We start from the raw sequence: 492,500 nt of genomic DNA on the forward strand, positions 1-492,500 counted from the left end.
AGGTGCTTTACCAGGTAGAGCTGCTGGTATCCCGTCATCGAAATAGAACAATATCTACCACTAAAAACACAGGGAGCTTGGATCTCCAGGCAGGTGCTTTATCAGGTAGAGCTGCTGGTATCCCGTCATCCACGATCACACTGGTTTGTACTTTACTATCTTATTTAACGTAAATATTGACATTAATAGTGGAAGATTATTAAACTCTATTTTTGCACCTTTGATGAAAGTCTTCCTTTGATTTATTGATAATAGAGGTGCAGTAATGGACAAATATTTAAACAGGAAGTGCACACTGTCCAGCATCCGTAATTACGATGAGGACAAGAGCACTACAAGTCACTGCACGTTGAGCACGTAAACCCTCGCATTCACACACAACTCTCTCACAACGCAGACACCCACACACTACCCTCTCACAACGCAAGCACCCACACACAACCCTCTCACAACGCAAGCACCCACACACAACCCTCTCACAACGCAGACACCCATACACAACCCTCTAACAACGCAGGCACCCACACACAACCCTCTCACAACAAAGACATCCACACACAACCCTCTCACAACACAGACACCCACACACAACCCTCTAACAACGCAGGCACCCACAAACAACACAGACACCCACACACAACCCTCTCACAACGCAAGCACCCACACACAACCCTCTCACAACGCAGGCACTCACACACTACCCTCTCACAACGCAGGCACCCACACACTACCCTCTCACAGCGCAGGCACCCACACACAACCCTCTCACAACAAAGACACACACACACAACCCTCTCACAACAAAGACACCCACACACAACCCTCTCACAACAAAGACACCCACACACAACCCTCTCACAACGCAAGCACCCACACACAACCCTCTAACAACGCAGGCACCCACAAACAACACAGACACCCACACACTACCCTCTCACAACACAAGCACCCACACACATCTTGAGAACCCTTTGCTTGACAATATAATATTATTGGTTTGCATTCATTCGGGATTTTTACCGAAAGGCAGGGGGGGCTGTTATAAATTTCTCTTTACTTGTAGGAGTAAAACTTAAAGGTGTGAGGAAAATGATACCGTATTTTAGGTGAGTACTGGAAAGCCACGAGTTGTTGAACTTTACTGAAGGTAGTATCAGCCATCACCAAGCTGTGACATAAATTCGTTTGCACTGTATATGAATAAAAGGTCTTAGCTTAAAAACTGTGATAGGAGATAAACAGACAAATCCAAACCTCTGTGTGTGAACTATTTCCCCAACATTGAGATATTAAAAAAAATTCAAACATGAAATTGCTGAGAGTCAAACTCCTTGCAACATGCACATCTTAAAGTTGTTTACAAAGGCTTAAGTGGCTTGCTAACTGTGAGGGGAGTGCAATGCAAGTAGTCACTTTGTAATATTTACCCAAAATGACTAAACTCAACGTGTAATTTTCTAGAAAAAAAAATTAGAAGAAAATCGAATTCCTTGCGACGTGTACACTCTAAAAATGGTGTTTAGATCCTAAACACAAAGTTAAACACATTTCTTGTGTACAGTTTTGAACGCGTTCTAAATCTAAACATGTTTAACACTTTCTGTGTTTAGGTTTTAAACATGTTTAATCCAATGTGTTTAGGTTTTGAACATGTTTAATTCTTTTAATGTTTAGGTGTAGAACATGTTTAACCCTTATTATGTTTAGGTTTTGAACATGTTTACCCTTATTGTGTTTAGGTTTTGAACACGTTTACCTCTTTTGTGTTTAGGTTTTGAACATGTTTAGTTCTCCTTGTATTTAGGTTTTGACTTTGTCTCAATTACAAAATGATTTGCTAACCTTCTATTTAAAACTCAATCCACAGCATTAAAGAGTCTTAAATAGTAGCTTTCTCTTCTATTATAGGAGAATAACATTGCAAAATCTAGCAAGAATATCCCTTGCATTACAAACTGTGTCTATGGGATCCATGATGTTTCAAATCGAACAATGCGGGTAAAGTGATTTCCTACACACAAAGAACACCGGAAAACACTTATAAACAGATATATTCACAAATACACAGAACAACTTGCAAGGGGTTAACAAATACAATAACTACACTGCTGCACTTTCTAAAACACGTCCGATTGCCTAGAGTTCGCGGGTAAGAGAGAGAGAAAATCACGTGCAGGCTCAGAGGACTCCGAGCCCGACCAGAAATACTAAAAATCCACCCCCCCAAAATCACTACACGGGTTTGGGCGGTTCTTCTCAAATTACATTGCAAGTCTATTTCTATATTCTAATTGCCGAAACAACACGGTTGACATTTTCGCGATACATGTTAAAGACAAAACCATTAAAAATCACTTATGCACATATAAGAAGTAAACTATACATGGTTAAATATCACCCGGCAAGTACAACTTCAACAATTTTTTTGTCTTTGATATGCTAGTTTTCGCATAACAGGCACTGTCACATGTTGAATTAAAAAAAAGGGGGGGGGGCATCAATTGCAACTGATGTTCTCTTTCACAAGATTTAAATGAATTTTGTTCCAATGCAAAGTAAGAGTGATGCATTGGTTTAAATTAACACTAAAGGCACGTCTAATACCAGAGACAATGAATTACACTATTTTTTAAAATTCAATATGTATGTGTCCAGACCTGTTCAAGTTGAAATGGAATTCCAGATAAAATTTTCTGGATACTCCTAAACTCTGCTCATTTCCAACAGGAAAGGGTTGAAGCCCATAGACGGCTCTTCTAATGGTTCCATCAATTTTGGATATCGACCTCGACAGTGTATACTTGCAATACGGCGTATGATGTACACTATGGTCACTATCGGGACCTGGTACACTATAGCAGTTTGAAGTATGGCAATTCTGACATGCAATTTTTTCTGCAATTCGAATTTCATTTACAGAAGACAGGAATATTCTACATGAAGACTGTAAAACTAATGTCAACAATGTTACTAAGCTTATCATGTTCAAAACCTAAACGCATAGACGTTTAGGATTGTGTTTAGACGTTTAGGAATGTGTTTAGCAAGTGTTTAGCATGTTATTTTGTGTTTAGATACTGTATTTTTGCATAGCTAAACATGTTCTCAGTCTGAACATGTTTAGGGTAGAACATGTTTATTACACTTCGCGTTTAGGATATAAGCACAATCCTAAACACGTTTAGACCTAAACACGTTTAAAAAGTGTTCCAAACCTAAACATTGTTTTTAGAGTGTACATTTTCAATACCCCTACAAACACTGCAAAACAAGAAGATCCTCACTTGAAAATTGAGGTAGCGGTTAGACCAGAGACATATATCTAGTTAGACGAACAAATTATGTACTCTCTATGTAATATTTCCTCAAAACTGGCGGCTGAGTTTAACAACCTGTAATTTTCTCAAAAATTGACAAAAATCAAAATCCTTGCCACATGCTCATTTTCAATACCCTACAAACTAGAAAGTATAGGAGGAGTTAGACGGACAAATTATGTACCCTCCATTATTACATTCAATTTTCAAATAAAGGGGCAAAACTCCTGCAAGAGAAATCGAAATAGATTAAAATTGCAACATGATCTAGAATGACCCACAAAGAAGGTACACAACAAGTTGATATGTGACTGACAGATGAAGACCCCGAACGGACAGACGGACGTAAAGACATCACCTTTCATGCTTTTGCAACCAGGTGGCGCTCACGTACTGTCATGGATTTAAGAAATAATGCTCGCGTTTTCCAGTATGTTGCAGGATAAAATCCGAGATCGAGAAATGTTGTTTTGAATTATAAAATTTATATTTAGCCGATGCTTTTATATTTCAAACAACATTTCGAGACCATAATCAGTTGAAGCGCCGCAGTGGTCTAGAGGTAGAGCGTTCACCCCGCATGCGGGAGGTCGGGGTTCGATCCCGGCCGCGACAGACCTTAAGTCGTTAAAACGGGTAGTGACAGTTCCATCACCAAACGCTCGGCATCAGGTGTGAATGTCACGGGTCCTCGGAGATGACCTTAAAAACGGATGTCCCGTGTCACAGTAGGCGTGGCATGCTAAAGAATCCCCACTGCTCAATGGCTCGTAAGCGGCGAGCATAGACCTGAATTTGTAGCCCTTCACCGGTAATGGTGACGACTCCAAATGAGTGAAAAATTCTCGAGTAGGACGTTAAACAAGATCCACTCAATAAATCATAATCAGTTAATACGTATGGAGGTATATCGTAGAATAATGACCACGGCATTCCATTTCTTTGCAATAACCGTGGAAAAATTTGCAATCTATTTCATAAGAAAATGTTGATTTGTATTTTTTTTTTTTAAATATTCGACCTAGATATGATTGAATATTACTATGCATGCAAATTGCAGTTTACATGACATATTTTGAATTACAATTGGGGAAGGGAAGGGATGCAATACCCACATACTGAAAATTGGAGCAGAATACACCGCGTTAACACTGATTCCTTTCAGGCTTAATTTGGCTCACTTGGATAGACCCAGAATTTTAACGTAACTACATTGATTCCGTTGTGCATTTTATTTTAACAGTAACAGCGTTCGATAAATTTTTCTTTCATAATAAAACAGGACGTACTTGGTTCCACGATAAAAAAAAAAAAAAAACCAGAGCGTTTTGCTCAACATATAATTGTTGTGTTTGGTCGTTGTAAAAATCTCTACTCAGTGGACAGATATATAAACAGAAACACTTCGACACGAGACGTAAATGTTTGTAATTTATAGGGAGTGCACACTAATCTGTGAACAGCGCAGCACAACAGTGTGAGTATACATTAACTTGTAATAATAGTGATTATATTTATTACAGAGAGAGAAAAATGCATGTATCAACTGTAATTTTTGAGTGTCTGTTAACGGACGATTATGTAAACAAGTGCATGGAGGAATATTGGGTCTTTCGAAATTAATGATAAAATTCCGATATCGGTGAATATTTCTGACCTTTGTATATGCTATTCATTAACTATAAGTCTACAAGTCTGCCTTATAATATGAACTGTTGCAATTATATTTCAAACATTTCGTAGAATGACTGGTTCAAATGTCAAACGGGGAAATCAATGTCTGAATAGGAGGATGTCTCTATGCTGTTCCATCGCTAAATATGGAGATTAATAAAACAATCATATAATGAATACGGCAGGGTTCATTCGTTTCCATATCGTGACCAGAAAACATTGGTAAATTCAAATATTAGAAACCCTGTAGCGTACTACTACGCCAAATAAACCGTTCCGTTCTCAATCAGAATCGTTCCGTTCCCATACTAAACCCTGAAGCGTTCCGTTCCCATACTAAAACCTGAAGCGTTCCGTTCCCATACTAAACCCTGAAGCGTTCCGTTCCCATACTAAACCCTGAAGCGTTCCCTTCCCATGCTAAACCCTGAAGCGTTCCCTTCCCAGACGAAAGCGTTCCGTTCTCATCTAAATATGTTCTTGATAAACCGTTCGTTCCCACACTGGTCATTCGGAACCCCATCAATATATATTTATCGAGTATTACTGGCTGTCGATCGGGGTTGAAGAAGACACAATGGAAAAGACAAATTTGTTGATGAACAGAGCAATACGTTTGTGTATAGAATGTTGTGAATAAAAATTAGAATTGCATGGAACCAATCCGCTCACATAGATCAGATGTAGCGATCTACAGGAGCGGATCTAATCAGGTTGGCATGGAACTAAATGGTTCATTGAGAAGAAATATTACAAAATAATCGCACTTTTTCAACCATGAAATTCTTTTTTCTTCATTTTAAACATTTTCCATCTACATTGTATTTTAACCCTGGTTTGAAATTTAAAAAGTATCTACTTTCTGGTTGAGTCATACCCATTAATTTTCCTGATTTATAAAACATTTACTAGATCTAGAGTCACAAGAACCACTATAAAAATACTACATTCTTTCTAAATAAAACTTTGAATATATTGCGTTACTAAAAAGTTTTTTTTAAAGTAATCTGGATGTTGTGGTGGCGAAAAGATAAACAATATTGATTGATTGATAATATATTGTTTAATGTCCCTCTCGAGAATATTTCACTCATATGGAGACGTCACCACTGCCAGTGAGGGGCTGCAAAATTTAGTCCTATACTCGGCGCTTACGGCCATTGAGTAGGGAGGGATCTTTATCGTTCCACACCTGCTTTGACACGGGACCTCGGTTTTTGCGGTCTCATCCGAAGGACCGCCCATTTAGTAGACTCAAGATTACGACAAGGGGTACTGAGGACCTATTCTAACCCGGATCCCCCACGGGAAAGTAAACAATGTCTATGCAAAATGAACAATGAAACTAAAATAAAACAACACATACAAATGCAAAACGATTGGTGTAAATTAGCAGACATTTTCCGTAGGTATCGTGCCACTACTTACCGCGACACGTGACCTCGTCGGAAAGACCCGCGACTTTCACTGTTTTCAAGTTGTAGATTTGACGCTGCCAGTCTCATTAAGGATAAGGGGTTATATTAACCTTTTGGTTAAGCTACTGACAAACAAGTTGATGGTACAGGGATTTCAACAGTCTCGATTGAAGTCAGTATTTTGCAAATTCTATGGTCGTTATAACGATCTAGTTCGTCAATACAACCTCGCATTGGGTCAAATGCTGTCTGACGTGTTTCATACCGATTGTTAAGCCGTTCTTGGCACACTGATTTTGACTGCGGATAACTCAGTTTACCTGATCAGGATATGGGGCTCACGGCGGGTGTGACCGGTCAACAGGGGATGCTTACTCCTCCTAGGCACCTGATCTCACCTCTGGTGTGTCCAGGGGTCCATGTTTGCCCAACTATCTATTTTGTATTGCTTGTAGGAGTTATGAGATTGATCGCTGTTCGTTATCTTCACCTTGCAATTAACCTTTTGGTAAAGACGCGTTTGTGTTTTTCCAATAATTATCGAGAGACACTCACCGAGTACGAGTTGATTTTTGCACTTATTTATATATTACCATTATTATCTTCTGTTTACTGGGCCTACCTGAGGTTGATTACACGTTAGTCTATCATTACTACTTCGTGCATTATGGGTCAACCATTGGACAAATAGGACGTCTACTTAAACATTGATTAGCAAGCCAAAAAACAATTAACATGTAATTTACAGGGTAATACATTTGTCTATTTAGAGTAGTTTTTGTATATCTTTGGCCATCTTGTGTAAACCTTTTCGTTTCTCCTGAGGAAGGAACAGGTCATCCCTAAAATTTGACAATTTAATTGTTCGTGTCGTTGGTCATTTTAATGCTTTTTAAAATACTTGTATTTGACCTTGTATCCGCGTTTGGGATTCGATATATAGGTATCGATAGATATCGGATGTTGTAGGAATTAAGTGCACACATATATCGGGATCCCGGTTAGGATAGGTCCTCAGTACCCTTTGCTTGTCGTTAGAGGCAACTAAATAGGACGGTCCCTCAGATTAGACCGCAAAAACTGAGGCCTAGTGTCACAGAAGTTGTGGCACGATAAATATCTCCCCCTGCTCAAAAGCCGTAAGCGCCAAGCATAGGCCTAAATTTTATAGCCCTTTACCGGCAATGGTGACGTCTTCATATGAATGAAAAATCATCGAGTGGGACGTTAATCAATATACAATTGCAACCAACCTTTTATCGGTATATGTTACATGAGCATGGTTAGTGACCTTCTGTGACACAGGGCCTTGGTTTTTGCGGTCTCACCCGAAGGACCACCCCATTTAGTCGCCTCTTACGACAAGCAAGGAAGTACTGAGGACCCATTCCAACCCGGACCCCACTGGCCAGAGCAAGGTTGGTTTCAATTCCACTTCCAGTAAAGTGAGAACTAAACTAAAACGCTGTCCTTAACCTCTAGGACGGATGACCGGAAGTGGTGTGAGGTACTCCCTCTTACCCCTAACACTGAGTGATATCAGATATTATACTGCAATATAGTATGCTCGTCACACGACGCCTGTATGTGGGAGAACACGGTCAAGCATGTTTTGTTTGTCAAATAAGATCTGCAATATGATTATCAAATCTAAGTTAGCCAGGCGGCAGTAAGAACAGTCAATACTAGTGCTGGATTAATCAGGGTAATCGATGTTGATTACTAGATCACAATCCAACTTTTCAAGGATTGGGCATGTTTATCGATTTCAAGTTTTCAGACGAGCGAATGATTGTCTGAAGTTTGGATTAATATTGTATTCTTAATGACCGCCACTAGGCAGCGGGTATAACATGAAGCACATAAATGGTAATAAGTGGTTGAATAGTAGCGGCACTTTCCAGTTTATAGTTCCTCCAGTTGATGTCGCTAAGCCTGCTTTGATTGGTGAAGACGTGGACTGAACACAATCGTTAACAAAATGAACATATATGTATAGAGAAGACTATATAATAGTTTTTTCTCCTTCAATAAGTTCTGAAATACCTTATATACATGTACAGTTTACCTTAGCAATAATCATTCAGCTTTCCGGTGGAGTGATATAGTTTTCATTTGTGTGCCAACTAATATTGAAAATTAAAAGCGATTCATTTTCCGAACCGATACAGTGACATTTGTTTCGGTGAACAAAATACTCTTCCCAAATATATGGCCTTAGCTACCACTGAGGCAACCAAAGCAACTGCCTTGGTAAAAACAAGAGGCTCACAGGCCTTATCGGTCACCTGAGCATTAGTTAAAAATATCATTAGCCCCAAGGGCTATGAAATTTTCCTGTTCTGTGTACTAATATTTAGCAGAATTATAAAATAATAAACACTACATACCAAGTTTGGCCCTACAAGTTTGGTCTGAACCTCTACCTCGGAGATCATGAAATTTACAAGGCCTACCTGCTCTACATGACTGTGCATTATTTTTTCTTACAGATTTGATGTTGTGGAGAAAAAGATTTTTGAAAATTTCTCAATTTTTGCCCCCGCCCCTAAGGCCCCAAGGATGCAGGAGTCCTGTAATTTACAATTTATGTCCCCCTTGTCCAAAAGATTCTTCATGCCAAATTTGAAAAGAATTGGAATAGTACATGTAGTTATCAAGAAGTTCAAATTGTTTAATTGTTAATGCACGACAACGGACGCTGACCAATTGCAGATCGTGCTTATATAACATGGGTTTTCACAAGTTTCCAGTCTTAGAATCAATGAATGACATTCAAATTAGAGAGCCGTATATCTAATCAGTCCTGGACGTGAGGTGCCAACCCTTTTGAATGGCACTTAAGGCTGTACTGTGTTCAGTGCAGTGATACTTATTTATCGATCATGCCATTGCCGGCCCGGGTCCTTTGTTTTTAAGGCTCCATCCTAAAGACCCGCGACTTAAACTTCTAACTGCCGAGCGTTTGGCTAAGGAGCAGTAACTAAATCTACATGTAGATTCGACGCAAAGTCGAATCCACGACCTTCCGCCTGTCACGAAGGTAAAAAAAAATGTTTGTTTCTTGATTTTACGTCCTTCAATTTTTTTTTCACTCATATTGAGACTGAGACATCAGCAGCTGTAGGTAAAGTGTTACAACATTAGCCCTATGCCTGACGCTCAAGGCCGTAGCAGTGAGGGTTCTTTATGTGTCAACGCTAGCCACAACACGGGATCTCAGTTTTTATAGCTCTTCTGACATCGTGAATAGAGATATGTTTGCTTCAAGAAAATAACAAGAAAGTACGCCATATTTCTTTAAGATAATCTGTATTACTCAACCATACCCCAGATGTGTTTGTTGGCTTTCAACTACAATTATTTACTTATAAGCGCGACTTTTAAGTAACAAAGTCAGTGGCGGTTTTAAGGGGGGAGCGCAGCCGGCGTGCGCCCCCATTAAAATTTTCAAATTTAAGGTAAATCGTGGTATCTTATTTAGAAAAGTGAACTAAACGATAAAAGAAGCAATAATTTTTTCCACTCCCCGAGAAAAAAAATGACAAAATCTTTTGATTTCTTGAATTATTTTGTTGAGAGAACTTAATTTTTTCGAAAAACCCTTAAAATTTGCGTCATTTTATTAATTTCACCTTATAATAAATGATAGAAAATAGTACAGATGACTAAATAGGAGACACATTTCAAGCCCTATAAAACCTGTAAAATCCAGGGACCGCCTCCTGAGCCCCCACTGGGGACCTAAACCCCCTGCCTCATAAAGTGGCGCCCCCCGTAACCGCGGTTCCTGGATCCGCCCCTGAAAGTTGTGGGTTAGAATTTTAGGCATCCTTGACAACCGAATCCTTCCTAAAGATAAAATAAAACCAATCTAATAATCTATAGTAAACAAAACATGAAACTCACAGGCCTTATCGGTTACCTAAGTATTAGTTGAAAATATAACTAACCCCAAGGGCTATGGGATCAATAATAATTTTTCCTGTTTTGCATATCTAAGCTAAATTCTAATGTTCAGCAGTTGTATAAGATGTGTTCTTAAAACACAAATGCCCCTAAAAGTGGTCATACTGATGAAGACTTTACATAATACACATGTAATATATGTTATATCAACCCTATGACTACTTTGGATTTGCGCGAACTAGAGTCAGAACACGGGTTGCGAAATTCATCATACTTTTACCGGAAGTAGAATTCAAACCAAAAATACTCATATGACACATACAAGTAGGCAGTTGTTTTTCAACTCATTGTCAAGATGAAGATCATGCATAAACATACATACATACGTATATATATTTAAGCAAGCACTAAGTTTCAACAACATCCGATTCCTGTCAATATCGGATCTACAACGCGAATACAACGTCAAATACAAGAATTTTACGAAGCACTGAAATGACCAACGACAAGAACAATCAGGTTGTCAAATTTCGAGACGAAATATACCAAAGTATTTATACTGCAGATTACATTGGTTTTGGCTTGCTAATCAATGTTTTCTAGGGAACGAAGTAGGAAACGTCGTTTTCATGCAGTGGGCTGATCCACACTGAGGGAAGTCGTTTTCATGCAGTGGGCTGATCCACACTGAGGGAAGTAGTGATTTATATAATGTAGGACGAGTAAACTAATTATTGTAATCCGTGCAAAAATCAACTCGTTACCTGGTGAAATTCTTTCTTTTACAAACGGTTAATATGATCACTTTTAATAAGTAAGGACTGCTTCGGTGAAAGTCGCGGGTCTTTCCGACGAGATCTTAAAATAGAGATAACGTGACACGGTAGGCAATTGCACGATATCTACGGTCCAAACCGCCATGTATATTTCAAAATTTGTGATACTTCCCCTGTGGCTGTTAACGTGATATGAGTAAAAAATTATTGGGGAGGGGGTGATTAGAAAATAATACTGGTACTTTTTTTCTGCCAGATTTGTAACCCCATTACAAAATAACACCCCCTTTTTAAGTTAAAAATTTTCGAACAATAAAAGGGGGTACCATGTGTAGCTCCTCTTCGGATAATTCATTACACTGTACAATCATTGAGAAATTAGAAAGACTTGGAGCAAGCTTTAATGATAGGAAGGACGTACTTCTTTTAGCGGTTGTTGTGATTCAAGCAAATGTTTTAACACACAGAGTTTTCACTCAAATACTCGGCATATCATGATTTTGTGTTGGTTTCTTCAGTCGAATATTGGGTTCCCATTCAAAGGAAATGTTTCTGGTAAAAACAACTTGGCACTTTATGCAGTAGGAATGAAGATTTCTCATTAAATACACTGAAAAATATACCCGGCGCCTACCCTACTTGTATATTGTCGAAGTGTTTGAGTATTTCTAAAGAGTTCTAGACTCCCCAATTGCTAGTGCTAGCTTGCCAATAACCCTTGTTTTCCGTACAATAATTTGACTATCTAGATTTATTTTGATTAAACACAACCATTTTTGAAGACTTATTGACCTACTTTCTTCGCTTCGAATTCACATCCCCGCGCTACACCGATCACGGTCCCTGCATGTGGCATTGTACACGGTGTATCCAGATGACCTCACATTTGTCTGGGTTGAAATTCATCATCCAGTCATTCTTCCATTCTAGTCCTCCAACATGTTCAGGTCTTCCTGCAGTGCTCCTGTGTCTGCCTCTGTGTTGATGGTACGATATAACATACAATCATCTGTAAATAGTCTAGATGTTGAAGTGACTTTGGATGGTAGATCGTTAATGTATGCTAGGAACAATAGGGGTCTAAGGACACTGTCCTGGGGTACTCCTGATGTAACATTGTCTGATTGCGATATTTCTCCATCGACGACTTGTGTTCTTTCTGCTAGGACGCTTCTTATCCATTCCAATGTCTTTCCTCGCACACCATAGTTGTGTTAGTATCACTGCCATTCTGTGATGGGGAACCTTGTCAAAGGCTTTACTGAAGTCCAGCAGAATGGCATCGATTTGTTGTCTGGAGTTGAGTCCCTTGGCAAGGTCATGTACCGTGTTGATGAGCCGTTTCCTGAACCCATGTAATAATAATAATAATAATGTCCTTTATTTAAACAGGATAGCACAATTAGTTTAAAACTAGTTTACATTGTGGTCCTGAAAACATATATACAGACAGCAGTATTATACAGATACAATATAAAATAGTATATGAAGGTATGTTGTATACATACATGTATGCTATTTACATATTTAAAACTGAAAATAAAACAAAATAAATAAATAAACAAATAAAAATAAAACTGAAAATAATCACAAACAAATCTATATGGTTTTAATTTCCCGAATGAAAAAAATTTCTAAGATAAGCGGATTTAAAAGTTTCCAATATTGGGTAATAATTTAAAAATTCTGGCATATTATTCCATAACTGCGAACGGTAAATTGTAAAATATCTTCTAAAATATTGTGTCTTTGCTTTCTGGATATATAATGAATTACTTTGACTTAATCTGGTAGATCTACTGCTAATTTCATGAACATACTGAAAAACATCTAAATAATCGGGGGTTAGACTATGTAAAACTTTGAAGAGAAGAATGATAGTTCTATATACAAAATAGTTTGACAGAGGCATCCATCTAAGTTGCTGCATCATTTCTGTTGTAGGTGTATAAAAATTTCTATTTAAAATATTGTTCATTAGTTAGGATGTTATGCCTCTCTAGGTGGTTGCTGAGTTGACTATGTATAATATGCTCAAGCAATTTGCAACAGATTGAGGTTAACGACACTGAACGGCAATTAGAAGCCTTTGCTCTGTCTCCTTTCTTGAACAGCGGGGTGACAAACGCTGTTCTCCAGTCATCTGGAACTTTGCCTTGATTTATTGTGGTCTGAATGATTATGAACAGTGCTGGATATATTGATGTTGACATGAACTTCAGGACCGAGATAATATTTGGTCTGGACCACGGGAGTTTTTGGGATCTAAGCCCTCTAGCAGTTTTTGCACTCCATTTTCTATAACTGTGATATCTGGAGCTGAGGTGTATGGTGACTTGCCAAGGTTTAGAACATGGTTCTTGTCTTCATTGGTAAGTACTGATGCGAAATGATTGTTCAGTATATCTGCTTCCCCTTTTGGTGATAAATGGAGAGTGCCGCCGTCACAAAGTGGGGACATACCAGTACCACCACAACTCTTGCTTTTCACGTAAGAATATAAATTTTTTTTAAGTTTCCATCCTCAGATATCATATTGCTAATATACTTGTATGATGATTTCCATGCCTTTGTATTTTCGTTTTGGATATGCTTATATTTTTCCCAGTGATCAGGTTTTAGAGTGCGTCTGGTCCTCCCATGTGCTTGTTTCTTCTCTCTGCTTAGTTGTCGGATGTTTCTGTTACACCAAGGTTGGCTGGAGCGTGTGGAGGTGTATTTAGATGGTACATGTGCATGGATGGTACTTTTGCATTTAAACTTGAACTTCAACCAGAGTGTGTCGACAGGTGCATATGCTTTTGATTCTGCCCCTTCTTGTTGAAACTCCACAGTCCCCAAATTCTTTTTCCATATCTTATGAATTTGCTTTGGACCAGATGTAGAGAAGGCGTCTCACTGGTCGACTTATATGGGCTGCAACGTTTGTATCCATAAGGACTATGCAAAGTGAAGATAACGAACAGTGATCAATCTCATAACTCCTACAAGCAATACAAAATAGATAGTTGGGCAAACACGGACCCCTGGACACACCAGAGGTGGGATCAGGTGCCTAGGAGGAGTAAGCATCCCCTGTTGACCGGTCACACTCGCCGTGAGCCCCATATCCTGATCAGGTAAACGGAGTTATCCGCAGTCAAAATCAGTGTACCAAGAACGGCTTTACAATCGGTATGTCATGATCACTAAGTCGTGGTATTGCAGAACATTTATTAACTAAAGATGGCCGGTTTGTTGCAAATATGTCCAAGATGTTGCTTTGTCGGGTAGAAAAATCTATTTACACTAAAACGATATATCATTTTAGCTCACCTGAGCTTAAAGCTCAAGTGAGCTATTCTGATCGCCTGTTGTCCGTCGTCTGTCCGTCTGTCTGTAAACTTTTTACATTTTCGACTTCTTCTCCAGCACCACAGGGCCAATTTCAACCAAACTTGGCCAAAAGCATCCTTGGGTAAAGGGCTTTCAAGTTTGCTCAAATGAAGGGCCATGTCCCTTTCAAAGGGGAGATAATCACAAAAATGCAAAAATAGGGTGGGGTCATTTAAAAATCTTCTTCTCAAGAACCACTGGGCCAGAAAAGCTGAAATTACATGAAAGCTTCCTGACATAGTGCAGATTTAGGTTTGTTCAAATCATGGCCCCTGGGGGTAGGATGGGGTCACAATAGGGGATCAAAGTTTTACATACAAATATATCGGGAAATTTTTAAAAAATCTTCTTCTCAAGAACCACTGAGCCAGAAAAGCTGATATTTACATGAAAGCTCCCTAACATAGTACAGATTTAGGTTTGTTCAAATCATGGCCCCTGGGGATAGGATGGGGCCACAATAGGGGTGGAATGGGGTCACAATAGGGGATCAAAGTTTTACATACAAATATATAGGAAAACTCTTTAAAATTCTTTTTCTCAAGAACCACTGAGCTAGAAAAGCTGAGATTTACAAGAAAGCTTCCTAACATAGTGCTGATTTAAATTTGTTCAAATCATGGCCCCCAGGTGTAGGATGGGGCCACAAGGGGGATCAAAGTTCTGCATACAAATATATAGGAAATATCTTCTTCTCAAGAACCACTGAGCCAAAAAAGCTGAGATTTACATGAAAGCTTCCGGACATAATGCAGATTCAAGTTTGTTAAAATCATGGCCCCCGGGGGTTGGATGGGGCCACAACAGGGGATCAAAGTTTTACATACAAATATATAGGGAAAATCTTTAAAAATCTTCTTCTCAAGAACCACTGAGCCAGAAAAGCTGATATTTACATGAAAGCTTTCTGACATAGTGCAAATTCAAGTTTGTTCAAACCATGGCTCCTGGGGGTAGGATGGGGCCACAAGGGCGATCAAAGTTTTACATACAAATATATAGGGAAATCTTTAAAAATCTTCTTCTCAAGAACCATTGGGCCAAAGTAGTTGACATTTACATGAAAGCTTTCTGATATAGTGTAGATTCAGGTTTGCAAAAATCGTGGCCTCCAGGGGTAGGTTGGGGCCATAATAGGAATTAAGGTTTTACATGCAAATATATATGGAAAGTCTTCAGATATGGGCCAAGGTGACTCCCGTGAGCGATGTGGCCCATGGGCTTTTTGTTTTTCTACAATTCCAGTAGGGTCCACCTCTTGTGCGCGATTGTTTTCTGTGCCAAGATCTAAAATATGGCGCCCAAGCACATTGACGGAAAGTAGATTGTATAGTGTTGATATGCTACACATCCACAGAAATTTTGTTGTTGGTACTCTTCACGTTCAGAATATTTTGAGAAAATGGAGTATGTCAGGACACAGGAAAAGAAGCGTTTGCATGTAGAAAAGTTCATCGTTAGGTCTGTGTTCAATTGGTCCTTGTACATCGCTCAAACAGAGCTTGTCGTATTTTAAAAAGCACAAAGTTGTGTTTCCATTGAAAAGTGAAGATAACGAACAGTGATCATTCTCAAATACAAAATTAAGTGTAGGGTAAACATGGTTTCTTGGACATACCAGAGTTGGGATCAGGTGTCTAGGAGGAGTAAGCATCTCTCGTCGACCGGTCACACCCGCCGTGAGCTCTATATCCCGATCAGACAAACGGATGAATCCGTAGTCGAAGTCAGTGTGTAAAGAACGGTCTAATAATTGCTATAAACCACGTCAGACATCATTTGACCCAATGACAGATTGTATTGGCAAACTAGACCGTAATAACGACCATAGCATTTGTGAAATGCTGACTTTAAACGAGACTGTTGAAAACCCTATAACATCAACTTGTTTGTCAGTAGCCTGCCTCGATTTAAAAAGTTGCGCAGAACAATCGAATCAGTTGAGAGACATAAACACGATATGCAAGTAATAATGGAATATTGCTACATAAATATGGGAAAGTGACAATGGAGAAGCTGAAATCATCCCGTGTGTCATACAGTTAAGAACGTCTCCATATGAGTGAAAGACTCTCGAGAAGGACGTTAAACAATATACAATTAGTCTGCTGTTATCCAAGTATGAAGCAGAAGTGAACGACTCTGGTGTCTTTTATTTCGAGTTCACAGGGATATATCGAATCAACATATGAATGAAAATGATTATTGTTAATAGATAAAACGTCGTCAATATATCTAAATGCCGAATTGAAAATCACGGCAAGATTTTTTTCTTCTCATGTGTAGAAGCTTTTGAATAAATTCTGTCTTATAAGAATATAAAACCAGGTCAACTAACAAAGAAGCACAATTCGTGCCCATAGGAATTCCAACAGACTGTTGGAAAACCTGATCACCAAAGACTACGAAGATATTGTCAATGAGGAACTCCAACATATTTATAATATCAATTTCAGAGTACCTGTGTGTAGAATTAGAGAGAGTTGTGTTTAATAAAGTGATTTTTGAATGACTGATCACTAGATATGAATATTTCCTTTTCCATTTTTATTGCAGAAGCAATTATCTATGATGTCAAAAAGTCTAGTCTTTAATTCATCGTGAAGAATGGTCGTGTAAAGTGTTGAAACATGGTACGGTTTGAAGTTGGTAATTTGAGGAAAGTCTCGTAATTTCAAATATACTGAATTTTTTTTTTTTAGAATTCACATTTGATTTACACCACTTCTGGAATATGTCGTGACACAATATGTTTGACGTTTCTCATTCACAGCAGTTAATATTTTCGTGAGGAGCAAAGATTGGGGCTTGGTAGAATATTTACTGCATCCAGTAATGTAAACAATAAAATGCGTTGTTTTTTTTTATCCCTTTGTTATTATTGGGAGAGATGACGGTCGCTGCGCGTCAAGCAAATTTTCCTACAATGCTAGCATAATTTCGCGGAACCTAAAAATGATAATTTCACCGTAATTTTGGTTGTCGTTTTCACTTCACGTTGAACGATGGAAGATGTCATCACCCATCTGACGATATATATTGATGTATGTACATTTCCTAGGTTAAATTCATCATCTGTTTTTATAAGATTTTCTACAAGTATATACCTGGTTTGGTTTCGAATTAGTACTTTATCTAAACTTAAGCATTTTACATGCACTAGATTATTTAGACTATAACGATTGATACAGTTTGGCGACTTTCTGTATCTGTTTGCTATAAAAATACAATTAAAAGGAGAAGAGTACTATAAAATTGACATTTGGGCAATTTTGTCGTAATTCTTTAAAAAAAAAAGGCAACAAAATATTGTCCCTTTCCAAACTTGTAGAGTGCATTCTTATGTTTTTGCACTGCGCATTGTGTATTAATTAGTAAGAACTTGTATAATGCCTTTTGTACAGTTTTTATTATGAAATAAAAATGATAAATTTTGACCATTTAGAGATAATATATTGAAGAGGAAGGCTTCCGGAATCAAAATAATGATTATACTACATGTAGTTCCGCGTACAGTCCGTGAAAAAAAGTTAAATATAAATTATTATTATGGTAATATATTGGAGATAAAGCAATCTGGAACCATAGTTTTGACCATAAATAACGTTCTGGGTACAATTGTTGATAACAGGAGAGTAACTATTATTTTCAGTGTAATATTGAAGTTGAAGCAATGCGGAAACAAAGTCATAGTCATAAATGACGTTCCAAGTACAACAGTCGAAGAAAAGCATCTACGATGGCTGGTATGGGATATATCATGACACTTAGAAAATATTAATTTGTGACCACGAGATAAACTTCCCGAGAAAGAAATAAAAATCGTGGCCTGGAAAACAAAATCCTGACCGTTAGCTGTATCGGGACTCAAATTAAAGAACAACGGACGGTCTGATTGATTATAGTAAGACGAAGACATACGCAAGATTTGTATCCTACAAGTACGACATGTAACAATAAAGGGCAATCTAATTACAGAGATATGATCAAAGGAATCAAATTATGTAGAAAGTCTGATTTGTGTTTATGCTTAGAGAGGTAAAGACGGATTATAGGAATTTCAAGTATGACAATTTGTATAGTTTTCATATGAACACAATCTCAAGTGGTCTCAACTTTGAACCCTTTGTTTTTTTACATTTTCTTGTTTAAAGTGAACATTTATTCGGTGAATGCTTATAAGTGACTTTCGAGTAAGGTTGCTAAAGAAATTAAGAAAACAACAACAAAATGAAAAAATGACACACACAATGAAAAAATTAAGCAAAATAAAATAAAAAATCGTATTCTCGAATATAATCCTTGTGAGCTCGAAATAAAAGACACCACAGAGTCGTCAACTTCTGCTTCATACTTAAATATTTTATTGAAAGTAGACATTAATGGCAAACTGACAACTCAGCTGTATGACAAACGGGATGATTTCAGCTTCTCCATCGTAAACTTCCCATATTTATGTAGCAATATTCCATTATCACCTCCATATGGTGTTTATATCTCTCAACTGATTCGATTCGCAAGAGCTTGTTCTGCGTATAGTCAGTTTTTAAATCGAGGCAAGCTACTGACAAACAAGTTGATGGTACAGGGGTTTCAACAGTCTCGACTGAAGTCAGCATTTCGCAAATTCTATGGTCGTTATAACGATCTAGTTCGTCAATACAACCTATCATTGGGTCAAGTGCTGTCTGACGTGTTTCATGCCGATTGTTAGCCCATTCTTGGCACACTGATTTTGACTACGGATAACTCCGTTTACCTGATCAGGATATAGTGCTCACGGCGGGTGTGACCGGTCGACAGGGGATGCTTACTCCTCCTAGGCACCTGATCCCACCCCTGGTGTGTCCAGGGGTCCGTGTTTGCCCAACTTTGTATTGCTTATGGGAGTTATGAGATTGATCAGTGTTCGTTATCTTCGCCTTCCATGCTAGGCTGCACCAGGCGTAATAAAATAACGACTCTCATCGCATACTAAGTTAAATCATACACAATAATTCATTACATGTATTATAATCGCTCTGTATAAATAAAATATCGTATTCAATGAAAATGGTTACGATAATTATTATGTAGAATGATTTCGATTTACGATGAAGCTACATGGGGGTAAAGGCATGGATTACATGAAATTTATAGAATTATAGATTGCGTTATAATAAATGTAAACTTTATTCATAAATCCAGTATATTTATATTTTGAAGTTAGGAACTGTATTTAGAAGAGTGGTGATGGTGGTTGGAAAGGGGGGGGGGGGCTATAGCCTACTAAGCTGCAAACTAAATTTCTATGAAATGATACTGTACCCTCCAATTCACGTGTACCTCTGTTTGTGTTTATTTAGATTAATTTAACGATTATGAGCATAGTGCTGTAATTTGTAGCTGGCTAAATAAAAAGTTAATGAATGGGAAATTCATTAAACATAAAGGAAATAGAAGTATTAATCACGTGATATTATATAACAGAAGAATTAGATATTGAGGACAATTCAATTTATCTTCGAGGGAAAACACATGCCATCTGTCATATCATTGTTATTTGATATATTGCGGAAATCATAACGATTCGTTTGACTGCATGTTCGATCGTATTGGAGATCTAATCTCGTTGATAAAAAAATATGTTCGGCTTTTAAAAACACAGAAATAGATGTATAAATCCGGCTTTAATGATGTTGGTCTTTAATTATTGTACAAGTCGATGAAATAGACAAAGCTCAAAACAAATGTTTGTAAACATTAAAAACCCATAACAAATGTTTGTAAACATTTAACACCCCTAACAAATGTTTGTAAACATTTGAAACCCCTAACAAATGTTTGTAAACATTAAAAACCCCTAACAAATGTTTGTAAATATTAAAAACTCCTAACAAATGTTTGTAAACATTTAAAACCCCTAACAAATGTTTGTAAACATTTAACACCCCTAACAAATGTTTGTAAACATTTAACACCCCTAACAAATGTTTGTAAACATCTAATATTTTAAAGGTTAAGTGCGTGTGCGGAACCAAACTTACGCGGGCCGGAACCCTCAATTCTAACCCCGAACCAAAATTTATCGATATTTAGCGCTCCAGTCGGCACAATAATAACAATAAAACCACACTTCATTGTTAAAATGTTATGTATATAACTGATACTGTCTGTTTAAACTTTCATAAGGAATTCCATTATATGTACAAGCACCAAAATCACGTGTTGCATAGTTGATAGTGTTCATACAAGCTTTTGTATGAAATTCTATCGTAAATTCAATTGATCTTAAATAACATTGAAATTTTGAGCGATAAACAACCTGACACAAGGGTAATATTTATAAAACTAGAGAATATTCATTACCATAACTAGGTTTGACACTGTAGACTATTAGACTAAAGGTTCGCTTTAACTCTCCGATTCCATGATTAATAATTGAATATGATATGTAGTGAAACCTGCTTATGCTATTCTACACGCGGTTTGCCAGACATACAATACACATATTAGTAAAAACAATGCCACTAGCCGATGGGAAAAACTGAACCGGTTAACGTATTAAAGTTACTTTTGTAATGGAGTGCTATCAATTCGCAGTTGGAAACTGAATTAGTCCCCGGAGTCCACTCTGCATTTTCATCGATTTCATCGAAATCATCACCATATCTGCATCAAAGTCAGCCCTGGACAGGCATTTGTCTCCGGGTTCTCCCAGATACATTACCAGCTGGCGGTGATTGGTGAGTTATTCTCATTAGAAAATTGTCATTCTGTTAAGCTCTCTTAATCCACGAATATATCCAAATCCTGTGAAAGCTAGATCAAATAGATTTAATCTGAATTTTGAGAAAGGATGTAGTTGTTGACATATACATTAACGGTTCTTTGGTGTAGTTTCATTTTCGCGGTTTTTTTTTCATTTTTTTTTTTTTTTTTTTTTGGTTGGTTTCAGAAGAAACTCTAGTCGATACCCGGGGTGGTCTCAATCGATAGTGGTAGTGTAATTTTAAACCCAGAGTGTTTGTACAACATGTCGGGTAATTCCTACAACTAGGCGTCAATGCATTAGGGAAACATTCCTCTCTAACAATATCTGCATTCTCATTTACAGCTCCATTCACATCGGTCGACTCATGGCAAAAAGGTTGACATATTTGAATTGATTGATTGGATACAAAGGCTTACACGTGACAAGCGCAGTAATCAATATCTTTATTAGATCAAGCAAATATAAAGAAAATGACAGCGACTTGGCGGTATTAGGCTTGCTCTCGGCATTCTGACTTGTAGAGAGTGGATAATGGATTAGAAAGTGCAGCGATAGGGACGTCGTAATGGATTATAATGACCTTTTCTTGTCACCAAATGTAGCAGAGGATAACGCCCATCATACCAGATCGAGATCCTTTAAGGGCCGACCTCGGCCCAAAGAGCACGAGGAACATGAATTCCGCCCGCGAAGGAATAGTATGCCCTCGCATCCGCATCGCAGACTTTTGGTACCTCAAACCAATAATGCAGATGAATGTGAAGAAGAACCAAGAGAAGCACTGTGCAGGGTGCGATCTTTCAAAACCACATCTAAGGGAGGTATTGTTAATCGAGGTGACAGTATAAAACGCAAGACCCAGAAGGAGAACTTGCATGCAACTAAAAGCTTACCAGTAAACCGTGAAGTTCGTCAAGACACGGGGAGGAAACATTCTTCTTGTACAGAATTTGAACTTGTTCAACAAACTCAGAAGACACAGACAGAACCTCTTACAGTTATAGTGTTAGGTCCGGCTGGCGTTGGAAAAACTCTCCTAGCGACGCAGTTTATGACGTCAGAATATATTGGAACGTCATCTGATGGCGATGGTAAGTAATGTCAGTTGAGAAGTGATGAAAATCTTTTAAAACAGGACTTTTGTCAAAATATTCAATAAAGACTAGAAATACTACCATATCTTGAATTACAAACATAAAAGAAAGCATATACTGCATAGACCTTGACAATGTAAAAATGTAAAATCTGAAACGCAACCACCGTAAAATGTTCTCTCGCTCTCTCCTAGAGCGATTATCGGTCTGGTCGATCATGTACATGAATTATATAGTGATAATGACACGATACATTGGGCTATTAATGCAAATTCTTCACCAAAAGCCTAAATGGTTTCATAATTGTAGATTGGAATGCTGGAATATCCAGTAGAACGAGATTATTGCTCTTTTTAAGTAGAACCATGAACGGATAGTCATCAATCGCTCAAACCAGAGTTGTAAACAGTCGTGGACAAAAATTTCCGGTATAACACCGTGAAAAATCGAAACTAGTTCAATTGTTTTCCAATACTAGCTATTATATTATTGTATTTCAACACAACACAATTTGATGTTTGTATACGATGCATAAATCAATTGGCTATGTGACCTGGGTAATACGACCTTAATTATGTACATATAGTAGGTAGTAGGTCGTTATTGAAAACGATCTCAACTTTTGTAAATACATGATCTGCTAGCCTTTTTACTATAATCAACGTGTGTTGAAGAAGTAAATTTTAGTCAGGTGTACACACGGATCAAGTTTCTGACTTGTATTAGCATTATTAAAAGTAATCTCGATCAATGTATACAGTTCTCCTTTCTAAATCAACACCCCTGTAAACCGACACACTGTGAACTCTGACTGCAATTTCGACCATAATTTTCATTCCCATATTTGCATGCTGGCTTTTTATGTTTTTGTCCACATCGAATATTGACATTGTTTTCAAATTGTACATGATAGAAAATGTCAAATTTTCTTTATTGTAATATGCATTTTGATTCAGAAGCCAATTTTCTATTCTGTTTTGTTCCAGAAAAGCAAGAACCCAATATTGTACATATTCACTGTGGGCTTATTAATTTAGCCCTGTAAATTTTCCTAAATTTCAAAATAGCTGATGATGGGTATCAACACGTTCCATGTTCACTATCTCCCTCTTATGATGACATCATACTCATTTCAACCTTGTGCTATGAAATAATGTTATTCCTAAATTCTTGAACATGTGTAAAATATCTGTACTTTCCCCCCCTCGACTTTTGAGCAATTTCTTGTATGTGCCCCCAAATTCCTATCCAAATACCCTAATGATTGAAAGGGTAAGAGAGATCTTGGACTGTGCAATAAATTTTGACAAAGTTTACCAAATTCAGATGCTCTTTACTTCTGTACATTAAACTAAATAGATGAAACCTTTGGTTTGGGTGGATATATTGAAACCCCGTCTTTATAGTCATGTAGCAAATAAAACAGTCGAGCATTTTGTTTTATCAATGCAAAATTAACAGGGCCGATTTGAATGTTGGCATTGTTCAATATTGGGTATGGAATTAATCTCGCGAATGCCCTCTTCTTTATACACCACAAACCCTGGCAAATGTTAATTAATCCCTACATAGTTCTCGCTCATTGTTATTTAACACTCATTTATTGGGTGAATGGCAAAGTGTGATGCATGCTTGATGAAGATGCAATACTACATGCAATAATCGTTCACAGCACACGAACAGAAATGAATTGGATGTCTTTTGATCTTTCCCGGACCACGAGAAGCGATACAGGAGGATTTAGACCAATCATGAATAATGTATGATTATTAGTTGTCAATATAATAAGTGGTCACAGCGCGCTCTGTATAATCTCAACACTTAATTCAGTAGATAACTGTAGATTTATTTAGCAATCTACTCTCTAAGTTCAGTTTCTTCCTAATCGATTGGTTGTTTTGCTTCTAACAGACTCGACATCTTTCCATTAACACCAAGCAAATTTCTTCTCTAAAGGGGACCTTTTCTTCTGTGATTACGTTATGGAAAACTTCATTAAACGTTGAATTAATCAGCTTAAACATCTCAGAGCCCTCTATTGTCACATCTGGCCACGGATATTGCCCCAAGATCAATATCAGATCGGCCATTGTATCTCATTCGTCATTTAGGGAACAGCATTTTCGTGTTTGAAAGCTACAGGCATGCAATTTTTCTCGGCAATAAGAATGCTTCAAGCAGACTTCTTTCAAATTTTATTTCTCGTTTTGCTCTTCAATTTTTAGTCTTTCAAAGAAGCAATTTAGAAGCACGTTCTTGTATGATGTTTTTGAAAAATTCGTGCAATTAACACCATTTGTTGTAAACATTTTCCATCAATCACATTCCAAAATGACCCTATATTACCTTATATAGATAAGAAGACCTTCAACTATTTTATATTCTTTGTGCACACTAACACAATATATATATATATATATATATATATATATATATATATATATATATATATATTGTTAATTAATATAAAAGAATAAAATCCAAAATGATCTCATAATAATCAACGATCAGTTCCTGCTAGTTTTTTTTTTTTGTATTGAATTTATAAAAATAGAATTCGACGATAGCTGTACCTCAGGTTAAAAAACGATACAAAATTACTCTGTTGTGCTTAGGACCTGTAAACCTTGAAATCTTTTAATTTATCAATGAATAACTAGAAATAGATTATGGCTAGATTAATGCCCATGACATTGCTAAAAATACATGACCTTTATCAATGTATCTGTGACCTTTACGATGCAGTGTAGCAGTTTAATGCAATGATAGCACATGCTTATTCATATTTTGAACTCGCCAACCTTTCGCAAATACATGAATGCCCTCTCCTCTTTCCCCCAAAAAATAAGGATAGAAGGAAAATTATTTTATTATTAAAGCGATTAAAACGTTAGTACTTGTATATATTTTCCATTGAAATACTTTTAGACTATAAGAAATAACCATTAGACTCTATTAAACCACAATATCAACTCATATACGGCGGACATAACTGTTCAATAGCTGTTATATCACGTTGACGGAAGAGATTTCCATTACATATAAACCTTTCCATTTAAAAATATGGATAAGGAAATATCAGATGTCTTTCACGTAAATGCATGGTCAAAAATCGGGAACAAAATGTCCCATAACATGGATAACATCATAGATTGGCGCATTGATTTTCATTCGCCAAATGTATGGAAGCTTAATTTTGTTTGAAATCCTGAGACTAATATTTGCTTCGGTCTAGAGTTAAAAGTTGAAGACGATTTAATGATATTTGCTTCAGTCTAGAGTTAAAAGTTGAAGACGATTCAATGATATTTGCTTCAGTCTAGAGTTAAAAGTTGAAGACGATTCAATAATATTTGCTTCAGTCTAGAGTTAAAAGTTGAAGACGATTTAATGACTTTCTCAATCAGGCATTGTATTCATCCCATGTTTATGTTTCAGAAGTGATGCAAAACCATCGACAGGTTTCTTTTGGAATCCCACAGAGGTTACATTGTTAAATTTATTTAATCTCTGTTTCGATTGGCATAAAAATAACAATTTTGTGTACTTAAAAGAAACGAGATTCCAATGTAAACACGAGTTATTTGATCAGACCAATCTTGCTAATAGATTGAAACATTGTATGATTAATTAATTACACACTCTAGTTAAACGTTGTGGTCGAACCCGGCGTTTCCGCTACCTTAATATAAACAGACCTCGTGCTCCCTCCACTAAATCTATCTTAGCTGTGTCGTGGACAGCTAATGACATTGATAGAAGATTGGTTTTAGGATTGATCCATGTCTTAATCTGGCTGCAGACAAGAACGTTGAGACAAATGTAATCTTCTATAATACTAAACTAGGAGGCAGTTTTGTGTACGTGCCGAAACCATTTATTGCAACAACAAAAAAAAAAAAAACCCATTTAAAATGAAAACAACAATAATAGTTTGATCATGATATGTATATCATAAATATGTATATCATAACCTCGACTTGGCACTATTCCTCCCTTTAATGTAAAACAGAAAAAAATACTTATAATGAATATGCCGTAATACATTATAGATATGATATCTCTCTTTCTCTCCCCCCCCCTCTCTCTCTCTGTGTGTGTGTGGATAATTACTGAAAAACGCACTATGTAAATATAAGATATTGGGAATTTTTGCCAAAAATATACTACATTTGTACTCATAATTTTTTGTATTATTTGAGTTGGAAAATCCACAGTTTAGAAAAGGGTGGAGATGGAGTAGGGGCTGGTTGCTATTGGCACTTATCTCGAATTCTGCTATCAAGCTTTTAAAGAAAACATCGTTTTAAATTTTATGTTTGAGAATCAACAGGTTAAATTGGAATGAAGTAAGAAAATTACAAACAAACAAAAAACAAAAAAAAAGGGGGAAAGAAATCTACTTCACTTAGCTGCTAGCAATAAGTTTAGGTTTGCATAATGTATTCATTTACAAGATTTTCAACATAAGGGTACTATCCCTCTCTGCTCCAATCAAGTTAGGAAAGTGTTACATTTAGAAAAAAACAAAAAACAAGAAAATGATATGACTAAAGGATAAATCTTTGTTCACCATGTATTCCACTAAAGGGAACTACTGAATCTTAATACAAATAACGACATGTATTTGAAATTCTGTAAAATTCCCAGAAGAGAACAGGTAGCTCGAGATGAGATTTAATTGAAAAGTGCGCACTTGTCGTCAATGTAGTGTATAATTGAAATTAAAAAAAACCTTCAAATTTTTCATTAATATTTTTTTGATATGATATGAACATAAGATGTTTTTATTTGCATTCTGACGACAGAATTTATCAAGTGTTACTATCTAATATTTCAAATTAAATGCACTTATCGCTATAACATACATAGTGTGGGTTTTGGGAGGAAAATTACGTAGGGTTTCTTAGAGGGTGAAAGTTGGGGTTAAGTGAAATACGCTTAATGATTTTGTGTGGTGTTCTCTCCTATCGTCAAATACGAGGGCGAGTCAATAAGTAACCAGCCTAACTTATTTCCGGTTGAGATCCACCTCTTCTTTTTCAATGTAATGCCCTCTCGTGTGATGCACTTAGAACAACGATGTTCAAGTGCCATAAGCCTAGAACTGAATAAGAGTACCGCAAACGGTACAATATACGCCCGTCGGACAGTGAAATTCAACCTGTTTGACCTACTTCTACCCCTAGAGTACTGTAGGTCGTAGTATGCCAATCCAGCTGAAATGTTACCTGCACTTGTCTTCCTCCGAGAGGAAGCCTTTGACTAAATATCAGGGCAATATCTGTATCCGTAATGAAAAAAAAGCTCAGAAAACTGTCTGACCTATTTTTAGTCCAAAAGTAGGCCAAGGATGGACCAATCCTGCTGAAATGCAAACTGAATTTGTATTCCTCTGAGAGGAAGCCTTTGACTAAATATTAGGGCAATATCTGTATCCGTAATGAAAAAAAGCCTGGAAAACCGTTTGACCTATTTTTTCTCTCCAAAAAGTAGGTCAAGGATGGACCAATCCAGCTGAAATTCAAACTGAACTTGTATTCCTTTGAGAGGAAGCCTTTGATTAAATATCAGGGCAATATCTGTATCCGTAATGAAAAAAAACCAGGAAAACTTTGACCTATTCTTAGTCCTAATGTAGGTCACGAACGGATGGACCAATCCAGCTGAAATACAAACTGAACTCGTATTCAGGGCAATATCTATATCTGTAACGAAAAAAAGTCCGGAAAACGGTTTGACCTACTTATAGCCCTAAAGTAGGTCAAGGATGGACCAATCCAGCTGAAATGCAAACTCACTCTTACAATTCTTGAGGGAGATATTGTGACCAAATCTCAAAGTTGTACATGCATCCATTACGGAAAAAAGTTCGGAAAACATGACCCGGGACGGACGGACAGCGTAATAACATAATATGTCCCGTCTAATGACGGGCGTATAAAATGTCAGGGTCCTTTCCATTGACCCACTCCTCAACTGCTGTCACGACTTCTTCGTCAGACCGGAAATGACGTCTACGGATATCCTTTTTCAAGTTTGGGAATAGGAAGAAGTCACTAGGAGCTATGTCAGGCGAATAGGCAGGATGTGGTATTAATTCATACCCGTTTCACTATACAGCATCCATTGCAACTTTGCAAGTGTGGACTCTCGCGTTGTCCTGTTGTAGCAAAACACCTTTAGAGAGTTTACCTCGGCGTTTTTCACAGATGGCGGTTCTTAGATGGTCCTGCGTGTTTGTATAGTACACTCCAGTTATTGTACTTCTCTCGAGTAAAAAGTCCAACATAATAACGCCTTTTGCGTCCTAAAATACTATGGCCATCACCTTGTCAACAGATGATTGTGTCTTGAACTTCTTTGGCCTCGGGGACCCAGGCCCTACCCACTGACGACTCTGAGCTTTATTCTCTGGCTCATAATAATGAACCCAAGTCTCATCTAGTCACCAGACGCAAAAGAAAATCCATCTTTTGACCTAAAACGCATCAACAAGGCGTTGCATACTGATTCTCTGGTTGCCATTTGCTCATCGCTAAGGGATTTGGGGACCCAACGGGCTGTTACATGTAGCTTGCGCACACCTAAAGAATCATGTAAGATTGTTGGGCTAATGAATGCGCTATTTCTTCCACCTGAATTCGTCTATCAGAGTAACTTTTTTACACATTTCTTATTCGGTGACATCCAGTGGGCGTGCAGACCTGGCTTCATCTTCTGAAGAAGATATTGTAACCAGGTATAAAACATGTATTGAAACAAGGCATGAAAATCGTGACCGTGTAGGTCAATTGGAAATGGGATTTTGATTGATTGTTTTGCTGTTTTCCGCGACACTCAACAATTTTTCATTTACCTGGTGGCGCCCAGTTTTTATTGGTGGAAGAGAGAACCCAGATAAAATGTATCTGGGAAAAGACCACCGAACTTTCTCACCGGTGTGAGCGAGATTCGAACCCGCGCCGATCAGAGTTGAGAGGCCGTGTGATTTTGAGCGCGATGCTCTAACCACTCGGCCACGGACGCTCCTCGAAATGGAATAGTACTTTTTGACTCGCCCTCATATGTTGTTATACCTTTTAGACCGTTTTGTCGGATTGTTCTCAGAGACTAGCCCATGGATTTTTCTAAAAACAAAGACTTACATTCTCTATTAACCATATAAAGATGTGTATATTTCTATCATGGCTGGACAATTCTACATCATTTTACAGTGTTTCTTCAACCTTACGCAGTTGATCATTTTTGTTTAATAGATTTTCCAATATCTTTTCTCACTGCACTGCATAGATTAAGAAGAGGGTATGGTAGAATTATTGTGTCCATAATGGCATTTGTCCGCCCGTCAGTCAGTGAATAATGACATTTGTCCGCCCGTCAGTCAGTAAATAATGACATTTGTCCGCCTGTCAGTCAGTGAATAATGACATTTATCCGTCCGTCTCTCAGTGAATAATGACATTTGTCCGCCCGTCTGTCAGTGAATAATGACATTTGTCCGCCCGTCAGTCAGTTAATAATGACATTTGTCCGCCCGTCAGTCAGTGAACAATGACATTTGTCCGCCCGTCAGTCAGTGAATAATGACATTTGTCCGCCCGTCAGTCAGTGAATAATGGCATTTGTCCGCCTGCCAATCAGTGAATAATGACATTTGTCCGCCCGTCAGTCCGTGAATAATGACATTTGTCCGCCCGTCAGTCAGTGAATATGGTTTTTTCCAGACATTAGTTCATTAATTTTCCCGAAAAATTGTACACTCCTTATTACACGATTGTACACTCCTTATTACACAATTGTACACTCCTTATTACACGATTGAAGTCAGCATTTCGCAAATCATATGGTCGTTATAACGATCTAGTTCGTTAACACAACCTATCATTGGGTCAAATGCTGTCTGACGTGTTTCATACCGATTGTTAGGCCGTTCTTGGCACACTGATTTTGACTACGGATAACTCCGTTTACCTGATCAGGATATAGGGCTCACGGCGGGTGTGACTGGTCGACAGGGGATGCTTACTCCTTTTGGCACATGATCCCACCTCTGGTGTGTCCAGGAATCCGTGTTTGCCCAACTATATATTTCGTGTTGCTTATAGGAGTTATGAGATTGATCACTGTTCGTTATCTTCACCTCTCACCATAATTATCCGTTGGAACAGTTAGTTATGCTTCGAGTTTGAGATATATTTGTGGTGATGATGAAATATTTTTACATATTTGGTTATTATCAAATATTTCGAATTTGGTATGTAGTGGGTACGCCTTTTTATTGCTAGTATTCTGGCACTATAAACAGGCGTTTTAAATCCCCAATCAAAGCATGTGCGAAGTTTCAGAATTTAGTAGGAAAACAAAATAATGTTAATGGTAATATTTGTTTCTGCAAACTAATCAGTGTATCAATTAATGACTAGAACTCCATTTCGAGGCTTTTTGATCTCGCGTGATGTGTTGCCATTTAGTGTGCAAGATGTCCATCAGCTTATGAGAATTCCTTGTTTAAAAGGAGGTTGAAGAAAGACATGATGCAATTTTAAAAGATTATTATCTTTTACATGATATTTTGCCGTCCCTTTTCAAGGCTATATAGAAGACTTCACTAAATAAATGAAGCGATCGCGGGATCGCCATGGATGGAAAATACGGTTGAAAGAAAAAGATATTGCATTAAGCTAATTATCGTATTATAATTCTTCAGGTAGAAACGATTTTGACACAATAAAAAGCTTTCATCAATGTATTTTACATAACAAATTTCCACCTCCAAGACTGCTTCTTATGTATTCATCTCAGATGGATAGAATTAGAATTTATCTTGAAGATCATGACGCAAGTTTGATATTTCAACACTCATTAATACAGATTGTCTTGTTAACTTCAATCTGTATAACATCTTATTTTAATATGTATTTCAAATGTCATCATATAAATCGTTCATTTGATGATTGCATGATTCTTCAAAGCAACGACTTTCTGTTTTTGGTACTTTCTGTTTCCTTACTTCCATGCAATTTACATGTAGGTGGCATGCTTTTAGACGGGGTGATTTCTAGGATTGTATAGTTTAAATAGCAAGATTTACTTGTTTTGCATCTTCGACATTTTGCGATGAAGAAAGCAGAATTTCCCAATCGGTAGTGACAGGCAATCTATTATGACAATTTTGCAGAATACTTTCGTAAGATAACCAAATTAACATTTCATCACGCGTCTATTCAGATAAAGAGATTATAGTTATGAGTAAAATTGGCGATGTTCTATATGTTTATTTAGATATATGAGTATGACATGTCCTTATATATACTACTTAATTAATGTTTACATGCTCTTGCAGAACGTCTTAAGTATGTAATCATAAAAATAAAAGTTGACGTCAAATGCCAATCCGACCAATTACGTCGAAGAATTTACAGAGCGTATCATGTTCATAAATGGCTATTCAGTGCCTGTCCCTGTTGACTGGCAATCATAGATAAGTCTAGAGAATGCGATATAACATGACACTTTCAGAAAAAGCGTTAAGTATTTCTTTTTTTAACATACATGTATCATTGCGCTAATGGTACCGAACGGATCAAAATGGTTAATTGATTATTTTACGTCCCGTCGATAATTTTTCACTCATATTAAGACGTCACCCGCCGTATGTACGACAAATTTAGACCAATGCTTAGCGCGCAGGACCGTAACAGTGAGGATTCTTTGTTCCTTTTTTTGCAATTCAATTTTGTTGTTCCCATTTAGAATATTTCCTTTATGTAAACACTACCAGCTGTAGGGAAGGTGCCACAAATTGACATACATATGTACATGTATGCATGGCGCTTGAGGCCGTAGCATTATGAGTTCTCTATAATGCCTACACAACCGTGACCTCTGTTTTAGAGTTCATATCCAAAAGACCATGATGACTTTCGTTTCTGATGCCGAACATTTGACAAAGGTCTTCTTTTAAAATGAATTTACGCGAAATCTAAAAACAAATGTCGAAATACAATTACAACATATAATTATGAGCTCGGGATCATCAAGTAGATTTAGACTTTTATTACAAAACATGGAACTATTTCAGAACTGTATACGATGTAAGGACATTTTTGTCAAGTTTTCTAAATTTTGTTTTTGCACCATCCAGTAAATTAAAAAGTGACAATATGACAGTATTCGGATTTTGACGAAGGTTCAAAATGTTTCACGATCCTGGGGTCAGGTCTTCAATTCTTTTGTGTCGTGAGTCTGTGTGTTACAATTGTCTCATCTCGTAAATACATGCGTATAGAAAGTTACAGCAAATAACGAAAAACCAACAAACCTTATTTGGTGCAATACGGCAACCTGTCCGAAACCACGTGATAAGCAACCGAATATGACATCAAAATACAATTGCATTATGTGCTAATAAGAATTACAACGTCATTTCAATGTTTTTATCCTATTTTGGCAGGAGGAGACATGACAGTGACGGTGCAACTAGACAATGAGGAATCCACGATTCGATTTATAGATCCCTCCAGGGAAGAGGTGAGAGATGTCTGTGGTCCTCGGATCCATCAAATAGATGTTAGATAGGACCACCTCTAGTGAGGTTGGTCGATGTCAGTGTCCTCGGATCCATCGAATAAATGTTAGATAGGACCACATCTAGTGAGGCTGGTCGACGTCAGTGGTCCTCGGATCCATCAAATAAATGTTAGATAGGACCACATCTAGTGAGGTTGGTCGACGTTTTTCTTGTACAGGAATTCCAGAGAATTCATGTGAAAGGCACTGATGCAACATGGTGCTTAAAATGTTTGATTAACTTTCCAATTTCCCTTTCAAATAAAATCAATTCGTCTTCCGCTACGTCATTGCAGCTAATTATAAATTCTCCCGCAATATGACGTACAAAAATAGTAAGTTTGGATTGTTACGCTGAAGATAGGATTGAGATAATTTGCAAGTGAAAAGAACGCTTACGTACTATTGATTATCAACTGAAATTTTGCATTTTCTTGTGAGCTGTCTGAAAGTTTTGTAATAGTTGTAGATACTTAAGCTTATTTGATTGATAAGGAATAAGCACCGTTTGTGGGAATTTGATCTATCAACTTGTAACGAAGACAATGTTTCCTCTTCATCTGTAGATCACCCAGCAAAATAGAAACTTTCATCTTCTAAAAATATATCAGTATCATTTTTACGTTTTCTTTATGCTTTTCCGAGTTCTGAAAAAAACACCTTTACTTATATAACTGTTGCATCATGTCTACCATGGCGAGATGGAAATACATGTAAGGGTTATGAGCGAATCGAAATGTGAAAATTTTTAGTTACTGTTAAAACACAAAAGAACTATAAGAATATTAGTCGTTTGCTGTACATATCTTATTTCAAAACATTCAAGCATATTCTCAGATTCACAAATAAGGAGGGATCGAAGATTAAAGTATTCTTCAAGCTCTTAGTCAGCGTTATGGAAAATGCGAGCCCTTTTTTTCCTTTTGTCAGTAATACTTATTCTGTGGTTTTCAATAAGGTATCTACAACAGCTTCCTCCTCCGTACATTTTTTTTTCTAATTGAAAGAGACAGCATCTAATGCTATACAGCAGAAAATTGCCTTAATAACACCTTTTATTTTCGATATTAATATGAACATAAAGGCATCTGTCTCAGCAAGACTGTTTCACGAAAGACCATTTCTCAAAATTACTCGCCGAACATGATTTCCACTTACAGTATTTTACCATGGAGAGCCCCCAGCCTGCTGTGGCCTTGACCCACTCCACCACTGTATCAGATATTTTTCACTTGTATTTGTTCATCAGTTTTGCTTAATACTCTGTAAGCATTCACTCCCAGCATTTAGAACGACTTTGAGACGACTGTACTCGCCAGACTCTAGACACCATTTCAATCATCATGATGGTGATGGTCTACAACAGAACATTAACATCATCGTTCATCAGTCGTCACCGTCACCGTATTTCTTGGTTTTACGGCTGGCGACGATAGGTGCTGTGATGGTCAACAGTTACAGTATACAATCAAGGCAACAGAAACAACACTCTGGTTCTCATGCAATGTCAAGATTTAAATCGTTCTTCCGAAAAATGAGTGAACCAGGATTCTAATTGATTCTTAAATACTAATTCTAGAGTGTTAATTCCTTTTCATATCCAGATACGTATTACCCGTCCGATTTTGGTGTTACGTTTGCTCAAACAATACATTCAAATCATTTACCCTCTTGTCTCTACAGAGTCGACTGCGGTGTGATTGAAATTGACACGGTCTTTCTGAAGATGTAAATTTCAATTATTTCACACTACAAGCGATTGTAATCTTCAAAATATGAGATCGATGGAAAGTAACAGTGAATCAGGCCGGGTAGTATTTACATTCGCTATATGAACGTAATGATTTTGAATTTGTTTATCTCATCCTATACATGGTGTCCGGGCAGCACACTCGCTTCCTTTATTGGAAGTGGTTGTATGTGAGAGGGTATGGTGGTCGCTCGATTGAACAAGTACATTTTCTCCAGTTTCTCGAGTTTTCGTGGGTTATACTGGTTGTACAATCTTCGCTAAATTCAGATTTATGAATTTTATATAATTTTTGTTGTTGTTGTTTGAAAATTTAAAATAAATTGTGATTGGTTAGAAGTGATTGGATTTGAGGAAAGATTCAAAACTGACACCATTTGAAAAATATGTGTGTGTGTGTGTGTGTGTGCATATGTGTGTGTGAGGTGCCCATTTTTTACAAAGTGGGTGGTGACAGCCCATTTTTGTCACTTTCTATAGCCCAGTGGTATTTGATTGCTCTATTTCCAAAGTTATGAAAGATGTAAGTCAAATCAATATGCTACTTATTTGCAAATGTTTAACAGAATATCATATTCTTCAGGACTGGATGATCAGAGTGTAACAGCTTTTTATAATTTAAGGTTGATCGATCCTCATGTGACGTCATAGGTTTTTGCAAAAATCTTGATAAATTAAACTTTGCGCATGATAGAAATATATCTTTCTGAGAAATATGATTCACTGGATATAATAAAAAATCTGGTAAACTATTAATACTGAAAAAGTTTATATTTTCCATAGATAATCAATTATTTATGATTTAAAAAATGTTGTCAAGGGCAATAACTCCTATGCTGGTATTTCCTCAACTGGATGTATATTATACATTGGTTTCCCTAATATCCTTGATTAATCTATACATATTTATGAATTAGCAGTTTTTTAAAACTGTTGATATTTAAATTCTGTCATTTCAACAAGCTTTTATCTATTTTTATTATTCTGTTTAACGAAAATGTGTGATTTTCTGATGTTGATATATACTTCAGGTTTTTGTATGTCTGACATCTTTGAAAAGGTGGCAACATATACAGTTTCTTTGGTTATTAATTAAATTAAACTATATTGAGTAGAAATTAATAAAGTTTTTCCACTTTTAACCATTAATATTGATAAGTCACATGAGGATGGAGCTACCTTAACACGTAATGTCTTTACAAAATGTTTACGCAAACTAATACGTGTACCGTACTTGCCACTTTCCTGTGTACTTACCACAATCGATTCCCACGATAATTATCCCTCAGGCGAGGGTTGCATGCAACTTACAACAGAGATGTGCTGATTATAAAGTAATCTAGTTGTCTATTGCGTGTAACGAATTTCTTAAGAAAACCTTTACTGCTAATTAATCAAAGATTCGATATGCTCTTCGTATAGTAACGATCTATAATGTTGATATCGATCAAATACCGCACCCAATTCTTTCCATGATTTACACATGGAACACAATTAGTGATTGCAAGAAAGCAAAAGGGTAGATACATTTCATTAGGTTCCATTCTCCATTATTGTATCTATAACGTAATATCACAAAAGAGAGATGACTCCGTTTGCCTGGTTAGAATGTGGGGTTCGCGGCGGGTGTGACCGGTCGGCAGGGGATGCTTGCTCCTCCTGGGCACCTGGTCCAACCTCTGGTGTGTCCGGGGGTCCGTGTTTGCCCAACTATCTATTTTGTATTGCTTATAGGAGTTATGAGATTGATCACTGTTCGTTATTTCACCTTTCATAAGGCTCCCATTTTTACTTCAACCTCAAAATGAAACACGGACCCCTAGACTCACTAGAGGTGGGATAGGAATAAGCATCCCCTGTCGCCCGGTCATATTCGTCGTAATCCCTACATCTTGATAGGGTAAACGGAGTTATCCGTAGTCAAAATTAGTGTGCCAAGAACGGCCTAACCATTGGTATGAAACATGTCAGACAGCATTTGGCCCAATGATAGGTTGTATTGGCAAACTAAATTGTTATAACGACCATAGAATTTGCGAAATGCTGACTTTAAACGAGACTGTTGAAACCCCTGCACCATCAACTTGTTTGTCAGTAATCTCGGTTGAGATTCGGCTCGGCTGAATATTTAGACTGACGCCTTCACCGAATCTCGGAGCAGTCCTTCATAATTCATGTCCGGAAATACTTTCAGCTTCGACCTGTTTTAGCAATTTTAAAATGTGCACTTCGGTGACACTGCTGTTCGCTTCAAATCAGTTAGTTGACCATTAAACCAAATCTGTATCACTATTAATACTATATTACTTACCGTCTACGTATGTAAATTCCTTAAAATAAACCATCACTAATTTTCCCGTTCAAATGAAGACTTCTATGGCGCAATATTTTATCTCCCAAAATTGAAGAGTTCCTATAGTTTGTTTTTTAAATTAGCGAAATGCAAATAGGTATGTAGAGATACAATGTATCAGTAACTAGATAAAGCAGACTATAGGAACTCTTCAATTACAAGAGATAAAATATTGTGCCATGGAAGTTTTCATTTGAACGAAAAATTTAGTGCCTATTTTCATTTTGGGATTTTTATACCTAAACGCTAAGCAATACAACATTAATAGTGATAGACAGTTAGTTTGATAGTCAAATCACTTATCTGAAGCGAACAGCAGTGTCACATAAGAGCGCATTAATTGCTAGAACCGGCTGAAGCTGAAAGTAAATTTCCAGACATGAATTATGAAGGACTGCTCCGAGATTCGGTGAAGGTATCAGTCCAAATATTCAGCAGAGCCGAATCTCAACCGAGATTAGTTTGTCAGTAGCCTGTTTCGATTTAAAAACTGATCATACGCAGAACAAGCTCTTGCGTATCGAATCAGTTGAGAGATATAAACACCATATGGAGGTGGTTATGGAATATTGCTACATAAATATGGGAAGTTAACGATGGAGAAGCTGAAATCATCCCGTTTGTCATAAAGTTGAGTTCAGGGGGATCTATAGAAACGACATACGAATGAAAATTATTGTAAATAGATAAAACGTCGTCGATATATCTTAATGTAGCATTGAAGGCCACAGCAAGAGTTTTTTCTTCGCATATATTAGTTTTTGAATACATTTTGCTTCATATGAATATAAAAACGGGTCAGCTAACAAAGGAGTACAATTCGTGCCCATGGTAATTCCAACAGACAAACTAAATACCGTGAAACTTAGTCAAAATTGTTTCAAAATGATGCTTAGAGAAAATTATTTCACTTATGAAAATACAAGACTGCCATTTCAAGTGACATTCAAGTGACCATTTCAAACTTTCAGATCATCGGTAGTGTTATCTGTGTAAAGCCGTGTATTTTATTACAACAGTACCGTGTCATGCCTCATGAGTTTAATAGAAATAAAAATATCAAATACCTCTTTGTAATTTGTTGTTCTACGCTCTATCAACCTTAAAATTAAACAGTTAAATCTGAGTTAATTCATCATGTGGGGATTCCCCTGACGCGCGTGTGGCTATTTATAGACGCCTAACAATGTATAATTTATGCTCATCCGGAGCACCTCGAGCTTTTCATAAAAAAACACACCGTGTTTTCGCAACCTCTCACCAGAAGGCGCGCTACGCAAGCTTCACTTTCACCTCTGTTATCATCTCAAAAATAGTTCGGCTAACCACATGATCTCGATTGGACAAAATGGCGTCCTTGACCCCAACGAAAGATGTAAACATCGATTGTTTTGTGTGTTTTGGAAAAATGTAACAAGTTTTATACTCTCTGGACGCAAATGTTTGAAGGAAAAGTTTCAAGAGAAGTTGAGCGGAATAATCGACGTCAAGTTATACGAAGATTTGGTGAGAACGGATGCTTCAGTTTGTCGTAATTGTTTTTCAGAATTTCAACCGTAAGCGAATTTATACAAAAATACCACTACTCGGCACAATCATTTCTTCAATGTTCTATTCATAAACGGTGAGCTTTGTCGCCTCGTTCGGCATCTGGCAATGCCCTACAACGCTTCCGGTGTGCAGATCAAGAAAAATGTTGAAACTGGGGGATGAAACCACCGTTGCTACTGAAACAGCTTTATCAGAAACATTACCCTATATTCTAGAACATGGCTATGTGTCGAAGAGTATACCTGACCCACAAATCAACGCAGATACTGACCCTGTTTTGATGATCCTCGTGTTGTGGAGCGTAGCGTAACGCCCTCTGGTGAGAAATTGCGTGTTTTTGGTGAAAGGCCCGAGGTGTTCCGGACGAATTATATGTACCACACTATGTTTACTTTCTAAATAATCTTCTCGCTGTTTTCTTTTACATTTTCGCCTTTGATATTTTACAAATTGTAATGATTGGCATTTCCTCATGACCGCGCTGCAGGTGTAAACAATACACAAATGAAAACAGAACTACTTGATAAATATATGTAGTACGTCTATTTTAATGGCTGAGATAATATGACATGTCATACAACCTCATAACTACATACGTGCGATGATTTAATAGCGTTTTTACAAGATGAAAAAAAATGTCGTAATTCGGACCATACAACTTTAAGTTACAGGTAGAAACAGCTACTTAGAGAACTAGATTACATTATGTAAATTTATATATTCTTCCAAACAACAACAATTCTTAAAAACGTTTCTATAAATTTACCCGAAATTTGGAATTGGCTTGGCCAATGATTAAAAATTATCTATAAGCCCCAGTTTTTAAAAGTTCCATTTCATATTTTAAGGCAAGATTTTGCAACTTACAGTGAAAGTGCAATTTTCAAAATTGAATTTACTCTTAACATTTTCTTTTGAGCTCTAAAATTCTATCAGATGAATTTTTCCGTATATCAAGTGTAAACAAGTCATTGTTTATTTTCAATATGTTAGCATTCTATATTGTTAGAAGACACGAGTATGCATTTCACTGATGTAATGATTGGTTTGTTTTGCTAATGTATTGGCACCAAGAGACAAATCGAGTTTATGCATATAAATCGTAAGTAAATTTTAAGTGCAAAAAGGTCAAGTTCAGCACACCCGTAGCTCAAAAATTATACTTCTAAATAAATTGACAATGTCATAGATCTCGGGTGCGAACCTCTTTAATATTGATTGTGTGACTCTCCTGTCAACTTAGATCCGTCATAAACATGATTTGGTTTAATAAAACGATGATCTACAATTTTGTCCATGCTGAATTTTCAAAAATGGGGGACATGTAAGTCTTTTACCCCATCTTCTCTTTCAGAACAATTGTGTCTTTAATGTGATATTGCTTGTAATTGTCCATCAAAACAACCACCACATAATATTAACCTTACTTTACAGTTCGAGAAGTATCAAAAACACACACACAAATTAAGGGCACATTTTATATTCATGAAAGATAAGAACACATTTCAGACATTCTTTATTGTAATGTATCAAAGCGTCACATTAAGCCTATCAATATTTCTTAGCTCCTTCTTGGATATGCTTGAAAACTTTGTCTGTCTCGGCATGCTATGTACAAACTTGTCTTCAGTGGTGAAGGAAAAACTCTTGCGTTACGCATTGAATCGGAAGACATTTTGAATGTATTTACACCAGAACGTACATAGCATGTTATAAATAATCTCCCCTACATTTCTGCCATCTGCTTTAATTAGGTAATTGGTTTGATATGGTACTTATATTTATAAATATACTCCGCAGTACAATTCCCCCTTTAACTCAGGATGTTCCATTATACTTCCCAGCAAGAACTGACCGTTTCATGACGTCAATTCCATTTTAAAGTATAGTGAAAGGCAAATGGCAATAAATTTACATTTTGCCAATATTGCTGAACCAAATTGTCATGTTCATTGTCACTGTTCACAGGAAGACGTGATCGAGAGTGAGGTGGACGCGTACTTGGTCGTCTTCTCTGTCAATGACCGCTCGACATTCGAGATGGCGGTGGAGACTTTGTATCAGATACGTCACGAGCTTTGCTCCCAGAAAGCAGTCATCCTGGTGGCAAACAAAATTGATATTGTTCGGAAGAGAGTTATTTCTTCGGAAGGTATGTCGTCTAGGGAATGACACAAATTAATTATAAAGGAATCTCGCATTTCATCTGAGCATGTTCAGAAATAAACATTACTGAAACATTTCTATTTTGTCCTCAAAATATCTCATAGTCATGCTTTGAATTGAATTCAATTCCTGAATACTGTAACTATATACAAGCACATAATACCATTTACTAATTGTCCAGGAAGCGAAAGAATTGTAGGAAATGGAGGAGGCTTCTTTGTCTTCCGGATTATACAGTTGCGTGATCTTAACGTTTTCTTTTATCTTTTAGACGTCCGAATAATTAAATTCCTTACTGCGAGAGGAGTCTTTGAAGTGAATACTTTTATCATAGAGAGAAAAATCAACCAACTTTTTATTAGGTCACCTGAGTAAACTCAGGTGACCTATTGTAATTGATTGTCGTCCGTTAACAATTGAACATTTTTAACTTCTTTTTGATAACTACTATTCCAATTCTTTTCAAATTTGGTATAAGGCATCTTTAATTGGAATAAGGAGGATATAAATTGTAAATTTCAGGATTCCTTTACCCTTGGGACCTTAGGAGCGGGGTAATAACTGCCCAATTTTCAAAACCTTCTCTACAACCGCACATGTGTAAGAAAAACTAAATGCATAGTTATGTAGATCAGGAAGGCATTTACCAAAATTGTAAATTTCATGATCCCTGGGGTAGGGGTTCTGCCCCCGAGGTGGGGCCAAACTTGGTATATAGTGTTTATGTGGAAAACATTTAAATAACATCTTCTTTAGTGCTATTGATACTAAATTGAAACTAAATGGATATTTAGACAGAGCAGGTAGTCTTTCGCCAAAATTGTAAAGTTGATGATCCCAGGAGTAGGGGTTTTGGTATTACGGTTGGGCCAAAATGGTCAGTTATTAAATGTGTGAGCAATAGAATTTTTAACTTCTTGATAACTGTCATTCCAATTCTTTTCAAATTTGGTTTAAAGCATCTTTCGAACAAGGGGGACATAAATTGTAAATTTCAGGATTCCTGCACCCCTGGGGCCTTAGGGGCGGGGCAAAAATTGCCCAATTTCAAAAATCTTCTTCCCTACAACCGCACATGTTCAAGAAAAAATAAATGCATAGTGATGTAAAGCAAGAAGGCTTCTACCAAAGTTGTATATTTCATGATCCACGAGGAAGGGGTTCTGACCCCAGGGTGGGGCCAAACTTGGTATATAGTGTTTATATGTAAAACATTTAAAAATAACATCTTCTTTAGTGTCATTGGTACTAAATTGATACAGAGCAGGTAGTCCTTTACCAAAATTGTAAATTTGATGATTCCCGGGATAGGGGTTCTGAACCCAAGGGGGGGGGGGGTGAAGGGTCAAACTTCATATATAGTATTTATGTGCAAGTTTGCTGATACTGCATGAAATATAAATGCATACTTAAGAATAGCAGAAAAGGATATACTAAAAATGGTGAATTTCACAACCCAGGGTTTTGACTCTAGGATGGGCACCAAGTTAGTCATATCTTTTAATGTTAATACACCTATTATATTATGAAAGGTGAAGCCTTTCATCAGTGTATGCACTTTTCAAGTTTTAAGAACACATCTTGTTTTATACTGTTGCTGAACATTAGAATTTAGCTTAGATATTTAAAACAGGAAATATTTTTCTAGATTCCATAGCCCTTGGAAGTAATGATACTTTTTCACCAGTACTCAGGTGACCAATAAGGCCTGTGGGCCTCTTGTTTGATTTTTAATGGTTTTAGTAGTGGATTTCATAGTAAATTTTCTTTTCTTTCTCTGGTCTTTACGCATAGCATACCGTTCTAGTTGCTAAGAATGCAATGCTTTGAACAAGTCCTTAGACTACCACACCTCTCATTTGTTACATGTAACACAGAACAGTTTTTTGATCACCTGAGTCACTCAGGTGACCTATCGCCATTGATCTTCGTCCGTCGTCGTGCGATGTCGGTTAACAATTTTACACATCTAACTTCTTCATGAAAACTACAAGGCCAATTGTTACCATTTGTGGTGCCAAACATCTCGAGGATAAAAGGAATATGAATTGTTAAAATTTTGCCTTTAACACTCCTGGGGCCTCATGGGTAGGCCAAAATATGCTAAAAGGCCATAATCCCCCCCAAGCTATTCTTCTCTATTGGTACACATGTGTGAGAAAAACTAAATCCATGGCTATGATGTCTATGAAGCCCTCTATCAATATTTGAAATTCATGGCCCTTGGGTCAGGGGTTTATGTCCTAGGACGGGACCAATATGGTCATATAGTGAACATGTATTAAATCTTAGAAATCCTTCTCTACTTCCATACACATTTGATACAAACTAAATGCATGATTGTAATGTCCATTAAGAGCTCTACCTAAATTGTGAAACTCATGGCATCTGGGTCAGGCCCCAGGGTGGAACCAATTTGGCCATATTGTGAAAATGTGATTAAATCTAAACAAAAAAAAACAACAAAAAAACACCACCAAAAACTTCTCTACTCCCATATATATTTTAGAATAACTAAATGCATGAGTATGATGTCCATGAAGCTCTCTACCTGAATTGTGAAATCCGTGGTCCCTGGGTCAGGGGTTAAGGCTTTTAGGCAGGACCAATGATATAGCCGCATAATGAAAATGTATTTAAAAAATTAGGGAATGTTAAAATGATTTATATGATTCAAATTTCCATTTTTCTTCTTCTGTAATTGAATAGGAATTGTATGTATTTTGAAACGTCATAAACATTGATTGGTTGATTGTATCTTGTTTAATTGTTTAACGTCCCTCTCGAGAATTTTCACTCATATGGAGACGTCACCAATACCGATGAAGGGATTCAAATTTAGGCCTACATGTACACTTGGCACTTACGGCCATTGAGCAGTGAGGGTTCTTTAGCGTGCCACACCTACTGTGACACGGGACATCAGTTTTTAAGGTCACCTCCGAGGACTCGTGACATTTACACCTGATGCCGAGCGTTTGGCAATAGAACTGTCTCTACCAGTTTTAACGAATTAGGCTTGTCGCAGCTAGGATTCGAACCCGGAACTTCCGCATGCTGGTGAACGCTGTACCTCTAGACCATCGCGTATATAAGACTCCATAATGAGGTTTATATGCAAGTATGAGACTCCCTGTGTGGGCTAATTACTGACACCCAGGTTAACGTTAAGACCCGTGGGCCTCTTATCAACAACAATGGTGGACAGTGGAAAATGTAAGTAGAATAAAATCCGATTGATTGATTGTTTTACGTCCCGTCGCGTTTACGTCCCGTTTTTGTCTGATATTGAGACGTCACCAGTTGTAGGTGAAGTACGACAAATTTAAACCAACGCTTAACACTCAGGGCTGTAGTAATGAGGGTTCTCTATCGTGCCTACACCTGCCGCGACACCGTAACTCCATTTTTAAAGTCATATCCGATAGACCACCCGTGATTCTCACTTCTAAATGCCGAGTGTTTGGCGAAGGAGCAATCACTACCTATTTTAACGTCTTTTAAAAGTTGGACGCGGTCATGGCACGAGCTGGGCTCGAACTCACGACCTCCCGGTTGCGAAGCGAACTCTTTACCACTGAACTACTGCGACTGGTGGTAAAATCTGAAATTTACTGTGGATATGCGGTGGCAAATTTATCGTACATTATCAAAAAAATTCAGTTTTGCTGTTTCTTAATTCATTACATTGTTGGAATTCGAAATTTGTGGGATAAGGATCCAGGAAACCTGAGCCTAGCCAAAGGGTTTTCGGTCCACTCCCCTCCCCAGAAATGAACATTTAAAATTTATGGGGAGCGGAGTGGACCGAAAACGCTTGACTAACAAAGATGGAGTCTCTAAGGAAAAAATACGATATTACAGTATTCATCACATCGAACCACACTCTAATCTGATTCCATGTCTTGAAATGCCGTGTAAGCTGACTGATGGTAGTTTTTGGTGAATTAGATGATAACATAAAACTGAACACTCTCCAAGATGAAATTGCCATTTATTATAAAGAACATACAACTAAATACAAAGAGATCGGGCATCAAACTGTATAGAGAGATTATATAAGTAAAACATCAATTGTCTAGTACTAGTGACTAGTTATTGGTTCAATAACAGTTTTCTTTTCACTACCCACGGTATAATTATTCATGATAAGAGATGAACAATATAAAGGACAATGTGCTTCTGCCTACATCATTATTTCGCCAGTCTAGTAATAAAATGATGTGTTGCATGCTTTGAGTTATTGACCTCTTCCATTGTGATAATTTTCAAAGAATGATGAATATTTGTTTCACATGTATGTACACGAATGTATGTAGCACACTGATTTTACGCCAGAGCACTACACAGTTAGATGTTGTCTTAGAGCACTACACAGTTAGATGTTGTCTTAGAGCACTACACAGTTAGATGTTGTCTTAGAGCACTACACAGTTAGATGTTGTCTTAGGTGTTCAAACGTGTGATTCTACTGCCACACTCTTCTCACATTATATTGTGGAGTTAGGGTTCTTTTCTTTGATCCTTGCATTTTCTGTAAAATCACCTCCCTCTACAGCACTGTAAAGAATATTTTCTCAGGGGCTCGGTTGTCAGATATTTAAGTTTTGTATTGTGTTCCCGAATAATGAAGATTTGCATTATTTGTTCCCGAATGATAAATTATATAGATAAAATCCACCACAAAAAATTCGCTTTTTTTTTCGTCGTTTGAAAACCACTGTGTGTTGTATCCTAGCACCTAAAATTGTGAATTCTCATATACATATAAACAGTTTAGGGCAATTTATATAACGACAGCTAAAAGATGCTAAGTAACATTACAAATACAAAACCGTCACAAGGAAATCAAAACTTACTTGATTTTAATCCATTTTCAACATGCCCCTGTCCCGGGTTTAAATCACAACTCTGATTACGTCAGCCTGCTTTCTATTAACTAGTCCCCTATTGTGACAGCTCCCAAGACCAGTTAACGTAAACCCGGGACAGGGGACATGTTGAAAATAGATTAAAATCAAGTAAGTTTTGATTTCCTTGTGACGGTTTTGTGCATTGTTGTTAAATGTTTGAAAACAAGTTGTCTATTGCGTAAATCCAGGCACATCTAAGTCGAAACGGAAACACCGGTCGAAGCATAAACCGTTACCGACTCCGGCATTTACACGTTTTCCAGAATCAAAATATGAATGCTTGCGAAGAGAAGTCGATGAAGGCTATGCTTCTCGACTTCTCTAAAGAGAATAGTGGTTCTGTAGTGATAGCCTAATGGTTAGGATGCTCGCTTCGCAACCGGGATGCTCGTAGATTCTCGTGCCGTGTTCATCTTAAGACGTTTAACGCAGGCAGCCTTCGACAAGCGCTCAGCAATAGTAATAAAAGTCATATTCTGATACGATCTATAAAATGGAGGTCGTGGTAGGCGTTGGCACGTTGGAGAACTTTCATTCTTACGACCGTGACATGCGCCATGCATACGTCAAAACGTGTGGCATTTCACCTGAAGCTGATGACGTCGCTAAATAAACGACATAAAACTACAAACGCCTATCAGAATCGATTCAAAGATGATTTTTAAAAGCGTAATAATGCGTATCAAAAGCGTAATAACGCGAAGTAAAGGCGTCACACACACACACACACAGAGAGAGAGAGAGAGAGAGAGAGAGAGAGAGAGAGAGAAAGAGAGAGAGAGAGGGAGGATAAAACTCTACGTTTCACCCCAACCCACAATGAATATATTCTACATTTAGTTTTCATATATACAAACCACGCAAAGTTCTTTTGCTTCCGTGGCTTCTCCCAGGCCCTATTGTTCAATATCAACTTCGTGTGCACATTCATCTGTACATATCTGTTCTAACGAGATAATTGGTTGAATTTATTGCAGGCAAATGACCGATTTGGGCTCTTGGGAGCCTGTTTGTTAATGATAAGGTATCGACATCCCTGTTGCCATAATGCCATGAGAATTTTTCGAAGTTGAATAATAAAACAGAAATGATTTCTTACATTTCAATTTTATTGCAGAAGCTCGAGCGGCCGCAAATCAGTACGACTGTAAATATGCGGAAACGTCGGCGGCGCTGAATCATCACGTGGATGAACTGCTTGTGGGCGTGCTCAGTCAGATCCGACTCAAACATGACCCTGAAGCAGTCGAAGAACATGAAGCGCACAAAACCCATAAGGAACATCGGAAAGGCTCCTTCCGAATCGCCAAAGGAATTCTTACTAAGCTGTTCAGAAAACACAGTAAAAAGGACAAGTCATGTGAAAACTTGTATGAGTTGTGACGTCAAAAGATGTTGTTTACATTCTGGTTGAAATAAATGGCACCTAGCATATAAAACAAATCGAGCTTTACACAAAAATCTTTTCCCATAATTGTCATGTAAGCGTAACTTCAATATCAGCGTGTTCGCTGTAATCGTGTTTTACTGTACGACCTGGGGAGAAACTCGGGTTTGTCTATAGTCGATTTCAAAAATATATTTTTAAATTGCCGAATACTGTAAACTTAATTTTCACATTTATTGAATAATGGAGAATTTTGGATTTTGATGAAACAATGGTCAATATCAAATGTATCGAATGAAAAGAAATGTTCATAATATTGATTGTTCTTGGAAGTCCTATTGACATCATTCAAAAATATCACGTGTACTAGAAAACAATTCTGGAACACTACGTAATACAAAAAATCATGATGAACATATCAGAAGTAAACCATTCCATCAAACTGAAGAGTCCCCTCCAAAGAATGGAAATCCGTTCCTTCTTACTGATAGCAGGTTACTGAACCGAAGAAGTAGAGCACCGATTGATGCTACGGAACACATCGTCAAACCGAGATTTCGGACGAATGTGTTCTTTTCTGGTATATTTCAGTATCTTCACACCTAACATTTTTAGATCCTCCAGCGCTGTTGAGTTCTTTTCTATTTCATTGTCATGGCATACGGGTTGAGTGAACCAAATGATATTGTGTTGAAGCTAGGGTTTTATTGTATAGGTATTGAATATCATATCTATCGTTAAAGATGTTTTTATGTCAAACAAAATAAATTATATTCGTATGTCTTTGCATGTTAATCTTTCATTTTATGCAGCAAACAGATCAAAATGCACGATGTCCAGAAACCAATGTGTATTTAAGTTCAAGGATTTTAAATCTGTACCCAATGTTGGTTGATTACGCTTGAGCATCGTAAATCTTCACATAATACCGATCTTTGGATAAAAATAACTTTTAACTCCGCCCACTCGGCGTCAATCAACTAGTTGGGAGGAATGATTCACTGTCTGACTTCTTTTTGTAACTTGAATGAAAATATAAATGTCAGCAATACATGTACATGTATATTCTCTAATTACCTAGCTGGGTAGCTCAGTAGGTTTACGTGTCGACATTTGATCTGTAATTTGTGCCCTCAAGTCTAGCAGAGGTTTTATTTTTCCCAGAGTACATTCTATTAAAATTATATTTTTTTCATTAAATGAGGTCAATTTGAAACTTTTCAATTTCAAACTATTATTGCATATATCCTCTACTTTCCATCCATATCAGATTTCTCGGGTATATTATTCCTCCTTAAATAGCCCCATTGGAATTAGAGAAGAGAAAAAATTGGAATAAAATATCACTACAGAACGAATGTGACGTCACGTAAAACAAACTGTTACAATGTGGAATTCGGTATATGAGAGGCGAAGATAACGTACAGTGATCAATCTCATAACTCTTACAAGCAATACAAAATAGAGAGTTGGGCAAACACGGACCCCTGGACACACCAGAGGTGAGATCAGCTGCCTAGGAGGGATAAACATCCCCTGTGTTATATATATAATAGCTCTGAAAAGACCATGACACTGTTGGTTATCTAAAACTAAAACATTTCGACGCAACCTGCGTCTTTATCAAGAGACATATATTACATAAACAAATGTCACATACTACTAGAAACGACAACTATTAATAATCCACATTAACAAGAATGATACACCGATATACTAAACTGAGAGAAATAGTTTTCTTAGTTGCACGCATGTCTACAGACGATGGTGTAGAGAGTTTGTACCATCGAGATGAGAATAAAAACATTTTACCAAAATCATAGAAATCACACAAAAATAGAGAGAAAACAACGTGCTTGTGAAATGAATTGATGTGAAGATAGTGATTTATAGTGATAATGTTAAAAAAAATATATCTGGTAATTCATACCATTGTGAATATGGAGCGCCAAATTAACATAAACTCAAATAATTGAAGATATCTTCAATTATTTGAAGATATCATCAATTCATTTGATGCGCGCAACAATTTAATTAAAGATCTCTTCAAATAATTAATGATATCTTCAATTCTGAATTATTGCGCGCATTAATTGAATTGATGAGAGCATTAATTCTTCAGCTGATTTGATGCGCACTTTAATTGAATTAATGATCTCTTCAAATGAATTAATGATATCAACAATTGAATTGATGCGCGCTACAATTCAATTGAAGAGAGCAATAATTGATATAATGCGCGCATTAAATCAATTGATGAGAGCAATAATTGAATTGATGCGCGCATTAATTCATTTGATGAGAGCAATAATTGATTTAATGCGCGGATTAATTCAATTATTGCTCTCTTCAATTGAATTAATGATATCTTTAATTCATTTGAAGAGAGCAATAATTCTTTTAGAGAGAGCAACTATATAATTAAAGATATCTTCAATTCAACATATCCACAATTGAATTAATGATATCTTTTATTGAATTGTTCTTCTCTTTAAAAGAATTGATGCGCGCATTAATTCCTTATACAAAAGCATTGTAAATGATTTAAAGATATCTTCAATTGAATTAAAGAGATCATCAAATTATTTATACTAAGCTCTAAATTAATTATTGCGAGCAATATTTCTACTAAATTGATGCTCTCATCAAATGAATTGAAGAGAGTAATAATTGAATTAATGCGCGCATCAAATCTATTATTGCTCTCATTAATTCAATTGATGCGCGCATTAATTCAATTGATGAGAGGAATAATTGAATTGAAGAGCGCATTAATTCATTTGATGAGAGCAATAATTGATTTAATGCGCGCATTAATTCAATTAAAGAGAGCAATAATTGAATTGATGATATCTTCAAATAATTGAAGATATCTTCAATTACTTGAGTTTATGTTAATTTGGCGCTCCATATGTGAAAGGTGAAGATAATGAACAGTGATCAATCTCATACCTGTAAGCAATACAAAATAGAGAGTTGGGCTAACACGGACCCCTGGACACTCCAGAGGTGAGATCAGGTGCCTAGGAGGAGTAAGCATCCCCTGTCGACCGGTCACACCCGCCGTGAGCCCTGTATCTTGATCGAATAATCACAATCAGTGTGTGTGTGAATTCGGATATGGTAAACAATGTCGACAACGAAAATATGATTACTGCAAGGACACGATTAATAAACAAATGAATCTTGCACTAAAATCACCAATCCAAAAGATGAGTGGGAAAGAAGTCTAGGAAAAATATACTGTACTAGTTTTCAAGGTCAATACATTTTCCTTTTTTCAAGGTCAAACAAATTAAATTGATTGATTAAATGTTATTAAACGTCCCTCACTAGAACCTTTCACTCATATGAAGGCATCATCACTGCCGGTGAAGGGCTGCAAAATTTAGGCCTATGATCAGCGCTTATGGCCATTGAGCAGGGAGGGATCTTTATCGTGCCACACCTGCTGTGACACGAGACCTCGGTTTTTACAGTCTCATCCGAAGGACCGCCCCATTTAGTCGCCTCTTACGACAAGCAAGGGGTACTGAGGACCCATTCTATTAAAGCCTCAATCTTGAAATTCTAATATCAAAATATAGAGAGCTATATAAATACATACTTATAACTATTTCAAATAATGTTTTATCATAGTTTAGAAGTCTATAGCTGATAAACTAGTTTTCAAGGTCAATACATTTTTCTTTATTTTCTTTTGTCAAGGTCAAACGAATTAAAAACTACAATCTCGAGACCAGAATATGAAAAAGAGATAGTTATATAAATCCGTACTTGTAATGCTTTCTAATAATGTTTTAACATACTTTGGAAGTCCTGAAGGTTAAACAATAGCCACAATTTTGGAAATACTCATTATGGCTTAAATAAGGAATTGAAAGTCAGAGGCTTGCAACGAGGGAGACAACGTGTATTTCCATCAATCGTACATCAGAGAATACCTCATCAGGTGAGTATTGACGATTAGACTGTGGAAACTGAATAACCTAAGGTTTTATCCTAGATTCGTGCGCGTGAAATCATTCAAATTGTTCATTCCACCTGGACGGAATGATTTCAAACGATGCATCGAGGATTTTTCTGTGCACTTTCTCTGTGACTGCATCGGTCCATATTGGGTTATGATCAATAACAACCACTTGCATGTCTTGCCAAGAGTGACCTTCTTTGTTGAAGTGTTCTACGTGTTTGGTCACGCGTTTGGTTTTGACGGTTGATCGGTTGTTATTGGTTCCAAGTCTAATATTTGTAATTTCCCTAACTTATCAATGGCCACATTGTTTACAGTGAGGTATATGAAATTGTTGGTTTTACAGGAGAGTTTACCCAATATTTTGTAAGGTTTGCCTGTAGTGAAGCTTTGGAACGTTTCTGAATGATGGCTAAATTTGCAAAACAAACAACGCTTGTCAGAGCAAGTTGAAAAGCCTCCATTGGGTAGAGGGTTGTCCAATCTGGCCCCTACAACAAAGTCCTTAACACCAAATCCTTGATATTCCTGGGTCGTCTAAAGGGCACAATTGGTGGTTCACGGAATTTTCTTGCCAATCTAGGATTATTCAAAAGATTAGGAAGGTTATCTTTTAGGATTTTGTTTAAGTAGAGTGGTAAGTGGTGACCAGATGTACTCTACAGCCCTTGGTTTCTTCAAAACCATGCTTCAGTTTTAGACACATTTAATATTCCAGTCAATGGGTTGAATGAATATGAGTTACCGTACCTATACTGGATTCCTAAACTACATAAAAACCCTTACAAACAAAGATACATTGCTGGATCCAGTAAGTGCTCTACCAAGCCCCTATCTTTGCTCCTCACGAAAATGTTAACAACTGTGAAGGAGAAACTTCAAACTTACTGTGCGACTACATATGCCAGAAGTGGTGTTAATCAAATGTGGATTCTAAAGAACTTTTAGTAAACTTGAAATCACAGAATTTTTTCCAAATCAATAGCATTAAAATCTATGACTTTTCAACACTTTACACGACCATTCCTCACGATAAATTAAAGACTAGACTTTTTGACATCATAGATAGTTGCTTCTTCAACAAAAACGGAAAACGGAAATATTCATATCTAGTGATCAGTCATTCAAAAACTTACTCTGTTAAACACCACTCTGATTCCACACACAAGTACTCTGAAGTTGAAATAAAAAATATGCTAGAGTTCCTCATTGACAATATCTTCGTGGTCTTTGGTGATCAGGTCTTCCAACAGTCTGTTGGAATTCCCATGGGCACGAATTGTGCTCCTTTGTTAGCTGACTTGTTTTTATATTCATATGAAGCAGAATTTATTCAAAAACTTCTACGTGAGAAGAAAAAATCTCTCGCTGTGACCTTCAATTCGACTTTTAGATATATCGATGACGTTTTGTCTATTAACAATAATAGCTTTCATTCATATGTCGATTTGATATATCCCTGTGAGCTCGAAATAAAGGACACCACAGAGTCGTCCACTTCTGCTTCATACTTAGATATTTTATTGAAAGTAGACATTAACGGCAAACTGACAACTCAACTGTATGACAAACGGGATGAATTCAGCTTCTCCATCGTCAACTTCCCACATTTATGTAGCAATATTCCATTATCTCCTGCATATGGTGTTTATATATCTCAACTGATTCGATATGCAAGAGCTTGTTCTGGGTATAGTCAGTTTTTAAATCGAAGTAAGCTACTGACAAACAAGTTGATGGTACAGGGATTTCAACAGTCTCGATTGAAGTCAGCATTTCGCAAATTCTATGGTCGTTATAACGATCTAGTTCGTCAATACAACCTCGCATTGGGTCAAATGCTGTCTGACGTGTTTCATACCGATTGTTAAGCCGTTCTTGGCACACTGATTTTGACTGCGGATAACTCCGTTTACCTGATCGGGATATGGGGGCTCACGGCGGGTTTGACCGGTCGACAGGGGATGCTTACTCCTCCTAGGCACCTGATCCCACCTCTGGTGTGTCCAGGGGTCCGTGTTTGCCCAACTATCTATTTTGTATTGCTTGTAGGAGTTATGAGATTGGTCACTGTTCGTTATTTTTACCTTGCATACAGCAAAAGTGAAGACCTGTCAATTATTTTAACCTCATTAATGGCATTTATAACAGATAGCTTAACAAATTCGTCTGGCACGAATTGCTAGGCTTTTCAGTACAACTGTAACGTATTTCCTTATCCACTAGAAGGCCATCAAAGTTCGTGCTTTGTCAATTCAAGGGTTCGAGGTGTAATTAGAATAGCAGCTTTCATTGATAAAATAAAATTGGAGAAGTTATTAGAAATTGGACCTGCAAATATATACAGACATGGCCTAACCCTACCCAGGTTAATAATTACTTTGAAATCAAGGAAATTCAATCAACGTACAAAGATCAGGGGTTAACCAAATGATTTGTACTACCAAAATAATCTAACAGTGGGTATGAACAACTTGAGCCAACGACTGGCTGACCTCGGACTAACGCTTGTACTGCAGCCTTATTCAAGACACACAGTACAAGTGACAGCCCTTCAACCGCTCCACACACTGTAGAGCCTTATTCAGGCAGACACTGAGCAACAGCCTGTTTGTCAGTCATGTCCAGTACTCAGAACAGACGAATTATGTGGCTATTGATCTGGTCGACATCGACAGTGACAGGCCTGGTCGACCTCGACAGTGACATGCCTCTTGCGACAAAGTCAGCCTATTAAAAGGACAGCCTTAGTGTTTCCACTCTAACACCGTTACAACACCGACTTACTCAGTAAATCACTTAATTGCTTGCAACTTACTGTTAATGTCAAACTTATGCGGTACCAATTTTGATCCATAGTTATTTCGGATTTCAAAGATTTCGGTTGAGCATCACTGAAGAGACATTATTTGTCGAAATGCGCATCTGGTGCATCAAAATTGGTACCGTATAAGTTTTACATTATGACCCCTGGGTCGAGGCCTCTGCTGGTGGACTGTTAGTCCCCGAGGGTCTCTACAGCCTAGTAGCTAAGTACTTCGTTACTAGCTTGAAAATACGGATGTATATTTAATTGCTGTTACAAAATTTAGAAATTCATTTCAAAATTAAGGATTATCTCCCTCATGCATAGCTCTTATCCTTGGACGAATTTGGCTCCACTTTTTTGGCACGCTGTTTTTGGCTATATTTAGCTCTAAAACTTCATAGTTATTTCGGATTTCAAAGATTTCGGTTGAGCATCACTGAAGAGACATTATTTGTCGAAATGCGCATCTGGTGCATCAAAATTGGTACCGTATAAGTTTTACATCCACCAGATGCGCATTTCGATAAATAATGTCTCTTCAGTGATGCTCAACCGAAATGTTTGAAATCCGAAATAACAATGAAGTTTTAGAGCTATTTTAGGGGAAAACAGTGTGCCAAAAAAGTGGAGTCAAATTCGTCTAAGGATAAGAGCTATGCGTGAGGGAGATAATCCTTAATTTTGAAATGAATTTCTAAATCTTATTACAGCAATTAAATATACATCCGTATTTTCAAGCTAGTAACGAAATACTTAGCTACTGGGCTGTAGAGACCCTCGGGGACTAACAGTCCACCAGCAGAGGGCTCGACCCAGGGGTCATAATGTAAAACATATACGGTACCAATTTTGATGCACCAGATGCGCATTTCGACAAATAATATCTCTTCAGTGATGCTCAACCGAAATCTTTGAAATCCGAAATAACAATGAAGTTTTAGAGCTATTTTAGGGAAAAACAGTGTGCCAAATTTTTTATCTTTTTCCACCATGTCTTCTTCCCCAGAGCTTCAACGATATAATTGACAGACGACCACTATTCTGTGCAGTATTTATAGTGCTAGGTCATGTGACTAAAATACGGATGTTTACATTGAAAAACTGCAATGTAGAACCTGGATGATCGATGGATAAATTCCCGGAATATTACAACACCCTCGAAAATGTGATGTGGGTGGCAGCTGGATTGCATTAAATCTAAATGGGCGTTGGTCGGTTTGATATGGATATCAAATTCAATTTCACCATTTCTAAGAGTGGGTCTTATATCAAGAAATGCATTGGTATCCACTGTGAACTTGATACTATGGTGAAATAAATTGACGAAGGACACAAAATTGTCCAGACTTTCCCTTCCTTCAACCCATTTGATTTCTATTTCATCTATAAACCTAAGCCAGGCTTTAGCCAGCTTAACTTCACTTCTTTATTGACAGTTGTGTAGTGCTAGGCTACACTGTACATAAATAATAAGACCAAATGCTAATGTTGCTAATCGTGTAGCTCATATTCGAAACTTCAGCAAGTCATCACAATGGTTCTATGTAAGAAGTGAAGCAAATCCAGCAGACATCAGTACCAGGGGAGCCTTATCAAAAGATATGCAAATTATCTGTTGGCATTCCGTACCTGATTCATCCAGTTCTTCAGTAGCAGAACAAGGAGTCAATACAGAAAATGAAAACAACTCCTACCCACTTGTTAATCCTGAAGTTGACAATGAGGTCCGAAGTAACAAAGTGGAAGTTAAGCCAACATCTCCTCTAGGTCTTGACAATGGGAGATTCTCTCATTCTTCCTAGTTGGAATAGACTTATTCAGGCATTGGAAACCTTACGAAGGTGCGTACAACGACGACGCCAAAGTATGAAATCGGAGATCAATGAGGCTGAGTTGTATCATGACACACTGACAGAACGACTGGTAATCAAGGATGTACATAGAAAAGTTTATTAGGAAGAACTCTACTGCCTCAGTTCTTCCAAACCATTGAACAAAAAGCAGTTTAATCTCCACACTTGACCATTACTTTGATGCAGATGGACTCTTGCGCGTTGGAGGATGCCTGAGACGTTCGTACTTGGAGATGTCTAAAATCCCAATAATCTTGCCTGCAAAACATCATATTTCAACCTTGATGGATACTTGTAGTAGTTGTGTTTTTAATCTACCCTAAATATATTTTCATAAGAGAGTGTCATTCTAATTCCCATGACCGTGCCACTTACTTGGAGATAATATTCACCATTGAGCACGAAGTTATTGCGTTTAAATACATGTTCTAAAAGTTCAACCGAGGAGTCAAGTGGCCGTTTTTTGACGTTTTCTACTGTTCTCGACTTTCTTACATGCCCCAATGCCTTCATCGTGAGGAATGTTCGTCTGTAATGATGCAACATCCATAGTCACGAGTCCCGTGGGGATCCAGGTTAGAATAGATCTTCAGTACCCCTTGCTTGTCGTACGAAGCGACTAAATGGGGCGGTCCTTCGGATGAGACCGTAAAATAAGAGGCCCGTGTCACAGCAGGTGTGGCACAAAAAAGATCCCTCCCTGCTCAATGGCTGTAAGCGTCGAGCATAGGCCAAAATTTTGCAGCGCCCTTCACAGGCTATGGTGACGTTTACATATGAGTGAAAGATTCTGGGGAGGGACGTTAAACAAAATACAATCAACCATCACGAGAAGGGTGTTGTCTGGCAAGTTCGAAGTTGGGGTTACTTAGAAGTGTCGGATCCACATATTGGGTACAAAATCAAATTATGAAAAATAAGAGATGTTTGTAAAACACATATGTCCCCATGGTACAAAATTAAAAAGGGTTATACACATGCATCTTTTAATTGATAGTAGTATTACCAATTCCAAATATTGAGTAGACTATATCTAATTATGTCAGGAGTGGATTGACCATGTGATCTCACAATTAAGATGGGCCATCTTCTCCTAAAGATATACCAGTGTACCAAGTGTGATGTCTGTCAAGCAAAGGGTTCTCAAGATATTAACCGGACAGTATATTCCTATGTCCTGTTTGACCTTTGACTATGTGACCTCAAAATATATAGGGGTCATCTCCTGAAGATGTACCAGTGTACTAAGTTTGATGTCTGTCAAGCAAAGGGAGGACACCTAGGAATAAAGAAAACTCCAAAGATATTTCTGGTTTCATCTTAAGAGAGACGTTGAACGCTGGTGTAGAAATTGTCATTTCTGTGGAAGCAATAAGCAACCACCAAAGAAGCGAGGGGCACATCTCCAACAATATAATGTAGGAGCACCTTTTGAACGTGTTGCCATGGACACATTAGGTCCTTTTCCTAGAACTAATAAAGGGCACAAATAGCTACTAGTAGTCGGAGATTATTTCTCCAAATGGTTAGAGGCAATACCTGTAAAGGATCAGGAGGCGCCCACTGTAGCTAAAGCTTTTATAGACAGGGTCGTGTCAATTTTCGGAGTACCATTAGAACTTCATACTGACCAAGGGTCCAATTTTGAGTCTACTCTTTTCAAGGAAATACGTCATATACTAGGAATACAGAAAACCCGTACAACACCACTGCATCATCAGTCTAATGGAATGGTTGAGAGAGGGAATCGTACTATAAGTCACATGTTATATGCATTTGTGTCAGATAATCAGGGAGATTGGGACGAAAGAATTTATCTTCTAATGTTGGCATATAGATCATCAGTTCACGAGACAACCGAAGTAACCCCAAATGAGAGGATGTTTAGCAGACAGGTTACACTTTCGATCGAATTAGTATATGGAAGACCTGTGTCAAATAAATTCCAGATTGTAGTCAAGAATATGCTGATCAACTTCGTCAAAATCTAGATGCAATTCATCAATATGCCAAAGTAAATCTCCAAATCTCATCAGACAACATGAAGCGCCGTTACGACAAACAATTAAATATACTACAATTAGATTCTGGTACCTTAGTGTGGCTATACAACCCCAAAAGATCTAAAGGTCCTTGCCCCAAACTACAGTGTAAATGGGAGGGTCCCTACAACATCATACAAAAATTGAATGATGTAATTTTCAAAATTCAGATCGCCTCAAACCATACACAGTTTCACGAGAATAAACTTCCCTCTACACCATATACATCACACTGGAGAGATCTGCAACTCTCAAGAAAAACAGCCAATGACAGAGTACAAGTTAATCTTATATGATTATATTGGTTCTGCCTCATTTTCAGATAACTATGTTTGAATGCCTGGAGTGTCCCGAATTGAGCTTCGAGAGAAGGTCACTGTGTGCGAGGCACATGTTCGAGAAACACTTTGGATTTGAGTGTTCGGGTTGCAAGAAAATTTACAACAGACCCGACAACCATCAAGGGAGATGCAAGGGACGTGAGATAAAGCTAAAGAAAAGATCTACAGGCACACTAACATCAGAGGAGGCTGAAGAACACAGACGATTTATGAGGAACATCAACACCAGAATAAGAGTAGTTCAGAAGAGGCAGAGTATAAAACCAGGAGAGAGGAAGGAGTGTCAAAGGAATAACAGAAGAAGAGCTTACCAAACAGTAGGACAGAAAAGAGAAAAAATCAAGACCCAGAAAGACAGAAAAGAGTCCGGCCAGATATGTCCAAGACCACATCATCAAAAGCACCTCTTCAAACATCACACCAAGAAAATATTACGAAAAGGACTACATTACATCTTCAAAGCCTGCTCCACCTAGTCCAGCGAAGTCAAAGGAAACATTGATCAACAATACCCCACCAGTAAAGAACACACCACCAGCAAAGATCACAACAGATGTGGAGATTCCAGTACACCAGTCTGCCATATTAGATGCAGTATCTTTACATGCAGAGGATTCCTCAGATGAGGAGTTACAGGAGGCTTTTGAGGAAATCACCCTGGATCTCCCTGGTGACTTGTTTCCACCTGTTATGAAGAATAGTCTGCTTCCAGTTGTTGCGTTATCTTCCCCTGCTTCGGACATAATTGGTCAGATTTCATCCAGCTCCTCCAATGCTAGCCAATATTCTCCACCTGCTGCAGCACTGTCGAAGTCAGTTCCATCTTACAAACCAACTCCCAAGGACCAACTAGATAGCAAGTTAAAGCAGATTGCAGAATCACAAAAGAAACGGGTCATCTTAAACGTGGGAGGAAGAAAAATTGAGACCAGTGTCCCGACATTACTGTCCAAGCCATCCCTCCTTTTAAGAATGATTAACCCAAAAGGAATCAAACCCTACAGTGTGGATAATCTATACATCTACTTTCTAGACTTGCTTAACGTCTCACTCGAGAATTTTTCACTCATATGAATATTTTCTAGACAGAAACCTTTTATTTTATTTGCACCAATCATCAAAATAGGAAAAACTTTAGAAATCGTACTAAAGGTACTGATAAAACTACCCGTGTGAATCGTAGTATGTTTACATGAAATACGGCTTTACCTTGGCAACATTAACAAGGTGTACTGCTAGTATATTTTTACTTGCAGTTCTGAATGTGCAATCATCACAAACTTAATAATTGATGTTGATAAAGTTCTTGAAATGTTTGGATTCCGAATTGGATAAAGACAATGGGTAGCAATTCTGTTATATGAAGCGGTGTAATCAAGAATGGAATTTAGCGGCTGTAAAAGTTACATCATATCTACTCTTGGTATCTGGTTCAGTACTCGTGGTGAACATGTATATTACTCGTGTCAAGAATCTTAATTTTAAGCAGCAGCTTTAACTCTCTGGGAAAAAGAGGCATCAGTCTCCTATAAGTAAAATACTTACAACTTATAAATATATCATTAACTCCCTAGAAAACGAGGCGTCAGTCTCATATAAATAAAATACTTTCAACAACTTATATATCATTAAGTATCTAGAAAATTAGACATCAGTCTCCTATGAGTAAAATACTTACAACAACGTATGCATATTTACAGAGATAATAATGGAAGTAAGCAAACGGATATTCATTTATGTGGAACAGTTAGAAACAACAAGGTTGTCCCTAGATAACCAGAGGATTAAAGGTTCCGAATACTAGGATTAGGTCATGATCATAACATTAATATTTGCAACCCAAAATGGAAAAAATATTTTACAGATATATTTGATGAAATTAAGAGGTTACATAACTTTTTGCGGATATTTTTCTGCCTTCGTTCTATGTAGATTGTATTTTACATGATGAAAGAATTTAGAAGCACATTGAACCTGATATTTTAAAAGAATGCTTATGGTACAATAGCAACATTGAAATAAACAAAATTTCTCTATACGTATAGCTGGAAAAATGTGTAACTCAGGCAATTGAATAAAATTCATGTCTTCATGATTGGGGTTCGTTAAATTAGAATCATAGATTTGTAGTAAGAGCTACAACTCTTCACCAATCATACGAACCAAAGCCTGTCTGAAAGCATAGAAAGGGTAGAGGTTCTGACTCCAGGGCGGGCCAAACTTGGTACATGTAGTGTATATTTGTAAAACATTTAAATGATATCTTCTTTAATGATATGGATACTATCTTGAAACTAAATAGATATTTAGAAGGAGTAGGTAGCCCTTTACAAAATTATAAATTTTATTATCCCAAAGGGTAATGTTTTTGGTCCCAGGGTGGAGTCAAAATTATTATAGTGGTTAGTGTCTTTATCATTTGAAATACTTCTTAAGTATGCTAATACTGTATAAAAGCTAAATGCATATTTAGGAAAAAAGAAAAGGATGTACTAAAATTGTGAGATACGTATGAAAATGTGTATATGTATGTAAATGAATATATGATATATTAATTTGATATAAAATGTGATAGTTGAATAAATATTACAAATTAAAAATAAAATAAAATTGTGAGTTCCGCAACCCCAGGGTTTTGACTACGGGTCCAAATTAGTCATATCGTTTTAATGCTACATATATATTGTAAAGAATTTCATCAGTATAGACACTTTCGGGGACATATAACTTTTAAGAACACATCTTTTTTTTTGTGTTGTTGCTGAATATTGAAATTTAGCTTAGATATTCAGAACAGGAGTTGTTTTTTTTAAATCTAGATTTAATCGCTCTTGGGTCCAGTGATACTTTTAACTAATACGCAGGTGACCTATAAGACCTGTGGGCCAAGTACATTGAACAAAAAAAGCCAAATCTATTTGAAAATTATCATGTAGAAAATTCGATGGTTTTCGCTTCAAATTCTGAAAGATTCGGAAAAGGCCCACTGTATGACGGTCTTTTACGTATATATCAAGTGAACAGCAATGTAGTGCTGTTGAGGAATCTTTTAAAATTCTACGATCTTTCCAATTTAGGACCTATACATACCAGAGACGGCATGTGGATGTCTCTGTCTACCCAGTTGTACTCATTCTAACCTGTTGACGCTTTACCTTGTCAGTATACATACATGTTCCAGTTGTACTCATTCTAACCTCTTGACGCTTTACCTTGTCAGTATACATACATGTTCCAGTTGTACTCATTCTAACCTATTGACGCTTTACCTTGTCAGTATACATACATGTTCCAGTTGTACTCATTCTAACCTGTTGACGCTTTACCTTGTCAGTATACATACATGTTCCAGTTGTACTCATTCTAACCTCTTGACGCTTTACCTTGTCAGTATACATACATGTTCCAGTTGTACTCATTCTAACCTATTGACGCTTTACCTTGTCAGTATACATTCATGTTCCAGTTGTACTCATTCTAACCTGTTGACGCTTTACCTTGTCAGTATACATACATGTTCCAGTTGATGAATACGTTGTGCAGGATCTCACAATTCATTAAGTAATAAATATTTACAATTGAAAATTCTAGATTTGTTAACTTTATAATATTGCTATAGATACATTTTTAATTTTAATATATTTAATGAGTTATACAAGTTTGTTATGTATACAAATATCGCAGGTTAAGTGCCGCGAATAGTGAGGGCTTTTTATCGTCCCGACGCCTGTCGTGAACTCATTTTAAATGTACATGTATCATCCGAAAAAACTGATTTTCACTTCAACTGCCGGAAGGTTGGCGAAGAAAGTTACGATATCAAATGTTCTAGGTTTGACATCGCCACCAGGAATCGAACCCTGGACATCCTGGTTGCGAAAGTAAATGTAAATTGTTGGTTAGTTGAGTTGTTAGGTCTTTGGCATAAGAATCGAGTGCGTTCGATTTCAACAGATGTTACTATTTTAATAGAATGGTTTTGCTGTTAACATTTTCGTTATGGTTATTATTTTACGCGTTATTTTATTATTTGAATTATCAATAAAACATATTTTGATCAGTTTAATTTTTTTGATTCCGCTTTTTTTTTTTTTTTTTTTTTTTTTTTTTTTTTTTTACATGCAAGTTACAAAGGACCGATGTTCGAGTATAGACAGAGCAACATTAAAAAGTGAGCGTACAAAGAATGCTATTCAACAAATCTTTATTGTAGTATAATATAAATACATGTGTATACACCCGTACAAAATAAATATATGAATCTAGAATAAACATACAAACATACTTGTAAAACTTAATTGGTCCAAATGTTTTGTACGTTGATGTCGCGTTTCACTGAACCGGAAGTTCACAAACTCGCCCCTCTCGATGTTTTGCCAGAAGTGACATGCGCGAAAATGTTTTCTTGCACGACTTACACCCGTACTTTTTGACATCTGAATGGGTCTGAAGATGTGCTCGAAGGTTTGACCTGTCAGCAAATGCTCGACCACAGTGAGCACAAGAAAATGGCTTCTCTCCCGTATGAGTACGCATGTGTCCTTGTAACAGCCATGGTCGTGAAAAAGCTTTACCACACAATTTGCACTTGCATGGCAATGTGTGCGTTCTGATGTGCATCTTTAGAGCGCCTAAAGAACCATATGACTTTCCACAAAATTTGCAGCTAAAATCTTTCTTGATCTGAGTAGTACAGTGGAACTGCTTGTGTTTGGATAGACCGCCAAAGGTGGAGTAACTCTTTTTGCACTGATCGCATTGGTAACGCGGTGAAGCGGGTATCTGGAGATTCGGATACCTGTTCGAACCATAGAAATTAAGGACACTCATGTCTCCTCTCGTGCACAACAAAGAAGATACGTCACTGAAATATCCAACGTACGGATTACTGGTATTTGGTTGTTGACCAGAAATTAGAAGCGGATATTGGTGGTAGTTTTGACGATGCTCTTGAAGACCGAAACGCCGTAGCGAATACCAGTCTGTAAAATTCGTTATGAACGGAGGAGGGATGCAAGATTTCACTGGCTCCACGTGGCAAACAGAACTATTATGATTGTTCGCTACTGGTGTAAAGGCACTCGTGTCAAAATCAACATTGGAAGTAACTAGGGCTTTGGAACTCTCCCCGTTATTGTCAGGATTTGACGGTTTGTTGCAAAGACTGTCCAGGATCTCGCGGATTGGATCACGGGGTTTACACTCTGTTTTGATTTCATCTTTCCGAGTACACGATGGGATATTTTGATGCTCGAAGGCCTCCATTAGAAAATATCTGTTTCGCTTGTATAAACTCTAAAAAAAAAAATAAAAAAAAAAATAAATGCAGTTTGTAAAATAACTACCGGTTATATATATATCTATAGATAGATATAATTCAAACATATTTATTGAGAAACTCAATAGGACTGAGCAACAGACATCCTATGTAGGCCCAACAACATTCAGTATCCAAAACTGTCGGATCTATATTAAATAGATACAATGGTCAGGGAAAATAATTATATAAAGCACTAGAATGACCAACGACATGAACAATTGTTTATATATATATATATATATATATATATAGTTTGTAAAAAAGAAATATATATAATATATATAAAGCACAGAAAATTTCACTTTATTTGGATACCCACTTCCGCCCCTACCCGGGGTTGAACTAACGACCTAAAGAACCAAATCTCTTAGCAGCATGTAACCAGCGCACTAGACTGCTCGACCATTTAGGCAAGTCTATAAAACTATAAAAATTCTCGCCACGCTGTCACAAGCTACACGGTCATTGAGAATGGAAATGGGATACAGTTATTTAACGTACATTTAAGAGGATGATACATATGCATTCGATATATATATATTATATATATATATATTTATTGTAATTGTTTTTAGTTCCGACACATTAGGAAAGTAGGGTGTTGTTTGTTATTGGATTTTCGAAATTAATTTTCAGTATACATTCGAATAACAAATTTTTAAATAATGAAATTGAAATTTCCTTCCTTTTTTGGGATGGGGTGAGGCTGATGATTAATTATCTTCCTTGAATAAAAAGAAACCTTGCTAACTATGTCTCTTAGAGAGAAAAAAATCAAAATTAGAAAATATCTCCGAATGAACTATAATTAAAATGAATTATCAATTATATCTCTCTAGAAACGGGGAATTTATCAATTTTCTTATCCTCGGCTTTTGAGCACGAATGGGCAAGATACTATAACTATACAGATAGTGGTCCAATATTTATTTCATTAGTCAAGAAGTTTATACATTTAGTAATTAAGGCTATTCAGTTGAAATGTTTTATGTTGATTCAAATTTTCAAAAGGTTTGAAAAGAATTAAAAAGTTTTAAATCTGCACGATTTTACAGTCTCTGTTTTATCCAATATATCGTCAATATTTATACCCCAAGATGTATTTCAAATTTGTAATTCATGATGAACTACCCGGTAATTCAAATGTTGTGAATTCATTACTTTGGTTGATATGTGTTTCCAAACAGAACACCAAGTTTTAAAATCGTCTTAATTGATTTATCCAAAATTTTGTAGGAAAATTTAGTATCTTGGTCAATAATTCAAAAATTTGATCTATACCTTTAAAAACAATTTTAAGATAACACTTTAAAACTGATGTGGAAGTTTAGAAAGTGACAATAATCCTAATATCTTCTTTTAAGAACTCAAAGTCTCTATGATGATTTTTTTTTCCCGTCTAGCAAGTGCAGAAAGGTCATATACTTTCAATCTACTAGCATGAAATTTTTGTGTATATATTTTTTTGCTTGTGTTGACTATGTTGGTTGACACCAACTGACAAATTTATGCGGGGAAAAAATTAAGTAAATTCAAGTGCAAAAAGGTTAAATTAGACACTAGTTCAATAACAAACACTATACCTTTTATATTCATAATCCCCCTTCAAAGTAGAATTAAAATATATACTTCCAAAAAATTACAATATTGCAAAACTCAGGTACGAACCATTTTAACATGTTTTACATCAAAGAGGTATACTGTTGTTTTAGTTAGATGTAGTATTTTAGGAAATTGATCATATATTTCCAGAGTTTTTACAATAATATCAGAATTACTGTGAAGTTTTAAATTTTTATTCAAAATTTCAAAGATAGTAAACTCTGATATAACAATAAAATCTCAAAATAGTAATTATACATAGTTCATATTTAGTAATACTATCTTACTGTTCACAAAAATCAATACGCGTAAAATAGGTAGTTAGGATCTTACCTTAATGTCTTCAGGAATTGATTTGCATGTCGTTTCACGATGTGTTTTAAGATCATACACAAATTCGATGAGGCTACAAATTACCCCTGCCATATGAAAGAACTTCTGCAAAGAGTGTGACGTCATGGAATAGGAACCAATCGGTGGACGAATATGCAGTCTAATTATTCATGCATATAGTTTGCTCGTGGCTTTTCCCTCCTACTGCGCTTCCCCGGCGGTGTAAAGTACCGAGAAATTTCGTTAAGTCCTCACAGATCCCCATAGAGCATCTGCCATCGGGCGAAATTTTAGGCAAAATATTTTTCAATTTCATGGTTCTCCATTGACACTTTCCATTAGGTACTCCGATCGCACGATTTTCTATTTCTTATGTAGATCATACAAAAGTAGAAAAAATCCAGTTAGAAATCCAGCTAAAAAGACACAGAAGTACGTCGTCTCCAGAGAAAATTCAGTTTAAAGCGGTATCTCAATATGTCAGTCAGGAATAAAATGTTGTATTTAGAGGGAGACGATTATACCTACTCTAACATACGTGCACTATCCTCCATCTCAAATATTAAAACAGTGAAAATAGGGATATGTATCCGTTAGTGTGTTGTCCCCTGATTTTAATAAGAATATTCTGCTATGGATAGACGTGAAAGAAAACACAATAAAATTAATATTCTATATCCCTGGATAAGAATTCAGTTCTTAACCTGTTGCTCGCTTCAAATCATTTCTAAATCCCACAAGACAACATTACCACACGACCACTTACTTATATTTACCTACTATGTAGCCGGTGCGTCCTCCATTGTTCTCACCGTTTCGCGCACTTGTTAAGTGTCAATAAGGAACTTTTCAACCCATTTTAGTATTTTCTCCTTCATGCGCATAGTTAGTTCTTCAAATAAAATCCGTTTGATTTCTTCTGATTTATCAAATGTGATTTACTTTTAAAAAGAAAATATTTCTTAAAGTTGCGTTAAATGGTGAATTTGATATGAGATTTAAATGAAAATATTTCTCAAACTTGTTCCATCTGTGTTTTCTTTACAATGGCGGAATTGTTAGATCTTTGTTTAATGGTATATTATCAGGAATTTGAAATAATCAAACATAAGTAGATACCTGGATTGATATTATAGATACGAGCATTAAGACGGAATACAGAGAATTCAGCGGGGCCTTTGAGGAACCTTTAGACCAAAGGCAGAAATGTAAATGTTTACATGTATTAATAAAAGTGAAAATGTAACCGGGTGCTGTTTCCGTATATTATCATATCATCTGACGCTGCTGTTGCAGTATATCGCTAACAAAACAGAGAGGCGTCATTGCAGTGATGGCTGCCCCGTGGAGTTCTCGCCTCCCCTGCTGCTCGCGTGGTAGCGATACCGTTACACTTGTTTACAAAGCATCAAGAATGTGTTCTCGGCTTATTTACAAATTAACCATATGTGCTTTAATTATTTTGAACAGCCACACAGAATAGACATGCATATTTGATTGGCATACGAGATGTTGGAATGTGGAGAAGAATTGATGAGTTGAAGCTAGACTATCTTCCTTGTGTTATCGCTTTTCTATTTTCTTCTCCAAAATTACACTTAGTGCTGTTTGGAAAAGTGTTTTTAATTCATCTGCTGTTCGAAATTTATTAAGGATTTATTTTGGGAGGTTATATACGAAAATACGTAAAGTCGTGGATCAATTTCAGGATTTATTTTCACTGTAATTCTAACAAACAAAAACAAATCGATAAATCTCTACTTTCCGAAATTTTATGCTGGTAATGACTGACTATTGAAACATTTAATGATTATCATTTTTGATATGCAACCATTATGTCATATAATAATCACCCATATATTATTTTGTTTATTTTTAGAAATATGTGGGGGAAAAACAATAAAAACAAATCACTAAGAAAGTATGAAAACAAAATATCGCACACTTGCACCTTTCTTACATAAAAGTATACTTCAAAAACACTTCGTAAATCCCCCTGTTTCTCTTTCATTTTTGTTTATGGTTTTATAAAGAAATATTGCCTCACATGATTCTACTTGGAAGTGAATGGCAATGTGATGAGAAAATTAGTAAATGAGCAGCTGTATTGGCGCTGATGAGAAGATGAAGTGGGGCGATATGCACCGTGTTCATTTACAGCTAAGTCATACATTTCATAACAAATGCTCGTGTCAATCATCTCTGAATGATCTCTCTTAGAAACAGGTCTAAAACAATTCCGGATTGTTTGTACTTCCATCTAAATCGCCTTCGTGGCTAATAGCTTTCTGGTTCCGCTAAATGACTTATTTTTATAATGATATACTTACCAGCACGCACTTGTTATCAGTAGTAGAGCAGGACTTATTTAGGGAAACACCTTTCATTTAATTTACCGTGCCAACTCTAGATGTATATATAATTATTTTGAAAGATCATTTTCCATGATGTTTTGTGTGTTTCCTTCCTATCTTGATTCTGATTTGGTGTACCGAATCCTGTAACATGTTGGAAGAACATTGGCGTCGGTGATTCAAAAATTATAAGGACAAGAATATTGAGGCGATTAGAATACCCATTGGTTGCAAATTTCCAATATAGATGGTAAATTGCCCCCTTCTTTCTTCTATTCATAAAAACATCAGATCCTAGAACTCCGTTGTATATTATTTCATAGCTTTTTAAAATTTTCTTCATTAGAAAGTTCTCCAGAGAAAACTTTTAACAGTCTTTTTCGCAGTGACCTTCACTTTAGTTAAATGACACTGGTTGTGGCTAAATGACACTGGCTGTGGTAAAAGGACACTGGTTGTGGTTAGATGACACTGGCTGTGATTAAATGACACTGGCTGTGGTTAAATGACACTGGTTGTGGTTGACACTGGCTGTGGTTAGATGACACTGGTTGTGGTTAAATGACACTGGCTTTGGTTAAATGACACTGGTTCGGGTTAAATGACACTCGATTAGGATCAATATGCACTGCTGAACCTCTGTCCAAATAAATATATTCTAAATAAATGTTTCTCCATTACAAATTGATCCCAAACAGAGTGGGACAAACATGGCCGATTCCTATATTTCAACCAAATTTAGTTTACTGGGACTATAACAATGCGTTCAGTTTGTCAGCTAGATGCACAGGCGTAAAGAAGATATTTAAGAAATAAATTTCATTTTTGAAGCGTTAGCGCTCTGAACGTGAAAAGTATGTTCTGCATGAGGTGTTGCAGTTCATATCCTCGTGTATTTCTAAAACTGAAATTTATTATTTCACATTTACATCTGTTGGAATTCCTAGCCATTGAAATAGACGTATTCATACGCGCATTGTACACAACTTCAGCGCATTCATGAGGAAATGCTGTCATAACAATTTGTAAAGATATCAAAGGCAAAAACAGTAGAAATTCAAAGTTTCAAAAATATAAAGTACATTTAACATATGACCCTGATAACCCCTCCCTGACTGGGGTCTGAACTCCTGACCCAGCTGGGTATCAAGTATCACAATAATGGCTGAAGCCTCCATACATATTATGCTTAAATTTTGTCACATGATACGATTTTCAATGAATTCGACTTGCGGCATCGGTTCAAGCTAATCCGAATGGCGAGGTGTAACCATGATACGATTTCTCTGTTGTTTTAAATAGAGATTCGGCTTGGTAGTTCAATGAATACAATATCAGCTTGATTAAATGAAAATCTCGCCACATTTTTTTTACCAAGTTACTGTCGTCTGCATTTGAAGATGTCAGATTTACCTTACTGTCGTCTGCATTTGAAGAGGATTTGAGCAAATTGTTGAAGAAATATGGGGTGGATTTTGAGGGAGGGATTTTTATTATCATGAAGAAGTTTCAATTTTTTGATACATTAGAGGATGTTGACTCATTACAAATCTCAATTTAAAGAGCATAGAAAACGTGGTCTATCCGCATAATGGGTGAGGTTTTTTTTTTGGTTTTTTTTTTTGTTGTTAAATTACAGAGTAGACAGAAAGCACATTAATATGCTTTAAGACGGCGATTTCCAATATGCATTGAAATGTTTGTAAACTCAATGAGCATTGGGATTCGCTTTGCGCTATTCATATGAACGCTTAGCAAGTTCAAGAACGAGGCGATGTGGTTAACCTTATCCACGTCACACAAGTTCAACAGAGATATGTATTCAGTTTATTTCTGTTTACATTGAACTTGGACACTAATGAAACTTCACAGAATTATTAAATATTAACCACTCTTTTTTATTGAGTGATCATTCAATAATTTAGACTTGCTGGTTACTATAACGTTTTATAATCTGAAATCATATTAATGAATATCCCAATTTAGAAATGTGTATTCCGGGACGTTGTAAAATCAATGAAATTTAAGATAAGAAAACATAAAAATATCAAAATACTTGCAAATCGTCTGATGACTATATTCATATAAAAAAAAATATATAACTATCAATGTAAATGTAAGTTAGACTACTGCGGTTTCATCGAATTCCGTTGAACTCTAATATTCGTTGTTACTTTAAGTGCGCAAGGCCACAAAATCAAGCGATTAACAAATAATGATATGGACTTCTTTTCCCGTTAAAAGTAATGAAACTTCAATAAGAAATTGATTATGTCCTATTTCAACACAAAATGAATTTCGTAAATTAATTTTCTCTCTCAAAACGGAAGGGGAACAGATAATTTAGACCATAAAAATCCAAAATATTGAAACGGGAGCGTTTGACAGATGCACTTGTGCTGAATGGTAATTGATGTTTCACTATAGAATTCCGCAATGATACAAGCTCAAGGGAAAAACATGTGTATTAGCACTTTGATGTTTGATTTTCAAGTACTGAGACGACAGGTTCTCGTAGTAATGTTTTCTAACGATGTGAGTAGAATAGCGCGCAGAGGAAACACGGGGTCTTTTTTTCGTTAGTGGCCACTTGATGGCTTTCTTGCGGTACCTGACAAAAATGCTTCCTTCCCCACGTGCCAACACTTAGTGGAAACATTAATAAAGGATATTGCTGCAAGTTAATTACAAAATAAAGACAGTAACAGCTGCAGTGGGATATTTAGGTATCTATGGGGGGAAATATTTCATTATGATTATGGGTCGCGCAAGGCGTGTCGGTAATTCATAAAGCCCGAACGTATCCCTGACAATGATTAATTTTGTATGAATAAATCAATTATTGCATTTTGTCCCCAAAAGTTTGTTTATAGATTAATATTGTTTCTATTTTTATTTGTAGTTTGATTTTTTTCCTGTCTTTGTATATAATGATAAACTCTACGTATCAACTCAACACAAAATCTACATAGTGAAAAGTTACATACAGTTAATCATATGTACTTATACTACCTTTACTATTATTACATACACATAACCTGCAAGCTTCCTAAACTCATTCAGTAGAAAAATTACTGGATGTTACAGACTTAGTATGGAATGTAGCAAAAAAAAGTTTTAGGAATTGAGTTTGACACTAATTTAGGCCCAATAATGAAGACGAATTACAACCCAAAAAATTGCATCTATTAAGAATTTACTGAAACAATGGAAAATAAGAAATCTGACCTCAATTGGACGCATACCTGTTATAGAATTTCCAGCAATCTAAAAAAAATTATACATTTCCTTACCGAATCCATCAGAAGATACTATTGATCAGGTAAACTGCCTATTTTTGAATTCTTGTGGGGAAAATTCCTGTTCAAAAATGTATAGTTTACACAAATTCGTTTAAATATGGTAAACTTTGAGAATTTTTTGCAAGTATGAAAATATCTTGGGTGAAATTACCGCACGGCTCCGGAAAAAGGCAATTTGTTATAGGGGCAGATATCAATATTAGCCAGGTCATTAAATATGGTCCAACCTATGCATTAACCATGTATTGAAAAATCAACAATGAATTTTGGCTAGGTGTTTTTAACTCTTGGAAAAAGCCCAAGAACTGTTTTAAAAATGAATTGACACCAGAAAAAAATGGGTAAAACTGTTCTCTGGTACAACAAAAAACTTAAAGTAGGTAAAAGTTAAGAATTGATGTATTTGAACTTGAAGGAATGGTGTAAAAACAATATTTATTTAATAATCCCATTACAGGATGATGTAGAAAATATGACTTACCGGCATGCTCAATTCAAACCAATATATAATGTTAAAGATGATGGGAGGGGAGGGGGGGGGGAGAGTAACACAAGCAGTAAAGAAAATTATGAGAGATTATGATATTGATCTTTTAACAAGAACCATTTATTCCCTTACACATCATACCGTTACTATCCATCAAACTGACAATAGAAATATTAACTGAATATTCATATTGAATTTTACCGTTACTATCTATCATACCGACAATAGAATATTTACTGAATATTCATATTGAATTTTACCGTTACTATCTATCAAATTGACAATAGAAATATTTACTGAATATTCATATTGAATTTTACCGTTACTATCTATTTACCTGATCAGGATATGGGGCTCACGGCGGGCGTGACCGGTCAACAGGGGATGCTTACTCCTCCTAGGCACCTGATCCCACCTCTGGTGTGTCCAGGGGTCCGTGTTTGTCCAACTATCTATTTTGTATTGCTTGTAGGAGTTATGAGATTGATCACTGTTCGTTATCTTCACCTTGCATCAAACTGACAATAGAAATATTTACTGAATATTCATATTAAATTTTACCATTACTAAACATCAAACTGACAATAGAATATTGACTGAATATTCATATTGAATTTTACCGTTACTATCCATCAAACTGACAATAGAAATATTTACTGAATATTCATATTAAATTTTACCGTTACTATCTATCATACTGACACTAGAAATATTTACTGAATATTCATATTGAAGTTTACCGTTACTATCCATCAAACTGACAATAGAAATATTTACTGAATATTCATATTAAATTTTACCATTACTATCCATCAAACTGACAATAGAAATATTGACTGAATATTCATATTAAATTTTACCGTTACTATCTATCAAACTGACAATAGAAATATTGACTGAATATTCATATTGAATTTTACCATTACTATCCATCAAACTGACAATAGAAATATTGACTGAATATTCATATTGAATTTTAATACTGATGGGATGAACAATTTCAAATACCATATGAAGTGTGAAGAAATATTCATAAGAATGTTTTTATGAACACAAAACATAGTAAATTACAATGGTCGCAATATCGAGTGAATCATAAAAATTCAACCACAATTAACTTTCTGAAAATGATTAAGAAATACGACAATGATTTATATATTTTTGTTTGTATGCATGATTGTGAAAACGTAAGAATTTTAAAAGAAATATATTGATCTAGCGAAACATTTGCATTTAATATCTTAACTGATAAAAAAAAACACCTCGATTTGAACATATTTTATTGTGTAAGTGCATATTATATAAACGGTTTGAACACAAGTTCCTTCAACTTACGGGGTTCTTGCCTTAAATACAACTGTCAATATATTAATTACTATGATAAATAGACATAATCATTTGATAGTTACATTAAATAAATAAATAGACATGCATTAAATGTCAGTCATTTGAATAAAACACGATGTTAGGTAGTAGTAACACACTAACAGTAAATCTTCCAGAATCTTTGATGAACTTTTGAACAGAGGAAAATAGATATGTTTGTTTATATCAACATGTTGAGCTTCGTCTCCCCCATAGAATTAAGACGTACATGTAAGTAATGTGCATGCACCACAGTATGATATTTATATTCACTGAATCTTTTCTTTTGAAATTGACATTGCTTTCATCATAGACAACGAATACGTGTTTGTTGCAAACTAGTTCGATCCGTTTTGTCCGCGAAATCATTATGGAGCATCGTCAAGGTCAAAGTTTGCATTGGCTGTTTCGTTTAAAGTAACGAAATGGTCATCGATATGATATTTCAGTAATATATATATATATATAAAGCACTGAAAAGGCCACGACACTGTTGGTTATTTAAAACTCAAATTTTCGTCGCAACCCGCGTCTTTATCAAGAGACATGGCCTTGTATCTTCTCAGATCCGATACTTTAAGAAAGTAGGGTGTTGTTGGGGTTTTGTGCTTTTATATATATAATTTAACTACAAACAATGCAAGAAAACAGATATAAAAATCGACCATTTATTTTCCACTTTTAAGAATTCCTGTACACATGAACTGATGCTCCAATACACTAACACGTGTACCTGCTGGTCATAAAGTAAAAATGTCGAGTAGTAAAAATAACATTTAACTTCAAATAATTACCGCGGACTTCTAATAGTGTTGTGAATTGTTCGCAAGTGTTTGCAGACTTGTGAAACATTCTATTTACAAATCGACACGAGAACGAGTGTTTTCACTGTAAGCAACCCGCAAATAATCAGACTCAGTTAATCTCACTTTAGAATAATTAAATTCCGACTTATGGTCAAAAATTTCTGGAATGGTGTTCTCAAGCAGACGTAAGAATTCGTCAGCGCTTTTCGATCAATTTGACTTTAAAGTACCTAATATCTAAGTTCTTGAACATGAAAATTCATTGTTTCTGGAGAAAAGATATATATATATATATATATATATATATATATATATATATATAACGTTCAATATTTGTGAGTGTAATTTTTATTTAGAACCAAACTGTAGCCATAATTTTCAGAAATAGCTTTTTATGTATAAGAATTTGTACATTGCAAAAATAATCAGTAATGACGTAAAGACGTCCTCTCACTAGCTCGATACATAGTGAAAGGTTCATAGTACGGGAGGAAATTTGGATACGTTCACCTATTATCGCTACTAGCCATCGTACAAATGTAGGTGTGACGTATCAAAGGATCTAACTTATATTAGATTTGTGAAACACACCAATCAATACTGGACCTCACACCAAACGGGCACATGCTAAATGGTCAGGCCAAGGTGTTTGATGAATACGGCAATACTTTTAATTGGCAATCAATGTATGTGGCATCTTGATTAAAAAGAATCAATTTTGTATTTATCATACGTAGAACAAAAACACCAGGTAGTCTCCTACTCGTTTGTATCAATTGATTCTTAATTTTTTTTTTTTTTTTTTTTTTGTTAGAAGTACAAAGTTGGTATTCACAGATTATGTGAAATGATGCGTGCCTTCTACCGTCTGGTACCTGTATTTTCTTTTTCTGCTACTGGTAAATGAAAAATAAGGGTACACCCACAACATGTTCATTTAAAATTTTGTAACATTTTTCATTGCCATTTCAGATTTTCTGTTCGTTCAAGATGGACAAAACATCGTCTTCAACAAAGCGGGCAAGAAAACAATGGCTTAAAATTACATATGATATACAGAGACTATTGTCATTTGACGTGATGGGCGTGTGTGAAAGACGTCAGCATGAAAGCTATTCAAAGACAAGACATTTAAATAGAATCATACATGTACAAATCGTATTATTTACAAACACTGAATGGCCGCATGACCTCATATAATTACTTATTAATTAATTAATCATAAGTACCTACAAATTAAAAATAAGGAAAAAGAACAACAAAAATCATGTAAGTTCTCACTCTCCATCACATTGCTGAGAGTTCACCACGGTGCTGTATCATTCTATGTTTCTATTGTCCACCGATCTAAAGCAAGAACACAATTTTCACTACAAAATTAATTTGCAAAAACAAAATTATGCCCAAAATTGAGACATAACATCGTATTTCAACAAAGCTCTCATCACTTGATTTATATTTTATACCATTTCAATAAATTGTTTAGAAAATGTTGACTATACTTAGAACTATTGTCAAGTGTACCCTGGTATAGGGACAAAGCTAACACTTCAGATGTACAGAATTAAAGTTATAACTTGTAAAATTTATACCCACTAACAGCTTCATTGGTTCATAGTTATAGTGAGCAAAGAAAGATACTGCTATTTACATTGGTTCGAGGGGATGACGTTTTCTCGTTATTTATGTAATCTTCAAAGAGCATTGTGTTTGTAAAAAAGGCACTGCCCGGCGGAGAAGAGTGCCACACTTCTTTTGCACAAGGATTCTGGAGTGAATGAAAGAAAAAGTGTATTCATGCTTTTTTTAGACAAACAATTCCTTGGGATAGTGGGAATAGAGTACGATGTATGCAAAATATCAGTCCTTTGCAGTATATCCACGAAATAGATGACCGTCACTGTGGTAAATTTTCCTTTCAAGAATAAACATGAACATCGGTGTAACAGTACTTTCTGAGACTTTGTACAAGTCTTGTATTTTTGTAATGATGTTTGGGTCACACATCTATGGTTTCCGACGTTTTGTATCTGTCCGTTTATTAATTTTCATCCATCTTCGACAGAATGAGATTTAACTTTGTATCCAGTGCATTAAATTTATTCTCAAGTAGGCTGATTCTATGGTCAATCCTCCACGTCACTTCCGCCACATCGATCACACCCACTGTATCGTCATAGATATCCATCATCTCGTCTCTCGTCGACCTCATCGTCTTAAGACATTGTCTTACTTTGTCTTTCAGTCTGGAAATTTCGCCGCGTCCTGCTTTGCCAGTCTTTGTCAATGCCGTTAGTTTAAAGAAGGATTTAATGGCGTTTGCAGCGGCTGATTTCCTTTTGTAAGATGTCTGAACTCGTGATGCAAATGCAAAGACATGCTTTTCGCTTCGGGTGTGTTCGACCTGCTGGGCTATTATTGCAATGAGAAGAGCGGTGGTGATTAAACCCAAAATAGATGTAACGACTGACACGTAGCGGCCACAGTAACTTTCTGGCACTACATCCCCGTGATCAGACGACATAAACACCATCGTGATCAGCCATAAAGATTCAAAAAAAGAATTCTTTTGATACTTGTTACGGTCGAAATAAAGTTCACAGGCTCTGTAGGCCCAGGTGTTTACTAGAATAGTCACAACCATGACCAGGATTAGAAGAAAGCCCGGTCGTCTGTTCATTAAAGCTTTAAATACGAATGATGTACCGATTCTAGTTTTGCTCATTACACCAATACTATATATAAATGTGTCTGTCACCAAATTACTGTGGACAACTGCAAAATCGCATATCAAATATACACGTGTTAACATGGCGATAGATAAAATTGCATCAATGCTTACGGAATGAATCACTCCTTGGGTGGAAGCGTAGTTAAACTTGAAATCTCCAGGAAAGGGGTGCAAAGAGCAGATTGCAAGTTCCAAAAATAAACACATCCAATTGCCTAACGTCATTACGGACAGAATGCTTCTAACGCCAGAATCGAGGGCTCTAATACGCGCGGATATGTAATAGCCCACACAAACAAAGACCAGTAGAAGCAATGTCGATATCGAAATCAGAAACTTCAGCATCAGGGAAACTAAACTGCGCTTTGTGATTGACTGGTTTATATAAAGTTCTGCTTCCACCACCATCACTACTATTCCAATCACGGCCAACGAGAATTCCATATCAACTATCTGACGTCGAAATAAAACCAAATTAATTCGGAGATCCAGTTTCTGAGCCAGTGTCAAGGATTCCTTTTCGGGCATTTTGTGTGAATCCTTTTTCATAGGTTCTGTGTACTTTTGCAAAGTAACCCCTGGAGTTAGAGGTGTGTTTGGGTCGTCAGCCATCTTAAAACTGTGCTAGACACAGAACATGTATTAATTACAAATGCAGCACCTGTCGAACAGAAGCAATAACTTTTATACAAACCGATAACAAAGACTACAAGCTGTGGACCTATTCACTGCGTGAAACACATACAAAATTGATTGGCAAGTTTTACCCACACGAAACATCTTACATGTGATTTAATACTAGATGATATGAGTGGTGCATCTGTTAAAAAATAAGGATATCAATGGCTTTTGCATACATTCTATTGTTGTTTTTTTATCATATAAACTAGTGTGATAAAGTAGTCGCATCTTTTCCTTTCCATGTAGAATATGAGGGTTATATAGAATATACAGTCTTTGCCAGGTTTTAGTATCTTGATATACTGGGTGGAAATAAGATTAGTGTCAAACATTAGACTTTACATCCTGTGGGGATCCGGGTTAGAATGGGTCCTCAGAACCCCTTGCTTGACGTAAGAGGCGATTAAATGGGGCGGTCCTTCGGATAAGACAGCAAAAACCGTGGCCCCGTGTCACGGCAGGTGTGGCACGATAAATATCCCCCCATGCTTAAAGGCTGTAAGCGCCGATTATAAGCCTAAATTTTGCAGCCCTTCACTGGCAATGGTGACGTCTCCATATGGGTGAAATATTCTCGAGAGGGACGTTAAACAATATACATGTACAACCAACCAAACAACCACATTTGCCAGAGAAACATTGCATACGGCTTGGTGAGTGTTTGTAGGGCCGAGAGGTTTCTTTCAGTTTTGTCAAATATCTCCTGTCAAAGTTGGGCATATTGGAACACTTAGCTAAACAGATGCACACATATAGAATGCGATTTTCTCCTTCATAGGACAATGCATGTATGGCGTCAAGTCACGTGACAGGGTCTAGGTTCTACGAGATTGGGAGTATAAAAACTACAGAGGCGTGGTGGTAATTTACATAATCGATGAAGCCGATTATCCACAAACTTCCATGGTTTTATATCCCTCAAAATACAAAACAACGTGGGTTTTTATTCATATACATACATGTATTGATATTTTTGTAACCTATAAGTCTTAATATCAAGACGATTGGTCAGAGCTTTTATCGAAAAATGAAATGCATCATAACAGCATAGCTTTAATACTGACATGTAAAGATCATAAGATAGACTTAACACCGTACAGGAATGCCGATTACTGCAGCCCTTTCCTATCGAAAACATTGTGAAAATAAACACTCTATCTGTACCGATTTGAATAACTTAGCACATCGCTGAGCTGGATTACAAAGTACGTACATCTAACTGGTAATAAAGTCAGGACCAAAATTATTTTTATTTAGTGTTTTATGCATAAATTTCAAAGATACTAAAACAAATGCTTTTTCAAAGCCAATAAATAAAAATAAATCCTAGTATATTTCAGTTTTGTACACATTAACATTATACAAACATCATACATCTTGCGTATATTTTCAGCAGTAAATCTATTATTGAGAAATCCTTTTTGGCTGTCATTCATAAGATAATTTAGCGCACTTCTTATTCTATTTGCAATACATGGAGCACATTTTATATGAGATAATGAACGCCTGTTTTTTTTTTTGGGGGGGGGGGGGGGGGTTGGTGGGTTTTTTTTTTAAAGATTTATATTTGGTTTATAAAATTTCGGTAAGATTGAAATAATTCCTTGCTTCACAATTCTCCTCTTTGAAGTCCCTAATTATATGATCTATTAAGATCCGAAATCTTTTTAAACTCAGCTGTGAAACTATCATGTCAAGAACTTTTATAATTTTTCATCTTTTTAATTGATAATAGAACTTCAACTTTGGTTGTGTCACTTTTAACTGATATAATATTTCATAATTCAGGATTCTGATATACTCTGGATCCATATCTAAAATATTCTTCCAGTCTACACCATACAATCTAACACTGTACCATGCTGATCTTTCTATAGAAGTTTTTAAATTTCTATCAAGATATCATATTGTTCCATCACAATATTACCACTGTCTTGAACAAGTTAAATTGCTGTTTTATTCATGTAATTTCTTCTTCTCCTAATTCTTTTTGCCTTCGTTTTGATTATTCTAACTTTTCTATGATTTTAGCTAAACTGTCATTATTTCTTGCATTTCCTGATCGACATATTTCTTCTATTCTAGGGTTTTCTTTCTTTCTCTATTTTTCTTCTTGAACAGTTGCTTATTGTAGTCTCAAGTATACTTAATAAAAGAAAAGAAAATATTGTTATTCATAGATCTGAAAACAAGGCTTTTCATTTTTTATATTATTAACAGATAAAGGATTATAGAGATATTCCAAATGCTGTTCTTTTACACTGTCATTGTGTCTTTTACAATCTTACTATAGTTATTCTCATTAAGTAAGGAACTGTTTACCAAAAACCTAGAAAACTATAAAGATAATCTATCTTAGGATGTCGGATTTCGCTGAGACGGTATATGCATTTCTGGGTTTTTTTAGATGACAATAAAATGCACTTTATTATCTAGTAATGTGTCGCTCTATTGATTTCCATTTCTGATGATGTACAGAATACAACTTTCTGTATTACTGTAAATCATCCACATTTACCCAGCTGTTACATATTCGTCATCAGTGGATCACATTTCAACGGGGCGCTTGTCAAAGCACAATTTCGTTAAAGAGACCCCGCCTTCAGTATGTTGGTATGTACATGCATGTTCTTTGGTGTAAGGTTATGCGACCAGTGGAAAATTTTCTGAATCGACCTTATTCAGGAAATTGTTTTATCAGTCATAATATTCAGATTTGATGGTTTGATACTCGATAAACTATAATAACCGATGAATTACAAACCAATAGATTGATTATTTATTTCATTATGTCCCATTTATAAACTTTTAAGATTAGATATGGTGGCAAGTATGTATTTGCCCGATGTAAGTACATGTTACTTAGAGGAAAATCTAGAGGTGGCTGCCTGTTGTGAGTGGGGGCTGCATATTGATTGTAAATCGGAGAATTAAACTTTATCAACCAAAGAAATAACAACTAGAAGGCCAGATTACTGTTTATAAATGCGGTGATACGTCCCGTCCAATTAATGCATGTATTTAATGCCACGGGTCAGGATTATTTTGAAAAACATCGATATGTACCAAAATTATCGAAATCGCTTTTGGATTTAGTAGCACATGGTTATAACTGTTTTATAGTGAAGATTTGAATTTTCTGAAACACTTTCAACGATGATGGAGTGTACTGTGTGCTTTTTAGACTTGGAATGACTACTACCATATTGTTTCTCGAGTGTTGATTATAAATACATTGAAGGGGAGTAATTCGTAAAAACAAAAAATTAACTTTGCAAAATCTTAAAAGTATTTTGTTAGAAAATCAGTGTTTAAACCCAGGCGAGCTATTGTCCTTGTCTGTGAGTGGGGGTGAATCCTATTTAATAATTAGGCGTTAACAAAACTGTCAAATCTTCTTTTTGGAGTATCATCGATTCTTTGAAAGGATATCTGACTACACAGGGTCCGAACAATATATGGCCTGGCAACAGACGGTGTAGGGTCGATGTTCGAATCATCTTTACTTTTCCAATCAATTCTTTCTCTTCTAAAGCAAAGCAGTAGTTAGTGTTAATTTTAGGCTTCTTTGGACACCCAGATATGATTACATCAGGTAAGATATATGTATTTATATAATCTGTATAATTTTTACGAGTTCCAAATACCTTCATAAAGTTTAAATGCATTATTCATTTCGTTGTAGACGTTGTATTATGAGTGGGTACGAATTCGACAATCCCAACCTCCCTCTTTGCACCAGTGACAGCTTGAAAATGAAATACATGGGAAATTCTGATCCTAAGCTTTCGCCAGTTTCTGATAAAAATTCCAAAAATGAATCAAAACTCACACTTGGACAAAAAATTGACTACAGAAGGGAACTCATCCAACGGCGGCGTTACATCGTGGATACTGAATTTACCCTCGCCATGATTGGAATCATTCTTATGGTGGTGGAGACGGAGTTATTTATTAGTTATGGTGTGGAGAAAATAAGTATTGCCTCAATCACACTGAAAGGAATCATATCCGTAACTACACTTGGCTTACTTTTTTTCATATGTTTGAACTATTACACAGGAGCTAAAATAAAAATGCTGGATGCAGGGTTGAAGGAATGGCACATGGCGATGTCAAATTGGCATTGGTTTGGCCTAGTTCTAGAGCTCCTCATCTGCAGCATCCACCCTTTTCCCGGTAATATTCAATTGCCGTATCTTTCCCCGGACGGAGTGAGTCACACTGTCAGCTTTGATGCCGTGCTGTCCATCGTGATGGTCGCACGTCTTTATCTGGTGGCCAAATTTGCCGTCGTCCACAGTGTCTTGCTGACGGACAGATCCATTTACAGTATTGGGGCTCTTAGTAAGGTGAAAATCAACACCCTGTTTGTGTTTCGAGCCGCTATGAGAAACCGTCCTGGACAACTTCTTCTCTTGGTGATGATATCAACGTTTGTGGTCAATACATGGGCAATGAGAGCATGTGAATTGTACTATGAGAGAGGAAACTACCATAAAAACTCCTACATGGAATCCATGTGGTTGGTCGCCATAACTTTCCTTACAGTAGGTTACGGCGACAGGACACCCCAAAGTTACTGTGGAAGATATATCTCCATAGTGACGGGTTCCATGGGCGTAATAACCACCGCTCTTCTGGTGGCGATTATTGCCAGATATCTACAACAAACGAGATCCGAGAAATACGTCTTCAACTTTGTTTCACGTCTGCAGATTGAATACCGGAAGAAGACGTCCGCGGCAAATGCTATCAAAGCAGTATTAAGACTTCAAATTTTAAGGCGCTATGGTGACGAATACAAAAGTGAAATACGAAAATATGAGGATAAACTGAAAACGGCGTTGGAGGAAATTAGAAGTGCCAAAGAAGACATGGACCATGTAGGTGATGATGCTGTAGGAATTGTCGATGTTGCACATAGTATGGATAAAATTGTGACCGAGATCGATCGAAAATTTGCAGAGGATAAAGTGAACCGAGAGCGTCTGCAGGTCATTGATCATAGACTTGATTCCATCGAAACGAAATTGAATAGTTTAGTTGATTTAGTAACAAAAATGTCCAAATAAGAAGTCTTAATAAGCATCAATAATTCGTATTAAGAAGATTTGATTTCCATCGTTTAGAAAAGTTTAGAGACCAAGTCCACTCCAGCTTAATTGATATTTGGGTGTTTTTTGTGTACCATTGGTAAAACGATTATGATACTCAAACGATCTCATTCGTTAAGTAATATGTATCCCATTACATTATATGTAAGTTATCAATCACGAGGGTCATGTACGAATGTTAACGTACCAAGATCCAAGACACTTTTCATTTGGCATCTGTGTAAAACAAGGTCTTGTATCGTGGTAAAAAAACAACAACAAAAACATATCCCTAAGAAACTCAGCTGAATCGGATCCAGTACTTTTCGTATTATAGATGTGGTTCAATATACTCCATGCTTAATATGAAATATGTTATCCATAACAGATTACGTAGAACACAATGTATTAATGACAGATGCTTTTTGTAAAAGCTAATTGCAGCTACCCAAGTCTTCATTGAAATAGTCTTCATTATAAGACGGTATAAGTTGTTAAAATATACCCCTATCTACTGAATTGTGTAGAGCGCTGGCTTCGTGATTGGAAGGTCACGAATTCAACAAAGTCAAATCATAAGAGAAAAGTAGTGAATGTTCTTTCCCCAACATTGGACATTAGAAGTTAAAGTCGCGACTGTTTTGGGCGATGTCACGTGTTACGGCACTATAAAGAACCTCATAGTATTGGCTACTAGTGGCCTACGATATGAATAACATTGGTGTAAATTTGTGGTATTTCACCTATAACCGTATTCTCGCATTTTCTCGTTTGCCCACAGTTGATCTCTGGTGTGCGTGACGTCTGCTTATAAGTGAAATAATCCTGTTTGGACGTTATAAACAGCAATTAATTATCAGAGATATTTAGTTTGATAGAATATACATGGTGTCGACATTTTCATTTATTTTAATGGCTGAAATTGAAAGTAAAGAAATGTATGAACAACGGATCCGTTTTCGTTCTAATGAAACGAAATATACATGAATTTGCTAAAATTTACTTGCATTGATATTTTTACGACCTGTTTTTAAATGAGCATTTAAAAACAACATTTTTTAAGTCATATCTATTGTGCTAACGATAGCAGCTGGTTCACACCAATTGAAAAACGCGCGTGCGTTTATTAGTGCACCATCTGTTGTCATTTGCACAATATAATGCATAGACTTTTAAAAAATAGTATAGTACCAAACTGAAATTAACCCTGTGATTTCAGATATCCTAGAATTCCCCGTGCTTCTCGTTCAGCAAGAGACAACGGCCATGTTATATTTCCATGAACATTACTATACTAGTTACTAGTACATATGATTGTGATGTCAACCTCGTTATGTAGCTCAACTTGTTAATATCAACGTGATAATTCTGATATCTCACCGATGTTACAGTCCAAAAAACCCAACAAATTCATATTTTGATGTTTCTCCATAGGGAAATTGTTATATTCGTCCTCGCCATACAAGTTCAACCAAATTACTCATTAAGAAATAAAAAGATAGCAGTGTATTATGAACTTGATTTACAATATTGTTTGAGATTTATTTCAAGTCAAAACATTGTAAGGCTTCACATGCAGTACGATATAACGATTTGTCAACGGGATATTATTAAAAGCGTAGTTTTTCAACTGCTTCAATTTCATTACTGTCGAAAGTTAGGGGGATGTTTATACGTGTGTGTACATGTTACCGTGATGCAGAATAAAATTAAGATGGTGAAAATCGACAAAAGGAAAGGTATGTATTGTGTTATACGTTATATGTATGTATGATACAGCGTTGTTTAGGGTGACTTGTAAATCCATCTGAACGTCTAAAAACCCAATACTGTAAGGAGACATGGTGTCACATTCCTTTGTATTGAAAAGCATGGATATTATAACGTCAATCCTTCTATTTCAATACTGAATAGTAAGTAGCCTTTTCCTCTGATCAACTTAACCCCACAGAAAGCTATATAATTAGTTGCGCCTCACCCCCAACCCACCCCCACCCCACCCCAGGAAAGCTGACTTTTCAATACTGAATATAGTAAGTAGCCTTTCTCTCTGATCAACTTAACCCCACGGAAAGCTATATAATTAGTAGTGCCTCACTCCCATTTCCAGGAAAGCTGATTATAATTTCTCCGTCGAAAATTTGGTTAGATAGCAAGACTGGAAAGAGACACAATGCATATCGTATATGGGAAAAGAGTACCAATTCATTTCCCATAGACCTCAATGTTAACCTTTGGTCCTCTCACTAATTAACTATATCGATTTTAAACAAATGACCGCAAACATTTCAAAGTTCATTCCAAGTGTTGATAAAAAATGACAAAAAATATATAGAGTCCCGTGCCTTTTATAGGCCATATTTGTACTTTTTTTGCAACACATAGCAATCTGCAGTAAATTACACACTTCATTTCAAGCACACCCCTACCATGGTAATTTCCTCAGTCATTTTTCGATTTTGTGCGATAATTTTTCATCCTGACAATTAATTTGAACCTCTATAACATTTCTTTCAATTCCAAATAATTTCACTCTTGATATTAGCCAATCACGCAACACCTAGACATTTATACCTCCACTCAATCTTGGGGTAAACTGCGTCCGGGTTACGCATACGGGGGTTTGGTACTCTCATTCCATATATGTTCTCCCTCAAGTAAGATCCGGATAAGATTATGGTGTACCATATGCTGCAATAAATACATGTATTGCGTTCCAAACACTGTGTGAAAATAAAACTCACATTTTTCATGTGCTTACTGCAGCTCTTGTACAAGGCATGACAATCGCGTGAACACAGCAGCGCTGAACAAACCTCGTGCATTTAGTTCTGTAATTTAAATGGAGAGACTTTCCAAATGGCAAGCGTAGTAAAATGCTGATCGCATTTCTTTAATCACATGTAAAACTTATACGGTAACAATTTTGATGCACCAGATGCGCATTTCGACAAATAATGTCTCTTCAGTGATGCTCAAACGAAATGTTTGAAATCCGAAATAATAAACTTGTAAGAGCTATTTTTGGGGAAAACAGAGTGCCCCCCCCCCCAAAAAAAAAAACTGGAGTCAAATTTGTCTGAGGATAAGAGCTATGCATGAGGAAGATCTGAGATATTGTAATGAAAAATGCGACTTTTCTCTTCAAACAGTAAATGTTTTACATTTATTATGAATACATGAAAAAAAAATCTATATGCCTTTCAAATCCTGGACATCATGGGGAATATTTTATCGTTGGATTCCATAATGATATAGAAATGTTAAAACTGTAAACAAGCAGCATAAATTTCCTTATCAAATATATAATATACGCCGTGTCCGTGTTTGCCCAATTGTCTATTTTGTATTGCTTATAGGAGTTACGAGATTGATCACTGTTTGTTATCTTCACCTTTCATATACAGAATATATCGTATATATCTTTCTATAACTGATCACAATGTTAATAAGCTATATGTTACGTGTGTAACAGCACGCACCTAACATTACAACAGAAACATAACGTATGCCAAGTTTCGACTTAAATGAGGTCACAAGGCTCAACCCATAACTCTAAGAATAATTAGCGAGGTCTTTGCTAAGTCATACGTATGTAGTTGTTACTTATATAGGGTTCCAACCCTGACTGTTGCTATTTATGTTTGAATAGGGAAACGGTTTGTTATAGAATGTGGGTCTTTGAAATAAAGAATAGCAATGAAAAATGGGGAGTTTTGTGAGATTTTTTCAATTACTTTTATCTTCCTACTTCCAAATCATTCTTAATGTTCCACGTAAGTCAAACTGACTTTATTTGCTCTAGTTCAGTTTCTAACCCTTTGCAAATTGTCATCATCGTATGTTACACATGAAAATGATTGTTTTCATTTCACAAACACAAAAACAACAGATCGATTCTAATATTGTTAATGATTAATGAAAATTATACATGTACCTACACAATGGCTATGTATCCATGAAATAAAACGATTTTTCTCGGTGTTTTATCAAACAAATAATATTTAAAATCGTTTTAAAACATCAATAGAGTGCGTGTGAAACTTATTTTCCTACATGAAGGTCTATGCATATTTATTTAAGCAAAATGTGTCAAATGAAAGAAGCTATTTTTACACCAGTCATTTTGCTTTAAAAATATGTAGACAAATAAGTTTAGCATGCTCTGCGCCGGAGTCTATCATATTTATCTTTTCTGCTTCTTGGTGCATTCTCATTCCATCTACCATTTTTTGAACGGGAAGTTCAAGTGCATTCTGGGTTACCAATTTGTTAAGGAGTGATTGAGTCGTCCACTTTTGCTTCATAGTTAGATATTTTATTAAAAGTAGATAATTAACGGCAAACTAACAAGTCAACTTTATGACAAACAGCTTCTCCATCGTCAACTTTCCATATTTATGTAACAATATTCCATTATCGCCCGCACATGGTGTTTATATCTCTCTCAACTGATTCGTTTCGTAAGAGTTTGTTCTGCTTGTGGTCAGTTTTTTAATCGAGGTTGCTGACACACAAGTTGATGGTGCAGGAGTTTCCACAGTCTCGTTCAAAGTTAGCATTTCGCAAATTCTATGGTTGTTATAACGATCTAGTTTGCCAATACAACCTATCATTGGGTCAAATGCTGTCCAACTTGTTTCAAACCTATTGTTAGGCCGTTCTTGGCACACTGATTTTGACTACGGATAAGTCCGTTTACTTGATCAAGATATATAGCTCACGGCGGATGTGACCGGTCGACAGGGATGCTTACTCCTCCTAGGCACCTGATCCCACCTCTGGTATATCCAGAGGTCCGTGTTTGCCAAGCTCTCCATTTTGTATTACTTACAGGAGTTACGAGACAAATCAATGTTCGTTATCTTCGCCTTTCATTGAGCAGTTAACACACTGTGACAGTTTACATTTAAAGTATATCGTAAATAGTAACGCCTCGAGATATAGTCCTCGCTCCAGGGAATACAACATGTTTATTTTCTTAGACAACAGAAAGACAACTAATTTTTTGTAATTTCATTCATTTATGATAATTTTTTCACAAATAATGAAAGGGGTTGGGCAGCAGGCATAGCCGATTTTAGCCTTCTCCAAGTGAATTTCATTAACAATAAAACAAATATTTTGAGAAAATTGGCAAGTCCAATTGTCCTTCAACACAATAAATAATTTCCAGAGATAGATTATTCCAATGTATACAAGTAAGTCTATTTAGAAAAATTATCGATGAAGTTGTCGCCATGTTCAACCACTGAATCACTGTTTAGAAATTATGTGCCATGCATCGCGATTCTCATTGGATAAAAAAAAAAAACTAGGGAGAACAATTCCAAAGTAAAATCTAGAGGATTACGGATAACCGTTAATTAGCTTTGAAAGCAGGGATTAGCTCAATATTTACTAACGCACGGCAAAACTGGAATTAGTCCCGCTAACGTAATTTCCAGGGAATTAGCCACATCTATCTATCTAATTTTATGTAGTGAAAAATCAGTAGAGATATAATAATGTTAGCTAATCATTGCGTTAAATTGCTTTTGATAAAGAGTTAGTTTATCCCTTGACTAGGATTTAGCGTGTTGATATCCGAACCACTGTGTTAAATTTAACCAGTTTTTTCAAAAAACTGGGCCCTGAAGCATTATTTTTATACGCCCGTCTTTAGACGGGACGTATTATGGTACAGCGATGTCTGTACGTCCGTCCGTCCGTTCGTTCGGGGTTTTCTCTTTATAATTTCATTTCCCTTTAACATATCATGCTGAAACTTGCTGTGTAGCTTCTTTGTGGGTCACTCTAGATCATACTGCAATTTTGATCCATTTCGACCTTTTTTCCAGGAGTTTTGCCCCTTTATTTGGAAATAATTATTATATGGAGGGTACATAATTTGTCCGCCCTACTCCTCCCACAGTTTTCAAGTGAGAGCCTTCTTATTTTGTGGAGTGTTTGTATGGGTATTGAAGATGTGCATGTGTGATGGATTTTGATTTTCTTCCATTTTTGAAAAAATTACAGGTTGTTGAACTTGGTCCATTTTGAGGAAATCTCGATTTTTAACCTAAGACCCCTTGTTCATATGAACGTTTGTCACAGCCTCATGATGGCTGATACTACCAGAAGCAAAGTTATACAAATTATAGCACAAGAAAAACACCCTATGTAAGCATTTCACGGGCGTATTATGTACCGTTTGCGGTACTCTTGTTGTCTTAAAGAATGTAGAATAATTGTCTTATTTGTTGGTAATTTGGATATTGGATTAGGTATAATTTTCATTAATTCGATTGATTGTATCATGCTTAACGTTCCTCTCGAGAATTTATCGCTCATATGGAGATGTCAGAAATACCGGTGAAGGGTTTCAAATTAGGCCTATTCTCGGTGCTTACGGCTATTGAGCAGTGAGAGTTCTTTAGTGTGCCACACCTCCTGTGATACCGAACATCTGTTTTAAGGTCATCTCCGAGGACCCGTGTCATTCACACTTGATGACGAGTCTTTGGCGATGAAACTGTCACTACCTGTTTTAACGACTTGGGTCTGTCGCGGCCGGAATTCGAAATCTTCCCCATGCGGGGCGAACGCTCTATCTCGAGACCACCGCCGCGGTAGTTCATTAATTCGGAGCTACAATATTTAATCTAGGTTGAGATTCGGCTCGACTGAATACTAGTATTTAGACTGACGCCTTCACCGAACCTCGGAGCAGTCCTTCATAATTCATGTCTGGAAATTTACTTTCAGCTTCGACCGGCTCTAGCAATTAATGTACACGTAGGTGACACTGTTGTTCGCTTCCAATCAGTTACTTGTAGTTAACTATTAAACCAAATCTGTATCACAATTAATGCTGTATTACTTACCGTCTAAGTATATAAATTCCATAAAATAAACCATTACTAATTTTTCCATTCAAATGAATACTTCTATGGCGCAACATTTTATCTCCCAAAATTGAAGAGTTCCTATAGTTAGTTTTTTAGATTAGCGAAATGCAAGTAGGTATGTAGAGATACAGTGTATCAGTAACTAGATAAAGCAGACTATAGGAACTCTTCAATTCCAGGGGATAAAATATTGTGCCATGGAAGTCTTCATTTGAACGGAAAATTTAGAGCCTATTTTCATTTTGAGATTTTTATACCTAGACGGTAAGCAATACAAAATTAATAGTAATAGAGAGTTAGTTTGATAGTCAAACCACTTATTTGAAGCGAACAACAGTGTCACTTAAGTGCACATTAATTGCTAGAACTGGCCGAAGCTGAAAGTAAATTTCCAGACATGAATTATGAAGGCTGCTCCGAGATTCGGAGAAGGTGTCAGCACAAATATTCAGCCGAGCCGAATCTCAACCGAGATTACAGTATTAAGTTGAGCTACTTGACCATTCTTGGTTTTCTGTTCATGAAACGAGGACAAACCTTTGATGTGTAGCATATGATATTGCGAGGTCGTAGAGAGTAGACCAAGAGGCCCATGGGCCATACTGTTCATCCAAGTCACCTTGGTCTCGCTGTTCTTCAGAAGATTTTTGAAAGATGGGTTACCCTATTTATTCCCACAAAAACCGTTTGACCCCCACCCTAGCCCCACGTCTTCATGTCTTAACCGAATTTGAATCCACGCGGCATAGTGATGCTTCAGTATCACTAACATGGTGCCTCATAGGAATCAGAATAGTTCCTCAGTACCCCCTTGCTTGTCGGAAGAGGCGACTAAATGGGGCGGTCCTTCGGCAAAAACCGAGGCCCGGTGTCACAGCAGGTGTGGCACGATAAAGATCCTTCCTTGCTTAATGGCGCCGAGCATAGGCCAACATTTTGCAGCCCTTCACCGGCAATGGTGACGTCTCCATATGAGTGAAAAATTAATTCTCGAGCGGGGACGTTAAACAATATACAACCAACCAACCCCTAATATGGTCTTGCTGTTCTGGAGAAGAAATTTTTTACAGATTTCCCCCTATATCCAATTATCATGGAAAATTCGATCCCTGATTTCAGTGCCATTTTAACTCCAGGGTCATAATTTGAAAAGATTTTTTAAAACCTGAATCCACACACCTTGTGGATGTTTGCATATGAATATGATATAGTGTGGTCCTGCTCCGCTTTAAAAGATTTTTTAAAGAATCCTACATATTCTCATGTAAAACTTTAAGCCTCTTATTTAGCCCCAGGAACCATGGTTTGATATGAATCTGCATCAATATTACTTTGGAATGCGTGTACATTGACACGTCTTATCATGGCCAGTGCATGGTTCCTGAGATGATTTTTCTAATATGTATTCCTATGCAAAATTATGACCCCCTAATGTGGCCCCGCCCCTCCTCCAGGGACCATGATTCAAACAAACTTGAATTTGCACTACCTGAGGATGATTACACGCTAATCATGACCCTATTGTTATCTAGAAGATTTTCAAATTCTCTCCCTATATATTTCCAAATAAAACTTTGAATCTGTATTGTGGTTCTAACCTACCCCGAGAAATTAATCTTAACCAGCTAAAATCTCTAGTACCTGAGAATGTGTGCATATTACTAATCCTGGGTCTGCTACTCTTGAGAATTAGACTTTCTCCTGTATATATCATATTAATATTACTAATTCTGGGTCTGCTGCTCTTGAGAATTAGACTTTCTCCTGTATATATCATATTAATATTACTAATTCTGGGCCTCCTGCTCTTGAGAATTAGACTTTCTCCTGTATATATCATATTAATATTACTAATTCTGGGTCTGCTGCTCTTGAGAATTAAGACTTTCTCCTGTATATATCATATTAATATTACTAATTCTGGGTCTGCTGCTCTTGAGAATTAGACTTTCTCCTGTATATATCATATTAATATTACTAATTCTGGGCCTCCTGCTCTTGAGAATTAGACTTTCTCCTGTATATATCATATTAATATTACTAATTCTGGGTCTGCTGCTCTTGAGAATTAGACTTTCTCCTGTATATATCATATTAATATTACTAATTCTGGGTCTGCTGCTCTTGAGAATTAGACTTTCTCCTGTATATATCATATTAATATTACTAATTCTGGGCCTGCTGCTCTTGAGAATTAAGACTTTCTCCTGTATATTCGTATAAAACGTTGATCCCTTGTTGAAAACCCACCTTACCCCCACCTCCCCCGAGAAGGCCATGATTTATCAAACTTGAATACACATAACCTGAGGATGTTTCGATATCGATATGTTTAATCAAGACTCTGCTGTACTTCAGAAGATGTTTTTAAATTTAAAAAGTCACATATACATGTGTATTGTCATGTAAATATTTGATCCTATTGAGGTCCCACTATATCCACCACGGCCATGGTTTGAATATTAAACTAGAATTTGCATTACCCGAGGACTTTCTTACCGCGGGAACCTTTTAATTTGAATAAACTTGAATTTGTTCTACGCTATTAGTATGACTAAACAACCGTATTTTTAAGAACGTGAACAAATCTACCATAGAAACATTTCCTGTCAAAACACGCCGAATTCTCGCATGAATAGAAATATACAAAGATTTTATGCATATATTATTCAATAGACAGCCATATACGCTCCGCTTCTCTAATTCGGTCATCCTTAGATTTGATCCTATACACCAACTTCTGCAATCGAATTTAAATGTATCTCCAAATATTTTCTATAATAAAAGGTGAAGATAACGAACAGTGATCAATCTCATAACTTCTAAAAGGAAGAGTTGGACAAACACGGACGCCCTGGATCTACCAGAGGTGGGAGAAGGTGCCTAGGAGGAGTAAGCATCCCTGTCGACTGGTCGCACCTGCCGTGAGCCTTATATCTTGATCAGGTAAACGGAATAATCCGTAGTCAAAATTAGTGTGTCAAGAATGGTCTAACAATCAGTATGAAACACGTCAGACAGCATTTGACCCAATGGTAGGTTGTATTGGCAAACTAAATCACCATAGAATTTGCGAAATGCTGACTTCAAACGAGACTGTTGAAACCCCTGAAACATCAACATGTTTGTGAGTAGCCTGTTTCGATTTAAAAACTGATCATACGCAGAACAAGCTCTTGCATATCGAATCAGTTGTGAAATACAAACACCATATGTATGTGATAATGGAATATTGCCACATAAATATGAAAAGTTGACGATGAAATCATCCCGTCATAAAGTTAAATTGTTAGTTTGCCGTTGATATTCATTTTCAATAAAATATCTATGTACAAAGCAGATGTGGAGGACCTTGTTGTGTCTTTATCTCGAGTTTACAGGGATACCGGTTATATCGAATCGGCGTAAGAATGAAAATAGATTAGGTGTTCTGCGGGGAACCTGTATGTGTAATAAACAGATTATGAGATTGATCACTGTTCGTTATCTTCACCTTGTATTAGGAGGTGTTCTGCGGGGAACCTGTATGTGTTATATATAGATTAGAAGGTGTTCAGCGGAGAACCTCTATGTGTTATATATAGATTAGGAGGTGTTCAGCGGGGAACCTGAATGTGTTATATGTAGATTAGGAGGTGTTCTGCGGGGAACCTGTATGTGTAATAAACAGATTATGAGATTGATTACTGTTCGTTATCTTCACCTTGCATTAGGAGGTGTTCAGCGGGGAACCTGAATGTGTTATATGTAGATTAGGAGGTGTTCTGCGGGGAACCTGTATGTGTTATAAATAGATTAGGAGGTGCTCTGCGGGGAACCTGTATGTGTTATATATAGATTAGGGGATGTTCTGCAGGTAACCTGCAGGTAATCCGTGTCTATGTATACCACGAATCTCTAACGATGCCACATGAATTGATAATTTAAACCGGCGGCACGCTGTAACTATTGTAACATTATTCTTGCAAAAAAAAACTGGACAACGCTTGATAACTGGCAGGAACATTTATAGACTACAAAACTGAGCCAAAACTCTCAACATTTAATTCTGAACACTTCATTTCGTCGTTTCGAAGTAGTTTCTGATTAGTGACACAGTTTTTAAAAAAGGACTTAATTTTCGTTGTGCAAAATTATTTAAAAGTGCGGGTGTTTTTTTTATATCAGTCTATAAAGTGAAAAAATCAAAATCTATAGACCTGATCACAAATTTTGACGTATTTTGGGTAAAAAAAAAAAAACCCAATAACGACAAAACCCCCAGACTTGGCTGATTTGAGTCTGAAGTACAAACCCACTCATTTTTATCGCAAGAGTGATAACCGCTGTAGAATATACTCGACTATCGACAGAATGATCTTTCTTACCACAGCATTATGAGAATCTGCAGCAATATTTTTAGTGTAACGAATGAAATAGCCGGTCCCCACGGTCGCGGTGCGTTGGAACTTCTATACAGAAATTCAGACCTGTGAGTTCTGGTGCTTACGGTAACTCTTATCATGTGCGACATGAACATTCTTCCTCAAAATTGTCATGATTAAACAAATAGAGGTAGATTTTTTGTCTCATGAAGCAAAACCAAACAGCAATTTCGGTGTAAAATCGCTAGGAAAATGATAAAATTTTCTGTGGGACTCGTATTTTGTCAGCCGCTGAACAACCAATAAACAGACAGGTGAGGAATTTCAAAAGGACAAAGTAGATGAGTGTTTACATTGACCAAAAAGTAATTCAGAGTTATACTCCCAGTGAGGAGTGATTCTGATGCATCAATACGCCGTCAATCTTACGCTTAAGGACACCACCTACTTATACATTTTAAGCGAAATGATCTTTAAATTTAAATTTTCCTTTGACAATCTTAAGAAGTTGGGCGTTTGCATTACAACCACGTTTAATTCAGGCATTTATACATCTGAAAATAGCATTTTATTTCAGATATCACTCTTACAGAAACCAGCTACTTATAAATTTCAGTAGAAGGTAACCTTAACTTTCTAGATTTTCTTAAAAATCCAAAGGAACTGCGTCTATGTATGAAATATTTCATTATTCCAGGGGTACAGACTCACAATTTTCACGAAAATTTGAAATTGAATGGTACCTTCTATCAATGTATAAGTAGCTGATTTCCTTATGCACGATATCTGAAAATTGATGACATATTGTGATACAAAAACGTTCCCGTGCCCTGTATATAGTCCCCAAATCCCGCCTTGTCATGCACAATCTAATCAGATTGTCATGTGTATACTCCCGAATTGATCATTTATTTCATACCAAGACGAAATTCCTTAAGGTTTTAACGAACTTGAATTTTAGGGTACCTTCCACCAATATATGTAAACTTGTATGTGATGGCATTAAGCGTGATATCAGGATATTGATGGCATATTCAGATAACCAAATCCCTTTCTGTCATGTGAATATTCATTCAAAGTCGCAGTTCTTCAACAGTTTCACAAAAAAAACTTGAAAATAAACAGTACCTTACATCAAAATGTATAAGAAGCTGATTTCCGTAAGCATGATATCTGAAATATGATGTCGTATCGAAATGTATTAACGTCTGAATTTAACATGTTTATATAGCAAACGCCTAGGTATTTATTTGATAAGATTTTCAAAGGCAAACCGAAAATTAAAGGTCATTTCTCTCAAAGTGCATTTGTAGCTGGATATCTGAGGATCGATGACACATTCATATAATATTAAAATCACTCCTCGTCATCAGCATTATTCTGAATTATTTTTTGGTCAATGTAAACACTTAGCTACTTGAGATTTCTAAAGGAAAATTGAAAGTTAAGGTGAAAAAATCCCATCAAAATTGATACACTGTATTATAGCTTAATTACATGTAAGTATGATATCCCACATAACCTGGGTTCCGTGCTTGCTTCAGTTTGTATTCTTTATTTGATTTATGAGATTGATCACTGTTTGTAATGTTCACGTGCTCATCTGATACGTGACGGCATATCCTCTCCACATCCATAGCGTAAAACTGCGTAATGGCCAAAAACAGAGATTGTGACCCCCTAAGTTGGGCCCAGGGGATGATATAACATATTTGGAATGGTTCGTAAGGGAGAGTTGCATCCTACCGGTTGTTAAAAGTTACGAAGGTCTGCATTTACTCTGTTTAGTTTTATAGATTCTTAAATATGCAATAAACAGGAGTTTCATGAAAACATTTTCCCGGATTTCCATATCCATCAAAATTGGACCGGTCTAGGTTCTGCTTAATAGACATACACACAGTCCAAGCGTGAAAATGTGTAGATTTTTTAAACAAAGCTTGTCATCTTTGGGAACAATCGTATACAGTTAACCGATATAAATGCATTATATGTTAATCGTTTACATTTTTTTTAAAATGACAACACAATCAAAATTTTCTAAAATGGTAAATCTCATATAAGATGAAATTTTCAAAAACACTTTTCTAGAAACTACTGAATAATACTTTTATAGTATGACCTTGAAGTAGACACGGTATTCGTATTTTTCAACCCCAAGAAAACAGTGAAAAGCAAATGTTCCATGTGGTTAATAAAATGATTTCACACAGCAAGATACAAAATATACTAAATATACGTCACGATGTCACACTTGATTAACTTTTACCTTACCTCAACAGACAATACGCAAGTTCCGAGTTACCCAAAAGTTATTTCCCTTTGTCGAACTCTTTCGCATTTTATGACGTATGGTGGGTACACAATGTATACATTATATCATAGACTGGCATTGTACATAACGATTACGTACGATTAATGTAATAAAAGCGTAACTTTTGTTTATATCAATCACTGGTATGCATATTCTGGCCATATCAAGCATAATCTGTTTGAATAAGATCATCAGATTGGCTATTAAATCATTATTCGTTTCCTCTTCTACATGAGTGACGCTTTTATCAAAGAAAGATGGCAATTAACAATATTTGTTTGAGCCATTTTGTTATCCAATACTCATAAACTCACTAAAGTTGTCTTTTCCCTGAGATAGGGTGGTCTCAGAAACTCTGATAATCATCTTTTAAGAAATAATACAACGATAGTAATTAGCAAATGTACCCACTGTCATCATATTTTACGTCATAGTTCGACAAAGGGAAATAACTCTTGGGGAACTCGGAACTTCCGTATTAGGTCCACATCATATTCGCACAACACTGTTCCATTGAGAGTTTTGAATATGTTATTTGAAGATTTTTCAACATCAGAATTCTATGATTACGGTTTTAAACAAATTTAGTATCCCAGTCAATGGAACGGATGAATATGAGTTACCGTACCTATACTAAATTACTAAACTTGATAAGAACCTTCACACGGCCTCTCACCTCTGGTCTGCGCGGGATCGAATCCCGCTCGCGCCGGTAAGTAAGAAAGTTTCCCAGTTTACTTTCGGAAGGTCGGTGGTGTATTCCCAGATACATTGTATCTGGGTTCTCTCTTCCACCAATAAAAACTGGGCGCCACCAGATAACTGAAAAATTGTTGAGTTTGGCGGAAAACATCAATCAATCAACTTCCAAACAAAGATACATTGCTGGATCCAGTAAATGTTCTACCAAGCCCCTACATGTATCTCTGCTCCTCACAAAAATATCAACAGCTATGAAGCAGAAACTTCAAATTTATTGTGCCACACCATAAGCCAGACGTGGTGTATATCAAATGTGGATTCTAAAACAATCTCAAGTACTTCTAGTAAATTTGAAATCACAAAACTTTTCTCAAATCAACAACATCAAAATGTATGACTTTTCAACTCTTTACACGATCATTTCTCACGACAAATTAAAGACTGGAATTTTTGACATCATAGACAGTTGTTTATTCAAGAAAAAGGAAATACAACTTATTTGATACGCAAGAACCTGTTCTGCGTATGATCAGCTTTTAAATCGAAGCAGGTTACTTACAAAACAAGTTGTTGTTACAGGTTTTTCAACGGTCTCGTTTAAAGTCAGCATTTCGCAAATTCTATGGTCGTTATAACGATCTAGTTTGCCAATACAACCTGTCATTGAATAAAATGCTGTCTAACGTGTTTCATACCAATTGTTCAGTCGATCGTGGCACACTGATTCTGACTATGGATTACTCTGTTTACCTGATCAAGATATAGGGCTCACGGCGGGTGTGACCGGTCGACAGGAGATGCTTACTCCTCCTAGCCACCTGTTCCCACCTCTGGTGTATCCAGAGGTCCGTGTATGCCCAACTCTCTATCTGTATTCCTTATAGGAATTATGAGATTGATTACTATTCGTTTATCTTCACTATCTTCACCTAGTGGTCAGCCATTCAAATAATTACTTTATCAAACACCACTCTGATTCTAGGCAAAAATACTCTGAAGTTGATATCAAAATATGCTTGAGTTCCTCATTGACAATATTATGGAATCATTAGAATTCGTGGTTGCTAAATTTTCGGTGGTATCCCTCACCCACGAATTTACATCCCCAACGAATAAAGACAAAGCAAATATTCCAGAGTTATCTTTCTTACAAATATATAAATCCACGAAATTGCGTCCACACGAACCTGTAAAGATTCAGCAATCCACGAAAATTGGCCCACACGAATTTAAATGATTCTACAGTATATACTTGCTCTTTGATGATCAGTTCTTCCAAAAGTTTGTTGGAATTCCCATGGGAACGAATTATGCTCCTTTGTTGGCTGACCTGTTGTCATATTCTTATGACGCACAATTTATTAAAAAGCGTGAACATGAGAACAAAGCTCTAGCTGTTACCTTCAACTGGACCTTTAGATATAGCGACTACATTTTATAAATAATCATTTTCATTCATATGTCAAATTGATACATCCTACTCAACTGTATGACAAACGGGATGATTTCAGCTTCTCCATCGTCAACTTCCCACATTTATGTAGCAATATTCCATTATCACCTGCATATGGTGTTTATATATCTCAACTGATTCGATATGCAAGAGCTTGTTCTGGGTATAGTCAGTTTTTAAATCGAGGTAAGCTACTGACAAACAAGTTGATGGTACAGGGATTTCAACAGTCTCGATTGAAGTCAGCATTTCGCAAATTCTATGGTCGTTATAACGATCTAGTTCGTCAATACAACCTCGCATTGGGTCAAATGCTGTCTGACGTGTTTCATACCGATTGTTAAGCCGTTCTTGGCACACTGATTTTGACTGCGGATAACTCCGTTTACCTGATCAGGATATGGGGCTCATGGCGGGTGTGACCGGTCAACAGGGGATGCTTACTCCTCCTAGGCACCTGATCCCACCTCTGGTGTGTCCAGGGGTCCGTGTTTGCCCAACTATCTATTTTGTATTGCTTGTAGGAGTTATGAGATTGATCACTGTTCGTTATCTTCACCTTGCATCCTAGTGAATTCGAAACTTCGAAATAAATAAGCGAGGAAAGGCCTAAATTTGAAGCCCTTCACCAGTCTTGGTGACGTCTCCATATTATTGAAAAATTCTCGAGCGAGACGTTAAGCAAGATACAATCAATCAATCAATCGAAATAAATAACACCATAGAGTCTTCCACATCTGCTTCATTTAGTTTGGTTTTACTGTTTAACACCCCTCTAGAGACTCTTTTACTCATATGGAGACGTCACCATTGCCGGTGAAGAGCTGCTAAATTTGGGCTTAATGCTTGGCGCTTACGGCCTTTGAGCAAGGATGGATTTTTATCGTGCCACAACAGCTGTGACACGGGACCTAGATTTTTGCAGTCTTATCCGAAGGAGCGACCCATTTAGTCGCCTCTTACGACAAGCAAGGGGTACTGAGAACCTATGATTCTAACTCAGATCCCCCACGGGACCATCTCCTTTGTACTTAGATACCATCTACTTCGCACTTCGATATTTTATTGAACATAAATGTTAACGGCAAACTAACAGCTCAATTTTATGACAAACGGGATCCTTTCAGCTTCTCCATCGTCAACTTTCCATTTTTATGTAGCAATATTCCATTATCACCTGCATATGGTGGTTGTGTCTCTCAACTGATTCGATACCGAAGACCTCGTTTTATGTATGATTAGTATTTAATCGAGGCAGGCTAATGACAAACAAGTTGCTGCTACAGGAGTTTTGATCCAGGGGTCCGTATTTAACCATATTCCTTATAGGAGTTATGAGATTGATCACTGTTGGTTATCTTCACCTTTTCACTGAATAGCTTTGAATTGTTGCCGTTTTTCGATAGTGGCAAACAAACAAAAGAGAAGTCTTTCGCGGATACTTCTTGTCGGAGTGATCCCTGCGCCGTGGCCTTTGGGCACTGAAGGATCGGTCCCAACATACATTCTTGGTGCATAGTGTGTATTGTTACAGTGATTCATATTTTCGAATGATTTTTTTTCTAACCCCCCCCCCCACTTTCAGAGAAACATTCTTCAAAATCTCCGGTCGTCGAAAGGATATAGAAATGTCAAAATTAGCTTCGTATTATGTGCATAGTCATGAATTCATTATTTTGTAAATGTAAACACAAATTTCCGTCTTTAAAACTATAGGTTGCTTACTTGTACATGTATATTGTTTAACGTCACGCTCGAGAATTCTTCACTCATGTGGAGACGTCACTATTCCCGGTAGAGGGCTGCAAAATTTAGGCCTATGCTCGGCGCCTACAGCCTAAAGGCAAGGAAGAATCTTCGTCGTGCCACACCTGCTGTGACACGTGGCCTCGGTTTTGAGGTCTCGTCCGAAGGACTGTCCCATTTAGTCGCTTTTTACGACAAACAAGGGGTACTGAGAAGCTGTTCAAACCCGGATCCCCGCGGGGCCAAAACTACAGGCAAGATGCATAAGGTAATGGTTTTCTGCATAAGAACGTACATGTGTAAGCTTATATTCAGATCTAAAATTCACTGCTCTTTATGTATTTTACATGAATGGAATATTTCTTTATAGTAAATTCACACCTACTTAAGATATTTACACTCAGCTTGAAAGTTCGTACTTTGCACTGCAAAGGTGAAGTATTAGTCATAATCTTTGGAACTTCAAAGCATACTATTATTCTTAGCACTTTTCGTTTTCTTCACTTTTTATGAAAATCTAAATAAATCTGACAGATGAATACATTCACATCCAGTAACCTGTTTCTTGTAGCTGGCAGTCGGTAGCTATAACCTTTAATCGTTATATAACTTCAAGTACATGTAGCTAGTTACTATAGCTGACTATTAGTAGCTGGCTATTAGTATTCATGTTTTCGCTGTTTAAGTATCCAATTACTAGTGGTTGGTTATTAGTAAACTTTGCCGATCTGAGTACATATACAGTCATCTGAGTGACAATACAGAGTAAGTGTTTTGTGCCTTTAAATACAGAAGAGTTCTACAACAATTCGCCCCACAGTGATTAGTTTATTTTGACATTCTGTTGAATTTACAACCCTTCCTTTACAACACAGAACTAGAAACGTCGAATACAGTGGGTATAAAATATATCAATTTTCATGTATTCATTTCCCTTAAGAACAAATTCAAACTGATCCAATTTTTGCTAAGATCTATAAATGTCCCTCGTTGCTCCCACTCTGGCGGCCGACCTTTTGATTGCAGAGCCACAATAACACTTAAACTACATAAAAGACGTTATCTGTATAAAAACAGAAAACTCAGACACCAGTCGATATCACAATCATCCCGGTCCGCAATACCCGGATTGATCAATCGAACACAGCAATGCTATAAATTAACAATAAAATCCCACATTACACCATGAAGAGGTATTTTACCAATATCTCTTATACAGGTTTAGAATTCACATTGCCACACGAATCAAGAGTACAAAGTCATAAATCACACAGGACAATATCTTTCTTTCGGAGAAATAATCTATAAGAACGAATTTTTCTGTAACGTTCGTTAATTTGGTTAAATGTGACATGGAATGTTCTTCCTTGTTCATTAATTATGAAATGCATGCATTATTGCACGGTTTCCGTTACTGAGCAACAGGCACAAGAATACGCTTGTGATCATGTATAAGAAAAATTAGTCGCCAAAGAAATGAAATTGTTTGTTTATTTGGTTTATAAAACATGAAACGTTTCTCTGGAGAATGGTTTTGAAACATATATTGCGTGGTTTTCTACAGGACAACATTCATAGGAATTCATGTTCGATGGAACATTGGATAATTTGTCGCCAAAGAAATAAAAACAAAACGTTCATTGAGTTATAAGACTGTGGGGTACTCACATCAGAGAAAACTGTTATTCTACAATAATAAGATTTAATTGATATGTGCAACGATATAATGCGTACGATAATATGTCATACTTCCTTTCGAACCATAAATAACAGAAAAAAATTGTCCTGGACGCACAAGTACTCTGAAGTTGATATTAAGCAGATGCTGGGGTTCCTCATCGACAATATCTTCATAGTCTTTGGTGATCTTGTCTTCCAACAGTCTATTTTAATTCGTATGGACACGAATTGTGCTCCTTTAGTAACTGACCTGTTTTCATATTCTTACGAGGCATTGTTTATTCTAAAACTTCTACATGAGAAGAATAAATCTCTTGCTGTGGCCTTCAACTCGACATCTAGATCTATCGAGGACGTTTCGTCTATTAACAATAATCGTTTTCATTCATATGTCGATTCGATATATCCCAATGACCCCAAAATAAAAGACATCACAGTCTTCCACATTTGCGTCACACTTTATTTCATTGAACATAGATGTTAACGGCAAACTAACAACTCAACTTTATGACAAACAGGATTACTTCAGCTTCTCAACTTCCTATATCTGTGTTACAATATTCCATTATCATGTTAATATATCTCAACTGATTCAATATGCAAGAGCTTGTTCTGCATATGGTCAGTTTTTAAATCGAGGCAGGTTTCTGACAAACAAGTTGATGGTGCAGGGGTTTCGACAGTCTCGTTTTAAGTCAGCATTTCACAAATTTTATGGTTGTTATAACGATCTAGTTTGCCAATCCAACCTATCATTGGGTAAAATGCTGTCTGACGTGTTTCATACCAATTGAGGTCGTTCTTTACACACTGATTTTGACTACAGATTACTCTGTTTACCTGATTAAGATACAGGGCTCACGGCGGGTGTGACCGGTCGACAGGGGATGCTTACCCCTCCTAGGCATCTCTTCCCACCTTTGGTATGTCCAGGGGTCCGTATTTGCCTAACTCTGTATTTTGTATTCCTTATAGGAGTTATGAGATTGATCATTGTTCGTTATCTTCACCTTGGAAATATCAAAAATGTCCAGGCAATCGAAGTACGTCGGCCATTTTGGGAAAATACTCCTGACCAACTACTGTACACGAGTATATCTACATGACGTGATTCTAGATATGCATGGCGTGATTCTAGATCTACATGACGTGATTCTAGATCTACACGACGTGATACTAGATCTGCATGACGTGATTCTAGATATGCATGGCGTGATTCTAGATCTACATGACGTGATTCTAGATCTACATGACGTGATTCTAGATCTACATGACGTGATTCTAGATCTACATGACGTGTATCTAGATCTACATGACGTGATTCTAGATCTACATGACGTGTATCTAGATCTACATGACGTGATTCTAGATCTGCATGACGTGATTTTAGATCTACATGACGTGTATCTAGATCTATATGACGTGATTCTAGATCTACATGACGTGTATCTAGATCTACATGACGTGATTCTAGATCTACATGACGTGATTCTAGATCTACATGACGTGATTCTAGATATGTATGGCGTGATTCTAGATCTACATGACGTGTATTTAGATCTATATGACGTGCTTCTAGATCTGCTAGGCGTTTCAGGTAATAAATAACATTCTTTCACTTCCAAAGTGTACTGAATCAATAATGGTTATCTTCATGCTAGTTTAGAATTGTATTCAATTGTAATGAGTACATTACATAATGGCTATTATAGGGCATCGGTTAAACTATACATTTTGTGATCACTCTCTGTAATGAATTTTATTCCTTTTATAACTACACAAATGCGTAATACAACCTTAATTTCATTTAGTTATTTTTCGTTGTTGCTACGTTCCCTCCGTCTTTAGTTTACTCTTTATAATGAGAGTTCACACGATAGAAAGCAACAGCTGAGCGTGATCGTGCTTAAACTAGAAGTTTTCCAAGTATCATCCCAGTATCAAAGCAATTATTTCTTCACTCTACAATGACACATTTAGATAATGATACGGAAGTGGTTGAAAAAATGGAAAACTTAATTTAAGCCAAATTTGAACAAACTAATTTGGTAAAAACAAATAAATGAAGCCACGAAAACATCGATATACACAGGTGATACTTTTGATTTACGATTAATTGAAACAATATCGCGAATTCACGTAAAAGTGTCAGTCTCTCTGCAAATCAGACAAGTGGTAAAGCATGCATTGAAATTGCACAGACTTTTCTACTTTGCTTTATTTGACACACATATGCATCTTGAACATAAAGAATGTTCGCGAGGCTGCACAGTTATTGTTAATACACAGTAAGCAAAACATGTCAAGCTTCCGTGATGCTGTTGTTCATGCTGTACCATTTCATGTCTGTAAATCTTAGAGAGAGACTGGTATTCGAGAATCTTAAAATCATTTATATTGTTAGTGACCTTGACCTTTGACAATTTAATTTCCCGGTTCTTGCAAAGTTGAAATTACAAATACATTTACATATATGTTTAGAAATTCGATCTGTTTCTGCATTTAAAAAAATTGACAATTCAGTTCATAAATTCCGTTTTCAACACCGAAAATTCAGTCGTAGTGGGTTTTTTATTATTACTATTCAAACTGACTAAGTTCGAATTTTGATTCTTTTAAAAACTATACTTTCAATGTTTTTGACATGTCGATGCACGTGTACAAACCTTCGTTTTTCATTATCATTGAATCAAGGAATACAAAAGTACATGTCGTCTTCAAGCACATTTACTGTCGATGTGAATGACATTATTGTTGATAGTGTGTACAGTTTAACAAGTTTAATAGTAAAACAGTCATCACATAATTCTTTCCCATGGAATCTCAACTATGCAGAATAGGTTTCATTTCATACTCTTTGTAGAAAATATTATGTATACGCAATCAGATTTTAAATACTAGTAAAACGGGTGAAAGAATCCACCACATTTTCATAACTAAGTGTTTAAATCTGATATTGCTGTTGTGTAATATTTCCCTACAAGAGAGAGAAGAAAAAAAAGAGGAACAACATGTTTGCGATTTGATGTTGGAAACAATTAAATACACGGTAAACAAGTTTACATATACAAAGTCTATCAAAATCAAAGAAAATCCAATGAAATCTGAGGCTCTTTGTTTTGCAATACATGCGCTGACCAGCTGAAAACAGAGAAGGTCGATGTTAACAAAGAACGATTGTTCGTGATCTAAAGTAGCAGACGTTTCCAGAGGCTTCACATCCAATCCATATCTCCAGTAATAAACTGTCTATTATCAAACATCTTACCATAGCCCAATAATGAAGCAGGAGAAACTTATAAATATTATAAGTTATTGGAAAAACATGTATATGTAGCTGCATATACTTGATGGCATGCTTTATGGAATGTGAATGGGAGACTATAAAGAATAATTTTACCAAGATAGTGCAAGATGTCTATCGATAAGCTGCAAATGAGAAAAATAAGCTCATTTACCTCAAAGTTATATGCTCTGATAATAACCAACAGTCATTTAGAAATCATGGAACGTTTAGCCTATTGCATAATCTGAATGTTTCGGTACCTGTGATTAGTCTGCTATATGACATTTTAAGCACGGATTTTTGTCATAATTCAAACAACTTAGAAGATACGCACCACATGTTCAGTCGTAGAACACGTGGGTCACGGAGCCAAACTGATCTTTCTGTTGCAACATTTAGTGCTAAAATAGGGTCTGGAGAAGCTGATTTATAGGGGACTATATATAGGTGTAATATGAAATATCACTTTATTCTGTCAAAAGAAAAATAATCTAAAGTATTGAATTTTGTCTACAGTAGAACAAAACCACAACTAGAGTATATGTTCAAGACTATGGGAAACTGACAAAGAGTAAGAGAGTATAGAAATTTTACATGATATTTCACACTACTCACCCCTCATGAGGTAATTTTCGATGCTCTCTCTCTCTCTCTTATAAGTAAGGATATAATAGTTTTGTCTTTTTCTATGATTCAATACACCTACTTCGTTTTCCGCCACTATTGCATCTTCTTTCTTATTAAGCACTAGGAGTGTGACAGAAATAATAAACAATGTGCAAAACTCTAAAGTTATCAGAGGAAATTCAGACTACCTTATAGCTAACCAAATTTACCATATTCTTATGATATTTCTACTTTATAGAGAAACAGAAATGTTATTAAACACAGTGCATCAGGACAAAATTTATGATACACTACTAATGGATACAACTAATGGCTGCTTTAATGGAATTTCAAGGTCCTCTGGGATACTACTATTGTGACGTTGAACTAACTTTTACACAAAAACAAGAACCGCAACACACAATTTTCTGTGTGTCAAAAGAATGTGTATATACATTCTATCGCTGTTACATACAAAACATACAAACATCACATCTCAACAAGTCCAACAGATATGAGAAGAATCCTTAACTGGGATTTCTGTATGTCACTTCTGTCTGCAAGCAAAGAGCAATGGATCACATAAGGGTCTGTTCGTTTTTTGAGGTACTGGGTAAATGGCAGTGCACATAAAACATGGATTTCAACTTTCCTCTTTCACAAATGGGATTGAAATAAAATCATCAGTGGTCAATCACAGATATATGTCGGCATCATAACATGTAGTCATTCCTGGAAACTCACGACAATGACGAGATATATAGAACAGATGTAGAGAAAATGAGCAGGTAACATAAATATATAACAAAACATAAGTAAATTTAACTGTTCAACAAGCGTCAACAGACGTAACAATTTGCATAATCATATATTTGCATATAACGTCTAAAGTTACATGACAGACACGCCAATACGGCATCCGCATCATCATACTAATAAATAACGTAATGGCTATGTCACAAAAAAGAAACAATGTTAGTGCTTACACCGACTTTGATGACGTATTACGTAGGTTTTAATGACGGATCAACCCGCAATGTGGCATCTTTCTGTCGGAGATACTCTCGCAGCTCGTACAGTTGGCTATGCATGTTTGTGATGAGTTTTTCCAGCGTATCGAGTCTTTGTTGAATGTTTTCTTGCTCTGTTTTAATGGATGAGGTATTGTCTGTTATTTCCGTGATATTTTTAGAAATTTCAACAACTCCGATTACGCTGTCTCTCATTTGAGACTTGCTGAACTGTGATTTTTTCATTCGCCTAATGGCGTCCAGTAGTTTTCGGCGGTGTTTTAAGATTCGCGGACAATGAAACGACAGACCTGTTCTACGAAGTTTCCAGACCATCATCGCCTGTTTAACAACGTCTGCTGCGGCATGGCGGTGGAGTTTATCCAGTTTTATTTGTTGTACAAACGTATGCACGTATTTTTCTGATCTCGATTGTTCCAGTTTTCGAGCCAATACTGCTACACATAAAGCCATGATGCCCACTCCCATCAGTCCTGTTGCAATAGCTATAATCCGGCCGCATATACTGTTTGGAACTACATCACCATATCCAAGAGTCAGGAAAGTCACCGCTGTCAACCACAGCGCTTGTAAATAGTTCCCGTGATCTTTCAGTACCGTATGGTACTCACATACTCTTATCGACCAACTACTTATCAGAAGGGTACATACCAAGATAGCTGTTAGACAGGAACCCGGATGTGTGGTCATAAGAGCCTTAAAAACAAACTGGGCATTAATTCTAACTTTACTAAGAGTACCTAAGCTCTGCACGGTCGTGTCGCGAAATAAATCGCTGTGAACCACTAAGTATCTGCAAAGCAAATACAGACGCAAAAACATGAGAACAGTTAAAATGGAATTGATAGGAATACGTCTATCCTGGAACACGGCACCTTCATCGCCATACGTTACCACCACAACGGGTACCCGAATTTCACCGTACGGTAAAGGATGGATAGAGCATATGATGACTTCCGTCATAACTTTTATAATTATGGAATAATTAATGACTAGTCGCCAATTATCCAATCCAGCAGTGATCAGTTGTAACTTTATTCCGATTAAGTTGTATACAATCACCGAGGCTACTAATAACACGCTGGTTATAGAAGTAATTATGCGCAGAATAACAGATTCCGTTGTGGTGTAGATGTCACCATATCGGAGTTCGGTGTCTATCACATTTGCTAGAATTCCGATGATGCTCAGAACAAACGAGGCGTCCACGACTCGGGTTCGGCGTTCAATTAGTTGTTTCCTACTGTACAACCGGAAACCAAGGTTTGACTTGCCTTCTGCATGCTTTGCATTTGATTCCATACTCGGAGATTCTGATATCAAGTTTTCGGTACTAACGTAACGAGTGTAACTGGAATCCGTTTTAATTAGTGGAATTCCGGGACCCTCCATGACCTGGACAGTACCCTCCAGTGCCTAAAAAAAATATAAAAGATATTTGAAATCCCGGAATTTGGCGGAGGGACTTTTCAAATACTACTACTGCTCCAAATTGCTTCGATGTTTTGAATATGCCAAATGGTTTCCGGAAATAATGTGAACAATACTTATGATAAAGTTGACGTCACAGAAGCCTTTTAACGAGGTGTCTTGCATTTGTATTTTACCATTGAGATTCATTTATCACCATTGCTTAAAAGCGCTAACAAATCAATTACTGGAATGGTTTAACTGTGTCTCAGTATATGTACCTCGTTAATTAGAATACACATTTATTGTGTTTGTCGAATTAAGCGATGTTATCTGGTTTTTACGCGGGTGTAACTTGATTTTTCTATTGGCCAATCTATTGGCTAAATTACTTTTTTTTCCCTAATGCAAGTCTGTGATTACAACTGGTGTCCGATTATAATTTCATATTATCGAGACTTGAAAATTATCACTATAGTTACCATAGCGATCATCTGAAGCTAGTAAGAACCAGGGGGCATGTGTTACCTTGAATGCAGTGGCGTTCATTAGTCTCGACAAGACAGGATTGACCAACGTGGAACAACATTCTCGTCATGTATCGCCAAGCATCGTCTGCAACGAGAATATTAACAACGTCATGTTTAAGTCCATAATCGTCTGCAATTGAAATATGGCCATAAAACGCAGCAATACAAACAGAAAATAAAACACCCCAACAAAACAAAACTTTTTTGATGTGGCAGGGCTCTCTGTTGCACAGATTAATGAAATATCGATCTGGATTGGTTTAAAATGTCGTTGACTAATCTAATGCCAACTTAATATAGTTGCTAACATTTCACAACTGCCCACAAGATATTCGATGGATGTAGTTATTTCAGCTATAATCAATTTACAGAGGCTATTTTTTAGACCGTACCTTTGATGGTGATTATCTGTGTGCGGTGCAGCGGTGCCGATAACCTTTACTATCAGTCTTGGGGTTAGGTCTCGGATGAGACCGCGAAATAGAGTGAATGCTAGTATTCCGAGGTGATTTTTGCTTTAATCAGAACCAAACTGTATATGATAAATGGAAATATTTCTGTAGTCCGTAATGGAACAAATTGAATTATATCCTTAAACCCAAGTAACAAATTCCTATAAAGGTCAGGTCTATACAGATATCATTTGATGAATTATGATGAAATATTTTCAAGGTCAAATTCTCATAATGACCATTCCATTGATTTTTTTTTTATTTCTAACAATTCCGGCTATGTGTCTGCAATATTATTGCATGAATGTTCTATTTGTTGGAATTTTAGATGATATTCTGCCTTGATTTTTTATATACTTTTATGGATATATTTAATGATTTTAGGAAACCTTGAACATTTTGGAGTTTCTTCAACAACAATTTATTTTCGCTCCTTTTGAATTCGCTAGTGAGGGTTTTTCCCCCATTCTGTCGCGGGGGGAAGGCCACGTTCGGTTGATTTTGTTCCGTGAACCATGAAAACAGCGGAGGATGTAGTCAAATGTATACAGTAGTTTATTTCTAAACTCGCTAAACAGTAGATATCTTTGAAATATGTTTATTTGTATATCACCCAGTCTATTTTATCTATTTGATTTCCCCCAATCTTTTTCGGTCATCATTTTAAATTTTGCAAAACTAATCATATTTTCAACAACAATTGTTTTCATATACGAAACAATAGCGACCTACTTGCTAAACCGACCTCGAACGATTTATCATGTCTGACTTCAGGGTGTTTTTTTTTTTATTCATACTACAAATTAACTTTAAATAATAGGCCTGCCCAGCAAACACTGCCGATGTAAGTCGTATTTTGTGTCAAATCTGTATCAACACCTCATCAAAAATTGGTAATCAGAACGAGTCTGAAATCAAACCTGATATGCTACAACAAGCACAATAAAAATTTATCTGCGTGTACACTAGGAAAAACACATTTACGATTGATATGACATTGAGATGTAGTTTGCTTTTATATCCAATAGTATTGATCATAATAAAGCGTATTCTCTAAATTTTCATTTATATCCAGTAAAGAAATGCATGTTTGTTTGGCTTTTATTTGGTCTACATCCATAAGATGAAAATGCATACAGTCAATAATATCATCAATATTTTTGATATTACACAGATCAATCTATTGCACTCTCATTTCAGCAGCATTTGTTGTTTGATAGCAAAGATAAAAAGGAAGTGATAAATCTTCCGAGATCAACGGCCCTGCTTAACGTTAAAGAAATTCATTTTGTTTTACAAATTTATACATGTGCAATATGTTTCTATAATATGCAACAGATGGGCGTTGATGTTCAGAATTGAATACCGATCGATCTACACGCATTCATACTATATTTCCTAATTAAAATGATGCAATGCATAAGTGAAAAAAAGACTTGTAGTTTGCTTATCTTGTGTTTTGCATTTCAGTAATCGAGGAAAGCATATATATTCCATTTACAACGCAATGATTACGAAAATATTTTATAATTCCAGTATAATTTGCAAAAACCATTTTTATGTCGTTTTTGTGTTTCCTTTTCAGTTTTTGTAAACAATAATAAATGTGCGTGTATGATTCAGTCTAAAGATGTTTTGGCACTCTAGACAAACGATGATGTAAATGAAATTATGCTCAGCAGTAATATTAGTCAGGCATTAACAGCATATGTTCTTGATATAAGAAAATTTAATATATATATATATATATATATATATATATATATATATATATATATATATATATATCACAAAGTCGATGTAGTATACTCGACTAGTTTCTTCAGGAGATCACCCACATCCGCCCCTACCCGACTTCCGCCCTACTCACGATCTGTGTGTGTGTATGTGTGCATCATCAAAATTCATGAAAAATTGGTCTATGGAGAAAGAGCGTTATGGCAGGATATGTGATATAAATAGATTTTGATGCTTCAATTTTTGTCGTTTAAAATTATTTTAGAAATGAGATCATAGAGAGAATGCACTGATATTTAGACAAATATGCTAAGATATTGGTCATGTAGACATTCGCTGACCAAAGCAACGATGTAAAATTAACATGAGACCACGCACTGAAATACTAACATAGGGTATCGAACAACTACATCCTTGAAACATTTTTTTAAAGATTCTGTCCAAGTCATTTCACTATTAATATGACGTAAATCAGATAAATATTGTGCACGCTGCGTAGACCTTCGTTCATATCCTTACATTTCATCCAGATTCCCATCTAAATGTAGCCGCGTAAACAATACACTTGAATAATTCATTTTGTATCAATCGAAATCCGTCTTTAATTAGCCTTGTGCAATTTTCTGATTAAAAAAATATACGAATTCCAAAAATGACTACTTACCTTAATTGAGTCATTGTATCCCAGTTATTAATACACCCCGGTCTCAATAAAATCATACCCTGAATAACTAAGTGAATTCATATATGTTATATATATAAATATCACGACTGCACTACGAAACCTGAAATGTCGTAATCTAGAAATAATCAGAATCGGCAGCCGTTTGATGTTGGCGTATATATACCTCCTATATCAAACGTCAGTTGTCAGATTTTGGTTTTAAATTATCAGATTTTGGAAAAGAGGCGCGTTCGGTGGCTTAGAATTAGAAAGCGCACGGAGTGCTATATTCTGTACAAATAATGCCACACCTAGAAGTACTGGATGACAACATCCTGGGAACCCGAGGTGTCCAGTGTCAATATCATCTTACAATAGTCACGGACTTGTCATTCGCACTACACCTGGATGCTAATATAGGTAATTAACAGATATACGACGAAGTCCAAACTTCATTGGCAAATACACCGCGGATCGAAATTCAGTTCAGTTTGCGTCACGGCTTGCGCCATCTACTTGAATATTTCAATGTTCATCGATGATTCCTTACAGATTCGCGAAAGAATTAATTAATACACAACGCCTGTCTCGGTCACTGAAACACCGTCAGAAACAGACCTATACGTCCTCATTCTAAGATGTAATCAATTACGGGCTCATTTTTCCTACGATTATTGGTTAACAATGACGTTCAACAATACATTGCCTCTTTTCTCGATAGGTTCCTGACATATTTTATCTTGTGATGAGCATTGGTTGAACTAATATAGTTTGTCTTGCCAATCTAATCTCGCCGTAAGAAGATTTTTCCAATCTAGGGTTGATAAAATTAGCCAAGAAGGCAAAATTCGCGCTGTGTTGCTTCCGTGGAAATACTACATGGGTATGTAGCCTTCAATCCGCACCTGGTTAATTTCACGTTTTATGAGCGAAAAATTTCACTCCGTTTTGAATTCGTTTTTCAAATCCATATCATTTAAGGTCTACAAGTATATCATTTTTTCATTGCATTGATACTTTCATGATTTTTTTTTTTCATATTTCAAAAATGGAACAGTAGCTAAAATAAAACTATCTCTTTATGCTCTGATAAACGCACTTTGCATATATACTATTTTTGAAGAGAATATTTGTACATGTATTTCTATTCAGTTCAAACATACTTGTACTCTTTGACCTCTTATGATCTACATGTGCACATACAAACACACTGATACAGGCAACATTCGGCACTCACCAGTAACTATGTGTTTCGATACAGCACTGAAGAATACTCATGAATATATATGCGCTTTATTTTTGTACGATGTAAAGGACACGAAATTGTTATTTTTGCATAAAGCAAAATTTTAAAACTTACGATGCATCTGCAGTAGTTCACGTTGTGGTTCTTTACAAGACAAGAAATACCCACGACAACTTTTGAAAGAACGGTCGACATGGTAACGAATGCATTTAATATTAGTTTTACACGTATACAGGCTCCATTATTATTTCAATAACATTTTAGATATTTGAATCCGAATTTGAAGTTGAATAATAAAGAAAAAAGGAGGAAAAATGGAAAAGAAAAGAAAAACAAACCAAAAACTCATCAGTTTTGAATTTTCTCTAAAAACAATCTCTCAAACGTTACCATGTATTTGAACTTAAATATCAGTATTCGCCATATGGTCGTATGTGGGTTAAAAAAAACCTCGATTTTCATTACTCTGTACTTCGAACTAATTATTAATTTCATACACCATAACTCAAACTGCGTCGAATCTGCCACACTGTAAAATAGATTTTTCCTTTTATAACATGAAATCCTGATAATTCTTCGTTCTTTGCGTGGTGCAGAGATTCGTCGCCTAGCCGAGCCGTGCTTAACTTTGTGGTAATTGTCCTCTTGAAAAATGTCAATAATTTGAAAGAAAACAAGATCATAAAAAATACTCAGTCCGACCATAATTTACCAAGGTTATTCCTAATTGATTGGACAAGATGTGTTCAACCGTTTTTCTATGACGCTCAATCGGGTCCAATAATGGGATTCGTACTAAAAGTTACTGGAGCGACCGCCGTCCACGCCCCTACTGATAACGAAGAGCTTGCCCGTGATTCCATCGATTTCACATCAGTGAAAAGTCCTGTCTCGTCAACTGATTACAGGACATTTGAAAGTCTAATATTCTTGATACCTATAATTGAGATGCAAAGACGCCTCAATTGCCATGTAAGAAAAGTTGATTTGTAAAACTTCATCTACATGAGGCAGCAAAATCAAAATAGGCAAAGAGCATATCACATCCTGTTGTATCTATATGCTGAAGCAAAATAGTCTTTCTGATATTGTATTACTTCTGACTATTTAAAAAATGTTGTATTTGTTAAATAGGATGGCTACTTCATGGAGACAAAAATTTATTGATATAGTTTTCGTTGCAGAATTTATTCAACGGAAGAAACAAAGTTTGATACGTTAATTTGCACTGGAGAAAAAAAAATTAAAATGGAATTTGAATTGGGAAAATATCATTTGAAAGACATTTACTAAAATTGTCAACCTTTGGCTCGTTTTAAAATCAAACAAGGATGAAACACAAGCAACTTACAGAGTTGTGATAAGCCAGTTTTAAATATATATATCCTGACCGCACGCACCAGAGAGAAGAACCGAGCAGACATTTAACACAAGCTGTCAATACAAAGGAGAAATCGAAGTTTACGATGAACTGGTTTGCAGTATGGATAAGGGGTCACTGGAGGCCACGGAACCAGCCCAAACGGAAACTAGTCCCCATACACTTCTCTAGGAGTGACTTCTAAACACGTATATAATGCAGATACATCATACTTGCACACAACGAGAATTTAAAAAGTTTTAAGTGTATGTTGTTATGTGTGTTAGTTTTAAATACAAGTATTGATATCCGAGTATTGATCAATTTCTTGAATGCTATCTTTTTCTATTAATTAGGAGCCAGGTGTTCTTATATATATTTCTTTATTCGCATTCAAATCATGGCATGTAATTTCTTTGGAAAACACCCGATACCGTATTGAGTTCTTCACATACTCGTCATTATTCACAGAGCCTGCCGTACAAGACCACCCTCAGATTGAAGTCAGTAGACAATGATTCACAGCTAGTTGAATACTGTTACTGCTTCGAACGCTGGTTCCAATATTCGAAGAATAATGCTGTTATTCCGTAGAATATTGTAAAAACAGCAACTGAACAGAAAACGTATTGCAAATATTGATGCTTTCCTTCTTCTCCTCTTGACCTTGCCTGCAAAATTCATCCATAAATTCTATTTTATGCAAATATTTTTAAAACTTATTTTCAGATTTTCTTCTTTCAAAACATATTTTCTAATAAACAGACACTTCGTGATATTTAGTTACTCCATATAACAGTCTCTTATACACGTTGAACTACGAACGAAACAAAATACATGTTCATGAATGTGACAGAATGTCTTACCAATAAATTGAGAAAACAGTTTGAAAATGTGTAATAAAGTCCAAAATGACCAACATTGAATTCTGATATCGTTTGGCAGAAAGTCGTGTTGTCTCGTGTTCCTTGGCACACTCACACTAAAGCTAAAAGCCTTCGCGCCCAAAAGAAAGGCTGAAACATTTACAAGCCTTTGTATTTCGTGTTCTCATCACATCCAATAAACCTAAGCAGGTTCCGTATCTAGCCAACAAACCAATTCAAGGTTTTCTTTACGTTGTGTAGTAATTTGTACTGACATGGGTAGATTGGATGGCTATTGTTTTGTAACGTGTTTGACAATCTGCTACTCTCTACGACCCATCAGACTAGCAACAGGCGTGAAGAACTCTTGTTGATTTACATGTACATATAGCAACAGAAATGGAGTTCTACATAACATCAAGAACAGAATATATCAGATAAGTGTAAGAATATGCATGTCCAAGCATTTTCTTAGTTACTGTCATTTGGAATTCGACAATAGGTTAAAACAGGGGGGGAGGGGTATGCTCTAAGTAGATTGTTCGAACTCTTTTGTCTGCGGGTCTTCAGATGCATACAGATTTTCTACCACGGTATACATCGCTTCGGATGAACCATCTTCGCTACCCAAGGCTTTTTGATCCGCCCTACTCGGATCACAAGGTCTTGGCTAGCTAAGATGCTTGAATTGAGTAAAATTATCATTCTTTGTTGTTTGTTAGGGGGTTTTTCAAAGTAAAAATTTTCATTCTTCTAAAAAACAAGGTACAAGATTTAACTTTATGACATTTCCCACGAAAACAGCGGGAAATATAAACAATACACCTATGAGAGTAAAAACAGACAAATTATCATAATAATACATGTGTCATACAAGCACACATACACACACACAGAGAGAGAGAGAGAGAGAGAGAGAGAGAGAGAGAGGAGAGAGAGAGGGGAGAGAGAGAGAGAGATTTACACAGTGTGTGAAGTGGGAATCTGGAAGTCATTGGTTCGATTCCCAGTATGATCACTTGATTATGTATAAAGATATACCTAAACAAAATGGCTTCAATTTTCAATGAAGACGATTAGCTAGATCTAGTGGCGGGTCTCGTTCGAAATTCCTAAAATCGTGAAACGGTTATAACTTCGATTAAGCCCCCTTTTACTTTGGTTATAAAAACAAAAGTTTTTATTCAAGAAAATCTGTTTTTATTCAAGAAAACCGAAACTGTACATGACGCAAAAATCAAGATCACGAAAATTAGGAGGAACATATATGAAATGGGTCATCGCGTCAATCACCATGGTAACTGTGATGTTTCAAAGTTGCTTCTTCTTCTCAAATGCATAGATAAGTGATTAATAACTACTTCAAAAACTTCACTGGGCTATGTGTTGAAATCTGCTGAAAACTCCCTCTGGGAAGACTGGGTTCCTGTCCTCACCGCGTCAAACCCAAGACATAGATGTGGGTAGTGGCTTTACCTTCGCCAAATGCCGGTATTTAGGGTCTTCCAAGGTCCCATGTCGCGGCAGGCGTTGGCACTTGAATGAACTCCCGCTGCTTTGGTACTGCCCGCCGTGCATGGATCTAAATTTGTTGCACTTCCCCTACAGATGGCGACGTCTCTTATGTCAGTAAAAAAAAATATGTCGAAGGCGCTTAAAGCATCTTTACTTACCGGTTTTATCAATTCTCGTTATTTATTTCAAATTAAAGACGTTCGGCAAGTACTGCATATCTAATTAATTAAAAACAACAACAAAAATCTCAAGCTTTAGAGAAAAGCGTTCAGTTCATTCCGCTGTATAAGACTGGATACGACCGGGGTGCGGGATGTTGACCTGCAAGGGATCGGTGTCCAATTGAGCGCGGTTTAGGTCTCTTGTCTGTTTTACTCAACGGGATCCAGTAGTGCGTACAGCCTTACTACTAGCATTCAGCAGAATTAATGAAGGCACTTTCTGAAATGATTCACGCTTCGGGTTTGGTTTGCATTGTCTTCAAAGTGGTATAAATTAACAAAGAAAATCAATGCAAGTATTTCAGTAACATTCATGAGCTGTTTGTAAACATTTTACATCATTTGGTGTTGGAGAGGGATTAATAATTGATCGATGTGTTTCAAATGTTGGTTGGTTGAAAATTGGATTGTATCAATGGTCAGGTTTTTAATTTTGAGTTTGACGAGATGCTACATGTATATGTAGGACAATTACAGAGTCAATGGTTAGTCAATCTGGTCTATAGATTTCAAATGAATGGTTTGATAACGTGTACTGAAGGACAAGTCGTAATAAATATCATTAGCTGCCAAATCACAGGAAATTGAAGAAAACAGATTGTGAAAATTCCAAAGCTCTTTGAACACACAGTCAAGCACATGGAAGCATATTAAGACAATATGATATGGATTCGCGCTCATACGAACTCTATCTGCCATTTATTAATTACTAATCATCGATTATATCACTTGTTATGTTTACCGATGAGAAAGGGTTTACATTTAATGCAGTTTGGCAAGAATTTATCGCAAATCAAACTTGAAATACCGAACCTATGAAAAGAGATCGGTGACGCAATTACATGATGCAACATCTAGGAATTCACAAACTTATAAATATTGTATTCATCAATGTCTTTTTGACACCATTTTATGTGATTTTTCAATCTTCTAAACAGAAGAGTTCCACCAAATCTCGCCCTCAATTGATGATCAAGATATTGGACCCTAGTGTATGATTACGGTAATTTTATAGAGTAAGATACAGTGGATTCCCACATGGGAACAGATTGGGGATTAATATCAGAGATCAAGGTCGAATGCATCAACAAAGTAACATATTTTCTCCCCCGAATCAACTACATATGTAACTAGTAAGTCTTTGATCGTTACAAATACTCGTCATAGTAAAAGAGGCTACGTATGGATGTAATTAATGGACAAGGAGTCTGTTACCTTTATTCTAATATTGCCGTCTCCTACTTAACCTATATCGGTATCAATAGTTCCAAGAAAATATAGTTAAGTTGGCTGATTTTATCTCCATCTCGTCATTTTTCTAATATCCATGATTGATTACAAGATTAGAGACAGATATTCCTGTAAATTTACTAGTCGGGGTATTCGTTTGTACAACTGTTTTACAGAACAGCTAATCCCCGAGTGTAAATATTTACTTAGGGCTTACATATACATCTTCTGATAACTGATTTATCAGCTTCAAATAACCAGCAATAAAAAAAAACCCGGATAAAACAATTCAATCATTTCTCAAAATACAACCCCATTCCCATGTACTATGGTTATCAAAGACGAACAAATAATACAGTTATCTCCCAACATAAAAAGCCAGGAATTTCTCGATTTTAAAAGCTATGAATAAACTGTATTGAGTGTTTTTGTCTGATTAGATAAGGGCAAGTGGACTCCTACAACTGTTAAAGTCTTGCATATAATATAAGACAACAGATGAAAACGTAAACACAGACGATTTCTTTGATCTCTATTCTCGACTGCGAGTCGGCTAATTTGCCTCCCCCTGACTCAAAGATAGAATGGTTTCGTTTCCGAGACGGTGGTCGTAGAATGAGTTACCGAAGTGTATTAAAAGGAAAAAAAGTTGGACAAATTCCCAATCAGAAATAGTAAAACAGATTATAAATAAAAAGCTATACGGAAGGTTTTTTTAAAATTCCTCTCATTGATTTAAGACAGTGGCGTAATTTGCAGTGATATCAAGATGTATTATCGAGGTTTTATTAATATCTGATTCCGATTTTATTAGCACGGAAAATGGTTATCTACTTTACACCATCAAGTGTTTATACTCGTAAACTGACGAACAGACGCAGGAGATTGAATTGAAGTGTCTCGTGAATTAACGGGTGCCCCCTGTTATTCATGTCCAATTTGTGTTTATACAGGTATAAATTTAGCTACATGTGCTGGAATAGAAATCACTTTGAATGTCTACACAACAGTGAAGAATGTACACACATAGAACTGACGTCTGTGGTTTATGGTTGATGTATTTTCATTATATATTATATCAGAGAAGAAAGATTACAATTTCGTTCTAAGAGAACTAATTACATAATTCAGACTCAATCATAAAATACATGTTTCTAATAAGCATGAAAACAAACCAAAACATGTGAGTTATTACATTTAAAAAAATCACGTGGTGTACCTGGCATTTGAGTTAGTGTGAATCTTAGAAATCTGGCAAAAAGTACGGCTCCAATATCTCGTATGTTATGTAACCACAGGACTCTCAATGGTAAACTATGTAATTACGAAACTGACATTATCCGAATGCTTACAGGGTATAATTCGTAAGATTGATTTAAATCTCCACGATTAGTTTTCTCAGATGCGTCGTAAACTTTGTGGGACATTGAATCAGCACAAAAAGTTGTACTATTGCAATAAGTACATTGCTCACAGAAAATAGTACATGTGCACTGTATAATCAACATTTTTAACGTAACCATCTAGGTGCTGTGGACGTAAAAAAAAATTCTTATATGTAAATGTTTTTGATTCAGAGGGAGAAGAAATGACAGCTTCTACGATAATGAAATTTTGTATACATGTATTTTACGCATTAGTGGTTCTAGGGGGATTGAATAATTACAACTGCCTGGATTAGAAAATTTTACTCCAGAAGAGAAATTCTGAATCATCTTGGGTGTTGCAACACAATTTTAGTACTTACTTCAGGACGTACCCTCCCCCCCCCTTTAAAAATGTTCTGAACCCCCCTAAACGTGCACCATAGCCAAAACCTTGTGAACACCGGGGGATCTTACATGGATGAATCAAGAACATATACCTAAAGAATCATTAGAAAGTATACTTGAAAATATGCTCACCTGGTTTCATGCATATGTCCTTGGGGCAGGGTGCTGGGAAAACTTTAAGGTGAGGTTTATTCAGAAACGCCGGAAATGTGATGGGGAATGGTTTGTAAGCCATGGTTGTTTCTCGAGATGTCAAATGGCGGCAACCAGCAGTCGTGGTCCATTATATACCAGTACAATAACCTGTAGTGAATTATTTGATTATGGATGATATAAATAATTAATAAAAAGCTAAGTGAGCGATTACATATAGTATATTATGTTATTGATATACGGGTGTTATGTGCAAATCCAAGAGACTGCGGTCATTGAAGAACTAGTCGAGGAAACCTGGACCAAGAAATTTGTAACTGGTCACTCCTTCGTACCCAGTAACATATAGTCCAAAATCAGCACCAATACAAGGTATATACGAGTCGAGGAAAGAACTGGAAATATTTCCGGCAATAATTCCAAATGTCGCGTGAATAATTTTCATGAGTTTGTTTGACCTCCTTCTCTATAATGGTGAATATATATACTTCCTTACGTCAAACAATGATATAATTATGTACACACACACACACACACACACACATAATATTGCATAAGTTCTTTGTTTTTACTTTTATTTTTACTGAATTGTAATAAATGAATATGAATCTGGAATAATGGTGACCAAATTTATAAAGTTGTTTTTTTTTTAAATGTTAAATTGAAATCCAGCTCTTTTTGTAATGTTTCAGTGAATGTCTCTTTCAATACCCGGTGCTGAGATCATAGAGGCGCCGCAGTTCCACATTTTAAAATTCCAACTGATAAACAATTACATGCGTTGTGAATCACGCTACGCGAATAAAGAACCATTAATTGAAGTAGCCTAAATTTTGCATAACCTTGAATTACATCACGAGTATAATCTGAACGCAACGTGACGCGATTATATCATTTTCATTTTGATTTGATCGATAATATTCTCAGAAATTTCTGCAGAAATCTTACAAGAGGTCCAAGGGCCACAACACTCGCCCGAGTCATCACACAAAGACTAAGATTTATAAAAGTGGGACACTCAATGGATAGCGTAAAACTGTAGCTCCGGGATCACTGAATGAAGAAAAATGATTCAGCACTATATGTTACTTGACAAATTGTACATTTAGTAATAGAGATTGATTTTCTTTAAAAACCATACTCGTGTAAATCTTTGCTACCCATATTGTGTGTTGGTACTTGTCTTGGGAGTCATTGAAACAAACTTGAATATCAATTTTGATAAAGTATTATCTTGTGGTTCTTAAGAGAGAAAAATACAACCCCCTCCCTATATTTTTCTTTGTAAATCTTTAAACCCCTATTGTTATCCCGGCTTGGCCATGAGTGTCATAATTCGAAACTGAATCTACATAAGATGAGGAGGCTTGCGAATTAATATGACACACTGTACCCTCGTTGTTCTTGAGAAGAAGATTTTAAAGATTTACCTATATATTTCTATGTGAAGTTCTAATGGTCCTACCTGGAATCCGGAGCTCGTGGTTGAACAAACTAGAATCTATCGTATATATTCGGTAGTGAAACTTTTTTGGCTTATCTGATTCAGTAGTTCTTCAGAAAACTCACCCTATTTCACTCTCTCTCGATCATCTCCCCTAGTAGAGGGCCACCCTATTTCACCCTCTCTCGATTATCTCCCATAGTAGCGGGCCACCCTATTTCACCCTCTCTCGATCATCTCCCCTAGTAGAGGGCCACCCTATTTCACCCTCTCTCGATCATCTCCCCTAGTAGAGGGCCATCCTATTTCACCCTCTCTCGATCATCTCCCCTAGTAGAGGGCCACCCTATTTCACCCTCTCTCGATCATCTCCCCTAGTAGAGGGCCATCCTATTTCACCCTCTCTCAATCATCTCTCCTGTCAGAGGAACTTATCCTTTCATTTGAACAAACTTGAATCCTTATGTAAAATGAATGATGACACCAATAGGTATTTTGTTTTATTAGGAATGCTCAGATGAATTTACATTTAGATGTGTCCAGGGGTCCGTGTTTGCCCAACTATCTATTTTGTATTGCTTGTAGGAGTTATGAGATTGATCACTGTTCGTTATCTTCACCTTGCATGCATGACTCGGGTGAACTGAAATATGTTACATTACCTACGAATAAATTTTGACTGTTTACTTGGCATGCAGAGGATATCAAAAAACAAAAACGGTAGTATCTACACTATAAAACACCTTCAAGCTAATTTCGGAGATGTCAAAAACAATTTTCTCAACTTTTATTTAAAACATGGAGCCGACAACGAAGAAATTGAAGATCCACGAAACAATCACTCAGTCTGCATTGGTCGTCATTAACTTTGAAGTGAACCACAATGAATTCAATCAATATGCAAAAACGAAGATCGAGCCGCAAGTGGACGCCTTCGTTTACCAGGCTCGTCACCGCAATGCTGCTTCGTCTATAACAGATCTGGGCTATCCGTGTTTATCAGCAGACAACAAAAAAAGAAGTCTACCTACAACCGAGTATTACAGTGGAGCGTAATGTGGCGTCCCTTATATGCTCTGATATTCTGAACAGTATTTGTAGGAAATTGAATGTTGATGTGATTCATGTATTGACAATTTCAGAGATAAATGTAAACAAAAATCGGGACGGCATTGACAAATGAGCACTATATACTCAATGTAAATTTGCTATGAGGTCTTCTGATGATATACAACAGAAACAATATGAAAAACCCAAAATATTTTACATTTTAAATAATCTTTGTTCCTAAAAAAAAAATTGGATTAAAGGTGACGTTTTATACATGTATATGGATTCTATTTGATGAAAACGGTAAAACGCGAACCTTAGAACATTTTGAAAAAGATTGAAATGTAGACAGATCAAATTATTATGTGAATGCAGAATACTTGCTTTGGTCATATTTGCAATATAGTGACAAAGCCACACCGACAATCCGAGTTCAGTGGTCACAGTTTTTACAATTGTATTGTAATGTTTTTGTTCTATACAATCAAACGTTTTAATGACTATATTTGTCAGGATAACATGGAATGACCTGACACCCCTTATAATTAGAACAGCCTGGGTGAATATAAACCCGGGGTGCTGTGATTCTGTGTTTTTCTTGTGAGCTGATCGTACTGAGAGGGAGCTAAATAAGAAGTAAGGTTAAATAAAGGTTTTAGAATAAGGAAAGGTAAGTAGACAATCAACTCAGTGGCCCGAATAGAGCTGAAGCTGTTTTGGTTGTTTGCTCGCCTTATTGTTTTCCGGAGTGGTTGTCCATTGTGACCGACCATAGCACTGACAGTAAGTCAGGGAAATAGCTAGTGCTGGGAATAGTGGCCCGAATAGAGCCAATCTGTTTCTGGTACTAGTCTATTTAGTTAAGGAAACATACTACAAATGTATTTACTTCCTTAAAGTCTTTACTTCCATCTATTATTGATTTACTTCTTGATTTCAACCCAAGGTAGGGACATTCAAATAAATAGATATATATCCAATCAGTCATTGAGGAAAATTATACTTTTGTTAAGCAAAGAGGTTCTTTTCAAACTCATGATAGATTGACGGCAATAGAGTGCCGTTACAGTATAAAAGGTCGCGGTGGCTCGGTGGTTAGATCGCTCATTGACCGGAAGTTCGTGAGTTCACGAGTCTGAAGTGCTACTTCACCTGAAGCTGGTAACACCTCAATCCCTATACAGATCAAACATAGGATGGGGAATATTATAATTATAATGTTTACAACTTTGGAAGAGACTACGTTTTGTTACGGAGAGATTTTCAGACGAAATCTGTACAAATTTCTTTTTAGATCACTTGAGGCAAAGAATCGAGTGAATTTTTCTGGTCAAAATTGTCCGTTGTCCGTCGTCGTCGTTGTAAACTTTTCAATTTTCATCTTATTTTGCAGAGACATTGTGGTAATTTCAATCAAACTTGAGACATAGCATCCTTGGGTAAAAAGGCTTTCATTTGATCACTTCAGGTTCATGCTCCCTTCCAAGGGGAAATAACTAGCAATTTATTGAAATAGGGTGGGGCAATTTTCATCTTTACCTCAAGAACTACTGCGCCAAAATAGACAAGCCCCCTCCCACGAGGGTAGGGTGGCTCCACAATAGGGGATCAAAGTTTTAAACGTGGATATGTGGGAAAAATCTTTTAAAATGTTCTCTAGGACATTAGGGCCCTGATAAGTTATAATAATGACAAGGTGAAGAGAACTAACAGTGATCAATCTCATAATTCTCAAAAGGAATACAGAATTAAGAGTTGAGCAAACACAGCCTCCTGGATATACCAGAGGTGGGATCAGGTGTCTAGGATTAATATGTAAACATGCTAAGGCAATGCAGATTTAAGTTTGATTAAATCGTGACCGTGGGTGATGGAGTGGGTACAAACTTTTGTATTAGAATAGAGGGGGAAACTTTAAAAATCTTTTTCTCGTGAACAACAAAGGCATGACTACTCATTAGCTCAATCGAGCTATAAGCTCATATATGATCACCTGTTGTCCGGCGTCTGTCCGCCTCTAAACTTTACTATAAGCTCATATATGATCATCTGTTGTCCGGTGTCTGTCAGTCTCTAAACTTTACACATTTTTTTTTTACTTTTCCAGATCCACTGTGTCAATTTCAACCAGTTACCATAAAGCACCCCCCCCCCCGGTAACGGGATGGTGAAATTTTGTGGCTTTTTTTTAACAGCTTGTTCTCAAGAGCCACTGGACCAGAAAAGACAAAACTTATGTGAAAGTTTCTCTGAAGAATGTAGATTAAAAATTTATCAAATCGTCACCACAATGGCGGATCATATTCAGATTGGGATACATAGGAAAATCTTGGTCTTAATAACTCATATTCATATACAAGTATCCTCAGGTAGTGTAGATTCAGGTTTCCTTTAATCATGACCGTGGTGGCTAGGGTGTGGTCACAATATGATAGTATGATATTGGAATATACATGTACAGTGTAAAGCTTTAAAAACCTTTTTCTCGAGAGCAACAGGGTGAGGATTATTCATATCAATATGATAGCATTCCCGGGTTGTACAGATTCAAGTTGTTTTTCCCTCTTCAAACCAATACCCGGGGAGTAGTTCTGGGTAACAATACAAATATTTACATGAGAATGTATGGGAATAATTTTTTTTTAAAATATGAACAATGGTGTTAAGGTGGAGAATCGGGTATAAAATTTTATATAAATATATGAGAATACATACATAGTGCATACCTTGTGTTGCATGAATTCAAACTAGGTTAAGTCATGACCTTGTTTGACTTAAATGGGGTCATACCTCTACTATGGGTTCAAAAATTTTCGTGGGAAAAAAGAGAGTAAATTTGTTTGTATCTTTTTAAATCTTCTATACTAGGTTTACTCAGGTGAGTGTTGTGGTCCGTGGGTCTCTTGTTAATATTACTTTTTTACTTGTCAGTTCTTTTTCCAACATAGACCATAGATAACCTCATAGATTCGATGTAGTAAGGCCAAGATAAATAAATTGTGTGTTTCCGGTTCCCCGACTGACCCTAAAATATTTGAGTCGACCCTTAAAAATTTATCCGCCGATATATATTCCGGAAGTAAACAATTCCGGTTTCACTATTAGAAATCCTAATCTCGATCACTTGCTAGTTTGAGAAAATACATATAGGTGGCAGAGGACAGTTTCTTTGGTTTTGAAACATGTGGATAGGGGGTATACACCAAAGTCAGATTATGACAGACTAATGAAAAATCATATTTCCATTTTACGTCAATACTTGTATTTCATATTAGTGTAGTTAATAAATTATGACCCTAAATTACATGTAATCTATAAATACTGGTGCTGGTGCACAAAACATGCTCTGAGCAGGTTCCCCTTTTTTGCTTTGATTTTCCCTCATTTGGGCTAATCCGCACCCCCCCCCCCACACACACACACACCATCACAGTACCAAACATGGGGATTTAGACACTGTGCACAATCAAGAACCCTATCTGCCCTTCTCAAAAATCTACCTCTCATATGGGGCCATCCACCTTCCCTCACAGCTACAGACCTTTTGCTAGACCCTGCATGTTTTCACCGGAATTTCTTCAGCAACTGACCACGTGTCTTAGTTTCGTATTTGCACCCATCTATATGCTAGGAATCATGGTGACACCTACATGTTGTATATCAACATTTTTACTAAGCACTTAGCTACATTTGACATGCATCCTAAAATTATTGTATACATTTTTACACATGTAATATCACTTCAAATACGGGGTAATTCCATTTTTTGAAAAAGTTGACCGGGCCTATAGTGCGAAACTGTCCCCTGCTACCTATATATCCTATACGCAAATGACAGCGTGCTTGCCAAGCACATTGCTGGCAACAGGGCTCGCGCTGCCCATCGCATTTTGCGATTTTTCAGGGGGGAAATGCGATAGAAATTCCGGAAATGTGACACGGACATTTCGTATTTTAGATATCTCGGCGCCATCTTGAATGTCAGCTGTGGGCATCCAAACAGCCTCGGGGCTGTTTTACCTGTGCAGAATGAATGTGGATACCCTGTCGCATGGAAATAATAAGACTTCGTCTTGTTTATTTAGCAGTTTACACAAGACAAAGGGTTGACTCTCTATGTGCAGGTAAGTGTGAATAAAATTAACTGTGCACGTGCGAGTTGCCTACATATCGTAATATACTGGGGAGATACCCCGAGTCATGTCATTACTGGGGAGCTACCTATTTTGGACTAGGTCAGTTACTATTAAATGGAGGAATGTTGGGAAATTGCATCATTCTTGAGGTCTTTGGAATATGGCCATAAGGAAACACAAAATTGTAGGTTCTTCTGAAATTGCTATGCTATCATCTTTTGACTTCACATCATCTTAAGCCATTTAAAATTTATTTCAGATTTCCTGAAGTTCCTTCTCCTCCACATGAGATTCACTAAAGGACCACCTTGTCATTCTGGATTTCAATATGAAAACAGGATTCTTAAGAGAATTCTTTGAAAAATGTGATGTGTTAAACTATGATGATGTGTTATGTTTACAGAAATCAATCTTCAGTAACTTTGTCATCAGTGACTTTTTCTGAGTATTATATGTCATTTACACTAATAATATGATTAATAAACATATATAGAAACTCATTTCTTGTCTTTATTTAATATAGTCAGTTATAGGCCATGAAATACTCCTAAATTTTTCTGGTGTGAAATAGAATTAAGTCAACTTAGCCAAAAACAGTATTTGAAAATAAAACCATGATTGTGCTGAAATGCCATCTAGACTGACTGAAAAGCAATCCGCTGAAATACAACTTTCACAATATCATAATAATAGTGATTTATGATAAAAGTTAATCAAAGCTATGTTGTATACACCGTGTAAGAATAATAAGAGACGTATATATGATATGTTGTATATGTTGAATAATATACATGAAATATAGATCTAACAGTAAACGTGTTGAATAATACACATGAAATATAGATCTAACAGTAAACGTGTTGGAGTCGATGCATTCACGCCAGGTTGCGACTCAAAATTGTAGTCCAGTGTGAGCCCTGTGACAGGCAATTACAATAGGAAAATGCAAACATCAAGAGGGAGAAAACTTTATGACTACGGTAAAAAACAATGAATCGTTGTTTAGAATTTTTGAGATGCATCATGAAGGACCGTCCATCTGAATGGGCAAAACTACAATATTATGCTGGCCAATAAACCGCATTCCAAAAAACCACGGAGCCGTATGAAGTTCAGAGCAGTAGTTCTGTTGGTGATTAACCGGATTTGAAATGTAATATTATTTAGAGTTTATATGTGAACCGGATGTTGACCCTACATAATACACAGGATTGTTAGTGGCAGTGCAACATCTCGGGATCTTCAAAAACAGTATAAAACTGTACTTCTCAAAGTTGAATTTTAAACGATAAAATGTTGAAATAAAATAAAATGTTTTTCCTAACTACCTACCCTATTTTTTTCCAGGTTGAAATAGGAAACAGACTATTTATTTATCTTGGCCTAACTGTCAATCACTGAATTTCAAGTATCAATATAATCTGAAGTTCTGAACCATAATGATCGGTCCTAAAATTTCCGGATTTGACTCAATATTCGATCTATTGAACTTTTGGTCTCTAAATTTTTCTTATTTTTTTTACCTTGTAAAGGGTCCCTTGAACTTCCGAGTTATCGAGAGTCAACTGTAAATATTTCATTATGCAAGTTTACAGCGAGCATGCTTATAATGAATTCACGCTAACAGCGAAGCGATTTTCATTCACTGTAGTTAATTATGAACTTATTGTTATAACAAATTACGTTTTTAACGAATCATGATTGTTCGTCCCTAGCACTTTGCTATAAGCGTGCTTTACTTTAATAAGTTTAAGCATCAGTCAGTAAAATTTTGCTTACAAAAAACGCCCACTACTCTTACATCTCTCAATCTCAATGATTTCAATATTGCACCACTACATTTTCTTTGTGAAGCTTAAATTTCAGAACATGCCCATGTAAATTGCCTCAAATTCTAACAAAATGTGTGTATGCGTCTGTGTGTGTATTACATTTTCAGTGCAAAAAAAGATGTCACCAATCATTTCATGGAGATATTATAAACATTTCTATTATTCACTTGTTAAATATCATTGCTCTGCTATGTTTCAGCGAGAAATTATATTTGTGTGTCAGTCGCACTAATTAGCTCCCAAAATACAACAACATAATTGGAAATCCTCAAGGCTGATTTCAAGGGCATAAAGGTCAAATTTAATGTTACCTTGCTTATCAATACGCCTTAAATATATGGCTTTAAGATTTTATAAATTATAAAGTGTAGAAATAAGAAATATACTTTGCAAAATATGTTTAATTGCTTTTTTCTCAGAATAAGATATAAATCGTTTTAAAATTCAGCAATGAACATATGGCAAGCCTAGACATATATATACCTGTACTCTCTCTCTCTCTCTCTCTCTCTCTCTCTCTCTCTCTCTCTCTCTCTGATTGGCAGGTTTCATTTGCTAATTGTCTCCTATATATTTTATTGATTTTGTCTTATTGAAAAATGGGTTTAATTAGCGATATCTAAAATCCTTCTGTATTGGAAAAACTCTTGAAGTCACCTGCAAGAGTTTAACTGAATTGTTTAGTGTATGGAAGGAGCAATTTTCTAGTCTTGTTAGTAATTACTACTGTGTTTATGTATGACTGTCGAATATTCAAAATGCTCTACAATTAATATCAAAACAGTATAGATAAGTGTTCGAAAGAGAAATTTCGAAAATCCTTCAATGGTTCATGTATGGGATAAATGCCCTTGACTTGGCAAACCTCTGGATCTTTTAGCGGGTAGAATTCCCCTTACCACAGTTCCACAGAACTCAAAGCAAGCTATACTGAAATTCTCCCATGTCTCATCAATTTTTTGAGATGAGTGATTTAGCCTCTCTAATGAAGTACATCTGCCAATGCGCGTCATTTGCACCTACGGTGAAGCATTCGTGTACTGTAGTGTGCGAACGCTGGAGTAAAAACAAGGGTGGAACCTACCGCTTACGTAACGTAACGCACAACTATGTCATTAATATAGGTATTATGTCATTTGTATCATCATATATCAGTTGGTGATAGTTTGTCATAATTACAGTTTTGCTGATATTATTCCCATCCAGTCAATAATTAGATTTAAGGTGGTGCAATTTGCCAAAACACTTGTTCTGGGGCATGTTGTCTCCTGCACTTGAACTTCAGTAACGTGTTTTGTCTGTTTCGAGTGCATTGTAAAATTAGATTGAATAAATCAAAACATAAAGGCCAGATTACATAATGTTTGTATAATGGTGTAGTACACTCGGAAGATTCATGGATTCTATTTTGATATTGTCCTACGGGAAAAATTCTGTTTCAATCACGTTTAATAAATGTCAATATCATTCAAATTTCAAGCCTAAATGTTGATTACAAACAACATAAAAGTTATGTAATCACATCATTCTGCCGATTCTAATAGATATACCCTTGATAGTGAAAGTGACACTCCTAGAGAAAAGGCAACTTGGAGATCTATACAAATGAAGTAGTCCCATCTTGCATGCGGTGGTCAAATTTTGAGGACTGTTGCAGTATGGATCATGAACAAATCGATTTCGGAGGTGATTACATTTCTATGCCTGCAGATACACGGGGCTGTTTCTCCCTGGTCTGATGAGTTCGTGACCCATGGACTCAGGGATTTTCCCTTATCAAGATTTCACGACGCTCCTTCAGAACATGTGCAGATATACCCCAAACAAATCTGATACCAGACATTATCAGTCAATTAGAGTAGAATTTTACTTTTTCTGTGTACGTGGGCAAACTGTTTCACTTGAAAACCCGGAAAAGAGGATGGGGCTTCAATGAAAATCTTTAGAATGCGATGTAAAGAACTAGATGTACCTTGAAATACGTCAACGGGGGAGGGTCATGCAGCCAGATGGCTAACAATGAAATAATGTACTTTAACGAGAAAACCTATAAACATTACAAAGAGCGTGGGTTTGAACTTCCAACAGGGGGTCAGTGTATAAATACTGATATGTATTTTCCAAAACAAAAAAGCAATTACAGAATAGCACAATTCATTGTAAAAAAATAAAAATAAAAAAATAATAACAGTCGATCGGAATTGTAAGAAAATGAAACCACTCTGGCTTGGATATCTGGAAAAAACCTCAAACTTAAGTCTGTGTTTTCTTTTATTTGGGAAGTCAGAATTTGAGACTTAAGACCAAATTTCGACTTCAGTTTATTTCGAGAAATCCAAGCCTGGTATCAATGGATGCATTTTTAATATGCAAGATTGTCTATAATTACGAATTATAGCTATAAGTAGACCACCGGTAAATATCTCGTTCAATTTCCTTTAAAAAAAACATATAACTTATCAAAATAAAATTTTATTTTGTAAAACTTCTAGTTCGCTGGTATTCGGGAATCTTGTAATTTTGTAATAATCAGAAAATGTTCATCAATCATTAGGATACAGTCGGACTTTTAATAGGATATTTGTGATCCCTCATGGATGTGTATCTGTTATGAGGTTGTCTCTTTGTAGGCTCAATTGAATTATATACATCTGGAATGGCAGTAATGTAAGTAAAAAGTACTCAGACAATGAGAAATTCTCGCGATAGGGAAAAAAATATGCTGAATTTACTTCGTGTATCACGCTTGATTAAGGCCCATTATCTCGAACAAACTTGTATTAACAATACCACGTTTACTATCGTTTTAATGTATTGGGGCGACAAATAGGCGTTGTGGAGGTTTAGATGATAATAAAGATTTAGAAAATAGTTAATACATCTCTTTCAAATTAAACATTTTAAAATAGAGTACCGGGGGATTAAAGATATTTGATAGACTTGGTCGGTTTTCAGGAATCTTTCCTTTGCAACTATCTTATAAGGAAAAGGTGGCTTTGTGTCATAAAGAATACAAATACAAATTAGATACGCTACTAATTGCAGTGTGACTGCGAGCCACTGAAACACTATCGACCTAAAATGTCATTAACACGCATGGCGTACTGATATATAATTATCCCCAAACCACCTATAGAGTCAGGGCAGGGAAATAATCTCATACACTGGTATGTGCACCAGCAACACCACAATCGCAACACTTGATGCAAGGTAGAGTTTACAATTTTACAAGTACGCACAAAACGAGAGCTGCAAAGTACCATAAATGATGTAAATGTTGAATCTTTATCGATCTCTAATGCACACGAATAAGGAGGTGGGTGTGGTTTGATGACCCTGAAAATTTAGTTGATACATGATGGTTAGGTCGAGTAGTACCTCCTATCAAAAAAGATAACAAATTTGTGACATGTACAAGCAATGAAAAATGTTTTACGCTTGTTTTCAAGCTGGAATTTCAATGAAACAAGCCTCAAATATCATGTACTATATCATAAATATGAATCCAAAGAGGCGTGAAACATTTTGACCTGTAGTACTGCAGCAGACACACCAAAATTGATTCAACATAAATTTTCACCGTTGAAATATGGATTGGTTTTTAGAATTGATATGATTACAAAACACCCAGTTTTAGATATACAATATGAACGTTGAATTGACGTCGTTAACAATACTCTTATATATTGATTAAAATTGCGTTAATATTTGAAATGCGATCACTCCTTTCATAGCCGCAAATGCGTCTTACAATGTCGGTCGTCAGATGCTTCAGATTACGAAGACATCTTTCATATTGTATATTTAACAATTTGTGGTTTTTGATTATAAAGACTATAAAACTAATTTCACAATAGAATGTAAAATATGTTAAAGAATCGTCCAGATAAACATAAAAAAACCAATCGTTATTGATATAAGAATATGTAACAAAATTACCATATTGATTAGAATTCAAAAATTTTCTTAGTTTTTGCAAAAATACGAAGGTAGGTAATCTAAATTGAATTAACCTTCATACTGTATTTTTTAGATATTAATGTTGACAATTCAACATATCAATCATAATTCTAGGCATCTTCAACGGTTAAATAACGTGGTGTTCTCGCACGGGTAGGCTGAGTAGATATATTAAAATGTCCATGGTCATAAGGAGTTCGCGATTTCGTAATTTGATATTAACAATTTAAAGTGAACTTTCAACGAATACAGACGAATTCGTATAGAAATTAACTACGATTGTCAACATCGCATTCAAAGTAGATTGTGGGGGAGAAAGAGCGCTGATGTCAAAGAACAGTGCCAAAGTAAACTTCATTTGTACATGTACCACGAGGGGGTCAACTGCAATTGTCTGCATTATCTATTCTTTCCTTGCCAGGTCGATGATCTCATAGACAAAAAACGTTCACTGTACATCTAAAGCACAGTTTTGTAGCTAGGTCTGATGAATTAATCACTTACATCTCTATTATGCAAATTTCTATCAGATAGCGAAAATATCTCTTTGAATACGTTTGCTCAGAAACAGGATAGAAAGAGTTATTATGTAGATTACCTAAAATAATCATGGCCACATGCGGGTCATAACATGATTGGAAAGGGGGTCTGCTGTGCGGCGCTTTCTATACTGACCAGAATTGGATGAAAAGGTGGTATTTTTGAAAAGAAGACACATATGTAAATAATTATTGACTGAACATCTCGCATAGCTAACTGGGTATAAACCGCAAGCAATAACACATGTTCATGGTTAGATTAGCAAAACGTAAATTTAAAAGAAAATCCATGAAAAAAGCTAATGTACGTTAAAAGATAGTTAATTTCATCACAGCATGCAGGTTTGATTGCTTACGGAAGTTGAATGTTTCTTTTTATTGCTGAAGAAATCTACATGGAAAGTGAAACTTGATACCTACTTGTTCCGTTGTGATGCAAAAGAGAATTTCCTGCCACAAAACCTGAAACCTTTCCACAAACATACGAAGTTACGAGTCCATCTTCCTGGCCGCGCAGCAGATTCTGGCAACCAGTGACAATGTTTTGATTCGTCGAGATGTCGAGAACTGTGCTACTAGTCGGATAATTGCTACATATGCTAAGAATAGCTATCAGAGGTTCTCCGTGCTTTCACAAAAAAAGTTGTAACAGTTTTCGGGTACTTCTCACTTCGATCCAGAGGAAACAGAAATAAAGCCTCTACCCACAAGTAAACTTGTTATATAGTTCTCTGATGCCGCGCTTTGATAGATGCCGACGGTACATAGCATGGGATTGAATGAGGGTATTATAGAAATACCATGTGTTCGTCATTCGGAGGAAAAATGTCAGAGTGCATCATCTGCATAAACTGTACTAGGTGTAGGAGTATATACGGACAACTTCTGTGCTTGTACCGAAGCGCATGCAGGAAAGAATACCCCCCGAAATCAAGGCAAAATATTTTAAGTGTCTGTCAATGCAAATTTCAGAAATATTTCCCCCGTAAATATTGTAGTAATACTATATCGTATTGCCGCTTCTGAAGAGGGGCAATGTATAGCATAACTACTTTATACTTAAAGACACAAATTTAAACTCTAAAACTAAAGAGTAACATTGGAGAAACCAAGTGTCGAAACAAGATTCCCTCATTTGCCAGAGAGCTGAACTAAAGTGCAATTTATAGTTCTAATTATCTATAAGTATCCAATTTCTAATTATCTATAAGTATCCAATTTCTATCGTAATATATAATCAACTTGTCATTTGTATGTACAGAGAAAACTGTCTTCGCGTTCTATACATTTTTTTTTTTTTCATTGTTACTATAACCAAGTTAACGAGATAACATTGCAACACTTGGCAGATCAAAGTCATTATAGTAAATATACATGTACGGCGTATTTATGTATGTTGTATTGATAATTTGTTTGGAGCATGAAATTTAGCGGAAAGAAATCCCAATAACATCAAGAAAGCGCGATAAAGAAAAATAAAGAGAAAATTCATTAGATTTTCTCTTGTATCAGATCAGCTTAACACTAGGCAAATCTGTAAAGATTATCAGAACTTGTTTTACCATGATCGAGCCCCACTAAGAGACATTCCCGAGGATAGGAAGACATCTTTATTTTCATACTTTGGGGCAGAAAAAGTCTGATTATATGCGGATTTGTTTGAAGTGCCCTGTTAAGTGAGCTGATAAAGACTAGATATTGCAGGAGTTGGTTTGAATTCTATATTGTGGCATCGGATGCATGGCATCTTGCTAGTTGTTGCATGCGTCTTTATAGTTTTTTTTTTTTTTAGTATTGTTTATCCATATTCTGAGGAATAAGTGCACATTTTCGGGTTTTGAATTCATGAAGCAAAGACCCAGATAATGAGATAAAACGAATAAATAGTAAAACTGCCTCTAAAATGTTACTTTTTTGCAAACAAATGGGTTATGTATGCATGTGTTACCATATTCATACATGTATAGGCGTTTCAATTGTTTGAATACGGTGTTTATTTTCTTATTCTGTCACATCACGAAAGTCAGCACAAGGAAAACTTCAAACGAATAAGTAACACCTTTATCAATATCAAATTTTCACATAACTTGTATCAACATTTAAAGGATTTCCTCAGGAACAACTCTATTCTAAAATGGTAGTTCTACGTGCGATAGAAACAGCGAACATTGACACAGATTTTGGCTGTCGGAAAGTTTTTGACTGAAAACTAAAAACTGTCAATGTTCTCTGCTTTTATCGCACGTAAAACTATCATTTTAGAATAGATTTGTTCCTGAAAAAATCCTTCAAATGTTGATATAAGTTCATAATTCATAAACAGATAGTCATATTAAAAAATATATATAGTATACCATTAAGGGCTTTCTCAAATTTAGACATTATCCGGGTAGCAAGTATGTCATAAACTAGTATTTTAATGAATATCACCTACGTATTCATCAGAACAGTACACTTTGCTCTTGGCTTAAATAATGATTTAGTAAGGGTGAGCTATATGGATCATTCTAATCAACCAACCGTTCAATAATAAATCAGTCATCGGGTTTACCGTCTGTATCATTATTTTGTAATTTATTCAACAATGCAAACGTCTAAGGTCAAGGTCAATAATCGAGGCCAAGTTCAATTTTCCCACAATTGAACGTGGCTGCTCTCGGAGGCATTGTATTTGTTGTAGTTTAATTTACTGCAAGCTCAAACAAAAGCAAGTTTAATGTCCTGCACTGAGCACCTTATAAATAATTGTCTCTCAGCTAGAGGACGATAAATCTGTATAGTCCTCATATCCAGTAAATATGGGTATAGTCATATTGAAGTGTTTACCTGAACTCTTTAAGTATTTTGTTTTATTCAATTTCAATTTGTTGATGATATCACCATGTCGGCATACAGTCAAAATAACAAAACAAATGACTGATAACAAAAAGAAGAGAAAAGAAAAAAATGTGACACAATGACTATAGTATGTAAGACATATTCATACGGTTCTTTAAAGTCCATGAATTTGTTTTCACTGCATAAAGTATCTATCTAAATAGTTACACAAACGTTTTGTGATATTAAAATCACACGGGTTAACAATTTCTTTAAAGGGATCAGTACCACAGTATAATTTATCACTAAAAATATCATATTGTTGAAATCGAAGTTTGTCATACACAGGACAGTAAAGTACAAAATGTTTTTCGTATTCAACAAATAATTTACAAGCATAGCATATACGTTTTTCCTTCGGGATTATTGGTTTACAATATCTGCCTGTCTCAATAAATAGTGAATGTGCACTTATTCTTAATTTTGCAAGCTGTGATCTTTCACACTTTTTCAAAGGAAACTTAAGTAATCCTGCAATTTATCTTCATTACAATTTAAGATTTTACTATAGAAATAACGTTTTTTCCTAAGTTAGATAATGAGATTTTGTTCAATTGTTCATAGGTCATGTCAGCAAAAGTTTTATTAAGCTTACACCTAAACTCCTTATGAGATATATCTAAAGAAGTCAAGTTAAGTTTATGTTGAAGATTGAAACTCTTGCATTGCCATGAATTATAACTCTTTTTCAAAGCTAATTCTTTGTCTTCTTTAAAAGCTGATACTAAAAGCGAATTATTATATGTGGTACTTGATTCCATATCTCTTAATCTGATATAATATTTAAACATGTTTTCATAAAATTAGTAGAGTGGATAAGAACCCAATTCAGCATTGGCTGCTCAATTTGATGCTTTTCTATGTACACCTAGAATATCTTTGAGAATATGATTTTGTGGGGGTTTTTTCAAATGGAAAACATTCTGAGGATTTATCTAATTGATAGTCTGTAATCCAGATTTCAGATCCATATGTTATAATTCGAACAATCATTGATTGGTATACTTTGAGTAAAACGTGGACCGAAAGATTGTAATTTCCAGGTATCGGTATACTTGATTGCAATGCGTAATATGCCTTTTTAGCACGTTCTGAAAGTTGTTCAGAAGCAAACTTCAGTTTTCCATTTTTATGTAAATACAAGTCCTAAATATTTATATTGATCTGTTATAGGAACAATGTTATGCTTGTAATAAAATCATACATATCTTTTACTGATGCACTTCTAGAGAGAATCAGTGCATTTGTTTGTTTTTAGTTTTTTTGGATGTTTTTTTTTTTAATATTTACTTGTAACTCCCAATCTGTACAATATTTTTCTAAAGCATTCAGACAATGTTGAAGCCCAGATGAAGATTAAGAAATTAAAACTAAGTCATCAGCAAAAAACATGTGATTAACAGGCATTGAGTCTAGATAAGCTGGTAAAGTATCAGAACTATTTACGTATTCTAAACAATCACCAGCATACCACCCCGTGGAGATCCCGGTTAGAATAGGTCCTCAGTACCCCTCCCCCGGGATCCCGGTTAGAATAGGTCCTCAGTACGTCTTACTTGTCGTAAGAGGCGACTAAATGGGACGGTCCTTCGGATGAGACCGAAAGAACCGAGGTCCTGTGTCACAGCAGGTGTGGCACGATAAAGATCCCGCCCTGCTCAAAGACCATAAGCGCCGAGCACAGGCCTAAATTTTGCAACCCTCCACCGGCAATGGTGACGTCTCCATATGAGTGAAATATTCTCAAGAGCGACGTAAAATAATATTTTAATCAATCAATCATCAACATACCGGTATATGTTAAACAGTGTAGGACTTACATTATCCCCTTGTTTTGTCCCTCTGTTTGCTATGAATGGTTCACTAATCATGTTATTATTTTTACAAGAATACAGTGTATTGGAGTACATGTTACATAGAAGTTTATGAAAGTTTCCACCAATACCTTTCTTATAGATTTTATACATTAATGATATCTGAATGATATTTTGGATCTAGAGAAAGACAACAATAAAAGAAATTCTGGAAATTCATTAAAACAAGGAAACAAGACACAATAGGCATAAGCACACTGAAAAGTAATGGTAACAGAGCAGAAACAGCAAAGGAGAAGGCAGAGACACTCCATAACCAATTCACATCAGTATTTACCAATGAAGACACAGATAATCTACCATCTAAAGAGAAATCGCCTTACAAACCAATGAAGAACATAAAGATAAGTAAGAATGGGGTAGAAAAGGCACTAAACAGACTAAACCCAAGTAAAGCTACGGGACCAGATCAAATACCAATCAGAATATTAAAAGAAACAACATCAGTTACATCCTCCATCTTAACTCTGATTTACCAACACTCGCTTGATGCCTCTGAAATACCAGCTGATTGGAAAGATGCAAACATAGTTCCTGTATATAAAAAGGGAGACCGGTCAAAACCATCTAACTACCGGCCAGTATCACTGACAGCAGTAGCATCCAAGGTACTTGAGCATATAATTGTCTCTAACATTATGGACCATCTAGATTCTCAAAATATTTTGAATGAGTACCAACATGGCTTTAGAGCAAAGAGATCCTGTGAGAGTCAGCTTTTGATGACGACAGATGACATCTCTAGGTATATGAACAAAAACATCCAAGTAGACATCGCAATCCTAGACTTCTCAAAAGCTTTCGACAAAGTGGCTCACAGAAGACTTTCAATTAAATTAGAATATTATGGAATAAATGGTACAACAAGGCAATGGATAGATGAATTCCTAACAAACAGAAAACAACTAGTCGTAGTAGAAGGAGAAAGATCAGAAACAACGAAAGTAACATCAGGAGTTCCACAGGGGACAGTGCTAGGACCTACGCTTTTCCTTATTTTCATTAACGATAACATTCAGTCAACCGTTCGTTTATTTGCTGACGACTGTGTTTTCTACCGGCCAATAACATCCAGAAATGACCATCTAGTTCTACAAGAAGACCTGAATACCATCCAAAAATGGGCAGATACTTGGCAAATGGAATTCAATGTCGCAAAATGTGCAATTATGCAGGCCACAAATAAAAGAGAAAAGAGCAACTTTAACTTCCAAATGCAAGGACAAGACCTCACCATTGTCAAACACCATCCCTATCTTGGAGTAGAATTGAGTGACAACATGAAATATAACCTGCATATAGAGCAAACAACATCAAAATCCTCACGAGTACTTGGCTTTTTAAAAAGAAACCTAAACAACTGTCCAACCAAAGTAAAAGAGAGGGCATATACTAGCCTAGTAAGACCAAGACTAGAATATTGTTCAACCATATGGAGCCCTCATACAAACAAGAACATCAACAAATTGGAACAAGTGCAGAAGAACGCAGCCAGATTTGTGTTGAATAAGCCTTTAGATTACAAAAGACCAGATAGTACAACAGATATGGTAAAACATTTCGAATGGAAAACACTCCAAGAAAGAAGAAACACCGCTGATGTCATCCTAATGTACAAAGTTGTACACCAACTAATAGCTGTTCCCGTATTTTACCATCCGATACCGGCGTTAATAAGATCAACAAGAAATTCGCACAAACTTAAATTTCAAACAATCCGTACATCAATAACAGCATATCAATATTCATTCTTTCCACGAACCATCATCTTGTGGAATCAGCTACCACCAGCTGTTGTAACTGTCCCGGATCTTGATGCATTCAAGGAGGCAGTGAGAGACTAAATGAATGAATATAATTGTACAGTGTAAATATGTTATTATTTTAAATTGGAACTGACTTTTAACTTTTGGCACTGAGGATCCAAGGTGCACGTATGTACATAGTAATCATCAGCGGGATGTCTACATAGTGGATTTTGCTGATTATCCTTATTGAAATTGAAAAATGCAGACCACCATACGGTATTAAATACTTTTGAAAAGTCGACATAACATACATACAAATTTTGTTTCTTTTTACACAAATACTTATTAACTGAAGTTTTGAATACAAAAATGTTATCAGTAGTTCTATGATTTTTTCTGAAACCAGATTGATATTGACTTAATAAAATCATTATTTTCAAGATAGTCATTTAAACGTTGTTGCTACAGACCTGTGAAAAGTTTCCCCATACAACTAGGGACACTTAATCCTCTGTAGTTTTGTAGTAAATCAAGGTTATCATTAGAATTAATAAATATCAAGAGGGAGTTTTCTACTATAGCTCTATAAGTCTAAAAAAATTTTACTAAAGTGTATCAACTATCAATGTATGTACCACAGCAAGCTATAACTTTTGTGTTAGGGCAATGAAGGCAATTAGCTCTACCGTGGGATTATCTCCAGGTCAAACGAAGTTGCCACTGTGTTGAAACCAGAATGCACTAGGTTGTAATATAACATAGCCAAATGTAGTCAAATCTAATACAAATATACATAATGCACTAGGATGTAATATAACATAGCCAAATGTAGTCAAATCTAATACAAATATACAGAATGCACTAGGATGTAATATAACATAGCCAAATATAGTCAAATCTAATACAAATATACAGAATGCACTAGGATGTAATATAACATAGCCAAATGTAGTCAAATCTAATACAAATATACAGAATGCACTAGGTTGTAATATAACATAGCCAAATGTAGTCAAATCTAATACAAATATACATAATGCACTAGGATGTAATATAACATAGCCAAATATAGTCAAATCTAATACAAATATACCGAGCACTGAAATACCATTGTAACGTTTAGTTAGGGAATTACAATATGACTTTACTGATAATTTCAAACTTAATTAACACGGATCCACACCATTAAGTATAATCACTGAGAGCAATCAACTTTGTCATTACGAAGAGACCGACAATAATCAACCGGGAGCAATCAACTGTGTCATTACTGGGAGCAATCAACTGTGTCATTACCGGGAGCAATCAACTGTGTCATTACCGGGAGCAATCAACTGTGATAGATCCGTTGTCCTCCTTCTTTCATTATTGCCATTCAAATTTTGACAATTCTGTTGTCACAAAAAGACGTCAGCTGTACGTAGCATCGTGATGAAGCATTGGCTTGAAAACTCAAAAGCGCAGACGGTTAACTACATTCCCAAAACTAAAACGATAATGCATTGCTTCATAATACATAGAGAGTGATCTATTTCGCCGAGAGCTGCCAACTGTGTGTCGCCATTTATTTGTCGTACATTCAGGTGTGGATCTTAGAATTGCGGTATTCAGTTGAAGAATTACAGATGGCAATAGTACATAGTAGACTATGGTGTTTGTTTTTTTTCGTTTTTTTTACTTCGCTGGTATTGAAGAAAACGTCGCACAATGAAAGGAGTTAGATCGGACTACCGTTCAGTTACTATTTCTTAAAACTATTAGCTCGAGTCTTTCGTACTTCAGGGGAAAATGACAAAATATGCTTTAATGTTTTCTATAGTTTTGCTTCGTAATTAAATTTTTAAGATTAATTAAACTATTTCTTTTTCATATTAAGATTTTATTTCGATTGGAAAGATCACGCAACTTCGCTCATTAGATCCTCATAGTTCCGCGAAAGAGTTAACGGATCAAAACACCATAGTGCTTGTATAGATTTCTGAATGTGAACACAGTTGTATCCAACTAATATAAGGGTCATACCGGTAATCATTGTTTCACTTACACCCCTCTTGGCGCCATCGGATTTTGCAAACCAACAACTTCCAATGCCGAAAGCAAGAAGGATACATGTAATTCGTAACCTCAAGTAGGACCCAAGGTCACCGCATTTTCGTATGACCCCGGGTCACCCTATTTTCTTCACAGTTTACTACGTTATAAAATAGTCCCACATAAAAGTGAAAGTATAATGCGGATGTATATTGCATACTACCAAAGGAAAATGAATATTGAGCAAGTCATTATTGATCATTTACATGTCATCATTTCTTAGCCAAAAATAGCCTAGTTTTAAAAATGATAATTCACTGTTATCTGCACATCCCTCCATCCCCCCCCCCTCCCCGATTTTCCCAAATACGAGAATGTGATATGAGCATAGCTTATGATAAATACAACGCAATGAACGTGAAATTGAACTTGGAATATCATCCTTTTATTTATTTACAGATAATTATAAGATAATAACCTCTGGTCACCTATTGGTTTCAGACATGAAAATTATGTTACTATGGATTATATTTCATGATGCTACAACAGTATTAAGGTGAAATGTTTAGCTCACCTGATCCAAAGAATAAAATGAGCTTTTTTAATTATTTGTCCATCTGTTTGTAAATTTTCTTATCTACTGGGCATATTTTTGCCAAGCCTTAAGTAAGGGGTGTCCAAAGTTATGTTCAGATGGTCCATGGGTAATTTGTCTAAATTATGTTATGGTTTGATTTTGTAGAGCTGTGTCTGTAAGATGTGTATAAGAGATAACGGGAAGTAGGAATTTCGGACATAGCATGAGATTGGTCACGTGGTCATTCTACCTGTTACTTGGCTATGTATTTGAAATAGAAGTAGAAATATAAACAAGGGTGACTTAAGGTCATCCATACACTGAGATGTCAGTTACCTCAGGACAACTTTCTATCAATGTTGTCATTGGTGACCAGAGGTACCCCTTGTGTGACCATTACATCAATGGGTGACCAGAGGAAACCCTTATATGATATTTACATCAATGGGTGACCAGAGGAAACCCTTATATGACTCTTTCATCAATGGGTGACCAGAAGAAATCCTTATATGGTCATTACATCAAAGGGTGACCATAGGTAACCTTACATGACATTTATATCAAAAGATGACCAGAGGGAACCCTTATATGAAATTTACTTCAATGGGTGACCATAGGTAACCCTTATAAGACTCTTTCACCAATGGGTGACCAGTGGTAACCACTATATGATCATTATATTATAATGGTGACCATGGGGTAACCTTTGTAGAACCATTAATCAACAGGTTGGGAACAATTCCCCTATATCGATATGGTCCCACTAATGCATTTTTAAAAAAAGATTTTATATAATGATGAAATTTATTTATCTGTAAGCATTGAAACAAAAAATCAGGAAAAGAAATATATATTGATAATGATAATAGTAATTAATAAACATAAGAAAAACACAGAAAAGTGGAAAGACCCAATAAAAGGATTCATAACAGAATGTAAATTGGAGCATGTCTACCTGCCGAAAGAGTTGTACTTCGACAATGACAAAGTCATGCAGAAAGTAGGCACATTCACCCTTTTCTAACAGATAAGAGTTTTACTTGTATTCATTATTACGCGCATTTACTTCGAGATATAAGAACTACTTTCAGGTGACCCCGGGTCCTACTTGAGGGTACGAATTATCCTTCTGCGTGACGAAAAGGCGAAGTTAGGAAGGTCAACGGTGAAAGCGTAAAGGAGCGTAAGATTGAGCGTTATCAGTTTCGCTTCTCTCGCCCTCCCAGTTTTGCTCTTTCGCATCTATCTTTCGTGTATATTTTAGTGGTTTTTGGCGTGTTCCATGAAAAAGAAATTTTGCTTGTGAGAAGGGAGAGGGGTGAGTGGCGCTGGATCCGCCATTGAATTGTAATGACAGACATTTTCTTATGAATGCGTTGCAGTTGTATACAATGCGCGCGTGAAAAAAATAATTACACGTACTTGACACCGTATAGTGAGGTTTTAATTTCACGTACTTGACACCGTGTAGTGAGGTTTTAATTACACGTACTTGACACCGTATAGTGAGGTTTTAATTTCACGTACTTGACACCGTATAGTGAGGTTTTTCCCCCGAGGGGTGATAATATTGGCTTATCTTAGCGGTTTAGTACCATACCGCCAAATTTTCAATAGCTAAGTTTGTGTCAAATGTGTCTGTAATCATCATACCTATTTTTCGCAAGAAAAGCGGCTGTTTTATGTCAATGGTACATGTAACAGTTTGGGAGGTAAATAAACTACTAGTTTTTTTTCCTGTCATTTGTTTCTGACGGCGTAAAATGCATGTTTTACACACTACACGGTTTATCAATTTTTATGTTTTCGAACTCCATGTCTGTCAAAATATATTTCGCTAATATTATACGTATATACGCTATGAGCTAAAAATCTCCAAATTGTACACCCGCGGGGAAAAAAAAACACCCCACCACGTTATACTGTAGATATAGTAGGTCGATATTAACGACAGGAAAAGTCAACAGAAATGAAAGTAGAATGTATACATAAGAAACAAATTTCACTTTCATTTTTGAAAATACCTGAGGGTATGAACTGCACCGCCTCACACCGGCATGAGCTTGCGCGTTTCGTGAAGCCGGAGTGAAGCGTCGCTGTCCATACCCTCAGGTATTTTTTAAAAATGAAATTTATTTCTTAAATGTGTTTAGACCCTTGTCTCATCTGTCCTCAAGAGTGATCTTTGCTCGTTCTTACGATGTGCGGAGTTTTTCTGCAAAATGTACATGCCCAGGGGAAAGAAGACAAATAAAAAATAGAATTAAAGAGTGGGATAATTCACTTTATTGTATTCTGCTCGGAGTGTAAAGAGTGTGCCACCATGAAAACTTTATAAGCGATCACAATAAACTAGGCATCTGTTCCAGACACAGTTAAGCGATCACAATAAACTAGGCATCTGTTCCAGACACAGTTTTATTGGCTAATATGCAAATGAACAAGTTCGAAACATCCTATGATCTCTGTCAGGATATATTTTTACCATTACAATTGGCTAAATCCTGGCAGTAGATGTCATGCTTCGTCCAGAGAGTTTAATAAGTGATGTGGCTTAGTGGCTTATTTTACATTTGTCTCGTAGAACTATGACTATATCAATGTCAAAAGACAGAGATTCTGTAGGAGAGTAACTTGAATCTTAGTCCTACAAAAATCTCATCATTATTCCATGGGAGAGAAAAAATAATCCCATTGTTTTAATGGGATAATTAATCCTATCGTGATAGGATTAAAAGTCCAGAGTGAAAACATTTGCTATTACATGTATATACTTTGATACCGTTCGATCGCAGTAGATCAGTGGTAGCGTGTTCGTTTCGTAGCCGGAAGGTCGTGAGTTCGAGCCGCGCTCGTGCCATGGCCGTGTCAAACCTAAGACGAAAGATTATTTAAAAGTGAGAAACACGGGGCTACGTTCAAGATCGTAGCGGCTAGCCTAGGGGCTATGTATGGTGACGGATTCCTGCCATTTTACACTTTATCGTCTTTTTGTTATTTCGAGGCGAAAAGACAACAAAATGATATTTAGCAACTTTTCGTCTCGAAATAACGAAAAGACGACAAAATGATATTATTAATTACTTTTCAGTTCAAAATAGCGAAAATATAACACATTGTAAAATGACACAAATCAGCCACCACACCTAGCCCCTATGATCTTGAACGCAGCCCGGATCTTTTGGATGTGACCTTAAAAACAGAGCATTCGTTGATACGATAAAGAACCCTCACTGCTACGGCCCTGAGCACTAAACATAGGTCTAAATGGGATACTTCACCTACATGTCATATTGTAAATGAATTTACTGAGTGGATGTAGACCCAAAATTTACAATATGACACTTACAGCTGGTGACGCCTCGATCTCGACACAATCAAACAAACCATTCATGACATGAGAGCTTTGTGTCTAGTCCGAGTTTGCAATCCAAGGCTTTTGTTTGTCTGTAACCTTTTTCAGCTACTTTTGAGAAATCCTTTTCTATAGAGAAGAAAAATGATAATCCAATATAGCTACATCTACCAATGTTTTGTCAGCAGATCTGTGTTGTTTCAGTGTACTTTATTTCTCGATAAAAGGACTGACCTTTAACTCTTCATAGAAACCAAACAACAAAGTGTATCATGAATATAAGGAATATATATATATAATATAAATACTACTTTCTTGTTTTCCTCCATACTACAAGCAATCTACGGTAGATAAGTTTTCCTTAAACACTAGTAAAAACACAGGAAAATTTTTCTCTTGGATTCTTTCTTTGGAGGTTGATATTCATATTTCTCTGAGCATTGGCGAGTTCAGCTCTGAGCATTGGCGAGTTCTGCTCTGAGCTAGGAGATATACAGTACATACAATTTTTAAAATACATGTATGTATATATTATTTGGCTTCCGTGGTCTTTTATTTTCTTCACGTGGTTTGTAAAATGATTGATTTCTAGGAACTTTCTGATCGAGTTTTAGAGTAAATTAGATTAAGAATAAACTAACGTATTTAGATTTCCTTCAAATTTATCCATGAAGCCCATATTTTCGTTAGCTGAGATATGGCATATCATGATAATAAGATTTATATCGCAATAGATGCGAAGTAAGGTCAGGCGGAGTTGTCCGTTGACAGTGCAGTAGTGTCATCTGACGAGAAATTGATATGAGGAGTTTTTATGGTCTTGCAATTTATACACGATAGTTTTCGTGGCAAATAGCATGAAAACACGAACATAATTTCGTTTTCTCTACGACATCAATCAACCAGCCATCATTGATAAGGACATCTTTCAGGCTTACAGTAAAAATTAGCCAATAGAGTATGCACGGGCCCGATTTTTGGATGACAAGATGAACAAGTTTGTTCGTGTTTGTCGCGAAAGTAAAAACACTATATTGATGCGATTTTTGCATATGTAGCTGCTTAAGGAAGCTTTATACGCTGCACGCTGTAGAGTTCCAATAAGTATTTTTCTAATCAAAAGATACTTGTGATTTACGGAAGGATTTTCAATACATTAAATGGGGACATCCGTTCTTGTCAGATTAAAATATGAGGGAGCTCCGAGACTTAGTTCTCACCAAAGAGAAAAAGGTGGAATATCAAAGTGGTTCAAAATTAAGCATGTTTGTGTGTTAAGAGTGATCTGATCTTTTATTATACAGTACTATAATTAATGATTTCTCTCGTTGTAATACAACACTGGTATAGTCTGGTCCCCGCCCCCGCCACTCCCTGGTCACTGGTTTTGGGTGGCGGGGACCAGACTAACACTCGTAGGGAAACAATGTTTTATCCTCTTTTCAGAGTGTTTTAAGCATATAAAACAATACAATGTTCAGACTTTACAGTGGGATATCACACACAATGTATTCCAGTATATTCATTTCATACTGGCAAAAGAAAACCGCTTTTTTATACACAGCTTTAAAGAATATCTGCTTTTTATGGTAAAAAGGTATTTATGATTAAAGTGTTTCAAAGGTCCTTGTAAAAGGAATCTGTGACAATATAAAACCATATCCTAACCGGTCTCTCTCACATATAAAGTTTGTGTATGACTCGTTGATTTCTACTAGTACCATCGTAAAAGGTGTTCTTTGTTATATACATTTCCATCGTCGCAAACTACGGGTTATTATTAAAGGTGAAGATAACGAACAGTGATCAATTTCACAAATCCCATAAGCAATACAAAATAGATATAGTTGGGCAAACACGGACCCCTGGACACACCAGAGGTGGGATCAGGTGCCTAGAAGGAATAAGCATCGATCCCCTGTCGACTGGTCACACCCGCCATGAGCCCTTTATCTTGATCAGGTAAACGGAGTTATCCGTAGTCAAAATCAGTGTGCCAAGAACGGTCTAACAATCGGTATGAAACACGTCAGACAGCATTTGACCAATGATAGGTTGTATTGACAAACTAGATCGTTATAACGACCATAGAATTTGCAAATTGCTGACTTTAAACGAGACTGTTGAAACCCCTGTACCATCAACTTGTTTGTCAGTAGCTTGCCTCGATTCAAAACCTGACCAAGCTCTTGCGTATCGAATCAGTTGAGAGATATTAAAACTTCATATGATAATGAAATATTGCTACATAAATATGGGAAGTTCATTCCATTCCGCAAACGTTTGTAGAATGGAATGAATAAACAACCTGTGGTTTTTGACGTATTTGTATGTTATAAATTTCAAAACTCTGACGATTCTCGTAAATTATTGCGTAAGCGCTTCAACAAAAGTATGCTGGCGTGAAGCGTTGAACTTCATTCCCTCATGTATTTTCAAAATATAAGTTTATTTCTACTTACCTTTCTGTCGGGATCCCCAGCCATTAAAATACAGGTAGAAGTACTATTTTTATCAAGATTCATACGTCCATTGTTCACAACGGCTACGCATTCATGAGGAAATGGCTATCATTACAATTTGTAAAGATATCAAAGGCGAAAACTTGGGAAATGTAAATAGTAGTGGTAGATATCATACATCATTTTTGTATATACATCTGTGCACTGGCAGTCCCGAGACAGGGTATGGACACGTGTCATCCATTGATACAATGAGCTAAATTCCATAACTGCATTACTTACGGTACATTTGATTATTCCTCAATTCAGTGGGGGATGATGTGAAAGGGCTACAGCCAAATAGTGGTTTATAGGGCAGAAATATCATGAATATTTCATCGATACAATTGCATATTTAAATGGATTAAGGAGTCGATATATACATGTTCGGAATGGTGCCAGATTACGCTTGACAAAATAGGTTCCGACATATTCTGATTCAAACTGGCAAGTTTTTTTTTTGTTTTTTGGGGTTTTTTTGCAAAATCGATCAACTGAGATTTCTCCCCCTCTATCGTGAAATTGTCTAATACAAACACTGTAGTAATAGATGTTATACCTGTAATACTGCACATCACACTGAAAGGACATTGAATAATTCTGCGAGCGCGAAAATATCACGATCATAGAAAAGTATTGATTGACCTTGAATGTCTTGAATGGCCTTGATAATATTCATAAAGGAATAAATATGTAATGTTTGTATTATGAATAAATAAAAACAATAGAAACATGGGGGTATATGTAGAATCGTAAAAAGAACATCATAATACAACACTCATGATATTTATTCCATATCTTTGTCAATAGTTTGTCATTGAAGTTGTTAAATATCTATTTAGGCCTACTTACACTCATTGTGCAGACCAATTGAATATAATCCCGGAAACAACCTCCTCCCAGCGGAGATCCAATCAGAGCAGGAATCGGGATATTCAAGTACAGAAAAGCTATGCTATCTCTGTTCTATGTTACACAGAATGAAATAAGGTTTCAATTATTATCATAACACTCTAACTCTCTCTCTCTCTCTCATACAAAACAAGTTTGACCAGCATGACATCAGCACTCTCATACAGACCAAGTTTGACCAACACATTCAGCTAACAAAAATCCTTGTTTTCTATTCTCCCCTCAAAAAATATTTACACGTGGAAAAATTCAAACAATACTTACTCGTAAGAGGGTGTCCGTCGCTATTGATGTACCGACTTAGCGCTGAATCCTGGTCCTTCACGGTATCTGTGTGTTTAGCACCATATGGTGTCTCCAAGGACAAAGTGAACAGCTTTGATGAAGTACATGTCGATACACGGGTTAGTGATCATTAATACATCAAAACTTCCACCATTGTGCATATGAAGCTTGTTTTACCGTGTTCATCTGAACCGGTTCGCGCTCACACACAAAAATTGATGCGAAGTTTATCCTATGTTATATTAATATAATGATTTTTTTTCCTGGCTAGTCTGTCATTTTGATTGCAAGTATATGATATCCAGTAGATAAATAGTCATCAAATGTTTGTGGAGATCTAAAGGAGCGTGAGCGTGATTAAATACTGGCACTGTGTGTTAATGAAAAATTATGCAAATTTGTTTTTAAAGAAATGATATATAGTCTTTTTTCTGATTTGAGTTCTTTAGCCATCTATATTAAAGACTGATCTTATACACTACCTTTACTAAAACATTTGATCATAACCCTAAAAATTGTTATATGTGAATCATTTGTATACTGAACGAATCCCTCTGGCTAGTTGACAAATGCCACTTCAGAATTGAATAAATACTTGTGCAGTTTTGTCATCTATATTAATCATCCATGTACATTGCAAATAAAATGTTGATTTCATTGTCAGATATTTATTAACAGTACAAATTGACCAGTCAGCAAAAGAACCGGAAGCATGGAGGAGGATCTTTTTTTTTTTTTCCCTCTTGCCATCACGTTGACCTCAAGCAAAATGACCATGAATAAGTTTTAAAGCACACCTCTAGATTATTTCAGCTACCTTAGCTCCATTATATTGAATTACAACACTTTTCCGATTAATTAATGTTCCTTAACGCTGTTTCATATTTCGGTGTAACAAAACCTTCCTTACGCCATTAACCAGTAAACGTAAATCACTACACAATTTTCATGTCATTCCCGAGGTCTTCAAAATAACATTTTTATTAGTAAAATATAAATGCTGTCATTTTAAATCAAACAGAATAAAAAGGGGGGGGGCAAAAATTTGCTTCGCATCAAAACATGGCGTGCTAACTGATAAACACGCTGGTTTTCTATATAGATAAGCATACTGCTGGAGATCTAATGACGAAATTATGACCAGATGGACACAGGGAACGCAAAAAGGATCACGCGATGGCGAATCCAGGATTCTGAACTTGGGACCATTAAATGACAGGCAGGGAGCATCAAGATCGACAATCATTACAGGGGTCCTCAACATGCATCACTTACTGCTTGGAACACGTGAGAACTAAGCGCTGCCCTATGCGTCCTTTAATTTACAGCTAAAATAGATTGATGTTACATGTAGACGTAGCACTGCTAAATGTAAATTCGTCTTTGTTGATTGTCTGTTTACAGTGTGTGCACATGGAATTGTCACTTTCCCTGAAATTGACTTAGCCACGTATGAAGAAGGGGGGGGGGGGGGGGGGGGGGGGGGCTTCGATGAACTAATGATGGTATATAACGAAGTCTTGTTTACAAAATGGATTGAGACACTAGTGAAGGTTTGCTAGCTCAGACTTAACACTGGTCTTAGGGAAACGATTTCGCCCTCCGTGTACGGTCACTAGCCTGGGTCCAGCATCAGAGCCCGTTAAAAACATTCATCATAGTTAATGTAGTTTATTTGCAATCCGCCCTTAATAATTAGGAAATACAAATTTGAGAATGGGCTGAAAAAATGTCCAATGCAGGATAAACATCAACAATAAGCACAATTAGGCACCAAATACTACGAGATTTTCTTTAACAACTAACAGGTCTTGGAATATCGATTTAGAAGGTCTTCACCCTAACGTTCTTGACACCGAGCATCGTCTTACACGTATTCTGTCAATTATCAAAAAACATGGAACAAATAATAGTAAAGATAAACAATTTGTCAAGTACGCTTATTTGATGGTAGAATCTTTTAGGTTGTAAGGTCAAAGTGTGGGTTCCACCCCTAAATAAACACCAGGCCGAAACGACATGAATGAAATGAACGAGCACCGATTGAATAAAAAAAAGAAAATTGCTTAAGTCCACTTTCGGCAAAATAAGCCAACTACACATTGTTGTTAAACTTTCACGCCCCTTGCAAAACCCTAACATTAATTCCCTTGAGATGGGAACCCTTTCAACACATGTGTAATATGTGTAACAATGAAGAAACAAGTTATTGCGATGCAAGTTTATAATGGAAAAATATCCATTTAGTTTCAATACTTAATATGTGTAACATCCTTAACACTGGGATCATCAAATTTACAATTTAGGCAAAGGGCTACCTGTTCCTTCTAAATATCTATTTAGTTTCAATCGAGTATCAATAGCATTAAAGAAGATGTTATTTGAATATTTTACACATGAACACTAAATGCCAAGTTTGGCCCACCCTCGAGTCAGAACCTCTACCCCAGGGATCATGAAATTCATGATTTTGGTAGAGACCTTCCTGCTCAACATGACTCTGCATTTAGTTTTTCTTACAGATATGTGGTTGTAGAAAAGAGGATTTTTTAAATTGGTCAATTTTTGCTCTGTCCCAAAGGCTTCAGGTGTGTAGGAGTCCTGAAATTTACAATTTATGTCCCCCTTGTTCAAAAGATGCTTTATTTCAGATTTCAAAAGAATTAGAATGGTTGTTCTAAAAAAAATGTTAAAAACGTTAAATTATTAAGTACATTGACAAATGGCAATAGATCACATGACTGAATCAGGAGACGTAACGAGAGTCCTGCAAACGGTACAACATACACCCGACAGACAGGGATGACAAAATTTCAGTGCAATATCTGTATTCATGAGAAAAACAAAGAAAACTATTTGATTTATTTTTAGCCCTAAAGTAGGTCATGGTGCACCAATTAAGCTTAAATGCAAAATGAATCTGTATGTTTGAGAGAAAGGTTGTGTTACATTTTTGGGCAATAAATGTATCCTTTATATCGACAAAAAATCTGCAAAAAAGTTTGACCTACTTTTAGCCCGAAAGAAGTTCACGGTGCGTGCAAATCAAGCTGAAATGCAAACTGAATTTGTATTACTCCGAGAGGAAGCTTGTGACTAAATTTCAGGGCAATATCTGTATCCGTAATGAAAAACGTCCTGAAAACTGAGCTCCTTTTAGTCCTAGAGTAGGTCACGGTGCACCAATCCAGCTGAAATTACTCTTCTGCTTCTTGAGGGGGAAATTGTGACTAAATCCCATGGAAAAAAGTCTAGAAAACATGACATTGGACAGATAGACAGCGCCATAAAATAACATGTTCCGTCTCACAACAGGCGTTTAAAAATGAAAATTTGTGAATCAAGTGTAGAGTGAAGTATGGTATTATCTCACCAAAATACTTTTAACTTGTGACATACACGTTTTTATGAAAAGCTCAGTAGAACAACTGCATACAAGCTTAATATAGAGCTATGTTTCCAAAAATGTAAAATAAAAGGTGAAGATAACGAACTGTGATCAATCTCATAACTCCTATAAGGAATACAAAATAGAGAGTTGGGCAAATATATACCCCTGGATATACCAGAGGTAAGATCAGGTGCCTAGGAGGAGTAAGCAGTCACACTCGCCATGAGCCCTATATCCTGATCAGGTAAACAGAGTAATCCGTAGTCAAAATCACTGTGCCAAAAAAATGTAATAAAAATCAGTATATGCACCCAGGGGTGCATGAGCCGAGTTGCATGGGATTACATTGTAAAGCCAGGAATGATGTGGCATATTTATAATTGTGAAGAACTAATTTCAGTTTTAAACTTTTCGAGTTACTGTCCAGAAACCATATTTGTCTGAAGTTTTCAATCTATATTCGGTCACTGTGACTTTGACCTTTGTTCTCCAAAATCAATAGGGGCCTTGCTTTGCTGGTATCCAACAATATATCTAAGTTTCATTTGATTCAAATTAAAATTTTTCGAGTTATCCTCTGGAAACCCAATATTTTTGGAATTTTAAATCTATTTTCGGTCACTGTGACCTTGGACCTATTTTCTCTAAAATCAATAGGGGTCTTCCTTACCTGGTACATAACAATATCTTTAAGTATCATATGATTCGGATTTAAACTTTTTGAGTTATCATTCTGAAACCAAATTTTTCTGAAATTTTCATTCTATATTCAGTCAGTCACCTTGACCTTTTTTCTCCAACATCAATAGGGGTCTTCCTTACCTGGTACCCAACAATATATCAAAGTTTCATTTGATTAGATTGTAAACTTTTCGAGTAATCATCCGGAAACCAATTGTTGACGCCCAACCGCCCGCCCACCCGCACCACCAAACCAATAGCCGAGTTCAACTTCATTGCAACTCGGCTAAAAATGTTCAGTGGTAGAATGCGATAATACTAAACAATTGGTGTCATCTGGTATGAAATAAATGTTTCATTTTAGTTCAACTTGATGCAAAATGTAATAATAATGAATGATATTCTGCATGGTGATTTCACATTTTTCAATGCTACAAGGCAATAAGCATTTCCTTCTGCCCATCTCCCCAGTCTGTAGCTGTATATAGGGAATGAACATAAACTGAAACTTGTTGTTTAGTCAAAGTTTCTGATGGAGACATATTGTTGCAATCCTTCACAAATTTTCAATATTGTTCATGTGCATTTTCTTTTCTCAAAACTTTCAATCAGGATTAGCTATACATTACAAGAGAGTTTTTTTTATTTAATTGCTGCTTACACATTTTTTCTATTATATTGTATCAAATAACAATCTAATTAATTCACCTACATTAAGGGTAGCAATCATAAGTAAAAGGATCAATAGATCTAATTTCAATTAGATAGATTGTAATATTTACATTTCCAATTTTTTTTGCCTATGATATCTTTACAGATTGTAATGATAGTCATTTCATCATGAATGTGATGTAGTTGTGAACAATAATTAATGCACATGTCAATCTTGATAAATAGAGTACATCCAAATATTTTAACGGCTGGGAATTCCGACAGAAATGAAAGTAGAATGTAAATATAAAAAATAAATTCCAGCTTTGAAAATACGTGAGGGAATGAACTGTATCTTTTCATGAAGTGCTACCATACTTCAAGAAGTACATGTACATTGGCGAAGAGTGTCGTAGTTCCTATCTTCATATACTTTCAAAAATTTAATTTTTACTTCATAAATAATAAATGTGATTATCATAGTAAATGAAAAGCGACACGCTGCATTTGATAATATATTTTTAAACAAATTAAGATACACTTTATTTTACAAGTACGTAACTCAATTATCACAGCTGTATAAATAAATCCCTGCTTTGTACATGTATACTTGAATAAATCTTGATTAATTTCACATTAACACACACATGCATTGTCTTACTCTCTTGACAATAAAATAGATTCGGCTTACAGCTGGCAAATTTCATCCTTATGATAATTACAGCTATCGTCCTGAATGACAATTGAAATTTAGAACAACAGTCATATGATTCGTATCGCTGTCGCAAAAACCCAGTCAAACCTGGTTAGAAATGTATAACATTTCCAGCAATAATTCTCACACTGGTATCATCACCAAAGGAAATTAATCACAAATAGATGATGATTACAACTTGGAGTCTGTCTTGGAGAAGAACTTCATGATGGCTTGAAAGCACTCTTCTGACTGCCAGCGCTCCACTAAGATCTCGCATTCTTTTTTGTTGACTTGATGCAATGTTTCTCTCAACATCTCTCTGGACAAGAACTTGGACTTCTGCAAGCTCTGTGAAAATCAATAAATTTAACATTTCAACATACACGTAGGTAAAATTGTGCACTATTGGGGGAGGGTGTGAGTGTCACAGTTCACAGGAATATAATGAAATACTGGCAGTTTCACACAGTTAAAAGCTCTTTGTATAGGATACGATAATACTGTCTGACAAAGGAAACTGTTTTGAAACAATAAATACATTGTAGTACATGTTTATTACAACTTGATACTGACCAATTTAGGAAGTTTGGCAAACTGTTGTATTCGCGCTTGGACTGATCTCTGGAAATCATGATCTGGGAAGACTTCTGTTACTAGATTTCTGTCGAATGCTTCCTGAGCTGTGATTTTTTTGTTGAACAACAACAGTTCACTAGCCTTAAATGAACAATATATTGTTTATTTTTACCACAAATGATATGTGTGTTACATTAACAAATAATCTTCCTACACTCAGACTTCATTCATTATGAAAAGTCCCATAACTCTATAAAAGGTGCCAAGTGGTATGTATGAATTAGATAAAAAATATGGACTCACTTTTGCTGTACCCATCATTCGTGGAAATGTGTACGAACTGCAACCTTCTGGCGATTGGCCCAGACTGGAAAATGGAGTTTGAAATGTAGCCTGAAAAAGGACAAAAATATTGTGCATTCTTGTAATTATCATAGAGGTACAGTACATATACTTTACAGGGTTGTCACTAACGCAAGAATCTGCGTCCTAGATGCAAAAAATTCATTTGGGACGCAAGTTTGTCTGATATGGTGAGTACTGCGGATGCGTCAGTGACGGTCAAGGACTCAGAGTATAAATCATATTTTTTTTATTTAGAAGCCCTGATATTGTGTATTAAAATTCGTAGTAGGAAAAAAATCTATGTAAAATGTTACGCTCCAATGAACCAAAATAATACCACCGAGTTCACAGTGTCCCAATCCGACTTGTTTATTTAGCGTCAGTCAATTAGGTGCAAATTAGAATATAATATTCAAAAGATGATTAGATAACATAGAAAATGAAGAACGTTTCGCCACTGGCAGTTATTTACTCTTATTTCTTTATTTAAATTTGTTTGTTTTACAAATCGGGAATCCCGTGAGGATCCCGGTTAGAATGGTGTCTTCCCACTTAGCCAACATTTTGAAAAAATACAGGTAACTCTGTGTTGGCTAAGTGGGAATTGGGTGCAGGTAGAGAACAAAAGAATTTAATTACAGGTAGGCCATAGTCTGTTTTCAGATATAACCAGAATAAGGCAATAGGAATATTTTGTAGGATATATACATGTATAATGATAGAATATATTATTGAGATTCTGTCCCTTTTTTAAATAATTCATTTAATGATATTATGACTTCTATAATCAAATAACTTTAAAAATTATCTTTTTTCAAATAATGAGCTGGTTTGTTTTCCTTCTATTTATGAATTTTATTTTGCTGGATATATAATAGTTTGTCTTCTTTGTCCTCACTGAATACTTATATCTACCATTAAGAAGATACAATCCTCCTCTACCGTTCTCTAAAAAGTTGACCTGCACCTGTAGATTGGCCATTTTTCTTTAAAATGATTTTTTGAAAAAATGGACAGTCCAGAAAATAATTAAGATCTCATAATTTTCAGGCTTGTGATTATGTAAATCAGTGATCATAATTATGCCTATCTAGCAAATATTCTTTGAGAACAGCAATCTAATCTCAATCAAGACAGTCCAGAAAATAATTAAGATCTCATAATTTTCAGGCTTGTGATTCTGTAAATCAGTGATCATAATTATGCCTATCTAGCAAATACTCTTTGAGAACAGCAATCTAATCTCAATTTAGTAATTACCCTTCTCAGGTAAAACATTTACCTGTGAAAACAGACTATAGCTTGCTGATCACTCAGGTGTAAAAATCAAAATGTTGGCTATGTGGGAATAGGATTTTTCAAAATGTTGGCTAAGTGGGAATAAACCGTTACAATAGGTCCTCAGTGTCCCTTGCTTGTCCTAAGAGGCGACTACATGGGGTGGTCCTTCGGATGAGACTGCAAAAACCGAGGTCTCGTGTCACAGCTAGTGTGGCATGATAAAGATCCCTCCCTGCTCAATGTCCATAAGCGCCGACCATACGCCTAAATTTTGCAGTCCTTCACCAGCAGTGGTGACGTCTCCATATGAGTGAAATATTCTCGAGAGAGACGTAAAAGAATATTCAATCAATCAATACAAATCAGGATCTATATATAAATGTTTGTCTTCCGGTACCAATTTTTATTGGAATCGAAAGTAGCGTAGTTTGTAAACTTTGGTAGGACTTTCAGATCGTCAGCAAACAAAACTAGTACGTATCTATTTTACCACAATAATAATTTGATTAAAATGCTGTTTAATATTGAATAGGGTTGTTGTAGGAGATTCAGGGAAATAATTCTGTTGACGTGGACAATTAGGCCTAGTCGTCCGAGGCTAAGTCGCGAATGATTAAAAATAAATCTTAAAATTGATTTGTTTTGTACTGCTTCCATTTTAATTGTCTTATATAAAAAAGACTCATTAGATATCCATGGACCTCATCAAATTTTCGTGGGACTCAAGCTGCTTATAAACCACGAGTCCGGGACTCGTCTTCAATAATTTCTAGTGACAATCCTGTGTTAGATGAAATTTTAGCTCTATGCGAGATGGCAAATAATTGTAATAAAACATTTAATAGCCCTGAAAAAACTCTATTTCGGATGTAAATAATTTGCATGATATCTTTCTTCTTTTAAAATTTGATTATGATCTCTCTCTCTCTCTCTCTCTCTCTCTCTATATATATATATATATATATATATACAGTATAATTTGTCCAAACCGGCCTCTGAGTACTCCGGCGCTCTGTCAATTCCGGCCACAAAATATAGTCCCTAACATTTCTTTAACAAATCCTTTATTAATAATTCCCTGTACTCCGGATACTGCGTATTCTGTATATCGGCCGGCTTACACAGTCCCGACTGCTATTAATTAACTTTAATTATCCTGTGTACACCAGCCCCTCGATGATACACCACCCTAATTGTTGCTGTCAATGTATTCGGTGTACACAAGGCCCAACTGCTCGTAATTAGCTCTAATTATCGCATTTAAACCAGCCACCCCACGATGACCAACCTGTCGGTATTCGGTCGATCACACGCGGTGTACACAAAGGGTGTCTCAAGGGAAGCCACAGGTAAGTAAAAGAGTGCAACTGGCGATGAGTCGCGATCAGTTTAAAATAAAACCTGATTTTTAGGGGATGCACTTTTCAATTATGACAGCACCACGCACGAGGTAATGGCGTCCTCCCCCTAACGACAGAGACGAGAACTGACATTAAAAGACAAAGTTCAATTAATCGATGAATTCGATACATTCTTGGAATGAAACAAAATCGGCAACAATCCCGTTATGTTTTCCAAAAGCAGGGTTTCCCCTCGTGGACTTCTCGGAGTTTTACGGCTAGTCAGACAGTGATGATATGCAGTTAGTTAGCACAACTCACCATGTCCGGTCGATCACTCGGCATTACATTAGTTTCCGTTTCACAAATTGAGACAGTTGAAAGCGATACATTTACAATGAAAGATGGGAAAGACAAATTTTAAACGAACACAACACAAACTTGACGAACGTACATAATGTAGCACTTGATAACGGCGATGATGTAGACGAAATCGACAATTTACCAACAGAAAATTGCGCGAATAATTCCCAGATTTTAAACTGTTTAATAAAAATTGAAACTTTTTCAAATGAGCACGACAATAAAACACTGACATTTATATTTTTACATTTTGAATTCTTTTGTGATAAATGTATATTAAAACGTTAGCAATCATTACACATGTATGCATGGATAGTGAATACAAGGGAAGCAACTCTCATTCTTGTCAACATTCTGCACTCCGGACTCTGTGCAAACCGGCCAATTTCTTTGGAACCACACATAGCCGGTTTAGACAGATTATACTGTATATATATATATATATATATATCATACGCACATACACACACCTTGTCTGTGGCGTACACAGCATCGAAGAGACCCAGCACTGTAACGGACACCCCTAACGCTGGTCCATTAATGACACCAATCAAAGGTTTGGGAAAATCAATGAAAGCAGCTACAAACCGTCTGTAATATACATGTAAGTTACTGAGTTACTGAAAGAAAATGGATAAGATAAGACAAAATCGTCCGCAAGTTAATTTTACAGACACCTTCTGTCTACTCATCTGAGATAGTCTCAAGCATTTAAAGAAAATAAATAGCACACAAACTAGAGATGGAATATTTTCAGCCTGCTGTTAACTAGAATCTGATTTAAATGTAGACCTTTTGTCTCTAATCATTAACATGTAAATACATGTACATACATGTAGATGTGTTCATCAGGATCAAAGCTACTAACACATTCCATCATTTGTACTTACTCTAATATTACTCCCCCATTTTCTGCCATAGCTTTCACACCATCAGGAGGGATATTCATAAAATTTCCTAAATCATTCCCACTGCAATAAAAATCTCCCGCACCTACAAAATATGATACTGAATAATCCCAAAATATAAAATACTTCAGTACATGTGTATTGATCTACATACGTATTCTGAGTAGGAACATTTATTTCCCTAATGACAGTCACCTGTTACTACGGTGACAACCACACTCCGATCTTCAGCTGCTTCTTTAAGGGCAGCTACCCATTCATCATACATCTAAAAAAAAAAACCACCAGAAAAAGGATATTCATTATAATTATCTGCTTCAAATGAGGCACATGTACAAAATCATAAAATGATATAATCTGATGTAAATTTGTATGCAAGTTCTGAGTTATTAACTCTTCTGTGTCAGAGGTGAATTTAGTGATTTTTTGAATGCGTAGGACAGAGTTACACCTACAACGTTCAGCAAAAAATACTATTGTGGCCTCTGTTTAATGATATCACTATATCTAAATATTGCATAGAGTTGGGAGTAACATTGTTAACCAAGGTAGACTCGCTACTCCTTTAAAACTATTGTCGACCGAGAGATCTGCACCAAATCAATTAAATCTGCTCATTGATTTAGATGTCCACTTACAAAATGGATAGATACTACAATGGTAATATCAGTAAGTATCATCGACTGCCCTATTTCGGTGACTGACCAGAATCAGTGACCTTTTGTTTACGTGTGCGTGTTGTCGTTTCCAGGTGTAGATTGCATCATCAATTTCGCCGTAGTGTTTACAAAAATATATAGAGTATGTCTTCAATTTTCCCCCAAAAATGAACTACTAGTAGGAGAGTAAGCAAAAAATCAACATGAGCACCCCAAAAACTAAGCCCATTTACTTATTACTTTTTCAAGCAAACCTTTAAATTAATATAAAGTATACCAAAAGTCTAGAATTCTAGACTATGTTATTTTATTAACTGACGTTTAGTTGCACATTCCTCATGTACACACGTTTTAACAGTTACAAACTTTCGGCAAACTTATATTAACAATGGTCACTGAAATAGGTGACATCATCGTTTTAGGACCACAAAGTGACATGTTTTTTGTTACGAAAATATATTCAATTAACGTACCAATAGAGTTGGAATTTTTGGATGAAAGTAAAGAAATCTAATTACTTTAAAGGTAGGTGTATTATTTATTGTGTATTATTTATTTATTTAATCCAAGTGATTAATGAGAAAATCGCGGTTTATCAATAAGGTCACCGAAACTGGTCAGTTTGGAGAAGGCTTATATAGGCTGCAAGCCTGCTGCCTAATCCATTTATGTTTCATACATAATAAAATATTGTTTAAATTGAAAATGGTCAGTCGTCGATACTCTCATTTCGTTTGCACAGATCTAAATCACATTTGGTTTCTTCTCCTGTACATCAATACACTGTACTACTTCAATTTGTGATCTCAAAAGAAACATGGATACCCTATTTATATTTTAATTGTATTGGTTATATTCATCAGCTGAATAAAGGTTAAACTAAGACTAAGACTTGATTTACAAATGAAATATCTTTATGTTAGTACATATATATCAATTATCGAGTTGTTTTTCCACCAGATTCTGGTGATTAACACTTGAAAGATGGACAATTTCTTTTCATACCTTACTGAGTAAGACTGTTCTCCAAAGGAAATTTAAATTAAAAAAAAAAGTTCTCCAAAGGAAAACAACTTTGATACCTTCAGTTCCAAATATGGATATGTTAAACCAAGAACAATTTGTTATTCAAACTTCAATCTTAAATGGAAATGAATAAGACTATTGGAATACACATGATTCATTTTACTAAGTTTACCTCAAAGCTTATTGCATTTTTCTTGCTTGGTCTGTTGAGCTTAATTGTGAACACCCCTCCTTCACTGGCCACATCTAATGTGGTGTATTTGCCAGCAGGTGTCTTTTCAACACTAACATCTGATTTTCCCTTTCCTGCCAAATCTTCAACAAGTGAGATATATTGTTGCTTGGCTTCATCCTTTTAAAAAGAGAATTGGATTTTGAAATTTAATTTTTGTGAATTTTCTACTGACTGTAACTAAAATAATGACAAAAAATATATGAAAATCTTGTACATGGTGAATTAAACTTTACAACATCAGTCAATAAGTCTCTCTCTCTCTCTATTATCTACTGTATTTACTAATGTCAGGCAATAGTACATTGACTTTGAAAAATGAATATGCATGAAAGTATCGCAATTAGTAAGAATAAGTCAAACATTCTTAAAAAATTAGCTTGTGAGATGAAAGACTCTTTAGCTCTGAGTCACTGACACATTCTAAAACATTTAGTTTTAACATGCTAAAAATAAATAGCGTACCTGGGAAATATCCCCCAAACCATTCCAGGCGTCCCATTTTGCTTTCCCGACAAAGTCCATCATACCCGGTTTCTTTGCATTGCATTTTCCAACTGTTGCCTAAGATAAAAAAAATCAATTGATAAAGATTTTAATGATAACGATCGGATTCAATTCATGAGGCACAGCCTAGTTCAAAATTTGCTACTTCAGCTTGAAGAAGTAGGTACAGTTTCTAATGTCATTTGGCCCAAAATATCGATGATTTCACCTGGAGCTCAAACTCTGGCATTCAAATAAGGAATGGATTAGCAAACACAAAATCCGCTCAGTTTGATCAGCAAAATGATTTGTGTCATATGACGAGAGCATGAAGTTGGCATAAAATTGCAAAAATGCCATTTTCAATGAAAATATCCACAAATTTAGATGGTTTTCAACTCAGAAAACATACAGTGCATGCGTCGAGCAAATTCATATTCAAGTATGTTTTTCATCTTAAAATAATACACAATATATATCATTTTCATTTTGCTCGACAAATGCGCATATCTTTTCCTGAGCAATAATCTGTATGACATTTGACAGTTTTCAAGCTTATTTTGAAAAAAGGCGGGAAATGTCTTAATCATGATGTCATAATGCTATCCAATTAGGAATATCATTCTGATTTTGTTGACATAGTATACCTGGCATATATTTTACTTTCTTAAAACGCTGATTAAGGCTAATTCCAGACACATTTTATAGAGAGAAAAATTTTGGGCCTTTTTATGTATACAATCGTACCTTGTTCTTTCTCTAGTTTCACATGTAAAACTTTTCATATTTGCCAGATTTGGTAATTAATTACTTAACAATATTACAGTCACATAGCATTTATCTTTTTATATTTACATTGAATCAGTCTATCCTAAATATAATAAATAAAATTCTGATATGATTACTTTGCAAATCAAAAGGTTCTAAGGCCTAAGGCAATATATGAGCTATTTTAGTTTTCACTTAAGTATGATAACCCAACATGTAAATCTAAGTTGACTAAAGAACTCAAGTTAAAGGATGATCTTGATTGGAAACAGATTCCAAATGAAAAATTGAAACTTACTATTACAGAATGTAGTTAAGTACTTGAAAACATATGAGTTTGAAAAAAAAATGTACAAAAATAGAATGAAACTGATATATACAATAGGAGATTGTTGAATTGGAAATGTTTATTTGAAAATACATGTTGGTAATAAAGTGCACCGCCACGGCACATGATACGCCTGTCACATATTGTTAACATGAACATATCACCATGAAGAGATAGGTATGCATGGAACCAAATGTCATCCTTCCTTTAAGAATCTTACCCACTTTATGGCCTCATGTGACATTGCTTCAAATATTGATAATGTAAGCTTAATGATTTTTAAAAGGATATAAAAACATTTTCCCAAATGTTTTCAATGAAATGATTAAAGTGCAAGATAGCCCTTTATCCAAGCAAACAACTTACAATAAATGGGAGTACTCAAAAAGGTTGATTTATTCAACATATCAAAAAATACATATATCAGTATCTGCCTTTGTCAAATCTTCAAGTATAAAAGTAAAATATGCATGGTGATGTCAATATAAATAAATATAGATTAAAAACGGTTATTTCAAACACTGGTGCATCTCCTATGGTGTAGTTATTAATTAGAAAAAAATAATACATCATATATTTCTCAACTGGTTGTGTTAGACTTGAGAAATGTACATCTGCAGCTTTGCTCATTGTATTTTAAGGAATGAAGAACAATGCACAGCGTAATAAAACATCAAACATTAGTCATTATGTTTATTCTTGGACTGTAAAACTGTCATCTTAGTGAGACATGACAATCTGCACCTTGTTGTTTAGATATAAAATAAAAATATATTTTACAATATCATATTAATTCTTAAACTTTATACCAAATTAACTTTCAAAGTAATGGCTACCAATTAGAACTGTTCTAAAATTTGACAGATCAATTAGAAGGCCAGATTCCTCTGCCCAATTCCCGATTGCAAGAGATATAGATAGCACCTCCTTGATCAGATTGCTGTAACAGAAATCTTCTAAACTCATTAATTAATCTGTAATTTGACAGAATGCAATTTTTCTGTTAGCAAAATGCCTCCTGAATTGCTTGATAATTACACCCATGGGACAAGGGAAATTTCTCTTGTTACTGACACAAAAGAAATAATTTGTTTGTTATATACTGCTGTATAGTACAGTGTATATAATGAAGAATGTGTAGTTTCTTGAATTAACATTTTTTAATATGGTTATTGCAATACTATTTCATCTGTTCAGATTTACACAAATGCCCAATCTGCAGCTTTGTTCATTGTATATCTTTTTTCTGAACAATGCCACAGCCATAACAAAACATCAAAATACTAATCATTAAAATAGGCCTTTATACATATTGCAACCATTTGTTGTCTTAGTGAGAAATGATACTCTGCATATAGGTTGCCGAGAAAAAAAATTAAAAATTATATAGTACAATGTCAAATTAATTTTGAAAATAAAGACTAACCACAACAAACAAATTCACTTTCACAAATAATTTCTGGTATATCTGCAATTAAGAGGCTAAGATCTCTCTGCCCAATTCCCTAGAGATAAAGATAACACCTGCTTGATCATGTTGATCAGAGATGCTCTACACAAAACTCATTAATTAGTCTTGTCAAAATGCCCTTTGCATGCTACTCCCATGGGACAAGTGGAATTTCTCATGTTATTGTTAGAAACAAAGGAAACATTACATAAGCTAAAAAAAGCTGTACAGTATATCATAAAAAAAATATGTGTTTTCTTGATGTAACATTTTTGAATGAGGTTTTCTACAAAACTCTTATATGAGGAGGGATTGTACCAATTATAACATACTTTTTTCAAAAAATCACTTCAACTAAATGTCACAGTGACCTTAAAGTACAGTGCGACACACCTTCTACCTAAGATGCATAAGTTGACCAAGTTTCATGATTCTAGATCAAATAGTTTTCAAGTTATGAGCCGGACAGGGTTTTACCATATTTGGCCATATCTTCTTAATTAAAAGTCACAGCGACCTGGTTTTAATGTGCGACACACCTTCTACCCAAGATGTATCAACTGACAAAGTTTGATTATTCTAGGCCTTATAGTATTTAAGTTATGAGCCGGACACGAAAAAGCTAACAGACGGACGGACAGACAGACAGACGGACGGACATGAAGGCCATAACATAATACGGCCCGTCTTAAGACGGGCGTATAACAATCTATCAATAGTTTGTTGCCATATCATCCAGCCATGATGTAAGTGTGTATGTAAGTGATTGTATATGTTTGTCTGTAATTGAAATAAATATTCAAAAAAAAAAAAAAAAAGAAGAAATCTTTGCAAATCAATTATTTCATGATTATATTGAAATTCCTGTCTCATTTTTTCCAATTGATCAATGTATTGATTTCGTGTATATAGTTTTATTCCACTTTCTGTATTGAAATGAGTGTACATATATAGTGTTGTATCATAATTAGACATTTCAAATGAAAATAGCAATAAGTACTTGTTTGAATAGTGCATATATTTTTAGCTTGACATCATTTCCTGGGTCATCCTGAAGAGAATTTAGTTGAGTTTTTGCTTTTTCAAACTCAGAATCGTAGGCTCCCATGGCTTGCAGAGACACTTGGAATGCCCGTGTCTGAATCAAATTTCTCCTACAACAAAATGAAAATATTTGCTTGCTAATATTGTAATGCCATCAAATAATATTATTGGAGCTGAGTACAAACACAATGTGTACAGAACTTAAATGCACTTTAAAATTACCACATACATGTACAAATACATTAACACTGCCAATAAACGACTCTATGCATGTTTTGTAGACTTTCACAAAGCATTTGATACCGTCATTCATGAAGGCATTAAACTAAAACTCCTACAATTAAATATCAATGGTTTATTCTACAACATATTATGTAGTATGTATAGGCACAACAATATTTTCATAAAAGTAGGGAACAAGTTAACCCTTCTATATACACCAGAGATAGGAGTCCGACAAGGTGATGTCTTAAGCCCAAATATTTTTAAAATATTTTTGAACAATTTTTCTAAATTACTGGATGAAGAAACCATTGGCTCTGTCAATCTTTCTGGAAAGAAAATCACCTCTATTCTATATGCGGACGATCATGTACTGCTTTCAGAAAACCAGAATGGACTACAAAACAAACTAAACTTACTTGAAAAATATTGCAACGATTCAATGGTGCTTAGAAATTAATACCAATAAGACAAAAGTAGTCATTTTTAATAAAAGCGGACACCTAATTAAAGAAAATTTTGTGTTCGGTAACATATGTATTGAATGTACTAACAAATATAAATATCTAGGAGTAATATTATCCTCCTGTGGTTCATTCAAGGAAGCAAAATCTGATCTATACAATAAAGCTCTTAAGGTCTCATTCAAACTTTATAAAGACATCAAATCTATCGATCCACCAATTAAAACATTTTTGCATCTTTTTGACCATATGGTAAAACCCATTGCCTTGTATGGCTGCGAGATATGGGGAACACTTTCAACACGCATGCTGGAAAAAGACAGAGATTTATATGATATATTTAAAAATTGGGAGGTAGAAAACCTGAATATTAAGTTTTGTAAACATCTACTGGGTGCCGGTAAAAGAAGTACTAATATTGCAATAATCTCTGAATTGGGTAGATATCCTATGTTCTGCTCTATAATCCAAAGTATTTTACTATATTGGCATAGACTTGAGAATTGCCCAGAATCATCCCTGTTATACAGTGCTTATGCAGAGAATATCAATCTGAATTCATATAATATAAATTGTTGGTACAAACACGTTAATTATTTTAAGGAAAAAATGGGCATTTTGGTACCCAATTGTAAAAATCTCAAATTCTCATTTTTCAAAAAACAAATGAAGAATCAGGTACGGAAACAATTTTTACTTTACTGGTCAAAACGACGTGAAGAGGGTCAGAAATCAGGAAAACTCACAACATATTTTTCGTATAAAGAAAACTTTACTATGGAAAGTTATATATTTTTAGAATCCCTAGAATTAAGAAAAACTCTATGTAGATTTCGAATTAGTGCACATGACCTTCGAATTGAAAGAGGAAGATAGGAATTTACAAAAACCAATTCTGGCCAGAAGATTTCTTTAGAAAGAAACAAAAGAATATGTGAATTATGTAACCTTAACTGTGTAGAAGATGAATTTCATTTCCTTACTGATTGTCCATTCTATGTTGAAGAGAGAAATATGTTTTTTAATGGTATATACAAGCTCAACAAAATTTTTTATCTATCTAACAAATAAGGACAAATTTACTTGGTTGATGATTAATGAAGACAAACCAGTAATTGTCAAATTGAGTGAATATTTAGTGCAAACTTTCAGAAAAAGAAGTGATGCTTTAAAACTGCAAAAATCATTATAGTTTATTATTCATATATTGGTATAATACTGATACTGTCCATTTACTTGTATATATACATGATTAGCAATATTGTTTCCCCAACATGTTGTATCCACATGCAGTTTGCAGTCTATGTAACCTGTAGTTATAATGTTGTAAACTTTCTTTTTTGAATTTTCTTCTTTATAAACTGTCTTACTGTTATGCCCTCTGGGCCCAAAATTGGAATAAACTTATCTTATCTATAATTATATGGATTTGGTATGAACTGTATCAATTAATCTCAAGTCAGTGAAAGTACTCAATACAAATTAAGAATTATCAATTTGTACATAAGCTGCAACTCAACTACAATTTTCAGGGGTTGCCAGACAGAGGTTCCAGTACTAAGAGAATTAGGCCATACAATGTTCAAGGTCAATCATTAATTTACTGTAATTGATGGATTCTTCTTACATTCATTGGACGTGTAGTGATATGACATTTGTAAAGAGCACTGAATACTTAAACAGTAGTTTCAGATTTAGAAAAGCCCTGAGAAGTCAAAAGATTTCTTTTAATTTGAGTCATGTTGAAATATAGCCTCAAGTTTCAATGGTTGAACAGGTTTTAATGCAGGTTGATCGCATAGAATAATTAGGTCCTGGATCTTAACTCATGGGCATATACGGTAAGAAATCATTTTCCATTAGATTTGCACTGTGTCCTTAATGTACAGCTTTTCTACTAATGCATGTACCCTAGGTATGAAATACCGCCTAAAGACGGTCATTATTTCTTTCCATATATACTCATGGAACTCTTCATTCAGATTATACAATATCGCAAGTAATTACGGTAGGAACAAAACTCCCTGTTTCTTTCAAGAACCGAACTTGAATAAGACCGCAACTTCAATTTGGAAATTGGACTTTGATCAGCAATCAAACGCTTCCCATGAGCACTAATTAGGGGCCTAAGCACTTTAAATAACCCATCCATATCATAGAATACGAATACAAAAATGGTTTTAAACCTATATACCTCTTGTGGGGTATGGTTTAAAAGCCTGTATATATATTATACCATTTGTTTACTCCAGCAACACGAAACCGGTGCAAGGAGGCAGCCATTACTCTTTACAGCGCCACCAAACGGTGATATTTTGCAGACCGCGCTATGGCGGACAATAGGCACTATGAGGTAAATATTGAGTTGTTTATGACCATTCTAGCCTTCCGTGAATGATGTGGTTGGTTTTTAAAAAAATATATCAAGTTTCTGTAAACCAAAATTCAATGCTTTATTGTTGCTAGTGAAGTGCTATCTGCAACAGAGAGAAAAGACATAAATAACAAATCTCTACTGTCGTTTTGGTTTTGAAGCTCAAGCCAGGAGAGAAATAGAAATTTCTTAGTTTATAAATAAACCACTGTAATGTTTAAATTTAAAATAATGACAAGAGGCGTGACTCATTCAATTAACAGAACTTACAACAGTGATTATGCCCTAAATACTTTAGTGAGATGGAGGTGGAAATGTACCATATATTATAATATCATAAAACTTTGAAATTAGTTGTAATTACTTTGAATGTTAAATAAACAGATTAACTGCAAATTGTCTTCAGTAGCTATAGTAACTATTGAAATGTACCTTTTGTCCAGGAAATGTCAGATGAGTAGATTTTTTAAAGAGGCAAGAGCTAGGACATACGAACTATTGTGATCTGTCATCCTCCTTTTCAGTGAATGAGTGTGAAATGAATTGAAATTATTCAAATGTCTTATTATTTCCCAGTCATTGCCATGAATAGATCTATTGTGATAAATGGTTGTGTAATCTTAAATATTGATACAAATTTAAAGATTATTTAGTTACATGAAAACTACAGATTCTTAATTTCCAATGAAGTAGGGTAGTCAAGAGGCAACATGTATACAAGATAAAAAGCATGTCAGACTAGAAGAGACAGAACACGCAAAACTATGGTAAATACATATATCTGTATCACAAAAAACAATTAAAGAAACAACAACAAAAACAATAACAAAAAAGTCACCAATGTAAATTTAATTCATTGTTTGATGTCTTGGTCTTCAGCATTGATTTAGTAATCATATGGATTTTTTATCATTGGCTGATTGTGAGAAACTGGGAAATATTTCAACAATGATAAACTGTCTGAATGATTGGTTGTTAATGGCAAATTAACAACTCTACTTTATGGCAAATGGGATTACTTGATCTTCAATTTCCCATATTTATGTAGCGATGTTCCATTATCACCTGCCTATGGTGTTTCTGTCTTTCAACTTCTTTGATACAGACTTGAGAGCATGATCTGTGTATGATCAATTTTGAAATTGAGACATGCTAACTGACATTTAAGTTGATATTACAGGAGTTTTAACAGTCTTGATTTAAGTCAGCATTTCATAAATTCTATGGTTGTTATAATTATCTAATTTACAAATACCACCTGTCATTAGGTGGAATGCTGTCTGATGTGTTTCATATCAATTACTAGGCCATTCTTTACATACTGATTTTAACTACAGATAACTCCATTTAACTGATCAGGATATAGGGCCCACAGCAAGTGTTACCAGCAAATAAGGGATGCTTACTTACTCCTCCTGGGAACCTGATGTGTCTCGTCTCCGGTGCCCGGGAGTCTGTGTTTGCCCTACTTTTAATTTTGTATTCTTAATTATACTAGGATTTAGGATTTATGAGATTGATCACTGTTTGTTACCTTCATTTATTCTTATCATACAAAATCAGGAAATGAATGTCATTTTCGATCTCATTTGATAAATAATTGGTACATAATCTATCTTCTGCAGTAACTTTACTGAATCAACCACTTTCAATTTTCAGTTGATGAAATTCTTTAAAATACATACTGAGTTGGCCTAAAATAAAATAAAAAATGTTGTGTATCTGCTAACCTGACTAACCTTAAATTATTCCCACTACCCTACAATTTTTTACACAAGTTGTTTTAAGGAAAAGTTGTGGACCTTGAACTTAGCAAATAATGCCATAAAGTGGGGACCCTTTTGTCCTGCTTGCCAATACTATAATATTTAGTTTTCATAGAAGTCTGTTAAAAAGTGATAAGTTCAGGAAGTTAGCTTCCCAGCTTTTGAGCACAATCTAGCAGGATGCTATGAATTGTTTAGATACTGCTTCAATACTTTAAAATTTCATAGGTCCAAATATATTACAGTACATTCATTTATACTTAAACCAATCCAAATGAAAATTTTTATGCTAATTCAAATTTGGAAGTGATTTGGAAAGGACTACTGGCAGAAGGATTGTTTAATTAAAAAGCTCTAAATCTGTACAAATTTACTGTTTCTGTTTTATTCAGTATATTGTCTGTACTCAATTAATTATTGTTATTATTTTGTAACATTTTAACTTGCACATGCAGGGTAATGAAAATTAGTTTAACTTTGTTATAATCTTAAATTTGCTATGTATTTGAATTCATTATATATATGTGTAATGAATTTTTTGATAGAGAACGTTTTGAAGGATTCAGGGAAACTTCCCTAAATCCATAAATCTGCTTTATCTGTTCGTACTAAACAAGTTTTACTGTATATATGGAATTCAGCCATGACCCTTGATGACTGTCTGATGGAACATTATAATATATATGATCATGAATATTTTCATTTTTTATAGCAAGTTGAAAGGAGCAATTAATTTAGTGTGAATATTTCAATGTGTTAGTATAAATAAACGGCTTAGACTAGAGGACATTTGTACATAACTGAAAAACTTTTGAATGTAGTCCCTGAAATGATCTACTTTCCCACTTGAATGGTGAGTGATTAATGAGTGAATGTGCAGGGGATATGTCCGTTTTGGGCCTGAACTCTATATCATAAATATAGAGTTCAGGCCCAAAAACGGGCTTAGTCCCTATTTAGGATATTACAGAGTTTGGGCCCAAAATGGGCTTAGCCCCTGAGAGTGAATGGTGAACAAATGCAGAATGAACACAAGTGGGATGATGAATGAATGGTTTGTGAAGGCTGTATGCAATTTTGGTGTGTGTGGTTTGTGAATGGTGAGTGAACACCGAGTCACACATTTCTTTAACGGTGTGCGACACTAATTTTTCCACCATAGTAGTCTAAAGGACTAGTAGATTCTGTAATTAGCTAGTTAGCTAGTTCTGCTGCTAGACAGTGGGGGGGGGGGGGGGGGGGGCTACCACAGAACAAAATTTTCGAAGTCTAGATGCAAAATCCTGCATTTCTGTCGCAAAATGGTCTTCTAATAAACTGATTTTACCAATTAATTTATCAAACCACATTTTGGGTGTAGATTATATGCTTGAATTGCAGTATTATGAGCTATATTTTTCTTAGTGCAGAATTGACACAATTGCGTTCAAGATTAGTCCATTCCAATGGTTTTTTTATTTTTCAGTAGTCCACCAGACTACTCGTAACTGATATTCTGATAGTCCGGGGCAAAATTTACTAGTCTCAGGCTACAGGACTAGTGTTAGTGTCAAACCCTTCTTACTATGCTTACAGCACTTCCATACATGTACATAGTGTAAAAGTTACTAACATTTACTGTTTTATATGACTTTGACTAACATATATACCGTTTTATGACTTTGCTCACTAAAAGTGCTTGAATTTTACAGGTAGAAAATATTTTGGACAAACGCATTGTTAACGAACAGGTTCATAATTTAATTCGATGGAAAGGGTTTGGCTCAGACTGGGACACATGGGAACCTGTAGATAATTTGGTGGATTGCCTAAAGCTTGTTCTGGACTTTGAAGACAAAATTGAACAGTCCAGTGAACTTTATTCAGCTCTTGAAGCTGCTTCAAGAAGAATTCTGACCCAGAGTCCAAAGAAAGATGACATGGCAAAAAGCAAGGCTTCAGAAAAAACTCCATCTGTAGACAAATCTTCAGCACCAAAAAACAACATGCTCTCCAAGAACAAATTTTGTCCTAAAACAAAAGAGAGTCCATATAAAGTTTCTCTTTCAAGCGTTAAGGGAATCAAGGACGAACAGATTCGGAAGAAGCTTGCAAGGGAAAAGGGAAAGCTTTTCATTGATATGAATGAAAAAACATTTACTCCATCAAAAGCTGAAAGTGTTCAAAGCTCTAAGGATCAGGAGAGTTCTAAAACAGCAAGAACGACTTGCTTAGAACATGCAGAAAGTCAGAAATCTCCAAAGAAGGATTGTAGTCCAAAGTCACCAAGAAAGAAAGAAAACAGTGTTTCACCAAAGAAAGATACAGATGATAGAATGAAAACAGTTCATGTCAACACCGAAAGTTTCGGGAAAAATGTAACATCCGAGAAAAAGGATCTGTCTCTGTCAAAAGATGGAACAGAAAAACCTGTCAAAGTTCACGATAAAACAATGAAAAATAAAAGTTCACCCAATGAAAAGAAAAAGATTATTAATACAAATTCACCAGAGAAATTTCCAAAAGGTGATATAAAGTATAAAAAATCTGTAAAATATGCCATGAAAGTGAAACTAAAGCCAACAGTAAAAGTGAAAAAGGAAAGTGAAAAATCAGTGAGCAAAAAGAAAAAAGACAAAGAGGAGGTTAGAAAACATGTTAAAAAGAAAGCTACAAAAGATGACAAAATATCTGCATGGAGTTCGGGGGCAAAACATAAAGTTCATAGAACAGAATCAGGAAAAGCTCAAAAGATTGTCAAGTCAGCAAAGGACAGAAGTGAGGGAGGAACACCAAAGAATAACAAATCCAACAAACGTAAAGCAGAGGCAGACTTCTGCATTATTGAGAGTTCCACATCCGATACTGATGATGAACCATTGTTTAATATGAAAGTCAAGAAATTGAAGAAAAGCAGCAGTGAATCTCCATTAAGCAAGAAAAGGGATGGAAAGAAAATTTCACCCAAGTCTAAATCTGGTCAAAACAACAACAACCACTCAGGCAAAGTCAAGTCGAAACAAATGACTCTACATGAAGTGAAAAGGAAGTTGGAAGTTCGTGTTCAGCCACTTGGGTCCTCACCCAAATCCAAAAAGATAAGACTTATTGATAGCAAAAAGGACAAAGAAATGGCTAAAGGTACTAAAAATCATTATTTTTTTATTGTTTGCATATTCTTTTAATGCATTTGACTATGGCAATGTAATGTATTATAAAGTCATATTATTTGATGGGATAATACAGTTTTCAAAATGTATTATAAAATCATTTATCTTTTGGATTTTTTTTAAAAATTAATCTCTGAAAAACATATTCAACTTGCAAAGGTATGCATCATGATTTAATCACTTTGGCAGTTCGACCTGTTTCACCAAGTACATCATACACCACAGTCAAACCAGTAACTATTAGTGGAGTGGGGGTAGTGAACCTAGTAGTGGATGGGGAACGTGCCACACCCCTTTGTGGAGATGTACCAGGGAACCAGTACCTCCCCTCAGTGATCCCAGTAAGTCCCTCCTCGGTCTCATACAAGTCTCTGTTGGACAACATGCCACTATCTCTTCTTGCTAAGAAAAGTGGGGGAAAGAAGAAGGACAGCGAAGATACGTCTGAAGATGATCAGGAGAAAGTGGAAAGGCGGATCAGTATACGTCAAAGTGAATGTGCTTACAGGTATGTAACTACACGACAGTTGTGAATGTGCTTACAGGAATGTAACTACACGACAGCTGTGCAAAAACTTAAGGTGGAGATTTAGTTATACAGTGTGCCAATATGTCATGAATACTTTGAATTTGATATGTGTGTAAGTTTACATGCACGTTGAATATCTAATATTTTGTAATATATTCTTTTTTATCGCAATTCACCTTTGAATTAGAATGCTTTACCCGATATAGTATTGCGTTGTGTGACGACACAATTGAATGAGACGATTGAACAATTTGAATGACATGTTTGATGTAATACAACAAGAGTTTTCATTGGCCGATTACAGCCCGCCCACTTTCTCGAGCGGATTCGAACTGTACATAGCTCTCTGAAAAGATCCACCTCTTATATAAACCTTCGATTTACGGGTCTCAAAAAGATGCGGACGGTTGAGGCCTGAAATCGGTATATTCTTGTGTTGCTGTCTCATAAACTCAATATAAAAAAATATTAATATATTTTCCTACTATATACTTGTGTCCAAACATACCTTCAAATATTCATTAAAGCCACACACCACCCGAAAACACACAGCTTCAAATGATTTTGTTTGTTGACGTAACCATGTTAGGTAGTCGGTCAATTCAAACTCTTGCTATTGGTATCTATTCATAAAATCGGTTGTACGTTATGTATTCGCTCTTCATTTATTATCAACACGAATAATTAATAGAAATTAAAACATTTTTGTACCAGTTTTTGTAAAGGTAAAATAAGCTCTAGATGAACGAAAATGCTACATAAGGACATTAGATGGAGACCGGCCGGCGCGACCGTTCATGACTAATGAAAGCCGCACTGTCATGAGTTTAGCTATTTGAATAATTATCATTTAATAGGACTGGGGTGGTATATTATTTAAACAATTTAGCTAAAATATTTGTGGGTTATTAGTACACATTTAGACGCTATTGTGCCAATATGGAAATGAACCGGGATTCGAATTGACTGGCTACCTAACATGGCTACGTCTACGAACGAAATCATCAAAAGATGTGATCGAGTTTTTGTGTCGTATGGGACTTTAATAAATATTTGAAGGTATGTTTGGACACAAGTATAGTAGGAAAATATGTTAGGAATTTTTTTTTATATTAAATTTATGAGACAACAACACAAGAATACAACTTTTTCTCTTTCTTCCTTTGAAGTTTTTTTTTCCATCTAGCATCTGGCCGTCATGTTTTCAAATGCTGACTACTCCTGTATAAGGGAATTTGGGCGGACTTATACATATGGACCAATGAGAGTTTCTGTTGCATTTCGCAATTGTATTACACACAGATTCAATTGTGTCGTCACACAACGCAATACTATATCAGCCAAAGCGTTCTAATTCAAAGGTGAATTGCGATAAAGTAAAGGCTGGTTTGTCGCATGAACTCGTAATGTTTAAATTGTTTTATTTTATTTGGATGTTATATTTCATGCTCTGATTAATCTTATCATGTTTTACATTTTACATTGTTAAAGCGCTTAGAGTAATTACAAATTATATAATGTGCTATATAAATGTTGCACATTATTATTATTATTATTAATATGTCCTTGTAACATGCAATGGTTAATTCATGCTGTGAATGCTGGTTTCAGATACAAGGACATTGTTGTGAGGAAGTGTCAGAGATACTCACAGATCTGGCTTAACACTCACACCAAGATTAAAAATGTTCTGAATCCACAGGTGAGGACTGTTCCTGGTTTTCATAAGTTCTAACGTATTGCTGCAGGTGCATACAAAATAAAATTATTTCCCTATCTACTGATGATCACTTAATATCATACGAGTAATTAATATCTGTGTTAATTCGCAAGAAACATATCAAATCAGAAGTCTCGCTTTTATTTATCGCTAACTAGTACAGAACTGATTTGTTTAGAGTAGAGCATCCACAATTTGATATTCTTGTGAATTGATGCTGAACAGCTGTTTTATCAAAGGGACTGTTTGTTATTATCATTATTCACGTACTGAGTATGTGTCACACTGGTTAGTGTCTTCAATATATTTTGCTTTTGTATACATTCTGCTTTCTTCTTCATATTGTGGGCCTACATACAATGTGTAAGGATACCTTTTCATGTTGTACTTCTTTTTCAGGTTATTCAGGAAATCCTCCAGGCCTTGAATTCTGCTAAGTATGATGATAGTAGCTTGATTCTGTTCAGTGGATTGGGAAATGTGTTTTGCAATGGGGTGGACCTGATGTTCTTGTTGTCTGGTGAACGGAGAGTGGTGGTTCGACAAATGGTGGATGCTCTAAGGTTTGTTAAATGCTCTAGCTCGGAATTCCAAAATTGCAATCTTTGACTGCTTAGATTTTTTTTCTAGTCATTCATAATATTATACATGTACAATGATGCCCATCAAGTAGGAATATTTAGTATGTATGATATTTTTGTCTCAGTATGTCCTGGTGCTTCAACAATTTTTTTCAGTTGTGTATTAAAGTCAGTTGCAAGTGACCTATTAACAATGCACATGTGTTCTCCTATAACTTAAGCTCTATATAAATGAGGTATTTTAGTACATTTTCCCTTGACCTTCATTGTCTCCGTTTACACTACGTTAAATGAGGTAGGTTAGGTACTACCGGACTCGGTAACCGTGGCTAGCGACGATGCTTGACCTATGTCTTTGGAACTGATAAATAATTTGCACTTAAATCAACCAGCTGTGACTTGGTGAGAATTTATCTCACAAGAAATGTTTTTAATGACACCTTTAGAGTTGACATCGACTTTTTACCTTGAAATGATAAAAAATTGGTATCAGTAAATAGTGAGTTTTATTATCTCAGACATGAAAATGATCAACTTTTAGTTGTTATAATAGTACATAAAAAAGATTTTTGAACCACTTAACTACTCAATGTCAAGTTCAAGCAAAACAACTGGTACTCTCCCTCTACAAATTTTACAAATCATTCCCTTTACAGTTATTACAAATCAAGTCTGGATTTATACCCAGTACAATGTTAATAACATTTGCACAAAGGCATGAATTACATTTGTTTACTTTGACTGTTTCTCTTCCAGGGATTTCACCAAGGCTCTCATCACTTTTCCCAAGCCAGTGATAGCTGTGGTGAATGGTCCAGCTGTGGGCCTGGGAATGGCCATGCTTCCCTTGTGTGACATTGTGTACGCCAGTGACAAGGCTACCTTTTATCTCCCTTACTCCTCACTGTCTCAGACCCCAGAGGGCTGTGCCTCTTACACCCTACCTCAGTCGGTAGGGATGGCTATGGTAGGTTGGGAGGAGTGTAAAATTCGAACATGATTTGATGTTCATAAACTTTTAACTCTAAGGTCAGAGAATATTGTCGAAGTAGTCACACTGCTACCTCTCTTTACCGGGTCCAAACTTACGATACAAAAGAAAGTACAGTTCTTCGAATTTGAAAACTTTGAGGTTCTGTTGTATTTCAGGCAAACGAACTCCTGTTGGGTGGCAGAAAAGTTACGGCTATTGAGGCTTGTCAGTTAGGGCTGGTATCTCAAGTTTTCTGGCCAACTTCCATGATGCAAGAGGTCATTCCTAAGATTCAGAACATTGCACTCAACTCAGCAAAGGTATTGTTCTTGTACCATAGTATTCAATGCTGTCTGTGGACTTATTTTTGCATATTAAAAATTAGAGCAATTTAAGGTGATGTACTATTTATAGTGCAGTAGTGAATTCATGACATTATGAATCAGCACTCAAATGACTGCTAAAAACACCAAAATGTATAAATACTGTTTGTTTAATTACAAACAGTACATGATACAATAAGTAGTAAGATAAATACACTGCTAAATATCTATACTATACTAAATAAATTGCTTAAAATGTCACAAATTTCAAGTTAATGAAGTTGAAATGATTGATCTTGTGGTGTGATGTGCACTATTCTTCAGCCTCAAATACAGGTAATGTTACACAGAAACATGAGCAGGTCATTCAATATTTTGTAGGCTCTAGAAACCACCAAGTTACTTCTGCGAAGCCACCAAAGAACCAAACTGGAGCTGACGTGTGAGTCAGAGAGTAACATCCTGCTGGAGCGCTGGCAGTCTTCCGAGTGTCAGAAGTCTATTCAGGCATTCCTCAACAAGGAAGAAATCTACAGCACTTAAGGCAGTGTGTAAACAGGGCTCCATCAAGGAAGTCATTAACAAGATCTCACCAATCAGGATATACATGTAATAGATTGTAGATAAAAGTGCAGCAAGTTTGTTATAGTTTTAGTGTAATGTGATGTCTTTGTTACAAATGGCAAGCAGAATTTACATCCTTCTTGTTCAGGATGTAAGAATAATTTGACTTTGATAACAGTTCTAGGTTCTAGAATCATTTATATCCTTTATATTGTACAGCTAAATTTACACGTCTACAACATTAACAGTTGAAACCTACAATGTACTAAATACATGTGGTAACCTTCAAAATTATAACACTATTGAAAGCAAATCAGTATCTCTTTATGATAATAGTGCATATGGAAAAATTTTCTTTCATTAGGTTTTGGAAAGCCTGTCAGACTGTCAATGAGCATTCTTCACTTGGTGAAGTGTTTTCGGTACATTGTAAGTTCTGCATAAAACATTCGTATACTGTATGTCTGCAATGTGTCTTGCAATTGAAATATGTTAATTGTATGATGATTTACCACTTCAGGGAATATAATCCTGTGAAATAGTTTTTTCAGGGAAATGTAGATATCCATTTACACATGAGAAAGTAAATTTATTTTGCTCTCCAGGATTGTTAAAACACACTACATCTCCACTTCACAGTTTTTGGAAGAAGAGAGGTTTTGCTGTTTTTAGCCGTTTTTAAAGTTATTGTTAAACAAGTTTTTTCTTGGCACTTATTCCTGTTCTTGGTGTGAAACAGTGCTTTGAGTTTTAATGTAGACATCCTTAAACATATTTGTAAATATGTGTTGTGTAGGTTTTATTGAGTGTCTGTGATATATTGTAAATTTACTGTTTAATGAAACACAGATTTGTTAAATATGTGCTCTCTGGAAAATGTATTACACTGATTTTTATCTCAGCAGAGCCAAAGGCTCATTGGGTTTTTCTGATCAAAATTTGTTCAGCGTATGTTGTCGTTGTTAACTATCACATTTTCATCTTCTCCACAACAAATGGGCAATCAAACTTGGCACCAATCATCCTTGAGTACGGGGGATAATGAAGGTCCATGCTTCCTTCAAAGGAGACATAAGCAAGAAAAGACCAAATCCATAAAAAAATCATTGTATTTTCCTTAAAGTAAATTTATCAAATTTTGAAGTCTTTGAAAACTATTTTTTCTTTCTTTTTTTAATACCATAGTATATTTTTCAATATTGTTTGCTAAATTATTGTACATTTTGTATGCATGTACCTCATGAGTACTTTATTGTTGCAATCACCATTCAATATCAAATTATAAAGACTTATGATGGCAAGTGCTTTACTCTGAAGAACTTAATTCTAAATCAATTAAAACAACATCTCTGACCTCTTGCAGATTAATGCAATTATTGATTACATGTATTTTCATATTTACATGTATTTTCATTTAATAAGGAATTTACAGTATTGAAGAACCAATTTTGGTGTGACACGTACATGATGAATTACAAATATTTCTTACATATTTCACAATCCAGAGCATTCAAAAGCTGTCGATATTTGAAATAATCCCTTTCTGGAAACTTGTTGGGTGGTGTGAGAATATTGCTATTGTAAAAAAAAACTAAATGCTTCCAATTTATTCTATTCTTTTGTTTCTTACCTATTTATCATTGGATGTACATGTATATATGTATTATTAATACATTTAAGTGAATTCTTCACTGATGTGTACATGGTTATAATAGGCAGTTAGTATTGCATCTATCCATTGTCCATAACGACTGCCGAGTGTCTGAAGTGATGTTGTAAATGCACTAAATTAATAGTGGTGCAAATGAGATTTCATGACTTCAGTGTAAAATATCAATATAGCAATGTGTATGTAAAATATATATATACTCTGCCAATCAGCTTTTAATAAGGATACATTGTATTAATATGGATACATTGTAGACCATTGTAGTTTCTTCTTGGTTGTCATTTCCTTCTGGTTTAACAGAGATATTGCACAATTAAGAGAAAACATTTCAGTTTATAGTAGTCCTGGATTGAAATGTGCTTCATACATACTGGCAGCAAATACATTACTTTAAATATCACAGCCGATTGTACCTTGTGTATATGCAGTTTTCCCACAATGAAAAGGTTTTGTACACTAGGTACTCTGAACAGGTAGTCTTCAGTTTACTTCATTACATATTATAGAACATGTGATACAGAAATTTTTATCTTGCCTATTTATTCCTAATTATTTTTAAGGTCTGAAAATCCATTGTAACAAATCAAAGTTATATGACATTTCATTTTGCGTTGTTTAGGGAACTGTATAATGTGGTGGCATATTTTCCAACATGCAATATATTTATGTTTTGAGTGTTTCTCAGCTGTATATTTTTTTTAGTATCAAAAAAAAAAAATAATGGAGGATGATCATTTCAGCATGTATATAGAATGTTAAAACAGTATTAGCTTTAGTTCTCATTTTAGCAAGTATACATGTAATTTATTTTTGCCCTCACATTTTTATGCAGTTAAAACTGTCCCATCATGTGGATAGGTACTTCAGTTTTCCATATGGATGTGCGTTTGTTGTATAATACAGTTATTTATAGTGTACAAGAACTTAAAACTAGACATTGTTGATAATTTATTGAGTTAATTATTTCCTCCCATTAATATGTGACTTCCTTTCAAAATTATTAAAAAATTTGAAAAATTGACTGTTTTAATCTGATATTTCAATGGAATCAATACCATATCACCAATTGTTTTGTTTTTTTTTACGGGTATACATTCTATAATTTTAGCAATTTCCAAAGATTCACCAAAATGAAAATTGCTTTCTGTATGGCAGTGTGCATATATATTTAATGAATAAACAAAAATGAGTTCAGCAAACTTTTAATCCAGACCAAATTTGTGTCCCGCCAAAATAAACTGGCTGTACAGTGTTAGAATACCGGGTACAAGGAGCGCTTGATGCACTCAAATATACATGTACTTCTATAGTGTGCTATACATGTGTGTCCCTTTCTCCAATAGGAATACTTGTTATTCATAGAATTCTGTCATTAGGCCAAGTAAAATTAATTAGTAGATTATCATTCCCGCCCACCCCTCGAAAATCGCCCCGCCCTGATTTTTTTTATTTTTCAAAATTACGATTTCCGGATATTTTTATGTCCGGTCTGGTATCGTAAACGTACTTTGTTTCACTTTGCCTTTTAGAAACCCAAATACACATGTAATTATGATTTATAAAGCCTTTTCTCAATGAGAGAAGGCATTTTCGAGGTCGAGAATACCATGGCGAAAAATAAAAAATAAAATCCTCCCACCCGCCCCATTTTTTTGTGAAGTTTGAATGATAATCTACTAATTAATTTTACTTGGCCTTATATATTTACATTTCCAATGTAAATGCCTTTTAATATCTTTACAAATTGATAGATATTTCCTGATGAACATGCTGCAGTTGTGAATGGTGCATATACGAATCTTGATAAATATATTGCATCTATTTTACAGGCTTGGAATTTAGACAGAAATAAAAGTAGGATGTAAAAAAAATTCATGCTCACCTTACCTGAATCTCAAGTGAAATTTTCTGATCACATTTTATCTGGCATCCTTTCATAAACTTTTCACATTTTTTCGACTTCTTCTCAAGAGCCACAGGGCTGATTTAAACCAAACTTGCCACAAAGCATGCTTGGTTAAAGAAGATTCAAGTTTGTTCAAATGAAGAACCACAACTCGGATGAAAATACTGTGGCATCTTTTAAAAGTCTCAAGAACCACTTGACCAATTTCAATTAATCTTGGAACAAATAATCCATGGGTAAAGGGGATTCAATTTTGTTTAAATGAAGGGCTGCACTCCCTCCAAAGGGGAGATAATCAAGAAAAGGCAAAATTGGATGGGATCATTTAAGAATCTTTTCAAGAAGCACTTTACCAGAAAATTTGAGAAATTTTACATGAAAGCTGACAAAGTAGATTTAAGTTTAAATTGTTCAAATCACGGCCCTTGGCGGAGGGGATCAAATTTTTACATGTGGAAATATAGGAAAAAATCTATTTCTAAAAAACAATAGGGCTATAGTTAGTCATTATGCAAGCACCCCCTGGTAATGCAGATTCAAGATGGGAGATCAAAGTTTTCCATGGAATATATACATATTAAAAAAAAATCTCAAGAACAGCAAGGCAAGAAATACTCATAGTAATATGCAAGCATCCCCAGGTAGTGCAGATTATAGTTTATTTAAATCATGATCCCCAGGAATAGATTGGGGCCACAATAGGGGATCAAAGTTTTGTATAAGAATTTATAGGGAAATATCTCTAGATTTCTTCATCTCAACATCAGTAGGGCCATAATTAGTCATATCTTACAATATACAAGCATCTAGAGGTGGTTCAAATTCAAATTTGTTAATTTCAAGGTATCGGGGGGGGGGGGGGGGGGGGGGGGGGGGGCACAATAAAAGATCAAAGCATTCTAAGGGAATATAAAGGAACTTAATAAAAACAAATTCTTTACAAGAGTAGCAAGGCCAAACTTAATGATCATATCCAATTACAAATGTTCTCAAGTTGTGTTAGTTTTTTATGCCCCTGTGACTATAGAGTCAGGAGGCACATATATATTGTTTTTGTCCTGTCTGTCTGTCCGAAAATATAACTTTGTCCATAACTTTTGAATGGTGACCGATAATTTAAGGCTCTCGTACCTTATATGTGCATTCTTTGTGACATGAACATTTTTATAGCACCAGCTTATGACCTTAAAGTTTGGTCTGCTTTTAAGAAAACCTAATAATATTTCCTGAACAATTTACGGTAGACCTTTCTTATTTTGTATATATATAAATTTCTTATGGCAAGATCTTTCAATTCATACCATGATCTTTGACCTTGACCTTCTCCAAAACAGCAAGATCATATTATCAATGTTGGTATTGAGGCATTCCCATGTTGTCTGAATTATGGCGACCCTTTTTGGGGCCACAATATTGTGTTAAAAATTTTCATGAGAATAAAAAATATTTTGAAAATCACAACAACAGGGCTCAGGTAAACAAATTGTTGAAAATACACGAGAGCATGAACAGAAATGCTTCATGTCGGGATACTTTTCACGCAGCATTACAGTACGTTGGTGTGGGGCGTTGCAGTTCATACCCGCACAGATTTTTGAAAATGAATTTTTTTTTCTTAAGGTGGCTCACTACACCCAGAAATAGTTTCTCAAATCTGTACGAATTGATTTAATTATAAAAGATATGATGATATACAATAAGTATATATTCCAAAAAGGCAAAAATTATACAAATTTGGATAAAAACACGATTTTCAAAAAAATTATTTCAACACATATGAATGAAAGACTCTCACGACTGGGGGATTTGAACTCGAGATCTGCGGTTCACCAGCCCAATGCTTTAAACACTGAGCTACGATGATAGACAAACAAATTGATCGATACAAATAATTTCACAAAACATTTAAATCGCCATCTTGTGACGTGGTATCGTACAGAGTATAAGCTTTAGTGTAGTGAGCTACCCAAAGTAACAGCAACTGCGAAACTAAACAATCTAACCTCAGTTACAACTGGTCCAATTTCCACACATGTATACCGAGGTCTATGAGGTAAGGGGAACAAATGAAAAAATTATGCTGCTTTTAAAAATGTCCAGGCAATAATTTTGGAATGGAGGGACACCGTAAGTTCATATACTCGACAGAAATGTTGCATGTGACCTGATGAGGTGTCATGACCTAGGTCATTTAAACAGAATGAAACATTGGAAGTAATGGTTAATTGTTTTTGATCAAAGATATGCCATACAACATCTAGAGTCTGGAAGATGCATTATATACCTTAATGCACCATCTACATGCAAAATTTTATTCAAGTTTTCATTATGTGGTATGCTGGTGATATTTTATTTAACTTAACATGCGAGCTGAAACCAGTGTTTTATTCAGTCTGTGTTCATCAAAATTTAAAAAAAAAAAACCCACATAATTAACATGCAAAACTGTGACAGCTTGAAGAGTCAATATGATATTTGATATGCAATTTCACACTAAAGGGACATTCCAATACATGCATGTTAATAAGGACTAAAGGTACATGTACATGTATCAAGGACAATCCATCTCAATTTGTACAATCACAGACTCGCTGTTCAAAACTGACACGGTGTATCAGCTGACTGCAGAGGGTCCCATGGTAATGGGTAGTTGTGTATAATCGAATAATGTTCTCGAGGGAATTAATTTTCATTTCTTTTAAAAACGTGATATTAACTGAAACTACAACATAATTAGTTTTGTTTGTGACAATTTTGTATTAAATTAATGATTGAAACACAGCATTCATTTGGACTGTTCACGAAGTTTGTTATAACTGTGTTGTATCTGAGATGTAAGGGTCCACGACAAGTTTGTTATAACTGTGTTGTATCTGAGATGTAAGGGTCCACGACAAGAAACCTTAAAATGTCCACAGCTGTATATTTCTTAAAATGTCCACAGCTGTATATTTCTTACAATGTCCACATCATGCTTTGGTCATGTCGCATGATGGATTTACATGTATTATACAAGATAACAAATGTATATCTTAGATATTGGGTTTTTTTTTTAATCATAAAAATAACACGTACTATACATGCACAAAATAAAATTGCAACATTATTGAACTTATGTCAAAACAAACCTAATGAATTCCCTGATATCACAAGTAAATGTAAATGTACATTGTATGGAAATTCAACTGCATGAAACAAAAATATCAACAAATAAAAGCCCTACAAATACTGGGTCATGTCTGGAAAAGTTTATTTTTCTTGAAAATTAGAGACATGGACCCGGTACCATTTGTTCCATGATAAAATTTAAAGCACAAGCATATATGCATTATATTCTGTAAAATGAGCAACAACAGCATTTGAAGGACATGAAGCTTTTTCTTGAAAGCTGAGAAATGGGGCACAATATGTTCATGAGAAAATGAGACTGACATTCGTTATTGCAATTGGCAAATAAACTGATATTCATGTTTGTAAGGCAAATCCCATTTGCATTTGGAAATACTGGAATAGCTACAAATAAAAAACAGAACAATGTTAAATTCAGCTGATCAACATTCAAACAATAAAAAATCCCCACATTTACATCTCTTGAAAAGATTAATAAGGAGTAAGTTATTTTATTCTTTTGGATAATCACTCTTTTATGATTTATGTATATGAACTTTGTATTCTTTGTATGCCCTCTGGGCCCAAAATTGGAAATAAATTACTTACTTATTGCATCATAGTATGCAATGCAAAATGAATTTATCTAGTCGACAATTTTGATACTGATGATAAAATTAAACTACACTGTACATGAAGTCAAAACAAGGCTCTTTAAAATAATATAGCAATAGGTTATATTTACTTTGATCTCATGGTCCTCAGACCCAGATAGAAGTAAATCCCCATACAGAATTACAGCATTGACCCCTCCCTCGTGTCGGTGTAGGGTCTGAATTGGTAGCATATTCTCCAAGTTCCAGATCTAATAAAAACAAAGTTTTATCTCAAGCATGAGACTCAAAACCTTCACATGTATATGATGGTATAAAACATTTATTTATTTTTTATAGGTATTAACAACAGATTTGTCTATCAAACAGTTTTTCTAAAGCATGTAGTATATTTTGATTCAAATAACAGCAGTATGATTTTAGACTGCATGAAATAAAGAATGCCTTCGTTAAATATATCTATAACTAAATATTCAGGCACACCGACAACATTTACAGATTGTGATGAAAGGAACAAAATGTCTACCATTATTGTCTGGTCACTGGAAGATGAAATTAGGAAGCGACCTGATGGGGTTACAGTTAGAGAGTTCACGACCCCAATGTGACCCCTCAGCGAGTAGACATGTTGATTATCTGACAAATTAAACACCTGGATATTTCTGTTGTATGTTCCTGTAATATTAAAAAAAAATTATTTGAAAATGTTTACTATAAAAAGTCAATATTTAAAATGTGAACTCATAATTCAATACAAAAATTCAATCAACATTTTCAATTTTTAAACTCCACAATATGAACATATCATATTGACAAGAGATTCCAGAGCTTCAAAGATCACATTAGTTATCATGTTATAAGAGAATAAATCCCATAAACTTTACGATGACCCTTACCTGCACCCGCACTGAAGAAAACCACGATTTTTAAAGGTATTTATCTATTTACCATAAAGGAGCAGCGCATGGTCTACATAGCTCACCGGAACAACTGCATGTTCCCAAGTAAAACATTTTTAAAATCCTCATTACAAACTCACCCTGACATGGTGGGTCAGTGAGAAATGTACCTTGAATCTTCATTACTAGAATAATGCACATATCAACATGACATACCCTGTCCTTGAGGTTCAATCTTGAAGATTATTACAAAAGAATTTTCCTTTCTAAAATTTTAAACCCCTTTTCTGGTTATTACAAAATAATTTTCCTTTCTAAAATTTTAAACCCCTTTTCTGGTCCTGTCCAGACCTCTGGGGTCATGTATGATTGATTGTATATTGTTTAACATCCCTCTCATGAATTGTTCACCCATATGGGAAAGTCACCATTGTTGGTGAAGGGCTGCAAAATTTAGGCCTATGTTCAGAGCTAATTATGGTCTTTGAGCAGAGAGGGATCTTTATCGTGCCATGCCTGCTGTGACACGGGACCTCGTTTTTTGCGGCCTCATCCAATGGACCACCCCTTTAGTCGCCTCTTACAACAAGAGGTACTGTGAGCAATGCTCACTAAGAATACCCCCCGCTTACCCCAATCTCCCAAAGGGTGTTGGTAATAGGTATAAACTACCTCTTTTCTGAGTGTAAAAAACAAATGGCATGACAAACCGAACCATATTGCTACTTCGATGTCCAGTGCGCATGACCTTTGACCTTTTGACCCCAAAATCGATAGGGAACATCTTCATCCCATGGGTAGTCCATATGTATGATATGGTGACTGTAGGTGGAAAGGATATCACTTTAGAGCCCGGAAACCATATTGCTACTTCGATGTCCAGTGTGCTTGACCTTTGACCTTTTGACCCTAAAATCGATAGGGAACATCTTCATCCCATGGGTAGTCCATATGTATGATATGGTGACTGTAGGTGGAAAGGATAATGCTTTAGAGCCCGGAAACCATATTGCTACTTCGATGTCCAGTGCGCTTGACCCTTGACCTTTTGACCCCAAAATCAATAGGGAACATCTTCATCCCATGGGTAGTCCATATGTATGATATGGTGACTGTAGGTGGAAAGGATAACGCTTTAGAGCCCGGAAACCATATTACTACTTCGATGTCCAGTGCGCTTGACCTTTGACCTTTTGACCCCAAAATCGATAGGGAACATCTTCATCCCATGGGTAGTCCATATATATGATATGGTGACGGAAGGTGGAAAGGATAATGCTTTAGAGCCCGGAAACCATTGCGTCTACAGATGGACGGACGGACGGACAGACAGACGGACAACCCGATTCCAGTATACCCCCCCCCCCCCCCACAACTTGTTGCGGGGGGTATAACAAGCAAGGGGTGCTGAGGACCTATTCTAACCCAGATATATATGATGGTGTGGACAATATGGTGAAACTACACTACACGAAGATGTAAGCATAATTTGACAAGTATATCCTTATGGTTCTAAAAAAGGTTTTTCATAATTTTTCAGTACATTGCTTTTTTAAAATTTGTAACAGGAAGGGGGGAAATGCAAGAGACCGAACTGGAATCTGAACCCAGGCCCCCTGAATCTCTGGTCAGGTGCTTCACCAACTGAAACTCGGGTATCATACAGAAGGGTATCACCATAAAATGTGATTAACTACTACATGTTTTTGAAAAATAATCTTAGTCTTTAAAAGTATATACTGTATTCTTCTAATGATTTAACATTGATCTTTTAATAAAACAAGGGTCTATCAAAATGCACCACAATCTTCAGTATAAATTTCCAGTTTAGAGTAACTTAAAAAAACAACTCAATTGATAGAGTTTTTTTTTACAATACCACTGCTACATGTCTACCAATGATGTAATATGTTATCAGACACTTAAACCATTTTGAACAGTTGTCTCTCATGACCCTGGAGAAAATTCATAACCCTGTACTCTCTGATCTTCAGCAATCTTAGTTTCAAGTTTGAACATGAAGATTGTTTCTGATTGGGGATGTTAATCTGTATCAAAGTGATGCCCCTGACACCACTTACACAAACAGCAGACTATGGACAGACAAGCTGATTCCTGTATAACTCCCGAAGTTTAGTTTGTGAGGGGCATACTGTATGTGTACATGTACAGTGCTCCCTCAATATATTGCCCCCCGTTATAATGCAACCTCCGCTCATTGCCTGAAAATCCTAAAGAACAGATTTCTCTCCATGTTAACACCCCCGTTACAATGCCAACCCCACATAATGCCATATGCCACTGATTTTCACAAACAAATGGTCAACTGTGATGGGTTTTCCTTCAATAATAATGCCAATGACCTAAAACCCATCAATAATCACACCTGTATTTAGAGAGCAGTGCGGTGAAATGTGACAGTCTGGACAAGGTCTTCAGGGGTCAGGTTAATTATAAATAATTGCTGAATTAAATTCAAGATTATCTAAATGTTTATACAGAATGAGCCCAAATAACTTTACAGAATTGAATTTCAGTGGACTGCTCAGTAAATCGTCTGTAACAGTGAATTTGTTATATTGTCATCCCCGCTTTATTGCCAAAATTGGTCTTGAACAAGAGTTGGCAATATATCGAGGGAGCACTGTACTTATTTTGGTGTATTTAATATTTGGTGTAATTGGATCTGATGCACTATTTGATGGCGATGATTTACTACTTGGGCTTGGTCTGTATATGATTAGAGATGAGAAGAGATTTTCGTATAATGATTTACTACTTGGGCTTGGTCTGTATATGATTAGAGATGAGAAGAGATTTTCGTATAATGATTTACTACTTGGGCTTGGTCTGTATATGATTAGAGATGAGAAGAGATTTTCGTATAATGATTTACTACTTGGGCTTGGTCTGTATATGATTAGAGATGAGAAGAGATTTTCGTATAATGATTTACTACTTGGGCTTGGTCTGTATATGATTAGAGATGAGAAGAGATTTTCGTATAATGATTTACTACTTGGGCTTGGTCTGTATATGATTAGAGATGAGAAGAGATTTTCGTATAATGATTTACTACTTGGGCTTGGTCTGTATATGATTAGAGATGAGAAGAGATTTTCGTATAATGATTTACTACTTGGGCTTGGTCTGTATATGATTAGAGATGAGAAGAGATTTTCGTATAATGATTTACTACTTGGGCTTGGTCTGTATATGATTAGAGATGAGAAGAGATTTTCGTATAATGATTTACTACTTGGGCTTGGTCTGTATATGATTAGAGATGAGAAGAGATTTTCGTATAATGATTTACTACTTGGGCTTGGTCTGTATATGATTAGAGATGAGAAGAGATTTTCGTATAATGATTTACTACTTGGGCTTGGTCTGTATATGATTAGAGATGAGAAGAGATTTTCATATAATGATTTACTACTTGGGCTTGGTCTGTATATGATTAGAGATGAGAAGAGATTTTCATATAATGATTTACTACTTGGGCTTGGTCTGTATATGATTAGAGATGAGAAGAGATTTTCATATAATGATTTACTACTTGGGCTTGGTCTGTATATGATTAGAGATGAGAAGAGATTTTCATATAATGATTTACTACTTGGGCTTGGTCTGTATATGATTAGAGATGAGAAGAGATTTTCATATAATGATTTACTACTTGGGCTTGGTCTGTATATGATTAGAGATGAGAAGAGATTTTCATATACTAGTGCAACCACATAATAGAGCTTTTGTTTCACTAAAATATGAATCCCGATAAAATAACTCCATTTCAGCAACTATTGTACCTGCTATGAGAAACTCGTGAGTAATTGCCAGAGAGTAGATTGAACCATAGTTATGTGGAATGCTTCCTTTAAGTTGGAAAGATCCTGAGGTGTTCCAAATACCAATGGTGTTGTGGCATCCACTGTATAAGCACTCCTGAATGTAATTAAAATAAATTTTCATAACTTCTTTTTTAAAAGCATATTTTCTAAGACAGAGGAATTGTTTAAAGCAAGAAATGATTGCAGAATCATAATTTACAGCATCATATTGTTGACATATAGTGTTGACATATTATGCTTCCAATGCTATAACATTGATAAATCAGAAACATACATGCAGATTTAAAGGAACCATGATAAACAATGACATCTGTAACTAAGTTTAATCACAAAATTGATTCATTATGTGAAAATCTAGACTATTCAATGCACTGCATTACAATTATGAAGCTTTTTTTTTTACCTTGTCTTGACTGACAATCAGGGCTCGAACCCAGTGGTGTAGCCCAGATTTTGTGTGAACTAAGGACAGGGTCTTCATGTCCCAAACCTAGAAGACACACAGAACCTTAAAATTCAATTCTTTATTTGTTTCAAATAAAAGTTACAATTCGTGGGTCCAGAAGTCCTGAAAATAGGTGGGTTGGTTATAACTCATTTCATGGTTGATGAGTATGATTAAAAGAGATGTGGTCTCACAGATGATTAAGAGTGATGTGGTCTCACAGATAATTCAGATAATTAAGAGTGGAGTGGTATCACAGATAATTCAGATAATTAAGAGAGATGTGGTCTCACAGATAATTCAGATAATTATGAGTGATGTGGTCTCACAGATAATTCAGATAATTAAGAGTGGAGTGGTCTCACAGATAATTCAGATATTTAAGAGAGATGTGGTCTTACATATAATTCAGAAAATTAAAGAGTGATGTGGTCTCACAGATAATTCAGAGTCCATGTATCTGTCATATATAGCTTTCATATATGTACTGTACATTATATAAATAAGAAAAACAAAAGTATTGTATAAATTCATTGATATTTTGAAATGATTTTGATCTTTGATTTTTTTTTTTGTATAGGTGGGTATGTCTCTCTTTGAAGAATGTAGTAGATGCATCGTTTATATTATATTTATATATGTACTATACTTGCTATTATACATGTACAATGTGTATGTTTATATCTATTACATAAGAAAAGTTTTTAAAATAAAAAAAAATTAAGAATGGCCCTTCATCTGAGTATCATGTACAAAAAGAAAATCTCCAATGTATTGGTACGTTTTTGGTGCATTTTTCATTCTTCAGCGGAGAACGTCATTGGGTTTTTTGTGATCAGAAGTAGCAATCCTTCAAATAATACTTGCACTAAGGTTAATTAACTTTAACTGATCGTTAATGTTCAGTATGTATGTAAATGTATGGAATAATGGCAAGTTAACAGTCAAAGTTCGCTAGCATTTGTGCACTGGATTAAGAAGAAAGCAATCATTAAAATAAAACTTGTATCTATTCATTAACAATGGACTAGGGTTTTTTTTGTGATCTGAAGTAGCAATCATTGAAATAAAGCTTTTCTTTCTTCACATATACATTCAATAACAGTTCAGAATACTTTGTGTAGTGACCCACCCCCAACATGACCAATAGATCATCCCAATGACATTCCAGTACTGACATTGGACTCCAAGCTAATTATAACTTTGTATCTAGTTTATAGGTGTTAATTATAACTTTGTATCTAGTTTATAGGTGCTAATTATAACTTTGTATCTAGTTTATAGGTGCTAATTACAACTTTGTATCTAGTTTATAGGTACTAATTATAACTTTGTATCTAGTTTATAGGTGTTAATTATAACTTTGTATCTAGTTTATAAGTGCTAATTATAATTTTGTATCTAGTTTATAGGTGTTAATTATAACTTTGTATCTAGTTTATAGGTGTTAATTATAACTTTGTATCTAGTTTATAGGTACTAATTATAACTTTGTATCTAGTTTATAGGTGTTAATTATAACTTTGTATCTAGTTTATAGGTACTAATTATAACTTTGTATCTAGTTTATAGGTACTAATTATAACTTTGTATCTAGTTTATAAGTGCTAATTATAATTTTGTATCTAGTTTATAGGTACTAATTATAACTTTGTATCTAGTTTATAGGTGTTAATTATAACTTTGTATCTAGTTTATAAGTGCTAATTATAATTTTGTATCTAGTTTATAGGTACTAATTATAACTTTGTATCTAGTTTATAGGTGTTAATTATAACTTTGTATCTAGTTTATAAGTGCTAATTATAACTTTGTATCTAGTTTATAGGTACTAATTATAACTTTGTATCTAGTTTATAGGTGTTAATTATAACTTTGTATCTAGTTTATAAGTGCTAATTATAACTTTGTATCTAGTTTATAGGTACTAATTATAACTTTGTATCTAGTTTATAGGTGTTAATTATAACTTTGTATCTAGTTTATAGGTACTAATTATAACTTTGTATCTAGTTTATAGGTACTAATTATAACTTTGTATCTAGTTTATAAGTGCTAATTATAATTTTGTATCTAGTTTATAGGTACTAATTATAACTTTGTATCTAGTTTATAGGTGTTAATTATAACTTTGTATCTAGTTTATAGGTGCTAATTATAACTTTGTATCTAGTTTATAGGTACTAATTATAACTTTGTATCTAGTTTATAGGTGTTAATTATAACTTTGTATCTAGTTTATAAGTGCTAATTATAACTTTGTATCTAGTTTATAGGTACTAATTATAACTTTGTATCTAGTTTATAGGTGTTAATTATAACTTTGTATCTAGTTTATAAGTGCTAATTATAATTTTGTATCTAGTTTATAGGTACTAATTATAACTTTGTATCTAGTTTATAGGTGTTAATTATAACTTTGTATCTAGTTTATAAGTGCTAATTATAATTTTGTATCTAGTTTATAGGTACTAATTATAACTTTGTATCTAGTTTATATGTGCTAGATGCTCAAGATTGGTGAACACTTTTTAAGACTGCACTTTGAGAAGTTTTGGCCCCACACTAGATGAACGGGTACCATAAAATTTACCTGATTGTTCCCATATACATGTACTTCATAATGCAGCTCACAGATTTTGGTGAAAATTAACCCTATACAAGTAGATTTATACATAATACAAAGCTGCAACAGACGATGCACACAACTACTCATGTGACCCAAAGAGGAGGGCAATATCTCCATAAATGAGAATAAAACAAAATATGATGAATAAGATCTTATCAAATCATTATGTATGGGTAGATGCATCCCATTAAAAGGGGATCCTGATCAACACATCAACTGTATGAAGATTTCATAAGCAAGAAATACAGTAAGTTTACCTTTATTAGGGAGTATGACGCAGTAAATAAGTTATCCCCGACAATTACCATGGAACTAATCAGGTTATCATGGGCATTCTGCAAAACAAGTATTCCTGATACAATGCCGTGTGTGAATGAATAATACAACACATTGTAACTGCTGTATAACATATAAAAGTGACTTCTGATGCCACAATACAAAATTTCCAAGATATCATAACTACATGTAATTAGAACATTGGGACACATGTAGCTACAGTTCACTTATTATGATTGGTAATGATGAATCCAATATTCCTTTGTTTTATTTTTATTGAATCTCTGATTTATAGGGTAAATGTTGGCACAAGAGGACTACATTTAGGTACATAATCTCCCCATGATTAAGTCATGAAAGTTGAATCAAAGACCATGTAAAGAATACTAAATTCAATCACGTACATGTATGTTCTAAACCAATTGCTTTGGGTGCAGTTATCAGTAACATTTCAACTTTGATACACTGATAACTTGGAGAAATACAAGTACGGGGTATGATGATATGGTAAGAAACTGGTTCTCATCTACCAGTATAAAATAGTTCTCTTACAAAGACACAGTTTTCCTCAGTATAGGAATCCAGGTTCCACACTCTGATGGACAAATCATCTCCTGCTGTCACCAGCGAGTTCTCGTGGATCACCATGGTATGAACCTGTTAAACCAGCAAAACTAAAAATATATACGTATAGTACATAAAGAATTACAGAATTCAATTCATAAGTAAAATTTTTATATCTATTCTTTACCTGTCAAACAAACACATGCAGTTGAATTGCAACAAGCATTCAAACATTTGCATGTCACATCTTTTAGAAAACAGTTCATTAGTGAAATCTTTCAGTGTATTCTGTCAAACCAGTATGTAGCTGAATTATAGGGAAACATACAGTTATTTGTATACTGTAGTACACATACTAAAAGAAATTCACACTACCATCATTAAATCTATATTCATTTAAAAGCCATACACACAAAGTCCACCTAAGAAAGGCAAACCAAGTGTATCTTTATTACTATCTAGAGATATCAAGTGAAAATTTAAAATATATCTCTACAAGTTAATAACATTCACTCAGTTGGTGGAGTGTTTGCTTCATGATTGGAAGGTTGTAGGTTTGAACCCCGGCCACACCAGATCTGAGGCACGAAAGCAAGTCCCTTGACTGGTGACCTCTCTACATCTGTGAAAAATTCTCAACGGGACGTAAAACTCCAAACCAACCTATGGAGGGGGGGGGGGGGGGGGGGGGGGGGGGGATGGGGGCGACATCCCACCAATAACCCCATCAGCATCCTCTATTAAATGAGAACACCTTAATCTAAAGTATATCAAATATAGTTCTTTGAGAAATATCAAAATTCCTGCACAGTGTTTTTACCACATTTATGGTAGCACATGATCATTTATATAGAGCACACATTGAAATGCAATATCCCACACCTCTAAACCAGAAAACGTTCAGGATCCACCTCCTGATAGTTCCCTAATTCTCTGTTACTCACCACACCGGTGTGTCCCTCCATGGTTTTGATGCAGCCATTGGTGAGGACATCAAGATCCCAGACCTTGACTAAACTGTCTCCCCCGGAACTGAAGAGTCTCTCTTTGTACAGGGCAAAACACCACACGACATTCTTGTGACCTCTAAAAATAATGAAGATATATACACTCATCAAATCAACTTATTCTGGCAAAATATGATGAATTTAATCATTGCTATCAACATTGTCATTTGCAATAGCAATAACTGTTTACACATGTTTAATGAAACATAGTTAACATAGGGTCAATCAACATCGATAAACTATAGCCAACAGTTTCATTATTTTGAAGAACTAAATTGGTAAAAAAAAACCTTTATTGTATGCTTATATTCATATTAATCACTCTCCCTATTCACAAATTATACTATAAACAAACAGTATATACAGTCATGTACTGTGCAATCAAATTGTCATTTTAAAGTAGAACTACATCAACTTGCTCTTAACCTGGACAATTATCTTTTCAGTTCCTGAATTTAAGAATTCCAAATGGAGTTACTCCCCTTTTCTTAAAAATTCGAAATCACATGCTACCTCTCTCTCTGAGTTAAAAGTGTGATTCATATCGTAGGCATTTTTATAAACACGTCTATTGTCAAGCTATTATTGTATCATGAAATATTGTCCACAACACAGTTACTGGCTTACAGGTATCCAGAGAGGAAATGTTTGCTCATTTTTGTGAAATTTCACAACCGAAAAGTAAGCAGAATCGTCCACATGAAATCCAAAATGTTCTTCAACCCATTAGAGTTTATATATAGATATTTAGACAATATTAACAAGAAGCCCATGGGCCACATCACTCACCTGAGTCACCTTGGTCCATAGCTAAAGATTTTCCATATATACTTTGGTCCTATTGTGACCCCAACCTTCCCTGGGGGACCATGATTTTTACACAATTGAATGCACTATGTCAGGAAGCTTTCATGTAAATGTAAACTTCTTTGGCCTAATGGTTCTTGAGAAGAGATTTTTAAAGATTTTCTCTATATATTAGTATTAGTAAAATTTTGATCCCCTATTGTGGCCCCATCCTACCCCAGGGGACAATAATTTGAACACTTGAATCTGCACTATGTCAGGAAGCTTTCGTGTAAATCTCAGCTCTTCTGGCCCAGTGGTTCTTGAGAAGAAGATTTTTAAACCCTATTTATTCCCATGTAAATCTTTGATCCCCTATTGTGGCCCCACTCTACCTCCAGATATCATGATTTGAATAAACTTGAATTTGCACTATGTCAGGAAGCTTTCATGTAAATTTCAGCTTCTCTTTCAGGTTCTTGAGAAGATTTTTAAATGACCCCACCCTATTTTTGTGATTATCTCCCCTTTGAAGGGGGCATGGCCCTTCATTTGAACAAACTTAAAAGCCCTTCACCCAAGGATGCTTTGTGCCATGTTTGGTTGAAATTGGCCCAATGGTTCTGGAGAAGACGATGAAAATGTGAAAAGTTTACAACAACTACAACAGACAAATTTTGATAAGAAAAGTTCACTTGAGCCTTCAGCTCAGGTGAGCTAAAAACAAATATCAGAATTGCATCATTGTTTTCCAATACAAACACAAAGAGTCTGTTTCAGAACTATTGGTATCTACTTGTATGAATTCATCATACCTAAGGGATCCTATACATTTGAACTGGAATGGCATTTTCCAGGTTTCCAGTTTCATACTAGCTGGTGGACTCAACTTAGGACCTACACAAACAAACGCAAACGTAAAGTTTTAAATGTCTATTTTAGGAACATTCTCTATGCATATTGAATTTTTAAAAACATCTTCATGCTATCTTTCATGTCTAGGTAGGCATGTCTACCTTTAGATATACAACAATATAAATCACATATATTAATTAAGCTTTAATTTGCTTAACGAATGCCCCACCTGATTTTTCAGAAACAATTATTACAAAGTCCAGCAAGAAATGTAAAGTCAAGGTCAAACAGAGGATAACAGTAAAACATTCGGTGTAAAGCTCTTGCAGAAAGGTATCTGGGTATGGCATATCATTAAGGCATTCTCATTATCTTAGTCATTAGCAAGCTAAACACAAAAGAATCAGAAATGGGAAATCAAAGGTATAAAGGAGATCAAAGTCATTCATTTGGGTTTGTTACCAAACTGTATCTGTATAAAAAGTTGTTGAAGGGTTCCTCTATATGTTAGTTAGAAATAACCTTGAAATGAATGAACAAGTCAATGAAGTCAATGTCATTAATACTGCTCATGAAAGAGATAGGTCGGTCCATGAATGGCATAATTCGGCCCTATTTTAAATTTTCAAAAGTTTAAAAATCATTGATAACAAATAAAAGACTTACAAATCATTTAAAACAAGAAATCTTCAGAATTGAGCTAAATGCATATTCAGAAATGTGAAGGTAAGGTCATCTGAAAGGTCAAGGTTAAACAAAATGGGCATAGTTGTCATGCTCAAGTAAAGTTTGCTGCAGATATCTGTTATAGTCTAGCAAAATGGGACAGATGCAAGATGGAGGACAGAAGATGGAAGACAGTCACATGACCAACGTTACATGCCCTGGTTTTTATATGGTCATGATGATAGCGGCATACAACAATTCTAGAATAGGAGTGAATACTTCACTAATTAGATGAATTTAGTATATGCATTACATGTCTTAAATTAATACCACATCCACTGGTGAATACTGAAGAAATATTTTGAAAGCATAAAAATTTATTTTTAAAATGTGTAGTGTATTACATTTCATGGCAATTTGACAAAACATGCTTTGCATATATTTTTATTCAATGATATAAAATGTTATGAAAAAGAGAAGCATTTTCATGTGTGTATGATTCTATTACCAGTATTTCCAGCCAACATTCCTTTAAATTGTTCAGAAAGTATATTAACAATTTAATGGTGATTAATGAGTAAATTTTTTCAGAATATTTATGATTTTACATCCATTTTCAGGACCAATGTGCAATCATTATATATTTGAGACTTAAAATTTAACTTAAATGTACGCCTAACAGATTTCCAATCCATTTCCACCTAACAGATGTGTCTGATTCATTATTATATCGTTGATGTTCGGATCTAAAAAAATCTATGACACCACTTCATTGAGGTAAAAAATCTATAGCGCTCCTTTATGGAGGTAAAAAAAAGTTTGTTGAAGTAACAAATCTATAGCACATTACTTTGTTAGGGCATAAAATGTGACATATTAAAATACATGGTATTAATTTCTCCCAGAAATCACTGCAATATACATGTATATATATATATATTTTCCAAAGCGCTTTCGCTCTACGGCTCTTCAGTGGAATTTGAAAAAAACGATAACATAACTATACGTCGTTATTATGACATTGTAGTAAAAGACAATGTAAAATATTTGGCGCAATCACTGTTCAAAGAGAGTACCACAGTAATTATACTATAGGATTAAACATTCTTTTTGAAGAATTTATCGATGTGTAAACTCCGGACATTTTACTCACAAACTGAATAAAAGTGCAAAGCACTTTTATGTTTAAGTTTGTGAGTAAAATGTCCGGAGTTTACACATCGATAAATTCTTCAAAAAGAATGTTTGATTCTTATAATTCCAATTAAATCACTTTATTAACAATTGCAAAAATTTGAATAGTTTCCCCGCACTATGTTATTTGTTTTCAGGCGAGTATGAATACATCGCGTTTTAGGATTTATTGATGTGTAAACTCTTGTTCAGCTTTATTTTTGTCCAATCAAAACAATTGTAATAAACAACATTGGAATTATATTATGATAATGTGTAACACAGTTAATAATAAGCTTGATTTGTTGTGGTTACTTTACATGAATGGGTCTCCAACAATCAAATTATATTTGTACCATAATCAACAATATTTGGTCATCATAAAGAAATAAAAGGGTGGAGGGGAACGTTTACAAATAAAGAAAGGCTATACAGAACAAAGATATGGTGCTAGGTTTAAAGGTACGATACATGTACATCAATCAACATAACTTTACAATTGTAAAAAGCATTTTTTTTTGGGGTTGCTTTTTTTGTTTTGCCTTATATTCTAAAATAGGCATTGTTTTCAACATGCATTTTTATTTCTGAGAAAGCTCATTTACCTGTCAAGCCTTTTTTTTTTTTTTTTTTTTTGAAAATTTAGAAAGCTATGTCCGGATGTTCTATACATGTTTCTTTGATATGAAAACTTCCCCCAAGTGTACAGTTGCATCTTAAGGAAAGGGATTAATACATCGAACCAAGCTAGACTTACTGGAGAAGCTACTAGTGCTGCTTGTTCTCTGTCTGATGGCCTCCGCAGAATTTCCTGGTGAGGAAACTGACCGCCGATTTCGAGTGGTCATTAACTGTTCCACCAAAGTTTGCAAAGCCTCGTGCTTCTTGTTTAAATTTTGAAAATTGCTGGGGGAAAAAATGATATAAAAACTCTGTGACTACGAGTAATATTTTGATAAATTTCATAGTTGATAGTCATATCTTGACCAGCTGAAATATCAGTAAATATAATACCATTAACATGTGACTCTCTGATGCATAAATTATTTTCTGTACAGCTTAACAAAACATTACAATGTTAAAATGATTAATGGCATGATGTTTATACATGAAAATTAATTCTACATAGTACAATAAATTTTAACAAATTATGAATTTTAAACAGCATTGGTTTTAAACCTTTGACACGAGTCCAATGACAACTCCAGCGAATTCTTGTTCCCTTCTAACACTTCAACTCTTTTTGTTAAACTGTCAAGTTTCTCTCTAAGGCATCTGTTCTCAGCTTCCAATGCTTTTGTCTGAAGCAAAACATTATGATGGTTTAACTCCTCTTAGTAAAACCTAATTTTTTAAAAACTGATGGTGTGATGGTTTTGCCTATCAAAACTTCCTTTGAACCAACAGGAAGTGACATAGTAAATTTCATTTTATGGACAGTAATTTTATTCAAATGTCAGGCATGCAAAAATTAGATTTCAACAAGATGTGTTTGTGAAACACAAATGCCCCCGATAATGGCCAATTCCGAAGATGGCCAAGGTCACAAGGGCAAATATCTTGGTACCAGTAGAAAGATCTTGTCAAAAGAAATGCTCATGTACAATATGAAAGCTCTAATATTTACCATTTACAAGTTATGACCAATGTAAAAAAAAAAATTTAAAGTAGGTCAAATGTCAAGGTCAAAAGGTTCAATACCAACGGAAAGATCTTGTAACAAGGAATACTCATGTGAAATATCAAACCTCTATCTCTTACTGTTCAAAAGTTATTAGCAAGGTTAAAGTTTTCAAAAAGTAGGTCAAACTCCAAGGTCACGGGGTCAAAAATGTTGGTACCCACGGAAAGATCTTGTCACAAGGAATACTCATGTGAAATATCAAAGCTCTATCACTTACTGTTTAAAAGGTATTAGCAAGGTTAAAGTTTCAGACAGAATGACAGAATTACAAAATGACAGAAAGGACAAAAATAATATGCCCCCCGATCTTCGACCTTGGGGGCATAAAAACTCCGAAACATAAGCATTGGTGTAAATCTAATTAAAATAAAATCTTTTTAATTACTTCGATACTCAACGCTCCAGCATAGCGTATCATAGCATTAGAAAATATCTAGTTTTGATATTAGAATTGAATTGGTAGTACTGAACAGACTGTCTATTTTATGGTACATATGTACTCTCTCCTAACCTGGTACTACACATTCATGAATTTCCTCTATCTACATCCTCTTTCAAAGTTTTCTGTTCCCAGTTTGCTGATTATTATAGCTGCCTATAATCTGGTATCGGATCATTTCATGATTAATCAGTTAGAACAAACATTTAGAAGAATCTGACCTGGTTCTCAAAATCTTTGTGATTGATGCTCATAGGAAGTCCTCTGTAGCCACAAGTTCCCAGATGATTTCTAACTTCATCTTGTCGTCCTTGAAATTCACATCCTATGAAAAAATAACTAGTTTTGTTGGTTTCATATGGTTTTTAATTCAGACTATTTTGTACTGTCAATTTTCAAGTGAATACAACACAATTACATTGGTACAATATTACAATACATCATTTTGAGACAAGATGTATTGAACAAAAGTTCATTTGGAAAGTATAAAATTATAATGACTGCAATTGTAATCTATATTAAGAAATGAAGTAATGAAAAGTATAACATAGATATTCTTTGTTGAGTCTTTATTGTATAGGATGATAAACTGTTACACACAGAAAAAGTTCACTGAACTCGTTAATAGGATCTCAATACACACTAACCTTTGTCCCTGTGCTCACATTCAAAGTATGGACAGATTTGCAAGTGTTGCTGGAGTTCTGAGGATCTGAATGTTCCACAATTCAATGCATCATTGGGACAAGGTTTAGGGGCAAAGTTACATTCATCTTCATGTTGGTGTCGATTTCCTATAGATGATCACAATAGAAACAATTTCTCTGAATATCAGTGGTAAATAAATCATATCTACAAGAGATCAGTTCTATAACTGTTACTGATATTTCATTCATAGCACTAGTCTAAAACACAGGTATTGTTCAGTACTAAGATAAATACCATGTCATTTCTGTGGATCTTTACAAGTAATTATGGAGACAGTTCTCCAGATTGACTTTAACTCTGCACATGCATTTCTGTACATTGTATCTTTATTTGTACACTTCTCTCTTAGTATATAAACTTTGTAAGCAGAGTACATCGTACACATCTCTCTATATATATTTCGAATAAGCAAAGTACATCAGGTTGAACTCACAGATTCATTATAGTACTTGTACTATAGTCACAGATTCATTATAGTAATTGTACTATACTCACAGATTCATTATTGTAATTGTACTATACTCACAGATTCATTATTGTAATTGTACTATACTCACAGATTCATTATAGTAATTGTAATATACTCACAGATTCATTATAGTAATTGTACTACACTCACAGATTCATTATAGTAATTGTAATATACTCACAGATTCATTATTGTAATTGTACTATACTCACAGATTCATTATAGTAACTGTACTATACTATACTCACAGATTCATTATAGTAATTGTAATATACTCACAGATTCATTATAGTAATTGTACTATACTCACAGATTCATTATAGTAATTGTACTATACTCACAGATTCATTATAGTAATTGTACTATACTCACAGATTCATTATTGTAATTGTACTATACTCACAGATTCATTACAGTAATTGTACTATACTCTCAGATTCATTATAGTAATTGTAATATACTCACAGATTCATTATAGTAATTGTACTATACTCACAGATTCATTATAGTAATTGTACTATACTCACAGATTCATTATTGTAATTGTACTATACTCACAGATTCATTATAGTAACTGTACTATACTATACTCACAGATTCATTATAGTAATTGTACTATACTCACAGATTCATTATAGTAATTGTACTATACTCACAGATTCATTATTGTAATTGTACTATACTCACAGATTCATTACAGTAATTGTACTATACTCTCAGATTCATTATTGTAATTGTACTATACTGTCAATTGTACCACACAATAATTACCAATAGATATCTGTTCTTGGCATCCTGTGGAATCCTGTACATAAGTTCCATTTTGTTGTCTTACTCCATATTTGCAATAAATTAACAGTTCATCTATCTGACCAACAACAAGTCTGCAAGATGATATAAATGCACATTGTATATCATGTAAACAATTTTATAATCCAACATTTCAACATCTACAATATTCTCTGTTCTAATACTACAGTTTAGTTGTTATCAACTTACATAGGGTTCTGTCACTTTGGGGGAAGGGGTGTGTGGAAATAAAGGAAGACATGTTTGTGAAGCATGCAGGTTGGGTACCTGGTTATTGCCATTTACCACTGGACAGAATATTACCGAGACCAGGCCTGGGGTAATGGTAATGTGTAATGGTACTGTAATGACAGCCAATTTCAGTGCAGTGGGGGTGTAATGTGTAATGGATCGTTTTTGCATTACAAGTAATGGTAATGTAATGCATTACTTGTAGAAAATATACTGTACTGCACATTACATTTACATTACTTCAAATAGTTTTCATATTTTGGAAGTTTAGATTAATTCACTATATTAGTACCTTATAAAAAAAAGATTAACTTCATGTAATCTATATTTCTTTAAGAGTAGAGTATTTAATGAACAACATTTTAGTTCTAATTCCTAATGTATACCAGTAATAAGTCAACACATATTTATTGAATGTTTCCCTAGTGGTATTTGTAAGGTTTCAAAGAAGACTGTTGTGAACTGTTTTCAGAAACTGTTCTCCGAATATATGTATGTTATGTTATGTAATCTCAAGTAATGTGTACAGCAATGGCAATGGCAAACTTTCTAAGTAGTGGTAATTTAATGCATTACATTGCTATGTAATAGACCCCAGGTCTGACTGAGACATGAGGATTCAGTCAACAAATAAGTATTCTACCAGTTAATCATGACTGATTGGAATTTTTATTACTTGTGTGCCGACAATATGCACAAAGAGGAGGCAGCCTTATTCAAAGCGATGCGTCATTTGTCAATTTTACCGTCGTTTAAATGGCAATAACATGATACATTTATTAGTCATGATTAACTCTTGTATAATCATCTGATTACAAAATCCTCAAGTAAAGAAGCTAGATCAGTAAAATAAACATCATCAAAGCTATAGACACAGTAGCTGGTGTCCCTGAATTCCCATTTTTCAATGCGACATCAGCTCCAACTCTCCCCTGCACATGTCACAATATAAAAACTGGGATACAAGAGTCAGAGAAATCTTATTTTACTCCATCTGTTAGTCATAGACAAAAGGACAGAGATAATTGTGTATTAGCCCACTCATTAGGTGTGCGGCTTCTACATGTATCACAGGATCAAACATGATAACAAGGTCTTCTCTGGTCCATTGCACCCCAATCAAATTAAAATTAGATGTTAGATCCGCTCACATACTCGCTACACAAACTATAGCGAGTACGTGAGTGGATCTAACATCTAATTTTAATTGCTTTGCACTCCACCTCTTCCTACCCCAACCTCCTTTTACACTACACGAGGCAGGATTATTACCTGTTCAGAATTAGCTGATTGGCATCACACGGTTCATTATCTACTGGACACCTGACACATCCACTTGCGCATTTTTTACAAAAGGTGTGTCCACATTTTATGTTTATTACAGGGTGTCTGTACAACTGCTCACACACTGGACACAAGAAATGCGGAGTCAGTTTGTTCACCACAAGAATAGGTTCTGAGTCATTGTCATATGGCTCATCAGCCATAATTGAAATCTACATTGAGTTTAATTCATCGTTTCACGTTCAATCCTTTTTTACTTGTAAAACATTTAGGCCACACCTATGATTCATGAAGTTTTAACAAGGAAGTTTACATTTGTATACAGAGTCCTCTTCTGTGATAGAAGGCGAAATAAATGCACTACGTTTGTAAAGACGGAACGGAAACGAAAAAAATCCGGAATAGTACATCAATCAATGAGATGTGTTTTTAATACCCGCACTTCCTCCAGAGAGTTCGGTTATATTGTTGCTACCCTGGTCCGTCCGTGCGTCACACAAACTCTATATATTCCTCACACTCCTATTTTATTTTAAGCAGTAACTATAAACTATAATTCTTTTGGAATACGATTAGGTTGTGCACTGTCCTGTAATGGACAAAATGGGGGTAAAAAACGATACATATTTCCAAGGAAAAAACTGGTTCCCAGAAGAATGGAAGATGATTTGTAGATGCAGGTGCAATGAGGTATCGGAATTTGGGGGCCAAAACGGTTTTTCTACAAAATCCTAGTTCCCCCAACTCCCTCTGTACATAAAATTACACAATATAGACAAATCGTCTTTTGGAAGATGATTGGAGGTGACTCCTATAGATGTAGGTTTCAGAGTTTCATTTTCACCCTTGGACCCAAAATAGGTTCCCAGAACTCATCTTATCTTTATTTATTTGAAGATATCATCAATTCAATTATTGCGCGCAATGATTGAATTGATGTGCGCATCAAGTCAATTATTGCTCTCAACAATTCAGTTGATTTGATAAGAACACTAATTTATTTCATGCGCGCATCAATTCAAGAGCAATATAATTGATTTGATGGGCGCGTTTATTCATTTGATGAGAGTAATAAATTGATTTGATGAGCGCATCAATATATTAAATTGAATTGATGAATTGATGCGCGCATATGATCAATGTGGTGGAATTATTGCTCACCAAATTGTATTTTGGAGCTCGGTGTAAATGATCTCATGATCTCTTTATTTCAGTTGAAGATATCTTACTAAATTTTGTTGGAGTCTTTTCCGATAGTTATTGTAAAAATCTAGTTAAAATAAACTATCTCAAAGGTCTAAGGTATAGATGAATAATCAATGATAAGTTTCAAAATATTTAATCCAAGAGCAATAAATCTGTTTTCATTGATTTCTTTATCAAGTCTATTATGCGATAGGTTTCCTTTATTTTTTTTTTTACAGACATTTTGTATATTTTTGTGAAGAAACAGTTTCATGAAATTGTTATGAATGCTATGATAACCAGTTTTCATTAAATTTTGATAACGCTGATGAAGGAAAACTGCAATTTTCTGACGGTGATATATGATTCTGCTTATGTATGTCTCGCATCTTAAAAAGTGTGATGACCTATATATTTTATTTGATAAATGTCTCGCATCTTAAAAAGTGTGATGACCTATATATTTTATTTGATAATTTGTTAGTTTAAACTCTACTAAATGGAAATAAATACACTTTTTAAACTTGTATCAGATAAAACTGCGAGTCTGGAGTTACCCGGCTTAATTGTTGTTTACAACGCTTTTGTACAAGGAATTAATCCACGCATCAATTCTTTTAAAGACATCGAGTTGTTGAATTGAAGATATAGTTGCTCTCTCTAAAAAAAAAAATTTCAAATGCGAGCATCATTTGAATTGATAATAGCATTATTTGACATGATGCGCGCATTAATTGAATAAATGCTCTTCAGCTGAATTGTAGTGCGCATCAATTCAATTTTTGATATCATCAATTCATTTGAAGAAAGCAACAATTCAATTATAGTGCTCATCAGCAAAATAATTAATGCTATCATCAATTCAATTAATGCTCGCAATAATTCAGAATTGAATATATCATTATTATTTGAGGAAATCTTTAATTGAATTGTTGCGCGCATCAGATGAATATATTAAAGACAATTCATTTGACTCTCCATATTTTCATTAACGATTGCTGGCGGTATAATCCACGAAGATGTAATTTAGGTTTCAATTTTCTTGTTAGAAGATCAGAAGTTACTATAATGAAAAATAAATTATCTAAATATCATTGTAAATATCACCGGTCTTTGCATATATTTTTTTTCATAACCGAGTTCATAGATCATGTAGTTCCGAGTCAAACTGACAGTTCCGAATCACGGAGATATTTGAAACGACTGCAGGCCGATTCAAACGTTAACTTATATTCAATCGGTCCCAAACATCTGTATGTAAATATATACCTAATTTCTGTAGAAATAAAGACAAATCAGGCACCAGTTTAGAATTAATCTTTACATTTGAACATTTTCAATTAAGCCTCATATTTGGGCATAACTAAAAATTGCGGCATTCAAAATTTAAATGTACATTTTCAATTCAGCTTCATATATTTGGGCATACCAAAAATCGCGGCATTCAAAATTTTCTCAATTAAGGGGCCGGTCAATATTTATTGGAGAGTTGGGACCGGTGCATTCCATATTACCGTTTAACAAAAACCCTATGTCCTATCTTCTAAGAATAGGCCTACAAAAAAGTTGCTGTCCTATATCAGATGTGTAATTTTAAAAAAAGTGCTTGTCCCATCTAATAAAAAAATATATAAATGTATGATTAAACATTTTTACTTCATTTTAAAAATCTCTGGAGTTCTTCATAATTATCACTTAAAAGTCTCTCCATTGTGATATCAGCTTAGGGATTTAAGTTCCTGAGAAACTTTTGTTTACTTCATGTTTGTTCGGTAATTTGTCTAGAATGAAGTTACAAATCTCATTATTCCCATCTAATTTTTTCTTTTTGTTAAATTGTTCTTTAAAGTACTACGTTTTGCATATCTTTTAATTACTGTTTTACCGAATTTTTGTTTCATGTACTTATACAAATATTTTATTCCCTATGAAAAGTGAAGATAACAGGGATCACTCTTAAAACTCCTATAAGGAATACAATATAAAGAGTTTGACAAACACGGACCCCTGGATATACCACAGGTGTTATCAGGTGCCTAAGATAGGGGCGGATCCAGGAATTGCAGTTACGGGGAGCGCCACTTTATGAGGAAATGGGTCCAGGGCGAAGCCCTCAAGGGGGTCCAGGGAGCGAAGCTCCTGGGTTTTACAGATTTTATGGGGCTTGAAATATTTCTCCTATATAGTCATTTGTACTATTTTCTATCATTTTAATAAGGTGAAATTAATAAAATGACCCAAATTTTAAGGGTTTTGGGGGGGGAAATTAAGTTCTCCCAATAAATTAAATTAAGAAATCAAAAAGATTTTGTCATTCATTTTCTCCGGGAGTGGAAGAAATTATTGCTTCTTTTATCGTTTAGTACATTTCCCTAAACAAGATACCACGATTTACCTTAAATTTGAAAATTGCGCCCCCCTCTAAATCCGCCACTGTAAGAGGAGTAAGTATCCCCTGTCGACCGGTCACACCCGCTGTGAGCCCGATATCTTGCATCTTCGCTAGCCAAGCGTGACGATACACCGTGTTCCTCTTGAAAGAGGAACATCGTGTATCGTCACCCTTGGTCAGCGAAGATGGATATCTTGATCAGGTAAACGGAGTTATCCGTAGTCAAAATCAGTGTGCCAAGAACGGCCTAACGATCGGTATGAAACACGTCAGACAGCATATCTACCCAATGATAGGTTGTAATGACAAACTATCAAATTATTAAAGATGTGTTTAGACTTTAGTTAATTCTGGTCTCTGTATCCTTCGAGTTATGACCAACATGATACACCATTTCAATTTCCTATGATTGAAATCCATACTCCATGCAATACGAAATTTTTGCAATTTTATTCACAGTTGAATACTCCTTTTGTGATTTTTAATTACATGTTTTAATATCAAAAAATGTTCAAAGGTCCAGTATTTTATTGCAAATTGTCTCTAGTAAATTCAACTTGGACATGGAATAAAGCATGCATACAATTCAGTATCGTTGTTTGTAAGATAGTTGATACTCTATAAATATTTTTGGTCATTGATAAATTTGCAACAACAAAAAAAAAAAAAACAAAAAAAATTATTTTTTTTTAGCTGTCCTATCAGTGTTTAAAATTAAAAAAGTTGAGTCCTATCAGTATGTCAGTCAAACTAATTGCATGTCCTATTGCATTTTGCACCAGCCCCAACTCCCCAATAAACATTGACCGGTCCCTAAATAACAATAATGATCTTTCTCCGAGGCTGCTTATGTATGTACACGGGATAACAATTCTTCGCCATTTTCTGGTGGTGTTGGCGAGGATGGGAAGCTTCGGCGTTAACCGAAGCTTCAGTGAATAAACTACTGTATAATTTTTAAATATCAGTTTCAAGAAGTAAATCTAGATGCAATACGTTGTATATTTATTGTCCCTTCTTTTTTTTTTTTTTTAGATTGTACTTTACGGGGGGTCATTATTTCCACTTTGGTAATCAGGGAAAAAAATATGGTTTGTTGGTTGTTTTTTTTTTTTAAAATGTACTCTATCAGAAACTACTTCTATAAATCCAAGAATGCATTTGATATGAACTGAAGCATTGCTCAAAGTTCAATACGACAGTAGTTGACACACGACTGATCCGGAATTCGACCAGCAGATGGCGTTTTTTGGCAAGGCATTACGCTCACTGAAAAATTACATGTATTTATTGATGCTATTGTTGAAAAATATATCTGGTATCATATTTTTGCCACCACTTGTCAGATAAGTATGTCTAGTTGTCAGATATTTATGTCGATTTGTCAGACATTTAAATGTCAATTTCTCATATCTCAATTTTTAAAAATCTTCTCTACAATTGCACACCTGTAAGAAAAACTAAATGCAGTGATGTAGAGCAGGGAGGTTTACCAATTTGTAAATTTCATGGTCCCCGGAGTAGATGTTCTGACCCCAAGGCGGGGCCAAACTTGGTATATGGTGTTTATATGGAAAACTATTTGATGATCCCAGGGGTGGGGGGTATGGAGCGTCACATTGACATAAACTCAAATAACTGAAGATATCATCAATTTAAATATTGCTCTCTTTAATTGAATTAATGCGTGCATTAAATCAATTATTGCTCTCCTCAAATGAATTAATGCGCGCTTCAATTAAATTATTGCTCTCATCAATTGAATTAATGCGCGCAACAATTGAATTAATGAGAGCAATAATTGATTTAATGCGCGCATTAATTCAATTATTACTTACTTACTTACTTAGGCCTGTCGCTCCGTGAGGAACATAGGCCATCAAAGACAGTCCTCCAACGAACACGATTCTGGGCTGCTTTTGCGGCGCCGTGCCAGGTCATGTCCTGCGCTTTTAATTCTACTTCTGAGTCACGCCTCCAGGTGTTTCTTGGACGTCCCCTCTTTCTCTTGCCTTGCGGGTTCCAGGTCAGGGCCTGGCGTGTGGTGCTGGAAGGTGGCTTCCTTAGGGTGTGTCCAATCCAGCCCCATTTCCTATGTCTGATTTGTATGTCTATAGGTTCCTTCCCTGCTCTCTTCCATAGTTCTCGGCAGAAGAAAGACTCAACACAAAGAGTGGACATCTGTTGATACCACGAGGAAACTGGAGGTGAGGAAGGAAAAGAAAGCGGCACTGAACACAAGCTGGACAAGAGCAGCAAAGGCAAAAGCTCAAGAAGACTACACAGCCACAGATAAAGAAGTCAAGAGAAGCATCAGGAAAGATAAACGGGATCATATAGACAATCTGGCCAAACAAGAAGAAGCAGCGGGACAGGGAAACTTGAGAGAACTGTATATGGTCACAAAGAAGCTCTCCAACAAGTTCCAGCAGACAGACAAGCCAGTGAAGGACAAGAACGGGAATCCTCTCACAACAACAGAAGAACAATTGAAGAGATGGGTAGAACACTTTGGAGAGCTATTAAATAGACCAACACCAGATATGCCTCCAGACATACAACCAGCCAATGCAGACCTCCCGATCCACTGCAACAAACCAACTAAGACAGAGATCAGGAGAGCAATTACCACACTTAAGAATGGAAACGCGGCAGGGACTGACGAGATACCAGCGGAAGCCATCAAAGCTGATACAGAGACAGCTGTTAACATCTTGCACAACCTCTTCAAGAAGATCTGGGAGGAAGAGAACGTCCCAGAGGAATGAAAAGAAGGCATCCTCATTAAGCTACCAAAGAAGGTTGATCTGAGGGACTGCAGTAACTACCGGGGAATTATGCTCCTGTCAGTTCCTGGCAAGGTCCTCAACAGGATTCTTCTCGAGAGGATGAAAGAGGCAGTGGATCCAAAGCTCCATGACCAGCAGGCTGGTTTTAGACGCAACAGATCTTGTGCTGACCAAATAGCCAGTCTGCGCATCATCATCGAACAATCACTGGAATGGAAGTCACTCCTCTATATCAACTTCATCGACTACGAGAAAACGTTTGACAGCGTGGACCATGAGACACTGTGGAAGATACTGAGACACTATGGAGTACCCGAAAAGCTTGTCTCCCTGATTCGTAACACCTACCAAGGTATGACATGCAGGGTTACCCATGCTGGCCAGATGTCCGAGAGTTTTGAGATCAAGGCAGGAGTTAGACAAGGATGTTTGCTGTCACCATTCCTCTTCCTCTTGGTTATTGACTGGATCATGAGGACTACCACATCCGGCAGGAACAATGGTATACAGTGGACACTCCTGACGCAACTCGACTTTGCCGATGACCTGGCTCTGCTTTCGCACAACCGCAGTCAGATGTAGGACAAAACAACTCACCTTGTAACAACATCAGCAGGAAAGGGACTCAAGATCAATTTGAAGAAAACAGAATTGATGAAGATCAACACCACTGTACAATTACCAGTCACAGTTGGTGGTGAACCCATCAAAGAAGTTGAGTCTTTCATCTACCTGGGGAGTGTGACGGACAGACAGGGTGGCACAGACCGTGACATCAAGTCAAGTATCGGCAAGGCACGAGAAGCGTTTACCATGCTAAAGAACATATGGGCTTCAAAGAACATCCGAATAACTACCAAACTGCGGATCCTCAACTCCAATGTTATGTCCGTCTTGCTGTATGGATCAGAGACATGGAGAACTACCAAAACAACTCTGCAGAAGATCCAGACATTTTACAACACCTGTCTCAGGCGCATCTTCAACATCCGATGGCCTGAAAAGATTAATTCAATTATAGTTCTCTTCAATTGAATTGATGCTCGCATCAATTGAATTAATGAGAGCAATAAATTTGATGCGCGCTTTAATTCAATTATTGCTCTTCAATTCAATTGATTTCGTAGAAATATTGCTTGCAATAATTAATTTAGAGCTCGGTATAAATAATTTGATGATCTCTTTAATTCAATTGAAGATATCATTAATTATTTACAATGCTTTTGTATAAGGAATTAATGCGCGCATCAATTCTTTTAAAGACAGCAACAATTCAATTAAAGAGATCATTAATTTAATTGTGGATATGTTGAATTGAAGATATCTTTAATTATATAGTTGCTCTCTCTAAAACAATTATTGCTCTCTTCAAATGAATTAAAGATATCCTTAATTCAATTGAAGAGAGCAGTAATTGAATTAATGTGCGCATTAAATCAATTATTGCTCTCATCAAATGAATTAATGCGCGCATCAATTCAATTGTTGATATCATTAATCCATTTGAAGAGATCATTAATTCAATTAAAGCGCTCATCAATTCAGCTGGAGAATTAATGCTATCATCAATTCAATTAATGCGCGCAATAATTCAGAATTGAAGATATCATTAATTATTTGAAGATATCTTTAATTAAATTGTTGCGCGCATCAAATGAATTGATGATATCTTCAAATAATTGAAGACCTACTGAATCCAAGAATAAAAGCAATATTTCAGCCTTATGTAAACAAAGACTCAAGTCTTTTTATGTAAACAAACAAACCAGTGAAATATCAATTTTGTAATATAAAGCATCGTAATTTTGCATAGTCACAAATTTTAACTTTAAGATAACACAATTTACCCGAGGAATGCTTGAAATGTGAAAGATATAATAAACTTAGATCAATATCCATTTCTTCTAAAATTTTCGTAAATAATAATATACCGCAATCTTTATTTACAAAATAAATAACGAACTTCTGTGATAATGTATAACCTTAATTTTTATGTGAAATCATTTGAACACATTAGACAGTAGATTCTGATCAATAAAAATTAAAAACAAAATTTGGGGGGAAATCGTGAATCAGTCCCTTTAACCAAATTTAGTGTATTAGTTAATAAATCACATATATACAGTATATTATATATATATATATATGCGTGTATGTATCGAATACACTCAGTTTAAAGTACATGACATTGAAGGCATTCTTCTGACAAAGCATCCGAATCACGTGATATCGTCTTTTGTATGGAGCGTCATAGAGTTCAAACAGGTTTCAATAATGGAGAGGTTCTAGTAACATTTTTGCTACTCTCCTCCTCCACTTTTTTTTAAAATATCGTCCATATGGGGTACATTTACCGCCATATGAAATTTAAAAGTTTTAAACAACATACAAGCATAGCATAAGTCTAAATGATTTAACTGTACCTACTATCACCCATATATTTCCAGATCTGCAACAAAATGTGTTTGTGAAACACAAATGCCCCCAATAATGGCCAAGGTCACAAGGGCAAATATCTTGGTACCAGTAGAAAGATCTTGTCAAAAGAAATGCTCATATAAAATATGAAAGCTCTAATATTTACCATGTAGAAGTTATGACCAATGTAAAAAAAAAAAAAATTTAAAGTAGGTCAAATGTCAAGGTCAAAAGGTTCAATACCAACGGAAAGGTCTTGTAACAAGGAATGCTCATGTGAAACATCAAAGCTCTATCTCTTACTGTTCAAAAGTTATTTGCAAGGTTAAAATTTTCAAAAAGTAGGTCAAACTCCAAGGTCAAGGGGTCAAAAATGTTGGTATCCACGGAAAGGTCTTGTCACAAGGAATACTCATGTGAAATATCAAAGCTCTATCACTTACTGTTCAAAAGTTATTAGCAAGGTTAAAGTTTTCAAAAAGTAGGTCAAACTCCAAGGTCAAGGAGTAAAAAATGTTGGTACTCACGGAAAGGTCTTGCCACAAGGAATACTCATGTGAAATATCAAAGCTCTATCACTTATTGTTCAAAAGTTATTTGCAAGGTTAAAGTTTTCAAAAAGTAGGTCAAATTCCAAGGTCAAGGGGTCAAAAATGTTGGTATCCACGGAAAGGTCTTGTCACAAGGAATACTCATGTGAAATATCAAAGCTCTATCACTTACTGTTCAAAAGTTATTAGCAAGGTTAAAGTTTTCAAAAAGTAGGTCAAACTCCAAGGTCAAGGAGTCAAAAATGTTGGTACTCACGGAAAGGTCTTGTCACAAGGAATACTCATGTGAAATATCAAAGCTCTATCACTTATTGTTCAAAAGTTATTAGCAAGGTTAAAGTTTTCAAAAAGTAGGTCAAACTCCAAGGTCAAGGAGTCAAAAATGTTGGTACTCACGGAAAGGTCTTGTCACAAGGAATACTCATGTGAAATATCAAAGCTCTATCACTTATTGTTCAAAAGTTATTAGCAAGGTTAAAGTTTCAGACAGAATGACAGAAAGGACAAAAAAAATATGCCCCCCGATCTTCGTCAATTTGTATTGCTTATAAGAGTTATGAGATTGATCACTGTTCGTTATCTTCACCTTTCATACTGGACGGACTAGTGAAATGCTTTGCGGACGAGTGAACATCAATAATGACTAGTCCGTACAGACTAGTGCTTGAAAAAGTTAATTTCGAACCCTGTTCGATCTTAGGGGCATAAAAATATGGACGGGATCAATTGCTTGAGAATTTCAGTTAATGCTTAAACTCAAGAGTTTTATACCATTGGGGGGCGAATGTATGCCCCCGTGTAACATTTCAATCATAAAAGTACAAACGTTAACGAGTTGAAACATGTAAATAACATGAAACAAGAAAATTTATTTTTATTAATATATTGGGGGCCCGTTAGCCAGGTCTGGGGTCAATTACATGGCAATATAATGCATTACATTACCATTACTTAGAAAATTTGATATTTACACTACCCATATTTTGAAATATAATGCATTATATTACACATTACTTGAGAGTGCATTACATTCCATATTACATAACATACTGATATTAAAGAAATGACAGAAAAATTATTTCTTTATAATATAAGTGTTGACTTACTATACGTTAGGTATTATAACTAAAATGTTGTTCATTAACCTCCAAAATATCATCAAGTAATGTAAATGTAATGCGCATTACAGTACGTATATTTTCTACAAGTTGCTTGTAATGCAAAAATGGTCCATTACACCCCATTATACTGAAATTGTCTGTCATTACATTACCATTACACATTACCATTACCCAAGGCCTGCCATTAAAATATAGCCATTTCACTTCATCCTTTGATATTTAGTGGAGGTTACATCCCCATGATTGAAAATTTCCAGATATGGCCACTTGATGTCTATCATAAGTTGTCAGACTAAATGTCTTTCTGATTCAATTTTCCAAGTTTGAAAACCACAGATATATGAGCTATACATGATTCTAAAATTTCTTTGTTGCTTTATTACACAATTTTTACATCATCTCATTATTACCATTACTTTTAAACAATATAATATGTATAATGTATTATGCATGTGCAAACATAATGTGCACGTAATACAAATGAACTACAATATTTGATGGCAGTTTTTAAAAATAAATGTAACAAATATGATGGATGTAATTGTTGGTCATGATCAAATGTTCATGCATAGCTTCAATTGATAAAATACCTCTCAAGCAAGTGTTCAAAGTACAGCTTGGAGATTTCATTGACAATTGCATTTTCCCCGACATTCACTCAACAAAAAACAGAAAAATTTGGAAGAAAGAATGTTGGAATAAAAACCAAAAGTGTTTTGAAAATATTTCAAGATAACAAGAACAATAAAATACATGTATGTTCAAATTAAGAAATTGTTTCCGACAGAAAATACCTGGAACTTCCAGTAGAGATGAAGAATTCATCTAAAGTATAAAGTGCACATCAACGGGAATTCAATACTATTATTCATAAATTGTTCAAATTTCAACATAATAAAAGTCAAAAATAAAAATGCTTCAAAAATATCTTGCTATGACATCAAATTACTGAATACAAGCAACTTGCATTACTTATACTAAAAAGTAACAAAAGTTTTCATAACATTAGAATTCACGAACTTCTGAGTACATTCACACAAGATAGCAATAAGCTGATACAGCGAGATTTTAAAGCATGCCCTCTGTCACTAAATCTACAAAACGTGACTGGTTATAACTAATATTTAACCAACTTCATGCAAAATATGTACTAAAAAACAATTCTGTTACACAAAAGACAACATTTTCTTATGAACGTGTTGCCCTACACACATCTGTACACAATACAGAAAAATAAATGAAGATGTAATGGTAAATATGATTGAAAATAGTCCACGTTTATTTGTCAATTTGAAAGAAAAGAAAAAAAACCCAGCTATTTTTCTGATTTCTTTGGTGAGTCTGCTTTTTTCTGCACTGCATAAAACATTTCCAGGGGTTTGTTAATACGCCAATACTTGTCATTGACCTGTTCCAAAGTCATAGCACCATTGAGAGCTGTGTAGTTTCCCGGGTTACTTGCAATGTAAATTGTGTATTTACTCTCTCCGTCTGATGAACTTGTACCTATATATGAAAGAGTCGTCTCACATTTTACTCTCTATATACAGTGTTACAATCAGATGATTAATACTGAAGCCATAATGGGACAAAAGAGTTTCTTTTTTAAATAATCAAATGAACCCATGAACTGAATTCAAGTTGCTAAAACCCTTTGAAGTTTTATAACTGAAATTATATCATTCACAAATAATGCATGCACATTTGTTAAACTTTTCTCAAATACCTGCATCAACTTTCTTGGATTCTAATGAGAGTCTTATTGCCAGGTACTTTGATAAATGGTCCACTGAAAAAAAAGAAACCAAACACTAAGTCACAAAGTATGACCATGACCAACTATGGAGAATTTAACCTCGACATATGACCTTGAGGTTTATCTGTCATATAGTTTTGACCTTTCATACAAATTCTCCATCTTGTGTGCTTCAAAAGTCATGAACAATTAAATCTAAGGAAAAATAAGGAGATGGACAGATCGAAAGCAATTACCTAAACCTTTTCATCCTCTGGAGCCTGTAATGTACTTTTGAAATTAATGGAAATATTCAATACCTGTGTCAGCTGTGGCATAATACTTATTACAGCTAACAAGGATAGTAAAAATATTTAAAATTCCTACCAAAGTTACTGTAAACATTGATCATAAATCATCAGGATGAAATTGGTATATCTTTGGGGTGTGAGTCAACTTGGGATAATTTCTGTTAGCATATTTACCATAAAGTAAATTACCTGTTGCATTAGCTGTTGTTTTAATGTAACGAATTTGTGAATCATCTGGGGATTCATGTTCCATGGGTAATGGTCTGAATATCAATTCTATGTCTCCCACTGGCTGAGGTAACTCAGGTGGAGGGGCTGATTCTGTTGTTGCTTCTGCAAGAGAGTTTTCTGCACTGGAGTCATCAGACAATGTCTTTGGTCTCTTCAGAGGTGTGTTTTCACTGGAAGCATTACTTGCAGTTTCAAGACGAGACAAATCAGGTTCTGTGGCATGTTTCCGAACCCTCTGTGGCCTGCTCAAAGCTTGAACTCTTAACCCCTCTTCAATGCTAAAACACAATTTAAACAGTGTCTTGAAAACATACATCTGTAATATACAAATTGAAAATGACATTCGCACATACATCGTCATGCATTGTAATCTTATTTGTGAAACACAGCAGTAACAGCTCAGTTTATACAATACATATACAAACATAATATTTACATAATGCAGGCCGAGAAACTATTAACTAAATACATTTCTAGAAAATAATAATTTTGACTGTAAATGAGATATATAATGCTAGCATCTCTACCAATCTATGGGAAAATATTGAAATTGAAAATAGATAAAACCCTAAAATGATCTAAAATGCTAAATAGAAGAAAATTTAAGCAACTAAATGATTTACGGGGATGTACTTTATGAATGACAGAATCCCAAAGCAAGCACATAAAAACAGAGTGCTGCCAAAAATGGCTTCTACACGTCTAACAAATGAAAAATCAGCTGGGTTTTTATTTGTTGCCTTTTGAACCCCAAAATAAATCCTATCAGACAATTTTTGAATAAAACTTTGTTTTAAAATAAGAATTTTTGAACTTTGTCGTTTGATCTCATTTTACCATAATGACAAGTAAACAATGCTGTTTACAAATTGAAAATATGTGCATTTTTAACTATAAAGTAAAAGTGTCTACCACAAGCAGAGCATGCTCTGACAGAGAAATACTTTTGCAACAATATTGATAAATTAAAATGGGTACACATAAAAATTTTGGAGTATAAATTAATTGATCATCATACCATCACTCAATGCATGCTCAATGTAGTAGCATTCCCCTAAGTTCCCCAACCTTATCAATTGTCCAATGTTGTAACAAAAGCATAGTGATGACACTGATGTTATAGACTCACACATGTTACTTGATTTCTGGTGAACAGCAAAGTAATGTTTATCTATTTTAAGATCATTTGTAACTTGTTTGCCCAACTATCTATTTTGTGTTGCTTATAGGAATCATGAGATTGATCACTGTTCGTTATCTTCACCTTGCTTGTAACTTGTTCTTTTTCATTACAAAAATGTAGAAGAAATATGAAACAAGGCTAGAATGTATCAATTAAGCTCCGATATCATTAGTGTCACTAATAGTTGTACTATGAACATACATTGTATAATTTGTACACACACAAATTTAAAACACAGCTAAATAAATGAGTAATAGTGCAAGAAACTACCTTACTTTGACAAAGTGAGTCTATCCAAATGTGGACGTAAAAATAAGATCAACAGTGTTCGAAATTAACCACAGACCGATTCTATGTCAAATGACGCTGGTCTATGCCAATTGTAATTGAGATAGTCCAAATTGTCTACGCTGATTTTCTAGGTTTAAAGCAATAGAATTATCCCAAAAATCAACTTTCTGATAAACGTTATGAGGAAAGGAGGACATTGTTATAGAAATGGGAAAGAAAATATGCTATCAAAGTACATTAGAAGTAAATGACAATGTTTTAAATTTGTGGGTTTTTTTCAATGTTGCGGTCTATGCCAATTTGATGAGGTCTATGCCATCTTGTTTTGGCATAGACCCATGGTCTATCCCAAGTTTTAAACCAATTTCGAACACTGGATCAACCTTCCAATTTCCACAGTGCTGCAATTTAATTGTATATATTTTCTTAACTGTATCGTATACATATTGCACCTGCTGGTCAGTGCTGTAATTTAATCGTATACATATTGCACCTGCTGGTCAGTGCTGTAATTTAATCGCATACATATTGTACCTGCTGGTCAGTGCTGTAATTTAATTGTATACATATTGTACCTGCTGGTCAGTGCTGTAATTTAATTGTATACATATTGTACCTGCTGGTCAGTGCTGTAATTTAATCGTATACATATTGCACCTGCTGGTCAGTGCTGTAATTTAATCGTATACATATTGTACCTGCTGGTCAGTGCTTTAATTTAATCGTATACATATTGTACCTGCTGGTCAGTGCAGTAGTACTGTGCTGTTTGTTTAGTTTCGCTAGAACTCTGGCCTGATGAGCTTCGTATTCATCTCTGCTAGGATAAATCTTAGATATTAAAGCATCAAAGTTGGGATCTGGTCTGAGAGACCTCTTAGACACAAGTTTCTTACGGCATGTAGGACATTCTTTGTTGCCGCTGCGAAGCGCAGTTATTATGCAGTCCTGACAAAAGCGATGCAAGCACTCCTTTGTTGTCATAGTATTTTTTAACATATCTAGGCATATTGGGCACATTAATTCACTATGCAAACTTCTTGGTGACACTGCTATTTCAGTATTGTCTGTTATTGCTTCTTGTGGAGTCCTGTGAAGTTCATACAAACTTAATTCCCATGTTTTATTCGGCGCATTTACCACTTCGTTCGCCATTTTCATCGATTGATTATACCGGAAGTGGATATGGTAAATCCAAACCTGTAACTCTATTCTATGGAAACGCGGAAGTGAAAGGTAGATCTGCAGGAAGCATCATGAATGAGCGCGGTTCCCAAGACCAGGGGCATGTTTTACAAAACAACTTACAACAAAGCCTCAAGTCTTAAATTCTATTACATAGTTATTACTTTGAATGAATTAAGTAAAACTTTTCTAAGGCTTAATATTCAACATTTTTGTTTTAAAATGTCGCATTTGGGTGAATGATCTTACAATAAACTGGTAAATTCCAGTATGTAAAGTTGGTCGTAAGTTCTTTTGTAAAACGCGCCCCAGGCGCATAGTCGGAAGGCTAGTTGCACGTCACGCTAATTTCTGTGGAAACGAGGGGAGGGGGGTATATTTGGTCTTTCCTACCCCCCTTCCGAATATAACCCCTCGTTTCGATCCACAGGGGCTCGGTTGTCAGATATTGAAGTTTTGTAAATATTTGTTCCCGAATAAAAAAAATTGAAGATCTGCATTATTTGTGTCCGAATAATAAATTATATAAATAAAATCCACCACCAAAATCCGCTTGTTTTAGTCGTTTTAAAAAAGGTGTATCATGTGTACATTAAAAAAAGTAGTACTTTTTTTACACCCCCCTTTTTTAATACAAAACTTCAATATCTGATAACCGAGCCCCCTGTGCTCGTTTTCACAGAAATTGAGGTTAGGTTAGAAACATTTTTGGATTGTCAAAGGAACATTTATGCTGTAAAAGAAAACGGACCGTCCATTGCATGAATATCTTACTGCTAAAAAAAAAAAAAATAGATAGAAAGGCAAGTGTTGATGGTGGTGGAGGTGGAGAGGTTAGAAGAGATCTCGAGGGGTTTTTACTCCCTTTCCCCAAACTAGTTGAATTTAGATTTTTATCCGACATCGATCTTTTGATCTCATCCCTTACATCGATTTATAGTCTGGAAGAACCCTAGTCCTGAAATGGCTGAAGGAATTTATGTGCATGGTTGATATATAGATAAATATATAGATAAATAGAGATGGCAAAATGTTTCGCAGAATTTGTGAGGCCAATCAGCCAGCAACGTCCAACAATTCTGGACACACATTGTCCGATTTCACCACGACCTGTTATAGTGGTGTACATCTTTCAAACGACTACGTGGAAGAGATACGTCTTTGTCCGTGACTGCATTATTGCAGTATGTCGAGCAGGGCAACTGTTGCTGCTAATTTTCAAAGGCAATTACAAACTCGGGATGTAGTGTTCTTATTGATGCTGGTACTGATTGTTCAGTAAAAGATTCAACAAAAGTAGATAGAGGCTCTTATTCGCATAAGCAGTCAAGGCCCACTTATTGAGGACTTTAAAACAAATCCTTGTGTGGAACGCTGGTTTTCCCAGAAGCGTACTGTAAAATATGCAGGATGGCGAGGATGCCCAATGCAATACAACTTTTGCCAGAGTAGATACTTGACTTGTTAGCATCCAGCATGTTTTACAGCACATTTTTTTTATTCAGTTCCAAAACGCATGTATGGGTGTTGCTTTTTTTATTGAAAGATACTCAAATTTTAAGGTAATTCCACAACTCTAGAATTAGAGGTTCAACCTTATATTTGATTGTTGATTCTTCAAATAATATAACTTAGCAACAAATAAAAATGGTGAAATAAGTATGTTGCGGTATTAATAAATGTTTTATCAAATAGCACACGTTTATTACCGTCAGAACTCTGCAATTTTCCTTAAACAACATAATGAACATTATCATTCATAACAATTTCAAGAAATCGATTTTTTTTAAAAAAATATACAAAATGTTGGTGAAAATAAAGGAAATATATCGCATAATGGACTTGATAAATAATTTAATGAAAACAGAGTTATTGCCCTTGGATTTGATATTTTGAAACATATAATTGATTATTCATATAGGCCTATAACTTAGACTTTTGAAATATTTCTTGGTTAACAAGATTTTTTACAATAACTATTGAAATCACAGGCACTATATTTAAAACGTCGAGTGCCTGTGATTGAAATAGACTCCATCAAAATTTATGTTCCTATCATGCATAAATCTTATTTTAAAAATCATTGACTTTGCGAAATCTTATGATGTCACAGGAGGATGGAATGGAACTACATTAAAACAAAACTTGTAAACTGTCTTAGTTACAAAATCTTTTACCATGGCGAGTAGATATTTTGAAAACAGCGACTAGAAATTTGAAAATGGCGACCAGAAATATTTCTATGTCGCCATTTAGCGACCTGACAGCAAATGTGACTTGGAGCGCTGAATTGTGAAATAAAAGGGGGGGGGGGTAATTACGTATTTAAAATATTTATATAGAACTCTGACAATTTCAATCAGTTTCGATTCCCCATTTACTGTGGCACTGAGTTCCTCATTGTCCGTGCATCAAGCTCAACGGACCCCAAATGCCAGGATATGGCTGTATATATATTATGTAAGCTTATGGGCGGATCTAGTAAAGCACCAATGACGTCGCAATCAATCTGACGTCATATTGGTAACTTCCTTGGAAACGGTGCATCCCCAATCATAAATGTAGGAAAACGGGAACTATGAATTTAAAGTGGAATAAAGTGGGCATCATCACTTCTAACAGGTATAACAACTTATTAGACGACGCCAATAAGTATACGGAGGTAAGCGGTGTTCAAATAAATGGCAAACAACTGCATTAATCGGTAAATCAGCGTAATTTACTACGTCAATGTGAACAAAACATGGCGGACATCGATCCCTCGGATCCAACCACGTGTTATTCCAAGAAACATGTGCCGTACACGAACTTTACGTAGCAAATCATAACGGAAATTGCATACAATAGAAAACAACCATTGAAATATTCTCCGTAATGCAGTTTTTTTTTTAAATAATGCTGTGAAATATACAATGATAGGTCACAGATGCCACACCACCTCCGTGACAGAAGAAGCAATCGCCCTCGTCCTCGAACGGTAAGGAAATAAACTGCATATTATAATGTAATAGGGTAGGAGATAGTACTAGTAACTCACCGATTCTATTGAACAATATTCTGTAAAGTTATCTGAATATATTGATACACTCAACATTCCTATCGGCTATGTATGCAACAGCAAAATTAACATTTAATTTGTGAATACAATATTGAATAATATATGTTGTCACCGTAAATGTGTAATGAAAACAAACACGTACAATGAATATCACAAAATACGACACAACATGATTACAATCAAGCCAAAAATGATTAATTTACATGTATATTAAATTATATTATAGAACCAAATACTGTACAATTAACTGATTTCACAGTTCACTGAAGAATCGCACCATGGTTCGAGATCCCCGAATACCTCCTTTAGGACTCCAAGGAAACTCAGACCTGTGCTTCTTTATCCACTGACAATATTATAGACCAACTTCCGATATATCCTCCCTACCGTTCAAACCTTCATCCTTGGTGATTCAAGATATTCTTTTATTTTGGAGGACCGTTCTGCTTCGGTGCATATCTTTATTCACTGGTAAGCATCCATAATACGTATGTGATATACTTTAAGGAGGTATGCTACACCAGAGAAATTTGATGTAGATGAAAAGTGGAGGATATGTACAACAATATTTTGAAATTGAAAATTTTCCAATGTACTTTATTTTGTAAAAAAAAAATACAGTTTTAGTAGAAGGTAATCTGAAAAAAATTTAAAAACCCTGCTGGACTCGAACCTGCGACCTACATTTCAGCAGGCGGTATTCTAACCTACTGAGCTACTCGGCAACGTATTTAAATGGAAAAGGAAAAGTCAAATATTGCTCATATCGATTTTTTCATCCATGTTTTTAAAGGAAGTCAGCCATTATGACGATGTAGAGTACTACCTTAACCCTAGTAAACAAATACTTTGTAACATTGTTTTCAGTGAATATCACTAACATGTACCCAAGAAAACCAGCAAGATTCATCTTAAAATAAAAATTCCTTGTTACTAAAAACTACAGAATTTTACACACATTCATCATATATATGTATATATTCCGCAGGAAAGAATATGCTTACGGTAGAAAGCACTAATTCAGGAATACATCCACTGTACTTTTTCTATTTTCTAGTTTTATAAAACACCTCAACACAATTCCCACAATCGGCACAAGTTTGGTACTACCGCGTATCAGGACCTCGCCTCCACATGATCAATGATTACGTGTTATCTGTACATGTTTATGTAAATATACTGTCGGTGAATAATACCAATCGTATCCAGAGATTTATCTAGGCGGTTTTTACTACCGGTAAAGGGTACCTTTCCCCTTTGGCAACTAATGAAAATTTCCCCTTCCACAGGTAAAAATTCCCTTTCAATTATAGAAACTTCACAAAACTGTATGAGAATATTAAGAAATATCATTTGTATGTACATTATTTTAAATGATTTTCTATAAATATCAGTCTTACAATGTAGATAAGAATAAGTAATCAATCAATTTGTATGCCAGTTTTGAGATATTATAATCTGAGGATGTCCCCCACCCACCCCCTCCCCTGGAAGCTCAGGACTGCATTCTCAAAAAATCCCCTTAAATATGAAATGGGTAGTAACATCTAAAAGCTGGATAAATCCCTAGTATCCAAATATATCGACGAAAAATAATGTTGTGCACGGGATGTATGCTAGATGTGTGCACGGGGTGTATGCTACATGTGTGCACGGGATGTATGCTAGATGTGTGCACGGGGTGCTATCAGGCCTGGATTACTCGGAAGAAAAAAATTTAATCAAAGTTCTTACATGTACGTTTGAGATTTTACTAAAATTTCTGAGAAAACTCAGATATTTTGATTTCTCGGGGAAAAAATCTTATTGTCAATATTTTTACCCAACTTGAGAGCTCATCAATCACGAGAATCCCTTAAAAACACTATCCGAGATCAAAGTTTTTAAAAGATATCGTTTTCGGCCAGATACGATTGTATTCAATGTCAATTTATTGCGTCCCTTACTTGAAAGAGAAACATTGCGAAGTTTTGCTCATTCCTTGTTTTACAAGTAGAACCGATTTAAAAGGATTAAAGCCCACTAGATTCAACACCATCTCTAAAGTTGAGATAAGCATGTGTAAAACTGGCTCAGTGGAATTTATTCTGATATTCATTAAGAATAGCTGCAATCACTAGAATCATGAATGTACGCTGCTAACTGTCGGGACAAAACCGGACGCTGTTCTGATGCAGTCCTATATTAGTGGATATAAATGTCATGTGTTTCAAACGTGATACAACCGGTCGTGCGTTCGCTTCGTAATCGAGCTGTCGTGAGTTCGTGTCAAACCTAAGACGTTAAAACAGGTAGCGATTGCTCCTTCACCAAACACTCGACATTCAGAAGTGAGAATCGCGGGTCTTTCGGATATGACCTTGAAAATGGAGGTCCCAGGTGTTGGCGTTGGCTCTGAGCACAGCATAGGTCTAAATGTGGTAGCTGGGGACGTCTCAATACGAGTGAACAGTTCTTGACGGGACGTAAAATAAAACAATCAATCAATCAATCAAACTTGATACAAGGTATCACCCAGGTATCTTTCAATTTTACAGGTGAAACTCCTTACCAACCCGGGAAATGGGTCCTTCCGCTAGACCTTCAAGCAAATGGGAAATTTGAGTGGAAATGGATAGTTATTTCCCGCAAAACCCTCTATGTCGTCCGATGGGAGGAACGACATAACAGGTTTACACATCTCCAGGACAAAACCTGGAGCTGTCATGCTTCCTGGAACTGCGACGGAGAGTATAAACTCCTGTATAACTTTCCAGGTATCTAGAACACATCTATACACCATTATATCCTGTTGTGATATTCCCATTTATTCTAATCATTATCCTGCATGAGTTGGTGAAGTGTAGCTGCAGCGCTGGACAATTCGGGACAAAAACTGCAATGAAGTGTTTTACGTTTTGAATATCTCTCTTTAGTTTTTCAGTAGTTTTGTCTTTCCTAAAATACTGAACACTTCTATTACAGTCAAACAATTGACAGAAAAGAAAGAGGAGAATCTTGAAAATGAACGTATTCCTGAAAGAATAGATGTTCCACCAGGTCGCCTCACTGCTTTACAGTCCGTGATAACATGGCCTTTCCGATGTATCAAAAGCTTTTATCAGGCTGTAGCTGGATTCATCCGGAGAGAGAGAGAGAGAGTACATGAGAACAATGATTAACCCTTATAAATAAACTGCAGTTATGAGGGAATTCTGTAATATTCTTGTGATTTTGATCACATGTAAACGTTGATAATTCCTGCATGTTTTATTTTCTAGTCTAAATAAAGCAATAATATTATGTTCCATCGTTATATCTCAAGCATACAAGTATATGAACCAAACTCTAAATTCACTGCATTTTTTATGCCCCCCTTCAAAGAAGAGGGGCATATTGGTTTGCACCTGTCGGTCGGTCGGTAGACCACATGTTGTCCTCTCAATATCTTCAGAACCATTCACTTGATGATAATGATATTTCATATGTGGGTTGGTTATGAGTAGAAGAGGACCCCTATTGTTTTTTCAGGTCAAAGGTCAATCTACTCTGGACATAGGAATATAGTGTCCGCTCAATATCTTGAAAACCCTTTGCTTGAAAGACATTAAACTTGGCACACTGGTACATCCTAAGGAGTAGATGACCCCGATTGATTTTGAGATCATATGGTCAAGGGTCAAACTGGGCATAGGAATATACTGACCATTCAATGTCTAGAGAACCCTTTGCTTGACAGACATCAAACTTGGTGCACCAGTACATCTTCAGGAGAAGATGACCCCTATTGATTTTGAGGTCAAGGGTCAAACTGGACATAGGAATATGATATCCGCTCAATATCTTGAGAACCCTTTGCTTGACAGACATCAAACTTAGTACACTAGTATAGCTTCAGGAGAAGATGACTCATTGATTTTGAGGTCACATGGTCAAGGGTCAAACTGGACATAAGAATATACTGTCTGTTCAATATCTTGAGAACCCTTTGCTTGACAGACATCAAACTTGGTACACTGGTACGTCTTTAGGAGAAGATGACCCCTATTGATTTTGAGGTAACATGGTCAAGGGTCAAACTGAACATTGGAATATACTGTCCGCTCAATATCTTGAGAACCCTTTGCTTGACAGACATCACACTTGGTACACCTTCAGGAGAAGATAACTCCTATTGATTTTGAGGTCACATGGTCAAGGGTCAAACTGGACATTGGAATATAATGTCCGCGCAATATCTTAAGAACCCTTTGCTTGACAGACATCAAACTTAGTACACTGGTATATCTTCAGGAGAAGATGACTCCTATTGATTTTGAGGTCACATGGTCAAGGGTCAAACTAAACATGGGGATATACTGTCTGCTTAGTATCTTGAGAACCCTTTTCTTGACAGACATCAAACTTGGTACACTGATATGTCTTCAGAAGAAGATGACCCCCATTGATTTTGAGGTAATATTGTCAAGGGTCAAACTGGACATAGTAATATACTGTCTACTCAATATCTTGATAACCCTTTTGCTTGACAGACATCAAACTTTGTACACTGGTACAGCATAAGGAGTAGATGACCCATATTGATTTTGAGGTCACATGGTCAATTCACTCTTGACATAGGAAGATATTGTCTGCTCAATATTTTGAATTGATGCTACTACTATCAATAAAATGATGTGTGTGTATACCCTGTTCAATTTTGCATCATGGGGGGCATATGTGTTTTACAAACATCTCTTGTTCATTAAACAATGCTGCAAACTTTAGATGTTTTCCTCAAACAAACATGAGAATATTTTTCTCCTCGTCCTCCATAACAAACAAGAGCCCCATGGGCCACATCACTCACCTGAGTCACCTTGGCTCATATTTAAAGATTTTTCCTCTATATTCGCATGTAAAACTTTGATCCCTATTGTGGCCCGAACCTACTCCCGGGGGCCATGATTTTAATAAACTTGAATCTGGACTATGTCAGGAAGCTTTCATGTGAATATAAACTTTTCTGGCCCAGTGAATTTTCAGAAGATTTTTGATCATTTTCCCCATATATTTGTATGTAAAACTTTGATCCCCTATTGTGGCCCCATCCTATCCTCGGGGGCCATGGTTTTAACAAACTTCAATCTGCACTATGTTAGGAAGCTTTCATATAAATTTCCACTTTCTTGGCCCAATAGTTTTTGAGATGATTTTTAAAGATTTTCCCTATATATTTCTATGTAAAAAAAACTTTGAACCCCCATGTGGCCCCATCCTGCCCCCGGGGGCCATGATTTTTACAAACTTGAATATGCACTATGTTAGGAAGCTTTCATGGTAAATTTCCACTTTCCTGGCCCAGTAGTTTTTGAGAAGAAGATAAAGATTTTCCCTACATATTTGTATGCAAAACTTTGATCCCCCTTGTGGCTCCATCCAACCCCTGGGGGCCCTGATTTTGACAAACTTAAATTTGAACTATGTCAGGAAGTTTTCATGTAAATATCAGCTTTTCTGACTCAGTGGTTCTCGAGAAGATTTTTAAAAAATTTCCCTATATATTTGTATGGAAAACTTTGATCGCCTACTGTGGCTCCATCATATCCCCAGGGGCCATGGTTTTAACAAACTTGAATCTGCACTATGTCAGGAAGCTTTCATGTAAATCTGAGCTTTTCTGGCCCAGAGGTTCTTGAGAAGATTTTTAAATGACCCCACCCTATTTTTGTGATTATCTCCCCTTTGAAAGGGACATGGCCCCTCATTTTAACAAACTTGAAAGCCCTTCACCCAAGGATGCTTTTGGTCAAGTTTGGTTGAAATTGGCCCAGTGGTTCTGGAGAAGAAGTCGAAAATGTAAAAAGTTTACAGACAGACGGACAACAGGCGATCAGAAAAGCTCACTTGAGCTTTCAGCTCAGGCGAGCTAAAAACGGAGATTACATGTGTAGCTGTAAGAGACTTAATAAAGAAGTCCACTTTGTTTCTTTCAGACACCTTGTCTTACTCTACTCAGATATATCGATCTAGATGTGTATCTACCTATATCATCAAGTACCTGATCTTTTCCATTTCATCCAGTCAACTTTTGCTTTGCCTCGGACTAGAATAACACTTCTTCATTGGGTAAAACGCGTCACGTGATTGTTGTCTAAACGACGAGTTGCAAAATTTAGACGGGAACATGGGGTCCGGAACGTCTTATTAATAGTGTTTATTTCATATAAATATTTACATACATGTATAAGACATATTCATATTGGTCTTCGACGAAACGCAACATTTATTCATGGAGCGCAAAACAACAAGGTACATTACTGGCCGAAATATTCCGCGTACAGTGGAGCGCCAAATTAACATAAACTGAAATAATTTAAGGTATTTTCAATTATTTGTAGATATCCAGGCGTGTGCCTGTTTATGCTGAATTAAAGAGATCATCAGATCATTTATATCGAGCTCCAAATTAAATTTTGCGAGCAATAATTTTACTACATTTGATTTACGAACCCGCGCATATCAATTCAATCTGGTCAAAGGTCAAGGGTCAATTCAATCTGATATCTTCAAAAATTACAATTATCTGAGTGTATGTTTATTTGGCACTCCATACTTACTATATTTGTTAAAAAACTTTAACAACTCGACCACTGGAGACAGTCAAGAAAAAGCCTAATGATTAATTATTGCTCTCATCAATGTAGTGGAAATATTCATGCAAAAATTAATTTATAGAGCTAGGTTTAAGTTATTTGATGATCTCTTTAATTCAATTGAAGATGTATTTAATTATTTACAACGATTTTGTAAAAGGAATACATTCCTGCATCAATTCTTTAAAAGAGGCTGAGCAACAATTCAATTTCCGGCGATAATTCAGTTAAAGAGAACAATACTTCATTTATTGCGTGCATTGAAAAATTGTTGAGTGTGACGGAAAACATCAAAACAATCAATCAATCTATTATTATCGATTTAATTGTTGATATTAATTCATTTGAAGACAGCAAGCATTTCATAATTGTGCGCATCATCAGCACAATAATCAATGCTTTCAACAATTCAATTAATGTGCGCAATAATTCAGAATTGAAGATATCATTGTTTGTTTGAAGAGATCTTGCTTGTACAGAGGTTTCCAAAGTTTCGTTTTTGAGGTCAGTATTTTGTAAAAATAGAAATAAGGACCCAACAGACTAAATTCATTATGCTAGATCATGTGTAAAACACTCAGAAGTAGTATCAAGAACTGCATGAAAATTCCCGCTTTGTAGGTTTTCATGAACTACTTCATCAATATCAACTTGATTACGATGTCAATTGGCACGACTTGTTTATACTTTTTTTATCCTTTTTTTTTTTTTTTGGAAACATAACCCTTGCTCCTGAAAGTAAACACTTTGTCATGGGTTGTAAGGAGAGGGTCTAAAGCATAAAACTATTAATACTGCAACAGACCAGATCGGGATTCAAACCCGGGCCCCTTGAATCTCCAGTCAGGTGCTCTAACTGAGCTTAATCTGGCCACCGACGATTAGACTGTCTGACCGCCATATTTCTACTTCCTTAAATGTTTCACTTCTTGAAGACATCAACCCAGGGTCGTTATCTCCTGGCATGTATGGAGCTCAAAATTAACATAATCTCAAATAAATGAAGATATCTTCAATTATTTGAGAATCTTCAATTATTTGAAGATATCATCAATTCAATTAATTATCTCTTTAATTGAATTATTGCACGCATTGAATCAATTATTGCTCTCATCAAATAATTAATGCGCGCTTCAATTCAATTATTGCTCTCATTAATTGAATTAATGCGCGCATCAATTGACAGCATTTGACCCAATGATAGCTAGGTTGTATTGGCAAACTAGATCGTTATAACGACCACAGAATTTGTGAAATGCTGATTTAATCGATACTGTTAGAACTCCTGTACCATCAACTTGTTTGTCAGTAGCCTGCTTTCTATATTTAAAATTTCGAATTGAAGGCCACAGCAAGAAACTTTTCTTCTCACGTAGAAGTTTTTGAATAAATTCTGCTTCATAGGAATATGAAAACAGATCAGCTAACAAAGGAGCACAATTTGTGCCCATGGGAATTCCAACAAACTGTTGGAAGACCTGATCACCAAAGACCACGAAGATATTGTCAATGAGGAACTCCAGCATATTTTTTATTTCAACTTCAGAGTACTTGTGTGTGGAATCAGAGTGGCATTAAACAAAGTGATTTTTTGGATGACTGATCACTAGATTGGAATAATTGCGTTTTCCATTTTTGTTGAAGAAGCAACTGTGTATGATGTCAAAAAGTCTAGTCTTTAATATATCGTAAGGAATGGTCGTCTAAAGCTTGTTGGCATGAGAGCGCGAAGGCGCGTTGCTTGTTGGCGTGACTTGCGCACAGTCACGCTTTTGCAAATGGCCCTATCCGGACACCATAGACCTCTCCATAGGTCAAAGTAATGTGTAGTGAAAGGTGTACAAACAATACATTGATGTACTGTTCACCACTGAGGCCCATGCGCCGTATAACTCACCCGAATCACTTTGGCCCTGCCGTTGTTCAGCTGTTGTGATTTATGACTTTTTTTTCCAAATCTTTATTCTCATCTATATACCCGTGAAATATTTTGACATATTGTGCCGCAACACCAATATGACTAACATGACCTTGCTGTTATGGAGGAGTTTACGGTTACAAGGTCAAACACAATGTTATCACAAGGTCTTACCATAAAGAATCTATATTCAAACTATGAAAGCTACCTTAAATAGTTTAGGGAATATTTTCGTAAAAGTTAAGTCAAACTCGTTAGGTCAAAGATAATGGTATAAAATGAAGGGTCTTTCCATAAAAAATCTAGTTACAGAATATGAAAGATCTACCTTAAATTGTTCAGAAGATATTGAATCGATCGAGTAGGTCAAACTCAAAGGTCCAGGTCACAAGATCAAACACCATGGTATCGAATGAAAGGTCCTGTCTAAAAGAATCTTTATACAAAATGTAAAAGCTGTACCTTATAATAGTTCAGGAGATATCTTTAAAGTAAGCCAAACCTCGGGGTACCGATCCGCTCCTTCGAATCCGTTATTTGAGGATTTCTCTCTTTTTTCGACACTGCATCCGTATGCATTGCTGCATTAGTGTGATAACTACTAGCAGAATTACTAAGATGTAGTGATTGTAGGTTACTCCGTTGATTTCAGGCACGTATCATTGTTTTCATAGGGGGAGGGGGCAGAAGAAAAATTCGTGGTTGGCTTCTCAAACTCTCTTGACAAGCAACATGATAATAATAGAATAAGGTCCTTTGCACGAAGTTTTCTACTGTGGCTGTCTCCACCCCCCCCCCCCCACCCCGATTTCATTTTCTGGAATTATGGGAAAGGGGAGGTCAGTTACAGTCCTTTCCTATGAGCGCCCCAAAAACATTTTTTTCTAAACTTCATTTTCTTAAATCGTGGGGTGGGGTGTTGTAAAGTTTTCTTTACTATTCATACCCATACTTCGCTAACTAGTTTGTACTCATAATGTTTAAGCTTATATTCTTCTTATTCCCAACTAACGACTTTCGAAAAAAAAATGGAGGGGGTGGAGAGAGGAGGCAGTAATCAATGATATCTTTTATTTGCAATACAACCTAACAATAATTGTCAACAAACACCACCAATCTCACTGGTATTAAACTGATGATAGTAACGATCGTTACTGTTATCCCAAGATGGCGGAAGGAAATTCCGGAAAGACCACGTTTTATTTATTATATCTATTTGTATTGTTTATTTGCGAATGATATGTGGGCAAGAAATATCATACACTAGCAACAATTACGATCAGGTGTTATTTAATCTTTTAGACGGTTCATATGAACAGAAAATTCGTCGTTGAAAAAAATCGTTGCCATCATCCTCGCTGTTTTTTCAACGCAAATAAACAATCTATCTGTGCGCTACAATTCAATTGAAAGTAATCCGAGATTCCTCTGACTCTAACCCCCGCTTTTATATTGTGACATGTGCGGGGGACATCTCCCCCGCACAATTCACAATATAAAAGTGGGGGTTAGAGTCAGAGGAATCTCGGATTAAATTGAAAGGAGCAATGATTCAATTAACGCGCGCATAAATTCAATTATTGCGCGCAATAATTGAATTATTGCTTTCCTGAATTAAATTAATGATATTCATTGATTAAATTGATGCCCCCAAAATTATTTTAGAGAGAGCAACTAAATAATCAGAGATATCTTCAAGTCAACATATCCACAATGAATTCGTGATTTTTTTTTTTTATTGCGCCCATCAATTCATTAGTTATAAAAGCGTTGTAAATAATTAAAGATAATATCTTCAACTGAATTAAAGAAATGACCAAATCATTATTCCACTACATTGATGAGCGCATCAATATGAATTGATAAGTGTAATATTTGAGTTGATGCCCGCATCAAATCAATTATTGCTCCCATCGACGCACACTAATTTGATTGATGCGCGTAACAATTTTATCTATGAGAGCAATGATTGATTTAATACGCACATCACTTCAATTACTGCAGGGAATAATTGACTTGATAGCTTGAAATAATTAAGGTATCTTCAATTAATTGAGTTTCTGTTAATTTGGCGCGCCATATATTGTTTAACGCCCCTCTCCAGAATTTTTCACTCATATGGAGACGTCACTATATTGCCGGCGAAGGGCTGCAAAATTTAGGCCTCTGCTCGGTGCTTAGGACCTTTGAGCAGGGAGGGATCTTTATCGTGCCACACTTGGATTTCTCCGATAGAGATTCTGTATAAGATTTTTTTAGTGCAAACATATCATACCTCCAAAATTTATCTGCACATGGTCCTTGTACATCAATAATTATCAATGTATGAATTACATGATAATATTGCAGTACTTTTATATGACACAGTCACCTTAATTATCTCCAAATATTTTAAGTTTATGTGGAGCGGATCAGAAACCCTTGACTTGGGGAGATGCTGTGACACGGGGCCCAAAGTTTCAAGAAATCCTTCATAATTGCAGTGTTTATTGGGAAATGTTTTCCTTATAATTTTTGTCAATACAAATAAAGGTAAAACTTCTCCGATACCCCCCTCCCCCCCGGCTGACCTCGTCGATAAACTAATTGCAATAGGTCACCGGAGTTTGCAACCTATAAAAAAATATTTCATTTAGGGTCAGGCTTGCCCTGATGACTTCAAGGCAAAAATCAGTGCTAAAATAGGGAAAACATTGTATAAGGGGGAACACTACACCAAAGGAATTTGATATGGTTGAAAAGGGGAGGAAATGTGCAGCAATACATTGAAAACTTTCAAATTTAATTTATATAGTAAAAAAATGCAGTTTTAGTAGAAAGCAATGCGGAAAAAAAAATTAAAACCCCTGCTGGACTTGAACCCACGATCAATGTGGTACTGAGCTACTCAGCTAAGCAATGAAGGTTTTGTTGAACTGCCAGCATTATTTTATCTTCTTTACTCTCAACTACAAGTGTCGTGGCTTTATACAGGATAAGCTCTTATCGAACTAGAGGGAGATTTTATAGCAGACTTGGCCGAATTTTACGGAAGCAGATAGGTACCAGGCATCTTCGCTAGCCAAGGGTTTACGATCCGCTCCGCTTCTCTATAACCGTTTGTAGAGAGCGGAGCGGATCGTAAACCCTTGGCTAGCGAAGATGGGTGCCAGGGTATAGAATTGATATTCATTTAACTGGCGACCGCCACTTAATTTATGTGGCGGCCACCACTTATTATCTGGAGACCGCCATATAAATTAAGTGGCGACCGCCAGTTAATTTATCTGGCGATCGCCACATAAATTTATATGGCGGCTGCCAGTTTTTCCAACTCCTTTCTCTCTCAAAATGAATGGGGGTACAATCCCTTGTTATCTCCCTCTCCAGTACTTAGCAATATATAAATATGCGATATACAATTACATGTAACAGCATTGTTGTTTTTCGATCATGCTGTTAATTTACAAAGTTATATAAATGTTAACGATATCAAATGTCGACAGATTCGCGCACGAGCAATCTTTATGTGTACATAATATATCAACGTATAAGGCACGTCGAACAAGGGGGCTGACTCTCGACTTTTTTTTAATTTTTTTTTTACAACATTCATTTTGTTATTTTCACATGCAAACTAAGTTACTTTCATATGTGAAATAAGATTAATTGGCGGATTGGCCCCCTCCCCACTCTTGGTGGTAGTAATGAATGGTAAAAATATAATCAATGAACTGATGAATTGAGGGATGAACGGAGCCCCCTCCCTCCAATTTAGGGAGTTTGAAGTTAGGGCAGAAAGATACAATTTTAGGTTCCTTTTCTGCTTGTCAACAACTGTAAGACAATTCTCCTCCGACTGTCCCTATACACTTTGGAAAACGATGCTGTGTTTGTGTACTATTCTAAATCTTTCCAAAATAATCACTCAGCGATATGAATTGAATTGTTTTTTAAATTGGCAGCCGCCATTAAGGTATCCAATCCATAAAAAAACCAAAAAAAAACATCCCCCCCCTCCCAATAATTAATTATGTAATACAAAACTTGGTATCAATTAAGTATCCAATCCATACCCCCCCCCCTCCCCCAAATAATTAATTATGTAATACAAAACTTGGTATCAAATGAAAGATACTCAACATACACAGTGATTCACCAGAAGAATTTTCAAAATTGACAAGACATAATATCTGTTATAGAGATTAACATTAATCCCTATGAGAAAAACACATTTCTGACATATAAAGTCAATTAGAATATAACTTCCAAAGAAAGCTCATGGTGAAAAGATTCCTGTTACCATGGTCTTTCAAAATATGTGAAGAAAACTAAACGTCACCATACAAATTATGAAAATATTTAATTTTCGTTTTATTATACATTTCTACAAGGAGAGATAACTCTGACAAAAAAATCTAATTCATTATAAATAGATGCAACATCATCTACTCTCTCTGCCATCTTCATCTCACAAAAAATCAGGCATTTTGTTTTCACAAAAGATAAGTGCTACAGATATTGACTTCTTGTGAAAATAAATGCTTTTATGGATCGGATACCTTAAATGAATATTAACTTTATACCCTATTACTATCGCCTTTTTATCTTTTAAGTCCGTTGTTTTCCAGGGCTAATAATAGGGTTTGTCATTTTCCTTGACCTTGCTATGCCATACACTATTGTGAAAGTCGGTGTAGATCATTATCATGGTATAGATCATTGTTACTGTGGAGCGTTGTCATCGTGCAAGTAACCAATTCTGTGCCCAATGTTACATCCATTTCATTGTTTAAACAATTAGCTTACCCTGATTGTTTATATCATTTTTCTGTGAATTATTTTATTTATAAAGTCATGACAAAGAGTCTTAGTGATTTATTGTATCAACATAATTGAAATGAATAGCCAAATACTGCTGATATTTATATTTTCATCCATGTTTTAAAAGGAATTCAGCCATTTTGATGATATAGAGTCAATTTTGAAGAGAAGATAATAAATTTTAGGTTCATATTGTAAATACGAACAAAGACAAAAAAGTCATGAAAGTTGATATAACAGTGTGACTTTTTCCATGAAATGGGTCTTTTCTTTGTTACCCTGAATTACAAGGGCTAAACCCGTGTTGGGGCCTGAACTCTTGTGATACCATAAATATAGATATATACTCGCAGAGTTCGGCCCAAAACAGGCTTAGCTCCTGTGATCTGAATTGACCCTTTACTGATTCTTGAACGTAAACAAGAAGACAAAACTACATATCATCACATTTATTCATGACAATAGTCTATTTTTTCACAGGCTTCTTTCTTGGTTTTGGAGCAGCTTTTTTGTTTGTTTTCTTTAGCTTTCCAAACTCCACATTAATCAACCGATTTCTCTGTAAAGAATAAAAAACACATTTTTAACTTGGAAGTGTAAAAAAATTTCTTCTTCAAAACAATATTTTCTAATCACATGTCTGACGTGGAGTTGTCAGCAGTCTATATCTGACGGCAATTCCTATCTTTCTTAGGGCTCTTCATCCATGTGTTAATTTTTCGAATCGAAAAAATGAAAAGAGAATTTCTCGTGAACTTTAATTCATAAAGCATCAATACAGTACACTGACTACAACCCTTCACTTGGATGACTTACCGCCTGTTTGGCTTTCATCAGCTTGAACCTGTCAAAGTCTGTCAACTGAGCCCGCTACAACGAAAGACATCAAATTATCAACTGCTGGTCAATACTGTGAGAGAGTCGCTTTCTGGCATGGAGTTGTCAGCACTGTTAATACTCCAACACTATCTTCTATCCATATTATTGTTAATCGAATTAGCAAACATTCATTTTCTCTACAGTAAAAAGTGAAAGTCTTGAATTTCACAAAACACCAAACTAATTGTACATCTTACAGGTATACCTGGTCATATACGATTTGATCTGTGATCTCTCATATAACCCTATCTGCATTCTCAACATCTTGATACCTAAACTTTATGAGGATGTATATTGATCAAATCTACCAGTAGTCCTTTTGTTGTTGAAAGGAAGTTTGATTTGTTAAAAAAAAATTGTCATTGTCCAGAGTAATAGAAAATCTTGAAATCAGAACTATTTTACTCTTCAATGAGCACAAATTCACTATTTCCCACCACCAAATACGCTGTGTGTGTGTGTGTGTGTGTGTGTGTGGGGGGGGGGGGGGGGGGGGGGGGGGGGGGGGAGAGGTGGGGGGGAGGAGGGGGGTCTATCCCATTAGGACAGTTCTATTTAATCCTATGAAACTTAAGTGACGAAGTTATAACTACGATATGTCACACTCATATTAACATATTCCAGATTGATAATAGAAATTACTAATAGTATTTCTATTATATTGATTGATTGAATATTGTTTAACATCCCTCTTGAGAATATTTCACTCATATGGAGACGTCACCACTGCCGGTGAAGGGCTGCAAAATTTAGACCTATGCTCGGTGCTTATGGCCATTGAGCAGGGAGGGATCTTTATCATGCCACACCAGTTGTGACATGGGACCTCGGTTTTTGCGGCCTCACCCGAAGGACCGCCCCATTTAGTCATCTCTTACAACAAGCAAGGGGTACTGAGGACCTCTTCTAATCCGGGTCCCCACGGGACTATTTTCTGATCCGGGTCCCCACGGGACTATTTCCATTATAAGTAAGGACTAAAATCAGTTGGATCATGAAATACTATATCTTAAATACATACATGTACATTAGGAGATAGAGCGATCAACATTTAAAATATGAATATCTGCCCTTACTCAAAACTTCATTGAAATTTAAGGGAATTAATAAAACACTAGCTCATAAGAGTATTGTCACATGTCTGACGTGGAGTTGTCAGCAGTCTATATCTGACGGCAATTCCTATCTTTCTTAAGGCTCTTCATCCATGTGACAAACCCATTTCTAATCCAATCTTTATATTGATTTATTTATTACTTTTCAGCAATATCTTTTGCCCATGTGGTAGTTCTACAAGTATGATCCTTGGTTAACATTATCTCTATACCCCTAGTAGATCTCAGAATTTAAACACATACATGTAAATAACATCAAAGTATCACTCTGGAACTTCTATCTGCTTGGAGAATCCATTTACAAACTAATCTCAATCTCCACTAAAGGAGGACACTTGCACATTGATAAAATGTATTAGTAGTACATCTGTTCTTGAGATGAAGATACAAAAAAAAAAAATTGTTGCAATCTTTTAACTAGGGATGCAAGATTTTATCAAATTATTTTGATAACTTGTCACGCAACAGGAAGAGAAAAACCCGTTAAAAATTGTTGCAATCTTTTAACTAGGGATGCAAGATTTTATCAAATGATTTTGATAACTTGTCACGCAACAGGAAGAGAAAAACCAGTACTTTTAACATGTATATAAATTCCATAAATAATTTGATTAAATTGGTTGAATCTGAAATTACCGTGACAGATTTTAAATAAATGATGTCAGATATACAGGAATAGAAGCTTGTGAAGAGCATAAAAGTAAAAAAACAAGGTCGATAAAAGTTGGACAAAATATCACGGAATCATCTTGATATCATGAAAAAATGTGACATGGAATTCTTCTAGATACCTTCCCTATCTTAACCTAGGTGAAAAGGTTAAAAGGTATGACATAAAAGAAATTACTAAATGAAAAGTTTGGTCTCCTTCAGTTCTCTAGGGGACTAATAAGAAGTTCAGAACTAAAATCAGTGAGGTCATGAAATATTGTTTCCTATCTAAATACTTCAATGTACATTGGGATACAGTGATCAACATTTAAAATATGAATATCTGCCCTTTACTCAAAACTTCACTTGAAATTTAAGAGAATTAATAAAACACTAGCTCATAAGAGTGTTGTCACATGTCTGACGTGGAGTTGTCAGCAGTCTATATCTGACGGCAATTCCTATCTTTCTTAAGGCTCTTCATCCATGTGACAAACCCATTTCTAATCCAATCTTTATATTGATTTATTTATTACTTTTCAGCAATATCTTTTGCCCATGTGGTAGTTCTACAAGTATGATCCTTGGTTAACATTGTCTCTATACCCCTAGTAGATCTCAGAATTTAAACACATACATGTAAATAACATCAAAGTATCACTCTGGAACCTGTATCTGCTTGGAGAATCCATTTACAAACTAATCTCAATCTGCACTAAAAGAGGACACTTGCACATTGATAAAATGTATTAGTAGTACATCTGTTCTTGAGATGAAGATACAAAAAAAAAAAAATTGTTGCAATCTTTTAACTAGGGATGCAAGATTTTATCAAATTATTTTGATAACTTGTCACGCAACAGGAAGAGAAAAACCCGTTAAAAATTGTTGCAATCTTTTAACTAGGGATGCAAGATTTTATCAAATGATTTTGATAACTTGTCACGCAACAGGAAGAGAAAAACCAGTACTTTTAACATGTATATAAATTCCATAAATAATTTGATTAAATTGGTTGAATCTGAAATTACCGTGACAGATTTTAAATAAATGATGTCAGATATACAGGAATAGAAGCTTGTGAAGAGCATAAAAGTAAAAAAACAAGGTCGATAAAAGTTGGACAAAATATCACAGAATCATCTTGATATCATGAAAAAATGTGACATGGAATTCTTCTAGATACCTTCCCTATCTTAACCTAGGTGAAAGGATTAGAAAGTAAGACATAAAAGAAATTACTAAATGAAAAGTTTGGTCTCCTTCAGCTCTCTAGGGAACTAATAAGAAGTTAAAAACTAAAATCAGTGAGGTCATGAAATATTGTTTCCTATCTAAATACTTCAATGTACATTGGGATACAGTGATCAACATTTAAAATATGAATATCTGCCCTTACTCAAAACTTGAATTGAAATTTAAGAGAATTAATAAAACACTAGCTCATAAGAGTATTGTCACATGTCTGACGTGGAGTTGTCAGCAGTCTATATCTGACGGCAATTCCTATCTTTCTTAAGGCTCTTCATCCATGTGACAAACCCATTTCTAATCCAATCTTTTTCATAAACCTATTTCAAACCTCACCTTTTCTTTGTTGGCAATTTTCTTTGCCCAGGATGTGCTTTCCCACTTCTTCTTAATTTCCTGCTTTTCCCAAGATTTTGCAAGGTTTCCTGGTCGTAATCCTCGTGGAATACTCATCACAATGGATGTAAGCTGCAGTGCCTTGAAGTTTATCTGTTGTCTGGATACACCTGTGCAAGGTCCATCAACCAAGGCCTACTCCAAAGACAGCATTGTACACATGAGAAACAAAATTTGAAGTCATTTAGATTTGTTCTTAAGAGAGCTACAGTATCACAACTAAAACAGTGATAAACAGAAGTGCAACGAATGGCACAAAATCTTCCAGTTATCTACTAGAGGTGGGACGATCCAACAGTGCAACGATGCATCATGATACTCATCTTAGCGATATATGGATTGATACACGTCCATTAAATGACGATACCCGTCATAGTGTTTTCTAAAGACATCCAAACGCCACAAGTGGGTATTATAAGTCTGCCTAACAGAAAATAAAAGTAGAACATAAGAAACAAGCTGTGTTTGTGAAACACAAATGCCCAATTCCGAAGATGGCCAAGGTCACAATGACAAATAGCTTGGTACCAGTAGAAAGATCTTGTCACAAGAAATGCTCATGTGCAATATGAAAGCTCTAATATTTACCATTTAGAAGTTATGACCAATGTCAATTTTTTATTGAACCATGCCTAAAACAAAAATGTACCATGGAATAAAATCAAAAGGTTTAGAACTTTGTTAAAACTTAAGGGAATTATTTACACACTAGCTCATATAAAGAGCATTGTCACATGTCTGACGTGGAGTTGTCAGCAGTCTATATCTGACGGCAATTCCTATCTTTCTTTAGGCTCTTCATCCATGTGACATGCTAAAAATACCATATCTTTCATTTTTTATTATGACACAAGAAAAACTAAACAGAAAACTATCTAAAATGCTTCAGCATGTAACAAATTTAATATCACAATATCAACTCAACTGACTCATCCCATCTCTCCCTTCTTATAATATTCCAGATCAACAAAAAAAATCACTTTTACTAGTATTTCTATTACGAAAAAACAGTAAGATCAGCTGGGGTATGAAACATCATCTACTTTATTAAAAATGAACAATATACTGTGTATTAATTTTTCTGAGCAGCATAAAACTTGTGTGATCTTAATTTTTTTTTTATATCCCAAATTGTACAATATCAGTTCATTAAGGCAGTTCCATTCCCATGCAGATTATTTTTGAAAATGTCTCTGACCAATATGAAATTAGTAAACATCATACCAAACAATGTGGTGTTACTTTTCGGTGAAAATGCTGACATCCAGCACATCATTAATGACTATATAGAGGTGAGAAACTCTGACATGTATCATACTGGTACCCCTTCTAAGGAGGTTATGCTGTCAAGTCATATTTCTCTGTGTTAATGTGCGACAGTTTGTGTGTGTTTATCAAATTTACTTACAAACTATTGCTTTGATTTTATTCACATTTCACAAGAAATAGTTTTAATGATTGCCAACAGTCGATTACATTTTGGGAGGAATCAATGAGAGATTAGAGAACTTGACAGTTGTAAATATGAAATTGCCTGACAATGCCCGGACTCAAGATGCTTTCCTCTTTAAAACACACTGGATACAATTCCGGGGGGGGGGGGGGGGGGGGGGGGAGAAACACTTTGTAATTTTACAAACCCTGTTTTGGTCGATTACATCAACAATGACAGCTAGCTTTCCAGCGTCTGGGCCATAGGCAATCATGGCCACACGGCCAACTTCCACAAAGCGGAACTGTAAAAAAAATAAAACTCAATTTTATGAGATCCAAATTGATTATGTCTAAACTATGAAATATAAACAGCCCTTGACAAAAGGAAATTCAAACTCGGAGTTTATGTTTACAGTTTATTTCAATCAAAAGATAATGTTTTAATACCTCAGTCCATTCTCTCAAAATCTTACGTGTCCTTGCATATCATTCCCAACCTACCACCACTTTTTGCCAAACTTAAGTGTTTATTTTGTTTAATAACTGTAATCTGTGCACAAATTCATAACATATAAAATAAAATCTGGTAGTATCTTTAGATTCATTTGTTATATGAAATGAGAGTTTTGTTTATCACATAGATCTATATTTATCATTTTGTATATTATAAATTCAATAATGACCAGAAAAGCTATTCAACTTATATTCCTTCATGCAATAGCATGAGGCACACAAAACACCGATACTTAGATTTATGTGTTTCAATATTTGAACGGTTCATTGAGCACACAAAAACCATCTATTCGGTCAAGACTCAAGAGGTAGCTTGTACACAAAAAAATCAACGTACAAGTTGACTGATTAATGTGTACACACATACATAAAATATTAATATCACAATAAAAATTGGTTTGTCCTTAAACTTTTCATCATCTTCTTTATCAACAAAAAAATTAATATAGAAAGCATAAAAACATGTAAATAGTTTATTAAATATATCTTTGGTTTGTTTCTTCTTGCTATGAAATTTTTATGGAATGGAAAAAACAACAACAGAAGAGTTCTGTTTTAATTTATAATAATTTTATTCACAAAAAGTGAAAGGGATTGAGCAGCAGGCATAGCCTATTTCAGCCCTCTCCTAAAGTTCTGATAGTCTAGGATGCCTTCCAATAGATTGGTGAAAAATTTGCTTCCTTTCGATTGCTTTGAATTTTTGCTTAAATGTTTTGTATAAAGTACATGTAATAGTCATCCAGTAAGTTCTGTCTCCAGCTGTAGTACAAACTATCATAAAATACTAATAAACTCTTGTGTTGAGAAGGTAATAAATAATGAAATGGTGGCCTATTTGCAACGGATTCAAATATATCCAACTTTATTTGTTGTGGGATTTACACCATGTAAAGTGATCCAAGATTCCTCCGACTCTTATCCCTGCTTTTATATTGTGACATGTGGAGGAGAGTCATAGCAAACTCCATATTAAAAAGTGGGAATTCCAGAGTTGTCGAAATTTTTAAATCACTGTCGGACCAAATGTCCGACAGAGTTAACGGTTCTGTCAGACCGCAAAGTTTTGTCAGACCAGATACCTGCACCTTGTATTGCATAGAAAGAACGAAAACAAAAACACAAAAAAAAAAACTGCACCAAAATGAACAGCAATACATCACCCACTCATATCCAGCCAAACAGTCAGTTTTCAAACCATCTTGGAAATCACGAACACCATGGAAGCCTTTGTAAATTTTTAAGTGGTCAAGGTTCAGCGATTTATCTTTTCTTTATACCAAGTTGTTTGTTAAAATACGTTATGTCAGAGATTTCCCCTTCATATCGAGACGTCACCAGCTGTAGGTGAAATACCACAAATCTAGACCTATGCTTTGTACTCTAGACTCAAGGCCGTAGTAGTGAAGGTTCTTGCGTGTTAACACCTGTCGCGACATGGGAAGTCATAGCCGAAAGACCCGTGACTCTCACTGATAAATACCGAGTGTTTGGTGAGGATATATATACACCTCAAGTTTGACACGGCCATGGCACCAGCAGAACTCGAACTCATGACCTCCAGTTACGAAGCGAATGCTCTACCACTGAGCTACCATGACTGTTCTTTTCTAGAATTTGATCAGACATGCTGCCATGTTGTTAGTGCACATCCCGAACCCGAGCTTTAAAGTCATCGGATCACACCCAATACTTTCAAATGATCATTTGGACCAGTGTTTTCTAGCAAGTTATCGGTCCAGAGATTATTTTACCTGCCTTGCCGACAGTTTTTGACAACTTTGGAATTCAGCAACACCAGCTGGTGTCGCTGCTTTACCTACCTCTTACATCTTTATTCTGCGGATCTATCTTTCAAGACGCAAAGATTCAGGTATCGGAAGATTAATTTACAAATAGATCATGAATAATACAATGCCATCACCGTTTAAACGATGGAATTTTGTGTGTTTATGTGCTGATGTCATGCACAAAGAAATCAAATGGTGAGGTGGCGACCTAATTCAAGTGATGCTTTATTTGTTGGTGTTAGGGCTGTTTAAACGGTGATAACATCGTATTGATCAAGATTTATTTTAAGAATAATCTTCCGATAACTGAATCCTCGCATCTTGGAAGAAAGATCCGCGAAAAAAATTGTAAAAGTTAGGTAAAGCAGCTACACCAGCTGAATTCCCACTTTTCAATATGGAGTCCGCTCTGACTCTCCCCCGCACATGTCACAATATATAAGCAGGGTTAAAAGTCAGAGGAATCTCGGATTACATGTAAAGGTAAGAAATGCATATTTCATTGTGATAGCAGGGCTCGAAATTAACATATGCCCGTCAGTCTGTGACTGGTTTAAAGTCTGGCGGACTGATTGACATTTGTTTTAGTCAGTCCGATGGGACTGGTCAATTTTCTAAGATGTCATTTTGGAAAACCTTAATATCAAATTTTCAACAAGCATTTGGCATTCCTCTGTAGATATCACACGATCCCGGTTAGTAAATATAAAAATCTCACATAAGTGTTAAAACAGTATCTTAGGCATATTGAGTTCAATTCCATTATCTAATTTCAATGATATTAACAAAATATGTTCATTATTTCTGGAAAACTCTGGTGGACTGGTAAATTTTTCTGCAGACTGGTTGAAATTATACCCGATCAGTCCAGCTGGACTGGTGACATAAAAAGTTAGTTTCAAACCCTGTGATAGGGAGTTATAGGATGTCCAAGGCAAAAAGTTGAAGCGGACAAGAAATTAAGTTTAACCCATTTTAATCAATACAAGCGGCCGAAGTTCTGGCAAGATTTCCCAAATCACTTTGTGTGACACGAGTCTGAGATTCGGAAGAGGCGTCAGTTTAAATATCCAGCCTCGACGAATCTCTCTGAGATTAGCGAAGTTTATGAAACAAAGTGCCTGTGATTAGACCATCTTTGACACTGGGTTTTGACACAATATGAGCAAATTGGTATATAGTATAATAGTGAGAAGGGAGCAAACAAAGCTGCCATTAATTCTCGGTTGATCGCTTCAAACTCTCAAAACTTCGGTATTAATCGTGATAATGCATAAACAGTTTTCCCAGCTGAAACTTCAAAGCACAAGGAAAAAAGGTTTGAACAATGAATGGCCAGTCAGACCAGAGAGTTTGAAGCGAGCAACCGAGAATTAATGGCTGCTTTGTTGGCTACTATTATATGTACCAATTTGCTCATATTGTGTCAAAACCCTGTGATCTTTGAAGCTATCTTGCAAAATGGTATATATTTGACCAAATATATGATATCAATAATAGCAGATAAACCTTTATCCAAAAATGATAGGGAACAACCGAAAGTACTACTACATACTGGAGAAAACTCGGAATTACTAGCTTCAGTTTAGTGAACACATTTCCTCTTTAATTATGATAGAGATTGAAGTAGACGCATTTAAATTTATACATCAGACCTAAAACTTTATTTTTCACCAATCTATATTACACAGACTTAAAGTTAACATGGCTAAATAAGAATAATTTTGAGACATCATCTTCACCTGACTGAGAACCATGTTGGATCGCGAAAAAGAGGCACATGTGAGGAAGTGCGGTGGAATTCTGGGAAAATTTTGATATGCCGTACTTTATTCCATTCGCTTTTTCTTCTTCTTTTTTTTCTTTTCTATTTTTAAACTAAAATTCAAAATTGATATAAAGTTAGCATAAAAAAATTAAGAATAGTCATAATAACAATAGGTTTTTTATTGCGAATCAAATATTTCAGCATGTTTTAGTCGAAATATTTTGCGTGGGACTTATTGTCATTTTTAAAATGAAAGTAGTGTTTACGTCCCTTACCTAGCTTTGCAGTAGCTGATACTAGCCACTAGGAAAGCAAGATTGCTTGATATTCAAAGATGCTTAGGGGACGCTTAAAGCGAGTGACATCGGCTGTTGTAAAATTACAGCAACAGGAGAAATGTTTCGGAACACAGGTATTGTATATTCCTCTAAAAACTCTTGCAGATTATTAAGATAATATATTGCGCATTAGCGATTTATTTATTTACCTGCGAAGTTGCAGTTTATGTGTTACTTCCTATGATCTGTACATTTTAAATTTAAATTATAAATTTACTTCAAAGCAGCTACATAGACATTTTTGTCATTACTGCCATGTAGTTTTGCATTGAGCAAATTAACTTATATGTCGATCAAATATTTCATAATATCAGCCTAGGCCAATTTTTAAAAAATTGTTATTGATGTTCAAGCTTTTTATTTATCTTTTTGAAAAATGGCTATTAAAATATCATTATGATAATGAAATGTAATTCAGTTATCTTCAGGCAACAATTTTGACGGTTCCTTAATATACAGAACTGAAAAAATTATGTAACACATTGTTATAATGGGTGACTTCCTAAATGGATCAGTACCATATTTGTAGTCTTTATAAACTCATTGCCTAGCTGGTTAGGTCTGTCAAATTGTAAACTGTTTCTTAGTGGAAATTTTTTTCCTGATTACTTTTTACTATATCATATATATAGATCTGCATTTTTTCACTGAATAAAGTAAACTTTAAAGTTTTCAATTTCAAATATTAGTGCACATATCCTCCAGTTTTCATTCATAATAGTTTTCATTGCATTGCATGAATTGAATTAATTACTGATAAGTTAGGGTACACAATGTCCTATAGAATTTAAAAACTTATGTAAAAATGTATATATTCTTCATGAATATAAACTTTTGACTTATTCCTAGTAACAATAGAGTGGTCACGTAATGGGCTGAAATTGAATGCAAGCAGCTCATTAAGACATAAGATTCGGAGGAGAGAAATGACACCTGTATGTTAAAGATATTTACATGAATCACCATTTGTGTGCGAGTGCATAAATTACTGTTGCATTAGTATAACATGAATTGTTCATTACTGTTACAGGCAGCCCATAAAATAGCCCCTGTGTCAGATAACTTGGTGCAAAGCTTGCAGAGGATTGTGGGTAGTGGCAATGTCTCACAGGCAATGGCTGTGCGGGAGCAGCATGGGAAAGATGAATCATATCACCCGTGTGTTTAAATCTCAATATCAAAGTTACAGAACTTAATGAAACTTGTCATTTATTTTCTATCAGTATGAACTTCTGATCGTATTAAGCTTTTTGAAAAAATATAATGTGTATCTATACATATATCGTCACTTGCTTTTAATAACCAGCACATAATTACCCGCCTTTGGTGAATAAAAAAATTACCTGTAAATAGGACTTTAGAGTACTTAGTTATCATTAAAATTTTGAGAAAGTCAGATTCATGAAGGGTTTTTTAAAATTGTTTTCATACTAAGATATTGCATTTATCTATTTCATATATATAGATTCATTTATGTTCAGAGCACTGACACTAGGTTGTGATATCCTATGACTATGAACAGATCTTTTATGTGGTACCATTAAAATATTAGATTATAGAATTATAATCAAACAAATTTTTATTGTTGGTACCATAAAGATAGCCAACTCCAATTGTGCATTCGTTTATTTTCAGATGTGCTCCTCCACAGGTTGTGGCCTTTGCTGAAAGTGTAGAACAGGTATCTGGTGTAACAAAGCTTTGTAATGAGCACAGAGTTCCCCTGATTCCGTTTGGGAGTGGCACTGGACTGGAGGGAGGAATTAATGCAATCAAAGTAAGATTCATTCCATCAGATTCTCACACTTTGTATAGGCTAACAGGAATGATTATGCTTGAAATGTTGCTCTTCATTGTATTTCTGATAATCAATAGTAGTATTACCGATAATCAATACAATACAACTCTCAACAAAATTTAGTCAGACATTATTAACCTGTTAAATGTCAGATAAAACTTTTATGCATAATTATGGTAATTAGAATTCGTAAGGCATTGAACTGTTGTTGTATCAATCTTAGAATTAGAATAACATTTTTGAATAGTTTGGTTTTGCACGAAAGATAAAGTATAAATTTGTCCTAATATTTATTGCATCATCCTGTACTGCATCATTGAGTTCACACACACACCCAGGAGAGAATGACTGTTGCCTGTACTATGCATATGAGAATCTTATAAAACCGTTAACATTTTCAGGGTGGAGTATGCCTGGACGTTATGAAAATGGACAAGGTGATAGCTGTCCACCCAGAAGACTTTGATTGTCAGGTGGAGTGTGGTGTAACCAGGAAGACCCTCAATAATTACCTGCGAGACACTGGGTTATGGTTTCCGATAGGTAATGAAACCCTTAAATGCTCTGCATGTAGTATTCCTGTTCAATTATTTATCATCGTAGTGATAATCAGGAACACTGCAAAGTGGAGCATTCCCTCAAAATTGGACATATATTTTAAACTGACATTACCCACACACATGTGATACACATGAATCTTTCTCCACTTGATTTTAATGCATTAGGCCAAAAAACTGTTTTTATTTGTAACCCAAATGACCCAAACATTTTGCTGCCAACCCAAAACTTTGACTAATGTTGCCATTGCAGATGACAAATGATTCTTAGAACACTTCAGTGCCAGTATTTACAAATACATCTGTTTTTGAGTATCAAAGCTATTGAATTCTTCTATATACAAACTCTCAGATAATTTCATATAAAAAGTGCCTACCCACCAACCTTTATTTTTATACTACCATTTTTAGACAGGCCATATAAGGTATGGAGCTTTTTTTTTATATTTGGTCTGACTAGCCATTCATTGTTCAAACCTTTTTTCCTTGTGCTTTGAAGTTTCTAGGGATATTGCTTTGTAGTTTTTGGATTTTGTCTTGTATTTTCAGAGTTATGGCCTTTTAAAAATTTATTTTTATTTCAGTTCAGACTTCATTTTGTTATGTTGTGACTATTATATTGCCTTATAAGATGAAAGATACTGAACAAGATCAGTTTAAAGTTGGCCTATATTGAATATTTATTGTAATGTTGTCCATTTCTTTCCTTGGTTGAGTGAAATACAAACCATGAAGTAGGTATATATGTGTCAGGTTTAGTAAGATATAAGTAAAGTATTATGAATTAAGGGGTTACTTTGTATCTTTGGCGATGCTCTTGTTCCTGGCTTTTTTTTCCAGGAAATGAACATTATCTTTTTGCTTGACCTTAGTCAGTTTAAGAATGTTCTCTCCATTTAGCAAGAAAAATATTGCCGATTTATGAAATTTTCAAAACTTTTCAGATAGTGGGGAAATAGAAATACATTGTATATCAATGGAATTCATTTACATGTAATAGCAAAGTGATAAAGTCTCATTTATGCGTGTCTCTGGATACAATTTGATTCTGTTTACAGACCCCGGAGCGGACGCCTCCCTGTGTGGTATGTGTTCCACCAGTGCCTCGGGAACCAATGCAGTGAGGTATGGAACGATGAGAGAGAATGTTTTGAATATGGAGGTGGTTCTGGCAGACGGCAGGATAATTCATACAGCTGGAGAGGACAGACGTACCAAGTAAGAAACACAAACTTTCAAACAGGAAGTGTACACAAACATGAATGGACGCATGTAGCAAGTTTACAGTTACATCATGACCTTTCATTGTGAAAACATCCACATAAAGGATGTTATGTTTTGTAAATAGATAACGACTTGTATATTTCAGTTGTCACTCATTAGATGAAATATTACTCAATGTGGTATTGCCATCAGATTAAGTAAATGTTTCATGTATTGATGGTAGAGATGCCATGAATCAAGGAATTCGAGGTACCAGGCACCCCCGATATTGAGCTGGAAATTAGGAAAAACGTAGATCATTCACTCGTTTCATCCTTTGATATTTATATATAAGAAATAAACTTCATTGGTGAAAATATATGAACTGCAACACTTCATGGCACTAACATGCTTCATGATATGTACATGAATGCCAGCAAGAAACATAGCAGTTCATTCCCTGTGTATTTTCAAAAATGAAGTATGTCTGCTAAATCCAAGATATATAAAATGCTCATCACAATGTTTTATATATATATATATATATATATATATATATATATATATATATATATATATATATTAAAAGAAATAGAATAAACAGTACATAAAGTTAAAATTTTAACGCAAGCGATTTCATTTTATAATCCTCGGGCGTTACATTTGTTTACATTTACTATTTTCAAATGTAACGCCTGAGGATTATAAAATGAAAGGGCTTGCATTAAAATTTTAACTTTGTGTACTGTTTATTCTATTTCTTTTAATATCTTATACTGGACACTGTGATTTTAAAAAATAACAATTTGGATATATATATTGTAAAATGAGCTCTGATTAGTTTATTGTCAACAAATTTCTAATTTTTGATCAGAAAAACATCAGCAGGGTACAACTTGACCAATCTTTTTGTTGGATCAGAGGGAACTCTGGGAATTATTACCAAGGCAACACTCAGACTTCATGGAATACCAGAAACAGTATGTATAAATTCACCTCCATCACTTTAAACACTTTAAAATGGAATGATAGATTTAATTATTCCTAGAAAATAAACAAATATGTGGTTACCATGGTGTCAAATTCATAGCCTTTCTGCTATATCTTTCTAGTGGGTTAACCCCTTATAGCTTTATTGGTATCAATACTGGACAGTCATAGGTTAAATTTGATCCTCAACAGAAGTAGAATACCAGTAGGACAGTATATGTATAATTAAGCATTAATACAATGTGTATTATAGGTATTTGAATTTTTATGTATTGATTTCAGTCAGTGTCTGCAGTGTGTTCATTTGAAAATATACAGTCAGCTGTAGACACCACAGTACAAGTTCTGCAGTGTGGCATTCCGATGGCAAGAATCGGTAATGATGTTTTACCAAAAGTGTTTCATAAATAGTCAACTTGATTATACTTCATTCCTCTCTCCATCACATGATGGAGAGAGGAACAAAGCGTAATCAACCGTGGGTTTCTGGGGATGATTATTCTTGTGCTTTGATTTTCTTATGTATATTACTTATACATGATAATCACTTTTAACATAAACACACACACACACACACACACACCCTGATCTACTAAAGTAATCTTTTACTTTCATTTGCAAAGTTCATGGAGTCATGAAGTTGATTTTTGTATAGACATGTATCATGGAGTGTAATTTCATGAGTGATAATGCACAGTTTATATATCGTAAACTTTTTGAAGTTCTTTTCACAATACATGTGATATCTATGAATTTGTCTCTTACGTAAAAATTTTAGACCACTGTACATGTGGTAAAAATTTATGATTTAATTGGGGCTGCTTCAGAGTTCTTAGATGAGGTGTCTGTGGATGCTTGCAACAAATATGCCAATATGGACATGAAAGTGGCTCCATCACTGTTTCTAGAATTTTCTGGAAGCCCCAAGTCATTGGAAGAGAATGCAGAAATTGTTGGTGAGTGACATTTTTTTCATCAGTTTTGATGGAGTTGAAAGTTGATATAAAGACGTGGTTTCTAAAACGACATCAATTCAAAAAGTTGTTGTACATGTCGGTTTAGTTCAGTAGGTTCTACACCAGTCAGTAATTTGAAATGGAACTATTTGTCTGTACAGTCGTATATATCAGCAAAAATTTCAATGTCAGTTGTCGAGGTACATGGGAGGTACAGAGCTCACTATTCTTTGTTATGTAAACAATTAAGGCTTGTGCCATGTTTTTGTTTACATGGGTTACATATACTGGTAAAAGTTTCGTTTAAAGCATTTTTTTCAATTTACAACTTAATACTCAACACAATTGAATAGTTTTAGTGTTTTTCACACCTCTTTTTTTTTTAAACATGCTATTTTCTATCAAACAATCTATATGTAAACAAAAACGTGGCACTGGCCTTGTTTACATAACAAAGAATTGTGAGTGCTGTATCTCATTTGTACCTCAACAACTGATATTCAAATTTTGGTTGATCATTAGAAATACTTTAGTTAAGCATTGTAAACAATAAAAATGGAAAATAAAATTTGAAAATTTTTAGCTCAAATTGTGTCCATGCCCATTTAAACCATGATTGTAGAGGTGTTTTTTTTTAGCCACAATATGTGATATAAAGTTTATGACATTCCCTGTGCAATACAAGCAAGGCCGGCATATCAGATAAAAATATAATTCTGAAGAAATTATTTTCCAAAAATGCAATGAATAACTGCATAGAATTTTCTGTACTAAGTCTAAATTTCTTCGAAGGATAACGATTTTAGTCTGTTAGATGTTTGATACATATATTACTATACTCGCATACCAGGCCTGGATTTCTTAAAATAAACTTTAAGTCAAAACTTTGACTTAAGGGTGAGATTTTACTCAAATTTTGACTCCTCAAATAAAAGAAAACTCAATCTTAGTTTGAGATTTTTTTTAAAGAAATCCAAACCAGAGTCTTGGTCTATGTTTACCCAGCAATGAATGAGGGTATGTTGTATGAGAATGTTTTGATTAACAGAAATTTCATGATAACAAGGTTGAATTTTTTTTCACTCTGAAAGGTGACCTTGTAAAATTGAATGGAGGATCCGACTTCAGATGGGCCACAGATGTTGATGAGAGAAACCGTCTCTGGAAGACAAGGCATGATATTCTGTATGCCTGCATGGCACTCAGACCAGGCTGTAAGGTAAATTATCACAAGCCACTTGCTGTGTCAGATGATGTATAAACAAAATTTCGAAAGACAGTGAGTGGGTAAGCAGTCTATCTATCAGGAGCATATTGGATTTGTCCTATTTGTCTGTCCAAAACTTTGACCTTGCTCATAACTTTTGAATGTTAAGTGATAGGGCTATCATATTTCATATTGTGCATTCCTTGTGACAAGACTTTTCTTTTGGTACTGAAGTGTTTGACCATGTGACTTTGGAGTTTGACCTACTTCTAAAAAAGGTTAATCTAGGCAATATAACCAAACCAAAGTTTATGACCTTAAATATTTATTCCCCCCATCAAAGAAGAGGGGCATAGTGATTTACACTGGTCGGTCAGTAGACCACATGTTGTCCGCACGATATCTTGAGAACTATTCACTTCATCGTAATGATATTTCTTGTGTAGGTTGGTTATGAGTAGAAGAGGACCCATATTGTTTTTCAGGTCAAAAGGTCAAGGGTCAACCTACTCTGGACATTGTCTGCTCAATATCTTGAGAACCCTTTGCTTGACAGACATCAAACTTGGTACACTGTTACATCTTCGGGATAGGATGACCCCTATTGATTTTGAGATCACATGGTCAAAAATCAAGGGTCAAACAGGACATAGTAATATATTTTCTCCTATATTTTAAGAATTAGTTGCTTGATTGACACCAAACTTCATACACTAGTACAGCATAAGGAGTAGATGACCCCTATTGATTTTTAGGTCACATGGTGAATCCACTCTTGACATAGGAAGATATTGTCTGCTCAATATTTTGAATTGGTGATACTGCTATCAATTAAATGATGCACATGTGTGTAACCGTTTTCAATTTTGCACCATGGGGGGGGGGGGGGGGGGGAGAGCATATATGTTTTACAAACATCTCTTGTTCTTTGTTGCCACTTGGGGGGAGGGGTATAATGTTTCACAAACACATTTTTATTCAGTAACTATGTAACTATGTTAATTTGGTAAATATATCTTGTGATTTTAAATCATTTAGGAAATTATAGAATAATTGAATATGAGATTGACTACTGTGAGATTGTTTTGTAGCCTTATTCCACAGACGTCTGTGTTCCTATGTCTAACCTTCCTAAGGTAGTCGTGGAGTCCAAGAAATACATTGACGAAGCTGGAGTCATAGGTGTGTCATTATTTGTGCTTGCTTTGTAAAGAAGTTGATGCCTTTGACATGAAACTCAAATACATTACACATCAAACTATACAGTGTTTTTATAAATGTATTACCTGGCTTGGGGGCCACAAAACTTTGACAAGCTCACTTTTGATATCAGTCTCATTTTTATAGAAGGAACATGAAAAAGTGAGATTGGCATCAAAAGATGATTTCGTTTAAGTTTTATGGCCCGAGACCCAGTTGTTTGTATAGTAGAAGTTCATTGTCTCGGCATAATTATACATATCTACATTGTCATAAGCTGATAAAGAAGTATGGAATGCTTAATTAACATGCTCAATTATTGAAGATCCACATGTATCACAAATTTGAAGATTTATTCAATTGAATTATTTCATGCAATAATTTAGTGATATCATTAAATAAATTAATGCTCATATTGAATGAATTAATGCAAGCAATAATTCGATCAATGATGTCATATCTTGAACATACCTGTGATTGATATATTGAGCTTAATAATTCATTTTAAATCAGAAATGAAACTTCTTATCATCTGCCGTCAGCTGTCCTCAGTAAGTGTTATCATCTAGTCTTTGGCCTTTCCTTTAACTTTAACCTTAGTCATATCTTTTACACCATAAGAGGCAGACCTTTTCATATTTGGTATGTGTATTCCTTGTGGCAAGACCTGTCCATTGACACCAAAATCATTGTTTTGGTGACCTTTACATTGACCTTTGACCTACTTTTAGAAAACTTTAATATAAAACATATCTTTTAAATCATAAGAGGTACAGTTTTTATATAAGGCATGTGCATTTCTTCTGAGAAGACCTTTCTAACGATACCAGATTAATTGATTTTTTGACATTGACCTAGTTTTTGGAAATTTTCAAAAAAATACAATGTCTTACAGTTCCACTTCATTGTGATGCGGGGACATCAGTGTTTCATAAACACATCTTGTGTGTTTTGAGGAAACGGGCGACTTTATGAATGGTATTGATATTTCTATCAGTGACGTATCTACAACTATGTGTTGTAATAATAAAAGATATATATACACTCTATAAATCTGAAAATTTTCCTAGATTAGAATGCTCAAAGTGTACAATATAAAGACTTCATTTTTTTTTTCTAGTTAGTTTTCATATTTTAGTGAACTGAAAGCTCAAGAACAAAAAGTTATGTCAGGTAAATGTCAAGGTTATATTATGTCAAAGTGTTTCACAAATACATCTTGTTTTCATTTTAGTGGTATTCTAAAATGACTCGTTGCAGCTTTTTGTGTGAATTTGTTTAGTGGATGCATAAACTGAGACATAGAATCTGTCTGTCCAGCATCTTTTCCCCTGTTTATCTGATGGAGAGTCATAAATAGTCAGAATTTTCCTAAATCTGATCACATCATTGTGAACTTCATGGAAATATTCATTACAGGGAGAAGCAGTGTAGAAGGGAGTTCTAGATCGTGTCCATCGTCCTTGAATACTCTCGAAAACACTTTGAATTTTTATACCCCCATAGTCAGGGATTCGGGGGCATATATTTTTTGGTCTGTCTGCAATAGTAGCCATAACTTTTGAACAGTTAGTGTTTAAGCTTCCATATTTCACATGTGTATTCCTTATGGCAAGACCTTTTTTTGTTACCAAACGTGTTGGACCTCACGACTTTCACCTTGAAGTTTGACCTAGTTTTGAAAAACTATAACTTTGGTCATAACTTTTGAGTGCTTAGTAATAGGGATTTCATATTTTGCGTGTGTAGTCCTTGGTTCCAAAATGACGTTGCTGCCTTACAGGGTCATCAGTGTTTCAGAAACGCTTCTCGTCTTCTTTAAACTTCAGTTTCATTGTTATCATAATATACTTGGTTATTCCAGTATGCAGCTTTTAAGGACAGGTGTTTTTTCAGGGATTATTTTCCATTCTGAGTTAATGAATATCAGCATTAAATTACTGTAAACGTACTTTTTTCCACGGGTTCATAAGTCCGCGGAATCACAATTTCTGTTTATTCCACGGGTAGAAAATTGGGCGGATTTCTTAGATTGCCACTTAATGTCTTTCATTTACTTTAAGTACGCTGGGATAAATTTCCGTGGAAAATTTGTGACCGCGTACATAGCGTAAATTAATACCGCGCGGAAAAAAATACTTCTACAGTATGTAAATAATACATAAATGGATTAGTAAACAGTCAAAGTTCCTGCATTAGTCCTCTCTTGAAACTTATTATAGACTATGTTATGGTTTCATTCTGCTGATTCACACTGTATGTATGCTACCAATAGTACCTTGTATTTGTTTACACCTCAGGTCCCATGGTAGGGCATGTTGGTGATGGCAACTTCCATGTCTTCTTCCCTGTTGATCAGAGCAACCCAGACGAAGTCAAAACTGTCCATGACGTGTCCGTTAAAATGGCATTGTAAGTATCGCTATTTTTACTTTCAGGTGCATACATTCTGGGCCACGTAGGTGATGGAAATTTTCACATCCTGTTTATTATGGACCATACAAATGAGAAAGAAGTTCAAACTGTGTTGGACATATCACGCAGAGTGGGATTGTAAGTCCAGCCCCCACCTCACAATTAAACAGAAGAATTGTATTTCAAACAGAATCATCCCCAGGATAACTGCATGCATATTAGACTGTATTGTCGTGGTCAAACTGGTTCAGTATCCAGGTGGCTCAGTTGGTGGAGCACCTGACTCGAGAAGTTGGAGGGTAGTTTTGGATTTGAATTCCAGTTTGGTCTGATGCATGATCTCCCTTCTTGTTACACCTGGCCTCAAGATAATATTAAAACTGAGAATAGTCCAGTGCAGTTTAGATCTTGTAAAAAAAATCCTTTCTTTTTTTTTTTTAAACAAAGTCATCATTTTGAGTGGTTTGAACATATTTTATTGGTACTATCAAATGATCAGAATCCCAATTTTATAGAAATGAACAATAAATGGCACAAAAGGAAAATTTCATGCTGTAGAATTTGAAAATGAACATTTCACAAGGGGCAAATATTTTTAAGATCTTACTTCTTTATGTTCTGTATTTCCATATATTGTACGCAACAATCCACTAATGGCTTCCACAAGGACCTCCTAACCAGACAGATCCATCTTTACCGTTTCTCTCTAGATGACTACTTGATAACTCCTCCCCCCTTCCTCTATCTATCCCCATGTATTTTGATTCATGAAGTATTCAGACTACCTAGTTTCCTTATCCCAGCAGCTTGCCTTCAAGTATTCCTTGGAATCTTCCCTGTTAACTTATCTATGTTGTGTTATCTTATGTAACAGTTCATCTTTACATTTGTGAATAATAAATTAACAAGAATTACAATGAACTGAAGCCTTCTAAACCATACTCACTTTTATCGCTGTATCTAGACATGCTGTAAAAGTGGTTATTTACACTGGGGTTTAAGTAAACGTTTTTCCATGTCCAACATTATGCGTGGGGGGAAAATGTGTGGTAACTGTATAATTATGATATATATTATATCAAATATTTATAACTATACGCGTGGGGGAAATTTACACGCTTATTATGTGAATGTGTAATTAGTGTAAATTTCCCCCACATGTAAATTACCACTTTTGCAGTACTCACTTTTATTGCTATATTTAGACTGGCCCAGGAGTTGGATGGTACCTGTACAGGCGAACATGGTATTGGACTTGGGAAACGAGAGCTTTTACTTAAAGAAATCGGAGAGACTGGAATCGAAGTGATGCAGCAATTAAAGCAGACACTTGACCCAAATGGCATCTTAAATCCAGGCAAAGTCTTCTTCTGAAGGAAAAGTCCACTGATTTCTAGACTTCTGTTATTTGGATTAAAAATTGATTTAAACTGTATGTAAAGGGAAATTGATGAATGATCTAAAGGACTGTGTATGATTAGCTATTAGGACATATAGTAGAAATATTATATTAATATAGATGCTTTTTGTTATTATTACATGTAAATACAATTTATTTTATATCAGTTCCTTTGTAATGTACTATCAGTTTGTTTGTACATTTTAAAAATATTATTCTATTACAAGTACATGTATATAGATTTTATGCATTAATACAGGCAGAAATTAATCAAAATGTTGCCCCTTTCAAATTGTTAATGTTTCAGGTTGTTGAACAGAAACCTACCAGATGAGTTCAAAACGTACTGTAAAAGTATCATATGTTTGTGAGCACTTTTTATTTCTGTAGACTTGTATTTTATGAAGTTCTGAGATGTGATACTATTAGTGTGTATATGGATGGTGCTATTAATGATCACTTGAAAAATTGTGATATTCATTGACTTTTTCTTACCTTTCTCCAGAATAATTTTTATAATGTTACATTTAATGTAATACAGTAAAACACAGTTATGGTGAACCTCCAGGGCTGGCAATAAACAATTCATTATAACCAAACTTCATTATATCCAAGAAAAGTTTCATTATTTTCCTCTCATAAGGGAATAAATATTGCTTTGTAATAAGTGTGAATTCGTTATAAGCATGTTTGGCTGTACATGTAATTATAAAAAGGGCAACTTCATTCAAGTAAAATATCCCTTCCAATGTTTATATTGATGCATGAAATGCAGTACATGTAATTACAAGAAGGGACACCGAAAGTAAAATATTCCTTTGCATATTTTATCACTTGCAAAATAAACAAAAGTCAACATTTCTAGAATGTTCAGGACTTCCAAAAGACGTATGGTTCAGTAAGGACTATGTATGAAAACAAAAGCATGTATTTAATATTATGATTTAAAATTAAAGGGTTATTATGGATTGAAATCATTTGTAAAACTTTTTTGTGAATATGTTGTACTGTTAAATGTAATCAGATAATGATGATTGATGATGTTATTTTTATTGTTTTTGTTGCTGATTATTTGAATAAAGAAGATAAAGATTTATTTATTGTGTGTAAATACAAGGCACCAAAAAAATTACCTTGATTCGGGTCAAGACTCATCATCGGAACTTTTTATACGCCCGCATAAAAATGCGGGCATATTATGCCATACCGCTGTCTGTCTGTCTGTCCCTTTAACTTTGTCTTCTCAACTCCCTTTGGGGGATTTTGATGAAACTTGGTACAAAGAAAGATCATAATTTGGAGCTGTGCATATTGCAAGGGGAATGCTGTTCAGTGTTTTTTAAAGGAGTTGTGGCCCTTTGACTTAATTTTTTTTAATTTAAAATACTTTGTCTTTATTTTTTTGGAAAGAACACAATGCGGAGGTGTGCATACTGCAAGGGCGATGCTGTCCAATGTTTTTAGCTCACCTGAACCGAAGGTTCGAGTGAGCTTTTCTGATCACATTTTGTCCGGCGTCCGTCTGTCTGTCCGTCTGTCTGTAAACTTTTCACATTTTCATCTTCTTCTCATGAACCACTGGGCCAATTTCAACCAAACATGGCCAAAAGCATCCTTGGGTGAAGGGCTTTCAAGTTTGTTCAAAGGGGAGATAATCACAAAAATAGGGTGGGGTCATTTAAAAATCTTCTTCTTAAGAACCACTGGGTCAGAAGAGCTGAAATTTACCTGAAAGCTTCCTGACATATTGCAGAGATAAGTTTGTTCAAATCATGGCCCCCGGTGGTATCATGGGGCCACAAGGGGGGATCAAAGTTTTGCACACAAATATATAGGGAAAAACTTTTAAAATCTTCTCAAGAACCACTAAGCCAGAAAAGCTGAGATTTACATGAAAGCTTCCTGATATAATGCAGATTCAAGTTTGTTCAAATCATGGGCCCCTGGGGTTGGATGGGGCCACAATAGGGGATCAAAGTTTTACATACAAACATATAGGAAAAATCTTCTCAAGAACCACTGAGCCAGAAAAGCTGATTTTTACATGAAAACTTTCTGACATAGTGCAGATTCAAGTTTGTTCAAATCATGGTCCCCGGGGGGTAGGATGGGGCCACAAGTGGGGGGCAGGGGGTCAAAGTTTTACATACAAATATAGGAAAAAGCTTTAAAAATCTTCTTCTCAAGAACCATTGGGCCAAAGAAGTTGACATTTACATGAAAGCTTTCTGACATAGTGTAGATTCAAATTTGCAAAGGGTAGTTTGGGCCATAAAGGGACTATTAGGTTTTACATGCAAATATATATGGAAAGTCTTCAGATATGGGCCAAGGTGACTCAGGTGAGCGATGTGGCCCATGGGCCTCTTGTTTAAAGGAGTTGGGGCCCTTTGACTTAATTTTTTCTATATTGAATACTTTGTCTTCGCAACTTCTCCTAAAGCCTTTAGGGGATTTTAATGAATGTTGGTACAAAGAAAGATCACAATGTGGAGGTGTGCATACTGCAAGGAGGATGCTGTCCAATGTTTTTTAAAGGGGTTACAGCTCTTGGACTTGGCTATTTTATACGCTCCCATAAAAATGTAGGCGTACTATGCTATACCGCTATCATCCATTTGTCTATCCATCTGTCCCTTTAACTTTGTTAATGATGCACGACTATCTATAATATTTTCACCGGTAGTGGTGACGTCTCCATATGAGTGAAAGATTCTCGAGTGGGATGTTAAACAATATATAATAAATCAATCTGCAGAATCACTTGGCCTATCTCAATCAAACTTGGCACAAAGCATCCTTGGGTGAAGGGGTATGCCCTTCTTCAAAGGGATATAATAGCAAAATAGTTAAAATATATTAACAACTTTTAAAAATCTACTCCAGAACCACTAGGCCAATTTCAACCAAACTTGGCACAAAGCGTCCTTGGGTGAAGGGAATTCAAGATTGTTCAAATGAAAGGCCATGCCCCTACAAAGGGAAGATAATCACAAAAAATGCAAAAATAGTGTGGGGTCATTCAAAATTTTTCTCAAAAACCACTGGGCCAGAAGAGCTGAAATTTACATGAAATCTTCCTGACATAGTGCAGATTCAAGTTTGTTAAAACCATGACCCCTAGGGGTAGTTTGGTGCCACAATAGGGGATCAAAATTTTACATGCGAATATATATGTAAAATCTTTGAAATTCTTTTTAAAAACCACTGGGCCTGAAGAAAAAAAACAACAGATTTACACGAGAGCCTCCTGGCATAATGCAGATTCATGTTTGTTAAGTCCCAGTTTGGATTTAAGTTCTTTTCGAGAAATCCAGGCCTGAGCTATTTGGCCACCGACGATCGAACCCATCTGATCACTATACTCCTCCCTCCTCGAAGACGGCAAAACCCAGATTTTTTGCCCCTGGCAGGACTTTCACCTGCCAGTGCAGGAGTGGTAAGCAGCACGAAATGTAACCAGAAAGGATAAAATGCAACGAACCAGAACGGGATTCCAACCCGAGCCCCCTGCATCTCTAGTCAGGTGCTCTACCAAACTATCTTGCCACCGGCGACCGAACCCGTTTGACCACTACACTTGTATGAAAGCTTCTTTATGAAATGAATATTCAAATTTGTTCAAACGACGAGCATCGGAGCAAGGGCAGGACCACAAAGGGGGTTTAAAGTTTTACATTGAAATATTTAGGAGAAATCTTTAAACATCAATACATGCACCAACGGGTGCATGAGCCGAGTAGCATGGGATATATTGTAAAGTCAGGAATGATGTGGCATATTTATAATTGTGAAGAACTAATTGTTGGATATAATGTAATAAATTCTTTGGAATACATTTTTAAAAGGAGTTTGGAGTTAAACTTTTCGAGTTACTGTCAAGAAACCATATTTGTCTGAAGTTTTCAATCTATTTTCGGTCACTGTGACCTTGACCTTTGACCTTTTCTCTCCAAAATCAATAGGGGCCTTGCTTTGCTGGTATCCAACAATATATCCAAGTTTCATTTGATTCAAATTAACATTTTTCGAGTTAATATCCTCCTGAAACCAACATTTTTTTGGAATTTTAAAATCTATTTTCGGTCACTGTGACCTTGACCTTTGACCTATTTTCTCCAAAATCAATATGGGTCTTTCTTACCTGGTACATAACAATATCTTTAAGTATCATTTGATTCGGATTTAAACTTTCTGAGTTATCATCCGGAAACCAAATTTTTCTGAAATTTTCATTCTATTTTCGGTCACTGTGACCTTGACCTTTGATCTATTTTCTCCAAAATCAATAGGCATCTTCCTTACTTGGTACATAACAATATCTTTAAGTATCATTTGATTCCGATTTAAACTTTCTGAGTTATCATCCGGAAACCAAATTTTTCATTCTATTTTCGGTCACCGTGACCTTGACCTTTGACCATTTTCCTCCAAATTCAATAGGAGTCTTCCTTACCTGGTACTCAACAATATATCAAAGTTTCATTTGATTAGATTGTAAACTGTTCGAGTTATCATCCGGAAACCAAATTTTTCTGAAATTTTCATTCTATTTTCGGTCACTGTGACCTTGACCTTTGACCATTTTCCTCCAAAATTAATAGGGGTCTTCTTTATCTGGTACCCAACAATATATCAAAGTTTCCTTTGACTAGATTGTAAACCTTTCGAGTTATCATCCAGAAACCAATTGTTGACGCCCGCTCGCCCGCATCACCAAACCAATAGCCGAGTTCAACTTCGTTGCAACTCGGCTAAAAATCGTGGGTACATTGTCAATTTGCAATGCAAGCATCTTCATGTAGTATAAATGCAAGTTTGTTTATACAATGACCTCCGAGGACTGGGCGGGGCTACAAGAGGCGTATCACTAGTCCCAGGGGCTACAAAATGTAGAAAAAGTTCTGAATATTTAAGCTCAATTCTAATATTCAGCAAAAGTATAAAACAAGATGTGTTATTAAAACGTAAATGCCCTCAAAAGTGTCTATACTGATGAAAGGCTTTACATAATATAATGCATGTATATGTAACATTAACACAATATGACTAATTTAATTTGGGCCCCAGTGGCGTAGCCTGAGTTAATTAATGTGTACGCCTACTGTACGGCGAGGGGTCTGGGGGCCGCTCAAGGCCCCCAGCGGGTCCAGGGCAGGGCCCTGGTAGGGGGTCCGGGGGAGACTAATGTACCGCAGATACTGCAGACACTTATTTTTCACCTATGTTTGTAGCATTTAATAGGTTTTTTTTTTTTTTTTTTTTTTTTTTTTAATGTGTACGCCCGGGCGTTTTGACGTAAACGTAGCTACGCGCCTGGGCCCGTCCTAGAGTACAAAACCCCGGGATTGCAAAATTCACAATTTTGGTACGTCCTTTTCTGTCTTTCCTAAATATGCAACTAGTTTTTATACTGTATCAGCAAACTTAAAGAAGTCTTTCAAATGATAAAAAAATCACTATAATATTTGGCTCCTACCTGGTACCAAACCCTTACCCCCTAGGATCATGAAATTACAATGTTGGTAATATTTTTTTAGTTTCATTTTGTTTTTAATGTTTTACACATATACACTATACATACCAGGTTTGGCAACGCCATGAACCTCTACCCTGCGGAATTTGGAATTTACCATTTTAGCAGAGGTCTTCCTGCTCTACATCACTATCCATTTAGTTTTTCTTAGTGATATGTGGTTGTAGAGATGAAGAATTTTGAAAATTTGTCTATTTTTGGCAGTTTTTGCCCCACCCTTAGGGCCTCGGGGATGCGGGAGTCCTGAAATTTTCAATTTATGTCCCCCTTGTCCCAAAGATGCTTCTTATTAAATTTGAAAAGAAATTGGAATGGTAGATATCAAGAAGTTAAAAATGTTCAATTGTTAACGCACGACTACGGCTGCAGACCAATTGCAATAGGTCGTCACCTGAGTTTCTAAGGTGACCTTGAAATGTTCTAAAGAACAACAAGGGTGCAACACATGATGATAAAAATAGCATGCAAGCATTCCGATGTAGTGTAGTTTAGTTTAAAGTTTGTTTTCATCATGATCTGTGGTGCCAAGAAGGAAAACTATACTAGGGAACATTGCTACGATTTACATAAACATATATAGAGAAATTCATTGAAAATCCTCTCAAGAACCACGTACAATTAATTAATTATCAAACTGATTTGTAAGAATTTTTGCGTACTGTACAGTCAAGCTTGTCTAGGGTCAGGGGTCACAGTTGTTGATATCGTCAGTTACTGGTCGCGGTAGCTCAGTGGTAGAGCGTTCGCTTCGTAACCGAGAGGTCATGGGTTCGAGCCGCGCTCGTGACATGGCCGCGTCAAACCTAAGACAATAAAATAAAGGTAGTGATTGCTCCTTTACAAAACTCTCGACGATTAGAATTGAGAATCACGGATATGACCTTAAAAAACAAAGGTTCTGCGTCACAGCAGGCACTGGCACGTTAAGGAATCCTCGCTGCTACGGCCCCGAGCGCCAAGGTTAGGTCTAAATTTGTGTTACTTCACCTACAGCTCTCCATCTGAGTGAAAAATTCTCGAAGGGACGCCAAACAAACAAAATAGCATCAGTTCATTTAATAAGTGAGCAACAATTCAATTAAAACGCGCATCGATTCAGCAGAAGAACCAAATCTATCACCAATTCAATTGAAAAAATCATTATTAATTTGAAGAGATCTTTAATTGTATTGTTGGGTGCATCAAACGAATTGATAATATCTTTAAGTATTTAAAGTTTATCTTCAGTTGTTTGAGTTATGTTAATTTGGAGCTCCATAATATGGTCAAGTCCGATAAACTCTTCGTGAACATTTCATGTTTGTCATTGGTGTTGAAAGACAACCTTTAAAATGAACTTGAACGTGAAATAACCATATTTTTGAAATATTTTATCAAATTGCTATGATTAAGGAGTATGATTATTGGCTATATGATTACTTATAAAATCGTTTCTTTCCGGAGTTCAAGGGGAAAGTTTAGAGTGTATTACTTTATCGGAAAAGTGCCAGAAGTCAACACATATATAACTATTTCAGAATCTCGCCATTCAATACAAGTGTCATATTTCGTACGTCAAACACAGATACACCCCCATAGTATCGCAGCATGAAAAACATGTGCATGTGGCATCCAATGGGATTGTGAATTATCTTTATCAGATGTTCGCTTATAAGATCTGGGTTATCGGAAACTTTTAGAGTAAACAACTGATCGAGTTTTACGTACATTTCTGTCAGTGGCGGATTTAGGGGGGGGGGGGGGGCGCTCCCCATAAATTTTCAAATTTAAGGTAAATCGTGGTTTCTTGTTTAGAAAAATGTAATTGACAAAAGAAACAATAATTTCTTACACTCTCAGAGCAATAAATGAAAAAAACATTTTGATTTATTGAATTACTTTTATTGGGAGAACTTACATTTTTTCCAAAAACCGTTAAAATTTACGTCATTTTATTGATTTCCCTCTATCAAAAATGACAGAAAATAGTACAAATTACTACATATGAGATATATTTGAAGACCTGTAAAATCCAGGAGCTTCCAGCGGCCCCCAACCTCATATAGTTGCGCCCCCCCCCCCCCCCCCCGACCGCAATACCTGGATCCGCCCCTGTCTGTAGTCTTTGCTTTGTTTTGATATAATAAACAATTTAAATTGCATGAATGTTCGGGAGATACGAAGATCTATTCACCCAAGAAAAATCGTATTCCCCTCGGAGAATATAATTTTTCTTTGGTGAACAGATCTTCATATCTCGCTCAGTATATTATTGACTTCACAATAAAGCATCTATGGCTATTCCATAGCTGTCTCCAAATTGCTAAGTGACAGGACGGGGCATTCTGGGTAATGTGAAATTAGAAAGCATCTATCCTAAATTTGGTCTGAATATCTAAACGTTATGTGTATTTTACAATACTCCCAAAAATTCACATCTAAATGGTTTCAATATTTATTATACACAGTCATTTAAAAAATCCACATCTAAATTTTGCTCGAATATTTAAGGGGCAAAAATTAGTCACTACCGCATATAGTCCTTTGGCCCGTTTGAGAGGATGACACATTCATTTACATTTCATGACGATGCATACACCCTTTAGCCAAACTTCAGTCGTGACAAATTGTACTCTTTCTAGTTATTGAAAAATATTAAATCCCTATAATGGGGTCTATCATGGTCCCATGGATTCGACAAACATTAAATTTGCTCCTGGGGAAAGGAAGGTTTAAAAATTTACGAAGTTGATTCTACCATATCAGCTATTACATGTTTTGAGTATCTATAGATCGAACAGGCACATACATGTATGGAGCGCCAAATTAACACAAACTCAAATAATGGAAGATATTGATTATTTGAAGATATTATTGATTCAATTATTGGCAATATTGCGCACAAAAATTCAATGGATGCGCACATTAAATTATATACAATATATTGCTCTAATCAAATTAATTGATGCACGCATCAATTCAGTCATTGCTTTCATCAATTGAATTGATACGTGCATTATTGAAATTAATGAGAGTAATCATTTATTTGATGCGCACATCTAATCAATTATTGCGCGCAATGATTCAAAAGATGCGCGCATCAAATCATTTGTTGCTCTCACCAATTGCATTGATGCGCGCATCAATTCAACCTTTGCTCATATCAATTGACTTGATGAGCGCATCAACGTGGTAGAATTATTGATAGCAAATATTAAATAACAAGTGAAGATAATGAACAGTGGTTAATTTTATAAATCACATAAAAATACAAAATTGAGGGAAGGACAAACAGAGACCTCCGGACATATCAGAGGTGGAATCAGGTGCCTAGGAGTAAGCATCCCCTGTTGACCGGTCACACCCATCGTGAGCCATATTTCTTGATCAGATAAACGGAGTAATTCGAAGTCAAAACCACTTTGTAAAGAAAGACCTAACAATTGGTATGAAACACACCAGACAGTATTCGACTCAATGGCAGCCTGTATTTGCAAATTAGATAATTCTTCTTTCATCATCATAACGACCATTTCGCGGAGGTTGAAACCCATGTAACGACAACATTTTTGTCAATAGCCTGCCCCGATTTAAAGATTGATCATATGCAGAACAGGCATATCGAATCAGTGGAGGGACATAAACATCACATGCAGGTGATAATGGAATATCACTACACAAATATTTAGAGCTCGGTATAAATTATCTGATTTTTTTTTTTACTTGAATTAGATATATCTTTAATTATTTGCACCGATTTATAAAAGGAATTGATGCACGCGTCAATTATAATTCAAATAAAGAGAGCATTACCTCAGTTGTGGAAATGCTGATTTAAAGATATCTCTGTTTATATGGTTTCTCTCTCTCTCTCTCTCTCTCTAAGAATACTTGCGCGCATCATTTAAGTTAATGATATAATTAAATTAAATTGAAGAGGGCAATAATTCGATAATTGCGCGCATTAATTGAATTGATGCGCGCAATAATTCAAATGAAGAGAGCAATAAATCTGTTATTGCGCGCAATTATAGTTGCATGAATTGAATCATTTATCTCTTCAAATTAATTCTACAGCGCACATCATTCAATTCATTAATTCCTTTGAAGATACAATTCAATTATTGCGATTATCAATATTCAGCACAACAAATAATGTTATCAACAATTCAATCAATGCGCGTAATAATTAAGAGTGGAGATATCATTAATTATTTGAAGAGATCTTTAAATGGATTGTTGCGCGCATCAAATGACTTGAATTTATCTTCAAATAATCAAAGGGACATGGACACGATTTGAGCTGAAAATTTTCAAATTTTATTTTTCCATTTTTATTGTTTACAATGCTTAACTAAAGTATTTCTAATGATCAACCACAATTTTAATATCAATTGTTGAGTTACAAGTGAGAAACAGCCCTCACAATTCTTCAACATGTAAACAAGGCTCGTGCCATATATTTGTTTACATATAAATTGCTTAATAGAAAATAGTATCTTTAGAGCAAAATGAGATGTGCTAAACAATAGAAACTATTTAATTGTGTTCAGAATTAACCTTTAAATTGAAAAAAACCCTCTGCTTTAACATATGTAAACAAAAACATGGTACGAGCCTTGTTTACATAACACAGACTTGTGAGCTCTGCATCTCCCATGCACCTCAACAACTGACATTAAAATTTTTGCTGACCATTAGAAATATCTTAATTTAGCATTTTAGACATTGAAAATGGAAAAATAAAATTTGAAAAATTTCAGCTCAAATCGTGTCCATGCCCCTTTATTGATTGATATTTTTGCTGTTTTCCGCCACACTCAACAATTTTTCAGTTATCTGGTGGCGCCCAGTTTTTATTGGTGGAAGAGAGAACCCAGATACATTGTACCTGGAAAGAGACCACCGACCTTCCGAGAGTAAACTGGGAAACTTTCTCACTAACCGGCGCGAGCGGGATTCGAACCCGCGCCGACAGAGGTGAGAGGTTGTGTGATTTTGAGCGCGATGCTCTCCATGCTCCTTTAAAGATATCTTCAATATTTGAGTTTATGTTATTTTGTCGCTCGTGTACTCTTATTTGTAAACTTAGTGCAAAATAAAACCCAATATCATTTAGTCATCCGACAATTATATTTTTGGTCAGGATGTTTCCTTGGTGACATATGAAATCGACCTTCTTTTCTTACGTTTTTAACCTCTGATTGAATTTGATAAAAATGCTGGCCTTCATTGAGTCAGTGTGTAGCAAGTTGATTTAAAAAGTTTTAAGTTTCGAATTATTTCTCAGAGACAGCAATTTCATTTAATTATGTGAGCTTAGTGGCCCATGAAGCATTACTTTTATTTTTTTTCCCCTTACTTCTGCTAAGTACGTTTTTAAAAGAACTTGTGGTTAAACATTTGGTATTGTGCAGCCTTACGATATGCATAATGAGAGTGATATAAAGAAGTTTTATTCGCATACCTTTGCAAAAACCACTCATTCACTGACCGAGCCACGTATTTTTGATTTGAGAAAAATTCTTCCTTTTAATTACTAAATCTTATAAAATGTATTTTACAACCTTTCCATTCATCATCAAATCTAGAGATTATATATTCTATGTATTTTAGGATTCAGTTTGATTAATTACATAGAAATCATGTTAATGTCAGAACGACAAATCTACGTTTGCCTATTACTATCAAATCTTAATTTTTAACCCTGAAGTCAAGGGTTTACGACCCGCTCGAAGATGCATACTATAAAATTCCCCAGAACGCTTATTAATGGCGAACAGTATTATACACGTAAACTAAACCTTATCCAGTGGAAGCTAAGAGTACACTTTTATTCATTCCACAATAATGTCACTACATTGATAGAAGACGGCGGGAGCATTGGTGTTCTTCGTTTCGTAGGTAACCTGCAATACGCTTTGTGCCGGAAGTCCAGTAGGTACCGTTACTTCCTGTGAGTACACGTACAGTGAAGCTTCACCATGGTCACGGATGGTTGCCAAAGTTTGCAAATGTCCAGATTCATCTCCAATTTTGATTTTGAAATCTCCTGGTGTGTGGTCCCAGTGGTCCAGATTTTTCTGAAAGGTGACCCTCAGTTTCTGACCAGCGGTCACCTTAGTGGCAGTTGACCCCCTTGATCGTCCTCCACAGGGTCCGGTCAGAAGGAGACAGTCCGTTGCCCCAGGCTTGTTGATGCCATCCATGGTACCTCTTTGTGGGGGACTAAAGAGGCAGAGATGGCCATAAGTGATTGCAACAATGCCTGCGAAAACGGCAAATGACAGCATGTTTCTTTTGAGACCCGTAGAACTGATTTCTTTATATAATTGTGACTGGCAAGGTCGTCATAAATGAGAGCATGACTTATCTTCACCGAGCACCTTGTCCACAAACTTATTCTTACCAACAGAACATGCTTTGTGAGTCTGTGACCTTCCAGTCACCATGCGAGGACAAGACCGATCCAAGGTTTAACACTTTCAATTCCACAATATAAATGATTAGAAATATCCTTCTCTATTCAAAATTCATATACCGTGTCATATTTTTATGGGCAGAGTATTTGTTTGTGTTTACTCCCTACAAACGTCTGACCTCTTTGTTCAGTATTTATTTCTTAACACGGAAGATTAGCAGAAATGAAGCTCAATCACGATATTGGAGGTGTTCTGTCCTACAGTAAATACTGACAGTTCATTAACGAACTTTCCTTGACTCTGCTAGCGTGTTAACCATTTTAAATAATTTTGAATTCCCTTGCGTATTTAAACATGTATTCTTAAACATTTTAAAAAAATACATTTAGACATGTTTCAAAGTTTACTTCTCACTTCTGGGTAACAAACGTGACCTTTCTTCTCTCCATGTTGAATAGATACCTCATGCATTTAATCTTTATAACTGGATAGGAAATACACGATTAACACAGTGAAAAAAATTAATAGAATTGTTAAAGGGGCATTACCTTACCTGAGAAAGTGATGGCAACCATTTTTGTTCACAATCTCAATGGCATGGGAATATATATTGATAACTAATAAAAACATTTATATTGTACAACGAGAAGAGAAATCGAATAAAACTGTTAGATAACCGCTTTTAGTGTAAAGAAATACATAAGGAAGAATTATAGTCTTGCAAGACAATAATTATCTAATCACCAATATTACATATTCATGTGCCTGCTTTGGGGTAAAAATGTGTTTGAAATCATTAAATACTGGTGTTATTACTGAAATGTGTATGATGGGGCAAATTTTCCTGAATTTAATTTTTGTGACAAAATGACATATAATGCCCCTTTAACATCCTTTAAACATCACCAGAAACTTTGCAGCTGTAGAAATGCAAGTCTTTACATTATGCTGCCCACACAAGCTCCAGACCTGTGCTTACGTCGTAAGTGCTACTATGTTGTAATATAGGAGGGACATGCGCGGATCTATAAACTTTTACGGGGTGAGGCCATCTCTGAAATCTCAAGGGGTGGGTGGGTCGTTCTACCTCTTTGGATTTGCGCCTGGGCACCACAGGTTATATTTTATAAATACATGTATTGACTTCACGCTTTCCAGCTCATCTAGGCATACAATATCAAATATGACCCGGATGTTTGGCTTGTAAAGATCTCCCATGCATATCATACACATACAAGTCGGCTTCAAATGAATACATGTACATAATAGGGGAAACTATGAAGGGAAAAAAACTATAATTATAATCTACGTTAAATACTAATATCATCGAGCATTAACATTATGGAAATAATCATAAAATAGCATGTATGAGAACATAGTCCACAGTAAACTCCACTTCTGTAAGCAACAGGACCCCTAAAAACTGTTAAAATTAAGAATTTAAACTGTTATTATCACGAGATATGCTGTATTTATTTGTGTTTTCATTATACAGACGATATGGACCATGTGTATGTCATTTCTTTGAAGTTGCCAATCATTGCCGTGTCCACTGATGTGACCCATACAGGTATAGCTGCAACAAGTCCAAGAGGGCGAGTAACCGTTAGTCATTTATTAACAATACTGTACAAAAGTATTTTATTCTTGAGATTCATTCAGATTGACGGTAGTGAATGACTAATGTCTGACATATTTACAATTCAAGCCATGCGTCTTACAAAGCATCCTTCAATCGCAGGCACACTTTAGGACGGTATAATATTAACACATGTATACACACTTAGGTACAACATTATATTGCCAAGACACCATAAAATGTGGAGATATTCACGACAAACAAAACTGTCCGAGCTAACTTTGCCAGAGTAGATATGGGGCCACCTTAGAATTGGTGGAAGACAGATAATGGATGCACCAATAGTGATGATGACGAACACCGGCTTCCTGTCATGTGACTTATCACGTGTTGTGACACTGTGATACCGCATGATAGCGAGGCTCGTCAGCAATACCAGTGGAAGTATCAAAATTGCGTAAGCATCCTTCAAAGTGGGCATGGTATTTCTGGAAATAAGAGTTAATGTGCATTAGGTACAATTACTCAATTTTGATGTAAAAAGTACTGACAGCAACCGTAGGAACAAATAAAAGGACACAGGTTCATAAATTTTAAAGATGATTGGTACCAGGGCGTTTCTGCGAGACAGTGTTCTATAGGCTAATTTCACAAGACACACACTCAGACGAAAAATAGGTCCTTGTTTTAACTCCGGACTCATCTATCAGATATCTTTGATATGTATTTGTCATTTTGGCAAAGAGCTCTTGGCATGTTTATAAAGACCCTGAGATATTGGTGGGTAATTGTAACGTTCTATAGTTTGCATTTCTACACAATGGTTTAGACGGGTGGTGTAGCGCTTCCTGTGTCGAAGCGTCAGGTAACAGTCGTTATTAATTATAGAGATGTAATACGTACATGTCTATTTGATTATCAAAAGTATATAAAACACACCCAAACTATAACCGTCCCACGCTTGTATTCTAAAACCTAATTCCGATTTTGACAGTTGGAAATTTGGAATTAAACCTCCCCCTTTATTACCAATTTCACTGCCACTCTTTCAGCTAAATTGACATTTGTGGCATGCTATTTATAGACGCTTGTACCCTGTACTCTTGGATCTTGGTGGGATTTTTTCCTTCCGTCACGATTTCTGTGGATATTTCAATGAAGCTTTTCTCGTATTCGGAGAAGTGACTGGGCTCCATTACAAAATCAGGAAATGAACGATAGAACTTTGGCTTTTGCGATCAGTTGTGTAGTTTTTATGAATGAAATTTCGAACCCACTAGGTGTCGGGTAACGACCTCAATAATAAACATCGACAGGGAACTAAATATACTTCTTACTCGAGTGTCCTCAAAAAGCTTCTTATTGACGCGAAAATAAAAATATTCCGGTATTCCGCTTCACTGGTCTAATATAGCTTCAATAGAAAAACAGAATTTTACAAAAAATGCCACACCCAAAAATTGCACGCGTCCTCTTTTTTAAACAAGATACACGACCCTACATTTTACGAAGAGATTACAAGCTTTATCGATTTAATCTTTCAGCATGTAAGCGATATTCTATATTTCTCAATTTCCTTAACATGGTTTCACAAATTTTCATTGACAAAAGAATTATCATTGATTAAATTTCCGATACGCCCCTTTTTGCAACCCAAGAATGAAAGTTTTTTTATGGGTCATACTTCAAAAACGTTCTTTACTACTTTCTTATACGACCTGAAAATCAAACAAATCAATGAAACGGAAAGTTTACAAATATATCTCCTATATCAGTTACTTTTGAAAACTAAATTAAAATGGATCTTTTTGAAAGTAGTTTATTTTATCTTTTAAACGCATCTAATGGAGTCTTATTATGCTCCTGTGCATTTCTGAAATTATATTAAACGGTGCTTTCATGCATGCACTGAACACCATCTTTCCCCGTAATTAGGCTGGTGTTGTTAACACTTGTACAGCTGTAAAATACCTGTAGTGGGCTTGTGTGTTTCCGGTCCTCCGGGAGAAGTCCGCCTAAAACAATGGACCGGAAGCCTTTGCACTCTACACGAAAGTTTTGGAAGAAACGTTTTCCGTCAATTACCAATTTCCCTCGTGATCTAGATCTTTCAAATGAAATCTGAAATTACAATATCAAGGACTTAAAAACCTAACTACCAATATGTATATATTTTTAATTTTTTTTCTTGCACTTTGGAATATATTTGCATTAAGCGAAATTAATAATGCATATTAAAATCCGTTGGCGTCTTAAGCAAAATGTACACAATACGTATGTCTTTAGAATTAGCGTTGATATGAGTACAGTCCGGTATCATACTTTGTGAAAAGCCCTGTCGTTGGCTACAATTCTTGGTACAGTCAACATGGCGTTGAGGTGACGACACTTGATATGGTACCGGAAGTAGCGATTGACGACCTCCAGGGCAATGAATTCGGATTTATCGGGGTTGTGGTGTCTTGATGCCATGTAAAACACCACTCCGTTTGATGAAGTCGCGTTCATCTCAAGTGAGAGTATATGTCTGTGAAGTTAAATACAAGACGTATATAGAAGCAGGCCATATGTAAACAATGAATAATTTTGGTTTAACGAAACTGGGAGAAAAGATGCGTGTTCGGTAGTCGAATACGCGACTGGAATTTAAATATCCTTTTCTTTTTAATCTTACTTGCTACGTTTTAACAGTGATCACCTAATTGACATGTAACCACACTGTATAACATGTAGCGTTACTTGAATGTGAACTATCGACAGTTTAAAGAGCACTAGGGTGTAAAGGACACTCGAATGGAAGACATCTACTTCTGCCAACTTCATAGAAATAACATGGCTGTACCTGAAATCGAACCCGTGGCCTCTGATTTAGTAAGTCAGCTGCTCATCATATATCAATGCGAACAAGAAACCCCATGGGCCACATCACTCACCTGAGTCACACCTTGGCCCATATCTAAATATTTTTCTTATATATTCGCATGTAAAAGTTTGGTCCCTATTGTGGCCTGAACCTACCTCGGGGGCATGATTTTTACAAAGTTGAAACTGCACTTTGTCAGGAAGCTTTCATGTAAATGTAAACTTCTTTGGCCCAATGGTTCTTGAGAGAAAATTTCTAAAGATTTTCTCTATATATTAGTATGTAAAACTTCGAATCTCTATTGTGGCCTCATCCTACCCCCCCCCCCCCCCCCCCGGGAGCCATGGTTTTAACAAACTTGAATATGCACTATGTCGGGAAGCTTTCATGTAAATTTGTACTTTCTAGTCCAGTGTTTCTTGAGACGATGAGACGATTTTTAAAGATTTTCCCTATATATTTACATGTAAAACTTTGATCCTCTATTCTGGGTCCATCCTACCCCCGGGGGCAATGATTTTTACAAACTTGAATCTGCACTATGTCAAGAAGCTTTCATGTAAATGTAAATTTCTTTGGTCCAATGGTTCTTGAGAAGATTTTTAAAGACTTTTTTTCTATATATTAATATGTAAAACTGTGATCCCCTATTGTGGTCCCATCCTACCCCCGGGGGTCATGATTTTAACAAACTTGAATTTACACTATGTAAGGAAGCTTTACTGTAAATTTCAGCTCCCCTGGCCTAGTGGTTCTTGAGAAGACGATTTTTAAATGGCCCCACCCTATTTTTGCATTTTTGTGACTATCTCCCACTTGAAGGGGACATGGCCCTTACTTTGAACAAACCTGAAAGCCCTCCACCCGAGGATGTTTTGTGCCAAGTTTGGTTGGAATTGGCTCAATGGTTCTGGAGAAGAAGATGAAAATGTGAAAAGTTTACGCCGAGGACACCGACAGACAACGGACAAACTTTGACCAGAAAAGCTCTCTTAAACCTTCGGCTCAGGTGAGCTAATAATAATTACACCCCACCAACCCTTTGCAATATTACCGAAACCTTAGATTGTTCAGCATTTCCGCAGCCGTACTCGGTTGTTCCTTAACATCTAAGCGATATCCTCTAGACCAAAGATCCACCCCTTTTTGGAATTTTAGTGAAATCCGTCCGCAAGTTAAAGAAGCATCTTGCTGACAAATAGGCATGGAGATGATGTCCACTGGTGACTTTTTTCCCGCTAGCAATTTCAGTAATTTTTCATAGTTTTGAATATGTATGAAAATGTTTAAATAAACCATTGGGATCAAGCTAGACGTCAATGATTTCAAAACCCGTAATTGAATCGCGACAATTACGAGAATATATTTCATTTTAATGAATATTTAATGCCCTACAATAAAAGGGTACAAAATTATTTCAAATGAGCACAAAGATGGAATTGACATATTCTATCAAAAAGTGCACTTTTCTTCTTCGAAACGTCTCCCGTTCGTGTTCATTACCCAATCAAGGGTAATTATAGGCGACAAATTATTTAGCCAGTGTAGCGTTAAACCACAGTGAGCTGGCAGGGTACGACAGGAAATGGAGGGGATGAGTAAACGTGAGTCATGGCAAACATACAAGTGGATTCTTACCCGTCTTCAAAAGGCTTGTGTAATCTGTGCAGCCTGATCGAGCTCTTGGCGATGGGCTCAATGTAGACGCCCTCTGATGTCAAAACATTCATCCTCGACTAAAATAATAAATATTGCATATTTTATATTTTGATCATGCAAAAGATATGTTCATCGAACATCTGCTTGGAAAGGCACATTGTATTTGCAAAGCAATCCATATGCAAGACCTTTGAGATGATTTGATTAACACTTTAAGGAGAGAGGTCCTGAATGGACGCAAAGAGAAGAATTGTTAATCGCTATCATACTCTGTATGTTTTTGTTGTGTAGGTAAATATCATTTGACATCGTTTCTACACATACTATTACAGACAGAAATATGTCGTGTGATTTCTTGTGTTCAAATGGGCATCTTCACATTTTTTACCCTAATTGTGAAACGATCTGAGTTTGATCTCCGAAGGGGGTAGATTAATGCCCGACTGTTCCCTCCTACAAAGTGTTTTTGTTTCGTTTTCCTTATTTCAATGAAGTATGGACATTGCTCGTAATCCTGATAAGTGGCTGCTTATTTTCCTTCAATAGTGTGAAATATTTCAGTGTTTTATGTACAACAAATGGCATTTAATCTGTGTAAATTGTAATTGTGACTCAGCTAAATGTCTCTGGATTCGCCAATACGATGTTGATGTTGACATGTTTTCTATCAGGTCGCCTCGTGCATTTTTCCCGCGCAGGGGAAGAAGTTGACCAATAATATGACTGGCCTTTCGCCAGCATCCATTAGTCTTTTCTATAGGTAGAATGTATAAATCTGGTCTCTCCTGTTGATACCCCCTGCGTCCTTTCCGATAAATATTGGCATAAGTAGATTATCTACACAAAATACCCCCTTCGTGATAGTTTACAAAATTAGTTAAAAGCAACTCGTGTTTGTGTTTCAACAAAGCATTTGTGTCGCCAATTCTTTAAAATGTGTAATGTAAAAGAAAGAAAAAATGGAGAGAAAGAGAAAGGGGGAGAAAACAGACGAAAAAGGAGAAAAGGCTGCAGTTAAATTTGATATAAACGTAACTTGCGATACACGTATCACGTTGAAGCATCATTAGCGTCATGAATAGATATCAGGAAGTATGCCCGCCCGGCCCCGATCATTGCATCGTCTGCTTTCTCGCAAAGACCGAGGTCAGGCATATTATGAATGGCGTTGTATTTGAGTGGGACATATGCCTCCTTTTGTTGACAAAGCAATGTAAAATATGCATGTATAATGAATAGTACCAAGCATATGTAATTATTGATATTATGTCAAATATAATAACATCAATAGAGGGTTTCAAGAATACAATATGCAGACTCGTGATGCTTAGCAATCAACCATCGTCAAAACACGTGTCGGTCTTTTCCATCAGAAACATTGATTATATATATATATATATATATATATATAAAGCACTAAATAATCACAACTAGGTACTGAAAATTTTCGCCCCAGCCCGAGGTCGAACCAGCGACGTACGGCACCCACCGCCTAGCAAGATTGTCAAATCGGCCGAGTGGACTTACGCACTGGTTTGACAATCTTGCTAGGCGGTGGGTGCCGTACGTCGCTGGTTCGACCCCGGGCTGGGGCGAAAATTTTCAGTACCTAATTGTGATTATTTAGTGCTTTATATATTAATTAATTGATTATCACATGTATCGTTTAGATCCTAGGGGTAAACGTAAGGTTGGGTGTTATAATTGTTTGTTTGTGCTTTATATATATATATATATATAATATATTCATTTCATCCGGATGTCATTTCATGATAGAAACCCTTCGAACTCACGATTTCGCTTCTTTTTGTAAACCAATATTTTGGTGAGAGGGACTACGCTCCCGGACCCACAAGAATATTCGCTCATTACACTCCCTTTGACTCATGGATCCGCCCCTGCTGATATTCAGTAAATAAACTATTTATCGCATATCGACATAATGGGTATCTTCGTTCAGCGTTGGACATCAGCATATACTGTATTTGGTATGAAAAGTAAAGATTTTATGCAAGTCTCAATTTCTTAACATTTTTATAATTGATCGGGTTAAATGCGTTGGCGAAACGCTTTAAAACGAACGAAATTGCAAGATGTAAGAACAATGTTACTATGGCAACATCCCTTCCGAAAAAAAATATTATTCATTGTCTTTGCAAATAGCTGTCAAACGTCGCACAGTGACGTCATCAATACCAAAATTGAGATGGAATTTGGAGGAAAATGTGACGTGAAAAATAAGCGGAGTAAAATAACTACAATGTGCCAAAATCCAAAATGAACAATTTTCGGTATTTGAATTGTTGAAGCTTCTGTCATATATAATTTCCTGATATAATATTAATGTAATAGAAAAGCTCATTTGATAATAAACTAAAATTTATGAAATAAGAAAAATGGTTGCATTTGTTGTAGGATAAGTTAGTCGATTTTCTGGGTCTTAAAATTATCGTTTCTGAGGAGTGGGTATTTTGCATAGTTTAACCTCTAGTTTTAATTGAATTCCAAGGAGAAATATAAAAAGCTAGTAGGTTTATATCATCAAAATAATCACCAAAGTTAGCGATATTGTATAATTATTTCGGTTTAAAAAAAACCCAACACTTTTCGTAGACTTGCAAAATATCCTAAGTGTCATCAGTCCTGTTTGCCTAACGTGAAGGCATGCAATTTTGACGTTGCGTTCGGCAACACTAGTATCGTGCATAACGTATATAGAATTTTCCCCTATTCACCAATGTGTTCCGAATTTCTTTTTGAACTTAATAAAAAAAACCATAATAGGACAATTTTCAGCATTAAAATTAATGAACATTTCGTCTTATTCCCTTATTGCTTGACTAGCATGTGTCGAGGAGTTAGAAACATAGGAGTCTCAGGGTGATGGTAAACAATGTACTTTGAATTAATGCAACTTTAACGTAATTTTATTCTTTTTATCTTTTGGAAAATTTCATAGTGCGGATCGGACATACAGTTTTGTTAAAATGTCTAACACTGCGTCTATGCCGTTGATATCATGGGGGTATTAAACAATGGACACAGATGATAATTTGCATAATCGGCAACGATAATATAGAAATTACCATACCCTTCCATTGTTCTTACACTCCCCTAGCATACGTGTATTAGATTATAAACCCCCCCCCAAAAAAACAAAAAACTAAAAAAACTAAAACAAAACAAAATAACAACAACAAAAAACCCCCAGCAAGACTCTTAATCGGAATTTTTCACACATGTGCAGTTTCTCCAAAATATCTGTCTAACTACTTGTTAATGAGTACACACAGGTAGAGAAAAGTTGTAAAAATGTTTGAACAACACTATTCTAAGATTATCATAAAACATTTGATTTTTAAACCATTCATTATTCTCTCTGCGTTTTTTTTGTTGTTGTTTTTTTTTTGGTGTCCAATGGACTGTTATGTAAATAAGCATGTAATGCTATTGTTGCACTACTTCCTGCGATTCTGAATTTTTGTAAATTAGATTTTTTTTTCACTTAACACCATTTTAGGTTATAATCCCGTAATAACTATAAAAATGTGCTTTTCTCGCAACAAACATTTACAGGAGCTGAGGTTTTAAAGTTTGGTGGGTTTTTCAATTTTTTTTTTCATTGACGTCAATGACTTTTCAGAATTTATTAGATTAAGGGAAGTTTTTTAAATTGAATCAATTCCGTATACAACAAGGTGTTATAATCCAAAGTTCAAAGATAAAATCTTGACTGAATATTTAACGCAAGAAATCTATTACATATCATACATTGGGGTCGACTTCATTGTGCATATACCCATGTTATTTCGATACGGAAATGTTCAAAAACTTTTCAATCAATCTTTAAAAATAAACATAAACATGCGTTTTACTCCTTTTGCAATAAAACATTAAATACCTGTTTATAATAGATTTGAAAAAAAAAAAAATGTTCAGCAGTTAAATTTCATATGAATAATGAAACTTACCGAGCATAGTCCCAAAGTTGTAGATCCCTCCTGGCCCTGAGCGAAACACAGAAGTAGAAAAGCTATCAATAAGGAAAGTTCACGTGCAATCCCCTCCATATATGCAGACGCGTTCATTGTCACTCTATATATGCACTCCTAACGGTTGTGTTGGCCGTCTTTTTCCTTCGGCAGATCTAAGTTAAATAGGACATGTGCGTACTATATGTATACACTTATGAGCGCAGTGATTTCATATGATTTACATATTTATGAATGAAACGGATTTTCGGAAGTCTTCCGTGATAAAAAAAAAATACGTAGTTGTTCCAAATTTGGAAATCACAAGTTTGCGGTAGGCACACGTAAACAGAAAACGGGAGTCAATGTATTGATTTAACATTAAATAAATATTAAATTGGCGGTTTAAAAAACGCATCCGCATACCACGTGAACGAAGGTGTATTCGATTTTTCCCCCCGTGAAAATGTTGTGCAAAATATTTAACTAGGCAAGATAAAACTCTCGCTGACAAGCTTTGAATTTTATTACATTTTGTGAAAATACCCGAGTGTTTATATTAAAGGAAAAAATACTTTGGGATCATATTTTAAACATAAAGTATTTTTAAAATACTGGGTTTTAGATCACGTTTGACCACGATATTTACAAAATACTGGGACTTGTAACTATTAACTAATTCATTTAGCTTTCACTGATACTCTCTCACAATGAAGTCTTTATCTATTCACAAAGTTAGGCATTGTCAAAAAGCGCACACAAAAGCTCATTAAACTTAAAACCATCTGAATTTTGAACAATTTGGTCAGTCAACCTAATGAATAAAACTATAATCTGATATTATCAGAGATAAGCCACCCCTCTAACATTCACTCACTTTTAAATGACTTGACTTGCTCAGACCTTAATTACTGACTAGGCTTCAATTAATTTCTCTCGATCATTGAGTAAAGTGTAAATATAAGACATATTTTTGACACATTATTGTGCATGGGTTACATTTTCAAAAATAGAAATTCATGTTTCCGTTTCTATCGTATTGGTGTGGGCGAACACTTGAGAGTGAATCACTTTCCGACCTAAATTTGTACGAGGTCTTATTTTAACAACTCAAACATTTTAAAGGTTGTCCTGAAAGATCACAAAATGCGCATATTTAGTGTTCGCTCGAAACTTGAAACATAAATGATTACGTAAATGATATTTACTGGATATTAACATTCTGTTTTTTAAGTTAAATGTCTAGAGTGTCCGTATCTTGGGGTAAATATATGTATAATCAATGAAGATTTCTTCATCATCGGTTTCCCCAGTTATGCAAAATTTCTCCTGCTTTATTTGTTTTTCTAATCCCATAAAACAAAAAATTAACTGTGCACATAATGGTAATGAGGTCTGCATATTATATTGACCTATCTGTGACCCCAACAAAATGCACATCATGGGCCTTAGTAGTCTACAAAAATCGGAAGCTTTGTGGAAAAGATGATGCAAGTGTGCATTATTCACACCCCCTCCCCCTGAACTTCATGCCCTTTTATAGTTTGTTTAATTCTTCTGATTCTAGTTATAAGCAACATTTGTGTCAAGTATAAGCTAGTAATATTGCTCAATTACTAAGTCCTGTTTTTTTTCCCTCAAAGCTTAAACCAAATTAACAGTTTTGAAATGATTCAGAAACAAGATTGGACTATTTTTAGAGGTTTCAGTCCTACTCTATGGGTCCCAAGGGCATGGGCCATGAAATTCACATTTTTTGTTTCCCTACACTAAAAGATATTCCACAGTAATTTTGGTGAAAAAAAGGCCAGGTAGTTTTTGAAAATGTAAGTCAAAATTGTTCAAAAGTTAACAATGATAGCACCTGAACTAATATTTCTTTTTTTTATGGGCTCCAAGAATTTGATATCATAAACATTTTTTTTTTTTATTCAACTTCCTTCTCCAAGGTATTCACGTATTTAGAACATATTGCTCAATACTGATCTATAAATCCTTCAAAAGTCAACAGGTGTGGGAGAAAGCTGACATATTTAACCAGGATAGCTCTTGCATTAGATCAGGTTTAGTTTGGGGCAGTTTGAGGCTTCCAACAGTATAAAATCAATAATACAAAATTCTTCCTCCATACAGGAATGAAGTATGCAGCAAAAAGACATTTTGAGAACTCAAACGGTGATCACCTAGGGGATTTTGGCAATAAGGAGAGATAATGTACATTTCTATGAAATACAGTTTAAATATGGTGTTTTTATAATGTAATTTCAAATAATGTAGGTGTTTTCCAATCCTCTTTAATCTTACTTTGTGTACTTTTTAACCAAGCCTTTTATTGGCTATAAGTCAAAAGATGATGTGTTTCTCTTCCTCCAATAAGCAATTACTTTGAAACCCTCTTTATGACTAGTCTTGCTTGTAACTGTAAAAGTCCATTGTTTATCAATCATGAGTAACAGAGTTTTTCCTTAAAAGTCAAACATAGTTATCAGCGATTTTCACTGAACCCACTAAACCTTGTACAATGACAAAACAACATCATCTAAAATGACACATTTTATTAAAATAAAAACCATCATCATTTTAAAATCAGCTTAATTAACATGCATGACAACTTCAGTGCCATTAACATTTAAAATATGTCATTAATGTTAGTGTCTTCTGTTCATAAGATTATTTCTGAATACTTCTATTTCAAGCACATCCCCAGCAACATAAGTATTGATGGACTTTCAATATTCTTTTTTAAAAAATGGACTTCTCAAACATAGTGCTTATTATTTTCTATATTCTATTTTTGATTTATTCACACAATATCACAAAATTTTGTATTCAAAAGATGTTACAATGAACGACATTTGGGAACAAACCGCCTTCCAAAATATAAAATTTGGAAAAAACCTAATTTTCAATTTTCTTCAAGGAATATCACAACTACATGACTTCAGGTCCCATCTTCCTATCATGCATCGGCCTTTAACTGCGTCCCTGATAATACCACTTTTTCCCCGGGCTTGAAAGCAGGCATACCCAGGTACGGACAACTGGCACAGCGGAATGCATCTCCCAGATAACACTGCAATACAGAGGAAAAACTCACTTGACACCGAATACCAGTGCAGCTGTATTTGGAAACAACTGAGTCATGGCACTTCACCTTATCAATTGCATGGAGTGAATATCTTTGCACATGCTGCAAGTCATGAATGCATACTAAAAAAAAAAAGTCGGCCTTCTCTTCTCATTGAAGAATTTTACCAGTACAATCCCTGGAGTTTGAGTTGCATGCTTAATAGATATAATTATCCTCGATAACATAAAAAAAAATAATAATACCAGTTTGTTGGTTTTTCTAATGAAAGAGGAAAACTTCAATGTGTTAGCTTATTTTATGAATGAAAGAAAACACAGACACATGAAAAGCAAATTGTTCGCTTTTATCACACATTGCTATATGAGCAGTGACAGGATCAAAATAACCAAAATCAATGTAGACTCATGCAAATTTGAACCTCACCTTAAAGTTTGAACACCTGGTATAACATGAAACAGTTTATATGATGAAACTGCACAAATCATGAAGGGGGTTGACCAAACAAACCATAAAGGGATTTAAACTCCAACAGAACCAATCAAATCATCAACCTAAAACGGATTCTGAACAAACATAATTATATAGAGGGTTTAAGGCTTAATGGTGTCGATAAAGTTGTGATGCGGTTTCAAAAAGAGGCAACCATTCCTGAAACAGCAGTGAACAACTTGAGCGTAAAGCCAGGGTCAAAAGGAGCATTCCAAAATAATAATTACTTTTTTTTATACATCAACCATAACTGATTTCACCCATTTCATATGTCAATGTCCATTCTATAATGAACTGAGATCAAAATATATAAAAAGACATTATTTTAAAAGGCCTTCTTTATTTTAAAAGTTCCTTCCAACTGGTTCAATTACTAGGTGTTCAAAATGTCAGAGAATTGATTAATTTAGGTAAATACTTGTATCTAGCTTGTAGAGATGCTTAACTTAGCTTTTGTTTTATTCATGTATACTCTCCTGTGTGGTGTTTGTGTGATGTTTGTATATACCATAATTATGTTATTCTGTTTCTGATGAGCCGTTTGGCTCAAGGATGATACAGAACTTGAACCCTCCCCCTCCAAATTCATTTCATGGGGTAGGAATAACAATCAAGAATTGTTCATATTAGCCATTAAACTATTTGAACTATCAAAATTTTTAGAAATCAGATATTTATTGCCATTCATAAGTTACAATAATGCAAACTTTACATCTGAAATTGCACTTTCTAAAGTTGTATTTTATCATCATTCACATTTTTCAACTTTCTGAAGGATTCATGCAGTAGTGGCTGTAACATTTCCCTAACTCTAAATTACGTAGAACTGTATAAAACTTAGGAATAATTGCTATATAAAACTTACGAATACCATCTTGTCTTATTATGACATCACTATTCAGTATTATTATGACGTCACTATTCAGTGTTATTATGACGTCACTATTCAGTGTTATTATGACGTCACTATTCAGTGTTATTATGACGTCACTATTCAGTGTTATTATGACGTCACTATTCAGTGTCATTATGACGTCACTATTCAGTGTCATTATGACGTCACTATTCAGTGTCATTATGACGTCACTATTCAGTGTCATTATGACGTCACTATTCAGTGTCATTATGACGTCACTATTCAGTGTCATTATGACGTCACTATTCAGTGTCATTATGACGTCACTATTCAGTGTCATTATGACGTCACTATTCAGTGTCATTATGACGTCACTATTCAGTGTCATTATGACGTCACTATTCAGTATCATTATGACGTCACTATTCAGTATCATTATGACGTCACTATTCAGTATCATTATGACGTCACTATTCAGTATCATTATGACGTCACTATTCAGTATCATTATGACGTCACTATTCAGTATCATTATGACGTCACTATTCAGTATCATTATGACGTCACTATTCAGTATCATTATGACGTCACTATTCAGTGTCATTATGACGTCACTATTCAGTGTCATTATGACGTCACTATTCAGTGTCATTATGACGTCACTATTCAGTGTCATTATGACGTCACTATTCAGTATCATTATGACGTCACTATTCAGTATCATTATGACGTCACTATTCAGTGTCATTATGACGTCACTATTCAGTGTCATTATGACGTCACTATTCAGTGTCATTATGACGTCACTATTCAGTGTCATTATGACGTCACTATTCAGTGTCATTATGACGTCACTATTCAGTGTTATTATGACGTCACTATTCAGTATTATTATGACGTCACTATTCAGTATTATTATGCTCCGTGTTAGTTTCTTCCTATATACGGTACAGTTGAACTTTGATATCTTGAACATTGATATCTCGAATACCATGGATATGTCAAAGTGAGTTGGAAGTCCCAACTACATTTTCTTTATGTATTGTAACCTCCATATCTTGAACTCTTGGATATCTCGAAGTTTTTAATCAGCCCCATTAAGTTAGACATAACAAAAGGTTCGACTGTATTCGGTAGCCTACTATTTTTGCATACTGCGTGGGTAAACGTATATTATCTATTTCTTTTGTGTGTCTACTTTTTCATATGTTCAAATTTTCATATAGAGTAAACTGAAATAACTACTCAGAAAAATATTTGCCGATCTGCGGGCTTAAATCTGAGACCATGTGCTTGCTAAGGGTACACGCTATGCGTTAGGCCACAGAACCTCTACATTGCATATTTTAAATCATAGATATCAACTGAAATTTACCACTTACTTATAAAACTTGTTCTAATATTAAATAAAAATAAAGAATTATCATCCATTTTTGATAATTATGCACTTATACAATAACAAACTCATCCGACCAGTGATCTTGACCTTTACAAAATAACCTTGAGTGACCTTTGTCTGAAAGCCATTTGTCTATTACTGAATTGTGTGAAATATGATCAATCCCCATGTGTTCAAACACTGAAATAAGGAACTTTTATATGTTCTGAGTCACTTTGACCTCTCCATAATGACCTTGAGAGACCTTGGTACAAAAGTCCTCCTCTCAAGGAACATTTGTGATAAATTATGATCAATTTCTAATTGCAAGGTGTAGGAGATATGAGGTCGGACAGATGGAAAGAAATGACAGCAACTACATACCCCCCCCCCCCCCCAAATATTTAGGGAAGCATGAAAAATAACTTCAGTGGGGTATGAAGTGGGGCAGCCATCAAATTCAGTAGATTTTATTTTTTGGCATCTAGCAGATGTCTCATGATCTGTAGCTCTCTGGTCTGTCCCAATATTTTACCATAGAGCTACAGGTCTGCAGCTTATGTTAATGACAACCACATGTTGATATGACACATACACTAATACAAGCAGATGTTGATATGATACATACACTATTAAATACAAGCAGATGTTGATATGATACATACACTATTAAATACAAGCAGATGTTGATATGACACATAGACAAATTCAAGCAGATGTTGATATGACACATAGACAAATTCAAGCAGATGTTGATATGACACATAGACAAATTCAAGCAGATGTTGATATGACACATACACTATTAAATACAAGCAGATGTTGATATAATACATACACTAATACAAGCAGATGTTGATATGACACATACACTAATACAAGCAGATGTTGATATAATACTTACACTTCCACACGCAGATGTTGCTGTTTTCTTCTTGGTTTTAGCTTCAGCCTCTAGCTCATCTGATAATCCACAAGTACAGTTTTTACATGCCTTCTTTTTCTTTGGTCCATCACCACAAGTTGCTGGAAATCATTAGTTATCAATGTTACCATGGATAAGTGTAAAATGTAACGAGAGCCTCATGGGCAACAACTTACTAAAATAGATTTCATACACTTTGCAGCCCTTATTATTGCCCGGTAGTGAGCTAAAAGTTATGAGGACACAGATCATGTGAATATGTCAGAGGATCTGTATCACAGAGGTGCTTGTCTTTGCTTTACTAGCTATGACATCATAGCCTATTGCACTGTGTTATATTGTGTAGTGGAATATGTTGTCACATTTAACCAGCTGGGTGGATGTTGTATTGCCACAACCCTAGCAAATTTGAACATTGCTAGGGCAAGGTATTTTTTGGTTTACCTCTATGCAATTCTCCATCAAAGTCGATTTGCATAGTTTTTAAGGATTTTTCGGCATTGATAAGCATTGCAGATACTGTTTAAGCATGAAAAAGCCAGTCATAGTTGTATGAGTGTACAGGGCTCAATGTTACTTAGTTCAACATAGAGGTAAGCTTGAGTACTTCATATTGATACATTGTATATCAAATACAGAGATAATAATTCTACTCAAAGTATTTTAAAAATATATCATTGACACATTTTCATAAAATTAGATAAGTGTGTCGATAACAAGATTGAAAAGAGAGTTTAGGTAGTAATTGACTATATTTTTGTCTGCACCAAAAAATTGATGAAAAGGTATTAAAAGGGTTTCCATTTCTTATACATGTATATATTCTGTGTGAATTTCAGTGAAAGTTTGCCGAGACCATTATAAAGTAATACTAGTCAGATTTCACTCCAGGGAAGGCGTCTCTTTCATGACCACAACTCCCTACAATGACTGAAAAGCCTACATGATTTAGACATTTATCTATTGAGGATTCCCTGCACCTGTACTAAGTATTCACCAAGTGTGAGAAAATTTCATGAACAAATGATTTCTTCAGACCATTGTCCTGCCTATCATTATTGATAAGAAAAATCTACATTAAATATAGCAGTCATGCTGAAGATTGTTGCTCAGGTCTGCATAACTAAGAAAAATGTCAATTTGAAATATAATGGTCTAAATTTTCAATGTTTTCCACAACCATTACCAATGCATTATAATGATTTAAATGTGCAAAGCTGACAAAAAGAAATGTGTCATATTGTTGTGCAATGTCATGCTAACATTTGCAAGCTGTGTTTGCATTCAATGTTGCTTTTATCAAGTGCATAATATGGTCACATGGATTTTCTAGACATTTACTTGCTGATATCTCATTAGAGGCCAATACACCCCATTGTTCACCTGAGCAGTTCCACTTTCCCCATTTAAACCTTGAAAACCCACCCTGGTCCTGGAAGTCCTGGATTGAACAAAGCTGAATCTACACTACATGAGGATGCTTGTAAATCCTTTATTTGAAATTTTTTACTAATGCTGTTCTTGAAAAGATTTTAAAACAATTTCTTTTACATTTTCATGTAAAAATTCAATCCTCAGGGGTCATGTTTTGAACAAACTTCAAATCTACACTGCATGAAGATGTTTGCATATGAAGCTTTACTCTTGTGGCTCTTAAAAAAGAAAATTATAAAGAATTCTCATTTAAGAAATGAACATCACTTTTGAGCTGTTCATGGTCAGTATGAACGGATTTGGATTTGAGACAAATTCTGTGAATCGCGCTAGCGATTCATAGAGAATTTGCCTCAAATCCAAATCCGTTCATATTGACCATGAACAGCTCAAAAGTGATGTTCATTTCTTATATTTATATTCATTTATTAAAACACCGTTTGTTTACATTGCTACTATTTTGTTACATAAAACGAACTCCTAGACTCTGTCACAGTAGTTATTGTGACGTACGTCAACACATGGACATGATGTCACATTTCGTCTCACCCGGCCTTTTATCAACATTGCAAGGTGCACTGTATTTTGGAGGTAGGAGACCGCAAGATTGGGATGATAATCCACGTAAGTTTACAATCTTAATCCAAAGGTGTGACTTGCGAGATCTTTGTAACAGATGTTCTATTTTTTTCAAACCATTACGCTCTCTCAGTCGCGTGCTTTAAGCTAATTCATAATCCGTTCATAGTCAATGTGAATGGATTGTGTCGCGAGCTGAAATTGGTTGGTTCATAGAGGAAAATGTGATTTGCAATATAAATATATTCCTATGTCAAACTTTAAATAAACCCACTTAAGCACAGCCCTTGATTTAGGTGCCATGATTTCAACAACCTTGAATCTACACTACACCAGGATTCTTGCATATACATTTGACAAATTGTATGTTTGAGAAGGATTTTAAAGAATTTTCTAGTATATTCCTATTTAAAAATTTAAATCCTATTGTGGTCTCATATCATGGTTTGAACAAACTCCAGTCTTTATCATATAAAGAAGTTTTTATCACAGTCTTGAGTTTTCTGCTTCAGTTTTTCTTGCGAAGATCAAGCAGAACCTTAATCAGCTTCTTTTTATTATTTTCTAATCATCTACCCTTGGAAACTGGCATGGTCCTTTTTTCTAAGGACAGCCAAAAGCTGATCAGCTAAAAATGAATTATGCATACAGTGATTTTTGGGGGGCCAAAATGCCACCGATATTCGGCTGTTTCCCCTCACTAAAATTAGCTATTTTTTCCCAATTATATATATATGTTTTTCCCAATTTCAAATCTAGGGAAATTAGGCCATTTAAAAAAAAAGGTTACCGTATATTTCTGACAGAGTAAATATGGTTTTTTTCTTCAGTTTTATTCTCCAAACCACTGCACATGCAAAAGGTTTTGTAAAGAATATGTAAAACAATAGAGGCATCCATATAAGCAGATATGCAGCGAAGTATATAGCTTCCAGATGCACATTAAGCCATATTGTTTACAATTTAGTTTGACCGCCATTTTTTGTAGGGTCAGGCTAATAACAGGAAGTGGCCAACAGTATAGGGTTTTACTAAAATTCGAAAAATACAAAACAGGAGAGACATTCTGGAAACTTGATTATTAATAAAATATTTACAAGATTATGGGTACAAATGCTGGTGAATTAATAATTTATTATTTTCTTTATGAAATTAGACAATAAGTATTTCTTAGAAAAAGTGAATAATATATACAAGGTGTGACTTCCAATACATATTTAATGTTAAATAATGATTTATTTTATGATTTTAAATCAGATCTGAAATAAACCTCAAACAAAAAAATTGTTATTTGATTTTTTTATGCATCTTTACCATTTTAATTTACTATGAATGATTTTTCCCAATTTGAGGAAAATGTCGCTAATTTTTCCCAATTCAAAAGGAGGGGTGGTAGTTTGAAAAACAAAAAAAATCACTGGCATAACTTTAAATGCTTTACTGGTAACTGAAGGCCCTAGGAATCAAGACTGTAAACCTCCTTCAATGACAAATCTTTATTTCTGTGGGGTCTTAAAGATTAACTTTTTTAATTCTACTACCTTCAATTTGGATAAGTTTGTCAGTCAAGTTAGACAAGAGGCCTTTTCGAGACATTTTGAATCCCTTTTGTGGTCTCATCCTGGGTCATGGTGAGAACGTGGATCTACAGCCTTCCATATTAATTTGAAACCTTGTGACAACAGAGAATTTATCTATATCTTCCAGTGCAAAATATTGAACCCTTCTCTGACTCCATCCTGGACCCAGGGGTCATGGAGTGGACAAAAAATATAGACTATTTAAAGTTTCTTGCATATCAGTTTGATCAACTTTTCTATGTATACTCCTATGTTTTATTTTACAATTTGGTACACACCTCCATGCTCATTATTCCTCTACGCTCAGTATCGTTGTTTTATGTCCTGGACTAAAGAATTTTTGCAAAAGAAAAATTGCATTTCAAATGTGCCAAAGATCTTTTGAAGATTCAAAGCTGCATGATTGCACTTTTAAAGGTTTTGGTTCCAGCCCTCAGGGGGCCAAGGAATTAACATCTTCTGTTGCCCTTAAACTATATTGATGCTATATACCACATTTAGTATTAATTGTCTTAATGATATGTGTATCCAGGAAAAAAGTTGAAAATATTCAAATGTAAAACACATGATGATGAACAAAAATGGATTGCAATAAGTCACCCAAGTGACCTAAAAATTGACAGCTGTCATTTTTACTGTTTCATTTTGTGGCACCTATATGTGACCCATGGGCAACGCACACTGAAAACCTACAGTACAGCTATATAAGTACGTAAAGAGAATTTCATGCATAGATGTAAATATATATGATCTTTGCAAAGAAATTTGAAAGTTCGTAGCCTTGCTGTTTTGAGTAATCAACATAAAAACTTTGGTCCAATTGTGGCACAGCAGTGTATGAGCCCCAAGGTCACAGCATGAACAAATTATACTACTCAAGGAAGTGGCTAGATTTGTCATTTTGCACTTTAAATAGTGGCTCCTTAAGGAACATTTTCTAATGTTCCAACAATATTTCAATTATATCCCTTGGGCAGAATCATGCCACTTCATGTGATCAAAACTAAATCATCATCACTATAAGTCTTTGCCTAAGGAATTTCAATAGTACACTGATCATGTTATTTCTTAAATTAAAGAGAGATGATAGAAAGTATGTGAGTTCATATAGCATTTAATCAAACTAATATATAGTATACAATCAGACTGGGAGTTCTGTATGCTTATGATCATAAAACAGTGATGTTCGTAGACCTTGCTGTGTTAACCCTGAATCAGTTTAAGACAGTAATGGTATACCTCGAAGGGATGAAGGGTCGGGCTTTTTGAGATCATCTGCATCTAACAGAGCATCATCATCCACAAGTTCCACATCCTCATCCAGCATATCCCAGACTGAGAGAGTCCACACCTTAGCCACATCCTCCTGAGGTTTATCTGTCAACAGACAACACGAATGAATAACACGTGGATTTTAGCCATCAACAGATATACAATAGGATAGGATAATCAGACAGTTTTGCCAACACGAAGATTTTTTCTGTGCCTTTGGATATGTTCTGTGATTTTTCTTTCCCCCACAACACATGTCCTGATTTCAAAACACAGCAATGCCCAATGCATATGTATTTAATACAGTATAGTACACAGAACAGTAAGATATTTAGAGCATGTTGAACACATGAAACAAAAGAACATCAGTTTGTTTGTCTTTCTCCTGCAGTCGACTGAAAATACAGGGCTTGAAACTAACATTTTATGCCATCAGTCCAGCCAGACTGATAGGGTATAATTTCAACCAGTCTGCAAAAACTTACCAGTCCAGAATTCTCCAGAAATTATCAAACATAATCAATTTGTGTTATCAAAATAACAAATTGAGATTTTAACTTGATATGCCTCAGAGAATATTATAACAGGTATGCGAGATATACATGTATTTACTAATCAGGTTCCCCTGATATCTGCAGAGGAGTGCCAAACGTGCATTTAAGATTAGACAAGTGGGTTTTCCGAAATCGGACTTATTGGCGCACAGATCAGTCAGTCAGTCCACCAGACTTCTAAACAGTCATGGACTGATGGGCTTATGTTAATTTCGAGTCATGAAATATAACTAAGTACTCATTTTCAATGTCAATTTCCTACGTGAAGTAGAATATGAAAAACAACCTATGGTGACAAAATTAATTACAGTCTGCAAGAGGTGGCTGGCATCTATCTACTATACTGTACATTATCTTCATTAAGAAAGGGTTAAACATTCACCTTTTTTCTTCCCAAATGAAAGTTTAAGCTGAGAAGTTGATCCCACTTCATAATTTGGTTTCTTGGATGTAACCATGACAACTTGGAACTCTTTAGTAAGTGAAAGTGAATTTTGTATACTGCTGATTTCCTCTGCTGACAGCTGAATTTTTTCTGGCTATAAATACAAGTACATAATATGCAAAGTAAAATCCCTTTAACTTTTAATATACTTTAATTGATCAACATTTTGTGATATCAATTGTTCTGATAAAACTATTTATACATATACATTCCTATATTCAGGTATGTTAAAAGTCACAGGAAACCGCAGTTTGTGTAAAATTGTGTGTTCAGGGAAGTCAGTTTATATGAATACAACATAAATAAAACAAAAAATATAATTTTCATGTACAGAGAACAAGAGAACAATCAATAAAAAGTGCTTGTTTTGAAATTAGAATTAGAGCTTCCTGGATTATCTCCCTTTGCTGATTGATAATCGGTTTATACAACTTGAGTTTACATTGACCTGTCAAACTTCTGTTGCAGTAATCATAATAAATTGCCAGTGTACCTATAACGTATCCAAAATATCGACAAATCTTTGGGGAGATAGTTTTAAAGTCATAAGTACATCTTTGCTGTGTTCAAAACATTTCAATGACAATCAATTCATGATCATGAGTGGCAGAAATATGTGTATACAAGAAAGTTGTGACATTATTCCCACCATATCTGATTAGGAAAATATGAAGGTAGGGAAAAAATGAGGGCTTGATAGCCTTTTTCAAGCATTAAGCATTAGAGGTGTATATTTTCTTTTACTTTTTCCAAATTATCTTTGGCTTAAACGTATTGGTGGTTACTTGTTAACACATGTTCATGTAAGCATTTCTTTTTTCCGATCACATGAAAAGGCTATTCATGTACAGTGATCCCCCGCCACATTGCCCCCCATTTTAATGCCACCCCCGCATATCGCCAAAAAAGTTCAAAGTCCCATTCTCCTCGCTATGTAAAACCCCGTTATAACGCCATCCCCCGCATACCGCCATCCGCCAACCTATTTACAGGTACGAATTGGTCAATTACCGTTATAATCACCCCCGCTAATTATCGCCAATCAACGACAGGAACATTTCAATGAGCAGACGTAAGCAATTATCTACCGTTAGTCCTCCAGGTATCAAAGTTTGAGGCAGATAGTAAGTTACGTAAATTATAATCAACTGAGTTCAAATACACAGTATTGTTTTTGAAATCTGAGTATCGCGGACACACCGAAATCTAAGCTTGTTGGATATAAAAGAAAAACTTGAAATAATTAAATACCCCTACCATTATGAGTCACAGCCGACCACCGGACGCCGGGATTATCCAAGCAGTCAAAGCACATTAATGTAGTACATAAAATTTGTTTAATTTCTTATGACAGCTGTACACATATCCCCTCCCCCGATATAATGCCACCCCCGTTATAATGCCAACATTGTCGAGGTACAAATGTTGGCGTTATAACGGGGGATCACTGTATTTAAAATTAGGAGATGGGGTCTGTCTATTCCAACATAAATTGCTTTGTGTAAAAATTTCTGTTGCAAATTACTCACAGAATTTAATTCAGACACTTTCGAACTCAATAGATACTGTATACCAGTTCATAAATACAAATATGTTTTGAAACTATGCAGATATTCCTGAGAAAGGGAGTGGGCGTGTCTTCTAACCCAAGTAACCACACCTCCTCTCTGGAACATCCAATGAAAATAATACCACATTTGGTATCAATATGCTTTTGTTCTTAAATAACATGTAATTTAGTGAATGATGTAAAAAGTTTTAATACAAACTCTTTTACAATGGAATGTTGAAAGGTGTACATACATTCTAGGGGCAGGGTAAATGTGCAGTGAGTCTCTAATTTCATGCATTACAAATTTCTTTGTTTTATCTTATCAAGTATTTGGATCATTTGATAATGCAGTATTTATGATGTCAAAATTCCATTGCTACACTATCTTGATCAAATCAAGAATAACAACTAAATGGCATTGGTATTCTTGCACAAAAACTCTTACTTTTGAAATATCAGAATGTCTGTTGATTTTGATGGGCAAATAGAGCCTTTATCATTTTTGCTTACCTCAACCCTAATTACATTCATTACCCCACTACAAATAGTTTGTTGGAAAATATAAATAAAAATGATTATTGACTGTCACAATATTTATTCATAAAAGATTATTTTTAAATGAGAGAAAGATTTACATTTTAGGATGTTTTACATTTAAATTGTGTGATTATTCATGAAAATATCATTCATCCGAATCTGTGTCATAGATGATGCACAGTCCTTTTTTGTTTGTTTGTTGTAGTTGCATACATGTGTGAATGTTGACAATGAATTTTCCACTATGTATATCATCATTCTGAGAATTTCTTGTGACGTGGAGAGTCGTGGAGCTTTCATTGTTAGATGTGCTGGTGTTTCTTACATCTGTATTAGGGATGAAATCGTTTTGTGTGCAGTCGAATGTGGCGTATACCAGGTTCATTTAGTGCATGGAGTTAGAAAGTTATATCCACTAGATAAAGGGGTAAATATGTGATAAAAGATCTTAGTGTGTTTGCTTCCTAATGTGAACTATTGGGTTTTCTAACACTCAGAAAGATTTACACAGTACGTAATTCAGTTCTGACGTTGGAGGAAGGGGGGTGGGGTGGGGGGTGGGGGTGGGGGTGTGTGTGTCTCGATAGAATGGTTTTCATTTTGAGTTTCAAAAAAAACTATTTCAGTTCATGTAACCAAATGTTTCTTTCTTTCAATGTATTTTTGTTCCCTTAATCATTGAGAAAATTTTACGATCGATACAAAACATGATCAGGGGTTGTATGCGAACGCCGGGCTGTATGCAGGCTGTTTCACTTTTTCGAGACGATAACTAGACTAGATAATGAAAATGACAGGCCTGTTTCCTCGATCTTAACTAATTACTTCACATATAAATTCATCGTTTTCAAATTTTGAAGAATCTAACAACATCTGTGCCAATTCCATCATATTTCACAATTTTGGGGAATTCTGTCGCCCTGATTCAGTTCCTATGAACATTATGTCACACGGCGTAGGAATACATACTGTGGGATATGAACAATATCACATGAGTGATATCCACTGGATAAAGGGGTAACTATGTGATAAAGTCCTTTCTCTTATATTTCTACAAGACTTTTTCAAAACTGCTAAAATTTAGTGTACAACATTCATTATTCTACATACTACAGTAATAGAGTATGGGCAATAAAATCCAAAACAGACCAGCTTGAGGGAAACCGACCAACTGCAGGGAAACCGACTAACTGGAGAGAAACTGACCAGCTGGAGAGAAACTGACCAGTTGGAGAGAAACCAACCAACTGGAGAGAAACTGACCAACTGGAGGGAAACTGACCAACTGGAGAGAAACTGACCAGTTGGAGAGAAACCAACCAACTGGAGAGAAACTGACCAACTGGAGGGAAACTGACCAACTGGAGCGAAACTGACCAGTTGGAGAGAAACCAACCAACTAGAGAGAAACTGACCAACTGGAGGGAAAATGACCAACTGGAGAGAAACTGACCAGTTGGAGAGAAACCAACCAACTAGAGAGAAACTGACCAACTGGAGGGAAAATGACCAACTGGAGAGAAACTGACCAGTTGGAGAGAAACCGATCAACTGGAGGGAAACTGGCCAACTGGAGAGAAACTGACCAATTGGAGAGAAACTGACCAGTTGGAGAGAAACCGATCAAATGGAGGGAAACTGACCAACTGGAGAGAAACTGACCAACTGGAGTGAAACTGACCAACTGGAGTGAAACTGACCAACTGGAGAGAAACTGACCAACTGGAGTGAAACTGACCAACTGGAGGGAAACTGACCAACTGGAGTGAAACTGACCAACTGGAGGGAAACTGACCAAATGGAGGATTCCTGTATATCAATTTGACAAACTGCACCATTGTGATTCCTGAATAGATTTTAAAAGAAAATTTCCTAGATATCCTATGTAAAATATTCAACCTCTTTAGATACCTTGACCTGAATCCAGGGGTCAGGCTGGGAACAAATATGAATAAACATTACATAATGGTGCTTGCATTTTGTTATATTGCACCCTTGTGGCTCTTGAGAAGATATTTTTAAATAACTTTCTATATATTCCTACACTTGTATGCATAACTTTAAGCTCCTCTTTTTTGTGTGGCTGCATCCAGTGGTTAAGAAACACGATCTGAACAAATCAGTCTGATTAAGTTCGTACCACTCAATTACTGTAAAAGTGGTTACTTAAGCTGGGGGTTAAGTACATGTACGCGTTTTTCCACATTACCGGGGTAAATATTACATGTAGGGGAAAAATACATGGTAACTGAATATAATATATATCATATATTTATAACTATAAGTGTGGGGGAAATTTACACACTTATTACAAGACCGCATAATTAGTGTAAATCCCCCCCCCCCCCCTGCATAAATAACCACTTTTACAGTACTCCCAATATATTGATTGTGGTTGTATCATGTGACACGTACGGGAGAAAGTGAGAGGTAAGATTTTATACGGACTGTGAACAAACTTAAATCATTAATACTTCATCAGGATGCTTGCAAATTGATCTGACAAGTTTTACTTTCGTGGTTCCTAACAAAAACATTTTATAAAGAATTTTCCCATATACAGTAAACCTTTCTCATAAGGAATTCCTAAGGACATCTACATTTGATTCATTAAAACTGAATTTCTTTTTACGCATATAAGGAAGTATTCATTATATTCACAATGAAGTTCCTCATATCAAACAAGAGTTGTCAGATGACGACATAGTTTGCTGGGAAGCATGACTCTACTTAACCTATACCCTTTGGTTCAAAAGATTTAAAGTTTTTAAAATGTATCAAAATCCAAGGTCACTAGGTCAAAAACGATGGCAACAAATGAAAGGCCTGGTCATGAGGAATCTATATGTGAAATATCAAAGACCTATCCCCCTTGGTTTAAAAGATATAGCAATGGTTAAAGTTTTTGGAAAATAGGTCAAAGTCCAATGTCAAGGCCAATAGGTCAAAAGTCTTGGTATCAAAAATATAATGTCTTGTGATGAGTCATCTATGTGTGAAATAAAAGCCCTATCCCCCTTGGTTCAAAAGATATAGCCCAGGTAAGTTTTTGAAAAGTAAGTCAAAAGTCCAAGGTCAATAGAAAAGTCTTCGTATGAAAAGAAAGGTCTCATCGAGAGGCATCTATATGTGATATATTAAAGCTATCCAGGGTTTCCGTTAACGCACATGTGCGTTATTTACGCACAGAAATTTCATTTGACCCTGAAAAAAAATTACTGCATCAAAATGAAGCACAGTCTCTCCCCCCCCCCCCCCCCCCCCCATTAATGCCAATGTTTTAATGCTCTGTTTTGATAACATCACCTGAATGAAGTCAACTCGTTCGTCATGGATTTAGTAAATCATCTAGATTTTGTTCAACACTTCGACTGTGGTCAGTAAATCAGTCCGGAATTATTTTAATCAAAGGTGGCTAATCGAGTACACATGGTTAATATACGAGTAAAAAATGGATTCTTTTGTACTTCGGCACTGTGAATGATTTAAAAGAAAACTTGTCCAAAATGGCACAAATAACTTTTACTGAAAAAGCTCAAAAGGAGGAAATATTAGAGAAAGGGAAATAAACAAGTAACTGAACATTTTTAATTGTTTTTATTTACATTGACTATGGTGCACAAGAAATGACCCCCACTATTCGAAAATGACCCCCTGATACTTAACCCAGACGGACAAAATGACCCCCTATTTTATAAAAACCAAAAAACACTGCTATCCCCCTTAATTGAAAATATACAGCTAAGGTAAAAGTTCTTTCCTTAAAGTGTAACGCCAACACCGGGGTTATGACAATAGCTCTCTGGACATTTGTCCTGGTGAGCTAAAAATAAATAGACAAATACTCAATATATTTGTTGCAACAACTACTTATTTTGTATTGTCAAGTTAATGTTTAAAAGAACTTATTTTTGTTTATCCATCACCTATATAATAGATACATATATATGCAAGTGTGTGTTCTAAGATCTCGCTATCGTTTGATATAGGCCAAAGCATGTATGAAACAAAGAAAAACTAATATAATTGTGAAATTATAGCGAAAAATTTCACATCCATATAACTGAAAATTTTTCATAACTGAGTTTCCTATCACCATTTTTCCTTTCAAAGATGTATGATGGATAAGGCATGGAACTTTAAATTATTCCTCATAACCAATATTTCTTTATATTTAACACAGTTCCTTACAAACAAGTTTTCTTTTGTATAAATTTCAACCCCTTTTCTGGCCCCCACTAACGAAACATGGGTCATCATTATTTTGTAAACAAACTTAAACATACACTTTGTAAGGATGTGCACATATCAATTTCACAGACTGCCTCTTTGTGGTTTTTGAAAAGATTGGTTTTCCTACATATGTTCCAATGTAAAACTTTGAACCTCTATTGTGACCATTCCCTGGCCCTGATCCTAGAGTGAACAAACTTCAATTATTATCAAATAAGGAAGCTTTCTGACAAGTTTTGATGCTTCTGGTTTACTGTTTTATAAGAAGATTTTCTTTTATACACATCCAACCTTAATGTCACTAGTTTTGCAATTATTTTGTACAGTTAACTGTATTAAAAAGGGGATGGCCCTTCATTTGGACAGCCCTGGATCCCCAATGATGCTTTGTATTTAATTTGGTTGAAATTAGCCGTGTAAGCTGTGGTTCTTGAGAAGAAGTTTAAAGTTTGAAAAGTTTACCAACATACAACAAACTTTGATCAGATAAGCTCACTTGAGCTTTCATCTAAGGTGTCAGACCTAACAAATACGCCATTCAATGTATCACAATTTACCTGAGAAATGTCCACGAATCCAGACAGTTTCACTGTAGAAATAAGTTTGTCTTTTCCCTTGATTGCTCCACTCTCTGACGACTCATTCACTGGTTCTATGACTGCTAAATGTCCACTTGGTTTTAAAATGCGACATATTTCACCCAGGGCGTCTGTTGTGTGAAGGTAAGAACATGGTTGGATGAAACCAGAAATGGCTACATCAAATGAAGAGTCTGCATAAGAAGCTGAAAAACACATGAATTTATCACAAAATAGTAGAGTTTAGTCTTTCTTAGAATATATACTCCCCCCCCCCCCCCAAGCAGCTTTGTAATTTTAAATTTTAAAAGTAGAATTACGTATTTTGAATTAAATGTTTTTGATTGAGGATCAAGTAAACAAAGATACTTTAATTACAATATTGAATAATTTCAATTCACTTTTTAATTTACATTACATTGATGCCATATAGTCATGAAAAGTTCATTACATGTACTACCAATTTACAATTACAACAAGCGACCCATTGGACCCATAGGCCTTAACGGTCACCTGAGTAACACACAACAACTCTCCAATGGACAGCTCAAACTAAGGTGTTTATCATTTTAAGTAAGAGGCACATGGGCCACATCGCTCCCCTGGGTCACCTTGGCTCATATTCAAAGATTTTTCCTATATATTCACATGTAAAGCTTTGATCCCTATTGTGGCCCCAACCTACTCCTGGGGCCATGATTTTTACAAATTGAATCTGCACTATGTCAGGAAGCTTTTATCTAAATGTAAACTTTTCTGGCCCAGTGATTTTTCAGAAGATTTTAAATGATTTTCCCTATATATTTGTAAAATTTTGATCCCCTACTGTGGCCCCATTTTACCCCCGGGGACATATGATTTTTACAAACTTGAATCTGCGCTATGTCAGGAAGCTTTCGCGCAAATGTAAACTTCTTTGGCCCAATGGTTCTTAAGGAGAAAATTTTTAAAGTTTTTTTTCCCTATTTATTAGTTATGTAAAACTTTTATTCCCTAGTGTGGCCCCATCCTAGCCCCAGGGGTCATGAGTTTAACGAACTTGAATCTGCACTATGTCAGGAAGCTGTCATGTAAATCTCAGTTTTCTGGCTCAGTGGTTCTTGTAAAGAAAATTTTTCAAGATTTTCCCTATATATTTGCACATAAAACTTTGATCCCCTATTGTCACCTCATCTTATCCCTGGAGGCCATGATTTTAACAAATTTGACTCTGCACTATGTCAAGAAGCTTTCATGTAAATTTCCACTTTCCTGGCCCAGTAGTTTTTAAAAGATTTCCCCATATTTGTATGTAAAACTTTGATCCCCTATTGTGACCCCATCCTACCCCCAGGGGCCATGATTTTAACTAATTTGAATCTGAACTATGTCAGGAAGCTTTCTTGTAAATATCAGCTTTTCTGGTTTAGTGGTTCTTGAGAAGATTTTTAAAGATTTTTTCCTATATATTTGCATGTAAAGCTTTGATCCCCTATTGTGACCCCATCTTATCCCTGGGGGCCATGATTTTAACAAACTTGAATCTGTGCTATGTCAGGAAGCTTTCAAGAAAATTTCAGCTCTTCTGGCCCAGTGGTTCTTGAGAAGATTTTTTAAATGACCCCACTCTATTTTTGCATTTTTGTGATTATCTCCCCTTTGAAGGGGGCATGGTCCTTCCTTTGAACAAACTTGAATCCCCTTCACCCAAAGATGATTTGTACTAAGTTTGGTTGAAATTGGCCCAGTGGTTCTGGAAAAGAAGTCGAAGGTATGAAAAGCTTACAGACAGACGGACAGACAGACGATGTACAACGGGTGATCAGAAAAGCTCACTTGAGCTAAAAAGGCAATATTCAAAGATTAAAGTAATTTCACTTTCCTGTGACATCATAAGATTCTGCTAAATCTATGAATCATTTAGATCTATGCATGATAGGTACATAAATTTTGTGGAAGTCTTTTCCTATAGTCTTTGTAAAATATATTGTTAAACATAAAATATTTTAAAACTCTAAGTGTTAGATATATGAATGATCAATGGTATGTTTTAAAATATTGAATCCAAGGGCAATAACTCTGATTTCTTTATAAAGTCCATTATGCCATCAAAAACATTTTGTATATTTTTGTAAAGAAACAGTTTCATGAAATTGTTATGAATTCTATAACACTGTTATAACCAGTTTTTGTGAAATTTAAACGATGGATGCTGTTTAAGGAAAATTGCAATTTTCTGATGTTGGTATATATGATTCTGTTCGTGTATGTCTAACATCTTAAAAAGTGTGATGACTTCATATTCTATTTGATAATTTACTAGTTTTAACTCTAATAAATGGAAATAAATACACTTTCTATACTTTTATCAGATAATTATGCCAGTATGTAGTTACGTTAAATGAATTTTCACTATTTACTCATTTATGCCCTGTTCTAAAGCCTGAACCCCTGGCCAGCGGTATGGAATTTCACAATTTTTGTAGACAGCTACATGCTTTTTATAATCATTCATAAACAATGTAATACTTCTTCACAAAACACAGAAGTAATGGTGATCACATTTATATATTAAATGCAATATATACTCATTTGGGCTTCCTCTAGAGGATTAACCCTTAATGATTTCACAATGATTAGTGATTATCATAGGGCTCCCACATCTTCGATACAGTGTTCTATGAAGATGTAGGGGCCTAAAATTGCAAGCATTCATTGAAAAATTAAATAAAACTACAAATCTCTCTTCATCCATGTAAGCAACTTACACAATGTTAATCTCTCAATATTTTCCACCTGGACTTTTCCCGTCTCCCCAACTTTCCTTGTGAGTAACTCAACATTCTGCTGTAACTTTTCTACAGCTTGGTTCCCCGACCAAAGTAAGAGAACCCTCTGTCCTGCAGATACACCCAGAGTATCTACACTGTGCATATTTCTAAAATTAATCCAAAGCATACTGATAAATATCTATAAAAAAACAAAAGAAAAAAAAACAACCAACAATATATATAAATCTTAAATTAATCCAAAGTATAACGATAAATATCTAAAAAAAAAACAACAAGAGGCCCAGGGGCCTTATAGGTCACCTGAGTATCATGTAACAACCTTCCAATGTTTGAATTAGGTTTGTGTTTAAATATAAGAATTTTACTTTTGGATGGAAGAAACATTGAATAGCTATGTGGTCAGCCCCGCCTTTGCACCAGAACCCCTGACCCAGGGGCCATAAATTTCAGTTTTGAAAGAAGCATCCTTGATCATCATTATCATACTATTAGTTTGTCTACTTAATACCCAGCAGCAGAGGAGAAGATTTTCAAAGAAATAAAATGCATTTTCACTATATGATCAATAGGGCCCCACCCTAATACCAGAACCCCTGACCCAGGGGCCATGAATTTCACAATTTTGAAAGAGGCATCCTTGCTCATCATAACCATGCTATTGGTTTGTCTACTTAATACCCAAGGACAGAGAAGAAGATTTTCAAAGAAATAATGCATTTTCACTATATGACTTATAGAGCCCCACCCTAGCACCAGAACCCCTGATCCAGGGGCCATGAATTTCACAAATTTTAACAAGAGGTACTGTGAGCTATGCTCACTAAGAATACCCCCCGCTTACCCCAATCTCCCAAAGGGTGTTGGTAATAGGTATAAACTACCTCTTTTCTGAGTGTTACTACTTTGATGTCCAGTGCGCATGACCTTTGACCTTTTGACCCCAAAATCAATAGGGATCATCTTCATCCCATTAGTAGTCCATATATATGATATGGTGACTGTAGGTGGAAAGGATAACGCTTTAGAGCCCGGAAACCATATTGCTACTTCAATGTCCAGTGCGCTTGACCTTTTGACCCCAAAATCGATAGGGAACATCTTCATCCTATGGGTACTCCATATGTATGATATGGTGACTGTAGGTGGAAAGGATAACACTTTAGAGCCCGGAAACCATATTGCTACTTCGATGTCCAGTGTGCTTGACCTTTGACCTTTTGACCCCAAAATCGATAGGGAACATCTTCATCCCATGGGTAGTTCATATGTATGATATGGTGACGGCAGATGGAAAGGATAATGCTTTAGAGCCCGGAAACCATTGCGTCTACAGACGGACAACTTGATTCCAGTATACCCCCCCCACAACTTGTTGCGGGGGGTATAAAGAGGCATCCTTGCTCATCATTACCATGCTATTAGTTTGTCTACTTAATACCCAGAGACAGAGAAGATTTTCAAAGAATTTCTACATTTTCACTATATGACCAATAGAGCCCCACCCTAACACAAGAACCCCTGCCCCAGGGGCCATGAATTTCACAATTTTGGTAGAGGGCTCATTGCTCATTATAATTATGCCCACAGTTTGGCTTCTTGATGTCCAGGAGTAAAGAAGAAGATTTTTTAAAATTACACTCATTTTGATGGTTTTTGCCATTTTCACTATATGACCAATAGAGCCCACCCCCCTAACACAAGAACCCCTGCCCCAGGGGCCATGAATTTCACAATTTTGGTAGAGGGCTCAATGCTCATTATAATTATGCCCACAGTTTGGCTTCTTGATGTCCAGGAGTAAAGAAGAAGATTTTTTAAAATTACACTCATTTTGATGGTTTTTGCCCCACCCCTCAGGCCCCAGGGGGGCAGGGACCACGAATTTCACAATTTTTGTTCCCCTTCACCCACAGATGCTATATGCCAAAATTGGTTGAAATTGGTTCAGGGGTTTCAGAGAGGAAGCTGAAAATGTTCAAATGTTAACACACGACGCACGACGACGGACAAAAACAGATAGCAATAGGTCACCTGAATGAATTCAGGTGACCTAAAAAAACAAACAAAAAAACCCAAAAAAAACACCAAAAAAAAAACAACAATATATATAAATCTTAAATTTTGGATTGATCAGTAAAATTTGTGTAATGATGTATTTGAGTAAATCATGTACCTAATCAATAACAAGAGGCCCATGGGCCACATTGCTCACCCGAGTCACCTTAGCTCATATCTGAAGACTTTCCATGTATATTTGCATGTCAACTTCTTTGGACCAATGGTTCTTGAGAAGATTTTTAAAGATTTTCTCTATATATTTGTGGACAATGTAATACTTTGATCCCCTATTGTAGCCCCAACCTATCCCGAAGGCCATGATTTGAACAAATTTAAATCTGCACTATGTCAGGAAGCTCTCATGTAAATCTCAGTTTTTCTGGATCATTGGTTCTTGAGAAGATTTTTAAGGATTTCCCCTATATATTTGTATGTAAAACTTTGATCCCCTATTGTGGCCCCAACCTACCCTCAGGGGCCATGATTTGAACAAACTTGAATCTGCACTATGTCAGGAAGCTTTAATGTATTAAATGTCAACTCTTCTGGCCCATTGGTTCTTGAGAAGAAGAATTTTAAATGACCCTACCCTTATTTTGCATTTTTGTGACTATCTCCCCTTTGAAGAGGGCACGGCCTTTCATTTGAACAAACCTGAAAGCCTTTTACCCAAGGATGCTTTGTGCCAAGTTTGGTTGAAATTGACCCAGTGGTTCTGGAGAAAAAGATGAAAATGTGAAAAGTTTATGACGCCAACAGACAACGGACAAATTTTGATCAGAAAAGCTCACTCGAGCCTTCGGCTCCAGTGAGCTAAAAACATTGAAATAGTGTTGGAAATAGTCATATACCTTATATTTTTCTGGGCTACTGCAACTATCTTAATCCTTTAACATTCTAAAAAGTTTTATACTATTGTATTATCCTTCCAAAATTCCAGTGCATGCATCAATGCTTTTGGGAGAAATTATTCATACTGTGTATCAATGTAGTTCTTTTGAAGAAACAGTTTAGCTACCATATAACTGGTAATTTTCTTGGCAGACAAACTTATTAGGGTAAATTAGGACGTACAAGAATTCATTTTTTAAATATAAAAACAATAAAGTTCACACACTCAGAACGATAAATAAAATGCACTTTAAAAAGTGTCTGAATTTACAGGACAGATTTTCCTATGAAAATTTAAAAGGTGTGAAATAAATCAATCCTTCAGACATGTATGCAAACATTTAAATATCTATTATTACGTTTGAGAACTTCCATATCATAAACATTGGTTTGTGTGCATTGGTGGGAGGTGGTTGTTTCAAGGATAGAAGTTTAAAATAAATATTCACCGAAATCATGACCAGGATCAACGTGGACCTCTTCATTCATGTTATTTTGATAAAATAAAAAATTCTAAAATTTTTAAAATCAAAATATTTCTGTTTTTCCTTTCATCTTTACCATAAGCATGGTCTTTAGCACATGGAATATTGTCCACAAGATAAATCTGAATCACGGCGGCAGAGATATGCAAAACATAAGTACAAATAATAAGTTAATAAACTGTCTGAATTTACCGACCGGTCGTCTGAATTTAACAGACTTTGTCCCATTATGTTTTTCCCTTTATCATTCCATAGAATGGTATCATACTTTGGAATTCTCTAAATTTTCCAAGGCCTAAAGTGTATTGTTGATTAGAATTACATAGTGAACCGCAGTATGAGGAGTAGGTAACAGGTAGTGCGGCAATGACTAGCGCAATGAACCAACCAGTCCGAAATTAGCGGCATTACCCTGTCTTTATTAAACATAGAGATTTGATCAAGTCTATTATTAAATAGGTGTCAATGGAAATATTATGTTTAAAGGACAATTGTAATGATTCCGGATATTTGAGGTACGACCATGCAGAGTTCTCAATTAGTCACTTTGTATCACGTGATCTCATTTGTGTATAAATACCGAGACTCCGCAGTCGTCAGTGTCATTCAGATAGAAGACCCAGTCAAGTAGAGAGGACGAGAGTATGGGTACTAATAAAGTATTCATGATAAACAATTCCTCGCCTGTTCTTACAGTTAGAGAGAGAATTCGGAAGGCCATCAGAAGTCTGGCCTGCCACGAAGAGGTTGACCTCTGGGACAGTAGAGAGGCTAGACATAATTCGTTTTTGGTGTCGTCCTCATTGGCTGAACAGACCGTCGTCCAGGCCGCTATACTCATTGTCAGTCCTGAATAAGGCATCCTACAGTGAGTGTGGTGGTTGAAGGGCTACCACATATACTGTCCGTCCTGAATAAGGCATCCTACAGTATATGGGGTAATCCGAGGGCGATTGGGCTCTACATTTTGTTAGTTAGCACTACCAGTTTATCGTTGCTTGCCTCTGATTGATATAGTGATTCTCTGTTTGATGATAATTAACCTAGATAAGGTTAGGACATATTTGTATATTTTGGCAGTCCACTAAAATCATACCAATTATTTTAAATTAGTTATTGTTGGATACCCCAAACCCTGGAATTGACCAGGTACGATCCCAGAATTTAATGTAAATACGTTACACAATGATGATTTTGAATTGCGTCACTGGCATGGCTATGATCAATTGTTAGGTGCAGTTTAATTGTTAAACCAGGACTTAAGTTTCACAGCGTTTTTAAAATCTAATTTTAAATATGAATCTAATTTTATAACATTGATTTGATAATCAGCTGATAATGATAGAGTAAAAAAATTTTGAAAGAAATTTATTGGTTCAGTTAATACTTACACGCTTTTTGTTACGTCTGTTATCAAATACTATTGAACTAATTTAGCCAAATTAACATTGGTGTCAATCAAAGCTGATTTATTTCATTTTAATTTTTTATTTTCTGATTTTACCTGAGAAAGTCTTGGAAATAATGAATATGTCTGTAAATCCCCCGGAAGTACACTTTGGCCTTGACCTAAACTATACTAATAAACTCGGTATAGAAAAATTTATTACACTTTGTAATAACGTAAAAATGAGTTTTGAAAATTAGAAAAAAGGGTGTTGTGAGTAATATTATAAAAAGAGAAAAAAAAAATTGTTGATGACAATTAATCGATGTCAAATAAACATAGCGATTAGTTTGACAATAGCAACAAAAATCAAAAGAATAAGGAAAAATAATCCGTTTGTATCCGATTTTGAAAATTTCATTTTATAATTCATAATATTATTTCTTAACTGAAAATACTATATTTCAAATATAATTAAGATATAATATTGACTATAACATGCAAAATGAATCCAAAACCAACGATAATTTCACTTAGTTAAAAATTCTAAATAAAACCTCTTTCCTGATTGGCCAATCTTGAAAGACGTTCCTCATAGGCGGTAGATTGAAACTTTCGTATAGGCCTAACTGCTGAGTAAAAAGTATGTCCACGTACTTTTTGGGTGATGATGTGTGGGAGTATAATGCCCCGCAGTATGTTGATTTTGCAGCTGGCGAAGATGATCCCAACGCAGATGCATGGTTTGGTAAGGTCTTATACAAATTGCTAGTCGAAATTGGTTCACCTTTCTCATTGTATGTACTCTTAGTCTATGACACTAATTGCATGGCATAGGCTAGCGTATAATTCTTGTTTTTAACCATGAGAAGCTTTTGTCAGTTTATCCTGTTCCAGTCTAACATCATGTAGCCCAAAAGTTTCATTGATTTCTACAACTTTGTAAGAAAATACGTCTTATAATATACATAGATCTTCATGATCATCTACACTGCAAACTGTTATTTGGAATTTTTGATAACAATGCCCATGGAATTTTAGGCGTAAAAATATCGAAAAAAAAAATCAAGATTCTTAGAAAGCAATATTCCTTCTCCAGGGGTGTGGTTTTTCCTCTGTTCAGAGGAAATCCTCTCATTGGCTCAATTTTCAAAAAAGTGAAACACTGGGTTTGATCTAAAGTGACAGAAAATGATATTTTTCCTGGTAGGGTTCAGCATTTTCCTTCCTTTTTGACCTCTGATTTCTGAGGAATTTAGTCACAGCCCCGCTTGTCTGAAAGGGATCCGGTCAGAATAGGTCCTCGGTACAGCACCCCTAGTCCGAAATATTTGACATTTTCCTGGCTTTTTTATGATTTTGATATTTACCGTGCCAGGAAAATGTCAGAACCGGTGCCATTATGTAAACTGGAAATCCAGTTGGAAGCGGCATTCTCGGGCTGATTTTAAATACTTTTGGAGTCGAATTCAATGTTAAACTCATAATTAATCAATAAAAGAATGCTTCTTGTACTTACTAATGTGAACTTCCGCCTTTTTCCAACCTGCGTCATGGTGACCCTTTGGGTGATGTTTTTAGGGGTAAAAAATATTTTTTTATGCCGCAGAAATTTGCGTCAACGGAAACACTGCATTGAATACCTTCCTTTGGTCACTTTCATCTTATTCTTTAATGAAAAGTAATCCGCTCGTGGTTAAATGATGAAAAATTACAAGAGGTTCACGTTGTGATGGTTTACAACCTTAACAGCTGTGTCAGGCATGAATACAAAGCTCATCAAAGTGTTGTGGCCAAAATTTTACTAACATTAAATGCTTACATGTAAGAGAAAGTAGCAAAACTGTTTTAAGATGTACCATGCACTTATACAAAATAGACCAATCACAAACTTTATCTGGCAATGTGATCTAGATAAAATAAAGAGCTTGAACCAGATGAGAGAAGTTGATATTCTGCTAGAATGAGAAAAGCAGCTGCACAAACATAAAAATAGCAGTTCTATCAGTCTGATTCGGAGATAATTATATACAGCTATACTCTCTGTGCTTACCTTTTTATAAATACAACTGATAGCAACTTCTATTTTCCGAAAACATCTCAGACAAAATTGACAAGTATTTTATTACCATTATATAAATATGAGGAGAAGAGAGTTTTAATAAATAAGTATTAAAGGAGAAACATTTTCCAATACTGTGTTGATCTGCTGCCCAATCACCATTGTAAAATATATAGAAAATCAGTCATCTTGATATACAGTGCGGGAAGTTGTGATTTATAAAGGAAAAGGAATATACATCTGTCCATTCTCATTACCATAGTCTTAGGGAAGTGAGACCTAGGCCCTCATCTGTTTTACTGTCTTTTGTGTGTCACAACTCATTTGATCAAGTGAAGTTAAGGTCTTGATTATGTGATTGTGGTAGCATACCTATTAGCAGGGACTCTATGGAGAAGGTTTAGCTGGCTCCAATTAGTTAAAAATACTGAAAATGTTCATGTTTTCATATGACTATGAGTGTCTATGACCCATCTCATTTCTCCTATGCTTGTCATTAGATCAGCATGACGATGGAGGTAATGGTCCTTTATCCACAGAAGACATTGGTGGATCACCTCCAACTGGAAATCGGAGATTAACAAGATCCATGTGTGCTACACCTCAGAATGACAAAAACTTACCTCAGGCTACAGGTACTACTTAGGCCAAGATAAATAAATAGTCTGTTTCCTATTCCAACCTGGAAAAGAATAGGGTAGGTAGGTAGGAAAAATATTTTATTTCAACATTTTATCGTTTAAAATTCAACTTTGAGAAGTATAGTTTTATACTGTTTTTGATGATCCCAAGATGTTTCACTGCCACTAACAACCCTGTGTATTATGTAGGGTCAACATCCGGCTCACATATAAACTCTAAATAATATTACATTTCAAATCCGGCTAAATCACCAACAGAACTACTGCCCCGAACTTCACACGGCTCTGTTTTTTGGAATGCGGTTTACTGGCCAGCATAATATTGTAGTTTTGTCCATTCAGATGGACGGTCCTTCATGATGCATCACAAAAATTCTAAACAATGATTCATTGTTTTTTAGCTCACCTGAACCGAAGGTTCAAGTGAGCTATTCTGATCACATTTTGTCCGGCGTCTGTCTGTCTGTCTGTCCATCTGTAAACTTTTCACATTTTCGACTTCTTCTTCAGAACCACTGGGCCAATTTCAACCTAACTTGGCCAAAAGCATCCTTGGGTGAAGGGCTTTCAAGTTTGTTCAAATGAAGGGCCATGTCCCTTTCAAAGGGGAGATAATCGCAAAAATAGGGTGGGGTTATTTAAAAATCTTCTTCTCAAGAACCACTGGGCCAGAAGAGCTGAAATTTACCTGAAAGCTTCCTGACATATTTGCAGATTCAAGTTTGTTCAAATCATGGCCCCCGGTGGTAGGATGGGGCCACAAGGGGGTATCAAAGTTTTACATACAAATATATAGGGAAAAACTTTAAAAATCTTCTTCTCAAGAACCACTAAGCCAGAAAAGCTGAGATTTACATGAAAGCTTCCTGACATAATGCAGATTCAAGTTTGTTTAAATCATGGGCCCCTGGGGTTGGATGGGGCCACAATAAGGGATCAAAGTTTTACATACAAATATATAGGAAAAATCTTTAAAAATCATCTTCTCAAGAACCACTAAGCCAGAAAAGCTGATTTTTACATGAAAACTTTCTGACATAGTGCAGATTCAAGTTTGTTCAAATCATGGGCCCCCGGGGATAAGATGGGGCCCCAAGGGGTGGATCAAAGTTTTACACACAAATATATAGGGAAAAATCTTTAAAAATCTTCTTCTCAAGAACCACTGAGTCAGAAAAGCTGATTTTTACATGAAAACTTTCTGACATAGTGCAGATTCAAGTTTGTTCAAATCATGGCCCCCGGGGATAAGATGGGGCCCCAAGGGGTGGATCAAAGTTTTACACACAAATATATAGGGAAAAACTTTAAAAATCTTCTTCTCAAGAACCACTAAGCCAGAAAAGCTGAGATTTACATGAAAGCTTCCTGACATAATGCAGATTCAAGTTCAAATCATGGGCCCCGGGGGTTGGATGGGGCCACAATAGGGGATCAAAGTTTTACATACAAATATATAGGAAAAATCTTTAAAAGTCTTCTTCTCAAGAACCACTGAGTCAGAAAAGCTGATTTTTACATGAAAACTTCCTGACATAGTGCAGATTCAAGTTTGTTCAAATCATGGCCCCCGGGGATAGGATGGGGCCACAAGGGGGGATCAAAGTTTTACACAAATATATAGGGGAAAACTTTAAAAATCTTCTTCTCAAGAACCACTAAGCCAGAAAAGCTGAGATTTACATGAAAGCTTCCTGACATAATGCAGATTCAAGTTTGTTCAAATCATGGGCCCCGGGGGTTGGATGGGGCCACAATAGGGGATCAAAGTTTTACATACAAATATAGAAAAAAGCTTTAAAAGAACCATTGGGCCAAAGAAGTTCATATTCACATGAAAGCTTTCTGACATAGTGTAGATTCAAGTTTGCAAAGGGTAGTTTGGGCCATAATAGGGACCAAGGTTTTACATGCAAATATATATGGAAAGTCTTCAGATATGGGCCAAGGTGACTTAGGTGAGCGATGTGGCCCATGGGCCTCTTGTTTACCGTAGTCATAAAGTTTTCTCCCTCTTGATGTTTACATTTTCCTATTGTAATTGCCTGTCACAGGGCTCACACTGGACCACAATTTTGAGTCGCAGCATGGCGTGCGTGCATCGACTCCTATACGTTTACTGTTAGATCTATAGTTCATGTGTATTATTCAAGCATATACAACATATCATATATATGTCTCTTATTATTCTTACATGATGTATACAACATAGCTTTGATTAACTTTTATCATAAATCATTATGGTATTCTTATGGGAGTCAAGTCAACTCGTACCCTGACCGACTCGTACCCAATAGGTCAACTCGTACCCAAAAGGCAAAAGTCAACTCGTACCCAAGAATCTGGTTACGAGTTGACTCCTCCTCTTCAATTGATGACAACTCGTACCTAAGCGATATGTCACTTATATGCGCATAGGTATATTGTTTTATGGGCAGATTCTTGGGTACGAGTTGACTTTGCCTTTTGGGTACGAGTCGGTCAGGGTACGAGTTGACTAGAAATCTTATTATGATAAAGTGAAAATTGTATTTCAGCAGATAGCTTTTCAGTCAGTCTAGATGCCATTTCAGCACAATCATGGTTTTATTTTCAAATACTGTTTTTGGCTAAGTTGACTTAATTCTATTTCACACCAGAAAAAAATTAGGAGTATTTCATAGCCTATAACTGGCTATATTAAATAAAGACAAGAAATGAGTTTCTATATGTTTATTAATTATGTTATTAGTGTAAATGACATATAATACTCAGAAAAAGTCACTGATGACAAAGTTACTGAAGATTAATTTCTGTAAACATAACACATCATCATAGTTTAACATATCACATTACTCAAAGAATTCTCTTAAGAATTCTCTTAAGAATACTGTTTTCATCTTGAAATCCAGAATGACAAGGTGGTCCTTTAGTGAATCTCATGTGGAGAAGGGACTTCAGGAAGTCTGAAATAAATTTTGAATGGATTAAGATGATGTGAAGTCAAAAGATGATAGCATAGCAATTTCAGAAGAACCTACAATTTTGTGTTTCCTTATGGCCATTTTCCAAAGACCTCAAGAATGATGCAATTTCCCAACATTCCTCCATTTAATAGTAACTGACCTAGTCCAAAATAGGTAGCTCCCCAGTAATGACATGGCTCGGGGTATCTCCCCAGTATATTACGATATGTAGGCAACTCGCACGTGCACAGTTAATTTTATTCACACTTACCTGCACATAGAGGATCAACCCTTTGTCTTGTGTAAACTGCTAAATAAACAAGACGCCCCTAAGTCTTATTGTTTCCATGCTACAGGGTATCCACATTCATTCTGCGCAGGTAAAACATCCCCGAGGCTGTTTGGATGCCCACAGCTGACATTCAAGATGGCGCCAAGATATCTAAAATACGAAATGTCCGTGTCGCATTTTCCCCCTGAAAAATCGCAAAATGCGATGGGCAGCGCGAGCCCTGTTGTCAGCAATGTGCTTGGCAAGCACGCTGCCATTTGCGCATAGGATATATATGTATTTCCTCAAACAAGCAAGTGTTCGAGATTAGGATTTCTAATAGTGAAACCGAAATTGTTTACTTCCGGAATATATATCGGCGGATAAATTTTTAAGGGTCGACTCAAATATTTTAGGGTCGGTCGGGGAACCGGAAACACACAATTTATTTATCTTGGCCTTATGATGACATGTAGAACTAATTCTCAGACAATAATGAGGAGCTTAGAATGGTATCTAACCATGTTTATCTTGATTTTTAAAAAAATTTAAAACACTACATATGTATTATGAGACCCACATTGTACTTGTATGTTTAATGAGAGTAATAAACTGATTGTCCTTCTATTGGTTATGGTTAATGCATATAGGTAAATATAAATGTATTCAGAATTGCTACTGTGGATTTACAGTAAGTGTGAACGAGACATATCGGCAAGTACATGACGTGCTCCAGATAGTTCATTGGAAAGTCCCCGAGTGATTTTAAAGAGCGCTTTTGATAGGTCGGTTAAATTATAGGTAGGCGGTCCCAAGTAATCGGCATTATATTATCTCGTGCCTAACAAGTGTAAGTTTCACTATTTGATTTCAGTGTAAATTGCACCGTACGTAGCGTGAGATTCAATATCGGTTTTGATTTGACAACGGAGATTTGAGATTACATGAATAAAATGTCTTGTAAAGTTTATGTTATATATAGTAGATATCTGCATGTATAAAAGTGATGGGATATCTTATAAAGAAAAAAAATATAAGATGTCTTATAAAAGATACAAGATGTCTCGTAAACTTTAGAAGATATAACTTTTATCAGATACCTTATAAATTTTATCTTTTAAACAGGAATAACCGTGTTATACTTATAATCCATCGCAGTATCAATAGGTATGGGAGGGGGAATACAGGGTGAAAAAGGCGAGCTCCGATATGTAAAGAAAAGGCAGGATAGCAATATCCCAGAATTCAAATAGTGCTGAATATTGAAAAGAAAAAAAAATTACGGGATCGAAAATGCTGCGGGAAAAGGCAGGGTCCGCAGTTGCCTCTATACCCCAATAAAAATTGAAAGGTTACTCCCTTAAATTTCTGTAGATACTTGTCAGTTTTAAGTGATCAGAAATTTCAGTACATGTTTCTATAGGCGATTTTGTCCGTTTAAGAACAATGCTTTTGTTTTGTTGTCTCTTTCACATTCGCAGTTTCCATATCATTATTTTAAAATAAATCTCTCAGAGGATATTTTCGAAATCTTGCAAAGCATTGGAAAAGATTGATGTCGGAAAAATTTCTAAATTCAAATAGTTAGGGGGAAGAGGGGGTAAAAACTCGTAAGTTTCTGTCATCCGACATCGATTACACGTTAGTGGGGAAAAAAGACAACTGACTTTAAAACCACATGATAATACATTTTTTAAATAAACGTTTAATAGTTTCAATGTACACTTTCATTTGTTTTACTTGTTAATCAATTAGTTTCAACATACTTCATATTTAGTTTTGTATTGGGGGGGAGGGGTGTCTTGGTGAGAACTATGCGAACTCAGTTTTCTCTAACATTGAACATTTGATCTCGCCCCTAAAATAATTTGTCAGATTAAGTAATAAGATCAATAGATATTCTACTTCGAGAAAACATTTATTTTCAACACATGGCATACTTTGATGTCTTTTACTGTTATATATACCCACATTTTCGTAAGAAATTCGGAAGTAACCATCGCTAGATACTGTAAATTGAATGAACAACGGCAAGTTCTGTGAATTCTAGCAAAAACTAAATTCCCCAAACCATCCCTCTCCTGTACATGTAACACATTATTAAAGAAATTCAGCATTTCGTTAGCATTAGACGCGCCTTCTATAACGTCATAATAAACCACAGCAAAAGTCGATTGTTAATGTTGCGATACTAGCGTACCTTTGAACCTATATCACTGGTCCACCCCTAACTGTATGTCCATAAGAGTTTGAAATTTTATCAATAAAGTTAATAAAATGTACTTGATTGACCAAGCCTTGAGCTATGGTCAATCAAGTACATTCTATTAACTTTATTGATAAAATTTCAAGCTCCTATGGTATGTCCATGATTGCGATTACCCGTTGTACGAACGCGACACTCGCTTCGTCAATATATATATATAGTCTCTTTTTTTGGAAGTAAAATACAGGAAAAACTCTAAACACGGTCGAAATATTTCAAAACTATTTTAAAATGTAACGCCTGAGGATTATAAAATGAAAGCGCTTGCGTTAAATTTTTAACTTTGTGTACTGTTTATTCTATTTCTTTTAATATATATATATATATATATATATATATATATATATATATATAACTGACTCGGTCTAAATTGCAATAAAATCAGTAGCAAAGAAGTTCTCAACACTTCGTTCATGTTCAGACCACGGGCTCGTCACGAATTGACCCTCTCTATTCTATATTTACATTTATTTGTGAATATAGAATAGACGATGTCAAATTTTAAACACACAAATATTTCGTGACGAGTCCCTGTGTTCAGACGAAATATGCTTCTCTTGGATTTTCTTTGCAGTTTCTTGAAAGTCATTTCCCTAAAAATTTCTCGCAGCTCTACAAATTAAAGACACCTTTGGTACATTGTCAGGGGTACAAATATTTCTTCTTAATAAATTTTGTCTGATTTCTCTATTAATATACACTTGATTTCTTTTTAATTTCATACTCGATAAACAAAAGTACATTCGGTGTGAGCTTCGTTGGCGACATTTTCGGTGCAAGAGTTCCCATGATTGACAATTTTATAACGTGGCCTTTGCGACGCCTAATTTCTTACTGATTTTACCATAAAATAAACCCTCGGCATGTAATTTTAAAATCAACGTCATTGTTTTAGTTGGTATTGGTTTTCCCTTTTCGCAGTCTCTTCCATCGTGCTAAAAGATTATGTAATGACACGCTAGTGTAGACATGTGTGACCATCTAAAATTATTTTTATTCCTGCCCCTTTAAATATTGGTCCAACCGCAGTGATTGTTCTTTCCTTAATGCATCATCATTGACAGATTTGTTTTTAAACCAACTATCCGAGACCTCGAATGAACTTGAGAAGCTTAGTCGTTCACACTTACTGTAAATTCACAGTATATCCTAAGACAAAGTTCTAGGTGAATATCTACTCAGTACTGGTTATGAAAATCATTTTGATGTAAGTAAGGTTTTATACATATACATGTTTCCTCTATGTCAAATGATACTAAGTAGTTGTTATCTCAATCTTAAAAGAACGTATCATACTATCAAGGGTACTGGAGATGGAATAGCATCTGTCACCCAAATAACTGCAAGAGAGGGAGGGGGCAGGGGATTTACGAAATCTGTAATAGTGTTCTGTGTTCATTGGCGCAGCAAATACAATGATGATGTGTGTGGAGTTAGTGGTAGATACCTGTACGTGGTGCAGGGTTGGATATTATTTTAAAAATTTCAAAAGAATTCGTACTGTGATACTGAGAACTGATGTGTAATTATAATATCTTTATACTTCATTTTGTGGATTAACATGTTCAATAATCAGTGCTCCAAGTTGCGAGTAAAACGGTCGCATTTGCGACCAGAAAATCAATTTTGCGACTAGAGATTATAATTAAGTCGCATTTTCGCGAGTGGAGAAAATTTGGGCATCCAGTAAAATTTTAGAATCGGGATCGGAAGTCTGAATAAATATTTTTCAGTCTCGGTCAAAACAATCAAGATGGCAGGAAAACGAGGTTTAGAGCACTTTGGATTTATCAATAGTAAAAAGCAGAAACCTCAGTCTAGTACATGTAACAAAGAAATTCAAGAATCACACGGAGAAAGTTCTGCATCAAAAGATCATGTAGCAGCGTCTAAAGAGAAATACAAAAGTAAAGGAAGAACCCCAGTCCTGAAATGGCGGAGGGAATTTTCATGATGGCAAAATGTTTTGCAGAATTTGTGAGGCCAATTAGCCAGCAACGTCCACCATTTCTGGACACCCGTTGTCCTATTTCGCCACGACCGAGTGTACATCTTTCAAACGTGGAAGTGTGACTATTCACGTTAACAGTAAGAGTCTACAGGTCTTTGTCCGTGACTTAGGGCTGGGACGATTCAGGGTTAGCTCGATTCGGTTCGGTTTCGATTCAGAACAGCACGGTTCGGTTATTTTCGATTCGGTTCATGTCAAGTCCAATTTATCTACTGACAGCACACAAATCAACAATTTTAATGACTGAGTAGTATATTTGATTTTATTCAAGTTATATAACTATGTCGTCATTTGTAAAATCATATATATCTATTTATAATGACATTTTATAACTTTGATAGAAAAAAGAAAACATTGCAAGTCTATTAAAATTTGTTACATTAATGTGCTGCATAAGTTTTGGATTATTAAACAAATCTATAGTGAATCTAAAATGTATATGATATTGGTTTCATTGATATGTAAAAATTCAACTATTCTATCAATTGAGAGTCTTTTAAAATCTTTTCTTTATTGATTTACTTCTCTCATATTACCTGTCAAATCTGTGTCATTACCTACGGTGTTGATTTCATTCCACCACTGACAGAAATGCTAAATGACATGTAAAGATAAACTGCAATGATCTTACGGACCATATTCTGTTGGTATCTGAGTGGTGAAAATGCTAACTTGTAACACAGTAATGATTTAAATCTCTGATGCATAAAAAACCACATGTTCTGCACATCACTTGGACGCCATATTTGTTGTTTTGGTGTATGTAAAATCTAAACCGAACCGAACCGAAATCCGGAATTTGTCATCGGTGCATCGAATCGAATGGTATGAATCGCGGTGCACCGAAATTTTCGGTGCACCGCACAGCCTACCGTGACTGCATTATTAGCAGTAATAGTCAAGCGGGGCAACTGTTGCTGTTGATTTTCAAAGACGATCAAACTCGGGATGTAGTGTTCTTATTGATGCTGGTACTAATTGTTCAGCAAAAGATCCAACAAAACTAGAAGCTCTTATTCGCATGATAAGCAGTAAAGACCCACTTATTGAGAACTTTAAAGCAAATCCTTGTGTGGAACGCTGGGTTTTCTTCTCCAGAACCGTACTGTAAAATATACAGGATGGCCCTATGCAATACAACTTTTACCAGAGTAAATACTTGACTTGTTAGCATCCAGCATGTTTCACAGTACATTTCTATTCAGTTTAAAAATAAAACAAACAAAATACATTACACTGTACATGGGTGTTGATTTTTTACTTAAAGGATATTCATATCTAAAAAAAACTTGTAAGTCTTATTTACAGTCTTTTACTATGGGAGTAGAAATTTTGAAAATGGCGACCAGAAATGTTTTTAGGTCGCAATTTTGCGACCTGATATTGGATGCGACTTGGAGCACTGATAATAACAAAAATACTAAAAGAATTCAGTAATTTGTGAAAACTATGTGAATTTAGTTTTTTGTCAGAAATTGAAGTAAATTGATCTCGCCCCTAAATGGGAGAGGTTTTTAAAGTTGATAGAACTTGTAACCGATCCTTTTGTATATCTATACAGTGAAATATGTTCAAATCATTAACTAAAACAACTACTATATGGTTACCGTTTGACCAGGTTTTTTTTTAGAATTATTATTAAAATTCCCAAATCATCAAAACAAATCAAAGCAGGATAGCTTTGTTCATAAATCATCTTCACAGGCCTACACAGTACAATTATTGCTTGAAAATTGTTAAGTAAACTTAATGTTTTCGGCCTTTGCTTATTCAAATGAGGTAAGCTTTGACCAAATTGAAAGTCAGAAGGAGACCAATTATATCTTAATGCACTAGGGTTTTTCCCCCCTAAATCCTTGTATGAAGCATTTTCCCCAAATTTAAGCAAATGCACCTTTTGTTTTTTTCTTCTCCTTTTTTATGTCACCTGAATTCATTCAGGTGACCTATTGCTATCTGTTTTTGTCCGTCGTCGTGCGTTAACATTTGAACATTTTCAGCTTCTTCTCTGAAACCCCTGAACCAATTTCAACCAATTTTGGCATATAGCATCTGTGGGTGGAGGGGAACAAAAATTGTGAAATTCGTGGTCCCTGTCCCTCTGGGGCCTGAGGGGTGGGGCAAAAACCATCAAAATGAGTGTAATTTTAAAAATTCTTCTTCTTTACTCCTGGACATCAAGAAGCCAAACTGTGGGCATAATTATAATGAGCATTGAGCCTTCTACCAAAATTGTGAAATTCATGGCCCCTGGGGCAGGGGTTCTTGTGTTAGGGTGGGGCTCTATTGGTCATATAGTGAAAATGTAGAAATTCTTTGAAAATCTTCTCTGTCTCTGGGTATTAAGTAGACAAACTAATAGCATGGTAATGATGAGCAAGGATGCCCCTTTATACCCCCCGCAACAAGTTGTGGGGGGGGGGGGGGGGGGGGGGGTATACTGGAATCGGGTTGTCCGTCCGTCCGTCTGTAGACGCAATGGTTTCCGGGCTCTAAAGCATTATCCTTTCCACCTACCGTCACCATATCATACATATGGACTACCCATAGGATGAAGATGTTCCCTATCGATTTTGGGGTCAAAAGGTCACGTGCACTGGACATTGAAGTAGCAATATGGTTTCCGGGCTCTAAAGTGTTATCCTTTCCACCTACAGTCACCATATCATACATATGGACTACCCATAGGATGAAGATGTTCCCTATCGATTTTGGGGTCAAAAGGTCAAAGGTCACGTGCACTGGACATTGAAGTAGCAATATGGTTTCCGGGCTCTAAAGTGTTATCCTTTCCACCTACAGTCACCATATCATACATATGGACTACCCATGGGATGAAGATGATCCCTATCGATTTTGGGGTCAAAAGGTCAAAGGTCACGCACATTGGACATCGAAGTAGCAATATGGTTTCCGGGCCCTAAAGCGTTATCCTTTCCACCTACAGTCACCATATCATACATATGGACTACCCATGGGATGAAGATGTTCCCTATCGATTTTGGGGTCAAAAGGTCAAAGGTCATGCGCACGGGACATTAGGGCTGTGCGGTGCACCGAAAATTTCGGTGCACCGCGATTCATACCATTCGATTCGATGCACCGATTACAAATTCCGGATTTCGGTTCGGTTTAGATTTTACTTACACCAAAACAACAAATATGGCGTCCGAGTGATGTTGAAAACATGTGGGTTTTTTTATGCAACGGAGATTTAAATCACTACTGTGTTAAGAGTTAGCATTTTCACCACTCAGATACCAACAGAATATGGTCCGTAAGATCATTGCAGATTATCTTTACATGGCATATAGCATTTCTGTCAGTGGTGGAGTGAAATCAACATCGTAGGTAATGACACAGATTTGACAGTTAACATGAGAGAAGTAAATCAATAAAGGAGAGATTTTCAAAGACTCTCAATTGATACAATTGTTGAATTTTTGCATATCAATGAAAACAATATCATATACATTTTAGATTCACTATAGATTTGTTTAATAATCCAAAACTTATGCAGCACATTAATATAACAAATTTTGATAGACTGTCAGTGTTTTCTTTTTTCTATCAAAGTTATAAAATGCCATTATGAATAGATATGATGTTTACAAATGACAACATATAGTTATATAACTTGAATTTAATCAAATCAAATATGCTACTCATTAAAATTGTTAATTTTTGTGGTGTCATTAGATAAATTGGACCTAACATGAACCGAATCGAAAATAACCGAACCGTGCTGTTCTGAATCGAAACCGAACCGAATCGAGCTAACCCTGAATCGTCCCAGCCCTACTGGACATCGAAGTAGCAACACTCAGAAAAGAGGTAGTTTATACCTATTACCAACACCCTTTGGGAGATTGGGGTAAGCGGGGGGTATTCTTAGTGAGCATTGCTCACAGTACCTCTTGTTAAAAATTGTGAAATTCATGGCCCCTGGATCAGGGCTTCTGGTGCTAGGGTGGGGCTCTATAAGTCATATAGTGAAAATGCATTATTTCTTTGAAAATCTTCTTCTCTGTCCTTGGGTATTAAGTAGACAAACCAATAGCATGGTTATGATGAGCAAGGATGCCTCTTTCAAAATTGTGAAATTCATGGCCCCTGGGTCAGGGGTTCTGGTATTAGGGTGGGGCCCTATTGATCATATAGTGAAAATGCATTTTATTTCTTTGAAAATCTTCTCCTCTGCTGCTGGGTATTAAGTAGACAAACTAATAGTATGATAATGATGATCAAGGATGCTTCTTTCAAAACTGAAATTTATGGCCCCTGGGTCAGGGGTTCTGGTGCAAAGGCGGGGCTGACCACATAGCTATTCATTGTTTCTTCCATCCAAAAGTAAAATTCTTATATTTAAACACAAACCTAATTCAAACATTGGAAGGTTGTTACATGATACTCAGGTGACCTATAAGGCCCCTGGGCCTCTTGTTTTCAATTAGGAAGGCCCAGGTCCCTGATATTAAGACTTTAAAAAAAAACTATGGGTGCAGACTTGCATGTATGAGTTTTCTTTGGAAGGACGTATAAGCCATATATAATTTGAATGTTACATCTGACCTATATTTTCTGGATGAGTGATGAGGCTACAGTTTTTGCAGCAGGCAGTGTGATTCATATGCTGCATCAGACCTTTATTTACCATACATATTTCTACATTTTCACTCGAGTGGCTGACCACAATCTGACACATATACTCCTTTTCTTTCCCCCACAAATTGTACCTCGCCTATTGAGCTTTGTTGTCTTCTGACATTTTTTTCTTTTTTAAAATTGAACACTGTTAGATGGTATTCAGATAGTCAGACATTCCTATATATATGAATACCTTTATAATTTTGCAGAAAAGAAAAGGACACCTGCCCAGAAAAAAAAAGTAGAGCAACCCACTAGAATCATGATTACCAAAGATGCATGTGGTGGATCCAAAACTTTAGATAACACAAAGCAAGTTTCAGTATTAGATATCAGCCATTTATACCTATACAGTAAATCGTAAATGATGTAAAACAATTTTATGTATAAATGTACTAGGAATAACTTTTTATGTATTATTGTATTTTCAATTATCCTCAACTTTTTTCATTTAGGAAAACTGCTCTACCATCCAAACCAATACATTCACAAATCAAGTCTGAAAACACAACAGAGACAAGGGGAAGGTCAAGGTCACTGAAACGGACCAATTCTATGAGAGAAGTCAAATCCAAAGAAGAGTTACAGAAAAGACGATCAGCTGATCCAGCCAAGTCTGGCCCTGTACCCACAGCTAGCAAGGCTCCAGAAAAGACTCTCTCAAATCCAAATATTAACAGGACTAAGTCCATGGTCAGAAGGAGTGCCGGAGGGCCACAGAGAAGTGTCAAAGGGACCCCTGTCCGTTCCCGATCAACTGGTGGTGATGCACGTGCCAGAACAAACTCTACCTCAAGCGTACCTTGCAACAGTACTTCCAATTCCTCACAGAATGAATGTACAGCACCATCATCCAAGATGCCAAAATTAACTATACCTACAACTCCAACATTCATGAGGTGGTGTTTATTTCCACTGACTACATGCATATATAGCTGTCAATCTGTCTCTGACCAATTTATTTTTGCTGTTACCGCGTGTATTCAAAACATTTTCTATTGATGAAATAAGAAGCAATGTAATCTTTGATGTATAGAATTTGGGCTTGAATTTGTACATGACACAGGTGATATTTTGTTGTCAATTGTAGGAGAAAGCCACTTGGGAAGACTGATAAAGTGAAAAGCAGTGCACAACAGCAGATGGAAGAAATAGCAAATATTAAAGCAGAATTTAACAAAAGGAAGAAACTGGCACAGAAGTCGTATGAAACTGCCATGAAGTCAACAGGATATGTGCCCATACATTCCAAGGTGGAACCTACAAAACCAGAAAATTTCCACTTTCAGACTGACAGTCGCATAAAGACCACTCACCACTCTAGCGCTGATCAGAAAGCTGACTTTGTTAGAATTCTGCGATCAAACTCCAGGGGAAGATCAGCAGTAAGTATATTGAAGGACAGCGGTAGGGCATGTTACTGTAGGTTAATTGTATCAATCTTATGAGGTTAAATTTCATAACAGTTTTTCATTTCACCTCTTTACAAATGGGAAATAATTAAGAAAAGTGGTTTAATATCTTTTATTTCATAACAAAACAATGACAATTAAAGTCTGAGGAATCTCCGATGTCACAATGTAAAAGCGGGTATTAAATTCTGAGGAATCGTGTTCCTGTTAGAAGCCATTTTTAAATTATGAACTTCGATCCCGACTATTAAAAGGGCAATTTTTAAACCCAACATTATATCGTATCGTTGAAACACGGTATTGTATATCGCTGGACAGGCGTATACCGGTACATTTCGATATATCGATATATTGATTCACCCCTAGTCTGTATATGTCCATCCCTTTGCATCTAGGTAACAATGTAATTAAATAAAACAACATTAGAAATGCATACTTATGGCCAGATGTTTGAAGGTCAGTCATATAATCTGAAGCTTATTCATTTCTCCAAGTTTGAAAGAAGCACTCATTGCACCATCAACATCCAAGTGATGCAACACTTCTATGCACATGTCAATAAAGTCTTTGTTGTGGTTTTTTCCAGCAGTCTTTTAAGGAATAGATAAATGACATTGCACTACTATGACAAAAGTCCAAATTTATTTTTCACAGGGTCATGCTGAGAGGGTACCCACTAAACCTCAACCTTTCAAGCTCTCCGAGAGCAAAAAACAAAAAGCTGAAACGGACTCGGATACATACAAGAGCGTGGCAGAGCAACTGGTTGCTTTCCATAAACAAACTCCAGACCGGTTTCATTCTCAATCCAAAAGTAAGTTACTACAAATCATTTAATATGTTCATTGTAATGCTGCTTAAAAATTGCGATATAGTACAGTACCACTTGATAATTACCTTTAAAAGAAATTTCAACTGCTATATTCAAAATGCAAGGGTTTTGAGAATTAGGTTGTGTATTGCACAATATGTATATGAACATGCAATATGATGTGTATCACTATACAGTTGTCACAACATTGATAACTTAAGATTTCTTGGTTTTCTTTTGTTAATTTTGTAGTGGTATTTCCAAGATAAAAATCACAAGACATACTGCATTAACATGTACCACATTAACAGTACCGCAGAGCTGCCAACCCTCACGATTTTGGTGTAAGACTTACGATTTTAGGGCTGAAAATACGACTTACGATTTCACTGTACATCTTCTGATTTTCGCTTATTTGACATTTTGAAATTTTTAGAGCTGTCCGTCATTGTTTTTTACTTTTATAATAAGCAAGCTATAGTCGTTACAATGTTTGTTTGCATAGTCTATATCTATATAGAGTCTAGATCATTTTAATGCTCTAAAATAAACAATATGGCAGCTGCTACTAAACGTAAAGCATGTGTTGATGGAAATAACAACAATACTCCCCCAAAGAAGAAAGCCTAATGGAGCTAGAAATTCAAAGAACATTATGCAAGTACACTGTAATCATCTATTCGTTTCAAAGTCAGAAAGGAGGAGTTTGTATACGTGTACAATCTGTTTGACAAACTTCAAAACTTCAACATTTCTCACGGCGGCGAAAATGACAAAAAAAAACTTGCCAGAATAACTGATTCAGTAACTAAAATTATATATATAATATATAAAAACTTGCCAGAATAACTGACACAGTAACTGTAAAATTATGCAATATACTAATGTAACTATTTTTTACCCAAGTTTTAGAAAGTAAAATCAATAAAAGATGTATTTGATCTTTTGCAGTTGTAAAATGTATCACAATTAGTATGTCTAAATTCATTAAATTTGGAATTGAAATGTGCCTAAAATTGCTCAGGTTACATGTTTATTCATAAAAAAAATCTCCAGCGGCAGGGGGTCTAGGCGGCCCCCTGACCCCCACCTTACTATTTTCCATTTTATAATGTTGGCAGCTCTGGTACAGGATAAAAAATTCCAAGTTTTCTCATTGGCTGAAATCCAACAAAATGGAAAAAATACAGTGTTATATTTACCTGCATGTCACTTTGAGTTGAATATACAATGTGATATTTCATACGCCCGTCATTAGACGGGACGTATTATGTTATGGCGCTGTCCGTCCGACTGGCTGTCTATCCGTCCGTCTCGGGTCATGTTTTCCGAACTTTTTTCCAAAACAGATGCATGTACAACTTTGAAATTTAGTCACAATATCTCCCTCAAGAATTGTAAGAGTGAGTTTGCATTTCAGCTGGATTGGTCCATCCTTGACCTACTTTTTTGAAAAAATAAGTCAAACAGTTTTCCGGGCTTTTTTTCATTACGGATACAGATATTGCCCTGAAATGTAGTCAGAGGCTTCATCTTCGAGGAATACAAGTTCATTTTACATTTCAGCGGGATTGGTCCATCCTTGACCTACTTTTTGGAAAAAATTAGGTCAAACAGTTTTCCGGGCTTTTTTTCATTATGGATACAGATATTGCCCTGATAATTAGTCAAAGGCTTCCTCTCAGAGGAATACAAGATCATTATGCATTTCAGCAGGATTGGTCCATCCTTGACCTACTTTTGGACTAAAAATAGGTCAGACAGTTTTCCGGACTTTTTTTCATTATGGATACAGATATTGCCCTGAAATTTAGTCAGAGGCTTCCTCTTGGAGGAATACAAGTTCAGTTTGCATTTCAGCGGGATTGGTCCATCCTTGACCTTTTTGGAAAGAATTAGGTCAAACAGTTTTCCAGGCTTTTTTTCGTTACAGATAAAGATATTGCCCTGATATTTAGTCAAAGGCTCACTGTCCGACGGGCATATATTATACCATTTGCAGTACTCTTGTTATTTTTCTAAAATTGGACCAAAATTAGGCCACATAAAATTAATTCTCTGGTTCTCAGGCCAATTTTCTCAAAAACAGGTGAGGGAGGGAGGCTTCTTATTATTCATTTTTCTTAGCAATAAGATAGATGAGGGAGGCGTTTTTTTAAATCCCGAACTTGTCAGGAAAAAACTTTAAATGTAAAAGTTCTTTAACTGAATCATAATCTCGGTAGACTTTCCTTTATCTTGGTCATCAACAACAGAATTTATGGCCTGGACATCTGAACTAGAGACTGTAGAGCTCTAAATGTATAGGGTACCCATGTTTGCCAATGAGAACAATAAACCAAATGATGTAAATTTCTACTCTGTATTCTAGAATATATATAAACAATCTATATTACTACCAAAGTTCATCCTGAAATTCAGTTTACTTCCCAAGATATGCAGAAACGATTTCAGACAAATGTTTGTGCATTGCAACAAGCAATTACATAGAATGTGCAACATAAGATATCATTTTTAAGTCAAATTTCTTACCCCAATTCGTAAAATGAGTTCCATAATAACTCCAACTTCGTGACTGAAAATTGGAAAAGCTGTAAAAAAAAAAATTTAAAAAAAATTTAAAAAAATTGTCTGCTCTTTCACTTTTGACACCGACGGTACTAAATACCCAAAAAGGATGAATGACTCAAAAATGATTAAGAGGCTCAAACATTAATTTTGGTACATAATAATTTAATATAATGCATAAATTATGCTAATAACAAGTCTTATAAAGATACACAGCTTTTGATATGTCTAGTTGTTAACATTCGTGCTTGACAATTTGGAATAATGAAGTCATTATGGGTAATTAGTGGCACCAGTCTATAATGGCTGTAATCCTTGGTATAGATGGCTTTACAATTTTCACTCACTTTAAGCTATTACGGAACCTTATGAATTGGGGTAAAAAAAATTGTATATAACATTTACTCATGAACCGATTCGGAAGATTCAAGAGAATTCCCAATGCAGAAAGGGCAATTCAGAATGAATGTGAATTTTTTACCCTAGATACGTAAGCGCATTACCACCTTTTTATTTTATTGAAAAATCGGCAATGTGGCAACCACAAAACAGATGCGAGCAGGCCTGAGAACCGTAATTTCTATTTTATTTGGCCTTAAATTGGGAATTTCCAAATTGATACTATTAATCACTATTTTGGTTGTTCAAAGAAAACTTGAATCTTTATTCACTTTTAAGTTTTAACTACTGTATACAGAATTTTCAGCCTTCTACATTTGCATACGGTTTCGCCTAGTTTTTAATTTGTCCAAATACAGTTGTGTTAAAGAGAGAGAACTGTTTTGCTCATTTTTGAGTTTGTCCACTGACGAGGGCGAAGGGGACAAAATGAAATGGGGATGAATATTTCCCTGCATGTAGGTTTTGCATTATAATTGTAAAGAAACTTGAAAATGTGACTCCTATTATAGACTGGAGTGAATGACATTGAACCTGATCTAAAGATGACCATATATTTTGTGAAGTATTTCATCAGTAGGGGCATTTGTGTTTTTTACTGCTGAATATTAGAATTCAGCTTAGATATACAGAACAGGAAAAGTATTATAAATTTCATAACCCTTGGTGCAAGTGATACTTTTTCACTAATACTCGGGTGATTTATAAGGTCTGTGGGCCTCTTATTATGTTAGGTACTAGAAACTGCATGTACTCAGTAGTGATGTATATGTATTCAATTTATATGATATGTACTTTTCAAACAAAAGAACCTGAGAGACCAAGGATGATGCCGTCTCGCTCTCCAGTGTCTGGGCTCACTGTGCCAAAAACTCCAAATTTTGAATCTACCAGCCGTCGTCGTCCTGTACTGGTTCCAAGTCAGAAAGACCTCGAGGAAAAAGAACTCGAAGAAATGAAAAAGTGAGTCTTCTCTGATAATACTTATTAAAGATAATGTATATATGATCTAGAATTATCCTTTGAAAGTTTCTTATACCGTAAGGTATGAAATACAGTTTATCATAAAGTATGAGGTCATCCAAGTTAATAGAATTTGATAGTGTGTGTATAAAGCACAGAGATATGGGTACCCACTTCCATCCCTACTCGGTGTTTTAACTCAAGGCTTGTGGAACCAAACCTGCTAGCACCGTGTGACCAGTGCACTAGACCACTCTTATAAATCAAATTTATTCTGAATATTTCATCAAATTTAAAGGAGAATTAAATTCGGCAGAGGAATTCGAGAAAAAATGGGGTGAAAATCACAATAATCATGCTTCAGTAATTTCCTTGTTTGCTCAGGCTGAAGAGCCTTATCACTATGACATCACAATATACCTAACAGCTTTAACATAGCCTACTATGAGATGTAACGTAGTTAGTAGGCTATGATGTCGTGGCTAGTAAAGCGATGATAGTCACTATTATGACATTAGTTTTTGACATTGCATATTTCAGCCGAATGATCAGTGTCCTGCCTATCTTTAATGAACTTGCTCATGCTGTATTTATACATCCTTTCTTTCAGAAAGCAATTCAAAGCTCATCCAGTGAACAAAAGGATTTTAACCAACCCCAATACTGGCATTAAGAAGGTGGCCCCGAAACCTGCCACGAAGTTTGAAGAGTTCGACTTGGAATGTGGGAAGCGGCCCCACAACAGGAGTCTTAAAGCAGACAAAGATGAAAAATTTGAATTTCATGCCCAGCCTGCACCAAAGAAAATCCTTGAAGGACCAGTGGTAAATTAAATTGAGAATTCTTTTATGATATTGTACTCGTTGGGATTTAAAAATATGGTTTTTAAAAACATGATGTATTCGTAGTATTGAAGATATATTTAGGTCAGTTTGTAGTACCCTCCTTTTGGATGTGTATTAGAAATTGTTAGGTACAAGTTTTTCCAACATATTATATTGTATTGTTATCATTTTCTGGACAGGGTGTAAAGCCAGCCAGACCTCTTCCCCTGACCCATCCTCAATCCCCAGCATTTGCACTCCGACAGCGTGTGCGGCTTCCTCTGCCAAAAGAGGAGGAGGAGGAGGTATTTTGCATAGAATGCTATGAAAATCATAAAGAGCTATACTCATTTGATTATTTTTTTAAGCTTGTGACTGCAATGAAGAAAGAAAGTACATGTATTAAGATATGTACGTAGTTTCTAAGGAAAGTATGATAGAGGTTGGTTTTTATCTCATTTAGAAGAATAGGAGTAAATGCGTGTTATATTATGCATGGCACATTTCAGATAGACAAAAGTTTATCCAGAAAAAGAGTTGCTCATCATGGTGTTCCTTTTCAACCCAATCTGAGCCACAAGAGCACTGTCCCTCAACCATTCTCTTTTGAGGACAGGGACAAATCTCGAATGGCTCAGAAAATAACGACCATCGATCATTATCTTGAAGAGGAAAAAAAGGTTAGATTGAGACTATGACACATGGGATCAAAAGGAGCGACAGACTGAATTTGAAATAGATTTTTACAGCTGATTTCTACTGTAGGTTTCTAAGTTACAGTTAGATTTCAGCTGTAGGAATTTTTGTCGAATTTGAATGCCTGTCACTGGATTTGGTCTCATTGTAATTATTACATCTTTCACCATGTTTTGTAAATGTGCACACTAGGTGTCTAAGGTGATGAAGAGTCATCCAGTCCCCCATGCAGGTGTACCTTTCCAGCCGGTTCTAAATCACAAGTGTACGGTTCCGGCTCCGTTCACATTTGAGGAAAGAGACAAACTTACCTTGGCTAGAAAGCAAGAAAAGATTGAGGAAATTTATGAGGAGGAGAGGAAGGTAGTACATTTGTACTGCATGTATACGCAATGCCTGCATATACTGCTGGTTTCCTCTACATTGCATTACAAGTTTAATTTTGATTTTATACATACTATTCATATCTATTCATGCATGCATATCGTCTTTATGTTAGATAATTTGTAAAATTTGAACGTATTGTTCTTGTACACTATATTTGTATTTGGTAATGGGGATTATTCTGCTGTAATACTGCTGGCCATGTAAATATTTTTAAAAGTATGATGCCTAAGGCTTACTTTCCAAATGTCCAGATGAGAGAATTCCATGCCCATCCTCTACCTGTCGGTGAGGACTTGCTCCCTCCCAAGAAAAAGAAACCAGTGACCATCCCTGAACCATTTGAACTGGAGGCTGATGAAAGAGGAGCAAAAAGACTGCAAGAATTCAGTCAAAAGGTTTCTTTCTTTTTCTTCCTTTCTGTATTCCATTTTATGATGACAGAATTTCTCTAATGTGTCACTTTAATCATGTGGGAAGTATGTCGCTTTTATAGAGAGTGAATTTTTATTAAAGTTGCTAATGCCAATGTAGGTTGAAGAGGAGAACAAGCACTTGAAGGAACAAGCCAAGTTTAAAGCTCATCCGGCCAAAGTGATCCTCCAGGAACCTTTCTGTCCACAGAAGTCAACAAAGCCTCTCACAGGTACACAGTAATATGTGAATGAATGTTGTCTGCAGTGAACACATTTTCCAGTTAGTGTAGGCATTGGGTTTTTTTCAGTATGGTACAAATTTACACCAAGTCCACTGTCGCAGGAAATTTGTGTTTTAAAAAGAATATGTACATTGAAAAAATGATGCTACATATGCATTGTCAGTTGGCCATTTCAATGACATCTGCCAAACAGTGATCAATAATCCAAAGTGTGTGGGTGTGTGTCATGATTTCTTTAACAGTGGACATAAGAAATATAATGTACACCTGTACAAGAAGAACAACTTGCTTTGTGTATTAGTTACCTGTGAATAAACATCTGTCATTTTCATGTTGTTTCCAACGTACAGTAAAAGGACTTGGAATAAAATAATTTATGTTGTGCATCAATTGAACAGTAAATAAGCACCATACCAGTTATCACAATTCACCTTTGAATTAGAACGCTTTGGTCGATATAGTATTGCATTGTGTGACGACACAATTGAATCTGTTTGTAATGCAATTGCGAAATGCAAAAGAAACGCTCATTGGTCCATATGTATAAGTCCGCCCAAATTCTCTTATACGGGAGTAGTCAGCATTTGAAAACATAACACCCAGATGCTAGATGGAAAAAAAACTTCAAAGGAAGAAAGAGAAAAAGTTGTATTCTTGTGTTGTTTCATAAATTTAATATTAAAAAAAATCTTAACATATTTTCCTACTATACTTGTGCCCAAACATACCTTCAAATATTTATTAAAGCCCCATACGACCCAAAAACTCGATCACAGCTTTTGATGATTTCGTTCGTAGACGAAGCCATGTTAGGTAGCCAGTCAATTCGAATCCCGGTTCATTTCCATACTGGCACAATAGCGTCTAGATGTGTACTAATACCCCACCAATATTTTAGTTAAATAGTTTAAATAATATACCGCCCCAGTCCCATTAAATGATAATTATTCAAATAGCTAAACTCACGGCAATACGGCTTTCATTAGTCATGGGCGGCCGCGCCGGCCGGTCTCCATCTAATGGGCTTATGTAGCATTTTCGTTAATCAAGATCTTATTTTACCTTTACAAAAACTATATGTTTTAATTTCTATTAATTATTCATAAAAATATTTGGTTTCATGCCAACTTAAAAATCTGCAGAATTTCTTACCTGCAGACAAAACAAATTGTCAATCCCTGAAATTTTAACTTTAATGGTTGAAATATGTGTATCTACAGTAGCAAAATTTAAAGTTATGAAATGATGTGCATTTCTTCTGGCAAGCCCAGATTTTACTTTCATTTGCATGTAGATGTAGAATTAGATAGAGCAATAACATTGGTAATGTCACACACTTTCGTTTTTAACAGATATCAGTGGATTTGAGTTGAATACGGAGCAGAGATCACAAAAAAGAGAACATTTTGAAATGTATAAGAAGGCCCGAGAAGCTGAAATTGAAGCAGCCAAACGCCGAAGAGAACTGCAGAGAGAGGAGGAGGAAAAAGCTGCTGTTGCCAAAATGAGAGCGGAAGCTGTCCACAAATCTCAGCCTGTTAAACGGTACAAGTCACTGGAAGTCCTGCCAAGTGATCGGCCTTTAACATTTGCAGAGTCACCGAAGTTTGAAACGGACCGCAGACTTCGAAGCAAAGTCAACTGTTTCTAAATCAGGTTTAAAGGTTAAAAAGGTTTATATTTACTATCTGTAGAATTTCAAGGGGGAAAAGAGGTTCCTTGTAAAGGTGTTGTAAAACATTCACTGTTTTATTACCTGGGTAGATTTTTACCACACCTGTATCACATTTTTAGGCTTTTACTAATTCTGGATGAATGTGTTGATAATTTTATAATGCCCAGACATACATGTACAGTATAGTAGTAAGCATTTGGTTGGAGTATTACGTGATATACTGTTCAGTTTTAAGTCTTCTACCCAGTTAGAGATAGGGGTAGTATTCTCCCGGTCTGGCGACTTTCTCACTGTCACTTCTTGCATAGCTTTTCCCCACGTGTATTTTGTTATTACGTACAGATTCATACACGTACTGAAAGTATTATGTTGGCTCATGGTTTATCACTGAACTTGTACTCTTTGTAAGTTTTTCATACTAGAATTACACATACAATCATCTTTGATATATTTCCTGAGTTTCATTAGTGGTGTATAAATTTATTTGAATGCCGTCATGCTTGTGATCAGTTTGTCCACTCCTCTAGCACAGGATGGAGACTTCATATTTTGGAAGGTCAAGGTTAAGACAATAGATCAAGTAATTTGTATTTAGTCAGGTCAAATTTGCCACAAAGGACTTGGCCATGGTCACAAGTGCAGAGTGTTTCACAAATGCATTTGTTTTCTATTAGGTTTTCACACAAATATCTTTCTTACCTAAGTGAAAATGAAATAATTCAACTCTGAATTATTTTCATTCATGCAGGTTTGGGATACTTGGTGACAGTTTTGTTATTGGGAATCTGAAATCTGCTAAAATCTGTGATCTGGTAAAATTGTGTGTAATTTAGTTTTAAAAGATGTAAATGAACATTTGCTATACATGAAATGTATTTGTTTTTATTTGATTTACATGCATATCCATTTATTAATGACATCTGTAAACTGTTAAGAAAGGAAATTTAATCAAATCCTCTGATTGACTTTTCTAACAGTAAAGTGTAAATGGGGAAAACATGTTTTGATATGCTTTGTTTTTTAATGTGTACATATGTTTGAACATAAAATGTATATCAATAGCACAAATATAAATGTAATTTGACATTGTTTTTCTAAATGTAGATAATAGTAGGAATAAAATAATGTCTGAATAAAAATCAAATGCTCTGTTTTAGTTGGTGTTATTTTAGCTCACCTGAGCGGAAAGCTCAATTGAGCTTTTCTGATCGCCTGTTGTCCGTCTGTCTGTAAACTTTTTACATTTTCGACTTCTTCTCCGGAACCACTGGGCCAATTTCAACCAAACTTGGCCAAAAGCATTCTTGGGTGAAGGGCTTTCAAGTGTATTGAAATGAAGGGCCATGTTCCTTTCCAAGGGGAGATAATCACAAAAATAGGGTGTGGTCATTTAAAAATCTAATCAAAAACCACTAAGCCGGAAAAGCTGAAATTTACATGAAAGCTTCCTGACATAGTGCAGATTTTTAAAGTTTGTTAAAATCATGGCCCCCGGGGATAGGATGGGGCCACAAAGGGGGGGGGGGGGTAAAAGTTTTGCATATAAATAAAGCCAGGTAAAATTAGGCATGGGACCTTGAAAATACTTCAACATAAGCGGAGTATTCGAGATTACCCTGTTCGAAATATCAGAAGTTTTTCAAATCATTTATATAGGGAAAGCGGCCGGGATTGGCGGTCGACTTCGACTCAAGCGGGGTATTCGAGACAAACCATATTCGAGATACAGATATTTTACTGTATAGGGAAAATCTTCTCAAAAACTACTGGGCCAGGAAATTGGAAATTTACATGAAAGCTTCCTAACATAGTGCAGATTCAAGTTTGTAAAAATCATGGCCCCTGGGGGTAGGATGGGGCCACAAGGGGGAATCAAAGTTTTTGATAGAAATATATTATAGGGAAAAATCTTCTCAAAAACTACTGCGCTAAGAAAGTGGAAATTTACATGAAAGCTTCCTAACAGTGCAAATTGAAGTTTGTTAAAATAATGGTCCCCGAGGATAGGATGGGGCCACAATAGGGGATCAAAGTTTTACATACAAATATATGGGAGAAATCTTTAAAAATCTTCTCAAAAACCACTGGGCCAGGAAAGTTGAAATTTACATGAAAGCTTCCTGACATAGTGCAGATTCAAGTTTAAAATCATGGCCCCAGGGGGTAAGATGAGGCAACAATAGGGGATCAATTTTTACATACAAGTATATGAAAAATCTGATGAAAAAGCACTGGGCCAGAAAAGCTTACATTCACATGAAAGCTTCCTGACATGGAACAGATTCAATTTTGAAAAAAAAGCATGCCACCTTCCCCCCTCCCGGGAGTAGGTAGGGGTCACAATAGGGATCTTTTAAACATATTAGACAGTAGATTTTGATCATTAAAAGTGAAAATTAAAATTTTGGAGAAAATCGTGAATCAGTCCCTTTAATAGATATCCTCAAGTAGGAACTTGTGCTTATGTAACAGGCTTGCTTGGAATGGAGTTACATATTTACTTTTCCCATGTTTTTGCCTTTGATGCATGTATCTACAAATTGTAATGATAGCCAATTCCTCATGAATGCATTGCAGTTTAAATCAGTGCGCTTGATAACTATTTTAAGTTATTTTAAAGTTGCTATTCCAAAGTATTGAGTGGCAATTCATCTTATGAATAAGTATCTCAAAATGTAATAAAAGGTAGGGCAGAAAATACTCGGGCCAAGTTCTTTGGGGTACGTAGCATCTATTGGACAAGACAGAACAGAAACTGAATTTGATGGTACAGTCTACCTCCTTCCCCCCTCCTTTGGTGTATTAAGGGGGAGGGGGTCCAAAACTGTAGAAATAAAATTAGAAGACTGAACATAAGAGCACCGAACACTAAGTGGCAAGAAGTGAAATATACAGCATTTGTGATTTCATCCATTACAGTCAGAATATTTGATGTCCCAATGCAATGGGCAGATACTAACTCAACACAGATTAAAAAGATTTATCACCACAGGATGGGAACATTTCACAGCGCTGAGTTAAATGCATTGTGAGATCAATTGTTGTGACTCACAGATGAAAATCAAGAATGCTGTATATTTCATTTTTTGACATTAGCTTATGTTCGGCAGTCTTAATCGTGATGAGGAAGGATACCCCTTCTATTAAAGATTGTGAAAAACATGATAGTGCATTTTTCGAAACTCTGACAATAGGATGGTTTTCTCCGATTAAACATAATGTTACGGTTAATCTGTTACGGTGTGGACAAATATTTGCAACTTTTTAGGTCACCTGAGTAAACACATTTTTAACTTCTTAATAACTACAGTCCAATTCTTTTCAAATTTGGTATCAAGCATCATTGGGACAAGGGGGACATAAATTGTAAATTTCAGGACTCCAGCACCCCTGACGCTTTAGGGGCAGGGCAAAAACTGCCCAATTTTCAAAAAAAGAACCACACACATGTAAGAAAAACTAAATGCATAGTGATGTAGAGCAGGAAGGCCTCTACCAAAATTGTAAATTTCATGATCCCCGGGGTAGGGGTTCTGACCCTAGGGCGGGGCCAAACTTGTTATATTATGTTTATGTGTAAAACACTTTTGAAATGTTTCACAAATTTCAGAATCAGTTCTCACTCTTTGGCTATTGAAACTGGACGTTACACACAAACACATGTAAATGAGAGAATATGTACTGTCTGCAAGTCTGACTGTGTAGAAGATGAATTCCATTTTGTATTAGACTGCATAGCATACCAACACTTAAGAAAACCATTCATAGAGTCCATGAACATTTTGTGCAAGAATTTTATAAACCTGTGAAAAATCTGTATTAATTTCCATTGAATATAGTTAAATTTAATCAATAACCAAAGAAAATGTGTATGTTGCCACATTTTTAAAGATGTCAGACATAAAAAAAAAACAAAAACTGGAAGTATATGTTAACATCAGAAAATCACACATTTTTGTTATACAGAATAATTAAAATAGATAAAAACTTGTTGAAATGACAAATTTTAAATGTCAACAGTTTAAAAAATATGTTAATTCATAAATATGTATAAATTAATTGTGGATATTAGGGAAATCATGCATAATAGACATGCAGTAGAAGAAATACCAGCATAGGAGTTATTGCCCTTGACAACATTTTTTTAAATTACAAATTGATTATCTATGGAAAATATAAACTTTTTCAAAATCAATAGTGTACCAATTTTTTTATTGTATGCAGTGAATAAAATTCCTCTGAAAGATATATTTCTATCGATCATGTGCAAATTTTAATTTGATAAAGAGTTTTACAAAATTCTATGATATCACATGAGGATCGATTAACCTTAAATAACATTTTCTTTAGTGCTTTTGATACTAAATTGAAACTAAATGGATAGAACAGTTAGTCTTTTACCAAAATTTTTAATTTGATTTTCCCCAGAGTAAGGGTTTTGACCCCAGGGTGGGGCCAAACTTAGTATATATAGTATTTATGTGTAAGTTTGCTGATACTGTATAAAATCTAAATGCATACTTAGAAACAGCAGAAAAGGATGTCCAAAAAATGGTGAATTTCACAACCCAGGGTTATGACTTTAGGATGAGTCCAAATTAGTCATATATTTTGATGTTTTAATGTTAATACACCTATTATTTAAAGCCTTTCATCAGTGTATGCACTTTTGAGGGCAGTGAAGTTTTAAGAACACATCTTGTTTTATACAGTTGCTGAACATTAGAATTTAGCTTAGATATTCAGAACAGGAAATTTTTTCTAGATTTCATAGCCCATGGAAGTAGTGATACTTTTTCACTAGTATTCAGGTGACCGATAAGGCCTGTGGAAGTAGTGATACTTTTTCACTAGTATTCAGGTGACTGATAAGGCCTGTGGGAGTAGTGATACTTTTTCACTAGTATTCAGGTGACTGATAAGGCCTGTGGGAGTGGCGATACTTTTTCACTAGTATTCAGGCGACTGATAAGGCCTGTGGAAGTAGTGATACTTTTTCACTAGTATTCAGGTGACTGATAAGGCCTGTGGGAGTAGTGATACTTTTTCACTAGTATTCAGGTGACTGATAAGGCCTGTGGGAGTAGGGATACTTTTTCACTAGTACTCAGGTGACTGATAAGGCCTGTGGGAGTAGTGATACTTTTTCACTAGTATTCAGGTGACTGATAAGGCCTGTGGGAGTGGCGATACTTTTTCACTAGTATTCAGGTGACTGATAAGGCCTGTGGAAGTAGTGATACTTTTTCACTAGTATTCAGGTGACTGATAAGGCCTGTGGGAGTAGTGATACTTTTTCACTAGTATTCAGGTGACTGATAAGGCCTGTGGGAGTAGTGATACTTTTTCACTAGTACTCAGGTGACTGATCAGGCCTGTGGGAGTGGCGATACTTTTTCACTAGTATTCAGGTGACTGATAAGGCCTGTGGAAGTAGTGATACTTTTTCACTAGTATTCAGGCGACTGATAAGGCCTGTGGGAGTGGCGATACTTTTTCACTAGTATTCAGGTGACTGATAAGGCCTGTGGGCCTCTTGTTATCCCTAACCTTCAATGTGGCCAAATAGTCTTCGTTCAAACTCGCAATTCATTGCGAAAAGTGGTACAGTATTAGACCCATTCGTTCATGTCTATGTGTGCAAGACTGAGCTTTTAGACAATCCACAGGCCACATTTTTTGCTCCATTGATTTCATACTCGACATGTAGCTTTGTTATTAAGAGAAGAACCTTATCAATTATAGGGTCCAAATGACAAGGTCACTATAGGACATCATAGCTTGTAGACAGTTTAATTGAGTAAAGTGCAGATCGTGGGAAACAGCTTCCGAATACTTTGTAGTACTTGTATCCTCATATAAAATATTATAGCATGCTAGATGGTCTTGCAAAATCCCCCCCCCCCCCCCCCCCCCCCCCAAATGCCAAAATCATTTTTGACAATTTCTTCCTTACCGGTAATTCAAAGTGTGTGAAAATATAACATTCATTTATCATTTTGAAATTGGCTAAAAAATGGCTTTAGGCAAAATTAAACCAGAGCAAAATCATTTTCCAATAGCTCTACATGTATATGGGGGAAAATACTAATGGGGCAAATATTCTTCCCTGTATACAGTAAAAGGTAGTGATATAAACCTAGGCTTCGATGGGAGTAAAGAAATGTTCATGTTATGTCACTGCTCTCACTCTTCAGATTTTGCAGTTGCTTTTATCTTTAACCAAATTATAGGTTCTTGCAACTGTCAGAGTAATACAGCACACATAATATTAAAATCAATTTTATTATTAAAACATCCATAAAATTTTCACAACTTGTATCACAGCCAGTATATAAAACAATTAAAACAATCCTTAACCTACTGTTACCACAGATTACTATTAAGTTCATCTAGAATGAAGGCATGCCAATTGATTCTATTTTCAAAGGCCTTTCTCCATACTCGTACAAGTTTGATTCAGAATCCTCTGCTCCAAAAAATGAACTTCACATAACAAAAATGTCACAAGCTTCATCCCAAACTTGAATAGTAGAATACGTCCCTAGACCCATCATCCAAGCAAGTTACGTCCATGTACAGCATTGAGTGACTTAGGAATGGACATACTTTGATAAGTTCCTCTTGGACACCAACACGGGGTACATACATATGTACATGTATGTACAAAGTGAGCTAAAAATTCAACATTTTTATTTCATCAAATTTTTTTAGCCAGGGCTTCATTGTCTATTATCTCTGAAGTGGAATTTTCTCCTTTATAAACTGCAAAAGAAAGAAAGAGTTCATTGTTATGATGCAGTGTCTACATATTTTTTAGTTCCCTAATGGAGAAGCTGGAAGGGACTTTAGGTTTGCACTCTGTCAGTCCGGTGAGTCAAGTTTTCACGCTTTTTTCTTCATGCTTGCAGATATTCATTTGATATTTGATTCATTGCTTTACCATGACAAGATACAGATCAAATTCCAATTTTGTTACCGTCCATTGACTTTTTTGCTGCGTTACGGTTGAACTTAGAATATGAACTTTTCCGCACCTTTTTCGTCATGCTTGCAGATATACATTTGACAATTGATACATTGCTTTAACATGACACATTACCAATCAAGTTCGAAATTTGTTCCAGTTCATTGATTTTTTGCTGAGTTAAGGGATTTGGACTTACAAAATGTGGAATTTGATTCTGGGTTTTATTCTAGGGAACCTGATTATTCTCATGCACAAAATGTTGACGTATAATTATTTACGAAGACAACTTGACTCGGGGGCCGGTAAGGGACATGTTTTGCTGTGCAATACTTAGAGAATGCTTGATCGGTCTGAATTATATGATAAGTACTGTATCACCAGCACTGGCCACTAGAAACACAGGGGAGAAGCTGACGACTTTGTATTGGTTTGGTACTAACCTGCATAAGTTTTTTACGGTATTGTGAGTCTTGGTAAGTGGGTTTACGCTGTGGAGGGGTCTTTTCGTCTCGCTCAATCAGCCGCATCATTTCAGTAATGTTCATAATGTGGACTGGATCCAGCTTATTTTTATTAATGAGGTTGACCAGGTACTCTTTGTAATGAATCCTGTACAAAATCAGAAACAACTTAAATTAGGAAATCAAACAGTGTTACAAAACCAGAGGTCTGAAATCTGGTGCAATCTGTACAGTATACATTTTGGCACCAAACTTTGAATCCTGAAAACTTAAAGATGGTATCACAAAATACATATATATCCTAGACTCTGGATGCTGCCCAAACTGTGTACATCTTCTTCTGGTACTTGGTAACTTTATGGCACCAACTGCATTTGGTTTAAACAAATTTTTTTGCATTTAGCATCCACAATATAAACAAATTCCAGAGCCTTTTTAAAATGCTTATGGTTTTGAAAATACATGTAAATATTCTTTTTAATGTGTAAGGTTGCATGTCTCCCAACATGGAAAATTCTATTCTTTACTTAAAAATCACACTGTAATGATAAGTCTTCAGGAAAAAATAGGATATTCTGATGCTTTCACACAGAGTCCAGCATTGTGATACTTACAGAGTCCAGCATTGTAATACTTACACACAGAGTCCAGCATTGTAATACTTACACACAGAGTCCAGCATTGTAATACTTACACACAGAGTCCAGCATTGTAATACTTACACACAGAGTCCAGCATTGTAATACTTACACACAGAGTCCAGCATTGTAATACTTACACACAGAGTCCAGCATTGTAATACTTACACACAGAGTCCAGCATTGTAATACTTACACACAGAGTCCAGCATTGCTGGCAGCGACTTCTTTACCACACGCTTCGTCCTTTTTTCCTTCATGAACATCCTTTAACTCCATGACAGGACAGTGGTGCGGATCCTCCTGGTTTTCCGGGGATTCCATGTCAAACTTAACATGCTTTTCCTGTACAGACAGAGAACATGACAAACTCTATATATATCACTTAACTATAGGGCTACTTAGATTATTAGGTATTAAAGCATTCAAGATTTGCCATTTCAGTTTTCCTCTTAATGGTACTTTGCTTGTGGAAAGAAATGATGTTTAAAATATCATATCACTTGACAAAGGGCTACTTAGATTAAGTACTTGAGAGTTTCAGATTTTCTCTTAATGTGACATGTACCTTGCATGTGGAAAGACGTTTACCTTTAACAGACGCTGAAGGTCTTCCACCGAGTTGTCACGGAGATAGTAGAAACAATCCCGGGGATGATGACAGTGAAGACCTTTACCACGGCAACTTTTAAACTTCAGGCAAACCTTCAAAGTTAATGTTTCAAATGAATTTGAACTGGATTTGAAGCACACATTTTTTCAGAGATAAATGAAAAATTGAAGTGGATATTCAGTTAAACTACGTACATGTATATTAGCATTACATTGATTAGATACAGAAACTATTGACCATTACATTCTTGGTATATTGTAAAACTATGTGACCAAACTGCAGCTTTTGGCGAAAAAACCCCAACAACTTACTCCTTTGGAGTCAAAAATCTGAGAGCATCCACTGCAGAACTCATGTCCACACTCGGGACAGTTGAAATGCATACAGCCTCCTTTTGCCAGAGAAAACCTCATTTTACAACTAGGACAATCTAGAATGGAAATAAATTCATAAGTATACTCATTATACACTGTAATACACGTATTCCTTATGTAACATACATCTATAAACACTTAAACTTACCAAATCCAATATTGTTGAAAATAATATGCTTGTACATATTTTCATTTCCTTGCAATGTGTGCACATTGTGATGCTAATGTACGTATATTATGTACTTTCTGTAGGAAAACCTACCGATTCCATTGGTTGCCAGATGAGCTGCCAGACCCATGGCCTGGTTCTCTGGGTCGTTGTCTATCTTCCACTGTTCATACTGCTCACAAGTCAGACCTTCATGTTGATCCTCCCACTGAATGACAAATAAATCTGTGAAACAGCATGTCCCAAACCGTGCTTAAGTACAATTATTGTCAATTTGACTCTGACCTATGACCTTAACCAAGGTATCTCTGAACTTATGGACATAATAAAATACACCTGATGTTTGAGGTTAATGACATAAAACATTCATAAGACCATGGCATTGTTGAGGCTTATAAGAGTGCAGTGCTTGTACTGAGTTTCTGTGGTGGATACTTAATTACTTTTGAATAGGGCACAACTACAAGTATACTCCAGTTATAAATGTAGTTCCAACAGATTAGTTTAAACGTCATCATTTACAGGTAGTCAGACTACATATCATTTACAGGTAGTCAGACTAATGCATATTAAATTCTCCAAGAACACACACTGCAACATATAACATAAGGACTGATGCACTGTACATCATAAATACAGGAAGAGTTTTTAGCCGTTTGGGTGATCTGGCCTTAATTCAAATTTCCATGGTGTTTGTTTTTTAAATTCTGAGTGAGTCGATGATTTGGTAGTCAAGAGTTATTACTAACCACAAATTAGCATTGACAGAGAATCCTGGCTTGTTAGAGTGGGTTCTCCTATTGGAGACTTTAACACTTCTTTCATTTTCAACTTTGCAATATCTGGATTTTCACATTTCTTTGTGTCCAAAACCAGTACGGGTACTATATATTCCTAATTTCAGCAAGTACTTGAAATTATAACATTACTTGATGATATAAAATTGCGAGAATGCTTGAAGATATCAAATTGCAAGAACGAGAATTCGTTAGTGGTCTGTTGATCAATAGTTTTTACCTGCATTTTAGAAACATAGAAATAAAAGCAGTAATATTTCGTGAGTGGTGCTTCTCACTGAATTTTGTGATAATAAATTCCTTCTATAAATTACGGAATCCACTGTACCCTATCTTTATTTCAGGTGTATCATTTCTTTATTACTTGAGTGACAGGCATGAAAAAACCAACCACTTTCGGTCAGTGTATTGGACCTCCAGAGATGAAATTCTAACTGTCAAACTTTTAGTTTCTAACTAATTCTTCATTTTACTGTGTTTCATACTCCATGCATGAAACAATTCAAGAAGCATATGTCTTAATGAAATGCTTTTTATTAACACAGTTACCTGTTTCTTGCAGTTGAAGCAGGTCTTTTTGTGACAATATGGACACTGCATGGCTGGGTTTCTTTCTCCCCCAATATTGATAAAACCATTCCCACACTGCAAAATGAGAGCTTTAAGTATAATTCTCATAGAATTCTGTAAAACTGGACATCCTGATCTGCTGGACCCAGTTACACGAAGGTTAGTTTATAACTTTAACTAACAGTTAACGTGTCATGAACTCTTACATTTATACAGTGATAACTAGATGTTAACTGTCAGTTAGACTTAACTAACTCTTACATTTATACAGTGATATAACTAGATGTTAACTGTCAGTTAGACTTAACTAACTCTTACATTTATACAGTGATAACTAGATGTTAACTGTTAGTTAGACTTAACTAACTCTTACATTTATACAGATATAACTAGATGTTAACTGTCAGTTAGACTTAACTAACTCTTACATTTATACAATGATATAACTAGATGTTAACTGTCAGTTAGACTTAACTAACTCTTACATTTATATACAGATATAACTAGATGTTAACTGTCAGTTAGACTTAACTAACTCTTACATTTATATACAGATATAACTAGATGTTAACTGTCAGTTAGACTTAACTAACTCTTACATTTATACAGTGATAACTAGATGTTAACTGTCAGTTAGACTTAACTAACTCTTACATTTATACAGATATAACTAGATGTTAACTGTCAGTTAGACTTAACTAACTCTTACATTTATACAGTGATAACTAGATGTTAACTGTCAGTTAGACTTAACTAACTCTTACATTTATACAGATATAACTAGATGTTAACTGTCAGTTAGACTTAACTAACTCTTACATTTATACAGATATAACTAGATGTTAACTGTCAGTTAGACTTAACTAACTCTTACATTTATACAGTGATAACTAGATGTTAACTGCCTGTTAAACGTAACTAACTTTTGTGCAACAGTCCTGATCTACAGGTTATGTTATCAATTCATGTAAACGTGTCAAAAACTTCATCTTTTGTCAAATTTCACCGAATTCTATTTGTCATGCACTTTTGTAACTTTACTTTTGTAACTTTGCCAGAAAAATGTAGGTCATACTCACATGGGCACACCATCTGAAGTTAGGATCTTTCTGTAAATGCCAGTCTCTCAGTTTGGTTTCATATATTTCTTTTATATCTGGTCCAACCATAGTATTCAACTGTAAATTTACAAACACTTTCATACTGTTTTATTTCCAAAAAAAAGAGTAATGATTCATGTTTTGTTTTTTAAATTGTAGTAGGAAAGAAAAGAAAGTCAACACACATGTATGAAATTAAACAGGTATGAAATGTAAACTAGATTCAAGAAGAAAAAACAAGCATTCTGACCAGCATGGTGAGGAATGTTAGATATTCATTGGCTGCTTCTGTATTGTCCATGTTGGGGTGTTGGCAGATTGGGCAGCAGAGATTTCTCACATGTTTCTCCCGAATGTTCAGCTCAAAGTAGTTCTTCATACACTCCACACAGATCTTACAAGGACAGTTTAGGGTTCTTATCTAAAGAAATAAAAGAAACCAGTAACTGTGTGCTAACTTAAAATACATGCAACAAAAAAGCAAATTTTTTGTTCCAAAATACACTCCAACAAATGAAAAGACTGTAGGGGAAATTTACCTTACTCATGGGGAAATAAGCAAAGCAACATTGACACTCCTGCTGCAGATACACTAGAGAGCTCTGGCGGTCACCACAGTTGTACACTGCCTCCACGATGTCCTCCAGTGTGGCTTCCAGCTTTTTGGCCAAAACATCAATGTCCAGGATCTTCAGCACGGTATCGGCTCGTCCCCAGCTCTGCAGCTTACCCTCCACCATTATCATTCGAGATCGCCTCTGTAATGGGACCAGTCATTATACATTGTGCACTCCACAAAATGTAGCAAAATTATGTGTCTAGTTCTTCGTGATTTCTGTTTAAAGTAATTTAGATCTTACATCATAGCTGATGTCCTTGTTACGGACCATCTCCTGAAATTGGGTGTGTTTGAGCACACTGTTTGTGACACTCATACATGTGTCTTGGACACTCGACACGTCCTGTGCTTCACGTTCATGCTCCTCTCTTTCGTCTGCCTGAATGGAAGCATTCTCATGCTCCCACAGTCGATTTAAGAACTGTTGAATGCTGTTTGAGTTCAGGTGATCCAGAGCAGCCTCTAATTTTCCCTCTGCTAACAACATGGCCTGGAGAATTTCTTCTCTGGGAAATTTGTCGACCTTGCATATTTCTTGATACTGGAGGATGCATTAAATGTTAAGCATAGGCAAAATACATTTTGGAACAAAATACACAAATCATATCTATATATTTACACACATACACGATCAGAGTGATACTTGTCTAATTGGACATGCATTGGAAGACAATTTTTTTAGTCAGTATAAATAGTGTAAAAAGAAAAAAAAATATAATAGAAATATGAAACAGAGAATGAAAGAAAGGGTCGGAATGTCCAGTGATACAGATTGTACAGGTGTCCGATTAGGCAGTTTTCACTGTATGTCTATTCTTGTAAACTATCTTCTATTCCCAACTACATTTAGTCATGAAAATATGAAACACTTTAATGAGTTTTAATACATGTACAGTATCTGGGATTGAACTTTTAAAACTAATATCATCATAAGTGCAAATCTCTTGCATATTTCTCTACACATATTATCGCTGGTTTTTATCACTTTCAGAAGTGTTCTATAATCTCACCAGTTTACGTCTTCTTTTTGTACAGATATCCACAGCCTGTTGAATTTCTCCACTGGTTTCTTTCAGAGAAGTTTTGGCTTCCATCTCAGATAACTCTCCCACTTCATTTTCATTCATGTCTTTGCCCTCCTTGGTTACCTTACTTCTGACAGACTTCACCCGGTTCACCCAGACCTGCTTCAGCCATTGTAACGGGAGCAGCTGATCACCCAAACACATCTTCACTGCAAGTTCGGCCTCATCTGTGTCAAAACCTTCTTTCTCAGCATCCTGGCAGTGCAAAGAAATCATAAATGTACAGATATCATACAGCATTTGTATTTACTTTTGGGGGGGGGGGGGGGGGGGGGGGGGGGGGAGAGATGCATATTTGACAAAAATAAAAATAATAACTTTTGAACCACAAGAATTATCCAATCAAGATCTGCATGTTAATAGTCATATATAAATGTACTGTTACAATACAAAAATTACACCATTTTGTAATACATGTATTAATGAACTGTTCAAATATTCTTTCTTGCATTTTCTTTTCTCTATTCACTTTGCTAGGTCTTGAGCAGCAGATTTATACTTGTTAATAAATGTCTCTCTTTTGTCTTGCATCATTTTTCTGTTCTTTCGTTATTAATTCTGTTGAAAGGAAATTTTTTAAAATTAGGGAATAATTATTTTGGTTCCCCATTCACGCAATATTTATTTAAAAAGGTAATGTGATGAGATTAAATTGAACTTTGCTAAATGCGACATTATTTACGTGCTTTTGATGTCACAAAAATTTGTACATTATATGTGGATATAGAAATGTTCATATCTCCTAATGATACCAATGAAATGTTTGAGTTTTAGCTGGGACTGTGTTTTCTCTCTTCCTTTCTTTTCACGTACAGTTAAACACACTTATAACAAATTCACACTTATTAAGAAGTGATATTCATTTCCTTATGAGAGAAAACTAACGAAAATGTTATTGGATATAATGAAGTACTGTTTTTCGGTGGCCCTGGAGGTTCGCTATAACTGTGTTTTAATGTATACGTGTATGGGAAAGAAAATAGGCACCTTAAAAAATCGGACCAATTCCTTGGCTTCTATATCCATCAATTCTTGCATTCGCTGTCGATTCAGTTTCTCCATTGTCTCTGTAAAGGTCAGACCCTGTTTGTTTCTGGGAGATTTGCTGAGAGGTTGAACCTGCTCAGGGGCTTTATCACTAACTTCTGGAACAGGAACAGCTAACTGTTCCTTTTCATCAGGCTTCTGCTTGTCCTTGTCAGGGAGCATACTTTTAGTACCCTCTTGTGCTGAAGGTTGGGAGTGACTGACTGCTTTTTGTAACTGATCAATAAGTGCCTGCTGTGACAGCTTCTCTTCTGCTGCCTTTTGTTTTTCTCGCTCCATTTTCTCTTCATACAGGCGTTTGGCCTCTTGTTTCTCATGATAAATCTGTAAAATATAAAAGGTGTAAGAAAAATTTATAATTAATAACCTGTAGGAATGAATGTGGGGTGGGTGGGGAGTCTTAAATACAAAAAGAATTGAAAATTTGTCCAAGAGTATATTTTGCCCCCCACCCCCTCCACTTTTTGAAATTGCCTCCTACAGGTCTAATTTACTGTTACTATCACATCCTTGATACAAAAATAAATATTCAGACTCCTTACCTCATCATATTGCTGCACAAGTTTTTGCCCTGCTGCAGAGGCTTTTTTGATAATCTTTGAAACTTCACTACTTCCTCCTGTGGCAGATGACTGATTTCTCTCAACAGAGGGAGGTGGTGGTCTATCTGGTTTGTTCAAATCATTGGTGGCAGTATGGTCTGTTTCTGAAAGTGCTGTATGCGCACCTGTTTGTCGTACAAACTTGGGATTATCACTAGTTTTGAAACAGACAGCACACACCCTTGTGTCTGGATCATTATGGAAGGTGCAATGTTGGCAGATCCAGGGGGATCCATATCCCTCAGACTTTGGTTTCTGTGCAGGCAACTGAGGAGGTTCTTTTGGGATTCTTGGTGGAATGGGCACTGGGGGCGATTCTAACTGGGGCACAAGGTCTGCTGGAGGAGGGTAATTCTGATAAACAGTTTTAGCGGACACAGGCAGGTCATGGAATTTTGGTGGAGATGGAACTTGTTGTATATTCACCGGCTTCTTATGGTCTACTGAGGAAATACAGCTTGCATGTCTTTGGTGAGATTCATTGGCCATATTTTCTTTAGATGCTTTCCTCTCCTCCATTAATGGCAATGTTAGTTGCTCTGAAGGTATCTTTCTAGCGTGTAAATTCTCCGTATTATCCTGAAACATGGACTGACTTCTCCTGTGCTCTACATTGTGTTGAAGACCAGGAGTTTTGGGTGACTGACCATGTGGCTGATTTGCATAGACAAAGTTTCCATGCAACTGAGGTGATACTTTTGGGGTTCTGGGAGAGCTCTGCTGTGTTTGGTAAGCCTGCCTTGGGGTGTGTGGTGACGTACATTGAATGCTTTGATCATTGGGAAGAAAATACTGGGAGTGCCCAGGAGGATGACCATAATATGGGGGGCTTTGGATGGGTAATTGATTAATGCTTGGACTCTGAAGGCTCGGAATGTCACCGGAATGCACAGGTGGACTTTGTCCATAAACAGGCTGATTGTTTTGATATGAACCAGGAACAAAGATATACATTCCACTATGAGGTGGATTTACATTTGGAGAATTGACAGACGGTAAATGCCCTAAGGGAAGGCTATTCAGTGCTATCTGCTGGTTGTAATTCAGGGGCCATTGTGGAGGGTAGTACATTTGATCCTTCTGTGACAAAACTTCATCCAATTCTTTTTCGTATTTCTCCAATTCTATCTTTTCCCTTTGGAAGAATCCCTTTTTCCTGAAAAGACGACCATACTCTTCATCTTCATAAAATGTTGCATTCTGAGCAATACACTCCTGTATTCTTTCTTCGATTAGATCAATTTCTTCCCTCAGTGTCTCAAGATTGATCTCTAATTTTGATTTCCTTTTATACAAGTCAGGTATGGCCAATATCTTGTCCAGAAGTTTAGAGGTCGGAGGTCCACCGGGAGCGGCTCTTTGCATGCTGGGAGGCATGGAACGCAGATCTCGTGGGAGGGTGTGATATATCTACAATCATCATTTCAAAGGTAAAGCAACTTGATCAATTTCTGTATTTAGCTACACCAAAGCAAATGAACTGCTGTTTCCAAATAATCTATATGTGATATTAATGTCGATCATGATTATCTTTTAACCCAAAAGGTTTGTCTATTAAATGATGAGGAGTCTGGTGCTTACATTTTGATGAACACTTGGTTCATGTGACATTCTGGGCAGAGTACCGGTCTGTGAAGGCTGCATCGTACTAAGCCTGTAAAACCAGAATCTAGATACAGATAAGGAAGAAAATAAACTGTACTTTACTTTGTCTTTTTAAAAACAAGATGTGTTTGTTTAACACTGATATCCCGTATGGCAGTAAATCATATACTAGACTGGTTCCAAATGGCGCTAATACTGTAAATGTATTACATTTGGCTGTGTATTCTATTTAGTGCCTTTGGCGGAACGCAGCTTCCGCTAAATCAAGTACATCGCTAAATGCCATCCATAAATCTAGATGTTTAAAGTAATTCAGGAATGCGCTAAATCAAATCTACGCTAACTTGTTGAAAAAACGATTTCCGCCAAATATCGTACACACCAAATATAATACGTTTACAGTAACCCCTACCTCCTCATTCCCGAGTTCTGCAGCCATACTGACATGAGTTTCCACAATTCAACTTGGTAGAAAACACATAGTAAATACAAGTACTGTTTAATTTTTTTCTCAAAGTGACCTTGGCCTTAGCCAAATGACCTTGGTACACATCCTCAACTTTTTAAGAAAGTTATGGACTGAACTAAAAATACAAATTTTTTCTCACTGACCTTAAAATGATCATATAGCAATACAGAATCTTTATGAGAAGCATCAGCATTTAATATTTCTGCCAGTTATTGCCCATGAAATTTAATTCTCATCTCCCATTGATCTAGAAATCAAGGAAAGGACCTTGAACAATGATGAGCAGGTCAAGATACACCAAAGGTCAAAGAGATATCTTTGTGTGATGCACATGTAATACACAGTATAAGCATTTAAAGTTTCTTCATAACTCTTCCTCCCAATGACCTTGAACTTGAGAAAATTGAACTTGGGCAAGTCATGATGTACCCTAAATTAAGCCAAAAGCAACCTTTGTGTGAAAAATGAGCCCCTAATCTTTCTTTGTTATGAAGTTATACCCCAGACATGATTTGCATTAACAGACAGCTAAAAAGACAGCATGACAGGGTAATTCCTGTGATAAGAAGTTTTTCATAGTTAGTTTAGAAATTGTTTCACACATGAAAATAGCACTACAGAGGCTAATACATGCATGTTTATTCTACAACTGTACCCTGATATCAAGCCTTCTTGATGGTAACCCTCCTCATACATCTGAGATTTCTGGACAGTGTTTGGGAACCTGGATAAATCAGTGTTGTTATTGTTTGCAGCCACTGCATACTGTGGTTGGATCAGGCTTACACCAGAATACTGTGTCATGCCTTTGTTTGGGGCTGGTGCTGTGGTGGAGTATGACATCTGGTTTTGGGTTGTATCTGGTGCAGTGTACACAGGCTTTCCCTCAGGTAGTTCCTGGGGGTGTTGTGGAGTAGGAGCAGGGTTTAGAGCATGGCTCTCCACTGCTGATAGATACTCCGGTTCATCTGATTTATGCTCTGAACTGGACATCTAAAAATTTAATCCAAACCACGTTTCAAGAATGTGACTACATCATATATAAAATAAATAAAAATACTATACAACTCTGACAGCAAGTTTAAACATGACTGAACGATAAGAATACCTAACACATGAAAACTGTACCTGTAATTTCTGGCGATCGTGATTTTTGCGTTTAGGATGCTGATGCCATCTTTCATCACAGGCCATACACAGCTGCTTGTTGTCACATCGACCACACATAAACACAGCTACTGACTGACCACAGATGTCACACACTGACAACACAAGTAAACAACATACACTGATTCATCTCCAGAATTCTCAATTCTATATCTAATTTCACTCCACAGACAAACTTCATATTTCAAACATTACATCCAAGTCAGATTTAAGATTTTATTATACCCCCCTTTTGTCTGTAGATATAGCAATATTTGAAATATTAGGCAGCAATGTCCAGAATTTACCTATGCTGCACTGAGAAGATTCTATTTCACTTGAACCTGCAGTGTTGACTTCAGACGTCTTTGACTGAAAATTTAAAAGACACATCTTACAATGCTTGAAATCATTCATTTTCATGGAAGGTTATCATTTGTTTGTTTGGTATCAACACACACATGAATTTATAAATAAATCCTCCAAGAATAAGATGAACTGAATTATGCTTAAAAACTGAATTACAATTAACAACTATCTAACTACAAAATTAAGTCCACGCTATTAACATACTTATTTTTCTCAAACCATGAAAATTTGACCCCATGAAAATATTATAAATCAAATTTTGGGGGGCTCAATTCTCATTGATTTCACGCATATCAATGCAGAATTGATACAAGGATGTATACAATTCACTGTAGATATATTAATTTCCACTGTCAGATGGGTCAAAAACTCAAAAATTCCGCATATTGATAATCTCTGTTTTGTCCGTGGGTATGAAATTCCACGGATTTGCATGCAAGTACGATACCAGACACTTTAATTTTAGGATCGCAAAAAAAAGGCTTTCTCATTTGCTTAATTGCTTCATTGATTGTATATTCCTCCTAAGAATCTTTCACTCATATCGAGACATCACCACTGCTGATGAAGGGCTGCAAAATTTAGGCCTATGCTCAGTGCTTATGGCCATTGAGCAGGGAGGGATCTTTATCGTGCCACACCTGCTGTGACAAGGGACCTCGGTTTTTGTGGTCTCATCTGAAGGACCACCCCATTTAGTTGCCTCTTAAGACAAACAACGGGTACTGAGGACCTATTTTAACCCGGATTCCAGACGCTTGAATCAAGTGAAGTGTTAAACATTATCCATAGATTTTAAGTGGTGATCTTAAATGTATTAATCTGTTCAACTGCTATTGCATTTATTTACAATTAAAATGATGTGCAAAATAAATGGTTTTTATTGCATTTCCTTTCAATGTAAAATGACATGAATGTTACAGATGTTTATATACAGGTAACTGATGCACAAAGTCAAAATTTTGTTTTTCTTGAACAGTGCATTTCTTATGTCCGGAACCAAAGAAATATTGACTACAAAAAGTGTGTGACATGGTTGGAGTTATGAGCACCAAATGACAAAGAAAACATGAGTCGTATATATACACCTAAGTATGCATGTAGAGTGTGCATTCTCATATAAGTATTATTGAATGAAATGACTCAGTACACGAATTCAAGCAATTTTCCAGCAATTTTAGACATATATCATGATTGCTCGACGGTATATTTTGACTTGTCATTAAAGGGACATGGACACGATTGAGCTGAAAATTTTATTTTTCCATTTTTATTGTTTACAATGTTTAGCAAAAGTATTTTTAATGGTCAGCCAAAATTTTTATATCAGTTTTTGAGTTACAAGTGAGATATAGCACTCACAATTCTTTGTTATATGTAAACACTAAACAAGGCTCATAACATGTTTTTGTTTACATATAGATTGCTTAATAGAAAATAGCACATGTAAAACAAAATGATTTGTGCTAAACACTAAAAACTGTTTAATTGTGTTCAGAATTAATTTGTAAACTGAAAAATCTGCCTTAAACGAACTTTTACCAGTATATTTAACATATGTAAACAAAAACATGGCACGAGCCTTGTTTACATGACAAAGAATTGTGAGCTCTGTATCTCCCATGTACCTCGACAAATGACATTCATATTTATGCTGACCATTAGAAATGCTTAAGTTAAGCATTTTTTTTCAGCTCAAATCGTGTCCATACCCCTTTAATATAACAATAGAAATGAATTCACTATGTCTGATCAACCTTAATATGCTACAAATAGTATAATGTTTTCAAGGGAAAAAAAAATAATCTAAAGTCTGTTCTTAAATTATGGACTTATTGAAAATTCATATCATCTGTGGAAAAAACTTTGCCTACAATACACAGAACAATGTTTCAATGACACAGAAACCACACCCGTGAAATTTTCTCCCAACATAACGGTAAAATCTTGACACTTCATGAAAACTGGCTCCACAAAATTTAATTAATTCCACAGTAGTTATTTATTAAAATCTGTTATTAATTTTGTTAATGATTAATTATCATTAGATCAGTATTCAGATTATTAATGAAATGCAACAAATGTACACAAAAAATAACTTATCTAAATGCCACTTACCTGTGAAGAACCTTGAACAGACATATCCGACTCGGACACCGTCTCCCTGATTGGTTGCTGAATATGATTTAAAATGTCTTGTTTCACTGGCTGGTTGTCCGAGTAAGAGCCACTGGACGACTGATTGGTTAACCTGGATTCTGATGATGATGATGAATTGCTTGTTAAAGGCTTCTGTAAAAGAGGATTTTAAGAACAATCACATGAGGTCTGCTTGTCGCTTTGTCTACATCTAACAACACTTAAGGAAACAACACACTCACAAGCTGTGTCTACATCTAACAATACTTAACACACTCACAAGCTGTGTCTACATCTAACAACACTTAACACACTCACAATCTGTGTCTACATCTAACAACACTTAACACACTCACAATCTGTGTCTACATCTAACAACACTTAACACACTCACAAGCTGTGTCTACATCTAACAACACTTAAGGAAACAACACACTCACAATCTGTGTCTACATCTAACAACACTTAACACACTCACAAGCTGTGTCTACATCTAACAACACTTAACACACTCACAAGCTGTCTACATCTAACAACACTTAACACACTCACAAGCTGTGTCTACATCTAACAATACTTAAGGAGACAACACACTCACAAGCTGTGTCTACATCTAACAACACTTAAGGAGACAACACACTCACAAGCTGTGTCTACATCTAACAACACTTAACACACTCACAATCTGTGTCTACATCTAACAACACTTAACACACTCACAATCTGTGTCTACATCTAACAACACTTAACACACTCACAATCTGTGTCTACATCTAACAACACTTAACACACTCACAAGCTGTGTCTACATCTAACAACACTTAAGGAAACAACACACTCACAATCTGTGTCTACATCTAACAACACTTAACACACTCACAAGCTGTGTCTACATCTAACAACACTTAACACACTCACAAGCTGTGTCTACATCTAACAACACTTAAGGAGACAACACACTCACAAGCTGTGTCTACATCTAACAACACTTAACACACTCACAATCTGTGTCTACATCTAACAACACTTAACACACTCACAAGCTGTGTCTACGTCTAACAACACTTAACACACTCACAAGCTGTGTCTACATCTAACAACACTTAACACACTCACAAGCTGTCTACATCTAACAACACTTAACACACTCACAATCTGTGTCTACATCTAACAACACTTAACACACTCACAAGCTGTGTCTACATCTAACAACACTTAACACACTCACAAGCTGTGTCTACATCTAACAACACTTAACACACTCACAAGCTGTGTCTACATCTAACAACACTTAACACACTCACAAGCTGTGTCTACATCTAACAACACTTAACACACTCACAAGCTGTGTCTACATCTAACAACACTTAACACACTCACAAGCTGTGTCTACATCTAACAACACTTAACACACTCACAAGCTGTGTCTACATCTAACAACACTTAACACACTCACAAGCTGTGTCTACATCTAACAACACTTAACACACTCACAAGCTGTGTCTACATCTAACAATACTTAACACACTCACAATCTGTGTCTACATCTAACAACACTTAACACACTCACAAGCTGTGTCTACATCTAACAACACTTAACACACTCACAAGCTGTGTCTACATCTAACAACACTTAACACACTCACAAGCTGTGTCTACATCTAACAACACTTAACACACTCACAAGCTGTGTCTACATCTAACAATACTTAACACACTCACAAGCTGTCTACATCTAACAACACTTAACACACTCACAAGCTGTGTCTACATCTAACAACACTTAACACACTCACAAGCTGTGTCTACATCTAACAACACTTAACACACTCACAAGCTGTGTCTACATCTAACAACACTTAACACACTCACAAGCTGTGTCTACATCTAACAACACTTAAGGAAACAACACACTCACAAGCTGTGTCTACATCTAACAACACTTAACACACTCACAAGCTGTGTCTACATCTAACAACACTTAACACACTCACAATCTGTGTCTACATCTAACAACACTTAACACACTCACAAGCTGTGTCTACATCTAACAACACTTAACACACTCACAAGCTGTCTACATCTAACAACACTTAACACACTCACAAGCTGTGTCTACATCTAACAATACTTAAGGAGACAACACACTCACAAGCTGTGTCTACATCTAACAACACTTAACACACTCACAATCTGTGTCTACATCTAACAACACTTAACACACTCACAAGCTGTGTCTACATCGAACAACACTTAACACACTCACAATCTGTGTCTACATCTAACAACACTTAACACACTCACAAGCTGTGTCTACATCTAACAACACTTAAGGAAACAACACACTCACAAGCTGTGTCTACATCTAACAACACTTAACACACTCACAAGCTGTGTCTACATCTAACAACACTTAAGGAAACAACACACTCACAAGCTGTGTCTACATCTAACAACACTTAACACACTCACAAGCTGTGTCTACATCTAACAACACTTAACACACTCACAAGCTGTCTACATCTAACAACACTTAACACACTCACAAGCTGTGTCTACATCTAACAATACTTAAGGAGACAACACACTCACAATCTGTGTCTACATCTAACAACACTTAACACACTCACAAGCTGTGTCTACATCTAACAATACTTAACACACTCACAAGCTGTGTCTACATCTAACAACACTTAACACACTCACAATCTGTGTCTACATCTAACAACACTTAACACACTCACAAGCTGTGTCTACATCTAACAACACTTAACACACTCACAAGCTGTGTCTACATCTAACAATACTTAACACACTCACAATCTGTGTCTACATCTAACAACACTTAACACACTCACAAGCTGTGTCTACATCTAACAATACTTAACACACTCACAAGCTGTGTCTACATCTAACAACACTTAACACACTCACAAGCTGTCTACATCTAACAACACTTAAGGAGACAACACACTCACAAGCTTTCTCGTTGGAAGATTTCCTTGCTGGATCCAGTTCTTCTGGAATCTTGCCACATCCAGTCTACAAGTAAAATGAAAAGTTTGATGTAAGATTTTTAGATGAAAGCTATGTGCGTAAGTGAATCTGTCATTATTTTAGAAATCCTCGTCTTATATCTACAACTTACACTGTGTCATGAGGCAACAGAATTTCCACCCTCTCTGGATTAGGATGATAATTTGTCAAGTATGCATCTAGCTCTCGCTTCCCACATGTAATGTCTGCCAACAGGTGAAGCAGTTGATCATCATCAGTTTGGGCCGAGTTCGGAAACTGTAACCCGTCTTGAATGTCCTCTGTGTAGCCCATCAGTTTCATAATTTCCCTTCCTCCCTACGCACAAAATAAACAAAACCAGTGTCATAATTTCCCTTCCTCCCTATGCACAAAATAAACAAAACTAGTGTCATAATTTCCCTTCCTCCCTAAGAATTTATCAATGTTTTATTAAACATTGAAACTGGCTATCAAACTTTACCAAACAATATCTGGTCTGCCATCTTTGTTTTCAGCTTGAACACAACAACATAACTGCACGTCAAGGACTATTTCCATGCAAATCTTGTTATTTCACAATGAGTTAGCACTTAATAATGCCCTGGATATTGTAAACTAAAACTCTCTAGAATATAGGAACATTTCATTGCTTAAAAATCCAACAGGTACAATTAGGTACTCAATGCGAGTGAATGCAAGTTCAACAACCCCATAGTATCAATACATTCACAGAAATATTGATCTAGAATCTCTTACTTACTTTGTTCTTATATTTTAGATATGAATGAGACTTACTATTACACAATCCACTCTGTCTTTGAAGATATTGTTGGAGAATTTGACAATTCTCCACATTTGTGACCTTTCAGAGGGAGACTTCAAAAGATGGCGGCAGTACTTCTCTAGAATGTGCAAAGCGATCCCAATCTTCTTAATTCCCTCAAAAAACTGTCAAAGAAAAGTACAACTGTAACACTGGACTACAGAGAAATAATCCCATTTTGACGAACGACATATTCAGTTTCAAAATTTAAATAATTCTGAGTTTCACTCAATAAATGCCAACCTCAGCCAATAAAATACATACTCTTATGATAATAGATTCATTCAAATTTGAATACAGTACAAAAAGCCGTACATTGCTGTTGTCCTTGAAGAGCTGTTCCATGGGAAGCAGACGATACCTCTTTCCCAGCGGACAGTTGATACAGATAAGTCCGTCAATGAGGTCAGATGTGTCCTCTGAGCTCCGTAATGCCTCGTAAATCCTCGACTGAAGCTCATTAATCTCTACGCACCACTCCTCCATTTTTGTAGTTAGTGTATCACGTCTGTATTACTGTTTTCTACATTGTAACAGAAATAAAGCATTGGACATGTCGAGGTTCACAAAGCTACTTCATAGAGATTCTAGATCTGTATCTGCGTTTCCTGTCTTTCTTGTTCTGAGTTAGCATTGAACAACTTGAAATTCAAATCAACATAACTTGTTCATACAGATATGTTCAAAAGTTTCATATTGACTCACTTAGAAGTTTCGTTAACTTGAAGAAAAATTGTGGCTAAAGTTGCAAAAAATAATTATAGAGATAACATATGACTCATTTCAAGCTTCTTTCGTTAACTCAATATTGCTAGCATATCAATCAACCATCTAGATGTTGCGTTACATCAATTATGTACTTAATTTCAATCATTCATGTCTGATTGCATGGATGTAATGAAATTATCAGAGAGGCCAAGGGAGTTGGAAACAATTTTGCCATCCAGGGAGCCATATCATTTTAAAAATATTTTTTCTTCCTGTGCATGATTTGTTGTACACAGTTTAGTGATATCCTTTCATTAATGGTAATGTCAACACTCACTAACTGCAACGTGATCCCCCCCCCCCCCTTAAATCCTTCATATGAATTCACAACATTCTTTTTTAAACTTATCAAAATCATTAATGTTTTACCCTATCGGACAGACCTTTAGCACCTTGACCACCATACTCACAAAAGGAAGAAATTTACACAAATGTCAATCATATGATAATTAAGTTAGAGCAGTGTCCAGCATTTTTAATGGTTTTCCTCGATCAGCGTCGTATTACCATATTGTCCAAACATATTCTTTTCATAGAAATAGAATATTCCGAACGTTTACCTTTTCAAAGTTATCAAGCGTTTCTCTGCCTGAGTCTGGGTGTGGCATTATATATAAGATGCCATGCCATACTCCGACATGACACTTAACGTTACAGATGACATTAAAAACGGAAGTAAATATCACATACATGTTAACTTGAATAGTGCACAGAACAACATTTAGAAAATGAAACACATTCAACTTACATCATCCTCCAATAGATGTTTTTCTTATCTATAATCAGACTGTGGTTTTTCCGTTACTACTTTCATTTTCTTATGACTCATACAGTAAACAATGCGGATGTATCAGTTACTTCCCCTTACTGGAACTCTTTTGTGTACGCATGGAAACTGTTTACAAATGGCGGATTAGTCAAAATTTTCTAGTTTTGTATTTTGGGATGGGTTTTACTAGTACAGCCGAAAGGAAGCAATTTGTTGAAGGAGTCGCAGAAAATATAAAATCTTAAAAAAGAAAACTTGACAAAACCTGAAAGGTGTGTTTACGATTTTCATTCATTGCACCACAGGTGCTTGGATTTTAATATGATTACATACATAATTATTGAATTATTTACATATGTATTTGTGTTCATATGTGAAGACACAAGCACCTGTGATTGCCAATGTTGAATGGATCCCGAAATTTAGTTTTTATTTATTTTCCAGCAGCCGTTCAACGGAATAAGTTCTTGCCATGCAACTAATTATCAATATATTGGCCTATTGAGTATCTATCTTAGGAATATTTTCAGGGCCTGGGTCTGACTCGCTAATTTATAGTGATGTTGATATGGGGGGAAATGTATGTCATTTTAAATTTACAATTATTCCCACTGTAAATATTTGAAACAGTTTAGATTTTTTCTTTAGTAAAGAAATAAGCATATGACTGTTTGAAATCAGTGTTTTTGTTGTGAAATTCATGAGGGTGGCGAGAATTTATTCTTGGTACATGTGGTAAGATTTAGATCTATGCAAGTTTTTAGAGTTTTAAACAGTTGTGTTACAAATATTAATCTCTCAATGTTTTATATGATATGCATCTATTGAAATTAAAATTAGTGGAAAAACTGTTAATATCTGTTGGCTAAATTATTACTAACTCTATCAATAGATTTAAGTGACTAACAATATCTAATTGCAGCTTAATAGTAAAGATATACATGTGTAACAGGAAGGGAGAAAATTCAACCAACTTACACAGGTATGTTTAAAGTGCTAAAATAAAATAGAAATTTAAAAAGATTTCTTTTAATTTTATTGTACAGAACACGATGGCTACCACATGGGAAGTGGCTGGTACAGCTGGTCGAGCCTCACAACTGCAGACTCAGATCAGCAAAGAGGATCTACTGAAAACACTGGGAAATCAACTGAACATGGATTTCTCTCAATATGAAAAATGGACTAGAAAAACCAAAGTTACAAGGCCACCACCTCCTCCAAAAGATGGTAACACCAAGAAACCAAACTTTAAAATTTTTGTAAAATATTCAAATCTTTTCTATTTCATGTGACTCAAAGCTAGGATTTGCAATAAGAACTAATATCTGCCATATCAATTAAATATTAGATAAGATTTGGGGGGGAAATGATTTCTATGTTTATCTTATTTACAAAAAAGCAAGATGCCCATCATCAATACCATCAACCAATGCACAATATAGTTTCAGGTCAAACTTGTTCATTACTTTTTGCCTTTACTTTTGTTATCACAAAAAATTGAGCCATTTCCCATAGTTTCTCAGAAACATTACAAGACTATATATATCACGAAGTATTTTATCATCATTCAATTTCAGTATTGGAGAGTGTCAGTTGCAAGCATCACCGATAGCTCTCTTATTGTACTTATCTACAGTTATTACCACACCACACATACATACATTGCAGTTGCACAAACACACATTAAAAAGTAGTGATGGAATATACATGCATGTGATTAATGTAAACTGATGTAAGTCATTATTTCATGACACCTGATCTAAATCATGAATTGAATTTAAGGGTTATACATAGATATCATGATCAAGAAATAAACAAAGCCACAATTACTGTAAAAATTTTGTAGGGGTTTTAATTTCAATGTACTTGTTTAAAGGACATATTAATGCATTTGAATTGTCTACAAACAAAAGAAACTCATGAATTGCAGTATGAGGAAGAACAATTCCTTAACCACAGCAGTCCTTAAAGACCGAGAAAATAAGCACCGCCTTCAAATTTACCTGGTCTGTGAACCATTGTCAATCAGAGAAATTAAGCTTCAGATTGGATGCTAGAAATTGATGAACATTTAGTTACTAGTCTTTGTGTATACCTTATCTATCTTATCTGGTGATCGAGGTGTCCGTGCAATCTTTTGATGCTTACCGAGAAGGAAACGGTTTTGGCTTTTTCATGTAGAGATAGTCACACAATAATAGTAGTAAATTTTGCATACAGTAACCTAAATTATAATAAAATATATTAGGTTATGCTTAGGAATGGGTATGATTGATAATAATTACTATGGATTGTTGTTGTCGGTTCCTTTTTATTTCCGTGCAGTATCACGGGTAGTGTCCACACTAGTGGGCCCCCTTCCAGGTATCTGGCTGGCAGATTGTTGAATATAATCTACACGGACATCGATTTTATGCTAAACAGATTAATTATGAGTAAATACATTGTACGTTAATGAAATATTGTTTACACTTGAATATTTATAAGCGTAATTTTCCCCTCAAAACATGGCGACAAGAGTACATGTAACTGTCAACTTATTGGAAGAGAAATTAGTTGCTATATAAGGGCCCCTTTCTTGCAAATAATGGTTGGAATTGGGATCCAGAGTAAGAACAAATTCTTTGTCTAGACCAGTTATTAAAGGAACTGTCAGAAAATCCGAATGTCCTGACTGTTTTTGTAGGCCATGTGTTATGGACGAGTCACACAGACAACTTTGGTACTGAGCCAGAGAATTCTGGTGTGCGGTCCAGAAAAACTAATTCAAACAGAATAAAATTTTCTTAGCTGAAAATTTTGGAATATATAGGTTTCAATGGCTAACGTTCTCATTTATATAAGATAAAATCGAGCTTTAATCTTTACATGTTTGATTCATTAGATTTAATTATCAACGTTTTGATTAACCTAGGCCTGCACAAGAAAAATGACTACCATTAATTTTTCAATCTTACAAAAACGTACAGGTAATGCAGGTAACACAGATAACATCCTGTGTATTTGGGACGGTATATACAAGCTAGCAGGGTTCCCTCGGGCTCAGGGCTTCACACCTGCCTTAAATTAGCTCCGCCTTGCACTTAACTTACCTGAGGAAAACCGACTGGTTGAAAACCTCAGCCTTTAAGGGAACATGCTTTTTTTCTCAAACCTTGAACATTTTTTACCCTACAAAAATTAGTTATATAATACTACAGTTGTTTTTTCCACAGTCATGGTCAAGTTTATAATTATAGTTTCCCAAAATTTATGTTTAAATATTGCTATTCAAAGATGAAAAAATTGCATAAGCTCCTAGTAGTTGGTATTACAATGCAATACAACTCTGAAATTCACAAAACCAGGTGGAAGTAGAATGTTGATGATAGGGAGAGCCAAATCAGCTGATTCCTGTTCTCACGGCAAAAATCAGGGCCATACAACCTACAGAGAAAAAAAAGAGGCAGCCAAAATGGTAGGGGTGAACAAGGAAAGAAATGAGAGGATGAAAATACTAGAGGTAGGTCAGCCAATACGTTTTATAGGTTAACTTAAAATTCCATGAAAGCTGATTAATTGATGAAATTTTTTGTAATGTTTTCATCTGTAAGTCGGTATTTATTTTCAATAAATTCAGATGTTTATACATGTGTTAAATACGGGTATTGCTAAAACACGGAACGGAAAACGAAACGGAAGACGGAATTACAGAAAACAGAAAATATTGTGTGCAGTAATATAATCTAATGTAATCCATTAGCACACACCTTATATTCTAATAGAAAGTATGTTTTGAGAAAACTTACATGAGTTTCATTTCAAAGATATTCCTCTATATAAAATTGATAGTAGTCTTAATTTAAAGAATTAGTTCACCTGTATGGAGCACCAAATCAATATAAATTCAAATAATTGAAGATATATTTAATTATTTGAAGATATCAATTTTGTGAGAGCAAGAAATGATTTGATGCGCACATTAATTCAATTGATGAGATCAATAATTGATTTGATATGCCCATCAATTCAATTATTGTTTTCATCAATTCAATTGATGCGCGCATCAATGTGATGGAGTTATTGCTCACAAAATTTAATTTGAAGCATGGTATAATGATTTGATGATCTCTGTAAGTCAGCTGAAGACATCTTTAATTATTTACAATGCTTTTATAAAAGGAATTAATGATTGCATCAATTCTTTAAAGAGAGCAATTAACAATTCAATTAAAGAGATCATATTAAGTCAGATGTGGATATATTGAATTGAAGATATCTCTAATTATATAGGCCTATAGTTGCTCTCTGTAAAAAAAAAATATAGTGCACATCAATACGGGCTATTGGAACTAGAAAATTTTGAAACTCTTCAGAAAAAGAAGTTACGAAAATTATGCGTCACTTGGGCACTCTTCTATACAAAATAGTGATGGCTAAAAACGTCTGATGACTCATTTCAGATTCTGATTAAAAAATATCTGCCTGGTTTGAAGATTATTTTTGAGAGTGTTGCAAGTGAATGCCCTAGTACCAGAACATGATCGAGTTATTGGGTTAAATTTCTGATGTTTGGTAGAGGAGATAAAACAAAAAAAAGGTCTATTTCCTCGCCATATGTGGATATTAATGAGATTTTCTCGTGTCATCAAAACAATCGACGTTGCATTAAAATATCACATACAACATTTGTTATTAGTGCATGCAATTTAAGATCGATTTATTAGCTGGTCACTTGATATAGTAGCGGTGAATGGTAATAGAAATGCAAGGTTGAATCGATGAATTGAACTCATACTTGTACTGAAGGAGACGTACACCTCCCCTCCCCCTCTACAATTTAGAGGTTTGGGCAGAACTACTTTTCTTGCTAAGTAAAATTTTTCATATGAATATAACGACACTTTTTTCTCTGTTCCTCCACCCCTGAACTTTCAAAAGTGATGTTAAACTGTGTCTGAACTCACTATATCTGATAGTAAGTAAGTAACATGTGCTTGGTTACTGAAAAGTTGCCCAAGTTAACGTAGAAAACATGATCTCGTTGGACACAGAGATGGGGCGATTACATTGTAAATGTAATTGATTACGATTACTTTGAAAATCTATGATTACGATTACACATATTTTGAAAGTAATTGATTACAATTACGATTACTGTGAAAAGTAATCATGATTACGTTTAATTTAAACAGATTTAGACCTTAGTTGCTATTGAATACATGCAAATACTGTAAGTATAATATCATATAGATATGGATAAATCTTATGATGGCACACATAACATACATAAGCTCTATTTGTTATCTTTTAAATAATTATTTTAATATAAATATAAAGTAATCATTGTAATCATTATTGTAATCATAAATTACGATTACTTTGCCAAAGTAATTGATTACGATTACGATTACTTTGCTTTAAAAACAAATGTAATCAATTATGATTACGATTACTTAAAAAAATGTAATCGATTGTAATCAATTACGATTACTGATTACGATTACCCCATCTCTGGTTGGACATACTAAATATTAAAACCGCAATCTGATTAAAATAAGATCTTTGATCCGCTCCGTTATTGTTATGTCGCTACACTTTGTGTAGCGACATAACAATAACGGAGCGGATCAAAGATCTTATTTTAATCAGATTGTTAAAACCGGGACGGAATCGGAGACGAAATAATGGTTCTGATATTCCGTATTGAATTAATGATAATCATTAATTCAGTTGAATGTGCACAATAATTCAGAATTGAAGATATCATTAATTATATTTGAAGTGATTGTTAATTAAATTGTTGCATGCATTAAATGAATTGATGATGTCCTCAAATGATTAAATACATGTATATCTTTAATTATTTGAGTTTGTGTTAATTTGGCACTCAATACACCTGAGCTGGAGTAAGCTTTTCTAATTGCAATGTGTCCATCATCTGTCTTTTTCACCTTCCTCTATAGAACAAAGTACTGGGCCAATTTCAACCAAACTAATTGCCACAATGTATTGTTTTTGTTGAAAGGATTCAAATTATAGGGGGTGGAGTATTTAAAAAAAAATCTTCTGAAGAACCAATTAAACAAAAAAGCCAATATTTGCATTTCTCCCAGAGATTCAAACAAGAAGGATGGGGGCCACAAGTTTTACATTTCTATACGTACATCGGAAAATATGTCCAATCTATATGCAAGCATCTTCATATAGTGTAGATTCAAGTTTGTTCATACCATGATACACTTGTCTTGGGTGGGGCCTATATGAAGATGGGTCAAAGTTATATGAGAATGTTCTCAATGCTGGAGTGGGAGTGTTCAAAGGTTTAAAGAGTACTAGATTCAAGTTTGTTGACAATATGGCCTTTGGGGTCTGGACATGGCCACAAAATGGGTTTAAGATACATAGGAAAATGCTCTTTAAAATCTTCTATATACCCACAAGGGTACAAAATGTCAAATGTATATGCAAACATCCTCTTATAGTGTAGATTCAAATGATGACATCAGAGATTCAAAGTTTTACATAGGAATATGTAGGAAAATTCTTTCTATACCTCCATATGCCTTGAGATGGAGGGGGGGGGGGGTTGTTTTACCCTTGTACATCTGGTTTCTGTATTGTCCATCCCACATATTGTACAAAGTTTGTCCAGCTAAATCCAACTTTAGTTATCAAGTTAGGACGTTGACATCATGCAGGGTAAATATAGTTATATATATACTATGGTTGTGCATTGATATTGTCAGGGGTTTTTTTTCTTGAAATTTTCAACAATTCAATGTCATTTTACAGATTTCAATATTAACATTCACATTTTATATAAAAACACTGAAACATCAATTGTCCTACACACTGTAATGCAGAAACATCAAATGTGTTTTTCAGACACTCTGTATAATAAGCTAATTAAACTTCATTGTCACCATTATACTAAATTTTCTGTGCTTCATTCAGCCTACCACAAGGGCATTATCTTTGTCTAGTTAAGTAGTTGTCACTTCCTGACACTTGGTCCATGGTCGGACTCTATGGTCATTGGGATTTAACGTTTTACATCAAAATTAAATGCATTTATACTCAGGTGAGTGTTGTGGCCTGTGGGCCTCTTGTTGTAGGCTTCAGTGAATATTGAATTTGATTTCATGGTTATTTTTATCATTGTTTTATACAGTTAAGAATTAGGACCAGGAAGAAAACGTTAGAGGAATATCAGAAGAGAAGCAGGGAGCTGTATCCTTTGATATTGTTAGATTTTATGAAGCTTTCTGAAATTGTTCGATTATAGACTTGCACTAGCTAGGGGAAAATGTTTTACTCAAATGTTTAAAAAATGCAATACAAAAAGGTGAAGAAATAAAATATACATGTATAAATTAAAAGTTTTTAAAAATATCTTGTATGAATTGTGTTTCTTGACCAAAACTGCAGTTTGGAACAAAATATGAAATTGAAAGAGAGCATTGAAACGGATGAATATGGAACATTAAATGCAGTAAAGGGCCTGCTTAGAAGATATGAGAAATACAGGGTAAGGAGGTTTGAAGATATGAAAAATACAGGCTCATGATCAGAAGGTCATGAGATTGAGCCACGCTTGTGTAAGGAGGTTTGAAGATTTGAAAAATACAGGGTAAGGTTTTTGATTCACAACCTTCGAAAAAGGTGTGTGATGAACTTGATTATTCTGACTTTTCAGGGTGGTATAACAACTTTGAACTCCAATTTTGTGAAAGAATTTGATGCAGCTGTGAGAGATCTAGAGGCGACAAGTAGGAGGATTGACTCGCAGCTTCAAGGTAATATAATAACTGAGGGAGAATGTAGAGATTGCCAATATTTCTCAAGATTAAATTATCACGATTTTGATATGAATCTTTCCTGATTTCATTTTGTTTTATACAAGTTCCTATTCTTCTTCTGGTAAAGTGATGGGCCATTCCTGCGGCATTGTCTCACTAAAGTTTATACCTTTATTATATGTATGTGTGTTAATTACTCATTTTGCAAATCCATTATCTTGGGGTTTGCTCTATTTTTTCTCTTACAGATTTGAAATGCAAAGAAGAATAGTGTAGCATTTCTTTTAAGAGTACAGTGTATTTCTGTTTTATCTTAGCACTGGAAAAGAAAGTCTCAGATCTAGATGAATCTTTGAAAGAAAAACAAGAAGAATTGCACACACTCATGAGTTATAAAGTAAGTGTAAATGTATATATATAATACATTTGTGAGATAAATCATGCATGATTTTAAAAATCCCATCAGTGCTTTCCATATTCATTTACAAGTGACAAGACATGCAATAAACTCCAAATTGACATATATCTAAATAATTATAGTGCTCTTTGATTATTTGAAGTAGTGATGTCAAAATTGTCAGTTATTCATAGTCTAATATTCATAAGAGTTCTATCTTACGTGTGTCTTCACCCTCCACATACTGTCTGTCCACACACTGTCTGTCCACATACTGTCTGTCCACATACTGTCTGTCCACATACTGTCTGTCCACATATTGTCTGTCCACATACTGTCTGTCCACTGTCTGTCCACATACTGTCTGTCCACATACTGTCTGTTCACATATTGTCTGTCCACATACTGTCTGTTCACTGTCTGTTCACTGTCTGTCTGTTCACATACTGTCTGTCCAATGTCCACATACTGTCTGTCCACATACTGTCTGTCCAATGTCCACATACTGTCTGTCCACTGTCTGTCTGTCCACTGTCTGTTCACATACTGTCTGTTCACATACTGTCTGTTCACTGTCTGTCCACTATCTGTCCACATGCTGTCTGTCCACTGTCTGTCCACATACTGTCTGTCCACTATCTGTCCACATGCTGTCTGTTCACATAATGTCTGTCCACATACTGTCTGTCCACATACTGTCTGTTTACATACTGTCTGTCCACATACTGTCTGTTCACATACTGTCTGTCCACTATCTGTCCACATACTGTCTGTCCACTATCTGTCCACATGTTGTCTGTTCACATACTGTCTGTTCACTGTCTGTCCACATACTGTCTGTCCACATACTGTCTGTCCACATACTGTCTGTTCACATACTGTCTGTCCACTATCTGTCCACATACTGTCTGTCCACTATCTGTCCACATACTGTCTGTCCACTATCTGTCCACATACTGTCTGTCCACATACTGTCTGTCCACATACTGTCTGTCCACATACTGTCTGTCCACATGCTGTCTGTCCACATACTGTCTGTTCACATGCTGTCTGTCCACATACTGTCTGTCCACTATCTGTCCACATACTGTCTGTCCACATACTGTCTGTCCACATGCTGTCTGTCCACATACTGTCTGTTCACATACTGTCTGTCCACATACTGTCTGTCCACATACTGTCTGTCCACTTACTGTCTGTCCACTATCTGTCCACATACTGTCTGTCCACTATCTGTCCACATACTGTCTGTCCACTATCTGTCCACATACTGTCTGTCCACTATCTGTCCATATACTGTCTGTCCACTATCTGTCCACATACTGTCTGTCCACTATCTGTCCACATACTGTATGTCCACATACTGTCTGTCCACTGTCTGTTCACATACTGTCTGTCCACATACTGTCTGTCCACATACTGTCTGTCCACATACTGTCTGTCCACATACTGTCTGTCAACATACTGTCTGTCCACATATTGTCTGTCCACATGCTGTCTGTCCACATACTGTCTGTTCACTGTCTGTCCACATGCTGTCTGTCCACTGTCTGTGCACATACTGTCTGTTCACTGTCTGTCCACATACTGTCTGTCCACATACTGTCTGTCCACTATCTGTCCACATACTGTCTGTCCACATACTGTCTGTCCACATGCTGTCTGTTCACATACTGTCTGTTCACATACTGTCTGTTCATTATCTGTCTGTCCACATACTGTCTGTCCACATACTGTCTGTCCACTGTCTGTTCACATACTGTCTGTTCACATACTGTCTGTTCACATACTGTCTGTCCACATACTGTCTGTCCACTGTCTGTCCACATACTGTCTGTCCACTATCTGTCCACATACTGTCTGTTCACTGTCTGTCCACATGTTGTCTGTATACTGTCTGTTCACTGTCTGTCCACATACTGTCTGTCCACATACTGTCTGTCCACTATCTGTCCACATACTGTCTGTCCACTGTCTGTCCACATACTGTCTGTTCATATTTATGATTCTGACTTTAGCAAATATAATCCATCTACAAAATCATACAACTTTAATACTAAATGAAAGCCAAATGATATACATGTATTAAGTTGTCTATATTATTCTATTAGGGGAGTAGCTGGGGGGAAATTAAGTCTAGTGGTCTGGGTCATATGGGCAGCTTCTGAGTTTCAAAAGAATGTATCATGTTTTACTGTGGTAATTTAGAAGTAAATGGTAAAGCTATTAATTTGCCGGCCCCTTTGTTTCAAAGATTTAATGAAAGAGTTTTCTTTTTCAAGAAGGAGTTTTTCTTGCGTCAGTGAGATTTTAGTATTCTACAATGAAATTAGTTAAATACACAATTCTGGCATTCAACATATTTCCTCATAGATATTTTATTTGTCGTGTCAATTGGTGATGTTTGAGATTAATTTTTTTTATTAAACTTTTCATTTGTACACAAGTTTGTATTTGGATATGGGTTGCTATGTCTCAAATCTCTCTATAAAAGTATATGTTCAATGGCTGTCAAAAACATTTACACAAATATTTAGCATTCTTGTCACAGTCAAACCTCATTATCTCGAACTTGATGGTGCCAAGAAAAAACTTTGAAATACCTGAGAGTTCTTGATATGGAGGTTAAAATACTTAAAGAAAATGTAGTTGGAACTTCCAATTCACTTCGACATATCCATGGTAACCATGATATCAAAGTTCAACTGTACTAGATTACAATTTTTCTTGGTATTTATATCAATTCTAGGATAAAGAATACCCAGTGAAAGCCATGAGAATTGCCACACTGCAGAAAGAAATACAAAACCTTAAGATAGCTAACCAGGTAACTACAGCAGTACCATATATACCCTAAAAAACAGGTGGAGATTTGCTAGTTTTATTCTTAAATTAGAATTAAAAATTAATGTGGTTTCATTAATTTTTATGGGAATTAAATTTCACTGATTTGTGTCATAAAAAAATTTTGATAATCAAAATTTTGTGGAATGCTACTATGTGTGTTTTTCTTCCATGAGCAATTACATTGTCTTTCATTGATTGCTTGATTTTATGGACTGTGCTACCACAAAAAGGCTAGCTAAACCACACCAAAAAAAAAAAAAAAAAACCAAAGAAAATTCATAGTAATCTGAAACTGATTTGACTATACATATGTATATGTATAACTTTTTTATACAGGAAGACCAAGAGGATTTAGAACATATAGTTTTCACAGAGTTAGAAAAGTATGAAAAGGAACAAACACGATCAGCCAATCTTATCACCAAAAGCATTACAGAGGTACGAGGGTTCACAATGAATACTGTAAAACACACGATCAACCAATCTTATCACCAAAAGCATCACAGAGGTACGAGGGTTCACAATGAATACATGTATGCTGTAAAACACACTTACAGCAAAGTGCTGGGGACAGTTTTGATTCATTATAAACATAGTTTGTTATATATTCAGTAAGTTCACGATATGTTTTGAAACTATGGGGAATAAAAATCACTTCACTGTAAATGTGAATTCATTATAAGTGTATAACCGTGTTTTACTGTAATTATGAAGCAATACTAGAAATATTATGTTTATACAGTTTCAGCAATAAACATTAATACATACAATTTACCCCGGATAAATTGAAATTCAGGGGACAGACCTGAATTGTTCATTATATCCAAAGTTCAATATAACCTATATATCATACTGGAAATATGCTAGCTATATACACACGTACCTGAACAGCGCACAGTAAAAATGTCAATTTGATGGAGTCTCAATGTTAAAATTCAAAATTCAGCAGAGAGACAAGTTTTGTTATAACAGCATTATGAATTATAACAAATATGATTGATTGCCACTATGGAAGATAACCACTTATTTCACATACAAAGATGTAAATAGAGAAAATTTCTATTTCTATTTATTTAGACAGCTATTGCTAGGATGCATCCAAGTCTGAAAGATATGGCACTTCAAAATATGGTGATGGCTAAGGTAAGATGATATTAACATTACAAGTATGGATGGTATGGGTATTTTCTATAGTCACGAAAAATCTTACAGATATAGCGAACAATTAAGAACTTTTGATTTAGTAAAAAAAATTATACGTTGTATGCCAGTAGAATATGATATTTCATAATTTGAGCCAAAGGGGAGATAATCAAGAAATAGTGAAAATAGGATAGAGTACGTGTTTAGAAAATCTACTTCTGAAGAGCAACAGCACCAGAAAACCTGTATGAAAACTTTATTGAAGAATGAAAATTCCTGTTTGTTCAAACCATTAATTAGTCCTGTCCTAGGGAAGGGATTAAAATCTTAGATCTTCTAAAGAATATGCCAATCTGATCGACATGCAAGCATCTTCATGTAGATCAACTTAAGTTTGTTTACACTAAGACCCTTGGGCCAATGCAGAACCACAAGAAGAGTTTTAATTTTCGGATAGGATATACATATGTATATTGTAGGAAAGTTCTGAATATGTGTTTATAATCTCAAGAACCACAAGAATGCAATATGTCAGTCAATAAGCAAGCATCTTCATGTAGTGGACCACTTTGGGCCTGGGCAGGGACACAATTAAGAGGGATTTCACATTGTACAGAAAAGTGTACAAAAAAGTATCTTAAAGATTTTCTCAAGGTGTACAAGGGTACAGTTTGTCAAATTTATATGCAAGCATCCTCATGAAGTGTAGATTCAAGTTTTACATAAGAATACATGTATGGTGGACACTTTCTAAAACTCCTCTTCTTCAGAACCACAAAAGTACAAGTGTACGATATATTGGATATCCCGCACGTAGTAGATTCAAGTGTGTTCACACTATGACTGGAACATATCAAAAACTTCTTTGAAAATCTTATTCTTATCATTTCATTGAGCATAGATAGATTGTTTAATGTTTCGTCAAGAATTTCTCACTCATATTGAGATGTCACCAGCTATCATGACCGGTATATTGATTTAGAACATAGATGTCAATGGCAAACTAACAACTCAACTTCATGACAAGTGGGATGACTTTAGCTGTGTGAGAGCATGTTCAGCATATGATCAATTTTTATACGCCTGCATAAAAATGTGGCCGTATTATGCTATACCACTGTCGTCTGTCTGTCCCTTTAACTTTGTCTTTGCAACTCCTAAACCCTTTGGGGGATTTTGATGAAACTCGGTACAAAGAAAGATCACAGTGTGGAGCTGTGCATATTGCAAGGGGAATGCTGTCCAATGTTTTTTAAAGGAGTTGTGGCCCTTGGACTTATTTTTTTTCTATTCAAAATACTGTCTTTGCAACTCCTCCTAAACCCTTTGGGGATTTTAATGAATTTTGGTACAAAGAAAGATCACAATGTGGAGGTGTGCATACTGCAAGGGGAATGTTGTCCAATGTTTTTTAAAGGAGTTACGACTCTTGGACTTGGGTTTTTTTTCTATTCAAAATACTTTAGTCTTTGCAACTCCTCCTAAACCCTTTTGGGGGATTTTGATGAAACTTGGTACAAAGAAAGATCACAATGTGGAGATGTGCATATTACAAGGGGAATGCTGCACCAATATTTTCGAAGAAGTTAGGGCCCTTGGACTTGATTTATTTTATGCAAGTACCTTGTCTTCGCAACTCATCTTAAAAATCCATTGTGGGATTTCAGTGAAACTTAGTACAATACTACAAAGGAAGATCACAATGTGTAGATATGTATATTACAAGGGGAATGCTGTCCCAGTATTTTTTAAGGAGTCACAGCCCTTAGACTTAGAGATGTTTAATGCAAATTACATTGTTACTGCAACTCCGACCAAATACTTTTGTGGATAAACCTTTCTTGCTTGTTCAAATTCCTGGGTCAATAATGTATGTGGGCATATCATGTACCAGTTTAGCGGGACCCTATTTTTGAATTAAGGCAAGCTACTGACAAATGAGTTGATGTTACATATGAAGGATTTGAACAACCTCATTTGAAGTCAGCATTTTGCAAATTCTATGGTTGTTATAATGATCTTATTTGCAAATACATTGTGGTCTACAGGGGATGCTTACTCCTCCTTGGCACCTGAACCCACCTTTGGTATCTCCAGGGCTTTGTGTTTGCCCCTCTCTCAATTTTATTTTTTTATGGGATTTATGATTATGAGATTGATCAGCTTTTCATTTGCAAGACCCACAAGGGTACAATAAAAAAACAGTTGAAGGTGAATATATTGTCAAATCAATATGGAAGCATACTAGCATGGTGTATAGAAATTCATGCTGTCACACCTCACCTCCTGGACCCAGGGTGAAGTTCACTAGAGGGGTTAAAATTTTTACATAGTAAAATGAATAACAATATATCAATATAATTAGGAAGCTTTCCCATGTATTGTAAATTCAAATTTGTTCACATTACGACACCCCCAACCAGGCCACAATTGGAATTCAACATTTACATGGGAAATGCAATTGCTCAGGTGAGAAATGTGACACATGGGTCTCTTTTTGGGGAAGAATACCACTTCAATTTGGCTGTACATGCTGAAACTGTGCAGCTTATAAGTGTTTTATTCTCTGTATGAGAGTCACTTTAAGAATAGTCATCGCATTTGAACCTGAAACAAATCTATATTGTTATTAATTTTATGATATAGGAAATAGAATTACACAAAAAGGAGCAGGACGGTTTGATCAAAGTCAATCAAGCTCTTGAAGCAGAAGTGAAAAAGTTGCTGCAAGATCCAAAGACTAACACACGTCTTCAGATGTTTCCAGAATTCTTCCCTAGTAGACAAAAGTAAGTCCTTAAAAGCCTTGTTTATGATATGCAAATATTTTGGTTATATGTAAAAGCATTCTTGATAGCAAATCTTGCTGTGCATGTATATGCAAAACATACTCCATTATGCAAATTTTCACAATTAAGTCTTGGGTTGGTGAAAATCTTACATTGAGAAAGGCAAAATTTTTCTCTCTGTGTAAATTGATGCAAACATATTGTATCATCATTATTTGTAGCATTTTCAATGGCATATTTATTGCATCATTATACATTTTCTTAACATGAATAAAGTACAAATATTTTTACGAGTCCTGTCTATCAAAATTGGTCTTTAAAAAAATAAGGATGGCAAAGAGCTAGGTATTTCATGGAGTGGTAAAGAGATGGTTTCTTCTAATATTCCACCCCAAGAAACATGTAACTGTACTTCCAATGCATATAACATATATGAAACAATTCTTCCTCCTGAATAAAGCCATACATATATAGAGAGGATAAAAATTCTTCCATGTTTTATGCATTGGAATCAGTCAGATATGCTTTTTGACAAGAGTTACTCATGTCATATTTCAAAAGATTTAAGTATTATTTAGAGGATCATATATGATCGATCTCTTTAATTGTTCAATAGATTTCAAATTTTTAAAAAAGTTCCCTTTTTTTTTGGTAGTAATTTTATATTTGCACTCATTACAGCCAAACTAAACTAAAATATATATCAATTGTAATTAAAAGATTTATATAGCGCCATATCAACATTAGTTCTCTAAAGCTCTTTACAAATGTAAGAAAAAAGATAACATAAAATCGATGTGCACATACATGTATGTGAATAAAATATTCATGGTGTCAGAATTAAAATGCATAATTATTATCATTAATATATAGCACCTAATGTAATGATATAATTACCCTAATAACACATAAAACAACCCTTAGAAATAATTAAATCAATCTATGCATACATTTTTTTTTTATATCGAGTGTCCTTAAAACGTCTTCACAACCCAACGGTTTACGATCCACTCCGCTTCTTGTATCGAAGTGGAGTGAATTGTAAACCTTTGGCTAGTGAAGATGCCTTAAAAGAGCATCATCAGTTTTACTGATTTTCATGGCGTTTCTTTTTCAGATGCACCCCTGACATGGAAGTTGTTTTGGACATTCCTACAAAAGAATGGCTGCCTATATAAACTGTTACTATTAACAGATGCTCCTGTAATACCCTTATTTGATTACGTTATGTACATGCCTTAAACTTCAATTTGCCTTATGTTATTGTTTTGAACATGCATATAGACTTTGTCATCATGTGATTTGAATAAACAGTATTCACACAATTTTTTTTTAATCAATCTTACGCTGCCAGATACAAATGGAGGTAACATTTGGGATGCCCTTTATGGTTTTGGCATTTGGCACTCGTGCACATTCATTAGTACGGATTCTATTCCCACAACTATGCAGTCATATTGAGATGTGCTACCCACAATGAAGAGCTTAATTGACAGACTTTAACCTTGCAGTTAGATAAATGATGAAGAAATAAACAAGTATCACATTTGACCTTTGAAGTTCTGCAATTGTGTCATTATGGATACCGGTAATATAATAATATCCTGTGCATTAAAACATTCTGGAACTACCAGAACTCATCAAATGTATATACTGCTGTAAGCCATTGTGTTCTGAAAGATAACATGAAGATGATGAATTTACTTTTTGAGGCAATTTGCCTTCCTCCTTACCCAGTATAAAATTGCAAATAGGTATTTGTTCAAACCTGGGCTGTGGTTATTTGTACTTAGTATTTTATATTTCATTTTGTAAAACATTACACTTGCATCTTTCAAGGATTACACCATGTCGGGAGATGAATTTCTAATCGTAGGAGGTAGGCTGCTTCAAAAACATACCAATAGACCCGGCCTTGCATTACAAGTTGGGAGCTTTAATCAACAAACTACCTGGGCAAATACCCATTTACTTAATCCCCTGTAATACTACCACATTCTTCCAGTTTCTCCCGTCAGTAAAATTTCTTGCTCTAGAAATTTTTGCACAAGACTATTTAGCCTTTACCGTTTGATTATTTATATTACTGGATCACTCATGAGCGTGCCTGGGAAGAAGTCAAGTGTTCCTCTAATTTCAAATTTAAAACTTATTTTACATGAAAAAGTGGTTTACAATACAAGACATGCTAAAAGTTCACCATCGTAACTGAAGAGATACTCTACCTTTTGAGAAATGCACATATCAAAACCACATACATGTCCAAGAATTGAATTTTTTTTAGTCAAAGTAACAACACAAAATTCAAATGCAATCAATCCAAACTATATGTAATTTGCAATATTTCCAATAATAAGTGTCTATCAAGCAGATCTTGTTGTGTCCTTTACTACTCATTAATCTCTGTGTATTTCTAGCATAAACTCCATGAAGAATAATATAAATCCTGTAGATAAGCTATTTTTGTTTTGAAAGACAAAATAAATTCTAATTTTTCATCAGTTTATTGTAAACAAACATTTCAGTGACAATTATGTTAAGTTATTTCTTGTCTTTCAAATTTCACTCTTCACTCAGACGTCTCACAGATTTAGATGTTTCCTTTGTGGTAAAGATGGACCAGGTGGGTTTGAACTTGTTGTTTTCATAGTCGTACCATGAAGCAATACCATCCACTGGCTGAACTCTTCTCTTGATCAGGTACTCAGTCTGGGCATCAACCCACTCATTGGTCACAGTCTTAGGCTCATTTTCTGGATCTGTTGGAAAATTTATATACATATATAATCTAGAAATTAATATAGAAAAATCCACACAAGCAATAGTATAATGAAAATATCACAACACTGATTGAATATATTCCACTCCGACAATAAATTGCTTGGTTACACATATACACAATCATCGGATCTTTTGATTCATTGTGTAAATGAACAATTTATTACACTCCTGATGAAGAATGAAGCTGGTTGATTATATTCAATAGGTGATGTGATATTTTCATTATACATGTATATAATATATGGATGGTCTTTACTTGTGACCTTTTGACTAGCAAATAAGGTTATCTTATGATGTTACATAACTAAAGCTGAATTTGTATTTGAAATTTCGCCCATAATCCAAGGTGGTACAAACAGATGGCCAGACATACATAAATACCCTTGTTTCCGCTAAAAGGCATAGCTTGTGTGGAAAACAAATTTTAAACATTAGACCATAACTCCTGCAAAGTTGGGTTGGTCATGATGAATGTTGTTCTAAGACTAAGTGAAGTTACTCAGAAAATACACATTAGAATGTCAAAGCAATGAGTAACCAAGAATATAGTTATTATTTCATTCAAAATGGAAACATGTCAGAACTCGAACCTGATCCGTAATGCATTCATATAAAATGTGGGAGTAATTGTGAGGTCTTGGGTAACGATACGTCACTTGGTGGCAGGGGATTTAAAAATCCTTGAATACATCAAACAAAACTTATAATGTAATATCCAATCTGAACAGTCTCTTCAAGTGACACCTGTATAACCTACCTGATACTCCAATGACACCCATGACAAAAAATACCAGCCCAATCAAGATGGCATTGTCTCCCACACATCTCTTCCAGTCTCCTGAGGGAGCCTTGATCTCTTCCAACGTGGAGTTGAAGCTAGCTCTATATACTGCAAAATTAAAACAGCAATATCATAAATTAGTTAGCATTAATTTGGAAGTCTTCAATGTACTTCAGATTTAATATCCCAAATAGTGTAACAGTTATCATTTTGAAGTTGGTATATGATAAAATGTGTGCCCACTGCCGTCGTGTAAATGCCAGTTAAAAATGTGAGAATTAAACATGTACATGTATCTACATTGTCTTTCAACAGGTGCAACCTCTGATCATTTAAGGAGGTACTCTACATCGTCATAATGGCTGACTTCCTTCTAAAACATGGTGGAAAATATAAATATCAACAATATTTGTCTATTCATTTAAAAATTTCTCGCCTAGCTGAGTAGCTCAGTAGGTTAGCCCGCCGACTGCTAAACTGTAGATCGCGTGTTTGAGTCCAGCTGGGGTTTTAAATTTTTCTCAGATTGCTTTCAACTAAAACTGTATTTTTTTACTAAATAAAGTAAATTTGAAAATTTTCAGTTTCAAAATATTGTTGTACATATTCTCCAATTTTCATCCATATTAAATTTCCCTGGTGTAACATACTCCTTAAGGTGTTTTTCATGTAAGAGTTATCTGCCTTCTAAGGCTAAAAACATCTCAGTAACATTTTTATCACCCTAATACAACTCCTTTACAGTCAAGAGGTTAAAATTTGTTACCAATCACATATCAGACCTCATGACTCAAAATTTTGTAAGTGTCTTCCTTTAATGGTCAACTAACTTTGTATTAATATTCAAGTTTTTTTTTTCACAACAAAATGAAGACAGACAGATAGTTGACAGGACACTAATTTCTATATGGTTTCCGCATTTTGAATCCTTAATTAAAAATTCTATATTTCATTCTGTTCACATGAGGTTATCATAAAATTGAATAAAATGAACCCTCAGACCTTTGACCTTGTGTAAGGTATTGAACAGCAGAACCTGACAAGCATACAGTATTAAAAACAGACTTGGTCAAGTGCATAAATCTCTAAAACTACGAAATGACCAGTATAAATGTGGTTTTTATTGTTATCATTATTAAAGGTTAAATGTAAATATTATATACTTGTCAAGTGATACAATATATATTTCAATCAATTATATAACCTCAGAGTGTTTCTGAATGCTGCTTTTTCTTTTTTTCTTTTTGGTCTGACAAAATTTTATGTCTACCTATGTATAGTCTGAACACAAAAAACTTCCACTCACTAGAACAGAGACTGTGTTTTTAAAAATTTTCAAGCTCTCTCAATTACATTTGAAATCTTAATTTACAACGAAATATTTCCTTTCAATACATATACAGTGTACATTTCTAGAAAAATGTTTTCTTTCTGTTACATACTGAGCCCAGGGGTCGAAATTAACTTTTTCTACCACAGGCTAATTTTAGCCTGTGGGTAAAAAATCCACAGGCTAAAATGAAAACCTACAAGCTAAAATAAAACTAATGAAGCAGTGCTCTTTTTTTTCTCTTTTTCCTATTTTTTTTAAATCAATGATTTTTCCCATTATTACTGAGCCTAGTGGGTCAACGGGCATTGTTTGGACAAGACAGTATTAAAGTTACGTAAGTCATATGGTGCAATGTTTAGGTCTCTTGACCATTGCACCTCTAACAGTCTAATCCACAACTTGTTTACTGCAGGTCTAGATCCAGTCTTCCAATTTCATGCCACATTGATCAGGGTTGTCACTAGTGATTTTTTAAAGCGAATACAGGACTCGTGGTTTTATAAGCAGCATGATCACGAGTCCTATGAACTATTTTGATAATCGTCTACGCGGTGAGCAATACACTCTTGTCATCACTACAACCCAACCTCAGTATGACAGTAAATTAAAAATAACTACCAAAAAGACTTGGTAAAACATAGACTTTTTTTTTTTAGATAAATGAATAACAAAAACTTCATATTTGGAATTATTCAATTTAATCACCCCTATAGGTGAACAGGACTCGTGGCACATGTCGATATGCGATGTCCGACCTCTAGAGCATTTGTTTGACTCTGAGTTTCTTAAAAAAATCATAAAAGAAAAATCCGAATAGAAACGGTTGTTGAAATCGGTCGTTCATGTAAGTGTTTGTATGATTCAGAGTGCAAGTTTAAGAAAAGCGAATAGCACATCACCGTATAAAACCGATACAAAACGATCATAGTTTGTAAGTCACCACTCGCTAAGATTTTCAAGTGTCCATTATTTTTACTCGCTATTTTTCAAATGTACTCGCATTTTGCGAGTATTTCTCGCTAATTTCGAGCCCTGCAGTGAGCTGTATTTTTGATTGTCTATTCAGACTTTTTGGGTCTTTATTTCAAACTTTACAAACTTTAAACATTTCTAAGAGTATAGCAGGAGGTATATATGCTATATACAAACTAACTAAGACTAGGGCTGGGACGATTCAGGGTTAGCTCGATTCGGTTCGGTTTCGATTCAGAACAGCACGGTTCGGTTATTTCGATTCGGTTCATGTTAGGTCCAATTGCTCTAATGACACCACAAAAATTAACAATTTTAATGAGTAGCATATTTGATTTTATTTTATTCAAGTTATATAACTATAAGTCGTCATTTGTAAACAGCATATCTATTCATAATGGCATTTTATAACTTTGATAGAAAAAGGAAAACACTGACATTCTATCAAAATTTGTTATATTAATGTGCTGCATCAGATATGGATTATTAAACAAATCTATAGTGAATCTAAAATGTATATGATATTGTTTTCAATGATATACAAAAATTCGACAATTCTATCAATTGGGTCTTTGAAAATCTCTCCTTTATTGGTTTACTTCTCTCTCATATAAACTGTCAAATCTGTGTCATTACCTACGATGTTGAAATCACTCCACCACTGACAGAAATGCTATATGTCATGTAAAGATAAATTGCAATGACCTTACGGACCATATTCTGTTGGTATCTGAGTGGTGAAAATGCTAACTCTCAACACAGTAGTGATTTAAATCTCTGTTGCATAAAAAACCACATGTTTTCAACATCATTCGGACGCCATATTTGTTGTTTTGGTGTAAGTAAAATCTAAACCGAACCGAACAGAAATCCGGAATTTGTAATCGGTGCATCGAATTGAATGGTATGAATCGCGGTGCACCGAAATTTTCGGTGCACCACACAGCCCTAACTAAGACACTGAATTTTTATGCTTACATGTTTTTTTCTCCTCCAATGTCAACTGTTTCCAGTCTCCCTTTTCTTTCACTCGGAGTTTTCCAATCGCCTCATCCACCTCCTTAAATCTGATGGCAGGGCAGGGCTGCATGAAGGAATCGGTGTAGTAGGGGATTTCTCCATACCCAACTATTTCTCTGTTACCTATAATCATGAATCATCTAATTATGAATTTAATACTCGAATTATCCGAATTAATTCATCAAGCCTTTCTGTTATTATATTCTATATGTTGCCAATGGGCAGTAATTCTATCAGGAAGACTAGGACTCTTCAGTACCGTCTTTATGCTCTTTACATACATGTACCCGAGGCACCCAATTCCATGACAAAATCAAAACCACTTTCCCTTGAGTCTACAACTGATCTTAGTAAACCAATAGGAATAACTTCTCATCAAGATTTATAATATATCAGGAGTTATCATTAATGATGATAAATTATTCTGTAAATGCCATGGTTCTCTTCGTTGGACCTACTACCAGACATCACTTCAGAAGACAGGTTATGGTTGGACTACACAACATTCAGATATTGTGTTTTTAGATATTCACTGACCTATCACCATGCTATACTCTTCTTTTCCTGGGTAGTATTCATGGCCTGGGAGGACAGCTTTAGATCCAGTGGTAGCAGGCGTATCCCAAGCAGTTGAAGATAAGGAAAATTTTCTAGAGGGAGCCACCCAGAGAGGCTGCTTGATGAGAGCTCTGTTGGCACTTCTTAATAAGTTGAAAGTACTCATTTTTGCCTATAAAAGTAGATATTAAGGGTGACAATTCAATTGCATATCAATAAGAAGAATCTGTTTTCCCAACCTTGTGATCATAAGTTCCCTTTCAATGGTTCACTTACAGATGTGTTCTGTAATGCAATTTTCAGTCTTTTGTGTTCAGTATAATACAATTTTGTATAGTTGTTAATTAACCATCAAACCATAGTTAAATTGCGGTTACTTTTTCAACATTAAGTCATTTACTTAGTCATTAGCCCTATGCCAAAAGCTATCAAATATACCATAGTTGTTTTATCAGAGGGATAAAAAATAATTTTTTAAATGTTTTGCATGTTGTGCACAGAAATTAAGGGGACCATTGCTGAAAATTATGAGACATAGAATATATTCTAAAAATGAATTTGGATGGTTTTACAGGGTCGTAAAAAAAAATCCCAAAAACACGTCAAGTTTACTGAACTTACTGAGTGGTGTTTCTAAGCAGTTTTCATGCAGATCATATTTAATATCTTATCAACACATAAAAAAAGTCAGGTGACTGAGGTGAGGTACGAATTGATCAGATATCCTCTTAAGTAGTTAGTGCTATGAGTTATTGAGTTAATTCTGTAGTAGTTTATAGTACCATTAATAGATTCCAGTTTATCAATATTCATTATTAGTGTTAAAAATGTATAGATCTCAAGGATTTATCAAAGTAACTACCTGTAAAAGGTCATTTCTCCTCTTGACAAAAAATTGTTTTTTAGTAATTCCCCTTCAACAGGTAACCTGTCAAATTTCCCTTCAAATGTAGAAACTACTTGAGATTGAATGAGAAGTTTAACAATAACATTTTCATATATTCTACGTCATATTTTTCATTACTATAGACTTAGAAAATACATAATATTCAGTCATTTATATACCTGTTTTGAGATACTATATCTGAGGACACTCCCCCACCCCCCACCCCCACCCCACAACCATCTCCCCTGGAAGCTCATCACTACATTTTCAAAATTTATCCATAAATATGAAATGGGTACTAACAATTAAAAACTGGTGTCTGGTTTTAGATCTGCATAAGTTTGTTTTGCTACAATCGATTGTCCCTGAATGACCAGTCAAAACATGCACGTTTATTAGTTCTTCACATCAGTGCTACGTTTCTTCCTACACTATGAAGGATGCATTAGAAAATGAAATTCAACTGTGAAAATGTTCTTTACTATGATCATATCATTTTCGCCACTATGATTAATTTAATAAAGATGACATTACATTGTTCCAGAGGAAACTCGAAACGAAGGTCATTGCCATTCGCAGCTGAGACCTATGATTTGAATTTAGAATAATTTTTCATATGTAATATAGTTAAAAATGAGATATATTGTAAAATGTATATGTTCTCTGCGGAAACATGCATACTTACCAAATGAGGAGAGTGCCGCACACCTTCGTCCACGGAAGGTTACTTCTACTAACCAGACTGATCGAAGTCTTTCAAGTGTTTGCAAAGCGGAGCGTGTGGACGTGCAGTTCAACAGCAAAATCTGAAAAAGTTGTCTTCAGATTAAATAAGTTTTAGTTTTAAAGTAATATTGAATTTTTAAAAAAGAAAATAAATATGAACCAGAAGTTTAGTTTTCAATGAACGTTAACTTACTGCTTTTGTCATTATTAAAAAAATTTCCTTGTTTAGAATTTAATAAAGGGGTAAATATGGAATGACAGGGTTAAAACCAGAATAACGTTTTAAATAATAAGAATAACACTTGTATTTATATCTCTATATATATTGTACACTTATAGTGATTTATAGAATAAAAAAATATGGACTGGCTTACAATGTTGCAGTTAGCAGTAATTAGTCAAATCCAGCTGTAAAGCATTCAATTGACAATGATCGTGAAATGACGTTGGCTGGTAGCGTAGTGTGATCCATTGCTCCGACAGTTTGCTGATGATAAAAAGTACTATTCCTTATGTTGGCGTGCTTATTTACAGCATGTGATGTTTGGCCTTCTTAGGAATAGGTTTATGAAAATGAATGGCGGACACTTTAGGAGCCATGTTTGGGATCCTAAGCTACTATGTTTACAAATAGTGGCTATGCAATGCCAGTTTTACTTCTTGTTTGGGATGTGGACCTACCTGATGGACATCATTGGCAGGTTTGACGCGTCAATGGACCAGTTGTTTACACAAACGGTAAATTCTTGTTATTGTCAATTTGAAGTCATGCACATTATATTGTTGAGTAACAATTTTAAACTATTTCTGAATGATTTTTTCCAGGATTTAGACTTGCTTGAAGATTCGGGGAGAGTTCAAGTTATTGCTTTCCTTTTGAATAGCCTTACAAGGTAAATTGTTTTCCTTGGGTGATAACTAAAGTTTTAGAACCATGAGATCCGACTTGACTTTGATATTGGGGCATATTCATTCATTTTAGGATTTCGGTGTAAATTTTATATTCATGTGTTAAAATTTGATTTATTTTCCAGTGCTGTAGCCTTGTGGTACATTGTCCAAAGAGCAAAACTATGTTTGGACTTTGCAGTGACAGCCCATTTCTGTCATTTCCTTGGATGCTGGATTTTTAATCGCCACATTCCACAAACACTCCCTTGGTGGATTCTGAATGTGATTGGATGCGCTATAATGACTGTGTGTGGAGAATTCTTGTGTATGAGAACAGAAATGAAGGCCATTCCACTTTCAATGGCAGGGGCCAAAGTGGATTTGTAAATGTCCACATATCCACAAACTTAATCATTGCATTACACTTGCTCTGTCTGTGGTTCGTGGCATGTACATAATTATGTCAAGTGCTACAGGAACTAAACGATTAATTCACACTCGACTAGTAACTCATGAATAACTTTAATCAGAGTAAGGGTGTGTTATTTACAACTAGATGTTACCTTGATAGTTTTTGTTTTGGTACCAACTCCAATGTTTGGAGACGCTAAGTTGCTGTAAACGTTATGTATGCCTATTTTGATGAACAATTTATTATAAGGGAAATTTCAAATTGCTTTTAATCCTTACCATGATATTAGTTGAAAAATTAGCCATTGAAACTTTATAAGTAAGTTTTGACCAGAAGTCGTGTTTTTAGTACATGTGCATCATCCATCATATCATATGATCTTGGAAGTTTTATGAAATTCATTTTAAATATTGACATTTAAGTTATTTTGAATAAAGGTCTTCAAGTTCGAGACATCTTACTGCCTGTTAATGATTGTAAAAACGAGAAATTTGATAAATTATACAGGTACTTTACAGAATTATGATAAACATGTTTGGTGATGGAAGTTTTCCAATACTGTGCAGTGCTTAACTCTTGCATGTATCTGCTATCCCTTGGATAAGAAAATGTTGACTGGTTGACTTGACTATCAAAATCTTAGTGAAGTAGTTAGTAGTCATATTTTTGAACACCTCATATATCCAGGATCCTCCGTATTTAGATCAACTAAGTCACTATATTGCTATCCACATCAATCTGTCATTATCTATTGTAAACTTTTAAAAAAAATTTTTTACTTCTTCTCAGAAACCACCTGGCCAATTTTCATAAAACTTCCTGTGGAATATCTTTTGTGGAAGGGGAACAAAAATTGGGAGTTTCGTGATTCTTGTCCTATTTGGAAACAAGGGTAGGGGTGAAACTTCTAGGAATTGTAAATCATTTAAAAATATTCTTTACTCCTTGTTGTCTGGCATAAAACCTGGGTGTGTAGTTGTACTGAGCATGAGAGTCTCTACCAAGATTATAAAATTTATGGTTTAAAGGCGAGGATCACAGTGAAAACGCATTAAATGTTTTATTATTTTCTTCTTTACTCCTGATCATCCAGGAAACTAACCTAATGTATAGTTGTATTAAGCATGGCATCCATTATGTATATATTGGTTATTATTTATTAAGCATGGCATCCATTATATATGTATTGGTTATTATTTATTAAGCATGGCATCCATGCTTAATACAACTATGCATTTGGTTAGTTTCCAAAAGAGTGGAAATCATTGTTCCTGTGTCAGAGGTTTAAGCTGTAGATGGGGCTATATGGACCATGTAAATACATTAAATGTTTAGAAAACTATCTTTATTCCTGAACATCCTATAGTCCTATTCAGCATGACATGATATGACCGGTCAACAGGGGATGCTTACTCCTCCTAGGCACCTGATCCCACCTCTTCTGTTGTGTCCAGGGGTCTGTGTTTGTCCTATTATTAATTTTGTTTTCATTATAGGAATTATGACATTGATCACTGTTATCTTCACTTAATCATCCTTTACCAAGTCTGTGGAGTTCATAGGTCAGGGGTTCAGTTTTTAGGGTGGGACTACCTGTATATGGTTTTCATTATGAAGATGCATTAAAAGTTTAGGAATCCTTTTCTCCAGAACATTTTGGTAACAAACTAGATGCATATTTGTATTGAGTATCAAGACTGCTACCAATATTGTTAAATTCATGGCCAAGGAGTCAGGCTACAGGGAAGGGCTTAAGTATGTTGCTATTTCTATGAAAATTTTCTTTACTCCCGAGTATCAACCACAAGAACTGGGTAGTAATAATGAGCATGGAGACCTCTATCAAGATTCTGAAACTTGTAGCCCCTGAACCATCTCTAAAAATCATCATTACTCCTGATCATCTATAGAGTTCATTCTTTGCTTATGACAAGACAATGTGTCATGACCTGAACTAAGGTCAAGGTCATTGTTTTTATCTTAAATTCTGTTATAACGTGTTTCTGGATATTTTTTGAAATATTATTTAATGGTGTACTATCTACTGATATTTACAAATAAAATAATGGTTTAAACTGAATAAAAAAGTACATGTCTGGGGCACAGCTCAATCTAGCAGTTCATACTTGGCAAAAAGGTTTATCATGAGCGTAAGAAGATGAATTAAATGACCTTTTCGACCACAAGGACATCCAGTTCGGAGTTTTAAAAATGCACAATCTGCACACAACACTTACAATTTATAATGTGTTCCAGATTTTGCGATACTCGGGTAAGCGTCAAGTCCCTTCGACCTCATTAAAAAAGGGAAATATGAGTACATGCCCCTTTAACTAAACCCTTGCTGCAATGGCCTTGAGCATATGGCATAGGTCCAAATTTTGTATTTCTATAGCAGGTGAAATTTCTGTGGGAGGGGAATATTCTTGCATAGATGTAAAATGCCAACTTTGTCTTTTTGCAATATGAACACTTGTTATAAGCCCCCAGCCAAACAACCTGCAATTTTCTTGAAAATATTCTAGGAAATCAAAACCCTTGCCATATGCACATCTTCAATACTAATACAAACACTTTCTTAAAATATATTTTGTTTTTGTGAAATTGAAAGTGCTCCAAATCACACCCCGTCCCCTTAATGTACTGCATGGTATGGAGGAGAAAGCATGAGCAGGAACAAAGACATTATGAACTGCACTTTGTGGAAAAAGATTCAACATCGATGTGACCAATTTCATTGTTGTATTATCTTCGCTACCCAATGGTTTTCAGTCCACTCTGACTAGTGAAGATGTTACATGATACAAAAACAATGAGTGGGAGAGAACATACTCTTGTACTAATCTCCGTTGAGATTTGGCTCGGCTGAATATTTGGACTGACGCCTTCATCGGTGAAGGCGTCAGTCCAGATATTCAGCCGAGTCTAATCTCAACCAAGATTAACTCTTGTACATGAAAAAAGCTTTAAAAAAACCCCACTCCTCTTTGATCCACTGTAAATTGTAGAAAAATATAAGATCCGTGGGTCAGAACAGTGTGAACATCATTAAATGATAATGAAGTATTGTACAAAATATCAAGGCTATCTGATTATCCATATAGGAGAAGATTTTACACCCTCCACGTCTCTTAGATCCACTATAACTTTAAGGATAACAATTGGAACCTCCTGTCCTAACAATATACACATTTGCAAACGGCAATGAAACATTGTACAAAATTCCAAGTCTATCAAATAAGCCATATAGGAAAAGTGTTCACGAGCTATTTTACATCCTCAACCCCTCTTAAATCCACTATAACATTTGGGGAAATAATTGGATCCCCACATTCCAACAATGTGCACTTCTACAAATGACGATGAAGCATTGTACAAAGTTTTAAGTCTATCTAACAAGCCATGCAGGAGGAGAAGCGTTCAGAAAAGTTTGTGATAGATGGAGGACATAAAGTATGAAAACAATATGTCTCGCCTGGAAGAGGGGAGGCATAATAAGACAGTGAAAAACCTGGTGCATGTGACCATTAAGGTCCATGGGTCTCTTGTTTGATAGAAAGCCTATTCAATGAAACAAAATAACCTCTCTCTACCATATTTAACAATGGAGAGTTCAAGATATTCTTCTACTGCAATATTCCTTGAAACAGGTGACATAAATTCAAGGGATTTGCAGATTTTATTTTATAAACATCTGTATAATCTTCCAATCTGATTAAAATAAGATCTTTGATCCGCTCCGTTATTGTTATGTCGCTATTGTTGTGTAGCGACATAACAATAACGGAGCGGATCAAAGATCTTATTTTAATCAGATTGTATAATCTTCCAATGTTAAAGTGTAAGTTATATATTCATTTATTTATCAAACAATTGTACAACATATATTTAACATTGAATGGAATCTACATTATGCATAATATACACATTTTGTTTCATGGGTGGGTTTCCATTAGTCCAATCATGCATTTTCATGTACAAATAGTGGAGAATTTTAAAATAATTTATACAGTTACATGTGTATTTTTGAATGCATATACTTCATCTGAAAACACACTTAGCACTAGTTAATTTCAGCTATCACAATACTGGTACTTAATTAATGTTGTTACACACTGATGTAAGAATTCTGTAGTCTGACATAAAATACAACACTAGATGAAAAAAAAAATTAATTCACACATATCTCTATAAAGACTTCTAACATCAGGATTTGCAGTGCTAGACAGAGCAGTGCTGGTACTGTCTACTTCTTTCCAGCACTGAAACAATGTAAACCATCCTACAGAGCATGGCGAGATGTTAAAAACTACAGCACTAATTCCTCATAAGAAGGCCCATCTGTTTCGGTACTGTCTCGTCGAAGTTTCAAATGTTCTACAGTGTTCTGGAAATGCTTGTTTATTTGTTCAGTCTCCTCGTTTGCTTCTAAGTTGGGCAACGTCTCTTTAATTTTTGCTATCAACTGATTCAGTACCTGCATTGTTACCTGTAAGGTAGAAACAAATTCATTTTTACACGTACTGCAATTAAGAGTTGTCTTGAATACTGAACTTAGGGGAGTCGGATATATATATTATACTATGGTGTATAGTTGGATATTTTTACAATTTTTGTAGTAGACCTACATACACGAGTGCTGTAGAAACATTAAATTTCATGGGGGCTTAATTTCTGTGGATTTCGTTGATACCCCTATCTCATGAATTACAAACCACAGCGAAATACAAAATTTGTATGATGTGTCAAGGTACGAAAATCATATCCACGAAATTACATCCCAACGAAACTGCATAACCTTCACTATCCACAAAAATTGCCCCCCCCCCCCTCCCCCCCTCATGAATTTAAATGATTCCACAGTATTTCATAATTACTGTACAATTTACTAAAACCAACTAATCATGACACCCACCTGATCATTGCCTTTTTCATAGTAGTATATATAGTGATTTAGAAGCTCCACAAACAGCTGGACTTGAACAGAGTTATCCATGCACTGATTGCCGATCTTTACTCCTTTCTTCAGACAGTCAGACACCCTCTTCCCATCTTGGAGCTATGTAAAAAGGAAGCAAAAATTGGTATCAAGAGCTGTCCAACAAGTATCCTAAAAATCAGGCTAAATAATTGCTGAATTTTACATCTATCATTAAAGATCCTTTTTATTCAAAACTGCATATACATGTAAGTTGTTTAAAATTTATTTCATGCTGCATCCATAATTCATATATCTGAAGTGCATGTATTTACACAAATCTTGAGTTCTGTCGCAACTTCTCTCAAAATAAACCCAAACAGGAGCACCATAAACCTCAACATCTTGTAAACTGAATGTAGTAAATATTGACATTATGCACTCACTAATTTCATTACATGTACTAATACTAAATCTCCTAAAACATCGTTGTGAGTGGGACACAAATTCCCGTGAAGACTAACAATTGCTCAGTGGCTAGAAATGATCTGAATACACTATGAATATATACAGTTCTCTCCCACTGCTTACCTCCCCTTCCTGTGCAGTAGATTTCCCGGACCAGAAGAGGTGTGAGCATGTGCAGACACCACGACACTGATCTGGCTTCTTAAGGAGTTTGGACGCTGCCAGAGCACATTGAGTTCTGAGAGGTTCATGATTCTCATCTCCAAAACAACTCATTTGTTCCAGTGTTCCGATGATGAGCGTAATCGCAGCAAGTTGAGCTTTGCTATCACTGATTTCATCTTCATACAGAGAAAATGCCTGCAAGAAGATTATTTTATATCTTAATTTCATAGCGCTAGTACGTGCCAATATAAATATTAAGTTTATTCAGAGCAGTAAGCAACAAAATACATTTGAACCCTTTACACAAAATAAGCACTGAAGTCAAATCAATTAATCAGTGCATATGACATACGGAGCAGAAACCTCCCTAAACAAAACTATGTCTAAAGATGGCTATTACACTCCTTTAACTGCCACACTCCTTTAACTGTCACACTTATTATCTGATACATTCATGTTGTTCTCCTGAAATAGTGGAGCAGATTCAGATATGTCTGTATGCTATGTTAGAAACCTATTCAGATTAATGTTGAAATAGTGGAGCAGATTCAGATATGTCTGTATGCTATGTTAGAAACCTATTCAGATTAATGTTGGAAAGTTTGTTGTATTTCATTCTGTACAAATATAGCCACGTTTATAGCAAACTTAGCGGACATTATATTAACCATGCTAATGGACCAGGTTGAAATGAAATGTACAGAGTAAGTAAGCATTTATACTAACAACTGTTAGATACCTGTGACATAAATTCATAGGCTACTGTTTCGTGGTTTTCAAACTCGATCTCTCCAGCTGTCATTGCTCCCTGAAGAAACAGTCTGAGTGGCATCTCTGCCATGTCTGCCTTGATTAAGGCTCCTATAGTCTGGTGACAGAACTGGAATATCTTTTGGCATTTCTTCTCCCAGTTTTCATCCTACAGCCATAAAGATAGAGGAGTACAGTAAATATTTTGATTCATGCAACACTGTATCTTTAATACTTTTTAATTTTGTTGTAACACCCCCCTTCTATGAGTTTGACACTAAAACTGACCTCTTCTTTTGCGTCCTTGTATCTCATTGCTAATCTGTATGCAGCAAAGACAATGGGTGGAAGAGTAAACTTGATTCTTTTGTCCCCTCCACTTCCAAAATGCTTTCTAGCTGTATTGATGATCTAAAATTAAGATCAGACACTCGTTTGAAAATATATAGTGAAATAATCAGTGCCTGATGCCAATATTGGAATACTATTCCCATAAGATGAGTAAAGTTTTAATCTTTAGACACTTGTATGAATTGCAAATAAAAACTCCTCATAATTATAATCCTTAAAATTTTCTTCAAACTAAAGGATTGGTGACAATCTAGAACCCATTATCTTACTAAATGTTGTTGATTTGTGACAACCTAGAGCCCATTATCTTACTAAATGTTGTTGATTTGTGACAACCTTGAGCCCATTATCTTACTAAATGTTGTTGATTTGTGATCACCTAGAGCCCATTATCTTACTAAATATTGTTGATTTGTGACAACCTAGAGCCCATTATCTTACTAAATATTGTTGATTTGTGACCACCTAGAGCCCATTATCTTACTAAATATTGTTGATTTGTGATAACCTAGAGCCCATTATCTTACCAAATATTGTTGATTTGTGATCACCTAGAGCCCATTATCTTACTAAATATTGTTGATTTGTGACAACCTTGAGCCCATTATCTTACTAGATATTGTTGATTTGGATCTTCTGCTTGGAGTAGGTGTATAAATCTTCCCATGAGCACCTGCTCCTCAGCAAAGTCTTCTGGGTCGTCTGGTTCTGTTGGCTGATCACTCTGGTCTTGTACCAGGACATTCACAATGTTAAGAATGCTGTCCACCTACAACAAGGACATTCACAATGTTAAGAATGCTGTCCACCTACAACAAGGACATTCACAATGTTAAGAATGCTGTCCACCTACAACAAGGACATTCACAATGTTAAGAATGCTGTCCACCTACAACAAGGACATTCACAATGTTAAGAATGCTGTCCACCTACAACAAGGACATTCACAATGTTAAGAATGCTGTCCACCTACAACAAGGACATTCACAATGTTAAGAATGCTGTCCACCTACAACAAGGACATTCACAATGTTAAGAATGCTGTCCACCTACAGCAAGGACATTCACAATGTTAAGATTGCTGTCCACCTACAACAAGGACATTCACAATGTTAAGAATGCTGTCCACCTACAACAAGGACATTCACAATGTTAAGAATGCTGTCCACCTACAACAAGGACATTCACAATGTTAAGAATGCTGTCCACCTACAGCAAGGACATTCACAATGTTAAGATTGCTGTCCACCTACAGCAAGGACATTCACAATGTTAAGAATGCTGTCCACCTACAGCAAGGACATTCACAATGTTAAGAATGCTGTCCACCTACAACAAGGACATTCACAATGTTAAGAATGCTGTCCACCTACAACAAGGACATTCACAATGTTAAGAATGCTGTCCACCTACAACGTACAGGTATATGATGAAATGAGAGGATTATATTCCTTAATCAAGATACAATCCAAAAGAATGTTTGAGTAATAAAACAAAGTAACACCATGTTCAGTTCAAATTCACATTACCTAATTTCTCTTTTCATTTATAAACCCATGAGAAATAACAAGGATGAAACATTACCTGATCCTGTGTGGGTATACAAGTTTCATTTTCCAGCACATTGTTGATGAGATAGGAGCACATGATTTTCCTGCTCTGGTAATCAAAATAATCAAAAATGGGACCAAAGTGTTGCAATTCCAGGACTGTCAGAATATTGTTGTAGGAGTCTACTGGGATCTTCATTAGTTTCATCAGTTCCTTGGAAACCAGACTGCCATACTCCAAACTGAAAATAAGATACAATGGGTAATTTAAGTTCCTCTAATTTAAGGATGGTACACAGAATGCAGATGTCAAGTTTCAAAATCAGAAATCATAGTAAGTTACCATATCATAGGTATTTTCTGTGGTTGTTCCAATTTTTGTAGATTTCTGCAAATTGCATAAATCTTCAAAATGTACAAATGAAAAAATATTCCAAACATTTCAATGAGATATGAGATAAAATTGCATTAAAAAATTCAGTAGTTCCTATTGCAAGGTACTTGCACACATGACTTCATCTATAATTTGATTACTATTAAGTGGTTCTATGTTTATGGGGATCTAAAATAAAATTTGATAACTATTCACAGAGGCAATGCAATAGATAATAGTTGATAGTAGTGATAGAGTTTGTTTCAGTTCATATTTAGTAGACTAACTGCCATGCAATGTTTCTACTTTCAGGATAAAAGTTTTTACACCTGCGATAACATTTTTGGTAGTAAAACAAAATCACGAAAATTGAAAATGCAGAAATCAATGGTGCTTTTTAGGGATCAAATTGCAAAAATTTTCAACCACAGAAAAATACTTAATATATTGTAAAAAGTGTTCAAAATATAAACATTGTGATCAATTATTAAATATTCTATTTCAATAATGAGCTCGGAAATAAAAGGAGAGGTGTTTGTAATAACACAAAAGCCTATTTTCTACTTTTCAACATCTAAATCGTAGGTCTTTACAGAGTTTAAAACGAGGTATCATATGCTTATATTCGTGAAGTTTTCCCACCCTGTAGGCTATTACGATTCTAATATGCATGTAAATGCAGCTCAATAAAATACACACTGATCCAGATTGTGTCTGTTGAAGATATCCTCAGTTGTTTCCAGTACTTTGTCAACATAGTCCACTTTATCTGGGTAACATTTCAGTGCCAGGTTAACCAGCGCCACCTGTAGGGCAACAATGTCCTCGGGAGGCATGTCGGGTCGATTCTGACAAAAAAATTATTGAGACACAATTCCACAAGTATTCAGAATACAGTGGAATCATTTGTAATTTAGTTTTAACTTTGAGTAATGAGTCAATTTCAGGGCACTGTCTGACAACTCCAGTTAGTTTTATACATACAGTGCATATAAACAACCTTCTTTTTAACAAAGAAAAAAATCTTTAAAATTTTTAGTGACATTGAAGACGAAGAATCAACCGTCACAATTAGCCAGCTTTAATAATACAGGATTTATAGACCATGATTAAAGCATCTAATTTCTTATTTTAAAATCTATTCACCTGAATAACTTGCGCTATCTGTTGTGAGAATATATCAAAGAGCTGAATCTCTGGGGGAATTCCTGATCCCTCCTCATTCTGTGCAAATTGGGCAAGCCTGAGAAACAATTGAAAATTTAAATGTTCTGTAAAACTGAATGCTGTGATAATTGAATGTGCAAGTAACAATGGGAAAACATGAGGTTACATGTATCAACAGCCGACGCTATTACAAAATCTCGATCTTAGCCAGTATAATATGTGTACATACTGCACCATCACTATCCACAAAACTTTTACCTCTACGAAGAATTTATGATTAACCATCATGGACAAGATTCATGAGGTTTGAAAACCTTAAATATAATGTAAAGTGAAATGGGGAGAGAACACACTACCTGTCTACTAAGGCTATAATGACGTTTTTCACATTGACACTCTCATGGAGTTCAGCACAGGCTTTGAGGAAAGGATTTAGAGTCTGTAGATGGAAATCATCTGGGAATACCTATCAAAGAGACATCATTATAAACATTCTTTTTCTGTTTTTCTGTAAGGCAAAATGTTTCAATACTACAGTGTAAATATTTCTACATGTTTGTTTATACAAAGAAGTATTAGACCTGGATAATACACTCCATCAAATACTCCTGAGCAATGGGGTCTCTGCAGGACACAACTTGTTCCAACACTGCAGGTAGAACCACCTGTAAAATTAAGAGAAAGCTTGCAACTCTGTGTTCAACTCCCAAGAACTCTATTCAGTGTTCAACTCCCAAGAACTCTATTCACAGTGTGCAATTCCCGAGAACCTTATTTACAGTTTACCAAAGAACTATGTCCGGACAGAGTCAGAAGGAATTTATCACATTGTTTCTCATCTTTTCATGGCAATGAATATATGCTATTCTATATGATGTCTTCACATGCAGCCTATCAGTATACACGTATCTGACCTTTTTGTACTTGTCCATATCAATACACTCCAGCTGACTAAGCCGAACGAGATTGGTTCCCACCAAAATTCGGAGTTCTCGTCTCTCCTGTTCACGCTTTGTGCGATCTCTTGTGTGACCCTGATGCTGCATGCGAACCCAGAGCTTGTTCATCTCTGAGAAGTTCAGAAGGATAAAGTCAATGGAATCTAGCACTGTCCCATACTCATAGTCATTTCTGAAGAAGAAGAAAATTGTAAAAGACAATGTCTGATCTACAGAATCTTTCTTTTAATATGGTAGATTCCTGATTCATTATCATTCATATGCATACCAAGATGTCATTGTATTTCTGTCACTAAAATGATTGTATTTATTTACGTGGCTTGTTCTTCTTCAGTATCAGGCAGCACATTCTTTGTACAAGTCAGTAGGTAATTTCTCAGAAAGAGGCCCCTCAGGGGATGCTGTACACCTCGACACATTTCCACCAAGTCTTTCAGAATGTCTTTACGGGACAGTTCATTAGACTTAATGTACACTACTCCCACTGTAATCAGCAGGTAGCTGAAAAACAAATGCCAGCATTAAATAAATTACTCTAAAACATAAGTATCACTTCTGTTACAAAAATAAAACTTACGGTACATGGTATACTGGATTTGACCCATCACATAAAACTGGCAATTTTTTCAATGCACTGTATTTTTTTTTTTTTTTTGGACGAAATGTATTGTATCACAAAAATGTCAATGTCACAAACTTTTACTTACAGCCTGGGAACAATATTTCCTGCATATTGAACAAGTTCATACAGATCTGCAACTTTCCTTCCTTTTTGAAATTCATCACAGAGGTACAGTTCTAAGTGTCTCAATTCATCAGAAATAGCCATATCTTCCCCACAGTTAAGAATTCACAAAAATGACAATTTTCCTCCATATAGCCATATACAATGTGATCAATGTCATCAATACCATATTCACAGTTTGTAACAGAACTAAACTAAATTTGAATACAGGTAATACATTTGTGGAATTTGGGAAAATAATTTCAGAGTGACATGAGGAACAATACTAGACATGATATCTATTAATAGTAATTCTCAAGATATCTACTACGCCTAACACCGTACATGTAAGATTGTCCAGAGTAGGATACATAATTCATAGTAGCTCTTTGGTGATAAAAGTGAAGTTCTCAGTTCTCCAAGCATTGTTGAAGCATGCTTCAGTCCATCCATTAATTTCCCTTTGTCCTGTAAGACCAAAAAATTACAATCATGAAAATCCTTACATTTGACACAATCTACAAATTTCAAATAAGAATATCATTATGAATAATATCTAAATTTAACAAGATGTGTTTGTGAAACACAAATGCCCCCAATAATGACCAATTCTAAAGATGGCCAATGTCACAAAGACAAATATCTTGGTACCAGTAAAAAGATATTGTCACAAGAAATGTTCATGTGCAATATGAAAACTCTAATATGAATTTACCATTTAGAAGTTATGACAAATGTCATTTTTTTTTAAAGTAGGTCAAACTCCAAGGTCAAGGTCACATAGTCAAACATTTTGGTACCCACAGAAAGGTCTTACTGTTCAAAAATTATTAGCATGATTAAAGTTTCAGACAGGATGTCAGAATGACAGAAACAATATGCCCCCCGATCTTCGATCTGGGGGAGGGGGGGGGGCATAAAAATTACTCATTATACAGTAAATTGGAATTTATTAATTTTTTATTCTCTGATGTGACAAACAAATATCTTAGTAAAAAATTGCTATTTTAACACTTTAAATCATCAACCCTGTTTAAATTCCACAAAGATCATGAGATTGAAAATATCTCAGAACACAAAACTTTACAATTTTGATGTAACTGCACAATGATTCCAGTCAGCCTTGACAACATATTAAAATGATATCCTCGCTAATCCTTACCAGACATCTTTTCATTTGGAATGACTGGTTCTTAACTATACTGATTCCCTCTTCCAAAAGCTTCTCCTGTTCTTCCTGGGGAGACATCTGAGGTGTGGAAGGCTAAATTGAAAAAGTCCAACATGCATTCAACAAAAAACATGTTACTGTAAAAATTCAATAGTCCAAGCAAATAAACCATTGTATTTTTCTTTCTTTGACTAATAAAAATACATTAGTATTAATCTTTTTCCATTCATAAGCAATCTTTCAGTAGTAAAAAAAATGTCCATACAATGCTCACCTCAGTACATGTAATTGTTTTCAACAATTCACAAAATATTCAATAATTTTTTTATAAGACTGGACTAGAGATACACCCCCTTTGTAAACCAATGAACTCATCTTGTCAAATGGAACAATGAAATATAATAGTTCATGTCCAAGTAAGGATCTCGATGGCTTTCAAAACCATTTCAGAAAGGGCTGGGATAAAAATGATCCTGCCTGGGAATTCTGTTACATACCATTAAACTTGCCTTGTCACAGGGACCAGGAAAATATATGATTTAGGGGTAGGGATTTCAAGATATTAGAAGATTGCTGAAAGGGAAGGTTTAGAATTGGCCTCAAAGACCTCTGTTGTATACATCAAACTTTCCTTGTCACAAGAAAATATATGGTTTAAGGATCAGGATCTCAATGGTTTTCAAGATATCGGACCATTTCTGAAAGAGCAGAGCTGGAGATGGTCTTCATGGGAATTCCATTACACACCATTAAACTTGCCTGTCACAAGGAATATGAAAATTTATGGTAATTTTTAGGGGTAGGGCTGGAGATGGTCCCATAGTTTCTTTGTCATTGCATTCCCCTAGTCCATTGGGTAAAATGTCATGATCTCTTCAGAATCAGATGCATCAGAAGAATTTTAACATTGGAGCATCAAACTATGATTGGGGAGGGTTCAGGGTATCCCTCTCCTGATACCGAAAAATATGCTTAAAAATTGAATCAGGAATGGCGTAATCTTGGATGGAACCTCAAGAATTACATATTATTTACATATACAATGATTAACAAGACAGTTTTCTAAATCCTTTACAATTCCTAGTTATTACACCATTAAAAATGGGCAGGGGTAGGAAACATAACCTCACGTCTTGTACAACATGTATTAGTGTACGAAAGAGCAACCCTGAAAATAGTTTCTGTGGAAACGAGGGGGTAATATATATTCGGTCTTTCCTATCCCCCTCTGATAGGGGGATAGGAAAGACCAAATATATATAACCCCCTCGTTTCCACAGAAACTACCCTGAAAATAACCACAATGTAACTGTGCTAGGAATTATTTCAGCATACAGCTCCACGGCGGCGTCATTGTGTGTTAATACTGAGCAAAGCTCGGACGGGCCAAAGGCCCGTCCGCGAAGCAAGGCTCTAAAGGCAACACATATATATATGTAAAATAAAAATAAGAAAATCTGCAAATAAATAGAGAAAATCTCTATATACGTTCACTGAAAATTTTGTGATCCATATGGACGCCGCCATTATGCTTTGTTCATTAGTTGCTTCTACAGTTATTTGTGTTTTAATTTTGAATGCCAAAAATACAAGACTGACGAGCAATTTGTAATTCAAACACCCAGTTTGTTAAAAATGAATGATATGATTTTATTGTTACAATCTTTAGCCAATCATCAAATAGAAAACAGAAATACAACTAAATATATGAACGAGTTCATGAGTTTCTTTAGATAAAAAATATACAATATACTTACACTTACTTTTTTTTACCACTTTGAATTGTGTGTATTGTGGGTGTATTGTTGTTTATAATTGTTTGATTTGAAAGAGAAAAGGTCGAGGCTAAATGTGATGTCACAATGCATGATTTACGTCGGCTTGCGTTATATTCCCCGCTTTAAATGAATAGGCGGATCCTGAAAAACTGTGATCCTTGTATCCCCCTTTGATATTTGGATGTTACTGGCTACATCTGACGTCACTATGCCCCAGTTCGTTTGCTATTCGTAGGTGACGTAATGAGGCCTCGACGGGGAGTTTGATGTCGGCTGGTGCTATATTCTCCGCGTTAAAGGAATAAGCGGATCCTGTAATTATCCTCATAAATATCCCCCATTTGATATTGGGAGTTTAGCGCAAGGGGAATTTCATTCATAATGCATATTTTTAAATGAATTGTAATTTGCCGTACTGAACAGAATTATGACTATCACTTGGGACACGCCAATGACCATTTCATGCTTCGCTCGGTCCAACGGTCACACCGTATATATTAACCAGAAACACTATGTTTGGTCACAGAATTAATGTATGTTAGAAAACACTGCATATTGATTACATGTAAGCAGGTTCTACTAAGATTATCGAAAATATACACAAATACATTATTTCATACTTTGTTATGAATATTCATGACTTACCATGTTTCTTTGTCAGCGTCTGGTTTTTGTTCAGCGATTACTAGACTATGAAATACAAGAAGGTTTGCCACGTTTGGTAATTGGTTTCCTCTTCCCTTGAATTCAGACACCCACCATGTTTTGGTCATGTGACGTGGGCGAGACTAAAATCAAACACAATATCTACAACCTATATCCGGATTATTGTAAAATCATCCAGGTCAGCACTGCATTGAGAAAGCCGATTAGGATCACTTAAAAAACAAAAACCTTTATCCTAACAGTAAGTATATTCTTGTTTATAACAGTAATAAACAAAATCATTAAAAATACTCCCAAAAGACAGAATTCAGAAATTTAAGATCGACTTTACATACTCGAGATAAAAGATACCACATAGTCCTCTACATCTGCTTCGCACTTAGAAATGTTATTGAAAATGAATAATAAAGGCAATCTAACAACCCAACTTTATAACAAACGGGATGATTTCAGCTTCTCCATCGTCAACTTCCCATATATTCCAATTTTTGTTTATATTCCTCAACTGATTCAATATGCATGAGCTTGTTCTGCGTATGATCGGTTTTTAAATCAAGGTACGCTACTGACAAACAAGTTGATGTTACAGGGTTTTCAACAGTCTCGTATAGAGTCAGCATTTCGCAAATTCTATGGTCGTTATAGCGACCTAGTTTGCTAATACAGTAGACCAATTTACATACTTGGGAAGTATTGTAAGCAAAACAGGTGGGACGGAAGAAGACATTAATTCTAGGATAAGCAAAGGAAGACAGGCATTTGCCGTGCTAAAGCCTGTATGGAAATCCAAAGTACTTTCTACAAATACAAAAATCAGAATATTCAACACAAACGTAAAATCTATTCTACTCTATGGGTCTGAAACCTGGAAACTTACCAAAGGACTCCAACACAAAATCCAGGTGTTTGTCAATAAATGGCAGTGGATTGGACATACTTTGAGAAAACCTGTGAACAACATAACAAAACAGGCGATGGACTGGAATCCACAGGGATGCAGGAGACGGGGGAGACCAACACACAGCTGGAGAAGAACAAGGCTGAAAGAACTAGATAACATTGGAACCATCTGGAGAGAAGCCAAACAAATTGCTCAAAACAGAGTTAGATGGATGATGACTGTTTCAGCCCTATGTTCTGTAAGGGACGAAGAGGACTAAGTCAAGTAAGTCATATAGAGTCAGCATTTAACAAATTATATGGTTGTTATAATGACGTAAACCTTATACGGTACCAATTTTGATGCACCAGATGCGCATTTCGACAAATAATATCTCTTCAGTGATGCTCAAGCCGAAATTTTGGAAATCCGAAATAACAATAAACTTAAATTGTAAGAACTAAAGGGAATTTAAAAAGAGAGTGCCAAAGACTGGAACCCAATTCGTCTAAGGATAAGATCTATGCATGAGGGAGATAATCCCTAATTTTGAAATGAATTTCTAAATTTTATCACAGCAATTAAATATACATCCGTATTTTCAAGCTAGTAACGAAGTACTTAGCTACTGGGCTGTAGAGACCCTCGGGGACTAACAGTCCACCAGTAGAGGCCTCGACCCAGGGGTCGTAATGTAAAACTTATACGGTACCAATTTTGATCTAGTTTGCCAATACAACATATCATTGGGCCAAATGCTGCCTGACGTGTTTCATACTGATTGTTAGGTCGTTCTTGGAACACTGGTTTTAACTACGGGTTACTCCGTATACCTTATCAAAACAGGGCTCACGGCGGGTGTGACCAGTCGACAGGGGATGTTTACTCCTCCTAGGCACTTGAGTCTTCCTCTACATGTACTTTGTCCAGGAGGTCCGTGTTTGCCCAGCTCTTTATTTCGTATTCCTTATATAGGAGTTATAAGATTGATCACTGTTCATTGTTTTCACTTTTCATATCATAATATAATATGCAACATTAACTCGATAGTTTGAACCCGTCCTAGAATCAAAATCCTGGGATTGCGATATTCACAATTTTGGTACACCCTTGTCTGCTTTTCCTAAATTCATATATCCATTTAGCTATATACCGTATGAGCAAACTTAAACAAGTCTTTCAAATTATAAACACAATAATCACAATGATAATTCTCAGTTTCTGGCCCCACCTTGGACCAAAACCCTTATCCCTGATTAAGGATTAATCTACTCAACGTCTATAGCATTTTAAAGAAGATATAGTACGATATTTAGATGTTTTACACGAATACACTATATATACCAAGTTTGTCCCGCCCTTGATTCGGGACCTCTACCCCTGGAATCATGAGATTTACAGTTTTGGTGGAGTTTTTCTTACCAGTGTACAGTTGTAGACAAGAGGATCTTTGAATATTGGTGAATGTATGGCAGATTTTACACCACACCTATGACTCCAGGGGTACAGAAGCCCTGAAATTTACAGCTTATGTCACCCTTGTCCTAAAGATGCTTCATATCCAATTTGAATAAAAAAAAAAAAATGGAACGGTAGTTATCTAGAAAAAATTAAAAATGCTCAATTGTTAACATCTAATCACCGACCATTTCGGTCCCACCTAATACCCAAACCTCACAAACTTGGGATCATGAAATTAACAATTTTGGTAAAGGACTACCTGCATAAGCGCCTTCTAAATACCCATTTCAAAATAGCATTAAAGAATATGTTTTTAAATGTTTCACACATAAACATTACATACCAAGTACGGCCCCGCCCTGGAGTCAGAACCTCTACCCCTGGGACCATGAAATTTACAATTTGGTGAGGCCTTCCTGACTTCTGCTCTACGGGACGATCAATTTAGTTTTTCTTACAGATGCGCGGTTGTAGAGAAGAAAGGTTTGAAAATCGATAAATTTTTGGTAGTTTTGGCCCCGTCCCTAAGGCCTCGGAGGTGAGGCAGTCCTGAAATTTATAATTTATATCTTCTTGACCTAAAGATGCTCCATACTAAAGGAAAATAATTGGAAGAAAAGTTATAACAAAGTTAAATATCTTCAAATAATTAATGATATCTTTAATTTTGAATTGATGCGCGCTATAATTGAATTATTACTCTCTTCCAATGAATTTATGGTATGATAAGCTGAAGTAGATATTAACGGCTAACTAACAACTCAACTTTATGACAAACGGGATGATTTCAGCTTCTCCATCGTCAATTCACATATTTATGTAGCAATATTCCATTATCACCTTTATATGGTGTTTATATCTTTAAACTAATTCGATAGGCAAGAGCTTGTTCTGCGTACGGTCAGTTTTGAAATCGAGGCAAGCTACTGACAAACAAGTTTATGGTACAGGGGTTTCAAGTCTCGATTAAAGTCAGCATTTCGCAAATTCTATGGTCGTTATAACGACCTAGTTTGTTAATACAACCTATCATTGGGTCAGATCCTGTCTGACGTGTTTCATAGCAATTGTTAGACCGTTCTTGACACACAGATTTTGACTACGGATCACTCCGTTTACCTGATAAGGATATAGGGCTCACAACGGGTGTGACCAGTCGACAGGGGATGCTTACTCCTCCTAGACATCTGATCTCAACTCAGGTGTGTCCAGGGGTCCGAGCAGCATGTGGCCATTGCGCAGGGAGGGATCTTTATCGTGCCACACCTGCTGTGACACGGGACCTCGGTTTTTGCGGTCTCATCCGAAGGACCGCCCATTTAATCGCCTCTTACGACAAGCAAGGGGTACTGAGGACCTATTCTAACCTGGATCCCCACAGAATAATTCTTTTAAAGAGAGCAACTCTCTAATCAATGATCTTTTTACTTGAATTGTTGTTCTCTTTAAAAGAACTGATGCGCACAATAATTCCTTATGCAAAATCGTTATAGACAATTAAAGATATCTTCAGCTAAATCAAAGAGATTCTCAAATCATTGATACCGAGCTCCAAATTAAATTTTATAAGCAACAATTCCACCACATTGATGCGTGCATAGATTGAATTGGTGAGAGCAGTAATTGAATTGATGCGCGCATCAAATCAATTATTGCTCTCATCAATTGAATGTGCGCATCAATTCAATTAAAGCGCGCAGTAATTGAAGTGATGGTATCTTCAAATAATTAAAGATATTTTCAATTATTTGAGTTTAGGTTTTTTTGGCGCTGCACAAGGATGGGAATTACATTCAGGGGGATTGTTACCGGAAGTTCTGTCCACAGGAACTATTACGGATATATTTTCATTTGGAGAGGCATATTGCATAGTGGCTCCCAATATAACAATTTAAGGTCACTGAAAGAATTTTGAAAGTTTTTGTGTAGAAGATAATGTTCTATAATTTTCATTCACATCATGTCGAACTTGTAGTCCTTAATTCCAATTGGTTGTAAAGCTTACAGGTAAAAGGGTAATGGATGGGCAGTTAAGAAATGTTTTGTGTAGAAGATCTTAACAACATTTTTCTTCCAAATTTCATCAGACTTGTACAAATGGTACTAGTTTGTATACAGATCTTAGTTTCCATTAGTTTTGACAGTCACAATTAAAATGAGTTTTACCAGAGATGCATAAGCGGAAACGTTAAATAAGCACTAACGGTCGCAAATAACGAATGGACAAGAGGCTCACAAGCCTTATCGGTCACCTGATTATTAGTTAAAAATATTTACATTCACTGAATCTTTTCTCTTATATTTCTTTTGAAATTGACATTGCTTTCATCATGCAGTAAATACGTGTTTGTTGCAAACAAGTTCGATCCGGTTTTCTAGTACCACCTGTCTGCAAAATCATTACCAAATATGGAGTGTCAGCAAGGTCAAACTGAAAGGGTGCATTAGCTGTTCCATTTAACGTAGTTCCACACTCCTGTGACGTCATAGGATTTTGCAAAGTCAATGATTTAATGATAGGAATATAAATTTTGTTGGAATCTTTTTCAATAGTTATTGTAAAAAATCTTGTTAGCCATAAAATATTTCAAAAGTCTTAGTTATATTTGAATAGTCAATGATATGTTTCAAAATATTGAATCCAAGGACAATAACTCTGTTTTCATTCAATTATTTATCAAGTCCATAATGCGATAGATTTCCTTTATTTTTGACAAACATTTTACCAAGGTGATAAGGAATCATTATCTGTGTCTTTTCATGAAATTCCATAATTTTTTTTAATCCCGAGTGATTTTAAATAGCTCAGCTTTATGGTGCCATACTTCAGTTTTTGATGGGGGTATACATAATCTGGAAGCTATAGATTTGAAATTATTAAGGAAGGGTATGGATTTTTTCCCATGAATAACTATAACAGATGTAACTCTACTAATATAAACAGAAAAAATGATATGTAAACCATGCTATAAGGAAAGTGCGTCCACATTTGTTTGTTTTTTAACATTTTGGAGAATAACGCTAATTCAATAATTTTCCACATATTATTCTAAAACTTGATGAACATATTGAAAATGACATGTGTTTTAGTTATTGACACGTTTCCCGATAAATAAATGCAATTCAAAAAATATTTTGTTGTTTTTATATTAAAATAAAAACATACAACTGTTTCCAGTGAATTTCATAAAAATCTACATCGGGGTACATGACTTTAGTGGTGTATGTAATGAAAATTAATATGGAAATCCTTAACTGTTTTGCCTTTTTTCATTACTCTGAATGTTAATTTATTGATTCCAAACAAAAAAATGCTACCTAAACCCCAAAAATCCAGGACTAAGGACCCACCTTAAGATAACAAATGGGTTAACCATATGATATTTTAGATCTTAATTCTAGTTTATATTTTTAATAATACATGAAAATATAAACAATAAAATGTCTTTCTTTGTTGTTTCATCCGGTGATTAAGGTAGCAATCATTGTAGAAAAAATGCATCACCCGCTTACGCATACACTGTATGTGATCTGAACGGTATATGTATATGGAGTTTCGAAGATATCGTTATCATACTCGAATAACAAATAAAGTTCTATTGCACGCCAGAACTCATCTTGCAAAGATGGTCAAAACTATGTATTATTGTTAGTTTTAAGTATCACAAGTGCTATAAAATCTAGACAAAAATTCTGTTCTGCTTCTCTAAACTAAATTCTAATATTCAGCAACAATATAAAACAAGATGTGTTCTTTTAACAATCGTTAAAAATGCCACTGAAAGTGCGTATAGTGATGAAATACTTCACATGATAAGCATGTTATATCAATACATGTATTTTAAAAAAGAAATAATGATTGCATATTCGTGTATTTTTGCAGGATAACTTCCGAGGTCCAGAAATGTTGTTTTGAAATATGAAAGTCAGACGTCAGGTAAAGATTTTATATTTCAAACAACATAGGCTATCCTCAACGTACACGAATACAAGAACACTACGGCTCAGAAATGTACAGCCGATCGTTTTCCTACTGTGACGTCATGGTAGTTTTCGAAACGAACCTACGTTTTTCTTTTTGCTGACGAAAAAGGTGAGATGGTAGAGCTATTCTAGAACCATTAAAAAAATTTTCAAGTATTTAGTTTGATGTTGATGGATTTTATCAACTGCTTTGCAGTAATATGTTTATATGTGTATCAATCTCGGAATGCAAGCGATCGATTTATAATGGACGATAAATGTTCTTCAGTTATTTATGAATTTGTTTTACAACATCTATTGATTGATTTTTTTACGATTATAAAATTGAATTATCAGTTATTGGCTTTATTGTTGTAATAGCAAAATACGAAGTGTAAGCGAGATGAGAATAAATTTTCTCATAATCAGTTATTACGTATGAAGGTATATCGCAGAATAATGACCGCGACATTCCTTTGATCTTTGCAATAACCGTGGTAGAATATCATATTCTTTAATGTAAGCGATAACAAATTGAAAATAAATGGAAATTTAGAAGGAGCAGGTAGCCCTTTACCAATATTATAAATTTCATGATCCCAAGGGTAGGAATTTTGGTTCCAGGGTGGGACCCAAAGCATTATATAGTAATTATGGTGTTTATCATTTGAAAGATTTCATTTTTAATTTTGCTGATACTGAATAAAAACTAAATGCAAACATAAATTTAGGAAAAGCAGAAATGCATGTACCAAAATTGTGAATTTCACAACACCAGGGTTTTGACTCTAGGGCATATCCAAAATAGTCATACAGTGTTAATATTACACATATTATGTAAATTATTTCATCAGTATGGGCAATTTCAGAGGTATTTGCATTTTCAAACAGTTGCATTAGAATTAAACATAAAAGGTCAAGGTCACCAGAATGGTAGTTCCAAAATTCCTTGTTTCCAATATCAATTGATTGCAAGAGTACTATCTTATGATATGTTGAGAGGGATTGCCCTGCTTTATGGAGTTCTTGATTGTTTTCTTTCCCCTATACTATCCAAATAGCAAGAATTACATTTTGTACCTCTCATTAAAAAACTTGCTCATAACATTTGAACTTAAATCAGTATGTGGTATAGTCCTTATGGCAAATAATTCCACTGCAGTTGTAACACACAACTTGAATGACATTTAACAAACCAATTAAATTTCATATAAACAGAGTTGCTATTAAGCCATGTCCTTCATATAACAAACCTCTTAACTATTTTAATTGTAAAATTTATATAATCATGTTTGGAGATTAATAACAACCAATATCTATAAGGTCATTTCAATCTCTGAAATCACCTAGAGATTATATAAGGTCTAATTACTTTTATAGGTCATGCTTCTTTACAACATTGTATTTCCTGGTGAATGATACCATTTTAAAATCATCCCCACTCGGCTGTCATTTCTAGATGTTCAGGAATAATTTCTCATCCTCATGAATTCCGCCAATCACACAAGACATCTCCATTCATATATATATATATTCATATTTCCATTGTTTTTGCCTTTGATATCTTTACAACTTGTGATAACGATTTCCTCGTGAATGTGATGCAGTTGTAAACAATGCACGTACATGTATGAATACGGACAAATATACTACGTCTGGGAATTCCAACAGAAAAGAAAGTAGAATGTAAATACAAGAAAAATACATGAGGGTAAGAACTATACACAATTCATGCATATTTTTCATGAAGCGCCAACACTAAAATTCTTTTAAAACCGTGGACAGTCTCCATGGTAAACATCTTATTCCAGATGTTGTAGATGACCTTACATTACAGATAACAAAATACCATCCCATCAAAATAACATTTTCCTATCAAAATTTATTTGGTAATGATTGTAATTGAAGAGAAATCTCTAAAACCACAGAAGTCCTGAAATATAATTCCACTTGATAAGTCTTCAGCTGAGTCTATTCTATAGCAAATGTAATAGAGGGGTCTCTGAAGTCGTAGAGGTCCTTGGATATAATTTCACTAGGCAAGTCTCTAGCAGATTCCTCAAACCTGGTGGGGCAGATGGGAGGGTTTTGCATCATTTCCCTCCTCTTGTTTCTTAACGATGTGTCCATCACTCTTACATAACAGTGGTCGGGGCCAGGTACTATCCCCTTCACATAAATTACATCATATTTTGTGTCCATCCTCACAATCTACAAAGAAAGAATTTTGACTAAAAACATATCGTAGCACAAATACTGATAATGAAAACCAAAATATTCCTCAAAATATATTTTTGGACAGAAACTACACATCTGAACATTTGATGCAAAATGATATATAACAAATTCTGTATGAAAAAGAGTTTGTTTAATTGCATAGTATGATAACCTTTAGTCCTTTCTGTGTGTTCCAATCCATTCCCATGTGTCCAGGCATTTTCTTACCAGGTCTCACTCCTGCTTGTGACTGCAGAAAAAGTTACATACCATCAGAGATTTCAACACTCTAAGGACATTTTGGTGATGAGCAAGAGAAGAACTGAACATCAACAACACAGTTTGATAAGAAGTACCTCGTTCTTAAATTTGCGAGTCACAGCATCTTTAGGTGAGCTGTAATATAGCCCAGTACCACATTTAATATACACCAATAATCTAAAGGTATGTACATGGGAACCCAAAAATAATACCATATGGTTTCTTCACGAATCATTGGATGTGGGCGGAGCTTATCTATGGCCATTGTTATCTATCTTAATGAGCTGACACACAGTCTATACCTCCCCTCAATTGTGGACAGGTCATTGCTATCAAAACTCTGGTATATTGGGCTTCCTCAAGATCTAATATCAAAACACCTCTCTTGGGTACTCACAGACCACAGTCTCTGTAGATGTCACTCCACCTGAGATCAATTGTTAAATGTTTGATTGACAGGCGGCTTACCATTGATTACCATACAGGTAAAATTTGTGGGTGTTAACATAAAATTGGGTCTTCAAAAAATGTTATAAAAATAGCTAAAACGCATCAAAGATGCGTATGGCTGAGTTGCAGTTTGGAAAATTATGCATGCTTGCATTCCTGAAGTAAAAACATGCACGTATTTAATATAGTTTATAAGTATGAAGCTTTGAATGGCCACGATAGGTATTTAGTGTGATAATGACCTTGACCTTTGGATTTCAAAAGCAACATGAATCTTGAATGTCATTAGGATTTGAAGTCTGATAAACATGCACCAGCAAGTACATGTATAAAAGTTAGAGGCAAGCTCAAATCTACAGTATATAGTGAAAAAAAGACCTTGACCTTTGACCTTTTGATCTCAAAATATATAGGAACCTTCCTCTTTTGGATGTGATCAAAATATGCAAGTCTGACAAAGACGCACCAAGTAGTATAAAAGTTAGAGACCGAACAACCTCAAATCTATGGCATTTAGTGACAAAGTGACCTTGACCTTTGGACCTCAAAATAAATAGGAACCTTCCTCTTTTGAATGTGATCATGTTATGTAAGTCTCACAAAGATGTACCAAAAAGTATGAAAGTTAGAGACCGGACAAGCTAATTGTGGACGCCGCCCACCTGCCCGACCATCCTTCGCCTATTTAAAAGCCGAGATTTGCTACGCAACTCGGCTAATAAAGAAAAAACAAAACACTATGATACTTGTATAGCTTTGCAGCTGGGATGACTTGACATACATTTACAACATGATGAATACCACGAACATACCCTTCCTCCACCCGTTGCTCCTCCCTTCCGCCAATTTTTCCCACCTCGATGAGATGAACTCTGGCCCTTGAATCCCCACCTCCTTACTACACCTTGAAATGCATGCCCAATTCTAAAATCATATAAAGTTGTGTCAGCATTATGAAATCTGGTCACAAATTTCAAAAACATGAACTTTGTGGTAAACATTCATAGCTTGCCTATATTGTAACGCTATAAAATTAGGGTAATTTAGCACGTTATATCTACAATTCTTTGAATCCATGTAGAATTGCATTTTCCTTCATAATACAAATAAATTTGCTATACCTATGTTCATTATAAGCATGTCTGTCTGTATGTCTGTATTCTGATTAGTGAGAAAATGATACTGCTGTATTGGTAGTTTTATCCTGTCTGTATTCTGATAATTATGTTAATGCTGTAGTTTTATCCTGTCTATATTCTGATTATTATGGTACTGCTGTAGTTTTATCCTGTCTATATTCTGATTATTATGATACTGCTGTAGTTTTATCCTGTCTGTATTCTGATTATTATGGTACTGTTGTAGGTTAATACTGTCTGTATTCTGATTATTATGGTACTGCTGTAGTTTTATCCTGTATTCTGATTATTATGGTACTGCTGTAGTTTTATCCTCTCTATATTCTGATTATTATGGTACTGTCTGTATTCTGATTATTATGATACTGCTGTAGTTTTATCCTGTCTGTATTCTGATTATTATGGTACTGCTGTAGTTTTATACTGTCTGTATTCTGATTATTATGGTACTGTTGTAGTTTTATCCTGTATTCTGATTATTATGGTACTGTTGTAGTTTTATCCTGTATTCTGATTATTATGGTACTGTTGTAGTTTTATCCTGTATTCTGATTATTATGGTACTGCTGTAGTTTTATCCTGTATTCTGATTATTATGGTACTGCTGTATTGGTAGTTTTATTCTATCTGTATTCTGATTATTATGGTACTGCTGTAGTTTTATACTGTCTGTATTCTGATTATTATGGTACTGCTGTAGTTTTATCCTGTATTCTGATTATTATGGTACTGCTGTATTGGTAGTTTTATTCTATCTGTATTCTGATTATTATGGTACTGCTGTAGTTTTATCCTGTCTGTATTCTGATTATTATGGTACTGCTGTATTGGTAGTTTTATTCTGTCTGTATTCTGATTATTATGGTACTGCTGTAGTTTTATCCTGTATTCTGATTATTATGGTACTGCTGTATTGGTAGTTTTATTCTATCTGTATTCTGATTATTATGGTACTGCTGTAGTTTTATCCTGTCTGTATTCTGATTATTATGGTACTGCTGTATTGGTAGTTTTATTCTATCTGTATTCTGATTATTATGGTACTGCTGTAGTTTTATCCTGTATTCTGATTATTATGGTACTGCTGTATTGGTAGTTTTATTCTATCTGTATTCTGATTATTATGGTACTGCTGTAGTTTTATCCTGTATTCTGATTATTATGGTACTGCTGTAGTTTTATTCTGTATTCTGATTATTATGGTACTGCTGTATTGGTAGTTTTATTCTGTCTGTATTCTGATTATTATGGTACTGTTGTAGTTTTATCCTGTCTGTATTCTGATTATTATGGTACTGTTGTAGTTTTATACTGTCTGTATTCTGATTATTATGGTAATGCTGTAGTTTTATACTGTCTGTATTCTGATTATTATGATACTGCTGTAGTTTTATCCTGTATTCTGATTATTATGGTACTGTCTGTATTCTGATTATTATGGTACTGCTGTAGTTTTATCCTGTATTCTGATTATTATGATACTGCTGTAGTTTTATCCTCTCTATATTCTGATTATTATGGTACTGTCTGTATTCTGATTATTATGGTACTGCTGTAGTTTTATACTGTCTGTATTCTGATTATTATGGTACTGATGTAGTTTTATCCTGTCTGTATTCTGATTATTATGGTACTGCTGTAGTTTTATACTGTCTGTATTCTGATTATTATGGTACTGATGTAGTTTTATCCTGTCTGTATTCTGATTATTATGGTACTGATGTAGTTTTATCCTGTATTCTGATTATTATGGTACTGCTGTAGTTTTATCCTGTATTCTGATTATTATGGTACTGCTGTATTGGTAGTTTTATTCTGTCTGTATTCTGATTATTATGGTACTGCTGTAGTTTTATCCTGTCTGTATTCTGATTATTATGGTACTGTCTGTATTCTGATTATTATGGTACTGCTGTATTGGTAGTTTTATTCTATCTGTATTCTGATTATTATGGTACTGCTGTAGTTTTATTCTGTCTGTATTCTGATTATTATGGTACTGCTGTAGTTTTATTCTGTCTGTATTCTGATTATTATGGTGCTGCTGTAGTTTTATTCTGTCTGTATTCTGATTATTATGGTACTGCTGTAGTTTTATCCTGTCTGTATTCTGATTATTATGGTACTGCTGTAGTTTTATCCTGTCTGTATTCTGATTATTATGGTACTGCTGTAGTTTTATCCTGTATTCTGATTATTATGGTACTGTCTGTATTCTGATTATTATGGTACTGTCTGTATTCTGATTATTATGGTACTGCTGTAGTTTTATCCTGTATTCTGATTATTATGGTACTGCTGTAGTTTTAACCTGTCTGTATTCTGATTATTATGGTACTGTCTGTATTCTGATTATTATGGTACTGTCTGTATTCTGATTATTATGGTACTGCTGTAGTTTTATACTGTCTGTATTCTGATTATTATGATACTGCTGTAGTTTTATCCTATATTCTGATTATTATGGTACTGTCTGTATTCTGATTATTATGGTACTACTGTAGTTTTATCCTGTCTGTATTCTGATTATTATGGTACTGATGTAGTTTTATCCTCTCTATATTCTGATTATTATGGTACTGCTGTAGTTTTTTCCTTACGTTTTTGCGTTGCAGTCCACATAATCATCCACTCTAAAATGGTCAGCTCTTAGTCTTGTACCTGCAGAAAATTCATATATTGGTACATCACCCCAAAAAATGAATATTACATGTACAGAAATATTTGTGGCTCTAAGACCCTGGAACATTAAATGGCAAGAAAAGAAATATACAGCATTCGTGATTTTCATCCGTTTCAGTCAAAACATTTGATGTCACAATGCCATGGGCGGTTAGTTTTACATGTATTGTATTAATGAATTATGATGATGAATTATGAGGAAAGCTTTCTTCTCATTTTCTTGATAAACCAAGTTCCATAAACACACAGTTTCCATGAAATGTAAACCTATAAACATGCTTAAAGTTTAATGAGTATACAGGTCACATGCTTGGTCATTGAAAATTAAGTTTTATTTATCAAATATTTACGTGTGAATTGTGGGCTGCAAAGTAATTTTTAAAAGTCTTGATTATTTCATAAATATATATACATATACAAAGCACTAAAATGACCAACGACAGGAACAACCAGATTGTCAAATTTTCGGGACGACCCGTCCCTTCTTCAGGACAAACAAAAAGAATTACATAATGTGGCCAATATCAACAGAGAATAATAACAAAAACTACATATAAATACATCTAGCACTACAACTACACTAATCTACAAACGTATTTATAACGCAGACTACATGTTTTTTGCTTTTAGGCTTGCCAATCAATGTTAAAAGCGGAGCAAATTAGGACATGCCTTATTCGTCCAAAGAGCTGATCCAAAGTCTGAACATTATTTGACGCTATTTTGTCACCCATGCAGGTAAAAAATAAGAAGTACAGGCCGAGCCTGATGTATTTTACTGAACCCAATTGTAATAAATGCATCGAATCGAAAATTGAGGCAATGAATCGAACATTGAATCGAGCATTTATATTGAACAGTATCGATATTTCGGTGAATCGTTTCAGCCCTACTTTGAAGGAGGCATGGCTCTTCATTTGAACAAACTTGAAAGCCCTTCACCCAAGGATACTTTTTGCCAAGTTTGGTTGAAATTGGCCCAGTGGTTCTGGACAAGAAGTCGAATATGTGAAAAGTTTACAAACAGACGACGGACAATGGGTGATCAGAAAAGCTCACTTGAGTTTTAAGTTCAGATGAGCTAAAAACCAAAAAACTAATGTTCCCCTTGGTACGAAAGCCTATTGGTATCATGTAAAATAAAAAAATAAAATCACACTCACTATCTCATAATTATGACATAATTATCTATTAATTCATTAATACAGTAAGTGCAAAACTAAGTGGATTGAATATCAACTTGGAAATGGGAATTTCAATCCCATGTTTTCAAATTGTCCATGCTGAAAAATGTTCCCATGGCTATTCAATGTTTTCTAAGGAGTTCACACCGAGTTGCATTGTGACATTAAATGTTTTGACTGTAACAGATGAAAATCATGAATGCTGTATTTTCATTTCTTGTCATTAATGTTCTTATTTATATTTTGGCTGTCCTTCAAAACTGAGGTAAATAACCCCATTGTTTTAACAGGACCATTGAAATTGTCCAGGTCTAACCAATTAACCTTTTACTTATCTATAAATCAGACATTTATATTCCTTATAATCATCACAGGGAATTTAATTTTTTCTCTGTGACCTTGAATTAAAATATTGATGTTGTAAGGAAAAGAAATTTCTCCTAAAATCTTGACATTATCCACATAAAGAATGTCAAGGTCATAAAATTTCTATTTGTACTTTGAATCTTGTGTTGTATCTCTTTTATGAGTTTGGAAAGGAATATTGATAATGGGAGACGATCCATCTATTAAAGAAATTACAAGTATCCCAAACTCTTTTTGTGCATTTCAATTTATATAACAAACTGCTGGTTCAAAGGTTTTACCAAAAACTCCTTTTGACCACAAGAAAGTGACAGTACATTTGTTTGACTGGACTAGTAAACAAAATGTCTGGCATGCAATACTCTGATTTAAAAATCTCTGGCATTTCAGATATAATCAATACCTCTTTTGAAAATAAATGCATTTTATGTATTACTGTGGATTTACAGTAAGTGTGAACGAGACATATCGGCAAGTACATGACGTGCTTCAGATAGTTCATTTGGAAAGTCCCCGAGTGATTTTAAAGAGCGCTTTTGATAGGTCGGTTAAATTATAGGTAGGCGGTCCCAAGTATTTGGCATTATATTATCTCGTGCCTAACAAGTGTAAGTTTCACTATTTGATTTCAGTGTAAATTGCACCGTACGTAGCGTGAGATTCAATATCGGTTTTGATTTGACAACGGAGATTTGAGATTACGTTAATAAAATGTCTTGTAAAGTTTATCTTATATATACTAGATATCTGCATGTATAAGAGTGATGGGATATCTTATAAAGAAAAAAATATAAGATGTCTTATAAAAGATACAAGATATCTCGTAAACTTTAGAAGATATAACTTTTATCAGATACCTTATAAATTTTATCTTTTAAACAGGAATAACCGTGTTATACTTATAATCCATCGCAGTATCAATAGGTATGGGAGGGGGAATACAGGGTGAAAAAGGCGAGCTCCGATATGTAAAGAAAAGGCAGGATAGCAATATCCCAGAATTCAAATAGTGCTGAATATTGAAAAGAAAAGAAAAAGACGGGATCGAAAATGCTGCGGGAAAAGGCAGGATCCGCAGTTGCCTCTATATCCCAATAAAAATTGAAAGGTTACTCTCTTAAATTCTGTAGATACTTGTCAGTTTTAAGAGATCAGAAATTTCAGTACATGTTTCTATAGGCGATTTTGTCCGTTTAAGAACAATGCTTTTGTTTTGTTGTCTCTTTCATATTCGCAGTTTCCAAGTCGTTATTTTAAAATAAATCTCTCAGAGGATATTTTCGAAATCTTGCAAAGCATTGGAAAAGATTGATGTCGGAAAAATTTCTAAATTCAAATAGTTAGGGGGAAGAGGGGGTAAAAACTCGTAAGTTTCTGTCATCCGACATCGATTACACGTTAGTGGGAAAAAAAGACAACTGACTTTAAAACCACATAATAATACATTTTAATAAACGTTTAATAGTTTCAATGTACACTTTCATTTGTTTTACTTGTTAATCGATTAGTTTCAACATACTTCATATTTAGTTTTGTATTGGGGGAGGGGGGGGGGGGTGTCTTGGTGAGAACTATGCGAACTCAGTTTTCTCTAACATTGAACATTTGATCTCGCCCCTAAAATAATTTGTAAGATTAAGTAATAAGATCAATAGATATTCTACTTCGAGAAAACATTTATTTTCAACACATGGCATGCTTTGATGTCTTTTACTGTTATATATACCCACATTTTCGTAAGAAATTCGGAAGTAACCATTGCTAGATACTGTTAATTGAATGAACAACGGCAAGTTCTGTGAATTCTAGCAAAAACTAAATTTCTCAAACCACCCCTCTCCTGTACATGTAACACATTATTAAAGAAATTCAGCATTTTGTTAGCATTCTATAACGTCATAATAAACCACAGTAAAGGTCGATTGTTAATGTTGCGATACTGGCGTACCTTTGAACCTATATCACTGGTCCACCCCTAACTGTATGTCCATAGGAGTTTGAAATTTTATCAATAAAGTTAATAAAATGTACTTGATTGACCAAGCCTTGAGCTATGGTCAATCAAGTACATTTTATTAACTTTATTGATAAAATTTCAAGTTCCTATGGTATGTCCATGATTGCGATTACCCGTTGTACGAACGCGACACTCGCTTCGTCAATATATATATATATATATAAAGTCTCTTTTTTGGAAGTAAAATACAGAAAAAACTCTAAACACTTTGTTGAAATATTTCGACCGTGTTACCGGTCTTCTTCACGAAAACACGACTGAAGAAGACCAGTAACCCGGTCGAAATATTTCAACAAAGCGTTTAGAGTTTCTCTCTCTCTCTCTCTCTCTATATATATATATAACTTACTCGGCCTAAATTGCAATAAAATCAGTAGCAAAGAAATTTTCAACACTTCGTTCGTGTTCAGACCACAGGGGCTCGTCACGAATTGACCCTCTCTAGTCTATATTTACATTTATTTGTAAATATAGAATAGACGATGTCAAATTCTAAAAAGACAAATATTTCGTGACGAGTCCCTGTGTTCAGACGAAATATGCTTCTCTTGGATTTCTTTGCAGTTTCTTGAAAGTCATTTCCCTAAAAATTTCTCGCAGTTCTACAAATTAAAGACACCTTTGGTACATTGTCAGGGGTACAAATATTTCTTCTTAATAAATTTTGTCTGATTTCTCTATTAATATACACTTGATTTCTTTTTAATTTCATACTCGATTAACAAAAGTACATCCGGTGTGAGCATTGCCGGTGTGAGCTTCGTTGGCGACATTTTCCGTGCAAGAGTTCCCATGATTGACAATTTTATAACGTGGCCTTTGCGACGCCTAATTTCTTACTGATTTTACCATAAAATAAACTCTCAGCATGTAATTTTAAAATCAACGTCATTGTTTTAGTTGGTATTGGTTTTCCCTTTTCGCAGTCTCTTCCATCGTGCTAAAAGATTATGTAATGACACACCAGTGTAAAGACACGTGTGACCATCTAAAATTATTTTTATTCCCGCCCCTTTAAATATTGGTCCAATCGCAGTGATTATTCTTTCCTTGATGCGTCAACATTGACAGATTTGTTTTGAAACCAACTATCCGAGACCTCGAATGAACTTGAGAAGCTGAGTCGTTCACACTTACTGTAAATTCACAGTAAAAAAATGCAGACCTTCTTCCAATCATTTGTTTTAATAGATCAACAGGGCATTTTTTTTTTTTACAATTGCAGTGAGTTTGAAACTTGATTATTCAAACTTTTATGCAAAATGAGTCCTGCACAAATTAGAATTAGCCCTGATGGGACTAATAACCCCTGCGGGGCTCATCGATATAGTAGGGGCATATTTGAAATATTGTAAAGGTGAAGACCAGAAAGACACGATTTTCAACATTATTCCTGTTTCATCTTAATACACTAAATTCCTTTGACCTCCATATTTATCACTAATCATGGTGTAATAAAGTGTACAGAGTTTTAGGGAAATCCATGCACCAGTCTCTTAAAAAATGTCTGGACAAAATCGTATCCACCGACAAATGGGCAGACAGACAGACAAATGGACTGATGATTCCATCGTACCCTCTCTTAAACTCATGCAGTAGTTTCTGTGAGATACCATATTGTTACAAAATCCATAAAGTTGAAAACTGAACATTGCTACCTTCTTGATAACTTCCCTTCAAATTCTTTTCACATTTGGTATGAATCATCTTTGGGACAAGGGGGACATAAATTGTAAACTTCAGGACTCCTGCATCCCTGTGGCTTTAGAGGTGGGACAAAACTGCCAAAAATTGACCAACTTTCAAAAATCTTCTCTACAACTGCAGAAGCTAAATGCATAGTCATGTAAAACAAGAAGGCCTCAATCAAATCAAAATTCTAAATTTTATGATCCCCAGGGTAAAGGTTCTGACTCCAAAAGGGGGCCAAAGTTGGTAAATAGTGTTTATGTGTAAGATATTTAAATAACATCTTCTTGGGTGCTACTGATACTACAATGTAAAATGAAACATACATTTAGAAGGAGCAGATAACCCTTTACAAAATTTGATGATCCTAGGGGTAGGGGTTTTGACTCCAAGGATGAGGCCAAAATTATTTATTATACACTGTAGTATCATTGTCTTCATCATTTGAAATTTTTTTTTTTATCGCTCTTGGGGGAATTTTTGTGCTGCTGAATCAAAATAGTGGGTGCACAACTTCATTATTCATATAAGATATACATAGTTTTAATTAAATCTGTACATCGGTGTTAAAGATATACTCTGGACAAATGATGTCTATGTATGGACTGAAAAGGTGATTCCAGTATACCCCCCAAACTTCAGGGTAAAATAAAGTAAGATTTTTAGTCAGACTGATGATGAGCTAATTCAGTATCATAAAAAAGATCTGGCCCCACCATCATTAAACTTTGAGAATTCTCAAAAAAATTCTCAACCTTTGAGAATTTCTTGATCAAGAATATTCTCAAAATGACAGTCATTAAACATCTAGAGAATATTCTAAGCCGAGAAATTCTCTGAACATTCTGTTTTATGATGGTGGAGCTAGCTTGAAATAAAAATACATTGGTGTATTTTAAAAAAATGTTACCTGGAGCAAGTTTGCATTCTGGAGATACCAAAAACCTTGTTAACTTTCTCTTAGGAGCAACACCGGCTTCTAGGAACAAGTGATTGTACTGTCTGGTGAACTATACAGAAAACAACAATACACATGTATATGTATCATAACAACCACCCCCCCACCCCCCCCTGCAATTCATTAAAAACATGCCAATTATTATGTATAATAATGCATAACTTTCTTGGAAGCAGTGTTTATATTTTGTACTAAATATAGGTGCTCCTGGACAGATCATCCCCCCCCCCCTAACCACCATTTTACCCAACCACCACCAGTCTGTAGTTCTATGACTTAATTTTATCCAATCTGATAGTGGGTTATAACAGCTCTCTAGACAGTCATCCCAGGAGCTATAAATGACTCTAAGGGTACATTCATAATATACATCTTTGAACATCCAGTGAAAATAACTGCTTGCCTGCTTTAAACAAAATCTAGACTAATAAAATGAAATTTTATATTGCTACAATTACCAGCAAAGGGCTACATGAGAGAGCACCGACCACCAGAGATCCCACATTCTTAGAAAACCATGGGTGGAATCCTTGAGTTTGTTGGTATTCCTCTGGAGGCGTGTATCTGATCACATGGTTATCTATTACCTGTCAATCAAGAGACATCTTTAGTTTTCTATTTACACTTGTTATGTTTTAATTAACCATGATGGCACTTCCATAAACATATACTATATAATACTTGGAGGAGGAAAAATACTAGTAAGAAATGGTAAGCATTTTATGATAAGAAATAAATTCTGTTTTACATCAGGTAAATTTTCTAAAGTTATGCATGAGGAGTGAAAAAATTCGATTCAACGATCAGGCATGCATGTAAAGTAGCTTTGTTTATCCTAAGCAAAACATCAACTGAAAAATTAATCAAAGATCTACATGTACATATACATATATTATATCTGAATTACTGTATCGTAAATATCAAATTTTCATTTTCAAAATTGTGAAAACTAGAAAAATTAGATTCAAAATTTAATGTATTTTGTATTTATATTTTGTTGTCGACATTGGGAGAAAAAACTTGTCACATGTGCGGTTGATGAAGAATGTAGAATTTACCGTGGGCATTTAGGGCTAACGTGAATCACAGTCACAAATAAATGGGTTGTAAAATAATAAAATTCATGGACATAGCAATTTAGATCAAGGTCCCTGAGAATACCCACAGTGCGGTATAAAAAGCCCACCTCACTGCACTTCAAGCTGTATGATGTAATAAAACAGTAAGTTAAAACATTGGAGTCTTTTGCTGTATCAAGGGGAAAATGTCATAATATCTTTAATAGCATTATTTATCACCAACATGAAGTTTTAAACCGTGTATGAAATTCAATACATATGCTTAGGTATCTCAAATCTTTATTTATTGTTTACTTTTGATATTACATGTACATATACATGTATCTTCACTTTTAAATCTATGACATAAGCTACAGTAAATTTGATAATACACTCCAACCTTAAAGGGACTGATTCACGATTTTCCCTAAAATTTTCTTTTTCTCTTTTAATGATCAAAATCTACTGTCTAATGTGTTTAAAGATTTCACATAAAAATTAAGGTTATACATTATCACAGAAGCTCATTTTAGAGAATTTATTATTTGTTTTGTAAACAAAGATTGCAGCATATTATTGTTTACGAAATTCTCAAAAGAAATGAATATCAATCTAAGTTTATTATATCTTTCACATTTCAAGCATGTTTAGGTAAAATGTGTCATCTAAGAGTTAGAATTTGTGACTATAAGCAAAATTAAGATGTTTTATATTACAAAATCAATATTTCACTTGTTTGTTTGTATACATAACACAGATTTAAGGCTAAAATATTGCTTTTATTCTTGCATTCAGAAGGTTAAAATTTGGCTGTCAACATTAAATGAGTTATATTTTTTAATGTTTAACATAAAAAATGAACAAATATTTCTATCAAAAATCGTGAACCAGTTCCTTTAACATTCCCACCACATGTACAGGCTGTTAGAATAAGGAAGTTAAATGTGTGTTAACAACGCTTTACACATCTTATTTAATCTTTCCGGATTTATTGCTGTGTTGCGATATAAGTGAATTTGTTTTGGGCAAAAATATCTCCAAACATGACTATGTTCAATATTTACTATGTTACGAATGTCTGTGACCTTCGCCGACACTTTTCAAGTATATCTGATTAAGTCAACTCTTTATGTACATCTAACAACTTTGTATTTCAATTTAATGGCACCTTGCACTTGTGCAGAAGCTATCTATTGCAGGGAACTCAGAATGTATAATTGAAAAATCACGTGGCTGGGCAATCATGTGACCCTAAAAGTTTAATAAGGGAAGTTCCCTCCGAAGTATTAAAATTTTTTAAAACTTTGTTGAACTTGAAATCTGCAGAGTGGCATAAATTTTGGCAACATAATAAGAGATGCATAACATACATGAAGTGTGGATTTTACTTAGTTTACTGTATTCAGGTTACATTACTGCAATGGAGTAACCACAGATTCTAGAAAAAACACCAGCAGCCAACTACAGACACACTACAAACACATTAGGTGGCTTTGGCCACAAGTCCAGTGCCTGTGCTTTGAATATACAGTCCACTCCACTTATATTGAAGTCGGTTATATTGAAATATCTGTTATATTGAAGTTAAAATAAATCCCCCAGTAGCAATATTTGTGTAGTTCAGCATTGGTTATATTGAACTTTGGACATAATGAACAATTCAGGTCGGTCCCCTGGATTTCATTATATCCGGAGTAGACTGTATATGAATTATTTCATACATACTTGTAAAACGGTACAGATGACTTTTTTGCCTTCCTTGTCCCACTGAGGTATTATTCCAAGTTTAATTGCCAAAACTCCGGTTCGTCTCGTACTACAAATTACCAAAAACATAACTTGTACAAGATCTTTTAAAACTTGCAACCCAGCACAACAGAAATGCCTGGAACATGGGCAGAGAAGCTGTGCTTCGAGTGCCACCTCTTGTGGTGTTATAATAAATGTACATATGTATATCAAAATAACAAATACATGTGACAAATCCCTTTGTTTGCACCAGTATCCACAGGCAATTATATCGCTTGGGTTCGAATTTAGTTTAGTAAATTTACTATAGTAAATTCGAACCCAAGCGATATAATTGCCGATGCCAGTTTCCGTACTAAACCCAGGAAGAGAAAATAATTATGCTGAATTATTATTCAGAAAACATTTGTGGCTTTCAAACTTTTCAAGTTACTAAATTTAATAGAAGATAATGATTAAATCATTAGCTAAAATATACAATAAGTTAAAGAATAGTATACAAAAAATAACTTACTCGTACTTCCACTGGAAACTTTCTCCTGCAGTTTGAAATCGACTAGCAATTATATTATCTGTCAGACCCTTATTTTCTAGGAATTCCTCTCTGATAGGAGAATTTGTTGTGTTGAGTGCATCCTCCCATATCTGTTCCTGCAAGTCTGCCAAGTTTTCATTTGTAATTCCATGGGTCCGTTTTGCACTTTTTCTTGTCACAAACCATGGAGCAGGCTTCCTGGTTCTTTTTCTGTATCGTTTTTGTTCATGATTAACCAGGATTCTGAATTAAAAAGCAACATCATTGACTTAGTACATCATTTTATTATATATACACAAACACACGCATATATGAAAGGCACTAAAAATGATCAACAACAAAAGCTAAGCGCAATGCGATACATTGTTCACAGTGCAGAACGAGTTATTTCCCCCTGAATACAGGGGGCGCACAACACGATGGGGTCCTCAAGTGATTGCGTCATTATAAGGAATAGATAGAGAATTTACTATTTCTGATTGTAATTAAGTGCCTTTTAAAAGGACTGATTCATGATTTTTGAAAAAAAATGATTTGCATTTTTGATGTTAAACATTAAAAATATAACTCATTTAATGTTGACAGCCAAAATTTTGACCTTTTGAATGCAAGTTCAACCATTGTCCTTTGACCATGTGACCTCTAAATCAATAGGGGTCATCTTCTCCTGAAGATCTACCAGTGTACCACGTTTTATGTCTGTCAAGCAAAGGGTTCTCAAGATATTGAGCTGACAGTATATTCCAATGTCCAGTTTGACCCTTGACCTTTAACCAGTGAGGGAAAGAGCAGGAATGGAGCCCATTAGTAACATGGTGAGAAAAAGGGAGATGGATATGGCACGTTTTGAGAATGGACATGACCAAGCACGCTAGTCTGAAATAGCACTCACATGGACTCCTGAAGGAAAGCTCAAAGAGGCAGACCTTAAGAAACATGCCCAACTATCTATTTTGTATTGCTTATAGGAGTTATGAGATTGATCACTGTTTGTTATCTTCACCTTGCATAGAGAAGAACAGTAGAAGAGAAAGAAATGAAATTGGATTCAAGACCTGGAAAGAGGCAAGCAGGGTAGCAGAACAAAGGACAGAATGGAAAGGAATTGTTCATGGCCCAGGGAGAGAAGGAAATAAGTCATTTAGGTATGAAAATCCCAATAAAAACAGTCACTAAATTTTCCGTAAAAATGAGGATTCGAACCCGTCTGATTGCTTAGTGATTGCTATAAACATCACTCTCCTTAAATTGTCTTCACACCTTGAAGACAACAACCCAGGATCTTCAAATGCAGGTTTACAGACCATTCTCTCAACATCCACTTATCTTTAAATGCAGGGTTACAGGGGTTACGAGAGTTAAAGACCATTGTCTCAACATGAGAGAAAGGTCTGTAACCCTCGTAACCCTGCATTTAATCTTGTAACAGTTTTCTAGTGTAACCTGGTTACAAAATTGCTACCCAGGGAAACTGCTTCGATTTCTTGCCTTATACAGGTTGGGAACACTTCCCCTATAGCGAGATATTCTCGCTAACACGCGATTATCCCTCTCTAGCGAGATTAAATACATCCCGTACAACCAAGAAAAACACCCGCGGAGTACATCTCTTTGTGATTCACATGAAAAGAAGAAAAAGTTTTAAAATGTCTGATACTTCTGAAAATATATGAATCAAAACAAAAACACTCACGATGTGTATTAAATTTCAGACTGCTTCCCTCTTATGCAGCAACTTTGATATGCAATTTCATGACTATGTTGTCAATTTCATAGAAACAATTCACATCATGTTGAGTGCGTGTCGCACTTATTCAGTGTTGCACGGGATTTGCCATTATTTTCAATAAAGACGCCAAAACACCTGTTTATGGTAATGTTTATTTCTCGCTAAAGAGGGATAATCGCGTTTTAGCGAGAATATCTCGCTATAGGGGAAGTGTTCCCAACCTGTTATATGGAACCCGTCTGACCGTATTCTCTTTAGAGAAGTCGAGAGGCATAGCCTTCATCGACTTCTCTTCGCAAGCATTCATATTTTGATTCTGGAAAACGTGTAAATGCCGGAGTCGGTGACGGTTTATGCTTCAACCGATGTTTCGACTCAGATGTGCCTGGATTTATGCAATAGACAACTTGTTTTCAAACATTTAGCAGTAATGCACAAAACCGTCACAATGAAATCAACACTTACTTGCTTTTAATCCATTTTCAACATGCCCCCTGTCCCGGGTTTACATTAACTGGTCTTGGGAGTTGTCAAAATAGGGGACCAGTTAAGAGAAAGTAAACAGAGTTGTGATTTAAACCCGGGACAGGGGACATTTTGAAAATGGATTAAAAGCAAGTAAGTGTTGATTTCCTTGTGACGGTTTTGTGCATTACTGCTAAATGTTTGAAAACAAGTTGTCTATTGCGTAAATCCAGGCACATCTGAGTCGAAACGTCGGTCGAAGCATAAATTGTCACCGACTCCGGCATTTACACGTTTTCCAGAATCAAAATAAGAATGCTTGTGAAGAGAAGTCGATGAAGGCTATGCCTCTCGACTTCTCTAAAGAGAATAGTTTGACCGCTACACAAGATAAATCAAACTGAATATCCTCGAGATTAAAGACCGATTACGGGTGCGGAGATTTCACAAATTTAGAGATATCTCATCTGTTTAATTGCCATTTACGAGATTACAATTTCTTGTAAGAAGAATTTTTGATAATGACCATGAGACACAGAGCAAATTCGAACTACCTGCAGTTCGAGATGGAAAAAAAAATATCTACAGTTTCCACTAACATTGCAATCTAATCAACATGCTAATTCAGCTCTTGTTTTTCCCTACCTGCTATAACAAGTTGTTTCTTTCAGTAAAAGGCCTTGCAAACATCCTGAGAGTTTACATATTAAACCCGCCATGCCTCTGTTGTGACATTTACGACATCATCGAACTACGGCATGTTGATTGAAGACCATGATGTTCGCGGAAATAACTTCTGATTTCCAATTTTGCTCTAAAATAGGGGGTAAAGATTTCTTCACATGAGATTGGGTCTTCGTTTTATTTAATATTTTAATGTCGCAATACAATTTAAGACGATTTCTGATAAACATTTCTTCTGCGTTCTTTAAAAGTTTGAAACAACAGCATTCGAATTACAGCTTTAAAAAGGGTTACTCACTCTGATCATTCATATGATGGTGACAACATGAAACAATTCCTCATCTTTACGTTGATGTTTCACGGCTGTTTTTCCTACTCTCCTCATGACAAAACAGTTTCAGCATTTGGTACAGTTGTTCAAGGAAAATTAGCAGCCTTTGGTGATTTTAATGCAGACAAGCATACAGACATATTTACTCTGTCGGATGATGGTAAAGAAAATTTGCATAGGATATCTAATATATTGAAACTGAGTGCATATTTGTTAGAATTCTCCGTAGTTAGACATTCCAGGGTGCTATAAAATTGTCCAACGCAACTCAATGTATTGTTGTAGCCTAGTACACACAGTCACCGTTTAAGACTACACTATTCGATAGACGATACCACAGGAGTTTGAAATTTTATCAATAAAGTCAATAAAATTCACTTGATTGACCAAGCCATGAGCAATGCGTTAGCATAGTGAACAGGAATGAAACGCCGTTTTAGAGAAATCTCGAGTTTCGCTTTGAACCGCCGCGCAATTAATATAACTCGTCAGTATTTATCACTAACAATATTTGCCTACTTAAATTTGCCTCATAACCCCTCTCTAATGCTGTCAGTATCCACTTTATTCGATTCCGTGTAAACATTGACTTTACCGAGGACCCATTGTAATACGTCACATTCACTCTGGGCCTGACATTTTTGTAATCCAATGATTTCGCGCACATGCAACTTTCTACACAATTATCGACCTTTGTTTTTAAACTCTGAACATAGTTTCTGACCTCAAAATATAATAATTGATATGACTGAGGATTTTATATGTTGTGATTTATTTCATTTGATTAAAAATATATGTGGAAGGATTAATAGCATTTTATTATTTTTTTTAAACTTGAAATTATAAGGAATACTAAAATGTCAGGCCCGGAGTGAATGTGACGTATTACAATGGGTCCTCGGTAAAGTCAATGTTTACACGGAATCGAATAAAGTGGATACTGGGGTTAGGAGGCAAATTTAAGTAGGCAAATGTTGTTAGTGATAAATACTGACGAGTTATATTAATTGCGCGGCGGTTCAAAGCGAAACTCGAGATTTCTCCAAAACGGCGTTTCATTCCTGTTCGCTATGCTAACACATAGCTCATGGCTTGGTCAATCATGTGAATTTTATTGACTTTATTGATAAAATTTCAAACTCCTGTGACGATACTGCCGTAACAACGTACTGTATCAGTTTACAAAATATCTTGTTGAAGGACATTTCACTAGCATGACGTTTTGTTAAATGAAGAGCGTTTAATAGTATTTTTTCCTTAAGATATGACAATATGTCATAAATATCAAAATTTTTCGTAATGCTAATGATATCAGTGCTAACAGGTGCATAAAATCACTGAAATTACTGCCATTCACTTAAATTACCCACGAATACAGAAACTTTCAGGATGTGCTGGAACGACAGATTAGACTTGACGTTTATACACCGCGGTCACATGATAGTAAGCAATTGTAGGGCAAAGTGACATCGCTACAACTGGAAGTTTGCTAGCAGACGGTCCGTAAAGAGCTATGCGCAGTCCCACAATGACGATTCAAGTCACCATTGCATTGGTGCTTAGTACCTGGTTATAAATTAGATGGAAGGAAAAAGGCGCATTTAGATGCATGTCCTGGGATGGAAGGCGTGAAGTTTTACCTATATCCTTAAGATATTCCCTGATTTTGTTTTCCTCACCAACTCATATATATATATATATATATATATATATATATATATATATATATAAATGGCAATCATTATTTTTCGCTGTTCACCATATCCGAATCATCAATGGTACGGACTATCTAATATTGTTTTGAACTTAATCACTCCATATCATTATCTTCCCACCATTTTATTCCATAATCACATTGTTTTGTAAGTTTTCCCTCTAAATTTATCTGATTTCTGTAATTTTCAAGAATAATTCTATTTTCATCCCGACCCGACCATGGTACAAACTCTCTAAACCATAGTCAGTAAACACGCTTTACAACGAAACCACCGCCATTTTTATCACTCAGTACAACAGTATATCACTCTTGTCATCAATGTAGTTTATCGATACTTGTCGTTTTTGCGTGTTATTTGTTTATGTAATATATGTCTCTTGATAATTAAAGACACGGGTTGCATTGAAAATTTGAGTTTTAAATAACCAACAGTGTCGTGGCCTATTCAGTACTTTTATAAATATATATATATATATATATAGGGAAGTCGTTGTGGCCGAGTGGACTTACGCACTGGTTTGACAGTCTTGCTAGGCGGTGGGTGCCGCAGGTCGCTGGTTCGACCCCGGGCTGGGGCGAAAATTTTCAGTACCTAGTTGTGATTATTTAGTGCTTTATATATATATATATATATGTATATATATATTTAAAAGATATGAAAAGAAAACACAGAAATCCTCCATAAAGCTTTAGCGCTTTCATAACATCTTCAGAAGCCTTACAAAAATGTATAGTTTAATGTATATTTATATATATATATCTATGTGTAATTTAATCAGTTGCATTTTCCTATAAATGGTTGTAGTGATTTCTTTTTTTGAAAAATAGCATTTTGTTGCAGTAATTTGATAGTAATTGAGGTATTTCATGCTTGTTTACTTTGTTGTTATTGTAATCCGGAAATGATATGCCCAACAAATTACGTTCAACACGTGATAAAAGTCAGAGTGGATCCGTATCTCGAAAGTCCCGTATTGACAAAAATTACTTAGAAAGGTACTGAAATTACCTCAGTATATGTTCATCTGTATGTCATTTAGTCACATGTGAAATTTCATGAAGATTGGTATCACAATTTAGAGGATTTGTAGTCAGAAAACTATCAGTTAGTGAACTATAAATAGCGAGTAGCGATATTGGCTATCTTACATGTCATTCCTAATACTTTATATGGAGAGTTTCCCGATCCTTGTAATTGGTGATGTATAAAGAGAGGACAAATATTTTAATAGTAACTTAAAAAATTGAAATTAATGAGATATATAAAATATATGGCATTTGATGTATACCAATAATCGCTACTCACTATTTTATACATGTACTGTTTTTGTTGCCATCATTGCCTCTAACTTTTCACTTCTTTTCCTGAACTACTGGTTGATTTTTACCAAACTTGATATAAAGTATTCTTTTGCAAATGAAATGTATGATTTTAGTGGGAAATAGTAAAAGTAGGGTGAAATGTTTAATAATAATAATAATAATGTCCTTTATTTAAACAGGATAGCACAATTAGTTTAAAACTAGCTTACATTGTGGTCCTGAAAACATATATACAGACAGCAGTATTATACAGATACAATATAAAATAGTATATGAAGGTATGTTGTATACATACATGTTTAATGTATATTAAATATTACATATTTAAAACTGAAAATAAAACAAAATAAATAAATAAACAAATAAAAATAAAACTGAAAATAATCAAAAACAAATCTATATGGTTTTAATTTCCCGAAAGAAAAAATGTCTAAGATAAGTGGATTTAAAAGTTTCCAATGTTGGGCAATATTTTAAAAATTCTGGCATATTATTCCATAACTGCGTAAATTGTAAAAGATCTTCTAAAATATTGTGTCTTTGCTCTCTGGATATATAATGAATTACTTTGACTTAATCTGGTAGATCTACTGCTAATTTCATGAACATACTGAAAAACATCGAAATACTCGGGGGTTAGACTATGTAAAACTTTGAAGATAAGAATGATAGTTCTATATATAAAATAGTCTGACAGAGGCATCCATCAAAGTTGCTGTATCATTTCTTTTGTAGGTGTATTAAAATTTCTATTTAAAATCACTCTAGCAGCTCACTTTTGAAGTTTGCATAATTTGCAAAGACCGTCCTTGTTTTCCATATTGCCCCAAACAGTACAACAGTAGTTAAAATGAGGAAAAACAATTGTGTTAAAAATTTTCAGTAATAATTCAGTTGACAAAAATGTACGTAATCTAGATAACACACCTATTTTGCTTGCAAGTTTTTTTGGTTAAAACTTCAACATGTTTAAAACATCTTCACAAAAAAAAAAAAAAAATGAAGCAGAAGACCCAACTACACGTATTGAGTGAAAACTTTATAGTACAGATATAAGTGTGATCAATTCATAACCACATAGCGACCAGGGCAGGCATAGAGAATACATAAAAGTTTTCATCATCGCAAACCATGCCTATTGTCTCTGTTCACACTACATCATAGCCGTGGTTGTATGATTATAAGAAAACCCTCGACTGTGAATATTTATGATCATATATCAAGCTCCCACAATTTTTTTTGGATGAAAAAAAAAAAAGTTTTGGAGATCATCGCATGGTTCATAGATAATCTTAGGATTGCCGATTGGGAAAAACTGACACAATAAATGTATTGATACAGAATTTGCAAGCGTAGCCTCATTTGTTAAGGCGGATTTCATTTGATATAGCTATATACTTGTATTGTCTTTAGGTAGTGTTCTGTAAAGCTTTTTTTGTCTTTTATTATTTGTAAACAAACGCTACATGTTTTACCAATGGATGAAGCCAATAAATATTGAAATTTGTTATCATGACTGTGATTGGTCAATAACTGATTGTGTCATTTCATAATTATTCATAAAAATTTAGGGTTTCGCTGAATTACCAACAGTTTGGGTACGCGGCAGTTTGGGTGCGACTTTTTACCTGATGCGACGGTTTGGGAGTTCGGTGATGATGGTTCAAGTGTTTGTTAACGACGGTTCAGGAGTTAATTATTATTCAAGGATTGGTCAGTAAACCTTTTTTTTGCCCATAAACTCTAACCTAACCCTAACCAGACCCTTATGTAGTGCATTGCCACTAAAGTGGTGATGAGGGCTAAATGTTGAATGGTGCATTGTCACAATTTTTTTAATTGCTTGCTGCAGACTGTCAGCGCCAAATCCCGAACTGTCACATATGCCAACTCCTGAACCGTCACACATCCGATTCTGCTGATTATACAGCTATGGTATGAGATAGGGCTGTAAGCATAGCTAGTGATGATGAAAGTTTATGTAGAAATGTAATAAAGGAAAATTACTCAAATCTTCTCACCAAACCATGAACATACAGTGTCAAATCAATATGGAAGCTGGAATTTTCATGTAGTAAAGATTCAGATTTGTTCAAACCAGGACCATGAAAGCCATGGTGGGGCCATTGTAAAGTATCCTGAGGGTTTATATATAGGAATACATGTACATAAGAAAACTTCTCAGGTGAGCATTGTAGCTTATGGCCATGATGGACCTCTTGTTTATTTATGTATTTGTACAGATGTATTTATCATTTTATTGTGTCAGACATTTCCATTTTACATCAGTTTTACCAGCATGATCAGCTGTTTTCCACAAATCTGAATTGTGGTATGGATTGGAGGGGGTGGGGTGGGGTGAGTTTTGAACTTGATTGTTTTGAGTTGCAGGTGCCAGATCTTACTGTAGAACTTTAATTGATAAACTATTCACAATGGTCTTAGTATAATTATTATCAGTTCTAGTCAACTATCACCATATGTATGTTTATTTAATTTCAGGTAAAACCATCAAACTATTCTCTGCAACTTCAGATAGAACGTCATCTGAATTTAAATTTGAGGAGCGAGTCCTGCTGAAGACAGTACCTGATGTTGTGTTTACTAGTATTGTGCCAGCTGATTTCAATGGCGATACACAAATGGACTTGTTTGTAACAACCCAAAATGTAGTAAAGTCGCTAACGTCTGCAGTGAATGGCTGCGTGTATTGGGGATCGCCGTCCACGGGAAGTCTAGGTATGAAGGAATACTTATGATAACACCCTGCTGTGTCATATTCATGCATATAACTTGCACCTCTCAAATATGGCACATAAAAACATAAATCCATTTTCATTTGTTCTGTAAATTTTTTAATTGTATTGGATAATTTTTCATTTGTAGTGTATATTTTTCATTTGTTGTGTATATCTTTCATTTGTTGTGTATATCTTTCATTTGTTGTGTATATTTTTAATTTGTAGTGTCTATCTTTCATTTGTAGTGTATATTTTTCATTTGTAGTGTATATCTTTCATTAAGGAATGAAGCTAATTTTGACCTGTGTTATACGATATAATGTAACTTGGTGCAGTTTACGCTTCTTATAATCCTGTATTTTGGATACAATACATATGAAAAATTATACAATAAAATGGAAGTTATACAATACAAAACCCCCATTTATATACATTACAAATGGAAAAGATCAAATATTGCAATGTTTGACATGCCATAAAAAGGTTTGAAGTTGATGTGTCATCCATCATGAAAAATGATGGGAAAATGAAAAACCATCCTAAATTGAAGTTTTAAATTCGGACGGATTTCCATTCAAGTTCATTGTTGATAGCTGGTACTGCACTTGATGTGAAGGTGATCATAGTGATGAAATTGATTGTTTGTAAAGTGACATCGATTGTGTTTATATGAACATATTGTTTTTAGTTCAAACAGATAAACTGTGCATCAGTGAAGAATTGAAGGATCAACCATTAGTACTGGAGTAAGTTTATTCATAACAGAATATGTGGTGTTTACAGTTACATTTTATTGTGATATTCTGACAGATGCCTTTTATCATTCTGTAAGCTTGATACTAAAGTGGACAATACATTTACCTTGACAAATGACAAGAAGATAATTCTACTGACTCTGACATGATATTTGCTGTGCTTTGCATTAGTAATATATGAGAATATAGTACATCATAACGTTTTTAGTATCTCACAGATTACATGTTGTGCTCCTTGGAGAATATTTGTGTATGCTGAATTCAATGACTGAATTCTACATTTTATTTGACAGTGTCAATGGCGACATGATTCCTGATCTAGTTGGGGAGAATGCACAGGGTGTCCGCCATTACTGGATCTTTCAGTAAGGATTTCATCCAAACTTGCAAATTGCAATTGTAGTGTTTGATTTTGGTTTCAACCTATTTACTCCATTGTTAGTTTATGCTTTGCACATTTTTGCATCTTCCATAATATAAAATGAAAGTTGGATTTCTTCAATATTTGTGAATATGTATGTTTGTTTACTTACAGTCAGAATAAAAAGAATTACACAGAAGAGACTGTTGTAGGGAACCTTTCAGCACTAACTCATCCTACAGCTGGGGCATTTGTGGACCTTAACAATGACTTAGTGGCAGGTATGACACTTAAAGATATGATAAATTACTATTTCTAATAAATTGTTATTTTGAGAAAAGCCATTCATGTACATTATAATTAAAATCTACAAAGGACTATATATGGTGTGGGCTTAATTTGGCCACTTGAAGAAAAAAAATTGCCGGGGGGATGGGGAGTGGGGGTGGGGAGTAGTACTTTATTTCGTTGAAGAGTAAATGCATGTGTGCTGCCAATTTCTGATAAGTATTATTTATAGAAAAACTGCTAGTGGTTTAAATATTGTCACTTTTCCCAATTTTGGGGGTTTGAAAAAAAAAGTGCACATTTCATTTCTGTAAATATACTGAGTGAGTACCAATCATCACCTGGTGCCAGTTATCGCCATCTCTGTATCACCATGTGAAATATACTGTTGATAAAGATGTCATACATCATCTCTGTATCACCATGTGAAATATACTGTTGATAAAGATGTCATACACCATCTCTGTATCACCATGTGAAATATATCTCTGTATCACCATGTGAAATATACTGCTGATAAAGATGTCATACACCATCTCTGTATCACCATGTGAAATATATCTCTGTATCACCATGTGAAATATACTGCTGATAAAGATGTCATACACCATCTCTGTATCACCATGTGAAATATATCTCTGTATCACCATGTGAAATATACTGCTGATAAAGATGTCATACACCATCTCTGTATCACCATGTGAAATATATCTCTGTATCACCATGTGAAATATACTGCTGATAAAGATGTCATACACCATCTCTGTATTACCATGTGAAATATATCTCTGTATCACCATGTGAAATATACTGCTGATATAGATGTCATACTCCATCTCTGTATCACCATGTGAAATATATCTCTGTATCACCATGTGAAATATACTGCTGATAAAGATGTCATACACCATCTCTGTATTACCATGTGAAATATATCTCTGTATCACCATGTGAAATATACTGCTGATATAGATGTCATACTCCATCTCTGTATCACCATGTGAAATATATCTCTGTATCACCATGTGAAATATACTGTTGATAAAGATGTCATACACAGATGGACATTTTCTTTCTGATAGTAAATTAGAAGCTGACCATAACTAGTTGAAATACAATACACAATGGTAAATTACACATTTCCACAATTTGGATCTTTAACTTAAAATGGAAATACATAGTGAACCTTTAGAAAATCTGTCAGTTTTTCATACATATTTGACAAAATATATCATTGTTTTCAGGTCACATGATTCGTCAATAGGTGACCTATTGCAATTGGTTTGTGTCTGTTGTCATGCATTTTCTGTCATTCATTAACAATTAAACATCTTTAATTTTTTAGCTCACCTGAATTTGATCATCCTTCATCTGTCTGTCTGTAAACTTGTCACATTTTCAACTTCTTCTTCAGAACCACTGGGCCAATTTCATCCAAATTTTGCAAAAAGCATCTTTGGATGAAAGGGATTCAAGTTAGTCCAAATAATGGGCAACACCCTTCTCCCAGGGGAGATAATCCACAAAAATGCAAAAATAGGATGGGATCATTTAGAAATCTTTTTCTCAAAAATCACTGGGCCAGGAAACTTGAAATTGACATGAAAACTTCCTGACATAGTACATATTCATGTTTGTTTAAATCATGGCCTCCAGGGGAAGGATGGGGTCACAATATGGGATCAAAGTTTTACATGCAAGTATATAGGGAAAATTTTCCTCGTAAGAACCACAGGGCCAAGAACTATACATTCGTGAAGTTTGACTTTGTGACCTTGACCTTTTAATATTGGACCAACTTTTTGAATATCTGACCTATTCAATATCTTCTAAAATATTCAAGGTAGATGTTTCATATTTTGTATATAGATTTCTTATGGCAAGGCCATTTATTTCAAACTATGACCTTGAAATTTGACCTACTTTTAAGAGAATGTAACCTGATAAATATCTTCAGAAGCATTCTAGGTGGGGCTTTCATATTTTGTATATAGATTCTTTATGACAAGACCTTGTGATACAATCGTATTTGATCTTGTGCCCTTGACCTACTTTCTTTAAAAACCTGACATAATCAATATATCCTGAACAATTTAAGGTAAAACTTTTATATTTTTTATGACAAGACCTTGATATGCTTCGGTGGCCTAGTGGTTAGGCCGTCAGACTCTCGACCGAAAGGTCCTGGATTCGAGTCCTGGCCAGGGCAGGGCCGACGTTGTGTCCTTGGGAAAGGCACTTTACATGAATTTCCTCACTCCACCCAAGTGTAAAAGGGGTACCTGGCTATAGACAGTGAAAGATATTGTTAGAATGTTAGTGCTCTAGCACTTGTAATGGCAGCTTGCACTGTATGCTTCCTAGGAGGCTGAGAAAGTTCTAGATTGATATAAGGTCTGCCAGGGTAATAATGCATTGTAAAGCGCTTTGAGCAGCATACACCAGAAAAAGTGCTATATAAAAACCAATCATTATTATTGATAATTATTATTGACCCTTTGACCTGAAAGGTTGACTTACTTTTAATAAAAATCTTACCTATTTAAAACCTCCTGAACTGTTTAAGATGGAGCTTTGATATTCTCTATGTAGATTTCTTATGCCAAGGTCTTCATATTATACCATGATCTACGACCTTGAGACGTTGGTCTTATCCAGAACAGCAAGATCGTGTTAGTCATATTGGTGTTAATGCATCTCTGTGTTATGTGTATCTATTCTCAGTTATTTTATAATCCTTTGAGGTTAGGTTGAGGCCACAATATAGGGTCAACATTTTTCATTTAAATAAAAAAAATCATTTACAAATTATAACAGCTGAACAATGGCAGGGTCAATGACACTCAGGTGTGTGATGTGGCCCATGGACCTCTTGTTCTTGATAACTAGCCTTCCATATATTTTCAGTGGTGCAAGGGGAACATAAATTGTAAATTCTAGGACTGATGCACCCTTGTGGCCTTAGAGTTTGGGCAGAAATGCCACAAATTGACCAATGATCATTTGCTCGAGTACAACTGTTTATCTGTAAGAAATTAAACTAAATATATAGTCATATAGAACAAGAAGGTGTCTATCAACATTGTAAATTTCGTGATCCCCAGGGTAGAGGTTCTGACTTGAGGGCCAAACTTTGCATATAGTGTTTATGTGTAAAACATTTAAATAATATCTTATTGAATGCTAGTGTAGCCCATTCCCAAAATTGTAAATTTCATGATCCTAAGGGTAGGGGTTTTAGTTCCAGGGTGGGACCAAAATGGTCATAGTGATTAAATGTTTTTATCATTTGAAAGACATCTTTTAATTTTGCTGATATCATATAGAAACTGAATGCATATTAAAGAAAAGCAGATAGAGATGTACCAAAATTGTGAATTTTGCAACTCCACGGTTCTGACTCTAGAACAGGTGCAAAAGCGTCATAGTGTTAAGGAGGTATGCTACACCAGAGAAATTTGATGTAGATGAAAAGTGGAGGATATGTACAACAATATTTTGAAATTGAAATTTTTCAAATTTATTTTATTTTGTCAAAAAATACAGTTTTAGTAGAAGGTTATTTGGAAAAAATTTAAAACCCCTGCTGGACTCGAACATGCGACCTACAGTTCAGCAGTCGGTATTCTAACCTACTGAGCTACTCGGCTAGGTATTTAAATGGAAAAGGAAAAGTCAAATATTGCTGATATCAATTTTTTCATCCATGTTTTTAAAGGAAGTCAGCCATTATGATGATGTAGAGTACTACCTTAATATAACATTAGCAAAGTGTTGATGTGTTGATATGTTGATATGTGTATAAGGCCTGTGGGCCTCTTGATTAGCAGTATGCATTTTGTGAAAGTTAGAAATCCAAAATTTCAAAAGCTGATAATTGTGGTGGAAATGCATGATGAAAAGTGAGCATAGTGGCATTATGACATTGTATGTACATGGTATGTGTAAATTAATGCCCTGTTCACACAGATGCACATGTAAAATAATGTGCATTAGATAACTTTGAATTATATAGCATTCACATGGTGGTAATACGAAGTTTATGTAAACTAATGTATAGCATTTCCAGAATTAACAAGGAATATAAGAATTTTGTCACACAGTAATTTAAGTTTTAAGAAAGTATAGTAGCTATTTAAAATCTTCAAAATTTTCATTTTTTAGGGGCCAAATTAGGCCCTTAACATATATATTTCTTTGACACAATATTTACATCCATTGTATTTTGCAGATCTATGTGTGATGACAGAGAGTGATGGCGAAAGGCAGCTAGAAGTGTGGATGAGTAAGGTAGGAAAATTTAATTTGGGCATTTTGCCAATTACATGGCAGTTTTACACCCATGGTAGACTCATTAAAATTTCCATAGTAATCCATTACCTGTAGGGTGATGATTAAATGCCATTATCTCCTGATTTGCACTATATAAACAAATACTAAGCTCATTGCTAAAAGGATCCTTAAATGGATTTTATGTCTATCTAGATTTAAAGTTAGTGATTTTAATTTTCTGTTAAGAGTTGCATAACTTTAAACAACCAAATACCATATTTTTATACCCCCCTTCAAGAAGGAGGAGCATATTGCTTTGCACGTGTTGGTCGGTATGTCCGTCGATAGACCACGTGTTGTCCATTATATCTTGAGAAGCATTCACTTCACCGTTTGATATTTCATATGTGGATTGGTTATGAGTATCTTGAGAAACCTTTCCTTGACAGACATTAAACTTGGTATACTGATACATTGTGAGCAGTAGATGACCCCTATTGATTTTGAGGTCACATGATCAAAGGTCAAACTAGACATAGAAATATACTGACCACTCGATGTTTAGAAAACCCTTTGCTTGACAGATATGAAACTTGATCAACTGGTACATTTTCAGGAGTAGATAACCCCTATTGATTTTAGGGTCACATGGTCAAAGGTCAAGGATCAAACTGGATATAGGAAAATACTGTCCTACATCAATATCTTGGGAACGTTTTGCTCTACAGACATCAAACTTGGTACACTGGTACATCTTTAGGAATAGATGAACCCTATTGATTTTGAATTCAAAGGTCAAGGTTCAATCTGGACATAGAAATATACTGTCCTTTCAATATCTTGAGAACCCTTTGCTCGACAGACATCAAAGTTGCTTCACTGGTACATCGTAAAGAGTAGATGACCCCTATTGATTTTGAAGTCACATGGTCAAAGGTCAAGGGTCAGACTGGACTTAGGAATATACTGTCCATTCAATATCTTGAGAACCCTTTGTTTGATAGACATCAAACTTGGTAGACTGGCACATCATAAGGAGTAAATTGCCCTTATAAAATTTGGGTACATATATGGTCAAAGGTCAAGGGTTAAACTCAACATAGTAATACATTATATCCTATATTTATGCGCCCCCCCCCCCCCTCCCCCCCCCCCCTTCAAAGAAGAGGGGCATATTGGTTTGCACCTGTCGGTTGGTCGGTCGGTAGACCACATGTCCGCTCAATATCTTGAGAACCATTCACTTGATGATAATGATATTTCATATGTGGGTTGGTTATGAGTAGAAGAGGACCCCTATTGTTTTTCAGGGTAACCCTAACCCAGGTCAAAAGGTCAAAGGTCAAGGGTCAATCTACTCTGGACATAGGAATATAATGTCCGCTCAATATCTTGAGAACCCTTTGCTTAAAAGACATCAAACTTGGCACACTGGTACATCCTAAGGAGTAGATGACCCCTATTGATTTTGAGGTCATATGGTCAAAGGTCAAGGGCCAAACTGGGCATAGCAATATACTGACCATTCAATGTCTAGAGAAACCTTTGCTTGACAGACATCAAACTTGGTACACCAGTACATCTTCAGAAGAAGATGACCCCTATTGATTTTGAGGTCACATGGTCAAAGGTCAAACTGGACATTGGAATATAATGTCTGCTCAATATTTTGAGAACCCTTCGCTTGACAGACATCAAACTCGGTACACTGGTACATCTTCAGGAGAAGATGACCTCTATTGATTTTGAGGTCACGTGGTCAAGGGTCAAAATGGTCATAGTAATATAATGTCCACTCAATATCTTGAGAACCCTTTGCTTGACAGACATCAAACTTAGTACACTGGTATATCTTCAGGAGAAGATGACTCCTATTTATTTTGAGGTCACATGGTGAAAGGTCAAGGGTCAAACTGGACATATAATATACTGTCCACTCAATATCTTGATAAACCTTTTGCTTGACAGACATCAAACTTAGTACACTGGTACATCTTCAGGAGAAGATGACCCATATTGATTTTGAGGTCAAAAGTCAATAGTTGAACTGGACATAGTAATATATTGTCTCCTATATTTTAAGAATTATTTGCTTGATTGACACCAAACTGGGTACACTGGTACAGCATAAGGAGTAGATGATCCCTATTGATTTTTAGGTCACATGGTCAATTCACTCTTGACATAGGAAGATATTGTCTGCCCAATATTAAGAATTGATGATACTACTATCAATTAAATGATGTGTGTGTATAACCCATTTCAATTTTGCACCATGGGGGGGCATATGTGTTTTACAAACATCTCTTGTTTAAGAATCATTTGATTCATTGATACCAAACTTGGTACACTGTTACAGCATAAGGAGTAGGTGACCCCTATTGATTTTAGGTCATATGGTCAATCTACTTCTTCTTCTTCTTGTCGTTCGCCATGGTCAATCCACTCTGGACATAGGAAGATATTGTCTGCTCAATATCCTGAATTGGTTTGGCACTACTATCAATTAAACGATGCATGTTTATAACCCTTTTCAATTTTGCACCATGGGGAGGTGGCATATACAGTATAATCTGTCTAAACCGGCTATGTGTGGTTCCAAAGAAATTGGCCGGTTTGCACAGAGTCCGGAGTGCAGAATGTTGACAAGAATGAGAGTTGCTTCCCTTGTATTCACTATCTATGCATACGTGTGTAATGATTGCTAACGTTTTAATATATCACAAAAGAATTCAAAATGTAAAAATATAAATGTCAGTGTTTTATTGTCGTGCTCATTTGAAAAAGTTTCAATTTTTATTAAACAGTTTAAAATCTGGGAATTATTCGCGCAATTTTCTGTTGGTAAATTGTCGATTTCGTCTACATCATTGCCGTTATCAAGTGCTACATTATCTACGTTCGTCAAGTTTGTGTTGTGTTCGTTTAAAATTTGTCTTTCCCAGCTTTCATTGTAAATGTATCGCTTTCAACTGTCTCAATTTGTGAAACGGAAACTAATGCAATGCCGAGTGATCGACCGGACATGGCGAATTGTGCTAACTAACTGCATATCATCACTGTCTGACTCGCCGTAGAGCTCCGAGAAGTCCACGAGGGGAAACCCTGCTTTTGGAAAACATAACGGGATTGTTGCCGATTTTGTTTCATTCCAAGAATGTATCGAATTCATAGATTAATTGAACTTTGTCTTTTAATGTCAGTTCTCGTCTCTGTCGTTAGGGGGAGCGCCATTACCTCGTGCGTGGTGGTGTCATAATTGAAAAGTGCACCCCCTAAAAATCAGGTTTTATTTTAAACTGATCGCGACTCATCGCTAGTTGTACTCTTTTACTTACCTATGGCTTCCCTTGAGACACCCTTTGTGTACACTGCGTGTGATCGGCCGAATACTGACAGGTTGGTCATCGTGGGGTGGCTGGTTTAAATGCGATAATTAGAGTTAATTACGAGCAGTTGGGACCTTGTGTACACCGAATACAATTGACCGCAACAATTAGGGCGGTGCATCATCAAGGGGCCGGTTTACACAGGATAATTAAAGTTAATTGATAGCAGTTGGGACTGTGTAAGCCGGCCGATATACAGAATACGCAGTATCCGGAGTACAGGGAATTATTAATAAAGGATTTGTTAAAGAAATGTTAGGGACTATATTTTGTGGCCGGAATTGACAGAGCGCCGGAGTACTCAGAGGCCGATTTGGACAAATTATACTGTATGTTTTACAAAAATTTCTTGTTTAATAATTTTTTTGAGCAACTGAATACAAATTTTAGTACAAAGTATCTAATAATTTTTCTGACAAATAACCAGTCAAGTGGGTTTTCATTTACATCATGTACATTTAGGTACATGAAATATGTAAATCACAATACCAAACAAAATCTTTTACTTTGTTACAGGGTGGCCGTTTAACATCGCCATCAAAAATTTCAATGGCTGACTTAGCAGATAAAAAAGTTATGGGACAGCCAGTGTTTGCTGATTTTGGAAATCAAGGTGGTATTTTCATTATTAAATCATTTGTACATGTAATATAGGAGACCAATCTACATAAGTCTTTGCTCTTGTTTCCAAATCCTATTGCACTTAACAGTATGTTTGTATGTTTCATGTGAATTGCTCAATTACTAAATATAGTTTAAACTCAGAGCAACAAAAAATAACTGATTTTAAAAATCACTGTAGTAATTAGGGCTATATGGATCGTGGGTATTGGCCTGGGTAGCTCAGTGGTTAGAGCACCTTACTAGTGATGCAGGGGTCCCAGGTTTGATTCCCGGTCCAGTCACAGATTTTCTTCTCTCTCCTATAAATACTGCATTTGGTGCTGTGACCAGGATTATGTCTAGGAAATCTATATTAAGTACTATATCTTTTAAGTGAGTTTTTTTTTTATTTCATGACCCCCAAAGTTGATACTGTGCACTGAAAAATTCACAAAAGTCATCAGAATTTAGTGTATGCAGCAATGAATAGTAAATTAGTTTAAAGTTTTCTTTAATTGTAGATTCTAATATTGACATTCTCCTGCCAGTTTGTGATGACGATATGTGTGCCAAAAGCTCTGTGTATCGTTATAATGGAGTATTGCCGGTAAGTGTACAACAAGCACCTGTCTTCACTCACTGTGTACGATTTGGTGACATGAACGAAGCTTTATAATATAATCTGAAATTAAAGTGATGACACGACATATAATGATAACAATTTTGCTGTAAAATTTATAGAGCACAGGGAAAGTATATGTATCAAACATTATGTTTTTCTTTAATTACCTGAGCTTAGTGACACCATAGTTAACAAATGTATAAGCTGACTGTTATCTTTCATGCTATAGAGTGATTTGAATTAACGATAAGTTTATGCATGATGTAGTAAGTTAAATTAACCCCTTACTTGGCTGACACACATTTTTATGGATCTCAGGTTATGGAGTGCCAAATTAACATAAACTCAAATAATTCAAGATATCTTTAATTATTTGAAGATATCATCAATTCAATTATTGCACCCTATAATTGAATTAATTCGCGTATCAATGTGGTGGAATTATTGCTCACAAAATTGCATTTGGAGCTCGGTATAAATGGTTTGATGATCTCTTTAGTTCAGTTGAAGATATGTTTAATTATTTACAATGCTGTTGTCTAAGGAATTAATGCGCACATCAATTCTTTTAAAGAGGGCAACAATTCATTTAAAGAGATCATTAATTTAATTGTACATATGTTGAATTGGAGATATCTCAGGACTGTCAAACTTGGTACACTTGTGCCAAGTGAGGATGCCTTTTGTTTCTCAAGGTCAAGGTCGTAGTAGCAGGATACAGACTGAACCGTTGGGACCAGGACCATCTAACTTTGTACACATGCATCTTATGCCAATATTACATAGCGAGTGCATGGTTTGTCTGTTTTTACGATGCAAAGAAAGTTTGTCACACCCTGTTGATACTACCTGAAGCCAATTTCTACAAATCATGGTGAAAGAAAAACACCCTATATTAGCTTTTCACGGGCATTTTATATACCGTTGGCGGTACTCTTGTTCTCTGGTATTTTACTATGACCTGTACTGTTCGCTGTAAGGCAGTTAATGTACTGACTTTGATTTTAGTATTCTTTTCCTTGTCAGTGGAAGAAATTACCAATAGATTTTAAGACAGGAAACCAGGCCTGGGGGTTTGTCCCTCTGAGTAAGGGTCTGGATGGTGCCCCTATCACCCTGAGGACAGGGGATTATAACTTGGATGGATTTCAGGATATGTTAGCTGTGTTGCAGGCTCCAGACAATAATGGGTATGTTTATCAGTTTCATTGAATCTCCTTCAAACAAACTGAAGTGTATACTTAGGGTCAGCAGATTTACCTACTTGTTTATTCTGCTTCATGTTACAGTCATAATGTGTAATTAAGAAGCATTCAGTTCAGATATAAATTCATCAATATTTTTTCCATAATAAACTTTTGCTATTTCATTCATATTGTATTGACACTTTGATGATCAAGTGATAAAACTCCTATATTTACACCCACTTCTGGCCCTGCCTGGGGTTGAACTCATGACCTGCCGAACTAAATCTCCTAGCAGTGTGTGACCAGCGCGTTAGACCACTTGCCCATCTTGGCAAGTAAAAAAAACTTGCTTTCGATGACGATGGAATTCTTGCCACGCTGTCTCACGCTACACGGTCACTGAGAATGGAAATTGGATATATTCATTTGAAGTAAATTTAAGAGGATCAAACAACATACACACTGTATTTGAAATGTTTTATAAAGCAGGAAGATTGCAATGAACTCTAATGCCTCGTTCACACGAAGAAATTAATTCGCATTAAACGTAAGTTAATGCGAATTAAATCTGAACCACGTTCACATGGTGATTTTAATGCGCATTAATTTACTTTGAATTAAAATTTACGTCACGATTTAATGCGAATTAAATTTACTTTGCATAAGCTCCGTGTGAACGCAAAGCGAAGCTAATTGGCATTAAATGTACACGCATGCATAATGGCAAATTTGGGTCACATGCATCATACCCGTGGTCAGCTATACATGTTAGTGTAAGTTTTGTGTGAAAAACTAATCAAAATGATAAAAATCACTAAAAACATGTACAAACAGCATGTCATTGGATAATGTCAGACGTAAATCTGTGCTCTGCATAGGCATACTGAGTAATGCATATAAAAGGAATTGCATTTAAATACGACAAAAATATTTGAGAATAGTGATAGATTCAAATATGATTTTCTTTTTTTATTATTTTAACAAATATGCCGCTCATTGTTAATTTTTTTTATACCATATGATGTCATAGTAGACTTATAATACGTATTAGTAATTAAAATTACGTCACAACAGTAGTCAGCAATATAGACCTTGTGTTTTGAACAATGAATTCTGTATCTACACAATATTCATTAAAATATCTATAAAATAATTTTCAATAATAAAGTCTATCCTTTAATTTAGAGATGCATACAAATTTAATGCGCATTATTTTACTTCGCATTAAATATTACCGCCGTGTGAACACTATTTAATTTGAATTAATTTAATGCGCATTATTTTACTTTGCATCAAATTTAATGCGAAGTAAAATTTAATGCGCATCCGTGTGAACGAGGCATTAAATAAACACACACACATGCACGTTTATGCAGTGTATATATTATACATGTATAGAGGAAAAAAAACTACCTTGATATATATGTATGAGGAATCAATGTATTGTTTCTTTAAATTATGGGGTAACAATGAAAACATGAGGTAATCTCTGCATAATCAACTTCACTGATACAGTATGCAAATTACCCCATGCATCCATTGTTTCTATATTCCCATAATACACACAAGTTAGGCATTCAATCCATAATTAAGGCAAAGCTGATCACAAATGATCAAAGAATGTGTAATGACCCAAATCTGGCCTGGATTTCTAAAAAAAAAAAATCTTAAACTTTAGGTTTTGTAGAAGCTCTTGCAGATTGGAGAGTATTCCATGATCCTCATTTGGAAAAAGGATAGAGGACTTGGCGTATAAAATATTCACATCTGACAGCCAAATCATGAAGCCCTTATTAGTATTATGTTATTGCAATGGGAGAATAAGTCTCATTATGACAGTTGTAAACATTATACAAAATTTACCAGAGGACTTTACCATAGGGAGAGGGTGATCTTAGTTTTTAGGACCTGTGTTGCAATGTGTTTGTAATTAATAAGTCTCATTATGACAGTTGTAAACATTATACAAAATTTGCCAAAGGACTTTACCGTAGGGAGTTTTTAGGACCTGTGTTGCAATATGTTTGTAATTAATATTGCAAGAAAATATGTTCAAACCTTAGAATGCATATGCATTATACAACAGTTAGACACACACTGTGCTTTATACTGGATTATTGATATGATGTAAAACATTGATAAAATCAAGTTTCTTCTTACAAAAAATTTCATAACCCCTTTTTGGATATTCCTCATAATGTTGGAAGAATATTATGTGATATTTACACATGTGCATTACAAATGTGATTTTTTTCATATTTCACAAGGAACACAACCAGAAAGGCTTACATCTTACAGAACATTCCCTGTGAAGGAGCCAGTTGTAACGGCCTGGGTCGGACGTTCAGCATCAGGTGGGACGTGTCGCTGCATCCCAACACAGACCTGGCTGTGTACCCAGCATTCTTTGACTATAGAGAAGATGTACGTACACATTTTTTTTTAAAGTTCTTAATGTGTGACAAAGTTCAGTGGAGTCAAAAAGGAAAGTTTGTCAGAAATTCTGTATACAATATTTTTTAGAGCAGGTATATGTCACTAGATATGAAATTCAACATCATCAATCAAAAATATTCAAGCATATTTTTTCCCCAGGGTATATTAGACATTGTCCTGACGACATACAGTGGGGATAAAAAGTATCATACTCATTTACTGGAGCAAGACTTTTCTGAAGATGCTTATTTTCTCAAAATGATGGGTATGTTGTGATCCTGTTAATCAAATACATTGAGACATTGGATAACTAAGGCCTTTCCTGCAAAAAATTGGATTTTCTTTCATTAATTTCATTAATATAAACAGACATGTCATAAAATATCAAATGCCAAACTTTTATTGTTAATATCATTGATATATTTCATTATGAACATAGTACATAAAGTTCCTGGAGAAACTTCATAATTATGTTATCTATATTTGAAGGCATTTGTATTTTTAATAACGTGGATTTTTCCTTTACAGTTGTTAGTGGACTGTGTTTTGATAATTGTCCAAATGACAGAGAGGTATATCAAACCATTTTGTATTCTAATTTTTACAGATTATTATTTTCATGATATTATTGATATGAAAAGAAAATGTATGTAACTCCTGAAAGATCCTCTTATGTTCTACATGCGTAATCAAATTTGGGATTTTTCTTACTTGGAATCACAGTTCATAAGAGGCTGCTTGAATACTGTAAACATACTTATTTTACTCATGGTACTTATTTATTTCCGCTAAATCCGTGGTCACATAAAATCTGTGTAATTTCATACCAGCAGACTTCATGTAAACCACATGCGACTCGGCGGAATTTCATATCTGAGAACCAAACCAAAACTGATAATCTGCAAAATTATGACTCCGTCGAATTAAATACATCTACAGTACTAAGACTGAATAGCTGCAATTTAATTTTTCTGACAGCCCTATGGAGTAAATCAGTATGGACCAGTTGTAAAGTACACCACACAGAATGTGGAGGGCAATACAATCTCAGGAATAGGTAGGGAACTTTAATTTGTTTGAAAAATAGAAATGATTACCAATTCTTGAAAGGCATAATGAGTTAAAATCTTTTGATCTGCATACAGTACTTGGTCCAGTGGGATCAAACATCTCCTTATGTAGTGATCTACTGACATATTATGAACATACCAAAGGGTCTAGTCTTAGATAGATTGACTTGCATTCTTCTGCATCATCTTAATTACAAGCTTCAAAATATTTGTAAAACGCAGCAGTTGTTTTTTAATGATGAAAATTTTGTGGTTGTATTCAGCTACTCAGATGTCCCAGTCTGCATATACACCCCTGCAACTGCCATTTACTGTTTTTGGACTTGGTCAAACTCCAAACTTTGTGGACAAAATTGAGGCTGGCATCCCAAATCCTCCAGGAACAGTGAGTGCTTTACACAAGAGAAATACCGTATATACTCGCCTATAATTCGGATTTTTTGGAGTTAAATTTTGGTCCAAAACTCTATGTCCGACTTGTAGGAGTGTCCTAAGAAGATTAGTATTTTTCTGGACGGCGTAATGTATAGCTTAGTATTTTTTAAAAAACAAAAACATGGACGAAATAAACAAAATAGTAACTGTTTAATTTGTTAAGAATAAAGAGTGAAATATCGATGTCATATCCCAAAATATTATTGGAACACAGATAATTACATAAGAGATATGAAATTGATTTGTGGGGGGAAAATATCAAATATTGGCGCATTTCTCAAAATATCATTTGAAACACAGGTAAAAACATTAGAGCATTGATTTGAAATTGTCAACCGATTCTTGAAAAAAGTTAGACCGACTTATAAATGGGTCAATGGCAATTCCCTCCAAAATAACCTAAAAACTATACAACCAACTTATACGCGAATCGACTTATAGGCAAGTATATATGGTAAATCAATATTCACTAAAAAGAAAACAACTTAGCACCCAATGTCCCATTGGCAATGTACATCTGAAGTTGTGTTACGCTGAGTTCAGATTGTAGGTAATCAACTTTATTGCCTTGGCCCAACACACAGGGGCTAAGCCCGTTATGGGCCCGAACTCTGTGATACCATGGTATCACAGAGTTTGGGCCCAAAACGGGCTTAGCCCCTGTGGCCCAACACAATATAAAAAAACACAATGTATTTCTTTTCTTACAGAGTATACGAAAAAAGTCCTGGTCATCCATAGTTCCAAACTCACAGCTTATAGTCATTCCATATCCCAATGATAAACCAAACAGGTAGGATTCCATCTAGTGGACATTATAGTGAGTGTCTTGACCGATACATATTGGTACAGTGCAAATGATGTTTTTTTTCTTGTTTTGGTCAAATTAAAAAATTAACCAAAACTAAAAGCATTTAGATATTCATTCATATAGATTATAGGTAATTGTAATTATGTAAAAATGAAAATTTGCCAGAAATAGTACTCTGACATTTCAAACTTTCTTTTTTAAAAAGAATTTGCCAGATATATTTCCAACGCCAACATTTACCCAATATACTGTAAAAGAGGTTCAAGTTTCACGTTTCTTTATTCACTCAAACCAACAATACGTGGTACATGAGGTCAAGTACATGTGATACATTCTAATGGGAAAAGAGATACAGGGAAGAGAGACACAAACATAATCATGTTCACACAAGGAAAGAAAAGAAGGAAGCGAGAGAGAGAAAAAATTAGATTTTATGTATGAGTTATGGAGGGCAGACTAAATTGTATATTTTTGTTATATAACAAATATAGGTTTCTCAATTTTTTAATACTTGTAGTTGACATTATTTCAGAAAATTTAACCACATTTGGATTTGTACAATACTTTGAATGTAAAAATTGTTTTCTTATGGCACACATTGATTTACATTCTAAAATAAAATGAAACTCGTCTGCAATTTGACCTGAATTACAAAGTGTACAAAATATGTTAACATAAATCAATTCTGAGACCTGACATAGAACCATGATTACAATTATTGTTATATCAGTTCAATGCTTTATATTTGTAACAGCTGGAAGAACAAGCTATATGTGACCCCCAGTCGTATGGTCATGCTGACTGGGGCTACTTTACTCGGGACATGCGGATTTATAGCTGGACTGGTGGGAATTCTGCACTGGAGAGAAAAGGTAACAGTGATCGTTGAGCACACTAAGGCCAAAATGAAATATATGTGTGTTTCTGGTTTCCTACATTTTTGCAACCAACCCTAGAAAATGTATATAGAAAATTAAAATTAAAATTTGCAATTTTCAAACTAAAATTTTTTTCTTTTTGCGTTCAAGTTTTTCTGGTTTACATTTTGACTACTATTAATTTTTAAAATGTTTGAAAAGTAATCGTAATATATATAGACATGTATTCAAAGTCTATCAAAAACTAAGATTTCAAATAAAATGTTTCAGTAAAGTAAAATACTTTACCTACCTACCCTACCTAATTTTTGGGGGAGTGAAATAGGAAACACACATATACTTTATTTTGGCCAAATTTTTCTGCATATATGACTAGTATTGCTGTTGAATTATATCCATTACTCAACTTCATTACAATCTTAACCTCAACATGACCCTAATTTTGTCATGATCCTAACTCTGTCCTGGTCCCAACTCTGTCATGATCCCAACTCTGTCATGACCTTAGCTGTGTCATGATCCCAACTCTGTCATGATCCCAACTCTGTCATGACCTTAGCTCTGTCATGATCCCAACTCTGTCATGACCTTAGCTGTGTCATGATCCCAACTCTGTCATGATCCCAACTCTGTCATGATCTTAAATCTGTCATGATCCCAACTCTGTCGTGATCCCAACTCTGTCATGACCTTAGCTGTGTCATGATCCCAACTCTGTCATGATCCCAACTCTGTCATGACCTTAGCTGTGTCATGATCCTAACTCTGTCATGATCCCAACTCTGTCATGACCTTAGCTCTGTCATGATCCCAACTCTGTCATGACCTTAGCTGTGTCATGATCCTAACTCTGTCATGATCCCAACTCTGTCATGATCTTAAATCTGTCATGATCCCAACTCTGTCATGACCTTAGCTGTGTCATGATCCTAACTCTGTCATGATCCCAACTCTGTCATGACCTTAGCTGTGTCATGATCCTAACTCTGTCATGATCCCAACTCTGTCATGACCTTAGCTGTGTCATGATCCTAACTCTGTCATGATCCCAACTCTGTCATAATCCCAGCTCTGTCATGATCCCAACTCTGTCATGACCTTAGCTGTGTCATGATCCTAACTCTGTCATGATCCCAACTCTGTCGTGATCCCAACTCTGTCATGATCTTAACTCTGTCATGATTCTAATTCTGTCATGATCCTAACTCTGTCGTGATCCCAACTCTGTCGTGATCCCAACTCTGTCATGATCTTAACTCTGTCATGATCCTAATTCTGTCATGATCCTAACTCTGCCGTGGCCCTAGCTGTGTCAAGTTCCCAACTCCATTATTACCTCAACTGTCATGATGCATATTCTGTCACTGTTAGGAAACTCTGTGTTGTTTGTTAATGATATTCTACAAACTTTCAAGCATATTATTCAATAAAAACCCTCAATGACTCAAAACAGCTAATATTTACATTTAATAGATTATTTGCATTCATGATGAATTATCAATAATTACTTAGTTCTCTTCTTCTAAGCCAGATCTCAGACATCAGTGGGCACACACAGATGTTGAAAATCAAGTGCTTAAATTTTGTCATGGTTATGTAAAGTGCTTTTATGAAGTAAAGTAGAGTTTTTGAAAAAAAGCTTAATTTTGATGAGAAAGTGCTTGAATTTTCTTTCAGGTGCTCTGAAGTGAAGATCTAAATTAGATGAAAAACAAACATTTGTTGCAGTTTCATATTAATCTGGGAAAACATTGTCCCTGGTTTTAATCTAGAGTACTAAATCCTTTCAATATCATGTCAATAAGTTCAGTTTTTAAGTATGGTAAGCCCAGATGAAAATAAGCAATATGATGTTGCAATAAATTTAGAATAAAGAAGAAAAAGAAATATAAAAGGTTTTAAAATTGAACATGCAGGAGTATGACCCACAATTATTACAGAATGCATGCACTGAAGTAATGGTGGAAAAAGTTATTTGTTAGTTATGAATGTTAAATATTTATTTAGATGAAATGAGGACAATAAATGCAACTCTATGAGGATTTTATCACAATGACTCACAGTAACTCTCTAGGTGGCAGTGTTGCTTTCATTGGATAACTGTCTAGGTGGTAGTGTTGCTTTCATTGGATAACTCTCTAGGTGGCAGTGTTGCTTTCATTGGATAACTCTCTAGGTGGCAGTGTTGCTGTCATTGGATAACTCTCTAGGTGGCAGTGTTGCTTTCATTGGATATTGACAATGCATGCATGATATTGGTTCAAAAAAGAGCAATTGGAGTTTGTTTATTCTTTTAATGTTGATTTTAATCACTATTTAAAAAGAATTAAAGAGGTTGGGTATAAATAGATAATAGGGTATGATAAATTAGACAATTTATGAAATTCTGTTTTACTTTTATTTGAGCTCTGTAGTTATTAGTGATTGGCCTGTGTGTGAGTCTGTGCATTGGCAGTTTTTGGAATCTTTTTCTTTTCTTTTTTTGGGCTATTCTTGCACCTAAATTGAAAATTTATACAGGAATTTATATCAGTGGGTTACAAATTTAGTTTGAGTTTGGGATTTCTTGACTTTTTGAAAGAGTTACAGACCTTGAACTAAGCAAATTTCAGGGATTTGATAGTTTTCCTGACTTTTTTGTCTAACCCCCCCCCCAGCAACTATTGATGAACTTATATCAATGAGTTACAGATCAATTGAGCTGAGTTCGGGCTTTGCTGACCTCTTTTGGAAAGAGCTATAGACCTTGAACTTAACAAATAATGCCACAAAGCCTGACCCTTTGTGATGCTCGCCATCACGATGAGACTAGTAAATATTGCTCATGATGAAAAGTAATCAGGATTGCATTGAACATGAATATTATACATTTGAACATTCATTTTTCAGAAATTAAAACCATCTTGACATATTATGACTTCCTCAACATGGATATGATATTTTGTGTGTTTGAATTGATAAGATGCTTGCATGTATTTTAGGTTGAGGACAAAAAAGAAAGGCTACAAGAAGCACACAAATTCCATTTTGATGCAATGTAAAGAATTTCTGACCTTGATATCGGACAAGAACCAGTGCATAATATGGCAGTAATTTCAAGGATCAAGGTCAATCTCGCCTGTGATAAAAGTGCAATTCTTTTTGTTGATCTCTTAGTTTTCATATTTGTGTCTCCTGTTAAATCACAATACCTGTAGAGATTTATCTGAGCACTTCTTCATATGCATATTATTTAATGTATGGATGACGAGTAATTTGGCTTGTGTCTTGTAAGTTATGGGGGGAAAAGGGGAATTATTGATAAATAATACAAAATTAATACAGGCCCTATGAGTTCTATGCATGTATATGAGTACCTTTACTGTATGTGAACACAAATTGCTCTTTAAAACATACAGAATCTCAGGTTTGTGTATTTTGATAAGTTACAGGGTATAAAAGTTATCGTAGAATACACTCAGTGTCTCCAACATAGAAAAGGTGATGCAATAATAATGCCTACTTTTTAAAATCAAGGCCACATTCATTTCTACATGTTTCCATCAACTGCATTTGTAGGTTTTTTGAAAGTTGGCAAACTATGAAAATAAACAAAAGTATATACAGTGAAACTTCTCTAAACCGGCCGGCTCTCGGACCGGAAAAAACAGCCGGTTTAGAGGGATGGCCGGTATACCGAGAATTTAGCAATTATAGACATTTTATCTCAATATTCACAAAGTAGGTACTGTTCACCTTGATCTGGTGATCTATGATCAATTATCGGTGGAGATTAAATTAGTCCGCTTGTACCTAAAGATAATTATGAATTACAAGAAATATTATCGCTGAAATCATCTAATTTTAAACTGAAAATCCAGAACAGGATACATAAAGAAAACACAGAGGCCTATTATTGGAATTCGTCTTACCTATAAAAACTCTGTTTACATTCATCGCTTATGTCATTAACAATTTTGTTTTGACGTTTTTAAAAAGTACAGTAGTAAATACGAAATTGTAATTTGAATATTTCTTTGGAATTTTAAGTCTATGGAAACCAAGAAAATTAATATATCTTTTAATAATTATCATTAACAGTCATGGGTTTGTTCTTTTATTAACTACCGCTTATATCCATACGAAAGTATGGTGAAACAATATGGCGTTTGATAGGGTATTCATTCAATAATTTCCCAACTGTGTTTTACATTTTGTACAGAATTTGGAAGGGTCTCTTGGATTAGCTAAGTGTCAATTAACACCCTTGACAGCACAGGTAAACAATAGAAATTAAAGAGGCCACTAGTGTTTTTCACACCTCCAATGGATAATTTCATACCTGGCCAGTCATACCAGGTCAGTCAATTTGCACACCTGGATGATCTTAATTAACCTTTGGCCAAGATTTTCTTGTCTTCAAAAAGTGGCCAGTATGTTAAGGGTAAATTACACATGTTTGTTAACAAATGTACTTTAAAAAGTGGCCGATGTCCGGTTTTCAGGGGTGGCCGGTTTTGTAAGACTTTCTTTGTAAGGAAATGTTAAGATTTCTGCCGGGACTTTGAAAATCGGCCGATATTCAGGGAGAACCGGTATTCTGAGGGGCCGGTTTGGAGAAGTTTCACTGTAGTTTGAAGCTGAAATAAAACATTTCAGTTTTAAAATTTAAAAATGCAAATTTGATGAAGTTTTTATTTGTGATCTATTATATGTAGCAGATACGAAATGTCTTTTGTCGTTGACGTATGTTTTTTATATACATGTACCTGGTACATTGACTAATTTTTTTTTGGGGGGGGGGGATTTTTGGTTGCAGCATTAACAAAGCTACTTCATAGTTTTTTAGGTCACCTGATTCACTCAGGTGACCCATTGTCGTTGGTCTTCGTCCGTTAACAATTTTACATTTTTAACTTCTTCTTGAAAACTACAAGTCCAATTATTACCATTTTTGGTGTGAAGCATCTCTAGGATAAGAGGAATATAAATTATGAGATTTATGACATTATTACCCCAGGGGTTTCATGGGCAGAGCCATATATGCTATAAAAAAGCCATATTTTCAAAAATCTTCTCTACTCCCACACATGGGAGAAAAACTAAATGCATGGTTATGATTATGGTTATGATGTCCATGAAGCTCTCTATCAAAATTGTGAAATTCATGGCCCCTTGGGCCAGGGGTTCAGGCCCTACTGGGCTAGGGTGGGGCCAATATGGCCATATGGTGAAAATGTAATAAATCTTAGAAAATCTTCTTCTCTACTCCCATATATATTTGAGAAAAATTAAATGCATGATTATGATGTCCATGAAGCTTTCTACCTAAATTGTAAAATTCATGACTCCTGGGTCAGGGGTTCAGGCCCTAGGGCAAGGCTAATATGACCATATACATGTAGTGAAAATGTATTAAATCTTAGAAAATCTTCTTCTTTACTCCCATATATATTTGAGGGAAAACAATAAATGCATGATTATGATGTCCATGGAGCTCTCTACTAAATTGTTAAATTCATGGCTCCTGGTTCAGAGGTTCAGGCCTTTGGACAGGGCCAATTTGGCCACTTAATGAAATGTATATGGATTGTTAAAATGATTTATATACTTCAAACTTCCATTTTTCCTTCTTCTGTAATTGAATAGGATTGTGTATATTTTAAAAGATTCTAAACATGTGCACAAAAGACTCCATATTGAGGCTTAAATGCAAATTATATGAGACACCCTGTATGGGCTATGATACTCAGGTGACTGTTAAGGCTTGTAGGCCTCTTGTTTTATCACCATGTAGTTCGATACACAAATAGATATTTTATCCTAGTGTTTAGAATTTTTTTTGTTTATTTACTACTTCTTGCATATGCATGTAGTTTTTGAAGTATGTACCTAATGAAAAAATGTAAAATTCATTTTGCTTGGCCTGGATTAAGTAAACTTTAAATGTTATTCGAATTTTATGTACCACACCTCCACAAATAAGATTGTTGTGGAGAAATATGTTGTGCACCTTGTGCATTTTAGCATTTTTGCAAAATAGGATCTCATGAGTTTGTATCCTTTTATATATGCATGTATATATAGTACATTGTAATAGCAATTGTTTTTGCAAATGGTACAATGCCAACATTATTATGTTATTGGTAATTTACAAAACAATGTGTTATGAAATGAATAGCAGACATTTACTTGGGTCCGGGGACATTAGATGAGCAGACATTTACCTGGGTCCGGGCCATTAGATGAGCAGACATTTACCTGGGTCCGGTCCGGGCAATTAGATGAGCAGACATTTACCTGGGTCCGGGCCATTAGATGAACTCACTTTTGAGTCTCAGTCTCACTTTTTCACCTCTATGTTCCTTCTATAAAAGTGAGATTTAAATTAAAAGTGATTAGGTCTAAGTTTTCTGGCTTTGTTTACCATAAAGCTGCTGTGTTTAATTCTCTGAAATTTTTCATATATAAACATACACATGTACACAGAGAAATGTATGCAATACATGTACAACCATGTTAAATTCATGTGAAATGTGACATTGGATTTGGTTTGAAAGTGTTGTTCTTGTTCACAGCTAATCTTACCAAGGTATAAAAACGTTTACTGTGTGAGAATGTGGTTCATTGACATTTTGTACTCTAAGTATATGTCCTATGAAATCCAGCAAATGTACATAGTATTTGTACATAAGTAGAGTAATGTATTATGATAACACAATTTGGGTTTGTTACTATTGTGATTTACTTTATAGTGCTATTTATGTTTGACTTGGTGCTGGAATCATTCCAAAATAAAGACATTAAGACAATATATATCCTTTCATGTGGGCGGATTACTGCATGCTTAAATACCCCAGGGTTATGCCTTTCTCAGATTTTAGTATTCAGGACAGCATGAAGGGCACTGGGATTTGAGTATCTAGTTGCAAACGTAGGTGTTTTTGGACTTTCCAAAGGCATGAAAGTAACTCTGATGTGACCCCGTGACTTATGTCTTATCATAATCCCATCGACGAAATCGAATATTTATTCATTGACGACGTCTGTGATACTTCAACAGTTCCGATATACGTTTCTTTCCACAGGCATCTGAAGTATGGATACACATGTACTACTACCCCCCCCCCCCCCCTTCTGATTTTTTCCCCTTCGAAATGTACCGATTCCCAGTTTTGATTTATGTAAACGTTTCACGCTCTTTGCAAGCTTTAGATATTGACCTTCTACCGGTATCATAAAAATACACATGTAAAATTGCAAGCTTTAGAGATTGACCTTCTACCGGTATCATAAAAATACACATGTAAAAATCAAGGGTGGGGGGTGTAGTATCTATACTTCAGGTGGCTGTGTTTCTTTCCTGGACATTTTCCCCGCAGTTCAAGAATTTGGTTTGTGTAATCCCCAATACCCCCCAAAGAACACCTAACTCTGCTGTAAAGTGCACTACATAACACAAGATACCCTGCAAAGGATATTCGGGTTGTCTCTGTCATAAATTAGCATTGCTTAACTTATAGGTTAGGTCACGTGGGGTCGCAACTGGAAACCAAAGGTGTAGAATGAAGTGTAAATCGAGGGGGTGCTTGACTTCAACGATATGTAAAACCCTTCCTAGTGCACAGGGTGATCCGTATTGACAGATCCCTCCAGATAATTGAAGAAATGTGTCCACACCATCGAACATGTCGAATGAAGCTAATACTTCACCTGCCCGCCAACCATTAGGAGCTGTAAATAGCTTTGAAGAAAACAAATATGCACGAATCCTTCAATTATAAAATGTAAACGGAACAACTCCTTTACTAAGCAGGGGTTGTAAATCAAGGTGTCAATAGCACGTCTTGTTTCACACCCGTTACTAATGTCACTAACAAGAATTTGATTCCATGTCATTGAAGAACAAAAAGTAATTACCATATGTTCCACTAATGCTTTCATATGCGATGGTAACTCACTGGTAGTTAAGAAGTACTTTGGATAAGGTGACTTTATTGTGTTGGTAAGATGTCTAAAACCTCAGGAGATGACTTGGGCAGGCTGCTTAGGCGCGGTTCTGCTAGAAGCCGTTTGCTAGGCTTGAACAATGTCAGGATGGAAATGCGAGAGTGGATTAAAACCATCAGCCGAAACAGGCAAGTCGTTTTCTAGAAAATGTGTCTAGTAATAATACAAAACAGTGGCCGATCTAGAGCACGGGGATTGCCCTTCTCATATTAATCGAAACGGGTTAATTTCGGGGCTGTAAACCTCCTTCAGGGCCGGAAAATAAAATAAAGTATCATCTGAAGTGGTAACGCCCCTCCCTTTTCAAAATTTTCAGGATCTGCACTTGTAAAAGTTTGCTGCGTATAGACCACATGCGCGGATCTAGAGGGGGGGGGGGGGTCGGACCCCCCCCCCCCCCCTGGAATTTGCAAAGATAAAAAAAATTACAATATAACGATTTATAAGAAAAATGAGTTATATCACTGGTTCGATTTTGTGAAAAGGTTCACCCCCCCCCCTGGAAAAAATTTCTGGATCCGCGCCTGGACCAGAAACCATACACAGTAAATACCATTTTGATAGCCTCTCCCAGGCACGTAGACTGAGAGGGGCGGTTGCTCACTTTTTCGACAACATTCATTTTCCGTTATTTTTGTATGCAAAGTTAGTTATTTTCACGTTCAAAGTAAAATACATTGAGGGACCACCATTATGGGGCAAAATAGGATTTAAATTTTTTAAATTAAATTTTGGTTGTAAAGAAATTTTTACGCATCTTTTTCGCCCCTCTCCCCTCCCCCTCCCCCTGTAGTTTTTGAAAAACGATACTACGTTCTTCTCTCTGATTTAAATGGTTCTGGATACTTATAAGATGCGACAATAGGCACAAACAACTCATTGCACCGTGGATTTTAAAACTACTCAGAGGGTGCTAGGATAATATTCACAGTGGAATTTAATCAATATTTCATAATCACTTTATTCTCATAAAAAAACCCATTATATACAATACAAATCAGCACATACGCATTTAGTAAACCTCTTTATCAACATGGAAGTTGGACTTTGTCCTTAATATAACTTATAAATTTACTTAATTTTAACAACAAAATTTTATCTGTTGAGTTAATGAGGTTATATTCAAATACATGTATATTAGAATTTTTAAGTGATATGTTTCAGATAAACATAATTTTCTCATGTGTGCAACATCAACATTACTACATTTTAAAAGATAGTGATATTCATCTCCAATTTCGCCAAAATCGCACGTTTTCTTTCACTCGTGGAATATTATGCCATCTGCCAGTTTCAATTGGTAGTTTGACATTACAACATCTATATTTACATAATATTTTTGCGGGGTTTTTTTTTTTTTGGAGGTGTATGAGATAACTTTCTAAATTCAGAATTGTTTTTAAAATTCTATATATAGTTGATTGCTTTAGGCGAAATAAAAATATCGCTCTGCCATATCTTTACAAATTGACCATACAATATTTCATAAACGGTATACTTAGTATTTGGTAACCATTTTACACTAGGGAATGTACGAGACAACCAAATATAGGAAAATCCACATTCGTCAAGGATAACTTTTTACACATTTCATCCAAGATGTTCAGGTTACTTTATGTAAAGAGAGTATAATTTACGAAAATCTATAGGAATCATTTAAAAGAAAGGGAACAAATTACATGTAGTCGGTAAATGAAAGGGTTGCAACGAGAACGAAAGGATAATTACGTGAAGCAAGGGCATCAAAGAGTACTATCCTCAACACATGCATAAAAACCAAATTAAAAGAGGTTATCACATAAAAAGGAGGAGCTATATCGCGAATGAAAGGTTAATAAAGCAGAGTTAAACTTGTAAGAGTGCATTTAACAGCGTAATGACATGAAACAAAGGCTTGATAGGCCTAACGCAAAACAAAGGCTTCTTAACGCAAAACAAAGGCTTAATAACGCAAAACAAAGGCGTAATAACGCAAAACAAAGGCGTAATAACGCAAACCAAACCAAAGGCTTAATAACGCAAAACAAAGGCGTAATAACGCGAAACAAAGGCGTAATAACACAAAACAAAGGCGTAATAACGCGAAACAAAGGCTTAATAACGCAAAACAAAGGCTTAATAACACAAAACAAAGGCGTAATAACACAAAACAAAGGCGTAATAACGCAAAACAAAGGCGTAATAACGCGAAACAAAGGCTTAATAACGGGAAACAAAGGCTTAATAATGCAAAACAAAGGCTTAATAATGCAAAACAAAGTCGTGATAACACAAAACAAAGGCTTAATAATGCAAAACAAAGGCGTAATAACACAAAACAAAGGGTTAATAACACAAAACAAAGGCTTAATAACGCAAAACAAAGGCGTAATAACGCAAAACAAAGGCGTAATAACGCAAAACAAAGGCGTAATAACGCAAACCAAAACAAAGGCTTAATAACGTAAAACAAAGGCGTAATAACACAAAACAAAGGCTTAATAACGAAAAACAAAGGCGTAATAACACAAAACAGAGGCTTCATAACACAAAACAAAGGTTTAATAACGCAAAACAAAGACGTAATAACACAAAACACAGGCTTCATAACGCAAAACAAAGGCGTAATAACACAAAACAAAGGCTTCATAACACAAAACAAAGGCTTAATAACGCAAAACAAAGGCTTAATAACGCAAAACAAAGGCGTAATAACGCAAAACAAAGGCGTAATAACGCAAACCAAACCAAAGGCTTAATAACGCAAAACAAAGGCGTAATAACGCGAAACAAAGGCGTAATAACACAAAACAAAGGCGTAATAACGCGAAACAAAGGCTTAATAACGCAAAACAAAGGCTTAATAACACAAAACAAAGGCGTAATAACACAAAACAAAGGCGTAATAACACAAAACAAAGGCGTAATAACGCAAAACAAAGGCGTAATAACGCGAAACAAAGGCTTAATAACGGGAAACAAAGGCTTAATAATGCAAAACAAAGGCTTAATAATGCAAAACAAAGTCGTGATAACACAAAACAAAGGCTTAATAATGCAAAACAAAGGCGTAATAACACAAAACAAAGGGTTAATAACACAAAACAAAGGCTTAATAACGCAAAACAAAGGCGTAATAACGCAAAACAAAGGCGTAATAACGCAAAACAAAGGCGTAATAACGCAAACCAAAACAAAGGCTTAATAACGTAAAACAAAGGCGTAATAACACAAAACAAAGGCTTCATAACGCAAAACAAAGGCGTAATAACGCAAAACAAAGGCTTCATAACGCACAACAAAGGCGTAATAACACAAAACAAAGGCTTAATAACGAAAAACAAAGGCGTAATAACACAAAACAAAGGCTTCATAACACAAAACAAAGGCTTAATAACGCAAAACAAAGGCGTAATAACACAAAACAAAGGCTTCATAACGCAAAACAAAGGCGTAATAACACAAAACAGAGGCTTCATAACGCAAAACAAAGGCGTAATAACGCAAAACAAAGGCTTAATAACGCACAACAAAGGCGTAATAACACAAAACAAAGGCTTAATAACGCACAACAAAGGCGTAATAACACAAAACAAAGGCTTAATAACGCAAAACAAAGGCGTAATAACGCAAAACAGAGGCTTCATAACACAAAACAAAGGCGTAATAACACAAAACAAAGGCTTAATAACACAAAACAAAGGCGTAATAACACAAAACAAAGGCGTAATAACACAAAACAAAGGCTTAATAACACAAAACAAAGGCGTAATAACACAAAACAAAGGTGTAATAACACAAAACAAAGGCGTAATAACACAAAACAAAGGCGTAATAACAAATCAAAGGCGTAATAACACAAAACAAAGGCGTAATAACAAATCAAAGGCGTAATAACACAAAACAAAGGCGTAATAACAAATCAAAGGCGTAATAACACAAAACAAAGGCGTAATAACACAAAACAAAGGCGTAATAACAAATCAAAGGCGTAATAATGCAAAATATATGTACTGTTTTATAGAGAGAGATTACAAGAACACCATAATAACATAATAACATAATGACATAATGAATCTCTTGTTATGAACTTCATTTATCTTAAGTTATGTTTTTAGTTTAAGGTAGCTCCACCCTCATGTGACTTATCAATATTAATGGTTGAAAGTGGGAAAACTATGTTAATTTCCACTCAAATCTAATGAAATCTAATTTAATCTCATTAATAACCTAAGAAAATATGCATGTTGCCACTTTTTTAAAGATGTCAAACATACAAAAACAGAAGTATATGTCAACAGTAGAAAATCACACATTTTCGTGAAATAGAATAATAAAAATAGATAATTGTTAAAATGACAAATTTTTAATGTCAATAGTTTAGAAAAACTGCGAATTTATAAATATATATGAATTGATAGTGGATATAAGGGAAATCATTGTATAATAGACATACAGTAGGGGAATACCAGCATAGGAGTTATTGCCCTTGAAAACATTTTATTGTTTATCTATGGAAAATATAAACTTTTTCGCTATCAATAGTTTACCAATTTTTTTTTAATTTTATCCAGTGAATAAAATTCCTCTGAAAGATACCTTTCAATAATGCGCAAAGTATAATTTAATAAAGACTTTTTAAAAAACCTATGACATTACATGAGGATCGATCAATTTATGACAATAACTACAAGATACACATATCAAAAGAGAATGGAAAACAAGCTACATTATAATAACTTATATATACGTAACTCGGCAGTCTCTTGAATTTCTAAGATAATGGGGGAAATTAGTGAATTTAGGCCCTATATCCACCCTGTTAGAACAATCAGAGAGGATTTCAGTGGGGGTGATCAGAGGTGCCCAGACGGAGCTTCGACAGACATTGCCAGTAGAAATTCTGTCATTTCTGCCGATATTATCACGTGAGGATTATTTAGTGATCTATGGGTAACTTTGAATATTTTCAAATCGTGCTAGTTCTTTTAAACACTCATGGACAGTCTCGGACAGTGATCGTTTCAATTTGACTCCGTCGCTATGAAAACTTGCAATTATCTGTATATTGAAGGCAATTTTTTAAAAATTCTTCTTGCACAGTTTTAATTACATATGCATATTTCAGACCTCATCAATGCATCCATCCTTGCTTTCTGTCTTTAAGATTAGGATTATTCCATGTTTTGTGAATTATACCATGTTTTGGGTTTCAGTTTCATGTGTAATGTGACAACAGCTCCTATCGTAAAATCAATGTATACACAGGTATTCTGTCTTTTCGGTTCTATTGACTATAAACATTTTTATGCCCCTGAGATCGAAGACCGGGGTCATATTGTTTTTGTCCTGTCTGTAATTCTGTCATTCTGTCTGAAACTTTAACCTTGCTAATAACATTTGAACAGTAAGTGATAGAGCTTTGATATTTCACATGAGTAGTCCTTGTGACAAGACCTTTCCGTTGGTACTAAACCTTTTGACCTTGACATTTGACCTGCTTTTAAGAATATTCACATTGGTCATAACTCTAAATGGTAAATATTAGAGGTTTCATATTGCACATGAGCATTTCTTGGGACAAGATCTTTCTACTGGTACTAAGATATTTGTCCTTGTGACCTTAGCTATCTTCGGAATTGGCCATTATCGGGGGCATTTGTGTTTCACAAACACATCTTGTTTAAAATTGAGGTCAATGTCGTACATTACGATATATCAAGAGTTCCTATTTATATAGTAATGTGTTTGTATCAATGTCTAGTATCACCCATTCAAACATATTCACATACAAATAGTTCTACATGCATAAAATTTCAGGACAGGTAACTTAAAAGGTTTTAGGGATATTGTAAAGCCCTTGATAGTAATTCTTCATATTTCATTTCTAAAAAAAGTAATATACAATGTACAAAATATATATACATGTATATATTTATATAAAATAATCAAATTTTACATTTGTGGTTAAAAAATGTTTTTCCATTAATTTTCAAAGTTAGACAGTTTAGATTTATGCATTGATATGTGCTTCAAACTTCTCATTTTTCCTTCTGTAATTGAATAGAATTTGTATGCATATTTTGAAAGATCATAAACATGTGCACAAAAGAATCCATACTCGGGCTTAAATGCAAATATGGACTATGATACTCAGGTGACTGTTAAAGCTGAAGGGCCTCTTCTTTTATAAAGTGGAACAATATACTCTGCAGTTTTTAATTTTCGTGAAGTATTGAACAGCAAATGAAAAGCAATAATCGGCTTTATTAGTGTATGGATTTCCTGTAATGGATTTTGAATTTCCTGTTAAGTACCGATGCAGTGAACGTTCAAGATGGCATCTCAATGAGGAGATTGACTAGGGTGTGATTCGTGATTGACACACGACCGCTGTAGTTCTAATGTAAAGCGGTTCAATACCCGATTTAATTTTATCTGCTTCTTTTCAGGTCAAGCATATTTTTGTTCATCAGTCTTCCGTTTCCAAACGACTTGGTTTCCTCCAAAGGGTGGCCCACACTGGCTTCTGCAGAAGGGAGGGGGTCTTATCATTTTTGTGTCTACAACTTCAAGTTATCCAAAACTTTGGTCTGTAGTTCGTTTGAAATCATAGCGGATGCTTTTTGACGCCCATTTTAATTACATGTTCTGAAGTTTTTGACTTTTGAATTACATGTACATTGTTAGAGACACTGCAGATTCAAATTCTTTTGCCCTACTCACACGCAACTTAATGCAGCATGTAATCTTATTCGAGTTTCACACGACTCAAAACATGTTTAATTCGTTGTTATACAGATCTTCGACTCGCACTGGCCTATAGTTAGGTTACTTTACATTGAAAATTGTAGATATTTTAAAATTCTAAGGAAGCCTTTGAGCACAACTGCGCAGGATGCTATAACTAAGTATTTACTGGTTCAATACTGATACTATTGGTGTAAACATATTAAACATCTATTACTGAACTCTACCAAGTTGAAAAAAATTTGTGTCAATTCAAAATTTGAAAGGGTTTTGCAGGGACTATATTTTGTGGTGGTAAGATTGATTAATCTAAAATTTCTCAATCTGCATGATTTTACAGTTTCATCCAATACATCTTTTTTATACGTGCATTTCAGTTTTATAATTTACGATACAAGTAGCTGAGACTTGAAACTAGTTCATATGTTGTAGTTTATTAATTTGGTTGATATATTTTTCCAAACAGAACAGATTCATAAAAACGTCTAAATTAATTTATTCCAAATTTTGTATAAAAATTCAGTATTTTGGCCAATAATTTAAAGATTTTATATCTAACCTCCACCTTTTAAAAATTTCATTTTAAATTTTTAAGACAAAACTTTGAAAATTATGTGAAATTTTAGAAATTGACATTACTCCTACTGTGCCCTTTTGAGCTCTCAAATTCTATCAGATGAATTTTTCCGCATATTAAGTGCAAAAAAGTCATTATCTATTTCCTTACTAGTATAAAGCATTTTATTTTTATATCTGTAGTGTTAGAAGACATGACTATGTACCTATTTAACGAATAGATCTTCAGTAAATAAAAACGTGTGTAAAAACGTCATGTTTAAACACTGTAGCTCAATGACAAGCATTGTGACCCCAGTTTTTCTTTTTAATTTCCTAATTCTCCTTCAATGTAGAAATCAAAAATACACTTCCCCAAATTTTTTTTTTACATTGCTGCAAATCTCCGGGGCGAACCTCTTTAACTTGTTTAAAGCACGAGTTTACATACTATTCACTGTTTCTGAAAAAAAAAAAATATTTGTGGGAAAAGGTAATTTTAATGTGCACTAGCTATATAGCAAATAAAGCAATGTAAATGCCAAAATATAAACATAGGTAATATTATTTCATGGGTTGCTTTTTATATCATATAATGTAGGACATTATTCATTAAATCAAAAAATATTAAGATTTGTTTGTCTTGTCTATATCGATTTTGAGAGAGAGAGAGAGAGAGAGAGAGATGCCGGTACATTTGGTTGAAATTAGATATAGGAAAATCACATTAAATTCATATCCATTAGATAATATGATTTTGAGCAAGAGAGCAATTGTAGACAATAAAACGAACGAACGCGAAACTTCGGTATTTATAAAATGTATTGTGTCTAGTTGTCTCCAGCTGCAGAACTGTAGCTCTCTGAGAACATATTGGGACAGATCACTTTGATATGTCCCAATATATTTTTTCAGAGAGCTACAGTTCTGCAGCTAAGTTGTCTCCAACTACTAAAATTTTGTACTAAATATTATTATAAAAAGTTAGGAAATGCGTTTCTCATTCTGTTATAATATATGTTATAAATAGTATCGGGAGTGTATACTAGCTTCATTATGCACAAATAAGGAAAATATACAGGATTAGGCAAGTTGTTAAGCTACCGATGCAAATGTGTTGGAAGAAACTGGATGTGAAATATGTATTTTAAAAATTCGCTGGCTCTTCGACATCAGATAAGTAACTACTAATTTAATGTCTGAGATTCAGGATACCCGGATCTGCGTGGGAGAAATCAGTGTAGTCATATGGAAAAAGATATATCTAGCTTTAAGAGATATCTCAGTTAGAGAGATATTTCTGAAAATATGTATAAGAGATGCATTTTTTGACTTTAAGAGATATCTTTTTTACATCTGTAAAAACACATCGTTTACGTTTGAGAGATATTTAAGCTATTAAGATATCTCTTCAGATGAAAGAGATATCTTTAGGGTGCAGTTATCTTTCTCTTCATGAAAGAAATATCTCTGTAAGTTAGATATCTCTTCACCTTAAAATCGATATATCTTAGGAGGAGATAACTCTCTACGTTTAAGAGACATGAGGTGGTAAACGGCTCAAAATCATCCATATTGATACAGTGTTTATATGAATCTTTAGATTTACTTATTTAGAAAATTTAATGTCATTTAGTCAGAACCAATTTCTTTCAATTAGTTTTTGCATCTATTATAGAGAACAACAATTCTTAGAAATATGTTATTTTTGTAAGCTTTAGAGATTGGCCTTCTACCGGTATAATATATTTTATTATACCGGTAGAAGGCCAATCTCTAAAGCTTACAAAAAGCGTGAAACGATTACATGAATCGAAAGAGGGATGAGATAGACTGGGAATTCACACATTTCAGAGAAATTATTGCCACCAAAAAAAAATTTATCAAAAAAAAAAAGGGGGGGGTAGTAATGTCCATACTTCAGGTGCCTGTGGCTGCTATTAAAAGGAAGAAAAGAATACCATATCATCACGGAATTACTGCTACTAAACCTAAAAATACTTAATGTTCTTCTCTCTATCATCATCACGGAATTACTGCTACTAACCATAAAAATACCGAATGTTCTTCGCACCATCAGTATAATATAAGTACATATATACTGTGTGTGTGTGTTGTGTGTTCTATATTTGTTAGACATCATGGACGGGGGTGGTGGGAGGGGGGTTAAAAGGAGAATCGATAAAATAAGATATAAGTAAACACATAATGTTTTCCAGTAAAGATGACTGCATTTTCTCTGCTGGCATATCTTTCATGATGCGCTAATGTGCATGATTATGCAATATTCCCCATCATAGAAAATATACTCAGCAGAGTAATTGCAGTTTGTACGTCATCTTCACTATGAAAAGATTATTTATTTCTTATACGTACTCTGTATCACCTACTTTGTAAGATTTGTTCTCTCACATAACGATGTCTGCGTTGTTTCTTCACATGATGCTGTTATGACAATTCCTGTTCACGGAACCTGCGCTACATTTATAAATTGTGCTATATATACATTTTCACTGAGCTTATGCAATGCGCTCTCCATATATCATCTGTCTTTGACCGGTGCAGTGGACATGCTATCGATTTCTTATGAATTACTATTATTTAGTCCACCATTCAAATAATAAAGCAGTCGTCGTGTGTTGAATGTTTAATGTGGGTGACATGTGATAAGCTCCTATTCAGTGAGAACATTGTTGATATTATGAATTGTACTGCTATAATAGAATCCTTTAAAAAGTGACTATTCAAAGCTTTCACACGACAGAGTTTCTGCTATTTATTATTTTTCCTAAAAAGGACTTAACTTTTAGGGTAGAGGGGTTTGAGCAAAGGTAAAGTACTTAAAAGGATTAATTCCTTTTTGCCGATGATTTGTAAGGGCAGTATTGATGCCATGAGAGAATCGACATTAGTGTATATATACCGAGATAATAGATCGTATACATACCTGCAAGAATATACTGGTTTTAAGAAAAGGAGTGTTTTAATTTTAAAAGAAATTGTGCATCCATTAACGGAACTAATGATTCGTTCAAGACATTAACAATTTACTTACAATTTGTACACGTTGAATAACATTGACGGCAGTGAGCTTTATCAGCCGGAATATCTAGCTGGAGTATTTTTTATTGCGGGAAGTAGATTGAAATTCGGACGCAAGTGGGTGATTACAGGTGATATCCGATTGATTTGTAAATCATCCAAATTGGAAATATACATTCCAGTTATTGCACGGCTTTTAATTACTTCTCGTTTTTTGCCGGGTCTTTTCAGCGAGAGGATTTTACTAACATGTTGTTCCATTGATTTCCAGATTCATAAAAAAGGGAAATCTAATACTCTTCCGGAGGCATTTCGTTGGTGGTTTTTTTTTCATTACCAAGACGCAAAACTAGGTTTCAATAGACTGTAAGTTAAAGACATTAATGGAGAAACACAGGGACGCATACTGCTTGGATCGTTACTATAGCAACAGGTGATAATTGTGGTATATTATCGAATCCGAAGACAATGTCGGATCAGGAAAAGGAAGATGAATCGGGGTACGTCTGTCTCTCTTTCTCTATCTCCTTTGACATGTTTTACGGTAGTACGTCTCTCTCTCTATCTCCTTTGACATGTTTTACGGTAGTACGTCTCTCTTTATCTCTATCTCTCTATCTCTATCTCTCTATCTCTATCTCTCTATCTCCTTTGACATGTTTACGGTAGTACGTCTGTCTCTCTCTCTCCTTTGACATGTTTTACGGTAGTACGTCTGTCTGTCTCTCTCTCTCTCCTTTGACGTGTTTTACGGTAGTACGTCTGTCTCTCTCTCTCTCTCCTTTGACATGTTTTACGGTAGTACGTCTGCCTCTCTATCTCTCTCTCTATCTCCTTTGACATGTTTTACGGTAGTACGTCTCTCTCTCTCTCTCTGTCTCTCTCTCTATCTCTCCTTTGACATGTTTACGGTATAAATGTAAGTGATGAATGGCGTGTGAACGGTTACACTCATACATCCTCTGAAGTTCAACAGGTTTCTGGTCAACATCGTATATTCTGAATACCTTTTAGAGAATATAAGAAGGTTAGCGTGTAATCTGGTTTTAAATGGTATGCGTCCGAAGACAACGGACCAGAATAATAATGCATAAAGAGTGATTTTCAATAACATCATTTCAGTTTTATTGAATATTGAAATTATCAGAACATTTTGTCCATTTTTTACTTGGACGATTTTCTTTTGTTTGTTTGTTTGTTTTTTTTTTTTAGCATTGTCCCAACGTCTATACAACAATTTTTAAAAAGTGTACCTTGCGTCTTGTAAACTTACATCGCTTTCATTTCCAGTTGATTTCTCCATGTAATTTGTTTTCAATAGTTATAGGAAACCATCCAGGTAAATGTGTTTTCATTAAACAAAGTAATTTCTAATAATCTACAAAACATAATAATATTTGGAGGAATTCTCAAAACTTCCTCAAACACTCACTTCAATTAATGTACTGCATTTGAAGCACAGTAATATTTATCATCAACTTGAAGTAAAAGCATAGCACATAAACATACGGAGTTTTTACACAAGGACGTTTTCAATATACAACTAATCAAATGAAATAAGATAAACGACAACAATACATCAGGACTGTTTTGAACAAATATGTCTCCGGGGCCCTCTTCAATACACTTAAGAATCCCCAGTGTGTGTTGGAATTGAAATATTGAAGCATCCTTCACGAGCCCTATGGTCGTCTGAATTAAGGGTTTTATTTGGTTGGTCTATTTAGACATGGACTTGTAAGTATTCCACGTTTGTATTATTTGTCTGGGGGGAATGTTAGGTCGCGTCATCATAAGGACTCTTCAGATGATATTATTAAATCTTTTAAGCACCTGCATGGGGATATTTATCAAATATCATCTGGAGTTTTATAAAAATACCGCGGTTTTGTCATGCTTCAATTTGAACATTTCGTTTTGTTTCTACTGGAATCTACAAAGAATGAATAATGACTTGGTGGATTATTGAAAACAAAAAGACACTGGGGTACTGTCAGCTTTTCTCATCTGAATAGGTAGGTTTTTAATGCCCCCCCCCCCCCTCCATAAATAGTGTCTGCTCTTACTACTTTAATCGATTATAAAGATTTGACTGAACAAAAATGTTTGCTTCTTTCTTATAAATCTTTTCCCTAAGAACGTCCAAGTGGCTAAACAGCTATACACATAGATTAAGTAATTAAAAATAATCAGATACAACCGAGAACTGTTTGAACATTATGATCATATACTCATGTACAGGTATATGACGAACAAGTTATGATATTTGCAGATACTATCATCGTAAGATCCACGTTATTCACAAAGGATAATTGACACACACTTGCAGATTTCTATGTGGAAAAGGTTTTCAGTCTTAATTAAGATTTTTTGCGGTCGATTTTACCTTGATTGGAATTTACCGTTTCATAAAATTAGGTATACATTGTACTCCATAAAATGAATTCAATCAAAGTGTCAATACTTGCAATTCTGTGGGACCTGCTTTTTTCCCAATCATTTACCGTAACATTAAAGTTCCACATTGGGAATTTAAAGATGAGATCAATTTCACTCTGTGAATTGAAATCCAGTTATGAAACTTGAAATGAAGACATTTAGATAACACGGATTTCATTTTATAGAATACATTAGAATGGCAATGTGCAAAATGCTGGTCTCTTTAACATTTTGTAATTGTAATTCTGCCCGCTGAGATTTAATTATAAGCTTTTGGAAATGCCATATTTACACTTCCATTAGGCTTACAGAGTTTTTGTTCAATGAAGTGGGTGAAATCATTATACAAAATAAGAGAGAGAGATATATCTCTGATAAAGCTTGGTCTTGGTGGTAGTCATAATGACAATATAAGATGTCAGATACTCACGGCAGAACGAGGGTTTGGTTGTTCGAATCGATACATCTCACACCAAAGTAGTTTCAATTACATAAACGTTCTCAGTTTTAACCACCAGAAGTCGGTACTGAGGAACACTGCACGATTTATTTTTACCTGAAATTCCGTACTCGTTCTTAATTACCTTAAAAATAATGCCCTCCACTTAAGAAACGGTCACAATTTCTTGAAGGTCGGTACAATATACATGCAGTCTTTTCAATATGTATACAACTCGGGTTCCGAACCCCTATCACCTGGGTGATTATTAGAAAATATCTACCACTCTACTTGTTCCAATTTCTGCATTCATATTCTTTAATGATAAAGTAAGAATTCCACAGGAAAACGATTATATTTTTAATACACATCCATTTAAAATGTTTCAAGTAAATGAAATTGGAAAACCGAATGGGAAGCAAGAGCTCCATTGTGTTCCCTGGGTAAAACTTTTCATTTTTATTTTCAAACCTTTTGTGAAATCCGTCGAGTAATGTCAGTTTCTCATTCAATTAGTCAACCGTTTCAATCATTATCTGATCGATACCTATTTTAAATGATAGATGACACTAAAGAAAGCGATGATATCAGTAAAAGTAATCCCGAGATCAAACTGCAGAAAGACCACCCCATTGTTATCATATAACGGTACACTAACTTCCACCCAGTGTCACAATAAAATGTGCATTTCAAATACACAGAACAATATTTAAATGAAAACTGTGTATATTTATGGTGGGTATAAATCATTCTCTTTAAAGTCGTGTTTTATATAAAAGCACTGTTCATATTTGTCCAACTTGCATTTTATCCTTTGTATTCGTGATTTCATTTTGCCTAGAGAACAAGTAAGAGGGATATTTCGTATGTAAATATTGAATATATCTTGATGAATACTTAATGTACTAGATCTGAAAGTTTCTGTCCATGTCTAATGTTAGGAAAGAAATCATTATATGACATGTGACCTTATTATACTCATACTATTTTGATTATGAGCAACAATATATCAAAGCAAGTGAATTTCAAAGCTAAAAGCTTGATATTTATACGTTCATTTATATTGTCTCAAAAACATGGAATTTAGTTGCGGGCATCACAAAGCACTATTTGCTTTTCTTGTTGACCAGGTTTATTGTATTCATAAGTTTATTGTCAACACTGCTGTCATTATCGGGAAGGCTTTGTGCTGTTTTGTTGATTCAGAAAGTCTAATTAAGAAGAGTTTTGTTTATCAAACCAGAGAGGCCTTAGTTCATTACCTGTGATTGCTTGATGTACATTTTGTGTAAAACCTTTAGCGGTGTTTGACGTAGTGTAATTCTAGATGTATGATGTCTCGTCCATACAGGAGAATGTTGACAGTGGTGAAAAATGCCGCCGATACCAACGAGTTCTATGAAACAACGGAAAGAAATAGACAACTCGATGGCGTGGAGGAAAAAGACGAGAGGGATCTACCTCCTGTGTTTAACAAACGGCTGTTTGTCACTCAGGGAGCAGTTATTATCACGAAGGAGGCGAGGCGCATCATGGCGCGAAATACAAGATGTTCTCCAGCAGAAAATCCAACTTTAACGAAATCAGAGATGTTGACGATGCGATCCGTTGTCAATGGTCTAAAGTTGATTCATAAAGGACAAGATTATATTAAAAATGTTTTGTCTCGGTGTGTAACCTTGGAAACGTATAACGCTTTTCAGTACGTCAAGAAAAAATATTGGGAGGACATGTTATCGTGTTACTACATAGTTCACGGGGCGGTGGAAGTGACGTACGACATGTCTGCTGCGGGACAGTCATCGTCTCGGAACGTTTATCAGCCAAATATAATCTACAGCCACGGTACTGGGGAGTACCTGGGAATTGTTAGTGCAGAGGGACGAGATGAGGATATCGCCCCTCCCGCGACAGTGTACACCAAGGAGTTGTGTGAATTTATTCGAATCGACAGGGGCAGATTTCATAGGCTGATCGAAGTCGAAGAATCTATATTGATGAACGAAATACAGCGATATTTTATATCAGGGTCCAGTATTCTGTCAATACTTGCCGAAGATGTACAAGCCAAACTCCTACAAATGATCCAGAAACATGTAAGATGGGCTTCACAATACTGTAAACATATTTATAGACAACTCCTTAACCATTCCATTGATTATCTCTCTGTAGCTATAAGTAGAGACTTGAAACACATTTATTTATTTTGTTGAACATTACTTCAGTATTGCATCAATCATTGTAACCTTTTAAACAAGAAAATGATTTATTTGTTGGCAGGAATATCCACCCAACAAAACTCTGATAGAACAAGGCGAAGAGACAGAGTTTCTGTACGTCATAGTCTCAGGTGAGCAGAACGGGCTGTAAATCACCATCCAAGAATAACACGTGCATATCTTCTCTCTTTATTACGTCTTATCACATGTATATACATAAATACATACGCGTTGTAGTAATTTGAGTTATTCCGTGTATAACGATCATATTTCATATCTGTTAAATGGATGGTGTGATTTTTGTAATCATTGTATCATTTTGAAGGGTTTATCAAATCAAATAATTCACCATAGGAATTACAAAATTTTGATTATTTCACCCTGAATTTTTACATTGAAGTGTGTGGGAAGAGCATCTTTTATTAAAGTATTTTTAAATGGAATTGTATTTTCATACAAAATATTTTGGTTTAAACCTACATAAGCTTTCTCTTTTTAAAAGTATAAAATAAAATTAATCATTTACCGCAAATATTCTTGGAATAATAGATTCTTTCATAAAGGACGTATAACTCTTCCAAAAAGTTTCAAGTGGATTCTAATCATTTACCAGTCACGTTTATTTTCACTTTCATTATTATAATAAATATTTTCCTTTACTAAAATCATTCAAAATTTCGTTATTAAAGAGACACTATATATGTAACGTGTAATGTGGGTTCAAACCACGGATAATAATTTTTCGTAAACGTTTCCTACGTTTCTAAATGATTGCATTAAACTATGGCTCTAAACAATGATAATAAATCAATTTGAATCAAACACTGTGATTATTTCCTTATTGATTTATTATATGATTTTCTTCTAACTATTCCTTGCCTAGTTTAATCACTCGTGTTTCAGCCTCTGGTCTGAAACCACTGTTTCAGACGCTGTTTCAAACTACAAGTTTCAACCCTTTATTTTATTTGAGCATTTGCTCCCGGGCTATCTTCTGAAGGAATAATGTCTCAAATGGTCCACCCGCAGTAATTTGAGGTCCCGCATATGAGACAATAAACCTTACCTAAATTCTGGATGTGAGATACGATCTTCTCTCTTCTCCGTCTACCAGCAAACTAACTTATATGCGCAGAAGCGCCTTCTATTTATACCTCCGCTCAATTCTGCTGACTCATATACTAGTCTCCAAAACGTTTGAGACAATGTACAACACACAAGGAATAGCTAATCATTGACAAGACTTTGATTGACCCTGATTGCCTCATTTACATAATCAAAGGAATTTTCATTACATATACAGTTCATTTTCCATATTTTAATCAAATGTTTTTTAAAACGCGTATCTATAAGAATCATATCGATCCTGACAATTTATAACAATGTGAATGCATCAATTTGCTCTCAACTGCGTTTTGAAGATTACCCGGAATTCAATGCTTTCTTCATGCTGACTCGAACAATTTTCATCACGTGATTAAGATTGACGTGTTGTGTCACTTTTCAAGAATGGGATCATTCCCTGCTTCTTATAATTAATTATAAATCATTATTATAATGGAAATCCTTTCATGCATGTCCTTCTTGACCAAACAATATTGTAATTTTATTTAACTAGTACGTAACGTGTTCAGATAAAAATAGCACTTACTTTCAAAGTCTTGCGTGTGTCTCTTAGCTCTTGGTTAAGGATCCCCACGTAAATTTTATCCTTATCCGTATGGGTTGTATATTGTTCTATTTTAATAATCTGTCAAAATTCTGGGTCTATCCACTGTAGTTTTAAACTTTTCTCTTACCACAGGAGTTCGAAATTTTAAGATAAAATTCTGAATTCACTCGATTGACCAAGCCATGAGCTATGCTTTAGCATAATTTAGAGTCTTCAAAAAGTGCTAATGTTTGCGTTTAAAGGAAAATTTTCAACTTTAGCAAAGCTTATACATTCAACTATGCAACAAAATTTGAGAAAGCATTGTCATTTTATGATTTTTGCGTAAACTGAGCTGTGATGTCTCTTTAAAACAATATACAACGAATTACTAGTAGTCCTATGTATGGGAAGTTATTTAAATTGTGTTGCTACGAATTGAAAAGAATTGAAATGTGTAATTATGTGTTTAACATAGTATTTTTGTTCGAAGGACGCGTTCAGTGCCATCGAGAAGTATACATCCCCGAAGCGAATCGGAGCATTGTATTTTATGTTTGCTGCAGAGAGAAAGGTATTGTTAGCTTTGGTGATATTCAATAAAGTTTCATAGTACACCGTTTAACTTAATTCGTTTAATACATTTTGGTGTTTTAAGGGAAATAACAGTGCATCCGTCAATTAGTAAAGTTTATGAAGTATTGTTTTATTGAGACACTGATTTACTCTTCTTGCACAGATGACTTCTTCGGGGAGGAGGGTGTATTAGACCATGACGGAAGTTATTGTACCATAACTACCACAAGTCCCACTGTATGTTACCGATTTCACAGGTACGGGCATTGATTACTTGTTTCATTTCGCACATATTTCAAATGTGAACGTGTCCTTTCTAGACTTCTGTTATCAAGACATTTCTAGGATTTTCTCTTTAAATGAGACTGCGAAATAAATTGTGTTGTAGGAGAAATAGTTCACAGAATTATAACTTTACATAAGCATGTATTAATGGGTTTTTTAAACAGAACTGCACTGAAAGTTGTAAACTCTGAGAAACTGGAACGGGTTCTCGAAGAGAATCGTCATGAATTTGTACACGAGGAGGAACTTCGAGATCGGGGCTACAAGAATCATGTGTGGAACACCTACAAACACAACAAGGTCAAAGAGTCACTCAAAGAGAAAGGGAAACTCAAGCACATGTGTAAAATGAGTGAGCACCCCGTGGCCGACAGACCGCCGACGGAGGAGTGAGTGGTTGTTTGTGGGATTGTTTTTAAAGTACACGTGTCATACTTACGTTACATGCAGTATAGCAGTAATTCAACTTTAGATAAGAAGTTTGAAGAATTTGACATGATGAGACCATAAAACATTGATTATATAGACATGGCTTGATAGATTTCTGTACTTTGAGTGCAAGTTTGAGATAAATGATATAATATTTTGACTATATAGAGAGCAGATGACGGAAAATATGTATCGATTTGTCCAGAAAGGAAGTAGCTTTACCCCACTCAAAGTTCGACCTTTGTCCTGTCATTCGCTGAGGTCACGACCCCACACTGCTTCCCATGCTCTTCACCGCAAGAAATCGTCAGCTGGTCTAGAGGACCGCAGTGAAAGCGACTCGGGTATGTGATATGATTTGATTTACATGGATCATTCTGATGGCATAATTGATATTTTAACATAAAACATTATCTTTGAATTATAGGCCTACAATATGTTACAAGTGTCGGTACAGACCCCGGCTTAAAGCATGGATACATTTTATAAGAATACGTATGGTATACATAGATTTTCTTTAGTTATATGTATATGTTTATTGACGTATTGATTCGTGGAATATCTATAAATAGATTCAGAATCTTCAGACGAAGAAACAAGGAACAGGCAACTGATGACGTCAGAGTTGGCAAAAACCCTTGACCAAATTTGTACGAAGGTAAAAATCAAATGATCATTAAAATTATGGAATCCTCACCGCAAAGATTGATTTAATTGAAATGTTTTAAATGAGGATGATTCTATAAACCATTGTAATGCAAATCTTAAATGATTATTAATCAATTTAAGATATATAAGCAATGATATCTGTAGAACTATATAAGATGCGTGGAAATACCCATAAAAATCTAAGATGTATATTGTAAACCATTTCCTTTACGTCATTTGTAAACTTTTTTTTATTTGTTGCCTTTATCGCAAACAGGAGGAAAAATTTATATTTCTTAAGCAAATGAAGAAGGTAATTGTCACGCAAAAAAAGCGGATAGATTAACTACATTCTTAAATTGCTTCTGAAGACTGATGTTGTATCTATTTCAAACTTTCCATTCGTTGTAGTAGTTGTATGTATTCAGTAAAATATCCGTATTTATATGCATGGAAAAACGTGTGCACGTCGAGAAAGTATATTACTTTGCACGTAGCCACATCATTCAATATCACTCCATCAATATCGACATATTTCTTACAATATGCACTTAATTGGATGATGCATGGGCATGCCATAAATATGCTTTTATGAATATACAATAGGCATTATTTCATATATATATACATCATGTACATAGTTTCTACTAATTTTCCAATGACGATTTCACTAAATTTGCAAACAGATACTATTTGGTTTTATCATTCCTGAATATTTATTTTCGTTCATATAGTAGAACTTAAGGTAGTACTCTACATCGTCATAATGGCTGACTTCCTTTAAAAACATGGATGAAAAAATCGATATCAGCAGTATTGGACTTTTCCTTTTCCATTTAAATACCTAGCCGAGTAGCTCAGTAGGTTAAAATACCGACTGGTGAACTGTAGGTAGCAGGTTCGAGTCCAGCAGGGGTTTTAATTTTTTTTTCCGATTACCTTGTACTAAAACTGTATTTTTTGACAAAATAAAGTAAATTTGAAAATTTTCAACTTCAAAATATTGTTGTACATATTCTCCACTTTTCATCTACATCAAATTTCTCTGGTGTAGCGTACATCCTTAAATATCTTTCTATCTAGTTCCGTATCAACGAAACCAATTTTTTTTTTTACAACTCCACGAAATCTAATCCCTCTCAAAAATTTATTAAACCACAGCTTGATAAACTTTCCGTTTATACCAACATCACTGTTCAAGAAAGTCTAAACGAAATCTCAGTTTACAAATGCAAATTATATATTTGGAATTCACCTATAGTGTATGTGCACAACATTGCCATTTTCATCCATATTTATAAATCTGGTTTTCTAATGCGAAATAACGTTAGAGTATTTTTTTGGTGAAACTGGCGTGCCTTGGATTAAAGGGCATCGATCATTATCATTCATTCATTATTTGTGTATGTAATCTTCAAGATGTTTCGTCCATATGATTGTAGGTTGGTGACTATACATTTCGAAATTAAACATCGATTCATTAATTTTCGAAACTCGTGATTTCTGTAACAATATGAAAAAAAATCAGCGTCTTTGATTTGAGAGTGTACCATACTCACACGTCAGCCATGTAAAATGACATTTAATTTCGCATTGTGACGTCACACGAAACTCATAACCCAATGATAGCATCCTTCTGAAGTTTTACCGAAGAAGATTACGATGATTGATAATCATAAATCAATGTGTTTATATAACTTCATATATTTAAATATCTTCAAGAAGAATATGATATAAATGTAACCCTATGTCTATGGTATTTAGAAATCGCCCGTGATAAGGAGCGTCCGGAGGAGAGGAACAGTGCGTAATGATATCCCTAACCCCCAGTTTGACCTCTTATCTCCCTGATTGCAGTGTAGTGAAGTGTGTTTCTCTGTCTAATCGTCATTAAATGATCATTTCTCTGCATTTATAACCGGAGAGAACTGTAATGTATAAACTGTAATAAATGAATTATATGAAAAAAATTAGAGAAACAACATAGATGCGAAGAGAGAACAAACATTATGTTGCAATTTAAAAAAAGATCCTCATTTGATATACTTTAAAATAATGTAGATATCTAGAATCAGAAACTTTGTAGAGGAGATTTATACGTAACTGTGTAGGAAGTAACTTCTTTGTAAAATGACTGTTAGAGTGTGTTCATGGCATAAAGTCTTACACAGTTTTCAATGATCGGACTATTCTTCAGAGCTCTTGTACATGTATCCACTATTTAATCAGACTAACCATCAGGAATCATTGACTTTGCATGAATTTACTATGCTGCATGTATCAAACTAATACGTCATTGCATGTTGTATAATTAACAGTTTTGTATGCAGATGGCAATGCACTTTGTTTTAATGTCTTCTTAATAATTAAAAATAATCACCCCTCTTCAATTCATAATTTTTTTTATGCATACCTCCAGTCTTACAAATAACAAACGATTTCACTCCAGAATTTAGATTCAAACAACATAATGAACATATTGGATGAAAACAGTGAGATAGGACGACATTTAAAGAAAGCATGGGAAACGCAAGAAGTGGAACAACCGGAAAAAGAATCTTTTATGGTAGGTCGTAAATGTTACAATAAGAATTTCACTCACATATTCCTCAGAAAAGTCTGGATAAAGGGAGTGTAATTGTTTTTCACAGAAAAATGGAATTCTTGCCATCATGGGATCTGATGACATTGTACGTAAAGCCATGGCAATGGCGGAAAATGAAGTGTCTCACCAGAGACGGCGAAGATCCGCCAAAGATGACCAAGAGTAGGTCCATATGTACAATGTATCGAAAGCAAGATAGATTTTATTAATTTCTGTATCAATATTTAAAGATGGGGTTAAATTCATATATATCCAACATACATTGTACAACAGTAGCTCTGATGTTTAACTAGTCAAAAGCCTGTGCATTTCACAAGAGAATTTTGAATAGGTTTTGTCTTTGACACAGTAATCTTTACCATTGTGGGGCCTATATACTTTAGTAATATATCGTGATTCAATGACCTCTGTTCTAATTATTCCTAGTATTCACATTTAGATGGAACTCTGTGGTTCACGCAGAAAACAACCAGGCGAAATTCCTGATAGCTGCCAACAAAATGAGGATAAATATCCTACGCAAAAACTTAGCAGCCATTGACAAAGAAAGGAAATTAAATGTTCAGAAAAGAATTCGCATTAACAGAAAGCCGTACATAACAGATAGTAAGGGAAAAGTACAAGGTCCTAAATCAGAGAAGACAAAAGACAGTTCAACGACAAAAATCCCTCTTGATAGTTTAAATGCATCAAGTCATATATCAAAGGCCAAAACTGAAAATGAGGTAATTCGATATTTAAAACACCCCTAATTTCGTGGTAGTCTATTCACATAGTAATAGTTACAAGTAACGCATTCAATGTTTGGGTTCATTTCTCAGGCTCTGTTTGTCGGAAGATCACAGAAAAGATGGCGTCCGTCTACAGTCAACAGCGAACCAATTGAAGGATTAAGTAACCGTAGCCATGACGACACACCAACTCGGGTAACATTTGTCAATTAAATCCGAGAGTTGCGTTAACACTTCCCGATACTAGTAACCTGGTATCAAAACGAACAGATTTAATTGATCTGTTTTGCAGGTAAAAGCTACCAGACCAAGAAGTGCCATCGTTACACACAAGGAAGCTATTTCTTATAACGACAAACAGCCGACTACAAAACGTAAGCTATTACCCCGATGTAGTGTTCACGTGCTTCATGATTAAATACATCTATTCTGAATACTAATGATATTTTTACAGACTATAGAAGCAGCAGGAATTTATTCAACAGTACAACCAACCTGCGTACAGCATCTGAAAAAGGAAACCTATCACGCACAAACTCCGGAAGCTTCACAAGCCGACTGTCCAATACATAATACAAATATTATCGATAGAGACTTAACCCTATTTGTTACTTTTTTCTGTTGATGAATTAAAACAAACTGATAAGGAGTGGGTTGTTGTTATTTTTTTCTGATTCAAATCAAACAGTTGACACTCTGCACCTCATCTCGTTGTTGCACCCCTTTTCCTATAAACACTATGACAGGGACTCTGACGCTGAGTTGTAAGTTCTCTACTTATGAATACGGTTCATTGACTAGTATGCTTCGTTGCTGGTATCGAACTATAAGAATAGTGCACATAGAATTCCATATGTTCCTACTTAAATCCAAATAGAACCTTCTCGAGTTTGTTACTACTGTGTGGCCGAATCTGTCTTTCTTCGCTCAGCTCATCCTCCGGGAAGTAAGCCGGTACTTCCTCTTTCCACTCTATACACCGGAAGTACTTCACAATAGCTACCACGGGAATCCACAATACGGATGATAGAATCAGCAGTACAGCTATCAGCTGGCACCACCAGGGCCACGGCACCACTTCTGTATACCCCTACAAACAATCATATTCTATACTATAAACTGTAATAAATGAAGTTCAATGTTTGATATCCAGTACCTCAAATAAAGCCATGGATGACGTTCTATTGTGTGTGATAAAGATTCTTCTTTTTGCCTTTAATTGATTTAAATGAAGTTCCTTATAATGAATGCAATATTATTTGAAATATAATTTCATCATCACCAGTTATATGCTATGGTTCTTTCCCAGTGTTGCTAAAAAAAAATCCCCACAAAATACTTAAAAGAGACCCCATTGCTTCAATTTAATACATCCCTGCCAAAAAAATTACCCCCATAATATCTTAATTTTATACTGCTCAAATTTTATTCACGACATCTAGTAATGTGTAACATCAAATTCATGGTCTTTCAAAGAAATTTCGTAGCCCTTATAGCACATAACAAATTCTGCATTGCATCCCATATCAACCCGAGACTCCAATAATGGTCGAAGTCTGATATGAGATATGATACAGATTTTAACATGTGTTAATTGTTGTTATTAGATATTTGAAAACTCTACAATTCAAAATATGAATTTTAATCATTGAACAGATCTTTTTGTTGAACATCTGTTTCTCATCATTTTAAAAAGCAGTACATTTTTCTCTCCCATTTCTAATTCTCTAGCCAACATTCGTTTCGCCATTGTATACAAAGTGTCGTTTGCTTTCCATTCGCTCTCTTGGCGAACGAAGATGTCCGCTTCCAGGCGGAGATGTCCAGAGGTGTTCCAGAAAGTATAATAAAGGACAAGGTAAAGCTCCTATCAGGGATGTAAAAGTCCCGTGTTAGATAACAAATAATTCTATGATAAATTTATCGCCATTTTAAAAATAATAAGCTCATTTACACGCGTAATATGAGTGACGTCACAAAGGACACATATAATGCGCAAACTTCCACCAGAGTTCGTTTGCTCACAAAAAAAAAGAGGTCTATTCGTAGGTGACGTAATGAGGCCTCGACGGGGAGTTTGATATAATGCGTTCGAGACTGCTGTTCTCGTTGTTCTCGTGCTCCGTTTTTAGAACCACGAATGACGAGAACATGTACGCACGAACTTGTTCTTCGAACACACTGAGTGCGTTTATTTAAGAAATGAACATCACTTTTGAGCTGTTCATATTGACCATGAACAGCTTAAAAGTGATGTTCATTTCTTATATTTATATTCATTTACTAAAACACCGTTTGTTTACATTGCTTCTATTTTGTTGCATAAAACGAACTCCTAGCCTCTGTCACAGTAGTTATTGTGACATACGTCAACACATAGACATGACGTCACATTTCGTCTCACCCTGCCTTTTATCAACATTGCAAGGTGCACTGTATTTTGGAGGTAGGAGACCGCAAGATTGGGATGATAATCCACGTAAGTTTACAATCGTAATCCAAAGATGTGACTTGCGAGATCTTTGTAACAGATTTTCTATTTTTTTCAAATCATTACGCTCTCTCAGTCGCGTGCTTTAAGCTAGTTCATAATCCGTTCATAGTCAATATGAACGGATTGTGTCGCGCACTGAAATTGGTTGGTTTATAGAGGGAAATGCGATTTGTAATATAAATATTGGGTATTGGTATTCTCGGGAACCTCTTCTTTTGTCTGAACATACTATTTAATTTTATTATAATGATGTTGTCAATATTTGTCATGTCAATATTTGAATTACTGTAAATCTTACCAAAATGTGGTCATATTATTTCATATAATAAAAAACACGAGCAAAAAGTCGGCAAATCTAGGTTTTCAAAAAAGACCGCCAGTGTTATTTCGAATTTTATCTGGAGTTATCATGAAAGGTGAAGATAACGATCAGTGATCAATCTTATAACTCCTATAAGTATTACAAAATAGAGAGTTGCGCAAACACAGACTCCTGGACACACCAGGGGTGGGATCAGGTGCCTTGGAGGAGTAAGCATCCCCTGTCGACCGGTCACACCTGTCGTGAGTCCTATATCTTGATCAGGTAAACGGAGTTATCCGTAGTCAAAATCAGTGTGCCAAGAACGGCCTAACAGTCGGTATGAAACACGCCAGACAGCATTTGACCCAATGATAGGTTGTATAGGCAAACTCAATCGTTATAACGACAATAGAATTTGCGAAATGCTGATGCTATCAAGATTCCCGAGAATACCAATACCCAATGAGAGCGCGTGTAACACATCGCAGTCGCCAAACCGGAAGTTGGAGTCGTTTAGACTCTGGATTTTTAGTATGGGCAATGGAGCATTTAATTAGAGGGTCAATACCAGTGTTATGGAGGGGGTGAGGTAAGGGAGCTTGTAGGAGGTACAAGAAGGGGTTTTCCGGTAAACATTGTATGTGTTTGTTAGACACTATAGTGGAGAAAACATGAATATAGAGGGATTGTAGCGGTGACCTACTTTTTGGTCCCCGAAAAGATGGAGACCTTGTGTTATTATACAGTATAACTTGCCAAGTTTATAAAACAAGTGCCTGTGGTCTCGGGTTGATATTGAGGTCACGTATTGGTATTGGTTTGCTTGTATTACGTCCCATCGAGAATGTTTCACTCATATTGCGACGTCAGTTGTAGGTGAAGTACCACAAATTTAGACCTATGCTTAGAGCATACGGCGTAGCAGTGAGGGTTCTTTAACGTTCCCCGACACGGGACCTTTTTAAAGGTCATACCCAAAAGACTCATAAATACCAAGCGTTTGGCGAAGGAGCATCCATTACTTATGCTTACGTCTCGGGTTTGACACGACCATGGCACGAGCGGAGCTCGAACTCACGACCTCTCGGTTACAAAGCGAGCGCTCTACCACTGGTATACAGTAACTGGTTGTTGATATTGGGTTTTAGGTTGATGTTAGGGTCCCGGGTTGATATTGGAATTTCGGGTTGATATTCAGTTATCCAGATGATTTTGGGATGAGTTTAATTCGGGGTCTCAGAATGATATGGAGGTCTCGAGTTGATATTGGGATTGTGGTCATACAAAAGAATTACAAGAGACCCATGGGCCACATCACTCACCTGATCACCTTGGCCCTGCCATTGTTCAGCTGTTATGATTTTTAAAAGACTTTTTTCGTCAATCTTTATTCCCATGAAAAGTTTGACCCTCTATTGTGACCCCAACCTAACCCCAAAGGATCACAACATAACTGGAATTCACATAAAAGAGAGATACATCAACACCAATATGACTAATATGATGTTGTTGTTCTGGATAAAACCAAGGTCATAGAACATGTTATGATATGAAAAACCTTGCCATACGTGATCTATATACATTACATGTACAAAATATGAAGCTTTATCTTAAATACATGTAGTTCAAGAGATATTGGATAGGTCAGATTTTTGTTAAAAGTACGTCAAACTTCTAGGTCAAGGTCACAAGATCAAATACGATTGTATCACAAGGCCTTGTCATAAAGAAACTTTATGCAAGGTGAAGATAACGAACAGTGATCAATCTCATAACTCCTATAAGCAATACAAAATAGATAGTTGGGCAAACACAGACCCCTGGACACACCAGAGGTGGGATCAGGTGCCTAGGAGGAGTAAGCATCCCCTGTTGATCGGTCACACCCGCCGTGAGCCAATATCTTGATCAGGTAAACGGAGTTATCCGCAGTCAAAATCAGTGTGCCAAGAACGGCTTAACAATCGGTATGAAACACGTCAGACAGCATTTGACCCAATGCGAGGTTGTATTGACGAACTAGATCGTTATAACGACCATAGAATTTGCGAAATGCTGACTTCAATCGAGACTGTTGAAATCCCTGTACCATCACTTGTTTGTCAGTAGCTTACCTCGATTTAAAAACTGACTATACGCAGAACAAGCTCTTGCATATCGAATCAGTTGAGATATATACAAAATATGAAAGCCCTACCTTAAATAGTTCTGAAGATATTTAAAAGGTTATGTTTTGAAAGAGAAGTAAAAATTTCAAGGTCACAAAGCCAAAGGTCATAGTATGAAATAAAAGGTTTTCCATAACAAATATATATACAAAATATGAAAGATTTACGTTAAATAGTTAAGGATATATTGAACGGGTCAGATATTTTAAAAGTCCAACTAAAAGGTCACAAGGTCAAACTTCACGAAATGATAGTCTTTCATAAAGAGCCTTTATACAAAATATGAAGCCCTACCTTACATAGTTAAGGAGATATTGAATAGGTCAAGGTTTTTAAGTAGGTCAAACTCCAATGTCAAAAGATCAAACAGCATTATGTAGAAGGTTTTGCCATAAAGAATCTATATACAAAATATGAAAGCCCCACCTACAATAGTTCTGGGTATATTTAATAAGTTATGTTTTCTTAAAAGTAGGTAAACTTCAAAGTCAAAGGTCGTGATATGAAATGAAAGGTCTTGTCATAATAAATATAGAAACAAAATATGAAAGCTCTACCTTAAATAGTTCAGGAAATATTCTATACAGGTAATTTTTTTTTTTCAAAAGTAGGTCAAACTTCCAGGTCACAAGATCACACACCATTGCATCACATGAAAGGTCTTTTCGTAAAGAAAATATATACAAAATATGAAAGCTCTAGCTTAAATACCTGTAGTTCTAAAGATATTTATAAAGATCTCCCCTCTATATTACCATGTAACATTTTGATTCCCTATTGTTGCCCCACCCTACCCCCGAGGATCATGATGCTAACAAACTTGGATCTACTCTATTCAGGAAGCTTTCATGTAAAGAATTTTTCCGCCCCAGTGGTTTTTGAGGAATGTTTAAAGATTTTCCCTATATATTCACATGTAAAACTTTGATCCCTTATTGTGGCCCCACCCTAACCTCGGGGGTTGGGATTTAACAAACTTGAATCAGCGTTATGTCCGAAAGCTTTCATGTAAATTTGAATTTTTCTGGACCAGTTGTTCCTAAAAAGATTTTTAAATGACCCCATCCTATTTTTCTGATTATATCCCCCTTTGAAGGGGGGCTGGTCCTTCTTTTTAACAAATCTAAATTTCATTCCCTTCACCAAAGGATGGTTTGTACCAAAATTGATTGAAATTGGACCAGTAGATCTATAGAAGTTGAATATGTAAAACGTTTATGGACAGACGTCTAGACGGATGACAGACAGACGACAGATAAAAGGCGATCACAATAGTTCACATTTTTCAGCTCAGGTGAGCAAGGTTTTATCTGGGTTTTCTTTGAATTAGAATTAATTCATACTCTCTTAGGATTACTGTCTGAAAAATGAGTAATTACGTGAAGAGGGTACTATTCATTTCAGAATATCACATCTAATCACAGGTTTAGGGGGTCTTAACCGTACTCTTTGAAAACATTTCTCTGAACAATATGGAAAATGAAAAGCCAACGGGGTTAAATATATCGATGTAACTGTGAATACTAGTATATAACTACACAATGCAACACTCGTCCAAAGTAAATGTAGAAATCTTAATTGTAAATGTAGAAATGTTAATTGTAAATGTAGAAATGTTAAATGTGAATGTAGAAATGATAATTGTGAATGTAGAAATGTTAGTTGTAAATGTATAAATGTTAAATGTAAATGTAGTAATGTTAGTTGTAAATGTAGTAATGTTAGTTGTAAATGTAGAAATGTTAGTTGTAAATGTAGAAATGTTAGTTGTAAATGTATAAATGTTAAATGTAAATGTAGTAATGTTAGTTGTAAATGTAGTAATATTAGTTGTAAATGTAGTAATGTTAGTTGTAAATGTAGAAATGTTAATTGTAAATGTATATATGTTAGTTGTAAATGTAGAAATGTTAGTTGTAAATGTAGTAATGTTAGTTGTAAATGTATAAATGTTAAATGTAAATGTAGTAATGTTAGTTGTAAATGTAGAAATGTTAGTTGTAAATGTAGAAATGTTAATTGTAAATGTAGAAATGTTAGTTGTAAATGTATAAATGTTAAATGTAAATGTAGTAATGTTAGTTGTAAATGTAGTAATATTAGTTGTAAATGTAGTAATGTTAGTTGTAAATGTAGAAATGTTAATTGTAAATGTAGAAATGTTAGTTGTAAATGTAGAAATGTTAGTTGTAAATGTAGAAATGTTAGTTGTAAATGTATAAATGTTAAATGTAAATGTAGTAATGTTAGTTGTAAATGTAGTAATGTTAGTTGTAAATGTAGAAATGTTAGTTGTAAATGTAGAAATGTTAATTGTAAATGTAGAAATGTTAATTGTAAATGTAGAAATGATAATTGTAAATGTAGAAATGTTAAATGTAAATGTAGAAATGTTAATTGTAAATGTAGAAATGTTAGTTGTAAATGTAGAAATGTTAATTGTAAATGTATAAATGTTAGTTGTAAATGTAGAAATGTTAATTGTAAATGTAGAAATATTAATTGTAAATGTAGAAATGTTAATTGTAAATGTAGAAATGATAATTGTAAATGTAGAAATGTTAATTGTAAATGTAGAAATGTTAGTTGTAAATGTAGAAATGTTCATTGTGAATGTAGAAATGTTAATTGTAAATGTAGAAATATTAATTGTAAATGTAGAAATGTTAATTGTAAATGTAGAAATGTTCATTGTGAATGTAGAAATGTTAGTTGTAAATGTAAAAATATTAATTGTAAATGTAGAAATGTTCATTGTGAATGTAGAAATGTTAATTGTAAATGTAGAAATGTTCATTGTGAATATAGAAATGTTAGTTGTAAATAAAGAAATGTTCATTGTGAAAGTAGAAATGTTAATTGTAAATGTAGTAATGTTAGTTGTAAATGTAGAAATGTTAATTGTAAATGTAGTAATGTTAGTTGTAAATGTAGAAATGTTAATTGTAAATGTAGTAATGTTAAATGTAAATGTAGAAATGTTAATTGTAAATGTAGAAATGTTAGTTGTAAATGTAGAAATGTTAGTTGTAAATGTTAGTTGTAAATGTAGAAATGTTAATTGTAAATGTAGATATGTTAATTGTAAATGTAGGAATGTTAAATGTAAATGTAGAAATGTTAATTGTAAATGTAAAAATGTTAATTGTAAATGTAGAAATGTTAATTGTAAATGTAGAAATGTTCATTGTGAATATAGAAATGTTAGTTGTAAATAAAGAAATGTTCATTGTGAATGTAGAAATGTTAATTGTAAATGTAGTAATGTTAGTTGTAAATGTAGAAATGTTAATTGTAAATGTAGTAATGTTAGTTGTAAATGTAAAAATGTTAATTGTAAATGTAGTAATGTTAAATGTAAATGTAGAAATGTTAATTGTAAATGTAGAAATGTTAGTTGTAAATGTAGAAATGTTAGTTGTAAATGTTAGTTGTAAATGTAGAAATGTTAATTGTAAATGTAGGAATGTTAAATGTAAATGTAGAAATGATAATTGTAAATGTATAAATGTTAAATGTAAATGTAGAAATGATAATTGTAAATGTATAAATGTTAAATGTAAATGTAGAAATGTTAATTGTAAATGTATAAATGTTAGTTGTAAATGTAGAAATGTTAATTGTAAATGTAGAAATGTTAATTGTAAATGTAGAAATGTTAAAGGTGAATGTAGAAATGATAATTGTGAATGTAAAAATGTTAGTTGTAAATGTATAAATGTTAAATGTAAATGTAGTAATGTTAGTTGTAAATGTAGAAATGTTAATTGTAAATGTAGAAATGTTAGTTGTAAATGTAGAAATGTTAATTGTAAATGTAGTAATGTTAGTTGTAAATGTAGAAATGTTAATTGTAAATGTAGAAATGTTAAATGTAAATGTAGAAATGTTAGTTGTAAATGTAGAAATGTTAGTTGTAAATGTAGAAATGTTAATTGTAAATGTAGATATGTTAATTGTAAATGTAGGAATGTTAAATGTAAATGTAGAAATGTTAATTGTAAATGTAGAAATGTTAGTTGTAAATGTAGAAATGTTAGTTGTAAATGTTAGTTGTAAATGTAGAAATGTTCATTGTGAATGTAGAAATGTTAATTGTAAATGTAGAAATGTTCATTGTGAATATAGAAATGTTAGTTGTAAATAAAGAAATGTTCATTGTGAATGTAGAAATGTTAATTGTAAATGTAGTAATGTTAGTTGTAAATGTAGAAATGTTAATTGTAAATGTAGTAATGTTAGTTGTAAATGTAGAAATGTTAATTGTAAATGTAGTAATGTTAAATGTAAATGTAGAAATGTTAATTGTAAATGTAGAAATGTTAGTTGTAAATGTAGAAATGTTAGTTGTAAATGTTAGTTGTAAATGTAGAAATGTTAATTGTAAATGTAGATATGTTAATTGTAAATGTAGGAATGTTAAATGTAAATGTAGAAATGTTAATTGTAAATGTAAAAATGTTAATTGTAAATGTAGAAATGTTAATTGTAAATGTAGAAATGTTAAATGTGAATGTAGAAATGTTAATTGTAAATGTATAAATGTTAAATGTAAATGTAGAAATGTTAAATGTGAATGTAGAAATGTTAATTGTAAATGTAGAAATGTTAATTGTAAATGTAGTAATGTTAGTTGTAAATGTAGAAATGTTAATTGTAAATGTAGTAATGTTAGTTGTAAATGTAAAAATGTTAATTGTAAATGTAGTAATGTTAAATGTAAATGTAGAAATGTTAATTGTAAATGTAGAAATGTTAGTTGTAAATGTAGAAATGTTAGTTGTAAATGTTAGTTGTAAATGTAGAAATGTTAATTGTAAATGTAGGAATGTTAAATGTAAATGTAGAAATGATAATTGTAAATGTATAAATGTTAAATGTAAATGTAGAAATGATAATTGTAAATGTATAAATGTTAAATGTAAATGTAGAAATGTTAATTGTAAATGTATAAATGTTAGTTGTAAATGTAGAAATGTTAATTGTAAATGTAGAAATGTTAATTGTAAATGTAGAAATGTTAAAGGTGAATGTAGAAATGATAATTGTGAATGTAAAAATGTTAGTTGTAAATGTATAAATGTTAAATGTAAATGTAGTAATGTTAGTTGTAAATGTAGAAATGTTAATTGTAAATGTAGAAATGTTAGTTGTAAATGTAGAAATGTTAATTGTAAATGTAGTAATGTTAGTTGTAAATGTAGAAATGTTAATTGTAAATGTAGAAATGTTAAATGTAAATGTAGAAATGTTAGTTGTAAATGTAGAAATGTTAGTTGTAAATGTAGAAATGTTAATTGTAAATGTAGATATGTTAATTGTAAATGTAGGAATGTTAAATGTAAATGTAGAAATGTTAATTGTAAATGTAGAAATGTTAGTTGTAAATGTAGAAATGTTAGTTGTAAATGTTAGTTGTAAATGTAGAAATGTTCATTGTGAATGTAGAAATGTTAATTGTAAATGTAGAAATGTTCATTGTGAATATAGAAATGTTAGTTGTAAATAAAGAAATGTTCATTGTGAATGTAGAAATGTTAATTGTAAATGTAGTAATGTTAGTTGTAAATGTAGAAATGTTAATTGTAAATGTAGTAATGTTAGTTGTAAATGTAGAAATGTTAATTGTAAATGTAGTAATGTTAAATGTAAATGTAGAAATGTTAATTGTAAATGTAGAAATGTTAGTTGTAAATGTAGAAATGTTAGTTGTAAATGTTAGTTGTAAATGTAGAAATGTTAATTGTAAATGTAGATATGTTAATTGTAAATGTAGGAATGTTAAATGTAAATGTAGAAATGTTAATTGTAAATGTAAAAATGTTAATTGTAAATGTAGAAATGTTAATTGTAAATGTAGAAATGTTAAATGTGAATGTAGAAATGTTAATTGTAAATGTATAAATGTTAAATGTAAATGTAGAAATGTTAAATGTGAATGTAGAAATGTTAATTGTAAATGTAGAAATGTTAATTGTAAATGTAGAAATGTTAGTTGTAAATGTAGAAATGATAATTGTAAATGTAGAAATGTTAATTGTAAATGTAGAAATGTTAGTTGTAAATGTAGAAATGTTAATTGTAAATGTAGAAATGTTAAAGGTGAATGTAGAAATGATAATTGTGAATGTAAAATGTTAGTTGTAAATGTATAAATGTTAAATGTAAATGTAGTAATGTTAGTTGTAAATGTAGAAATGTTAATTGTAAATGTAGAAATGTTAAATGCAACTTGGCAAATGCAGTACTTTTAAATGGAGGACTATTATTAGCACAAAGTACCTACATTTATATTTAGAATGAATAGTGATGAATCTCATAAATCCTATAAAAATATGAAATTAATAGAAGGACAATTACGGACCCCTAGAAATACCAGAGGGTGGATCACGTACATAGGAGGAATAAGAATCCCCTGTTGACAATGAACCAATGATGAATTGCGTAGTTACAAAAGCACAATTACAGAGAGAACATTTTGACCGCGTTGACTTTCCATATGGAGAGGCATTAAAACATACCTTTAATGAGTTCCATACTTCATAGCTGACTCCTTTTGAGAAAATTTCTATAAGACTAGCAACGAAAATAATAACCATAGCGATCGGCCCAACAAAACGCCAACACAGGAGCCAAAAATAGCCAGGGCGACTTCCGATCATCAGTTCTATATCGTCACACAACCTTGAATAGAAAATAAACAAACCATATCTTTCTAAGAAAAGATGTCAGATTGGTTTATTTGCTGTTGACATGTTTGTAACCTAGATAAGTTTTGCATTATTGTTTGAAGTCGATGTAATTTTAGAACCTGGAGATTGTTTGAAAATTAAGTGCTTTAAAGTTTCATAAGGTAATTTGCAAACTACACGAAACGAGCAAAAAAATATATTTCCAACTCTTATTATACTATAGAAATAATACATCTAATAATATAATACTAAAAATATGATTAAACAAAAACTAATCAAGTGGAAAAAAAGAAATAACACACGACATGCATGAAAAAGTACGTGATCAGAAATTACCTTTGCAAACCATATATATAAGACATGGCTATTAATTCTGAGAATGCTATTATCAATAGAGGTATATTGGCTGAGAATGAATCGAAGAGACTGAAGACATATGAACCGGTGCTGGTGGCGAAACACAGTGACACCACAAAGGACAGCAGACAGACAATACCTACAGCGAGAGAAAAAATCCAGATAGTGTATACCGGTATTTGTTTTAGATCCATTAAAATTCCAGATAGTGTATACCGGTATTTGTTTTAGATCCATTAAGAATCCAGATAGTGTATACCGGTATTTGTTTTAGATCCATTAAGAATCCAGATAGTGTATACCGGTATTTGTTTTAGATCCATTAAGATTCCAGATAGTGTATACTGGTATTTGTTTTAGATCCATTAAGATTCCAGATAGTGTATACTGGTATTTGTTTTAGATCCATTAAGATTCCAGAAATTGAATTATCTCCGTCATTTTGAAAGAGACTATAACTAATTGCATTTGTTCGCCATACATTCGAGTTTTTGTTTATATTTGATGTTAAGGGATGCGTTGGTCTTGGACGAACACCTATATGTAATAAAGTACGTGATGTAGTACATGTATATTGTTAAAGTCATCCATTACAGTATACTAGAATGGTAAGATACTTATTGTTACATTTACAAATGTTTTGTCAGGAATGAGAACCTTTGTTTCATTGTATTGCATTTCTTTAAAAACAAATCTGTGATAAATATGTGATCTGTTGCAGACGGAACCAATAAAGAACTAGCTAACTTTATCAAAACAATTGGCCTTGTTAAGTTTTACTTCATCGGAGCAAATGTCTAATTGTGTATAGAGAAAAAAAGGTACTTCATGTACATACTTTTATCATCTTCAACGGAGTTCATTTGTAAATTTGATGATTTTCATGAAAATATAGCACATTTTGACATATGTTACAAAGAATTTTCAAATGAATACAACCCTTGATGGAAGAAATAAATTATACTGTGCATTAACAATTTTATCAATACATATAGAAAGTAGATCTTAGGTTGTGTTTTATCCAAAGTATTGGATAATGACTATTTTGCATGTTGACAAAAAGGTTATATAGGCGAACTTTATTCGTCATAATAAACAAACTACTGTGAAAATCACTTCATAATCTTAAATCCTTAGTCATGCTGCACTTTCTGATTATTTCATATGCCGAAACAAAGCTTTTTGTGAACTATGTCTTGGAAAGGAGATATAATCGCTTGAGTTTAATTTTCGCTATATTCGCTATTATAACGATCGCAAAGTGCTCAAAGTATATGGAGGTATGAGTTCATCTTAATGTACATCTTTCCAAGTTAAGGGTTTCCGATCCGATGTGTGGAGCGGAGCGGAACAGAAACGATGCTTCACGTAATGATTCTAGCTCGGTCTATTTACTGTATTTGATATTGAATATCTGAGAATACTTGCTGAAATTAATATTATTATCTAAAAGACAGAGGTATGGGTGAAGAAATCTCTATCATGTACATTCATAATGTATTAAACAAGACGTTCGTTCTTTGAATACAAACCACACAGTATTTCTTTTCTGAGTTTTGGAAACAGCATCATGTCATTGATTGATGTTAGAGCGCCCTCTAGTGTGCCAAACATACTGTCCAATCCCAGTGTAAAGAGCATGAGGAAGAATAGAACTGACCACAGTGGGGCGATAGGGAACTGGTTGATGGCTTCTGTGAACGCTATGAAGGCTAATCCAGTTCCAGATCCAGACTTATTTTAAAAGAAAAGCCATTGTCATTAAATTGATAAGTAACTGTTCACAATCTGGTGAGTCAAAAAGTATGTACATTGTGTAAGTAACTTTGATGTGCCGGACAAAAGGACACGTTTATAACCGTTTAATGTAATTTACATAAGTGGTTCCCATCCTTGACCTGGGGTCATGATTTGAATAAACATATATTATAATTATGTTATTTGCGTGATAATTTGACACACCGTATCAATGTGGTTCTTGAAAAAAAGATTTTAAAAAGATTTTCATTATTATCTATGATTTGTACAGAATCGAATCTACACCACACAAGGAAGCTTTCATGTCAAATTCGGCTTTTCGAGTATAATGGTTTTTATGATTTTTTAAAAAAAACAACCACATACAGTATTTTCCAACCATCTCTTCTTTAAAAGGAAGATAATCCTCTCTTAGAAGAAACTTAATCCTCTAAATTCAAAAAAAATATATAAAAAAATGTGCCAAATTTGGTTGGGATTCATCTTGGGGTTCTGGAAAAGACGAGGACAGATGATGGAGAAGTTTTGATTAGAAAAAAAGCTCATTTGGGACTTTGGCTTGATCTATATTCAGAAACATTATTCTTACCAACGTTTCAGACGTTTTACACGAACAAGACTCGAAATGTGTCATAATCTGCAGTGTTCTGGGCCCTGTTGGTGTTTTAAAATGACTTTTCCATTATTCATTAAAATATTATTAACACCATTACGAAGATCCTATGGAAATGTAGCCCTCTCTCGAAAACTTCAGAATGAAAAAAAATTGGAGAAAGCTACATTGTTGCAGCTAGCAACATGCCAGACGTTTTTGCCACGTAAACAAACATAATTTAGATATGTGAAGCATCACACTGATTCTTTCTCTCTTCAATGAAGAGATACATTAGCATTATAACAAATTGTTTTATTACTAACTTTAAACTACAGACCTATGAAATGCAGAGCTTTTGTTGTTATTTGATAAGCTTTTGCATATTCATGTTTAAAAACCATCTTTAATTTGTGAATTCTGTTCCTTTTTTTATTTTTATATTTGATAAAGAGATATTACTTTTATCTATAATATCTCATTCCAACTTTACAGAAAATATCTTATGTGAAAAGACATATTTCTTTTTGAAGAATAAACAAGAATACTTTGCAAAAGAAATGAAATATTTATATGTATCACTCATTATTTAAAAGTTATGAGCAGGTTAAACTTTACATTAAAGTTCTAAAATTTGGGTCAAACTCCAAGGTTAAGGTGACAAGGTTAAACATGGGCCTGTTGTTTTTGAGACGAGATTTTTCATATATATTCCCATGTAAAATTTTGATGCCCTATCATGGCAACACCCTACCCCCGAGGACCACAATTTGAACAAGTTCAAATCTGCACTATACGTGGAAATGCTTCTATATCAGTATGAGTAGTAATGACCTTGTTGTTCTTGAGAAGAAGATTTTTTTAAAATTGTATCCTATATATCCCCAATAAAACTTTAAACCCCTATTGTGACTCCATCCTACCTCCGAGGACCATGATTTGAATAAATTTCAAACTGCACCACATTTGGCGATGATTGCATATTAATATGAATATTCATGGCCCTGTTGTAAGATTTTTAAAGCTATCTCTTATATACATGTATTCCTATGTAAAAATTTTGATCCCCTATTGTGGCCTCACAATAACACAAGGAATCACATTTGAACAAACTTTAATCTACACTATGTCAGGAAGCATTTATATCAATTTCAACTTTTCTGGCCTGAGGGTTCTTAAGAA

At 35.3% G+C, this 492,500-nt stretch overlaps 24 protein-coding genes, 1 long non-coding RNA gene and 1 other non-coding gene across 52 annotated transcripts in view; 11 read left to right on the forward strand and 15 right to left on the reverse strand.

Moving 5' to 3' along the window:
- Positions 1 to 4,639: 4,639 nt before the first annotated feature.
- On the forward strand, positions 4,640 to 47,792 carry LOC125666243 (GTP-binding protein GEM-like). Its single transcript, XM_048899394.2, has 6 exons — positions 4,640 to 4,794; positions 21,052 to 21,194; positions 21,566 to 22,314; positions 32,774 to 32,850; positions 40,512 to 40,695; positions 46,740 to 47,792. The coding sequence occupies exons 3-6, from the start codon at positions 21,789 to 21,791 to the stop codon at positions 47,003 to 47,005; spliced, it is 1,053 nt and encodes a 350-aa protein (XP_048755351.2). The 5' UTR covers positions 4,640 to 4,794; positions 21,052 to 21,194; positions 21,566 to 21,788; the 3' UTR covers positions 47,006 to 47,792.
- A 14,422-nt stretch (positions 47,793 to 62,214) lies between these two features.
- Positions 62,215 to 66,017, reverse strand: LOC125664607 (zinc finger protein SNAI2-like). Its single transcript, XM_056153240.1, has 2 exons — positions 65,283 to 66,017; positions 62,215 to 63,322 (listed from the first exon to the last, which is right to left on the reverse strand). Exons 1-2 carry the CDS (start codon positions 65,406 to 65,408, stop codon positions 62,360 to 62,362), a joined length of 1,089 nt encoding a protein of 362 aa, XP_056009215.1. The 5' UTR covers positions 65,409 to 66,017; the 3' UTR covers positions 62,215 to 62,359.
- Positions 66,018 to 74,549: 8,532 nt separating this feature from the next.
- LOC125664746 (small conductance calcium-activated potassium channel protein 2-like) lies at positions 74,550 to 77,025 on the reverse strand. Its single transcript, XM_048897556.2, has one exon. It carries the CDS (start codon positions 76,937 to 76,939, stop codon positions 75,638 to 75,640), a length of 1,302 nt encoding a protein of 433 aa, XP_048753513.1. The 5' UTR covers positions 76,940 to 77,025; the 3' UTR covers positions 74,550 to 75,637.
- A 2,518-nt stretch (positions 77,026 to 79,543) lies between these two features.
- On the forward strand, positions 79,544 to 83,734 carry LOC125666235 (small conductance calcium-activated potassium channel protein 2-like). 2 transcript variants are annotated; one of them, XM_048899380.2, is made up of 2 exons: positions 79,544 to 79,621; positions 80,694 to 83,734. In XM_048899380.2, exon 2 carries the CDS (start codon positions 80,704 to 80,706, stop codon positions 82,081 to 82,083), a length of 1,380 nt encoding a protein of 459 aa, XP_048755337.1. In that variant the 5' UTR covers positions 79,544 to 79,621; positions 80,694 to 80,703; the 3' UTR covers positions 82,084 to 83,734. The 2 variants fall into 2 exon arrangements, with proteins under 2 accessions (XP_048755337.1, XP_048755329.1); XM_048899372.2 differs by lacking the exon at positions 79,544 to 79,621 and adding an exon at positions 79,748 to 80,603.
- Positions 83,735 to 103,962: 20,228 nt separating this feature from the next.
- LOC125666202 (small conductance calcium-activated potassium channel protein-like) lies at positions 103,963 to 148,654 on the reverse strand. Of its 7 annotated transcripts, XM_048899325.2 has the most exons (5): positions 132,714 to 133,139; positions 119,312 to 119,482; positions 108,509 to 108,648; positions 108,115 to 108,201; positions 103,963 to 107,592 (listed from the first exon to the last, which is right to left on the reverse strand). In XM_048899325.2, exons 4-5 carry the CDS (start codon positions 108,133 to 108,135, stop codon positions 106,150 to 106,152), a joined length of 1,464 nt encoding a protein of 487 aa, XP_048755282.1. In that variant the 5' UTR covers positions 108,136 to 108,201; positions 108,509 to 108,648; positions 119,312 to 119,482; positions 132,714 to 133,139; the 3' UTR covers positions 103,963 to 106,149. The 7 variants fall into 7 exon arrangements, with proteins under 7 accessions (XP_048755282.1, XP_048755287.1, XP_048755279.1 ...); XM_048899330.2 differs by lacking the exons at positions 108,509 to 108,648; positions 132,714 to 133,139 and adding an exon at positions 148,433 to 148,654; XM_048899322.2 differs by lacking the exon at positions 108,509 to 108,648 and having other exon boundaries at positions 132,714 to 133,138.
- Positions 125,599 to 126,462, forward strand: LOC130051312 (uncharacterized). The gene is made up of 2 exons (XR_008799768.1): positions 125,599 to 125,950; positions 126,222 to 126,462. It is a non-coding gene; the product is annotated as an uncharacterized LOC130051312 (long non-coding RNA).
- Positions 148,655 to 153,678: 5,024 nt separating the features above from the next.
- LOC125666186 (enoyl-CoA delta isomerase 2-like) lies at positions 153,679 to 167,669 on the reverse strand. The gene is made up of 10 exons (XM_048899305.2): positions 167,602 to 167,669; positions 164,636 to 164,789; positions 161,069 to 161,167; positions 160,544 to 160,723; positions 158,882 to 158,954; positions 158,669 to 158,771; positions 158,249 to 158,369; positions 154,753 to 154,842; positions 154,447 to 154,590; positions 153,679 to 154,221 (listed from the first exon to the last, which is right to left on the reverse strand). Exons 1-10 carry the CDS (start codon positions 167,646 to 167,648, stop codon positions 154,063 to 154,065), a joined length of 1,170 nt encoding a protein of 389 aa, XP_048755262.1. The 5' UTR covers positions 167,649 to 167,669; the 3' UTR covers positions 153,679 to 154,062.
- On the forward strand, positions 167,627 to 180,032 carry LOC125666147 (chromodomain Y-like protein). 4 transcript variants are annotated; one of them, XR_008799769.1, is made up of 9 exons: positions 167,627 to 167,718; positions 171,197 to 172,625; positions 172,844 to 173,162; positions 174,795 to 174,885; positions 175,303 to 175,466; positions 176,241 to 176,451; positions 176,634 to 176,777; positions 177,162 to 177,389; positions 177,709 to 180,032. XR_008799769.1 is itself a non-coding variant. In XM_048899293.2 (8 exons), exons 1-8 carry the CDS (start codon positions 167,695 to 167,697, stop codon positions 177,321 to 177,323), a joined length of 2,544 nt encoding a protein of 847 aa, XP_048755250.2. In that variant the 5' UTR covers positions 167,627 to 167,694; the 3' UTR covers positions 177,324 to 180,032. The 4 variants fall into 4 exon arrangements, 2 of the variants coding, with proteins under 2 accessions (XP_048755250.2, XP_048755238.2); XR_007366541.2 differs by lacking the exon at positions 167,627 to 167,718 and adding an exon at positions 169,082 to 169,191; XM_048899293.2 differs by having other exon boundaries at positions 177,162 to 180,032.
- Positions 180,033 to 183,947: 3,915 nt separating this feature from the next.
- Positions 183,948 to 203,774, reverse strand: LOC125666164 (E3 ubiquitin-protein ligase TRAF7-like). 2 transcript variants are annotated; one of them, XM_048899303.2, is made up of 16 exons: positions 203,406 to 203,774; positions 201,864 to 201,976; positions 200,563 to 200,709; positions 200,137 to 200,240; positions 198,972 to 199,093; positions 198,550 to 198,698; positions 197,128 to 197,148; positions 195,914 to 195,995; positions 194,250 to 194,391; positions 193,294 to 193,398; positions 192,723 to 192,800; positions 189,795 to 189,881; positions 189,350 to 189,485; positions 185,168 to 185,316; positions 184,773 to 184,892; positions 183,948 to 184,432 (listed from the first exon to the last, which is right to left on the reverse strand). In XM_048899303.2, the coding sequence occupies exons 1-16, from the start codon at positions 203,618 to 203,620 to the stop codon at positions 184,385 to 184,387; spliced, it is 1,818 nt and encodes a 605-aa protein (XP_048755260.2). In that variant the 5' UTR covers positions 203,621 to 203,774; the 3' UTR covers positions 183,948 to 184,384. The 2 variants fall into 2 exon arrangements, with proteins under 2 accessions (XP_048755260.2, XP_048755261.2); XM_048899304.2 differs by lacking the exon at positions 197,128 to 197,148.
- A 10,457-nt stretch (positions 203,775 to 214,231) lies between these two features.
- On the reverse strand, positions 214,232 to 219,613 carry LOC125666137 (E3 ubiquitin-protein ligase RING2-A-like). The gene is made up of 4 exons (XM_048899261.2): positions 218,364 to 219,613; positions 216,109 to 216,428; positions 215,600 to 215,662; positions 214,232 to 215,379 (listed from the first exon to the last, which is right to left on the reverse strand). Exons 1-4 carry the CDS (start codon positions 218,783 to 218,785, stop codon positions 215,189 to 215,191), a joined length of 996 nt encoding a protein of 331 aa, XP_048755218.1. The 5' UTR covers positions 218,786 to 219,613; the 3' UTR covers positions 214,232 to 215,188.
- Positions 219,614 to 235,636: 16,023 nt separating this feature from the next.
- LOC125666132 (60S ribosomal protein L14-like) lies at positions 235,637 to 245,110 on the reverse strand. Its single transcript, XM_048899245.2, has 5 exons — positions 244,974 to 245,110; positions 241,135 to 241,230; positions 239,435 to 239,629; positions 236,019 to 236,072; positions 235,637 to 235,761 (listed from the first exon to the last, which is right to left on the reverse strand). The coding sequence occupies exons 1-5, from the start codon at positions 244,986 to 244,988 to the stop codon at positions 235,669 to 235,671; spliced, it is 453 nt and encodes a 150-aa protein (XP_048755202.1). The 5' UTR covers positions 244,989 to 245,110; the 3' UTR covers positions 235,637 to 235,668.
- Positions 245,111 to 245,148: 38 nt separating this feature from the next.
- LOC125666114 (probable D-lactate dehydrogenase, mitochondrial) lies at positions 245,149 to 258,158 on the forward strand. 4 transcript variants are annotated; one of them, XM_048899220.2, is made up of 13 exons: positions 245,240 to 245,411; positions 246,187 to 246,272; positions 246,368 to 246,495; positions 246,973 to 247,114; positions 247,537 to 247,678; positions 248,751 to 248,910; positions 249,770 to 249,875; positions 250,168 to 250,261; positions 250,713 to 250,841; positions 251,933 to 252,060; positions 253,140 to 253,230; positions 255,687 to 255,801; positions 256,869 to 258,158. In XM_048899220.2, the coding sequence occupies exons 1-13, from the start codon at positions 245,396 to 245,398 to the stop codon at positions 257,035 to 257,037; spliced, it is 1,506 nt and encodes a 501-aa protein (XP_048755177.2). In that variant the 5' UTR covers positions 245,240 to 245,395; the 3' UTR covers positions 257,038 to 258,158. The 4 variants fall into 4 exon arrangements, with proteins under 4 accessions (XP_056009217.1, XP_048755190.2, XP_048755177.2 ...); XM_048899226.2 differs by lacking the exon at positions 255,687 to 255,801 and adding an exon at positions 255,549 to 255,660 and having other exon boundaries at positions 245,242 to 245,411; XM_056153242.1 differs by lacking the exons at positions 246,187 to 246,272; positions 255,687 to 255,801 and adding an exon at positions 255,549 to 255,660 and having other exon boundaries at positions 245,149 to 245,411.
- A 5,157-nt stretch (positions 258,159 to 263,315) lies between these two features.
- On the forward strand, positions 263,316 to 263,387 carry Trnat-cgu (transfer RNA threonine (anticodon CGU)). Its single transcript has one exon. It is a non-coding gene; the product is annotated as a tRNA-Thr (tRNA).
- A 5,000-nt stretch (positions 263,388 to 268,387) lies between these two features.
- Positions 268,388 to 270,430, reverse strand: LOC125666086 (uncharacterized). The gene has a single exon (XM_048899207.2). The coding sequence runs from the start codon at positions 268,868 to 268,870 to the stop codon at positions 268,415 to 268,417; it is 456 nt and encodes a 151-aa protein (XP_048755164.2). The 5' UTR covers positions 268,871 to 270,430; the 3' UTR covers positions 268,388 to 268,414.
- A 169-nt stretch (positions 270,431 to 270,599) lies between these two features.
- Positions 270,600 to 277,124, reverse strand: LOC125666103 (uncharacterized). Its single transcript, XM_056153243.1, has 5 exons — positions 276,894 to 277,124; positions 275,080 to 275,177; positions 272,901 to 273,105; positions 272,550 to 272,699; positions 270,600 to 271,066 (listed from the first exon to the last, which is right to left on the reverse strand). The coding sequence occupies exons 2-5, from the start codon at positions 275,169 to 275,171 to the stop codon at positions 270,962 to 270,964; spliced, it is 552 nt and encodes a 183-aa protein (XP_056009218.1). The 5' UTR covers positions 275,172 to 275,177; positions 276,894 to 277,124; the 3' UTR covers positions 270,600 to 270,961.
- A 4,487-nt stretch (positions 277,125 to 281,611) lies between these two features.
- On the reverse strand, positions 281,612 to 306,377 carry LOC125666067 (anamorsin homolog). Of its 2 annotated transcripts, XM_048899200.2 has the most exons (8): positions 306,284 to 306,340; positions 304,058 to 304,118; positions 301,322 to 301,491; positions 298,554 to 298,780; positions 291,612 to 291,768; positions 290,643 to 290,780; positions 285,790 to 285,911; positions 281,612 to 282,144 (listed from the first exon to the last, which is right to left on the reverse strand). In XM_048899200.2, the coding sequence occupies exons 3-8, from the start codon at positions 301,485 to 301,487 to the stop codon at positions 282,031 to 282,033; spliced, it is 924 nt and encodes a 307-aa protein (XP_048755157.2). In that variant the 5' UTR covers positions 301,488 to 301,491; positions 304,058 to 304,118; positions 306,284 to 306,340; the 3' UTR covers positions 281,612 to 282,030. The 2 variants fall into 2 exon arrangements, with proteins under 2 accessions (XP_048755157.2, XP_048755151.2); XM_048899194.2 differs by lacking the exon at positions 304,058 to 304,118 and having other exon boundaries at positions 306,284 to 306,377.
- Positions 306,378 to 306,577: 200 nt separating this feature from the next.
- LOC125666051 (targeting protein for Xklp2 homolog) lies at positions 306,578 to 332,543 on the forward strand. 2 transcript variants are annotated; one of them, XM_048899165.2, is made up of 13 exons: positions 306,578 to 306,914; positions 308,729 to 308,863; positions 321,219 to 321,321; positions 321,465 to 321,908; positions 322,100 to 322,394; positions 323,076 to 323,235; positions 327,009 to 327,162; positions 327,773 to 327,986; positions 328,187 to 328,291; positions 328,496 to 328,666; positions 329,321 to 329,464; positions 329,601 to 329,712; positions 331,077 to 332,543. In XM_048899165.2, exons 1-13 carry the CDS (start codon positions 306,812 to 306,814, stop codon positions 331,373 to 331,375), a joined length of 2,439 nt encoding a protein of 812 aa, XP_048755122.2. In that variant the 5' UTR covers positions 306,578 to 306,811; the 3' UTR covers positions 331,376 to 332,543. The 2 variants fall into 2 exon arrangements, with proteins under 2 accessions (XP_048755122.2, XP_048755130.2); XM_048899173.2 differs by lacking the exon at positions 328,496 to 328,666 and adding an exon at positions 328,875 to 329,045.
- A 5,125-nt stretch (positions 332,544 to 337,668) lies between these two features.
- On the reverse strand, positions 337,669 to 357,639 carry LOC125666734 (uncharacterized). 2 transcript variants are annotated; one of them, XM_056153244.1, is made up of 24 exons: positions 357,530 to 357,639; positions 356,329 to 356,536; positions 355,986 to 356,138; positions 355,321 to 355,526; positions 355,151 to 355,214; positions 352,152 to 352,325; positions 349,973 to 350,036; positions 349,647 to 349,780; positions 349,174 to 349,511; positions 348,026 to 348,098; positions 346,385 to 347,854; positions 345,783 to 346,166; positions 344,721 to 344,990; positions 343,952 to 344,251; positions 343,631 to 343,849; positions 343,342 to 343,512; positions 343,071 to 343,169; positions 341,971 to 342,066; positions 340,718 to 340,832; positions 340,393 to 340,511; positions 340,060 to 340,173; positions 339,665 to 339,813; positions 338,810 to 338,978; positions 337,669 to 338,164 (listed from the first exon to the last, which is right to left on the reverse strand). In XM_056153244.1, the coding sequence occupies exons 2-24, from the start codon at positions 356,497 to 356,499 to the stop codon at positions 338,132 to 338,134; spliced, it is 5,085 nt and encodes a 1,694-aa protein (XP_056009219.1). In that variant the 5' UTR covers positions 356,500 to 356,536; positions 357,530 to 357,639; the 3' UTR covers positions 337,669 to 338,131. The 2 variants fall into 2 exon arrangements, with proteins under 2 accessions (XP_056009219.1, XP_056009220.1); XM_056153245.1 differs by having other exon boundaries at positions 357,342 to 357,542.
- Positions 357,623 to 373,835, forward strand: LOC125666725 (uncharacterized protein C20orf96-like). 2 transcript variants are annotated; one of them, XM_048899972.2, is made up of 12 exons: positions 357,623 to 357,822; positions 358,597 to 358,780; positions 360,901 to 361,055; positions 364,707 to 364,765; positions 364,964 to 365,063; positions 365,232 to 365,331; positions 365,652 to 365,731; positions 368,481 to 368,558; positions 368,915 to 369,016; positions 369,656 to 369,721; positions 372,368 to 372,510; positions 373,628 to 373,835. In XM_048899972.2, the coding sequence occupies exons 2-12, from the start codon at positions 358,603 to 358,605 to the stop codon at positions 373,686 to 373,688; spliced, it is 1,122 nt and encodes a 373-aa protein (XP_048755929.2). In that variant the 5' UTR covers positions 357,623 to 357,822; positions 358,597 to 358,602; the 3' UTR covers positions 373,689 to 373,835. The 2 variants fall into 2 exon arrangements, 1 of the variants encoding a protein (XP_048755929.2); XR_008799770.1 differs by lacking the exon at positions 373,628 to 373,835 and having other exon boundaries at positions 357,647 to 357,822; positions 368,915 to 369,086.
- A 1,160-nt stretch (positions 373,836 to 374,995) lies between these two features.
- On the reverse strand, positions 374,996 to 381,646 carry LOC125666038 (cytochrome c oxidase subunit 4 isoform 1, mitochondrial-like). Of its 2 annotated transcripts, none has more exons than XM_048899146.2 (5): positions 381,527 to 381,646; positions 379,935 to 380,127; positions 379,356 to 379,520; positions 376,049 to 376,180; positions 374,996 to 375,269 (listed from the first exon to the last, which is right to left on the reverse strand). In XM_048899146.2, the coding sequence occupies exons 2-5, from the start codon at positions 380,119 to 380,121 to the stop codon at positions 375,073 to 375,075; spliced, it is 681 nt and encodes a 226-aa protein (XP_048755103.2). In that variant the 5' UTR covers positions 380,122 to 380,127; positions 381,527 to 381,646; the 3' UTR covers positions 374,996 to 375,072. The 2 variants fall into 2 exon arrangements, with proteins under 2 accessions (XP_048755103.2, XP_056009223.1); XM_056153248.1 differs by lacking the exon at positions 381,527 to 381,646 and adding an exon at positions 381,145 to 381,263.
- A 130-nt stretch (positions 381,647 to 381,776) lies between these two features.
- LOC125666027 (protein SYS1 homolog) lies at positions 381,777 to 383,321 on the forward strand. The gene is made up of 3 exons (XM_048899124.2): positions 381,777 to 382,305; positions 382,393 to 382,460; positions 382,602 to 383,321. The coding sequence occupies exons 1-3, from the start codon at positions 382,108 to 382,110 to the stop codon at positions 382,843 to 382,845; spliced, it is 510 nt and encodes a 169-aa protein (XP_048755081.1). The 5' UTR covers positions 381,777 to 382,107; the 3' UTR covers positions 382,846 to 383,321.
- Positions 383,322 to 386,710: 3,389 nt separating this feature from the next.
- LOC125666022 (vacuolar protein sorting-associated protein 35-like) lies at positions 386,711 to 398,042 on the reverse strand. 2 transcript variants are annotated; one of them, XM_056153246.1, is made up of 18 exons: positions 397,890 to 398,042; positions 395,458 to 395,559; positions 394,667 to 394,763; positions 394,279 to 394,402; positions 393,887 to 394,072; positions 393,527 to 393,743; positions 393,194 to 393,277; positions 392,969 to 393,078; positions 392,592 to 392,688; positions 392,145 to 392,293; positions 391,416 to 391,460; positions 391,107 to 391,314; positions 390,136 to 390,291; positions 389,460 to 389,582; positions 389,161 to 389,340; positions 388,380 to 388,616; positions 387,786 to 387,929; positions 386,711 to 387,359 (listed from the first exon to the last, which is right to left on the reverse strand). In XM_056153246.1, exons 1-18 carry the CDS (start codon positions 397,890 to 397,892, stop codon positions 387,180 to 387,182), a joined length of 2,442 nt encoding a protein of 813 aa, XP_056009221.1. In that variant the 5' UTR covers positions 397,893 to 398,042; the 3' UTR covers positions 386,711 to 387,179. The 2 variants fall into 2 exon arrangements, with proteins under 2 accessions (XP_056009221.1, XP_056009222.1); XM_056153247.1 differs by lacking the exon at positions 391,416 to 391,460.
- Positions 398,043 to 406,072: 8,030 nt separating this feature from the next.
- LOC125666700 (39S ribosomal protein L3, mitochondrial-like) lies at positions 406,073 to 423,588 on the reverse strand. The gene is made up of 9 exons (XM_048899923.2): positions 423,359 to 423,588; positions 420,499 to 420,762; positions 419,961 to 420,051; positions 417,636 to 417,764; positions 417,130 to 417,229; positions 410,882 to 410,942; positions 407,955 to 408,066; positions 406,604 to 406,681; positions 406,073 to 406,425 (listed from the first exon to the last, which is right to left on the reverse strand). Exons 1-9 carry the CDS (start codon positions 423,430 to 423,432, stop codon positions 406,186 to 406,188), a joined length of 1,149 nt encoding a protein of 382 aa, XP_048755880.2. The 5' UTR covers positions 423,433 to 423,588; the 3' UTR covers positions 406,073 to 406,185.
- LOC125666694 (T-cell immunomodulatory protein-like) lies at positions 423,439 to 453,409 on the forward strand. The gene is made up of 17 exons (XM_048899910.2): positions 423,439 to 423,888; positions 429,271 to 429,507; positions 430,198 to 430,255; positions 430,558 to 430,629; positions 430,800 to 430,906; positions 435,145 to 435,203; positions 439,091 to 439,187; positions 439,699 to 439,784; positions 440,826 to 440,989; positions 443,254 to 443,410; positions 443,582 to 443,687; positions 443,951 to 443,994; positions 444,401 to 444,479; positions 444,756 to 444,877; positions 445,638 to 445,720; positions 446,493 to 446,610; positions 449,598 to 453,409. Exons 1-17 carry the CDS (start codon positions 423,723 to 423,725, stop codon positions 449,655 to 449,657), a joined length of 1,815 nt encoding a protein of 604 aa, XP_048755867.2. The 5' UTR covers positions 423,439 to 423,722; the 3' UTR covers positions 449,658 to 453,409.
- An 11,211-nt stretch (positions 453,410 to 464,620) lies between these two features.
- Positions 464,621 to 477,602, forward strand: LOC125666673 (uncharacterized). 7 transcript variants are annotated; one of them, XM_056153250.1, is made up of 16 exons: positions 464,845 to 465,062; positions 465,203 to 465,364; positions 469,161 to 469,905; positions 470,090 to 470,159; positions 472,173 to 472,253; positions 472,419 to 472,512; positions 472,705 to 472,929; positions 473,138 to 473,313; positions 473,542 to 473,627; positions 475,382 to 475,420; positions 476,067 to 476,183; positions 476,269 to 476,384; positions 476,662 to 476,947; positions 477,044 to 477,148; positions 477,246 to 477,327; positions 477,408 to 477,602. In XM_056153250.1, exons 2-16 carry the CDS (start codon positions 465,315 to 465,317, stop codon positions 477,524 to 477,526), a joined length of 2,391 nt encoding a protein of 796 aa, XP_056009225.1. In that variant the 5' UTR covers positions 464,845 to 465,062; positions 465,203 to 465,314; the 3' UTR covers positions 477,527 to 477,602. The 7 variants fall into 7 exon arrangements, with proteins under 7 accessions (XP_048755828.2, XP_056009226.1, XP_056009224.1 ...); XM_048899882.2 differs by lacking the exon at positions 475,382 to 475,420 and adding an exon at positions 473,895 to 473,930 and having other exon boundaries at positions 464,848 to 465,062; positions 465,203 to 465,431; XM_048899871.2 differs by having other exon boundaries at positions 464,621 to 465,431.
- Positions 477,412 to 492,500, reverse strand: part of LOC125666001 (sodium-dependent neutral amino acid transporter B(0)AT3-like) — a 26,772-nt gene continuing 11,683 nt past the window's right edge. Inside the window, exons 8-11 of the mRNA XM_048899063.2 lie at positions 490,501 to 490,702; positions 488,948 to 489,107; positions 488,441 to 488,603; positions 477,412 to 478,043 (exon numbers count right to left, since the gene is read on the reverse strand). Coding sequence (XP_048755020.2) covers positions 477,813 to 478,043; positions 488,441 to 488,603; positions 488,948 to 489,107; positions 490,501 to 490,702 — 756 coding nt within the window. The 3' untranslated portion in view covers positions 477,412 to 477,812. The remainder of the gene's footprint in view (positions 478,044 to 488,440; positions 488,604 to 488,947; positions 489,108 to 490,500; positions 490,703 to 492,500) is intronic.

Source organism: Ostrea edulis, chromosome 1 (genome assembly GCF_947568905.1).
Source record: "Ostrea edulis chromosome 1, xbOstEdul1.1, whole genome shotgun sequence".
NCBI classification, from domain to species: Eukaryota; Metazoa; Mollusca; class Bivalvia; order Ostreida; family Ostreidae; genus Ostrea; species Ostrea edulis.

Coding starts and splice junctions, on each gene's coding strand:
- LOC125666243 (XM_048899394.2), top strand. CDS start 21,789: ATGGATTATAATGACCTTTTCTTGTCACCAAATGTAGCAGAGGATAAC. Junction 22,315..32,773: donor AACGTCATCTGATGGCGATG/GTAAGTAATGTC, acceptor CTATTTTGGCAG/GAGGAGACATGACAGTGACG. Junction 40,696..46,739: donor GAGAGTTATTTCTTCGGAAG/GTATGTCGTCTA, acceptor ATTTTATTGCAG/AAGCTCGAGCGGCCGCAAAT.
- LOC125664607 (XM_056153240.1), bottom strand. CDS start 65,408: ATGACGTCACACTCTTTGCAGAAGTTCTTTCATATGGCAGGGGTAATT. Junction 63,323..65,282: donor CAATTCCTGAAGACATTAAG/GTAAGATCCTAA, acceptor TTTTTTTTTTAG/AGTTTATACAAGCGAAACAG.
- LOC125664746 (XM_048897556.2), bottom strand. CDS start 76,939: ATGGCTGACGACCCAAACACACCTCTAACTCCAGGGGTTACTTTGCAA.
- LOC125666235 (XM_048899380.2), top strand. CDS start 80,704: ATGAGTGGGTACGAATTCGACAATCCCAACCTCCCTCTTTGCACCAGT.
- LOC125666202 (XM_048899330.2), bottom strand. CDS start 108,135: ATGAACGCCACTGCATTCAAG. Junction 107,593..108,114: donor TGAACGCCACTGCATTCAAG/GTAACACATGCC, acceptor TATTTTTTTTAG/GCACTGGAGGGTACTGTCCA.
- LOC125666186 (XM_048899305.2), bottom strand. CDS start 167,648: ATGGCTGCCTCCTTGCACCGGTTTCGTGTTGCTGGAGTAAACAAATG. Junction 160,724..161,068: donor GTTTGGGGGATATTTCCCAG/GTACGCTATTTA, acceptor TCTTTTTAAAAG/GATGAAGCCAAGCAACAATA. Junction 154,843..158,248: donor CTGTGTACGCCACAGACAAG/GTGTGTGTATGT, acceptor GTCCTTTTTCAG/GCTACATTTCAAACTCCATT.
- LOC125666147 (XM_048899281.2), top strand. CDS start 169,138: ATGCTTACTTACTCCTCCTGGGAACCTGATGTGTCTCGTCTCCGGTGC. Junction 172,626..172,843: donor GGACAAAGAAATGGCTAAAG/GTACTAAAAATC, acceptor TCACTTTGGCAG/TTCGACCTGTTTCACCAAGT. Junction 175,467..176,240: donor CAAATGGTGGATGCTCTAAG/GTTTGTTAAATG, acceptor TTTCTCTTCCAG/GGATTTCACCAAGGCTCTCA.
- LOC125666164 (XM_048899303.2), bottom strand. CDS start 203,620: ATGGCTGATGAGCCATATGACAATGACTCAGAACCTATTCTTGTGGTG. Junction 192,801..193,293: donor CTGAGGAAAACTGTGTCTTT/GTAAGAGAACTA, acceptor CTTGTTTTGCAG/AATGCCCATGATAACCTGAT. Junction 185,317..189,349: donor TCACGAGTTTCTCATAGCAG/GTACAATAGTTG, acceptor TTAATATTACAG/GAACATACAACAGAAATATC.
- LOC125666137 (XM_048899261.2), bottom strand. CDS start 218,785: ATGAAAATGGCGAACGAAGTGGTAAATGCGCCGAATAAAACATGGGAA. Junction 216,429..218,363: donor ACTACTGCACTGACCAGCAG/GTACAATATGTA, acceptor ATTGTGTTTTAG/CATTGAAGAGGGGTTAAGAG. Junction 215,380..215,599: donor ATCCAAGAAAGTTGATGCAG/GTATTTGAGAAA, acceptor TTTCATATATAG/GTACAAGTTCATCAGACGGA.
- LOC125666132 (XM_048899245.2), bottom strand. Junction 239,630..241,134: donor ATGTAATCGACCAAAACAGG/GTTTGTAAAATT, acceptor TCTTTGGAGTAG/GCCTTGGTTGATGGACCTTG. Junction 235,762..236,018: donor TGATGAAAGCCAAACAGGCG/GTAAGTCATCCA, acceptor TATTCTTTACAG/AGAAATCGGTTGATTAATGT.
- LOC125666114 (XM_048899220.2), top strand. Junction 249,876..250,167: donor TTCATGGAATACCAGAAACA/GTATGTATAAAT, acceptor TATTGATTTCAG/TCAGTGTCTGCAGTGTGTTC. Junction 250,842..251,932: donor AGAGAATGCAGAAATTGTTG/GTGAGTGACATT, acceptor TCACTCTGAAAG/GTGACCTTGTAAAATTGAAT.
- LOC125666086 (XM_048899207.2), bottom strand. CDS start 268,870: ATGCTGTCATTTGCCGTTTTCGCAGGCATTGTTGCAATCACTTATGGC.
- LOC125666103 (XM_056153243.1), bottom strand. CDS start 275,171: ATGAATGTTTTGACATCAGAGGGCGTCTACATTGAGCCCATCGCCAAG. Junction 273,106..275,079: donor CACAAGCCTTTTGAAGACGG/GTAAGAATCCAC, acceptor TTAACTTCACAG/ACATATACTCTCACTTGAGA. Junction 271,067..272,549: donor AACACACAAGCCCACTACAG/GTATTTTACAGC, acceptor TCTTATTTCCAG/AAATACCATGCCCACTTTGA.
- LOC125666067 (XM_048899194.2), bottom strand. CDS start 301,487: ATGCACAGTGTAGATACTCTGGGTGTATCTGCAGGACAGAGGGTTCTC. Junction 290,781..291,611: donor TTCATTTGGGAAGAAAAAAG/GTGAATGTTTAA, acceptor GTCTGTTGACAG/ATAAACCTCAGGAGGATGTG. Junction 282,145..285,789: donor CAACATCTGCGTGTGGAAGT/GTAAGTATTATA, acceptor TCTGTATTGCAG/TGTTATCTGGGAGATGCATT.
- LOC125666051 (XM_048899165.2), top strand. CDS start 306,812: ATGTCCACGTACTTTTTGGGTGATGATGTGTGGGAGTATAATGCCCCG. Junction 328,292..328,495: donor CAAAAGAGGAGGAGGAGGAG/GTATTTTGCATA, acceptor GGCACATTTCAG/ATAGACAAAAGTTTATCCAG. Junction 329,713..331,076: donor GTCAACAAAGCCTCTCACAG/GTACACAGTAAT, acceptor CGTTTTTAACAG/ATATCAGTGGATTTGAGTTG.
- LOC125666734 (XM_056153244.1), bottom strand. CDS start 356,499: ATGGAGGAGTGGTGCGTAGAGATTAATGAGCTTCAGTCGAGGATTTAC. Junction 343,850..343,951: donor ACAAGGACATCAGCTATGAT/GTAAGATCTAAA, acceptor GTCCCATTACAG/AGGCGATCTCGAATGATAAT. Junction 340,174..340,392: donor AGATTTTTGACTCCAAAGGA/GTAAGTTGTTGG, acceptor TTAACTTTGAAG/GTTTGCCTGAAGTTTAAAAG.
- LOC125666725 (XM_048899972.2), top strand. CDS start 358,603: ATGGCTACCACATGGGAAGTGGCTGGTACAGCTGGTCGAGCCTCACAA. Junction 358,781..360,900: donor ACCACCTCCTCCAAAAGATG/GTAACACCAAGA, acceptor TCACAAAACCAG/GTGGAAGTAGAATGTTGATG. Junction 372,511..373,627: donor TTCTTCCCTAGTAGACAAAA/GTAAGTCCTTAA, acceptor TTTCTTTTTCAG/ATGCACCCCTGACATGGAAG.
- LOC125666038 (XM_048899146.2), bottom strand. CDS start 380,121: ATGAGTACTTTCAACTTATTAAGAAGTGCCAACAGAGCTCTCATCAAG. Junction 379,521..379,934: donor AGAGTATAGCATGGTGATAG/GTCAGTGAATAT, acceptor TCATGATTATAG/GTAACAGAGAAATAGTTGGG. Junction 376,181..379,355: donor ATTGGAGGAGAAAAAAACAT/GTAAGCATAAAA, acceptor TTAATTTTGCAG/TATATAGAGCTAGCTTCAAC.
- LOC125666027 (XM_048899124.2), top strand. CDS start 382,108: ATGTTTGGCCTTCTTAGGAATAGGTTTATGAAAATGAATGGCGGACAC. Junction 382,306..382,392: donor ACCAGTTGTTTACACAAACG/GTAAATTCTTGT, acceptor GATTTTTTCCAG/GATTTAGACTTGCTTGAAGA. Junction 382,461..382,601: donor CTTTTGAATAGCCTTACAAG/GTAAATTGTTTT, acceptor TTTATTTTCCAG/TGCTGTAGCCTTGTGGTACA.
- LOC125666022 (XM_056153246.1), bottom strand. Junction 393,079..393,193: donor TGATGGAGTGTATTATCCAG/GTCTAATACTTC, acceptor TCTCTTTGATAG/GTATTCCCAGATGATTTCCA. Junction 388,617..389,160: donor CCTATGAATTTATGTCACAG/GTATCTAACAGT, acceptor ATCTTCTTGCAG/GCATTTTCTCTGTATGAAGA.
- LOC125666700 (XM_048899923.2), bottom strand. CDS start 423,432: ATGGCGGGTTTAATATGTAAACTCTCAGGATGTTTGCAAGGCCTTTTA. Junction 417,230..417,635: donor TCTCATGTAGCCCTTTGCTG/GTAATTGTAGCA, acceptor TTTTCTGTATAG/TTCACCAGACAGTACAATCA. Junction 406,426..406,603: donor ACACACAGAAAGGACTAAAG/GTTATCATACTA, acceptor CTTTCTTTGTAG/ATTGTGAGGATGGACACAAA.
- LOC125666694 (XM_048899910.2), top strand. CDS start 423,723: ATGAAACAATTCCTCATCTTTACGTTGATGTTTCACGGCTGTTTTTCC. Junction 430,907..435,144: donor TAACAATGACTTAGTGGCAG/GTATGACACTTA, acceptor TGTATTTTGCAG/ATCTATGTGTGATGACAGAG. Junction 444,878..445,637: donor TCCCAAATCCTCCAGGAACA/GTGAGTGCTTTA, acceptor CTTTTCTTACAG/AGTATACGAAAAAAGTCCTG.
- LOC125666673 (XM_056153249.1), top strand. CDS start 465,315: ATGGAGAAACACAGGGACGCATACTGCTTGGATCGTTACTATAGCAAC. Junction 472,513..472,704: donor GTATGTTACCGATTTCACAG/GTACGGGCATTG, acceptor TTTTTTAAACAG/AACTGCACTGAAAGTTGTAA. Junction 476,385..476,661: donor TCCGCCAAAGATGACCAAGA/GTAGGTCCATAT, acceptor ATTCACATTTAG/ATGGAACTCTGTGGTTCACG.